Source organism: Platalea leucorodia (genome assembly GCF_965183815.1).
Source record: "Platalea leucorodia genome assembly, chromosome: 9".
NCBI classification, from domain to species: Eukaryota; Metazoa; Chordata; class Aves; order Pelecaniformes; family Threskiornithidae; genus Platalea; species Platalea leucorodia.
The window spans coordinates 39,393,437-39,911,082 of record NC_138831.1 but is presented as its reverse complement, the minus strand read 5'-3'; the positions used below and the strand labels follow the sequence as shown (position 1 = coordinate 39,911,082).

The 517,646-nt window shown below is 40.3% G+C and overlaps 11 protein-coding genes across 19 annotated transcripts in view; 6 read left to right on the top strand and 5 right to left on the bottom strand.

Moving 5' to 3' along the window:
• Window positions 1-32,826, bottom strand: part of GALK2 (galactokinase 2) — a gene marked incomplete at its 5' end in the record, with an annotated part of 67,961 nt that extends 35,135 nt beyond the window's left edge. Inside the window, 5 exons of the mRNA XM_082321362.1 lie at window positions 19,563-19,709; window positions 22,601-22,691; window positions 28,427-28,550; window positions 30,002-30,090; window positions 32,774-32,826. Of these exons, the coding sequence (XP_082177488.1) occupies window positions 19,563-19,709; window positions 22,601-22,691; window positions 28,427-28,550; window positions 30,002-30,090; window positions 32,774-32,826 (504 nt within the window). The remainder of the gene's footprint in view (window positions 1-19,562; window positions 19,710-22,600; window positions 22,692-28,426; window positions 28,551-30,001; window positions 30,091-32,773) is intronic.
• A 1,551-nt stretch (window positions 32,827-34,377) lies between these two features.
• COPS2 (COP9 signalosome subunit 2) lies at window positions 34,378-57,722 on the top strand. Of its 3 annotated transcripts, none has more exons than XM_082321502.1 (13): window positions 34,378-34,633; window positions 44,415-44,528; window positions 45,600-45,677; window positions 46,283-46,408; window positions 47,824-47,913; window positions 48,032-48,109; window positions 48,980-49,154; window positions 50,211-50,389; window positions 50,531-50,583; window positions 52,205-52,302; window positions 54,115-54,197; window positions 55,241-55,299; window positions 56,092-57,722. In XM_082321502.1, exons 1-13 carry the CDS (start codon window positions 34,580-34,582, stop codon window positions 56,234-56,236), a joined length of 1,332 nt encoding a protein of 443 aa, XP_082177628.1. In that variant the 5' UTR covers window positions 34,378-34,579; the 3' UTR covers window positions 56,237-57,722. The 3 variants fall into 3 exon arrangements, with proteins under 3 accessions (XP_082177628.1, XP_082177629.1, XP_082177627.1); XM_082321503.1 differs by having other exon boundaries at window positions 47,803-47,913; window positions 48,980-49,010; XM_082321501.1 differs by having other exon boundaries at window positions 47,803-47,913.
• A 6,227-nt stretch (window positions 57,723-63,949) lies between these two features.
• On the top strand, window positions 63,950-95,581 carry SECISBP2L (SECIS binding protein 2 like). 3 transcript variants are annotated; one of them, XM_082321612.1, is made up of 18 exons: window positions 63,950-64,312; window positions 75,141-75,319; window positions 76,707-77,031; window positions 77,560-77,695; window positions 78,003-78,232; window positions 78,321-78,345; window positions 79,113-79,246; window positions 81,150-81,281; window positions 81,831-81,914; window positions 82,708-82,875; window positions 83,038-83,179; window positions 84,830-84,999; window positions 86,229-86,361; window positions 87,367-87,529; window positions 88,254-88,474; window positions 89,142-89,296; window positions 89,786-90,005; window positions 91,002-95,581. In XM_082321612.1, the coding sequence occupies exons 1-18, from the start codon at window positions 64,295-64,297 to the stop codon at window positions 91,676-91,678; spliced, it is 3,312 nt and encodes a 1,103-aa protein (XP_082177738.1). In that variant the 5' UTR covers window positions 63,950-64,294; the 3' UTR covers window positions 91,679-95,581. The 3 variants fall into 3 exon arrangements, with proteins under 3 accessions (XP_082177738.1, XP_082177736.1, XP_082177737.1); XM_082321610.1 differs by having other exon boundaries at window positions 64,165-64,312; window positions 79,131-79,246; XM_082321611.1 differs by having other exon boundaries at window positions 64,301-64,390.
• Window positions 95,582-104,446: 8,865 nt separating this feature from the next.
• Window positions 104,447-137,100, top strand: SHC4 (SHC adaptor protein 4; the record flags this gene model as incomplete). The annotated part of the gene is made up of 12 exons (XM_082322588.1): window positions 104,447-105,025; window positions 114,793-114,863; window positions 121,904-121,967; window positions 122,869-122,988; window positions 124,495-124,548; window positions 127,825-127,876; window positions 129,231-129,357; window positions 131,279-131,456; window positions 132,861-132,921; window positions 134,309-134,488; window positions 135,949-136,202; window positions 136,945-137,100. 12 exons carry the CDS (start codon window positions 104,447-104,449, stop codon window positions 137,098-137,100), a joined length of 1,896 nt encoding a protein of 631 aa, XP_082178714.1.
• A 4,002-nt stretch (window positions 137,101-141,102) lies between these two features.
• CEP152 (centrosomal protein 152) lies at window positions 141,103-169,571 on the top strand. 2 transcript variants are annotated; one of them, XM_082322567.1, is made up of 27 exons: window positions 141,103-141,181; window positions 142,493-142,615; window positions 145,237-145,337; window positions 145,586-145,652; window positions 145,874-146,218; window positions 146,710-146,878; window positions 147,640-147,780; window positions 148,801-148,940; window positions 149,237-149,437; window positions 150,908-151,055; window positions 152,348-152,439; window positions 153,276-153,439; window positions 154,022-154,229; window positions 155,074-155,187; window positions 155,297-155,427; window positions 155,616-155,744; window positions 155,890-156,025; window positions 156,923-157,102; window positions 157,668-157,940; window positions 158,426-158,557; window positions 158,851-159,501; window positions 161,160-161,334; window positions 166,647-166,728; window positions 166,817-166,923; window positions 167,687-167,843; window positions 168,126-168,229; window positions 168,497-169,571. In XM_082322567.1, exons 2-27 carry the CDS (start codon window positions 142,529-142,531, stop codon window positions 169,507-169,509), a joined length of 5,247 nt encoding a protein of 1,748 aa, XP_082178693.1. In that variant the 5' UTR covers window positions 141,103-141,181; window positions 142,493-142,528; the 3' UTR covers window positions 169,510-169,571. The 2 variants fall into 2 exon arrangements, with proteins under 2 accessions (XP_082178693.1, XP_082178694.1); XM_082322568.1 differs by lacking the exons at window positions 141,103-141,181; window positions 142,493-142,615 and adding an exon at window positions 144,591-144,652.
• An 18,698-nt stretch (window positions 169,572-188,269) lies between these two features.
• Window positions 188,270-346,169, top strand: FBN1 (fibrillin 1; the record flags this gene model as incomplete). 2 transcript variants are annotated; one of them, XM_082322558.1, is made up of 65 exons in its annotated part: window positions 188,270-188,442; window positions 203,124-203,206; window positions 204,130-204,228; window positions 211,028-211,123; window positions 212,727-212,822; window positions 243,927-244,124; window positions 247,430-247,555; window positions 252,075-252,200; window positions 256,187-256,345; window positions 259,737-259,895; window positions 261,215-261,355; window positions 262,172-262,291; window positions 265,776-265,901; window positions 268,280-268,402; window positions 273,319-273,441; window positions 274,739-274,891; window positions 277,123-277,176; window positions 278,259-278,384; window positions 281,560-281,685; window positions 282,349-282,468; window positions 283,158-283,295; window positions 284,293-284,343; window positions 286,971-287,096; window positions 287,920-288,144; window positions 289,418-289,543; window positions 289,693-289,821; window positions 290,328-290,453; window positions 290,590-290,715; window positions 291,624-291,746; window positions 295,450-295,575; window positions 296,325-296,450; window positions 304,795-304,917; window positions 305,475-305,597; window positions 307,414-307,539; window positions 309,097-309,219; window positions 309,818-309,940; window positions 310,817-310,981; window positions 311,375-311,443; window positions 311,556-311,681; window positions 313,035-313,157; window positions 313,814-313,972; window positions 314,879-314,950; window positions 317,541-317,666; window positions 318,761-318,883; window positions 321,521-321,646; window positions 322,416-322,532; window positions 322,935-323,063; window positions 323,339-323,458; window positions 323,915-324,040; window positions 326,054-326,203; window positions 328,589-328,654; window positions 329,391-329,507; window positions 329,873-329,992; window positions 331,635-331,757; window positions 332,182-332,313; window positions 332,932-333,057; window positions 333,611-333,817; window positions 334,408-334,533; window positions 334,755-334,877; window positions 335,798-335,914; window positions 336,710-336,838; window positions 337,653-337,772; window positions 341,138-341,369; window positions 342,404-342,578; window positions 344,898-346,169. In XM_082322558.1, 65 exons carry the CDS (start codon window positions 188,270-188,272, stop codon window positions 345,279-345,281), a joined length of 8,595 nt encoding a protein of 2,864 aa, XP_082178684.1. In that variant the 3' UTR covers window positions 345,282-346,169. The 2 variants fall into 2 exon arrangements, with proteins under 2 accessions (XP_082178684.1, XP_082178683.1); XM_082322557.1 differs by having other exon boundaries at window positions 344,892-346,169.
• Window positions 346,170-371,963: 25,794 nt separating this feature from the next.
• DUT (deoxyuridine triphosphatase) lies at window positions 371,964-383,471 on the bottom strand. 2 transcript variants are annotated; one of them, XM_082322375.1, is made up of 7 exons: window positions 383,388-383,471; window positions 382,657-382,819; window positions 381,002-381,093; window positions 379,815-379,859; window positions 373,851-373,925; window positions 372,706-372,776; window positions 371,964-372,256 (listed from the first exon to the last, which is right to left on the bottom strand). In XM_082322375.1, the coding sequence occupies exons 1-7, from the start codon at window positions 383,392-383,394 to the stop codon at window positions 372,200-372,202; spliced, it is 510 nt and encodes a 169-aa protein (XP_082178501.1). In that variant the 5' UTR covers window positions 383,395-383,471; the 3' UTR covers window positions 371,964-372,199. The 2 variants fall into 2 exon arrangements, with proteins under 2 accessions (XP_082178501.1, XP_082178500.1); XM_082322374.1 differs by lacking the exon at window positions 383,388-383,471 and adding an exon at window positions 383,210-383,256.
• Window positions 383,472-391,196: 7,725 nt separating this feature from the next.
• Window positions 391,197-439,452, bottom strand: SLC12A1 (solute carrier family 12 member 1; the record flags this gene model as incomplete). 2 transcript variants are annotated; one of them, XM_082322022.1, is made up of 26 exons in its annotated part: window positions 391,197-391,332; window positions 393,265-393,332; window positions 395,638-395,773; window positions 398,071-398,157; window positions 400,619-400,730; window positions 400,963-401,094; window positions 403,040-403,183; window positions 405,838-405,920; window positions 406,809-406,915; window positions 408,767-408,907; window positions 411,975-412,086; window positions 412,173-412,272; window positions 413,989-414,144; window positions 416,023-416,124; window positions 417,034-417,157; window positions 417,966-418,073; window positions 419,692-419,843; window positions 421,577-421,661; window positions 424,627-424,754; window positions 425,247-425,358; window positions 426,312-426,422; window positions 426,906-427,045; window positions 428,449-428,544; window positions 433,158-433,233; window positions 433,446-433,580; window positions 439,042-439,452. In XM_082322022.1, the coding sequence occupies 26 exons, from the start codon at window positions 439,450-439,452 to the stop codon at window positions 391,197-391,199; spliced, it is 3,294 nt and encodes a 1,097-aa protein (XP_082178148.1). The 2 variants fall into 2 exon arrangements, with proteins under 2 accessions (XP_082178148.1, XP_082178149.1); XM_082322023.1 differs by lacking the exon at window positions 428,449-428,544 and adding an exon at window positions 427,719-427,814.
• A 6,129-nt stretch (window positions 439,453-445,581) lies between these two features.
• CTXN2 (cortexin 2) lies at window positions 445,582-445,830 on the bottom strand (the record flags this gene model as incomplete). Its single annotated transcript, XM_082321020.1, has 1 exon — window positions 445,582-445,830. The coding sequence occupies one exon, from the start codon at window positions 445,828-445,830 to the stop codon at window positions 445,582-445,584; it is 249 nt and encodes an 82-aa protein (XP_082177146.1).
• Window positions 445,831-459,990: 14,160 nt separating this feature from the next.
• On the top strand, window positions 459,991-478,748 carry MYEF2 (myelin expression factor 2). Its single transcript, XM_082321414.1, has 17 exons — window positions 459,991-460,230; window positions 464,814-465,043; window positions 466,255-466,307; window positions 467,606-467,613; window positions 467,710-467,803; window positions 468,678-468,869; window positions 469,550-469,703; window positions 470,125-470,174; window positions 470,261-470,324; window positions 470,474-470,575; window positions 470,761-470,811; window positions 470,888-470,956; window positions 471,242-471,340; window positions 474,372-474,443; window positions 475,658-475,866; window positions 475,978-476,029; window positions 477,887-478,748. Exons 1-17 carry the CDS (start codon window positions 460,013-460,015, stop codon window positions 478,048-478,050), a joined length of 1,881 nt encoding a protein of 626 aa, XP_082177540.1. The 5' UTR covers window positions 459,991-460,012; the 3' UTR covers window positions 478,051-478,748.
• Window positions 478,749-478,764: 16 nt separating this feature from the next.
• Window positions 478,765-488,014, bottom strand: SLC24A5 (solute carrier family 24 member 5; the record flags this gene model as incomplete). The annotated part of the gene is made up of 7 exons (XM_082322052.1): window positions 478,765-479,090; window positions 479,642-479,743; window positions 482,681-482,887; window positions 483,638-483,921; window positions 484,744-484,844; window positions 485,164-485,526; window positions 487,679-488,014. The coding sequence occupies 7 exons, from the start codon at window positions 488,012-488,014 to the stop codon at window positions 478,768-478,770; spliced, it is 1,716 nt and encodes a 571-aa protein (XP_082178178.1). The 3' UTR covers window positions 478,765-478,767.
• Window positions 488,015-517,646: the final 29,632 nt, after the last annotated feature.

The following is a 517,646-nucleotide window of genomic DNA, read 5'->3' as shown; positions in this document are numbered from 1 at the left end:
CTTCCTGCTCCCCCCCAACAATGCTTTTGCAGGGGCTTTTCCAATTTTGCTTTATTACAGTATATAAAAATTAACTACTTTTGGTGCCATCTAGTGACTTGCTAAGATTTATGTGAGGCTTAGTAGAGCAGAACAAACAAAATCCAATCAAAATCCAAATCATATGACTCTGTCGCCATCTAAAACAGTTTTGTATGTTCAGCAGTAGAGAAAGAAGCAGCACTGTCCAGTGGCTAATGCAAAAATCAGGGTGAGAAAATTTTTTTGTAAAAGACTGGTTAAGGCACTTCTGGCCTGCTTTTCAAAGGCTCCGAGTACTTAGAACTCCACAGCCTTTATGTAATTGTATTTTAGCTTACTTATCAATAAGTTAGAATAACAATTATTAATTCATTTGTTTTACTTAAATAGTCAATATCTCTTATGTTGGTGCATGCTTGTGACATGTTCTTAAATCTGCTTCAAGGTGCTAAATGAATGGAAATTTTTTCCCTCATACTTTAATCCTCATGTTCAGCATCCCCTAGACTTTATTACTAGAAGTTAAACAGAACTAAGAATTTACAAAAAATAATGCTCTATAAGGCCACCAAAATTTTTCTACTTTTCTTTTTAATAAATAATCCCCTGTAGAAATATGTAGTATATTGTCACGTCTTTTCCCATTTCTCTACTTCAAGGGAGATGCTGTATTTTAGATGAGCTAACTATGCTGGGGTTTTACAGGTCAAATATTTCAAATAGAAACTGACCCCGTCAGGCCAGTGGGTAGGGCTTTGCTGGAAAGGTCTATACTGCTTATAGCAAAATTTCAATTCTAACAGCGCTGCAAAAAATGTTATGGGCAAACAGAAATGGTTTTTGAAAATAACCTAGCTGCAGCAGCTCAAATTGTAATGGACACAGAACAGAAATGGGAAAAAATCCCATCTATTAAATGTACAAAAGTAATCCCGATGCTGATCCCACAGTTGGATATTTTCTTGATGATCTCTGACTAGATGGATTAAAGATGTGGACATCATCCAGCTGGCTCTTAACTGCCAGGATATAGCATCTGTAGGCTTTATTGTGCTTTATTGTTCAACACAGGCACACTAAGAACTGCAAGTAACTGAGGAAAACATACTTAGTAAATGATGGGACAAATATAAATAAAATAAAGTCTGATTAAGAGTAAGTATAGGAATACTTAGCCGTTATATAGCAACATCACTTTCTTAGACTTTACATTTCTATAATGTCATCTGAGCATCTTTCCACATTTAACAAACATTAGTTGATTAACTATACGGCATTCCAGTCGCAGACATTCTTGGCACTACTCTATAGCTGACAGTGAAGTGAACCACACATGCTGAAGCAGCAGAGATCACAGCATTCACTAACGCTCATATTCATCCCGCAGCACCTACTGTGCAACTTTTCTGAAGTATAAAGTACAAGTTAATTTCCTTTGTAATTGCAAGTGTTCCGCAGAACACAGGCATCTTTAAACGTACCGTTTAATGGAGTACAGAAAAGCACTCAGAGGCTACAACAAGAATAGAGAAAGAAAAAAAAACATGAGCAAAAGAATGACTGTCCAGAAGGGAAGGGAAAGGAACAGAACCTGAGAAAGTTAATTTTGTGAGGATGACCAAGAGCTCGCTTCCTGTAGGACAGACTGACATCAAAATGTTCTACACTAATGCTAGCAGGGATATGTTGTGTTGGTATCTTTACTTACATGGAGCTTTCTGCAAACAGTATGAAATTCTGGAATGACCTAAAGCAGAAAGGGGGAAAAAAGCCTATCCTAAGGCACTTACCAATGAGAATTTCTTTTAAAGCATTATTGTGAGGCCCAGCATGTTATTTCATAGTTCCATTAGCTTAATGGTGCTTAAAAGAATTCCCTGCTTCCACTTACATACCTGCCCTCCTTCACCCTACTGTGACCTGTTCCTAAAGACAGTCCTTTCCTGGCTCTAACGTATTTTTTATAGTGTGTGCAACCTTCCATCTGGGTAGCATATGTTTAAAAATAGACAGGTGTACGTCGTTAGTCTCCTTAAAATCAAGCATCTGCTAAAGGGACCTTTTTAGAGATTGCATCATGGCTAACAGGAATGTAAAAAAAAAAAAAAATCATCTTTCCTTACCACCTTTTCAATGTACTGCACAGGACCAATAATTTAAAGCAGTTTAGAAAACTGATTCAATTCACAAAATCTGGTATATGGAACAATACTTCAAAAGGTCTTACAACTTAATGCACTCATTGTAGTTTGCCTTTTAGAATAGATTATCTGTGAAGGCTCTGTTTCTTATGCAAAAAAATTTCCAAAAGAAGCTCTTCCTAAAATACATACTTAGTTGATTAGCTATCCTAAATTAGACGCTTATTAGTTATACCAGGACCAACATACAGAGAGATCCTTATCTTGATTTTCTTAACGGCATAAGAATCTTTTTATTAACTTCAGTGACAAGAGCTTTAGGTGTGGTCATTAGTGCTCTTATTTTTACCGTATCTTATATACACCTAAAAGGCAGCTATGTTCTTTACACTTGAGTTTAAAGCCATTTAAAAAGTAATCTGAAGTTTAGCTTCCCTCCTCGAAAAATATCTCAACACAGTATTTTATATTACGTTTTGTCAGTATCTGATCATCTCTTCCAACTTTTTTTTTTTTAATCGTTAACTATGGTAATTTTTCATAGAATTATGATGCCAACACATGCTCAAACTACTTTTGAGTATTGCTCAGATTTTGGCCAAATGTTTTGTGGCAAGGAGTTCCACACTGCAGTTTTTAAAACTTTCATCTAGACTTTGTGGCCCAAATTCTGTTCTTTCACACAGCACACTAGGTTGGGTGTAACTGCAGCGAATCTTTATGCTTACTTCTCACTTAACCTAATCAAAGAAAAATCCACTGTATTCCTATAACAAACTCAAATCAAACCCTACATCGACATATTCCTAAACGTATGGTCTACAAAATCCAGAATTAAAGTGGAACTTAGATTGATTTTTTTTTTTACCCCCCCTCCCCATGTTCAAATGCCATACATTTTAGAGATAATTGCAAGCTGTAATCTGGCAGCACAACCTAAATGTTGGGTTTTGATTCAAGCCTGTTTTTAAACTTCACACTGACATACATGCTGCTATTCAGCATTTCCAATTATTACTTCCAGGCCTCCAACTAGTAGCTTTGATGTCCTCTAAATCCTAGAAAATACACATCTATTGCCATATATACATATAACCATGTGACCACACTGGTTGCTTTCCATTATTTGTCATTATTCAGCTTTAATTAGAAACAGTCTATCTTATTAACTGAGAATATTTTTTGCTGAAAAATAGACTTATATCCTCCATTAAAATATAATACAAAATAAATCTAATAGAACTAGTAATCTTCTATATAAGGGCACAGTCCTTGCACTTCCATTAAACTCGGCAGGAGTTCTGTTTCTGCAGAGATGGAGGTGTCTGGTTCTGGAAAGAAAAATGCTACTTAAAGTAGCACCTAGCCAGGTGTTAAAGACACAATTGGTCAGAAGTGGAAAAAAAGCACATATTTAGATGAAGGTTTCATTAGAGTTTGACATAAGCCATACGTTACCTTTGTAGCCAGACGACACTCCATTACCCTAATATTGTAATGAGAAGTTGCTGCTTTGTTCATTTCAACACAACTGTTAGCAATAACAAACGCTGCTCCACTTGGAAGTCTAACATCAGTTGCCCTCAGAGGACTGAACTCTATCAACTTGGCCTATTGAAAGAAAAATGAATGGTTAGTTTTAATTTACTACTAGCTAACAGTGCACTTAGTTCTATAAATCAAATGCAAATTTGCATGTTTTTTCTCTTGAAAATCCAGGGACAGTTAAGGAAAGAAAACTGACATGAAACAGCGAGAAAAGAGGTTTAACCTCATTGGCCAAGTTACACATACATTTCAAACCTTTCCCTTGTAGCTGGATTTTAAAACGTTTCCATTAAGTCTTTGGGTTTTTTCAGCATTTCACAGAACCCCACCCAACCTATTTTTCTTGCTTGTTTAAGACAACAGTTTTTCTTTGATCTACAGAAGAGTACCAGGCCTGGCCGAAGCTAATGTGCGTGCCACTAGAAACAAGGGGCTTTACACTCCCTTCCCCTTCACCAATGTCCATCTCCCCCTTAGTTTTCTGGTTTTGCACTAAATCAAGATTAGTTCACTAAGGTACAGAATACTACCAAAATCTTAGGACTGACTGGAAACAGTGATCATGTTGCATATGGGCAACCAAACAGAGAAATGAAATAAAACTATATATAAAAACGTGGTTACTGTCTCCTTCCTTCTGACATAAGAGACTGTCTTGCCTCGCAGATGCCTTACACAGGCTGTGTAAGATGTTCCCAACATTTTGTGACCTTTTCACAAAATAAGCTAGGCATCCATTAATTAAATAATTCAGGATGTAATGTAATCAAGAGATTAAATTCACATCTGGTTTTTCATTGGGATAAGTTGTAAATCATGTGCCCTGCTTTGGCTTCTTAGAATAGACTGTAACTCTGCAAGCAGGGACGTCTTACTGGTTTTGGCATTGTTCACCCCCAGAGAGTTCCTTGAGCAGCTAGAGTGCTAAACAAACAATGACAAATCTGCTTGTACATTATGTACAGCATGTGTGTTACTCCCTGCCATTGAGATTCTGGACCACGTCACAAAATTACTATCAAGACAGACAAGCTTGCTTACATTTAATATACCGTTTAAGAACTGCTACATTAGATCAGAATGTACCACTAAGCTGGTCCAGTGTCCTGTTTCTGACAGTAGCCATAAATGGATATTTAGAGGGGATATAAAAATAGGACATATACAAAGAAATCTTTTTTCCGGGTATATTTTTCCAGCTTCCCATAAGCAAAGATTACAGCGTTTATACTTACACTGGAAGACACATCAGAGTATTATGTTTAATAGCTACAACTAGGCTAATACTCTATCAGTGTATCCAACAAGGTCTTTTTTGAACCCTTTTTAAACTTTTGCCTTCCACAATGTACGGCATTTCTCAATTTAACAATGAGTGTTTTGGAAAAAAACCCCAAACTTCCTTGTTTGTTTTTAACAAGCTGCTTGCTAATGTCATTGTGTTTCTATTAGTTCTTTGGTTATGAAAAACACTGAATTCTCAATTTACCTTCTCTTACCCATTCAGGGGTTTTACAGAGCTTCAAAAGATCATCCTCAAAGATACTTGTTTTCCAAGCTGAAGAGTTTTAAATTATTCAGTCAATGCTCATATAAAAAAATAGCTTTGATCAACCTCAGTGTCCTTTACTGTACTTTTCTCATTCTAGGGTTTTTTTCTTTTGAGATGGGAGGCCAGAACTGCATTCAGCTGCAAGTACACTGGAGCAAGGATATTTTCTGGTTTGTTCGCAATTTCTTTTCTAATCTTTTCTAACATTTTCTTCGCCTTTTTGATCATTATCTCTGTATGTCAGAAAAGCTTCCACTTATGATCATCAGTGTGTATGCCAGGAAAATATGCTGCTTCCTTCAGCATTCATGTAGCTGTGTGTTTACTACTAATAGCATAAGTGTGAAAGAAAAGTGTAGAGTAGGTACAGGTGATGTGAAGTTGAAAATACATGTATCTCATGATGGAATTAAATGTTTGGTGTAATTCTAGGAAATAGCTTACCCAAGATATGGCATTAAGGAACAAAAGCTGTAGAGATATAATATCATAATTATAAGCAAAGTAAAGGTTGTCATAAACCGCTACATTAATTTCAACAAAAGTATTCTGACAGGTTTTAGGTTTGAACATTTGCAGTCCTGTGCACCTTCTGGGACAGTAAATGAACTCCACTGTAAATTCCACCGCAAGCACTCCTGCATAACTTGGCAGGTCTTGTATATCATTGCTAGTCCACCTTCTGTCACCACGTTTAAGACAGCTAAATGCCTTCTACATCAGAATCCACCCACAGAATTGTCTGGAATTAGCAAAACTAGGGAAAAGAAGTCTCCATTGTCTTTGTAACTGGACCTGGCAAAACTTCCTAGAACTGTTTGGTTATAAGAAGTTTCAAGAAAGCATTTTTGTAATAATTATCCCATTTGCACTGAATACAAGGCATACCGACCATTCAGATTTCATTATATGGGAAACAGTTCTAAGTTCAGCGATGAATTAGCCAAATAGTGTGGAACCTGGCGCTCTTCTAGAGTACATCTTTCCCCACATCTTTTCTTTCCTTCTTCTCGCCATTTCTCACTTTCATCACCTTATTCCTTCAAACTTGTCATAGTTCATTGTGCACAATTTTATACACATAATTCCTGCTTCGTTTCCATACCAATGGTGTTTATACCGCTTACTAAGGTATTCCAGTTTCTTGTATTTCTGCTAGATACATATAAGATATTTTTTGTTTACATAAATTAATATTACATTGTTAGTTTAGATTACAAAGACCCACATACAGTTCCTTCTTCTGCCAGAAAAGAGATCGACTGGTCCATTCCTCCACCTTCTGTGCCAATATAACGTTCACTCTTTGTGCAAATTTCTGCAAGTTCCACCTGAAAAAAACAATAACATGTTTTCACCTTCAGCCAAGGTTAAAGATGATATTCAGACTAGATATAAGGAAGACATTTTTTACGATGAGGGTGAGGCACTGGAACAGGTTGCCCAGAGAGGCAGTAGATGCCCCATCCCTGGAAACATTCAAGGTCAGGTTGGACGGGGCTCTGAGCAACCTGATCTAGTTGAAGATGTCCCTGCTCATTGCAGGGAGGTTGGACTAGATGACCTTTAAAGGTCCCTTCCAACCCAAACTATTCTATGATTCTATGCTACTTTTGTACTGCTTACATATGAACTAGTGAGAAAACAAAGGAAATAATGATAGAGCTCTGAAACCATTGTCTCTCACACACCAAGTAGCGTAAGCTGGTATTAACCAGGATGCCACATGGCCCCTTTTTCCTTTTGTTCTGAAGCAGAACAGAATCAACTATTCAGCCTCCGCTGGACCCATCATACCCAGATGCTTTTCAGGGTATCCTTGTTTAGACACTTAACTCCTGTAGCTGTCCTCCTCCCACCTTCCTCATACACCTCACACTCCTTCATCCCAGTAGCCAATATTTTGTTGATTTCTTAGTTGAATCCACCTATATACGTATTTTGGTATCTTACAGAAAAATGGCAAGTTGTTACTTTACACTATTGCAATGCACTGACTCCATAATCAGAAATTATGTATTGAACCTAACTCAGAAACCCCTTCTCACTGTAAATACTCTAATCAGTGGTGCTTGCCATTTCTCCTTGAGATACTGTACTCTGTTTACATTGTTTATCTGAACTAATTTGTAACTATATGTGATTTGCATTCTTTTGTGACATTTTAGGCATATCTTTGTGCATTCTGATACCCGCAGGTCAGAGGATACTATGGGAGGGTGGAATATCACTATCGTAACTGTCAAAAATAATAATTTACAGTAAAGCTTTCAGCCATTAGGCCAAGTCAAAACAAAACACAAGAGAAGCCTTGGAGAATGGTCAAAGAACATAGACTAGTCAAAAGGAAGTAGGTCAAAAGGAAAGCATCCGTGTCCCCATACTATGACCCCTACCAGTTTGTTTTTCTAAGCACAAGGTAACCACAGGGAAGATGGGAAAAGAACTTTAGAAAAGCCACAGTCAGTTTTTCAGTCTGGTGGCAAAGTCAGATTCCACACTAAGGATGTAGCATCACAGGAGTGAAACAAGCTCACCAGCAAGGCAGGGACATTAGCCAGCAGACAGCTGTAAAAGGCAGCAGATAGAGGCAGTAAATCACCATCTGAAGAAAGAGGTATGTGCAGGGTGCCTGCCTGCTTGCTCGCTCAATTTCTGTAATGGCACCGCAGACAAAGTTGTAAAATTGGTGCTTAGATCAATGTAATCACACTGAACTGTTTGCAAATGCACTAACAACCAATTTACACAGCTCACAATGCAGTTATGGCCAATAAGCCTGAGGCTGATAAGCAGAAGTTATCAAAAGAACATTAACAAAGTTACTCTAAAACTATGCAGACTGGATCTCTTTGAATCAAACATGGTAAATGTCCGCTCACAAGAAAAAGACCATTAATGAGAGAATACAGAAAGTACAATCAGCAAAAATACTCTCTTCTTCTGCACTGCCTTTCCTTTGTGTATTTTAAAGATGAGCTGAAATAGAGATAATGCTTTGTTTATTTTTGTTGAGAAAGTACAGGAACATCACACATTTTGGTGTTCTTTCTTTTTAATAAAAGCCATCTCCCAGTGCCTGACTTTTGCTGAAGATCAGGTTCATCAAAATTCATTTTTTGCCCTTGTACCATGTCCAGTTTGAACCTTAGACCTCTTCATTCCATCAATGAAAGTTTAACATTTAGTCACCATGCGTCCCTGCATGAAATGCTAATGAATGTAATGATGCTTTGTTTCCATTTAATGCTAAAATACTCAGCAACAGCTTCACAGAAAAGAAAGAACAAACCTCCACACACAGCAGTCTCTTGACGCTCACTCCTTTCCACACGTGAAGGCACGCCTATTTACAAACATCTGTTGCTGGGATGTGGAAATGCTGGCGTGTTTCAGCCAGTTCTGCTGAACCTGCCTTTCGCCCCTCTGAGAACAGAGCAATAGCACATCCCTGTTTTTTGTAGCCATTGGCAGGAGACATCAGACTGGAGTTCATGAATATTACTCACTGGCAGCAACAGAAACTTCTTCACACTGTCTGAAAAGACCATGCCAGCACACTGATCATGCACACTTAAACAGGAGCTGTGGCTGTACAAACCTGGCCTGAAATACAGCTCCTGAGGTACTTGCAATGTATGTTCCCCTCTTGGGCACAGCTGCCTGAGGTACTATTTCATCTGTAATTGCTAGATAAAGCTTTGCAAAGCCTTTCACCCTTCACTTGGTCTGGCTGCATATCATCTCCATATACACATCAGCTACCACTTGATTGCTTAAATCGTTTAGACTTTATGAGTCTGGGCTTATTAAATAAATATCAGGAGAAGTCTTGCAGAGGAGGAATGTTAACAATTAGGACAGTGCCACTCCCCTGTCCCTTTACATGGTCTGGTGAATTGTGCCTGGTTAAGCATTGGGCCTTGCTTCGTCCCAGCTCACCAGCTGTCCAGCTGCGTATGCTGGGCTAACAGCGCTGTTCGAGCTTGAGCAATTTTTGTTTTGAAACTCAGCAAGGATTGGCAGGACCACCAAGTAGTAACTGGCAAGGGTTGAGAAGAACCCTCTCCACAAGACAGCCCAAGGCATCCCTGAAACATTATTTGGTTTCTAATTTAAACGGGCCCTTGCTGACACAGGCTGGCCTTCTAATACTAGGATGAGAAGCATGTGAATGGAGAGGACATCGTCATCTGTATAGAAAGCAGTTTCTACTTACTATTGAGACAAATGGGCAAACGTTTGCCTTTTTGCTAAAATGAGTGAAAGGGCAAAGTTCAGAGGAGCTAAATTGTAGCATTGGAAACTAATGTGAAGACTAAACTGGAGAGCCTTGTGTACATATTTCATACTTGGAAAAGCATGGTCATATGACTGAAACAGTGAACCAAACGTCAGGAGGTCTGGGCTCAATTTCTAGCTCCACATTAAGTTTCTTGTGATTCAGGGAAAGTCCCTTTAATTCATCATGGCTCCATTTCCTCAATAGAATGAGGAGTACCTTCCCCCTCTTTGTAATTAGTAATTGCTACTTGAGATTCTTAGATAGTAATGCTATAAATATGTGTGACTTCGTTATTAGAAACTGAAAAAAACACGTTTTGCTACACAAGTTCTCTGACTTTAGGCTTCCACAGAAAATATCTCTAAGGTAAAAATTTGCTAGAACCATGTAATAAAAGGAAATAACTTTTGCGTATCTCAGAGCAATGCCTTGTTTCCATTCAACTTGCAACACTCAGAAGCTCTTCAGGGCAGGAACTGTTTGAATTATCTGTTATTTAGATCCCTCTGTAGTGTACGTCTCACCTGTAAAAATACACAGCTTCTCAGATCCCAGATGTCACTGCACAATTTGGCAACATCTCAAATGTATGCCTGAACAACACCTAGGCATGCATCACCTTCTTCCTCCTGGCTGCACTGCAGTTCCTGCAGAGAAGTAACTGTGAGAATTCTCACAGCCACATTTAGGGGGACCGCACCCCAGGCAGGTAGGTCAGAGGGGGCCGGCCACTCCTTGGTAGGGCTCCAAATACAACTGTTATGCATATAAAATAAACAATGTTGCCCCTATTGAGTTCTGCATGAGTCCTAGATAGGCGTTCTTTAAGGGCTTGGGTGAAAGCAGACATTTGTTCCTCATGAAGCACCATGAGAAATATGCAGAAAGAATAAACCCCATCTGCACATAGACTACACTTCCATCCCACGTATTCCAATCCATACAAGAGATCACTTTGAGACAACCACAAAACATAACTAGTTCTACACACCCAAGACTCATTAACATGATTTTTCCATCCCTAAAGCAGTATTTCAAAAACACTAATAAATCATCATTTAAGTCTTCATTGAATTTTACATACTTTACTTTAAAAGCATTCCTATAAGGCTGCTGTTATCTTCAATTTAGAGACAGCACAGATATTTATGTGATTTGTTCAAAGTCATGTGAATCGGTCACAAAGCTGAAATGAGAATTCAAACCCCTCCCTATTTCCAGTATTGTGGCTTATTTCTCTAAAGAAAATGGTCTCAGGGAAACCTTTGCAGGGTGGGTTTAAAACCTTTTTAAGGTGATGGTAATGAAAAGTGGAACAAAAGGATACTAAAATCAAAGTAAAAATGGGTCCGAACAGTAGCATTATGACTCTAGAAAAAAAATGACTTAATCAGGTGAATCAAAAATTTCCTAATCCTAACTGTTCTGTGATCCATATATGCTACTGCCCTCTGAATTTCTGGATTACTGTTCCAGGAAGCTGTTCCAACAGGACTGGCTAGGCCAGGTCATTTGTGAATAATACCTAGCATGCGGACAGTAAGTCCTAAGCTGTCATCTACACTATTAAACAAACAAAGTGATATATTTAATGTAGTAATTAAAAAAGTAAAGCTCAAACATCAGGAGATGTTTCCTTTGATCTCACGCTCCCCCCCCCCCCCCCCCCCAAAAAAAAAAAAACCCAAAGCCTAGAAGGGAAATGCATATAATGCCCATGAGTAAGTAAGGAGTTGTCAGCTAGCTAAAATTCATTAAAAGACTTGGGTTGGAATAAAAATATAGAATATATTAACATAAAAGCAGCCTTTGTTGGTCAAAACAATGCTACTTCTAGTTCTGTATCTTGTACCTGAAAGTGGGCTCTTAGTATGGACCAAAGGCCAAGTATAGATGATATTTCCCCAGAACATTATTTTTTGATAAAGAGCTTTCTGAGCTGAATGTGAATTCTCCACGCTTAGTAACCAACAATGTATTTCTTATATATGAACTTGTCCAGACTCCCTTTTAACTCATTCAAAATTTTAATATGTAGAACATCCAGTAACAAGGACTTCTACAACTTGTCAGGTGAGGAACTATCTCCTTTTATTGATTATTACCATGCACCTGACTAGCTTCATTTAATACCTTCTGGCTCTTATAATGTGAGGGGCAATGAACAATTGATTCCTATCCACTCTATCAATTACATTCATCATTTTATGGACTTCTATCACCTTCTCCTTCAAATGCCTTTTTCCAAAGAGTCCTAGCTTACTTTTATGGAGGTCATTCTGCACCTTTGATCATCTGTGTGGCTTTTCCCTGACTCTTTCCCAGTTTAACTATCTTGGTTGGTGAGAAAGGAGAGGGGCAGACTTACAGCTTTTCTTAGACTACCTTAGAGAAAATGTCTCTGTACCTTTTGCTATTTTTATGTGGCAAATGAGCCACATAAAATGTGTGTTAATTAGCGTTGACACAGACATATGGCAATGCAACTTCAACCAGTTTGGCACTACTATTCCACCTCTTCCACTGAGGTTACCATCCTGACACCACAGTCAACGGGACAAATTATGAGACCACATCAGCCACTCCTGTGCAAAGTCCCTTTGTTTATACCTGCTTTGCAGTGGCATGGCTGAAGCAAACTGTTCCCTTTTGCTGACTGTAGTGAGGTCTGTAAAGATGAGTGATAGCAAGCAGGGAAGCTGGGATGGAGACTGAAATATCTGAAGTTAGTCGAGCAATACCCTGAGCTATTTTGTACAATTGGTCTGTTCAGCCTCTGAACACGGGAGAGGGATGAGCATAACATGACAGTAGTAGTAGCTGGTAGGTGAGTTAAACCGTGAAGTCTCTCTGCTGATCTGTCAAGAAACACTAAATATTGCAGTTTTTGAATGCCAGACCCAATATGATACATACAAATGCAAACAGTGCTTTTATATCTGTTGGCAAGCACACACGCTAGGTTTGCTGTGCTTCCATGGGAGATGCTTAGTATCGGTGAGTTACGTGATATATTAACATTTTTGTTGTTTATTCAACAAAAAAAGATACAACATATTAAATGAGAATATCCATAATTGAAATAATACAAAGCAACATCATTAGAAGTAGAATCTCAGTGCATACAACTCACTCACTTGCCTAATAAGCAATTAAGCATTAAGAAACTTATGTGAAGTAATAATCTATTTAAGGAAATTGCTGTCTCTCACGGATTTCAAAACTGAACTCTTAGGTTTTAGACAACTTTAGCTGGAGCACAAAATGTATTTTTTTTCAGGCTATTCCTTTTCAGAAGCTTAATTCTAAAGTCTGCGTGGAAGGTATCCTATTGCAGGAGGAAGTGCTTACCAGTTTGTCTACCAGGCAACTGGCCCCCATGTGCAGACCTAGGCTAGCCTTTGATCTAAGGGCTCTACTAACTACCTCTGCTTTTTGTTTGAAACAATTTAAGGTTCTCCCTGATAAGGAGCAAGTCAATCTTGGGTTACAAAGAAAGAAATTACTACCACTTAAAACTGTTTTATCTTTGAGCCACAAGATTTCCTATCCAGCATGCAGAAAGTCTAATCTGGGAAATCATATTAGTGAAGATATAATTTAGTCTGACAAAGAAGGGTTGTTATTTTTTATTATTGGTTGCCTTATGTGTAGTTACTCTAGATGGAGAGATTTCTTGTAATAAGAACTCATCAATAGGTCTGCATCATGTTACCTTGTTTTGGATTTTTAATGGAAAAAGTGGGTTTTCAGTAAAATGATACCTTTCACTAGTATGTATTTTTCTCTGCTTGTTTATTTTTCAATATGAAACACCTAAAATTCAGGTTTTGATTTTCAACTGAGTATTTTTGGTCTTTCAAAAATGTTGAAGAACTGATAAAAGAATATTTTTCTGTTGCCAGGCACAATCCAACATTGTATTAGATTTGGCCACATATACCCTGATACTTCAGCAGCATGATAAATTATGAATGACCCAAGACAGCTCATTTGATTTTCTGTTGACCCATCATTTCTTTTAGTTTCTCTCAGTGTGATGTTATTGATAATGAACATGAAGGCCTAAACGTACAAAGGTATTTAGGTATCCGAGGAATAATGAAAATGAACAGATGATCACTTACTTATAAAAAATTTCCTAAAAATAGAAACCTAAAGAACTATCTGAGTGAGAACAGATAAGGGAGTTCCACCTTTAATAGTCCCCTTGCTCACAAACAGGCCAAGGGCCAACTGCTGATTTTCACTCATGCAATGAGTCTGGACAGTATGTAAACTGTATCAGAATTTGTCCCTATATAACTGCCACTGTCAATATGTTCCATACCAGTGATCAATCCCTTTCAGTCTCACATAGACCTTTAAAGAAGTAAACTTGTGTAAGATTAAACCCCTTAAAAGAGTAAGACAATTAGTGAGTAGGAGACAGGCAAATATTTGTTAGTAAAACAGAATTAGTGTTGCTTAGTATTTTTTTGGAACAGCTTACCCTACATTACCCAGAAACTTGATATATACAAATCCAGAATGACAGCAGCCAAAATAAAGCAACCTTCTCTATAAAATGATAGTATTAAATTACATCTGCCTCAGTGGCTTTATGTAAGTTCATTTCGGCCAAAGTTAAACATGCTAAATTTTCTACATATAACAACGCAGGAGTAGTGATAGCTCATCTTTAAAATAAGAAAACAATTTTCTGCCTCTTTTAAATTTTATTGTTAGTGAAGGGAAGCTCCATGAAGAAAATACATTCGTTAATATGAGTTACTTTTAGACTGTCATTTTCAGTGCTCCAAAAGTCTCTTCAGCATGCAAATTTATGTAACTGGAGTATTTAAATATTGAGCCAAAAGTCCTGTGCGTACATTTACTCTCTCTACAGCAATACAGTAATGGTTCCCCAATGCACATTCATTAACATTTTGGCCAGTTTAATCTGAAAAGTCAGACTCAGTCAGCTGCTTCCCTTTACAACAACTAATGTTGGTCATTTTATGGCAAATTTAGTGTAGATTTTCTATGAAATTCTACAGGGTTTGGTTCACAGCACACATGACTGAAAATGAAGAAACATTTATAGATAAAGATAAGTATTTTACAGTAAGAAGAAAACATTCTCCATCTCTTAAGGCATATTTAAAGTCTAGTTAGGTGTTGATTTTTTTTTCAATCCGTGCATGTTTTATACATATGTATGTATGTATGAAAATAACTTCTGAAATATAAGGTACTATGTTTCATTCATTAAGGTATAAAATGATGCCCAAATGTTGAGGTTATTTTTACCACCAGGAATGCCTTTATTTTTAATATCTGGTCTTGACTAGGAATAGATTGCTGAAAGTTACCATCTGCTTCCAGTTTGCATACAAAATCCCTATTAGCTGCACTTCATATATGTTTTGCAAGGTAATTATGCTTACTTTTTTCCAAAATGGGGAAATATTTGTCAGATAGTATCTGGATGTCCTCATAAGCACAGCAATCTCAGCTTGACTTTGTCTGCCCTCTAACATGCTCAAATAGAAGGTTATCAATTTGGTTGATGAGAGATTACAGCCTTTGATTACCACTGCTCCAAAGTACTCTGTTTCCCCTTGATTACAAACACACATAGTCAAACTTAACAAGTTAAAGGACCCTGGTTTGTAATTCCACAGGGAGAAAGGAACTTTAACATTTCTCAGTATTAACACTACTTTAAAATACGATATCTATGTACCATTTTTTGTGTAAGCAATTTGAGTTTCTCATATAAATAACCTGAGCATGCATTTATCAACCATTTTTGATGCAGAAATATTATAAAATAATCCTCACCGGTATTATCAGCACATGTTATTAATTTCAAAGTCATACCATCAATATGAATACTCACAGATTTTCTTGCCAGATAGCTAGATATTAAAGCCCTATTGCACATCAGAAAAATTATTAGGAAGTGGTAAAGTATTCAGTTAAAGCCCTTTCCTTATTATATACAGGCTTCAGAAACAACGTAGAAAGGATTCCACTTGGCCTATCCATTCTGCCACTGAAATCAATGACGTTACCAGGTGTTATACCTGTTTAAATACAGGACAACATTGGATGTTTTGAAAACCCCACACTCAAATTCATCTGAGCCATTGTTTGAGAAAACTGAAGCCAATGGACACTGTACCATTACAGATTAGATTTAGGTCCTTTATTTATCATTCGGTCTGACTTAGATTTTTCTCAGTCTAGATAGAGCCAAATATAATTCAACTTCCTATGCTCAACATTTCACATTAAATTAAATAAACCCTATTTGCTTTTGATCTATTTTTCCCAATAAGTATGTGCACAGCTGCCCAGCCTTGAGCAACAGCAAAAATGTTAGGGTGGCTGAACAGAACTTAGTACCACAAGATTTAACGTTTGGACAGCAACACTATCATCACATCTTTCAAGTAAATCTAGTTATTCAAAAGTACTAAGTGATTTTCTGTACTCATTAATTCCTACCATGAAACACAAAGCTGGGACAATTTAGAGCATTATTCTATTTCCTTTACAAAAAATATCTTCTCCTGATGAAAAGTTGTACAAAAGATTGATTTTGTAACAGTAAAATAAAAATCACTTTAAAATCAAAAGCTAATATTCAGCATTGCTGTTCTTTGAGTGATGCCAACACAGTCTTAGACTGGTATCCTGTTTGGAGGAGAAAAATGGATTCTTTTTAAAGATCGCATTCTAAATTTTCCATCTTGTTATTTGAATGCTGTTGCACTGCTGCAACTGGTTAGCACTGCACATCTGGCTGAATTGTCTTGGACTGGTATTTTCCCTAAACTATTGTGTATGTGTGTGATGGGTTTTTAAAAAAAAATATTGTATGCACACTGAAACAATGCCCTATTGCAGACTGCTACACACAATAATTAGTGAGAGCATATTTTTTTTCTGATTTTGTTTTCAACGTCAAAAAAGTGCTATTTTTAAAGTAAGCCACCATGAAATTCTAGCCATGCTTTTACAATATTTTTCACTTTGGTTTTTTTTGGCTCTTAATCTCATAGGCCCAAACTGCACACTGGAAGTGTTATCTCGTAAAAGCTCGAAATTTCAACAACTTTTATTCTACAGCTACTATTTTAAACTTACATTTATCAGGAAAAAGAGCATATAACTCAAATATTCTCATAAAAATAGTTTCACAGAAACAAAACAGATAAATGTTCCATTCAGTAAAAGGTCAATTTTTCATAACTTTGGCTAGAGAAGCCCTACAATTCAGCCAAATCTGATTCCAAAGCCAAAAGTTTCTATGTCCTGCTGGTACAGACCATCGTATTAAGATTTTGCAAAGTCCATCAGACTAATGAGGGGCAAAAAGTCAATCTTTTCTCATAAAATTACCACCATGACCAGATATTATTACTTATAAATACTACCATTTACAACTTTTGCAACTCTTAAGCATTTGAAAAAAAAAGATGGAGGGGAGAGGTAAAGCGATATTTCTTCCTTAAAAATAAACAAACACATAAATATCCAGAGCCCTAAAAATGCAAGGTCCTGGTTTGCTTTCAGTAGAAAGGATCTGGAAAGCCCCTATTTCTGGTCAGCTAAGAATTCCCCTGCCATGGGGGAGCTCCCAGCTGATACACAGCCAGCATTACTGGATCCTGCACAGATACCATTTGACACCAGCACAGGATGCATTAGGAGCTGGAAAGAAGTGGCCAGAGCACGTTTTATACTTCTGAGGGCTCACATGCCTAGATTGCTCTAATTTATATTCAGACTAGCTCTGCCTTATACAAGGCAGTTCTGCGAGGCTAAGCATAAATTCAGTGCAACAGAGAATCTGGATTTAGCTAGATATAAGAGGTCTCTAATGCTAAATCATAAATTAGCCAAGAACGCTGAACTTGTTTTTACTGTCCTGTAAGATCTGGAGAAACTTAGAGCCTGGACAAAAGTAATCAGTCTTCAGAGCTGTCATCCTCTGTCTTAACCACCACAACCAGGTGCCTTGGTCTATGCAAGCACACCAAACCCTGGATATGTTCTTAACTGTACTCCTATGTTGGCTATTGGGAATTTTCATCTGTACATTAATTGCTCATTTTTCATCACAAGTGCGAAATATTTGGCTGCAGACAAAAATGTGCAGTTGTGCCTCTTGTATTTGTCCAACTATATTTGAGACACAAGATTAACTTTCAGCACATTTTCCAACCAGCAAGCAGAAGAGATTTTGGGTTGATTGAACAGGACACATGAGGAGAAGGACATTCAGTGGAGTCTCTGTCTTCCTTCTGTTCCTCCACGAGTTGCTATGAAAATGCCAAAAGGAGTTTTGCACCTTTCTTTAGAACAGGTCTGGCACAATGCCGGCCAGTACTCCCAAGCTATGTGTCAATTCAGCTCAAGCTACATGCTGTATCATTTATTCTCTTAAGAAAGTGGTGCAGTATTTCTTGCAATAATGAAAACCTGGCTTCTGGTTTTCCAGATACAGATTTCTACTACCTAGTAAATTTTGGGCTTTCTGACCTCTTTCAGTTTTATGGATTTTGCAGATACCCAATTTCTGAACACAAGCACTCCTGTGATTTTGATCACTAGTTGCCAAACTTAGCTCATTTAGTTACCACCATCAGAGATGCTGCTGACCTGTGACAGGACCATCTATGCAAAACCAGAAGCTTCTTGCCAGGCCAGGTACACATGTATAAAAAAGCACGTCTGTCACCTCCAACCCTCTTACTGCAGAGTCTCATTCTTCAAAGTGGGATCCTCAATTCCATGTTTTCATCTACCATTGCACTACACGTCTCACCTCACAAACTAGAGCCTCTGTTAAGCGTCCAATCCCTTACTTACCTTTTGACCACACATCGCACCAACACAAAGCAGGGTGACAGTGACTGTAGCCACATCCTCCTACATAAAAAAGCTACCCTGCCTCACCAATCCTGCTTTGTGCTGCCTTAACCCTGCTTGATACCTTCCTGAAGCAAGCACTGTGAGCTGTGCGGTGTGGGACAGAGCACTTACTGCTGAGCGGATTGCTGCAGCTGCAGCTACATAGAGAAGCAAGTCACAACTGATCAGCATAAACCTCCTGTGTGGATCTGTTTACCTCATGGCTCAGATAAGTGCTTGTATACAAGCAGAGTTAACAGCTGCCATCATCATGTACCACTTTATTGGCTTTGTACCACAATTTGGGAATGTCTGCCTTAGACAATAGGCACAAATATGCATAACAGTCCCATTTAGATCTGTTCTTTTCTCTTCCTGACAATGTTCTAATTTAAGATCCTAGTTTCACTTAACCAGACATTTTTACTGGAGAGAACTTTATTCCCATATGGCACCTTCAAGGACCATGACTCCTCCAGAAATTTTTATTACATGAGCCAAATTCTACTAACAGTTGTACTGCTAACAGGTCACATACTTGGGGTTTGCTTTTAGACTAATGTTTGTTTAGAAAAGCGAGGAATACATTTTGGATTGTAAATACGTTCACTCCGAAAAAACTGTGAAGAGAGAATAAGGAGAGTCAGATGGAAGAATTTTACCTCTCCTTTGTGCTGATTATATAATTTATCAAGAAATTGTTCCACAGGCCTCCAACAGATGCTCTGCTGTTAAAGCCATGAAAAGTCATTCAGGGAGAGGGTAAAGGCCTCGGGGGTGTGGTCCACATGCTTCAGCACATATATCCTCAGTCCTGGCCTGCAGATAGCACATCTGGTCCAGGCATGGACCTGATGGTTGGCCAGAATACAGGCTTACAATAACGCTCCTTTTTTCAGCTTTAATGTAAGCTTGTTTTCTTGCCAAATTCAAATCCTGCCAAAATTTGGCCAAAGATGTTTGCTCAATTGTGCAATATCTTAAGTTTATATCCAACAACTCTTTGCAAAAACAATTGTATCGTGTTTTTAATGTTTACAGGCATTAACAATATTTAATTTTAAGTAGAATTTTACTGCTGACACTCTCGTGTTTTACAGTAAATTACCTTAGAGAGGGTTTTTCCATTAGCTCTTAGTGTCACGAGTCCTGCACAGCACACCAAAGCACTGGAGCTAGAGAGACCAGAACTTGGAGGGATGGTTCCATCTAGCAGACAATTCATTCCAGTTGGGTTATTAAGACCAAAATGTTCCTAACAATGAAAAAATAAACAATCTCAGTTTCAAGTACAGACAGGCTCAGGCTTGCAATTATCCGATACTTAGAAAGAGAATCTTTCTGCTGAGTTGTTGGAACCAAGGACCTGCTTCTGGTATCTCCAAAATAAAGCAAAATCTTCATTCTGTTCCTTAAGAGCAAAGCCAATGGCAGGGATTCAGCCAAAGGTATGTCTGCAATTCCTGTACACAAACATATATAGGCTGACAGAACTGTACCCCAAGCAGAATTCAGTATGGGCTAAACGCCCAAGAATTTACCAAGCTTCGTGGGTGGGTTTTGCAGCAACTGGCTCTGCTCTGAGCTGCCGTGGTGACAGTACCAGAGGTTACCAATCATTTTGTAACCTACTTTTGTCCTTTTCTCCACAGCTTAGGGCACCCCAAAGAGCTTAAGGTCCACTTTATGCTTCATTTCTAATGCTGGCATGTGGTATTAGGGAGCCACATCATGCTGATGGGGAACTAGTAGCCATGCAGCTGTATTCAAAGCCAGATACTCCTATCTCCTGAAGCACCCACAGGACTGACACTCAGAAAACCACAATGGTACCTGAAGGACACTATGCTTTAGGAGGCACAAAGACGTACCTACCAGCGGTAATGGTCTCTGTCACGATATTTTTAGAATAAAGTTTAAAGTATTTTTACATACATGATAGATATCACAGATAATACATTTAATCCAGAAGTCATAAGTCCTTGTGTACATAATCTTTTAATTATACTCTTTCGTTGGTTTGTCTTTTTATTTATGATCACTTTAATATAAATTTCTCTCTGTTGTTAGTCTGAAATAAACATGCAGCACTTATTAAAAAATCACTGAATGTATATGGGTATATGAATAGCTACATTCTGATACAGATGTATATGTCAATGAACTATGTTACAATGTCAATAACCACAAAAAATGGCAGTGTTTCCATAAAGAAATGCCCACCTTCAAAAGATTTCTACTACTCTTCCTGAAACAACTTCAACCGTAAATACCAATGGTAGAGATCAGCAAACACAAAGAGCCTCCTTTAATGCCTTCTACCATCACTTCAAATTATTTTAAATTTCCCTTTTATGAATATAAGGGAATTCATACCTGAAATACTATTGCTGCCCATGCCCCTTCATGAAGAACACTAGACAGGCTTGTTCAAAACCAGAAAATGCTTGAGTAACCAGAAACTGATCCACAGTTTCTGGATTGTCTTGAATGTGAATCAGGCTTGCAAACTTATCACGCGATGTTTAAATAGAAAACGTACTTCAGTTTCAAAAATGAAAATGGACTTTGCCAAGTTCTGCAATAGTTCTGTCCCAAAAGGATAGCATGTTCAACTTAATATAAACAGATTATCCCGCTGGACCCTCTGAGTACTTGTATTTCAGTGTTTCTTAAGTCTGTAACATTTATGCTTATTTTCTGCCAGTGCTAGAGTCTGCAAACCTGCTTTGCAAATTAACCTTCAAGTATGAACGCTTGTCCTTAGGAAACAAATCTCAGTAGCAGACTGCAAAATAAATAAAGTCAATTGGTCATGCTAGCTTTAACATAAGAAAGGACATATTGTAAAGAAACCTAATCTATATCGCTACAGTCAATGCAATTTAAATGCCTGTGTTACTGAGCAATGTGAAATTGAAAATACTCATGTCACTGCAAACGCAAGTAATTTATTGGGGTCTAAACATAGAGGCAGGGGTCTGTTTAGGAATAATAAAAAGTGATTTGTGGCACTAATTGTTCCAAATATTGTATTTTGAAGACTCTGGTGGCAGGTCTGAGAAAGGCTTTCTTGGCTGTCTGCAGTCCTTATCTATTGGATCATCCTGTGGGGTGACCTAGATGGCCTATCCTGAGGCAAGCTTCATGTGCGTTAAAAAGCACATCTACTCATAATTTGGGCTGGCTGTGGCGACCTGTTACTGACCTAGCCATCACTGTTTATCCCATCTGCTCTTCCAGAAATACCACTGGATTGACATGCAGCTGAGAAGTCACCGTCTTTTTTCCTCAAAGGGCCATGAATCACCTGCAAACGGCAGGTGAGATTTATAGGAAGCCTCAATTCTGAGTTCAGGCTGCCTCCCAGGACTACACTGACAATCAGCACTTGGTTTCACAAGCAGGTCAGTCTTCAAGTCAGTCTGGAGACAGGCTAGCTCACAAAGGAGAAGATAAAGCTCAAATGAGCAGACAGGAAAATGTCTGTCTGTTCAGTGTTCCTGTCTTTACCGTAAGTGTGCTGTTTCCTGCATAGCTGCACTCTTAACTCAGGAAATTTTGGAAGTCCCATTCAAATTCCACACACTAAAAATCTGGATAAGTTATGGTTCTTACTGGAATATTTCTTCTGTATGCTGTTTACTTACTTTTTACATTTTCTTTTCCCTACTGCATGAGTCAGCTTCACTCAGTTGTTGTGTACAAGTTGTAGATTTCCAACATCAATGGAAATTAATGTTTTTTAAAATGTTCCCATAGGAAGAAAAGGACTAAAATATGATCTTTGTGTCCTGACAGACAAGCCCCCAAACCTTTTGAAAAGCAAGTTTTAATTAGATTATTCCATTGGAAAGCATTCTTTTTAACTTCAAAATACAGAAATGTCATCTTGATAATGAGTTTGATCATGACTTTACTAAATAAGTAATTATTTGCTATTGTAGTTTATGTAATGAAAATACTGCTTTGCAAATATTTTAAAACAAACCCACTCATATCTCCTCTTCAAATTTTAACATAGAAATACTTAACTGTATGTCAAGAAAAGCTACAGAATGCAGGGAAGCATTTTGAGGGTGAATAGATATGCTTGTCATATTTTACTTCTACATTAATTTCATAAGTTAAATGGATTTGGCTTACCTGAATGCCCTTCAGTCCACACAGGAAGTAGTTATGCCATTGAGGTTTGGTTTTGTTAATTTGAATGTTATTAACACTAGTACTGAAATCCCTGCAAAAACAGAAAAACCTTGAGGCTTTAACTTGTTAGTAAATTTAGTTTGAAAAAACATGGCTTATTACTGCCACCTGCTGATGAACAAAAACATTTCGATGTTAATTTTTTTCGGTGCAATGTTTTTCGGGGTTTTTTGTACAGATCTTCTTTACTAATCAGTTCTATAAGGGTATTTTAGATGGAAGCATAAGAATTTTTGCTTAAGTTATAGAATTTATTAAATAAATTCAGAAATTAAACTGCCTTTGGCATCCTTAATTAAGGCAGCATGCCTTCCATCACGTGTGTATGTTCTCTTGATCTCTTAGAGAAGCGAAACTCTAAATAATCGCATCTGTAAAACCTAGAATGGAGATAAATACACTTCAGGCTCTCTTGTAATCCCTGCTCAGGAATTCATCTTCATTACCTTTGCTCTGAATGGCACTTCACTGAAACAGGTCTAATGCTGCAAAATTACATTATGTATGTTACAAGATACAATTAAAATAATTTAGTTAAAAATAGTTTACCTGTTTCCTCCAGGATAATTCTGATAATGGTTTTCCTACTCCATGTTCATTTCCAAATAATAAAAATGGCAAGCCTGGATGTTCCTAAAGAAACTAATGCTACAGATAGGTGCTATCAAAATGGGCATGGACTGATGCGCAGAGGCCTGAGAAGCATACATTAGTCACCAAGAAGTGCAGATTGTTTAGAAGTCTATACTCTTGAACGCCCAGTAACTATATGGACCTGATGTCATTACATCAGATGCCCAACACAGAAAGAGGAAAGGCATTGAGAATGTCAAGAAAAGCTAACAAAAAATATTCAGAAGTTGCAGGCTAAGCTGTGCTTTACAAAGCAAGGTCTGCCAAACAATATGAACAGAGGCAGCTGAATTCCCTGGAAATATTTAGGTTTAATGGGAATAAAAAAACTTTCAAGAAATTATACAGCAGGGGATAGTCTGCAGCTCCTAAGAGGATGGAATTTTTCATTCTTACACTAGTCCCCGTCTGTATCTGTAAACTATGTAGGTTAGCGGTGTGCTGGTTTTATTTTTGTCCAAAATAATATCGCTAGTTAATACCTGTAATGAATACCAGTGTGAAGGTGTTTTTATTGGTAAAGTATTCTGTTACCTATGGAGAAACAGTTATACTAATATAAAGCATCTTTACAATGACAAGTAATTGTCTTCAAATGATGGCTGAAAACTTCACTTTATTCTGGTACAATTAAAGGCTGCAATTTTTGTGTTATGCAATCCCCAAACCCAACAACCAGTGTGAGAACGGACCCACAATCCTGCCTCCTCTTCATATTGTCTAATGCTAGCTACACTGTAGTGAGCTACCCCACTTGCATTACCAGTCTACAAGCCATTCCTAGCTCAATGTTACATGACAGATCTTATCAACTTAGAATTACCATTTCGGCAGTTATACATTCAATTTCAACATTCAATACAGTGCAGAAAATCAGAGATTGGTGTAGTTTAACATAAAAGTTGCTGTCTTTCAATCTGAACTGTTCAAAATAGTGCCACTTACAGGACTTTATCAACAATGCAGCAACAAAGAATTGGACAAAGTTAGTGTCAGAAATTACTGGGGTTTGTAGAGTAACACAAAAGATCTGAAAGGGAGTATTGAGATTACAATACAAGGAAAGTTTGAGAATAGCTGTAAATTCTTCCAGTTTGAGATTCATGTGTATTTAGAACAATGTCCCAGAAAATAAAACAACATAATTTTGCTTATGGCTTTTGAATACAATAAAAAAACCCAGAAGTACTTGTAAAATAGAAAATACTTGTCAAAAGTAATGAAGATTTTAAAAAATCCTGTGTTTGCTTATGCTTATATCCTAAATTATTATTGTAAAAAAGCAAGGTTGATGGAAATCAATGCATAAAAGTAATTAACAGAAAGCAAATTTGAAGTTCTCTTTCATAGAATCATAGAATAGTTTAGGTTGGAAAAGACCTTTAAGATCATCAAGCCCAACCGTTAACCTAGCACTGCCAAGTCCACCACTAAACCATGTCCCTAAGCACCACATTTACTCGTCTTTTAAATACCTCCAAGGATGGGGACTCAGCCACTTCCCTGGGCAGCCTCTTCCAGTGCCTGATTACCCTTTCGGTGAAGAAGTTTTTCCTAACATCCAAGCTAAACCTCCGCTGGCGCAACTTGAGGCCATTTCCTCTCGTCCTATCACTTGTCACTTGGAAGAAGAGACCAACCCCCACCTCTCTACGACCTCCTTTCAGGTAGTTGTAGAGAGCAATAAGGTCTCCCCTCAGCCTCCTCTTCTCCAGGCTAAACAACCCCAGCTCCCTCAGCCGCTCCTCACCAGACTTGTGCTCTAGACCCTTCACCAGCTTCGTTGCCCTCCTCTGGACACGCTCCAGCACCTCCATGTCCTTCTTGGAGTGAGGGGCCCAAAGCTGAACACAGTACTCGAGGTGTGGCCTCACCAATGCCGAGTACAGGGGCACTACCACCTCCCTGGTCCTGCTGGCCACACTATTCCTGATACAAGCCAGGATGCCATTGGCTGCCTTGGCCACCTGAGCACACTGCTGGCTCATGTTCAGGTGGCTGTCAACCACCACCCCCAGGTCCTTTTCTGCCAGGCAGCTCTCCAGCCACTCCTCCCCCAGCCTGTAGCGTTGCATGGGGTTGTTCTGACCCAAGTGCAGGACCCGGCACTGAGCCTTGTTGAACCTCATGCAGCTGGCCCCAGCCCAACGATCCAGCCTGTCCAGGTCCCTCTGTAGGGCCTTCCTACCCTCCAGCAGATCGACACTCCTGGCTGTTTTTCCCTCAAAAAAAGAGTTCTAAAATATTTTATCTTCGTAATTCTTTTTATACAATCAGACAAAGTAAAACTTCAATGAACAAAAAGACATATACTATGATTATATTTGCTGGTTCTCAAGATAAATTAAAATAATGACTTCTTAAAATGTATTTTGCTCATTTCTGCAATCTTCTCACATAGAAAATGAAAGAAAAATTGGCTTTGATTTTGGCAGGTTTCATATGGACATAATTCACACAAACACAGAATGTGGGACTGTCAAGATCCCTAGAATCCTTAAGTCTATTTTTTTGTTATCACATTCGATTTGTTATAAAAACCAATTCCTAAATGCCCAAGCTTTATCTTAAATCAGTAAATCTTCAGTCTTGCCTTCGATCCTCCTACTGGAAAGTAGGCAGTTTGATACAAGAACTTTATAAAAAAATAAAATAAAGAATTGGGAAAAGCATACCCATACAGTAAAAATACTCTGATATTGTCTGTTCCAGCCTTTCTGTTTTAAAGGATTCTTGGGAAAGCTTGCCCCTTCTCCAAGGCTAGATATAAGCATTCCAATTCTTCTGTATAATTAGAAGAGGTCAGTTTTTTGAGTAGTGTGAAAAAACCCATGCGGCTGTGGTGTTTTTCATCACTTGAATAGTAATTAATCCTTATTTCTGTGATACCAATTCGGCTCTTTCTCACAGAACCTCATTGTCTTGTCAATCTGCTAGTTTATCTATTTGAGTCCTCTGGAAAAAAAACAGATTTTTTTTTTTATGATGAAAAACACACAGGTGGTTTTTCTTGCAACCTGTTCTCTGTCCTGTTTTTCCTAAAATTTAACATAAACTATCAGGGTGCAAGAGGGCTACAAAACTGTTGCACGTTTTGCCAGTTCACAAAACAAGAATGAAATAGGAAATAGTGATTCTACAGAGGCTTATGGTTAGTCCTCGTTCGCCAAAGGCCTATATATATGCATTCACCACAGGCATAAATCTGCCAGTGTAACAGGCTGAGAAAAAAAAAGATACACTGTCAACAGTTTTGTTATGTGGTGTAACATTCACAGTGTTGAAAAATATTTCTTTGTTATGAAATTATGGGCATGTTTTAGCTTTGTTTTTAAGCAACAGCATCTCAACAAAACGGAGATGCTTATTGCTGTGTTCTGAGACCCCTTCTTGGTTTATGGTTTAAAACATATGATTTCAAACTGAAACCAGGGCAGATATAAAAATGTAGTGACTGTGTATGCAATTTGAATTCACAGGCTGTAATTCTAGATTTCGTAGGAACTGTATGTATCTTAGGAGAAGGCCACTTCAGTTGTGATGTAATGTGCCAAAGCTTAAAGACAAAGTAAAAATGTTTACCTTTTGGTTACTGCTTTATTTAGTATCCATTATAACAACTTTTCCTAATCATCAAAGCTATTACAATTCTGGAACTATTGCCTCTTACAGAATGGTTTTGCAATACAGCTTAAGCCCTGCTGTAAGTTGCTATTAAAGAAAGGGAAAGGTCCCACTCATGTCTTCCCTTTCCTTTCCCCCTGCTCACCGCTGCATGTTCCCACTGTTTACCCCAAGTCAGCTTTAGTGCTCAGTGCATGGCAGTTCAATTCACTACAAAGACAGAAAATTAACCAGGCAAAAAATGGGTGAATACTGCACTTTACCTTAAGATCAGACAAGCACTACACCTGGTAAAAGGCAGGGGATGGATTGATGTTAGAAGCAGGGACAGGGAGACTAGAGGTAAAAGAAGCAAGCCATCGCTTTTTGGTGGTGGCAAACTCTTAATTCCACCCAGCTATAATGTGAAAACATACTCCACAAAGTGAGTGAAAAATATTTGAGTATTTATACTTACCATGCAAGTAAAAATTCCTTTCAGCTGCCTTAGTCATGGACAGCAGCTCAGAACATGTTTTTATAACAAACTGAGCTTTAAGCAGGAATATGTGCTTAAATAGTTCCCACTTTTGGCAACATGTTCCTGTCCCTGTGCTGCCATACACTGTGCTTCTGGGGAGTAATTCACCATTGCCTTAAACCAATGGCTTAATAAAAATGGCTTAAACTAAGCTTGTGCTGATTCTGATTTTTGCAAAATGCCCACAAAAGGTTATGATGTCGATGAGTGACCTGATCTGAACTGCTGTGCAACCACACAAATATCAGTCTGCTACAAGGAAGGAGGCAGAAAAATGTGGCTGGAGTTGAAAAGAATGGCAGGATTATTTCTCTATGATGTTCAGCACTTGTGAGACCATAGCTGGAATACTGTGTCCAGTCTTGGGGTTTCCCAGGGTAAGAAAGACATTGGCAAACTACGGGGAGTCCACCACAAGGCCATCAAGATCGTTACAAGGGATCTCCAAAGGTCCCTTCCACCTAAATTAGTCTAAGATTCTGTGAACAAGCAGTTGTGGAGGAAGTGGAAGAGAGGGAACACAGATTCTTTGAGCCAGGATTGTTGCTAAAGCCTTTGTGTTGTGAAAATACAGCCCCAGGTTCTCCAGAGCAGGGGAGTGTTAGCTTACATATCCAGTAATTGATTACAAAACATTTCACTCCCTTCTCCAGGAGAAACTGAGCTGCGGCCAATTATGGGGATTACAGCAAGAAAGATGAGCTAAAAGAAGGGAAGACAGGATTGCACTTTTAGAAAGATTGAAAAATCAGAGGCCTCACAAGAGAAACCTGAACAAACAGGTGGGAGACAGACGCAGCAAACCTATTGCTCTAAAGTAATATGCACAGCACAGAGTCAATGGGATTCCATCTGCTTATATAATTCATTTTACACAATTAAACTCTATCTTGCAATGGAAGTTTGTGAGATCTCTGAAAATTTAACCTTTATTACAACTGCATAAAGACATTCATAAAAATTAGTGAAGAAACAAAGTAATTACTTACAAGTACGAAGAATTAGTATTTGCCAGTTGTACAACTTGAGTTTTTACAGGTTCTACTGCAATCAGTATATCTTGTTCTATAGCCATAGGGAGCACAGCATAACCGCAGTAGTCTATGTGTTCTCCTACCAAAGAAACAGACAATTAAAATATTTTGGAGTAATTCTTTCTAAAACAGCAGTAACAGGGCTTCTACAGGGGTTCAGTGTTGTTTACTGTATAAGACAGTTTCTGAGTACAATCTCAACTCTTATTATTTAAAGTTTGGGGTGCATTTCCTCCATTTCATATTACTGCACAAAAACTTTGTTCTTTAGTGATTTTATCTATTGCATCTTTTCATAAATCTTCATGTTTTAACATTGGCTTATAAAAATTAAAAAATACCATGTAAATTATTGTCCAGCAATGAGAACGGCCACATTACTTGTACACTGTTGTGACAGTACAAAAAATTAAGTGAAATCAATCACATTTAACTGGTGACTGGAAGAGACAAAGGCATCACATGACTCCCCATTATGTGACTTCCTCTGCTCATGTGGGTGATTCATTAGCCACTAGATAAGACTTGTGGTGGAAATGTTACTCTTTTTTTTTTTCATAAAATTTCTGGACCTTTTTCCAAGAAGATGATTATATTTAAATAATCATTAACACAGTTATATACAACACAGAAGGTAACATTCAAATAGAAAATGTATAGATGTATTCAAATAGAAAATGTAGTAAAATTTTCAAATAGAAAATGTAGTAAACATCCTCTTCCTTGAGAATAGTTCCCAGTTAGCATATGCTGTCTATTTAATCTATATGATATGTTCACACAACACCGAGATAAAAACTATCATTAACTGCACAATGGACTAATTAATTTTTAAAGCTCTGTTTTGCAGGATCCTTTTATTTACAATGTCTTCAAATGCGTAGAGTTACTTTATGAATATACAAGAAATTGAGCTCTACGGAGAGCACAATCCTAACATGGATAGAGAAATCTCAAAAATAAGGCTACCACAGAAATACAAGTAAGTCCTAAATACAAAATAATTGTGTTTCCAGTCTGCCAGTGAATCACAACCAACTATTCTAAGTTCTGTGGACACATCTCTATGGAAGAGTAAAGAAGAGGAGATGATGGTAGAATAATTTCATGCTTTATCATATGCATTGCTGTGTGGCTGGTTATATTTGGTAAGCTAAATTACAATGGAAGAGAAAAAAATATACTAATTTAATTTGTGGATGCACTGTTCATCAACTACTTTAGATTTTCAAAGCCTTTCAAAAAAATGGTATCCAACTCTAAGCTGGCAAGTTAGTTACTCCAATTTTCAAAACCATCACTATGTCTATAAATGTTTTTTCCAAAACTGATATTTGAGTGTGCAGTTGTTTATAATGAGGTGTAGTAAAAGCTAGTAAAGTATTATATTCTCTTTTCCATTTATTACAAGCAACTTCTCTGAAAAAAATAAAATTAAGACAACATTATTTTGGTTCTATGTTTTAAACTACTAGACTTCCATGATGGCATATAAAATAAAATAACAGAAGATTGATTTTTCTCTTTTACCTATTAAGTTGACTCGCCCTGGTGCACGAACATAAAAGTTGGGAGCCGATCCAAATTTTGATATAAACATCTCTTTCAGCTTCTGCAATCTGAAAGGCAGGTTAGAAACATTTAGAAGGACTATATTTGCATAGAAGGCATGAAGTTTCAATGTTTCTTGAAGTAAATTCGATTCAACTTTTTGAAGTACGTGGAGTTTCCCATTACACAAGAAGTGACGTTAAGCTGCTTATTTTCACTCTTCACATAACATTGTGACAGAGGAGGGAAGACTCTATTTAGAATATTCTAATTAATAAGAAATGGGTATGTTCACTTGAAAAGGATACAAGGGGCCTTATTTTACTTAAGTCCTCTGTCTATGTCGGTTCTAGACAGAAGCAGGGACGGCAGTTGCCTGGGGTAACAAAATACCACGGGCTCCACCTACGACTTCTATGCCACAGCTCTGTAAAACTGTTTGCCATTGAGGAAAAAGCCGGCAATGTAGACCAATGGCTCGTTTGTGGCACTGGGATTTGTCACACACACACACAGAGGCACTCCCTTCGAAGTCACATCTGACTGCACCAGGCCTGAGCAAATTAATTTCCTTCTAAGTTTTGACTTTTATCAATTTCCATATTAGACACTACCCCATTTCTGTACAAATGCGCATACAGAGAACTAAAATTCCAAACCTGAGATTATCCCTGTGAGTTACTTAGACAGTATTTACTCCACAGGTTTACATCAACAGTTCCCAGAAAGTTCTTCAGGTTTTCCATCTGGAGGTGCTAGACGTGCCACTGAAAGTTCCAATGCAAAGAAAAATTTGGCATATTGCTTTCTTTCCTAAGACAGTAAAGGTATCCAGCTTCCATCCTGTGTTTGCAAAGTTGGGATGCTTTAGCATGTCATGCAGGAACAGTGGGTAAACAAAGACTGAGTACAGATAAAGTGAAGCATAAGAAATTTGATGGTGATTCACTTCAAAACTACCATAAAGCAATTTAGGTTGGACACTTACCCATTAACTTTCATTAATGTAAGCAACAGACTAAAATGATGAAAAAGCAGTAAGAATACCAGAAAAATAATCTTTAAAATGGGACTTACAATATTTCACTGGCATACCCTGTTGGCTTTAAAGCATGTAGCCAATAAATTTTGTTTTGTTTTCAGTCTACTAACAAAAATCCAGTAACAGGAACGCTGCTAAGGTTTCTACATTTAGTCTAAAACTAGAACTGGAAGCCTAGTTAATGCAAAGCGTAAGTAAGAAGACAGCAATGAGAAACAGATGTTACAAAATTTCACAGTCAATTATTTAGTTTGTACTTCTTTGTAAAAGCTGTGTTACTGTCCAACTACATATATTCAAATGTTTTGTAATATTTCTTTAGATGGAAAGCTACAAAATATTATTTGTTGTGATTTTTTTAACAGATCTTTCAGTACTTTTCCATCTAGGTGCCCAGTAACAAAGCTGTATTAGGTCCCTCTATAATTTTCCCTTCTTATAATCTCCCCTAGTATTGACTAGTTTATCACTCTTCCAATTAGCAGAAGCAATTTCTGCCACTTCATTGTACAATCCCTTTTCTAGACAACATTAATAATATTATAGTCCATGGGGGAATCTGTTGGCAGAATTCTAGGTGTTAACTTTATTCCTTTTTGTGTCAGTATTTAGAATGCTTCTTTGTTTCACAGATATTTTTATAGTGGTGTTGGTACCAAGAGACTAAGAACAAACAGAGCAGTCATGGGGGCATGTTTATCTAAGTGCTGATTGATCTCTTTTTTTAACGTGGGTTTTACAAGCCTTCCTGATGAAAGGCTATTTACAGGCTTTGGCCTTGATGTTGCAACACGCATGCTGCATTTTAAGCACCTACATCAAAGACGACTGTCAGAAGTGTTAAGCAAAGGCATCCCTCCCAACTTCACACATCCAAGTCTGGAAATGCTGGACTCATCCTTTCCACATGACTTTTACACTGAAACACAGTGCAATCCTAAGTAACGAAAGTTTAAAAAAATGACCCTTCTCCAGTGCTAACACAGGTAATAAGGTTTGTTTGAACTCTTTGTGCATTTTACTTCCACACACCGAGTGCAACTCTGTGGGGAAAGAGCATGCATTGGCATGTGCTGCAGGCATACCAATGCAGAGCCAGGCCTATGCTGTTCCAGGGAATCGCACGGGCATTTCTTTTATAGCCGAAAGGACGAGAGGATAATCAGTATCCCCAAAATTCTGAAAAAAATAAAAAGCGTTAGAAGGAAAGATGAATGAGCTATTCCCCCTCCTGCCAGAGTGGCAGTGTGCGGGAGGCAGCCGGGACGCCTGGGCTGAAGGGAGTGGTGTTTGGCGGAGAAGGGGCAGGAGGGGCCGGTGACCGGGCGGCCCTGCAGCAGCCGTAGCAGCAGCCGCAGCAGCCGCAGCAGCCGCAGCAGCCGGAGGGGCCGCAGGCCCCTCTGCGAGCCCAGGCCCGCTTGCCGGCGAGGAAACCCAAGTACGCCCAGGCCAATGCGGCTGCGGCAACGGTGCTGCCGGGGCCGCACAAAATGCCAGTGTCACGCTATTTGTGTTGAGAAGAATCAAAATACCACAAGTCAAAACCCTCGCACACCTCAGACTGGGGGCACGGAGACAGCCCGTCCCGCCTGGCCTGCCGCCCCCCCTGCAGCCCGCCCAGCCGCTCCGGCATAAGCGGCGGCGGGCGGCCGTGTCCCGCCTGCGGACGTGGCCTCCCGCTGCGGGGCCGAGGGGAGCGACCCACCCACCTGGGCTGCTCCACCAGCTGAACCGGCAGGGTGCCGGGGGCGTCCGCTGCCATGGCGGCTCCCCCCGCCGGCCGCTGGCTGAGGCGGGCAGCGGCGCGGTGCGGCGCGGCGGCTCTGGCGGGACCGCGGTCACGGGACAGGCAGGCACCGTCCTTCCGGGCGGCGGAGCTGGCAGCCCGGCCTCCTCCCCGCCCCGGCCGCGGTGGCAGCGCACCGCTGAGGCGGCGGCGCTCAGCCCCCAGGCCCGCCTCGCAGGCACCCCGCGGTGCTGTGCCCTCAGCCCCTCACCCACCCCAGTCCAGACAGGACAGAAAAGCCGCTGCGACCTGCGAGGGAAATGGTTTTTCCTTCGTTCCTGTCAGAACGTAGCCGGCAGCAGAGGAACTGTAAAAGCTGCGCCCGGTTCGGTGCGCGGGGCCGGGTCGGAGCCCTGGGTCGGAGTCACCCTCGGTGCCCCGCGGTAGGCCGGTGCCCGTGCTCCGGCGAAATGCACGTGTAATGGAAACGCTAAGTAAACTGGCAGTGCTTTCCCCTACAGCATTACTTTTTTCCCTCTTGTTTTTTCTTTCTGGTGCGTGGTGCTGCCAGCGTCCCTCAAACAAGCAGTCTCCCAGCTCCTGTTGACCCCTCAAGATCAACGGCTGCAGTTACTTTGAGGAACCGAGCTTTACAAATGCATTTACAAGCTCACTCCCTCATTGTTATTGTCTATTCTGGTGTATTTCTTAAAGCCCCTAATATTCAACTCATGAAGCTTTTAAGTGCTTGGACTGAGAAAAGCATAGTAACATTGAGATTTCATTGTGGATTTACATGTCTTTCTGAGGTAAAAGTTTTTTCTCCTGCTTAGTATGGTTGACAGAATAGAAATAGGGTTTTAAAAGACTTAGCAGTAGCCATGGGGGGGGGGGGGGGAAGAAAAAAGACTGTCAGAAACTGTAACAACATAAAATGACCAACAGAAAAATCTGGAGACCCAAAAAATACTGCAAATGCATCTAGGAATCTGTGAGAACCACAGGCCTCGTGGAGACTGTGGTGAGGCAAAGCTTGCCTCTCCAGGGTTCTTGCCTCACTCAGTTGAAGGCGGCAGCAGAAATGAGCGTGTAAAAATCTTTAAAAAGCGAGTGCTTTGCGAGGCCCGTGGTTTTTACAGTTTAGGCCTTTCAAAACCGCTGCTACAGTAGTGCTTGCTTATGGTAGACGCAGCACACGTAAACCGCCCAGCGGCGCTGAGCGAGGCGCACAAACTGCGCCGAGGACCAGGCGACGTCGCCAGCATCAGCGAGCGGCCGGGCTTTTTGAATTTCCCATGGAGCGACGCACGGTCACAGGACTGACAGCCCCGCACGGCGGCCGGGCTCGCAGCCCTCACACCCGGATACGCGGCGACCCGCCCCGGCGCCACCGCGGCGCGCTCCGGGCTCCGGCCCGCTCGGGCGGCGGCAGAGCCGTGGCCCGGCGCCCCCGCCGAGGCGCGGCGCCGGCGGGGAGGCCGCTCCGGCCTCCGGGGGCGCGGCGGTGCCGCAGCGCCGCCGCCACAGGCCGCCAGGGCGGGCCCCGCCCGCCGGCTGCAGTTGCTAGGGCCGGTTGCTAGCAGGGAGAGGAAGCCGGCGGTGGTGCAGCGCGGATTGGGCTCCGTGTGCCCCGGGCCGGGGGCGGGAGGGGAGCGGGCGGCAGCGTGTTCCGGGCGGAGCGGAGCCACATTGGGCAGCGCCGCGCGGGGTTGTGGGAGAAGGGGCTGTCCCGGCTGCCTCCTCCCCCCGCCGGCCCCCTTCCCCTCCCCCCGCCCGTCCTCCGGCCAAGATGTCTGACATGGAGGATGATTTCATGTGCGATGATGAAGAGGACTACGACCTGGTAGGGCGCGGGGAGGTGCGGGGGGTCAGCGGCGCCGTGCGGCGAGGGGGCCTCGCCGGGGTGGCGCCGCCTCAGCCGCTGCTGGCGCGGCGCGTCCGCCGCCCGCCGCCGCCGCAGCCCCGCCGGGTGCTGCCCCGTGAGGGAGCGCTGACAGGATGAGTTTCCCTCCCGGGGAGGGGGGGGTGCAGCGGGCAGCGGCTGCGAGGGGCGGGTGCTGCTTTCGGAGCAGGCCCCGCCGGGCGCCCTGCCGCCTCTCCCCGGAAAAACAGGCCAACTTCGGCCCCGGGAAGTTGGCTAGGCCCCGGGCTGGCCCCCCGCGGGCCCAGCGAGCCTGGGCCACCGTGTGCCTTCCGCGGGGGTCGGGGTGAGGGGAGGGCTCCGGCGCGCTGCCTCCCTCCCTCCTCCGGCCTCCGGCCGAAGCGTCGGGCACGAAGTAAAGTCGTAAAGTTGTCTGCCCTCCTCCCCACCCGCGGCTGCGGGAGGTCCTCGGGGGTCGCTGTCACTCGTGGGCTTGCGTGAGCGTCAAACTGAGGAAAAAGTGGGGGGAAGAGAAAGGGGAGTGAGGAGAAATGGCCACACAGCCCGTTACTGATGCAACACGCCAAGGGTGTAGTCTTTTTTAACTTTTTGCCTTTGTAGTCATAGTGAGCTTTTTGCCCCCCTCCCCCCTTTTTTTTTTTAAATTGCAAGGTTTGGGGGGTTTCATGTTATGTCTAGTCACATTTTGACATCAGGTTTTGTTCTAAGCTTTTACAGTTAAAAAAGCGCTTCTTGCAGTTAACAACAGACCAACTTATCAGGGGAAAATTGGTAATATAATGGGATTGTTTTGATGTAACAAATCTCCTTTAAATTATTAAAACCAAATTTTTTACAGTGAGTAAAACCATCTTGGGGGAGGTTAGTAAACTAAATAGGTGTCATATTTGAAACAAAATGTTTTCTGTGTTGTCTGATTAGTTGTAATTCTATTGCCATTGTCTTATATTGGATCTTGAGGTTTGTTCAGTTGGTTTTTTGCTTTTCAGAACTTTGCATAAGTTTATAGAACAGAGACATTTTTTAAAAAAGCTGTGTATGGTTGAGGCTTGAGAGTCTGCATTTCATTCATTTCAGCTAAACCTGTATTTACAGTACTGTAATTTCCCTGGAAAACCCCAGACACTTGTTTCTGGAAGACTTGCTTTCTAACAAATTATTTGATGATCATTGCTACTTACGAATTCACTTAAAAGACTTGTTTGATTTTATTTGAAATAGTTTCTGGGCAGTTTTTGTTATGAGCTGCTCAGAATGGCTGGATGACTTTGGATATAGAATAAAAGCATCTGGCTTTGGTTTTGAGTTTTTTAAATTCACGCAAGAGCGTTTGTTTGACATGTGTTGTCATCTTAGCCTTATGAGCTGCTTGTGTCAGTGTTCCAAGAACTGTTAGTGTTCCTCTTCAGTCCATGAACGAATTCACAAACTTTTAGAAACAAGGTTTCTGAAGGAAATATACCAAGACTATTAAAAATATTTTGTTGGTCCGGTTTGTTCCAAAATCAATTTCCATTCATTTTCATTAAGACTGAAATCTGTGTCCTGATTTAAAATACTATGTTTATTTTTCCATGTGATACAATCAAAGGAATATTAAACACAGCAAAATTCATGTTGAATGCCCATAACATGAGAACTGGACACGTAGACAAGCCATTAGAATTGCATTTTTCAATCTTTAAATGCAGCTGTCTACATGTAAATTTGAGTAAGAGTGCAGCTCTAAGCTCACAATCCATTATGTCAGTTTTCACCAAGAACTAATGGCTGGTCTAACGCTTTTTCCTGTGTTTCTTTTTTCTGAGGTACTTTCTCATTGGAAAAACCTTCCTGAAATTTCTTGCTTGTGGCAGATTTCAGCCCCTGACTGTAGTTACTTTTCCTGGAACATTTTCATCATCATTAATTACCACTAGCCCAGACCTTTCCAATATTTAAAAATACTGCTTGTAATAATTAGGAGCATGTTCATTTTTAATTTTCAGTATGTAACTCATGTCATGTAAAGCATGAAATAATACTTAAGCTGCATCTTTAAATAAAACAGATTTTTAAAATTTGGATTTATAACTGAGGGGAAAAAAAACCCGGCAGAGTTCAAGAATAAAAAATATTCCAGCTAGACTAGTTTCAGCATTCTTGGACTAACAAATCATGATTGGATGTTGTTTTCAAATGTGCTTGAGACTGTAATTGCAGTGTTCTGCAAAATTGTTTTGGAAAATAGTTAAGAGCCCTGAAGACAGGGCCTGATTTCTTCCTTTCATGTTGATATAAATCTAGCTAAATTAAGATAAGACTATAAGGGGATGCATGGTTCTCAAGTTCAGTGTAAAGGCTGCTGCAGAAGAGTTTGAAACAAAAAAATTGGGTACAAGACAAAATACTCAGATAAGTACAGAATTAAAAATAAAAGAGCACATGTGAGCGTTGGTGAATATTTTTTTTTAAGGGATAGGAGGAGAGACAGAAATTAGAGAAACAGTTAATGAAAGAAGAAACAGCTATTTTGCCAAAATACAGTATGATGAAACTAGATTCGGGTCTCCCAGGATAGCTACTAACATAAAAATAGTAGTGAAAAGAAGACACCCCAAGAAGTTTTCATTTTGTCAGCTTTTATTAGATGGTATTACGGCTGTTCCCCTTTAAATGTGCTCTTGACCTGCTGATTATGTAGAACCAGCCAGTTACATTTCCTTAAGTATGCACATTTCACACTTGAACTGAAACATGAACAGATATTCTGAAGGCCCAGCTCTTGCCCAGCTTCATCATGGATTTTTGTATAATTAGAGTAATTACTACACCGTTCAACAACTGAAGACTACTCACTTTACAGATCATAGTTGACTGTTTCTGCTTAGTTTTTCATTGGGTTAAAAGTCAAAGTTTTACATGTAAATGACCTCAGCTGCTCCTATAGAAGTTAACTTTATCTGTTAGAGGTCTTGATATCAGGAAAAAATTTCATTTATACTTGGGGGTGGATGGACCGAGATTCACAATTTGCTAGTAATGTACAGTGACAGCCTTGATTATAGCATGGATTATTCCACTTCATGCTTCAATGACCAGAATAATGTTTACTGGTCATTATGAAAACCACTTAATTTTAATTTCTAGTTTGGTGCTGTTAGGTGCCTTATAAGATTTCAGTCCAAGTTCTTTTTACTAGTGTCAGCTTGAGGATGGATAAGGAGGAAGAGGGAAGGACGGTTGTAAATTCAATTTTTTTCAGTCTCAGACAAAAAGCTATGTTTAGGATTGACTTTGAGACTAAATTCAGCCTTTCTCCAGAAACTGATTATTCCAGGCACAATAACAACACATTGGCAGTTGTTGTAATACATCTACTTGATTTTTTTGTTTTGTTTTGTTCTAAATAAATAAGGAATTTGTCTGCACTCTTCTTAGTGAGGCATCTTATTGTGTTCTGAAATTCAACTTTAAAATTAATCTGGGGGAAGGATAGACAAATCTGTTTGCTGAGCAACCTGTCTTTTTATGTTATGGCACTGGATTCTTTCAGTGACTTCAGTAGAAGAGCTGTATACAGTTCCAATGAACAGCCAGCAGTTTGCAGCCCGGTGAGATGGCTACAGGTTCATGAGGGTTGGCGTGGCTCAAATATGGGGAGCATACCTTCAGATTTCTGAGGGTTTTTCCCTTTTCAGGCTGTGTTGGTATTAGGAAATAGGCAGTGTTTTTATTTCAAGCTATCAGAAAGGCAGCTTAGTAAATGTGAGTTTGCTTGCTCTTTCTTTCCAACAGGAAGAAATATACTCCATTTCAAAAGGAATTTCTATATGTTACCAAACTTGATAAGCAATCTCATCAGTAGACAGGGAAATTTTCCTACCTTATATTGATGCATTTTTAATAGATACAGTTGAAATTTCATGCAGGTATTGTCATCTCTTCCCACCTCTTTATGTTTCAGTATTGCCATCATTTTAAAAAATACATATATATTGCAAACAAGAAAGTGATAATGCTGCAAAACCAAGGATTTAGAACTAGGGAAATACCAAATCAAGCAGATCCACTTTATCGTCTTCTGTTTCTTTGTTATGTTTAATTACATTAGTATGTGATTTTAAAAAAAAAAAAAAAAAACCAAACCACACATCAGTGAGCTTCACAGAGGACACGGGATATACTGTTCTCTGAATTAATTACTGTTTCATATTTTATATGGGTTCAGTGTGTGTCCTGATATTTTATTTTATGCATTCTCTTCAGACTCATCTTTAAACACAGAATTAATATATTTGGGGCTTATTTCTCTCATTACCATAATGTCTCAGAAGGAAGTATTGAGGCAAAATGCATGAGTAATTAGTCAGTAAATTCTTTCTGTCTGAACATTGACAAGTGTCAATAAGTTCTGTTTGGGGTGGGTTTTTGTGGTTTTTTTTGTTTGTTTGGTTGGTTGGTTTGGTTTTTTGGTTTTTGGTTTGTTTGTTGTTGTTTGGTTTTTTTTTTTGAGAGAGAGAGAGTTATTTAGCACTCTGTTCAGAACAGAGCTCCCCAGGATCTGATATGCAGTTGGGTGTTAAACAGAAGTAAACTAGATCTAAGTTATGCTAAAAACTGGACTTTTAGGAAAGGATGCGCATAACTATAGGAGAGCTGTGTGATAGAGGTAGAAAGAAAAGGCACTTCTTTTCCATACTCCTTACATGTCATAATACTAGTTTTTTCTTTCTGCAGTCTCCTGTCTCATTTCTGTGCATCTTCCAACTTCTGCTTAAAATAAAATAAAACAAAGGCAGAGCACTGTCTTTCTGGGTCAGTGGGGTCTTACTGACCCCACTGCAAATCGCTGGCTTCACAGGCTTATTCCTGGTGTCAGCCCCGGTGTGAGCCATCAGGCGCTAGATGACTTGCAGAGTTAGGGAGTAGGAGCTGAAGAGCAGAGACCTGGAATGTGGAAAAGAAAACCAGGACTCCCAATGCATGGTTGAGTGGTTGCAGGCTTCTTACGCAAATCACACTCCTGTTTTTACTCTTCAGGGTTTGTCTCTCTTCTTTCCCCCCTTACTCTTTTGCATTCCAGACTGATTGCTTTCTTTATATTCATGTGCCTGGATACCAGTGGCAAATGCACATAGAAACTGTTACTTGCTTTTTGTCCTGGTGCCTGGGGGCCAGTGGTCCAGGAAGAACAAATGCAAAGAAAGTTGTACTTAGCGTCGGGATGGTGTTCGGTTGGACACTTTTGGGGCCAGTGCATATGAGCTATGTGAAAATGGTGCATGTTCATTGTAGATGAAATGTTCAAGAAATTTAGCTGGCAAGCTAATATATTAATATACTGAGGAGTTATTTTCCTTTTTTTTTTCAGTTGGCCTCCTTTACGCATTTTTGTGTTGTTTTTAAAAAAACAAACAAACAGACAGCACCCCCCCAGAAAAAACCCACATCACTAGTGCTTTTGCAAAATATCAGGTCTTCGCTCCAAATCCTAGAGTTAGCAGACCTCCTAGATGCCATGGTTATGAAACAAAGTTAGCTGAAGTAAAATCAAATTTATACCAGACTTATTCTCAGAAACAATTGCACTTTATAAAAAAGGAATGGTTTGAGTCAGCCCAATGGTTGAAATTTGGTAAAATTACCAGCAATTGAAAATTGACAGTAATAACTATTGTTAACAATGTCCTTGAAGGATAAATTTCTACAGAAATAGAACTCTTTGTATTGTGTCTTTTGTCTGGAAAGTTATCCTCTGTATAGCTACTTTCCATTTTTTTTAAAAAAAAAAAAGATTTGCAAAGTAGGATTTCAGTTCCTATGCAGCTAGTGAATGATACACAGAGAAGCAAAAGTCTAGATTATCGCTCCACTTTCAACGTAGATATTGGGGAAGTGCTTTAGGCGAGAGAGGAGACAAGAAAATTAGTAACTAAACAACGGCAGTTTTCACAAAATACTTGTATCTTTAGTTTTGTACATGTTTAACTGTTCCAGGTTAATGTGCCACTTTAATCGGCTAGAATACCACAAATCTACCATTAAATGTCACTGATACAGTGTTACCGTCTCCAAGTTCATGTACCTTATTCTGTCTGTGAGGAGAGGTGCCATGCTTCCAGAGCTGTGTATAATCTCTCCAGACCACATTGACTAAGGCTCCTGCTACAGTTTCCTGAAACCACAGCTGGTTTTCTCACCCTCCCTGGTCACCTGCTCCTGTGCCATAGCCCACCAGCCTCAGGATTGCATCTGTGTAAGCATCATTGGGCCTGTTCTCGCAGCCCAAGCAGGATGAGACATCATCAAGGATTCATACAGCATAAAATGTTGAGTTGCTGCAGTGAAGCGGGAAGGGGATGCTAGGACCAGAAATGAACAGGGAGGGTCGGGGAGCGCTGGATGCTCTTAACCTGCCTTTGCTGCTGGAGAAACTGCAAAAGGATCCATGCCCTAAAAAGGACGATTAAAGCTGACTGGGGTGAATCGTCTTCTGCATGTGTTCATTTTAGAAGCTGAGGCTTCATGTTTTAAAGCTGTTTGCTAGATGAAATGAATTTTGTGAAAACTTAATACATAATGTAATAAAGACTTGTAAATTGAATTGGTTCCTTGGTACTGATTTAACTTCTGTTAAAATTATTTGAAAGAACTATGTTCCAGGCAGAGAAAGCCACATCAGAGGTTTTATCTCCATTACAGTTGAGCTAGTGTGGTAATTTTTCTTTCCCCAAAAAGTGATGTGATGGGATTGGATTGTTTATAACTGACTACATGTAGAACATGCAGATTTTCAATGGAGCAATGCTTAAATAATGTCTTAACTTTTTTCGAACTACATTTTTTAAAGCTGTATCAGGGCTTTCTAATTTCAGGAATAATAATAATAAAAAACCCCACTTGTTTGTTTTGATTCTCTCAGGCAGGGTTTCAAAGATCAGTTCTGCGTAGTCAGACATCTGTTGTTTTCATCTGTACTGATAGCGTTGATGTCCATTTAAGATCTTAATAATCAAAATTCTTCGGCCTGTTACTTTTTTTACGTCAGCTGGAGCTAAAGTATATAACACAGGTGCTTTGAATTGTTGAAGTTGTAATTAAGAATGTTCTTCACTATGCAGAATATTAGGTCTAGATGGTATAGTAGAGATTTTTAGAGTTATGTAGAAATCCTTTTTGTAAACCTGATATTCTACCTAATTTTTGTGGACTTTTATTTGGGTACTGCATTGTTCGATGCAACAAACCTTCTACCTAAAAGGGCTCCGTTGGGCAAGTTGTTCAGGCAGGAAGCAGGGGTGTTAAAAATGAGGTGAGGAAAGGTTAGGTGTTTGGTATCTGAATTTATGGTTAAAAGAACTTTCCTGTTTTCAGTCCTAGGAAGGAAATGCATCTTTTTTCTTAGTCTGAACTTTGAGGATACAGCTTCACACTCTTCCTTTCCTCCTTCTTTCCTTTTGCTTTTGGCAAAGGCTGAATGTTCTCACATTTGTATCATACTGCACAGCCATTAAGCCTAAATATGTCTTTTAAAGTAAGCACCTTACATTACATTTTCCGGAAGCAGGAAAGCCCTATCTCCCTTAGACCTTTGAGTCCATACCCACATCCTAAATTCGACGTGAGGCAAATAGGCATCAAGTGAAGGAAGAATATAGCTGTGAGGACATAAAACACTACCTTTGATGCATTTCAAAGCGTTTCCATTAGAAAAAAAATGATCTCTAGACGTAACACTCTTTATTAGGTATTAATATTATTATGAAAATAGCTTTATGGGATATTTAAGTAGCATTGAGAAAAATGATCTGAAAAAAGGCTTCCTGCATGAGTCAACATCCAGAATCACTGCCAGAGTTAAGATGAACATTCAGATGTTTCTGGCTTTAGGCTAACAGAGCACATTGCTTCCTAAAAGGAATTAATTTAGTTTGCTTTCTTTTTATCTTTACAAATAGATACTTCTGCCAAAAATATTCCTCATTGTTCAAGTTTAGTATAAACAAGACATCAGCTGATTACACGTATCTTAAATGCTCTGTTGTTTAAGCTTTGGCAGCCTGTATCTTCATAAGGTGCCTGATACGCTTACAGCTGTTGATGTCACGTGCATGTTCTTATAGCTGCTCCGTCAATGTTGGATGGATAGGGTAAAGAATTTACGAAAACAAGCTAACCAAAATGAAAGTCTGCCCAATGAAATAAGATACTTGCTTCCTGTTTTCTTTGCAGTTTTCAGTATTAAGTTTTATAGTTTTCTGGGAATTCAGAAAACAGGTTTGTGGAATTCACTAGGCTTTTAAGTCCATTGATTCTCACTAAATACTAATACTTTGTGTGAGGATAAATAAATACATACGCGAGCAACTTGCCTACATGTAACAAATAGAAACCTTAGCAGGTTGAAGGATAAATATCTCAAGGACCATGTTTAATAAAATCTGGGCCAACTGTGAGCTCCCATAATTAATCTTTCCATTAGAACTTCAGAAAACTTAAACTTTGAAAGATTTGCTTGCACTGTGGGGAAGAGAGAGCTAATTTAAAACTTCTCTTTTGCCTCATCTCTTTTTCATTCCTTCCCATGGTTTTGAAGGAGTCCATTAATATTAGCAATATATGAATGAACGAAAGAAGAAAGGTGACTCATGAAGAAATACAGTAAAAGAAGAAATTCCAACTTAAAGAAGGGCACCTGACTATGCATTGTTTGTATTGTTACAAGGGAAGGTTACTCTGATGACAGTAATTTTGAGATTTAAACAGTTCATCTCCTAATAGCTAAGTGCTCTGTTGAGAGAAGCTGGCTTGAAAATGCAGAGGTGTGAAATATTTTTGACTCGTGTGAACCTCAAATGAAATTATTATTTGAGTTTTGTTAGTGTTTTGTAATTCAGACATGCAACATTGTCCTTCAGCAAAAGAAGATAAAATAATTAGGTTTTTTTTAATCAGAAAAAGCCTCAGAGTACTTTTTTTTTTTTAAATGAAGTAATAATTGGTAGAAGTAAATTCTTCAATTTGTTTGGTGCTAGTGTACATGATTATTTGATTAAATTATTGTGCCTATGCCCCACCCTACCCTCTTTGGCAGTATCTTTAGCATTTTCTCAATCATCTCCTGCTTCTTAGCACAGAAGCAGCTGGTGTGATCATCATTATTCTTTTTTTTAATTTCTTTCGACAAGTATGAATCGTTACGGCATAAAAAGGCAGATTAGAGAGAGATTCATGGAAGCATTTAATATCCCGCATTGCTGAATCATTACTTGTGTGGCAGCTCAACCAGAGTCTTTTCTGTGGATAGCAAAGGTCATGTAATAGAGTGCCTTTTAGAAGACTAGTGGCCAGCATGTTCTCTTCCCCCATACAGAAATGACATATGCTATTAGGCATCTGTCCTTAAACACCAGAATTGGCAGAATTTTAATAATACAGTGTGTACTTGTCATAAAGGCGAAGTTGGTAGAGCTATGAGTTCATTAGTCCAGAAAGAAATCTGTTGACAGGCAAGTGTTGGTGGATGGTGAGGCTGGCCTAGTAATGGGAGAGAGATGAAATCATCGTAAGAGTCCACACCTGTTACGTGCTCTAAAACTGAAGATTTTCTGTTAATATATAAGCATTCCGTGTCAGTTTGAGCAATATGTCTTATTATATTTTTGTCCATTTTCAGCAGAATATTACATGTTCTGAACCTTTCTTTTTTTCTCTCTTTTTTTTTTTTTTTTTTTTTTTCCTTTTCCTCTTTAAAATGTAGGAATATTCTGAAGACAGCAATTCTGAACCAAATGTGGATCTGGAGAATCAATACTACAATTCCAAAGCTTTGAAGGAAGATGATCCCAAAGCGGCATTAAGCAGTTTTCAGAAGGTTTTCTGTCTTTATATTCTCTCTCTTATTTTTATACTAATTCACATTTTAAAATATTTGCTTACCATTTGAGTTATTTTCTGGAATTTTAAAGAGTACTGATTATATTTTAACTTACTAATGTGCTAAGTTTATCATTGGACAACTTAGACTCCTGGCTGACTGCCTTTCAGGATGATTCTTAGGGAGCATAAATAGGATGTGGAATAGTCCTATTTTATCGCAGAACTGAGGTTTTAATCATCAGGATTTACTAATAATTAAAGAGTCCTAAGCGTGTTTTCATGTGTCAACTGTAAAAGCCAGACCCATTCGATTTTTAAAATGAAATGGCATTTTCTCCAGTGTCGTATGTAATGTATTGTATTTGGTTTGCTATCTGATTCCAAAGCTTTAAATGTATAAATACTAAGTGACACAGAGTTTCTTTCCTTCATGTCAGTTTTAAATTTTTAATGTTTGCACACTACTACCAGAAAGCAATATGTTAGATGTAACTTTTTAAAGAAAAAATAGGTTTTTGCGTCTCTTGGCCTATTTACAGTGTATAACAGTATTATATACATGACTTAAAGCTTTCTAAAATTTTTACTTATGAAACATTCCCTTAACTATGTTACATTAAAGCCTTCTAGAAGCCTTTCTGATATGTGAAGAAACTACAGCAATTCAGAAGTGTAAATTTTTGACTAATCTAGTCAAGGGGTGGGTTGAGTCAGTTTCGCAGCGGGTGTTACAACGTTTTTTTGTGTACATGTATTTATGGAGTGGCATTAAAGTTTAGTGTTTGGTGTTAGACAACAACAAAAAAAATCTACAAATAACAATTCACCCTCCCTACATCAGCTAAGTTGTGAAAAATAATAAGATACATACCCCTTGCTAACTTTCTCAATAATACCAGGGAAGAGTAAAATTGAAAAACAGGGCAGAGTGAAACATTACTTTGTAAGGAACAAAGTGGGGGGAAAAGGCGTGTATGGAATACGTACATTTTAAACAAGATGCAAATCAATTTAAGTTTGAACAGAACTTTTGTAAATATTGTTTAAAAAAATTCTTCTATTTCAGGTTTTGGAGCTCGAAGGTGAAAAAGGAGAATGGGGATTCAAAGCTCTGAAACAGATGATTAAAATAAACTTTAAATTGGTAGGAATTACAGCTATCACTTGAGAGTAAATGTCATAAATATGTATTTGATCCAGAGATCTTAAGTTGTTATTCTAATTTATGGCTATGACAACTAAATCTGCCAGAACTTGTCTTTTGCGGTTTTTAATGGCTACTACAGACATGGCAGGGAAATTATGTGGTGGTTGCAAGTCTAAGGCAAAACGGATGCAAAAGAGCTGCTATGGTCAGCTGGTACTCTCTGAAAGTTTGAGGCTCAGTCCTCACTGTCCTGAGGTATCGTACCATTGAATCCGGAAGTGTTGATACATGTGTGTACTTCACCAGAACAAATCAGTGAAAAATGTATATGCTACATATACAACCATTCCAAATTGTTATATAGCCAACTCTGTTTTCTTCGTTAAGATAAATATTTTAAATGTCTATTCCCTGCAGTCTTGCTGAAATTATTCCTGATTCTGCTGCTTATTAATAGAGTGCTGATATAAAAGTTCCTAATAGCAACCACTACTGCATAGTCTTTCTCTTATGCTTTCTTTTCTGTATGTGTATTTGCAAGATATAACTCAGTTTTTCATCATTAAAACAAAAAATATAATGTAATTTTGTTTTTCTTTCAGACTAACTTTCCTGAAATGATGAACAGATATAAACAGCTATTGACCTACATCCGGAGCGCAGTTACAAGGAATTACTCTGAAAAATCCATTAATTCTATTCTTGATTATATCTCTACTTCCAAGCAGGTTAGATCATCAGTTCTTTCATCTTCATAGTTTTCCTTTTTGCATTTTTAACTATGGACTTTTTTGCGTATGGTAGTCTGTTGGTTTTGGGTTTTTTGATCTTAACAGAGAACATTTGCAGTATTAATTTGTTGTCGTATGTTAAAATATATTTCCCACATCTAATGGATTCTATCAACACATGTAACTTTTCATAAATTTGTCTTTTTTTGGCAATATTTACCTGGGATTTCTATGCTAAAAGTAAAGTAAATACTTTTTTTTTTTTTTTAGCATAGTAGCTACACACTGTAAGTGCCTTCTCCACTATAATTTGTAATTAAACAATACTTTTTTTTTTTTTACTTTGTGCGGAGTGGGGAATCTTTGAAAAACTTTGCAGTGAAGTGTTGATGTTACATACTGCCTGTCTTTGAGTGTACTGTGCAAGCTAGGTACGTGTTCATAGATACACAGCCCAGCTCCTTTTCTTTTGTGTCGTTGTGGAAGCTTTACAGAGAGTAGAAAGCTCCCCTGACTGGCTGCCTGGGAGTAGCACCTGCATATGGAGGATCACTGGTCTTTAGTGATGACTCCTCTGTCATTATCACAATCCTTCCTGTCCTGCCACTCATAGGAAATGGAAGTTCAATAGTTGAATGATGATTTACTCTTAAGGTCTAAAGGATTGTCTTAGACTATACCTTGTTGGCAGGGGTCAGTGTGTTTGGTGTAAATGTAGTTGGAGCCAGACCTGAAGGGACAGTCTGGAACTCTTAACTTGATGTATAGCCACAGATAGGTTATCCCCAAAAGAACAATGGCCATAAACAGTACTAATACATTCTTTGTAGAACCTTTGTTAAAGGTCACACTCAGCACTTTTGATTTCCATTTTGGATGTTGTATTTTTGGGTTTTATGCAAAGAAACGGTTAGATGTGCTCAAGAGCTTTCTTTCATGCAGCATTGATAGTATAGAAAGGAGAAAGCATCTTTTCCTTTGACCATTTTGCTCTCTTTGTAAATCATATTTTCTTTTTGATAAGTAAATTATTTTTGTTTTTCTTTGTTTAAGTAGGAGCAATGTTGCCTGTTAGTGTTTGTCTTTTCTTACACAACATAAGAATTTTATTACTTGGTTATGTAAGATGGGCTTGTATAACGTGGCTTTCATTTTTCACTAGCACGATAGATGGTTGTAAATCTTAAAATGTGAATACTTTTTAATTATATCTATTTCATATAAGAAAAGCAAGTGTACTTAGTTTTGTTACTGTAGAAGCTCTTTACAATTTAAAGGCAGACATTCAGTAAGATGCAGATACCTTTCTTATTTTGAAGTTCAAGCATGCACTTTTAGTTTGTTCAGATTGACTTTATTAACAGGTACAAATTTGCTGTTTACAATTATAGAATTCTGATTTTTTATGTCAGATGGATTTGCTTCAGGAATTCTATGAAACAACACTTGAAGCTCTGAAAGATGCTAAGAATGATAGATTGTGGTTTAAGACAAACACAAAGGTAAAATATATAACTTACTGGTTTTTGCTTTTGTTTGTGACACCTTCAGCTAACTCTTATAAACAATAATTGTGAAATCTTAATAGATCTTAGTACTTCAACTTTTTTTTCATTACAGCTTGGCAAATTATATTTAGAACGAGAAGAATATGGAAAGTTACAAAAGATTTTGCGTCAGCTGCACCAGTCATGCCAGGTACCTTCATATTCTAAATCACTGTAGCTTAGTAAACAACATTGATTTTTTGGGGGCTTTGGTGTTTGTTTTTGTTTTACATCTGTTGTTGGCCTTTGAGACATGTTGCTGAGCTTCAGTACAGAGGGAAGAAATACTGTGCCTGCTTTAATTTGTTATCCATTTGATAACGTGAACAAAAAAGGATAAGTGTTTTATTCCTTGCTTAAAGATGATTTTTAAAAAAATTATTCACAACTGACGATTAAGTTTCCTTTTAGTCAGGTGCAAGGATGAGAAGCACATATGAATAATCTGCAATGCATAGACATTTATTTTAAAATATAGTGAAGATTCCCAGTGAGTTGTACTCAAAACTGAAAGTACAGCTGCTACTTTTCCATTTGGAAGGGGAAAAAAAAAAATTAGCCATGCAGCCTGCCGTGCTTGTTTGTGTCCCCTTTTCTTTCTCCAGCATGGAAAATGGGTTACAAATATCTAGGAAATGGTTCTGTTATAGGCAGCAGCAGAGTCGTATGTATTATCTACATATATGTGTATGTTTGTCAGTCATTGCATTTATGTACTGAGAGTGTGGTTTAAGGAAAGTGGAAAAGAATAAAGGGCAAAGTTCTGAAAGTTGTTAAAAGGAAAACAATTAAACAAAAATACTGACTTTTTAAATAAAGGCCTTCAAAACTTGGCCTGTGATAAGTCCTTTTAGTATTATGTTTTGTGTTAACAGTTGTATCAAAATTTTAAAGTTTTAGGAATATCCTTATTTCTGACAGAAAATCACTGAGAGTAGTTGGTCATCAGTTTTTTACTAGTATAAACTGAAATCACTGTTCTCTTAAAATTTCACAGTATTTATTACTTAATCTGTCCTAGACTGATGATGGGGAAGATGATCTAAAAAAAGGTACTCAACTATTGGAAATCTATGCTTTGGAAATTCAAATGTATACAGCACAGAAAAATAACAAAAAACTTAAAGCACTATATGAACAGTCATTGCACATCAAGTCAGCCATTCCTCATCCACTGATCATGGGAGTTATCAGAGGCAAGTTAATCTTGAATTTTTCATTTAACTTCTGATGCAAAGATTAGTTTTATGAAAATCTGATAATTAATGTTTTTTCCAGTTGCAGCCAGAGGATCCTGTAGATTCAGAGGCAGACAAACCATATGTGAATAAAGGACTTCAAATGCAGTGGCTACAGTCTCATCATTTAATGTTTGCCTCCTGTAGGACTTCAGCTCTGCTGTTCTGGTACCTAAGTACCAGATGCACTGGTCAGAAGGGCAGGACAGTTGGCTATATATACTGTAGGAGAGAAGCAATAGAAGAACAAGAGGAAGACTCGATCTGTTTGTCGCCATGGCAGGCAACAAAGGATAAATGCAAAGGCATTTGCAAAGGATAAAAACAAAGGCTTGGCAGGACTGCTAGCGGAAGGGACTGCTATTTCTGCAATCCTTTTCTGTAAATTTGTGCTTGATGTCTCACCTCACTAAAATTCATCAGGAACTGAAGGGCTTTAAGATGTGTTTGAAAATATTATTTATTATCCGTAATGATGAATTATAGTGGAAACACGCCATGTGCCTTGCAAAAAAACTTTCTCCAGAATATTGTTGTGCCTTCCCTCTGGTGTAGGCATTTGCACAGACAATCAGGCAGCAGTGGGTATGTCAGAAATAAAGGGAGAAATAGAGTATTTCTTGATTTTTCTGTGTGGTTTTGCTCAACAGATTGGGAAAATTCCGTAAATATAGGAAGTCCATTGCCTTTGAAATGGAGATAAATTCCATTATAGCTTTTACAGTATTTTAACTTAAGGCTAAATAATTATTGGCTGTGAGGGTTAGTGTTCTTTTAGATTTATGGTGTGGGTTGGGCTTTTTTTTTCTTCTTTGGAATGGGTTTATTCAAATGGCAATGCTGTATGTGAAGGCCCTAATGCTTTTTTTTCCTAGCGATTTCTGAGAATGAAAAGACTCCTGAAAATATTTCAGTCATCTATGTAGAAATAGCATGGAACTTCTGAGTACAATTATTGTAGTCAGCAACAAGCACGCAGTGTTCCTTTTCTCTTCATCTGTGTTTTCTTTTCAGAATGTGGAGGCAAAATGCACTTAAGAGAAGGAGAGTTTGAAAAGGCACATACTGATTTTTTTGAAGCATTCAAGAATTATGATGAATCAGGGAGCCCCAGAAGAACTACTTGCTTAAAATACTTGGTCTTAGCAAACATGCTCATGAAATCTGGAATAAATCCATTTGACTCTCAGGAGGTATTTTCTTTTTTTTCTTTTTTCTTTTTCCTTCCCTCCTCCCCCATTTCTGAATCGATAGGGAAATTACCCAAAAGATGAAAATGGAGAAAAAAATACTTAAAATCTAAACATGCATATTGTGTTTTCTGTTCTGTGTAGGCTAAACCATACAAAAATGATCCAGAGATTCTAGCAATGACAAATTTAGTAAGGTAAGATCTTAATTCTTCTGGAGAAGAGAACAAAAAATAAAAAGATGTCATGTCCAAACCACAAATGGAATATTTTTAGAGGTGGCTTTTCTCTGCACAGCTAACACAGTTATTTCATAAATATTGGGAAAATATTTGTAGACTGTTTGCTTTTCTTAAGAAACTTTTATTTACTATGACATACCAAAGTATTTATATGGTACCACATAGGGGTACAGAAACATGCTGTTGTCTTCTGCTATGGTGAATTTCTTATGCAGTGGCAAAAACCTCATTTCTTCCCTTAAATAAAGTTGTCCCACCTTGTACTGCAACTGGTCTTTAGCGTTTGGCCGATTATATATGAGAAACTGAGATGATTGACATCTCATACCAAAGCCAATAGAATAATTGGATGTATGGCTATGTCATGATTACTAAAGGAGTTTCATAATTTAGGAATATGAAACTGAACTCTCAAGTGATCTCCCCTGTCCTTCAAACATATATGAGAATCAAAAGAATGCTTCATTACCTCTATGATGTGAGAACTTTTAGGGTATTACGATCATCAGGCAAAATAAATTGAACGGAGGCAGTTTTTGTGTACTGTGATGTGAAGCTAACCTGTTCCATCCACTCTATCCTGCCTTTGCTTTATCAAGTAAAAAAATTTTTAACAATGCATAAGAAAACTTTTCCCACTTTTTCATGACATAAGAAGTAATGCCTGCTCACATTTCAAAATACGCAGTTGATCTCATGTTGGCACAAACCTTGCTCTGATACTGCTATGGTGCTGCACCCTTGTATGCATAGAAATTGTTTCTGAAAATTAGGATGTTCATCCATTATTGACATAATGATGAATAAATGATTTGGCAGTTTATTAAGGGACTATTTCCAATAATTCCACTTTAGACATGTCTTTTCTACTTCACTCTCATAGTTTGATGTGAATTTGAGGCAGAAGGAACTCCAGATGGCCTTACCCAATCTGATTTTATTCGTATTCCTAATTTATATCCCTAATTTATATCTTTTATCTTGACATTTGAGTATAACTGCTGCTTTAAAATTAATAATGCAATTAAAGCAGTGTAGATAAGAAATATGCAGAAGATAAAATCAATTCCAAAGATTACAATCATGTGTTTAATTCTTCCTATACTCTACATTGGGAACTTGAATGTTTTACATACAGTAAAAAGAGACTTCTGGAATAAACAGTAAAATATACTTAACGGAAATTCCTTTTAATTATGAAATAAAATGTACTGGTTTCATGTGATATAGTCACATATAAAGTTCAAGTAACCATACTTTTCAAAATAGGCTATTTTTAGGGTCTAGGCTTTTTTAAAGAATAACTTCTTAAAGTACAGAAGTTTTGAAACTAGAGTGCACTTGCGGAATAACTAAATGTTCATACTAAACTTTTGTAAATGCTACTAAAATTGACATAGGAGAAAGGTAATTTCTGTTGCATCTCACCTTGAAACAGTTTTTCCTTATAAAGGTTCTGAACAGAATTATTTGCCACCAACACTTAATACAGTTTTTTTTAGACGATGTAGAACAAAGTCTTATGAGTCTGTTTAACTTTTAAAAATAATAATTCTGTCTCGTGTTTTTTCTGAAGTGCCTATCAGAATAACGACATCACTGAATTTGAGAAAATTCTGAAAACAAATCACAGCAACATCATGGACGATCCCTTCATAAGGGAGCACATTGAAGGTATTTTTGCAGGCTATCTTAATCCATTTTGTTTCACTACTTGGTAAGCTCCTTCTCCCCCTCCCCCCGGTTTATTTTTCTTCTTGGCAGAATGAGAGTTCTTTTGTCATTACTTGTGGACGATTCCCTTACTGTTTCCAAGTTCTTTAGAAGTTGGTCATGGCCAACATGCATCCAGGCTTGTAGAATGACTGCAAAGAATTGCAGGAATGATGAAGAAAGTTCTAGCAAGAGTGGATAGTCTATATCTACAGTGGCGTTAAGCACTGAATATTTTTTCCATTGGAAGGATTAAATGAGGGCAACCCTTCCTTGTAAAGGTTGTTTTTGTCAGTCTCAACAGTTAGATGTTTGCTGAGTTTATAAGGTTAATTTTGTGCTTCAGATTAAAGACAAAATCTGTAGACAATGTAACAAGGGTTGTGTTAATAAATGTGTAGTAGTAAAATATGTAACAAAATACATAATGCTAGTGTATATGTTGAAAACATTTGGATTTATAGTACCTATACTTAATAAAACAGGGGAGCACGCTAACACACGCCCATCCGTTCCATTAACATGACAAAATAAAGTTACCCCCTGCATTTGTCATGTATCTGAGAATTTAAAACTCTCTTCACTTGAATATAGTGTCCAGTTTTTCAGATAAGTACCGTTTTCATCAAGAGTAGGGCTTACTGTGGCATTGCAAGATCATTTAGCTGGATAGTTGCATGAAAGAAAAGAGTTAAATCCAGAGACCTGGTTTTCTTACACTTCTTGTTTGTAAAAGAGAACATGGCAAACAGCAAGGGAAACTAAATATAACCCCTCTACTGCTGTTACATGTCGACTACTGGTAAGCTTCAAAGTCTTGTAGTCTCTAAGATTAGAGAGATGGATGCTTAAGGAAGAAAGTATGACAGAACTGGAAAGCAGGAGAAGGAGGACAGTTGAATCAAAGGATTGAAGAGAATTTGAGTTTCACCCCTTATATGATAAGAGTCTGCTAGTGATATCCAGGGGAAAAGAAGACATTCTCATCTTTTTTCACTCTGTAGTGATACAGAATGTGTGTTTGTCGTTATAATGGTTACATACCTTGCCTCGTTGTTTTAATCTCCTTAGTTTTATTGAGATACATAATCTGGTCTTCAGTATTGTTTTTCATTATATAAACAGTCCTTGTGTAACTAGTTAGGTAAAAATGGATCTAGCTCTTTTTCTGTTAATTTACAATTGTAATTTATGCTTTCATTTTATCCAAATTTTCTGTAGTAATGTAAAAATTTCTAAAACAATGGCTGCACTATCTTATCTAAGAAAAATCAGCCACTTCATGCAGACTTTGTTTTATACTACTTCTTCAGTTCCTCATTGTAATTATACCATTAGGCCCTGAACTTTTAACTTAAAATGTGAGTATTCCCCATGAAGTTAAATGCACGCAGACTTAAGTTTCAGAGCCCTAAGAATACCTCTTTTCACTTTTGTACAAGGCAAGCATTCTAGCCATAAATTAGGGGGGCAGACATACCGTGCAATAATCTGTATGATTTATCCAGTTAGTTTGAATAATTTGATTTTTCACCAGGGAATACGTTGCTCCATGTTTAAGCAGTTTTCAACTCTATCTGTCCATCTTCAGAGTTACATATTGCTTGGGTCCCTGGAAAAAGACAGTCCCTTTATTTTGCTGTGCTTCCTCACCTCGCTGAGCTACTACCTTAAAAGATCATGGAATTTAGGATATCTTCCTATATGAAGCTGTACTGCATCTTTATTTCAGTACAGTTGTTTTTACAGTATTTATTTTTTCTTCTCTTACAGAGCTTTTGCGAAACATCAGAACACAAGTGCTTATAAAATTAATTAAGCCTTACACAAGAATACATATTCCTTTTATTTCTAAGGTATGTGTCAGTGGAGCCTTGCATTTGCTTAAGTAAATGATTAATTGTCAATAAAAGCTCTTAAATAAATACAGTGCTTCCAGAAATAGAACATTTAAAATATAATCTAAACCATAAAGTAGTACTGATGCACTGCTGGCAGCTTTGCAGTGCGAAAATGTAAATTTCAAGTGTCGTCCAAATGCTTTTTATAATATGTACTACGATATACTTCTAAAATATTCAATTGCCATATTCTACATGGTGTAGAAAAGCACTTTTCTGAAGAGAAACAGAAAAAGTGAAATTTGTATAATTCAAAATATAATTATGAATGTAACTCTTACGAACAAAAAAATCCAAATTTTAATTCCTTTTGTTCAAAAGATATCTTCAAATGTCTGTGTTGTAAGAGTTACAGGACTGTGGTAATAGAATGAACCAGCTATAGTACTAGAATCACTGATTTCATTCCCTAATCTGGAAAGAACAAAATCAAAACCCAATGACAGTAGATGACTATTTCCATCTCCTGTGAGTCTGTGATTTTTCTTGCAAAAATTCACAGCATTTCAAAATATGTCATGAAGTATTAGAGATGCCTACTTTTTATGCTTAAATTCTCTTTAGAACTCTGTATGCTTTTTTTTTTTAAGCTAGCCTTAACATTTGTAGAACTTGCTTGAGCAAGATGCAATTAGCCCTCTAAATGGTTTTGAGTACAGACCCACTCTTTTCTGATAATTATTGTCTTATTTTATTTCCTGGGGTTTTCTGTGGCTTGGGATTTTTTTTCCCCAGTAAGTCAAAGTAACTCCTTTCTGGAGCTTCCAAAAATTTTGCTTTAGCCTCTTCAGCCTTTTCTGAGAGGTTACCGATCTCTTGATCATTGGCCATATATACTTTAGGTGGAGTTCTTTTGCGTGATAGGTCATTATTGAATTGATACTTTTTAACTGTAAGAAACATAAATGAAACCAAATTCTGTATATGAAAATAAAGATTGGAAGGATTTAATGTTGCAAAACAGAGTAGCAGCATAATGAGTTTTCTTTTTCTTGTAGGAGTTAAACATAGATGTAGCTGATGTGGAAAGCTTGCTTGTGCAGTGCATATTGGATAAGTATGTACTTTATTCTTTATTATTGATCTTTAATTACTTTAAATGATCAAGGCATACAAGAAGCAACAAAACAATATATTTGCGCATTGTGACAATACCGGTTGATTCTAGAACTGAAAGGTAATGATGTTGACTTTGTTTGGATTCGCTTGGCTTATGAGCAGTAAAGTATATTTGTAAGATGTGAGCCAAGAAAATTATAGAGAGAGATTGAGTGGCATGTTTTTACTTTCATTTTTAATTACGTAATAAATTACTTGAATTATTATGAAATTATGAAAATTATTATTCTTCGTAATTGCTGCTTATACCCATGTATATTTTTGAGTACATTTTCAAGTTGACAAGTTAGTAATCTGCTCTCTTTGACTGGAAAAACTTAACTACAATTTGTAAAATTTTTTTTGGAGGATAACTTGTTATATCTACTAGGAAGATAGAATCCATACATGGATTTATATTTTAATTTCTTTTTACATAAATCTCCATATTTCATGATTCCTTGCCTTTCAAGAACTGTTTACCTCATATTGCTTCAGACTTTATATGTGGGTTATAGCTAGGGAGATAATACATGCATTGCCCAATGAATTAGTTCACTTGATTTCCAGTCGTGGTGACCACTAAATAGGCAGTACTACCCAGGACAATATATTATAAAAGTGCTGAATTCTGAAATGGTCTTGGTGTCTCTCTTGTATAAAACGACCTCTTATTTTTCCTCTGATTTATTGTTAGCTCGTATTTCCATGTGCATTACTGATTTATAGTTATTTATTTATTTACTTCTAGCACTATACATGGCCGAATTGATCAAGTCAACCAGCTCCTAGAACTGGATCATCAGAAGAGAGGTGGTGCACGGTATACTGCATTAGATAAATGGACCAACCAACTAAATTCTCTCAACCAGGCTGTAGTCAGCAAGCTGGCCTAACAGAAAACAAGCTTTTACAAACGTACTTAAGGCAACAGTGCAGTGATGTAAACCTTAAAAGAACTGGGAATGGCAAAACTACTGTCGGTTGGTGTGCCCTGAAATTATTGGAGTTATGGCAGAAGTGCTTTTTTGATCAGCTGGTTTGTGTTTTGCTGCTGCATTTATCCCAAGAAAAAAACAGCTTTAATCTCCAGAAGAAAACCAAAATGCCACGGGATTTATGCTGTATTGACATCTTGCCCTAAACATACAACATCCTAGTAATTTGTCAAAGGGCAATTAATGACCAGAGAGAAGATTTTTGTCGTGATTTTAAATACACTGACACGTTACTGTTGGTTAAATTTAAACATGTTTTACGTGCAGAAATTCTCTCACAAAAATAACCTGCAATAACTTGAAATGCATACCCTTTTGAACACTTCCTTTTCTCATGTATAAATTGAAATGTTTGCTGCATTTTGCAAAATGTCAATTCTCCAAAAATGTGTCCGTATATTTCTGTACCTGCAGTGTAGTAAAGGTTTAGAAGAAACCCCATAATTATAGTGGCATACTGTCACTTAGGTTTCAAGCAGCAAAATAAACAGTGCAGTTCAGAAATTGTACAGTTTGTTTCTTGATGTGCTTTCATTATACTTGATTTTTACTTTTGCTATTTTTAAAAGAAAATAGGTATTACTTCATCCTCACCTCACTTATGAAGGACAATATGGAAATTTTAAGTCTAAACCTTGGTATGTGTGCTGTTGATTTTTCTTCCCCCCCCCAGTTAAACGTAAATACTGAAGAGTTTAACAGCTGATATTTAGCAGTCTTGCTAACTGACTTTTCTCTTGCAAGATACCAAACTGTTATCAGTACAGTCTAGTTGATGTTGGTGGGTATTTGGCATTTCTCAGGAATATGCTCATTTTTTATTTTGGTTCTTCAAGAATACAGGTTTGCCAAGCAGCACCCTGGGAACAGAAATGCAGACCCTGATTGTTATCTCCCTGCCTAATCTGTGGTCTTTTTGACCAAATTCAGTGTATATAAAAAGACACTGTGTGTACAGAGTAGGGACCAAGTACAGTGACCTCAGTAATAATGGAATCTGTTCTGTCCCAAATGTTTGATTGTATTGTAGTCCCTTCAGAGCTTCTATTCAAGTCCTGAAGTCCTACCACATAGTTGGCACATGCTTTTCATGTCTTAAGATTTTGGGATCATCACATCCATTTAAAATATAGAGCTGCAGTGTTGACCAGCAACTTTTCTTCCTGTAGCAGCTTGTCTGGAGCTGACAGAAAAATTCTCTTGCAGGTCTCAGAAATGTAGAAGAAATTTTGTAAGGCCACTTCTTCCATAACTGCAAGTACTCCATTTTAAACCTGAGAGTATGGTGTAATGGTGCACAAAGCAGTGCCGCACACAGTCATTGTTATAGTAGAAGGAAAAATATGTATGTAGAGCAATTAACACCGCCCCAAAAATCATGAAAAAAGCCTAATAAATGACACATGTCCATCACATACATGCAAGACAGCGTGGTAAACTCAATGTTCTAGGACAGGATTTAAATTGGTAACAGTGTATAATTAAGTAGGATAAAACTAACTTTTATCTGAAGGATAGTTATATCCCTTAGAAAATTGTTTTGCTCTGCAGTCGTCAAAGCAAGTGACTTTTTTTCCCTAGTGTTTACAGAGTAAAACAATGTGTTGCGTGAGTAGCATGATGCTGAATCTTGGGTGGGCATTTCTCCTTCACTGATGCAGATTTATACCAATAGGTGTTTCTAATTTATCCACTTACTTAAAATAATAGTAATATATGAATATAAATTGAACTTAGTTTTTAAGCAAAGGTTTTTCCTTCATAAAATCTGTAGATAACATTTACTAACGCACATTGTTCGTATTTTGTTTCCTTACAGTGCTGTGATGTATAACATAGTTACTTTGAAAATTCCAGTAAGATCTGGTGATATGAAACAGAACTTAATAGTACTGCACAGTAATTGGGACCCTCATCTATAGAGGTGCAGAAACTTTAATTTGGATAGCCGGTCTTGCAAGGGTCTTCTTCCCATGGGGACAGGGGACTGTGACAGCTATTTCAGCGTGTTTCCTTTCTCTGCCATTTTCTGCCACCCTTGCTGTGGGAAGGAACAACTACTCTCTTCCAAAGGAGGCAAAAAAGAACTGTGCGTAAACTTAATATCGCTTCAAAAAAAAAAAAAAAAAGTCTTCTTGACTTTGTCTGTTGTAATTGATGTAATCTTTCCCATCCCAACTATGTCTTTTGGCGAGGCATGTTTGGATTTTTCAGGAAGGAAATGGGAATGCTGCAGTAAATCTTGTCCTTTCCAGCTAGTCCCCTAGTTTCATCTTTTTGTTGTGAAGGACTAATTGTAGTAGGACTAGTCCAACTAGTGAAGGACTTAGTTTCAACAGGGAGGGCTAGCAATGTGCTTTTAAGACAGAAAAAGTGTCAGTCTACCTCTAATAAATTGTTGTGTGTTTTGGCATACTTTAGTTCTTACTCATGCATATAGTGCCTTAGCGTCTGTGCTCTAGGCACATAATGAAGATTTATATAATCCCTAAGGGATTCTACCCCTTTTCTGAGTTCTCATAATTCTTAACCTGGAAGATGAGAATTATCTGCAGGGAAATACGGAGGAGCTGTGTTGCCATACAACTGCAGCAGAAATTGCTGATAGTTGCTATAGCCCACTTAGTCCCTGGTAGGTCTGGCTCCGGTGTCATTTCTACCTCGTCAGGAAAAGTGAACAAGCAGTTGAAGGAAGAGGGTGAACAATTTTTTTTTCAAATAACATTGTTGCGCTGCAGGTTGTTCAAGAAGCGCTAAGCAGCTGCGCTGCATTCTCCAGTCTAGGTTCCGATCATTAAATTTCTGCAATTGTCATTAATTGTCAGAACAACGCTTTTCACAACTTTTTGGATGTTTTTATACACCTTTTGTTGCTGTTGGTACAAGACAAATGGGTATCTTAGCTAGTACCTATAACACTGTTTGCAAAAGACTGTTGTAATCTTATGTAAGATTAAAACAGTGGTTAAGCTGGGTCTATATAAACCCTCTTTTAAGTTGCTGGCAGCTTATGCATTAAAAGTGAACATCATGCAAATGAAATCTGGGAGGATGTGGGTGCTACGTCTGCATGCATTTTAGATTTTATTATCAAACATACTTTGGAGGAATGCATTCTTTTCTCATCTCAAAGCCCTTCTCTGATGGATTGGATCTGAAACCATGCTGTAGTGAGGATTTCACTTTCCTTTCATTTTAAATAGGCTTAGAAATACATTGGACAAAAAAAAAGAAAACAGAAAAAAGGCAAGGCAGCTGAAATGCACCTGGAAGAATAATACAACGAAGGTTATTTGAATTGTAGTCTGTAAATAAACACTGTGATTTTTGTAATTACCCAGAAGTTGTCAGCTGTAAAACATTATGTCTGTGTTTGAAGATTGTATTTTCACATTTACTTTCTTTTTGAGAGGTGGTGAATTAATTTACTTGAGCAGGAACTATGTATGTATGGATTAAGAGTAAAATGACATCGCTCTGGACAGTACCCCTTGCTTTCTTGAAAATACAGCAGTTATTTGAACTAAATTTCCATATAGAGATATTAATACTGACTTCAAAAATAAAAGTTTAGCTGTTATTATTTTCAAAGTGCTAAAAATATGTCTGAGAACCAGATTAGAGAACTAGGTAAAACCCTACATTACAGCTGGTCATAGTTGTGTTAATTAAGATATTGACAGAAAGGATTATCGCTGCCTTAAGTGCTTCTAAATCTGTGGAAAGGTAGATTGCAAACTGCATCTGCGTTATAATAACTGCATATTTAGCGCTAAATTTTGGATGTAATAGCTGTAAGCATTACAGCAAGAGTGAATCCCTTCCTGGCCGTATGACAGAGAGTTGCAAGGCAGGATCTGTCCTGCTTGGCTCTGCTGCCTCTTTGCAGCTCCTCTCAGGGGGAGTGCTGGGCTCGCTCTGGCTGCTGCCAGGTAGGAATCGCACGTTGCTATCGGAATCGTGATTCTCAGATTCGTGGACTAGTTCCCAGCTCACCTTCCCACTTTGGCTGCAGTATGTTCCCTGTTGCGTCTGCCCTGAGCTGTCTGTGCAGGATGCTCTATGTCGCATCTGCCCACATCAGATACAAATGTTTAGTTGCCATGATATACTTTGCTTTCTGTGCTTGTCATTCTCTATGACTATGCTAAGATTTTAGTCCCAGTCCAAAACTGTCATTTTGGAGTCAGCTTCCCTCCTGCTGCCTCTTCCACTTGCTCACTGTGGCAGCCTCCAAACCCACGAGTGCTGTCGTGGCCCCCGTTCAGGTGGCGCTGCCATGGAGCTCAGTCTCAGCCTGCTTAGACCTCGGGGGTGGAGCGGGGTGTTACTGAGCAACCCTTATTTCATACTTCCACACCAGTGCAATTCAGCTTATACGTATGTGCATCTTGCGATATAAGAAGCTGCCTTGATTTCAGTGAGACGTGCTTAATCGCATCCTTACATGTTTTGTAGGACTTTTTACCCACTAGGTGTAAATGGAGCCTATGTAAGTAGAGAGTGTGAGTAGCCACATGTATGCTGTTAGATTTGCTTGTAATCCTGTGATTTTAATTCTGAATACAGTCATTACCAAGTGCCTTTCCATACTACTGAGATATTTTGGTTTAGACTCCAGTTTTTATTTTTGTGTCGACCTAGATTTTCTTCTTCATTTGGTCGGTGTCCTCCATTGTATTTGGGCAGGACTATGCAGCAGATGTAGCAATAACCCAAACAACCTATTAGCAAAATTGCAGTCAGCACCCACTAGATTCAAGCATCATTTTTTGCTTCCAAACTATTCACTTATTTACTCCATGTTGCAATAAAAAAGCAGCAATAATTGTTTACAAACTGCCAGATTTGAGAACTGGACCCTTAGGACTGAATATTCAAAGCCAGCTACTGCAATTGCCAGTGTGTTTGAATTGAACAGGGTTTTAATTTTTTTTTTTTTTATGGCTTCCTTAAGGACTGTAACACTGTTGAGTTCTCTTACACAACACTTGATCGAGATGACGACGATGTAACCAGATACCCTGGCATAGTTGTGATAGCTGTGGACAGAGGATCTAACATAACTGGTTCTGAGTGCTTTGGTATGTTTTTGGTGATAATACAGAGTTAAATTCTATGGGAGACTTGAGTTCTTTTCACCCGAGTGGCCGCTCAGGTCACCCAGCATGACTTTCTGTATTATGTATACTGTACAGATTTATGTAGATCTGATGTCTATTTAATCACTGCCCAATTTAGATCTTAGAACTTCTTGTTATTGTTGTTTAAGTATGCATAACAGCCCTTTAAAGTGTGACCTTTCTGTTGGTATGTATCTTGGGAACAAAAGAAGGATTTCATAATGAACAGCCTTGCCATAATGAGTCATTATTTTTTAAAAATACAGCAACTATCTTAAGCAAATGTCATAATATATATTCCGTGGTCAGCACCAATTTGGACAAATTAAGCTGCATTCCACACTAAAATGCTGGTGTGCTAATACAAGACGACAATTGTTCTAGTTGCTTCAGTGGGATTTTTTCACTGTTTTCTGTCCAGTCAGGCAAGTTCTCCCACATTACTTGGGAGTTGAAAAGTGACTAGGTTTTAAATAAGTCAACGTAATTTTGCACAAATAAGCATAACACATTCAACTATGGGGAATAAAATGCATTTCACTCAGTAGAGATTTGTTGTTTGATTTATGGAGATTAAGTTTAGGTTGCTTATGTTTCATGATTATTTATCTGTAGATTTACATCTCATATTTAAGTTCACCAATGACTGATGAAATGCTGTTCCATTGCATCAGCTGAAAGCTCTTGATATAACCAGCTTAATCCCCAGTTTTACTTTTATGACTTCTTGTGTTGAAATAACAAATGTCATTGTGTAAAAGCCCCTGGGAACATAACATCATAACCTCAAATTAATCTGTGTTATTACCTTGAAATGGCTTCCTAGGGTTACGAACGCTTGCGTTAGTTCTGCTGATCATTTAAACTCGCCAAGAAAAGTGCTGGGATACAGAAGTGCATATGAGGTGTACAACTGCTGCAGCTTCTCCAGTTAAGATGAGGTTTCTGTATCAATTAGGGTGCTGCAGCAGCCCTCCTGTTCTCTTCATCTGTAGTAAAACACTGTGTCCGCTGAAGAAATCCTATAGTTAACTTTAATGGGGCTTACAGCTTCACCCTCTCGCTTTCCCATATGATCCACGGGACCTATGATTTTGTTGGCTGCAACGCCGTGAAAACTGAAGTCACAGAACATAAGTAATGTTGCAGACATTTAGGCAAAAGTTGCACACTTACATGGTGACCCTGCTGATGTGGATGGAATAGCACGGAAGGCAGTGACAGTCTGCGCAAGTTCTCTGTTCGTGTCATCTGTTTGCAATGTGAGATCTTGCTGTGCAATGTAATAGCCATCTTCATAATACTGTATGTTACGTATGAAGTTTTAATGGTGAAGAGCAACTCTTAAGAAAATATAGAGGGATTATGTGGATTAATCCAAGGAATAAAATTTTTATAAAGTAGAACAAAGTGTTGCAGAAATGAACAAACAAAGATAAATCTGGAAAGATGAAATAATTATAAAATAAAGGTTACATCTAGGAAGCTCTAGCAAGATAGCTCTGTAGAGACACTTTAGGTAGTCTTCTCTGTCAAATTCAGATATAGGTTCGCTTACTTTTTCCCTTAACTCAGCCATTTATTCCTCACAAGAACCTCTATCAAGCACAAACCTGCTTCTTATATTAATACGTCTTATAAATGTATTTTACCTGGGAGTGCTCAAGAGTCTGCTCCAGAATATCCTTCGCATATTTCTTTTACAAAGGTACTTAGTCTAGTTTTGGTTTGTTTTTTTTCTTCCCTTGACATGATTTAGGAATGTTGATAAAACATTATCAACCAAGTTCTAACTAAATCATGCGTGATTTCCATTAACCCAAGGCAACAGACATATTATCTTAATGAAAGGTAAGAACATTACATATTGAACATGCGTATGGGAGCATACGTTGTTACGCAGCACGGGCTCGTACACTTGTTTCCTATCTTGACAGTCTCAGGGGTGAACACTGTCTTATGGACTCTGCTGGCATCGCTCACGATAATTAAACACAACTTAAAACCAGGGCAGCAAAATAAATAAATGTCACACAAGCTGTGCTGAAACCCAGGTCTTAAAATTTCCCTCCCGTCACGCCAGCGACCCGCTCCCCGCGACACAAGCTGGCGGGTTCAGCCGCCGGGGCTGGGCCGGGCGCACGAAGGGCGGGCGGCAGCGCCAGGCCGCGGTGGGGCCCGGGCCGCCACCCGCCTCAGCCCGGCCCTGCGCTCCAGGCGCCTGCGCGACATTTTTAGATTTCTGCCTCTAAATAAATCACTTTTTTTTTTTTTTGCCTTTGATGTTCCAGATAATTTCAAGGACATCGCCGGCCCGAGCCTCCCCTGACACCGCCTCTGAGGAGACCGGGCCCCGCAATGCACCTGCCGCCCTCGCGCCGCAGGCGGAGGCGCCGCGTACGCGACGGCCTCACACAGAGGGAGTGACGCGGCCCCGCTCCCCGTTTACTTCTGACGATTTCTTTCACGTTGAAGTCACGGCCTGGCTGGCTGCCGGGCGCCCCGAACGCGGCGCGGCCAGCCACCGGGCAGGGGACGCCCGCCACGGCCGCCTCCCGCCGCCGCCTGGGCGAAGGCGTTCCGCGCGGCTTGGGCCCGCCCGGCTTCCGTCCCAGATGATCCCTCCCCGCCGCCCTCGCCCCGCCGCCGCCCCCCTCCCCTCCCCGCCCCCGGCCGTGGCGTAGCCGGGCTCGGTTTCCGTGATAGCTGCGAGCGGGGCCAGCGCCGCTCTGGGTGTGTGCGGGAGCCCGGCGGGGGAAGCGAGCGCCATGGAGGAGGCGGCTCGGACTCTCCGCCGTCCTTATTAGAGCCGCCGCCCAGCCCAGCTGGAGCCATGGACAAAGCCGACAAGGTGCGGGGGGCGGGCTCGGCGCTGAGGAGACCGTAAACAGCTGCGGCGGGAGGGGTGCAGCGACGCCCCGGCGCCGCGGTGAGGGAGAGAGGGGGGCGAGCGGCCGGGCGGGGAGAGGCGGGGAGCGCCGGGGCGGCGGCCCGGCTCTGTCAGACCCGCGCCTGTCAGGCCCGGCCCCGGGCCGCCGAGCGGAGGGGCAGGGCGCGGCCCGCGGCCTGCCGGGGCCGGCGGTGGTGGCTCGGGGGGAGGACGGGGACCGGGGGCGAGGGGTGGGCTGCCGTACCTCCCCGCCGAGGAACGGCCCCCGGGAGGCTTCAGACGGGGCCTTTGCAAGGCTGGAAGTGGGAGCTCGGCGTGCGTTCGCCGGTTGGTAACGCGGCCGCCGTCCCCGCTGCCGGGCAGGGGGCTGGGCGCTGGCCTCCTGCGAGAGGCGTCAGGCCGCGCCCGGCCCCGGCAGAGCCCCGGCTTGGCCTGGCCCCGTGAGCTGGGAGGCCGGGAGCGTCTCCCCTCGGTATTCACACAGGCATGTCAAGCTGCGTTTTGGCTTTCTCCCTCCTGTGCCGTCAGGCTTTGTTTCAAGCTTAAGGAGTAATTGCAGTTAGTGACATTTAATTTAAACCTACCTGGTCACTAGAAGAGGCTTTTACCAGCTTCTTGAGAACTTTGCAATGTGAGAGATGTGTCACTCGTGTTGAAATACTGTAAATATCAGGTTCAGGTTGAAGTTTTCAGTGTTAGGACGTAGTTGATGGTCTCAGCTGGTAGCTGAGGGGGAGAGAGTTGGGTGTAGCTCACAAATTCTACAGGTCACTATTTTTTTTTCTTCAATACTTAGCTTGGCTTTGTCAAGGTAATCAGTTTGCATTATTCTTATGGCCCTTCAAACTGTAGATATGAAAAAGCTTAAGTTGGGACTTGAGAGTTCATGTGATTTGTTACATATATGCAATAAAATGTTTCATCATCAGGAGGTAGTTCTGAAAGATATATCTGAAATGAATGTTACCATCCATAACAACCTGCTCTTAAGCTTCTGTTTCAGTGGAATGTGTTGAAAATTCATGAATTATTGCTTTTTTTTTTTTATATCTAGTTTTCAGCTTTGGCATCTCCAGGGGTTTTAATAGGAGGGTTAATCAATAAAATAACACAAGCTCCTGTAGCAAAGTAGATACCAAATAATAATGTACTCTGTAAAGATACCGCTTTTCATTTTGTACATATGTCTAAGGGAGTTAGTGAACAGTGTCTCTTGTTACAGTATGGCTCCTACTGTGTCTGTCTTACTAGGCTTTCTGGTGTGATAATGATTTTACATTAACTCTTCATGCTTTCTTATTTGCCTTCATGTAGAAAAGCTGATCTCAGTCTGTAAAAATTACATTAGTCTGTTGTACTTTTTGTTTTAAAATCTTGGGTTTTGTTGTGGGTTTTTCCCCCTTTGGTTCATCTGTAATTAGTACTGCAGTACACTTGTGAAATATTTATTCCTTGTTGCTTGAGCTCTTTGCTACCGGAGGTTCACATGCATCCCCCTATCAAACCATTCTGTTCTTATTTGTTGGAAATAGCTTATGAAAGCTGCGAATCATTGTGTTATTCGCAGTGTAAAGTGTTGACTCTTTGTGATTATCTTAACGAAGTGCAGTATTTCAACTTGGAGGTGCAGTTAAGCTCTTTGAAGCAGGAACCATCTTCTTGTTTATTCTGTTTGCAGCATATCTAGTCCTGTTGGTTCCTTGTCCACCAGTAAGGCTTCTAGGCAGACAAATAATTAATACCTGATGAGTTTCTAATATGATTCAACTATCTTGTTGCTTTTGTCTTCTCATTATACAGTAGCATCTTGATTAGGAGCTCCTTAAATGCTTTGGGTTTGAACCTTTTGTGCTGTAAGAATTGAATGTAATCTCCTTTACCAGTGTAAGTGTTTGTTAAGGTTGCATCAGGTTTGGGTGCTGTTCCATCTTTTCTTTGATTTGGGTTCCTTTCTGCAACTGTATTGCATGGTGTCTGATAAATTAATATTGAAGCATGCAGATGTGTGTTAACAGTACTCAACCTCTTCTCCCCTTTCCCCCAGAATACTCCCTTAGCCACAGTATGGTAACTGTATATGCTGGTAGGAATAACTACTGCGGAATTAGAATATGAGGGAGTAGGAATATTGTGCTATGTCTAAAGTATAGTATTTCAAGAGTAAAGGGGGATTGCAGATGCTTTTGATGGGGAATGTATTGGAACAGAGTTTTGCGTGTTGGCTCAGTAAATCAGTATGAGATGTCATGCACCAAGAACGTTTGGACACCTAAATGACAAAAAGATGTCACTTGTAGATTGCCCTTCAGGTTTCTGTTAGTTAAAATCTGGTATGACTTTGCTTGTCATAGTATGCTCAGTGATATTTTGGCAGCTGACATAGAAGAAAACATAACAAAGCTGTTTAATTATTTTATGATAGGACATGTTGTGATTTTTGTAGTGGGTGTGGAAGTTTACTTCTGTCTACACCAGAACTGAAGCTGTTCCCATTAAAAAGTGTTATGGGTTTCAGCAGTTAAGCGTAGGTTGTTTTCCTACAAGAGACAAAACTCAGCACATGACCTCTGGCGCTCTTTCTGTTGAAGCTGATTGTGGTAGAAAACTAAAGAGAAACAACTTCCCCTCTCAAAGGTACTGCTGTGCTTTGATTTTTCTGAGTGTCATACATTTGTCTTGCCCTGTGATTAAGAGATTTGGTTCCATTAGTGCAGTTGAGAAATCAGGTGAAGTTGCAAAATCCGTGATCTGTGTCTTGTATTAGTATTGCTTAAAGACAGCCTGTTCTGCTTGCCTGTAATATTCTTGATCATTCAACAGTTGGCTTGATAATATGCTTGCCATAGAAGTAGATCTAGATCAATGTTTCGTGGTCTTTGTCCTATCCAGTTTCCTTCAGTGTTTCTTACCCATGACAGAATTTTCAGCTGAGGCAAACTGGAAAAGGTCAGTTTCCCTGTGCTATACATTTTGCATGTTGCTTTCTCTTGAACCTTGAAAGTGCAGAAGAATTTGGGTAGAATATGTTCTTCAGTGAATTTAAACATTATTGATATGGTATATGAATATCTTAACTTTTTGATCACAAATTTATTTATCACTGACTTGTTTGTGGAGATGAGGAAGCTGATTTACATGAATGGTTTGTATTAATAATTTTAATACATAGGCTACAAAGCACTCAAATATTAGTACTTCACATTGATAGGGTGAGTTTAGAAGTTTGTATGTACTGTTAAATGCTGTAAGCTAGAAATGCTGTACACTAGATAAGAGGATCCGATTGTTGGTAGCTTTTTTATCTTTGGACAAGCTCTGTAACAGCAAACATTAAATTTTATTTTTCACCATTTTTCTAGAATACTCTGGTTTTGAGTTTAAACATCATAACTTGTCATGTTGTGCCACTTGCTCATTTTCTACATATATGTAAGAATTTTAATGCTTAGCTGTGTTATATTCTGAGCACAGTACTTTCTTCTGTGAAAGGGAGGAGAATTATGCATGGTTCCCTTATTACGAGCTGAGGGAAAAGGGACAGACTAACTTCATAGTGTATTTGCTTTAAGTGTTGCATTGAAATGACTATGTTTAATCTAAATAGGGAGGATTAAATTTTGTGCTTTGTTAAATGGCCTGCTGCTGGTGTTTCCAGTTGGACTGCATATTTACCATTCCTGAAGTATCTGCCACTTAGAAGCAACTAATTATAGAAACAATGACTTCCATATTTGTAAAGTTTCTCTTAAAATAGATGAAATGTGACCTGTCTTACTACTAAAATGTCTTTTATATTATGGAACCCAAAATTCAGAAGCAGGATTGTTTTTTTTTTAAAAACATAGCTCAAAACTTTTTTTTTAATCTTATATTTGTGATGAGACTTCTTGTTTCCAGACTTTGAGACAGTAACCCAGCTGATTTTATTATAGCCCTCTGAAATGCAGCATCTGTGTCTATTTTCTCACCCTGTAAATGGTAAGATTGATATCCAAGTGTTCTCTTCTAAGAGAGCAAGCTGACAGAGATCCTATTTAATGGAAAATGCTGAATGACATGAAGCTACAATGAACAAAAACTTTTCTAAGATTAAACATACAGTGCTTAACTACAGGACAAAGTTTACCAGTCTGTTCCTGCTTGTGTCATCTTCTGTCTTTGCAGCTGTTGATGACTACAGTAGCTTTTATATAGGAAACAAAGGATTGCTTCAGTATATATGCTGTCTTGAAATAGTTGTAATTGTTGGACTGAAATATGTAATGAGCTACTGCAAAACATTTTGTAAATTGAAACTAGGGATATCTACAAAAGCGACTTCTGTACAATCTTGGTTTCTTTTGAAGGGGTGTTCTTCCATTAATAGGCAACTGATTGAAAATCTGATGTTTCAGCATGACTTAAATTTATATTTAGAATCGAGTTTGGTTATCAAAGGTCAATTTCAATAAAGCTTTGTTTAGCTTCGTGATGTGAAAGGTTGAACATGAAAAAGTTGCACTCCAAAATAAAATTAACTTTGTTCTTGCAATGTTTGCCTTTACATTGCCTGATCAAAAACATATATTACTTTATATTAAGTATTTCGGGTCTGACCCTGCATTTACTGATATCAGTGGCAAAGTGCTAATTTTTTAGTGGATGCAGGCCAGAATAAATCTCAATACTGTGAGAGCAATTAGAGCATAAATTAGTATCACAAGTGCTCTGTTGTAAGGATTAGGAAAACTGTAGGAACCTTCCCCCAAATTCTTTAGCATTTGACAAATCTTTCTTGTCTAATTCTTATTGTTTGCTTGTGGTTACAAACCAGCGGCATGATCAGTCCTGTTGGTTCTGTTCATCTGCACTTGTTGCTTTATTTGTACTGTGTGGATGAAGTCTTTGAGGAATTGCGTTCGTACATATTTACGTGCACTTTGATTTATGCACTTAGTATTTGCTTCTGAAACAAAATGCTATCTAAAAAAGGATCTCGCCTCTTATTCTGCAGTTTACTTTGGTTGTCATTGGTTGCATTTTCCACTGATTCTCAAGCATGTCAACATGGTATTTAAAAAAAACCAAAACCAACAACAACAGACTGTTTCATTTGGCATTATTATTTCTGTATCTGGCCAAAGAAGCACAGAGGCAACCTGTTAAAAGAAATAAGTCTCGGTTGGAGATATTTTTTGCTTGTCCGGTGCAATGAGAAATTAGAGGCACCTTTGCTCACTACTAAATTGATTATTCTTTTCTTTTGCTTTTTGTTTCACTTTCTCTTCTTACACTATTAAGAGAATATTATTTCTGTTGTTCTGACAATATATTAGGAGCTAGGAGACCTAAAATGCCATTTATTAAAAAGAGGAGTTATTTTGCTGTCTATCTTCACCAACCCTTCCTCCTAGCTGAGAAAAACATAATCCTAAAAAATCTTGCTTAGATAACTTTGGGCAAGTTACTTAGCATTGCTATTTTGTTTCCATCATGTGTCAAATGAAACCACTAGCCATCTGTGAAGTGTACTGAAATGTCTCAATAATCACATTGGGGAGTTAATTCTGTTTATATTTTGGTTTGGTTAGCCATCTGATCTGACTTGGTACAATTGTTTCCCCTTTTTGCTTTAAGTTTAATAAAGTTTAGTGTCCTTGTCTGAAGACGCATCCTATGTAAAAAGGAACTTCTAAGTATTTTAGAGGGACTGGTAAAATCCTATAAGGAAGCAGTATATTGAAGTTAATTTTGTTTAGTTCGTAATACACTTGAGTTGTCTTTCTGTTTCCTGTGCTGAAGTGGAAATGGGGCCTTATTGTCCAATGAAATACATCAGTTGGGCTGAGGGTTGCTGGTATTATGCTTGCAGAATGATTTTGAAACACCTGTATTAAGGTTTTTGTTTTCAGTTGCTATTCTGGTGAGTTAGTGCATGCATATATATATATATATTTCATATATATATATGAAATGTGTGTATATATATGCTATAGTGCCTACAGAACAAAATGCGAAATTTAGAAACAGAGGTTTACGCTAAATTCTTCTTTTTGCTGAAACAAGTTTATTGGAAGCATTAAAAAAAACAAAAAAAACCAAAAAAACCCCAAAAAACTCCACAAACCAAACAAACTTGTAGGTACAGATTAAATTGCACAAGAAAACAGTGTTTAAGGTATAATGCATGTAAAAGATTTCTGAAATGCAGTTTTGATTCCTTTAAATAACAGACACTATCAAAGTTCTGTATGCAAAAAAAAAAAAAATTAACTTTCAAATATACCCATATGTGTTTATGATTACAGGATATGCTGTATCTTTATTTTACCACTATAGGTAAGCTAAATATGTTATGAGCTGTACAGAAAATAGTAATTAAATATATCAGACAAGTGCTCTGTCATAGCAATAGTTAATTATTACCTGTATAAAGAGACTGGGCCACAGGAAAGGAAACATTAAAGTTGTCTTTCTAATTTGGGCATCTCTGGGTTGTTTGAACCTAGCAAAATCGAGCAGAATAATTCAAATGAAATTTTCCTAAACTTGTCAAATTACATAAGAGTGTTTTGGGGAGTGGGGTTTAATAAATTAAAAAAAAAAAAAAATTCAAATGAAATTTTCCTAAACTTGTCAAATTACATGATAGAGTGTTTTGGGGAGTGGGGTTTAATAAATTTAAAAAAAAAAATATTCAAATGGAATTTTCCTAAACTTGTCAAATTACATGATAGAGTGTTTTGGGGAGTGGGGTTTAATAAATTAAAAAACAAACAAACAAACCAACCTAAAAAAAAACCCCAAAACCCAAAAAAACCACACACACACACAAAAACCCTAAAAGATGTATAATCCTATTTTTACTGGAAAGATTTAAATAAATCAAATCTTATCCAAAATACTTGGATGGAAAAGTAAGGTAGGGATTGTCTTCGTAAATTGACAAGAAATACTTCACTATGGCAGCCTTGCTGATGGGAGTCATTTGGCTCCTGCTTTGATCAGTTGTATCTCCTTTTTTTTTTAAATACTTGATATGAAAGACTGTTCTCTCATAATCCTACTAATGAATGATGATATAATACAATATCACAAAAGTCATTGTAATGAGACCATTCTGCAAGTGACTTGCCATTAAGGAATGCTTTTGTATTTCCACATCAGCCTCCCAAAATAATACAGGGAAATAGCAGACAGCCAGACAGGAAGGACCTTTAAAACAGGGAATCTTGTCCCAACCTGAATCACAAATAAAATGTTTTGACTATTTTCTGAGCTAGTGCTAGAGTGGTTTATAATTAGTATCTTGGCTAAAGTTCACTTGACATGTTGCTGGGAGATAGTGACCAGCAGATTAGGAATGGTTGGTTGAAAGTTTTCAGTGCTTCATTAAGAATACCATATTTGTAAAACATTCATCCTAGTTTTACTGTTGAATTTTCTATGGATGAGACAGGCTTAGTGTGTTCTTTTAATGTTTATGCCATCTGGTTTTGTAGGACAGCCCACAACTGAATCTATTCTTACGCAAATGTTTTTGCCTGGCAATCTTGAAATAGCGTGAAAAAACCCTCTTTAGTTTTCAGGGAGGGGTTCGAGAGTTGGTGTTTCTGACATTTATTACATGATCACTGTACATAATAAGCACATGACAATTTATTTTTTTTTTAATGGAAAGTGTTTATCCCCATGGTGCTGTGTGTGGAGGAGAGTGCCTTGGAGTTCTGCAGAGGGCAGGTGAGCGAGTCGCCCGGCAGCTGAGGGATGTGCCTGCGGACAGAGAGGAAGCTCCGGGTAGAGCAGGGTCTTTGATGTGTGTTGCACGAGTTTGGTGCTGCTGCTGCAACTGCACCACAGCTTTTCCTCTGAACGTAACCTCAGGAATTGAAGAAGAGTTAACGTAGAAGGAAGGAATGTTCACCTACTACCTAATGATCAAGAAATGCATTTAGTTAATATTAAGGTGATTGTTCCGCTGTAACGCAGACCTTCTTACACAGGAGGCAGTGATACTTCTGTATTGGTGGTTATAGTCATAAGCATTTTCAGAACAGTCATTAATAACCACTTTTTTCTTTTGTCAGGCGTAGTGTATCTTGTCACTTGCTAAGATGTACTTTTTTCCCCCGCCACTCTGGTTCCACTTTTATCCTTTTATTTATTTTTTTTAGATGTTTTGCTTTCCCTTTTTTGGTTGCTGTTAAAATGTCAAGTCTCTTATGCTACAATTTTATTTGTAAATGACTGATGTTCTTACTAAATAAGCATATCAAAGCAGAGACTCATTTTGTTGGAAGGGACACTTCTGCTTTCCCAGCGCACTTTGACAAGTCCAAAGACAGAGAAGCTTCTCAAGAATGGTTAAAAATAATCATGGACTCTATACTTAATGATTTTTTTGCTTTTTTTCCCCCATTTTGTATCATTTTTTTGAATTCTCCGTTCAATTATAAACAAGCTTTGGCCTTGGTCACTGTGGTTTGCAGAATGTCCTACCATCAAAGTTAAGGGTGTAACTTTGATCTCAAGTTAATACTTGCAGACATCCTGCAGACAATGGTCTCTTATCCTAAACAATGTTTCACTTAGAAAGCTTCCTCCTGTGTTTATAAAGTTCATTTTTAGTGAGGTGCACAGTATTTGGAAAAAGTGAGTGATGTTTAAATAGAAATTATTTGGTGAACTGATGTTTACAGGAAATGGCTAGTGGTGAAATTTAAGCAAATACTGCAGCTAATACTGCGCAAAATCTCATGAAAGAAGTATGAATTAACAAATTTAATAATGGAAGGATAATAGTAAAAATGGAGGCAGACACTGTGTCTATAATAACACTTTTTGTAGGAAAAGTTTGATTCCACTTGTACAAGTCATCCCAAAAGCTGTTGCAGAATGACTGCCTTTGCAATTACTTAGTTTGGGTGTCATATTTGGAGTTGAAAAGAATGCATTGAGCAAAATTTTTGGATTAGGTTTTTGAAACTGGCTGGGAATTCTTATATTACAATTATAATCAATATTTATTGAAAATACTTCTATATTATAAAAATATATTGCATCAGTCACTGGTAGTTATGATTTAATAGTGAATATAATACATGAAAGTTAGGGAGCTCTTAGTCTTAACTGCTTTTTCTCTCTTCTTTCTAATAGTACATGACAGCATTAAATACCAGTTGGTTTTCAACTTGCTTGGGGAGTTAGTGTGTAACTCATGGTCTGAGTAATTTACTTGATGATGATCTACCTTTTACTCAGTAATTAAACTTACTTGTATGTAAGTGTGTCAGACTAACTAAACAAAGATCCAATACTCTGCATGAGTGGGTCTTGACTTTGCTGTTGCTCAAACCAATGTTTGAGCTAGGAATTTTTCTAGTTCAGTCTGATACATTAAAGCACCTATTCATCAAGTAAAAGCAGTTTTTCTTACTGACTGGGACAACTATATTTTCAGAACATTTTTGGACTTGCCCCTCCCAACTCCTCCACCCCCATGCTGCTAAACAAATACGGGATCTGATCCCATGTTTTATTTAAAAATAAATTTCAAGGGTCTTTTTAATAAGTTTGTGGATTCAGGTATTGGACAGTAAGGCTAGATGGATTGTGGGTTTGACACAGAGCAACGACATGGACTGAGAAGTGTGTGGTAGGCATGGGACTATTTGCCATGATATTTTCAGAGCTCCCATTGTTTAATTTATTCTGCTCATGTGGATGTTGTATGGGTAGCAGCAAGGATAGAAGACTGTCCTCAGCACATCAAACCTTCAGGCTCTCCTTTTTTTGTAAAATAAGAGCATGTACTCGTAAAGGTTATGCGTTGACTCCGGAATTGTTTCTTAAACAAATGGAAGGAAAAGTTCCTGGAGGCCTTGCCTGCTTTAGAGAGAATCTTCTTAGAGACTGGTATTCTATGAGCTACTAGTGTGCGACAAGTATAATTAAGCTGAAATCTTTGTACAAAAAGATGCTTTGCAGCTGAATGTAACTTATAATGGAATACAGAATTTAAGGATACTTTGGATCTGCAGTTGTTTAATTGAATAGAGCATTTTTCATTGTTTAAGTATAACATCCAGCTCATCTATACAAGACCAAAAGTGTGGGTAAAAACACCTTATAAACTGTTGGGGATACCTTCAGGATCAGAGGAGATATTTTTCTTTGAAAGCACAGTTTAAAACTTATTTCTGAGTAGTCTTTAATTCCCGCTTCATGGCAAAATTTAATCGTATTCTTAACGCTTTAAAATATGTTAAAATTGTGCAGATGGAATGTGCGTGTGGGGTTCTTCTGTGATACACCATCTATTTTAGCAGTAAACCATAGGTTTAAAATCTTTTTTATAATTGCCTAGGAACACGGTCAATTTTGTAGAGCAGACCAGGCATTACTACATCTTCCATATGTCGGTTTCACTTATGAAAGCCTACACAACTGTGTTCCACCTACAGTGCTAACTCGATTTCTTTCTGTGCTCAAGCTAGTATATCCTCTGCAAGATCTGAACTTCAGTCCCTTTTAAATTAATTAGTGTTTGTATTGCACTTTGAAAATGTAAAGGTTAATACAAATGCTAAATGTTGGTGATCTGTATTAGAGCCTGTGTTGATTGGAAGGATGTAGCAAGCGCTTGCCAACTGTTTTCCACCTCTTTCAGTTTACTGCAGAAATCCTGTAGGCTTGTCACCCATTCGCCTGCTATTTGTGATAATTGCCGTACAACTTTATGAATCTAAGTGTTCCCAGACAATTTATGACTGTATTTAATGAAGATATTGTTTCTTTTCTCTTTCTTAAGAATGTCAAGCTGTCAGCTGAAGTAGAACCATTTATTCCTCAGAAGAAGGGTCCAGAAACACTAATGATCCCAATGGCACTTCCTAATGACAGCGGAGGAATTAATGGCATGGAACCAACTCCTATCCCTAGCTACCTGATCACTTGCTATCCATTTGTACAGGAAAACCAATCCAATAGGTAATACGTGGTTGTGGTCTTCATGGGAGATGATCTATTATTAAATGAGTTTAAACTTCTGGTACACTTGAGAGGAGTCAGCGACTGTTGGCTGTAAATTCGTTTTGTTCACTGTATTTAATCTTCTGACCCTTCCTGGGTGAGGATGAAGTCTCTCTGTCCCCAGTCTTTTTTTACTTATTTCCTTCCTTCTGCTGTTTTCTATTCATATTCTTTACCACTTTTCTTTCCCTGGCTACAGAGGTCTGGTACAAATCCCTCACAAAGTCACCTGCTGTGCTCTTGCATCTTCCAGGGCAGTCAAGAGGTCTGTGTCTGAATCTCTGATGCTAAAGGAAGGCTCCAGGTGTCCAAATTGGATCTTGCCATGGCAAAACAGTATGCAGCTGACACTTGTATTGAGTGTAGCTGTACCCAGTTTTCTTTGCATAACTAGTTATAATACATTGAGTTTAGGAACTCTTTCTTCTAGCCCAAATGTGTTGTTCACTGAATGCACAACTTCAGTGTTGATTATTTTGTATTGAAGGCATAAATAATTATTGCTGTTTGGTTTTGAAAAATGTACCCAATGTTTGCTTAGGACAGCACTTTAGTGTTGCTGCACTTGAATAGGGAAGAACAAAAATAATCCTTTAGCAACTGCTTGCTGTGGATTTGTAAAATTATCCTGAATCTTTACTTTTTCTATTCTCTTTCTCTAACATTTGGGCATCTGCATTTTCCGTGTAGATGGTCTCTTGCGGGTCTGAAGAGAAAGAATTGGGTTCATAGTTTCCAAGGGGGTCTTTGTGCTGTATCGCAAATAAACACAGGAAGAAGTCTCCACAATTTGTTGCACTAGTAAATTTGTAAATGCTTGATTTCATGTGTGCTTCTTAAGGCCTGTGTTTTCATAGGAATTTTGAACAAGGGTGAGTTGGCAACTTAAGGTACTGAATTACTTGGCCCTGAGTTTGCTAATGAATGTCACTGTTCCATGTGTCTGCTAGCTTACCTTGTGTGGCTTAGGTATCTACTTAGGTTATATGTGTTTTCTGAAAAAATGAAATTGTAATGGGTCCGAAGTACTTGTCAAAGGAAATGCCTACATCTTATTTCTAAGTTAAATATTAGAAATTTAATAGGTTTATACAAATGCCAAGATCAACAAAGATGTTTATTTTGCATTTGAATGTAATTTGAGCTTGTGAATCATTTAATTGTCATCTCTAAGAAGTCGTAGTACATTTAAGTTCAGTTATTGAAAGCTAGGAGCTCATGAAACAAATAAGTTGTGCTTATTTGGTTGTTTTTGTTGGTTTTTTTTAAGGGGGTGGTAGAAGTCTGAAATTCCTTGAGAGGGAAAAACTTTCTGAGCAGTTGTCTTTCCTTTTGATTTTTACAGACAGTTTCCGTTATACAACAATGACATCAGATGGCAGCAACCCAACCCAAATCCTGCAGGACCATACCTTGCTTATCCTATAATATCTGCGCAACCACCTGTTTCTACAGAATATACATATTACCAGTTGATGCCAGCACCATGTGCTCAGGTCATGGGTTTCTATCATCCTTTCCCTACCCCCTATTCTGCACCCTTTCAAACAGCAAATGCTGTAAATACAGTTACTACAGAATGCACTGAGCGTCCCAGCCCCTCGGGCCAGGTCTTTCCATTATCCAGTCAGCGGAGCAGAAGCAGTAACAGGGGACCAGTCATACAAAAAGTAAGTCTGTTTTTTAGTAGGATAAGTAGAACTGTATAAAGAAAATATCTTTGCACAAGAAGCATGCATCTCATTTGAGCAAGAACAGGTATGTCAGTAGTATCAATGGAAGGAAAGGTGGGCAGAAAAGGTGTTAATCAGAGTACCAAAACTCTGCCTACAGAGACATTTTGTGGTAAAATACTTGGTGAGTTTATAAAGCCTGCAAGCATGACATGGGAAACTCCCTTCCACTGCCTCTCTGCTGGTTTGGTCTGAGTGTAGAATTACTTCATTAGAGAACAAAGGAAGTACACCCATATGTTCTTTATCTTCTTTTTGATACTTCCACATCATAACAAACAGTTCATGCAGAAAATACTGCAAAGAGGTTAATAAATAAAATATTTTTATTAATATTTCCCTTATTGTCTTTTCTTTAAACGTGTGGCTTCTGTAGAAAGCATTAGAACTTTTAATTGCTTTGATTACAACTATGAAGTCAAATCATATGGCTTATGTGTATGTGTGGCTAATCTTTTAAAACAGCAACAGCAGTTACAGACGCACATAAAAAATAAACGTCCTCCAGTGAAAAATGTTGCCACTCAAAAGGAGACTAGTTCGTCAGGTCCTGAGAACAGATCAAAGATTGTTTTGTTGGTTGATGCATCACAGCAAACAGGTAATTTCTTTCTTGTGTTCTAGGTGTACGAAATAACTAGAACCACATATCAGTCGCCGTCTTTCCTAAAAGAAGGTAGACTTTGCCACTGTCAAAACTAGACTCTTCTTGAAGGAGCTGATTATTATTAATAGTTGGACCTAGACATAATTTTTTTAAAAATTCAATGCTCTTTTTAACTTTATTAAAAGGAAATTGTTGTCACGTGCAAAGACTTTCGCTTTTTCCATTTAATTTTGTTATGTAGGTTTTTCATGTCTCTTAACAATTCCTGCACAAGTAATTACATTTTTATTGTGTCTTACAGACTTTCCTTCAGATATAGCTAATAAGTCACTCTCTGAGAGCGCCTCTACAATGCTTTGGAAATCAAAAGGCAGGCGCAGAAGAGCTTCTCACCCTGCTGCAGAGTCCTCTAGTGAACAGGGCGCAAGTGAAGCAGACATTGACAGTGACAGTGGCTATTGTAGTCCCAAGCATGGCAATAACCAGGCTGCAGCCGTGACTTCAAGAAATACAGATTCTTGTGCAATGAATGTATGTAAACATGACTGAATAACTTAACTATATTTGTATCCTACAGGCTAATAAAAATTACTAAAAAAATTTGTTTTTTCTTTTTCAGGTTGTAGAACCATCAATAAATACAAGTAAGCATTGTCTTAGCTGGTGAGCTGTTTAAAATTTGGCTGGGTCACTTTTGTATTTTTGCTTTACATTTTGCTAGGAACCATCTCTCGATCTACTTCCAGCATGTTACTCTAACTGATCAGATACTTCTGAAGATATGTCTTTACTGTGATTTCTACCACCTTCACCAAGACCCCTGTTACTTGTTGAATGAACAAGTGTATAAGTAGCTATCGTTAATGACTTATCAACAGCTGCCTTTCTTTAAAAGATTAGAAAGCCAGAGACTCAAATGGAAGCATTCAGACAATGCTGTGCTTCTGTTGTATTTTATCCTCAAGGTTCCTTACTCTGTTGGACTGCAGTTCATACTTGGGTAGTAATAGAGCTAAAGAGTTGTCATTATGTATTTGAGAAGTACTGATACTTTTTTAGGAGCTTTAAACAAGTACTGTGACATGAACAAATATTTTGATTTGTCTAGTAGTAGTGGGTGAGGGAAGTGGCTGTTATTTATGACTGGACCGAAATTGTTATGGATGTGAACCTGAGATTTCCTTTGTCTGACTGCTTCCTGATGATCATTTGTTGGCAATTGGAATGTCTGTCATCTGACTCTTCCATAAACACAATTCTGCTAACTTCTAGAAATAGCTACAGAAGTAAATGTTGTCAGAGGACAATTACACTTTCTCAGAACTTTATTTGTGTCAAAATTGTGTTCCTGCCTCTGGTGGCATGTGTGTCATAATGATGCATTCTGTCATATTAATTCATTTTTTCATAGATGGCACTTCTCTTTCAGCTGGTGTAAGTTGGACTAATGTAAATTCCCAGGCAACTCAAAAAAAACCTTGGATTGAAAAAACTCAGACGTTTTCTAGAGGTGGAAGACAAGCTGAGCAAAGAAATAGTTCACAGGTATGTTGTTAATGGTTCTAAGTTTAAGTATTCTGTTTCTTGTATATGAAAATAAGGAATTTGAAATGGGATATAAAATTAACATACAAAGAATAGTTAATGAAAACAGTGAATGAAAAGTGTAGAAACTCAACCTAGATGTCCAGTTGCACGTTTCTACCTTGTATGTTTCTTGAGCTAGCACTATATCATATTTTTTATATATATATATATATATATATATATAAAAATAAAACTTTGTGTGCTTGGCAATCTTCTGCCTATAGCCTGTTCTTTATATGTATCTACCTAGGAAGAACATTACATATATAAAGTAACTTGTGAAATGAAGACAGTGTGGGTGTAGAAAAGTTAGTTCAGTTTTTGACCCATTCACACTTTAGAAAAAAAAAAAGTCAAACTTCCTAAAGAAAGATTCTGATGTGATGGTGATCTAGAATCCTGTGTTCTTACTCCTGTTGTCTTTGAAACTTTCTGTTTTAAATTTATATTAGCATACCATATTATTTAGAATTTTTATTATTAATAAATGAATTTAAATTGGTTTATGCTAAAACTTGAAGAACATGTTTCTGTGAAACTTCCTTCAAGTGAGACAGGATTTCTGTAATTAGTATGTGAGGAGAAGGTAGCCTTCCTAATTTTGATAGTCTAATTTTATTGGGGGGGGGGCAGGCTGCAGAGGGGGACAGAGAGAAGGCTGAAACATCTGCCTTTGCTTAAATATAGGTTTTGCTTGAATTCGGTTATTGCAGACAAGAATAGCTGAGCTTGAAGTGGGAGCCTTATTGTAGATGCCTGTATGTGCAGATATGTGAGTTAGCTTGCCCTGTTTAGTTTTTTAGATGGAACTGTTAATTTGTCTTGAATCTTCCCATTTGGTCTCCATGGGTTTATTATATAAAGAAGTTCATTGATGCTCCTATCTGGCAGTGTAGCAGTTCTGAATCTTTTTATAACCTATAGTCAAATTGGAGGCTTTTAGAGTCCATTATTTGTGGTTTATGGCATTGGGAGAGTTGGAAGGACCAGATTTCCTTTCATCCAGTCACAGTTTAGACTCTAAATCTAGCAGTTATTTTAGATATTTAAAAACAAAGCTGGCACAAAGGGTTTTAAATGAGGTTTCCTCAGCCAGATTCACTGTACCTTGAGGCAGAATTGTCCTAGAAACTATTTTCCTTTGAAATTAAATTTGTACCAGGTCTGTAGGAAATTTTCTTGAGAAATACATTGGTATGGGAGATCCAGAATTTCAGGTTCAAATCATGCTGTGCTTTCAGCCAACCAGTCTTGCCCATGGGTTTCCATCAACCTTTCATGTAATAAACAGAAGAATGTTTGTACCACTGTACTAGGGTCTCTCGTCCTTAGAGAACTCTATGCCTGTGCATTGTCGTAAAACACATGTTGAAAAGGCAATAATTGCATGCAGAATAGTTATGTAGTGGGAGAAAGTTCTTTTGATTGATCATGGTTACAGACAGTTCCTCAGGATTCATGTCTGAGTCACCAGCAACTCTTGTGGTTTTCTTCATGTTTGGCCCAAAGGACCCTATTTTTTAAAATTAGAAATTTAGAGATGAATGTATAAAGATAGTGTATTTGGCTTGAAGCAGGGGAAATAATCTGATACTATCTGTAGAATATGTTCGTGCAGGTTTAAAAAAAAAAAAAAAAAAAAACAACAAAAAAACCAAAAACCAAAAACACCCAAACCCAACAAAACAAACAAAAAAACCCCCACGAAAATCCCACCCAAAGCACAGCTTATTAAATCTAATTGCGTAAAAACTGTACCTGCTTCATTGCTAATTAGCAGACATGAGAATGCCTTACATGTGTGTACACACATCTTGAAAAATTGAAATTGTAAAATGCCAATCGCGTTCATTATTTTCAGCCTGGTTTCAGATGCAGAGACCACAGCACATCTTCAGAAAGAAGGCAGAATTTGCAGAAACGACATGAAAAACCTCTAGCCACAAGCCAGTCAAGTAGAACAGAGCAGAGTCCTGAACCTCTGTATTTTGAGGTAGTGTTGTATGAAAACTGTTTCTGCATTATAGTGATGCAAGTTGTATGTGGAATAAGTAATGTTGTTATAGGAAGAAGTTGCAAAACATCTGACTCCAAGACGTGTACAATATAGTGCACTCACTATTATATGATGCTTTCATTGTATACATGCAAAGACTTGCATTTGGGTGTTGTGGAAAGTGTATGAAATTTAGGCCTATCTGTGATGGACAAATTAGATAAGCAACTTTCAAGTAACCTTTTCTGTTCACGCGCAAATAAAAATTACTGTGTTCTCTGGTTTATCCCCCTTCCTCCCTAATTCTAACTGGATTTCTTTAGTATAAAACATTAATAAATTTTTCTTTTTTTGAAAAACATTATTTGGATACAGAAAGGCTTTGTTAACTTTTCATCATTTTCTATTTGTGTCACGCTTAAGCCCTTCTAGCTTATGCGGGACTTCAGGATTCAATTCATTCTTCTAGCTTCAGCCATTTCAGTTGATGCTTTTCATGTGACTTTTGGTTCCATTCTCTTCATTCTTAATTTGTGTATTGTTTAGGATGAAGATGAATTTCCAGAGCTAAACAGTGAGAATGGCAGCAGCAAAAGTAGTAACATCCAGCAAAAGATTTCACCCAAAGTGGTAAGTAATTATTTTGTTTTGCAAAGCATTTTTAGGTTAAGTTGTTTTGAGACTACTTAATTTGTGTAATTTTTTATGAATCTCTACTACAATAGTTATAATGCAGTAGTTGTGATGTTCGTAGGGTATTTGTGTTACCAGTTTTGGATCCTAAAGAAATACCAATTAAAATAAGTGGTGTGGGGAACCTGTCTTAAAAAAAGACTGCTGGATTTTTGTCTAGTAATGAGATTTGTTAACAAGTGAAACTGTAAGATACATATGATAGACACTTAGAATCGTAGAATATCCCAAGTTGGAAGGGACGCATAAGGATCATTGAGTCCAACTCCCAACTGAAATGAAAAGAAACTAAACTTTTTCTGCTTTAAGGCTGTAGAAACAGTTGTTGGAAAGATACTCTTTTAGTACCTGATGTACTTAAATATTTTTGTTGCAGAACAGTACATATAGAACAGTACATATAGACTACTTAATCTATATGGCTGCTTTCTAGGAAAGTCCTAAATGAAATTTTGGGGGGGGACGGACACCACTCCCTTATTGAGTAATCAGGCTGGAAAACCTTCTGAAGGCATAATTGGAGATAAATAAATAGTTTTCCCATACAAAAATGAAATATACGTAAGTTTCTAGTTTTATTAACTTACTGTGTCATCTAGCTGTACTTAACCGAGATGTCATACTGCTGACCAAAGCAATGGTTCATTTGGTTTCTGGAGTGCCACATTTCCTATGGTCTTGAGAGAAAGGTCTTTAATTGTGGTTTTCTGCATTTTGTTTAAAATCCTAGTTGGATGACTTACCAGAGAATTCTCCAATCAATATAGTCCAAACTCCAATTCCCATTACAACCTCTGTACCAAAGCGTGCAAAAAGTCAGAAGAAGAAAGCCTTGGCAGCAGCACTTGCAACAGCTCAAGAGTATTCGGAGATAAGCATGGAACAGAAAAAACTTCAAGTGTGTAATGCTGCTGCACCCCCCGCCCCCAGTAGCTGGTAAAGAGGAGTATCAGTTAGCTGTTGCTCCTCTTTATTCTATAATAGCAAGAATCTCTTTGTAAAGAACGTTTTGCAGGCACTATTTCTTTGTATTTATCAGCATGTGATGTTCATGTTATAGGAGGCTTTATCAAAAGCAGCTGGAAAGAAGAGCAAGACCCCTGTTCAGTTAGATTTGGGCGACATGTTAGCAGCTCTTGAAAAGCAGCAGCAAGCAATGAAGGCTCGTCAGATCACCAACACTAGGCCTCTCTCTTACACAGGTATTTCTAATCTGCTTGACTATTGCTAAATATGTCTTGTGACAATATAAATGTGATCAATCTGAGCATCTTAAATATGCTTTTTTTTTCTTGTCAAATTTTGGTTTTAATGTAAACATAATAAAAACCTGGGAAGACTTTCTTAATGCATTTCTCAAAGTTCACCTGTGCTATCTTCCTCTGAGCTGCAGTATGCAGTGGTGAAAGCCCATGTAGAACTGAGGGCAAACTTATCTTAAAAGACGTACTATTCAAAACTCAGGATTCATGTCTTGAGAGTAATTCAGTGCTGAAATGAATATGTGAATAGAATTGTATTAGGTCAAACCAAACATCTACTATAGATATTACAGAATTCTCTTTGAAAGTAGCTTAGAGAGGATACCTGTGAGTATTATACAGAGGGATACCTCTCCAGGATATTCTTCCCGCCTCTACTGATTATAGTTCGGGGTCTCCTGACCCAAGGCTTTCTCAAAACAAATTTGTTTCTTAAACTATCCATCACTTCTATCCCATGCTTTTACTGTCCATAAGGTCCAATGGCAGTGAATTCTAACCTTACTACATGCTGTGTGGAGAAGCTTTTCCTTCTACTGTGTTTTTTTTTTGGGGTGGGGGTCAGGATTTTGTCTTGTGCCCCACTCATAATTTTGTTAGCTTTCATAGCCTTTCTATTGTAAAGACACAGAGGAGAAGAGCAGGGAATGATTGCTCAATGATTCTTAGAGGTCTGTCATCTCTTTTCTAGTCTGAAGAGTCCTAGGCTATTTAGTTATTCCATTGTGGAAGCATGTCTTTTCTGATAATCCATATCACTTTCTCTGTACCTTCTTGTAGTTCTACTGTATCTTTTTGAAAATAAGACCAGACATGCACAGAATATTAAGTTATGGTTACATCATGAATGTATGCAATAGCTTAATTACTCTTCTGTTCTCTATTTCTTTATCAACACTTAACATTAAATTAGCTTTTTTAATGCTTGTTGCTGAACACAGAATTGACATTTCTGTAGTTATCTATTGTAACCCATGAATCTCATTCCTGAGCAGTAGTGTGTAGCCTAGAGACCATCGTTATGCACATAGTTACCATTTTCCTTCTTGTGTGTTGCTTCATTTACCTGCTTTGAGTTTCAGCCATGTTCAAACATTAATTCAAGTTGGCAAGGTTATATCAAACAAAGCTCAGCAAAGAAGAGTTGGTATTTCCATTGGAGACCGCATTTGTCTGTCTTTCTTGCAGAAGATACACTACATACTGCACTCTCTTGTCTGTTTTGTCCTGTCAACTAATCAAGTCTTTGACAACTGAAAATCAATGTTTGGACAAATATTTCCAACTTACCTTACTATTATCATCTTGCTAATAAAGCTATGTGTAGTCATTTGAAAGAGATCCCTTACCAGTATTAAAGTAATTCCTTTCCTGGAATCCATAGCTTCCTAAAACATGAGGCTAAGTTGAAGAAAGCTTAAAACCATCTGGAAGCGACAATATCTGATGACGTAATTTTCCTGTCATTATGAACTGCTTTTTTCCAAGGAAGGAAAATGTACTTTGAGAATTCATCAGTGGAAATTCTGAAAACAGTGTTGAAATAAAGCTGACTTCTTTTGGTGAAACTAATATCTTTCTTGTATTTAGTTGGCAGTGCTGCTCCCTTTCATACCAAAGAATCTGCCAACAGAAAGTCCTTAACAAAGGGACAGCCGTCTACGGGTTGCCTTAATCCTTTGGATTCAACTGCCCCAAAAGTGAAAAGAGGAAAAGAAAGAGAGATTGCAAAACTGAAACGCCCTACAGCGCTTAAAAAGGTAAACATGTCAACCCTGGAGTGTCTTGACTCACACTCGTACTTCAAAAATTAAAGCAGATGTTTTCTTACTTGAGGACTAGTGACCATGACCATAGGATAAGGGAGTCATGAGCTTCTGCCTCTAGTTCCTGTTACACTGATGTCCTGTCCTTTGGATCTAGGCATGTAACATAACTTTTATACCCCCATAATTAGTTGAGGGTGATACAAATCTATCTCAATAAGGATTGCAACGATTTTTTTAACTATAAGTACTAGGACATACGGGAAAACTTGCATAGTTTTTTCATGTTGTTGAATCCTAGTTTGTAGTGCAATGTAGTATGCTAACCTTAAATTTTCTTACTCTTTTTAGAGATGGGTATAGAACTTGAAGTAAAACCACAATTTTTAATTGAGTAAATTTAGAAATAATTGGTTGTATCTATCTATATGCATGCACACATAAAGTAGGTATGTAGACAGAGAATACAGTATGTATGGAAATCAGAAGGTAAAATACAAAAAAAGCTAGCCCTAAAAAAGAAAGTGTGAAAGTCACTTGTACTCATGCACCATGTTTCTTGTCAAGACCACTTTATGATATGGGCAGTTAGAATCTGGTAAAGCTGTGTTTGTACTAAGGTTGGCTTTGGCTAAGTTGCGCGCCCCCCCTGTCTTTTTGTTTTTTTTTTTCCCTGACTTATCCATGGTCTACTTGAGTTAGAGAGATTCACAGCTACCTGTTCAGAGAAGTTTTCTCTAAATGCTGTTGTCAGTGCCTTTATATTGTTATTATTTATCATAGCCATACAAATATATCCATGGCTACTTACCTTTGCACTTTCCTTTCTTTTATAGAAAGGATTCTATCTGTTGTGGTGCTTCACAAAGGTGACTAGTATTCTTGCATAAGGTGTTTTTACACAGATAGGGATGAGGAATTGTTAATGAGCGGGTGCTATGTATCAGAAAGAAGCTGTGAAAGTACTTAAACTGTTGAAAGAGCTATTTATGTAGAAGTATGAGAGTATTGAGTATGCTATCTGTAAAATGCTGGAATGAAATACTGTTTGTGATCAAAGAGGAAACTGAAGTGATTTCAGGATTTTCCATCCTGGCATGAGTAGGAAGGTTCAAAACAACTTGGTTATATTTATTTTGTGTTATGTTCAGTCAAATGGATGTTTTTCTTTACAGGTATATCTATAATTTTCAGATGCTAATAGCTGTTGGTTTTGTTCCTAGATTATTTTGAAAGAGAGAGAAGAGAAGAAAGGCCGTTTATCAGCTGACCATAGCCTTTTGGGATCTGATGAACAGAAAGAGGTTCATATTAACTTGACTGCTGATCAGTCTCAGGAGCTGGCCTCTCAAGAAGGTTGGTCTCTATCTCTATAGTCCCCCTTCCCTCCCACCCCAATTGTACTAATCTGCTTATTTTAATATTTTGTCTTTCTCTTTTTATGCAACACAATTTATTGATGGTATCTTTTAACTTTTTTAACATTATGAAATACTAGAAATTGGAACCCTCTTCTAAAATGTCTTGTCTGTCCCTGAGTTGTGGAAGGCTCAGGCAGTATGGGTTCTAAGTACATAATCTCCATACAGCCTTTTAATTCATTTCCCTTGAATGGATGTTCCCAACACATGTCGAAGTTGATAGCATTTTTGATAAGCGGACAAAATGTGACCTGTTGTTGAGCATGCCATGGTGATTGCAATGCTTTTTAATGGTGAGCATACTGAAAGTTTTCCAGATATAGAAGTTGCAAACTGTAAGTAAGTTTTTTCCGGTTTGTTGAACACTCTTGTCAATCAACTGCAATGTTTGGACTGTCGATTTGCAGCAACAGCTCTGAGCAACTGGGAAACTCCAAAGACTTTTCTATGTCTTTGGTGTGATTGGGGGCAGGGGGTGGGGTGGGTGGAAAGGAGGTGTCTATCAAGATTCCAGATGTACTGCTTCAGAACTTTTCTTCTGAATGACCTGCCTGACTTCACCTGACTGAAGATAAGTGTGAAAATCTTAAATGTTCTAGGAATAAGTTAGTTAAATATGTATATGTATAAATAGTAAAGAATTATTGGAAGAAGTTGTAGCATTTAGGCAGGTTTTCCCTTCTGTTCCATCCCAAACTAAGCTTTGGATATTTTTTTAATGAGTATTCAAATATTGCTTATTTACCCAACCCATGCTGAGTGTTGGGTATGTGCTTGTTTGGTTTTCCCCCCTTCTCAACTATCCCTCCAGGGAAGAATACTGTTTAGTGTTTTCAGAATGTAATTTGGGAAGAGCAAGGGAGCGATGCATAAGTGCGATGGTGTTTCTTTTATGTGTAAATGTCCTTGCATTTTATAATGTTTCAAAATTGTCTTTCAGAAACTGGACTAAGTATGCCTAGTGATACTTCACTTTCACCAGCAAGTCAGAATTCTCCGTACTGCATGACCCCAGTATCACAAGGTTCACCTGCTAGTTCTGGAATAGGCAGTCCAATGGCATCTTCTGCAATAACCAAAATTCACAGCAAGAGATTCAGAGAGTAAGAGTTTTGCATACTTAATATAAATACAAGGCTTGCACTTCAGTCACCCTCGTCTTTTAAGTGTGGACAGGTTTACTAGACTTAGGAGGAGCTTAATGAACATAAGCTACCCTTTCATCAATAGAAGTTTCTGCAAGTATTTTCCTTTTCTTTTTTTGCCATAGATGGATTGCTCTGTGTGTGCGTGTATATACATACACAAATGTGTGCGTGTGTGTGTATATGTACACACACATCCTTTGGACCTTCTTTGGTTGCTGCAACAAATAAGCTAGGTGGAAGTAATCTCTAAATTTTTTTTAAAAGAGGGCTACATACACTTTGGATGGGAAAGGAAGGAATACTTAGGAATGCTGAAAATACTGTAATAGTCACTCTTAATACATTGCTGCTTTTTTATTAATGTATCTTTATAGAGTACCAAATTAAGGAAAAGAATAGTTGCTTGTGTCACCTGTTGGAGTATTTCTTTGTATTTTTTTAATATTCTTTTTGACCGACTATTTGAGGTAAGGGTTGTTACTGCAAATATAAATGTTTTCAGGATGTATTTTTAACTCACAGTATACAGTCTGATTTCTAAATCTTTTTAATAACTTTAGTAACAGTTCAATAACTGTTCTGAGGAAGTAAAATTATTTTTATTTGGTAAAAGAAGAGGCTCAGTGAAATAGCGTAGCACATAATCAATACTAATATTTGATGTTTTTTGAATTGACAGATACTGCAACCAAGTTCTAAGTAAAGAAATAGATGAGTGTGTGACTCTCTTATTGCAAGAGCTTGTTAGCTTCCAGGAACGGATTTATCAAAAGGATCCCATGAGAGCTAAAGCAAGGAGAAGACTTGTTATGGGGTTGCGTGAGGTTACTAAGCATATGAAACTAAACAAGATCAAGTGTGTAATCATATCTCCCAACTGCGAAAAAATCCAGTCAAAAGGTATAAATGATAAAACAAGTGGTGCACTTAACTGTTTACAGTGTTCTTGTGCTGATTAGAAGTGCTGATTAGCAAGGTTAGAAGCGTTTTTTAGTTACTATGCCTGATGTAACACTTCCAGAATCAATTGTGTAATTGCCACTCCACATTAATTCTCTTCTACTCCGTTCTGGAAGGAACTCATTCACGAGGGTTGAATAGCTTGAAGAAAAATAGATATTATAACACATACAATAGACTTCAATTTTATTCCATTCAGGCTTTGATACACCTAGAGTCCTGAGCTCTGGGTGCTCTTAAGGAGCATTCCTTAAGAGGGATGTGAATTGGTTAGTTAGCCAACCAACACATTTTGCCACAACCAGAAATGTAAACAGAGGTTTCCTGAGATACGAGAAGAGCAAAGCTTTGCTCAAGAAAAGAGCTGTGAAAAATTCTGGTTTAGTTTGTGTGCTGGACTAACAGAGAATACAGAATATAGCCTTGATCTATATTCACTCACTATACTTGAAATGTATAGCTTGTTATTCTGTAGGACATAGTAGCTGGTGATTGTGTGTATTGAAGTTTTACTGACTAATTACAGTTAAAATGGGAGAGAGAGTTGCATCATGTCATACTATGACTTTAGCTGACTAGATATCTATTTAAAATTGCTTTCTTAAAGGTGGACTAGATGAGGCTCTATATAACGTAATAGCCATGGCACGGGAACAAGAAATTCCTTTTGTCTTTGCTCTTGGCCGTAAAGCTCTTGGCCGTTGTGTGAACAAGCTGGTTCCTGTCAGCGTAGTGGGTATCTTCAACTACTCGGGTGCTGAGGTGAGTAATTGCATTCATATAAATGGCTGGAGTAAACAATTACGTTTCTTGTAGTTAAGAACTTGTTTGGCGTGGAGAGCACACCTAACTAGTATGTGTTTGATAATGGCCCTGACCTGATCAATATTAGGGTCTGTTTTTCTTTGAAATTCAGTATTTACAGAACTGTGGGACTATGTTGAAACACTCTGGTCGCGACACCTCTGTAGCTTTCAAATAGACTTAAATGCCATCTGAGATTTTCTGGAAGGCTTAAGACTAAGAAAAACTATCTTTAAAGATAAAGTACATCTCCTCAAAGTTGTGTAAACATAGAGTGGTGGTTTTATTTTAATACAGAGAAGAACTAATTTTTAGTTCAACTAAAAATTAATTTGGTGTTAATAAGCTTAAAGCTTGCTATATGGTATACCTTTGACTAAAAGGAGTAATGTAAAGTGAAAATTATTACTAAGAACTACTGATTATAAAAACTGCCTTCATACTTAGGACCTATTTAATAAGCTGGTATCACTGACTGAAGAGGCCAGAAAAGCATACAGAGATATGGTTGCTGCAATGGAACAGGAGCAGGCAGAAGAAGCCTTGAAGAATGTCAAGAAGGCACCCCATCATATGGGTCATTCTCGTAACCCCTCTGCAGCAAGTGCTATCTCTTTCTGTAGTGTTATTTCTGAACCCATATCTGAAGTGAATGAGAAAGAATATGGTAAGTGTGTTTAAAACTTACTTTTGTAACTAGAAGCTGAAATTTTCCAAATGCTGCTTATTGCAAAATGTGGCTAAAAATATAATATTTCTTCGTAACTTACAATATTCTCTAATTTTCGGGGATAAGACAAAATTGATTAGTCTTCAGGTAGTTTTGTAGGTCATTTTTTTCCCTGAACTGTATCGAAAATAATAATTTTAATTTCTAATCTTCAGAAGTGTTACAGTTGCCTAACTCAGTGGAGGTTCCTTCTCAAGTTTTATTGAACTGGTATACAACTGGTACCAAACACAGAATTGATTATATGACTGAGGAAGGACTAATGACAGAGGGTAGAAACTAAATTATTGAGGTCTCTGAAGATAGGACATCTAGCTTAAATTTTCAAACTTGAGATGGCAATGAATGATTCTAGTTTGAGCAAAAGGCAAATTTATTTATCCAGTTGCTTAAGCTCAGATGACAGAGGGGATAAAATGGAGAATGCTTGTTTGAAGTCAAAAGGGTTTTGTTTTTTTTTTTTTTAATTAGTCTTATGGTGAATTAAAAAGAATACTATCTTGTTTTTAGCCAATTATTTTGTGGTGTCTCAAACTTATTTGTTACATGTTTTTTGAAAAATTCTTAAACAGATGACTTAATACTGTGGCACTTTCTGCCTTTAATTTATACTTCAGAGTAACCTCTGACTACACTAACTGTTACTTTTGGTGCTTCCACAGTTTACACAGGAAACTAAGTGCATAAACTTTCAACTTTGTAATGTCTGGTTTAGGATACTGTAAAAACCCAAAGTTATTCACAGCTCTTTCTGTCGTTTCTCCCTTTCCCTTCTTCCCCCTTTTTCTACTTGAAGTTTTTCTAGCAAGCACAGAATAATATTAAAATTATTAGCTCATATTGCTATTTAAACAATTCTAGGATGTTCAGGAGAAATATTTTTATATAGAAAGAATTAATGTTTCGTACTTACACTTCTTTTGAAACTTATAGAAACAAACTGGAGAAATATGGTGGAAACATCTGATGGGTTAGAAACCTCTGAAAATGAGAGAGAATCCTCATGTAAGACTGCGGTACCAGAAAAAGCTGGTAATGGTCAAATTGAAAAAGCCGCTCTTAATAAACAACCACCTCTGGCTACAACTGGCACTACCTCAGCAACAAATCATGGAAAATCCACACCAGGTGACAAAGATGAGGTAAAACCAGATGACAATCTGGAATGGGCCTCACAGCAGAGTACAGAAACAGGATCACTGGATGGCAGCTGCCGAGATCTTTTGAATTCCTCCATGACCAGTACCACCAGTACTCTTGTACCAGGAATGCTAGAGGAGGAGGAGGAGGAGGAAGATGATGATGATGATGAGGATTATGCCCATGAACCAATTTCTGTAGAGGTTCAGCTTAATAGCAGAATTGAATCTTGGGTTTCAGAGACCCAGAGAACTATGGAGACTCTTCAGCTTGGGAAGACCCTTAGTGGTGCTGAAGAAGACAATGCAGAACAAAGTGAAGAGGAAGAACTAGAGACTTCTGAGCAGGCTGATCCAGTCACTGATGGTGAGGAATGGACAAATGATAAGCACGCGAGTAACACTCAACATAAACCCACCATCTGCAGTTCTGTGAATAAAGAACACACAGATTCCATCTATATGCCGTAAAAATAAGCAGGAACTCAGGAACTTTTTAGAAATTATATTAAAACTAACTGTTGTAAAGGTTGCAGCCATTATTTCGTATGCTTCATCTCAACGTTTTGCACTGTTAAACATTTAATATGTGTATTTAATTCACAACAATATTTTTGTAGCTGTCTGTTACTTGTTTGATTTAAAAACTAGCTTAGCTTTTAATCAGTATCTATTTCCCAGAATAGAAACTGTGTGGAAAATTTGTCAGTAAGTATTAGTTTGATCTTTTGTAAAAGGAAACATCTTGTAGCTGACCAGTTCTAAGCAAAATTCTTTTAAGCTGTGACTGTTCAGCTCATTTTCAAACAGATAACTTACGTTAAGACTGATAAATTATCAACACTTTACATTGGTGTTATGCCAGGCACGTCAGTGTATTTGGCTGTGATTTTTCTAGTTCTATCTAGAAATAAAAGTAAAATTTTGGTTCTCTTTAAAGAAAAGCTAGAAAACCCCATTTGCAGTCTTAATGAAAAGTAAATAGTAGAGAAATTTGTGCGTGATTCTTATGCTAAGATAGATGCAGCTTTTTAGTCGGTCTCGGTGAATGCATCGTTAAAAAGCTGCTGATAGTTGAGATGGTTACAATAAGCTATAACAACTTTGATTCCAGAAAAACTTTAAACCAGAGGGATCTAATTAATGTTTTGGGGTTTTTTTACAAGGTGGAAATATTGCATAAAAAAACAGGAAAGAAAACAAAAATTCCCCATGCTCTCCACAGTTGCTGTCTGCCAAACCACACTAAATGAATCATTAACCATAATCCCTACCCAGGGCTTCTAGTAAACTGATGACTTCCTCTTTCTCCTGTCACTTACCTCAGGAATGCTGTTTTGCATATTGTAAACTACGTAACATTGCAAAAAGCAAGAATAATCCTTTAACAGCAAGTGTGAATGATACGGTGGCTCAGTGTACCGACATGTTCCTCTGCATGCTTTGATCCTGGCCACCGTTGTGTTGAGTTCAGGACGTACCTTAACAATTTTTACTCAAAATGTGACCTCTTTTTGTCTGTTCTCACAGTTACAGCAGCTTTAGGAGTTGACCTCTAGAGCAGAAAAGGAAGTAGTTATTCCAGGAATGGAGGAAGTGCTCTGTCGTATGGGGAGGTATTTCAGTGGTTCAGAGGTAAAAGAAACAAAAATATGTCCTCCCTGAAACATGCATGTTGCTAGAGGATTGTTCCATGTTTTGTTCTGAGTATTGGAGCAAAATCCATTAACTGATGATGAATTAATTTCAGATTGGAGATGGAGTATGTGTCTAAACCTTGCATGTACGGAGTCTGTTTTCCACCTTTGTCTTATATTGGCAAGGGATGTACTGAAACTGCCAGCAGTAGGAGCTTCACTACAAGAGTAGCCAAAGAGTAACTCGCGTGAATAACACTTTTATAGCAAACGTATGTTTCTTCTAATCCACTTCATTTTTCTTGATCACTTTTATCAAAATGCATAAAAATCCTCTGCGTAGGCTGAAAAACACAAGAAATGGATAGCTTAGTTAAGTATATAGCCCACACTGATTAATATGGGACCAACACTTACAGTACTAGTGATGCTGGCATTTTAAGTTGCATTGGGACAATAAGACTCCAGGTTTAGAAATCATCTACCCCGAGTTTTTTGGATGCTAATGAGAATAATAGAAACTGTGTGTATTATGTAAATAATGCTTTGATAGCTATAGGCATAGCAAATGCTATGTAGATACGCAGTGTAGAGAGCTGCTAGGACAACTGGCTGTTCTGTCACGTTCGTAGTTCCTTAACGTAATCTTCCTAGATGTTAGAACAGGCATTTTATAGGAAAACAAAGACTAAGGAATGATGCCTCCTGAATGTTAAACCTTTTACTGTATGTATGGCAGATTTCTACTGTCTGTATGTTTTGAACAAGTTTTTGCTTTAGGAAATGACAGGTGTTTGAACTGCTGACAAGCAAAAATTGCCCTTGGATGTGTAAGCACATGTCTCGAACCCAGCTGAGATCAGTGTATACACTGAGGGCAAAACTTCACCAGAACATCAAAAAACAAAGGTGTTTGTAATTTTTCCTTTTGCTTTTTCAGTGCCAGTGATTCAAATAACTTTTGATCTTGAAGTATTAACATCAAAAGTGCATCTTTTTATATGTCTTTTCTGAACTTGGACTGTCATTTTAAAATTTTCTGACATTTATATTAAAGAAGTCTTGTAATATTCAGCCCACTATTTAACTGCAGTTTTGCTACAGGTTTAATAGAGTTCTTGAAGGTGATATAGCACTTCTAATATCTCTCGAATTGCCAGCAAATGAGGAACTAGTCTCTTTCTAAAATGTGGCAGATCACCCTTAGAGGAGCAAACTGAAACTCTGTAAAGGAAACGGGGTTTAGTGCTTCCTTTTTGCTAAGCTGGGAATGAGCAATAACTGTGAGAATGAAATGGCAATTCCTTTGGGAGTGATCCATTTGCATCTAAAACTAGGGAAGTTCCTTGCCACTTGAAGCACTTGAGGAGAGTATCTCACTGTGGTAATTTTGATTCTGTTATCACCAGAATTTAAAAAGAGAGCCTACAAATGTTTTACAATACCATGATTTTTTTAAGAAGTAGTTGAATTTCTATTTCGGTATTAAGAGTATGCAGTTTATTATGCAGGTTGTTACTGTCCCCAAGAAAAGATGTTTCTGTAGTTATAGGTGTATAGATATTTTTGTTGTGAAAATGATTATTTGGAAAACAAATCTACTTTTCTTGAGACATTCTTTATAGAAATGATTTCACCACTCAATTTATCTGGTAAAATCAAAAATAATGTATCTGTGGTAGGGGTAGGGATCTTTAAAACTGGTAGAGGTGGCTATGTATACAACCTATTTATATAAATGCTTTAAGTATCTCTGTCAAAATAATAATAATGAAACATGGATTACAAATACGTAAAAGGGAAAAATTCTGAAGAACTTTTGTCCTTAGTTGGACCAAGTAGCAATGTCTGAGTAAGGTTAAGGACCTGATCCTGCCGACACACGCCTAAGAGCATTAGTTCCACTGGCTTAAGTCGGTGGCCTGTTTATCTGCTTAAGTTGTGTGCAAGTAGTTGTAGGATTGGAGCTAAACAGTGACAGAGGGTATTGAGCTGTGTTTTAAAAATTCATTATAGAAAATGTTCAGTAATGCACTTGTTGGTGTTCTTCTGGTAAAGATAAGAGGTGTCTTTATGCTCATTTGGGTGGGTGGGAGCTTACACAATGTGATACTGTCCAGTTCTTTAACACGAGCTTAAATTTTAATAATGTTACTTTAAATACGTATGTAAAAAAGTATTATTGTTTGAAAAGCTGCTGTTTGCTGAAACTGTCATAAAGTATTTCCTGTGAAGTTGTGCCAACTTATTGAGTTGATTTCAACGTTAGCCATTTAAAAATCAGACATGACGATTTGCTAAGGAAACAAAAACCAGCAGAAGCAAGCCATAGAAACAAGTAATGTGGGTTTTCTACCCGCCCTGCCACACACAAGGAAACGTGAGAATGTCTGACCTGGAACTTCCTCGCCAATGAATGGTAACGCTAAAAGTAGAAACCCGGTTGGCACAGCCCACCTTCTAAATGTTCATAAGTAGTTCCTATGTTTTAAATAGATTCTAATAAGGAAAGCTGTTTAATCTTTAATGTCTTAAAAGTTGTAGTAATATTTAGGTTAAAGCAGTAGAAAAATCATTATGAAATACAATATGAAGGGTTTTGTTCCATTTCTTTTTTGCTGTATGAAGGATAATTGTTCTGTCTACCGTACTTTTTGGAGTAATAACAGCTTTTTTGCACTATGTAAATACTAGTGGGGATTCTTCCATAACTAATAAAAATGATTGTAGAAATTTACGGCTTTATTACCGTGATATGTTTGTTCACAACTACTTTATCCTGAGTTTATGTTTGCAAATGCTGCCCTGGCACTAGGGGAGATGGGCAAGGGCCGTGTTACACTGTTCTTGGCCACAGGGTGGAGAAGCCGTGGGGTGGCTCCTCGCCTCTGGCTGGCGGTAGCCTGGCCCAGCGCGGGGGTCACAGCCAGCGCAGGGAGCTGAGCCCCTCCAGTCGCCGAGGCTGACTGTTGGCTGGCAGAGAGGCCGAACAGAAAACCAGACTTCGCTGAGGATTTTTCACACTATGGAGTCCAGGTCCCTGTTGTCACGCACCGTCTTAATGATGACCAGAAAAATATTATATAGGAAAACCTACCCTTCTTCAGAGACCGTGGGACTGAACTAGGTCCAGAATACTGAGTTGGAAATAACACTTACTTAAGAGCAAATGAGTAAGAATCACCACAGGCACCTCCAAAAACTAGGATTTCTTGTATGCTGCTCGTGTATGAGAATTTAAGTTGACCTGCCTTTATTGTTACACTGGTGCATGAAGTCACCCTTGGAAAATAACGTGAAGTTCTCAGCATGTTGTCCCCTGTTCTCCAGTGACTCACTGGTAACTGCTCACGCTTCCGCGGCTCCGCTAACAGTGTCATTAACTGGTTTTGCAACTCCCACGTGCGAGAATATTTGTAGCAATTCAAAAAGAATACAGCTTCATCCTGTAATTTTGTATTTTCTATTTATGTGCCTGAACATGTTTCAATTCTGCTATTGCAGTTATCTTCTGTTAAAAGTGCTTCTGTTACAAACCTTAATTTGTAGGTGCTATCGCTTGCTGTCAAAATTGCTCCTCGCATTTAGGTTCTGCCTGTATCTTCTCAACCTGATACAAATTTTGGAAAGTACAAAAAAGCAGGTGCACCCTGTGCCTTGTGCTATGGAAGTGACAAGAAAATGAATTACCCCAAAGCCTTACAAACTGAATTTTCCTCTCCGTTCCTTCACTGTTTAAGAGACACTAACCAGTTTGTAGTTCCCCTTGAGGAAGTTCCTTGCCTCCATTGAGAATTTTTTTAAAGAACACCATCGGCAGCACTTGCCATTTTGCATCGCTGCCCACAGAGAAGAACCGCCACAAGAAGATGATTGCTCCTGCCGCTGCTGCGCTGAAGGTCCTGCGAGCAGCCCTGGCCCTGCCCGCGCTCTGAGAGCAGCCTGAGCCCTCGGGCGCCGGCCTGACACCGCCGGGGCCGGGAGTGTGAGACCCTGCGTGTCCCTAACGTGCAGAAAGACCCCAGGCGGTCAAATTGCACTATTTATGCAACAACGATTGCTCTTTGGATTTGCTTTCAGATTTTTAGGATCACTGTGTGTAAAAGTGAGATTTTTTTTTTTTAATAGATTTTTTTTTTTTAATGTTTTGGTTCAATACTGCTTAAAAAAAAAAACAACCCAAAACACCCCCACAACAACCCCCGAAGGAGGTGATGCAGCTGAAGACTGTTTGCCTTTTGGGGTCTCTTATGAGTTAGCATAACAGTACAAAATGCAGGGACACCTGAGCCTTAAGGTACTTTTTGGCAACAGCTACAGGCCCCGGGTACGGCCGTGGCTGTTAAATGACAGTTTTCCACTGACGCTGAGCTCGCTCGCTCTGGCGAGGCGGATGTGTGTGGGCGTCCATCTGGACGCTAGCGAGAACGCCCAGCTATCTCTTACGGTGTTGTTTTCCAAGGACAGTACTTCAATGAGTAGAGAGGAATTTAGTAATCATCTAACAGTGATAACAGACTTGCCCTTATATAAAGGGAAATGGGAGAGGAGGCACGGAGTAAATTGCCTTTCCTACGGTTATCCATGCGGCAGCTCGCTCTGTGCTCCGGTTCCCACGGAGGCTGCGGGAGCTCCGTGCGCAGGCAGCGGTTCGGTCTGTGTTTATGGGCAAAGCTAACGTGTGCCCACACTAAATTTAAAACAACTTTGTGTTTCTACAAGGCTTCGTGCCTATGCAGTAGGCTACTCATTTCTTGTGGAATTATAAAGCAGCAATAAGTATTGTCACTCTAAACTTGTGGGGGTTTTGTACATTTTTAAAAAAAGTTGCAGTAAAAATCCTCCTGTTGGGTAGCATCTTCCAGAAAAAAAAACCCTAAACATAAGTTATTTAGAGCATTGAACTCTCTATAATGCATTTCAAGCAAGGGAAGGGTGCATTTTGAGGTGGAGTCTGCCCCTGAGAGTGTTGTTTCAAACTCTTGGGGATTTTCCAGCTGCAGTTGAGAAGGTAAGTGCCCCTTCTGCCATCGACCGTCTTGAGGAGTAGGTGAGCACTGGAGAGGCGAGGATGTTTGGCAAAAAAAGCTGTGGGTAGCAAGAACTAGAAGAAGCTCTTGCAAGGCCTTCTTTATGGAATAATGTTGATTGTAGAGGAAGAGAGCAAATTAACAAAAATAAAGGAATCGGAAATGCCCCAATGTCATGGTTTCCTTTCTGATTTACTACAGCCAAGTTAACGGCAACCATCTAAGGATGGAGGTGGGAGATGCTGAGGGAGGGTACATCCTCCAGCGTCTCCTTGGATCTCCTCTGCGCAGCTGACCAGCCATTGGGAGAAGCTCAACTGGGTTGCAGGATTTATTCTTTTCAAATATATGCTAGTGGATCGCCCTACAAAAATACAGCTTTAAGCTGAATCGAGGGAAAGGATGTTCCCTGTGTGCTACCGCGTGGGTAGCAAGCCCTGTGATGCCACTAAAGCACGGCTGCTTCCAGCTTCCTTTCGAGCTGACTGTAGTTTTGTGGTGCTGTTGCTGAAACTTGATTCATGTGGTGGGCAGTTCTGCAGAGATGAAGCCTTAGGCTGCTTCAGGCTGAAATTTGTCTTTGCACCCCTCCTGCTGTGGGGCTGCGCTCCAAGCTAGAGCGAGGCACTAGACGCTTAATCTGCTGTTGCTTTCAGCACTTTGTGGGACAACAGCCATCAGACGATGCTGGGTTTTGCTCGTGGCCACTCTGCCTCCTTGTAAGCAGTGCTGAGGCAGGCCAGCAAGTGCTACTGAATGTATCTTCGGGCTCTTAGGATGCAGATCTCCTTTCAGAAAGCAGTAGTTAGGGCAGTATGTTTTCTGATGGCTTGCAGCAGCTCTGACTAGCTCTGGTGTGTTCAGTACGTCCTTGTCGAGCCTGCAGAGGCTGGCATCATCCCCCTCGCAGAAGGGACAGCTGTGGCACAGGTCCCCACGCTGCGCTCTCCTCCGGTGTGCAGCTCTCAGCTCCTCATAAGTGCCGTCGACAGCCTGGGGCATGTGGGGTTTATCTCTGATGGCTGCTTTCACTCGGAGCGACAAGGACTGGCTTTGTGCTGGCTGTTGAGCAACCTTTGGGCTCTGAATTTCGGACCCTTGCACAGGAGCCTCCAGCTCGTTTCTCTGCCCCCGTGCTATGGGGCTGTCCTGGTGGAAAACACAAAGCCCAGCAGTGTTTGAAGGAGGAGGTGGTGGTGTTGCCAGGCTCAGAGGAAGTGAAAAGGAAGGGCAAGAAGCACATCCAGCTAAGCCCTGTCGTAGGCTGTGCTGGGTCCTTCCACTCGCCTGCTCAGCTGCAAGCACGCGCCCTTCGGCCAGGCAGAGCAGCCCTTCTGCTGTCTTATCCCAGTGTGGTTCTGCTGGCTTGTAGCTGCGGCTTTGGACAAAGTAACGTCGCTGTGAATGGTTAAACTGCGCCGAGCAAAACACAGCATGGCGCCTGAGAAGAAAAATTGCAACTTGTCTAGAAGTCACCCTAGGATATCTTTTCTAGGATTAGTGCTGTTGTATCCTTCAGAGCTAGAACAAGAGAAAAGCAGTGATAGTCTCATCTCTGACTTTTGTATCCAGGGATGCGGTAGCAGCCATGCCTCTGTCCTCTTCAAACCCATTAGCTCTCGGCTCTGCATCTTCAGCCCCTGCTAGCCCCCTTTGACTCTCCTGAAAAGCAGGAGGTGGGCTGCAGTTGCCAAATATGCCTCGTTTCAACTCATTCAGAACAAGGAAAATAGCAGATCATAGAATCATAGAATCATTAAGGTTGGAAAAGACCCTTAAGATCATCGAGTCCAACTGTTAACCCATCACTGCCAAGTCCACCACTAAACCATGTCCTCAAGCACCACGTCTGCCCTTCTTTTAAATACCTCCAGGGATGGAGACTCCACCACTTCCCTGGGCAGCCTGTTCCAATGCCTGACTACCCTTTCGGTGAAGAAGTTTTTCCCAATATCCAACCTAAACCTGCCCTGGCGCAGCTTGAGGCTGTTTCCTCTCGTCCTGTCACTTGTTACTAGGGGGAAGAGACCGACCCCCACCTCGCTACAGCCTCCTTTCAGGTAGTTGTAGAGAGCAATAAGGTCTCCCCTCAGCCTCCTCTTCTCCAGGCTAAACAACCCCAACAGATAAAACAGTGAGAGTGATTCAATATGTGGGAAACTAAATCTCTCTCAATTGAAATGAAACAGTGGCTGTGTAGGACTTTCTCTAGTGCAAATAAGCATGCTCCAGGGCTTCCCAAAGGTACCTGCCACCACATTGCTGGTTACGGGGTTTTCCTGCCGTACTGTAACACTGCTGATTTCTGCCAGTGTCAGCCAGGCATGTCAATGAGGAAGGAAGGCAGATCAGCTCAGTGCACCTTAGCGTGAATTAACTCTGCTGTTGCTATTTATACAGGAAAAAAAATTCCCCATTTACTCTGTATTCTAACAGAAACACCGGGCTCTGTTGTGCTGGCTGCAAGAAGCACGTAACAGCTTCCTCCAGGCTCCTGCAAGAGTGCAACTGCGTTTCGGGTGTGCTCTGCGGTCGGCCACAGCTTCGCTCCCCGCGCTGCCCACACACACTCCCGGTGCGAGACTGCTGAGCTGGCTGCTCTGTTCTCAACTGTTCCCCAATTCGCCTTGAGCTCTCCTGTCGCCAGCGAGCACCACGTCCACGTGTCCCGGCATCTGCCTTCCCCGGCCCCACGCTGCCAGGGGAGGGTGGCGCAGCGGCGTTAGCTGCCTGCTAGAGCTGTGATCCCACAGCCCCAAATCTGAAACGGGGTCGCTCCCAAGGGTGCCCGGGGGCTCCTGGGGCTCCGGGCTGGCACTGCTCCTTCCTGCCACAAAGGCTCCCTGCGGCAACGCTGGAGATGTGGCTGCTGCTAGCTCGCCTCCTTCTCTGCAGCTCTTTTAGAGGGGTGTTAGAGGTGGCTGTAGCTGGTTAACTGCTTGCTCCTGCTCCTATGTAATGGTGCTGCCCCGTCAATGTGGTTACACCTGCCAAAGCTCCTGTCCCCTGTGACAATACGTGACGGGGGCTGCTCACATCAGTTTTTCATGCAGCGTATTTGAGGCTGAGAGACTGGTTGGAGCTGTAAACAGGGTGTGATGGGGCTGGTAATGTAGTGACCAAGGGAGGTTTCAGTTCATAACTGTGCACCAGAAGGGCATTCCCCCCGTGAGAACACACGCACGGTGCAGACCTTCGGCAGCATGCACCGTCGCATGTCAGCAGCCACACGAGGGGCAAAATGACCTTTTCCTGTGTCCTCCCTGGGCCGTGGAGGGCAGCGGCGGGTGGGTGGGCAGCCAGCTGGGGCAGCTCCCCGGGCCCTGAGCACCGTGGGCAACTGGGAACTCGAGCCATAATCAAGAAACACAGGCTCCTTTTAGGCTGCCTACAAGGCTGTAGGCTCAGTTTCGCCCGTGCTTAAAGGAGCTTTGTTCTCTGTGCTGGTTAGTGGCTGATTTCCCAGTATCTTAAACAGAAATCTTGTTTTTAGCCTTAAGAAAAAAGCTTTTTAATTTACAAAGGCACGGCATTTTTCTTTTTCCCTCCTCCCCCTCCCTGCAATGGCTACTGTTCCTTGGACAATGCCGCTCTTTGCTGGGTTCTGCTCTTGAGCTTGTATTTCTTGATCGCTGCTGAAAACAGAGCTTGTCACAATTGCATTTTTCTTTGGAACTTGCTGTAAAACGCCAGCTATTCTTCACCTCCCACACCGTAATCGCACTCGCTGGTGCCTGTGAGCCGAGAAGTGCTGGTTAATGTACCAGCCTCCCTCGCCGCTCTGGGGAGGCCCCCCCAAGCCCCCACCCAGCACCTGGGGAGGGTGACAGGTGCTGCTGCCATGCAGGGCTCGAGAAACAGCTCTTGGGTGATTAGTGAAGGACAGGCTATTGCATTATTGTATCTTTTTCTTGAAAATGTTCCCTTTCACCACACGGGTTTAAAGCCAGTCCTTTTACCCCTTTTTACCTCCAGGCTGTTAGCTGCAGCAGGACGCAGTAGGGTTTGCATCTCCTGCAGGACAGCAGGGCCCTTGCCTGCTTCTTTTCTCACTCACACAGGTAAGGGAGGCTCAAATTGCCTCCTAGGGAAATTGGTTTAAAACCTCCTGGAGCAGCTGGTGAGAGGGCTCAGGAGATGAGGACCAGCACGGGCCAGAGGCAGCCCAAGGCCATGAGCTAGTCTCCACCTCAGCCAAGGCGTGGGGGAGTGTCCTGGTCACCAAGCCACCCTTTCCTGGTGCTGTCACCTACAGCGAGGGGCTGCTGTAAGGCAAGAAGACCCTCGCTGTGTGCTCAGAGAAAAGGTGGGAAGGACGGTAAGGCTGATCTCACAGGAGGAAGGAATTTGGTTTGTCTGGTTGCATGTTTTTCATGGCAGTAAGAAGAGAAATCTGGAAGATCCTCCGAGACAGGAGCCGGGGGCATCAGCATCTCCCTGAACACTGGTCCTCTTCATCCCCTCTATGGCAAGCACAGCTCACACCCCCCTCCAGGCCCTCCTCCTTGCCAGCAAGGGCACCATGGCCTGTCCATCCCAGCAGCTTCTTCCAGCCATGCTGATGTCGTGTTCTAGCATGGCATCAAAATGAAAGTTAAGAAAGAAAAATGCTTATGCTAAGAGAGTTTCTGTGCTTTAGGTACAATCAATAGTGCTCCTAATCACTTCTGAACATTTTCTATCCTTCTGTGCTCAAAGCCATCATGAGAAATTAGTCACTCTTCGTAACTTGTGGCTGGCCTAGGTTTTGCCTTTGGGTTTGATTTTGTGAGCAGTCTGAGCCATCCTCCCCAAAAAGGGTTGGTTCAAAAGCAGCCGCTTCCTCTTTGGGCCATGTTTCACTATCAGAGTCTGGACTGGGGGTTTTCCCTACTTTATTGTAGCAACTATATTGCATCTTCTAGGATTAACACCGGCTTTCATACAAGAGAAAACAAATGCAACGGCTGTGTTGAGCTCTGTCTCTCCAGCTCTCTGCCCATGACTTTCTCCTCCTGTCGCAGGCAGGGCAGTGGGCAGCACGGCCTCTCCTCCTCCACCGGCAGCTGATTTACAGCACCAAACGCGGAGAGAACGAGGCCGGTATCACTGTGAGCATGAGGAAGGTGAACTCAGTATTCAAAACCTAGCGAGAGAAAAGACCTCAGCTAACAGAAGGAACCGAGGCCACTGTGCTGGTTTTCCCCTTCTGACCTGACCCCTGCATTTCTCTTCCCGCCGCACTGCCTGAGGCGTCAAAACCCCACACGGCGCCGAGGCAACTCGTGCTGCGGGCCCAGGTATTTTCAGTGAGTAAAATAAATAAACCCAGCTTGCTTCTTTCGCTGCCTGAGGTGCCCGCAATGGGGGAGCCGGGCTTCCCCCACCGGGGCTGGTGGCTGGAGCGGAGCTGCCGGGAGGCCGCTGGGACGGGCCTGCCCTTCCCTCGGTGCCGGGTGGGCAGCCCGGGGGCACCGCAGCCCGGGGGCACCGCAGCCCGGGGGCACCGCAGCCCCGGCTTCGCCCGCGCCCCGGGCGCTGGCTCTGCCTGTGCCGCCGGCGGAGGAGGAAGGGCCGGGCCCTGCCGCAGAAGGGGGCTTCGGAGGGATTTTGGGCACCGTCCGGAGGGGCCCGCCCGCCCCCGCGCCCCTCTGCCGCCCCCACCCCCCCCGCTCCCCGCGCGCTCAGGGCGCGTGAGCCGGCGGCGGGCGGCGATTGGCTGCGAGGCGCACCCCGGGGGCCGCCGGGCCGCGGCCGCCCGCCGAGCGCCATTCACGGCGCTGCCCGCCTGCACGCGCCGAGCCTCATTCACAAAAACTTCATTCATAAAAGCGGCGGCGGCGGCGGCAGCCGGGGCTGCGGCGGGGCCCGGCGCGGCGGGGGCGGCTCGGGCGCTGCGGAGCTGCTGCCCCGCGGCTCTGCGGGAAACAGCGCCGGAGGCGCAGGGATATTCGGTTGTTTCTGGATGATGGTGCTGAAGGACTTTCCAGCAAGAATTAGCGAGACTGACGCCGAGAGCTGCCGGCGCCGTTCAGTATTTTTCTTAAAATACTGGTTTCGTGCCTGACGGCGGGGCAGCAGCGTCGCAGCGCAGGGATGCTCTTCTCCTCTGGGGCAGCCGACGATGGAAATGCAGAGAGCTGGGCACCTTACGGGGTTCAGGCCGGTCTGAAAACGGGTTTGAGCTTGTAGCTCTCTTGCTCCGCTTTGTGTGGAATATGCTTGAGCTTTCGCTGCAGCCAGGACTCCGCGGTTAATGATGCTACAACTGTGAGCCTTAAGAGCTAGGCGGGATTTAGTGCCTGGCTTGAGGCAGGAACGAGGGCAGGTTTGGATAGCGGCTCCTCAGCTTGAGCTGCTGTACCACCGATGTGCTTTCCTGTATGTTGCTTTCATTACTGCTTACAACATACCAGATGTCCATGCAGTTTTAAGCCTCGTCCATTGAGGAAAATAAACCACTCAAGAGGGAGTCACCAAAATTATCCAATAGGTTTCTGTTTTTAAAATTGTTTGACTTGCCTGATTTCCATGTAATTTATCTACAAGAGCCAATTTATGCAAGAGTATCCAGTTACTGAACTGCCAAGGCTATGAGAGAACGCAGCCAGCAGAGCCTCGGTGGACACGTCCTGTATGTAGGGTTATTCAGACATCCAGGAATGCTGCACAGGGCTAAGTACAGCCGATTCAGGAATGATTCGATAACATCCGTAGATGAAGGTACGCAAAATACGTCTTTAAATATCAAAGGTTCTTCCTCCTCTTCCCATTCTTCAACACCTAATTTACTGACGGAAGATGTCTCCTTGGGGCCGCAGGACACCTGCACCACCCTGTGCACGCTGATCCCCCGGATGGCTAACATTAAACTTGCCAACCCCTCCAATCTGCCGGGGCTGAAAAGCTTCTGCCTGGGAACGAAAGAGGTGCCAAGAATTAAGCTCACGGAGTGCGTTACCATCCCAAGCAGCCCAACCTCGCCTGAGATCAGCTGCCTCTCGGCCTCTTATCCGCAGCCCGACCTGGACAAGCTGGCCCTAACGCCAAAGCCGGCGGGTGACTGCACCGTGCAGGGAGCTGAGGAGGCCGCTCTTGCAGGCAGGCAGGACAGGAGCCTCGTGCAGAGCGGTGAAAATGTGGGGGAGCCGGGAACGACTTACGGCGTGCGGGTGAGTACTTCTCACAGGGTTTCCATTCTCTGACAAAGCAAACCATGTAGGTGGCTGCAGGGTGACCTCTGTGTTCCCGCTCCTGGAGCCAGTGCCCCAAACCACTGACTTCTCCTGTATATTTCCTGTCTCCTGATGTGCGCAGGGCTGTGGTGTCGAACTGAGGGAGTTAAAAGGACCACAGCTGGTCCCAGAGGTAACACAACATCCATTTCCAAAAGGCTATCTTTAGACTCTCTGAGGAGTGCAGCTGAGCTGCAATTCAAACGGGGGTTGCTCTGGCCTGAAATGCATGTTGGAGGGAGAAGGAGGCCCATGAAAAGGGCTTCCCGTCCCTCGCAGAGTGGCTCCCAGGCACTAGGTGCACGCTGGCCCACGCTGCTGACATGTTTGTCATGGAGGGCGTGGAGGAGCTGCTGGAACCGCTACTGCTGCCTGGAGCACCCCTCCCCCGTGCCTCCTACCCTGGGAGGTGAGCAGGCAGGACGCAAAAGCCGCCCTCCTCTGATGCTATAGGGCTGTGTCTAATTTTCTTGGTAATAATGGGGCATGGAAAAACCTGCCTATTTCTCCAGAAGACACCCTGAAATAGCCTTTCTGGGTATTTTTCATGTTGTGGACTGGGGTTGATGGGTATCATCATCTTCTGATTAGCAGTCGGTGGCCGAGAGGAGACCATGCCTCCTGGGCTTGGTGCTTTCGCTCCCTCCACCCCTGCCACACCCAGGAGCTTTCTAATTTTCTTTTCCTCTCTGGACCTTATATTTCTGTGGCCAGACCTTGCTGTTTGCTAGCCGTTGCTTCCTCCTCTGTGCTCTGAACCTCTGACCCTGCACATTTTATTACTTATACTTCATCTGTCAGAAGCACTCCCAGGCAAAAACTGCCCACTGCTTGCATGGAGGGAACAAGTGCAGACCATGGGGAAATGGTAGAGAAAGCGGTTTGAACCTGCTTCAGAAATACTCATGTAATGGCTGGGCTGGCCAAGGGCTCCTGTAGCTCTCGCAGCCCTTGTGCCTGTCCCTGACATGCAAGGGGGACCACAGGAGCAAGCTGTACAAGGGGTTATTAACCAGCATCTGTTCTTCCTGGTGGGCTGCAGGCAGGGTGCTGAGAGAGGGAGGGAGGGAGTGTGTGCATGTGTGTGTGTGTGTGTGTAAGCTCTCAGTTTGGTGTACAGGAGGTATCAAAATGTGCCAGGAGTAAAAAAGCCATAAGCCATGCAAAATTTGTGTCTCCCTTGTGATGTTTCGCAAGTAGGAAATTCTAAAGAAAGGTTCAAGGCCCAGAAAAATCAATCAATCCCTTTCCAACTGCAGCAGGAGGGCAGGCAAGTCAGAGGGGAGAGGAGCAGCATAGGGAAACAGCTGTGTTCACCTTTCCCCAAGCAGGAATGAGACGCCTGCCTGGCATCCAGCAGTGGTGGCACAGCTGCTTCGATGGGACGTTGGCTGAAAGGTGACGGTGTCCCAGCACGCACCAGCCGCTGTGAGCGGAGCCACAGGAGGCCCCAGCACATTCGCCCGGGGTGCAGCAGGTGGAGGGAGGGGATGCGCTTTTTCATTGCACTGATACGTGTCCTTCTATGTTTACTTTTCTTTAAATTCTAGTACTAATGTGAGCAGTTGAGGTTTTGACACCAGCAAGCTGCTAAAATAGATGAATGAGCATGTAGGGTGTGACTTACAGTGACAGTGCAAGGGCCACCACAGTTCCAGGTGCTACGGTTTTGGCCAGAAAGGCCTGCACTGACGGATGGTGTCGCGCTTCCTAGCGCCCGCCACGCAGCATCTGCCTTGTGTGCTGTGGTTTGAGCAGCACCCGATGCAGCAGAGCTCGTGATTAAGGCTTTGAGGTACCTGTAGAGATTCAAATACTGAAATGCTAATGCCAGAGGCACACTTAAACAATTCAGTTTCTGGCACAGGGAGGAGAGGATGAAGCACAGGGGGAATTTCCCAGGTTTCTGTTGTGGCCCAGGGCCGAGAGCAGAGGCACCAAAGTGTCACCTGCCAGGGAGCACATGAGCAAGAAAGGCAGAAGAGCAAACAACAGAAAGGACTTGACAGGAAGGTCCTGTGAAGCGGGGAAGGGCTCGTCCCCTCCTGCTGCTCCCCAGGTTGCATTTCCAGTATGGTTTTTTGCTAGTCTTTCTGGAAGTCAGGGCATTTCATGGGGAACCTCTCTAAAAGGAGGTCGCTGGTGGGAGCCTCCCAGCACAGTGGGGAAGTGTTGTTTCCCTGCATCTTTCCTGCATCATCCCACTACTGTTGCTCCCGCAGCTGTGGGCTTGCAGGAGCCAGCCCCAGGAGAGCTGCAAGAGCATTGCTGACGTGCACCAAAACGTGTCCTGGCTGAACTCCTGGTGTTTGTTTTTTTTTTCAACCAACCCCTTTAATAACAAGCAAGTTGGTAAATAAGCAGCCTGCGGGTTTTGGGGCCTCAGCATCAAAGCATGGGCAAGGAGCTCATTTCCCCAGGGACCATGAGGTTTCTCTGGGAGCTGGCGATGAAGCCTCAGATGGGCTGGGAAGCAGCCAGGGGCGCAGGGCTGCAGTGCGGAGGGGCGTGGGATGGTCTTGCCCGGAGGCAAAGCAGGGCCGGGAGGCTGAGGGGCTGGGAAGCTGTGGGAGCTGCTCCCAATCCTTACCCCAATCCTCACCCAATCCTCCCAATCCTTACCCCCTTGCCCTGGCCCTCACCCTCCCTCCTGTGGCATTTGGAGACACTTGCTGTCCTCACACAGCTTCTAGCGCCCTGTTAGGGTGCAGGGTCGCTTGGATCCCCCCAGAGACCATTTGAGGAGGAAAGTCAGGTCTATGTTACAGGGACTGCTGCTGCTGGAGATCTTTGGCCTTAAAAGCTTAATTGGAGTCTGAAGAGGATTTGATACTTATGTGGAGAGGATCTGCAGTTATTTTAGAAAGGCAATAATATGGTGAAGTAATGAAATGCCTTAGGGCAGAAGCTGTCCCCTACCGCCTGGAGTGAGGCAGAAATTGTCTTGCTGGGGTTGGTGTAAGAAGAGGCGATGCCGTGACTCATCATGTCTCCCCGGGAGGCAGCTGCGGCTGTGCGTGGCTGGTGGTGACAGGGCACCTGTGTCGCGGCCATGTGTCACCTGGGCTCCGGCAAGGAAGCTGAGACCCGTAACAGCACCTCTTCCCCCGAAATGCTTGTGTGAATTACAGAACCCAAATATTCATATTTTAATAGGAGCCTGGATGGCTCTGATTCCCACACTGTCATCTTTCAAAACATACTTTGTAAGCAGTTTGCTGCAGGATTTACAAGATGGATATTTACCTTGTCCTTGTTCATGTTCTACCCATTACGTGCCTTCCCACAACGCTGCCCACCTGGAGCTGAGGTTGTCTCTATATGGTGCCCATAGCGGCTGCGGCACTCGTGTCTCCCGCCGGTGTTCATTAAGGCTGTGACGAGCCTGAGGAATATTCCAAGAGGCACTTGCTGTCCTTGCTCTTGCTTGTCGGGGAGTGCCAGGGATGTGGCTGCTCCTGAGCAGGAGGATGAGACCTGGCTCTCAGCACTGTCCTGCACCAGTGGCCCCTCTGAGACCAGTGAGAACCAGCAGGATGGTCTTACTGGACCTAACATGGAGTAAGGCTCTGTGGCTGAGCTTAAATCAATAATGCGTGAGTCTTTGAGAGATGATGTTCAGATTAGTAAATAAATGTGCTTTTTAACTACAATATGGAAGGGAAATGCTATTGCCAAATATTTTAAAGTATAATAGTATTATAGTGGAATAATATGGTTCAGGTTATTTGTAGCATCCTTTGTCATAAAGAATGGATATGTTGGAGTTTTACCAATATATAGGTTGATCTTTTGCTAGCAGTTTGGCATATGTATACATATAAAATCAGTTGCTAGTCTCTAGAGTAAAAGGAGCTTGACTACTGCTAATGCAGGAGTTCAGAACGATGCGAAGTACGTCCTGAAAGAGTGCACGTGGGCACCCGTCCCCAGCACAGTCCTGCTTTTGTCCGTGGAGGGTGCGACAAGTCAGCCTGGGGAACCTGCTCCGTCTCTGTGTGGGACGGGGGGGTTCAGGGCAGCCCTTTGCCGTTCCGTAGAAGCCACCAGCATCTCTCCCACGCTCAGGGCAGGGAAATAATTGAGGTGTTTCAGCTGCAGCCACTTCCCTGGTGCGCAGCACCCCGACACCACACCTGGAGAGCTGCTCTGGCCTCAGCGCCCTGCATCGCCTGTTGTAAACAAATAACTACAGGCATATGTACAGCCAGGGCTCTTGCAGGAAGGAGATGGGCTCTGGTGATTCATGGCTTCAGAGGTGCAGCTGTGACTCGTGACCTGGGGGCTGGGGCTGTAGGGTGCTGGGGTGGCGCTTGCTCCGCCGGGCTGGGGGGGCTGGGGTGTGTGGCAGCCCCGCAGCACCCGCCGGTGCACGCCTCATCCCAGGGGCTGCGCCTCTCCGCAGCCGGCACTGCCTCCGAGGCCCACGCGCTTCTCTGGGCAATTGCTTCTTAACAGAAACCTGCACGTTTTTAGGCCATTTGCTTTGTCCCAGCTGGGAGCATGGGGACAGGGCAGTTTTGAACCAATTCTCTTGGAGCCCTGGTGTCAGTACAGCGCTGCAGAAAGTGTTTTTTCAGCACAAAACTAAAAAGAAAAGGAAAATTTGTGTGTGTGTGTGGCTGTATATCTACAAACTTTTCCCTGGGCTTTTCCCAAAATTTATTTAAAAATTGAAAACGCATGAACGAAAGGGTCAAATTTCCCAAGAAGATTTCCATTTAGCAAAAGCCGTTCTTCATCACAAAAAGCCACAGCTCGCTGCCCCTTAGGGAAGAGGCTGTGCTGTGTCGGCAGGAGGAGCGGGACAGACCAAGGGCCTTTCTGTCTGTCTGCACCACTGCTGCTACTGGGAGGAAGATAAGAGCAGGGCAAGCAAATGAGGTGGGGTTCTCTGGCACTTGCCATCCCCAGAAAATAGCAGTGCAGGGGCTTAGGCTAGCACTGAAAAACCACTAGTGGTTTTTTTTTTTTCTGTGCTTAATGGTCTTTAATGGGCTTTTTTTCTTCCATGAAGGTGTCCAGTCTGTTTTCCAGCCCATTCTGCCAGGGTTTTGTGCTCTCTCGCTGGTGCCCCGGGGGTACCCATGCCTGCGGTGGAGCATGGCTGCTGCCGTGGGCTGCCTTCGCTTCTCCGCTCCCCTCGGGAGAGATGGGAGAGCAGGCTCTGCCAGCTTTGCTTTCGGCTCTGGAAGGGGTTGGTGTTGGCTGGAGGAAGCCGGTGCAGTTCAGGCTGAGGAACAAGCTGGTCGAATCTCCTGCAGGGTGCAAACCCAGGCCAAAGCTCTTCACTAGCAGCCTGCCTGGTGGCTGCTAATGGCGTTACGTAGCACCGACCCCGGCCCAGTAAAATGCTGCTGTGTGTTGCAGCATGAGCAGCTGAGCTGACTGGCTGGTCGGCAGCGCGGTTCAACCTGTGAGCTGTCAGGAGCACAGTGCTGCTGCCTGGGTAGCTGCGGCAGTCTCTGCTTCCCAGTGGACAAGTGGCTTTTCAGCCCCAAAGCCACCACAGGCAGCGTCTAAGGAAGGGCTGAGAAAACTTCCCTGCCAAAACTACCGTAATCTGTGCGTTGCTCCTTCCCCGCGTCCCTGGCTGGCGGCCGGCATTGTCTGTGGAGGGGGGCCAGCGCTTCACCTTCCTGCCAGGGCAAAAGCAGGGGAATCTCAAATCAGGTGTTGCAACACCTGAGAGCATGGCCACGAGCCCGGCAACCAGCCGCAGGGAGGGCAGCACCACAGCTGTTAAAGGCAGAAGTCATTTTTCCTTAGTGTAAAAGGCAGAGGCCTGTCTCCTTATAACTCCAGTGCCATCATCCTGCCACGTGCTGGTGACTGTTGCTCCCTTCTGCCCAGTTTCCCTTCCCGCCAGATCCATCAAAGCTAGAGGTGAGTTATTCAGGCAAATCAAAGCAAAACTCAACTGCTGCTCTGCAGCTGCCTGCCCTGCATGGCAGAGAGCTGTGGCCCCCCGGGGGCAGCCCCCACCCCGGGCAGCCCTTGCCTGCAAGGAAAGAGAGTGGTGGGAAGCTCAGAAATGGTTTTTCCCCCACTTCAAAAGCACCTTGTTAAAGCAGTGCTGGGAAAAGAAATGTGTGCATAGGAGTCAGCTCCCCGCCATGCTCACGTGCACACAGCACTGCTGCTTGTGGTGGGTTTCAGCCCAGGTGGCTGTGTTATGTTTTTAGGGCATTTGAACCTAGTCTCATGTGTGTTTGGACAGAGGCTGTTTAGTGGCAGCATGTTACCTGACTGCCTTTGCGAGCAAATCCTCTCGCCTGGATTCTTTGTTAGTTGGCCACGGGGTCTGTAGGAGCTGCTCTTGGCATTGCGCATGAATTAATGCCTGTTAACTAACAGGTAAAATTGCAAGGCTGCAGCTGTATTGTTTAATTAGGAGCTCTGTGCGCTGCTCCCTGTATCGTTCCTGCGGGTGAATCACTGGCTGTCATTCAAGCTGGAGCTGGAGCCACTAACTGCGTTATGGCAGGGAATGAAATGAGATGTGGGTCTGGATTAGAGGGTGCCTGAAAAGCTTATTCAAACGGGCCCTGCCTGGTGCCCTCACATCTCCTCCCACACAGTCCCTCATCCTGTTTGCAGTCACTCTCCATCATCTCTTGTAAACAGATGTGAAAAGATGTGTGCATCTGCAGTAACTGGCCTTCTCTCCCCGCCACCTCCCGCCATCCCGGTGGCGCGGGGAAACAGCAGCCAGCCCCAGATCACCCTCCGAGTTCAAACACCAAGAGATGAAGCAGCCCCTGGTGCCGATGCTCTCCCTGGCCCTTTGCAGGGAGATGGGGGACAGTTTTGTGCACTAGAGGAGCCCTTCCCTTTCCAGCAGGGGCCAGTGAGTCCTCTCCTCTCCCTCTCCTCTCCCGAGCTGTTGTTCACCCTGGCAAGAGCTCTCCATCCTGCTGCCGACAAATGAGTGGGTTCAGCATCCACTTTCATTGGTGATGTCAAGTCTTTAGGACTCGGCTTGTTTCAGTGTTGGCATTTTGTTTTTCTATAGGTAGCTGAATTCTGCAGTTATATCTGTGCTTGTTGCCCTGGGCTGGTTACAGCACCCTTGTGCCTGTGTCCAGTTTCCCCCAGCTTCCCACAGCAGCTCAGTGAAGCTGAGCCGTACTCCTCTTTGTGGGGCTTTGGAAGATGAACTCCCTTCCGTGGACGCCACCTTTGAACTCTCGATATCGCTATTGCCATGTTGCAGAAACGCCTGGCAGATAGCTTGGGCTGGGGTGAGGGCTGTGCGCGGCTGGGCCTGCCTCTGCCGAGGCGCCGTGGGAGGGCACCCACGGCTGCTGCCCTGCCAAGGCTTTAGCTTAACCCTCCCTGCAGCAGGAAAGCGGGAGCTGGCCTCGACCCTGCAACCCTGGGTGAGCCCACTAGTTTTTTGGGGGAGCTGCTGTTTGGGGTGTACAGGATGGGGAGCAGGGGCACCACCTGAACTGGAGTGCAGGTGCAGGAGAAGTCTCGGAGACAGGCGATGCCCTTGTCTCCTGCCTTCCCCTTTTTCTTGTACACTGGTCATGCTGCTCGTTGGACTCAGCTATGGAGGAGTTAATCTTTTCCTTGTTTATTTGTTAATTATTTTTTCTTCCTCGGAGGGTGTCTTTTGTTTTCTTGAATAGGCTTCTGGTATCCCATTGTCCTTTATGTGCTCCATGGCTTCTCCCCAGCTCTGTGACCCCGACTTCCTCAGCCCCAGTCCTGTGGCGTCCCCCTGCCCAGGGCTCTGCTGGTTCTCTGCACCCTCCTGCTGAGATGTGAAGGTTCAGCCATTACTAACTGTGCTGGTTTAGATAACCAACGGCAGCTAAAATAAATGAGGGATGCAGTGAGGTGCCATGTTAATGCACTTCCCTACTCAGGCTTTTAAAGAAAAAAAAAAAGGTCTTTTGTGAATCATTGATAAGTTCAGCTTCACTCAGGGTCACTTATGCAAAAACCTAATATTGATTTTTCATCTTTGCTTAGAGTAGCTTCCCACGCATCTGTTCAGGATGCAATGGGGACTCACTTATCAGCATATGACTCACCTACTCCTCTAAATCTTTCTTTTTTCAAGGATAGAGGAGCCAACCAGCTCACAGGATGCTTGACCTTATAGTGTAGGATCAGAGGTCTCCGCCATGCTACAAGCTGAGGCTCTAGACATATTTTCCACACTTGCTTTGTTCCCGTTAAGCAGGAATATCTTTAACAAGTAAGATAGCTCTCAGAGTCCTTTACAAAGTCATTAAATGTTCATTAGGGAAGCAGTTCTGCTACCCTTCAGATTCTTATTGATGTCCTTCCAGGGCTCTGACCTAATTCTGGAGTTCTCCCAAGGGTTACATTGCTATCTGGAAAGAAACCAAAATAGGGATAATACAATTGTTGTGGAATCCCTGCTTGACTGCACACATACGTTCTCTTTTTAACACACACATTCATTTCTGAAAGTCTCCAAAGCTGAATCAGATACCTAAATCCACCCCCCTCTGAATGGCCCAGCAGAAGCATTGATTCACAGGCAAAGTGAAGCAGAGGAGGCAAATACAGTACCTTTCTCCGGACAGAGAGCGCTTCCTCCATCCATTCAGAACAAGAGGACAGAGCATGCGTGTCCCTGCCTGGGATTTCCAGGCTGTCTGCTGTATCCCAGAGGCTTCGCCTTTCTGCAGGAGAGGTCTGCGCAGGCAGGCTGTCACTGCAGCCCACGGGCACTGTGTGAGCGCTGCAGGATGCTCTGGAAAGCCCTTTTCCCTCCAGGAGAATTCATTGTGGAACAGGACATGCAAACTGAGAGACTCAGACCTATGCCAGCCTTGTGAAATGGAGATGTTAGAGTACTTCAACAGCAGAGAGATGGATATCAACAGAAATGCTGAAAGAATTAGTAAGATATGTTTTGGGATAGGTAAATTCACTGGATAGACTTAGCCTAGCACACTTCATTGAGATGAAAATGTTCCATAGGTTTGTACATAACATCAAAGGAGTCTATGGGCTGACGCCCCATCCTATTCTTGATGTTTCTGAAAATTAGGCCTAGCAAATCCCAGATGAGTATAGAAAAAGCCCCCAGCTCTGCCCCATCAACAGAAATGTGGGAGTCAGCCTCTAATTTAAAGCAGGTCAGTTTATAGTGCAGGCTTTTAAGGGCTGTTGCTATGAGCTGGAATTGCAACTCTACCTCCTTCATCTTCTGCAGAGGTTATTTGTCATGCAGCAGCATGGAGCCAGTGGTTTTCCTCAGGCCTAGCAATGCCTCCTGCTGCTCTGAAGCTCTTCTGCATGGAGGCTCTGTGTGCATCGGTCCCGTGGGGCTTCCAGAGCCCCTCTGCTCCTGGGGACTTTCCCTCCAAGTTCATGTGTTCCTCCCAGCTCAGTGCCACAGGCTAATCAGTGAGAATAAGCAGAACTGGAAAAAAGGAATGATCGGATTTTGTGTCCCCAGAGTGCTTTACCTTTTTTTTGTACTGTGTTGTTGAAGCCACTGGTATCTTTATTGCTCTTCTCTACATTTTTCAGTAAAACAAGATCTGTTTAGGAAGCAGCTTTAGGATAGCTGATTTGATTTTCCATTTAGACTGTCATTCTGCATATACTTAGTGGACTGAAATCACATTTGCTTCCTTCTTTGATCCTCCTCTTACCTGTGTGCTAGATATTAACAAAGTCCTCCTCTCCCTCTGTCTCTCTGTTTTCCCTAGTACATGGGCTGTATTGAAGTGCTGCAGTCAATGAGGTCCCTGGACTTTGGCACGCGAACGCAAGTCACCAGGTAGGCGGTATCAAACTGACATTCAGCCCAAGAATGAAAAGCCCGAGCGCTAATTTCTGTATAAAGCCAAAGGTGCATGCCAAGCTCTGAGACAATTTTGAATAGGAATTTGCATGTTTTGTTTTGTTTTTCCCAAGCGATGATTTGAATTATTTGGTCATTACAATAGGCTATTTGCATTGGAAAAGGAATTGTTTCAGCCACAGACCTAATTTCTCTCCCAATTCTTGTTCTGGATGCAGAGAGCCTCCCCCTGCAGTCACAGCACGGTACAGACATCCCCAGCCAGCTGGGTACCAGCAGCAGGCAGGCCATGCCCGCGGGCTCAGCCCTGCCTGCACAGCTCACCCAAGACACAGGGTAAATCTGCTGGGGCTGCCGTGGCTGCGGGGGGCCAAGGTGGCGAGCCTGGATGCTCGCAGGCCTCTCTGCCATGCTGCTTCACACCTGATGCAGAAAGTGCCATCAGTCCCGCAGTCTAGCAAGGTCATCTAATGAATTTTTATCAGACGGGTGGCATCACTTGGCCCCATCTGCACCAAGGCCAGGCTCAGCTGGAAGCAGAGTCACAAGGAAAACATGTTGAAATATAGCCATTTCCAACTGTACAGCAGGCCTAAGTTTCCAGGCTGCAAATCAGAAGAAGATGGATATTTCGCTCTCAGATACAACTGAATGTGGTTTAAACGTGAAATATTTTGTGGTCTTTCGAAAAGCTTGCAACTTCTGTTGCAGATTGCTGCCCATCGCTGGGTGTAGATTATTAACATATGCACCTGTGGCCTTGTTGAAATGTCCTGTCAGGAACAGAAAAGCCCAGTTTTATTTTTACCTTTATTCGTGTAAGTCTGTCAGTGCAGGAGTGTCTGAGTTTTCAAAATAAGCCCCCTCTTTCCAGCTCAGAGCACTGCATGCTGCTGGGATGCACTCACGGTCCAGCAGCCAGGGCTAATGCTCTCCCGGGCAACCCCAGCAGCAACCCGGCATCCCGGCACCTCCAAAGGCTTTTTGGAGGGCTGGGTGGGTGCAGAGTATTTTGGCTGGGCCTTATACATGTTTCCTCCTCCCCTCAGCTATTTTTCTGGCATAGTTCATGCTGAGGATGCCAGGAGTGTGGTTGAGGCTTCCTGCGCCTGCCCAACTCTTCCTTTCTGCTGGCGGATGATTTACAGATGCTCTTTTGCTTCCTCAAGTGTTTGTATCAAAGAAATGCTGGAGAAGGAAAAGGAACATGAAGAGATAAGTGTTACATTTCTACCTACTGGCTCCCAGACTTATCAGCTAAAAGGAAGAAACTGGAAAACTTGAGCCCTTAAATGCCTACATACTGCACTCGAAAGCTGCCCGATTTGTTTTATATTCAAAATCAGCAGTTGTTGACATTTGCAATCAACATAAGCATGCATTCACCCAGTTCCCCTCAGCCTAGTCATTTACCGATCAAAAAGAGCCATGTAGTACACTTAGCCCAAACCAATCAGCCCGGCGCATTCAGACCAAGCCACTGTATCCTTCAGCAGCCTCGTCCAAAGAGCGAGGTTATCTCCTGGTTGCAAGACACGGAGAACGTATGCTGCTACACTTATAAAACAGAGCTATGGATGGTTTGTCTGGAAAAGAATGAATATGAATTACTGTGTGACAAGAGCTTGCCAACTTAAATTTGGCCCAGATAGGAAGGTTTTGTTAACCAGAGCTATGTGAAAACTTCACAATGGAAATATTTCCGTCACTTAAAAAAAAAATGCTACTGCTGACCTTAACGGGCTCTTTTGTGCATGAGAAATTCAAAACTTAAACTGTTTGCAAACCGAATGCTGAAGTGCTGAGCTCGTGCATGCAAACTTTAAAGTTCGATCGATTACAAGCTGACTGGAGCGAAGATAACATTGATTATTCCCCTATTGTTCTCCCGGGGGAGTAAGTTTATAGACGGCATGCACAATGCACCAACCAAGGAGTTATTGGAAATGATCCCATTTTAATCATCTCTGTTATTTGTACTGGGGGTAAAAAATATTTTTACTCCGATGGCATTTCACTAAACAAAGGGGCATCTTCTGTTTTAAAGGGATGTAGAAAGGGTCTCTAATTATGTTTGCTCCCTGCTTTGCTTTATATGTATTTGCATTCTTAGTCTCCTGATCTCTAAAATTAAAGATATTATTTACCTACCTCACATGAATGTTGGAAAGATCAACAAACTTGTGTTTGCCAAAGTGCCGTGAGGAGTCAAAAGAGATGAGTGCGGAGGATGTATTTTCTAGTTTCTTGCTGGACTTGCATTTTCAGTCACTTACCTGGCCCAGGGTTGGGGAAGGCAGAAAGTGGCCTGTCCAGCGCTATGAAAGACCGTGGGGTGCAGAGATGCCATACGGCCATCAGGCCGAATGACTGCGGCATAGCAAGGGAAGGGCCAGGCACTGCGGTGCTCTCCATCCTCAGCCCTCGGCGGCTGTGCGGTGAGGAGGCTGGCAGAGGAGATTTCCCTGCAGCAGTTTTCCAGCTCTCTGCCGTTGCCTGCCTGTGACCCAACTCACACGCTTTTAGGACATCCCTCCCATTTTGGAGAAATTTGTGATCCCAAACTCCATGTAGATGACAAAAGCAACACCAAGAAATAACAATAAGGGTAACAGGTTCCTCTGCTTGAGAGGCTTTGTATTTTTTTGAATGGTCACCCATAAACATACTGTGCTTGCTGTTCTCGGTACAAGACATGTTTGGGCTGTCGCCCTTGTGCTGTGGCAGGTCCTGCCTTTGCTGGACCCTGACGTGCACTTCCCTTGTCCAGCCCTTCAGCTCTTTTCTTCTTACATGTCTCCCACTTCTGTTAAATCAAGCTTATTATTAGTCATTATATTTGGGCATTTATGGGAAAAGGGATTCTGTATCTCAGATCAGGGCATTAACTTGCAAACTCAAAAATGGTCAGGCAGCGAAGGGCAAAGGGCGCCTGAAACATGCTGCTGGGGAGGGCTGGTGGAAGAAGGCTGACTTTGTTTTGAAGATTAATTTCAACTTTGTTGAGATGCACAATCCCTTTCTGTTAGATAGCGTAGGCAGAGCCCTAGATGCTTAAAAGCAAATCTTCAACGGCATGCTTACTGGCTTACATCAGCCCATCTCTCGTCTTTTGCTCTCATTTGGGGGAACAATAAACAAAGTGGCTCACTGTTACTGCCAGCACGGCGCTCTCCTGCACGTTTGGGGAAGAGTGTCCACCGCAGGTTTCACTCCAGAGGTGCAGACCCAGAGAAAACCTGTAGACTGTACAGCTGAGCTGATCTAAAGGCTTATGGATGCCGAAAATGGGGCTGTCCTTGTCACTCCCTCCTGCCCCAGAGCTTGCTGAGCCCTCGCCAAGTGGCCACAGCCCGGCTGAGTGGCTGGCTGCTAACCCAGCAGGCAGAAGGAGCAGTGCCCTGCAGGGCTGGGCCAGGCTTTCTGGGGAGCAACAAAAAATTTCCTGTGCTGCCAGCTCCTGCAGCACTCAGCCGCATAGGGGTTGTGCCACTGTCCCAGCTCAGTGCGTCCCAGCCCAGAAAGTGGGGAGCGGCCTGCAGCACTGTGCTCAGGAGCCTCGGTGTCCCATGCGAAGAGGAACGGTCCTGTTTCCCCATCCCACCTCCCAGATCCCACAGAGGTGCCCCCAGGGAACTGTGCCAGCCTTGATCCTCACTGAGCTGGTGCCCAGCAGAATAACCCCTGGGAAACTCCCCCTGCCATGGATGGGCATCTGCTGGGGCCAGGAGTGGGACCTCTGTGGTAGGTTTGCTGCTGGAGACAGCCCAGGGGATCAAAGTGCTTCAGAGTAATGTTTTTCAGGATGGCAAAAAGAGCTGACCCAAATCTCTTCCATTCACTACAGAAAGTGAAAACTGTGTCACTGAAACAATGACGAGTTTATGTAATCCTGTGGGCACTGCAGTACCGACAGACAGTGATTCCACTTCAAATGGCAGAAGATGCCTGAGGAGTCAAGGAGCAAGATTTTCTTTGCCTTAAACTACAAGAATTTAAATTCCTCACAGCTCTCCCGATTTCATTCTGTGGCTCCTAGGGTTGAGAAGAGCTGCTGCAGAGCACGCAAGTGGAGTTATCTCATTCAGGGTGATTTAAAACAAAAACAAAAAAACCCCAGAGTGTTTTGCTTTGGGATGAATGACAAGGAGGAGCGAAAGAAAGAGCAGCAACATGACTGGAATAACAAGGCCACATTTTCTGCTACTGCCTCAGATTTGGAAGATATCAAATGGACAAGCAAATGTCAGAACCCATAAGGTTGCACATTCATCCAGCAACAAGGCGATTAACAGCGCGCCCTACGCACAGGTATATGCCATCCGGCAGATCTAAAAGCAGAGGCTTGCCTGAGCAAGTGATTGAAAACAAATGGCTGTAAGAATGAATTAATAGCAGATTTCCAGGAAGAAAACACAGATATGGTAAACCCTATTTCAGGTTATTGTGGATGTATCCAGAGTTTCTTTTCTTCTTAGTGTACAGTGCAGTTTCTAGTTCAGGTCCACCTGCCCCGTGGAAATGACTGAAGGTTAGAAGTGTTCAGTTGTAGCAGCAAGGTGTTACCAAACTGGTGCTTTTCACATCTTTGAAATAATACTAGAGAAGGTTTGTTAGATCATCTGGAAAACCACCCAGAGATAGGCAACAAGAAATGTCTATGAGAAGATGATTTCCCCTACCAAAAAGAGGTAATAGAAACTATTAAGTAGAAATTATTTGCCTACTTTTTGGTTCCCATTTGCTGAACAAGTGCTTCCGAGTGTGGTGAAGTGGGCAGTGACCACACTGGCTTATACAAGAATGAGGTCCGTTGCTGGCAGTGTTGTCTATGACTCCTTATTCCACATGGGCTGCCTGAAGTGCGCGAGAACTCATTTGTCACCAAAATAGATGACTTCCCTGTTTTTCCAATTTGTTCTGTATCTGGTTTTCTTTCTAGGTAGAGCTAGACTTGAAGGCTCCAGGTAGCCTTAATGTCTTGGCTCTGATTTTGATTTCCTTTAATATTGAATGAGAAGATGAGCTCTCATTTTCCAAGTTGATTATTGGAATCTGCAAGATCATCCTGCAGGATGCCTTTCCCCTTTTTTTTTTAGTTTTGGCCTTTCTACTGGTAACACCTAAATAAAACAGGAGCTAAACAAGAAGGATATCATGAATTCTCTTCAAAAGTGTGTTTTCAGCTGTGCAGGGGGAAGTGCTTTGCTTTAAAAGGCTAAGAAAAAGCAGTGTTTAAAAGGCTGTCTTTCTGACCCATCTTGTGTAGCCCACGATGAGGCTCCTCTTCTTCCCTGCTGTTTTCACTCAGAACATATTAATTACGTTTTTATTATTTTGCCATGCGTGAGGTCTCCATTCCTTTGCCGGTCTCCAGGCTGAATTTCTTAGGATGTTCTCTAACAGGAATGTAGCATCACTGATCTTCAGCGCTTTAAGCACGTAGCCCGTCAGTGTAGCAATGTCCGTGGGGCACTGAGCAGGAGGCAGCAGCAACGCTGTGGTTCACCGGCACTTTGCTGGCTTTATTTGCGGTCTGATCTGCTCCCCGGGCACGACACGGGGTCCTGGGGGAACCACACTCCTCACCAGGTCACCTCTGCTTCCTGGGACATATCTGGCTGGAGCCTCTCGCTGTTGTGTGGTCCCCTGATATTTTTTAGCCTTTCTGAACCAAAACTTTCTCAGGAAATGAAGCCCAGTGGCGTGTTCCTCCCACACACGCACCAGGATCTGAAAACAGACAAACTTTCCTAACTATCTTGTTTCCTAATTAGCTCTTTGGATAATAATCCAATAACATAAACAAATGATTAAACAAACTAATTCCCTTCCCCTTAAGAACAAAACAAAATCCCAACCCTTGAAAGCCCAAGTCTGAATTCAGCCGTGAGAGAAAGGCTGAGGCTACAGCCTCAAAATAAAATCACCGAATATGGGAACCAAAGCCTGAGAGGGTGACCGGGGGACGGCGGCGCAGCTCGCCCCGGCAGCCCCGTGGCAGAGGGCCAGGGCAGCTGGAGGGGTCAGGGGCTGCGGGTCAGACCGGGATGTCCAGGCAAGGTTAAAGAAACTTGGTAAGCACATCCCAGCCCAGTAAGTCACCATTTTTCCACCGACTTCAAAACAGTCAGTATCAGTCAGGGGAAAGCCTACGACTGCCAGCAAGAGGCTTTTTTCCAGCTGCAGTGCTGACCTTGATCAGGGCAGTGAGTGCTCCACCGCATGTCCAAACCAGTCACCTGCTGGAGCATATATCAGAATTTTCTTTGTTCAAGTGTGGAAAATAGGCGCAGTGTGCCACTATGTTATATTAAATGTGTAATTTAGCTGTCTTTGATATAGACCAATAAACACTGTGAGTGCTTTATGCCTTACCCTTCTGCTCCCCGACTGAGAGGCGCCTGTAGAGAATAGTGGGTGGCTGGGAAAGGACATCTAGTTTGGGACATACCTGCCAGAGATGGAAAGATATGGATTGAGACCTCAGATTTGAAAAAGAACTGGAGAAGCTGATTACGCCTCCTTTTTTTTTCCCCATTTTTTTTCCCCCCCCAAAAAAAAGAGAACCCCCAAACACCAGAAGGGCAATCAGGGCACCCAGCTGGGCTTACTCAGCATGCCCCTGCTCCTCTAAATAAGAAGGATTAAGGCAAGAGACCTATCAACCGTACTGAGAAAAAGGATTTGGAGGCATCAGGTTGTTTGAGTTTCTTGTGGTTAGTTGATGGGTTTTTTTTTAAAACAAATTTTCATTAGGTGAAATTGATATGTTTTACGAAGAAAAAGAATCAACCCAAACCAGGCTGCTGAATCATTGTATTTTGTTAAATATATTTTTTTTTTTTTTAGCAGTGGGAGGAAAGAAGAAAGAAAAACAACTGTGAAAGACTTTCCAGAAGATTTAAGTGTTTATAAGGGGGGGTGATAACAATAAATCGCAGGGTTGCCGGCCCTGTTACACATGATGCATGTGAAATGATCCAACAGATTGTGCTGTATTTTTCTATTTGCAGGGAAGCAATAAGCCGACTGTGTGAAGCTGTATCAGGTACAAATGGAGCTATAAAAAAGCGGAAGGTAAATACTGTTTTAGCTGAATGATTTATTTTCTGTAGCTGCTTTTAATAAGCTGGATACATGATTCCCTAACAGGCTTCAGTCCATGCTGGAGTTAGTGCACGTTAATCCATGTGAACTTGGTATAACATGAAAACACTTGTAGCAGGGTGTGTAGCCTGCTCGGTTTGGGGCTGAGGCCATGCCCTACCTTATTTTCTTCAGGATTAATGCTTTGCCCAGATTTCCTGCTCCTACCAGTCTTTGCAGTGCTCAGTGCTTTACAAGTTTTAGGTTCTGGCTATTAAACTGTAGGAGGTCTTTTTGATAGCAAAAGGGAGCTCATTCACTGGAGGATTACCTGGTTGTTATTTACATATAAAAAAATTAAACAAACATGACTAAAATGGCAGTGTTTAATGGGCCCATCATTTATTTAATAACTGGGATGCAGTGAGGGGCAACGTCAGTGATTGCTGTTGGGTTGTCCTCAGTGGAAGTTACTGATTCCCTTCTGTAATGGCGGGGCTTGGGAGGAGCCTGCTCCTTTCAGGAACAGGCTCCTGAAAAATGAATACATGAGAGAATTTCTTGATTACTCAGAAAATGCTTCATCCCTAGGAAACGAAGCAGAGTTCAGCAGGAAAATTACACGTTCTGAATTACTGACACAACTATAACATTTAGCTCACTGGGATTTTGCTTTAAAACTTTTTCCCCCATTACTGACATAAAAACCATGCCTGTAAGTATTGTATTCAAAGTTGATATTTGTTAGAAGATCTATTTGCATTTGATCAAGCCATTATCCTTGCTCCACTGAAATTTTCAATAAGATATCATAAAATTTACTTTACTTTGATATGTTTCTGCCCTGACAGACTCAGCTGACAGCCTCTTTCTGTTGTTTCTTTGTTTAAAGCCTCCAGTGAAGTTTCTGTCTTCTGTACTTGGCAAAAGTAACCTTCAGTTTTCTGGCGTGAATATAAAACTGACCATTTCAACAAGCAGCCTCACTTTGATTAATGTTGACACGCAGCAGGTAGGATACATATAAATCAGTGCCCTTTTCTCCATGCTACTGTGTTCTCCTCCTTTCATGGCTTCTGAAAGAAAGGCTGGGTGCTTTGAAGGGAAAGCAGCAGCCTTTAGTCTTCTTGTGCATGCCTGCTAAAGCTGAATTACATGATGCCTCTGAATTTAAAAATGAGAGCACTTTGGAGGAGTTGGACATGCAGCACATGCCCTTCTTGTTTATGATGGTGTCTTCCATGGGGAGGGATCTTTAAGCACTTGGCAAACTGTTTCTCTGTGTGTGTGTCTGCCTGTGCAGTGCCTGATAAACAAGGCACTAGTCCTGACTGGAGTTTCTGACAAGTCCTAGGGAAAAAAATTATATAAATAATAAGTCAGAGCTTGGCTTTGGTGTCGTTCAAAGCTATTTTACAGCTGGGAAATATATGTGCGTAATCAGTTACACTATGCAGAGTCTCTGGGCTCCATTGAGACGTGTTCCTGAGAGCCTGGATCTGCCCTGGAACTGGGGTGTGCTCCCTTCTTGGCAGATGTGATGAGGAGCTTTGTGCTGCCCACCTAATTCCTCCACCAGCTGTTGGCTTCAGCTCCCAGCACGATCTCATCTGGGGCCAGCAGTGGATTTTGCTCCAAGCTGGAGCAGGGGAACATCAGGGAGGTAGTTTTGGCTCACTGGCTCTGAGGAATCATTGCACTGAGCTGATGCCATGCTGAGTGTCAGGCAGCTCTTGGGGTTTCACCAGAGGACAGAGGTCACCTGTCCCTTGGACCTCTGTGCTAGGAAGGGTCTATGGCACCAGGTTTCCCTTCCTTTCAGGTACAGCAGCAAAGGGCTTCCCTACACCAGGTGAAGCTCTGGGGGTTGGCAGCTAAAGTGTGGCACTTTTAACCTGTTCCTGTTTGTAACAGGATTAAAAGCCAGCCAGCCAGATCTGCTTCCAAAAGCACCGATGTGCCCTGTCACTGCACACAGGAGCATGCAGGGCACTGTCTTGAAATTCCTTCTAGGTCTTTTGTTACTAGACCTTTGCAAACGGAAAATCATATTTATTCTATTCTTGCGCTGCCGCTACGTTTCATTGTGTTCCCACCTGCATAATCTGTTGCACTTGATTTTATAAAAAAGAACAGTTTGTCTCCAGAGATGAGGTAGTGTTTGAAACCATGAAAAGTTGATGCTTGATTTGGCTAGTGAAATCTCTACCAGGTAACAGCTTGGTGCTAATGGTAAGAGAGAATATGATCAGAGTATCAGTGGGACCTGTTCATAAAAATGCTACCATTTTATAACCCTTGAAGGAAGATTAATCAGGGATCTAGACATCACTAAACATGAATGGGTAGTCTCAAAAATACTCCTATTGTTAGCTCCTTCCTTCACAAGTGATACGTGTATGTATTAATGGATTGGGTTGTCATGAACTTAATTGCTTGCTCTATGAAGATATATGCTCTGCTGTTTTCTAAATGTGTGGCACATAAGCATGTTTAACCAGTTTGTCATGCTTTTCAGATTATTGCCAACCATCACATGCAGTCCATCTCATTTGCTTCTGGAGGTGACCCAGTAAGTATTGATTTATAAGATATACTTCCGCAGGTATAATGAAATTATTATGAGACTAAAAGTACCTGCAAATACTTTGCTTCATCCCTTCCTATCCACGAGCACTAAGAGTACACCACAATTCTGGATCATGACCAGTAATACAAGAAAATTGAGGGACTGAGACTGGAAAGGAGACTTGGAATAGGGACTCTGTGGATCTTTGATAGATCTGTATAGTTACCTTTCCCATTCTTCATCAGTGAGCCTCCGTTCACTCAAAAGCCCCCGGACTTGAGCACCTAAAAATAAGAACACACAAACATAGGAATTGGCATCAGTTCCGTGGTCCCTGTAATCCAATACCTGTCACAAAAGCTGTTAGCACCAGCACCTCTAAATTTTCGATGAATTTTGAGTCAAGCAAAGCTCCTATAAGACAGACATGGCATAACCTTCTTTTTCCTGCAGATACGGGTTTTTCTCCTAGTATCGTAGTCATGAACTCACTGATGTTGTCACACAAGAGGTTTTCTATCCTCTTCCAAACTCCTTATTGCAATGATTGTCAGCAGGGAATTTGTCATCGATAAACATGGTACTCCCTATTCCCTCTTTGAATCTAAGCAAGCCCAGCCCTGCCAGTGTTATGAATTTCACACTCCATGTGTTATGAAAACAGTTGTGGGGTGTTTTTTTAATCAGTTTTTAATTTTCTGCCCTTCAGTTTTGTTAAATGTCTTCCTGTTCTTGTGTTATGAAATGGGGAAAACAGAAGGCTCTGGGTCATGCTCTTGATAACACTGGGGTGGAAGCCAGATCCAGCGTTGACTGGAAAATGACAGATCTGCCTCTTTGGATTTAGGAGCAGGCAAGGGGAAATAGCTGGGAACCACCCCTATGTGGCTGACTGATCTTCTCTGGAGGGCCATGTGCGTGATGTAAGGAGCCCAGCTGCTCTGCTCTGCTCAGAGAGATGCTGCCCAAGCTGCCTGAGAACAGGAGCTTTCTGGAGCTGGGCTGGGAAGTGGGGAGGGAGCATGGGTGCAGGCTCTGCGCTGGTGGTCCTGCGCCCAGGAGGGAGGTGCTGCACGGGCCTGGTGCCAAAGTACTACATCCTTAAATATCCCATTTAATGATTAAGGCATTTTCAGATTCTAAGAAGTCCAAATTTCACCTTTAGGTGCCTGTGCTATCCTAATACACCCCGCTGTACAATACAGTCCCTGGGCTTTGCAGACCCTTCCTGATGTGGATTTCCAAGCAGCTCCAAGAGCTGGCATGCTGTTGTGCTGAGCATCACAAAGCTTCATTTCCAAATTCCAGTTTTCTTGATAGTTAAATGATTTAAATATGTCCCCAAGCTGACTTGTTTTTGAAGTATGCTGGCTGTCTAGTTTGTCTTTATGTAACATTTTCAGTTTTGAAAATTCAGGGATGTATTTTCAGATCTCTGCTCAGCAGGTTGGATGGGTAATTCTCCAGAGCTTTTCTACCTTTTTTAGTTTGGGTGGATTGTTTTGGTCTTTTTTTTTTTTTAATGTTATTATATGGCATTGGCCTTGTACAGTGATCCCATCAGATCTCACAGGCGACACAGGGCTGAGTTTGGTCAGGGCTTAACAGCAGGACCACCAGGAGATGTGCTTGCACACAGATGTGCTGCAGGAAATGGGCTTGGTGGTGCAGCTGGTAACACTCTTCTTACTGGAAGAATATGTAAAACAGAGGTCTTGCTCAGCAGTGGTAACTATAAATCTAGTGGTACTTCACATAAGGGGCAATTTTGGTGGCTTGTTCAGCTAATTTTTTCCGAAATTCCCTTTACATTTAAAATGGGAGATAGTTTCCACAGGACGTCTCTCCACCTGCCCTATATTCAGGCTCTAAATGCAGTTCAGTGTTGCCCTGCACTGTTAAGGAGTAGCAATATTCTGCTCGAGAATAAAGCCTATTCTGGCTTTATTTTAAAGCAAAGTCATCCATGCATGTACTTAAACATTACAAAGATATAAAAATAGCAGGTACTGCTCCAGTTACTTTAGTTTCTAGTTGCTCTCTAGATCTAATTTATTTTAAGTGTATCCTAAAATATTTATGAACTTTAAGAAAAACCTGAAAGGAAAAGGAAGGAAATTGAGTTCACTAAATGCATAAGAAATACTTAGCTTGCTTTGTTTTAATGATACTAACTTCGGAGATTTTAAAAAAAATTATCTAGGACAAGTTCTGCTGGCCTCAAGACCTGCCTCTCGTGTCATTCATGGTGAATTATTAAATGATGGTTCTTGTGCATATTGCAAATGGGGGCCTTGTTTCCTGCCAGCTGATTGCATCTTCCCTCAAGAGAGCCATGCCTTTAAGCTGCGAATTGCATTTTCCCCATCCCGCCTTAAAGATCCAAAATAACAAAATGCATCTTTAATAATTAAAAGAATGTTATTCATTACCTCACCATTTTTACTATAACACTGAATTATCAAGCGACTCTTTGCTTTTGCAGTATGACTAGAAATGTTAATTTTTCTATTCCAGTTCCCTTTTCAGTTTCACTAGAAAAAGTGAGGATTATTTCAACATTGGCTGGAAAGAGAATCTGAAACAGACAACTGATTATACTGAGGTTGTCTGATCTTAGCAGCAGCCTTGAGGTCCAGAGTAATTTAACCTGATCATAGCTGGACTAAAATCAGGTGGCAGCAATTGAGATCAGATACCTATTGTATTCTGTGATATTTTAAAGATCAACTTTTCTCTAAGATGCCTTCAAAACTCAATCTTCATCCTACAAACTGGGAATATTCTAACTTGTCCTTTGCAGTATCTTAGCACTATTTTATCTTCCACTGGTATTGATAAGGACCATCCCAGCTAACAGCTGTGACTGGCAGTCACGCAGCTGTAATGCGTTACGCAGGGGAGGCTTCAGGCTCTGTGGGAGCAGCGGAAGGGAGCAGCATTGCCTGCTGATCAGGCACCAGTTGTGTTTCTACTCCTGTTGCATAGTTTGGAATTGAAAACACAGTTTATTGAAGACCCAAAGAATGCCAAATGGTCTAGTGCATTTATTACAAGAAAAAGGTTCCAGCACAGTTACTGTGTCAACAGCCACCAGTGCGTCACTGGTCTTTCCCCTAGCCCACTTTGCACCACTTTAGTACCTCCGGTTGCTTTCCCTGAAAGAAGCATGCTTTTCAAAGCTAAAAATATATCTCTCTCTACTCAGCTGCTTTGTTATGGAAGTAGGGTTGTTCGTAACGATAATTTTAAAGATGTTTGTTGTCTTCTTTCCTATAGGATACAACAGACTACGTTGCATATGTAGCAAAAGATCCTGTTAATCAGAGAGGTATGGAAACAATTTTCAGATTGTTAAGCATGTTTATATGATTGCTTTATCTGTATCAAGTTGTTTGAGTTTTAAAATAAGAAAGCTACTGAACAGCTCAATATTCTGTACAATTTCTGACTTCCCTGGATGGATATGGGTGATGGTATGTAGGCTGTGGCTTTAAATGTCATATTCTTTGTGCAACGAAGTGAGAATCTGCAGGTCAGACTAAAGCTGTACTAGCAGCTGGCAGCATGCAGGGGTAGGAGCCTTCCCCAGCTGGCCTTGCCTGGGGAGGCAGGGCAGAGCCTGGAAAGGAGGGTGGCTGCCCTGCTCTGGGACAGCCTCCAGATGAGGGGAAAGGTAGTGAATGAGCTCCTCATCTAACCCAGAGTCCTGGGTATGTTGCTGGAAGGCAGAGTGGGGTGTATACTCAGGTGTATGACACCTTCCTCCCTCTGGAGGCTGACCCAGGGAATAAAATCCCTTTTGCATCACTCTCGTTATTTGCCTGCAATAGAAGAAAGGCTGGACCTTCACTGCTTTTTTCATGCCAGATGGTTCTCAGAGCATCACTGCCAATGGCGATAAAGTTGGTAGAGTGGCAGCTCACAGGAGAGCTCGCTCTAAGGTGTCATGGATGGCTCAGAAAATTAGGATGAAAATCTGGAGAAGCTGCGCTGCAGCCTTAACAGTCTGGCCTGCCGCCTCTCTGTAGTTCCATCACCTGCACTGCTATTTTGACTAACTTAGGGCACCCTGCAGGTTCAACAGTAAGTCCCACTATTGATGCTGGGATGGGCAGAACTCCTGTACGCTGGCAGCCTGCAGGCAGGGCTGGTGGCTGGCCTAGCACCATCCTTGAGTGCTATCTCATGGTGGCTCTGCAGAGGGGAGAGCCAGTCCTGGGCACATGGCACTTGCCGCTGGAGTGAGTTTCCTGAGGTTGTGCATGAGAACAAGGACTGGTGGCAGGAGCATTGCCCTAGGGGAGCCCTGCCCCAGGCTGCTGGAGCCACCCATGGTTGTGTTTTCATGCTGTTTCATGTGAAAGTTGCACGCTGGCAGGGCTGGTTCTCTCCCCTGCTTCTGCTTACTGCCAGGCAGGGAGAGAAAAGGAGATACAGGAACACTCCATGCAGGAAGCATGAATGGAGAGGTTTTTTTACTGAGGTATAAGTTGATACTATGATTAAAAAATACCTAGAGCAATTTCCTTAACACATCAAAAATCTCAGTCTGTATAATGTTCTAAAGCTAGCTAGATGCATAATTTCATGCCTAGCTTTTCTGCTGTAAGCAATATAGCTTGTGTCTCTATTTTCTAGTATAAAGTGCATTTACTTAATTAAAGTAAGGTCTCTCTTTGCAGCATGCCACATACTGGAATGCCCCAATGGGATGGCGCAGGAGGTGATAAACACCATAGGGCAGGCTTTTGAGCTCCGGTTCAAACAGTACCTGAAGAACCCATGCAGCCTGGTTACGTCTAAGGAAAGGTCAGCACATTCTCAGTCACTTAACTGGCAGTTTTCTTCTCTTTAGTACTTTTCAGGAAAACAATATACTCCAAAGAGCAATCCATAAATAAGATGCTTTGGATATGCTTTCTGGACATCTGCTGATTGTAGTATATGCTGTATGTACCAAGTATAATAGACTAAAATTAGCTTATTCCAGTAAACTCCATTGATTTCAGTGACATTAGTACAGGTGCATAACAGCATAGAATTCAGCCATATTGTTCCTTGACTAAAACAGCCTTATCTTAAATGATGCAAGTAAGTTGAACAAATGTTCAAATTACTCTGCCCAAATAAGTTCTGCTCTATAAATATGGCGCGCACACACACACACACACACTGAGCTCAGCCCTGACCTGTGCCAAGTTTAAGCTTGCTGCAATTGTGGAAAGTGTGTGGTGGGGAAAAAAGCAATTGTAATTCACCTTTCTGCTGTTCTGTTCACATCCTGCACGTTGCTCAAAATATAGGGCCTAGATTAGTTTTTGGACCACAATTCTCCATTTCAGCTACCCTTTTTCCATTGCACTGGGGACACAATTCTTGCTCTAATTTATGACTCTCCTCACAGGCTAGCCATGCCTATTTTTCCTCAGTCTTTTCTTTACCGTAACACCAAATTTGATCACTTGCTACCTCCCACGGGTAGGTAAAGCTGTAACGCTGCTTAACTGCATCCTGAGCACCGGGAGTCGCTGTGCAGGCGGTGTCCGTGGTACAGTGCCTGACGCAATGCAACAGAACTGGTTTTATTACATAACAGCAGCCCCAGCTCCAGTTTATGTTTATTTCATTGTATATAGTGGTTCTTGCCACGCCACTGCTAATACTGGCCTGTTTTCCCTGGGCACAATAACCAGAGGAGGAGCCTTTCCTATGAAACTCTGCTAGGTTATGCCACAAGTAAATCGGAGCAAGGAGAGATGGAAGAGGCTGATTAGATTCCCTCCTTGAGCCTAACCCGCAGCCAGCCTCGGAGAACGGTCCTCGGGCAGAGCAGTCGGATATTGCTGTGTCAATGAGTCACCCACTTCCAAACTACTATGAATCACATAATCAAATACTTGCACTGCATATCGCATAATCAACTACTTGAACTTTTATCTCTTTCCTGCTCGAGGCCTTTTATCCAATTATATTCTTGTTAAACAGAGAAGTAAGATTTGAGATGAGATTTTTATTTCGGGACCGGAGACAGTACAGGAAGCCCTAGCTGTTTTGCAGTGTATCAGCTGTACATTTAAACTATCATCATTCTGGTTTAGTTCAAGAAAAACATCGGGTGCTCTCCTTCATGTCAATCTGTGTTTTCTTCAAGCTGAAACAGAACAGTTATTTTGATTATGGTTATTAAAATCAGGGTACATTCCACTCAGGAAAACGACTTTTTTTTTTTTTTTAGCAATATTTGATTTTCTAAAACAGTTGCAGGCTTGTCTAACTAGATGCCGTGAGGTTTTAATTTTCTCTTGTAAGTTGTGTCCGTCCCCCCCCCCCCAGCAATCCCTAGATTTATACAGATGAGACAAGAAGCCAGAGGAATTAGCTTTATGGTCTACATTTTGGCCACCTTAATGAATGATGCACTGGCACTCTTCTCTTAGAGTTTCAGTAGGTGGCTCTTATATTTTCAAGGCAAAGAAAAAGCATCTGGGCTGCCCGGTGCTAAGAAAATGACTGTACCTCCCTGCACCCCAAACTGTGATGACTCCATTTTTAATTCAGGAAGAAGTAACTGGAAAAATAAACAGCTCTGAAAGTTCAGGCCCAAAGCCCTTTACAGCCTCCATATGGCTAATCTGTGTATTGTGCGATGCGCAAACACTGGGGCCGTTTGCCTACACTAGAAAGCAGTTGATTACATTAGTTGCTTTTTTTTTTTCCCATATTTTGTCAGTGAGGCAGCAAATGCTAATGGATCAGCTGGGAATTCACAGGAGAGGGAGGATCATGAATATTACAACGAAATTCCAGGGAAAGAGCCTCCCACCGGTGGAGTGTTAGACATGCGAATGAAAGTGCAAACAGACCAAAGGGCTAACTGTCTTACACAGTGCAAGAAGCAGTATGGCTTGGTAAGTACATCATCTTCTGGGATAACTATTCGCTGCCTATTATGGGAATGAATAATAAAGTGTTACTGTGGTGTAACGCATAGCATTATCATCAGAACCAGGTCCTGATTATCCTGGGAAAGGGTTTTTTAGGCTAGATTTAATGATGCTTAGTACATAATTGAATCCCAAAGCACTTTCTGAATATTAACTGATTTGTCCTTAGAGTACTTTTAGGAGACCAAGTAATATTCCCTTGTTCACTCGTTAGCTGTGAGAAGAAAATAGATACAGATTTAAATGGCTTGTCTGAGAGAACATCTGCAAAATCTGTGATCTCCTGATTCTGTGATCTGATAAATATTTCATCCTGTCCATTATGCTCTACAACCTATACATACAACATTAACTGGTTGCAATGTATATACAACATTAATTACCCTTGGAGGGTTTCAAGAGGCTCTGTTAAATCAGCCACAGCAGCAAAAGATGCATATATCTGTGGCTCTTGTCTGGGATAGTGGGGAATGAAAACAAATCAGTCAGGGAGTAAAACCAGCTGAGTCCAGACTGGCTGCACAGACTTCAAAGCCTGCTGTGTGAGCTCTTGGAAGCACCGGCATTTCCCCACTTAGGGAAGCAGGCACCGCCGCTTTGCTCAGAGGGAGCGCACTCAGACGTGCCCGCTGGGATCCAGTGGGTGCTAAGAAGTTGCTGCTCCCAAGTGTTATTTGTGTCTGGTGGCAACGGCGCCCCGGTTCCTGTGTGTTCCTGTGCTACTGCTCCATCCATTTTTTTGCTTTGTTAACCTCAACCATACTCCACATCTTGGCTCTGGGCCTGGTGGCCTCTGCCTTCCCAACAGTTCTCTAAAAAGGTGTTTGACTATATCCTAAGTTTGCATTCAAAGCTCGCCAGAGTTGTTGCAAGGAGTTACCCTGCCACATGTAAATGCAATACCTTTCTTCCATGGGGTGTTACTTTTTCATTTTCCTTTCAGTTCCGATGACCTTTTAGTGCTGCTCAGACAACTTTGTGACCATTTCACTTTCAAACCATGATGTCTGTAGTCATTTCTCCTTGTTTTTATTGCAAGGAACATTTATAAGAAAATCTGAACTTTATGACCTAGGAGTTATACTGTATATACTAAAGCTATACTATATCCACTATGCTATATATATATACACTATATACATGACTGGGCAGTTAACCCTCTCTTTGAGGCTGGAGTATGTCCAGACATGGTGCCCTGTAGAAAGAAGAGTATCAGCATGAAATATTATTTGAGGAGATAAGAATTTTTTGGTGAAGAAGATACGTTTAGTTGCCTGTATCCCAATTAACTGGTGCATGGATATTTTAAAGTTACCTGAGATTTCTAAGGGACTACTTTATGTGACTGTTTTTACAATTTTTCTACAGACAGGCAGCCCGACATTCATCAATATATATGAAAATTGCCCGGAAGAAAACAAAACTGTGGGTATGTACTCTGTTTTCCTTCTCATGCATATGCAGAATTACCCAAGGCAGACTGCCTGGAAGAGCTGCCCCTTGGTTTTCGATACAATGGTGAAAAGTGTCCTACTTAGTGGGTCATTTCTAGTTCCCTAGATGAAGGGCAGACAAAAAAGCCTTACAGCTTTTCTAAAGGCCACTAATCTATCTTCATGTCTGCTGGCAGACTTACTCGTTTTACTTGTCATGATACTGTACAGTAGCTCTTTGTTGTTTGATTCTCTTTCATACTCTTTGTCCTTTTATTCCCTTTCATACCCTTCCTTTGAAAAAGGAAGATACTTTGTTGCTTATCAGTCTTTGAAAATACCCTTCCCCCTACAAATGCTCGATGAGACCCAAACTATCAGCATTGGGTGTTGTTCCAATGGAGCCTGTGCCCTTGGTTCCAGCATCACTGGCTTCTCAGTGTGACTGTGCCCTTCCCCGGCCTTGGGTGGCTTTGTGCCCAAGGTGATTTGCCTTTAGGAAAACCTGCTCTCTGGGACCCCAGGAGATCACCAGCCTCCCTCCCTTTCTGGACTTCCCTTGCCACAGCTGATGCCCTGAGCACATTTTCTCAGCTCATCTCTTTCATTGCACAATGAGGTCCTTTTTGAATTCCCACCTGCGCTGCTCTAAAGGGATCCATTACACTGTCTGCAGGGGATCGTTCAGTTTCTTGTGTTATTTCTGATTTAAGGAAAGGAGAATCAAATGGTTTCTACAAAGAGAGAGTGAACAAATAAAAGAATGAATGAATAGATCTATGAATAAAACGTTTGCTAAAGAGCAAAAATATGCATGCTATTTGGCTAGCTGAAGTGCTATTATTTTCATACCCTGCAGGGGATATTCTGTTAGCCTGTTCCTCAGCTTGGATCCTAACCTGACAGATGTGGCTTTGGCTCTCCAGGCAGAGCCACAAAGCACCAACCTCCGCCATCTTCCCTGTTCCACCAGAATAGCAAGAGAGAATTGTTCAGCTTCCCACAAGCTTTTTTTGTGGTGCAGAGGGGAAGGAAAGGGTTTTGCAACAAACAACGTATATGGCTTGTGTCTCTGTAGAGTCATATGTATTAATTTCTTTTCAATCAGTGGGGGGGTTTACTGCTGACATTGATTGAAGCAGAACTGAACCAGTGCAGAACATTTTTGAAACCTTCATTCTAACTCAGTTTGGATAGTGTAGCTTGTGCCGTCTAGCCATAAGGAAAAAGGAGATCATCTGCCAATTTTTCTTTTCCTTCCGAATGACTTTAGTGGGATATATAAGAACAACGATGTTCCTATTGCAGCTTTTACAGTTATTTTAACTTGAGTTTAAAAAAAAAAAAAGAAGGAAATCTGTGCATACTGTATACTAATTGCAGGTAATTGTGGTGAAAGATCACAGAAGACAAAAAAAGAGGCAACATTATTGAAGCCTGCCTACAAAACAGATCTTTTTGATGATCCGTGTTACATCAACACACAGACCCTGCAGTCCGCAGTCTGTACAGCCCACAGTACAGCAACAACACAGATCCATGGAAGCCCACTGCGTCAGGCCAGTAGGTTCCCATTGCAATACTGTTATCTTTCTAAGCTTTGAAAAGAGGGGGTCTTGTCATCTGTGTGCATGGAGAAAGATTTTGGTTTCCCCATAAGAAATAGAGAAAAGATGGGGGGAAGAAATCCTTCCTGGTTGGATTTTTTCCTTGTTAAATTCAAGACAAAGGGTATTAAAGAGTAAAAGTAGTGACAGTAAGTGAACACAGTAACCTTTCATCTTCTATAGTTGATTGATGACAATAAATAGTGTTCCACAGGTAATGATAAGCAAGTCTTTAAGATGCTGTGAAAGCTTGGGACTGCACCATACCTCAAGGAAGAGGGTTCTCCTGGATGCTCAAGACCTTAACCACTCTAAGGTGGAAGTGGCCTCAGATGCCTTTGCTTCACAGGCAGTAGCGTGCAAGGTCACAGTGGGATCGTTATGACCAGCTTTTCTCAATTCTTGAATAAGTGACCATTGAATCTCATGCAATAATTTCTAAATCAAACTGTTTGATCAGTAGTATCTATTAAATGTATGTCAAATTAAGTCTTGATTTACAGACTCAAAGTGGTGGATATCCATTAAATGACTATATAGTTGCTACTGATTGTCCTCATTATTGAAAATACTTTATTTATTAGCTTTGCCTTTTATGGTTTCCCACTGACTGTTTTCTCTGTCAGAGTTGGCTCCACACCAGAAAGTGGGCAAAGGACTGGATAGAACTACAGCAAAGGAAATCTGTGACCTGGGGCTGTTTTATGCTCTAGAAGGAACTGGCTGTATCCTGAGGAGCCTTAGGTTGCACAATTCCATTGAAGAAGTGGTATCCTCTTATTTTCCTTAGAAAAATCCTGCCTGTGAATCATTTGCAGTCTGACTGGCCATATCCCAAACCACCCAGTTTTGTTAGTACATTCAGTAATTGTTCGTTTTTTCACAGCAGATGCATCGTGCTGTAATCCTTCCCTTCTGGCTACGTTGGCCATGTTGTCTTACATTCCTGCACATAGCTGGAGCCACTCAACATGACTCTCCCAAAGATCCATGACAATCTCTTCAGAGCTTGTTAAGGAAGAAGGAAAAACTAGATCTTAAAAAAAAAAAAAAGTGGCTAAAAAGCAACAAAAATCTTGTTTTTACAGGGAAGATTTGACTCTCTAACACAACCAAAGAAATACAAACCCAAAGCAGTAGAGCATCAGAAAAATTCCTGTTTCCAATCCCTGTTGCCTAGCGACCCAAGGCTTTCCCATCTAAGGTATGGGAGGAGATGGTGTGATAATTTTACCTAATGCACTGGAGGGTTGTAAGCATTCATGTGTGCATATTATTACAGTCTGTAAGGTTGGTTTGACTTCAAGACTGAACCATTTGAATTTTTTAAAAGCTATACAAAAATATGGTCTTGCACCCTTTTAGGACGAAGTCCTGGGTGAAGCGTCCAATACATTCCCTTTCATTTCATTTTAGAGTTACCGGAAGCTGTTCAACAGAGTGCCACAAGCAACACAGCTGGTCTCTGTGTTCTGCCACAAATAAAGCAACAGCTCAAGAATGAAGATTGTTACCATGGCAAATTAAACAGGAAAGCAGCAGAGAGCCTGTTAGTCAACGATGGGGATTTTCTGGTTCGAGAGAGCACAACGTCACCCGGTCAGTATGTCCTCAGTGGACTTCAGGGAGGGCAAGCAAAGCATCTGCTCCTGGTGGATCCTGAGGGCAAGGTATGAACACTTCATATGCTGAAGTTTCAGGGCTGCTCAGCTATTTCAGTCAAAATGCATGGGTGCATGCCAGGAAGTGGAACTGATCTGATTCCATCCAGGTTAAATTAAATTTAGTCAGTGACTTCAGTAGGTTTGAAAGTTCAATTCAAGAACTTACAAGCACCGAAGTACCACGGAGATAGACGTGAGGTACTTAAATATTGTTGTTAGTCCAGGTCCTGATAATTAGCGTATACACTTAATACATCCTTTGAGTTGTTATATTGCTAGAAAAATAACCCTAACATTAAATAATGAATTTGATTAGTAACACACTTCTGGATACAGAAAAGGTAGAGCTCGTTTGTTGTCACGTCAATTCTACTTGCTTCTGCTCAGGGCTAGAAGAGCACTCTTAAGTGATGTCTCTCAGAGGAGAGAGTAAATCAGAAAAGTAATCCTCAGTGGGATTTAGGGAAAAATCTCTCTCTTCTGTGGAGAAGAAAAAAAATGGTTATTTCATTCCCCTTAGCAGAATCAGCCCAGCTCTACATGCAGTCTCTTCAACTTGGTCCTCTGCTTTTCATGTCAGCTAGCAGTAGGTCAAAGGATAGGTCTGAATTGCTGTCTACAGCCTAATGATCCTGCTCCAGTGAGTTCGGTGGCTTAAATGCCTTTTGACTGTAATGCACTAGGCTCGTGCCTAACCAGTTATAAGCACAATCTAACCATAAATATGTTCTTTTGCTTCTTTCATTAGGTGAGAACCAAAGACCATATATTTGATAGTGTGGGTCATCTTATTCAGTATCACATGGAAAATAATTTGCCAATCATCTCTTCTGGAAGTGAAGTGAGCTTGAAGCAGCCTGTAAGGAAAGAGAGTAATGTGGGACACATGCAATATCACAAATAATCCCTCAGATCTCACACATCCCAAGACAATTCATTATCTGACAACTGTACCGAGAACTTTCTATTATGAAGACAATTCAAAAAAGTATAGACTGCACTTTCTGCTGCTGTTCCAGAAGATACCCTTTTGTGTGTGTATGTATGAATATATGTATATGTGTATATCTATGTAGATCTATAGAGATCAACAAGCATAGTTATATAGATATATATGATCTTAACAAAATTACACCTTCAGAGTGTGAGATTCATTTGTGAGAAGGTATTTTAGACATGCACAAATGTCACTTTCAAGGTCATACTGAATCAGTAACTATTTAAAAGCACAATTAAACCTCTACATGCAAAAGCTCACTTGAACGAACTGCTGGAACATTAGTATGTGCCTTTTAGCATAGAATTATTGGAAACCAATATTATTTATACTGAATCAGTTTTGGGTGGTTAAACAAACATGTCTAAGCTTTTAACTATTTGCCAAAACAAGTACAATTTGAATACTACTAGAATGTCATCTGCTTTCGATAGACACTAACAATTTCATTTTGCTTGTAACAGCACTTTACTAGCAAGTAACGTTTGAAATGAATAGCATTCACAATACAGAAAGGTTGTCCGGTTTCTTAATCCTTTTTTATCACTGTCTGACTACTCAAAGATTTGAGATTATGCAACATTTACAAAGTTGAAATTAATATATGTAATATAATTTTGGAATAGAACTTGTTAAAGGACAAGCATGCTAGATCCTAATATTTTTGTCTTGCATATGATTTTACTATTACTACCAATTAATACTGGAGACATCTCTTTTTAAAGGTAGGCTAAATATATTTTCATTGATTACATAGTTGTTTACAAACTAGAGAAGCTGAACAAAACTAATGATACATTTGGAGAGGAAACTATTTAAAAGACTCTTTGAACTTTGCATGTGCCCTTACTCAGTGTTCTTTCCAAAACAAGATACGGTTTTCCCTTCCTTCATGTAGAGCCCATTTGTTCCTAAACATGGAAAAAAGTCTTTTAAAGGAAACCTATGAATTGTTTTGCCACAATAAATACTCTAAATATGAACAATCCTATATTCAGAGTGAACAGTGATTTCTTGGGCTTCCTGTTGAAGAAACAGTGATTTAATAAGTCACTGAAGAAGGGTGGGGGGATTTGGGGAATGAGCTGGTAGTCCGGGTGATGGCCTGAGAAAGTTGTCCCTTTAAGATAAGCGATGGCTTCTGGCGTGAGCAGGGACATTCGCTCTGTCTCCCAGCCCACCGGCTCAGTTCCATAAGACAGGCGATTGTTGTGGAGTTCAGCAATTGCTGGAAGACTTGACTATAACAAAAATATATTCTGTTCTTTTGCCTGTGTTCCTGTTAAATGGGACGCTATAGTAAGAGCTCTTTTCTCTAGAAAACAAGAGGGGTCATGTACACATAAAATTATTGAAGACATAAGCTTTCTTGGAGGGGAAAATACGATGTAAAGAGCCACACTTAGAGCTGACTAAAAACCATCTTTATTCTTATCCTCAGCTAATAGGCATAAAATATATTTCATTCCTTCTTGGTAATAACGTGATTAAAATACTCAGTTACATATACTGAAGCAGTGAGAAGCTTTAAAACATGAGTAGCTGATTTCCTTGCTAATAGTCTGGCATTATTGATACCTCAAGCCTTCAGACTAGAAGCTCAAGCTTATGCCTGTTCTATCCTATGCAGGGTTTTCACCTGTGAAGAAGGCCCCCAGCAAGAGTTCACGCTAACCTTTGTGCCACTGCAAGGGTAGTTAGCAAGAAACTGTAACTGGAATATTAAATCCCTGCATTGTATCCTTTCTATTCGGACATCTTGCCAAACTTCATAATGTGCTTGGCATGACTTTATTGAGCAAACAATGAAACAAAAATAGTTACTTCTGTGGCATGTCGAGGGTAGAGAAAGACCTGCATGGGGCAGTTTTGATTTTTGCATCAAAGCTGAGTCTTATGACAGGTCATAGAAGGCAAATGTGCAGAACTCCATCTTTATTTTCAGTACAGATCAAAGTTACTTGGGACTAGAATAATAGTGTTTGCAGTTGTGATAGTATGAGATCAAAGTTGTATGACTTTGCCAGTCAAGATACTGACCTGGGGACTTTTTTCACTTCACCAATTTTCACTTTACCAACGCATAAAAACATCCAGAGTCAGTGTGTGATGTTTGGATCACAGTATGACACAGTCTTAAGTCTCCCTCTTTGAATATTGCTAACTTAAACAGAAGTGAGAGCAAAATCTTTGTTTTGTTGCTCCCGCATCTTTTGTATGTGTCCGAAGCAAAACTGTGAAGGAAAAAGGGAAGAAAAGGGAGATAATTGGGTGCTAGTGCAATAAACAAGTATCTCAAAATCTCTTGATGTGAGAGAAAGCAAAGAATCCAACTAATTACAGATACAATTCAGACACAACACATCCATGCGTTACAGACAACAGACATTTTCCTAGAATAAATTACATCCGTTCCTCTGGAGCAAGAACTAGGAACTCAGTTTTTGGTTTCTAACATTTATGTGCCTTATTAATGCTGCTTTTAGCCTCTGTGGACCAGCCATCTCATGTGAAGTACACTATGATCTCCTGTGTGGAAGTCCTAGAAGAAGCAACTATGCTAAAAAAAAAAAAACCAAAAAAAAGTTATCTGAATTTTTGAAAGTTTTCCAAAATACTGTTCTTGAGAAAGTTAATATGAATTGTCAGGCGCATTTAGGCTTTTTTTTTTTTTTTTTTTTTTTACATCGTGTCATGCCTGTGAAAATGCTGAGGAGAATTGGTTAATCTCTGTTCTAATGATTACTAGAAACCCCCGGGAAAAATAGCTAATTTTGCCTATAATGTCACATTTACAAGGCATAGCAAGTTCGTTCTTTTTCAAAGCTCCTATAAATTTCACTGAAACACATTAACACACATATCTGTTTGCTTCCGTCAAGAAAAATGTTATAACGAATGACCCAAACGCCTCTCTCTTACCACAACTTCCATTTTCTGCTGCTAGGGCAGGCAGGCAGCGTTATTACTGCAGAGGGTAAGTGTCACCAGATGGAGCTATTACCTATCTTCCTCATCTCTGAACATTGTTCGAAAAACCTTTCTGGTTTTTTTGGTTTTTTTTGAATGCTTGCTACAGGCAGTTCTGTAGAAAGTTTGTTTCTCAGAGAAACTTAATTTTTTAAACAGATTAAAGTAAGCCCTCGAGGCAGAGCGGCTCCATGAGCGCCAGGCACCCTGGGGAAGGCCGCCCGTGTGCGGCCTGGCTGCTCCTGTGCCCCCGGGGGGCTTCCCCGGGCAACGGCGGAGTCCCCTGAAGGGCCTCCCCGTCTGGGGCTCAGCGCGGGGCCTCCGCCACCGTGCGCCATCACCACTCGGTCCGCAGGGGCGCAGGGCGAGGGGACCGGCCGCAGGCAGCCCCCTCGGGCGGCTCCTCTGTGAGGAGAGGGGCAGGAACTCGTGACGGCCCCTCCCCGGCCACGCAGCTGCTCTAAAATGAGAGACGCTCGTCCCACCCTGTCAGCTTTCATCATGACGCTGCCGTGAGGACCAGCCCCCGGTCACGTGACGTCATCCCGTCGTGCTGTGACCTCACGAGGGCAGCTCTCCGACAACGCCACCGCGCGTTGCCAAGCAACCGCCACGTCTCGCTGCGAGATGGCGCCGAACGCCTCTCGCCGCCCTGCCCTGCGCGCGCACTCGTGCCATCACGGGCAGACCCCGCCCCTCCGCAAAATCGCCACAGCCATTGGTCGGCCGCTTGGCCAATCAGCTAGCCAGGCACGTTCCCGCCGCCATGCGCGCCTGCTTTCGAACGGCGGGCGGAGGCGGGTTTGCAGCGCAGCCCAGCGCCACGGAGGCGGGACGCGCTTGCCCCGCCCTCCTCCCGTTCTTCTTGCGCAGCGAGGCGATGCCGCGGCCGCCGGTTGGCGCCCGCGGCTGTCAGTCAGGGCGACGGGCGCAGGTTCGGTTGTCATGCGGAAGAGCGGCGGGGCGCGCCTTTGTTGTGCCCGAGGGAGGCGGGCAGCCGCGGCGCCCGGCGGCTCAGGTGAGTCTCGGTGCTCGGACAGCGCTCTGCCGCCTCCTCCTCTTCTTCCTTCTGCCCCGCAGGGGCCGGGGCGAAGCCGGTCAAGGAGGCCCCGGCGGGAGGTGCTTCCCCGGCCGCTCTGTGAATAACGGCAGCGATCGTCCCCGGCCGGTGCCCGCTCCGCGCCGCCGCCCTGAGGGGGCTGAGGCGGCGGCCGGCGAGCTGGCCCCGCGCGCCCTGTGGCGGCGGCGGCGCGCGCTGCTCGGTCTGCCCCCCCCGTCTCTCCGTGACTGATGGCGGCTCTTACGGGCCGTGAGCCGCTGGAACGGCGCTGCGTCCTTTCGTCGGGTCGCCTCAGCTGGCGGGGTTGGGAAGGGCTTTAAGAAAGAGGAGAGGGCGGGTGGTCGTTTGCAGCTGATGCGGGTTTGGGGAGAAGATGGCTGAGCTGCTTCAGCATCGTTCCGCGAAAGGTGTTGCAGGCGGTCACGCTGCGGAATCGTAAGGGTGCGCAGACAGGGACTTGCGTTAGGATTCCTGCTAACTGTTGGAGAGTTTCCTTGAATATCAGTGGGCAAGCAGGTTCTTTAAACATAATGAAGTAAATGACACATTATGTCTTTTAACTTGAGGATAATGCTCTCGTAAAACTTATTTTATACTGAGTGAAGACTTCAGATTGTGCTACACCAGTATGCTCAAGGAATGTGCCGTTCTGTAAAATCTTCATCAGTCGTTTCTAGTTCATCACTGCCGGTCAGGAGTGTCTCTTCATCACTGTGAACTCAGTGCTCAGTGTAGACAAGTCGTTGGGGGTCTGAGTCTCTTCGTTAAGCAGTTAAATCTGGAACCGACACAGTACTTTTCTGTTTCCATGATACTTTTCCTGTTTTCCCTATCAGAGCTATTATCCAAATGCACAAACAGCAGCATACTTCCAGTATTTAGTACAAAATATAGTTGTTCTCTAGAAATAAATGAAGCAAGATTTAAAAGTGGACATAACTATCAACATATATCACAGCTTATGTATAGCATACAGTGTTAGAACTTGAAGAAAATAATGCCTGGTTGTAAGTGAACTTCAATAGTTTCATAATTTCAGCATATGGAAAGCGCAAATAATCTGTTTTAAATGCTATCTGCTTAGAAACAAATAGTACTGGATATACTGAGAAACAAAAGCTCAAGTGAATGATATAGATAATGTGCAATGTTTGTTTCAAAAAATATATTTTTGTGTGTTTGGCTGCTGAATTCAGGAAGCGAGGGTGGTACTTTTTGGTTCCCCCCAACACGTTTAGTCATATGTGATGTTTTCCTGTCTTGCAATAGGTTTCGCTGGATACTCAAAAACATTATTAAAAAACAATGTCCCTTGACTTTGATAGTGGAGCTCTACAAACGCAACATGAAGATGAAGACTATGACCAAGAGGATTATGCAAGAGAACAAGAGGTGAAAAAGAACAAATTATTTAATCTGAAGGCTTGTGTATCTAGGTTCTTCCCATTTTTCTCTTTTAAGTGTTTAAAAAAAAAAAAGTTTTATGCTGTCTTTGGTAAGAGCAAAACAGTGCAGACTGTGCTTTGCAAGAGTGGCATAAAAAGTGACAAGGTAATGAGATGCTGCATCTTACGAGCCTTGCAATGTCATATGTAGTGGTGGAAGGCTGTTACTCCTTGCTTATACAGTAGATCAAATGCAAAAGGCTGGTGTCACTTGAAAATTTGGTTAGCTTAGAAAAGAATGAGGAATAATTATAATCAGCATTTTAAAATTTGATTATGAATTACATAGTTTAATCTATAGAAAAATATACTCAAATGTTTTGGGTTTTTTTTTGTAGTTGAAATACTTTGGTGTTTCTGTTCTTTTTGTTTCATAAAGAGAATTGGCAAAATATGTGTTTAACATGAATGTGCGTAATGGTTTCTTACAGGGTGGTAAATCATGTTCATGTCAGGTAACCTCCCCAATATATACTTCAGGGATCACAGTCTAGAGTGTAGATAGTGTAGACACACATTCTCGCAAAATCGTGTGGTAGAACAATAGCTGTTGAACTTGGAAAGATGCTGTTGCAAACACTGTAGGAAATCTGATGTCTGTTCCAAAACCTTCTACCCAGATAAAGAATGTTGTGCTTGTGCAGGAGAACAAGTAGTAAAATAACTGTAGGGATATTACAGTGAGTGAGCAAGAGAGTGCATAAATAGGATTACAAGTTCAGAGTGTTGAGGGGAACATCTCTATGAGGAGAGGCTGGGAGAGCTGGGACTGTAACCTGGAGAAGAGAAGGCTCAGGGGGAATCTCATAAATGTGTATAAACACGTGAAGGGGGGATGTAAAGACAATGGAGCCAGGCTCTTTTTAGTGGTGCCCAGTGACAGGACAAGAGGCAATGGGCACAAACAAAGCGGCCTCTTGGGAATAAGTTAGCGATAGTCCTTGTAGGTCATGCATGTTTGAACTGGGGCAGGGTGGCGTTCACAAAACTGTACATGTAGATATTTCAGTGAGATGTGACTTTTAGCCTGCTAGGAGGCTAAAACACAGGCTTTGCTGTGTTCCCTGGTCAAGACGTAATCTGAGACTTTCTGCATTAGTTTTTCTGCCACAGAAAACCAGGTGTGTGGTTTTTTTTTTTTTTTTTTTTTTCTTGAAAACGGGGGAGAGTACTTTAACACTAACTTAAGAATTGGGCAACCCTTACCCACATCTGGAGTCCTGTGCTAGCTAACCTGGTAGGCTGAGGTCAGTTTAAATATGAACTCTTACGATGATGTCTTGTGAACTGTGTATGTGCTGCTTTCTCTTGAAGTCAAGTTTTCAAAGCAGTGCAAGGCCCATGAAACCTATGGTGCTTGACTATGTCCTTAGTTGCAAGTAGGGAAAATGAAAGGGGATCTTCAGTGAATGATGCTGCCTTTCCTTTCCTGCTTCCTGGAGCTGAGATATAATAAATCTAGAGAGTGCTCTAATGATAGGGAAACTTCTTCAGGCCACTAGTGAATTTCTAGGAACAAACTTTTGGTGCTCTGTTGTTCTATAGATGCTTAGAAAAGTTGTCCTTAACTTCTCACGTAACCTTTGGTCTTGGACAGCATCTAAAATAGCACCTGAGAAAACATGATATCTTTAAGAGAAACTTTTGGTAGATGATAATTTTTCTTTTTTGTAGTGTTTTTTGTGGTTGGTTTGTTTTTTTTTTTTTTTTGTTAACAAAGAAAAGCTGATAAGGTATTGAGCATGGGGCAGCTAATGTTTCTGCTCTTATTAACGCATGCTTTCAGAGTTTGGAGAAAAACAGGGTTAGGATTTAGAGACTTCATATAATAACTCTGAATATATTGTGTAGTTCTCAAGTCACCTAATAAGAAAAAGAGAGTGCATAGCTCAGATCTACAAGAAGCCCAATACGTGGCCCCATATCAAAGCCTCTCTGAAAATGGGAAGAAGAGGTACATTCTATCTGGGAATCATTACAACAAGTAAGTTCAGGAGTGTTGTGTTTGGTTTTTTGTTTTTGTTTTTTTTTTGTGGCACAACTGTCTATTTCCTGAATTAGGAGTGGTGGTATTTTTCTCTGTTCATGTCCAGTTACTTGGTGACTTGATCTGAACATATGAGCAGACCACTAATCATTGCAGTGATGACTTCTTGCATCTGGTAACGCTGGCTGGAAAGTTCTTATCTGGATTTCAATTCAGACTCCTCAGAGGATGTTTTGAATGTTCAGTACCTCTCTTGCCTGGGGTTTAGGGAGGAGCAACCTTGGCATGATTAGTTTGCAAATGATTCTTCAAAAGTAGTCTGTCCTGGGAGATGTCTGTCTGGTGGCATTCCCCTTACCTCTTTTTGCTGCAACTCTTTTCTTAACAAGAGTTTGCCAGAAAAAAAATTAAACTGGTACTCTAGTTTATTAAGGATTCTGTGAATTCCAGTCTTGTGAACTTTTCAACGGAGGAAGAAAACGAGGATTTTGTACAAGTGGCTTGTTTCGCCTGTCTCTTTGGGCTGAACTTGTATGCATTCTTTTGAAAGCTTATAATGAATGTTGTTTGTTCTGTTTCAGTTGCAACAACTATTGACAGACCTTCCCCATGATATGCTAGAGGACAGTGGAGACCAGCTCTCCAGTTATTCGGACTGTAGCATTCAGGAGACTGAGGAGCAGTAAGGCATTTTTCACCATTTTTTATTATTTATGTTGTACTTTTGAGCATAGAGCAAAATCTCATCTGATGAGGTGTGTAAAAGCAATCCAAGTAAAAGGGGAGCTGTGGTGCAGTTTGCAGTATGGTTTGTGTTCCATGAGAAACAAACTAGATGCCACTTAATTTAACGAAGAGATGGTTTGCTTTGCTTTGTTTTGTTTTTCCTGAAGTTATGAGTACATAGGTAAGCTGCTTGTCTTTCTGTAGATCACATGAACCTGGGAAGCATGATGGAAGGTGGAACGATCATCCATTGATAAGTGATCCTCAAAATGTAAGCTTGTATGAGCAGTGATGTAATTAGTAGGAACTGCTTGTTCATAATAACATGCTAAATATTATTTAAATTTGTTAGAGAAGTACTTTTCATGTAGGTAACATGTTTTGCTATTAATTTGAAATATTTCTAACTTGAGGGCTGGTAACCCCAGAAAAAGGGCAGGGGGGAAATCTGTGTTTTGAGAGAGCAATTCTAAACCTCTTATCCGTTCATAGGGTTATGAACAAGGACAAAATCTGTACCCTGAACAATTCTTGTGTGACCAGCAAAATGATCATGTTGAGAAACATGGAAAGAATTGGAATGGCCTACATAACGATGAAGAGAAGAAACATTTATATGATGTTAAAGAAAATTACTGTGGCCAGAACGGTCAAGAGGATCCTGATGATGTGTATCTTGGTAGAGATGGGTTTAATGCTCCAAGTTGCTACCAACAGAACAATGTGTATCATCTTCCTGAAAACTTCCGGCCATATACAAATGGCCATAAACCAGAATTTAGCAATCAGCAAAGTAAAATAATAAATTTTCCAGATGCTCCAAAAGAACATCTTAAGGTATTTCAGAAGCTGATGCATTTTTCTGTCTCTTTTGGAAAATTTTCATAAGTCTTTAACTATTGGTAGTAATGTTTCTAAATGTTTTCAGTCTGTTATTATTAGTTTAAACAGTGATGGGAGGCTTCTGTAGTCTATTTTGCATGTGAAAACAATGAAGTGTTAAATAATTGGATTTTCATATGTGCATGTTATGATTTTTTTTTTTTTTTTTGCTCTTGTTGGCTATGTAGAATTCCATGAGGTAGAATGAATGTGATTCACTTAAGTGTGTGCTTGCTTTATTGAAGTTGACACTTCACTACTCTCCTAAAGTGGAAGCTTTCATGAAAATTTCTATCACACTTAAATAGTGTGCTGGACTGGAGCCTGAAAATGAAGAGCTACTAGAGTTCTTAATGTCAACCTGTAAAATGAAAAATATTTTCATCAAGCAAGACTACAGTTGTAGTTTTAATTTATTTCCTCTTATGTACATATTGTCACAACAGCAATTTGTTGCATCTGATGTTGTCAGTGGCCAATCGCCAGAATCTTACAAAGTGACTTATAAACCATACCAAAATGGCACTCATCAAAAAATTCCAGTAATCCAAGAAGGAACTAGAAGAAATGATGTGTTTGAAGATTTGCAACATGAATTCTTGGGCAATGGTGAAAGTAAGTGTTTGCTGTTTAGACTTGAAATAAGCTTGTGTGAAAAGTCAGCTGGAAATCAGCAACAGAAAACCTGTTGACTTCAGTAGATTTTTAGTAAGAGGACAACTAAAAGTATGTTGACGTATATGATCTTTTGTGTTGCTCTAAGCTTAGATTGGGATAGCCCTAATTTTGTGTTGGGTTTGGGTTGGGTGGGGTTTTTTCCACTTTATCTATAAATCAGCTTTTTTTGATCAGGGTATTTGAGTTTCAGGCTATTAAAAATGTAGTCTTGACTGGTGAGACTGAACGAAATTGTTTCTGATGGCTTGATCTCACGTCTTGCTGGTGCTTTTTATTGTTTATAATATTGGAAAATAACGACTTGCTGTACCTTAGGAAACATATTTTGCTTGATGCCACATTGAGCTTTTCTGTTAGGTACATTTCAAATGACAGAACTACTTTGCTTGTTAGACATCTTGAAAATTTATAGTTGCCACAAGCCTGCGTGTGAATTTGCAGCATCTAAACCTTTATCTGGGCTTGCTGTTAGGTTTGAATTGCATTGGTAGTTCCTACAATTCTTCAGCCATTGCTACCAGAGCAACTCAGGTGATGTGAATCAAACATAGATTAAAAAATGATGTGATTTTTGTGAACCAACAGTGAATTTGGCACTGTATGAAAGAAGTATTTTGGGGCAGGAATTACTTACGACTGTGACTTTCTTGGTTAGATGACTGTGCTGACCTGTCTGTACGCTATTTGAAATTTGGCAGATTCTTCAGAAAATATGCAGATTCTTCAACTTCAAGTTCTAAATAAAGCAAGAGAAAGACAACTGGAAGAACTGAATGAAAAGCTAGAAAAGAGTGCACAGCAGATTAGGTATTTGAATCATCAGCTTTCAATGATGAAAGGTAAAATGTTTTTTGTATGGATCTCCAATTCTTAGATTTTATTCATATCTAGTAACTTTTTTATTCTGAAACTTTGATTTAGGTAGTGTCTCTGCAGGTATTAATCATATTTTATAAACTTGATTTGGGATTATGTGGACCTACCCCTCTCCTCCCAACATTGTTTTGAAGAAAATTCTCTGGGTTAGTCTCTGACTGCATAACTGTCTTAACTTTTACTGCATTCTTAAGACCACCATTATATTCGAGTCCCCAGGTGCCAGGCATTAAAAATGCACAGAACAGTGAGAAGTTTGCCAAAGTAGTGTGTTAAAAGTGTAAAAAAACCCAACCAACCAACCAACCAAAAAAAACCCCACTCACCCAAACAAAAAAACAACCAACCAAAAAAAACAACAAAAAAACCCCAAGCCCCAAACTCCAATAGGAGAAGTGTACATCTATGAAAAAAAATTTTTTTTTTCTTGTTCTATCTAGTTTAGCAAGCCATTTCCTGGACTGCACATAGAGAGAAGCTCTTCCAAAATTATCAAAGCTGTAGTGGAGACTGGTGGTTGTCTTGGTCTTCCTTTTATAGGAACAGACAAAAAAGAGTTGTGAGCTTAAAGAATTAAGAATATAATTTTTAGAATGCAAAAGGAGCTGGGGAGAGCAAAAACTTCAGCTGTCAACCATTTTGCTCTGTCTTGGCTGTTCCTCCAGGGGAATTATTTTGTTTCTCCGTTAAAGGGTATAAGGGATGATGCTAGTTCCTAGTGCTGACAGAATGGGGCTTGTTTCCACTAGGGTTCTGAAGGTACGATATATCAGAGTGCTTCCAGCTATCAGAGGAAGAAAGTGGTCACTGGATGGAGACTGAATGGTTTTGTTCTGTCTTCTGCTTGTTGCCCAGAGTACGAGACAGAGAGGTTACAGCGACCGGTTCTGTAGAGCAGGAGTACTGAACAGTCAGTCATGTTCCATGAAGTTGTTGAGTGGCTGGCCATGTTTCTCACACAATTATTATGTCTCTTTCTTAAGACGAAAAGGATGGTTTGGCTGTTAGTCTTCGTGAGTCTCAAAAACTCTATCAGAATGGAAAGGAACGGGAAGTGCATCTTGAAGGTCAAATCAAGGCCCTTGAAACTCAAATTCAGACTCTTACTACCAATGAGGAGCAGGTACTATAAATATTCTTAAACTGTTTACTGCGGAAGATCTCTCCAGTTATATCTGTGGTGCATTTGCATTAAACACAAATGCTGGTCTCTTGAAACAGTGTTTGTGATCGTTGCAGAAGCTGAATATATGATGAATGAATAGGATGCATTGGTGGAAAATAGTTTGCATTAAAATCCAGGCATTATCTGAGAACTTTTAGCAATTCTTGCACAAAAAAAATTGAACTGACATACAGAATATTGGAGCAAAAGTAAAATATATGTAACTGAGAGCTACTCTAACACTGTTCGCACAGATACTGAAGCAATCCAAAGTGGCAGAGGTCGCCATGGAAAGCATGCAGAAGCAGCTGCTAGAACTTCAGCGATCAGATGCCCTTCAGCGAGCCAGAGAACAACACGAGGCCATTATTTCAGCACTCAAGCAGAAGTATGAAAAGCAAGTATTATCATTAGAGCAGAAACTTGATACTACAAAATCTGCACTCCGAGAGCAGGTGAGGAATTATTTTCGGACACTGAGTACTGTACTGGAGAGGCTGTAGAACTCCACATGTTTCCTAAACTGCACTTCTTGACCTATAATTCTAATAACTCCTTCTGGAAGCTGCTAAGCAAATGGAAAGGAAATTCTACATAAGTCTCGATATTATGAAGCCTGTGTGGTATGTTTTTATAAACATCTCCAGGCAGTTGTGAGCTCAGATTGTGTGTTTGTACATAGCAGATGCAGAGGAGACAAGAATTCATTGTCTTAATTTCTTTCCTGAGCTTTCATTCTGTGCACAACCTCTTTTTGAAACAGTACCGGCAAATAAATCTGGGAAAGAAAAGAACTAATTAAGAAATTATGTGGTATTTTTGCTGCAAGAAAAACTGTTTATTAAACAGCCTGTTACCAAACTTTAGTCTCAAAATGATCAAGGACTCCTAACCACTAAACAGTCACTTTATTTTAGAAGTACAGATTTAAAAGGAGAGAAGGGGAGAAAAAAGGCTGGCTTTAAGATGGAGTTTGATATGGATTATGTCATATGGTTATAGAGCTTATTAAAATCATTTTACCTGACATGTAGTAAGAGTCCATTACACTATTGGAAGTATTCAAGCAAGGTAGTCTAGGCAGGCCTTAATAAACTGTCCTCTTCTTTCACATAAAGGAAATAGAATAAACATCTTTAATTCTAGGTCTGTAATTCTTGTCTCAACATAAATATGCATAAAAAATAAATGGATTGTATGCTTGAAAAGGTAACTAGCACTTGCTTGTAAACAAGAATGCACTGCTAAATTTCTGTCTATTAGTACCACAACAAAGTTTCCACAGCTTTGTCTCTACTGCAAAAAAAGTTTTTATGGTAGTATGTTTGGGGTATTTAGAGAGAGATCTCCTGGTTTTGAGAGAAAATAGAAAAGTCAAAAGGCATAAAGACGAGGTACTGTGCCTCACAGGTCTGGGTAGGTAACTGTAAGCAATGACATATGAAGGTCTACTTTGTATATCATGTGAAAAAACTACAGTTCCTCTTTTACAGAGCGTTGGAACATGCTAGCTTGGCTTAAGTTCAGTTAAAATAAACTGAGTTAAGCTCAGGCTTAATATAAATAATGCGAAGGCTTGATTTTTATGCAGTAGACTAACTATATGTGATTAATTACAGGGGATAATCTGACATGCTGAAAACTAACTGCTCTAGGAAATACGAAACGGTTCACATCCATGTATGTTTATATATGAGTATACTTACTGTCTCCTAGTGAAAACTTTAACTTTGATTCTGTAAGAGATGACTTGTCAGCCAAGGATAGCATTTGATCTGTGATTGATTTAGCTGGCCTCTGCCCTTTTAGATATCCAATTGATTCCTTTACTTCTGTTTCTTCTATGTATTCACTCTTTCCGTACCCAAAACTGTCCTAGATGGCTAGATGTTTGTAATATGAGTAAAAATAATCTCTCTTCCTAGAAAGAGCTTTGCAAAAATCTAGGAGAGCATGTTAAGCAACTTGAAAAAATGCTGGAAGAAACTAAATGTGAAAAAACTGAAATAATAAATCGACTGACAAGAAGCCTAGAAGAAAGCCAAAAGCAATGTGCAAATTTACTGCAAACAGGTCAGCCTTTTACTCATACCTTACCTTTCCTTGCAGAAATGGCTCCAGTTTTTTGAAGTATGAAATTTCACATCTGTGTTCCCATTGAAATGGAATCAACATCAAGCTAAATGTGTACAAGACCACTTCCTATGCAGTGCATTAGTCAGACTTAAATGAAGCTAAGTCTAGACTGACGTGTAAAAAACAATAAAAATTAAATACCCTCCTGCAAAAAAAACCCACCCAAACCAAATAAAACCACCAAAAACCCAAACAACAGCAATTAAACTATTTTTATATGTATTTTGTACTGCATATGTGTAAACTTAGTTTTGGACTAAATAACAGCCTTTGGGAGCAAGCTACTTATTTTTGTGTTAGGCATCTGACTTGGATTGCCATTCTAAATTCAAATCTCAACAAGAAAATAATTGTTTTTGTGACTGGAGGCTGGTTCTTGGAAACTTCTATCAGTAGCAATAGCATGTGAAATATTCTGCTCTCTGTGTATTTGACTTGTGTCTACCTTTAAACATTGAAGTCTTTTAATAGTAATGTATGTCTTTTCATAGAATCCAAACATCTTAACTTAATGAAATGTCTGTCTTCCTGGATCCTAATTTAAGGGCATGTTCTGTTTAAGAACTGTAGTAGTCTGGAAGAAAAATCTCTCTAGAAGAGCCTAAATGTCAGGATAGAGAAGGAGAAAAACCTTATTGGAGCGGTATCATGTAGTAAATAAGTAATTATAAATGTGATAGGATAGTTAAAGAGTGCAACTACCAGTTGAAGAAATGCCATGATTTTTCTGTGCTATATTCATCAAATGCCTTAAAGCAGTAATAAATTGGCAAAGTGATAAAGCTAAACTTTTCACCTGGGGAGGAGGGGAAGGTGGCCTGTTTTCCAAAGTGGTCCTGTTCCTGCTAAACTTCTGGCACAATTGCACAATGTCATTTTTTTTGCTTCTGGTGAGCTACAAGGAAAGCAAACATTTGGCACATCTTGCTCCTCGTGGCATTTATTTTAAAACTACTATTCAAAATTCTAAAAACCGTCAAGCTACTGTAGTTCCCAAACTTTAAAACAAATGGCAGTTTAAATTGGAGGCCTTCACCTGCTTAATTCAGGCAGAAACATTCTTACCTTTATTATTTGTATTTTCTATTAGTGAGCTCAAGGAAATAGAAACAGAGTAATGCCTATTACCAGAATCAACATTGTTGTTTTTAACAGTGATCTTTTTTCAGATTGCATAGTCTTTCTTGCATATTTATGACTTGCTCTTTCCCTTTTCTTTCCTGCCATAGGCTCAATGCAGGAGACAAATCAGTTACGGTTTCAATTGCAACAAGCTCAGTCGGCGCACATGATAAGCAATAACATGAACAAGGCTTTGCAGGTTAATTAATTTTACTAAATATTTTACTGTTTTGATTTTAGGGGGGGCGGGCATTATGGCTAAGCAGTTGGTAGTTGAAACTCTTTCTGTTGGGGAAACAAGCATGTCTCCTTTCAGTAAAGGACTACCTACGACTTCATCTCCCAGTGTTGCATTTTGGATTTTTTTTTTTTTTTGTAAAAACACAGCTGGGCGTATTTATCGGCACAAATCTGATATCATACATCTATCTAACCTGCTTATGGGAAAAGAAGAATGTAAATTCTATGTGCTGGGAATCTCATAACTTAATTAGGGATAGTTGGAGATAGTATGTTCTGAAATTTACCTTTTGCCAGCAAAAGGGAATGCTAGAGTTCTCTCTAAAATATGAGTGGAAGTCTGTTTTTTCAATTCAGTTCATATATTTGACTTAAATTTATCATCTTGGAAATTGAGTCCTAACAAGTACTAGAGTAATAGCTTGTTTTTCCAGCTATGTATTTTTCTGTTGTCTTTCACTTTACTATACAGGGGCAGCAGGAAAGAAGTAAGAGCAAAAGAAATAATAATTTACTTCATGTATGAACTGTAATAAGAACGATAGAATATACTGAGCAACAGAAAATATTCCCCAACTAATTTGTAGTTTTAACATATGCTTTTCTAGAGGTATCAAAAATGATAGTATAAATAAATCTAATGCTAGATGATTCAAGTAAATACAGCTAAATACAACTATACTTATAAAGAACAGCTCTGTGTACTTGTTTTCTTTGGAAGAGTTATCATGGGCCTGATGTGTTTGCTTGGAGTTTCTCTGCTCAGTGTAATTTTTTTTGGTCTCTTCCTTGAAGGAAGAATTAATGGAACTGAAGGAAGAAATAGCTTTGTATGAATCTGCTGCCAAGCTTGGAGTATTTTTGAATGATGCAGGTGGAGAGCTGCATACGAACCTGGGTGATTCCTATGTAGATTTGGGAATTAAAAAAATCACCGGGAAGAAACCAAGGTTCTGCAGGTATTGAGTGATTATTGTTGAAAGAAAAAAACTAAAATCCTCAAGAAATTATACAAGTGATGTGTAAAAGATGGTCTTATTGGATTTTTTTTTTTTTTTTTGGTACATATTTTAAATACTGCTTGTATTGCCAGGTAATCTGGAAACTGGACTAATACCATAAATTGGATGCCTAATTGGTGCTTAATAAGTCTTCAGATTTTATAGTGACTACGTTGCTGTTCCTTGCATTGTATGGATTACATGCATGGATACCTTTTTGCTCAAAGATTCCACATAGTTACCTAATGCTAAAGTTGTCTTTTGAAACAACCAATTGAGTTGCCTCAAAATACCTCACGTCATGCAACAATGAATCTTTTTTGGGGAAGCAGCTGAATGAACAAGTTTTCTGTATGTTAATTGCAACTTGATGAAAAAGCATATGGCTTTTATATTCCTGTTCTCTCATTCTCTTTACTATTACCTCTTAGACATCTGCATTGCTGGTAGCATTAGTTCCTCTTCTCTTTGCTACCACTACCTTTCAGATAAATGGTTTTTGTCTTTTCAATACTGAACTGATTATGTCTTCCCTAATAGTGCAATACAGAACAGAGACATGGATAAAGAGCTCTCTAAAGATGAAATTATTGTAGAATTAAAAGCTGAGCTGGAACGTTTATTGAGCAGTAATAAAATGAAGAGAAATCAGATTACTCAATTACAAAATGATCTTAAAGATTGCCAGAAGACGTTAGAGGAATACAAGCAGTTGTTGAAAGCAGAGAAAGCATCAAAAGAGTCAGAGGTTTGTTCTTTTACACTTTTTAAAAATGTAAAGATGTACTGGATTTTAGTGAACCAAACCAGTATTTAAACTTCTTACGGAAACTGACCAAAGAATTTACTCACAGCTGAGTATTCATAGCAACTAAGTAAATCTGCCTTTGATCTTAAGGAAAGTATTGTCATTTGGATGATAGCTTGTTTTGTATCTTTGGTGAAAAAGAAACAAACTGAATAGCAGAACTTGGGCAACATATGCTGTATTAGGTGAGTTCTGATACAATGGCTTACTTGCTTGATAGCATTTAATGGCCACTCTGCTTTTTTCAGAACTAAATTTCATTGGAGAAAGTAGGTTTTCTTTAGCCAAAAAGACCTTGTAATTCCTCTGAGAAAGCTGATAGTATCATTAGGTTATACAAATGAAACATTAAACAGATTGCCTTCAGAGGGCCTTCACTATGTAATTTGATCAACAAGGAATCTCGTTGATATTGCATCTCTCTTCACCCCATTATTAAATTCCTTCTATAAATTGATCAGACTTGTAACATCTGCTCATGTAATCTATATATTGTGACCTGGATGTGGGATAGGAATATAATATGCTTGAGAAGTGTTCTCTCTGTTGGATGATAGTAGTCATTCAGCCTGCAAACACAACATCGAGTGTGTGCTTCTTTAAACCTTCATGATGCTGTGAGTTTCAGGAATTCATCTAGAATTGCACTGCAATAATTTCCTTTGTTTTTTTTAATTTTTTCTAAGTAAAATTTTTCTATGACAGCTTTAACTTTTTTTGAAAGCATCAACTTCTAAATCATGTATGTCTTGAAAGATATCATCTTAATTTTGTTTATTTATAGCCTGTCACAAATCTGAATGATACTTTGGTGGCCAGTCCTTTGACTTCTGATAATCTTAAGGAAGAAATTCTGAAACTCAGAAAGGCTAATGAAACTTTGCTGCAAGAAGTGGAGGTGAGACAGAGATGCTGCATATCCCTACAAAAAAAAACCCCTGTGCTAAAACCTGCAATTAGAAAAGGTTCTTTACAACCCACCTATGACTTGACCCTTGTTTGTCCAGAACCATGCTTTGACTATTGAAGAACTGAAGGAAAATGAGGAAAAACTGAAAAGCTTAAATCAAGATCTCTGTTGTCAGATGAGAAAGATGGTTCAGGATTTTGATCAGGATAAACAAGAAGCCATCGACAGGTAAGTCTGTTAACTCCGTTTAGTTCCATTTGTGAACTTTAAGCCTGCATGTATAATCTTGTGCCAGCTATCTGGTACAAGGGGAGGTCAGCATTAGAAGGCTAGTTTCTTACTTAAGGAAAAGTTGAACCCCATTTAAAAGGGGGGAGAAAAACCTAGGTGGTTTTTTTCCTTTCTTGAAATCATAGGTGCGAAAGAACTTATCAGCAACATCATGAGGATACAAAAGCACATTTTGAGAAAGACCTGATGGAGAGGTATGCTGCAGAAAAACAGCAGCTTATTCAAACTTATGAAGAGACGATCTCGCAGTTAAAGTAAGACTTACCATTTTTTCCAGTTTTACTGAAACTGTCACTTTTCCTGTCTGGCCCTCAGTGCTAGTCACACTTTTTTTTAAAACAGACTTGCTGTCCTGTGCGTGTAAAGACTAATTAATAATAAATAATCTGTCATGTGAAGGGCTAACATAGAGGAGCTGAACAGAGAGATGACTGCAGTGAAGGAATGTTACATTGGAGTCTGTGGGGAGAAGGACGCCTTGGAAGCCACTTTAAGGCAGAAATTTGAGCAAGAGCAGCAGCTGAAGGAAGAGAAGGTACTAATAGAAATAACTATAAACCATATCATTTCAGACTGTTTTTAAGATGTAATAAGATGTTTTTAAGATATGCTGAACACACTTAAGACTCAGGTGGACATGGTGCTGGGCCATCTCGTCTAGACTGTGCAAATTCTTGCCTAGAAAGGTTGGACCAGATGATCCTTGAGGTCCCTTCCAACCTGATATTCTATGAGTCTATGATAATAACCGTAAGCGTATTTAACTTTGTAATTGTTTGGGGAAGATACTTGGAAGAGATACAGCTATATCAGAAAATATAATACGTGTGACCTATTGGTTGTTCGATTAACCTGCTGATGTGTCCTGGAGTTTAAAATATTGTAAAACTAACCTTTTCCAATCGCTATTCATTTTCACGTAGTCAACTTTCATAATTTTGACTCTTGGGGACTGTTCAGTCAGTAGTGTGGGGTTTTACATTTGTAAGACATTTTCAAAAAACCTGGCTGACAATACAAGTGGTGTTCTCCCTATATAAAACTGATCTGAAAATACTGTGTTTTTTTAAGTAATAATGAATTCAGACAGCTATATTGATTAAAAACTTTGCTTTTCTGAAGAAATTGGTGTAAAATGACTGAAGTAGGTCAACTGTCTTCCTAAGCAAGTACAGTAAAGAGGTGCAGCTCAAAGTGTGCTGGGACTAAAGGTGCTTGATAAGAAAACTTATTTTAGAGCAATAGCCTATAATAACCTCTGATATCATGCCTTAACACACCTCCTTTTGAGAGCTGAATCTCTTGTCCAGGTGTCATCAGTAAGATCAGTGCACAGGCTCTAGAGAGTTAATCATGTCTCTCATACATTTTCATTACTTTATACCAGAGCAGTTTGCTATGCCTTGGAGAATACTTTATTTTTTTTTCCTAGCTCAAGAAACAGCTACTAAAAGAAAAAGAAGACTCCCTTAACCTTCTGAGGACTGAACTTGAAGAGAAACACAGCAGTTCTATAATAGCAGCAAAGAGGCAGTGGCTGGAAGAAAAAGAACAGCAGGTTGAAGAGGAAGTTGCATTAGCCAAAGTTCACTGGGAGAAGGAAGAAAAAAAGGTTTGGAACTTGGGCCAGGGGGGTTAAATTTTTTTTCTGTTGTTAGTTTGTTTATTTTCAGAAGAAGAACTTGTATGTAGATAGATATTATACACTGTTATTCTGCCATTTGAAGTGGCTTGTAAGGACCTGCCGTTTTATGAGCCTCTGAAGAAGTCAGTAGGTATTACACATGCTTAAGATTTTGGAAAAAAAAAAACAAAACAAACAAAACCAAAACCAAACAACTAGACCTTGTAAAGTAACACACAGAATGTCCTGAATGTCACAGCTGGTAACATGCTGGAGTTTTTCACCCTGATCCCTGGGTGAGTGGTTATGCTTTCTATGGTTTCATTCAGTTATCATATAGAAGTCCTTCATGTATCCTATTCCATAGAAGAAAGCTATGATGAGGAAGAAAAACCAACTCATTTTTTACCAAACTCTGCTCTCTGAGCATGGTTTTGGTCTTCTGTTAAGGAAGATCATTGGTGTAAACACAGTTTTGTTTGTTAAGTACCAGTGAAATTCTAGTTATTTGGACACTGGTGAGATTTTATTAAAAATATTTTTTATTCCTTAGAATAAAGAACAAGTCTTTGCAAAAATAGAAAGAGAATGGCAAAGTAGGCTGGAAGAAATGAGAAGAACTGTAGTTGAATGCAATGACTGCAGCAGCCAAACTGACCAAGTAACAGTTGTGGATGAAGCTTCAACTAAAGAGTTAGAAGGGATTGTTGAAGACCAGAGGCTGCAGATCCAGAAGGCTCTGAAAGAAAATATGGTCTCTGAAGAGGCCTTAAAAGAATTTGAAATAGAACTGGAAAATAAATACCGTAAAAATCTTGCCAGCCAGGTAACAAATAATTGTTCTGTCTGCCTGGAGCCTGTGAAACTGCCATGTGCAACTAAGTCACCTAAAAAAAAAAAAAAAGTGTTCTCATCCGCTGACTTTCTGCTCAGTACTTGATATTTGCTATATTAGAAATATATTTAAAAAAAAAAAAAAGTTCTGAAGAAGCTGTAGCATATAGCTTGTTTTTTTTTCTAGCTGTTAATTTTTAACACAGTTGGACAAGTGTTGCAGGAGTTTTGAACAGAACTGAGCAAAACTGACTTGGGAGTTTATACCATTTTGTTAAGAAAAAGAAATTTAATATTCATCATTTTGGTATCATTTTTGCATCAAGAAATGCATCAGATGCTGCTGGCCTGATTATTTTAATTTCTGTAAACATAGGCCATCCAAACTGAAGTCTGTTCTTTCACTGCTACATGAAAGTAATAATAAAAATGTATTTGGTGGTGGTGACTGAAGTAGGTTTTTTTATCTGCTTATAGGTAGATGCAGCTTTAACCCGAGCTCGTGCCAGGTGGCTGCAAGAATTAACAGACCTCAACGAGTACAAAGTAAATCTAAAGGCAGAACAAGAAAAATGGGAAAAAGAACACAAAGAGACTGCAGCAAAGCAGGTAGCCCAAAATACTTGTATTTGTGTATTGATAAACAGTTACATTGATAAACTGATTAACAGTTATTGATAAACAGTTATAAACTCATATATTACTCAGGAATGAATGCAGACATAGGTGGGGAATCCTTAAGGAAAGATGTTTCTATTGTACTCTAGTTCTGATCCATTTTTTTGCCTATATAGGATTATATTTTTATTAAATAATTTGAAAATAATCTCCAATAGATTGATAATGACCCAGGATTATATTTTATGTATATATTTATAATGACTATGTTATATATTCACCAGTTAGCTCTAGTTCTCTCAGCTGCTGAAGAGAAATGGAAAAAAGAATATGAGAATACAGAGAAATCTGGACCAAGAATGAAAGAACTTGAAGAAAAGGTAATTTCTCTCAAGAAGGAATTGGAGCTAAAGAAAGAAGAAATCCCTGCAGCTATCAAAGCAGAACTAGCAAAAGCTCGTGCTCAGTGGAACAAAGAAAAGCAAGAAGAAATCCTGCAGATACAAGAGCAAAATGAGAGAGACTACCGATCGTTCTTAGATGATCATAGAAACAGAATTAAAGAGGTACTTGCAACAGCAAAGGAGGATCTTGCAAAGCAAAAGAATGATCTCTCCATTCAGAAAGAGGCAGAAATAAAAATGTTACTAGACCAAAAGCAGCGAGAATGGGAGGCTCAGGAAACAAAGAGACTGCAGGATGAAATTAATCGGTATGAGGAGAAGACTCTGGTTGAGCTTGAGTACTTGTTGAGCGAAATCCATGAAGAACTAGTCAAGTGCACACATAGTGAGCATTCTTGGAAGGATAAGTGTTTTGATGCTCATGTTCAATTAAACCATCAATGCAAAGACAAACTGAAGGCTTGCTTACAAAAGGCCTACAGAACCACAGTTTACACAATTCTGGAAAAGAAAGAGCAAGAATGGAAAGAGGTAATATTTCTATAAATTATAACTGCCAAACAGAAAAGGTATTTGAGAAGTCAGACTCATCCCTGTTTTCTCCCAATATAAAATATCCATGTAATCCTGAGAACTGGAGAATCCAACATTTGAGTTCATTGATAAAGACAGTCCTTTAAAACTGTAAAAGAGGGCTAAATCTACCATTAGCAAGTGAAAAGGGAAAGGATGGGTGTAGCTTTGACACCTTCAGTCTTTAAAGAAGAGAAAGCTGGGTTAGGAGTGTCATTCTTTAATGCTAAGATTCATAAATTAAGGAGATGGATACACCATTTTAAGTTTGGAAGCCTGTTGAAGGCTTCTTGTGACCTCTTAGGTGGGTTCTGTCATTTTTCTTAGATTTTTTTGCATAGCTGCTGCTTTTTTTTGAGAAATTCAGCAGTTTGTAATGGCGATTGGATAGTTATTGTGGATCATGTTACTCTTCTCCCTCCCCCCCATACAAATAAAGATGAAAACAGTAAATCCTTTTTGCAAATTGTCTGTAGTAGAACTGAATAACTGACAAACTGATCTATCTCAGGAATAATAGTCTTGCTTAACTTTATTGTGGCTCTAGGAAATCCTTTTCAATGTGCCTGCCCAAATGAGGAAAGACATCCTACCCTCTTCTAGATGAGTTTGGGGCTAAGTAGAATTCTGTCCAAAAGCTGCTGTTTCTGTTGTTTTGGCAGATTCCTCTTTTTTGCAATGCTTATGCTTGTAGTAAGTTTTTGGTTATAGGGAGCATCCCACCGGAAATGCCATTGCCACCCAGCATTTAGCAGTTGGGGAATTATCCAAGAATAGGACAGAGAAAGAAAGTGTCCTGTTTTTCAAGAAAAGGCAGGATGGGGGGAAATGTGTATGAAGGGATTTCTCATGACAATGTTTCCCAGTTTTTTAGTGGTAATATGTTTCTGTTCAGAAAGTGGTCCTGTAAAGTTTTCTTGTCATGAGTTATTTTCGCAATGGTAAAGAGAATTGAAAGTTTTTTTTCCTATGCCTGATGTATCTTCTGTAATAGATATGAATGTCTCTTGGTAAGCTGTTTTTAATATGCCTTTGAATTTCAAAATGTTGGTTGGCTTGAACCACCTTAACTAGTGAAGTCTTTGTAATTTCTTAGTAATGTCTTCTCTTATGCTACCATAATAACAATAAACAAAGGAGTTAGTTACACTTTTCTAGATGATGTTCCTGTCCCTCTACTACTCATATTTGTGCAGAAACTCTAAATGGGTCCAACACCTTTTTCTGCTGGTTATGCCTTCTAAAAAACAAGTTAGCTTCAACTATTCAAAGACACTGAATAGTCCTGCAATGTTAAGGGCTACTGACATTTCGAGAATAAAACTCAAGGCACCCAGGTACTGTTGTTGTAGTGAATTATACTAAGTAAAACTTCTATATGCTAGAATACACATTTTTCCTTCTGACCTGAGCTGCAACCTACAGTTCTATTACAGGTTTAAAGCACCTGTGTTACAATTACTAAACCTACTTGGTGGCCAGGGTTGCTTGTTTTTATGCATAACATACTACTTATCTACTTTAAGATAGTGTGGAACGCTTTTGTGTTTGTTTTTTGTTTTTTTTTTTTTTTTTTTTTATGTGCTGGGTTTTCAGGAAGTGTTTTTCAATTGCAGAAATATGAAGAATTAGTGAGTAATGTAAATAAAGAAGCATACTCTTGCCTGAAATGTGGTGAAGGAGAAACTGGGGATGTGGTAAGACCTCCTGTGTACAATGTTGGACACCAAGCAGAAGCGCAAAGGAGGCTAAGACGACAGCCACCCTTGCAGGAAACTAGAACAGACAAAGGTATTGGGTTTTTTTTTTAATCTGGCAAATTGTGTATCATCAGATTAAGCTTGTTAGTAGCAGTTTTTAATAGTCAGTGTCTTATTGATGACTCTAATATGAAGTTAGTTAATTAGTGAAAATTTGGGTGATAGAGGAAGATGCAGTTCTTCTGCCTGTAAGGTTGTTTTACGTTGCATAAGCTTGTACTACGTTAAAGTCACAAACCGTGCAACAAACAGTACTGATCTCCAGCTTACTGGTTTCATGCTAGGCTCTGAGGTTTAATTTTATTAAATGCTAGTAGCTTTCTGCTTTTTAAAGCCATTCTCCAGGAGTAAAGAAATAGCTGCCGTATCTGCTGCAGGTGTAAATACTCTTCGGGGGGTTGTGGACATGAACACTAATGTCTCTGGTGTATAACAGCTCCATAAGCAAGCCAGCGTTGATCGTGATGAGCAGGGTATGGTCTAAACTATGTCTTGTAAATGGGTAATACTAAATCAGAGCTTTGAAGATCAAATTATACTACTTGCTCTTGACATTAGACAAGACAAGGAATTCTGCATTCATGTAAAAGATATTGTTGTGTCAAGAATTATACCTCACCTGGTATGGTAGTTTTTTCTGATTCTTTTGATCAAGAATGTAGTTGAAAAAATGCTAATCCCTGGGTGATGGTTCTCTCTCTCTTTTTTCCTTTTTTTTTTTTTTTTTTTTTTCCCCCTTCCTTTCCCCCCAACCCCCAGTACATGCTTTAGCATTGTAGCTCTTCCCAGAGCTGTCACATGTACTATGGCAGCGCTAGAGACAGTGTAGCTGGGGAAAAACTTCATGGGAGGCACAGAAATCTCTCTGGGGCTTTCTGTTTGGTTTGAGTTCTTATGCAACTGAAAAAACATAAAGCAAGAAAACCCAAGAGAGTCTTTGGCTTTATGCCTATAATGTGGCTTGAATTCCTTCAACACCAAAATAACAAACCATTTATTAACACAAAACAATACAAGCAGTGCAGCTCTTCTGTCTCTAGAGCTCCCTGTCCTGGCTATAAAGAGCAGCCGTTGCTCTCCTGGAAGTAGCCCAGTCTTTGTGAATTTCTTAACTTAACTAGACTCAGCCGCATGTGAGGCTTCCCAGCTGGGAGAGTCTCCCTCATCTGACTCCAAAAGACCCTGCTTGGCTGTTGTCTTTTTTAAAAAAAAAAAAAAAAAAAAAAAAAAAAAAAAAAATTTCAACCCAGAAATCTCATATCACTGACTGAAGACTCAAATCATCACTGATGGGAGAGTGCATTGAGGCTGTGAGGGCTCAATGGCTTGATAGAAAGAGGAAAAAAAAACCAACCTCTATCCCAGCCAGAACCACGACAATGCTGCTGCACCTTCTATAACAGGGTTCAAGCCTCTTGTGATTGTTTTGATTAGACTGATGTGTTTTGTGCTCTCCTAGCAAGAGAAAGACTAAGCAGAGCACTGGAAATAGTAAGGTTGGGCTTGATTCTTTTTTTTTGGTCCCATGGCTGATGTATAACTTTTAGCAATGTTGCAGGTCAGAAATGTACAAAAAGGAACCTTGGGGTCTCAGGAAGATTTTTGCTGTGAACACTGCTGCCAGGAGCTTGAAAAAAGAGAGAGTGTGTGCCAGGACTTGAAAAGAGAGCTGGAGATAGCCCACAAATATCTTCAGCTTGCTGTGAGGGAACATGAAGCTAAGTCAGAGCAAATCCAAGGTTACGATTGTTAGTCACCTAAAGAAAACCTTGAATGGCTCTGCCTTGCTGGCTGCATGGGCCTTTCATCTGTTGCATCATTTAGTTTTCAGTAGATGGAATGGGGGTGTGTGCATACTTTAAAAAAAAAAAAAAAAAAAAAAGAACAAACCAAAAAAACCAAACAAACAACCCTCCCCCCCCCCCAACAAAAAAAGCCCACAAACCAACCTCCCCCTGCCCCCCCGTGCCAAGAACCCCCCCCACCCTCTTGGCTTTAAATATTACATATCACTTTAGTACTCTTTTGTGTGTATCGGGAAAAGAATAGAGGAAAACTGAACACATGGCAGATGTTCTTTGAATATGTGTACACATGGATCATGTTGCCCATGAGGGTTATGCAGATAATGCATGTGTGTGCACACACGCACATACACTTAGTAAGGTACATGAGCCAGGGAGGTCTTTAGCTGTCTCCTTTGGGGCTGTACTGCTACTGTGCACATACTCATCGCCCCATAGTGGGAGTATGAAGAGCAGAGTGGCCTCAAATGTTACTTGGTTCTTCTTGGCACCAGTAGTTGTAAGCCACTGACCACAGTTTTCTTATACCTTCTTGCAGTTAATAGCTTGAAGCTATAGTTCTGTTTATTTTCTTTCTTTCTTTTGTAAACCTTAAAGTAGGTTTTAAGTAGGGTTTATTTAGTCTCTTTGCCTTTTAAATCAAGATGTTCTTTTTCCTTTGTGTCACTTTGAAATGAGAAATACAGGACAGATGACTGAGAAAAGGTCTCTAGTTCTTAAATCTTTCTTTCCTATGTGAGGACTGTCTCTACCAATGATAGATATGAAATATCCACTCTGGTTTTGGAAAAGTCACTGAAAGGAAGGCTTCTGCCTGTAGTATGGAAATAAGGCTTTTCTGAAGCGATTTCTGATGGAAAAAGATGATGTAAAGTAATGTGCTTAAGATTCCTCCGTTGTAGGAGACTGCTTCTGATTCAGTAGTGGTGTTATCCAGTACTCTTGTTAAATACACACCCCTCTAGCTGTGGGGTGTTGTTGTTGTGATTGCCTTCTCTTTGCTGTCCAACATCTTATTTTTGGCTTTCTCAATATCCATATCACCTTCTGAGGACAGACTGATAGTGCCTGGTGCTAAAACCTCCCTGAGAGCTGGCCATCACTTTAGTCAATTGCAATATTATCTGACTTGATATCGATACCTGCATTTCTTGTGGATGCTGTTGCATCATGTACATCTGTCGTCCTTTCAGAATAATGGACTCCATCCTTTACTACCTTATTTAACTTGGTAGAAGTCTCTGGCTGTAGTAAAATCTGGGCTAATGAGGATGAAAAGTCTTTGGCATATGAAACCCCTTTGCTGTACCTGTAACTACTCCTGTGGTTGGGTCTCCCTCTATGGACCTTGCGTGTAGGCTTTTCACTCAGAGGAAGCCATACTGATTCATCTGTCTCTGATAGCAACAAGAATTCCTTTTGTCTAGATTTATTTCTGAGACGATTTGTAGGAGGAATGCCTGCTCTGCTTTGTTCCTGTGCTTAAGAACTTTTTCTTTCCTACTTGAGCATAATGTACCATATGGAGCACAGTTCCCATTCAGCTGGTATCTGAGGAACTCTATCCCCTTATTCAGCTGTATTGAAGTGAGTAGAGGTCTCTGTTTTAAGGAGCAGAACAAAGAGAATGATGTTTTCTCTGAAAGAAAACATGTTGGTGACTGAATAAGAGGATCATTCTCCCTGCAGTGTTTTAATCAGTTGAAGCTGTGCACGATAGTGTTCAGGGCATTTCTTTTAGGCTCTCCTTAGAGCATGGTAGGAATTGGACTTGCTGAAGGTCCTTGTTCAGGAGAGGTCTCAAACTGCATCATGAGGGTCAGTAACTCTCTAGATTTGTTTGGGCATGCCTCAGTGAAAGCAGGTTTGGCAAATGGTCAGCTTGGAGACAGCAGATGTGAGGTAGTAGGTTGTACCAAGTGACTACTTGCCAAAGGCTGTGACCTCTGTGTGTTGTGTGGGGCAGGCTTCCCCCCCTTCCCCCCCCCCCCCCTTTTTTTTTTTTTTATGAAAAGTCTCAGTTGCCTGCTCTAATAAACTTTGTGCTCAGTGAGGACGAGTAAAATGCTGTATGTTTGTAAGGGAAAGGTTTTTGCCAGCTTGCAGATGTGTGAGCAAGGCCAGGTGGGTAAGTAAGTCGCACAGATTTGCATAATGTTATTTCTGTGCTCTTTTGTTGACAGCCATATAGCCTGTAAACTTCCTTGGGGACTGGAGGACAGATTGAAGGATAATAGGAGGTCTGTTAATGAAAACAGAGGCTACTGTTGTCACCAAGGTCATCACAGATACAGCTCTCAACTGTTCAAAATGAGATTTGGACCACAAATGAGGATCTCTGAAGGCCATGAATTGCTTCTCTCTGTATTCCAGCATGGCTGCTTCCTTTTTTGCTTTTCTGCGCACCATCCTAGAGAAGGAAAAAAGCCAAACTTGCCTGTGTCTTTCCCTGGGCTCAGGTCCTCATATTCTACCCATGAAAGCCTTGATTCTTCCAGAAGGAAGACTTGTCTTTAATAAGACATGCCCTCCATTGTGTGGTGACAGTCTTTGTTTTCCTTAGGCCATGTGAGAACTTCTGTGGCTGAGTGCAGTGGAGGTATCTCCAGCATTGAGTGTAGGTGTTCAATTCATGTTGGTTTTCTTTCCTAAAATAGGAAAGCTAGTAATCAGCTGTTGATTTTTATGGGTCTATCCAAGTTTATCCATCAGTTCTTCAAGTTATGGTAAATACCTGTACCTTCTTTTTAAAATAATCATTTGCTTAGATTAGATTACATAGCTAATAAATAGGTTTTAAGGTTCTTTAACTTTCAGGAGATGACCCACAGGTGGACTGTCTGTATGCCATGATCAACAGTCTTCAGTATCAGCTTGAAGTCCTACGCTTTGGGCTTTTTGAGCTCCACTGTCTTCTCATTCTCTGTTGTGGCTTGTTATAATATTTGTATGCTTCTTAGTAGCGTTGAGTGGAGTTCATCATGGAAGTCCAGCCTTTCTCTGTAATACTGGCTTTTGGTTATTAAAAAAAGGAAAAACAAACAAACAAACAAACAAAAACCCAAACAAACAAACAAACAAAAAAAACCAAAACCAAACCACAACAACTAAGTTTTGTCTTTTATCTTTCCATCCCAAAGAAGGCACAATTGATAACCCACAAATTAATAATTCTTTTCCAGTGTTTGTCAAAACAATCCTCGGGGGTTGTTTTTAGTTCCCCCCCGTCCTTCCTCTACATGTACACCTGGTATCTCTGAAGTTTTGCCTCCAGCATAGTGTTAGTAATGGCATATGAAGGCTTTAAGCTTATTTAATTACTGTATGAGATGACTTTTATATTCAGGCTTCGTTGAAGTGTATTGTGATTGATTCCTATGTTCTTGTTACTGCAACAGCTGTATATTAGCTGACGATGCTTTGTGACATTGAGCTCTTATACCAGACACAGCAGTTTATGTAATAACTCCTATTGAACTCAAATTTAGAGAAATGCAGTGAATTATCGTTCGTTTTGGTTTTTTGTTTTTTTTAATAGAAAATGAGAAGGTTCTAGAAGCTCTAATTGCAGAAAACTCTGAGATGAAGACTAAATTGAAAGACCTGGGAACACCACCAAGGTATTTAAAAAATTTAAACAAGCTGATTGGGTTTTTTTGTAAGAGATAAGCTGCTTTTCTTGTGCAGTGTGACTTATGTGCATTTCAGGTCACTGTCAAAGGGAGGCGTCTCAAAACCTTGTACATCCTGTGACACTGTGAAAGGGCTGGAAGAAATGCGTGCTCAGTACATTAAAGCTGTGAGCAAGATTAAGTGTAAGTACTAAACTCTTAGCTAAAAAGTTAGGAGATCAAAATAATTTACTTTGTCACTTCCTCCTCCTTCAGCCAACTTGCACAGGAATCTGACAGCCAAATCGCATGAGAAGTAAATTTTTCCTTCTTGCTAGAGTGAATGTGAGAAATGGAATTGTCACCATAATCTTAGACAAGATTAATTGCGATGGGTGAAGCCTTGTTACACCATCCTTGCTTTGTTGCACTGTATTATGTCTTTTAAAGTGGTAAAGTGTATTTTGAGAACTGATCTTGCTTCTCCAGCAAACAATCCACCGACCCTGCAAGTTGTCCTGAGGGAGAATCTGCTTTTCTCTTGTGCTGTATCCTGCCTTATGGCTTAATCAGCAACCTTCTGGCTGAGGAGAGAGGGTTAAGTGTAGCGCCAGGTCTTACCTGAGTGCAGCACGTCCCCAGACGCCAGCTGCACTGCCATTGAAGATTTCCTAGACCCACATTTTACCAGCCAAGATTCCTTCCCAGTCCCTGTGCCTAGTGTTTTCTGTTGCTGCTCAAGATGCAGAATTGGACAACTGAATTCCTGTCAGGTACTTCATATCAACCTGCTCTGGTCTTCAGTGGCATTTATCCAGTAGGCAACACTTGGCACAAGGATTTGGGTGGAATGTTGGCAGGTAAATCCAGCCTGACTTGCTCCAGGCCTGCTAGACAATCCCAGCTTGTGGTGTTGGCTTTTCCCCCCCTCTGGGGGAAAACCTGTACTAATGAAGTGTGTTTGTAGGTGATATGCTTTGTTATATCCGTGAAAGTAAGGAGCGAGCCACTGAAATGATTAAAGCGGAGGTTTTAAGAGAGCGCCAAGAAACAGCACGGAAAATGCGCAAATACTATTTGACATGCCTTCAACAACTTCTTACTGATAATGGGAAACATGAAGGGTAAGTTCAAGTATGTTTGGAAATTACTGTTGGTTTTGAAAGAGGTGCGTAGACGATAGTCTGATGTTTGTCCACCTTGGAGCAAACAATGTCTGACCTGAAGTCTTGTCAGTCTGTTCTGAGTGGCATGGGGTCACTGCTGAGCAGTCTGGCATACTGTCTTTTCAGTATTCTTTGACTCTCACTAACGTTACCTTGAATTAAAATGCAGAGTTGAAAAGGAATTACCCTTAAACTTCAATTTTTTTTATTTTTTTTTTCATGTTCTGCAATTCTTGGCAGAGCTGAAAAGAAAATAATGAATGCTGCCAGTAAGCTTGCTACAATGGCTAAAGGACTTGAAACGCCTCTTCGACACATTCCTCAAAGCAAATCTACCCACTCAGGTATGTTGGATTCTATAGTTGTTCTCTTCTTGATCATATTGGTTTAATGCATGTGGTAGTGAAAATGCAGATGGAAAGTGAAGTACTGTTTATTTATAAGCTTGCTAATGGAAAATATAAGCTGCTTGTTTTGACAATGCTTAACAATTCTTTATAAAACAACAACAACAACAAAAAAAAAAACCCAAACCCGACCAAACCAAAGAACGTAGTTTTTCTTCCAGCATTAACATTTTCTTCAATTAATTTCCTTCCCTCCTCTCCTAGCTCTGCTATTAAATTCTGATCTACCACCTGGAGCTGAGTACTCAAAAAGAGATTGCATGCTTCAGACTAGGTCAAACCATATGGAAAGCAAATCATGTGGCGAAAGCATTACCCAAAAAGCCAATGATAAAGTTGTTCAGAAACATGTACCACGTGACTTGAGACATCAGTTTGATGCAATGCAGACTGAAACTCAACATATGCTTCATGAAACAGTGACTTCAAATATTCAGAACAGGAATAATTCTAAAAATGTGGAAGGTGGTTCAAGAGATGCTCTGTCAGAATTTTCTTCAAATGAAGATGGAAGAAGAGAAAAGTATGGCCCCATCGTAAATGCAGACAAAAGACTCTTGTGTGCAGCTAGTAATACAACACATCAGAATGCCCTTCCATCTGCTTTTCAAGTAACATTAGAAGAGACGCATGCACCCAGCTTTACAAATGGCCATAACATCTCTGGGCCAACTCATCATACGCTTAAGAGCAAGAATGAAAGAATGGTCTTGAAAGAGGATAAATGTAGCCAGTCATCTGGAAAATGGAAAACTAAATCTAAAAGAACTCGGGAATTTGATTTCCAAGAAACTCCAGAAAGGGGTGAAGGAAGATGCAGTGAATGGAGTTCTGTGAATGGAAGCCTGCATCTGGATTGTAGTGATATGTCTCTCTTGTACCCTGAACAAAAAGCCACTACTAATGTGCAAGCACAGGCTGCATACTGTGAAGAGTTTGCTCACATCAGGTCATTTTCCCCTGCAGATGAAAATGTTACTTCTTGGAGAGACATTTCTAATGGCAATGGCAAGGTTCTCAGCTCAAAAAGCAGCACTAAAGTTTACAGTCGAGGCCACCTGATAACAAAACCAGAGCATACTTCATTCCTCAACTCTGACAAATCAAATTCTGCTGTCACACAACTCAATGTATCGCCAGATTCAAATGTTGGAAAATGCTGCAAGAAGTGCTTGGAAAAAAATGCTGTGGGATCCCCAGTCTCTTCAGCAAGATAGTGGTTTTGATAGCTCACTTTCGAACTTGAACTGATACCAGTAATTCCTCATGTGAAGGAAAAAAGATAACTTGATATTTAAATAAAAGTGCGAGGATTGGGGAAAACCTGTTCTACTGTGTCCATTTCATGATCAACGTTACACAGTTTGAATGTTACATGAAGAAATTCTGTGAAGTTACTTGAAATATTAATGCAGACTTTTGTTTACCTTTGTAATAACACTTTCATAATTGTTTATAGTGTATTATATACAAATTTATTAAATGGAATCTATTTTTGTATTAAGTTTAGCTTGCAGTGCAGTGTTTATCTAAACCAAAGCTACTGTAACTTGTGATCATCTTCTTTTTAAATGGTTATGAAAATTCCTTCGGAGGTCAATAAGAGATGTTCTAGGATTTGTTTGAAGTAGGTATTTTAATTGACTTTTTCATTTTTAAGGACCCCCTGTAAGCCTCTGTGTGCGTCCCCATAATAAAAGCAAACACACTTGCATTTTTTTCATTAAATTATTATAACAAATTGCATTTCAAGTATTCTTCCCTTTTGTACAGCAAAAAAAATAGCTCGTACTGGGCAGACGAAAGGTATAAATTAGAATAACTACATTTTGCATGTGGTCCTTAATCAGCATAGGTTATCAATGTAAACTGAAGATGTAGTAATGTTCCTCCTGATGCTTAGAAAGCTTCCATTTTAAAGGCCTGCTCATGTTTTGAAGAGAATTACGAAACGTATCTTTTTTCCTAGGCTTTTTGCTTTCCTTGGGATGGCATTTCATTTCTAGTGATACTGTGAGGAGAAGAGGCATTCTGCTGCTGGCTTACACAGGGTGTGATTAAGTCATACTTGTTGCAATTAATAGTATGGTTACGGGCCAGCAATACACATCAACAGCAATATGGAAGATGTAAACAAAAAGGTTTTGCTTGCTATTATTCCGTGACATTAGAAGAAGAAAAAAGATTGAATATTCTCTCAACGGTGATGTATATGCCTTTCATGTGTAACAATTAACTGCTGTAAGGATGCTCATTTGGTCTTTCAGAGTCGAACAGCACAGTCTAGTCAGAATCTTTTCGGTTTTAGGAGGAAAATAGTACCAGATTCAACAGAAATCTTCTGAAGAAAAATGTGTTTAACTTCCTTTACAAAAACGTCCTGCCTGTTTCTATTTCAGGCCAACTGGCAAGGCAGAATGCATTACAGCTCTTGGTACGCAGGACTGGTTTGTGACTTGAGACTCTTGGGCGATCTAATGAGAGACTTCTGAATTTCTTGGTGGCCTTTAATGTTGCTCATAAATCCAACCCCACTTCCTCTTTAGTGAAGGTGGAGTTTGTCATCGTCCGTGGGAGCAAACTGAGGCCACGAGAGACCGCTTGTGCCTAAACAAACATGGGCAGCGGTCAAGTTCAAGGGCCAAATTCCGAGCTCTTAGCTGAGGAAATAGCTGTGGCCTTGTCTGCAGGGAAAGTTTTTACTAATTGTCCTCTAAGCCCTATGCGGAAGTTTTTTCTTCAATGATGAGTGGCTTTTTTTTTTTTTTTTTTGTTAGCTTAAACATTTTCCCCAATTGCACAAGGTAAAGCAGCAGCATATTTATTCCCACATGGGAGGTACTTGTACAAGTGTTTAAACCAATATATCAGATTAACTCATTCTTGGGCTAGTCCAGAAACTTTCCCCAGATGAAGAAAGGCTGCATCTGTGAAAGTAAGCATGCAGCTGTCCTGTAGGACATCCCTGACCCCTCAGACAGAGCAGCTGAGGGCCCATCATCTCACTGGTGTGGACCAAATATACTTTTCCGAGTAATCCTTCATCTGAGGTGGGTTCAAGAGCTTCTCTGTAGTTGCTCCCCAGAACGCCACGCTCGGTGCCAATGTGCAAACTGCTTTTAAAATTCTCCTAAAATGTAACTTTTTACAGTGCATTTTATTTTGTTTCTGTTGCCTTGTTCAATGTTTGTATGCACAACTCTCACTGTCCTTTCTGTGTAGCTTTTAAAAAAGTTCTTGTGTTTGAAAGCTCACTGGTTTCAGTGCAGAATGAAGTACTTAATGATCCTAATCCTGCTAAAGCTTTGAACAGCTGATGATTCTTACGTATTTAATTTAGAAGCTGGGATCCCACATTGATGAGAAGGGACCTTCCGCATTACTGACTGCTCTGGAGAAAGCCGAGGGTGCAGCAGATCCCAGCTCCAGTGAGGAAACCAGGGGAGTTTTCTTCAGCAGGCTCCGTAGCCTGCCCTGAGAAAAGGTTCTCTTATGGAGCAGGAAGATGTTATGCAGATGGGGCAAGAGAGGGAAGGGGGGGAAAAAATCTTTCCAATCCCAGCTAGTAAAAGGGAGAATATTTAAATGTGGACATTAGGTGCCCAACTACATTTGGTTGCTGTTTCAGTCATACGTCACATCACAGTATTGGGCGACTTCAGTGACCAAAATTGCAATGCATGTGAGAACATGGATGTAGGTAGAGATTCAGTTAAATCCTTGCGCATCTGATGTTTATTGTGTCTCTTGTTGCACTGACAACTCCAGAGAGCTCCGGAGCTGCTGAGCGGATTTTCAGTTTTCCTTAATGAGAATCAACTGCAGAGGCCTGGAGGGAAGATCCATACCCAAACAGCAACAATCATTCCCTGGTGAGTAAAGTTTGAGGAACAAGGAGATATTTAGCCTAAGAATCAACAACTCCTAGTCAAAAGCATTCCTCAGCCCTCCTTCCCTCCTTCCAATGTCAGTAGGAAAGAATGAAGCAATAGCAGGCTAGCATAGGGGGTGGCAACGCCTGAAACTGGACAGCTGACACCAGTCGGAAAGGGGGATGTAGTGTTGTAATACATGTGGTTGGACTTGTATAGTTGAGCCAAGATTGTAACAGAGCCACTAAAGGAATCTCTTAAAATAAGTTTGCCATGTATTTTCACCCACTAGGTTATACTGCTGAAAGAACTTACCTGTTTTATTCAAGAATTCATTACCTCCTGTTATGTCTTTTTGGTTCAGGTGATTCCTTGTTTGAATACTGCATTTATGCTATAGGAGCCGGACCTAGTTTTATTCTAGTGATGTTGCAGTTTGGCACTACTTAGCTTAAACTTTTTTTAACCACACCCCAGCCCCAGCCTCAAAGTAGCAGAATGCAGTGGTACTCTTTTCCTTGCTGTATTTGTGTTCTTTATATTTTCTTTAGATGATTTATCTTGCAGGTATAGTATGTCTGTACATTCCTGCTTAGAACAACCTCTTTGTAAAAATGCGTCACTCTATTTTATGGTAAAATATCAATACGATAGAAGCTGTTTTCAAGATGGCTTTTTAATACTATGTTTAAATGGTAATTAAAATTTACATTTTGTGTACATCTTAAACATCTTTTTTATATAGTTAATTGTGCATGAGATGCTTATATGTGATGTACAGAACAGGAATGCACAGGATTTGTCTAACTCATGCATGTTTTGAGTAATTAATACACTAATTATTGGTCTCAGATTCTAGTGTTTTAGCTTGTTTCTTCGGTGGCCTCTTTCAGCTGGAATGAACACCACCTGCAGCTATTAATGAAAAAAATTAAGAATAGGTCTTGCATAAACTAGATTTAAATTCCCACATTCTTTATTTTTGGTAGACATATATGCACATCTGAAACCTTGTCTCCTATCGCAGCAAGGTGCTGTGCACAAGAATAGTCATGTGAGTTACTGAGGCCATGAGAGGTTAGGAAGCTTGTTCAAAAAGTTAGGAAGCTTGAACGGGGAATTAAAACCAGGTCTTGCAAATCCTAGGCTTGTACTTTAACCACTAAATTACGTTTTCTTTCTACTTGACGGCTTTACTGTGCCTTTACACTTCTTTGATTTGTCTTCTTTTCTAGTCTGGTTTATCCCCTTGTACTTTTGTTTTAATTCCTTTTGTCTTTATATTGGTCAGTTTTCTTTTCTCTGGCTTTGCACTTAGCCTCTTCCCCCCCCCAAGTTTTAATCTTGGACTCTCTTTCCCTTTGGCTTTGCATGGACTTTGTTGTTGTTGTTGTTTGAGCTTAATGTTGTTTTAAGAGGTGTGTATGGCTCCCCCCATCCTCTTGTTCAGCCTTTGCTGGTGGTAAATCGATTCATCTTTATGTATTTCTTCTCCAGAGTGAGATATACCATTTTTTCTTGTCTTATCCGATTCGTCATATTACGTGATACTAATGAATTACAATTTACATAATATCACAGGTCTTCTCCTCCTTTACCCTTCTAAAAAGGTCTTGCCGTCCATTTTCCTGCTGCAAGGTACAATCACCTGTGCTGATGTTGGTCCTAGTGGATGTTTGTCTGATGTGTTCTGAAAGATCTCCATTAACAGAGACTTTATAACTGCCCAGACAAATCCTTTCCGGTATTATCCTTACTGCTGGAAGGCTGCCTCCCCATTCCCTTTGTGTTTTACCTGAACTCTTTTGCTGCAGTTTAAGCTCATTACTGCTCCTCCAATGTACCAAGGACGTGGAATAAGTCCACCACTAAACCATGTCCTCAAGCACCACGTCTGCCCTTCTTTTAAATACCTCCAGGGATGGAGACTCAACCACTTCCCTGGGCAGCCTGTGCCAGTGCCTGACCACCCTTTCGGTGAAGAAGTTTTTTCTAATATCCAACCTAAACTTCCCCTGGTGCAGCTTGAGGCCGTTTCCTCTGCTCGCTTGCATTCCCAGGCTTTCCTTAACACCTTTGGAATTTTGTATCTTGTTACCCCCTTACCTCTTATTTTACTTTGTAGTTGGTACTTTCCACTGAAGTTTGGAGATCTGCTTACTACTGTATAGTGTCCCTTTTCCCATAAAATGTCAAGCTGGGTATACTTCCCCAAGGTATTGAGATACACAGTCACATATATATATTTCAGTCATTCATCCTTAAAATTTGCTGTCAAAGCCATTCTTCTGCTGTTGGAACTCTGTTCTCATGTTTCCCTTTGTTCTGTGGGAGTTGCTAAGATTTCCCATTGAAATTTATTTTAAACGTTTGCTCTTTTGTGCAGATTCACTGCACAGTCTTGTCTCCCACAGTGTAGATGGGTTACAATGGAGACGATGGTAACCTGGCAGTGATACAGGAGCACATTACTTGCAGCTGCAGTGAGATTTCACCCAGCATTCTGATGCAGAGTACTTCACACTTCCAAATTAATCATGCTTCTCTCTCTGTTCTTGTTGCTTGGGTAAATATTTCACTGTTGTGTAGACTTGGACTGTGATCTATGTGAGAACCAAGGTTCTGGTTTTCCTGCCTCTTGTACATGCTTACCTACCAAGCAAGCTTTTAAGCCCAGTGCCTTTTTCACACTTGATAAAATGAGTCTGTTTCCATCATGTAGCATTACTTCTTTGTAAATCTGAATACAAGTAAAGAAATTCATGTCTATTGCCAAATGTTCTGGCTGAATGCCATCCCTGGTGTTCTGGCTTCATCCAGATGACGAATGTTCCCTGTCAGCCTGCAGCCTAGTGAGAGGGGACAATGGTACAGAAATACTGTAATTATCTAATCAACTTTGCTTAGAATGTTAAGCAAATGCAATTCTTTAATACTCTGGTTTTACTATAGCTGTTAATTAACATGTGCAAACGCAATTTGTACAGCAAAACCAAGTAGAGGAAACATTCACTTTTAAGTTACTTTACTCCCCTCTAGTGGTCTTATACCATACGTACTTTATATAACACTTTTCATCACAATAGATTTAAGGATGGTGTTAATATTCTGTAAAAACCAAAAGTCTACTGGTAACTTCTCCTTCCTTCTGCTCATCTTCTCTTACTATAGAGAAACCAGTTCAGTGACTGGGATTCTTGCCAATGTAACTCTCTAAACAAAACTGTTCTTTGGATGTTGACTTTAATTAAAGGCCAGACTGCAGCCACAGCTTTAAAATCAGTACATAGAGAAAAATCTTAAAGCTCTATACTAAACATTTATTTTCTGTGCCCTCAAACCTGTTCACAAGGGGTGTTAGTGTCAATGTCACAGTGCCTCAAACTGCAGCCAAGGCTGTAGAAACATCAGCAGAACCCAGTCACATCTGTAGTGCTGCTATATGTTTGTTCTGTGGGACATGCCAGTTTTGGTGCGTGTCTAACGCTGTTTGGGCCTGTGCAACTTGTGGGACATATGGAGACTGTTGAATGACTGGGTTCCTCCTTTAAGCTTGCCAGTTGGCCATTTTGTGTAGGATGTGGCTTCCACTAGCTGGAAAACAGATGAAAACCTACAGGATCAGAATGGAAACTTCTACTTTTCCAGTAATCCCCTGGTTCTTTGCTCAAGTTACTGATGTTGTAATCAACACTATACAGGTGTGCAGCACAGGCTTAATTTAGCAATAGTTAATGGGTAAGTTCTTGGCTAAATTTTTCTTTGCTTCCTGGAGTCTGTATTTTAAAGGTTTTGAAATGACTTGCTAATAACAGTGTCCTTGGAGAACATAGGGTACCTCGTAAGATGCTTGTCTCCTTTTTCTGCTCAGAGAGAGTATATTAAGAAAAATGTAGATAGAGGATTCACATTTCAGAAGCTAGCTGCTCTTTTCAAACTACCCATTTGTAACTTTTCCATTTTCTTCTAGAATGCCTTGGACTAATATTTGGAAGAAAAGAAAGGGGAATAAGAGGGGTATAGAGTCAATAAAGAAAATGTTAACAATTTTCCATTTGAAAATACAGTTCCCTTAAAATACTTCACAAAATTGTGTTTGTCTTCATATTTAGTTATGGAAGAAAAATGGAAATGTTCCAAGAATCAATACATTTTAGCACTATTTGAGTGGAACCTTTTGTTTTAAAATGAGTCTTCGTTTGTAAACTTTTGCAACTCTAAAAAATTGAAATGAAACAGTTTAGAAGATCCAAACCCGGCCCTTTTTCTGCATGATTTTCTTTTGTGGAAAACTTAAGTATCTCAGTTTCCTTCCAAGCTGGAAGAAAACCAAATGTGAAAAGTAAATTCCTTCATAAAACGTAACTCCTGTCTTCCTGCAGTGCTCTTACAAGAGATTATTTGCCTGTGTCAGCGATGCATATTATAATAACCAATAGCTGGGGAAACTATTTCCTACGTTTCTCAAGATTTTTCCCTTTAGGTCATTAGCAGATAGTTCTAATAAACATGAGCTGAGCCAGTAGAGGCTTTGACTCTATTTATCATTGCGGATGTCTGAGCAGTCCCTGTGGGAAGTTGTGACCCATTCATCAGCCAGGGAATTTAACTTGTTCTTAACTCTTCTCTTGAACAGCAGTGTCAACAGTCAAACTAAATCAAAATCATTCACATGTACACGTGTAGGAAGCAGGTAAGAGATGTAATGTTGAAATAAAATTATCTGTACAGCTGTAAAAAGCACACAAGCAGGCAGCTGATGCAGAAGTTTCTTTACTCAAATGAGCGGGCAGGCCCTGCCTTTGGGAGCGCATGGGTAGGGAAGGATCCGCTGCCGCTTGGGGCATCTGGCCTGACACCTGGCAATTCTGCAGGTGGGCCCGTCCCAGCTCTGCCACTCCAGCACTGCAGTGTGGGCACTGGGGCTTGATAGTTGAAACAAGTTTCCCTGCCTCCTTTGGTGGTATTGCTGTTATTCTTCTCTGCAGGTTCAGTTTGTTAGCTCTCTGCATCAAATCTGTATAGTAGTCCCATAACCTTGCTATTTCAGGAATGCATATGCTCCAGTACCTTCCCTCCAAGAAGCAGACGTGGTTATTTAAGAGCTCTGCAGCTTAATACATGAGTCAAAGTAGGACTTCTGGGTTCTTGTCCTTAGGAGAACAGGGCACTTGGCCAGAATGGATCCAGACTCGATGATTCTGTGTCTCAGAAACAGAGAAAATCTATTGAAGCACTGTGTCCCAGTAGAAGTATCAGAGAGGAAGCGACTGAATCTATCCCAATATGAAGCTCATCAGCCCTGTAACCCTACTTGTCAGAGCCCAGAATCACAGAGTGGTTGGGGTTGGCAAGGAGCTCTGGAGGTCATCTGCTCCAACCTCCCCTGCACAAGCAGGGCCACCTAGAGGCAGTTGCCCAGAGTTTTCAATATCTCCAAGGACGGAGACTCCACAACTTCTACGGCACAACCTGTTCCAGTGCTCAGTCACCTTCACAGATCTCTGTAATAGTTCAGTAAGGTTTCATCTGGGCTAAGAACAGACCTGTCAGGTACATGTGAGGCAAGGCTGGTTCCTTTTACTTTGTCGGGCCCACTTAGATGTAGTGAATGAGTTCCTACCAGATTCACAGAATCATGGAATGGCTGAGGCTGGTTGGACCATAAGCCGTTGTCCAGCCCCCGACAGCTTCTGCCTTATTCCTACAGCTTCTGCCTGTTAGGTCAGCATACTTCTTATCCTTGAAGTACGTATTGAGCTGTTCTTAAGTTTAGATGGGGAGAGCAGGGAGGATGGGGAGGAAACACTTGTGAGGAAAAATCTGCTGCCATTACTTCAGCTCACAGTAGCAACAGTGAAAGAGGAGGAAGAAATCTATGATCATGTCAAGCAGTTCCTGTGGATTGCTGTATGTGGCGTGGTATTTTAAAACATTGCTAGATGTCAGGTCTTCATATCTGTTAGGAAACTCACTGTTGTTACTACCAGAAGCAATGATATGACTGATAAGATATATTTGCTAAAATCCCTAATAGTGGGACACCTCTCTCCCCCTTATAATTATTCTCATCCCTTTTTGTAGTTTCAGAAGAATGAGACCATTGACAAGGTCTTAAAAACGACTTTGCAAGTGGTCATATCCAAAAGCTCTAAGATGTAGTTGTGGTAAATGAAGTTCTGAAGTCATCCTAGAGATGGACTACTGTTCAGATGTTTCTCCCTTGCTGTCAGAGTGTCTTTCCGCCACTGCTACAGTTTGCCTAGACCTGGTGTCAAATGGCAACGGCTAGCTGTCTGGAGCTTTCTTTCTGTGCTGTTAGTATAGTGCAATAGGGCCACAATCTCACTTGGGGTTTCTGAGAGCTTCTGGAATACGAACAACATATAAATTAAATCACCACACTGTCTGCTGAATGCTTTCTTGCAGAAGTGCTGGCAACTGTGGAACATATTTTGCTGATCATCTGAAGAACAGCAACTTCTACACCTGGCAGCTGTCAGACAGCGTTTTCTTGAAACAAGGCTGTCTGCTGATAGTTCGGGAGTGGGGCTGAACGGTGCAGACTCAGATAGGTTTATAGCTGGGATTTGCAGATTAACACACTGTTGTACTTCCCAGTGTCTTCCTGGGCTAAATCCCACCTGCGTTCTGCATGAGTGGAAGAAGTTCCTCAGATTTTTTCTACTCTGGTCCTTCAATCACAGTTAACAGAACACAGAATTTAGTTCCAAATGTGTTAGAAGAGTTCTCTTCTCCAGGATGGGACTTGATTAAGCACAGGGCTAACCTTTTCCATATTATGGGGTTTAGTCAGTGGCATAAATGATAACATTTTCTTAAAAATATTTAATTTTCCTTTTTCCTTTTTTTTTTTTTTTCCTTGCAAGTGGTATTATACAGTTTTTGACCATGTGAAGAGGAAGGACAGCATGTGGAAAAAAAAACTGTCAAAGCAGGGTAAGTAGCTACCAGGGTTGCTTAAGTCAACTTACCCTTAAAATGCAGTTTATGATACCACTGGAGGGGGGAGAGAGAGGCAGAAACCAAACAAAAAAAAACCACAAAAAAGGCTAATAAGATTTCAAATGCTGAGATGCCCTAGAAAAAGCAACTTTTTCCAGGATTCCATGGGGAATGACCATTGTCAGCACATGCATATCGGTGATCCACTGAACTGATATAATGGCGCAGTTGTTTTTAGAACGCATTTAGCTCTGAATTTGTCACTGTTGAACATGTGTATTAGAGCATGATACATATGTGAATTCTAAAGACTTATTTTTTACAAGTTGGAGTAAATTCAAAAAGCATTAATTTCTTGTTTTAGACAACACTGCCAAGATTTCTTTTTGTATTTTCACTGTGCGGGACTCTGAATATTTAGTCAGCAAGACTGCACAGACTTGTTGCTGTTTTACTGTTTGTGACAAAAAACTCAGACAGGTAGGTAAAGAGCCTTGTGTATGACCAAAGAATGCAGAGGATTGCATTTTGAAAAGGAGGAAAGACTTTGTAGCCAATTGTATGGAAGGAATTGTTTCCAGTTCTCCATAATGCATCGGAATCCATGTAATACGCTGTTTTCAGAAACTTCACAACTCTAGCTTAGCTTAACTGATGGAATAGCGTTCACCACACTGAAGTCAGGGCATGCTCTGAAGTCCACTGAAATAAGCGGAGGGAAAAGAAATTATCTCGGAGTTTGGACTAGGCTTGTAGTGCCAAAGGAAGTTTCTCCAGCTCATTGCAGTGCAGAGAAACTCTGTTTTCCCAATAGTTTATCATAAAATGTGTCCAGACTGGAGCCTCTGAAAGATTTCCTTATCTTGAAAAGGCAGCATCTCCTTATTTACATCACCCACTGTTTCATCCATAAAATTAGACTTCCTTCCTTTCACTGACCAACAGGAGTGGGAAAAGTCAGCCTTACTATATATCCATATATCTATAGATAGATAGATATAGATGTCCTTTTTCCCAAGCATCTCCTGCCCATGAGTATTTTTCCTTGGCTCTCTCTTATGGGTGTCAGATAACATTTCCTCTGCTGACTGTGTGCCTGTTCGACCTCTGTTCTTATTCGTCTGAAGTTATGTGGTATTTTTTTTTTGGTATTGAAAGGAGTTCACAAAGCTAAAAACAGTTTTCAACATTTTTATTTAAAATTTGTAAAGTGTCAAAACCTATCCCTTTAAAACAGAAATGTAGCAGATCAATCTCTTCTGAACCCCACCCCATTCATCACAGTAATAGCAATTTTGGGTGGATCTGGTGTTGATAATTTGGAAACCATTAGGGATGTTTTAAAGGCAGTATTTTTTTTTTAAAGCTTTAAAGATTTTTTTTTTTTTAATGTTAGAATTGCTTCCCCCATTTAAATTGTAATCTGAATAATTTGTACTAGAAACACTGGTAAAAGTTACTCACATTTCAAGTGTTCTAAGTAATAAATTTTAAGTTATCCCTACATCTTAATTCTCCTTGTAGAGAAGAAAAAAAGGGTTTAAAAAAAACCCCAAAACCAAAACATACAGAGCTTTCTGTATGTATGCTGCAAGTTGAGCCAATACATAAATGAGAAGGGGCTAATAATGAAACAAAATAATCTTAAAGTTAATAGGAAGTTTCCTGTTGACTTCTGTGGGCTGAATATACCCAAGTAATGACACTGGAAGTGCAAGATGCAGTATATTGAAGATGCATACATTATTAAATGGATCATGTTCTATCCAGTGTGGTGTATAAAAGACCTTGCATCTGATGGGCATTTTGTGGCAATAAAGACTGGCTGCTGAAACTTATGAACCTGATAAAACAAGTCCCCAGTGATTCTCAGTAAGTAAATTTTAATACTTTCAACAGACGGCGGGTGTGTGTGTGTGTGTGTGTAATCCCCAAATTATTTTATACCCGCTAAGAAATCACAGACTCTAGATGAGATTGTCTCACTTAATTTACTGGTATCTAGAAAACCTGAGGAAATGAAGTCAGCCTTTGGAAAGTTACTGAATAAAGGAAAGTGCAGATGAGAGCTGTACTGAGCTATTCACTGGCTGGAGACTCATCACTATCAGAGGTGAGTCAGCAGTGCGCCCTTGCAGTGAAGGTGGCCAGCTGCATATGGGGCTGTATTAGCAGGAGCATAACCAGGTGGTGGAGAGAAACCATTCTGCCCCTCCTTTGGTACTTGAGAAACTGCATCTGCAGTACTGTATCCAGCTCTGGGCATCCTGGTACAAAAAAAAACCAACCCGGAAACCAACAACAACAAAAAAACAAAACTAAAAAACCCCCACCCCTAAACCCAAAAAACATTCACAGCTGGAGTGAGCCTGGCAGGATGGTTAGGGGCTAAAGCAACGCTCCCTGAGGAGGGAGTTCATTCAGACTTAAGAAGCAAAGGTTAAGGAGGGTCTTACTGCTGTCTTTGGGGTATAGAGGAGAGAGAGCCTGACTCTTCTGGGTGGTGAGCAGTGGTAGGATGAGAGGCACAGGCACAAATTCTAACAAGGGAAATTACTAGTAAGTGTTAAGAAAGATTAATCACAATGAGGGCTGTAAAACAATGGAGTAGGTTACTCCAGAAAAGTGGAGTGTCCATCCTTGGAGATATTCAGAACTCAGCTGGACAGGGCCTGAGCAGCCTACTCTTAAGTTGGTCCTGCTCTGAGCAGGGGACTGGACTAAATGACCTCCACAAGTCCCTCCCAGTCTAAATTCATGATTGATTCTATGAGAGCCATATGCAATGCTCTCATAGTCTTATTTCTCAAAGGAAGGGCCTTGCAAATGGAATGTGGTGGGTTCAGAGTCTAATCCCTGGTCTCTTATTACCTATTTTATTATTTCAACTGCATCATGGGGCAACTCCCTATCAACCAAGACGTCTCATAGCTAGAGGAACACTGGGATGGAAAACAGAGGCAGAGACACCCAATCCCTTGCTGACACAATGTTTGAAGGAATGTAGGGCCTGATTCAGCTGTCTTTGTTCGAGTCAGTAGGGAGTTCTGCATAAATGAGAGCTACAAGAAGAGGCTCCTAGTTACTGATTTCCACCCACTTGGAATGTATTAATTCTAATAAAAAGCTATATCCGTTTTGCTCAATGTCTTAGCCTGAAAATTCACCCAGCAGTTGGCATTTCATGCTAAGCCACGAAATTTGTTTCACTTTGCTTCTGAGCTTACAGGTGGGATTTAAGGGGTCAGCTGGGACAAATGTAAGATTGAGCAAACTGCTTGCAACTGTTACTCTGGCAGAGTTCCCATTAAATTTGACAGGGTTATAGCTGACAGAAAGTAGCAGTATATATATTTCCTTTTCTTGCACTAAGGCTGGATTAAAATTTTTCTTTTTAAATCAGAGAAACAATTGCTATTGTTCATTTTTAGGTTTTCTAGCTATACACATAGAACTAAACATGTCAATGTATGCATTGTATTAACTAGGATTTAAAAAAAAAAAATACCCATTCCACTGTATTTTAGTTGTATTTCTATTCAACACTAGTCTTAGAAAAATAGGTTGTGCTTCCCCTTCTTGGAGGACAGAAGTCATAGGATTTCTTCTGGTTCAGTTATCTTTTCTTTAGGACCCCCATGAATAACTCTGTTAATGTAATCTCATATGTCTTTAGTAAATGGAGATGCAGTACAACAGTTTCACTCTCACTAGGTAAGGATTGATTTAAAATGAGACCTAGTTTTAGAAAAGAAAATGGCTCTGAATGTGGTACAGAACTTTCCTAAAAATAGTGCTGAGAAGGGGGTGTCTGAATTAGGGCATCTCTTGAGTTTCCTCGTGCTTTCTTTGTCGTTGATACTGAAGAATCCAGATGTTTTAGAGGAATAAGAACATCTGTTTCATTCAGATCTCAGTAAGGACAAACCCAATTATTGTTTGACCCAACAATTTTTGGTGGGGTGATATCAAAATTTGCCTTGTTCTTGTAAATTAAAGGAATTGTTTTGTTTAAAACAACATAAATTCTGTTCCATACAGGCATAAATAGGAGAGACATGTTCTGACTCTGTATAAAATGTAATAGGTTTATGGTCATCTAGGATACAACTGAGATAAAATACTGGAATTTCCCCAGAAGCACATAGGCCCCTTATGTCTGAGCCAAGAGTAGACCTTCTTTTAATTCTTATAATATTACAGAAATATTACCTCAACACTTTGCCCAGTATCACAAATTATGGAATTCTATGCTAATGTACGTTGGATTTCCTCCTCCATCATTTCAAACTCAGCTGACAGATGAAAACTACAAATAAAACCATTTGTAAAAATGAAGTAAAAGTCTTAAGTGAAATTTCTCCCCCAAATGGATTTCATAGCTAGCAATCACAGCTTGTCTGACCAAACAGCATTAAGAAAAATGGGTGATAGTTTGTTTTATTTTGAGTTATCTTTTTTTTTTTTTTTTTTTTTTAAGATTTAAACCAGTTAATTGGTTGTCTGGATGTAATTACTATTTGTGCTTGTAATGTACTTAAAAAAATACACACACCAAAACTTTCCCACACTATTTGTTTTCATTGGCATAATCAATGCTTTCTTAATAAAGAAATATGTAAGATGGACATACTTATTTTTGCTCACTTGGGTTGGAGTAAATTTACAGATCAAAAAATACCATTATTGCAGAAGTTCATATAAATTGAAATAAAAAAACCTAAATGAAATGAAGTCCCAACTCTATCACAGTACTTCCAATGGTAAGATTTTTTTTGTTTGCAACAGTTCAAAACAATTTGTCTAAAATATGAAAATTCTGATAAGCACCCTACAGGAGGAGAGGAAGGAACGTTTGTGTAAGGTGAAGAGGACTGGCTTGGTAAAGGCCAGGAAGGAGGGAGACCAGTACTTCGCATCACTGCTGCTGAACACCAAGGTAGTCAGTGCTGAAAACTTCAGTTCAATGTTTTAATGAAAATCGAATAGCAGGACAAACAGGTATTTCTCTGACAATCAGTGAAATTTTAATAATTTAGCCACTGTATAAAATGATTTATGTATATGATGTTGATAAGCACAGGGAGGTGCACTAAGGCATGCCTAGCTAGGAGCATGTCTTACTAGAGGGACGTACTGGATTTGATTTAAAGCATGTGTGTGTGTGTAGTTATATAAATATTTAGGATCATTGCTTCCAAGCTGATACCTAACTGCAAAAGGTAGTCTGTGTCTTCTCTATCATTCCCTGATATAATCAGTCTACCTATAATTATCCTCCCCTGATTTTGGGCCCTGCCACCACAATCCATGCCATCTATGTCCTCCAAGATACAGCTATAAGATCCTTAAAATCATCTGGAAGAATCAGCATTGTGGAAAAATAGTTGTTTACATGTTATGGCAAATTCCGCTATGCATGTAGCAATGATGTTATATGCCTTGTCCTTGGTGGCTTTTATTTCTGGGTTTGATTCCAGGGTTTGACCAAGGAAGCTAAAATATCACTGAGCTTCTGGACCTCGGTTAATCTAAGAGTTCATCTTTTTTTTTTTTTTTATCATGGGAGACGGTGATCAACTGGATCATTAGAATTGCTTCTTCGTTTTTTTTTTTTCTTGAGTGAAACTTCTGAGTGGATGACAAGTGTTTTGGAGGCCATATGGGAATCTGTTTGTCTAGATGTTCTTCAGAGTCCAAATGTTTGCAAAGGCTCAAGTGGCTGTGGGAGAGTGTGTGGGTGACCCTTATTAGTAGCTCTGTTCAGCAGCAGAGAGCAGAAGTTGGTTTAAGTCTTTTGCTTGTGACGCTGCCTTTTTCTAGTGGTTTGAGAGCCCAGGTGGGCACTATTTCAAAGTTGTCAACAATTTAAGTACTTATAATATATAAGCATATTCTTTAAAATGACACACCAGGAGTTGATGATATGCTACACATTTCACTAGATTAATTAATGGACAGCCCACATATCATGTAACATTACTTCATATAGTGTAATCCACATTTCTGCAACCATGCAAAATACCAAATAATACATCATAAAATGTCCTAGAAGATACAAGAAAATCATCCCATTAACCTGTGACACAGACTAGATATTTTTCTGGTAGCTCATCCAGAAAATTAAAGCTGTTGAAACAGAAAATGTTGAAACTGAAAGAATGTTTGAGTAAATAGTAACCCAGAATTCCTTTCACAACTCTCTTTTGTTTACTGGTAAATTCTATCTTCGCATTATAAACATAATTGGTAAATATCTGACAACATTTTTTTGCAGTGGTTTGGTTTAAACATATTTACCTTCTGTATTCACTAAATAAATGTTTAGATTTTGCTGTACACATAGATGAGAGTGAAGGAAGAGAGTTGTATATCAATGTACTGCATGCCCTGGATTTCTTAATAGCAGGGACAGTTACTACCATCTTTATCCTGGTCTCTTTTTCTTTTTTGAGCAAATTTTAATTTGCCACTGCAAAAGAAATACAAAATCCTTTACACAATACTATATTGTCTCTTCAACAAGCATAGGCATAAAAAAGAAATCTTATCTTTGTCTGCTTCTGTAGCAGACAAACAAGAAAAACTTTGAAAAATCAAATTCCTATTTATCCATCTGGATTGTAGCAGGAAAATGAACATTTAGCATTTATCAAAACCCCTAATTTCTACTTCTACGGTGCAAACTGCAAATCAGTAATACTCTGCATGCAGAATTAAAGTTAATTCCCTTGATTCATTTTGTACAAGTTATAAAATAGTGGTATAAGGTTTGGGTTGCTACTGTCTTGGGCCTTGTTCAGACACACTGAAGAGCCATACTCTGAATCCTATTACTTCTTTCTTGTGCCGATATCTCATCATATTTTGCTGCACATCTACATTTTACCTGTGTATTAAGTGCCTGAAAGTTTTCACGTTAAAATGTTAAACAGTGACATTGGAATGGTCAAAATCAAACGACTGTTTTGTAATTTGCAGAATCCACCACTTTTCTTGATGATAAAAATCAGCCAAAATGATTAGAATGCTGTTATTGTGGTGAGCACACACAAACACAGCATCTCCTGTACTAGTTTAAATACTTCTATGTACATTCAGAAGGATAATGCATATTTATATACCTAATATGAAAACTACTATCAACTGATTCAAACTATATGTTTCAAATAGCATGTATCATATTTTGTGGCACCGTTACATTTCAGCTGTAAACAGAGATTGGTACTAGGAAATCTTGCATGGTATTTCCTTTTTTCTTAATCCTGTATTAACGGTACACGAAACACCCTGCATTTTTCTTCGGGCAGGGTGGTTCGGCAGCTGCTGTGGGTGGGTGGTCAGCTGCTTGCTTATAAAATGGTGCAGCTGAGCTTCTGCAGCATCAGTTCAATCCCACCGAACCATTCACCACCAGTACCTGCCTGAAACTAGCAACAAATGAAAATACCTGCAAATTGGGAAATCCAACATTTCTGCCAAAATATTTATAAGTGAGGAGCAGCAGAATGCATAAATATAATTTACCTTCAGTCTAATAGGTTTGCTTTTTTATTGGTTTTGTATTTTCTGTGGATGTTGAAATGGGATAATCCCAGTACAGAGCTACTTGACTGGAGTATGTAATCTGGGCTTGAACTCTGACTGTTAACTGTCCTTCCCCCACCCCGAAAAACTTTCTGCCTTTCACGGGGCGGGGGTGGTGGTTTGCTCTTCAGGATTTCTAAATCAACCCAAAAGCATAAACAAAAACTGCGGGGCTTTTTTTCCTTTCCTTGATAAGGACGAGGCATGCATTTGTTCTGGAGCTGGCTGTAGAGATTTAGGAGTGGGTAGAGAAGAGCTCGGGGCGCCGGTGTCTGTGCCATGCTAGTTGCTAGAAAGGGCATTTTTCATTCTGCAGCAGCCTCTAAGGTAAAGCCAACATCGTTGCTGTTTGTCCTTATAAGGGAAACAGATACTATTACGGTTTTTCTTAAGCTATTCCACCGATGCAAAATGCTGCACCTCTAGGACTTATGTATGTATTTTTAGACGGAGACATAGGCGTCCACTTTCTCCAGCTCCCCCCCGGTCCTGCGTTACACACTTACTCTGCGGCTCAGCATTAAGACTAGCCCAGACGCTAACGCTTCTGCCTCCCTGCAAGCCGGGACCGGCGGGGTAACCTGAGCAGGCAGCGCTGCCTGGCCGCGGCTTCCCCCGCAGCCGAGGGAGGCGGCAGAGCCCCGTCCTGCCGGGCAGGACCGCAGCCTGCCTGCGGCTCCCGGGGAGCCTCCGGGGCAGAGCATCCCCCAGCCCCGCCGGCCGCTTGCCGCAGGTGACCCGCCGCGGGGCTGGCCAGCGGCCTCCCGCCGCGGTAGCCGCCCGGGCAGCGCCGAGCGCCCCCGGAGCCCCCGGGGTGGCGGTTCGCGGGTGGGGGGACATTTTTATTCACCTCTCTCTCGCGAGAAAGTGTTGCGCGGGCGATACTTGAAGAGGAGGGGGGGGAGAGAGGAGGGGAAAAAGGAGGAGGAGGAGGGAGGGGGCAGCTGGAGCCGCAGCTGGAGCAGCGGTGGGTGCAGCGGCCGCATCTGGAACAGCAGCGGGAACGGCAGCCGGCGGCGGCGGCGGCTCCAGCGGGTGCGCGCCCCTCGCAGCGGGCTTCTCCCGGGGCGGGCGGGCTGGGCGCGGGGCTCCCTGCCCGCGGCGCGCCCCGGCCGGGCACCGCGCTCCAGCCGCCGCGGTGCCCGGCTCCGGGAGCCGGGGAGGGTTCGCGCCCGGGAGACGCTTCCAGCCCCGGCGCGGCTCCGGGAGCGGTGGCGGCGGCCGCGGGCTGCCCGCGGCGGGCGCGGGAGCGGGAGCCCCCGCGGATGCTGTTGGAGGGAAGGTAGAGTCCGGGCAGCCCCTCGCCATCCCCCGCGGCCGCCGCCTCCCGCGGGCGGGCGAGCGCCGGGCTGGCCGGGGGCCGACGGCGGCGGGGGGCGCGGGGCGGCCGCGCCCGCTTTTTCTCGGTCCCTGACCTCCCCCTTCCTCCCTTCTTCTCCCCTCGCAGCTCGCCTTGGAGAGCCTGGTCGGAGACAGGGCGGCGGGGACCGGCGGACTTCGGCGGCGGAGAGGAGGCGGCGGCCGCTCGCAGCCCGGGGGCTCGGGGGACGCGATGTGGCGGGGGCGGCTGCTGGGGATCGCCCTGGGAGTTGCCGTGCTGTGGGCGTCCCAGGCGGGCGCTGCCGCCGCCGCCGGGCACGCCGAGGGGGCGAGCGCCAAGGAGAGCCGGGCCAGCCGGGCCAAGAGGCGAGGGCAGGGCGGCGGCGGGCACGACGCGCTCAAAGGGTAGGTGCGGGGCCGGCCCCTCCCGGGGCGCCGCGGCGCGGTGCGGGCAGCGGGCGCGGATCTGCCCGTACACGCGTGTGAGGGCGCGCGTCCGTATCCGTTGCCGCGCTGCGGTGGGAGCTGGCGGGGGCGGGAGGGCTCCCCGACCCCCCCGGGGTCTGCCCCTGCCGAGGGGCCGCCGGGGCTGGGGGGCGCCGGGGCAGAGGGCGCGGAGCCCCGCCGCCCTGCCGGGACCCCCCCGGCGGCCCGCGGGGCAGGGTGCTGGGGCCCCCGCGGGCTGCAGCCTTGCCTCGCCTCGCCTCTGGGTGGGTGATACTTGGTGAGGACGAGCCGGTGCAGCTCGGAGGTTGCTAATTGAGCGTCTGGGAAGGACAGAGATAAAGGCAGGCTGCGAGCTTCTGCGTTCCTCCCACGTCCCGGACTTCGGCTTGGCATAAAGCAGAATATCGGCGAGGCCCGGAGACCACAGCATGCCCTTTCCGTTAGCTGCCCTCTCTCCTCTCCGCCTTAAGCCTCTTGCGAAGTGCATCTTCTCTTGCACTCAAGTGGACTGTCGGTGCTTATCCGGTGTTCCCTGTGACCTGGGGACGGCCGAGGGGAAGAATAGGGACCATTTTTGGTGTCAGAGCTGTCTGGTACGAGTAAACCCAAGCGCACGTGAGTTTAAAATCATTGTGAAACATTGTGGTACGTGCTTAGCAGGGTGTTTTTCTTAAAGAGTAAATCTGTCAGGCAAACTGTTTTCCAAATTCTAATGGAACACCTTTCCGATGCAAAAATAATTGTCAAGTCAGCTGAAAGGCATTGCGTGTGCGTGCACTTGAAAATTTAGTTCACTGGAAAGCCGAAAAGCTTGCAATATTGGAAGAAAAAGGAGGTTTCCTTTTTCAGGTGCTCCGATGCACCTTTTCAGCCCGTAGCCAGATTTGTCACTCATCAGGCAGAGGGTAAATGTAGCAAAAATTATATGGAGATAGTTATGCTTCGGTAAGGGATGCAAGATATTATCTTTCTTTGCCTGATTTCCTTAAAAAGGAGCTATTACAACTTTATTTTTAGAGGCCTTGATAAATATGCTTTAATTTCTTGCTAACTTCCTCATACTTGTATAGTACTTTTTATTTATATTCACATTTGCAATTTTGGCTTTTTTTTATGCTTGCCTGATGGGAAAAAGTTTATGTTTTTAGGTCCCCATGCTGCAAAAATGGATGCGAGCTATTGGTATTGTTTTTTAAGGATCTGATTTTGTAGGGTCAGACTCTCTTATTTCATTTCCTTGTCCCTTGTCACAAGAGAAATAGTTGGACAAAGTAGATCCTTCCTGTGACGAAAACTACTCTAGGAGGTGAGGAGGACATACAGAAAAGTTTTTAGGACTAATCACAACCAATGAAAGATGCTAAGGAAAAATATTTATCAGAAAGGGCCTTTATTCTTCAGGATGTTTTAATAAACTTTCTCATTATGGAACTCTGAGTTAATATCAAGCTGACAAACACCACTTTCTGAGCAGTGGGACAGAGTATGCCGGCTAGCATACGTGTGCTGACTTGGTGAGAGTTAGCGGCATGTTAGCTGAGGATGAAATTTCTTTGATGAATGTAACTGTTGCTCTAAACTGTGCTGTGTAGACCGTAATAATAGTGCATCAAGAGATGGTATTTCATGTGTTAATTATTTTTGGAATCTAAAATGGCTTAGGGTAAGTATTTAGTCTTATGAGATGATTCTTATGTTTAACTGAAGCCTTCAATTTATTGCGTACTTTGCAATGATTCTTCCTTTTATTGTGTATTACCTATGAGTTACATATCTGCTTAGTAATCTGCAAATCTAGAGATAATGGCAATATCAATTTTGGGTATTTTATGTCTTGCTCAATTATTTGGGATGTTCCAAATCTGAATGAGTGCCCTTGGGAAGCAGGTTCTTAACAAGAATATAATAATTTTCCAGATGACCTGAGATACAGTAAAGACAAAACAAATTATTAGTTTGGGTGCTTGTTAGACCTTTTCCTGTAACTCTCAAGAGGCTGAGTGTAGAGTTCCCAAATTGCTTGGAGGAGATTGTTAACACACAGGCATCTTTATCATTGTTGGGTGAATCCTGCTGGATATTTCCAGTTTAGAAATTGTGAGCGCTTCTTAGGTGTGCTACTGTACTGTACAATATGAATAAAAAGAATTGTCATTTTAACAGACAAGGTTGGAACTAATTCTTTGGAAAGCCAGATGGAAAACATATTTTGAATGTACAGGAACTGTATATACATTAGACAAGGAGAATTCATTGTTATTGAAGGACTAAAACACTAAAAATATGATTTTACAAGAAGACATACTATTTTTTTAACTTGTTCATCAGTACAACTACATTTGGGAATCTGAGAGTTGTAATACAAGTCATAACAGATGCTGGGAAACTTTATTTTCATGTTATTGTAGTAGACTAAGACTTTTTTTCTTGCAATGAACTCTTGCTCTGATTGTAGGAGCATGGGGATACATTTTTAGAGAAAACCCTTTACATTTAGACTTTTTGTGTGTTGGATTATAGTGATTACTGAAAGTCTTTCAGCATTTAAAAGTATTGAGGTTAGCCTCTGTGTGAATACTGGTCTTGTATGTTAAAATGAAGCAGCCTAGGATCTGGTTCAATTCTCGTGATTTTTCCCACTTAACATTTTTTACTGCAAGCTGTTGATTGCAGGAGATGTTTGCTTTTGTCCTTGCGACCTTTGCCTCGTTGTTTATGCCAGTGAGCTATCAGAACATATAACATGATTCTAGAAGTATATTTTAACTTTAATAATTAGAAATTATGTGGAAATGCCTCTTGTGTACTCATTTTAAGACTTCAAGCTTGCTGCTCGTGTAGTTTGAATTGGTCCAGCTATGAAGGCATTAGCAATGAAGTCCTTGTAATGTCATCTGTGTTTGGTCTAATGCAATGTGTGTTTATGTGCTGGTGCCTTTAAGTGATCAGAAAGCAATCAGAATAAAGGCAGTGATTATGTCAAAGTATAACTGTATTCTTCATTCATGGAAATGTTGCTAGAATCCACTGTGATTCAGCAAGTTAAAATACTAAGCTGTTACTGAGACACTTTTATCCTCTGGATCCCCAGAACTTTAACACAAATGTTAATCTATTGAATTATAAGGCATGAAGCCATTATCCCGCTACCCCTTAAACACCTAAGAGTGTAGCGTCAACTCCTGAAGAAGTAAAACCTACAAAACTGGCTATGACGGGGAATTTCTTTCTAAACAATATATACTTGAAGTCAACCATTGATATACGTTTCAATCATTTGAATATAAAGTAGAAAATAATTTACTGGTGATATGATTGGTACTTGACTGAATACAAGAAGTATTGTGCTTAAAGATCTCAAAATTAATTAGGATTTCCCATTTTCTGATGATGCTAGACAAAGACCTCATACTCTGATGAGGATCAGTCAGTTCTTAATAATATTTTAAGCAATGTTTATCAAGTTTATCAGTCTCTTCTCAGTATAATGGCCAAAGAAAGCAATTATTTGCCTAACAAATAGCTCAACAAAAATTTTAAAAGAACTAAAATTTCTTCAAAATAGCTGAATTGTGACATGACTCTAATTAAGACACTAATTTAAATGCATTTGTGGAAGAATGATTTAATTTCTTTATTTTTATTAAGTTAAAATGATAGCAAATATTGCAGAACAGAATAGTTGGCTCCAAAATGATTCATAAAACTCTTGGATTAAAGTTATTCAACAGGGGGTGGAGTTTTTTTGGACCAATTTCTTCTGGTCATCCCAAATGAAGTCCGCAGGTTTACTGATATGCTTACTTGAGTAAACTCAGTTGGATTTGATCCTTTTTATGCATCACTGCTCCCTGAAATAAAATAAGTCTTATAAATCTATAACATAATTCCAGTATTCAACTATATATAATTAAGGCTTCTGGTTTTCATTTTAAACCAATATTTACCACTAAAAGCCCGCTGAAGAAAAGCAGACTTTCCATACCGGTAAATATTGGTTTATACTGAAAAACCTCAAACATTTTTCTTGCCACTTTTGGCCTGCACACCTCTGGCCAGCTGATGGTGCCACACCTTGTCAGCGTCACTCTGTGAGCAGGAGGCAGCCTGAATACTTGGGAATAAAAATCCTGATTAAAAATACATGCAAGTTGCTGTAATACCTGGTGTGCTGGAGCACGCACCTGGCTTCCAGGCGGCACGGCCGACCTCCTCCCAGTCCTCTGTGCCTTACGGGATAAAGCCTATATGGAGGATGAAGAACTTTAATGCCAGTGCATCCTAATGTAAAATCTGAAGTCCTTGGCAACTACACGTAGTGTTAAGATTCTGCACCTCTCTGAATTTATTTGCCAATGGTTGTGATGCTATTTTTTTGTTATTACATCATCCTTGGAAATCTAGTTCTGGAGTGATAGGAGTTCCTAGATCTTGGCACTGTGTCTCATGTACATGTTTCCTTTCTTTCAGTAGGACTGTATGATGCAGTTTGATGTAGGTGTGACTTTCTCTGGGGAGCAGGGTGTATGGATGGGGAGTAGGGAAAGCAGACAGAACCAAGCAAGAAGCCAGCACAGAATCTATTTTGTGGCTGGCAATAGATGTTATTAACTCTTGCTGAAGGGCTAATATTTAAAGAGGGAATAACACCTTATTTTCAGTTCTGATCATATAGGTCTCTTCCCCTGGCTGTCACAATAGGTTTTAATTACATTTTGGAATATACTAGTTTAAATACTATATGGAAATTTTTAAATGCATTTAATGAAAGCTGTCTGACAATAGTCTGCACTGGATTGCTTTATCCAGAGCCAGTAGCAATGGAAAGCTCCCATGCTAGCATTCGTGTTGTTCCATGTTGTTCTTCTTGTTCCATGTTGTTCTTCAGTCTGAAGAAAAACAGTGAAAAGTAAATACTCTTCAGGCCTATGTAGTCCTTGTACTCTCCACTTAGATTTCCAAATCCTGTCATTTGGACACCCATCTCTTTAAAAGGCATGGCCTTAATCCCAATTCTGGTTTATGATTTATGGGGATAGACTTCTGGGCCTGCGTAGTTCGTAGTGCAGAATTAGGACTCAATTCATTTTAGGCATGCCAGTGAAAAACCATCCTGTGGTTAAAAGTCTCAGTGGGTACTACTTTTTGTAGTCTCCCTTTCACTGGTGAGTGTCTTAGGCGCACTTGATTTTGTTACCCGCTGCTTAGCTAGTCTTCCCCTCTGTGGTCGTTTCTCATCTTATATTGTAGCTGGACACAAAGGGTTTTGAAGTGCCATGTGTCTGTTTGATTTGAATTGGACACACCCCCCCACACACCCCCCCCATCCATTAGAGAAATACTTTTTTCCCATTTAATGACAGTAAGTCACAAATAGAGCAAACGGAGGAAAAAGCCTACAGTAAACAGTAGAACAGTATTCTTGACGTACTGTATGAAGCATGACTGTTTCGGAAATACTGTAAAATTGGCTCGGGGGACTCAGACGAAGCAGGTTTTGTGTCACCAAGCAGCACTTTGCCAAGGTGACACATTGAAGATCAGGAGGGCAAGATTGGATGTAAGTCTTTTCCTTTCTTCCCCTCTTATTTATTTATTTAATTCTATTTATTTATTTATTTTGGATTACATAGGTTTTAGCTGTATCAGGCTGGCCTGATATGCTGACCCAGATGCTGCAGGACGGGTCACAGCTGGCCTGTGATGGGTTTGTACTTTGTGTACAGAGGGAGTGGAGAATTTCACACTGAGTTTGCTACTTTGTGTCCCATCATAGGAAGGTATCTTGCTGTCCTCAATCCTGAGAGGTCCTGTGTAAGGCTGATTGTGGCTATGACTTAACTGCTTGGCAGGTTAGAAAGAGATTTATGCTACAGCTCTTACTCAGAAAACAAGAGATGTCAGGGATTGTGCTTTGTTTCTTTCCTTGTCTTCTAGGTAGTAATTTTCTTCTGTGGATATGTGATGGAATTGTCTAATCTTTTGTGCAGTGTTGTCTTTCTGGAGACTTTCTGATCTCAGTTTGTTCGTGTTTACTTGAACTTTTATTGAGGGGGGACAGGTAGCGTTCAGTCTTTAGAAACTGGAGGCATAAAGGGTTGGGGAGAAGAAGAGCACCCGCAAAGAGTGCGTCTGGTTGCAGCAGGGTGCAGTAATTTGCAGGTTGCAGTGCAGGTTTCCAGAGAGAATTGTTTGGAGGAGGCAGAAGCAGCCTCCGGCACGTGGCTGGGATACTAACCACAGCGGCACTCTCCTCAATCAAGAGCCCACTTAAGGTTTATAAAAGTAGACTTCTCCCCTGTTGTTAGCCAGCACAGGATGCATTTTGTGTTCAGCGGTGGTTCCACAAGTTGTTCACCAGATTCAGTCTGATCTGGGTATGTTTGCCTTGTTATCTGGATGAGCTACTCTATGTGCAACTTCACAGTGCTGCGCCAGAACCTTTGGGGCTAAACTGGCCTTGAGGATGCAGACTTGAAGTAAGCATAGGGCTGCTCTCACTTTATTCGGGAGCAATGGGAGGATCACTCGTTAGGGTTTGGCAGGGACAGTCCATCTGTCAGCTTCATTTACAGTGATCCTTATTGAATAAAATTGCAGCTTCTGTTTTCCTGTATGCTTATTTTCCTTTCCTGTGGTGTGTTGTTCAGCAGTGCTGCTCACTTAGGACAGTCTTTTTCATTGTCATTCATCTTCCATCCTGCAAACTTGAATGTTTTATATATGAACTTCCATACAAGTTTTGACAAGGGTCACTTTCAATATGTTCATGGACTCAGCAGCCTGTGATTATTAGAATAGTACTACACAACATGGAAGACCCAGCCTATTTAGCCGCATGGATCACCAGGAAAACTTCCTCTTGATAGACGCATAGTGGACATTGGCTAATAGGAGGCCATCTGTACTTAAACAAGACTTCAGGAGGTAGGGATCTTTGAGTGTGTACATATGGAAATAGTAAGAAATTAATCATTAGCTTTTTCGCTTTGCAGTAAGATCACCTTCCATCTCGTTCCTCTTCTTCATCTCCCTGCTCAACCCTAAAGATGAAGAGGATATAGATGCATGTGTGTCACTTCGGTCTTACTCCCCAGACTCAGTAAATATTTTTGTAGAATGGAACAATTGTGGCCTGGAGTGTTTCTGATTAACCATCGCACTGTGCTGGAAAATGTATTTGTAGCTCTTCGGTCTTGTATTGTGGATGTCTCCTTTCGTTGTTTTCTCATCCATTCTGACTTTCCCACTTAAGTTGTATTTATTTATTACCTTTTTTTTAAGGATTTCAGACCTACTGAACAGCCTCATTTGTGCTAAGGCCGATGTGCAGATAGAGGCATGAGAAGAATCATTTGCTTTTTTTGTCACAGTTCAGTAAAGTTGGGCTCTTCTTTGGAAGGTACACTGGGAGGTAAAATGTAGCCTGTTAAATTAAAACCTGTGCCTTCTGGTTTTGCTTATAGATCTTCAGTGAAGTATGAAGGAGTTCTAGCTTTTATCTGGAAGAATATTTTGAATGTTGACTTGCTGGAGAATCTGTTGTTTTCGTTTCTACTTCTCATTTTATGAAATGATTCATGACCATTAAAGCCTCAGAAATACCAAATGAAAGCCACAGTTCTTTTGTCTACAGTCTTAATCATTTTCATCCTCTTTTTCAAGCTTCCCTCTCTCATGTTTTGCTGGAGGACATCAGACTATCCAGTGATGTTCAGCTGAGGTTTCAAACTAAAATTTCTTTCCTTTCAGGAACATTTTTTTCCTGTCTCTTTTCTCCTTCTTTGTTTTTTCCTCTGATATTTCATCTTTTTCTCTTCCCTGTATACAGAGTAAATTACCAGTGGCTGCTAGGAACAAGGTGAACTAAAACAGTGGGATCCGTATCAAAGGGGTTTTCCGCTTGCCTTATGGCAGACATGCAGTTAACTGGCCTTTGAAAACACAGTGTTGCTATCCCAGCAAGGAAAGAGGCAGAGGGTAGGATACAGTGTGTTGTGAAGGGAGGAGGAGAAACGCTGCTATCTTACCTAAAATAAATCTTCCAGTAGCCTAAGGGAGAGCACTTGACAACACAAGTTAATGGCATTGCTTAACACCTAAGCGGGTTCACCGACAAGTATTGATACAAGCGTGAGGTTTATGAGACTCTCTCCGTAAATGCTTGCATTTGCTCCAAGGTGGGGATGGTGGGTGGCACCAGCTCGTCCCGCAGCCTTTGGGAAAGCCTCAACAAGCGTCTGGCTAGTTGGCTGCCTCACGCCCGTCCTGGCGCTGCTGCTTAGCTCAGTGCATGGCGCGGGCTGGCGGAGGCCCTGAGCTTGCCTGTGTGCGTTATCTTGGGAGACTGTTAGAGGTCTGCCTTCATCGATAGCTGTTAGCAGGTACAGGGTGAGTGTCGGCAGTGGTGCGGGAGGTCTCTCCCTGTTCCCCTGTTGGAAGTGCCATCTGGAGAGCTAAGCATTGCCCTAGCCCACAGTTACATGTTTCCCATGGGATGCTATTTGCTATTTAGTGCTACCAGAGTAGAAAGGCTGTAATTTCTTGTACCCTGAATGCACCTTTTTTTTTTTTTTTTTTTTTTTTTTTTTTTTCTTTTTCCCTAATTTTTAAGAAAGTACTTGCTGGATCCCTCCTGTCTGGCCCAGCAGATGGATTTTTGTGGTGGCATACTCGTACTTTACCTGTCTTCTACAGCCATGTAGATGGGGTGTCAAACTGGACATATGAGTGGAACAATGAGGGAGTATGTGCCAGAAACGCATCTGTCCCTGGCTATGAATGAGAACAATGCCTGGCTGTCAGGTTAGATGAGTCTGTCCCTGCAAAAGACACAGGCAGATTTTCAGAGCAAGTGCGGAAGAATTCACTTTATGTCAAATGCTGTTGTTGGATTGCTGTATTTAGCTGTCACAGTGTGATGGAAGTTAGGGTTAGAAAAGTGTTCAATGTTGCTGCAGGAAACTTGCATGTCATTTTGAACTCTTGACTTGCACATAGGCCAGAGCCAAAGACGCCCGTAGAGCTGCTCAGCATGTTATTTTTTTAGTTGAACTGAGCCAGGATTCTGGGACAGCGGTATCCTTACTGTCAGAGTGAGAAATAGTTATCATATTAGGCTCTCTGCGTGGCACAAACATCCAGGCTCACTTATTGCACGGTAAAAATGAGTACATCAGATACAATCCTTTGTATGTAAAAAAAAATGTTTTGCTTAAGAATGCATGCTTGTCCTTTATAGGATAATAGAAGCTAAGTTTTGTGTTTGCTCTCAGAGTCTAGCACTGTTTCCTAGATTTTCTTTTTATACATTGAAATAAATAGCTTCAAGTGTCCTCTCAATAATATTCACTGAATGATGAAAAAGAGCACAGTGACTAAAACCATCCTGTTTTCTCATATTTAGCTGAACAACAGAGAAGCAATTCCTATTTAAGGTATTTGGAGTACCTGGAAACGAGGCTTATGCATGTTAAATGCAGACCTGTGTCTGTGTTTTTTGCTCTGTCCCGTCCACATAGTTTCTCAGTTTGTGGATGTGCTCACTGGAGGTGGTGAGGTCGAAGGGCAACCAGGCTGCTTGGCTGGGCTCTCCTGTGCAGAGTGGTGTGTGTCAGGGTGGCAGGTGGCTTGGGAAGGCTGCCCATCACGTGCTGTAGCCGTTAGCTGCTGCATCCCGTTGGGAACCGGACCTTCTCTTCCCAGTTCTGCTTTGCTTGCTGCTTCTTGGAGGATGGGGTGGGTGCCAGCGCAGCAAAACGAGGTAGTTTCGGTATCAACCTCTAATTTGTGCACCAAGTACCTGGCTTCTGTCATTTAGGTGGAGAGGGACTTCGGAAGGCCACGTAGGCCAACCCCTGATCAGAGCAGGGTGAACTGAGATGGGGTTGCTCGTGGCTGTGTCCAGTCAGGGTTGGAGTCTCTCTAACAATGGAAATTCTTGATTCAGTGGGAAAGCTGAGTAAAGCTCCAGTGGAGTCAACAGAGCTGGGCCTCTCTGTGCTTTTAGCATTTACTGTGAGATGCTGAGGAGTTTAGGAAGGTATATAAAGCTGTTTTACAGCAAAAGGTATAGATCTGATTATGTGTCTCTGGAAAACGACTAGTAAAAGCTATTCCTCTTCACATTCTGGAGCCTTAGCTACTATTTCTTAGTACATTGGTTATATTCAGACTTAGACAACCATATTTTGAAGACCAGCCTACCATTTTTTCAGGTGCAGTTTGTCGTTCTTTTTAACTCCCAGTGCAAGCATGGAAGCATCACTCCAATTATATGTGGAAATGATTAGCAAATAATTCTGGGTACAGTTCTAGCAGGTACCAGTGTTACCCACGTAAGAATTAAAATAGGCAAAGGCTTCTCTAAAAATAACCGCGGGCTGATGATGTTGCTTTAAATTGTATCTCTTCTGCCAGAAAATTGGGTCCCTACATTATGTTAAACATATGGTAGCTGCTGCAGCCAAATAATTAATACATGTCCTTCATTAAACATTTTCTTGCAAGGAAGAATCCCTGTGTGTTTTCCTAGGGAGAGGAAAAGTGGCCTGAGGGAGCAATTAGAAACCCTCCCCGGTATCCCTGCATCTCAGCTCATCTGTAACTGGTGATCAGCTGGCTCTCTTGTTCTCGCAGCCGCTCCCTGCCCACTCTGTCTGGTCTCTCTGTCTAAATTATTCGAGACCCACGCTTTGGGTTTGATTCAGCCTGGGTTACGCCAGCATTGGCCGGTGCATGGCAGTGCTGCTGACAAAATTTCTGCCTGAAGCCTTGCTCACAGCAATGCCAGAAACTCTTCCTCCCGTGGGAGGTGCAGATGGGCAACGCTTTCTTCGGCAGAGGGCTGTAATTTCCTCGAGGGGTCACAGGCAGGGCAGAGCAGGGATGTACAGAAGTAGCACCCCTCCCGGGCAGGCTGCAGCACGGGGCTCCGGCTGTGTCTCTGCCGGGGCCCTGCAGAGGACAGCCGCGGTGCTGGAGGTGCCCCCACCGTTCCTGGGCTGGGTGGTGTTCACTGCTGCCAGCTTCGCACAGGGCTTTTGAACACCTCCCTCACTTCTCCGGCTGTCACATACCCTCGCTGCCTGGTTATATCTGATAAGAAGGCACTGCCAAGCTTAGCGTGATTTGCTTCCCATCATTTTACCTTGGTGTGCCTGCTCCACAAATCCGCCCCCAGTTGCTGGGTAATGGTGTGCAGTTTGGGAGAGCCAGGCAGCCGTTCGTCATTGCTGGGATGGGGCATTGGGAGGAGGAGTAGCAAAGGAGGGCTGGACCCAGTTGGTCCTTTCCAGGAGATGATGGTCTGTGTTGCCCCGTGGAGAAAGCAGACCATTTATTTGAGAACGCGTGACAGGCAGAGGCTGTGCTGCAGCCACAGCCCGGGGGTAGCACACCCTGACCTGGGGCAGGACTGTGTGCGTCCATCTGAAGGAGCTGATGCTGCGGTCCTGCCCAGGCTCCATCCCTGCGCGGGTGGAAAGGACAGACAAAGCTTGACTTCATAACAAGGGTGGAGGTTCCCCACAGTTGTTCCTGAAGAAAAATATCTTCTAGTTTGGTGCACGCAGATGCTGTCAGCCAGACCTATCACTCTCAAGCATTAGTTATCAGAATTTCCAGATGAACTTTTTTCTCTCTGCTGCTTTAAGACTTTTCTAGTTGATGACTAATGTCTTTTGATAATTATTCAACTCATTTTGCTACTGAATTTATACTTTCATATCATTAAAGACATAATTTCTTGTTTATTTTGGACATCTTTGATAAAACTCTGGGCATCAGTCATATTGTCTCTCAGCACCATTCCATTACAGAAATCCTTTTATACTTTACAGGTTTATAAGTGACTCTAAAATAAAGTGAAAGACCTGTCTTTTTTAAATTATAATGGGAACAGCTTTGTTCCTGAGATGCTCTCTCCCTTCTCTGGGCTTTGGAATGAAAGGAAGGTGCTGTGGGCACCACAGGTGGCTTGGGCTGTATAGATGCATTTTTGCTTATTTTACCATTACAAATCAAGTTTTATAACTGAACTCTGTTTGTAGTACTGTTCAGGAAAACAGTTTTATAAGAATATAAAATGCTTCTTTAGTATTCATAGCCTGTAATATCAGCAGGAAAATATGCTCTATTAAACACAACAGTGGGTAAACTGTTTAAAGTGAGTACCATGATAGAGCCTTTACAATTTGATTGATGGTTTCTGTGTTTTTACATGAGGTAAATTGTTATTCCCTCGAATACTTTATTTATTTATTTATGGAGATTTATTGCTATAGTGTCTGATCACCTCATAAATATCAATTAATTTAACCTTCAAAATTAATTATTTTCAAAGACATTTTACAAATAGGCATGAGTAAAGAATGCTCCTTCCCTCTCAAAGAAGTAGCGTTCAGACTTTAATATAGGTTTCTTTTATAAGCTAGACATCAGCTTTCTGACAAAAAAGTGTTCCACTGGAAAATGCACTTGTCAGGCTCAAACTGTTCCATGGAAGTACAGTTCGATCTTTTTTTTTTTTAAAGCTAGGCATGCTGCATCTGAGTTGGAGCTTCTTGGGTGTACAGCTTAGCCTACCCTGTGGACAGCCTCAAGGCTCCCAGGGTCTCTAACTTCATGGTTGCTGGTGCATATGCGTATTCCAGAGCTCCATTTTGGAAACAGATTTTAAAAACTGGGTTTCCCCATGGCACAGAAATCAGCTCCTGACTCTTAACTTGGACCAGATGGTCCCCAAAGCCGTGTATTTGCTGAGACTGAAATTTGACAGAGTACCTAGACATCACTTTATGGTCAACTGTTTATAGATTCTTACCAACTCAGATCAGAAATGGGTGGTTTATGCCTGTTGGTTCTAACAGGTAGCAACAAACTCATTCTGTCTGTCTTAATAAGTTCCATTATTTCTTCAGACTGGAGAAGGTGAAAAGCAATCTCACTTGTCTGCTTGCCAGTCTTACTTGGCAGATGATCGTGGAGCAACATTTGGCATTGATGAACAGGGAACTCTAGGAAAGTTACATGGTTATAGCCCTGCAGGGGAAAGGAAAGCTGACATTACTAAAACTGAATACATTGGAATTATATGAATAAGACTTTGAGTCTCTAACACCAGTTGCAGGAAGGGAAAAGGGCCCTGCAACAAGTCCAATTGTGTTGCTCACGTTCGCCTCCGTTAGCACTTTGTAATTATCCAAGACCAGTGGAACGTAATGGTAGTGTTTGCTTTGACTTAAGTAGTTTCTGGAGAAGCACTTAATGAAAAGACTAGGTGTCACAGAAGTTGGTGTAATCAGAGTACTTAAAATTGCATTAACAATGCAGATCCCTAAATAAATACAGTATAAAAGTCTTGTTAGTTAGAAAACGTGCATAAATAAATGTTTGCATATATCAAGATTGTTTGTCTTAAGTTGCCTCACCATATGAGGTAACTGTTGTTTACTTAGACATTGCAATACTAGGGATGAAGAACTTTCTGAAAGACCAAGGACAAAATAATAATAGAAAACCCTTCCTAAAACAATAAACACTTTAAATATGTCTCTAATCTGTATACAGTATTTCAGTAAAGCAGTTTCTAGGAAGTACTCGTTTATAGCTACCTTTAGTTGCATTAATCTATTGAGTAATTGCTCACAATATTAATAGAGGTTGTATAATTTTCCTCTGATAAGATTATTAAACATACAACAAAAGGAGGCACATTTTCCCATTTTTGAAGCTATTCTTACTAGCTTTACTTGCATGGAGAGGTGCATTAAATAAATAGGCCAAGTTAGATTAAATAAAAAAAATTTGTTATCAGTGAGGGGCATAGAACCATTCAAATTTTCTATTTTTACCAATAAAATCACGATAGGAATAGTGTCATGTCCTGCAAGCTTTCACTGTAAACTGTAGTGATACAGTTAATTGAAAGGATAAATACGGATGAGAGGAATGGGTTGGAAAGAAAAATTCCGATGGATCCATCATTTAAGAAGTGCAGTAGGCCCTTCATCTTCATTTCACAAAACCCTGTCTCTCTACATGCATCCACATCCTTGATTTTTTTTGATGGTAAGTAATTTTTTGCTAGTGAAGCATTTACATATTTTTGGCTCATTTATTTGGCTAATGTCATGGTTGGCGTGTTTCACTTGTACATACATACATTGTTTTGCTCATGGACAGAACAGGGAACAGTAATAGTGCTTTAGAGTAAAGAAGAGAAAGCAACATGAAGCTTAAAAATTATCATTCAAAGAGCACTAGATTTCCTCTGTGTTCACTACTGGTGATGGGTGTGATCCCTCCTTTTGTATTTAAATGGGAGTTTTGCTCAGAAACCCTGTATGCTACTTTTCCAGATATGGAGTGGTACGAGACAAGTTTTGCCCATTCTATTCCTGTTGTTTAGATGTTACTGGTTTGATTTTGTGTTTTTAATGTGATCTTCAATTTCTAAAAGTGTATGTAACATAAAAAACCCAATAACTGAAGACATACAGTTCCGCTAAAAACATACAACACTTCTAGATTTAATTATTAAAATGTATATTGCAGTGATTTACTTTTTCCGTTTTTATGCCTCTACTTTTAAAACATATTTCTGAGTAAAAATAAGAATTAATCCTTTTTTTTTCCAGACCAAATGTGTGTGGATCACGTTACAATGCTTACTGTTGCCCTGGATGGAAAACTTTACCTGGTGGAAACCAATGCATAGTCCGTAAGTTAATCCAGTTATATGTTATGACTGAGGTTTATCTTTGTCCCTTTATGTCAAGGTATTTTTAATTGTATACCAGAACTGAAATGTGTTTCTCTATGGTTTCAATAGCAGCTGTATATCATTTCTTTACCATTTTAAATATATTAAGCTAATATACAAAGTTTTGTGGGCTACAATACAGTGATGTGATACCAGTATTTAACAAAGGATTAATCTCATCCACATGTTCCCTTTAAGTCTGTGGTAAAGGGATCCAAGGGGTGTGTGGACTCTAAGGAGCGAGTAGCTGTGGAATATGTTAATTGTTTAAGTAAATGGAAGGAGACAACAGCATTGGGCCAGCAAGTACATTTGCTCTGCTTGTTTGGGTCATATCTCTGAAATATATATGTAGGGATATAACTATATGCATACGTACATCATAGTGCTGTATGCATATTCATATGTAATGGTGCAATGTACCAGAAATAACTGTTAAAGGCACTTTGCCTAAGGCTGATAAGACCCTCTCCAGAGATACCGAGGCAACGCGCTGTCAGATGGGAATTATTACGCTTGTGTGTGTCTGGTGCAGAAATAAAGGGAGCATTGTAATACTGCCTCAGTGCCATCCTTCCCCCAGGAGCAGTCTGGTAAAATGGACCACAGTTCCACTTTTCCAAGGAAATCTCCCTGTATCTAGTGTGGCCTGTGGCATGTTCCCGGACCTTTTCATAAGAGATTGTGAAGGTCTAGGTTTTAGCTGTCCCCTATAGAGATGCGAATGAACAGGAGGAACTGTTTTGGAATCTGTTGTATGCAATTTAATGAGTTTGTAGGTATTTTTGTTATGGTGCTGAATGCATATTTTCTATCAGGTGTTTTTTATGTGTTTGGGGTTTTTGAAGCATACTTTAAAGGCATTTATGTTTTCTTTATAGCAATCTGCAGACATTCCTGTGGGGATGGATTTTGCTCTAGACCAAACATGTGCACATGCCCAAATGGTCAGATAGCCCCCTCCTGTGGTTCAAAATCAAGTAAGTATTTCTTCTGTGTCTTTGATATTGCTCTTTTGAGTCTGTGAAGCTACTAAGGTATGTAAGATAGTTCAGTGGCCAGTATTTAAGACAAATAACCTCTGAGTCACCAGACGTACTTTTACCACAGGAAAGAAAGTGTAGCCTCCTATGATGAAACTAAAGAATGACTCAGAGACTAGCTATTGGGGACATTCCTTTTTGCCAAATTAAAACCAAATTAGTTTTATTGGAAGCTATATTCATTTGCCAGTTTGTAACACTAATTCCAATCTTCCTTGCCAGGCTCAGTACATATCTTCTGAATCTAATATTGCTGACCTTATTCAGGTGATATTTCTGTAGGTGCTAGAGGTACAGAACTGGTCAAGGTTTTTAAGTGGAACAGCTTTTCATCAGAAAAAAACCCAGATGCTTTGGAAATGAAACTTTTCAGAGAGATGACTTTTCCTAGAAATGTTTGGATTTCAGGTTTTCAAGGAAGGCTCCTCAGATCCAGAAAAAAATAAGTAAAATTAAATTCATTCAATGAACCAGATAGCTCAATGGCTAATCATAGGTAGAGTATCTGATATGAAGTAGGATTTTGCTTGGGATAGTAATCTCAGTTCATATCTGAGATGCCAGCTGTAATCTCATTTGAGTATGGTGCTTGGCTCTTAGAATATAGATCATCTTGATTTTTATATAAAATGTGAAGTTTCTGGGAAGAATTTTGGGGGAAACTGGTTCCCACAAATGCCCATAACTATCTGAACAGTATACTAACTGAAGTCAGTGGGGGATGCACTCACTGAGGTCTGTAATATTATGCAAAATGGTCATCCTTTTAATTCTGAATATCTTTTCAGACTCAGTGTGTGGTCTGCTTTGCCCCTGTATTTTTTACCTTGCCATTTTTTTTGCAAGTTGATAAGAGTTTTCCCACATAACCGACCACTTCAGCTTGTGGCTTTAGCATCCTTTTCATGCAATAACAGTGGAAAAACAATAACAACTGTGGAATGTAATGGAATGGCATGTACTAAAATGGTAAATATTGTTCTTTGTAGTTCAACCCCTTTCTCAGGCTCCTGTGATGTCTGTTAGGGAGAGGCCCGCGTGAGGAGGGTATGGTGCTATAGAGCTCCCAGAGAATACTGGAAGGAGGAAGGGTGCAAAATGCTGCACAAATGTGTGTGTTGTTGTGTTCTTGCCTCAGTTTGCAGCTACTGTTTTACCAGGTGCATACGCCTTAATCCTGTAAGCCAGTGAAGAAAAGTATGACCTTCTCCCAAGTCCCCTTCAGGGTACAGGTGGAGACATATATCCCTACATCTGTTACATGTTTTGGCACCTTTGTAAAAGGCAGGACCAAGTGGGCCTTAGTATTACCTCATTTTTTTTGTGGGCCACACTGAAGTATTTTATGAGTCAAGGCTTAAAAGAAAAATAGAGTATGAGTAAAGTTACAGTTCTTCTTGTGGTTCTTTTCTGAAGTATTCTACCATTGATCTCCATAGTTTTAGCGTTCATTGGAGTTGCACAGATAAATGGGGGCAGAAAGACTTTACTTCATTTTTTAATCAAGCAGCTTCTAAAGCCTATATGACATAGCTATTTTGGTTGTTGACAGTTACTTCTCCTAGGTATGAATATTCTACTAATCATAAGCTTTAATCAGTGCTGACATTATTTTCCTTACATCGCTACATAGGTTTGCCCACTCTTAAATGTTGCTTTTCTGTATACGATATAAGTATTAACACTTTACAAATAGACTTAGCAGTTGGCTTAAGAAAGATCTTGTTTATTTCTTGTTTAATCAGTGCAATAATTTAAGATACATTTTGTGTGTGTGGTCACATCACCTTCATTTATTAAAGGAAACCAATTCTAAAAGCAAAAGTGTCTTGAGTTGTTGTAGAGAGAAAAGACTGCACTGCCTCTGTGCACTCTTGTGTAATAATGTTTATGACCCAGCACCTCATTAGGACTTACAGAACATACACGTTCTGTAAGTCATTTGCTCTGTTGGCATTTTGTTTGTTTGCGGACAAAATCCATGAATACATATTTACATAATAGACCACAATGACTTAGATCAGCTATTAAGAAACCAAGTAAACATAAACATTAAAAATACTGTTTGACATCAAGGGGTTACTGTCAACTCCCGTTGGTAACAGTTAATATTTTGTCAGAATATGCATTCATGAAACCTTATTTTAATTATACGTTTTAACAAATGAGAAAAAACCTCTTACTAAAATAATAAAAAAATCAAAAGTAGTTGATACAAGTTTGTCACATTCAAAATGCAAATAACAAATATGAGTGAAAATACTGTGATTTCTCAGGTTTAAATGTATGGCTTGTGATATAGGAGATGTGTCTGAGTCATCTTTTGGATAATTTAAGCTACATGTGTCTTTAGTGCTTAAGGAATCAGTAGTGGGCACAGGTTTTATAGCATGTACAACTATAGGCAGAAACCAAATTCACGGTGGCTCTTATAGACGGGTTGTCTGCTGGAATCAAATAATTAATGCAGATTGGAAAGCATGTGGATTGGAAAGCAAAACAAAGCCTTCAAGTCTGATTCTTACGCAGGTCAGTTGTTGGGACTTTTCTGGTTATGAGTCAGCTTTAGGAATCTGATTCGTGGTTGAAAAGGTCAACCGGTGGTTTTCTCAGCAGGGATTTTTGTGACATCAATGAACTTGCTGGCTGAGTAGTGGTTATTTCTGTGTAATTAGTGAATTTTTGGGTATGCTTACAGTAGGCTTGGAGATAAGGTTGCCATGTGTGGAGGCATCTCCCCTGCTGGCTCTGATGTGTGGGTGGCTCTGATGTTGCAGGTGTATGTGTGGGGAGATGTCCTACACCCTGTGCTGTGCCAGCTCTGCGGTGCCTGCTGCACTGCTGCCTCCCAAACCACCTGGGCCATGGCTGCTTTGGCCTTGTCTGGTTGGGCTGCAGCCATGCCCCTGTTTGTGCTGGAGACATGTCCTCCGATCCTGCCATGTTGTTGGAGTTGCTGCTCTGCCCCTGTGGGAGTCGGGAGGAGTGAGTGAGGAGGAGGAGAAGGGTCTCTCCTTCAGCACCAGGCACGCCTCGCAGCCCCCAGGGTTATGGGTCAGGTGCATCTCTAAGCTCAGCCTTTTTTGTTTGCTTCCAGCCTGTTTTAGTCAGAATGGCTCGGGCTGGCCTCAACAGGCAAAGCGTTTGCTGATGGGGCTGTCTCTGAAGGAAGGGAGCCGTGGCAGAGGCAGCGAGGGCTGTGGTGGGTGCTGGGGGTGGCAGCTGGCGGGAGCAACTGTCTGTGCCCCCCCAGCAGGCTGGTTATGCCGCCTGAGTGCAAAATGGGGCCTGCTCCGCTCCCCCTGCTAGCAGCTCCAGAGGCACCAGCCAGGGACCGAGGTCTTCCTCAGAGACCGTGTGCTGCGAGGGGGGAGGCTGGAGCCTGAGCCCTTGGCTTCGTGCCTCGGGATCCCGCTCCTTGGGGTGGTGTGGGAGATGTCCGTCCAACGGCAGTAAAACCTGGAGCTCAGCCCCTTCCCTTATATTCTGCTGCTGTCAGAGGTGGTAAAAGGTCTTGAATTTTAAATGTTTCCAGAGTTCTCAAGGCTGCTGTGGGTTTTCTCAGCACCCCGTGCAGGGCTGCAGGCCCGTGTCCCGTCCCGGCACTAGCTGCCATCTCTCTCCTGAGTCAGTCACTCGACAGAGAAAGCACGCTGAGCATCTGGGATGCGATGAGACCGTCATTCCTTGTTTACAGCTCCTGGCAGGCAAAGCCCTGCGTCATGCACGGCCGGGGTTGGGAGTGTTTCCTCGGCAGTGGCACAGAGAGAGGAGAGGCGGCCTCTCCTCCCGGTGCCCGCCGGCCGGCCCTGCGGAGCGCCCGCGGCCTGAGGTGCTGGGCGAGCGGCTCCGCTGGCTTTCCCACCTGAGGATCGCAGACCCTCACGCCTTATGTTTTTTAGTTTGGGATCGCAGAGTAGATGGCACGTGTGTTACCTTCCGGCTGCTTGGTGAGCTCCCAAACGTTTCGTGAGTCGTTGTGGTGTGATAGTGCTCTTGGTGTGATGAAGTCTTTACTCAGTTTTGCTGAGAATTTATTAAGAAAGTCAGGAACTGTTATGCTTAAGTGTGCAGCTTGTTGTTTCACTTTGATTAGCAACACAAACGTTGCCCACACACAGAGTGTGTGTGGATGTGTTTAGTCTCACTGGCTCTTTTGCAGGTTTGTAGCTATGTTCCTGCAGTTACTCCTGTTTTGACTTCAGAAGTTTCCAGTGTAGACTGTTTACAAATTGGACCCAAAAGAGGACAATAATTGATTAAATGCAATAATTTATTAATGTCGTTAACATTTCCTGTGTATGCCGAGATAAGGCAACACTATATGCATTGATTTACCAGCCTTATGGTAATTCCTGTGCTTTTTCCTTGAGTCTCTGTCAGTGTGATACCTTGGAACAGGCTATTGCATTTACTGGAGTATCTCCTCTGACTTTAATGAAATTGTTGATATAGCTGAGAAAAGAGACCCTGGACCTGCGTTAATATGCTCCTTTTCAAAAATGCAATCTTAAAATCATCATCTGAGCTCCAGACAGCCTTCACATGTGTTTCTATAAACTTTTGGAAGGGTAATATTTCAGAATAGTCTGTATGATTTTGGAAACACTATTTTCAACATTCCCTCAAAAGAGGGCAGAAAATAAATAATTAATTTACTGACTGTATGTCCCTGATTTTCTTGCATGGTAATAAGGAAGAAGGCTCACTGATTTGAATGGCTCATTTTAATAAAGATGACTGGGTGTCCCAGTAGTCTCCCTCCCATAATGATCTTAGTTTAAAAAGGAGGAAGAAATATTTTGCCTTGGAAAAGTTCCTTTAAGAAGCAGTAAGACAAATTATGGAAACTTTGTGTGTGTGTTATGTGTAAAACCACTCCTCATCCCAAAATGGGGAAATATACTTTATTTTTACTTGAACAAATAATATGAAAATCATCATATAAGCTACTGTTAACCTTTTTATCTCAAATGTAGTTCAAACTATTTAAATGGCTTTGGTCTTCATGTGGGAATGGAAATTAGCTCTTGGCATAGCTCGCTCTAATTGAAATCAGTTTGTGGTTTTTAAGTTCCTTCCCTGCTTGACAGATGATATCATTTCCTATGCTTTTTGTAATCCCCTCTGTTTTTCTAAGATTGTATAAAGCTAAGTTGAACTACACATTTTAAAGTAACTATACACCTTTTTCTGACCTACTTAGGACATTGTCCAAAAATCTTCACCAGCTATTCACTCTGTATTTGCAGACAATTTTACGTTTTGTTGAGGAATGTTAGTACATTTTTGTTGCCTGAAGTACTGAAGTACATCCAAAGTAGAACAAAGATGTATCATAACTATTAGACACATAAGAAGTGTAAGATACAGTTTTTACTTTTATAATTGAAGAATTAAGAGTACCAGTGTTTTAAATGCTAGATTGTTTTAAATCCTTTCTCTAACTGCATGTTTAGCTTCTGTTCTGTGGATTCGTATTGCTATAGAAGGCAATACAGTTAAAATTATTATTTCTACTCGAAAATAAAATAAAATTCCATTCACATACTTCTGAACTGTAAAAAGCCAAATGATGCTTAAGGGCTTTGTGCAACAGGAAAAATTCAGTGGTTGGCATGGCACCTGTTAGCAACAGGCTCTGGCGGGACATGCAATTTCTGTTTTTCAGTCTTGAGCATTTCAGGCAGCATGGTGTAGGTATCCAGTGCTCCATCACAATCTGCTGAAATGCTGATCTGACCGTAATCCTACCTGGGGAGGAGCCTTTCATGTGGTTCCTGTTAAGAGAAAAACCATTTCCCGGCTGCTTACTGGAGTGCCTGCCCCGGTTCACAGCTGTGTTGGACAGCTGGACCTGTAAGGAGGACTTGATGTTGTTGGGAGGCCTGCCCTCTTCTCTATGCCTGATGAAGAGCCTGACATACTTTAAGTTGTTCCTAACCTCTAGTTAAAAAATATATTTGTCCTTATTACTAGAAAAATGGAGCACAGACTTTTATGCTTTACTGGCATGGGACTTAAGCTGCATGTTAATCATTATAAATGGTGGGGCTGCGGCGGAGGAGAGCATGTCGCTGCTCTCTTGCCTGTGCTCTTTGCAGGGGAAGGTGGTTGGCTCTGGGGAAATGTTGTCTGTGAGCTCCGCAGCCCCCAAGCACAGCAGTCGGTAGTAGCTTTACCTGGAGGCGGGGTGAGCCGACAGATGGCATCCAGAAAGAAATGGTTCTGTTGCAAGAAGTCCTGCCCGGGCAGATCAGCTTCTGGGATTGCATGTGTTGGCAGATCTGGGCTATCTTCAGGAGCTTCCTTATAGGCTTCCCTTTAATACTTCCCTCCCCCATTGCCCAGATGATAAGACTCCCTTTATTCTTGGTGGAGCCTGCCAGCAGTTTAGTACTTTTCCCTTATTGATGGCCTTTTCTCATCATTGCAAAATAGGAGGCAAATTCTGTGGATTTATGCTCATATGAAATGCGTTTGTCTTCAGTGAATAAGGGTGGTATCTAATTCTTGCACCATGTGCTATATTCCTTAGGAACTGTAAACCAGTATTGTTTTCTGTACTGCCATTTTAAGTATCATCTGTCCTAAAATATGCATCCTTGGTTATCGAATACTGGTTTCTAGTTCATAGAATCAATCCCTGAAAAAAAAAAAAAAAAATCCCATAGCAGACAGTTAAGTGTTTCTGACTGGTTTGATTTAACTGAGGAAAATCTTTTTTTCTTTCAAGTACAACACTGTAACATCCGGTGCATGAATGGAGGTAGCTGCAGTGATGACCATTGCCTCTGTCAGAAGGGATATACAGGAACACACTGTGGACAGCGTAAGTACACTGTTATTAATGTAGATACTGTGTACAGTTAAGTAATTCTGGGATGTGTGGATTGGGCACCCTTTAGCACTAAATTTCAACTGATGTTGAGCTTGTTTTTGATCAGGTACAGTGGAATTTTACAGGAAAACACATGACTTTGTAATGAATGCTGAGTGAATTCTTTCTGATCGGGACTATTAAAATAAACATCATGTGAATTCGTAATAATTGGATATAACTTGATCCTGTAGTTCTCACACTACCATAATTCCCATTGACCTCCAGGGCTTTCCACTCACTAGAGCAATAGTTGGCCATACATTTAGAATTTAAATGGGATTCAGTTTTCATCTTATAGACAAAATCGAGCTTTTTAATACAAAGCCTTGTTTAAATTTCAGGGGTTTGCTTGAGACTTAGCTAGTATGCTTTAGGAATTTTTCTCATTTTGATGTTGTCTTATTAGAGTTGATTGACGTATTTTTGATTTCCTCAATCAATCCTGAGCCAACAGCATTCCTGGATCCACTGCTTGAAATCTCTCCCAAACTGACTCTCGTGGTCTCTTGCTCTTCTTGGCTGGAATGCTGTGAAGAAACTCAAATAAGGATGTAGACACTGCTTTTAACCAAGGCCGACATGTTGCTATCATCTAGTGAACTATTGGTCTGACAGAGAAAATGTGTTTAGCTCATTTAATGAAAACCTTTTGTGCTCTGTCAAAATCAATGGCACACTTTACATGAACTTCAGTGGGACCAGGAATTTACTCTAATAATCTGGAAGAGGATCACATGGTGAAAGGATTAAGAATTGTATTTCTGCCTTCTCTGTGAAATATCAAGTGGATAAAAGAGGATAAATGGAAACCTTCTTTCTACTGAAGTGAATGTGAAACGGAACAAAGAATAACATTACTCAATGAGCATCAAATTGTATTTAAAAGCCCTTTTTTCATGTGAATGTTATATTTTCTGATTTTTTTTGAGAGCAACTGCTTTTGGAGTTTATTATGAGGAAAATTGGGTTTTGAATCTAGTGACAGCATTGTACAGGGGAAGAATATCTTGGATTAACTTAGTCAAGATAGATATTGATTACATTTTGCTATCCTAGTTGATAGCATGAATTACTTAACATCAGCAAGCAGCCTTTTAATACTGGATTGTTTTTCTATTATGGTAGAGGAACAAACACATTTTAAAATTTGCTTCTGAGTAGGGAAAAATTGTGAGGATTTGGAGATGACATTTTCTTCTGCACCTCCTATCTGCAATCTCTACTATTTCAGTGTTTCTTTGTTGAAAGTTTGAAAGAGATGTTATTTTGAAGTTATGGAATTGTCTAGCCATCCCAAAGAGAAAGGCTCAGAGAGGTCAGAGAAGCTGTGATTGTTACTGTGTTTATATTGTGCTCCCTTGAAAAGATGAATTCATGATACTAATGAGGCCAGGAAATAGGAAAAGATCGTAAGTAGATTCTGGAAAATAAAGTATCCTGTCCTGTTATGTTTACCATTTTTACCAATTTACGTGAGCTGGTTAAGTACATACCTTCATGTCTTTCTGGAAATAGCTCAATAAAAATTACTTTTGCCTTCCTTCTGATACAGCTGTCTGTGAAAATGGATGTCTAAATGGAGGGAGATGCGTGGCTCCGAACCGATGTGCTTGCACATATGGCTTTACTGGACCCCAGTGTGAAAGAGGTATGAGCCCTAAAACAGTAGAAAAAAATAGATGTTCCAACTTGCTTAGTAGTAAATTAAAAATGCTTCAATAGTAATAAGAAATAAAATATTTAAATAGTAATATTTTATTTCTGTCTATGAAAAAGGTAAAATAGAATTAATGTTCTCATAGAATGCAACATAAGGAAGCTTTACTGAAAGGAAAACTCCAGTCTAAGAAAATAGTGGAGATGATATTAGTTATGGAATAAGACAAATTAAAATGGTAACAACTTTCATAACTGGCATTTTTAATGAGAAGGAAAACTTTAGCATTGATTTAAAAACAAACATTCAATCTTATCTTCTTTTGTGATTTTTATATATCACAAGCATTGATTGGTATGATGGTAGGTTTACCAAGCGTCATTTTCTTTTCCTGGGGCAAAAATCCCCATTTCTTTACTTTCACAGTAGGGTTGTCGAGCCGTTACCTGTTCTTATCTATAGTTGAATCAATTGGATTTGTTTTTGTTAGTCTCAAGACTGAAAATAAATCTTAAGTAGCATTTTTAGCAATACGTGAGATTGATAACATAGAGGCCTGGAGGAAACACACGTGCAACTGATTAAGGCCTTTCTTTTGTTTACTTTTTTGCTATGAAAACACTCCAATGGAAGAGGTGGCAAATAAAAAATATTGATAAGTGGTTTTACTCAAACTTCAGTTTCGAAGTCATCAGAAAAGCTCTTTGTATCTCTGATACATTTGCTTAGCAATGATAAGCAGCATCTTCCGTCTGTCTTCGGTGTATTTTGTTTCGGCAGAGTTTATTCAATTCTTCTTTCCATTTTGTACAGTTTTATTGTTATCCATTTTAGCTTTTTATTTGCATATCCATAGTGATAATCACAGCTGTTTCCAGGTGAAAAAAACAGCTATACCAACTGTCTTATATGGTAAACAGCTATACCAACTGTCTAATCTGGTATATGGATTTTTTTCAGGGTTATTAAACCAATTTAATGGTTCATTTGAGAGAGATATAGTGAACAATGTTTAGGTATAATCCTTCTGCTGAATTTTGTAATATTAAAAATAAACCATTTTCATTTGTTAGAGCTATCAATTGATCTGTTTAGTTGGAAATTCATACATAATACTCATAAAATAGGTTGTGTTACATATCTATGAACCTGGGACAGAATAGACAGTAATAACCTGAATTCGGGCTTGCATGTAGGGGAATGCTTAGTGAGTGTGTCACATCATCACCGCTGTCGGTGCTGCACCTGGAGTAATGGTTGGCTTTTTTATATGGGCAGCATAGGTGGGTGATGCAGAACAACAAATCTTAGGGAACCAGAGCTTTTCGGTCTGTGCTAGAGCAGATGATAGGATGAAGCAGGTATTTCCTGCACTCCCTACAGCAGATAAAATTGCTGTGTTGGCACTGTGTGAAGTCTTGCCAGTTGTCCACTCAGATGTTGTAAAAGTAGTTCAGACTGATGGCAAGGTATTTTCTGAAGACTGAAAAGTAGCTCTGTTCTGAATCTTGGGATCTCACTGGTGGAGAGGTGTAAGAGGAATGGAAAATCAGGTTAAAAATCCTAAATTTGAAGAGAATAAAGTCTTTATAGGTAAAGAGTATACTGAATATTACTGCAAAGACTTTGAATTTCAAGCAATGACTGCTTGTTCTCCATGGGTGAAGGGTTTGAGCCTTCAGTCCAGTGAGGAGGTGTAAAGCGCAAGTTCAGAAGAGGATTGTTTAATGCTGCTTTTATGTTGCCTGGTCTGGGACCAGTTTGACTCCACCTCATTAGGGCAAGTTTCAAGGCTGAAGCATCCTAGCAGCTTCAGTCCTGTCCCTCAGGGCTCCTGCCTTGTGTCGGGTGGAGTGAGAAACTGGTGACACACAGCCATTTGAGCCAAATCATGCCGTCATGAAATCCCATGCATGTTACTGAGCACAGTTGAGGTGGAAATCTGTAACTTACATGCCTCATCCACAGGCAGTTTTTACTTTGAACATGTGTTTGATTCTATAGTTATCAATAAAAAAGAAAATGGACATTAATGAGCTATAGTGTTTCTGGCTAATGCTCACTGCAGTACTGAGGCCAAATGATAGTCATATCTTCCTAGAAAACCTCTGAAATTTGGCTTCTTTCATAGAGATTTCCTGTTGCCTCTCTACCTAGCTGAGCTAATATGTTCCCCTCCTCTAAAAAGGGTGTGGTGGTTTTTGGTCTCAGAATCACATTATGCCATCAGAAAAACTTTTTCTGAAGATAAGTTTTCAAGTATAAGCTAAAGTTGGTCTTAGAATAACTTGCATTGTTCAGCACATGCACCTGTGTGGTCATTAGGGAGTTGTCTGGCTGCATATGATTTTACACATCTGTCAGCTAAGTAAGAGGTCCGTATTTTGAATCTAGCTTTGGAAAGTTATGTGGATTTGTGACACTCCCCGATGGGCTTCTGTTGTATATGTGGATGGATGTTATCCAGTAAATTGACAAGATTCATGCCTTGTGGAGTAAAACTGTGTCTTTATTAGGGAAAAAAAAAGGGGAGGGGGGGAGAACAAAACAAACCCAAAGCATTTCTATGCGTGGAGAGGGGAAAAAAAAGGAAATTACTCAAGAGAAATAGTCTCTTAAATCATCCCATTTTGGGGGGAATCAGGAGAGGCAGATTGTTTTGAAAACACCATTTCTGGATATAAATGTGATGTGGAGGGATATGGTTCTGTGGCATGCACATTCTCCATCTGTTTGGCTGTGGTTTGACTTCTAGGTTATGCCATGCCACAAGCTAACGGTGATGTAAGTAATTTACTGCTGCGTATCATGCAGCGCTTTTCTCTACAAGCATCAACTAATAGTAACAGTCAGAGAGTGTTTGCGGCACGTATGTCACAGACCAAAGAATATTCCTGCCTTTGCTGCATATGTCGTAGCTTAGAACTGTCTTGAATAAAACAATGTTGAGGCAACCAGATTCATGGGGGTTATTCCAATAATCTGATATGGAAAACAATTAAAATGTTGCAGGTGGTTGTAGCAAAGTTAGAGCCAGTTTCTTGCATCCAGAGGCAAGTTGTGTAGTTCTGTGTCTACTGTTTTAAGTAGTTTTTCCACACATTTGGTCCATATTTGTAATATAAATTAGCCTGATTGGTATTACCTCAGTAAATGCTGACCATATGATTGTTAATGAAGATCTACAAGACTTCTGTGTAGATCAATCGCTTCAAATACACGCACAATGAAAGGGCTTTATCTGGTGAAAGACCTGCTGCTTTCCCTGTGCAGCAAACTCCATCAACTTTGTTGCATGAGTATTTTTATGTATTTATTCAGTCATTCTTTGAGAGGGTAGCAGCTCGCCTTGGACAGTTTTGGCACACAAATTGCTTTTTGTGTGTCTTAGAAGTGTTAATGATAGTATAAAACACTATAAACATGAGCAAAAGGAATTTTTAGATACATTATTATCAGTGGAGTGCCTCTTCATGTTCTGGGAGTGTGTACCATGTCACTGGTGAGATACACTTCGTCAGAGCTGGATTGATAACTGTAGCGTGGTCGAAAGTGGTACACGTGTATCATGAGCTCCTGAGCTGTGGTGTATGGTGTTTGGCACCTTTCCAGAGCGGGGGAAGCCTCCTGGGCGTACTGTCAAGTATATGCAGGTGTATCGTAAGTACAACAGGCCTGGCTTTTCTGTGGGATAATGTTCATCAAAAAGGTGAACTTGACATAAGCTAAACAGTAAAAGTGCAGTGAGGTTGGAAATGCTTCCTACAGCAATTTAAGACACATTTAAAATACATAGTCCAGAAAGGAAAATATTTCATGGATATTGGCTCAGATAAAATTTGAACTTCAAGGGTTCGTTCTGGAAGGTGCTGAGTTCTCTGACTGCAATCCAGTGATGGGCTTTGACATGCATTTAAATTCAAACCTGAGATGTCAATATGCTTAGAATTACACAGGTGCTTAAGGGCCTTGCTGGATTTTGGCCCAAGCTTTCAGAGTCAGTTAAGATCTGAGAGGTGCACTCAGCTTTTAGCATATCATTTGGTCATACCATTAATGAAAAGAAATCACAGGTAACAGAAAATGAAGATGCAAGCAAACCAAAATTTCTTCTACTGGTTAAAAACTGGGTGCCATCTTTATGCCATTCGACTTTTAATGCTGAATAACTTGAGTGAATTACGGATTCTGCAGTTCCTTTTAGAGTTGCTGAAGAGACTGAGAGCAGAGACTTAGCTTATGTTCCCCTTAGGATGACTGAGAACATCAACAGCTCTTTTTATTGTCTGTAAAAGAGCCTAGGGGACTTAGCTGGCTATGTGAGATGCCCATGTTTGGGTCATGTGAAAACATCCCTATGTCATGCACTTTATGAAAGTCCAGAGGAAAAAGTGATGTTAGAAGCTCAGAGAGATGAGACATCCCTATCAGATTTGGTAGAACTGTGTCCTCCAAACTTGTGCATAAAAGCTTTCTTGACTCTTTGAATCTGTTTCTCTTCAGACATTTGGATGATTATAGTTTAAGAGGGTGAATTCTATATAATATAAAATTGTACATTGTTGTTATCCTTGTATTGCAAAAATGCAATGAAACGTGCTTTTCTTTTTCTGTCTGGATCCATTTAGAGGCACACAGTGGAAGCTTAGAATGTGTTACAGCCCTGTTTGTTTATTTGAATGCTTGTGACAACATCAGGGGCTCAATCCTGCTGCATTTTGGAGTTTTGCCACTCGCTTCGCATAGGAGCAGAATTGGGCCTGATGTAGTTCAAAGATTAAAAAAGTACCACGTGTGTTTTGTGTTTTTCTGGACTCAGAATATGAGCAAATGGTTGCTTTTTCTTCAAACAGAGTCGTTTCTGTACTGCTCTCTTCATGGCAGGAATTTTTGCATAATTTTTAATTATATTTGGCCATTATTAAAAGTTCCCAGAATTAATGCCATATGTAAAAATATCTTTCCCAGAGCCTCTCTATGAAAGTGCAGCCGCTGAAAGTGGTTGAGAGTAGTGTAGTGCTGTGTATATTTTTTTTCTTTCTAAATACTACAACGGGTAGAATGTTTTTACAAAGAGGACACTGCACCCCTTAGTGTGCCCCGTCTCTGGTATTTAGTCTAAATGGAAAGTAAATAACAAAGTGTAGATAGCAGTAAAAGTATGTTCCCAAAGCCTTATGTTGCATTTAAAGTAGTATTGCAGCATATGGTAGCTGGCAAACATTTGAATAAACTTGATTTCTGTAGCTGTCTTCCAAGAAACACATCTGTTGACATAGACATGTAGTTTCTGCAGCCCTGTAACATGAATGCATGTACAGTATTATAGCAGCAAACTGAAGGATGGCTAAGCTTGAATGCCTGGAATAAGGATTCTTGCACACCATTTTCCCCCGGAAAAATTATGAAAAATGGCTTCAGGCTGAAGATAAGTATGTTTACTCACAGAGTGATGTTTTACTGTCTTTGAAATAATTTTAATACGTTGCCACCCTTGATGTCTTTCAGTTTCAAAAGAAAAATTCAGTATCAGTGTCTTAGATTGTCTTTTCTATAAAAGAGGTTAGGATAAATGGATGAGGAGTTTTTTAATTTTTAAAATTGAAACTGCAGCTTAATGGTGGAGAAGTCAGCCTCTGCAGAATAACTATGTGTGATTTAAGATAGTTTATAATACTTAGCAATAGATCTCTGGATCAGAACTCAGCACTAAGCTCAGTCTGTTATATAATGCCAAAAAGCATTTTTAGGTTCTTGTGTATGTGAAGGCTTTTATCCATTGCTCTGCTCCTTGTAAATACACCCTATAACCGGTCCTATGTCACTTGCTCTGTGCTTTGTGCATCTCAAAATATCACATAGCAAGTTTTAAAATGTTTCTTCAAATATATGCTTAAAGCTTAATCAAGATCCATAAATGATTCAGTACATATGGGCTTAGGTCTCTTGTGAGATGTGAGGGCTCCAACTTTTGTACATGAAGCTGAACATTTACATTTTGTTCCAAATTGAGTTTTGATTTCGGTCAAACAAATCCAAATCCAAAGTTTTCATTCAACTATTTGGCAGCCATTTCTGCATTTCCATGCCTTCTTGATTGGCTGCTAAGGGCACTGACCTTTAGAAGTGCAGTAAGGTATTATCTGGACTTTGTTTTGATTTGATTTGATTTTAGTTGTAGCAGTGGAGATGCATACAAATTCAATCACAAATTGAGGAGCCCATATTTTGGTATAAATTATAATACAAACATTTGAATGAAATAGCTGCATTGTTCTCATCTGTAAGATTTGATTCTTGCATGTAGGTCATTGAAGGGACTCACATGAGAATCACTGAGATCGTTCTCCTGGTACCACAGACAGCTTTGTTGTGGAACCTGATGCCTACCTCCAGGTGTGCTGGCAGCCTGCGGCACGTGTTTGCTATGCAAGAAATTCAGTTCTGCTTTCATTGCAGACAGGGGCTGAACCTTGCGCTGGCTGTGCTCGTGCATGGTACTTGCGATCTGCCTTGTAGTGTCTTAAGAAATAAAGAGCGGAGGCCTGTGCTTTCATCAAGAGGTTTTGTGGAAGTTATATACACAAAGAGATGTCTATGTTTGTTTGGTTATGGGACGTTACATTAATACAGATATGACTTTCATATACACAGTGCAGGCAGTTGAAAGATATAACTTCCCTGAATGGCCTGCACTGCCAGATATGTGCTCTGTGGAGCTCCAGGGAGAACTGGGAAGAATCTGTCTGATGTGTTGTATTACGAAAGTCAGATTTTTTTTTTTTTTTTTTTTTTCCTGTGTGGAAAGATTGAGTCAGCTTTTATTGATTTTGGTTGTCATTGCAGCATGGTGTTGCATTCGAGGCCTTCAGAATGAGTGTCTTCAAGCCGTTCTTGCTCTTTTAGTACCATTGTAACATGCCCATTTTTCTAATTTCAGCTGTCTCCCAGTTCCTGGGTCACTACAAAACTCGTAGAGCATAAAATAGCTGAGCCCAACTAATTTCTCATGGATCTTTCCATAGAAAAGGTGCTTTCGAAATGGTGACTCCTGGAGTTGAATATGATACAAGGAATGAGTAAATGCAGCTGAGAACTTATCTAATCTAACAGTGCCCACTTAGCCACTTATGGAGAAAAATGTTCCTTCCTCTCTGGGCTGCAATGCATTTTGATATAAGAAAGCACAGCTACCTGAAATCCTTTCATTTGTTACAGTGAAAACAAATGTTTTCCTTGTGAATCACCCTGAAATTTGATATGAATATTTTCCATTCATACCTTTTTTCTTATTGAGCTACTAAGCTGAAAATTTTTTTTATAGTTGCAACAGAAAAAATAAAATATCAGTATGTATGATACCTCAGTCAAGTTTGTGTTACGGACTTTATTTTTCTTTGTGTGTTTGTTTTTTAACGTGATCTAAAGCTTTCATGATGGTCAGTTCTAACAAAGAAAAGAGAACCTCTTTTAAAACATCATCGATCATACATAATACAATGATAAACTGACAAGGGCATTTCCAAGTAAAACAATTCTTTTATATAGGTCAGCTGCAAAGTGCTAATGAAAACGCATCTTAAGCGGAGGTGCTGAAAATGAGCAGTGCAACTGATTTGTCACATGTCAGTCTCCTTGTAACGTATTTGGAACAGAGTTGATGAGATGTCTGTAAAAACCAAAGCTTTTCTAAAGTAAACTGTTACATTTAGAAAGATATCTCATATCCTATCTCAGGATGAAAGTTGCAAAAAGTTCTAGGAAATAACTACCCAAGAGCAGCGGTAAGGACAGTCACATTCACACTTCCAGTTGGCCTTGAGAAGTTCACAAATAATGACTGAGTGGTTTTAATATTTTTTTTTTTCAGTGACAGCTTGTACGGTTTGGCACTCTAGAGAAACGCTGTAGGAAAAGAAAAGAGGCCTAAATAAGGTCTGAAAAGAAAGGAGCCCTAAGAGAAGGATCACTCTCCAAATTCTGCTATGCTGTAAAACAGAGCCTAGGTTTGCACTCCTTATCCAGAAAAAATTCCTTTTGGAAAAATGCAGAATTTACTTATGTACAGAAACCAAGATTCAATATTTCTCTTTGTAGGAAGATGTGTAAAGGCTAGGGATAAGTAATTAAAAAAAAAGCATGAAAGTTACTAAAAGTGCGTATGTGTGTGTACATATGGTTACATACATATGTGCACATACACATGGTTTTATATCTTAAGAACAGAAATACGAAACCTTGTAAGCATCTGATTTTTGATTATGATGTTATACATTTACTGTGTGTCTATTGTGGGTGTTATCCAGGCTAAACTAGCACAGGTAGGTTAACGTAACTGCAGTCTGCTGTTCCATAGCCTTAATTTCTTTTCATGATGGTGTAATTCAGATTACAGATCCCATTCTGAAGGGGTGGCCTCTGCACTGTTTTCCTTGATCCTGAATGTTTAACTTAGCACGTCACTCTGTTTTTAAAAAGTATTTAACGCAAGTAAGCCTGGCTTACCAGATGATCTTGGTCATGTTGTATAATGGCCCCATCCTCATCATTTATGTTTTTTGCAAAGTTTACCCAGTGATCGCCAGGATTTTCAGTATTGTCCCCATTTCCTCCTTACTCCTTGGGATGAATGGTCTCCCGTGACCCTCTAATGCTTCTTCCAACACGGAGGTGCTGACAGTCAATAGGCAAACACGAGCTTAGCAGAATCCTGTATGCTTGCAGTTTTCGCCTCCTTGGCGAAGTGGTGGCTGGTGGCTGATGCTTTCATCCTGCGCCACTACAGACAGCACAGCACAAAGCCCCTGCTCCACTGTGCTAAGGCAGGAGAAGGGTCCTTGCTGGCATTGCAGCAGTGGCAATAAATTCAGTGGTATTTTATTAGACTTACCATTTTCTTTCTTGTTTCTCTGTACACAGCAATCTCTTAGTGTTCTTTGGTCTCAAGATTAAGCCATCAGTTTTTGCCATAAGTCTTTTTACATTGGTCCCGGTGCTTACAATGGCTCCATTGAATTTGTTGATCGATGAGTTTTCAGAAGGCTGGGGAAATAAGTTTATCATCTCCAGCAAAACCAGACAGTGCACTCATATGCACATCTACTATTTAGTGGAGTGACTCCTGCCTCTCAAAGAATTTTTTTTTTTTTTTTTTTTTTTTAAATAGAGTCATAAGAATTACAGGGGAGAGAGGATAATTTCTGGCAGTATTTTAGCTTACAGAATTGCTTAGCATGGAAGAGACGTCTTGAGATCATCTAGTCCAACCCCTTTGCTCAAGCAGGATCAGCTAGAGCAGGTTGCTCAGGACTGTGTTCAGCCACCTTCTGGAAAATGTGTTAAAATATATGTTAGTCTGTGATTTGTAACACCTCCAACTGTATCATTCAGATCTGCTAGCCATTTAAGGAAGATCCAGTGCTAACATTGACAAAGCATTCATAATCCTGGATGTTTTGTGTTTTTTCTTATTTGTGTGTTCTACTATCCAGAGGGTATGTGTCCTGTGGCAGCAATTGATTGAGTGCTGTGATATGAAAGCACATGTTATACTGATAATTTCCAGTGAATTTGCCTAATAAAATTGTAAAAATGGAAGAGGTAGTTTAAAAATATAAAATAAGCTGACAAAATTACAGTGGTTCATGGGGTGTGGGATAGGGAATGGTTTTAACTCCTAGTAACACTAGGAACTACAGACAGGCTGTCAGGGGAATTTTCCTATTTGTACTTGACACTGGCTGTACTTACTTGCTTGTCACTGAAAACAAAAAATGGGGAGACCCATTAGGTACTTGACTGATAATTTCACCTCATTTAGGAAGAAACTGGGTCCCTCAGTGCTGGGAGATTTTAGGATCTCAAAAGCTCCTGTGTCTGCTTAAGCTTCTGAGAAAGAAGCAGTAAACATACAGTGGAAAGAGCATGCTGTGCACTTTCTTCAAAGTGCAATTAAGATGGATCTTAAAGTGAGACACCTTGAACTGCTTCTTCAAGGGCCATTGGACTAGTGTCCATGCTGGAATAATATGTCCAGACCTCTTAGTTCAGTTGAGCAGTACAGTGACAGAATACTGCTTGAGCTTGAAATGTTTATAAGAGGTAATAGTAAAACCAGTGAGCGATGAATTATAATTGTCCTGCTGGGATATGATGAAAGCCTTTATGAGAATCTCCATGTCCCGATGGGACAGTATGGGTGGTAACTTGGAGAGATTCATAAAATGGTAGTATGACAGCTTTACGGTCGGATTAATACAGGCTTCAAAAGAAAGCACAGGGTCAAAAATTACTTCCAGGCTACAGGCTTTAAAGGCAAAAAGATCCACCATTGAAATGGGCAGCTAAAAAAGAGGTAAGTGATACATAGCTGTGAAAGGAGAGTCAGTGTTAGATTGCTTGGGCTCCAGTAACCTTTAAGATAAGATATAATTTACTGATGGAGATACTATGTCTGCAGTTGAATTGCACCACATGGTGTGAATTATTCCAGTTACTTGATTTTTGAGGTGAAGAATAAAGGAGTAATAAGAGGGAAATTTGTGAGCTTTTTGAGGGATTGAAATAAGGAGAGGGTAATGTTTTAATACACTGGAATTGAGTAGACTTATAGGGGCTCATAAAGGAAAAGCAAGAGAAGCAGTTGAGGGAGGAAGATAGGTGAGAAGAAGATAGCAGAGGGGATCTAGCCAGATAGTTTTCACACATCTCAGGAAGAGAGCGTTGAAGGCAGGTTGAGAAGTTTAGACTGCTGCTTGGGCAGGGGAAACCCAGCGGAGATGTGCATTCCATTCATCTGAACGGCTCTTCTAGTAAAAACATTGCTAGACACAAGCACAGTCCAGGAATGGCAAATGATGAATGACTTACCAAGCTATCTTGCTGGGTATTTAATCTGTGTGGTTATCTAAATAATTTGAAATGCTTCTCTTGGCCTGAGCCAGGCTGGGCAAAATGAAGTGCCATGCATTAAACCTTGTGCTATTTCAGCTCTCAGGTCCCAGCAGGAACCCAACAAGATATGGCTCCATGAAAGGTGATACTATATTAAACTAACAGTACAAGCTGTATCAAACTCGGTTCCAAATTCAATACAAAAAGTCATGGTTTTAGAAGGCATTTTAAATCTAGCGCTAGCACTTCAGTCACTTGCTGATGTCAGTACAAAAAAAATGCTTTGTACAGCTGCTGACTGCAAGGAAGATGAGAGGTTAAATTGGGTTAGTGGAAATGAAAGACGTGCAGTGGAAGAAGTATTGGTATCAGAATGTTTATGGAATTTGTCATTAAATAACAGAAGTGTTTAAATTGGAGGGCAAATTTAAAGCATTCCTTTCAATAATTTTTTCCCCGTTTATGTGAAATTGAAATTATTTACAAAGGTGTACAGGGAAACATTAATTTCTTCCCCTCTTAAAAAAAAAGGTAAGGATGATGGCAAATCCATCTTAGTCTCTTACTGTTCAAGCCTTATTGAGCTAGGGCCTGAGCCACCGATGTGTATTAGAATAATTCTGCTATTCTTACTACAGTTGATTACAGTGCTCTGTTATAAAGGGTGGAGGCACTTGGTTGTTCTCCAAAGAAAGTGAGTAATAATTGACCTAATGTACAGAGCACATGAATAACATATTCTTTTGGTAAGAAATTTATGTTTTACAGGGTGTGCTAGAGTTCACATCCCTTTTTCACATCTTCCAAAAGATTTTAAAATACTCAGCTGCTCTATTAAATTTCTAATTCAACAAATACTCAAATACAAAGTATGCATTAGATAAAGCTCTTGAGTTGAATCCAAACATTGAAAAATCTTTTAATCTGCCTTGAAAACAGCTGTTTAGAATTTTGAATAGAAATAACAACTTCCTTCAGCCTATGTTGTTGATGTCTGCTTCAGCCTCAAGCTGGGAGGAATTTCTCTTTGTTGCTCTGATGCAAAGTCTTGCTGCTGTTGCAATGATCCGACTATCCCCAAAACATATCAGGAGTGGTATCCTGGTCCTGTTTGAAATCAATGGTAACACGTCCTTTGAATTCAGTATAATGGAGGAGAGACTTTCTCAGAAGACTTGAGGTCATTTTGACACAGTAATCATAGTTGTCTGGAGTGCAGCTACGGGAGCTCTTAATGACATCTCCCACCACTGAGAGACTGCCACTGTTCTTCACATTTGTCTGCTGAAGGAATTCTTGATATGAGAATTGTGTTTATTAGTGTCTGAAATAATTTAAACTAATTAGATGGGTTTTGTGCATATGCACATGCAGCTTCTATTCCTCGTGCATAAATACTTGGTTAATCTTATAAAATATTATGCAGTGACTCTGCGTTAAATACCACAAATGAAATTTCTAGGCAACTGCCCATTGCATCCAAGCAAATACCAAAAGAGTTCAAGATGGCTAACACTACAGTGAACATCAAAAGCAGCAATGATTTGCCACTTATTGTAAAGTATTGCCAAAACCCTGCAGGGAACAGCTTACATTTATTCTACAACTCTTTGTTTTGCTATATCCAGAGGGTAAATTATACATGCATTTCATGCACATGCGTGTGCGCACATATCGGTTGTATATTCAAACATTTGGGCAGTATTTTAAACTCAGAGTTAGAAGTCTTACATTGTTCAGAGAAGTGAAGCCTGGATGAAACTTCTCAGTAACTATGGAAGTGATCCAAAACCTACTCATGTCAAAGAAAGGGATGCCGAAAGACTTGGGTGGGCTTTGAATTGGGAGTCAGAGTTGACATGATCAGATCCTGTCAGCCAGGTTTCAGGAAGGTGTGCGAGGTTATTGAGAAAGCAGTATTAGCTCTGTGCTGTGTTACCACACAATTAGTCAGTAATTTTGGATAAAAGAAGTGCTCGAAGGCATAAGCCACAAATATGAACATGCTTTAGCAAAGAATACTCTATTGTCTGTGGCTGTAGGGTATAGAAAATACCGTTATATGGAATGGTATTTATTTAACAGCAATTCAGGATGATGAATAAGAAATATTCTAGTAGGGTAAACAGCAAACAAAATACATACAACCTCTTTCAGTTTTATAATGTAGCGTGCTTTTTCTTTTGGGCTTATGTGCTGCATGCACAATCTTTCATGTGATATTCTCATTTCTAAAGTATTTCTTGAATGCAGGCATGTTAATGTATATTGGTTAATACATAGGTAAGTTTGTATATGTGTCCTCCAATAGCCTCTGATGAAGTGTAAGTAGCCCTTTTAAATCCAAAGGCGATCTTTGCATTCATTTTAGTTGGATTTAGGTGGTTGTTTTGGCTTTATTTGGTTTGTGTTTTTTGTTTTTTGTTTTTATTTTAAGTAGTGAGTATTGCGTGTGGTTTGCAGTGGTGTGATATTGATGCAGAGGTGCACATGGAGTACCCAGGATGCCAGTGACTCTCTACACCTCTTTCGAAGCAGAATGAGATTGCAGGCAGGCAGCAGGCTTGCTGCCCTGCAGAGGGGCAGCCTGATGCTCACATGGAAAATAGGCAAAATCACTTTTGTGAACAGGGCTTTTAATTGGCTGTTTAAAAGTTGCTGATCCAATTTCAAGTTCCTAATTAAATGAAATGGGAGAAAGAAAGGGATCAGCATGCTTCCAGGTAAGAGTTCCAATCCAGTGGTTATTTCATTTCAAATGCATGGGCTAAATTACATTATCTTTATAATTTAGGCTCATAGTATATTCACACACTAATTAAAAGTTCATCTGTAAGGGCAGTTTAACCACTGCAAGCTTATTTTATTTTATAAGACTAAACTATTTGATGCTTTAAAAACATTTTTCTAATGTTAATGTTGTTTATCACAAGTGTAGTTGAAACCTGAAGCTTAATTATTAAAGTAGACGTTCCGGCACTTTCCTGACAAGAATGATGTGGATAAAAGACATTATTTCTGGGAGAAATCTTTCTTACCTTTTGGATGTAGTGCAAAATACCTCTGATAATCAGGAAGAAGTTTTCTCTTCAGTGAAATGTCTTAAATTATGAGCTTTCTACTGTTTTATGGGAATTTTTTTTAAGCCACCTAAAAGTTTTCCCACAGTGCTGGTTTACAAGCAGCTGAAACTTTAGACACCCCTCAGAACAGTCTGTTGTTCCATTAACATTGCTGGGAGTGATGCACATGTATATTGGTGACCACCTAGATTCCTAAATGTTCCCATTCTATTAAAAATTAAAAGAAAATATTTCCTATATTTTTAAGTACAAGTTTAAATTGGCACTGTAATTGCTAAACCTTGCAGCTTAGACAGATGCCAGAGCTCCCACAGAGGAACTTTAAACTGTAATATGCTGTACTCGATACGGTTACCCCTCTTAACTCTTTGCTGCTCCCCAGCAGTGGATGGGAGCTCCCTCCTGCTTCCCTTCCTCTCTCTCCTCTTACCAGTTGTGGGAACCCTGAGGTGCTGCCTGTCATGTACCATTCTCTTGCACTCAGTCCCAAGGAGAAGTCGACTTTTAATACCTAAAGTATCCTCTGTCTCAGCTGTGAATCTGCTTTTGGCTTGAGGGAGCTAGGGGAATTGAATTGGATTACTAGCTTCCTAACGGCTTAATACTTCATTCAAAGCCCAGTGAAGTTAAAAGGAAAAAGATACTCAAGGGTTTCAGTGGTGTGGATCAGATCCTATATCCAGAAGGGTAAGGTAAGCATTGAGATAATATGCTCACACATGGATCACCTCACTTCTGTTCTTTCTGTGAGTCCTGATTTCTTAACAGGACCACCTCTTAACCTCAGTACCTGCTTTGTATGATGCTGAGTTGCAGCAGGAAGACTTGTTGGGGAGATAAAAATGAACAGGATCAGCTTAACGGTCTGGTGCCTGTGAAATGGAGCTTGTTCTTCTAAGAAAAAATTTAAATCTATGTCTTTTACTGATCATTTATTTTCTTTTTTTGAAAGGTGAATTTTAATTCTAAATGTGGGAACATAATCAGGCCTTACCATCATTTATTCTGCTCCACTCAACTGTTCAATTGTTCTTTCAGTGTAAAAATATTTCAGAAGACAGTAGAAGTATTTCCTATCTATTAGAAATCCACTGGCTACAGTTTAAATTTTTTCCTTACTCAATACACTTAATTTTATTTCTTTGAAAGGGATAGATAGGAGCTGCCCAATTTAACAGATAAGCAGTGTGTTGTCGGTACTGGATTAGGCCATTCTTCATTTTTTATCTCATATCCTCATTTATCACTGGCCTGGTGTTTGTTTTTCCTGATTTAGAATTAGACATTGAACTATACAAATAATATCGGGGTACATAATTTATACCTTGTCAGCTTGAAAATATCAAAGTAGAAAAAGAATCTGGAAATCAGCTCTACAGATGGGAGGAACACGCCTTTTGGGAAAATGCATACTTAATATCTGCAATTTGTGTAATCATTGTTTATTCATATTTGGTCACCCAGTGCTAGCTAGTGGATAATATTTCGGAGTGCATAGCCAGGTGGGATACTGTGGTCTACTGTGTCAGTCAGATGTTCATCACATTGCTGGGACATTCTCGGGCATCTTTTTGCTTCTGGGAGTATGAAGGTGAGCGCTGCTAATGCCGGTCCCCACCCTGCAAAGCGTGGTGCTTGCTGCAGGTCACCCAGCTCCCGGGTGGAGCTGGGACCGCTCCCACTCTCTCGATACACGGATTCCTCTCCTGGATGGCTTTGCCTGGCTGGCTGCTCTCTACTTGTTGGCTCTCTGGACCTCCTTTTTAACTAGTTAGTTGGCCGGCCTGTCCTGGCAAGCCTCCCTCTCCTGGTTGGCTGGCAAAGCTCTCAGGCTGGCCGGCCTTTTCCTTCCCTTCCCCTTCCTTTTCTCCCCTTCTCACACATGGTGTCTGCTGGCTCCCACTGTTTATCTCTCCATGTCTCTGTGCCTCCCACTCATTTATTAGATTTGCTTTGATCCATCCCATCTTTGCTGCCTTCCTGTTTTTCTTCCCTCTGGTCTTTTGCTGTTTTGCTTCTTTGTATCCTTGTTTCCTTCACACTTGTTCCCTGAAGGCTTTCTGCTCTGGCTTTCCCCTACCTACAGGCAGCATGCATCTTTTCCAGAGCTTGCTGTCTCGCTCTTGTCCATTCATCTGATCTAGTAACCACATTGTTTGAAACAGTTACTAACAGAACACCGATTCGTGCTAGAGGTTGGAGAAAAGGTTATGTTTAGCACTTTTTATTTCCTATAGGCATTTTCATAAGTTCCTTTATAAATATAGTCTGTGCTTATGTAGAAATGCCTGTGATAAAATCCCAACTTCAAGTGCTTTGTTGTGCTTCTGTGTCATATTTCCCATAATTGTGGATTATCAAGTATCTGTGTGTTCTCTATAACTCACTGCCATCTCCCTTAGGACTCTTAGAAATGTCACAACTCACTGTTTTAATCCTGACATCGCAATTATAACTGTAGTCTCACAAACACTTAGTTATGTTAGTGTGGAATAAGTACTTCTGGGTGATCACAATGATGGGAAAGGAAGTGCAGGGAAAATTCATGGCAGTTGAAAATCTGCTGCTGAAGACCCTGTGAGAGAAGGCATAAAATTCTGTGGCCATTCTTCTGGTTGTTTCAATCTTTGTTCCAGAGTCCTTATTCAGACACAGTTCCTGCTGATGCTAATTGAAGTTTTGTCTGAGTTAGGACTAGAGAAACAGATCTCTGTTGTTAGATGCTATAGCGTACCTCATGTCATCTGTGGTTAAAAACCCCATAAATATCTATTCTTTTTGCCCCTGTTTGGATCAAACCTATTTTCTAAGCACTTCTTTTGCTCTTTCTCTCCACATGGCCAATGTTTTCATTCTCCCTAATTGTGGGGTACCTAATATCATAAATCACTCTAAATACTGATTAACAAGTCAGTCCCTAACGGTAACTACACAACCTTGTCAACTGGAAAATACTCTCATCCCTCCCGGTATGTGTTTTCTCCTTTCATGACAGAAATATGAATCCCACGTGAGAGGGCATTGTTCCCATATAGCAGCCCATTCCCTTCAAGTGAATATTATTTCTCCTTCTCCTCTAAGATTTTAAAAGTTTTGGGATTGCTTTTACACATGTGTATCCAGTATAGATATATTTCTGCAAAAAAAAGAGTTCATAGCATCTATTGAGTTGGAAAATTAATTAGACGACCTAATTGATTGTGCATGAGTTCCTCTGTGGAATGCGTTCTGCTGCTGTTGCACTTGCCCAGCACAGAAAATCTCAGGAGCTAATTCCTCTGGTCTTTTACTAGAAACTGACAATTAATTGAACATTAAAAAAACCCAAACAAACAACAAAAAAAAGCAAAACCAAAAACTTGAAGGTTCTTAACACAAAAAAAATTACATGAAAGATCTTTTCTCATTTTATTACAGTAATGTGAAGAGGCCTGAAATCAGTTTGAGAGTCCCTTTATCATTCACAAAACACACAAGTCTGTGTCCCAAAGGCTGTGTAGTCTGAAGAGGAAAAAACCCCAACAGCATCCAGAAGTACTGGCAGCCCCACGTTACATGTGGGGAGCTAATATACAGGGAGATTAAGTCACTTGTGTAAGGACGTTCAGGGAGTCTGTAGCGGAGTCTGAAACTGAACCCAGGTCATCTCAGTCCCAGCCAAGTGTCTCAACCACAAGACTATCCCTCCTCTTCAGTATGTCAGTGTAGAAAGTAGGCCAAAAAGCAGTTTCCATCCTTTTATACACAGCATTTTGTAAGGCTGTGAAGTATTATGTATTAGACAGGCATCTGGATCAACAGCAGTTTCTGCGGATACTTTTATCTGTAAACAGAAGCAAAGCCTGTAAGGGCTTTGTAAATTTTACATAAATTATTATTTCATCTATAAATAGCATAGTTAAATCTATAAATACTATACTTAATTTCAAGGCATTTTAATGATTTTTAAGAATGGAAAATGTATTTAAAGGACTTCTGTGTTCTGTAGCTCTCTAATCTTCATATGTTTTAGGTTCTGGTACTACTCATACATCATGATGCATTAGCAGTGATGCATAGCTATGCCAGGCAGTGTAGTGTGTTACACCATGCGGTGTAAACTGAGAAAGGGAGGCTCAGGTCGCATGACAGGCTAATGCACCCGTGTTACTCAAAGGTTAAGTACTCATGTGCTGGGAGTTAGTGAGGTTTGCAGTTTGCTGACCTAAATCTGAGTGATTCCTATTATGTCGAATATTTACTCGTCTTCCGGAGAATCTCTGTATAACCAGAGTGTAATGAAACTTATGCTTTAATGTTTTGTACCCCCAATGGAAGAGGGACAAAAAAAAAAAAAAGTGCAAGTATGTGCAGATACATATGCATGTAAATCCATCATCCTCCTTCAACTGGGATCTCCCATTTTTGTATAAAATCTGCATTACTGTGTTGAAGTATACAAAGAACAGGCCAGAGCTGTTCATTCCCCTCAGTGCCCTAGTTAGCTATTCACAGACACCTGGCTCATTTGCTGAACCCCTGATTCCTTTCTCCCACATCCCCCAAATAAAAATTACCTGGTTCTCACTGACATACGTTCTGGAACACCACTTTTATGAAGTCCATTAATTGAAACAGTTAATTCCAGATGTTCTGTGCATTTACACAGATAAATTTCAGTGATTGTCATGGCAAAAAATAAAAAAATCAGTTTTGAAGGACCACTGGGATTTATGTGGCATGGAGGTGAGAGAAACCTTGTTTTTCAACCCAGAAACTCTAAAATAAGTAGTGAGAAATCATCCAAAACTATATGGTGATCAGTGTAATGGACCGTTCAGTACAAACTACGGTTTCCAAGATTCTGATGCTGTTCCCCGTGAGCACATAATTAGTAAAATACAATTGGAGTGTGTCACTTTTGGTTGAGCCAGCATGGCCCAGCTTTTGGAAAGGGGCCTCTGAAGCTGGGTGGATCTCTCTCTTCCCCTCACCCCGCAAGGCTGGCTGTCTTCTACGTGTGGTTGTATGCACGCACAGTCACAGACAATGGGATTCCCCCACTGAATTGTCATTCTCTCATCAAAGTCCATGAGCCTAACCCTTTATTTGTAAGTGGGACCTGGGCTTAATGTTGGATGTCCATGTCTGGGCACCTACAAAACCAACAAGTCCTATTTAATAGGGAGGAAACAGAAATCTGTTAGGATTTCAGTCTCGGAGCTTGAATGTTCACGTTGAAGGCACTCAGGCTGGTGATTTTTTCCCAAGTTTTCATTACTTGCCCCCTGTGTGGAGGCAAATGAAATCTTGGGACCTGACATTCCCATCAACAAGTAGAAGAGATGCCAGTTTCCAGTGCTGAGGTAAAAATAGATCTGCAATACCTGTTACACTAAAATAATGTATACACAGCAAGTGTGATAAATAAGAAGAGGCCAAAGGCATCAGCACATATGCTATTAAAAAGCAAAGAAATATTAACAATATGCTAAGAATGTGGAGTTGCTTGCATTTTGAGGAAAAGCACAAAAAGTTTCCCATGTTTGACTACAGTATTAATGGTAATTCGAAGTCTTTTAGAAAGACTTGCAATTGTTCTCAACCAATATCTTAAGTTAAAAAATAAAATAAAGTGTTCTTCAATACAGCCGGCTGAATATGAGCCAGCAGTGTGCCCAGGTGGCCAAGGCGGCCAATAGCATCCTGGCTTGTATCAGAAGCAGTGTGGCCAGCAGGACCAGGGAAGTGATCGTTCCCTTGTACTCAGCACTGGTGAGGCTGCACCTCGAGTACTGTGTTCAGTTTTGGGCCCCTCACTACAAGAAGGATATCGAGGTGCTGGAGCGTGTCCAGAGAAGGGCAACGAAGCTGGGGAAGGGTCTAGAGCACAAGTCTGGTGAGGAGCAGCTGAGGGAGCCGGGGATGTTTAGTCTGGAGAGGAGGAGGCTCAGGGCAGACTTTATCACTCTTTACAATGACATGAAAGGAGGTTGTCGCGAGGTGGGGGTCAGTCTGTTCTCCCAGGTAACCAGTGATAGGACAAGAGAAGATGGCCTCAAGTTGTGCCGGGGAGGTTTAGACTGGGTATTAGGAAAAATCTATTCACCAAAAGGATTGTCAGGCACTGGCACAGGCTGCCCAGGGAAGTGGTTGAGTCCCCATCCCTGGAGGTACTTAAAAGACATTTAGATGTGGTGCTTAGGGACAGGGTTTAGTGGTGGACTTGGCAGTGCTAGGTTAATGGTTGGACTTGATGATCTTAAAGGTCTTTTCCAACCTAAACGATTCTATGATTCTATGATTACATTGCTAACAGGAGAGTCAGTAAAGACCTTTCACTCGTCTTGCCTGCAGCGTACAAGTAAGAAGAGAACTTGACCCCAAGTTTGATAATTGTCTGTGGATTTATATTTTTTTTTTTTTTCTGTTTTAAGATACTTAATTATAATTAGTTCTGTACTCTCTCACTGCTTGGGAAAATCAGGCTTTTGATGTGGTTTTAACAAAGAGTATTTAATTGAAAATTGTCATAAATAGTTTCTGTAATCCTAGGATTAAAGATATGATGGATGCAGAAAGTCCGCAGTCACTTGAGGCCAGTCATTCATTGACTTTGGGGGACATCCACTCATTAGTGCTAAGCAAAGAGAAGACTCCTTAAACCAAGTGGTCAGTGAAGACAGGAGTGACAGTAAACCTTAAAGAAATAATACGAGCTTACTTTTTTAAATTAAATATTAATATATCTGATGTCCATTGTCTCTTTCCAGTTAATATAGAAGTCTAGACGCTCTATGAGTATCTTAGATTTTCTGAAGATCATTCAGAGTTAGCAACAGAGCAATTTAATGCTTTAGTAAATATTACAAGAAAGTGTGAAATAAGAGAAAACCCTAGGCTCGCTGAAAACCTGTAAAATCCAAAGACGACTAGAAGAATACTAACTGAGAGGTAGGGTCCATAGTAATATCTTCAGAATTGTACAAAAAATTAAGAGTAATGAAACACACGAGTGTTAGCATCTCATGTACTTTATATTGGTGGGTATAATATATATATACTTAATAAAATTATACTTGCCTATTTGAAAACATTTGTGAGTCAAGGGTTAGATCATTTGCCTTCTTGGAAGGAGATGCTTCCTACTTCTAGCAATAGGTATTGAATACATGAGATAATTCCAGAATTACGGCATGTATTCTGTAACATTTCAACAGAGATACCATCAGACTTATTCAGAGTTAAGTAGTGCATGTTATTACTATGTTTATTTTTGGACCACAGTCTTAATGCAAATCCCATATATATGGTTATGCAAAATGAGCCAGATTCTGGTCGTGATTACACTGGTGTACACACAGACTGATGCCACAGTTTCATTGAGGAAGGAATCTGATCCTGTAACACAGAGGGTTGCATGGTATTTCAATTAAGTAGTTGATGTGTTTCGCCATGGAGTTGGAGGTGAGATATTAGTGTCTGAAACAATTTTTGTACATTATTGACTTAAATTTGTAACACTTTCTGAGATTTTACAGGGTGTTATTGTGCAGTCATGAAATTAAATAATTATTAAAATATTTCCGTGAAAATCAAAATACTGTATGTTGTCACTGTTTTTCAGATATTTTTTGTGTCTTTTTAGCTGGCTATTTACAACATACATAAAACTCTGTGTTACAACCTTATTCAAAAAGAACAGTATTAGTTATTCCAAATTCAAAAAAATTTCAGTATTTACATCACATCAAATCTGTCATCACTAAAATCGTATCACTAAAAATACATGTATGTGAGAAGTATTGAGAATACAAAAACCCGGGCAAGTGCCTCGCTGAAGAAATTTGGTCAGGGAACTGTCTGCCGTGTGAAGAGTCTTCATGGGAATACAATCTGTGTGCCCCTTGCTTTTGTTCGTAGAAGTTTTCCACCACCATAATTTCTCAGGAGTCCTGGTCCTTTTGGGTTATGGCAAAGAGGGAGCTTGCTTAGGACAAGCCAGATGATTCCTGGCAGCCATTATAAAGGAGTAAGAAGAAATTGTTGATTGCTCTAATTACCTTGTTAAATAGCTGCCAGGACTTTGGAAGTTCGGCATTCTGTTAGGACCTTAGAAGTTATTTGTCCATGTGTCATTATGATAATATATACGTACCAACACCCAAACCATCATTATTACATTTACTGCCTTCCCTTTAAGTGATCCACACTGAAAGCAGTCGACTTCTTGCCATTCCTGCTGTATGTTTACTCGTTGTATCTCACTTAGCTTGAGCAGTGAAACTGGCTCCCTTCCTCCCTCTCACCTCCCCTTTTTATTTATAACCCATTTGCAGTTCTGGACTGAGTTTCATTCCAGTGCTCTGCAGTTGTATTGTGTTTCATGACACTGCAGAGGAACATTTATATTTTAGAAAAAAAGGGTTATTTCTAATGTATTGTGTCACTCCCTCTCCTTTTTAAATGTGAGCACTATCTCTTTAAATCCTGTGTGTTGCATTGTCTGAAAGCATTTTCCTTTTCTTTGGATGTTGGTCTATTTAATATACTGCAAGTTGTTAGGATCTATTTTTCTTACACAGTTTGCACAACTTTTGGATAGTCTCAGTTACTTTATAGTCAGTGTCTTCTGGAGCCAAAGAGAAGAAATATACAGAGCTCGCCTACTAGCTTTGTCTTTACCTTTCTATTTAATAGTTAATACTTTGTGGTATGTTAAGAGAGTTTCTATAACGTGGCACTTCTTAAGAACTCCTTTTAAAAAGTAGTAATAAACTTCAGCCAACTTGTTCTTTTTAAGTGAAACTTCCAGAGTTCTTCAATTGAATCCATTCTCCTTAATAATCATCTGGTCTTGACAATAAATATGTCACCAAAGTTAGCTACTTTTTTGCAAAAAGAGAGATGGAAATCAACTCAGAATTTTATTTCATTGTTGCTAGCCTGTGAAAGAAATTGGAAAAATTAAAATCTGCAAAGAAATGTTCCTTTGTAGCTTATGCAGCAAAGTAGGGTGGGTTAGAGTTTGTCAGGTAACTGATTATTCAGAAATGAGAAGTTATTCTGCATTTAGCTGCATTGCTTACTGTTTTCTTCATCATGGAAAAGAATAAAATGTGGTAACAATTTTCTGTATTTGGACTGCTGCCGCACATAATTTGGAACAACAGAGCTAAAGCCTTGATTTTGGTGAAATGCTTAGTCTGCGTGTTGGATTAAAATGTGTGCAACAAATCACTCCAATTCTATAATAATTTTTTGAACATTATTTTTTTATTTTATTACTGTAATGTTATTACTTTTCAGTTACAGACATGGAGAACTGGGTCAGTTGCAAGAACAAAATTGGCATGAAAATAGTTGTATATTTGTTCTTGAAAATGGATTGCCAAAATACATTTGAAAATGGTCAGCTTGAAAATGAATTGTTCTATACATCAAATGCAACTGATAATGTTAGTCTCACGTGGTTAGTAAGTTGTTATTTAGAAGTCCTGTTCTTTAACCAGTATCCTAGGAAGACTAGATAATATTTGCTAGATAGACATGTTAAACAGATCATCTGTGCAGAAACGGATTTGTGAAGCAGCTTACGGAATGGAAAATAAATTTAGGCTGAAGTGTGCCAGCAAGTCAATATATGAGAACAATTTGCAACAAGCAAAGGTGAGGAAGACATGCAGAAATGGGGTCATCAGAATCATGAATTAGAGGATATTATCCCTGGGGCTGGAATATATGAGGCAGTAACTAACTTTTGTGGCTGGCTAATACTGAATAAAGAGTTATGATACCACTGCAAGTTATTTATTGCAAGTGTTAGATATGCTTCTGTGGATGTTTTCTACTCGTGTTAAAATAACGAGAGGCAACTTGGAGCTGTGATCTGTCCGCAGCACAGCTGTGGTATTTGGAGACATTTCTGCTGCCAGATTTATACCCCTGCCAGAAACGGTGCCTGAATGCTTGCACTCCGAGTCCCCAGTTCCAGTGACATCTTAGCACTAGCCAGTGTTAAATCTCAGCAGTTCGAGCTCGTGCTGCACTGCGCGCTGAAGCAGCTGGGAAGGGGTCTTGTTAATATGTGAAGCCATCTCTGGCACTGGAAGGGAGCAGACAGAAGTGGCATGGTGATAATTTCTTCACATACCACAGCTAAACCTACCAAACCTCAACGGTAAGAAGTGTTAGACGTCGTAGGAAATAAGTAAAAATATTGACAAAGTTTTGTTTTCTTTCCTTCTGAACACCCTCTGATATCTTTGCCATGTACTTTCCAATGATGACACATTGGGATCTGACTGGGGTGAGTAATGGTGTCTGGCTGGGGGAGGAGAGCACAGGGAGTGCTTAACAGTGAGTAATTATTTAAGGAAATGGCCCATGTGGAAAAGAGGGTGTTGTGATTGGATGCATTTATCAGCTGGCATTTCAGTGTCACCTGTGGATGGAGAATTATTGTGTCTGACTTTTTGAATGGTTGGAAGTCAGTGCATTGTGCTAACATGGGAACGTTGTGTTGTGTGTCTTGATTCAGTCTGTGAAGTGAGATGTGCGACATGTCCCCTATTAGGAAAGACGGAGGTAAATAATAATTACCCCATGGGTTCCCGAGCATGGTCATTCACTTTTCTGACGAGAACTTAAAAGCCACGAAGTCTGTATACAGAACATGATTTCATGATAGCCTACAAGCAGTTGAAAGGCACATTTTGCAAGTGGAGTTAGAGTTATGAGCGCATTGCCCTTCCCTATTTCTCTGGTGCAGTGACACACACAGGTTTGCATTAATCTTTTGGGAGGGGTATGTGTGTAAAGCTTCTGTTTGTTCTCTCTGTCCTTATCAGGAGATTTTAGTATGTCTGAAAATACCTAGAATCACTTTGAAGGACATTTGGAAATTGAGCCTGAAATGCTAAACTTCTCTGTTCCGTAACTCTGTGTTATGGTGGTACTTACTGCTACAGCCAGCTTGGTCATGCCGTGCTCTTGGGTCAGTTCTGAGACTCTGTAATTCTTGGAATTTTACTGCAAAAATTCTGATTTCAGACAGAGCAGATCCTGCCTCTTGAAATGAGGCACATGGTGGTTTTTTCCATCATCTTTAAATGTATTGCTACCTTCTCTGAAGAGAGTAGAATGATTGAAGTACAGTGAAACATACAGAGAGAGATGGAAGCTGTGTTTTTCCATTAACAGTGTAGTTTGTATAGTGAGAGGTATCGTCTGGTTTCCAATCCTGTCAAGAAACATGGCTTTTTCAAAGAACTAAAACTTTAAGAGCTGGCATTTCTTATCATATATATGGTGCCATTGTGTCACCATTTATTTCAGATTTTAGATCAGAACATCTGATACAAATTTCTTCCATTCCTGGTTTTTAAAATCAGGAAAAGTGATAAGAGTTTTGTTTGTGCAAGCACACCTGAACCAGCTTAGGTAAATATGATTATATGTGTGTATTTTTAGGATTCATTTAAGATTCTTCACTCATGGCTTGGTGAAAGCTAATTTTTTAAAACACTGTCTTTATCCCTGTTCCAAAAACATAATTTTCTTGATGTCATTCTCTTATCATTCTTATTGGTGACATTTGAATTGATGCATTCAGAGTTCCCTTCTCACCCATTAATTTTTCCGATATATGTGTCCAGCCACTGGACATTTTTGGAAACTCACTTGGAAATCCCTTCAACTGTTTTTCTAATCCTAATCCTACTTTTTCTAATCCAAAAGTTGTGTTTAAGGCAAATTTTCCCCCTCTATAACAGAGATGTGATATCTTTTCTTGTATATAGCATTCTCAGCACCTGCCATTCCAGGCCAGGGAAAGATGGAAGCTCGATTTCTCATACTGTTCCTGCACCTGACTGCAGTGCTGCATTTTAATTACCCAGTATTTTTTTTTCTGCTTGTAACTGCATAGTCACTAGTTCTCTCACCATTTAAAATTCCTATTTGTACTTTAAGGATGCCATTGAAAAACAGAATTGCTATAAAATTCTTTTTTTTTTCCATTAGAAATACACACTTTGGATGCTTGGGGAAAAAATAGTTGAAATTTGCCTAAAGTCCTGTACCACGTTAAAAGGATTTTGCTACTTGAAACTCAGACCGCCAATCTTTTAGGTAGCATTATTCTTTGGCTGTGTGGCATCAGTTTCCAAAAGAGCGTTCTCAGGTACAGCTGGTTGTGGTTCTTTTTTCTGATGGCTGGCCAAGCAGTGGCACGGGCTGTCAAGCGCGGTGGGTCACACGTGAGCAGCGCTGAGTAGGCTTTGCAGAGACGAGACTGTGTTTCTGCCTTGTGCAGTCTCACTTCCAATGTTCCTCTTTTATCCCCAGCTGGTAAAAAAAAACCAACCAACCCACCAAACAGCAGAAACAAAAATGCTGCTAGGCAGAAAGTAAGTTGTAATAAAGATCAGCTTTAAGATACTTCTTTTGCCTTAGAGCCCTTTCTGACCTTTCTTTCATTCTTTGTATGATAATGGAATATTCCTTTCTTTCCCTTTTCCCTCGTACTAAAGAAAGGGAAAGTTGCCAGTTTGCGTTGCTGAGAGTGGTTTCAGTTACAGAGCAGTCTTGGCTGGATTTGGGGGTTCATGCAGAACTTACCCATGTGAAGTGCTAACAGCTAGGAGGAATGCTTCCTCCCTCCAAGCAGCGTTCAGCCGGTGTGCAGCACAAGGTACTGCGGGAGCTGTGCATGCCGTGTGCTGAGAACTGGAAAAGCAGCACTCATTTTATCATTATCCATTCCTTTATGATGGCAAGAGGTGGCATTTTCCTGTTTTTGGTAATGAGATCTTGATCACGGTGAGATAAATGCTGGCTTGCTAGGGTCCCATCCTTTGACCTTTGCACCCATTCGATTTCCATTTATTTTGACAAGGGTGGAGGAGTCTGTCAACTTCCCTAACAGGTGGTTATGAGTTTGCAAAATCAGGATGTTAATTTGAAGCATCAAGAACCTTTATAGGAGATCTATAAGGAATGAATCTTGGAGGAAAGAGCGACCAGAATTTCATCCAGCATCCTTGCACTAGCATAATTGTTTAATCTGGGTTCCATTAGTTCAAAATTTTTTCAACTGTATTTTTACATTAAATTATATTCATAATTATATATTCAAGCATATATTATGCTTGAAAACAAACAGGGGTTAACGTGAATCGAGGGCTTAAGATGTGTATCTGGTGTTGAAAGTCTTGCATTATCCCGGTGCTCGGAGTCTCTTTGGTGCTGTCCAGCATTACTTGGAACAATTATCATTATTTATTGCTGTGCTTGGTTTTGATCAAAGCCTGCCAGTACTACATATTTCAGAAGCCTCTCTGGTGGTTTTAGGAACATAAAGGATCTTTTGAGAAGATAACTAAAATTATTTGATGATTGTGGCTGAAACAGGAACGCGCTCTAGATGAAAATGCAGCTTGATTCTTTCCTGCGGACTTAATAAGCTGGATTCTTGCATGGTGTAAACCAGCCTCATTGTAATGCTCTCTTGCTATTTTTGACGATATATGAACTTAATGTGGTTTTACAGTTTCTGCCATCTTCTCAGTTGTCTGAGACTCCCTGTGGAATTATTCCTTATCGAAATAGCTAAGAAGTGTGTGAAGGAGAAGATAAAGTTGTTAGATAACCGTGACTAATGCCTTACTGAAGGCTGCTTGCACATGCTGAAATTTGCATTAGAAATGACTTAAAACATTTGAATTATCAGTTGCACATCTTTAAAAAATAATTTTACTAAAATAATTTAAAGTCTCAACATTCTTCAGTTAAAATGAAATTACCTCCGGAAAAAATCCCCAAACAAACTGTGTAATAGCTTTTCTGGCTATATTTTTCCCCTTCCTCTCTTGTCAACTCCTGACTGATCATTTGGAACCTTGTGTTTGAGCTTCATTGATTGAAGTAGTTTGAGTAATCACAAGTGACACAAATGTATAAGGAAACTTTGTTGTTACAAAATAAAGATTGGGGGTTTAAGCTCATATCTCAAGTTAGTGTTTTGTAGCATAGACCCTAGGGCTTACTGCATCTTCTGAAATCAGCATAATTCATAAAACCAAACACTTTCAAGGAAAATGGTGTAACTCAAGGAAATCTCTTTACATGTGGTATCATTCTCTTTTCATTTGCCATCGTGTTAGTGGAATCCCATTTCCTTTTCCTTCTCATAGGCCTTCATCTCGTAATGTGTCAAAAATATTAAACTCACTATTAATTATTATTACTTTAATTTTAGAGCTCTTTTTATTAAGCCTCTGTATAAAAAAAATGGACTTGGAAGTGTGTTCTCTGTGGCCATAGGTCAGTGTGTACATCCAAATGATCTTAATGCATTTTCTGACCTTTAGAATTTTCCATTAAGAACGCAAAAGAAAATTTTACTTGTGAAAAGGTGAAAGATTGTATTTGAGAAAATATAAGGAAGGAAAGTTGTACTCAGCAGACAACTGAGAATTAAGAATAAAATTTACAAAGGCAAAGGATTAGGGGAAAATAAAGTCTACAATTCTCCATACTAAAGTGCTATAACTTGGGTAATAACAAATGGGAGCTGGATTTGCTTGGTTTTGAGTGCATATTTGACCTACTTGTTACTGAAACCTTGTGGAAAGATTTGCATGATTATAAAGTTAACTTCATTGAGTTCACCATATTTCTAAGGCATGTTAGCCACTGCTAAGTCATTTATAGCTTGAAAGCAAACAATCGTAAATGCTGATCCATTCATATTCTACCATAAAATACAAGATGGGTTATTCACTACTGTCTGACGTGTGCTTCCCACTGCGGCAGAGAACAAAATGACTCCTTTTTAAACCGTCTATATATAAACGGCATAGGGACAATCTACAATGAGGGATTTCATTCTGAGGAGGTACACTGGAGATTTCCTGTTGCCGACACAAAACTGATGTTTCTAAAGAAATTGTCATCTATTGTTTTAATATTAGGAGTTTTAATATTGGGAGTTTTGCATACAGTAAAGCAGATAGCTCTCTTAGACCTCATTTTGTTCAAGGATGAAGAATCGATCTTGGAACTAAACTTTTTTAATTGATAGGTATAACTGATCATGACTTACTTGTATTCATTTGTGTGCTGAAGGAATAAGATAAAGCTGGTAATATTTGATTTTGTACTATGTGCTTCCAAAGCTGCATTTCTACAATGGGATATGAGAAAGAAGGCAGTGTAAGTTTTGACAAAAGCAAAACAAGCCTGTCTAACTAGGAAAATGAAAGCAGTTACAAAAATGCTTAAAAATGAGAAAAGAACCTGATAGAAGCTGAAGTGTAGAAAATTAATAGGGGAAGTGAAGGGACACAATGAGAAAGAAATACTGAGCCAAAAAAAGTTAAGACGATGAAAAGGAATTAAGTAACCAGAGTAAGAGATGATACCAGAGATTCTGACCCATTTCATGATGATGCTCACAAAACTGCTAGGAAAGAGGAGGGAGATGCGTTCAGTAAATGTAGCTGTACCGTTTGGAGGAAATTTTATAGGACAGAAATTTTATATTTGCAGTCTGATAGCATTTAAGGATGACATTAAATAGCAGTAATTGCATTTACCTATTTTTATACAGCTAGTCTAGCTAACCAGCACCAGGGAGACTGAAAAGAGCTAGCTAAAGGGTTCTCATATCATGCAGGTTAATTCTGCAGAAATCTGGAAATACAGGATAAATTTCCAGTGGCTGGAAGCAAATTATTATTGTTCCAGTATTTTGAAAGGAAAAGAGATGATCTGGGTGATTACAGGTCTGTTAAACAGGCCAAAGATAGAATAACTATTATAGGATGTAATACATAGTTAATGAAGAGCAAATGGTGTTTAGTGTTATTTAGTACAAGTTTATCAGAAATAGGTCTTTCATACTAACTTGTTATCCTTTCTGAGAAGATCATGTTTAATTGATGAAGATAATAGTAACAATATAGCACTAATGTATAGCTTACAGGACTTCTGTAAGCCATTTTATTTATTCTATCAAGGAGTGGCTTGATTAGTCAGCAGAATTATAGCATAGGGACATAGCATCCCTGGACTGGAATGAAGATTAGTTAAATGATAGGTTTCAAGGTGGACCTGGTGTGGGGAGATGGGGCAGATGGGAGAGGCATCCGTTCTTACTTCTGCCCTATTTAACACTATTTATCAATGGTTTAGTGGAAACGTTATTGTTAAGAAAGTTTGGAAGCGTCATGAAATTTGGAGGAATTTATAATGTCATGACTATAAGGCAGTGTGGATTACTTAGTGACCTTGGCTGAGGCACCGGGTAACTATTTCAGTACAGACAAATATCAGGTTCGTAATTTGCTGGCTTTGCTTAGAGGGTGCTGGACTCTGTCCTGGTGCACCATAACAGAAAAACATTTTAGGGTTGCTTGTGAAGAATTAACTGGAGCGCGCACCCCGGATGTACAGGAGACAGCAGGAGTTGGCAGTACCACTGTTTGGTTGTTGCCCTTGGAGAATGGAACAAAATAAAGCCTACTAGTATTTTATTAACATCTTAGTTTAATTCTGTCCGTTGGCTAAGTGGCCTGTCCTACCATAAACAAATCAAAGCAGATGTGTTCCACATGCCCTCCATTCAGCTGTAGGCAAAGCTTACCCACATATCTGGTACAGCATATGCCTGAATAACAGTGAAAACTGTCCTCAGAAAACTTCCTGCAGTCTGTATTCTCTTCCCTTGAGACTCATTTGAGAACACTTGTGGAAATAAACATATCCTAACTTTTATCAGTATTATTTTAATTAATGCACTGAATATTTAAAACAAACTGATGAAAAGACCTCCCAAGGAGTATTACTGGAGATTAAACCAAGCAGCAAAGGGGACCTGCAGAATCGCTGCAAAATTATATAATACTCCTGGTAAAATTGTCACAATGTATTCATAGAGCTGCTTAATTTCAGTGGATTTGAAAGAGAGGAAAACTTGAGAAAAATCCTCTGCAGAACACTGCTAAGTAAAATTGTTGGGCTGGTGGGCAATTTATGTGCAGAAGGCTTGCCTGAATGTGCTGTTGTTTTGCTTTATTATGAGTTTTGTTGTGTATTTTTATTGTGATGCTGATTAGGTTTCCTGTCTTTGGCGCAGATTACAGGACCGGCCCTTGCTTCACTTTGATAACCAACCAGATGTGCCAGGGACAGCTCAGCGGAATAGTCTGCACAAAAACCCTTTGCTGTGCAACAGTTGGGAGAGCATGGGGCCACCCCTGTGAAATGTGTCCTGCCCAGCCGCATCCCTGCCGCCGAGGTTTCATTCCAAACGTTCGAACTGGGGCCTGTCAAGGTATGTTAGCAGCAAAGCTTCCCCAAAAGCTGCTGAAATTGTTACTGGATTAATCTTAATTGAGTTACACTGCTGTGAATAACCTGTCCTAAGCCATTCTCAGCTATATGTGTGAAGAATGGAAAAACATTGTCAGATGCATTACTTCATGATTCAGTGAGTGCCTGATGTTCAAGTGAGTACATTAGTAACTTAGGTCATGTGAGAGCAGCCAGCATCTTAATGAATTTCTCACTGCCAGCAGCCCTTTCCCTTGGTTCTGTAATGGTGTTTTTCTGAGTGTACCACTCGATCATTCTGTGGAGGAATTTATTCTGTTTCAAAAAGCACTCAAAACATGCAAAAATCCATCTGTGGCAGTACTGTTCCATTTATCCAGTGTGGGATTTTTTAGCTAAAATTTGTTCATTTTTGATTCATCTTGGATGTCTTATCTCTTGAGCTACACTGCTTCGACCTGGAGAAAAGTGCATGTCGTGCCATTTGAAATGCCCTATTATATATTTTATACAATTTTGGAAATGCGTTTGCATTTGTTTCAAATCGTAAAATCCACCCAGATGTTGCTTACTTCTTTCTGAGCATGCCTTACCATAGAAAGTCCTTACACTGCTTTTGGCTTTTATTCTAATACTTCCAGCTGTATAAATTCTTTTATTGTCTGGATGTCTGGCAGGAAACAGGAGAAAGTTAACAGGGGCAGCTATGTATTAAACTGATGCGGATTATAAATTCCCAGGACCATATCTTTGGGGCTAGTTTATTTCAATCTGTCTAACATTGTCTAATAAGTTACAATATTTTTGAAAATAGGAGAGATAAAGATTATAAATCTATGAGTAATTTTATTTAATCATGAAATTCCTATGAAGGACTTCAAGGCATTCCATTGCATTAAAAAATGTAGATATCCTCTGTCACAGGCCAAGTCCTGGTTGGTGCCTGCAGACAGGCATGATGAACTTTGAGATGGGCAAGTTTGTGTATGCTGCATAATGTGCACATATTTTAACCTCAGCCACTCTGTTCTCCCTCCTCACTGTAAGGGTCAGAACTGAATTGTGCAGAAATCTGTGAATCGAGGTTCTGGACACTTCTGAAATCTTATGTGCATAAATATGTGGCCCACACCCCTGAACTCATGCCACACCTAGTTATATCCCACTTGTTTGTGTCACGGAAAAGCTGCAGTGACCTCTGCAATGGGTTTGTGCAGTTTGGAATAAGGCTACTTCTGCTTGCTGCACATTTCTTAGCATGCAGCTACATTTATGCTAATCTGTATGCGGTGCCAACACAGTTTTGGCCCTGTAAGTTTGACTTGTACTTTCCAGTTTTCCCTTCTCTTGTAATGTGTTCATAATTTCGACAGACCTGCTATGGAACCACATATTAGCTTTATTTTTCATGCAATTGTACTAAATCCAGTCCTTCTGAAATCAGATAACATCCATTCAGACTGAAGACATTTCAGAGATTTCACATCCATATTCAATCTAAATAAAAGAAAGCAGGTTAAATAAAATCCAGGTTCTCTGAAGAGAAAAAGGAACCGTTATTATTGTGTGGAGAAATCAGAAAAAATAAAATGGAGGGGAGGGCAGGTTTATTTTAAAAAGTAAATAGAATATCGCTGCCCACAGTTTGACTTTGTCTGTCTGGCCGATAGTTAAATTAATATCACAGCTGAGGTTTTTAAAGATACAGAGGAGGAAAATGAAAGCCAAAAGGTGGGATTTTGAAACAAGACATCATGACTCAGGAGCATGGCTTCTATTTTTTTAATTTTTTTTTTTAAGTCAGCACAGTGCCATGAAGTCTGGCTGATTACTGTTATTAAAGCACAGCATATTGCTGTAGCTCGAGTCCCTGCGGCAATGTGGCTGTGTCGAGGGTGCTGAGGCTGTGCTAGTTCCCTGTGCCTCCCAGCACAGCGGTTAGCTCAGGCACAGCACTGCTCTGGCTCCGCTGCTGCACCCCCGGGCCCGCTTCAGTCGGCCCGGGGATCTTTACATAACGCTCTGCGATGTGGTACAGATATGCCCCTTGGCGTTCCTAAAGCTTCCTACTTGTGGCTCCCAGGGAAATTGCCTCTTGGCCTTTTGTACAGACATAATACTTTGCTTTTCAGAGTACAAGACACATTACAGCTGGCTCTCCGGGGTTTATAAAGAGAGATTTGAAGGCATCATCTCCTTCAGCTTGTGTCCCTGCATTGAAACCAATCCTAGTGTGAAGGCCAAGAATTCAGGAAATCGGGTTTTACCAGCAGCAGCTGGCACTCCTTGGGTAGATGGGGGAAGCACAGGCATTTGGGTTGGAGAGTGGCGAGCACTCTGCTTCCGAAGGACAGGGAGCAGCAGACACAGGGCTGCCCCTGGGGACAGTGAGCCAGACCTCTGCTGTCTCCTATTGCAATGCCACTCCTCCTCCTTTAGTCTCTTTTGTCTGTTACTAAGCCGTAGCAACACTTTTGCATCTAAGTGATGACACACATGTTGTTGTGCTAAAATAGCTGTGAGGCCAAAAACTGGGGACTCTTGAAAATGTTTGTCTTGAGCTTCCTACCTAGCCTGTGATACCATGTTTGTTGTTTCATTTTCTTGAGTAAAAAAAATTAAAAGCAAAGGGAGAAAAATAAAGGGGAAAAAACCATCCAAATTTATGAATGTCTAAGCGGGTCATTAATAATTCCTCCTGAGACATTAATTATGGCTATGAAACTTCTTGAGTCAAATCCTAACCACAGCTTAAGGTCATTGATGCCGATCTTACTGGAGTGATGAGTTAATCATTTCCATCAATAATGACTATGCAGTTCCCCGTGCCTCTCCGTGAGGCCCCCTCCATGCACGCTGCACAGCGCTCCTCCACAGCTCCTGCCTCTCTGCGCTGGTGGGCTATGCACTGTATAGAGTCGCCAAGATTTTCAAAGGGGCAAGTGATTTTGTGTACCCAGCTTCAGATACTTTAAAAGAACCTGGGTTTTGGCAGGCCGTATTCTCTGCACACCATTCCCCAGATGTTTTGGAAAAACAAAGCAATAGCAGTTAGATGTTTGATGTCTGTAACAATAATAATGATGTGATTTCTTGCAGAAAATATTCAGAGTACTATACTTAATCATACTTTGCATAGAATAATTACAAAATTAGTGTCTGTCTTTGCAAGCAAGTATCATAATATTATGATGGGTGAAGAATGGATTTAGGCATATTTACTTTAATTTCTCTGTAGACAAATTATTATGGCTGTTCTTGAGAAATGAATTAAAAGTGGGTGTGTTTTCCTTTTTTATATGATAGATGTGGACGAATGCCAAGCCATCCCTGGGATCTGTCAAGGGGGAAATTGCATTAATACTGTTGGATCTTTTGAGTGCAAATGCCCAGCTGGACACAAGTTTAATGAAGTGACACAAAAATGCGACGGTAAGAACTTTTAGAACTTTCTTCTGAAAGTAAAGGCGGGAAAGTCTTCTTTTTGGGGCCAACTTTGTTTAGGAGTTTGTAACAAACTTTCCAGTCTCTTTTTCCTTGCATATGCAAATAGCGTTCTTCACAACAAATACAAATAATGGTTCTTTCTCCTTCTAAACCAGAAAATCTTAAATATCGGCCCTGCAGCTTTTTCCAGCCTTTTATTCACGTAACATTTTACAAACTTAAAGGTACATTTGAAACAAATGAAACATTAAAATTAAAAATACTTTTTAACTGATATGTTGCTTTAGAAATGCTTGAGGCAAATGTCTCTGTGTGGATCTTTTAACCAAAAAGTGTATATGACTGGAAGGTTCAACACATTCCCACCTACTCAGGTAAACCGTATTTAATGTTAATGAGAATTTGACACTGCTGAGTGAAGACTGCAGGACTATGCTCTAAACTCATCCTTACAGTTGCAGATGTTAAAAGAGGACAAACATTTTATCTGTCCTTATTGGTCATCCTGTTTTGGAAGTACAGCAGGTGATAGATTTTAGTGTGGAAATTTGCAGTGTGTGATTATGGAATCTTGCTAATTTTTAACTGTGATTTGATAGTATTTTTTCTCTATATAATAATCAGGCATAGATGTCCCCTCTGCTTTAAGAGAATTTTTGATACATAAGGAACATAGTACTAAAATGTGTCAGTTGCACAGTTTTGATTCCTCTTCTTCACGATGAAGTCCAAATAATGTTTAAACTCTTACAACTGATTCTTCTTTCAGTCATTAGACAAAAATTAGTGTGAGCAGGCAAGTTTCATAAGTGGTTAGTGATTTTGGAGTGCCAACTTTCAATATCATAAAGGTGTGTGTCTGTGAGAGTAAGGTGTACATCCACTACCCTTTCTTGCATCAAGTGCCTTTAAGGAAGCACTCAAGAATTTTTTAGTTGTTTTGGAAAAATTATGACTTACTCTTTCAAAAGAAAGTTCCCTATTTCAAGCAAGACTTTATAATTTAATTGCAGGTTAGGGAAAGCAATTTCAGAAGAGTGTGTACACAGCATGGTTTTCATATTGACTGCCAATGGTTTTGGCAGAAAGTAACCCACCTTTAGGGTAGAACAACATTGCAAGTGTTTCCTTCTGTGGGTGAAGTACCAAGAACATGGTGAATAGGAAAGACTGAACATGTGCCTTGTTAAGTATTAGTACTTGAAAAACTGAGAACTGTAGGCTTGCATAGGCTGCATTTTATAATCATTTCTATGCTATTTTTCAATTGCTGAATCATGTAAAAAACCAAACAAAAAAACCAAACAAAGAACAAAAAAACCAAACAACCACCACCTTCAGAGCCTACACTTGGTAATAGTTGAGGGACTGGACCCAAGAACCTGGGATAGCTTGGTTCGTTCCCAAATCCTGCCACAAATTTCCTGCCCCATCTTGTGAAGTCCCTTTGGAGGGATCACCTGGCTGCAAAGACAGGATGGAGTTTTCTTTCTTTGGTTCCATACCTGTAAATTTTTGAACTTCAGCAGACAGAGACTTACTTTCAGTGCATCGTCATATTGCATGTACCAAGCAATTTTAGTTAAAGCTGTGTAGGTATTAATACAATTCAAAGAATTAGAAGTAACACCCTTATACCAGCGGAATGAAATAGGATAGTGATTCAACAGTTAAGAGCAGAGTCGCCTAACAACAGAATATTCATTCTGCTTTTATAATTATCCCTTTGAGTTTTAAGTTGAAGTCTCTGATATAAGACAAGGTATTTGCCTTATAGTAATTAACTGTAATTAATTCTAATACATAATAATTAACATCTGATCATGTGCTTGGTTTAACTTCCTATCCAGCAAGTAGGACTTCTGGCAGCTGTAATGTGTCCTTGGTCACTGATTTAGTAGAACTGGGAGCTACCTGCTGAATTACCAGTACTGTTTTTTCAGCGGGTTCCCATTAAAGTAAGATCATGATAGAAATCGTCAGCTACAGTGAGACAATGCAACAAGATGGGAAATGAGGTGTGTTGGCCAAAATTGTCTTTATTAGCGTAGCTGGTGGAAAACTGTATTTTAAGTGTTAGCTTATTTCACTGCTTCATATAACCATTTCTCTTCCAGTTGTGTTAATGCTGAGGTAAATACTTTTTGTGGTGATTGGGGGGAGTAATTTTTCCTGGAGTGACATGCATGTCTGCGTGTACATCGAGTATACTTACCTTTATAAAACTTGCATACTTAACAATGGCAATGTTGCTTATATGAATGTCAACACTAATATAAATAGTGAAAAACTGTTTGGGTTAGGCTCAACCCTAAAATGAAGAGTGATGATTTTGCTTTTAAAAAGGTTGGACTCTATGTAAACAGTGGCAACAGTGACTTTAAGATAAACATTGGTGAATTTGAGTCAGAAAATGCTTGAATCTGATCCATTTACGACTGCATTTTTCACTGTTAATTAAGGGCTTTATTCAGACCAAAATTCAATTTCCACATTTTTTGTCACTGAGACTTTTGGGACTCCTGTGGAGTATAATCCTGGAGCAGGAGCCAGAAGTCTCTTAGCAGTGCTCCCAGGGCACTTGGACTTGAGGCTTTGGCAACATCCTCGAAGTAGCAGTGAACAAAAAGTCACACCCCTCTCACACACCCAAGCGAGGAATGCGACCCACATCACGACAGCTAGCAAGATGCTGGGGAGGAATGTGTGCACAGGGGGCCCAAGGCCCCGCACCACTTCGGATGGGTTGGTCTACAAGGTCTGGTTGTCTGTATGCCACCCCAGTCCCTCCACTCCTTTCCTGCAAAGGCAAGGAACCACAAAGGTATTAGGACATCCAATGCTTTACCTAGGGGAAGAGGAATTGATAATTTTTATATTACTGAATTTTTATATTACTGAATTTTTGTATTACCATCCTCACAGGAGAAGTCAAACAGAGATCCTCTCTACTTGGTAAAACGCTCATTAACGGTCCTGTGGGACTTTGGGTGTTCCCCCATCTGTTGGGGCCAAATTCCAATTTAGGCGTTACATTTAAATTCCTCCAATCGTTTTTAATGACTATGATATTATTCACTCCTTGCCTTGGTGTGTTGGGTGGTGTTGCAGTATTTCATCTCAGAAATTTTTGTGGTTGGTGAAATCATTATTACAGCCATGTGTCTATCTGTTTGTAGATCTCTGGAGGAGAGGTTGGATAGAGTCTTGTGATGCCATTATTTCTGGCTGGATTCTCCCTGTCGGGAGAGAAACTGGGTGATTGTAGATGGCTGTGACTGGCAGTTGTCATTGATCACTCTAGAGAATAACCTCTCTTTCTGCTCTGCTTTGCTGATTCTTCTTGTAGGTACTATGGAAAAAAACTAGCTGTTTTTAAGCTCAGCTGGACTCCAGGTTCCTAGAAGATGAGAGCAGTGCTAAGTAGATACAGCTGCATTGTTAAGACAGTCACTGGAAACCAGGGGGAAAGTAACTACACATTACAGGCAGGCTGCTGATGGTAATTAGGGAGCAATTGGGGCTGGCATAGGTTGTTATTCACATGACTGTCGATAACATAAACTCCTAGCTGTGGAAGAAACCCTTCAAATTCCCTCTGTTCATGTATGCAGCTATAAGAAGGTATTTGTTAGGGTTTTTTCTGCAGACTTGGAAAATTATTCTGCGTTGGATCTATGGTGATGATTATTTAGTATATGTATTGAGATTCATTAGTGAAGAATATCACGATACAGACTTTTATTTTAAAATTGCTGACAAAATTTAAGGGAAATTATGGACATTGCCTGACTTCTGCAGTAGGTATTTTGGTTACTGTCTAGAAATCTCTTGAAACTTCAAAACATTCACTTAGTGGAGAAAGCCAGGAAAGGTAATTTTTGTTGCCTGCAGTCATCCTGCTTTGAGCTATAATCCTGTCAGATTGCATTAATTAAACAGTGCCTAGCTGCTCAGTGCTTTTATATGGGGGACTTCTAGAAAAACCCAAGTACAGTAAGAAGGATGGGCAATGCAGTAGGTGCTACGCTTCCCTTTGAGTCAGTATTGAACCATTGCCTCTGTACGGTGCCAGGAGACACTCTGCTGCTGGAGATGCCCTGAGACATAATGGTTAAGCTCCTGATCACTATGGTCATTACAGGTCCCATGACAGTTTTCTTAATTCTAGCGTGCAGAATTCAAACTGGAGGGGTTATGGTTTACTTAGTAAATCCCCTCTGCAGTTTAAGATTTTCATCCATCATTGTTAAGCAGTAAAACAAACTCTATGGCTTTTTGCAATTTACAGATACAATATTTTCTTAAGTTCTGTTTCACTTGTGTTTATAAGATGCCTAACAAAAGATCGTGATTCAAAACTGCTGATTATGCCCCTAGTACATAAGTAAAGAGGGCTCTCAGACCACACTGAACTTGATCATTAATACTAGTTATAAAATACCTATTCTCGTGCCAGAAGTAATTTAGCTAACCTGCCCCTGTTTCTCTTTTTGCGTTGAAGATATTGATGAATGCAGCACCATTCCTGGAATCTGTGATGGAGGAGAGTGTTCAAACACAGTTAGCAGTTACTTCTGCAAGTGTCCTCCAGGGTTTTATACAGCTCCTGATGGTTTAAAGTGCATAGGTGAGTAGAATCCTGTAAATAATAAGACAGTAGATGTCACGAACATTCATGAATACCTAAAATGGGTACCAGAAACATATTTCAACTCGTGATCTTGAAATGCTTCTTTTACATAGAATTACATCATGTGCCTATGTATGTATTCTGAAATGAGTTTTCCATTTGCAGGAATTGTTTCCTCTTTGCCTCTTTGTTGTGACCTTCCCTTTCATTTTTTCTTTCTACAGTTTTTCTGTTCAGCTGTATTTGTTGCCTTAAAATAGGCAGAACTTGTTTAACACATCTCCTTGATATTTTTGTTCTGTTTGTCTTTGATTTAGTCCATGTTATATTCAGCAGTTATTTAGAAAAGCAAATATACTTGAGAAAGAAGGTAATCACCCCAAACAGCTTTTTTCCCCTCATTCCAAGTGTTATGATCTTAATGCAGGTATTTTTCGTTAAAGGAAGTAGTATGATAAGCTGGGTGTGGGACATTTGTATCTGCTTTCATGATGTTGATGATTTGGCAGTGCTGTTCTTTCAGGCTTTCACTGTGGCAGAGCAGAACCTGTCTTCCAAAGGCCAGACCAAGAACCAAAGAACTGTGTGAATTAAATGACTGCCACTGTAGTGCCAAAGCCATGAAAGAGTAGTGTTAGCACTTATTGCTTCTGGGAAGCGTACAGCCTGCTCTGAGGCAGGTCAAGTATTCAATTAATTTTTTTTTTCTCATTTTTATGCAGTAATTGCTTTTTTCACTGCCAGTGCTGAATTTTGAGCAATTATTGTCATTTAAGAATCAAATGAAAGGTTTATTTCCTCAGTTTTGGCTTGTTTATTTAAAGGCCCGTACACAGTGCCAGTACTGGGTTTCAAGAGAGCACCCTGTGTTTAGTACCTTTGGTAGAAAATCATTTGGGAAAAAATTGAAAAAAACCCCCCACCTTCACAGACAAAAGTAACAAATGATATTAACTTACCCAAGAGATCTGGAAGTAATTTGGGTTATGATTCCTTTTGAATGGTGCCATTCTATTTGTGCAGGTTGTGAGAAATGAACTATATTGCTTCCATTATCAAGAACAGCATTTTGGTAGATTGGATCCATATTGTACACTTACAATGCCAGTGGGAGTTGCTTTTATTGCTTCAGATTAATAGCTCCTGAATGACTGTGGATCGTTAAGTCATTGATTGCTGCTTGTACTTAATATTTATGAAGGAGATTCACCTTTCTGTAACAAAAAATTTTTTAGAGATGCACAGCTTCCATTTGCTTTTTACTTTTCATGATCATTGCTCAGTCAGGACTGCCCAAAATTCACACCTATGTTATATTCCTGCAGTTTTCCAGCCTTTTTTTAATCCACTGAATTTGTAGGCTGAAATAGTTCAGCTAAAGAATTGGGTACTCAAATGATGACAGGCTGTGTTAAGTAATATGCCAGACTATGAGCCATCATTAAAATTTTGGCTTTGTGTCCAAGGCAAAACGTGCTAAATGGGACGCACTATTAATTATCTGCAGATATTTTGGATTCATGTCTAATATGCAGACTGCATACTTGCCATATTAACAAGGACAGAGCCCAAATCTGTATTTGAGCTGGGCAAAACATGTAATCTTGATTTAATTACAACATGCCTGTCTTAAGTGAGAAGTGTTAGCTGAACGTGTCTCTTCTGTTAGAGATGAGGAAGTGCTTCTGAGAAATGTATCCCTTATGGGACTCAAACTGAGCAGCACTGGAGCCAAACATCCTAAGGAAGAACGGGAGTTCCATTATTACAAACCTTAAAAATTAGAATAGACAAAGCAAAGATAGTATCTGCTAGAGCTGAAGAGCAGAAACAAGAGCAGGACATCTCAACCCAAGTACATCAAGAGTGCTATGAAGAAAGCTGCTAGCCCATACTTCCAGCTGGCATAAATTTGTTTGGTCAGTGTTACTTTTTGATGTTTTTTTCTTTTTTTTTTCTTTTTTTGTTTCTTTTAAAGAGGCACATTTTTCTTGAGAGCTATTTTGATGGTGATTTTTTGCCCTTTCAAAATACTATATTTTTTTTAGTGAAAAATATTAAAATATTAAAAGCTGAAACAGTAAAAAAGTTGTTTTCTGCTGTTCTTGCCCTTATTTGTGTGTTTTACCATTTGGAACAGAAAATGAAAGGAGAAAAAAAGAATCACGTCTGATTAGGAATATGGAAAGATTTGGCATTTTTCTCACAAACTTACTGTCTTTTTCTGAAAATGATGTGGCTTTTGGATACGCTCTTACACCTATAGGTAGACAAAGGTGTTTGCTGTGTGTTTACCATTTTATGGCACATTGTGTGCTTGCACAGATCCTGTGTAGATCCTTTTTCCATTTCTACCCATTACTGCTTTTAAATGTTTCAAAACTTAGTACTGACCAAAACTGAGAAGGATGAATTAGAGAAAATGGTGATTGGGTCTGTTAGAGGACTTCCTTCCTCACCATCCACCCCACCATCACACCAAGCATCTGAATATCTCTCCACTCCATGTGAAGACCAAAATTATAACAGATGCAGCAGGGAACAGTTTGCATCTGCAATTATATTATATATAAATATTTGCTGTCAAAACGTAGAGGAAAAAGTTGCAGATATTTGATTTTTAAAATAATTGATTTATATTTAAATATTTTAAAATGGTAGATTAAGGAGTGTATGTGTTTGGCAGTTTAGTTGGATACCAGGAGAAAATGGGGGACCAGTAATAGAACTAAGTAGAATTTTTTTTTTTTTTTTTTCCCATTTCAGATTTCCATTATATGATAATACAAGTGAACTAACTAAAATCTGGAAGCAAAGGCCAGCTAACTCTTTCAGTTGTACTGCCAGTAATATCCGTGTTCAAGGTTCCAGCTAATAAAAGGCAGAACCATCACAGAATCTCTCAACACATCACTATATATCAATTTCCGCAAAATAATAAGAAACTTCCTTGCTTTTTTTTTATGTCCACTAGTAATAGCTAGTAAACTCTGGAAAGCACTGTTACTAGACAGATGAATCCGCCATGCCCTGGATAACTGAGATACTGTTTCTTTAGGGAATGGTTTCTGCTGTTGTAAGGTTATATCTGCAACTTTTTCCTCTACGTTTTGACAGCAAATGTTCGTATATTTTAGAAACAAACTTGGTCTGCTTTATCGTGCAGCATCAAATCACACCACAGCTTATACTGAGTTTAACATGATGTGACATATTGTGAAACAATTGCTCAGAGCTTCAGATTGTATCACAAGATTTTGTTTTGTTTTGTTTTGTTTTTTCTTTTTGTTCCCATCCACGTTTTCTCTCCCTTCTCTAAACTGGGGGATCTCTGTGCAATGTTGTTAAAGCTGAGTGTATGAAATATGGGTACAGGACGTTCTTTGTACAGCACGTGCTTACCCTTTTCAGACAGGAAGCCAGCACATCTCCATAAACAAATGTGATGGCACCAGCTAAAGCTGTATTGCTCTTTCTTGCCTGCAAGCCTATATCTTGTCAAATCACTACATACTTCAGCTGGGGAAGCCATGACTAATGAAAAATGCATTAATGCTTTGAGAGCTGCAGTGCTGTGAGTTTATTGCTATACATCAGTGGCTTTCAAATCAAAGCTTAAACAGAATTGATCCGGTACTATATTTAATAGAGATGACACTGCAATTTTTCTTTGGGGGCACAGAAACATATTTTATTATATACTGAGTACACATTTCTATTCTGGTTTTGTCTCCATTAATTCATTCCTGTTCCATATTTCACTTCAGCTTTCTCACAGGAGGTGTTACACCTGAATCCAAAGCAGCCCAAATATTACCTAGATTTTTCTGGTTTTCTGCCTTTTGTTTTCTGATTGTTGTAATGTTGCAAGTGCTATGTCATCGATAATGTAATCATCCAAGAAAAACGGGATCTTTCCCTTTTGTGAAAGTCACATTCCTCATTGGACTGACGATTACATATCCATTTCTTTCTTTCGGTAGATGTGCGTCCTGGATACTGCTTCTCTTCTCTGACCAACGGGCGCTGCGGCAATCAGCTCCCCCAGCCTTTGTCCAAAATGCAGTGTTGCTGTGACAGCGGCCGATGCTGGTCTTCTGGTGCAGCCACTGCTCCTGAAATGTGCCCAATCAGATCCACAGGTATGAATCCACCTGTATTCTTAGGAGTGTGGTTGAACACTGAATTAGGCAGTGATTTTTTTTTATCAGTAATGTTTTCATTAAAGAACTACATAGAATGGTTGAGGCTGGAGGGCACCTTGGGAGATTGTTCAGTCCAACCCCCCTGCTCAAAGCACAGCTTCCTATGGCAGGTTGCTCAGGACCCCCAGGAGGCTAGGGCAAGCAGACATAAACAAAGGATTTTATCTGTTGCTAGTTAATGTTTTGTAGCCTGGTTATTCTGACCTTGCCTGATCCAGATCTTGTTTTTAGCATCCTCTTCAGGCTCAAGTTACTTCCTCCAGAGTCTTCTAATAGATCCCTATTCCCCCTGCAGTTTCATTCTCATTGGAAAACTGGGGTTTCCTTCCTCTTATGTCTAGCTTTCTGAGGTGCCATTTATTTCCTGAAGTTTGACACGGAACATGATTTCTGTCTGCTACCAAAATGTGTTGTACTTTATCGCCTCCCTGTGTATTGAGATCCCCAGATAATGTGAGATTTCAATTTAGGGAAGATGGTGAGCAGATTGTGAAACTAAGTGTGAGGGAGTGGAGGAGAGGTGTTTTTGAGATTGTTTAGGACTGGAGACCTAATGAAATGCTATAGAAAAGAAGAATACAAGAACCTTAAGGATTGATGGGAGGAGCTCAAGAGAGGTGCAGAATTTAGGGAGGAATGGGGGTCATAACATTACAGCAGTGTAACTCTGAAGAAATTGTGAGAGGTCCTGAATGGGAGTGTTTATTATTCTTGTTTTTAATGCTGTGATTGAAACTGCGTGATACTGGAGCAGAGCTCTATGATCAGAACTCCTGGAAGACTCTTCCTGGTTCTGTCACTATCTCATTAATAATATTTAATCATGTTAAATGTCCAAGACTGGCTAGAATAATGCTAGCAAAATACTGTAATCTATTGATGCTTGTCTGAAATAGGAAGACAAGGAGAAAGCTTTCAGTCTTAACACAGTCCCTGTTTCCTTTACATACTTTCTAATTATTCATATCTAACTGATGAATAAACTGGGTGGAAAAGTGAAGTAATTTGGCCAAGGCTGCAGACTGAGACGTGGTGGAGAAGGAGCTAGAACCCAGGGCTTCCTGACTCATAAAACCATGGAAGGTCTACAGATCATGGTTACATGCCACTTTTTTTTTTTCTTTTCCTTTTTTCCTCTGACTTGGGATATAAATTAAGACTATAAATTGCTCTTTTCAAAAGTGCTTTGAAACTGTTTGAAAGGCCTTACATGTATATAAGGTATTGCTGTCATTATTTAATCAAGTTCAGTTTTCCTTAATGTATCCTGAGAAGGCAAGATGAGGAATTTAGAGCTGTCAGTGGCCCAAAGTCTCTCTAACTCTGAAATGGAAATTTACTGCAATATAAAGTGGAGCACTAGATGCATAATGTAACCAAGCGGTTGCCTTTTCAATGTGGGCAGCAGACCCAGATGTTACTATAAAATAGGCTGTTTATTGCTAGAAATTATACATGGAGATTAAAGTTGCAATAAAAAAGGCTTGCATTGCATTTCTTTGCATAACACGGCAATAATTGTTTATGTGGAATGACAGGGTTTACCATTGATGCTATAAATACTTTAAAAGTGGTATCTCGGGCATCCAGCTGTGTGTGTGTTCCATTCTCACCTCAGCAGTGCCTTCATGTGTGCTAATTCCGTTCAACCGATGGGCAGACCCCAGGATGTGACTTCTTTTTGCACAGAAGGCCTAGGCTCCTGGTGGATTGGCTTTGGATAATTGGATATTACCAATCTAGAGTAAAAAAGAAATACAGTCTTGTTTCTTTCACAAAGACTGATCAGGGAGTTGTAGAGAATGTGTTATTAGAGAATTGACTATTAAAACCACCATCATTAGCAAACATTTGCATATTGGAATTTGTGTATATACATACACAGACACTGTTTCTTCTGAATGTCTCTGTTTTATCACAGGTAGACCACTGATTGAGGGTAGGTTCAGTTTACATATGAATAGGCAAAATAGAAAGCTAAGAAAAACCCCAATTGAACAAAATACAATACATAATACAACAAAATCTTCTTGGGAGTGATTTAAAGATTAAAATCACTCTAAGGAACAATAGAGGGAAATGCAGTGACACATGAAACAAACTGATCACCTAAGAGCATTAAAATAAATGCAAAGATCATAATCAGGAAAAGCAGAACTTTAGTCTACCATGTTTATTTAACAAATCCTCAGTGATTTGGGAAGAGCTTCTAATGTGTTTTACAGGCGGAAATAGAAGTGAAATGAAAGTGTTGAAGGCTGAAATATCCAGCTTAGTTCTCCCAACACTGAATTTATTTTTCAGTTCTCATTTTTTATATTGTTTCAGGAATTCATGCATCTCTGTAGCATTTTGTTTTCATTATATAATTCCTCTCCCCTGTTGTGTCATAAACTTTAAAATTTTGAAGTTCAAAGATATTGGCTGCACAAATAGTTATTTGTGTACACACGAATTGTGGACATGAATTAGGTCAGCTGGAAATGTGGTCTTTAATTGTGATACTCTGTGCATTCTTTGGATCGCAAGTTCCAAACCCACATTTCCCAAAGACAAAAGAGTTGGGGGCAGGAGGAAAAGTGGGGCAGTAGGGCAGATGCCACTAATAGAGATAAACAATAGGAGAATGCATAACACTCGGCATAGACTGTGCTTACAGCAAAATAGATCATTTTCCCATCGCCTGGGGAAGGATGAACTCCGTGTGGATCTGACTCAGTTTCTCTTTGTCTACACTCCTTAGACTGCACCTCATTTGGTTTCTGCATTTATTGCCAAACTTCCTTTTCACAGGGAAATAGCGTTAGTGTACTCATTCTCTAATTGGTTTTGCCTCATTGCTTATATTTATATTTCTTTGTTTTAGGAGGTTAACTTTTAAGAAATCCAGTTGAAACTGGGCTTTTTTCCCTGTTCAGTATTTTTCTAACTCTGTGGCAAGCTTTGTATTAAATTAACTTGGGATCAAGTCCAAAAGTCCTTCTTTAGGTAAACTTCCCACTGACTTCATCAAAGATTTTGCCTGCAAGAAGACTAAGTAGATTAAGATCAGGTCCCTGCCTCACTGTTCAATTTCATATCCAGAATGTCAGTTATGTTATCTTTTTACTAGCAGTCTTCTGACAGGTAGCATCGATATCCTCCTATGGATTAATGACTCAATTCACAGAACAAAGCTTGTTACTATGAAGAAAGCATATAGGCTCAGATTTTCCAGGTTATTTAAGGTTTGTTATTGCTAATCTGAAACACTGCAAAAAGGGGGACAGTTGGATTAAATGGAAAGGCTACAAGAGTCTAAAACAGCATTCACGTTTTCATGTTTCAGATGAGTATCGCAAATTATGCACAGTAGCTGCTCTACTGCCAGCAAGACCTGACCTTCCTCCAAGCCGTCCTGACGTCATCCCTCCACCACTCCTTCCTGGTGTTTACCCACCTCAACAACCAGAAATTGTGTATCCATCTCGGGCTCCACCGCCTCATGGTAAGAAAGAAATAATAATCTTTCCCTGCACCATTTGCATTTAGCTTCTTTAAAAACATGCATTTCTCAGGAGCAATGTGCTCCCTTCAGCTGTTGGTATCTTTTGCTTACTTTATGTGGACAATTATAGTTTCTGGATATCCTTCTAATCATAGCCTGGTTACCAACTATCTTACAGCAAGCGTACCGCATTAGTAGTGTTTTCCCTGTTAAGACAGGATTCAAAAACTACATCCTCACTGTCTGTACTGAGGCCCATGTATTGTAGTAGTTACATTACTGTTATTTTAAGGCTATTGTGAGCTTTGCTGCATGTCAACGTTGAGGAAAGTGAATAGCTCTTTGACTAGGTTGTGGTAGTTACTTACGTTAAAGAGCTTGGCTGGGAGGAAGCAGCTTCTTTCAGGTTGTTTTCCTCAGTCTTTCTTGGCCAGATAGGAAATGTAACGATAAAGATACTAATCTGCTGGACACTGAGGCTGACCCAATGTGAAGAAAGAACTTTTTCGGTGATGTGCATGGATAGGTTTCGCTAGAGCAAGGAGGAAGCCAGAGCAGAATACCAATACATTCCTTATTCTGTCCCTTGCTCAGGGAATTTACTACGTGCCCATATAGTCTGAAGTAGGCATGTGCCACCTAAAATCGTTTGGCATAGCCACATACTCTTTTGCAAGTAAACACAAGCTCATTTTGCCGATGCTCTGCACAGATGCAAGCATTCTCTGCTTGCACTGGCACCAGCTGAAACTATTTAGTCTTGGTTCAGCACCAAGCTGAGCTAATAAACCTAAGAGGCAAAAAAACTCAGGCCTGACACTGCACTGACGTAGCTGCACAGCTTCTGGTCAGCTGTGAGCACAGACAGAGCCAGCTCACATCTGCTTGCCAAAGACCATATAGGCATACCTTCCAGGGTTATCCCTGCCCTCCTCTCACTCTGCTGTCTATGAAAACAGAGATAACTGAACCAGTCTCCCTGCTCTTTGCTACTGTAGGCTTTTAGTGGAGTCCCTGCAGTGCCATGTACCCACTTTACCACTAGGTATGAGCAGACTCGGTCCTCTTTTGTCCTGCAGAAGAGGAAAACGGGATCAGACTTGCCACAATGAAAAAATCAGTGGTGGCTACTTGTTTTCAGACAAATCTCTAAGAGTCAAAGTGCCATTTTCTATCTCCCAGTGCTGGTTTTACTACGTAATACACATTGTGATGGAAGGTAAATGTTGACTTTTAATGGAAAATGCTGCACAACTTGCAGATTACCAAAAATGATTATGATGAACTATTAAAATATTTTTCCAACTCTGTTATTTCAGTGATCTTGCCGGTGAACTTCACTGACTATTGCCAACTGTTCCGACATCTCTGCCTTAATGGACGCTGTATTCCCACTCCTGGGAGTTACCGCTGCGAGTGCAACAAAGGATTCCAACTTGATGTTAGAGGGGAATGCATTGGTATGTGGTTTTCTGCTGTAAATCACAGAGGGAAATTTTGTTTTAAAGAAAAAAAATTCTTTTCCACACAATGTAATAACTCTGAGTTTTTAAATAAAACAATCCCCCCTCCAAAAAAAAAAACCCAAAACAACAAACCAGTAAATAGACTTCCAAGAACTAATTGCTTTCAACTGTAAACTTATTTTTACAGCAGTTTTGCCTTCAAGACAGTATTTAACAAATCTTGTAACTTGCCACAAAATTATACAGAAGTAAGGATTTCCTATTTTACTAACCTGTGACTATAATGTGTTTATTAGTGATTGAAAATGACCTCTTTAAAATGCTACCAGCTCTTTGAGTATGCAAATGACCTATTGTTAAAAAAATAAAAACAGCAGTCATGATACCTAGCTTAGTAAGATACACAAGTCCTCTTTCAGCTCATCAGGAGTATCTTGGTGAGCTCTTGAGCCCTTTAATTTTGGAACTCAGCCAGAGCTTGATGATAGCAGCAAGGATTAGCTGTCTCTTACATGCAGGATTTTGCTTCTGTCAACATCTGTGTCTCCCATGGGGCTGGGAATGTGGAGGTGTGGGATTAAGGCCTCTACCTCTCACACAGGCCATACCTTGTCCTGGTGAGTACTCCTTTTTCCCAGCTCCTGCTTAGCTTAGAACATGGGATCCTTTTACTGGGAATTTAGTGGTGTCCCCTTTCCTTTCAGATGGAAGCACACTATTTCTCCAACTACAAAACAATAAAATACCCCTACAGACCTGAATACCTTTCAACCAATGTCTTAATAGAAATATATTGTCTGTCTTTTGCAGATGTTGACGAATGTGAGAAGAATCCGTGCATCAGTGGAGACTGTGTGAACACCCAGGGATCCTACATATGCCAGTGTCGTATGGGATATCAGAGCACGCCAACTAGAACAGAATGCCGAGGTAAATTATGGTTTTACAGCCATATCTGTACTATTGTATACATACCACGAGGGAAAATAGTTTTTAAGCAAAATTTAACAGATGTGTTAAATATGAGGGTTTTTTAAAAAAAATAAATCAGGCAGTAAAAATGATTAACCTGCCTGAGCTGGCTGTTCACAGACTGCTCTATGAAGAAAGATATTTTGTCTTGTGCTGAAAGTATCTTGGCACCATTTGCAGCTTTGAAGTGGAAGAGACAGCTTTTTTTTTTTAAATTAGTGAGACATTTTTTCTTTTGCTTCTTGAGGATCTCAAGGACAATTAAACATCCCTTCCTTGGAGCAACCCTTTACCTATAAAAGACTGTTAAAAGACTAAGAGAGGTGGTGGTGGGGGGGAGATAAGTCTTCCAGTGCACTGTGCCCGTGTGTCGTCCATGCCCACTGTCAGACAAAGAAATCAACATAAATTACAGCAATGAAAACTTAAATAGGGTGTGGAAAAGTAGTGAAGCACTGGGAAAGTCTAGGTGGGGAAGCTGTGGAATCCCCATTACTGGTGTTTTGAAGACGAGGCTCAACAATAGTCCAGATGGTCTTCATCCTGTTTTCCTGCAGGAGTGGGGAATGTGTAACTCCTCAGTGGTCAGCCCTCTTGTCAGTGTTCTGTGGCTCCCAAACTGTCCAGGGGTGGGAATTTGACTGTAAAGGTGGATGCAGTCCTTTATAGTTAAGTCATAATGAGAGACTTCTGGCAGGAGAAGGGATGACTACTTTGATATTCCATAAGAAATGAAGCATCTAAATGAAACAGGATGTTTGAATGCTCAGAGTCCCAGCTTGTCTTCATATTTTGCTGTCTGCACTAAGAGGAGGGTTCCTTGCGCATGCACTCATTCTGAAGCAGAGAGTGTCTAAAAAAACCAGAAGAAAGCTCTCTGTATTAGTGTGTGATTTTTTTTTTTTTTTTCTTCTTCCCTTTGTGAATCAGAAAGGTATTTGTGGTGCAGAAGCTTACTCCAGTCCAGGAGTACATGCAGAGCCAGCACCACTGCTGCATGTTGCTGGGAGTATTTGACCTAATTGCTGCCAAACAGCCATGTTGCGGAAGCATCTTCATAGTTCAGCTGACTAGTGGTGAAGGAGTGCTGAAGTGGAGTCTCAGCGGTGATGAATTTACTCATGAGTCATTTTTGTCACACGCTTTTAATTTGACTGATTCATTACACAAACACATGGTTGTCAGAAGCCCAGTAGCTTAATGGTATTAAAGTGTGGTCACTTAGCAGTTCCTTTGCAGTCTATGGGAACTGTGCTTGCTTGATAGGCAGTTCAGAAAATGCTACGGTGTGCAGAATCTTTGTTTTCTTAAGGAATTTTTAGGACCAGTTTAGGGAAAAGAAAAAGGCTAGTAGGGTGCATTTGGCAAAATATGCATATAGCACTGGTGCCTGCCAAAATCAGCATTTGCTGTAAGATTACCTCGCATGACTACTTTGTACGTTGAGGTTTTATTTTTTGCAAACACGAATGTATCTGTGCTGATACGCTTTTGCAAATGTATTCCTTACGTCCATTCTTGAAAAATGAAGTCTCCATAATGACCAGATGTTTACCTATTCCTTGCTCTGAGGTTCCAGGAGAGGGTATTTTTTATGAGGGATGAGTCTGATGGGTGACTGATTAAACATTGCAGTCTGTATCGCAAGCTACTGATTCAACTGTTACTAGGGTCCCTTATAATTCTAGTAGGAGTTTGACTGAATGAATATGTTAATTGGAGACATAGATGAATAAGGTTGTCATATTATGATTAGTGATCAAAACAAAAAATGCTTTTCAATTCCAGAAGAGGGGATGTAAAATGGACCTCAAAAAAAGTGGAATTTTATGATGGTTAGCTATGAATGTATGGGAGTCGAAGCTTTAACAGCTAAGTGCTTACTACAATCTACCCGACATTTCTGAGAGGAGGAGGTCAGGCCTTACATGGAGATGGCAGCAATTATGGACGTTTCAGTGAGAGGGGAGCTTTGATTTTTGCAAGTTTCTCTGAGGGGGAAAAAAAAAAAATCCACAATGATATTTCATAATTTGAAAATTAGAAATGTAACAGAAACTAGTGGTGGGTCTCCAGTCACCTGTATAGGTGATGGTATATGTAAAGAACAATGAGATTTTGTGTTAATTTTCTGCAGCATGATTTAGATGGCGTCAGATGCATAAAAGTACAAATCCTAATGAACTCTAAAAACTAAAAGGACAGAAAAATCTTGAGATGCTGTAGCATTTCTGCCTGTCCTAAGGAAGAAAGCTGGTGGAGTAGCTGAAGCCAGGCTCAGGTACAACCGAGTGCCACAAAAGTGGGGGGAAAGGGACTGAGCAGAGAGAAAACTCACTTTTATGAATTGCTGATTGATGATGCTTGTTTATCAATTGAGGGGAGGTTTATCAAGCCTGTATGCTTTTGCTGGAAGTCAAGAGGGCTGCAAGGTGTCACTGCAGTGAGCTGTCACTTGAGCAGCTCTTGCCTCTGCTGGCCTGGTTGCTTTCTTGCAAAACAGTTATTTTCAGGGATTTCCTAGCAGCTTCCCAGAACTACCGTGCTGCTAAGGCGGCAAATATAGATTCACAATTTCGAGAGGCATCAGTTCCCCCTCAAACAGGTGTCTAGAGAGCAGGGGCATTTGGGAGGATGCCCTGTGCTTTGCTTCTTCCTCAAGCACAGCAATGCACTTCTGTGGAGGAGGCCGGGGGAAGGGCACCCCCAGGATGTTTGGGAAGACAGTGTGATTGCACGATAGATAGGTCTGCATGGGCTGGTTGAGATCTTTGTGAGCTGAGTCCCCTGTGTGCAGGAATCTCTGGGAGATGGTCCAGGCCTTGATGGAGAACACTGAGCAATCTGAAAAATGTCTAGACAGTCTGTCTCAGCATCTCCTCTCCCCTCGTTTGGAGGAGGGAGAGCTGCCAGCCTCGTGTGATATCACTATTCAGGTCCTCCAAAGCACTTGCCAAGCACCTCCTGCAGAGAGAGGGAAATGAGGAGCTGATGTTTCAAATATAAAATAAGCAGGAGAAATATCTTCTGAGGTGGGAAAGTCTCGAACTTTCTTGTTATCTTACAAAGCAGCAGCAAAAGACAAGCTTCCCCTGTCTTTCCTTCAGTGGAATAGCTCTTGTTAAGTTAAACTTCAGTAAAAATATTTTCATGATGAACAAAAATGCAAAAAAACAATTGAAAGGGTCTGATTCTTGTTTGAGCAAGCTGCAGGGTAATGTTCACTGAAATTCTTTCACAGCAACTTGAAATTTCAAGCTGATTAATATTTTCCACCCCCATAATGTTCGGTTATGGAAATCAAAATAAATCATTTTTCAGGTGAATATAGTTTCCATGTAGGGTTAAAAACTTAGGGGAAGGGGAAATGGGAAAAATTCCTCTTGAGTATAAAAAAAGAAAAAAGCCCCAAATGTTATTTTTCTTTTCGGTTGGCTTTCAGACATTGACGAATGTTTACAGAACGGTCGTATCTGTAATAATGGACGATGCATAAATACAGATGGCAGTTTTCACTGTGTGTGTAATGCTGGCTTTCAAGTGGCAGCTGATGGGAAAAACTGTGAAGGTAAGACTTTTCTGAAGTTACTCCGTATCAGTAATTACAGTTGCAAGAGGTTATTCACATCAATGAAAAAGAAAAGGACCTCTGGTGGGGGGGAAGGGAAGGAGCAAGGAATCAAATTTCTAAATACCTTTTGCTGTATCTGGGAGGGCAAGTAAACTGTCTTTTGCAGCCAGTTCTGGAGCCTTGGCTTGGCAATCCTCAACGGGATGTCTGTCCAGCAGGAGAAATAGTACATACCACTATCGCAAAATGCAGTTTCTTTGATGGGAGTGGTACATTTTAAAACGGAGCACAAGTCACATGCTGCCTGATTTTACTGTGTGTTTAACAGCATGCTTTATGGGATCTTACTGGGTGACTAGCAATGTGTTTTATGTAGATGCAGTCTGGTCTGACCCATAAAAACTGTTTTAAGAAAAATTTGTAAACATAATTGATGTGTTCCTACCTCCCAGACCTTTAGTAAAGGGGGAAAAAAGAAGAATGTTCTTTATCATGCTTCCCAAGGTCCTTGGGAGGGTTCCCAATGATCTATTCATACGTTAAAGGAATTTCAAGCACTGTTCTTAGAAACATTTTTGGCAGAATATTATCTCAGTGATTCAGCTCAAAGTCTTAATGCCAAAATTCCTAGTTGGGATAGATACACGATTTTTTTTTTTTAAATCATAAATTATTTTTGTCTGACTTAGCCTGTAAGTAAAAAAGAAAACACACTATGTCTAGAAGTGTAATTTCTGTCCAAGACAGCTGCGATATTAAGGAAAATAGCACGATTCCGAATATATTGTAATGTCATTATGATCCAGTGATTTTATGTGCTAGTAGTGATTCTGTTAATCCTTGGTAGAGACAGACATTTTAAGACTCTGTTTTTCCTGACTCTTTTTTAGATACAGTTTAGCACTATAAGCTGCTTTTTAAATATCTTATTATGGAACTATATTGACTAAATATATTTGGAAATGAATATATTTTGGAAAAAAAATTGATTCTGATTTCTTCCTTTCCCACCAAATACCATGTGCTAATAGTAATAAGAACCAGGACATCGGCAGTCTGGTAAAACATTTTTAATTCCATTGCATATGTTGCCAGAATGTCTGTTGCATCCACTTATGAAACAGTTTCATCTCTGGCATTGTAATGCATTGAGTTTTGTTCTTAGGAATACATGTGCACACACACTAATCAGTAAAGACCATAGCATTGTGCCATACCTTAATGTAACTGTGTATAGTCCTTTAGATGAAACTGGTCAGTAGTCCTGATTTTTTTTGATGTAACATCCAAAACTGATTTCATTTGTGCCAGGACGAAATAAAGACTAAGGTGATATAAAAGCTTACTCAAGTCAAGCACAGAATTCTCTGTGCTTGCTGCCTTTCCTTTCCCTTTCCTTTCCCTTTCCTTTCCCTTTCCTTTCCCTTTCCCTTTCCTTTCCCTTTCCTTTCCCTTTCCTTTCCCTTTCCTTTCCCTTTCCTTTCCCTTTCCTTTCCCTTTCCTTTCCCTTTCCTTTCCCTTTCCTTTCCCTTTCCTTTCCCTTTCCTTTCCCTTTCCTTTCCCTTTCCTTTCCCTTTCCTTTCCCTTTCCTTTCCCTTTCCTTTTCTTTCCTTTCCTTTTCTTTTCTTTTCTTTTCTTCTTGCTGTGAGTAACTGGGGGGGTTCAGAATAGCAGTGTCTGGAACCTCCACTTTTTCTTATTTGAATCCTTCATGCTATGCCATTAATCAGAGGGTGAATAATGCTAGTATGAAGCTATGATTAGTAAGTACCCTCCCATGTGACTGTCATGCTGAATCCAGGGAAGGGGTAGATTTTATTTTAAATGGAAGTTGATGATAAAAGTGCCCACAGAATGCATGCTTGAGCACAGTGCTGTGAAGTCTCCCACATCATAAATCTTAGACTCATCCAGTGGAGGTTACAAACGTTTTCACTCCAAACACAAATGTCCACTCCCCCTTTCAGGTGTTCTTAGTAACATAAAATTGTGTTTACTATTCCAAATGGGAGGCTGCTTCTAACCTAGCTTCTATTTACATCAAGATTGCAAACCCTCTTCAGTTACATACCTTTCTCAGTTTTTTAGGGTTTTTACCAACAGGCAGTTCTTAAGCTGTCCAATTTCTCATCTGTTTTTCATTCTCTTTGCTCTTTTTGGATGTATACCTCTATGTTAATGATTCATTATGAAAAAACGGAGTCGTTGCTTTGACACATCTTCTAGGACAGTGCAGTATGTCACATTGTATGCTTCTGATTATCATATACCTCTGACAACTAATAAAGAAATTAAGGTTTATCTTTTGGATATAACTAGTAAGAGTTCTTTTACTTAAATATTATGAGCATGATGTCTATTATGTACATTTTCAGATATGGATGAATGCAGCATAAGGAACATGTGCCTCAATGGGATGTGCATCAATGAAGATGGCAGTTTTAAATGTATTTGTAAACCAGGGTTCCAGTTAGCATCTGATGGACGCTATTGCAGAGGTGAGCACAATAAATTACGGGTTCCCAAAGCTTGTGAGTCATATCCCTCTGGTAGCTTCAAGAATTGCCTTCTTTCCTTACAGTGATCCTTGGGGACAAAAAATACTGGGCAGGGTTCTCGTCAGATATGCTTTTTTAATCAGCTAGAATGATTTGTAATTGTGCAAGACAGTACTCGGTCTTCTCCACAGTGTTGAGCAACCGCCCTAACCAGCCAGTGGGAAATATTCTTTGATCAAGGACTGTGTGATCTGACCTAGTTAAACTCCAGGTTTTTTTGTCTATGAGGTCTTCTGCAGTTTGGCTCCAGTATATCTCACTTTTTGTGTTTGGCCTTTTAAAGTTTTCTGCCTTTGGCCACTCAAACATCCTGGCTCATTGCCTTCTTCGGGTTTTTCTCCCATTCCTGCCTGGGTGTTCCTAGTGAATACGGCATCTCTGAGGAGTGCCCAGCAGCCCGTGTGACTGAGATGCAGACCTAAGCACCACAGCAAATTTGTCTTTTCCATTTGCTGCACTAGCTCAGCAGTACCCCCTGTGGGAGACACCGCAGCGTTCTGGCTGCTAGTTATGCCATCAGAGTTTCCATTCAGTCCCGTCAGGAACTGGAAGTTTTGTGTGTATAAATCTTCATGTTTCAACAAGTTTTACAGGCACAAAGCAGAAGTTGAAATAAGGAATAAACAAGTGCTGGGCCAAGTTACTTACCGTTTTGCTTCTGAAAAATTTAAAATCTTTTAGCTCTTGGAATCAAGGCAGAAAAAGTGCTTGCTTACACTTCAGCAAATTGAAAAAAATGTCACACTGGATTACACAGCAGCATCTTGTTGTGGACCAATAACAAAAGTAAATGTTTGCATAAATAATTTGTTTTGAGGGTTATTGCATAAATTATTATTTATTGCATAAATAATAGTTTTGAGAGTTACTGACGTGAAATGTGGATTAATTTGGATCCTGTTGCTTCTTGAACGCTATACCAGTCTTAGATCTGAACTTCGTGTTGTCTAGACTTAGACTTTAGGTCCAAGCCTGGCCAACAAATCCGGTAAAACATCCAGAACTTCTCTTGCATTTGATAACTTTTGCACCAGGTATGCAGGACAGCCTTCAGGTGGGGGAACTATGTGTTTCTAATGAGAGTTGACCCCATTCTAGCTTTGTAATAGGGTTGTTTTGGTTGGGAGAATGAATTGTTCTTTAGTTTCTCAAATGAACCAATGTGCAGATCCATACAAGTGTCTCCTTAGCTTAACAGCTACTTACTGTGTTGGCTGCAGCCTTCACACACTTAGAGCAATCAGCTTTATTTCCGTTCTTACCTATTTTCCAAGTGGTAGGTCTATCTCTGTGCTTTGCCAAAGCTTATTTTCCAGCTGGTCTGTGTGTGGGATGGCAGCGAGATTTGGTCTCAGACTTGGCAGGGAAGAACTCAATGCCCATCAGGCCTTGGCACATCAGCCAGTCGTGTTCCCAAAGGCCACTGGCTGCTCTCTGTGTCGTTAGCAGGGCTGTGACTCACTGATGCAAGCTCAGCCCAAATGCTTGTCTTGATTTTTGCCTTGAGCATCTTTTGGTATTTCTTCTTTTTTCTTTTTTTCTTTTTTTTTTTTTTTTAATCAGTCTGTGCACTGAAATGCCATCCAAGAAGATGGTATGTAAGTTGCCTCAGACTACTTAAAAACCAATGATACTCAACTTCACAGCCTCTGTTACGTGCCTCCTGGCTAAACAGGAGTATGGATACAGCCAAAAAGGGGTTTCTGGCCCTAGAGAAGTGTTACTTCTGTGCATCAAAGGGAGAATGTTTGAAAATTATCCAAAATTGCAGGCAACTCAACTGATTCCTACTAAAAGTTGGAACATACCTTACAGTAAAATGAAGGATTTCTCCCACTGCTTTTCAACACTTACAGTAAGCCTTGTTCTCTATGAATGAGCATGCAAACATTCATTATGTGTTAAAATTGCTGTTGGGTCAAAATCAAACCAGATTTTGAGACCTTGACACCCAAATTACACTTTTTCCCAACTTCATATTTGTCTCCTTTCTTCCACTTGCCCAAAGCATCATGAAATAATTCCCAGGAATGTAGTGGCTAGAGAGAGCACAACTCTCTGCTAAATGTCTCTAGTCACATTAGTAAAAGTTTAAAAGATTGATCTTTAATAGTGTCTTTTCCTGTACATTTTAATGTTTATCCTTATTGAGTCCTTTCTGTACACACCACATGTACAGAGTAAATAACTTCTGTCCTACAGAATAGTTAGCCTTTGAAACACTCATTGTTCACACTGCATATCCTGAATTTGTTGGTGAAGTGAATGCATTGAGATCTTACACAAGCTTAAACTCTAAGCTCATGCTTGCACATGCAGTTAGTGCTCATGCATATTGGGAATGCGTGTAAGCACAAACTGACATTTCTGCAGCAAATTGGCTACCTGCCTGAGCAATTTTGATAGGGAACTGAACATGTGTTTTTACCAAACTCTTCAGGGGATCAGCAAAGGAATATAAGAATTGCAGTGTGCAACACATTGCTCCTATAAACATCTCATTTGGTGCACTCTAAGCTGAATTTTGAACTGTGAAGAAGAATTTTTAACCCGAATTTGGGGATACTGTAAATGACACTTAGTTCCATAAAACTGGAATTTAAGTATAAGTACAGGGCATATGCTTGGCTGTCTGGTAAAAAATTCCACTCAGGCTTTATGAAGTAACATGCCAAAAGAGAATGTTACACCACAGTCTTGTGTATTCCCTGTAATACAAGTCATACTAAACTTATTCACCATTAGCTTCTTTTGCTGATTTGCTGATGATTTTTCAGAAATACTTACATCAGGCAGGCGGGGGTTTAAAGCATGATTTCTGTTACATACGGTTTCATCTTTAGACCAAACAGGAATTCCCCAAATTGAAAGCTATTGCAAGGCAACCGAGAGTGGCAGTTTAGTAGTCTGAGTAAATTTTTCCTGGTTAAAATTAGAGGACTTAGTGTACCCAGCTGGCACTACTGAGCAAGCTAAGCAGAAAAGGCAAAAACTCATTGGACATGGAGAATGAGTCCATTAGGTGGTTTTCCAGAACCAGGTTGAAGTATTCTGGCAAAAGTCAGAAAAACGAGTATTTTTGAAGTTGTCCAAATGACGACTTCTGCCACAGAAGACAGCGGAGCCCTGTCAGGGTTAGAAATTTGGACTTTATGCCTGCATGTGCAGTTGATTTACTGGGTGCAATCTCAGCCCTGGTAAAAGCAGAGGCTTTTTGCCCCATCTTTACTGCAGCCAGGTTTTCAGCTGATCTGTGCAATTCTAAGTGACCCACCTTACCTTTTCATAAAACATCTATAACAGTATTTTCAACACATTTGTAAATCAGCGCAAAAGAAAATGGATTGCACATTTCACCTCTTATTAGCTTACAAAATCTTTTTTAAAAATTAACTACAGGAAAAGGAAAAAAAAAGTAACTTTGCCTTTCTGTTTCTATAAGTAACCTTAAAAAAGGAAAGTTAATTTTTTGTTTTTTTAGGGGAACTTTTATCTGTCGAAGGAGTTCAGTGTTGTCTAACAAAATAACTGTCTACACTGTTAAATAGTATGGGCATATTTTGAAGTTCCAACTCTGTTTTTACTTACACTGAGTAAGGACTAAATTTAAAGTGGGAAAAGCATTTAAGATTTGTCTGAAACAGAACAAAAGATTGCAGGATGAAGAAGAAATGAATTGAGCCCATGTACTTAAATATAACTGCTATTTTAAAATGCAGTTTGAAAAAGGAATCTTGGATCATACAAGCCATGTTTTATGCCAAACAACACAAACTAAGTAAAACACAGAGGTGTTTCACTCTCAATTTGCCCTTTTAAGGTCAGAAAAAAGGAAATTGTCACACACACTGTCTCTTGTATATATTATGGAGGGTTGTTATGAAGTGATTATTTTATAAAGGTTATACGTACTTCCAAACAATATTTTGAACACCCCTTTTCTTAATCACTTATAAAATAATGGCATGCTCTCTGTGTCTAGAGAATGATCCTACTATTAACAGGATACACAGCCTATATAATTTTTTACTAATTTGACATCCCTTTGTGATGGTCTAATATTATAAGGCTTCAGTCTTGTATTTCATCACTAAGGGCCTTATTGTTCAGTGTACTATTGTTGGGCAAAGATGGTAGCTTGTGCTTGGCGGTTGCTCAGGGCTCAAATCATTAACAAATTCCTTTCAAGGCTGGAGTGCAGTCTGTCCATTGAAAGTTTATAAAATGGGCTGTAATGAGCATCTGATAGGAAAACCCGATTGTCATGCAGATCACCAGAGAGACACTATGTGTGGGCAAGGTCTGACTGTGGACATTCAGATGTACTTCCAAAAACTGAACCCGCAGCAGGAGGAAGGGAAATTCTTTAGTGGCCCTTTGAAGACACCTCGTAGCAGGGGTGAAAGATTCAATTTGCGATCTGGACTGATTTCTTACAGCATAAACTAACTGTTAACACAGAAAGGGAATGCCCTGTTACACACTACAGAAGTCCTTTGTCTTAGCAGTCAGAGTTTCCTCTTTCCTCCAATTATGTTTTTGCCTGAATGACCCTTAAATTGGAATATGTACCTCTTGGGAACAAGTTAGGAAAATGTAGTCCCTTTTCACTCTCCAAGGAGAGTGAAATTATTTTGTTCTGTTTATTTCTCTTGAATTTTGCATTTTCTTCTTCCATTTCACAGAACGAATTAATTGTTGTTCTTAATAAAACCTTTACTTGAACTAGTTTCCATTTACACTTGATATTTTTCTATATGATATATTGAAAAGAAGCTGCACAAATGCAACTTTCAGCCAGGCATTGAACACTATGTGATTTAATTTCTAATAAAGCTCATTCTGTTCTCCAACAGACATCGATGAGTGCGAGACAGCTGGAATATGCATGAACGGGCGCTGTGTGAACACTGATGGCTCTTTCAGATGTGAATGCTTCCCTGGCCTTGCAGTAGGACTGGACGGACGCGTGTGTGTTGGTAAGACAAGCTTAATGTGTGGCAAGTCACAATTAACCTATGTTAAGGCATTAATGCTAGACTGATAGATGGATCAAGTTTGAATGTAGAATTTACCATTTTTTCATGGATTGGTGGGTGGTAGTTATAGTGGATACTAACAGCTTGGGGATATTTACTGTAATAGCCCATTTTGCTCTTTTTTTCTTTTCCTTTGTATTTAAAGAGAAAAAATGTGTGGGCCAAATCACAAGGCCAGGTAGACTGTACAGCATAGTGCTGGTGGAGGTGAGTAGTGCTGTGTCAGTTTAGAGTAGGTGAGAATTTGCCCCATTTCTGTCAATGTAAAATTCTTCATTTGTCACTAAGCTTAAAGATTTAATTACTTTTTCACCTCTTTTTAAAGTGGGACATATCAATTTTTCTAGTTCTGCCTGTTTCTCTACAAGTGAAAGATGTTTGAGGTGTTTGATTTTAAAATTCTAATGTGTCTGGGAGCCATTATGGCCCAGTTTTTAAAAAGTGAGAAGTGTTACCCCTGGACCTGAAAAGATAAACATCTTAAATCTTGTCGCTGGAATGTCATTACTGACTTTTTCTTTGTTTTTTACAAGCAAAGAAAGATTTTTTTTTTTTTTTAACGACAACATATTTTGTGATCTTTTCCTGATGAAAGTTTTTCTTTTTCTCTCATTCCGCCTTTTTTCAGGTATAAAATGGAAACAAAAGCTTTAGTGTGGCCTTAGCGGGCTTAATCCAGGGTGTTGCGCCCGTGGTAATTTTAGCCTTGATGAATCAGGGACAGCTAACAAGGTTGGGAGGGGGAGAGAAAATACTTCTTGTTAAAATCAGATCAGTTCTCTAACTCTGAGAATAAAGTAAACAGAACTGAGGTTTTTTGGAAGTTTTGAGATACACTTGGTTCTAGCTCTGAGATCCTGTTGCTGGGCCTGTCAAGTTACAAGTGAGCAATGTCCCTGTCGCATGGCAGAAACTTCATCCCTTTCCCCATGGCTTCTTGCTAGTTCAAGGTTAAGTATTGGTTGTTCCCCTAGTAGTTCACTAATGCATGTTAAGTCATTAAATGTGGTAACAACTAGTTTGTATGTCTGAACTCTTAGGAGCATGAGGAAGAAGAATTTCCTGTCCTGAGTAGAGTGAAGGTATAAGTGGGTGAAAAACATAGGGAAATGGTGAAAGATGTTTTGTTTTGACAGCTATTTTACAGTGTTTATGACACCCGAGCTAGATTTAATACTATGTAATTTATGGCAGTATAGTTGGCTATGGCAGGACTGAGAGAGATTTCTTTCCTCAGATACACATATGCGAAGCACGTGCTATGGTGGCTACAAGAGAGGACAATGTGTGAGACCACTAACCGGTGCAGTTACAAAATCAGAGTGCTGTTGTGCCAGCACTGACTACGCCTTTGGGGAGCCTTGTCAGCCCTGCCCAGCACAAAATTCAGGTATGGTGTATTTACTGGTACATATTGTAATCGACGCTTTATGTTGATAAACTATTTTTAGAAAGGTAAAACACAGTTTTGTATTAACATTGCACTCTAAATCAGGAGGGTTAAATTGTCGTATAACATATTCTATATTTTGAGCAATCTGCTATTTTGCATGTTGGAAAAGTACAGGAGAGAATTTTTTGAGCAACAGTAAATGCCAATATCTGGGTCCAGAGTTGTTACATGCATTAAAACAGATTTTCAAACAACAAACTCTGTTTTGATAGGTATGAATAACAAAAAATATAATTTTGACCTCAAGTTTTTCATGGAAACATCTTGAGTAATTCATATATTCAAATCCTTATGTACACCTGTCAGTCAGATGTTTGCTGCCTGAATTCTATATCCTTCAAGTGATCTGAAATTGTTTATACAGTGAGTAGCCTTTGGATAGTCAATGCAAAAACAAACATCCAGTTAAGTCGGTTAAGAATACTTGAGTCTCTCACCGAAATCCCCACCAAGCGAAGCTGTCTGGAACATAACTTCTCCCTGGCACGAAGGCAATCCTAATCATTCTCATGGGAAGAATCTGCTTTTAGGGAAGCCCTTCTTCCAAGAAGACTGTGCTGACACAGTCCTTGTCATGAAGCCAGTAAATAAAGAGACCCTGGTTTCATGGAGGTGACTGACTGCAGGGAGCAAGTTTGAAGCCCAACTTTGTTGAGTGATTCTTTTCACTCAGCAAATTTGTTGTTGCATATAAACAAAATATGCCATTCAATATGTAGTTCAAAAGCATCTCATACTAACATGTATCTGCTTTGCAGGCAAAAATAATTTTAGATTTATTTTTTAAACCTCAGTTTTAACTGAGAGCGTTATGAAAAGCATTAGGGAGATAAAACGAGTTGGAACAAATTAAGCTGGTTGAGCTGGTGTGAGCTCTTCAGCAGGAACTTGCTGACTACCATTTTATAACATGCTGTGTTGTTTAGAATAGCATAACACCAAATAAATGTTACCGGAATAGGAAGGAGCCTTTCCAGCAGCCTCTGCTGATATCAGTGGGCTCTTCTTATTGTAAAGTAGCATTGAAATCTTGTACATATTGGACTCTGTATCATTGACTTCTGTTTTATATTTGAATTACTTTAGCAGAACATTTACATAGGTGGAAGCGATTTTCCCTGTGTTATTTTGCCCACTCTTCAGTTGTTTAAAAAATGCCATCTTGTGTAGGGTGAAGTGTAGGATTTCTTTGGGCTTTGAGTGGGGAAAGGAAGGAGAAGAATTCTTAGAGAGGAGCACTGTATCAGAGACTGAAAAAAATTCCTGAAAGGAAGACATTTGTCTCTCTGTGCCTCTCAGAAGCTCTTTGCAGAAGTTCCTGCCATTCTAGACTAAAAGTTTTGCTGATGCATGTCCAAAGCAGGTCTGCTTTCACATACAGTGGCAGTGATTATTTGATTCAAGCAGGGTACATATTAATCTGCTGCTTATGGTAATATTGGGAGAGGTGTTGCATATGATTTTCCTGAATGAAAAGACAGCTAATTCCATAAATATTTTTAATATTTATTAATTTTAGCAGTGTAATTAATGGGCTGTTATTAAAGTGCAAATATATTGGAAAAAGCTGACCTGTATGCCAACAATTAATGCTGATCTGGTTGTCAGTGTATTTTGTTAATTGTTCTGAACTCAAAAGAAGAACTTGAACCCAGCAGTAATTGAGATATTTGAGATACTTTGATACATATTTTAATTATTTTTTTTTTAAGGATAAGAGATCTTTGATCTGGTGTGAACTCCTGAAGACACTCCTGCTAAATGAAGTTAAATATGGGCTAGATTTAGACGAAAACTTTTTCTGTTTCCTGGTCACTTTGAATATGCACCTTGAACAAGGGCTTGGACATAGGAGTTCTGGAGAATCTTGCTGTGAATATGTTATGGTTCATTTGTGTAGGAGGGCCAGCAGGAAGTTTATGTCTATTCCTAAATGCCTCAGTTCACCATGTGAAGTTTTCACTTGTCCATCTTCACGAGCAGATGCAGACCCTGAATCTGCTAAAATGTTTCACAGGTTCAGAACACTGTGAGGCTATTAACGTTTTTAGAATGATTGAAATGCATGTTATTTCATTCGAATAATGAATTGGCATATTGTAAATGATGATGCTGAAAGCAATGAGCTAAGAAAGAATATTCCAGTAAGTATTTTAATGTTTTTCCAGCTGAATATCAGGCTCTGTGCAGCAGTGGAACTGGCATGACTGCAGGAGGAAATGGTAAGATCACCTAATGTAATTCAAACTACAGCAGTTCTGGCTAAAAGTGTTACCTTGATATCCTTGATTTGTTAGACATGCTGATGGGGATAATGGCAGGAGAGAATGGGAGGAAGGCTTATTCAAATGGCTGTTTGCAACACCTTAGAATAATTTAGGAGGTAATGAGTGGAGCATGCCTTTTTACCAGTGCACCTTCTCTGGTTTATGCCATGGAATGTATGGGAGTGCTGTTATAAAATAATGGCAAATTTGTGAGAAGTGTTATTACCTATATGACTTAGAAATCATATATGTAAGTCGTGTTTGCACATTTCAACTGAAATCATCCTGAAGAATAAAGCCATGTTGAACGTTGTGCTTCCTCACATGTTTTCATCTGTCAAAAAGGCCAGGCTGACAGAGTTAGGTTAATTACAGAGAAGGAGCAAATGATTACAATAAAAGCTTTGTAGTTGTAGAACTGTGAAACTGCAAACTCTAAGTCAGCCAGTGCTCACTAGTAGATTTGCTGGCGGTAGAGAGGGAAAAACATTCAGAAAGGAGGGATATTCATGCTTTGGAGAGGAATGCCATCGGAAATGGTATGAATCAGGAGATACAGGGGGGTATTAGTACATGTGGAGGTATTTGGAGGTATTAGTACTTCCTGGAGGTATTTAAAAGATGGGTAGACGTGGTGCTTGAGGACATGGTTTAGTGGTGGACTTGGCAGTGATAGGTTAACAGTTGGACTCGATGATCTTGAGGGTCTTTTCCAACCTTAATGATTCTGTGATTCTATGTGCATCTCTAAATGTAAGACCCCAGTTTAATATTCCAGTTCTTATCTACAGTTGCAATCTCTTAAATGTCTGTGGGCTAGAGATGGTCTTAAATCAGTGTGAAAGGGATGCTTTTTTTCTCTTGAGTGTGAATATTTAGGTGTGAATTCCTTAATCAGAACTACATGATTATAAATATGGAGCAGTCAATGTTAGTGATATTGAAAATAGATCTTTTTCTAGATTGGAGAATTAACCCCCACAACCCCTCAACAACTGACTCTGTTTTTTTGGTTTTGCTTTTTTACCTTTATGTAGATATTAATGAGTGCTTACTGGATACTGATCTCTGTCCAAATGGAAGGTGTGAGAATCTGCATGGAACATACAAATGTATTTGTAACCCTGGATATGAAGTGGATTCAACTGGGAAAAACTGCATTGGTATGAAATGTCCCATTTTTCATTTTGAAGTTTGATGTTTGTTTTTGTCCTCCTTCACCTTTTTTCCAGTGTTTCATCAGATCCACTAGCTGCTCTTCTGATATTTCTGGACGTTTCTGCTGAATTCTTGTTTTAATTTCAGTGCTTTGCAATGTTCATAAAATCCTCCACTGTGGGGCTGTAAGGGACCATTGCCATTAGTGACTCAAATCACTGGCAACCAGACAGTAAACATCCAGTTCATTTAAGTAAGTCCACTGAACATGCAATCTGCAGTACCAATGTTTCTCAAAATCAAAAGAAGCCAGGTCCTGCAATTACAATGCACCACAGGAGGGATCTAGGATCACCAGTGTGCTACGTACCTCCAAGAGCAGGGGATTTAAGTAAAACTCCCAACTGATCATAAGAAGATAAGCATCCCATATGCTACAGAAAGCTTACGTGGTTTCTCCCAGCTCTGTGGGGAAAATTCTCTTTCAACTTTCAGACAGGGCTATTGGTTTAACTGTGTTAAGTGTACTGGCCAGACACAGGAAAATTCATTGTCATTGGAAGTACCAGCAGAATCTGATGGCATGGTGTCTCTACCTAGGGCTGATTTACTGTGCTGTACAAGTGAAAAAAATCTAAAGCCAAATTTTTCATCACAGAAAAGGTGAAATAAGTTGTTCTTGCTCCTTAGAGGTAACCAGTGGAAGCACTGTGACATGGGATAAAAAGAATTCAAATAAGTAGCAGTCCAGTCTCTTCTCACACTATCTGGGATGTAAAAAAACCCATCAGATGCCTGCAGACTCCTGTTACAAATCTTAATTCTGGCAATTCTCTTGTTCTATAACATGGTCCCATCGAAAGCCCTTAGCTTAAAACCCTTTAGATTCCTTTCTTCCACTCCTGCATTGGTGCATTGTTCCAGACCTCCTTTGTGTAACTGATTAGAAATTTCTTCTGGTTTCCTGTTAAAATTTATTCGTGACCATTTTATTACCAGTTGATGTTGTACTAATATTATCCTTTGACTTAGCACCATGTCAGCACTTATCCCAATCATCCTATCCTTTCTCAAACTCTGTTGACTAAATGGTCCAAATCCACACTTTCAGTCTTTTCATAAAAGCAGAGGCTGCAGCCTTCTCTTGAACACAACTGATCTGACCAGTATACAGTGTTCTGATGAGGTCTGACCAGTGCCTTGTATAGTGGTGCCAGCAATTCTCCATTGCACCTAGGAATATCCTGCCTAAACTGATTCTAGAGTGCATTAGTCTTTTCTCAAATACCTGTTATACTTTGGGATCAAAGTCAACCTCTAATTGGGGGTTACATCTAGAGTTTTCTCTTCTTGATAGCCTTCAACTGACAAGTTCTGGTTTATAGCATGTTATTATTATTGGTCCCTAATTGCAAGGTTTTGAATGTTGGTGATTATATTTCATCTTATTTCTCTCATTCACATTGTAAAGGTTAATTTAGTCTTGCATGATTCTCTGTATTGGTAATAACTTCCAGCTTAGTGTTGCCCACAGTTTTTGATCCCATTCACTTTTTATTTCTACATTGCAATGAATATTTTATAGGATCAGTCCCAAGACTGATCCTTGAAAGGCATTGCTAATATCCTCTCTCCATCATGATTACTCCCCTTTTTAATATACCCTACTGTAATCTCTCCTTCAGCCAGCTCTGGAACTGCCTTAAAGTTCTTAAATTCCTTCCTGTTATCTCCAGCTTACATAATAATTTTATTTGGGTTCTACTTAAACCTAAATAGCTTAAGTCATCTATGTTATCCCAGTCTAAACTATCCACTGTCTTATTTTTAAAAAAATAAGAGTTGATCTATCTTTGATAGAAGTCATGCTGTAATTCATCCCATTTTCCCACTTGCTGCTTTAGCTTTAATTATCCATGTCCCATTTCAGTGTCTGCCCATAGCTTATGGCATCACTTCTCCCCATCCATCTGTGAGTTTTCCAGCTGCTCCCCAGCCCACCCTGTTGCAGCCCACATCCATGCTCCATCACAGCTGTTTCCTATTCTTCCATAATGTTCCACCTGGCCCTCTCTCAATTTTTCTGAACTCCTGTGAAGCTTCCCACACGGTCTGTTTTATTCTGCAAATCTCCCTGCTTTTCCTAGCACTTTTGCTGTTCCCAGCTGCTGCGCTGACCCTCTGAGTCTTCCCAACTTCTCTCAACACTTTCCGAGGCCTCTCTGACTTAGCCAATTGTTCCTGTCTGCTCTTGGGGTCTCTCCTGGTCTTCACCTGCCATTCATGGCCCATTGCCACCTTTTTGCAACTTCTCTCTAATGACCACAGCTCTTCCAAAGATTTCCTAAGGGCTCTTGAAATGTAGCACTAGCATTTCTATTTAAATTTTTCACCTCTGAAGCAAGTGTAGACTTACATTGGCCTTGTTAACCATAACATCTAAGACAGTTCAGAGCCAGCTTGGAAAAAATGGTGCTTTAAAGGCCAGGATGACCAGGAAACCTTTCCAAACCAATCCTCTCCTCGTTTCTTTCATGACTGTGGGGGCTGCTGTGCAGGGAATCAGAGACTGCATAGACCTATTCCACAATATAGGCAAGATGAAAATGTGATTCCCAGCTTCATTTTGAACTGTGGTATGGCTGTCACACATTATGAATACCTGTAGAAAGGAAGTACGAGCTCTTATAAAAGCAAAAAAGCCTGCTAAAGAATAAAGCTCAGGAAAAAGTCAACAAAAATATACAGAGTAGGGTTTTGGTTTTTTGTTTTTCCCTATTTAAAAAAACAAAATTAAAATGTTTAATTTTTCTCTAGGTAATATTTTTGTAGTTTGAATTCATATAACTATTATTGTTTCCATTATTTTAATGATGGTTTTCATGAAGAAGGAAGGTGCAGTAAGTGGGATCTTTAGTGCTAGTTTATTTGGAATGGTCATTTCCATTTGAAATAATTCCAAGCCTGTTGTCTGCTAAAAGAATCTAGAAATTTTTTTAGTGTCTCTGAAAAACAGCGCAAGTCATGTGTGTGAGTATTCTCTCTCTCTCTCTTGCCTTTGTCTCCTTCTCTCCACATACACAAAATCTGATGAAATGTGGCTGTTGGGAGGGAAATTCTGTCCTGCTTTCTATTCCAGAAATGTTTTCTTTCTTAAAACGTTCTTGATTTTCATTATAGACATCGATGAATGTGCACTGAACATGCTGCTCTGTGACAACGGGCAATGCAGAAATACCCCTGGAAGTTTCACCTGCACCTGTCCAAAAGGATTTGTATACACTCCTGACCTAAAGACATGTGAAGGTAATTGGTAACACTCCATTTCATCCTAGTTTTGTTCCTTTGGATTGTTCTCAAATTGTGCCAGAAGTACTTCGAACCTTGATGAGGATATAATGTGTAGAACTAAAGAAGAACATAAAGAAATTATATGGGGAAGTAGGGGAATGAGGAAAGGCAAGGCCAAAATGAAAGCATTAGATAACCTCGTGGAATAGCCTGTATTAGGTCTGTGCTAGCACTCTCCTTATTGACTACTGCCAGTGGGCCCACACTGTGCCAAGGGTGAGAAAAACTTGAGAAGAACCAAGTTTTACAAATATGTTATCTTGGGTGGAGATCAGAGCCAGACGGCTCCTAGTTTGAACCCTTTTTGAGCCACAGACAGGATGTGTATCAGATAATTTAAACAACACAGTCCATCGCCACAAAGCAGGGCAATAGCTGGATATCACTGAAAAACGAGATGCTGCTTCCAAGTTCAGTGTTTTAATGTTCTAATGTGTTAGTGTGTCTTTAGGACACAGGCGTCATTAGTCTATTGTGAAGAGTTTCATAATAGAAAAACAGAATATCAGGAAAATTGGTTATGAGGAAAGCTGCTTCTATTTTTCCCTAAGCTGAAAAAGGCCATATGTATTTTTGTTAATGCTACTTGGCACTAACGGCAGTGTGTTTCTCTTCTAGATATTGATGAGTGCGAATCTAACCCCTGCGTTAATGGGGTGTGCAAAAACACACCAGGCTCTTTCGCTTGTGAATGTTCTCCTGAAAGTACTTTGGATACAACCAGAACCATCTGCATAGGTATTTATTCTTCTGAAGATTTTATGTTTGCTGCTTAAAAATGTCTGCTGACATACAAGCATTGTACACCAAGTTCAGAAAATATTTTAAAATAACTTGTGTAGTTAAATTTAGTGGAAAAAGCTACAGAAACAACGTTTAGAAAGTGTTTGTTTTCATCATTACTGTGGGTACATAAAGTGTGACTAGCACTTGGGAGCATGGTGTGCTTCCATGTCAAATTTGAAAGAGAGATGAAATTTTCTGGTAACAAATACAGAAATGCTAAGACTACTTCCTCAGGACTATGGTCACCTACTTAATTCCTCCTGCAAGAGGGGTGGACATGTTTTCATTAAGATCTGGTCTCTGGAAAGGCCAGTTTTCTATTTGAGATGGATCATGAGTAAGTTGTGTACAGTCCAGACCAGCTCAAGAGCAGCCATGGACAATACTGTGACTCAGATACTCTGTGGACTCATAATTTCTTCCCTTACCTGTTCTGGAGGGACAGTAATTTGTATCTGTTGCCTAGTCAGTGAGGAAAACTGTGAAACTATAGCTTTTAAAATAAGTTCAGGTCTAATGGGGTAAGTTACAATGAAAGGATGATTCTTTTTCATGATTAAATTCAAGTGTGTTTGTAAATATGTTAATGTATAATGCTAAACAGTCTGCATGACAACACATTGGTTTTTTTTTCCAAACAGAAACTGTTAAGGGTACCTGTTGGCAGAACATAGTGGATGGAAGATGTGAAATAAATATCAACGGAGCAACTCTGAAGTCCCAGTGCTGTTCCTCACTAGGTGCTGCTTGGGGAAGCCCGTGTACACCCTGTGAACGAGGTAATGCTGTTCATTTTCCTCAAGAACCTAGGATTTTTCCTATTTTGAGGTTGGTCCAGATTATTGTCATAGAAGTTTGGGCACAGGCTAGACAAATAACTTTACTTGTTCTATTATCAAGCACTCATTCCTTATTCAGTCTGAAAAAGAGAAGTCTTAATATTTGAGAGGTAGCATGTAGCTATAGAAGGTTCTAACTTTGGATTTTATAGTAAACATTTTACAAGTTTAAATTCTGAAGGGAAGGGACCACACCTACAGTCTGTAACTTGCAGCATTACTTTAGCATGGTTTGTCATAATTAGTGATCTAGAGTTCCTAATGATGTAGCAATAGATGCATGTTCCCCAGAGTTCCCAAGAAAATGTTTGCAACAAATGGATCTTTGGTGTGGTAATGGAGGGAGGAGAGGGAGTAGCCCTTGTTATTATACTCTGTAGATTAACTGATGACCTAGAGAATCATACAGTTGATCAAGAAATGTGTTGAGGTCTCTGCATATTCACTTGATAAATGGACTGAACTGTGGGATGAGCTGGGAACCCAGGGATGAGCTGATGAATGCAGAAATGTGTGTGAGTTGTTATTTCTATATGCTGAAAGCTGCTAGTTTGCTCAAATCTTCAGTTAAATTCATCCTGTATATCTTAGCAGAATTCATCATCATCCATCCATGGTAAATAGGGCTGTAATGTGCTGTGATCAAGTTAAATGAATTAATTGATTTGAATGAAGCAGGAATCATATAACCACTTCTGGATTAGCTAGCTAAGACACATGGGAAGCAAAAGAGGATAATGGCTGACACTCTGTATAGTTTATGTAGTTGCCCTGTCTTATCTCTTTATTATTTCAGAAAATACTGAGATACTAAGCACTCAGACTTCTCATAGCAATAAACTCTAGATAATATTTCACATGATCAGTTTTGCACAATAAGTTAAGGGTGCGTTTTGGACTGTAGCATTCTAAAAGTTCACTTTTGTTTGTTTTACAGACCCAATATGTCAAAAGGGATATTCAAGAATAAGAGGAACATTGTGTGAAGGTATTTATTGTTGCCTTAAAATAAAACAGAGCTTGAATGAAAAAATGCCGGTGTTTTGATTTTGAAGTGGTTAATTTAGCATAGAGGAACACTATGCCAAATTCTTACCTCGTGTAGTTCCATTGACTTCATTAGAGTTATGTCAGGGATGAATTTGGTTTCAGTTTGTTTAACATTCCTGCATACTCACAGTTTATCTCAAAGTAAGCACTTGCAAATATAGTGTCTACCAGTATAAGGAGATGGTTCTCTCTCTTCAAATACTGTTAACTGAGTAACCTATTTGGGCAAAGTATGCATCATAAGATGCATGTTATAAAACGTGGCATTATTGATACAGTGGTATGACAAGCCATTACTATGTTTTAGAAAAAAAATGTTTAAAGACTGTATTTCACATGAACGGTTTTTTTTTGGTTTTTTTTCTTAACCTTGGCTTTCTTCCATGTAACGTTATATGAAATCAGACACGTTACAAAGCATAGTTTGTCTTATTAAAAAAAAAAAAAATGTATCAGGACACAGTTAAACTTTTGTTAAAGAAAAGGTTGAAGATGTTTTAAATGTGTAGCTTTTTGCTTGGTATGAGATGACTCTATACTACTCTGTGAGAATTGACGGTCCCACCCTATTTCATCTTCATTTGAATTGATTTGAACCCCTGGCAAAGTACTGCATATTTCCATAATATGCAGAAGCTCAGAGAGTCTCAAACTGCTGTGGGTCATCCTGACTGACAACATCTGACATGACACTGCAGTTAAAATATTTTTAAAAAATTAATCCCATATGTAGCTTCCATAAAGAAACATTGTTTTTCCCCTTAACAAAAAATAAAATAAAACAACAAAAAAAAACAAACAAGAAAGAGGAACACCCTCACACATATTCTTTGCTTTCCAATGATGACTGAATACCTTGGCACGCCTGTGCTGCAGACCCACTGTACATAACTTATCTGACCTAAGCAACAGTTTCTGCAGTGTGTAAGTGAAAGAAAAGGGGAAAAAAAAAAAAGTGGCCCCACCTATCTCTCTTAACAAGGAAAGTCTTAGAACATTTTCAACACTGCTGGGATGGAAAGTTTATCCTTCCAAGATGTAGACATAACTGTTTTCAGCATTTCCTTTACCAGCACTTTGGATTACATCTATTACATGCTTTAGTCTTTCTCATTTCAATGGGACCTGGAGAGCCCCAGATTTTTCAGAGTAGTTTCCTCTGCTTTTAACATACTGAAGCTGTATTTGGGTTTCAACCAATGTAAGCATTTTTCAAGTCAGGGGAAGATCTCTAGGAAATCTACTGGCAAGTGAGAGACAGGACAAGGGAGTAAGTTCAGTTCCCAAAAGGTGATACTCAGTTCTCCCATACACAGCCCCTGTAAAATGAGTAATGGACCTTGTGCGAGGAAATAAGCAAACTAAATTGGCAATGTTCCTCTAGTTTACGGGTGAGCCCTGGAGTTGTCAGCTGGAATATTGCTCACAGGCCGTGAACTGTATTTCAGTGGTTTCTAATAGTCCACTGGCTTGACTTCCTGCTTTCCAGTCAATATGGGCCTTTTATTTATAATATCTGTTCAAGGGCAGAGGCCACTGATGTCCACCCCACGTATATCCTCCACCCTGCTCGATGTGGTTTGAGATCTCCAGAGCCTGTTCGCACCAGGAGTTTGTCCGGAGGCCTAGCGAGTCCAACCTACCTACTTCTTGAATACTCTATCCATGAGTGTTCAGCTATAGATTATCAGAGTCAATCTTTTCTCATTTCTTGTTCTTATCCCCTCCTGTCTTAAAAATTGTCATGCTTCATCTTGGGCCATATTTAATGCTGGAGGCTTTTTTCCTGAAGGCAGTTGTGAAGCATATGCTTTTCACAAAGGACACTGGTGGGAGGACCCCACACTTAGATTACCAAAGATTACTTAGATTGCATTTATTTATGCTTAGGCTAAACTAACACAGTTAATCAAATTATCCCTACCCAAAAGTGCTAAATTTGCCACTTAAATATGGAAATATAATCTTTAATTAATGAAGTTAAACTCTGTGTGCAGTCATAAGGAGTTTATTTTAATCTGTATAAAGTTACTAATTGCTGACAAGGTCATAGGGCCAGATTTCAAATGGTATTGTAGTTTCCAGACATGCAGAGGTGTGCCTGATAAAACACAAATATTAAAAATACAAGAATTTTAAAAAACATTAAAAAAACCCCATCATACCTTAATCTCATTGGAATAATGCATAATCTCATTACGCACTTACCTTTGTCTTTCTTTGCCCATTTGCTTCAAAAACCTGGCCCACAGTGAGTATGAAAATTGATATAATTTTTAAATGTCCCTCTCTTTTTTGTTACTTTTGAGTTTGATTTCACAATATGTAGGAATGGCAAATAGCAACATACACTATTTCTAATCATCAGCAGTTTTCTGTAATTAATTGGTTCTGGCTGACTTCCGTAGGAAATCCTAAGTATTTGGAATTTTGTCAGGCCATGTAAGCTACTGTCGTTTTGTGTTTTATCCTAAAAAACAAACACTTGAATGTTCATATTTTTTCAGATTTGTTCATGTTTAGCATGGTAGTGATTACTTTTATTCACATTTTGTTTGGAAATAGATGTAAATGAATGTGAGGTATTTCCTGGAGTCTGTACAAATGGGCAGTGTGTCAATACCTTGGGATCGTTTGTTTGCCAGTGCCCCAATGGAATGACTTTAGATGCTTCTGGACGGACATGTCTTGGTAGGTATCAATTCCATTTACAGATTTACTAGGGAAGAGCAAGTCTATGTGGTGAGCAATGTTTGTGCTGCATGTTTTCTTACAAATAAGGAAAATGATTTTTGTCCACATAAGTAATTTTCAAATGGAATCAATCGGGGACATGAACTTAGTTCAACTGGAATATGAACAGATTCCAATAGTAGTAGCTAAAGCCCATCACCATCTGCTAGCTGGTGAATAACATTGATGTAGTTCCAGATTCTTCATCTGACAAATCCCTGCAGATCATCTGTGCTCTTAGCACTCTTCATCCGCAGCCCCACTGAAACCACCAAGGTTGGAAGAGTAGTGAGGGGGACCATTGTGGGCTGGGACTCGGGCGCCTGAGGAGGGATGTGGTGTTCCTAGCCACACTGTACGCCTTAATGGAGGGTGCAACAGAATATCGAAGTTTTGCATGCTGTCCATCCAAAGCACCTTTGTCCCTTTATGACAGTAAATGCCTAGGATTTGTCTCAGAACAAGGCGTAACTTGTAACTAAAAGGCCTTATATAGGTATAGTAAGCTGGAATGCTTAAAATCCTCTTCTGATCCAAAATTTACTTCAAGTGTTGAGCACCATTTTACAGAATGGTGCTTTAAGCTTAACTTCAACTCCTGATTTCTGAGTTTAGTGTTAATATTTTGCTGTTAGAAATTATGCAGTGTGCTTGGTATGCTCCTCTGAGTCCACAAAAACATGGAGCAAACTCTCCTGTGAAGGGATTCTGGAAAAGGATTCCTCTGCAGTGAACTAAATTTTCTCTTTCTCTCTCAACATACTGTTCAATTGCCCAACAGACATTCGCTTGGAGAGTTGCTACCTGCAGCATGAAGATGAGCAGTGCACCTCACAAATACCAGGCCGACACCGAATGGATGCTTGCTGCTGTTCAGTGGGGGCAGCATGGGGCTTTGAGTGTGAGGAGTGTCCTCTGAAGGGATCACCTGAATTTGAAGCTCTTTGTCCAAGAGGATCTGGATTCTCTACAAAGATAGAGATAACTGGGAAACCTTTCTCTAAAGGTATGTGATCCTTTTGTGGTTCATTGCCAGCAAATCCTGCTGGCTTTTCCTTTTACTCTTCTCTTGGACAATTCCTGTGGGTTTGAAGATTTCAGTGATAGTCAGGCACTTCACTCACCTTAGGGCACATTTGAAAATCCAATTAGATTTCATGGAAATTAAGGCCAGAGTAAAACACAAGATAATTTATTCTGTATCACAGACCATTAAATACCATATAATACTGCAGCCTCAAAACACTAAGTTTGTGTCTCTACTAGAGAGGTTAAATTGTGCCTGACTTTGCCTCCTGTGTTGCATCTGATGTCACCTCTGGCTGATGGAATAGCTTTGAAAACCTGCCACCTCATAGTACAAGAACTGGAACAAACGGAGCAGTCTGCTTTGGATGTATTGAAAGAGCAATCTTTCTTAACCTGTGCAGGGTGCAATAACTTCAATTCTACTGTGGAGCAAGCAAAGGAGGATGAATAATTTGGGGAATTTCTTGTGGAACTACTTGGAGAAGTAGAGAAAAATGTTTCCAGGATGATAGCTCACATCAGCAGAATTTAATTCACTGTAAACCAAGTCTTGTTATGACTATTGTTGGTAAACTTCCAGCATTAAATGGGAATCACACAGTGACACCCTAGCATCATGTGCTGAAAGCCGTCTTTCCAGGATTACCAGTGGGGTTAAGCTGGACAATGTCAGAAGTGGACAAATGGATGTTTATAAAGAAAGCCAGTTACCCAAAACCTAAACATTCTGAAGGGAGAGGAAAATACATATGAATGACAATTGCTGTTGTTAGTTTCAGCCTTAGTTTTATAAACAGTTACTAAGCCATTAATTATCCATAAAGAAAAGTGATGTGCTTTTATTTATGCTCGTTATGTTTTCTGTGACTCATGGAAGGCACATTTTTTTTCTCAGAAACCAGAAGACAGGGTGATTCTTTTGGAAGCTCTCTTTGCCCTTCTAGGTTTGATCCTTTGTCCACTGTAATCCTAGTGTTGACTTCAGTGAACTGCAGAGCAGATCCTGCAGGACAAAGGGGAGACTAATACCCTTTTATGGCAGAAAGTGCTCTTGGCAGTTCCAGTACAGAGTGCCCACGATGTTGGTTAGGTGGAAGTCAATATCAGTTTATGTAGTGTGGTCTAAAATTTTCCCCAAAGGAGGGGTCATTATCATGAGAAAGGATGAGCTCTGAAGTCGACGTTGTTCTTTTGTGCACTGTTTTTGTATGAAGTGATAACATTGTATGTCCTTACTGTTTCATTTTTAGATATCAATGAATGTAAAATGGTCCCCAGTCTTTGTACCCATGGAAAATGCAGAAATACCATTGGCAGTTTTAAGTGTAGATGTGACAGTGGATTTGCCCTTGATTCTGAGGAGAGGAATTGTACAGGTAAACTGCACGGATGTATCTTCCATAACTTTGATTTGAAAAGGGAAAACTGAACTCCTTTGAAAATACTGTGAATGTGTTTTGTGTTACAGATATTGATGAAAAACTGAACTCCTTTGAAAATACTGTGAATGTGTTTTGTGTTACAGATATTGATGAATGCCGCATCTCTCCTGATCTTTGTGGCCAAGGCATCTGTGTCAATACTCCTGGAGACTTTGAATGTGAATGTTTTGAAGGCTATGAAAGTGGATTTATGATGATGAAAAACTGCATGGGTATGTTTTTTATAGACCATAGATGGGCAATAGTATGCTATGTGCTAGTATGCTATGCATGGTTTTTTTTTTATTTTTTATTTTTTTGAAGGCTTGATTGCACCTGGGTTTAGGTCCCTCTCATTTTCTGAGTCTTATTAAAACTCACTTTAACTTGATTTACACCCCAAATGTGAATCCTGCTTCTGCAGGATGCCAAAGCATAAATGAGAAAGGGTCAGGATTTTAGGATGTTAAATTTATCTCCACAATCCCCATTTTGCTAAGTGGGACACCATCCTGAACTTTGAAGTTAGAGTAGATTAAAATTCAGAAGCCTTTTTTGAATTTATTTTATTTTATTTTTTTAACTGCACTGTGGCGTAAGAGGTAACTAGCTGTAGGAAAGGCTCCAGAGCCAATCTAGGCAGAGGGTGCTGTGATGGGTAGCAGACTATGGAGAGGGATGGGCTGCCGCTGTGGCAGCGTTGGGCTCTGCAGTGATATGCCTTCCCTTCTCCCCACAGACATCGACGAGTGTCAGCGCAATCCCCTTCTCTGCCGAGGCGGCACCTGCATCAACACAGAGGGAAGTTTTCGGTGCGATTGTCCTCCAGGCCATCAGATATCACCAAATATCTCTGCATGTATAGGTGAGACGTGCAGGCAAAATCAATAACGTGCACAGCTTTTTATACCGCTCTTGTGCTGCATATGCATTTACAATGTTTGCTTTAGTATCATTTTCATTCAGACCTAAAACAGGTTCCTCTTTTTCTTTTGTAACAGACATTAATGAATGTGACCTAAGCACCAGCCTGTGCCGAAATGGACATTGTGTCAACCTGATCGGAAAGTATCAGTGTGCTTGCAACCCTGGATATCAGTCCACACCTGACAAGTTATACTGTGTTGGTAAGGACAAAATCTACATGGGATCTCTAGCGAATAGGGAAGATAAAACACAAATAATTGTTTCTGTTTTAGTAGTTGTGTAAAGACATTTTAAACTGGGATTCAAAAATCTAGTACAATCTGTCAAAATAGTATGCAAAAAACCCAAAATGTGCACATCCATTACTTGCGAGGAATGAATGAAATTATGGCAGCGGTACACTTAGTTAACTGTGTAATAGCTTATTTTCTCTAGTAAATCAATCATGACGCATAAAATAGCATACTATTTTAAATGGCCTAAGACTTCAGACTTTGATTATTAAGAGGGAATACCTTGTTAAATCCTGAGTTCTATATTTTATTAAAAATCAGCATTCCTGACAGATCATGGAGTAGAATCATGTGGTTCAATTGAATTTTCTTAATATGATCTGCAATTGTCTCAAATATAGGGCCTTTCCAGTAACTGTTTCCTTAAAGCCACATTTTGTAAATGACATTTAGCTTAAATCACGTATTGTACACTCTTTTATACGCATACATTTTATTGTGCCACGGAAATACATGAAAAATCCACTGTCTTTAATTCTGCCTAGTAGATAATTTTTTCCCTTGATCTTTACAAAAACTTTATTGCCTTCATGATACTGTGGTAACCCAACGGTGGTATTTTTATATGTAGAAAGAGAACTGCAGAGGTATTTGTATATGCATTCAGACACTATCATCTCTTTGCCTCCCTGGTTTGCCTGACATCCATACCAATGCCTATATTTGCAAACACTTGAATGTTCAAGGAGTGTGCAAATGTCAAGTGTAGATTCTGGATTGACGCTGTTCTGGAAAGCTGACTCAATACGTGTCCTTGAAATGTGCTTTAAAGTAAAAGGTATTGCGGGTTTTAACTGTAATTTTCTCCTTTTCAGATATCGATGAGTGCAGTATAATGAATGGTGGCTGTGAGAACTTCTGTACAAACTCGGAGGGCAGCTATGAATGTAGCTGTAAACAAGGCTTTGCACTCATGCCAGACCACAGGACATGCACTGGTAAGGGAGATTTTTGGGAACTTTCCTGCTGGAAGGGTTTATTTCATAGTTTAAAAATGGACCTTCTTTTTAAGATTAAAGCTATTGTAATAAATATATTGTAAAAAAAAAAAAAAAATGCATGGAAAGTGAAGTTCTTTTTCTAAAGTAAACATCTCCAAAGTATAAGGATTGGACAACTGTAGACTGAATTGCTTTGAAGGGAATTGATTCTTCATAATTTCAGAAAGTGTACAAGTCGATTCTGAGTTTGATAACAACAGGCTGTAATTTTTTCAGTAGGAGATAAATTTTCTCCCTTAAGGTATTATATTAGCTCCAAATCCAAAATGTGTTGAAGTCAATGGAAAGAATCATCATAAACATAAGCCAAAATGCTCTGCATGTGTACTGTGTGGTTATATTGGAGAGACAGGAGACAGAAATGCTAGAAAAGGAGCCGATTGCCCTGTTCTGTGGTTGTGTGGTATCTGCTCTTAAGCAAGCAAGCAAATTCCTATTTTTAATTCTTTGTTTATTCAAAAGCAAGTATGCTGCATTACTTCAAAACTGAATGACTTTCAGACAAACTGAAATCTGAATAGCATGAATCTTTCTTAGGAAACAGCTCTCTTGCACTCTAAACAGGGTTTGTGAGAAAATTTTCAGAGCTCTGTTAATGGCCGGGTGCTCTCCTTCGGGAATCTGGGAGTCATAATCCCAGTAAATGAATTGTACTCGGTGATTTCCACATAGGTTACTGTAAAGATAATTCTACCCTACTGTTCTCTTACTTCTTGCTGCACGACCACTGGCCCGCTGAGGCATGTGAATATTTGCCAGCTGTTTGCCAGTTCCATCCAAGAGCTCCTTGAAGAGCATGAGAAATACAACAAGTTTAATACCTTGGAATAGAATTGCCTTTATAGTTGAACAAATGGAGAGTTTTCTATACTGAATTAATAGAGAGAGGTCACATTTAGAATTTGTGAATATTTATAGACCTCTGATGAGGGTCTCAATTACCCTGAGGCCACTTGCTACCATTCCAAAGGATAAAAGAGCCTTAAAGCATAGTTAAATGTAGTTTGCCCCTGCATTGTAGTTTACGCTGTCAGAAAGATGTAAAGTAGCCGATCTTCAGCAAGCATCGGACCCTTGTTCAAAGAAAGAAATCAACTAGAAAAAGTGCAAATTTGACTGACCCTAAAATGAAGTATTTCAAACCCTGAAATATTTAGATTAGAAATAGTTTGCTTTAGGTCAAATTTCTAGAAAAGGCAAGTCCGTACAAAAACTTGCCCAAACATTGGCGTTTGGGGGACTTTTTCACTTCAAAAATAAAACCAGTTGATCAAAATTGTGCCTCAGCCAAAATCTAAACCCAAGTGACAGGATTAGAGGGACATGAGAGGGAAGGGAGGAGTGGGAGAGCAGGGTTCTCTGAGCCACATTTCTGTTTTCATCTTCTTGGCTTGACTGGGGACCAAATGACCCAAGTGTATACTTGGACAGTCTTGGGGATCTCCAGTCTACTGGCTAGAAACAGTTTTGTGCTTTACTCCTGCCCTTAGCCACCCAAAGACATCTCTAAACCCAAAACCAAAGTGGATCATTTAGAGCACCTTCCTGTGTATTAAACTAAAAACTTTGGAATAGAAAACTACCATCTTTCCCTTTTTAAAGTTAAAAAGGGAGGAAGCAATTGCCTTTGTTGTGGGGAGGAAATGGATTCTCAGTGGTTTTGTCCACACATTAACTTGACCATAAACATGTCCGTAGGAGTTTGTAGTCAGATCTTACCTGGGTGAGGAATAAAAAAAGCATCAGATCTTTGTTGTGAACTTTTGCATATTTATATCCAGCTTTGGCTCTGAAAAAATAGTATTTCATTCATAGGTCAGCCAGTAATAGCTATTAATTTTCCTGCTCTCCTTTAAGAAAGACTTGAATGCAATAGCCAACACATAAAAAGGTTTAAATAGCAGAAACACCAGACACCTTTGGATGTCAAGTCAAACTCTACCTAAGAAAACATCCAGGGATGTGAGGGGTCACCTTCACCGCTGTTTTAGTATCTGAAAATGCTGCCACCTTCTCTTGAAGAGATGTTAATTGCATATGTAAACATCTGGTGAATATTCAAATTCCTCATGCTAAAATTTTGCCTCTGCCCAAACTGAGTGAAAAATAAGAAAAAATTTATTTTGTGACATTTTCTACTCATTGCACTGAATATCTGTTTTTACTGTGTTAGATGTTTGTGCATGGTACAAGATACAGTAGCACTGTGACCAGAGTATGTGCAACACCTATTTTACATTTTCAGTTTGCTCTCTGTGTGAACATGTCTTTTATCTTTAACGTCACACAAAGCTGGAAGCCATTACGGAATATATTTCTTAATAATTGAGCTGGTAAGAATGCTGTTCAGTTCAGTAGTAGGTCAGCTTTGAATTGGTTAGGTTATGCATAAATAATCAGCTCAATTAGGAGAAACAACAGGTTCTTTGTCAGCTGATTTTCCCCCAACTGTGAAATCAGTACAGTGACAGGTTAGTAAATAAAGTTCTTTATTTCTGTCATTATTATCCCCATTTCTAGAGCTTAATTTTGCATGGTAATTCAAATTCCATTCCAAAGTAACATTTGCAGGCTAATGTCCATGCCAACATTATTTGCTTGTTAAGATGAACAGGGACTGGTCAGCCTTCTTCCTTACAGAAGTTGTGTATCCACAGAAGCGTTAGCTGCTAGAAATACAGAAGAATAATGAACATAATATTTTAAGTTAAAGTGAGTTCATTTTCTGCAGCTGCATAATTACTGCAATCCACAATAGACTGGTCTGATAATGAGTTACACCCTTTCTCTTGGAGGGGGTTCCTGAATCTTGTCCTTTTTGTGCTGATTTTTTTCCCATGGTATCACTAGGCAGAGTTTCTGATTTTTGCTCTTGCTGGTCTATGTTGGTGCTGACACAGGGAGATTCTAGGGATTTTTACAAGGAACACTAATATAACCCCAGGGACCCTGAAAGATTCCAGACCTTAGCATGGCTGCATTAATATAATAAAGTGTCTGCTTCTGCAGCTTGGCCCCAATCAGTGATGGCCAGTTTCATGAACTGAGAAAACAACTTATGTGCTAGAGGATGTACCTATATGGCTGGCCTGGCCAGTCAGCTGAAATGCTAAAAAAAACCCCATAAAATCTCTTAGTGAAATAAATGTATGGACTGTAATTATTCCCATCATGAGTTTGACTCTGTGTTTCCAGTTTTTTACCGCCATTGAGACCTGTAGAGGTATTCTGCGTCTACGATGGCTTTTTTTAAGCTCTGTAAAGTCCGATATTTTTGTCACTGAATTTGACTTCAGAGCTTCCATTGACTTCAACAATGATGGATTGTATCCAAGAATCCCCAGTTGTATGTGGCCATGTTGTATGACGAAGGTTCTGTATTTTTTTTATCTGTCAATGACTTTTTTACTTACAAAGTTGGTTCCTGTTCCCGTTGGAGTCAGAGGGGGATGTTAGCCACCGACTTTAGCTGGAGATGAGGAGCTTACTCATCAGGACAATTTTGCAATATACCACTCAGTTATCTGCAAGGATTCAATCTTCATCATGTTTATCAGAGCATTAAAATGTTTGCTTGCTATGATCATGGTTAGTTGCATTGCATAAAGGTAGCATATTTTAATCTGATTTTTCCCTGTAGATATTGATGAGTGTGAAGACAATCCCAACATCTGTGATGGAGGCCAGTGTACAAATATCCCAGGAGAATACAGGTGTCTTTGCTATGATGGATTCATGGCATCTGAAGACATGAAGACTTGCATAGGTAGGTGACAGTACATATTTTCCAATCTGCATTAACTAGGCAGACAATAATATTTAAAGAGTATTGCTCCTTAGGACCAGCCCTATTGCACAAGCTGTGTTTATCAAATGCAGATGTAATCTCTGTATATCCCTGTAGATTAGTATGCAAACATAATGATCTATAGCATCATGTCTTTGGGTCCTCTTGCAGTGAGATTTTTATGCAGCTCACATGAAAGAGTGCTTGCAGAAAGAAAATGCTGGTGGATGACAACGTGGAAAATTTCTAGCAAGTCACCAGTGCTGATTTAAACTTGTCTCTAAGACAAAACTATGTGCAAGTGCTGTACCTTGGTAGAACGAAGTCATGAAACAGTGTATCTCCAAAACCAAATTTTCACATTTAAATTAAATGTTTGTACAAAACTAGATAATGTATGCATGTGTATATAAATGTATATACACACACACATACATATACATAGAAAGCATCAATAAATAGTGATAGTCATTCTTTGGATAATATGCTGAATCTTAGTCTCCATTTTTAAGGAAAGTTGGAATTAAAGGTATGTTAATACAGACATGGTAATATAGCAGTGTTAAATCAGATCTTGAAATGTACGCTAGATAAGGAATAACTAACCTAAGCAGTTTTCTCTTTGCATACATAGACCCATTTTTGTACCAAAAAAATCCTATCTCAAGAGATTTTGCTGGTTACTTTCTAAGAATTTTATTTAATAAATCTTAATTCCTGTTTTTTAGATGTTAATGAGTGTGATCTGCATCCAAACATCTGTCTGAGTGGAACCTGTGAGAATACAAAAGGCTCGTTTATTTGTCATTGTGATATGGGATATTCAGGCAAGAAAGGCACAACTGGTTGCACAGGTATGTTTTAAAGTTTAATTATTAACTTTTAGTTAAACAACTTGTGAGTCTGCATGCCCTTTTCTCTAGTGTTCAAAACCTCCTCTCACTGTGCTTCTTTTCACTTATTTGTGCTAAATATTGTATCTCTTATCCAAATTTGCTGAGCTTGTGTTCTGCTGAACTTCAGTGGCACAGCATTCAGTGGCATATGCTGCTTCTGCTGAAACAAGTGACAAAATGTCCACTGGGAACACAAGTGGGCTGCATTGTTGTTGGTCTAAGAGAACAGAAAATGTCATTGCATATAACTTGGCAGACCCCTGAGGACCTCAGTGCATTTGGATTAGTTAATTGTATACTATGCATGCAAATAACAGGTATCTGTTCCAAGCATTGTTTTGGCAAACGCAGATGGCTTGAAATATGTGCTAAAATATATTTTCAGTTTTTGCAAAGTGGCAACAATACAGCTACTCAACTACATTATATCAGCAAATTCAGAATTTGCATTATTTCATGTACTGCCAGCAAACAGAAATGAGATTCAAATATACAGGCTCCGTGGGCATGATATTAATAATCCTAGTGCTGGTGTCTCAAGCCAAGGTGTTGAGAGTCTTAGGCTTTGCCCAGATATGAATGCAAACATATGTTTAATATAATTTCTAATGTAGACTTAGGGTAAACACATTTCTGGCAATGTCTTTGAGACAAACTTTTATTCTTAGTCTGCCCTTATTGTACAGAGTTAATAATATACTTCTGTAAGTGCCCCAAATATATGAAGCTGGTTTTTTACAGCTCTCATAGAACAATCTGAGAGCTGGAGTTGTACTTTGCATATTGGACCGTGGACGAATAGATGTGCATTAGTAACAGCTGCCTTTGACTTACATATGAACTGATCTAAATCCAAGAAATCCCTAATTGTACCCTGTAGACCAACATTTCAACGTTCTTTGTTTCTGTGCTAAATTATATGAAGATCTTCAGTACTCTAAACCTGAAAACCCTCATGCTGATCAGTAACACATGGAGCAGCTATCACTCCCAGAGTACTGAGTGATGGTCAGGAGCAGTCAGGGAAGATGAAGCAACCAGTAGAAGGCAAGAGACAGAGAAAGGTCACGGAGGCAGGGGAGGAATCTGAGGTATGGCTTCTGGGGAAGTGCCTGGAAATAGCCACCATTTTGGCAGCATGTGACGCAGGGTAGTGGCAAATGTCCCAAGAAATACTTTTTTGTTAATGGAGAGGCAGGGAAATCCCTCCTTCCTGGTCCCAGCCAAGCCCAGCCCTCTGGATGGGAGCTGTTTGCTATGTGGGCTCTTCCCACTGCTTTGCACGTCTTTATCTTTCCCTCAGCCCATCCTCTGCTGCTTTTGACTATATGCCGGTGTCCTAGGGAGGATGGTACTCACCAGGAAAACCACCAGGACACCTTAATGACAACAGATGCTGTTGAGGGGCTCAGTAATTTGAGAGAGGCCAGTGGTCTAAGACAAAAAGGTGACATATCAGTTATGCTGATACAGCTGAGATGGGACCATACTCAAATCACCAAAATCTTTTGGATTTAAATAAGAAAAGGGAAGAAGCAGAGCAAGAACTTTCTAGGTTGGTTTCATGCTGAAGAAACTGTGTGGATACAGGTCCCGTTGTGACTACAGTGTGCAGATTTTCACATCTGTTTTTTTAAAAGTTTGATTTCCTGGTGGACACCTTTGAATTTCCCCACCTCATGTTTGCACAGTACTACAGCAGAGCTGAAAGTCCCAGGCTCAGGTACTGCAGACCATGAGAGCATCCTTCAAGACTTCTTCTGGAGGGACCTTGCCAACAGCACCTTGACCCCAGGATTCAGTTCTTGTCTCACAGAAAGATCAAAAGCATCCACAGTTTTTAGGAACTCCCGTGAAAAAAAAAATTACAAAAATGTGTACAATGCTTTGAATGGGAGGTTCTCTGTTTCATGAGAACAGCTAAATAACGTCCTCTGGGTTCCATTACAGTTTTGTCTAAATATTTTAGCTCCCTTGTCATTACTGATTGTTTCCATTTTAACAAATAAACATGTTTTTTTCCCCAATCATTTAACAGTATTCAGAATCCACCCACTGACTTACATTCCCATCCCACACAGATGTTAGTTCCCCCCCTCCTTGGTTCTCAGTAAGAATGTGGACAGAGTTTAGTAACAAAAATATAATTTAAAAAAAAATTACGCAAAAATATACATTGTAGATGCAGGTTTCCTAGGCAAAGTGCTACAAATGGTTTAATTTCCATTCACAAGGCAAATTGTGGCAAGACTGACTTAGAGCAGTTCATTTTAGATTTTTCTAGGCAGGCAATGGTACATAGCCACTAGAGAGAAGTTTGCAAAGTTTTCCCAGATCCTGGTTCCAGACTGCCCAGCTTTATGACAAATATCTTGTCTCTGCTTTTTCTGTCAATAAAGTATACGTGTACTTGTGCAGAGATGAAATCCTGTATTGGCACTTGCCGTTGTGTTTTGTGATTCATCACCACTCTGGAGTATTGCCTGTAAATTTGCAATATTTCACTGTTGATGTAGAGCCTTAGATTTACTTGCTCTGATATTTTCACAGAGGAACAAATTCTTCTTTGACTCTCTCCCATCCATCCTTGCCAGTTACGGCTGCCTGCGCAGACCTCCTGTTTGCTCCTGGTGGAGCTGTGCTTGCACAGGCTTAGGGCACTCTTCACAAAGTCAGACTGAACGATGTGAACTTGGGGGCAGAAGTTGCCCGAGATGGTCATCAGATCAAAAATAAATGTGCTTTAAAAGTCATCTGGATTTCTCCACGGCAGTCTCAGGGAATTGGAGGGCTGAGACAAGGCTCTGACTCTGCAAGGGCCGTGCTGGTGCCATTTGGAGAAAGACTAGTGGAAGATGTTCAGCTGTAGCCTTAGTGTGGGGTGTGAGGTTAGGGAGTCTGGGCTTAAACATTACTTGCTGTCATCCAGTAATGATGGCGATCGTGGATAAGGAGGAGTGAGTGCGCACTGTATACTTGCACGGCTGACGATAACACAGTTATACGGAGAAGGACACCTGATATAGTGAAAGGGAGAGGTGAGCCCTGTCATTTGCCCTCAGAAATAGGTCCATAATGTTTTGTGACTTGTACAATGTGCTTGCCTTTCACCCCTGCCTTTGGCTTCTGGACATTAATAATACATTATGTTTCAGTCTTGATGGCACAAGAGAGTTCTGGTATCAGTGAAACAAAAACATTTCCCCTTGAGAATCTGGGAGCTGGCTGTGTCAGGCCAAATATCAGAAGATAATAATATTAAGATGCTGCCCGCCAAATGCGGGTATTACAGAAGGAGCGTATTGTGAGTAGGTATCTATCCAGCAATAACATACTGTGCCCCAGGCGGATGACGTAAGGATGAATGGCAGGCAAGAACTGAACTGCCCATGTGAAACTCCAAGAGGTGCTTACGGTGCAGTATGCTGAATAAAATCCAAGAGTGATTCCAAAAGAGAAAACAATTTTACAGGTATAGAGATCAGAATAGGGGAATTTTTCCATCTATTTTTCTACTTGTGTGAGTGCTAAGTTGAAATTCACAGTCTTCTCCCTCTGAACAGCCTTCCCTTTTACCTATGTGATTACATGGGCAGCAACCCAGGAGGAGGAAATGCCTTGTGACTTCCACCAGACGACTGGCCCTATGGGAATCAGGCCCAGGCTTGAAATACCAGTGAAATGTCAGCGTGATAAAACACACAGATATGCAGAGAGCGCCAAAAAAATTTAAAAGTCAGAAAATGCTTAAGAGATTTGCATAATTCCTGACACAGAGTACTGATTTATAGGCGGAGACTGAATTAAATTCACGCTTTGCTAAGAATCCTTCTAGATTATCGAAGCCTCAATGAAACTTAACAGAAAACATAAATGGTACACAGAGTACCTTGAGGATTTCATGCCTTGTGATGAATGTGTGAATTTTCATGGGTTAATGCTCACTCTCATTCTGTTCAAACGCAGAGGAATGACTTAGGTGCTTCCAGAGTATAGGTGTGAATACAGTGACTTATCCCCATGCTCCTCTCTAGCTAGAGTTTAATGACATACTTCCAGACTGCAGAGAGATGTGCTGTGCAGATACTGGCTAGCCATTTTTTTCCTTTGGTTGCCACGTTTGCAAGCACAGTGCCAACATGACAGGTATATATGACATGTATTTTTGCCGCATATCCACAACCCTAAAAATTTGTGCCTCTGTGATTAATGGGAGAGACGCTTTATTAATTGCCAAAGGCTTGAGAGAAAAAATATTTGTCCAGAGAAGAGAGCTGAAGGAGCCAACAAAATAGGGTGACTGACAGGTTTTTTTTTTCCCCAGAGTGCTTGGGATTGTTATGATGTCAGATCTGCATATTATTTATCATGCGTATTCTCATCTGTTGTAGGCAGACAACTCCCTTAGTATTAATGGGAGTTGTGCAATTACAAAGCTGAGAACATGTGTGCAGCAGGACTGGGGCACAAATGGGACCGGCTGAGGATGCAGTGTCAGTCTCAGATTGGAATGTCTTTATTTTCCTTGGCTTGTCACGGCCTCATACTGGAGGCAGGAGGAGAAGGTTGATATAAATCAGTGACTCACTCCTTTACTCTATAGTGAAAATCCCCCTGAAATCAATGGGAATAGGCCATCATTGTGTGAAACCCTGACTTGAGTGGTGTCCTCCTGTGTGCTCTTTGGGTCATGATACCTTTACTCAGACTGAGTAATGCCTTTCTCTTCAAACAATTATACGAAAATAGTTGGGAGTATTTTAAGAGTGTAGTACTGTTTGTACTGCCATGCAGACAGCACAATCTGGACTCTTGCTTTTATTAAAGATATTTATGTTGAGTTAATTTTTCCCCTACAGAGCTCAACTTCTCCTTTTTGTTTCGTTCTGTGAAGCCATAATTCAATACTTACGGCAACATAAATCCATATTAAGCTCCAGTATAAGCAGGCATAAATTCCACTGATTTCACTGCCCCGTTTACACAGGACCGTGTTTGGTCTGAGATTTCTTTTGCCTTGGAAATAATTGCAATGCAATAAATTTAGGCTTATAACTCAGCTGTGCAATGAAAGGAGAGAATAGGGATTATAACAAAACAACATCTGAGTTAAATGCAGATAGCTTGGAAAATAACTAAAATCGGGGATGAAGCCAGTGATGGTATTTTATATGCCTCAATCAGCTTTCATTCAAGTACCTGAAAGCCTTTCCATGCATCAATGAAATAAGCCCTGCAACGTCCCTGTAAAGGTAGATGGTATTAGAAAATGTATTTTGCATTCCGTATTTGATCTTTACCCAGGCAAAAAGCATTGAAATCTATTGATCCCCCCCCCAGAAAAAAGCTGAAAAGGATTTCAGGATTTCGTTCAAAGCATGTGGAATGGTACTTCAGTGGATGATATCTGAGGAAGTTGATACATTATAAAATACCCATGTTTGGATATAGATCTGTGCTTGCAGCTTTCATCCCACATAAGATTCCAAGCTTTTTAGTGTGTGTGTCAAAGAGCTGACAGGGGAACAAGTGTCCAGTGCAAGGGGACCAGTGTCATGATGCTGCTGTTCTACTGAGAGATGTTAATGGGGGCTCTCAGGTGCAAAGTGTTAGCAGATCAGCGTGAGGTGGGATGGGATGGAGTCCACAGTCACTTCATGTAGAGTTGAAAATTTGTTTTAGATTGCCTTAAATTTGGGCCTGAGCATGATTTCATTGCGGTGTAGCTGTTGCATGCAAGTTTCTGTTTGTGTTTGCTGGTGGTTTAAAAAAATTCTTGGCAGAAATCTCTCCACTGATGATGTTTTTTGTGTTGTTTTGTTGCGCTCCACAGGGTATAAGGAAGCATGTGATTGTTTGTATGTTTCAAAGCATCAAATAATCAAATACAGTGCAACCTTAGTGTTAGCAGTGGTTTAACAGTTTGGGTTTTAAAATAATGTAAAGGTTAAAATATAGAGTGTTTGCCTCAGCTTTTTTATGTCAATGTATACTGTAGCTGACCTCTCAAAATTCCTTCTAGTCGTTCCCTTCAGTCCAAGCCAAAATGAGGGTTTTTTTTCTGACCACCCTTAAGATTTTTGACAGACACTAGTTTCCTGTTTAGGGTGATGTTATCTTCATATGAGTTTCTGCACATGCTAAAGACAAATATGCTCTGAGATTATCTGCTTCTGATCCTTTTTTTAAGTTTTAAAAAGCAAGTGTCCATTTGCATGTTTTCAGGCTTGTTGGTGCAGTCAACATTCATTAATAGTAGATTCCAGCTGCCAGATTTAGATCTATATCTAGACTTCAGGATTCAGATTATGGGAATACTCACGTCTGGGGTTTTGATTCAGAGTGATGCCTCATTTAGAAAGAAACGCAGAAAAGTAAGATTGGATGCAATTCCACTATACAGACTTAAAAAGAAAAACAAACACAAAACCAACCAACCAAACAAACCCCAAACCAACAGTGGGTTTGGGTAGTTTCTGGACTTGAGTATTTAATTGTAGCATGACAGAGGTATGTTGTCTGCTTCTCAGAGTCACGAGTAGCCTTTGTGAAAAGACAAAATACATGTACAGGGCATAGAGAAAGGACACAGAGCCTTTTGTCTAAAGAAGGGTGAGCAGAAAAACCTAAGGGTTACGAAGGAAATGGTTAAGATGGTACCTGGACACTTTCCCCAATGGGTCCGCTCTCTTGCCCTCTTTAAAGAGCTAATTGGTTTTAGGTGTAATGGTAGGGAAACTGAAGTCTGTGGGTTTGGGGCTGAGAACCCCAAAGGTTGTTACATGGTTGATGGCTGATGCCTTTTCTTAATCATCTTCTCAAGAGGGGTCTGAGCTGGGTTTTTTTGTGTGGAATCATGCAGAGTTTGTGATCTTTTCCCTTTCCATCAGCTATTGTACAGAATGAGATGATTTAGCTTACTGCAACAGCAAAGGCACCTGGGAAGGCTGAAAAAATTGGTATAAATATTAACTGATTTGATGTGAACTCTAGATAATTTACATCCTGCATGGAAGTAAAGCACAGTTAGAGAGAGCTCGGTTACAGAAAACACTGCAAAAACCATAGCTCAGATGTGTAAAGAAAATTCCTGCCAGTTTTGTTTTAGTTACCAGTAGTAATTTCTGAAAACTTTGCCTCTGAGTTTATACATTCTCCAAGTACTTATATGGGGCATTAGTACTGTTTTGTGACAAGGAAGAATAGAGTTCAGTTTGGTTTTTTCTGTCTATACATTTTGACATTGCCAGAGAATGCCCAAGAATGAAAATAAGGTGAAAATAGCAAGTACTGAAATAGAATGTGCTGGCACGAATACATATGTTGAAGATTGGATGACTTGCTGCCTGGTGTCTCCAAGGATGCTGTCTTTTTTCCACTGTGTTAGGTTTCCTGCATTCTTAATAAACTGCATGCCTGATGAGCTTTGTGTCCATGAGCTGTCACGTTAAATACAGTGATACAGCCGGTCCTCCATCTTCCACACAGTCTCTGGCAAAGCAGAACCTGGCTTCATTAACTGCCTAGGGATAATCCTAGGAGGGGTTTGCAGGTGGTACCCAGCTGGTGTTCATCAGCATCCTTGCAAATACGCTGGGGGCTGTGGGAATGCTGCATTCCAGGAGTCCCTGGGCAGCAGAGTTGCGTCTGAGACCTTTTAGCAAACCACGCAATGTAGAGCCACCCGAGTCCCTCTCTGTGGACTCCAGGATGGGCAGATGGGAAAGCTGTCTTCTTTCTCTGTCATGTTAAGGTATGGTCAAGATGCACTACCATTGTAGTGGTATCTCTCTATAGTCAGGGGAGCACAGGTCTTCACACCAGCTCTTAGTCATCAAATTTGACCCACAACCTGTTGCAAAGCTGCTTGACAAACATACATCCCAGGATGCTGAACACCTGCAGTGGTAATCTACGGATGCTAGTCCTCTTCTTCCCAAAGGCTGTGGCCTCAAATTCTTTCTGAGCGCAACAGAAAAAGAAGGAAAACCTGAGTTGCTGTTTTCCTCCTTGAATATAAAAGTTACCAGACTTTGGAGTGAACTGCAGAAGTACTGCTTTATATGCCTATCAGAAAAATAGATAGTAGGGCAGCACATGTTTGAAATATGCTACATGCAGCTTTGCTTTTCTTTGTTGTGATTTTATTTCTCTTCTGCTTCATTTTCAAACGTCATGTTATACAGAAATGCAGGCTTGCTTTCATGTTCACATTGTCTTTGTTGAGAAATTCCTGTACCAGTTATCTGGATATGAGAAAGTTTGATCCATGAACTCTTCAAACATCTCTGTATTTTTACAGATATCAATGAGTGTGAAATTGGAGCCCATAACTGCGATAGACACGCCATATGTACAAACACAGCAGGAAGTTTCAAATGTAGCTGCAGCCCTGGCTGGATTGGAAATGGTATCAAGTGCACAGGTGAGGGTCATATGCATTTGCATTTATTTGTAAGGTCACACCAAAACTAGGTCCTAGCAATTCTGAAAAAAAACAATACCACACCTGCAAATTGAGAAGACAAATGGTTACCAAGCTTGTTAGGTCGATTTGACATGATCTGTTGGAGGGCAAATTCTCTGCCATGGTAGCTGTGAAATCAGCGTTAACTCGTTTGGCTTGTGAGATGGTGAAAACACACTGGACCATGGAGAGAGATGCTGTGTCCTTGAGGACAGCTGATGGGAGGCAGTGAGAGGTCTCCTGGTGCATTCAGTGAAAACAAGATGCAGGTCTTGGTTTTGAGAGTGCCCTGCAGCTTCCTCATCCACAATTACCTTGTCAGACTTCTTTGTTGGGCTGCAAATAAGCTGTGCCTGCTTTTCCAGTCAGATTACCCCCACGTATGTGTGGGTTTTATTGTGGAAGATTATTTAAAGTAGAGCTTCTGTGTGCCATACGCTATTTAAAGTTTGTATTCATGGTGTGTTTTTTTAACTAATGTTGTTTTTTTTTTTTTTTTTTTTATTATTTTAAAGATCTGGATGAGTGCTCCAATGGAACCCACATGTGCAGCCCACATGCTGACTGCAAGAATACCATGGGCTCTTACCGGTGCCTGTGTAAAGAAGGTTATACTGGGGATGGCTTCACTTGTACAGGTGAGCTTTCTTAGGAGAGCATTGGATGACCTCCAGTGGTACCTTGCAACCTAAGTTAGTCTACGATTCAATGCACAAAAATAGCTTTTAAACATTGGAAATTATTCTCTAATATGCCATCTTCCATTGTCTTCTACTTCACCTAACTTGCCATAACTTGAAAGAAATACTGTGTATTATACCTAGTCTAAAGCAATCACTTTTTTCACTTGATAAAACGCAAGTTTTCATTGAGCCTTTCTTGTTAGTTGGAGTGGGTGGCAAAATTATTAAAACAATGCTTGATCATGTAATTTGGCTAGTTAGTTAGTAAACCAGTCCATTGGCTACCCACCTTAACATTTAAATAATAGGGCACATGCATTAAAATTACTTCATAAAATTGCCTAAAAATGTTTGTTCTTTCCACAAGTGAGTGTGTGTTGTCTGCCCTCTTTACGGCATCATCCTGACAGATGGTGTCAGGACGCAGTGCTGACATGTAGAATGATGGAAGTAGCTGCTTCTGAAACCTTATTTTATAAACTGTAAATGTGATTATAAAACGTTGCTAGAGAGATGTTTCCCACCCACACTTCAGTCTTCTGCTTTGAAGAACAGATTAGCTCATGTAAGCTTAGTCATCAGGAGCCCTGCTATTACACCAAGGATATTAGTGTTGCTGGTGATGCTACATGGAGGGTGACCCTGTTTGGAATAAAGCCATGTGATAGACAGCTGGTGGGCCAGGTTTTCAGCTGGTGCAAATCAGCAGCACTCTATCAACTACAGCAGGTTTTTATGGCATCTGAGAATCTAGCTCAGCAGGTTTACGGCTGAATTTGAATCATTCCAAATTATAAATGGACGCTGGGATTCTGTTTAATTCTCTCCATATAATTTACTCTTGAATCTGATTCAGCTTCCTTAGTGGCCTTCATAACCCAGTACTTTTTGTTAATTTCCCATATGATGATTTCCAGGAGTCTATAAACTGTATCTTTCAAATGGAGTGCTTACAGAGTTTCTGCATTCAGTAGAACTTTTTTTTTTTTTAAATTTGGATACTTTATTGTTCGTGGATTCAAGAGGTGGCTGGGACTCAAACTAGGGCATGCAACTGTTCCGTAAGCCCTCTGCCAAAGCATGCAGCATTCGCCCTGGTGGGTACTACCTTTGATTTGCCAGCCATGGACTTTTACAAGCTCACATGGCCAGCCAGACTCTTATTGCAACAAGTAGGGTGTTTTTGTGATGTATAAAATTTCAGCTAGAGAATAAGGGCCACAATCTATCTGAAGGGCAGCGTAGTCCAGTAGCAAGGCTGTTTTTCTCATCAGCTGTTAACCTGCAGTTTAATTTTGATCAAGTTATTTTCACCTCAGTGCCACTTTTTGTCAGTGTTTTGTATGTTTGGCATGGAGACCGCCTGTTACCATATGTTTGCTCATTGCACAGTAAACGTCTTTTTTCAATTGCTGCCTCTAGGCTTTGCTGTAATAGAAACAATAACTATAATAAAATTCACGTGCTCATTCTGAGTCTAAATTTGACCCTGTGTACTGCCTCCAATTGTTATTAACTGTAGCTACTTTAGGAGTCTGTGCTTCTCTCTGATTTTCCTTTTGATTAGAAGCTGTATTTTCAACATGTCAGAAATACACCAAGCTGTTACATGTAATAGCCTCTGCACATAAGTAGATTGCAATTTCTTCTGCAAGTGTTCAGAGCTAATAGGATAGTTAAAATCCTTGGAACACTGCATGCTTCAGCTGAAACAAATGTTGGTGAGAAAACCATGTTTACTCTAAACCTGCAATTCCTCTTCCTTTTACAGACCTCGATGAATGCTCAGAAAACTTGAATCTCTGTGAAAATGGGCAGTGCCTCAATGCCCCTGGAGGATATCGCTGTGAATGTGATATGGGATTTTTGCCAAGTCCAGATGGGAAAGCATGTGAAGGTAATTCTCTGTAAGCTTTAAACACTCAACAAATTCCGCCTTAATAATATTTAATGTTTGAAAAATTTTACAATTGGTTGCAGTTGTGGTTGTATTGAGAACTGCATGAAAATAGTCAATAGTAGTTGCTTTTTTAAATTTATACATTTATTATGGGCCTCTAGGTGTTCATCTACCTATTGTATATAGAAAGAACAGCTTTTTGGAGCCTATCTTATGACACATTATTTGTGGGTCTGATTGGTGATTCAAATGGTGCTGTCAGCTGCCGTTTCATCTTGACCAGTTGTACCCGCTTCTTCATTTTATTAATAACAATTAAACAGAAAAAGTTGTTACTTCGCCTTGGTGTATATGAGGCTGAAAAACACTGATTTGGTAGCTAATACAGTGAACATGCTTTGAGGGCTTCTGTGAGGTGCAGGATCGGAGTTTGAAGCCTTGCAGAAAGTTTATACAACCACAAAAAAAAAAAAAAAATCCCATGAGTATTCAGTTTTGAAAGTGAGTTGTCAGTTAACTTCTTACAACTCATTCGTAAGAGCTTTGCATATGCAAAGATTCACAAGAATCAAATAATAAACATGTCACCAACATGATTAAGGTCATACATTTGATTGTAACATTTGAAATCCTCAGTTGATGTAACGCTAATCAGTTAAGTCAGTTAAGAAGCAGCCATATCATCTGACATAGTAATAACTCATAGTAACTGGTATTTGATGGAGTTCATAAGTACATCACTATAAATAGGATTTTTTCCCCTGAAAAGTGTTCTGTGTATTGTTTTTAGTAATCTACCAAGAGAAATAATTTATGAGAGTGAATTTTTGTGTAAACTAAAACAATATTAGGTTTCATAATTTTTCATGAAACAATTTACTTCCAAACTTTTTAGCTAACTTTAAATAGCTTATAGAGAGCCTAGCTCCTGTTGCTAAAACAGACTTCCCTTGATGTCTCAGATGTGTACAATAAATGCAGTATTTTAAGGTCATTTGTAAACATACACTTTTTTATTGCATCAAATTGGTTGTTCTTTGTGCAGTGCATACGACATTCAATAAGTACAGAATCAGATGCAGTGCTTTGGACAAAAGGCACAAAAATGAGCTCCACTTGCCAAACTTGAGATCTGTCAAATGCAGAAACCTGAAGATGAGCGTCAAGTTCACCTTTGGGCACAAGCTTTTCCTTTGCTGATGTCCAGCTTTCTGCACATGACTGCTGATTTAGAATAAACTTCATTCTTTAAAGCGTATCTCCTGCCATGTTTAATTTTGCTACTTGTCAGATTAGCCCACTAATAAGCTCAGATTGTTTCTGGCATGGCTTCCAGGGGCACTGGAAAGAGCCTTTTGCCCCCAGAAAAAGGTTATGGATTAGGTTCCTTGGGCACCAAACATAAATCTTGCATGTTATTTTTTCTGGTGTTACATGGTGTGCAGGAGCAGTTGGCTTCCAGATCCATGTTTTCTGAACCTTTTTGCCGTTCTCTGTCTGTGTCTTAAAAAGATAAGGAAACCTCATATTTTTCCCCTTCTGTTCCTCTATCAGATATTGATGAGTGTTCACTTCCTAACATCTGTGTCTATGGTACTTGTCATAACCTCCCTGGACTTTTCCGATGCGAGTGTGAAGTGGGCTACGAGTTGGACAGAAGTGGTGGTAACTGCACAGGTAAAGATACTTTTGAACAACATGCTTTTTAATTTTCTGTTAGTGTTGTGGTCGGCTCCTTAGGAAATTCCTTTAAAAAGCTATACAAATCAGACTGGATATAGGAAAATATAGACTTCCCTACTGTATAACACAGGATTCTCCTTCTCACCTTTTCTACACTCCTGTTTCCCCCTTTTTGTCAACCTCTGATATCCCATTGGCTTAAGAGAAGAAGGGGAAAAAACAGAGCAAACTCCTCTGTCTGTCCACGTCTCCCACGTGGAGATGCGTTGTGCCTTGTAGTTTCCATTCACAGTACTTGATGGTAAGCTATGACCTTGTCATGTATTTTTCCCTTAAGTATTTTTTTAGTACTTCGTGTGAATTTTAGTTCATAGATTAGTAGGAAAAACACTTTTTTTTTTTTCCCCCTATGAAATGATGAATTCATCTCAGACTACTGTTCTTCTAAAATGTGTATGTATTTTCCAGAGCTTTGTGGAGCTCAGTATCTCATAACTAATGGATTTGTGGTGGTCAGCATATGATACTTGATCTATCGATGGTTTGCACTGTCCTGGAGTATTTGTTTACCAAGTGCTGTTTTTTCTTGCAGATGTTAATGAATGTGCAGATCCCACGACCTGCATTAGTGGCACATGTGTCAATACTGCTGGTAGTTACACCTGTGAGTGCCCTCCTGATTTTGAGCTGAATCCCACCCGAGTTGGATGCGTTGGTAAGGGACCACTCCTTATGTTGTTTACAAGTGAAGTTGCACAGATGGGATGCAAGGCTAACTGCTTAGGAATAAAGTCCCAGGTCATGGAAAAGGGCTGGAACAGGCTTTCCAACTCCCACCCCACTGCCCCGGCTTAGAAGTTGTAATACTGCAGCGCGAATATGTCCAGAGTGATGTAGCATGCCAGCAGTGCCCGGCTGCCAGAACCAACCCCTTGGGGCTTGTTACAGCTGTCCACAATTTACAGCAGGCATGAGACAATTTTAAATTTCAACAAGCTTAAACCAACATCCAGCTGGCACCAAGATGGCAGGCAAATGAAGTTGCGGATTAAAGCCACCCATGCTCTTGGAGCATTGAGTGCAGTTTGGCTAGGTGCAGCTTCATGACCGATGGAAATGCTCTTATGTTAGGCTCCAACTGCTTAGTAATCTTCTGATATTTTTTGGCTTTTGTTTGTTTAAGAGGGCATAGGGATGCTTCTCAAATTCAAATGTATTTGAAATTCCTAACATTTAGTAGATGCTTTCATGCTTGTTAACATCAAGGAGAGGAGAAAGCAGTGGGTTTCTGGAACTGGAAGGATGTATAAATATGGGTGAAAATGTGAATCAAAATGAGAAAAGGCCTGGCTGACCTGCCCTTGGTCATGCTGAATATATTCCCTACTTTGTGAGAAGTCCAGCAAAGCCAAGGGATGGGGCACCACTGTCCTAAGTGGGAAAAGCTGGGACTCCCTGGACAAACAGAAGTTACTTTCTTTGGCCATCCTACAAGAAATGAGAGCCATCTTGAAGGTATCATCTCTCATCCTGAGATGATGTGTTTTCCTCTCTCATAAGATGTGTTTGTCATTATGTGCATTCTGCATAGATACACGATCTGGCAACTGTTACCTGGACATTAAAACTCGTGGAGATAACGGTGGCACCTTCTGCAGCAATGAGATCGGAGTTGGTGTTTCCAAGGCCTCCTGTTGCTGCTCCCTGGGCAAAGCTTGGGGAGTTCCCTGTGAACATTGCCCACTTGTGAACACAAGTAAGTCAGCTTTCCTGGGTTAAACACAACGATAAGTGTGTGTTGGACTTTTTTCCTAATTTAGACAAGTAACTCAAATACCAGTGTAATCATTTATTGTCTACATGCAGGGGACAGGTTTCCACCAGTCTTAACCAAAAACTTCACTAGTCTTTCAAAAAGATTATTTAATCAGAATATTATTATCACTTCTAAGCAAGTTTGCTGTTACACAAAAAAATACATTATGAAATGGAATAGCAGTTGATGTTACAGAGTAAAACCTAATGTTTATATATGGTTACTTTGTTACTTTGCATATAAATTAACTGTAATAATCTGATTAATTTTCAAAAATAATTGTGCTGAAAATGCTTCTACTATTTTAAGTTCATAAATCTATTTTGTTTTCAGCTGAATATAAGGTTCTTTGTCCTGGAGGGGAAGGATTCCGACCAAACCCTATTACGGTTATATTAGAGGGTAATGTTTAAATTTTCCTATATTTACACATCTAAAATTATGAAACTCTTCAGTGAGTGTTGTTTTTTAATGGAAAAACATGAATGAAATGTTTGTGGTTTTGTTTGAACAGATATTGATGAATGTCAAGAACTGCCTGGACTTTGCCAAGGAGGAAAATGTATTAATACATTTGGTAGCTTCCAGTGTCAGTGTCCATCAGGGTACTATTTGAATGAAGAGACTCGAGTGTGTGATGGTACGTAGCCTTCACTGAACTAGTCTTCTGCTTTTATTCTTAGAAAATGATGACAGATCAATATGCAGAAGAATTAATCTGTCCTTGAAAAGGAACATAACCAAACCAAGCTTAGGGGTGGGAAAATTGGAACAAGTTGAAGTCTTGCATTGAGAGAGAGAAAATTCCTTCTTAACCATGTTGAACTATATGCAAATTTTTGTTTAAAACGATCCAATTTTCATCAAAACCAGAAAACACAATAATTTTTCTCTAAGTGAGCCATAATTGACTAACCAGCTATAAAAAATAGCTCTTTGGTAATGGATAATGAATAAGCAGTCAGATAAAGAGCGAACTTGCCCCTCAAGTCTGCTGGGATGGTTACAGTGATTCCCTGCCTTTTTTCCACTGCTTATTTTCTCTCCTGCTGATCTCAATGTCCAACTGAAAATATTGGCTGTACTGCAAAACATTTTCCTTCCCCTAGTACAGTCAGTAGTACACGTTCATCACATCACATTACATTAAACTGTCAGGTTGTACTGGATGCAAAACTTTAAGCAACCTATCAAGTCCTTAAATTTCCCATTGCCCAGGCTGTCTTCAGCCTTCCAGACTGTTAATAATGTTAATATAGTGCCTATGATATGCCAAGCACTGCAGAAATACAAAAGATTCAGGTCCTAAATTAAGGCTGAACCAAAGTGCTTCATCCGTATTGTGCTTATGTAGCTCAACAATGTTAAAGAGGAAATCTACCTCTATGTTTGTCCTTGGTGGTGTGTCAAAGATACTTTAAAATGGTAAGGCTAGTGAAATACTTTTGAATTTTTAGGAACAGTGGTGTTTAGGGGGAGGTGTTTTGTTTGGGTTTGGTTGGGGTTTTTTAAACAAAGGTTAAAGTCTCTTGATGAAGTAAACGTGACATCTTGTGCTGGGAAAGTTGCTCACTTTCCCCAGTCAAACAGACCTGAACCATCCAGTCAGTCTGTTTTAGCATCATTACTTATTGAGATGGACACTCCACAGGGAACAGCTTTGGTTCTTGTCCAGATCTGAGAATCCAGAATGGGTGAGATCCTCAAATACTACGTTTGTGCAACAGGTGCAAAAAAACCAAATTGCTGTCTCTGAGCTGCCTAGACATATCAGAGTTCCCATCTTTGCATCACAGCCAGGCTTTCCATGGCCACCTGTGCCACCACTTCCTTCTCTGTGCGGGCTTTACTCTACCATGTCTTCACTCAGAGCCCCTTTAGCTGTCCTCCACTAGTACCTTTGTACCTCAGGCGTTATTGAGATGTTTTCATTCTCAGGATCACAATGAGAAAGCTTCTGTGGCCACTCAACTGCTTTTCTGTTCTCTTGTAGATGTGAATGAGTGTGAAACACCTGGCATTTGTGGACCCGGCACATGTTACAATACGGTTGGGAACTACACCTGCATCTGTCCTCCTGATTACATGCAAGTCAATGGAGGAAACAACTGCATGGGTATGGGTTGTGGGGTTTTTTTGTTTTGTTATAAAAAGCTTTATCTTAGTGCTTTGGGCCAGGGCTTTACCAGGCACAAATCAGAACTATTTCTCTGAATTCAGTTGCACAAGAATTAACTAAATGAAAGACCAAGCTTCTTTCATTAATTTTATTAAATAAAGCAAGTCAGATCACTTTTAATACAGATCTTTCAGTACCTCATCAGAATTTCTCCTTTAATGTGATACTTTCTATGTTCATCCCTTCCAAGTTTCACTTCAGCTTTAAAAGCTTCTACATGTGAAACACTATTAAAATTGCTTAGACTTCATAGAATGAAGTCACAAGCTGTGTACAGTTCTTAGGGGGAACCATAAACAAACTGATGTTGTTTCAGTGTTGGGCAAAAGGCCAATATTAAATCCTTTGATGAATCTGATCAGTGTTACAGCCGTGTCGGTTGCTCTTGACTGTTTGTATTGCGAACACTTTTTCATACTTTTAGAGTAATCTAGGGACAAGCTGTTCTGTAGTACTGTGCAGTGCTGCAGCATCTACTTGACAGGGGTTTAAAAAGTATTCATTTGAAGGAGGGATCTCCTAAACCCTTCAGGTACATCATCTCCCATAAGAGTTGCTAATGCATTGGCCCATGTTTTTCTTCATTTTCACAGATATGAGAAGAAGTCTGTGTTATAGAAATTACTATGCTGACAATCAAACCTGTGATGGTGAGCTGCTCTTTAATATGACCAAGAAAATGTGCTGCTGCTCCTACAACATTGGACGTGCGTGGAATAAGCCTTGTGAACAGTGTCCTATTCCAAGCACTGGTACGTTTTTGCATTGTAAAGCTATTTGAAAGCCTTGGTAACATCATAATTACTATTAGTGGGTGTAACGTTGTAAGAGGTGCTACGTCTTTGTCTCCTCTTCTGTGTCTAAAATGAAGGGATTAATTAATTTTTGGCTTGGAGGTGATCAGCCCCAGTCACAATGAAGGCATATGTGGAGTGGTTTGTGTTCATGCTGCTGGGCCATGCCTCCTTTGTGACAGTTTCCTTGTCTGGGAGGCTTCATGCTCTGTATTGGTTAATCTGTCTCTTTGCGAATGCTTGTTGATCCAGTGTCGAGGCAAGGTTTTACTGGCATTGCTCCAACAAATGTGGTGTCTGCTGTGCTGTGCCTTTGTGGTAGCGTTTGTGGTAGCCATAGGTTTACAGAGGTACCTTGGTCTCCTCTGAGAATGATCTGTGTCAAGCAGCTAAATGTAAGATGTAGGAGTTTCTGCGCTAATTGTATGGGCATACAGGACTCCTCCACACTGGGTAAGACTCTGCAGAGTTGAGCCCAGGACATCCCACTCTGGTTCGAGGTGGTTTGCTTCAAGAACAAACTTCCTAGACACTTATTTAAGTAACTTCCAACTTACAGTTCAGGTTTTTAAAAATCAGATCTGGACTGTAATGCACAGACATAAGCATATGCAAAGAAAAGTCAGCATGTGATCCCAAGCCCTCTACATCTTTTTATTTGCTGATTTCAATGGCCTTTGAATGAGAACCCAAGTGCATACTAAGGGCATCATATGGTGAACGTCGGGGAAGGGTCTGCATACCTCTGTGTTCCCTGCAGGTGCTGAAAGAGTAGAAGAATTTTCTTGGGCAAAGGATGTAATGAATTTTTGAGTGTGGATTAATTCTAAATACTATAATCGCTGCTTTATTTTCCTGTTGCAGATGAATTCTCCACGCTCTGTGGAAGTCAAAGGCCTGGCTTCTTCATTGACATTTATACAGGATTACCAGTTGGTGAGTCGTAATTTCTGTTTTGAACTAAATTCCATGCTACCTCTGCCCAGGGAAGAGGGAAGGTTTGTTTTCCCAATTATTTTTTTCATGGGAGGAATAACGACTAAACAGTGTAATGGAGTTTAGCCCTCCGTTTAAGTCTGAGCCTGCAAACTTTCTGCCCAGCTCCTCCTAGCTGGCCGCAATGATAATTCCTGCTTGTAATCAAGGCAACATAAGCTCCAAAGAAACTGTAATCAGGCCTACATGAACAGGGCACAGATACCGAGAATAAGAGGTCTGGGAGTAAGGCCAACCAGCGTTTGGCCTGAGAGGAATTAGGAGTCTTTCCTTCAGACTAAAGCAGAGATTTAATCTGACATTTCACATCAGTCCCCCTGTGTATTGGTTTGACACAAAAATCCTTTTTTCTGCTCAGCTGGAATATTTCTCACATATGTTATTGTGTATAACATTTGAATCGTGAGTAACAAATTGCAAAACAAAAAGAGGGAGAGAATGAGGAATTCTGAGACAAGGAGTTGAGTAAATCCCTATTGGGACTCCCTTTTGTTTTTATTCACACAAAAATGCAAATAAGAAGCAGATAATGTGCCCTGTAAGAAACAGAGATAGCATATAGGCCGTAGTCAGGTGCTTTAGCATTAAGCTGTTGCTGTGCTGCAGTGTTCAGCTAGTTAGATGGAACTATTTCTAGTAAAGCGGGGAATGTAATTTTTAAAGAAGTTACAGAAATGTACAGTATTTATTATTTACCAGGTCATTTCTTAGAAGCAAAGTTCCTCCTTCTAGCTATTAGCATTAGCCCAATTTGTTGCCCAGTCTACTCAGGCTAATTGGGCCATTCATCACTCTCTACAACTACATGAAAGGAGGTTGTAGCGAGGTGGGGGTCGGTCTTTTCTTCCAGGTAACAAGCGATAGGACAAGAGAAGATGGCCTCAAGTTGCGCCAGGGGAGGTTTAGACTGGATATTAGGAAAAATCTATTCACTGAAAGGGTTGTCAGGCACTGGAACAGGCTGCCCAGGGAAGTGGTTGAGTCCCCATCCCTAGAGGTATTCAAAAGACATTTAGATGTGGTGCTTAGGGACAGGGTTTAGTGGTGGACTTGGCAGTGCTAGGTTAATAGTTGGACTTGATGATCTTAAAGGTCTTTTCCAACCTAAATGATTCTGTGATTCTATGATGAGCATCAGCAGGGAGACCTTGGATCATGCTAACATGCATAGGTAAAAGCTGCATCTGTAGCAGTTCACGTGTGTGCCAGGAGTGTTGCAGTCTGCTCCGTCTGCCTGGCCACATCATAGAGCAATGCACATTCAGGAGCCAACTGAAACAGAAGGGCCATCCCACAGAGACCACCAGTACATCCCAGTGCATGCAGCACTGTGGTGAGACTGATGCACGCACAGCTTTACACTGTGAGAATCACAGGCTCTCCCCGCTGCTTTGTGGTCTTGGCAGGTCTCAACTAGCTTGTAGCACTCAACCTGCTGCTTTTGCATGGCAGCTGCTCATGTCCCTTGCATCTGCAGGCACAAGGCATGGGAACAAGGTGGTGCCCACTCTGCAGGGACAGTGCTCTGTGTACCCTGTAATATTTGGTTACAGTCCTTACATGATGTTACTCTTCTGTTTGCGTTAAAGTTCTGTATATTTACTCCAGGTGGTTGTTTCAGAGGCAGAAGTAGTTCTACTTTTACTCATCCCGTATATAATCAGAAGACTCAAAACTACAGAATCTAATATAGGAAATAGAGTTTGATCCAGCAGCAAAATAAAAAAAAATACATTATCTGTTGGAAACTCAATATTTCAATGATAATTTCCCACCATATTCTTTGTCTCGTGTACATCAGTACATGTGGCAGTTTTTACTAAAGGGGGAGGCTTTGGAGGAATCTCTGAACTCTTTCATGTTGTCAGAATATTAAAGGTGTGTAATTTAAGGACCTAATAGGCAAGACACATATTATTGTAATAGCAGCTGGGTTTTTTTTCTGCCAAAATCAGTTACTTAACCCAGGTGTATACAGAACATTGGCAAACTCTGGCTGCCTGGCTTGATCAATCTAGTTAATAGCATGTTGGCAGCCAGATGTTACTTGGCATTGGCACTTTCAAACAATTACATAAAAACATGAAAGTCTTTTCAGATTAACAAGGGTAAACCAGTGCAAAACTAATTCTGACAAGTGTTTGCCTTCAGTCATGCTCTCCTGTATTAAACCAAAGACAGTTACATTCTCTCTGTTTGGCTCTTCCCAGTAACTCCACTGTAACGCTCAGAGAGATGAGGAGGTTCATCAGGGCTGTGGGTGGGAGACAAGAGGAAGGATGTGTCCTACCCTCTGCATTCCTATGTGGCAGGATATATCTTGGCTTACAGTGAAGAGTCAGAACCTGAGGAAATGGGAAATACCTACATTTCCACAGTTTGGAATGACTCACTGTCTGTTGCCATTGGGAACATTCTGATGCTCACATTATGATAATTCTCTTCAGGATAAATGGCTAAGGACATATTCTGTAGCAGAAGATTTCATGAAGTGCTGTTTACAAGTATTTAAAAAAATTTCTTCGTGCAGATATTGATGAATGCAGAGAGATTCCTGGAGTGTGTGAAAATGGGATCTGTATAAACATGGTTGGCAGCTTCCGATGCGAGTGCCCTGTTGGTTTCTTCTACAACGACAAGCTACTGATCTGTGAAGGTAGAGTGCTGATCTCATTCAGAGAAATGGGATTTCACCAGCTGGCAATTCAGACACTGGCAAATCTGATACACTTGCAAGTCATTGTTAATGAGGGGAAAATACTGGTATCAGTGTAATAGGTCTGTGTTAATTAAGACATTTTGAATTCTTTTGTATAGAAAATACCAGATTTTCCATCAGACATCTAAGGCCTTGAAGGAGCATGAGTCAGCAGTCATGGGAAGAAACATTGTTTTTCACATTTGACAGTAAAGCCAAGAAAAGAATAGTAGTCTTGAGTCAGATCATGAGCACAATTTTTTTTTTAATTCCAAGACATGTTTTTCTAATGGAACAAAGATTTCTGTAAATAATATAACACATGATAATTTTTTTCCAATTTAAACATTTCCTAATGTTGTATTAGTCAGTTTAATGTAGAAACTGAAGACAGCAGTATGAGTTGCTGTCATTCTCTGATGTGGGTTATGACTGCTGACAACATGGGTGCTGCAAGCAAGGCATCGAGAGCTTCAAGTAGAAGCATCTTCTGTATGCTGCTTCTAACTGAAACACAGTTACACTTCTAGGGAAATAAATTTCTCTTTTTGCAGCAGGTTATGTGAGGGAAAATTTGTCAAAATTTTTTGCCTAAAATTTCGTGGTGTTGTTTACATTGAAAGCTACTAATACCCAACAGGGATCTTCATGCTGTGTTATGATCAAGGGAGATCCTCATAGTCTCCAGTGGAGATCTATGCAGACATAGCAGCTTACTTATTCTGATCGCAGTCTTAATACTGAAATCCACCCAAGTGAAGTGTTGCAACAGGCCTTTCATGCGCCCTCCAACACCTTCAGAAAACCATTATATAAATTCTCAAAATAGGAATGAATTTTACAAATGAAGTATGTGAGTTTGAGATCATTTCGGGGAGATACCCAAATGTGACCAAATAATTACTTTCATCAATATATTTATTTTTTCAGAATTAGAAAGAAATTCCTATATTTGGGCAAGGTAATACTCTTTACACTAAAAACAAAGTGGTTTTGATGTCTTTCTAGTGCCAGCTTACCATATCAAATAAATTCCTTTTTTGTATTGACAGATATTGATGAATGCCAAAATGGACCAGTGTGTCAGCAAAATGCAGAATGTGTCAACACAGCTGGTAGCTACCGTTGTGACTGTAAACCTGGCTACAGGTTCACATCAACTGGCCGCTGCACTGGTGAGTACTTCTGGCTTGTTTGTGTCAGGGTCTGCAAAAAGTAGTAGATTTTAAAAGAAGTCTAAAAAAAGCATATCTCCTCTTCAGAAAGATGGTATACGAGGAGATGATCTGGGCTCCAAGAACCCGCTTCTTACAGCCTTTTAGGGTATCACATAAACATTCTGGTAATTCCCAGAAGACTAATGGGCCCATCCCATAGAGGCATAAATGAGAGTTAATCACCTGAGTAGGTGTTTGTCTTCCACTTTATCCCACCAACTGCAAGCATTTTTCTGTAGTCCATGTCGTGTCTAGGGAGGGAAGACCAATTGATACCCTACCTTTTGACTAACTATTTTCTGAGACTAAAAATTCAGTTGTGGTCCTAACGGGGACCTTCCTCTCCATAAATTCTTTGATTTTCATTATAATTTGCTAGATGTGTTCTAGCAATTTATTTGCCACTTGTATTTTTACAAATAAATCACTGCTTGCTGGGGGCTCTGCTGATAGGGTGGACTTATCTGCTAGTCCGTAGGCAATAACTAACTTAAAAAGCTTATTGTTAAACTTCCTAACTTTTCTGTGGATTTAAACGGGCCCCTGAACATTATTTTTAAATGCTTGCTGAGTGGGACTGCAGTTCTCTAATCTATTTGCTCCTTCTTCTAATATTGAAGTCCAGAGAGGCATTCATGTTATCTTGATTACTTCAAGAATTGCAGAGATTTTGAAGACTGCTGTAATCCAAGCAGCTCTAAATATTATATACATTTCTGAATAAAATAATAATTACAGCGGAAACTGGTAACATTTTCCTTGGGTTTTTGCTTCTGAGTGCTTGAGTTTTAGGAAGTGTACTTTTCCCTGCAGTGCAGTTTTTCATTGTTTCATGTGACCCTTAAAGGAAAAGGGTGTAGGGGCAACTAGAACACTACTATGAGAACTAAAACTTTCTTTTGTTAAGCTATACAGCGGTACATGTAAATATTCAATATGTTCCTAATGTAATTGTTGTTGTTATGGGTTCGTTACAGCAGTACAGGAAGAGCCAGGGAAGGTTCTGATATGGGTTACAATGCCCAACATGAATTGGCACAAACAGTAATACTTCCCTGTATTTTCCTCCTATTTTATATTTAGTGAAAATAAAGTTGCACAATTAGAGTCAAAATAAAAGTGGTTGATAAAGTACTTGATCCAGCAAAGGAAGGAAATTCCCAACTGCTCTGCTGAGAGCAAAAAGTGCTAAGCACCTTGCAGTATTGGATCAGCCATGCTACTGCATGGAAACTGTTCACATCCAAGTAGTTTGTATGCTATTGAATCAAAACTGGTGTATCACAGCTACTAATACTATAAGTACTACTTTATCTTACTATCAAAATAGCATTCTTCTGGTGCTGTCTATTGTGGTATAATAAATAATTTTTCATATGAACTCCTTTTTGACACTTAAGACAATTCTGCCTCCCAGTTTTTTAAAAAGTTACAATGTTCTCTGTTTACCCCAAAATAAGTGAGTTTTCCGTGGGACTTTAATTCACTGTATGTTTGCCCAAAGAGCACCAAAGAGAGTCATAGTTCTTTCGTCTCTAGTCTTCTGAGCTGAGAAGATTAGGAGTTCTTAAGGCAGCATGTTATCCAGCATTGGTTTCCTTTCTGCCTCCTTTAGACTCTAATTAGCAGCAGTATCATTAATAACATTGGTCCTCAGTGAGCACCCATCCAAAGTTACTAATGGCCCCAGTCGATGTGCAGTAATCCTGGGAACGGGGGCTATTGGGATTGTCCATGTGCTGAGTGTAGAGAAGAGGCAGTAGAGGCAAGAAAACAAGATTTAGTACATCAAGTTCTTTGCAGTTAGGAACAACTTGACTCTTAGTTTTGCAATGAACTGGGGATGGTTTGGTAAGAAACTGCATCTGCTTTGCTTAGATTGCATGTAAGAGAAAATTACAATCTAATCAATTCTAATACAAGCTTGTGGCAGCACCTCAGTTCTCATATGTTGGAGCCGCAGCAAACAAAATGCCAGGAAGCATATTGAATCAAAAATGAAATGGATGCTACAACACAGATGTATACATGTACCCATTTCATCTCTGCACAATGAGTAGATAAATCATTTTATCTCTCTGTAAGCTTAGTGAGAAAAGTGTGGGATTCATCTCCCTTTCTGTTTTGTATGATTTCTGTGAGTTAATCAAGCAATTTGTGCTATAAGCAAACATAGCTAAAAGCAAGTAGTTGCTTTCATGAGAAGGATACACACTGTGATTTATATGTGGCTTTTGCATCTGCTGCATAGTCAATGTAGAGCACTCAGAAATCTCCCCATACAATTTAATGTCATTAATTCTGCTTTTCAAAGCCATAGTGATATGCTTTCCTTCCAGCAAGAATTTGTGTTTGGTAAATACAATTTTTACGCTAAATTTTTTTCAGCTCCACAAATGTTGGAAAAGGTAATTTACAAGTAGAAAGCCCCTTTTCTGAGATTTAGTTAGTAATGTTTTTGTCATTAATAAATTAAAAATACTATTTTAAAACAGGGCCGTGCACTGGATTCTAACTGTCATGGTTCCAGCTAATGCATCTTTCCAGCCCTGTAGTTTAGAGGCCTTAACTTTCACTGTGCCTCTTTGTTTTCAGATCGGAATGAATGTCAAGAAATTCCCAATATCTGCAGCCACGGGCAGTGTATTGACACTGTTGGAAGTTTCTACTGCATTTGTCACAATGGATTCAAGACCAATGATGACAGAACAATGTGTATAGGCAAGTATATCAAATTAAGCTGTACTTGGGCTTCCATTAAGATAGTTATTAAGTCTATCCTCTCTGTCATAAGGAGTTGCATTACAAGAACTGAGATTGTGAGCCATTTACCACCAGGCAAAGGTGCAAAACCACCATAGCTGGCAATTAGGAAGCTGATAATGAATGAAGAACATCTCATTACAGTAGAGTGAACTTTTAAAAATACATATCCTGTCTAATGAGCTGCTAATGCTTTCATTTTTCAGGAAATTGTTCCATTCTTCTTAGAATTTTCTGAAGCATTTTGTCTCATTTATTCCTTTAGGCAAGAAATTTAATAGCTGAATATTGCAATACAGCAATTGTATACAGCCTACTTGTTAACAGAGTAAGTGAAGGGTAGATTTCTTGCCAGAAAAGTGCCCTTTTCAGAAACAGAGTCATCTTCATAAAGAAGGAAATTCTGTATTTAACCTGTTCACAGCTGTTAGTTTAGTGTCTGTTGTCTGAGCAAGATGAGGAGATTTCAGAACGCTTATGATTAAAGATAGCTTAGAATTCTTTTGGGAAGGGTGAGATGGGAGCCACAGTAAGATACATGATTGTTGGACCTTTGATTATTTTTGTAGATGTTAATATCAAGTGTATAAACCTGTGTAAAATCTTCTTTTTGGGAGATATGACAGTCTTTCCTTTCTAGTCACTCTGTTGCCTGTGGGATAGCTACAGGCTTTCCTTTCCCCATCAGTGAATAAAATTCTTGCTGTTTGTTTTTTCCCCTCTGTAGATATTAATGAGTGTGAGAGAGATGCCTGCGGCAATGGAACCTGCAGAAACACCATTGGCTCTTTCAACTGCCGCTGCAATTTGGGGTTCATCCTCTCACACAACAATGACTGCATAGGTAAGGAGTGCTGAGACCAGTTACATGTTTCTAAGACTTTCTACTTCTAATGAAAGTACCATTAGTACCATCTTCTCTATTGAGTTAGGATTGCACCTCGCGTGGTCTGCGTGATTAAAGGCAAAAACCAATTTTTTCAGTCTGAAAAGGCCTCTTTGATTATGCACTCCTCACTTTTCTATAGCCACTTAAATGTTTTGTGATGTATACCATTCCTTTTTTTGCTCGTGCTTTGACAATTTTACAACATAGACCAATATTGGTATTTTCCCCTCACTTGCTTTTGAAACAGGATTATTTATGTATTATCAGTTACTGTGCCAATACAGTGGAAACAGAAATCTCGCCTATTTCACTTATTCCAGGTGTTTGTTATATATCTTTCAACATTATTTTTTTTAGATGTGGACGAGTGTGCAAGTGGAAATGGAATGCTGTGCAGGAACGGTCAGTGTGTGAACACGATCGGGTCCTTCCAGTGTCTTTGCAATGATGGCTATGAGGTGGCTCTGGATGGAAGGACTTGTGTTGGTGAGTGCTTTCTTTTAGGGTAGGAAAAAAAGTGCAGAAAACCTTGAGGAGATATTCTTAGTAAAACAGTAGAAGAGGTCAGAGAGAACTGTCACGCTATCATCGTTGTACCTAGCAGAAGAAAACAATGACAAGAGGATGAGAAGGGAACTATTATCCTACTCCTGGGAAGTTTCACCATCAGTTTGATGGAATCAAAATTAAAGCAGCCCCAGCCACCAATTTATTGAGATAACAGCAATTATCTCAAATAAATTGTCTTTCTTTTCTTTTAGATGTCAATGAGTGTGCACTGGAGCCTGGAAAATGCTCACCAGGCACATGTCAGAACTTGGATGGGTCGTTCAGATGTATCTGTCCTCCTGGATATGTCCTGCAGAATGACAAATGTGAAGGTGTGTATAGAACAATCCTTCTTCTCTCCCATTTCCTAGCTATTCGCAGTTGTTACCACTTTCTTCCGTGGCTAAACATGAGTAATGTTTAGTCTTTTGTGGCAGTATACAGTTCTGAACTGTAGCCACTAGTAAGTCATTCACTTCCCAGAAAAAGTTTCACCGACTTTTGTTTGAACGAGAACTACCTGATCTGATCCCAAGAAAAATCTAATCCCAGGCTATGTGGTTGATTGGTACGTTGCTGAGGTTTGCCCACTGCATGAGGGTTTGAAAACTAACCCTAGATTTTGCACCTGGATTTCTTGTTCCTCTTTCTGTCTGTTCCTTTTTGTTTGACCTTTTTGTTTTTCAAATCTGTTAGATATCAGTGATGATGTAAGGTTACATTTTAGGTAGTACAGCTGCCAATGTAGACATTTTTATTTCTCATCTCTTTAATTACTTTTCTTACAGACATTGATGAGTGTGTGGAACAACCAGAAATTTGTGCCCTGGGCACATGCAGCAACACTCCAGGCAGTTTCAAATGCCTGTGTCCAGAAGGCTTTGTGTTGTCTTCCACAGGAAGGCGATGCCAAGGTAAGTTCATTCCTATTTTCTGGCATTTCAGAATTTGTTTGATGTTTTATAAAAGCCTTATTAGCTGCCTGTTTCTAATATAATGAGGAGACTCTGGACTCAAACAGTGTTTTTCACAAGGAAAACATGATAATTCTGTAGTTGGGGCCAGATTCTGTCTTGCCCTAACATCTGTTTGTCATTAAAGAGAATATTGCAATAAAAGGGGCGAAGATAATGTTAAATGCACCAGGTTAAGTGAGGAAATTATGTTGCTCTACAGCCCTTTCTTGCACCCCTGGAAGAAACATTGAGGCTACCTGGACTCTGTATAGACTGTGACGTGTCTGACATGGATATGGAGCACAAATACAGGCAGGAAGGAGACTACTGCAATGCACTGCTAAAGGCAGCATTTCCAGGAATAAGGCTGTTCTTAGCACTTATCAAATTCTCCATAGCACTTGTTATATGCTATTCCTCTCCACAGATGTGTGGGTGGAAAAAAGATTGATGGAAGAAATTTGCAAACAGTGTTGTGTGGACAATAAGTAACTATCTGCTTAGAAAAGTCTGAAGCATCTTTTGATTTTTAGATTACCGCATACACTGTTCAGAGCCTAAACATGGGCACTAAGACAGAGATCAGATGCTAAAAGCTGAACATCTAGTAATGAAAAGCCACAGGTTAGTTTATTTTGTGGATAAAGAACAAGCACAGCAAATTAAGGAGTGAGTTATTTTAAAGACTTTGGAAATTATTAAATAGACACATCATTAAATGTCCTATACACAGTGTGCACAGTGGGAACCACTGATGAGTAAGACCTTTATAAGGACCTCTGTAGTTATGCTTGGCACAGAACGGTGATGCTTGTTGACACCATAGTGAGCTCTTCACTTCACAGTGGGCTAAATGAAACTGTGGTTTTTGGTAAAAATTAATCCAACCTGCAGTAAAGGTTCATCCAAGTCTCCAAACCACCATGCAGTTTGGCACAGTTACTTAACTTCAAGAAAGCAGCACGCCTGTTTTAGCTGTGCTTTTGTAGCTTATATAAATGAGGCTTCTTCCATCTGAGGGTATTGTTTTCTTCAGGTAAGGAAAACAAAATCACAAAGAAATCCCAAGAAACAAAATCATAAAAAAACCCACAGCCTATTTTTCTCCTTTATGAAAACAGACCACTGTTTCATACATAATGTCAGAGGAAAATGCACACTTGTCTGTGTGAACTTTAAGTGTGCTTCCCCCCATCCCCTGAAGAAGACTGGGTGTTTTTTTCAAGTATCTCAGGCCAAACAAAGTTTTGTTTAAAACTTCCCATTACCTAGGACTTTTGTAAAATCTGGACATTGCCCAGCATTGATGCTGCAGCCAGAAAACTGGATGAGCAGCTGCTTCCACAACTGCCCTGTTGCTGTCCCCCTGCCAATGCAGGGAGCTGCCAGCTCTCTGCCTGCTGGATGCTTGTGGTCTGTGATCTCAGCTCTGCTCCAGCATCCTGGTTACCCAGCTTAAGGAAGTAAAATGTAGTGCCACTGGGCCAGTTTTCTTTCTTTGTGTGTACCTCAGGGGAGAATGAGGAAGGAAAGCGCTATTGAAAATTGCCTCTCATTTTAACACTACACAGTATTATCATTGCAAGTTGATTAAAATCTCTTGACTCAAGTGATTCTTACTAATAATGGAATATAAACAAATTAAGCCAATATTCAGTTTTTACAAAGAAGAGTGAGCATAAGAGGGGAGTACAGCCCTTCCATCTCTGCTGGACAAAAGAGAAAAACCCCTCCTTTTCCATGACTGAAGTAGGACACTCCATCCCATGGCTTTCCTTTACTGTGGTAGAGAGCTCCCCTCCCTCTTCAGATCTTCCCCAGTCAGAGACAATAATGGTCCTTCTTGACAGACTCAGATGGAAGTTGGGTGTTTTGTCGGGGGGGCCACCTGTAATTTTGCAGTCAACACCTCTAAGTGAAAACTGTGCCAAAGTAACCCTAACTGCTCATAACAAGTTTTTCTCTGTGCAGATCTGAGAGTAAGTTACTGCTTTACCAAATTTGAAGATGGAAAATGTTCTGTGCCGAAGTCCCGAAACCACTCCAAACAAGAGTGTTGCTGTGCCTTGAAGGGACAGGGATGGGGAGATCCCTGTGAACTCTGCCCAGAGGAAGCAGATGGTGCGTATTGACTTGGTTTACCGTACTGTTATGATAGCCTCTCAGAACTGAAAGAAGATTGGGATTCTTCTAAGAAGGAATTAGGAAAAATAATTTTCCAAAGGTGTCTAACAGTTGTCATTGCTCTCTGTAAAGTAGATGCCATTACATTCTCAACAACCATATTCCTTGCATAGTCCCGTCTCAAGCATATTTGTTGTTTGCTTATAGGTTTGTTAGTATGATTAGGTGCTGAGTATTTTGCTCTGGAGGTGTCACAACTGAAAGCGGAAAGTAGTAGGTCGTTGATAGACTCTGAGTGGAAATACCTGCAAGACACAAATGGAATACATCTTATTGTAAACAAGTATAAGAAGGGGCACAACAAACATGAAATCTAATTAAAAAAAAAAAAAAAAGTCAAACTAGATCCACATCTGAATCACCCTGTTACATTTTGTGACTACATTTTGTTATTAAAAAAATATAAATTTGCAATCTTATCAATATGAATGACTTGGAAAAATAGCAAGGAATGACAAAACACAGGCCTTGATGAAGGAAAGCCTCCCTGGACTGTTGCTAAAGAAACACTTACCTTTGTTAGTATCCTTCGTAACTGAGTAACTAGGCATCAAGCAAGTCAACAGGCCTTTGTACCATCATGGTGCAAGTTGCTGAACAGACTTTAATTCTTGCTGACAAATGTGGTTAACAGCATTACTGGTTTCAGCAATACATTAATACAGTTCATTTCATTAATAAGTCCTGTAGATGTTTTGCAGACAGTCCTCACAAAAGCCAAGGAAAGAAAAGAGAATCAGATGTGCTAGTTGTCATATTCCTACTAGGCTTATTGCCTGTGCATGTTTCATTCTGTTGCCCTGGAGCATTTGAACCAAAGTCAGTTCGAAAAGCATGGTATACATCACATCATTTCCTTGAAGTGTCAGTACATATATTTTTCACAGTCCAAACTGTTCTCAAAGGATGATATCAAGGCCATTTTTCTCATCTTTTAAAAAAGAAATAGCTTTAAGATATCTGAGTCTGGGAAATGTATGTCTTGGCATGTCATGGACAGTGGAATTGTTTCTTTGTTTAAAAAAAATACTTTGTTGTCATCTCACACATATTCTCCATCATCTGCTGTCTGAACGCAGGCTGGTAAGCTCAAGGACATGTGCCACCTGAGTCTCCTTCTGAAGGCTTGAGTAACAGGCAGGTTTTGTGCTGCCCAGCTGCACAGGGCTGTTTCCCACTCAGAGCCTAGGCATGTGTGCCAGACCCTTTGTTGCTTTCAGTGCAGGTGTGCATCTACATTTAGTTCTATTTTGTTCAACCTCAGCAAAGATCAGCTAATATATTTCAACTAAAGAAAGTGTAACATTTGTTATGTCTATATTTGTATTGTACTGCTGCACTGTAAACCTCTTTGCAGCCTACTGAATTTGCAAAAGAAAAAGTGAAATCTTGTCAAGGGTTCTGTGATGTTCTGAGCATGGTTAGTAGAGAATATGCTCAGCAGCATCTTGAGATGGTTTGAATTACAGTCCTGTGTCCATCCGTCTGCTCAAGATATGATTTAGAGGGGAGAGGTGGAAGGTTAGTTTCAGTTGCAAGACTTGTATTTTTTGTCTGTGTGTCAGACTCAAAACTAGATGAGTTTCTAAAGCTGAAGGCCCTTTATGATTACATGCATCCTCATTGCATTTTGGTCCACCAGAGTGGAAATTTATGATTTCTTATTTCTTCTAATGCCAAGAATATACCAGGTGATTTGCACAGGTAAGGAAGTACACGCTTTCTGCAACAAAAAAAAGAGTGACTTGTTCTCAAAAGAATTACATCATCTTTAAATCTTCAAAAATCACACAGAAACCTTGTGGATTTGGAAACTGAATGACGACTTCACTCTAAGCTGAACCCAGAAATTTTGCTCTCAGCCTACCTATAAGAAAATTATTACTTATTGTAGAACTAGAGATTGGCATGCTTTAAGGAGCCACTAACTGGTGACTACAGATTAAATTCTGTCTTCTTCAGAAAATGTAGGAAATCTTTCGTTTACAACAGAAAAGAATGCAGTCACTAGTATTGATACTTTTAAAATGGAAATATTACATTAATTTGCTCCTTAAAGGAAGTTAAATAACGCTAATTATTCACAGGATTTTACATATATACATGCAGGAGATCAGATGAAACGTAAACTAAGCATACAGTTTTTACATGAATGTAAGATTCAATTACAAGTTTACACATCTACATACTATATTTCTAGATCTGAGCATAAGGAGGATGAATTGGTGTCAGTGGCTACTTGTGTAGCTCATGGGTAATGCTGATCACCAAGATAGAATTTAACATATGGGGGATTTTTTTGTTTTGTTTTTGTTTTTACAGAGGCATTCAGACAGATTTGTCCGTTTGGAATTGGCATCCTTGTTGGACCTGGTGACGCAAGACTTGGTAAGTGCCTGAACTGTGCAATGCCATTGTTGCATGAGTATGCCATTTTCTACCTATAACCCATACTCCCTTTCAATTGAGAATAACACCTCTGCAACTATTTCCAAAAGCCACTAATTGTGGAAACTTCTATACTTTTTTTTTCAATTATTTATACCAATTTTAAATACAAGCTTGAATATCTTGTATATCAGAAATTAAGCTTCTTTTAGAGTAGCATATTTGGCTTAATTTATGCTGAGCAGACTTGCTAGGAAACTTATGTAGGATCTAGAGAATGGGTCACATAGCATACCTGTCTTTTCTTATACAATACATGTAATCTGTTTACAGTAAATGGTTTTAATCCTCCAGAAGTACAAACCACAGTTTCCCAGATCCCTTCGGTACATTCTGTTCTCTCCCAAGACAAACAGCACTTCAGCCTTATTGGCAAAAGTTTTAATTTAAGGAGCGCTGGATGACTACTGCTTTTCATATCTGCTCCTCTCCCTGTAGCCCCAGTTGGAGAGTTTTTTTTATCTGACATTTAGAATCAGTTTCTTTTCTGCATTCTGAAAGCTGGCCTGCAAGACAAATTCTGTGCCTTTGTCCTAATATATCAAAATTCAAATATTAGTATTTTTTTTGTGATCTCAGGAATATTTCTCACCAGAACAACACTTGTTCTTTGAGAGAAGTCTAAAAGCACATGAAGCCAATTGCACTTACTGTGTTATTTGTATTTCTGGTTAAGATGTGGATGAGTGCCTTGATCCAGATAACTGTAAATTTGGGCAGTGTATCAACACAGATGGATCTTTCCGCTGTGAATGTCCATATGGTTACATCCTACAAGGAGCGCAATGTGTGGGTAAGTGTAGGTGTGTTTCATTATCCATTTTAAAGAATCTTCTGAATTGTTAAGTATGGCATTAAGGAGTAGTGGGGTTACGTTATTCTAATGTTGTGGAGTCCCCATCCCCACTGGTGCTTAAAACCTGTCAGGACAGGGCCTGAGCAATCTGCTCCAAGTTGGTCCTGCTCTGGCTGAGTGTTTGGCCCAGATAACCTCTAGCGATCCCAAATTATGCTAGGACTCTGTGAGTCTAAATCAATAATTTAAGTTCTTGGATTTTGTATTTTTGTATTTTTTTGGTTGTACATCAACAACATAGATTTTATATCTTTTTGGATGAGTATGACTATGTATTCTTGCCTTAATTTAACTGCTTGCAGACACTGATGAATGTGCTGTTGGAAACCCGTGTGGAAATGGAACCTGTAGGAATGTGGTGGGAGGTTTTGAATGCACCTGCGTTGAGGGATTTGAGCCTGGACCGATGATGACCTGTGAAGGTGAGACTCCCATGTGTTAAGGACTGTCATTGTAGTTGTATGCTGAAACAGTTTCCTGGTTTCGGAAACAATTGAGGAGAGTAAAGCAGCTTAAAAAGAAAAATATGGACATTTGGAACAATGCATCTTTACCTGAAACAGAAAGATAAGTTCTTTCTTCCTATATCCACCTTGAACTGTGGTACCTTTTTGTAACTGGAGGTTGGGTGAACAGGCTTTCAGGTAGTATCTGCTAAGGGACTGCCTGGAGAGGAGCATGTTGGGGTACAGTCTCTCCAGGACAGTCCCCAGAAATGCTGCTTATTGTGCATATGGTTTTTGCTTACCTCCTAGATGACCCTTGAGTGAAGAGAGTCACTGTGGATGATGAAAATAGAAAATGGGCTGCTTGGGTTTGTTAAGGAAGAAACAGGGAACAAACCAGAAAATATAAATACAATACTAGACAATTACCATGATACCCCTATGTTGAATATTTTTCATGCTTTGGTGTCTCATTTCAAAAATAAAAATTTGAAAATGCACAAAGAATGGAGGAGTAAGGAAGATGAGAGTTATGGAAGGGACATGCAGAAAATTAATTAGACTAGAATTTTTCAGTGTGGAAAACGTGTTTGAAGAGATACATGATTTAAATTTATAAAGCGGCAAGTGGTAAAGGTACCAAAAACAGAGGGAACATACTAGACAAACAAAAGCAAGCATTTTTATATGCATGATGCTTACTTAAGTTGTGGAACTGTTTGCTGCAGACTATTAGTGAGATTGCAAGTATAAATTGACCCAGAAAGAGATTGTGCAAATTTATGTGGGAATCCATCAGTAGAAATTAAGCTTGATAATTTGGTTGTGGCTTTTGGCTGTGGAAGTCCTTAAATTGAGAGGCTGTATCAGGGGAAAGATCTCTGCATACATGGTATGGTTTTTTTTAATACTCCTGTTACACCCAGAGAGAGGAGAATGTCCTAGGACATTCTGACACACTCTTCTGACCTGACACAGCTGTTCTTAAATTATCCGCCACAATCTATTTGTTTGCAAACCCATACAAAAGAATGCTTCTATTTTTGCGTCAGCTTGCATTAGGTTTATATACAGTTAGAGCTTCATTCACATCCCTGTGGAATTTGGGCGAAAGCTCAAATTGCAGAGGAGGAGTTAGCAGAGTGTATGAACATCATTACATAGCAGTAATTACTAAAGTAGCACAGAGTGTACGTAAATGCGCTTCAAAATCATGTTTCTAGTAAGCATATTGTTTTATGGAATTCAGTGTACAAAGAAGCTGAATTAGTGCATCTAGAATTTAAAAATAACCAGTCATAAAAACTGAGCCTAGATGTGGAATAAGTACAGTTTTAACTCAGTATTTTGGCAGCATAGATCTGGAAATTATTTCCATTGGCTGCTTGCCATTGAAGATATTGAAACTTCAGGTAGCTGTGCAAACATCCTGGCACGCCTGGTGCCTGCTCCTATATCCATAATGAGTAGAACCATGGGTCCCCAACTATTAAAATTTAGCCCTCAGTAAACTGGGATCTGTGGTATTGCCCATACCTAAAACCTGTGCACTCAAGTCTGCCGAGTTTTACAAAAGCATGTTTCACTTCTACCATGGTCTTTGTCGCTCCAAATACAGATGTCAACGAGTGCATTCAGAACCCTCTGCTCTGCGCTTTCCGCTGCGTGAACACTTTTGGATCCTACGAATGCAAGTGCCCCACGGGGTATGTCCTGCGAGAGGACCGGAGAATGTGCAGAGGTAAAGCTCCTACCAGACTCTCGCAGTTATGAGATAATGATTTCAAGTTCCTGCAGGGGTAGGGCTCTGACTCACTGCACTATTGGGCCAGAGTTTTAATCTCAGGAAGTAACTGAGTCAGAAAGAATTTGGAATGAAATTCTATGGTTTGCATTATGCAGTTGATTGTATTAGCCCTGTCCTGCCCATAAACTTATACATCTGCATAAAGTGAGGTCATATCAAATGATATGGTTTTGTCTTGCCCTGAAAATGGGCATTTGGGAGAAATCAATTTGCTCTAGGCTAGTATATCGTATGGTTAGTTTAGCACAATAAAAGTATGTGTAGAGTTTGATTACGATTGAAATTCCAGTCAGAATTTACTGTTGTGAGTTTCCAGAATCGTCTCTCTATATAATGAAGTCTAAACGTTGTGTTTTAGATCAGAATGAGTGTGAAGAAGGAATTCATGACTGTGACTCAAAACAGATGGAGTGCAAAAACTTAATTGGTACCTATATGTGTATCTGTGGACCAGGTTATCAGCGCAGACCAGATGGGGAAGGCTGTATGGGTAAGTAACACCGAAGTGTTGAAGCTCTTGAAACACACAGTTCCTCAGCAGAGCTGAAAATTTTGGATTTAACAAAGTGTTAAGAAACTCAGAGGAAGAATTACACAGCTACCTGTGTAATGGATCTACTGGTGCTATACACACTTTGCTTCACTGTTCAGGTGTGCACACATGTGGGCAACAAGTAGAAAAATCTGGATGTGGCTGTCTTTACAATCAGTTTGTACTGCTGCTGATGAATTGCTCTGAATGAAGAAAGCAGAGAATTGGGCCCATTGCTGTAAGCTTGTTTATCTCTGTTAGCATGAATGAGAGTAGATCTGAATTGTTTTTAGACTTTGGACGGCATTCAGAAGTGCAGCTGTACCTATGAAAAATTTTGAAAACCAGTGAGGAATATATTGCAGAGAAAACATAGTAACAAAATGTACAATATTGTGAGCTAGATGGTCATCTTTCCTCTGAAAATTGAATAAAAGAGTCTTTTTATTAAAAAAAATATATTATGCAAGTTTAAACAGGCAGAATGCACAGCTTAAGAACTCCATACAAACTTTTCTAACCTGCATTAATCCACTTAATGGACTTGATTTTTGTCATATCATTTCAAAAACACAGATGAGAACGAATGTCAGACCAAACCTGGGATCTGCGAGAATGGCCGTTGTGTAAACACAGTCGGAAGTTACAGATGTGAATGCAACGAGGGATTCACTGTCAGTGACACCCAGAATGAATGCCTTGGTAAGTCACACATTAACACCCTAATGAACTATCGCTCTGACAGCAGAAACTGTGGTTGAACTTAAACTTAGAAATGTATAGTGAGTAAACATGCTCTTGAATTCACATGCCTTCGGGAAGGGGCCTTTGTAAGTAGGTGCCCTCCTGCAAGTTTAATCTTCCCATGCTAACCATATGCCTGCGTCAGTCAGTCCAGTTGGGTTGACTCGCTGTGAAAGCTGACTGTTCGGGGGTTTCAGTCAGTCGGGAATTATTCTACCTTTTCTTTGGTCCTCATTTTCAGCCAGTCCTCCTCTGGGTTCAGACAGAAACATATACTTTTATAAGCATAATGTAACTTGTCTTCCACCTTTTGCTGAATTTCCTGTCTTCTTTGTTTCCCTTAGACATCGTGCTCTCTTTCTTACTGCTGGTAGTCTTTCACTCTCAGTTCCACAGTCCCAGGGTGAAGTATGCCCTTTCTTTTATATTTCTGACTAAATTCCTAATATCTCATGACCCTCTGGAGGTCGTCACCATTAGGATTCTCTGTGATGCATAATTTGTCTTCCAGACAACAGGGAGGGCTACTGCTTCACTGAAGTCTTACAAAGTATGTGTCAAATCGGATCAAGCAACAGGAACTCTGTCACCAAGTCTGAATGCTGCTGTGATGGTGGCCGAGGCTGGGGGCAAAACTGCGAGGTCTGCCCCTTCCCAGGCACCGTGGCCTTCAAGAAGCTTTGCCCTCATGGCCGAGGATACATGTCTAATGGAGCAGGTACTGACTTTTCTATTAAAGGCTCTCTTACACAATGTCAAATTCAGTAATAAATTATAAACTCTTTCTTTTTGCATATTTGAACACTGTGAGGTCCTAAATATTTTGGGTATTAGTCAAAATTTTCTGAGAGTTTTCATGTTGAGAGAGTACAGTCCTTTGGGAGGAGGGTGCATAGCCAAAGGTATCCATTCCAACTTGGCAGATAGTTATTTTGCATGCTGTTTGATTGACATGCACTCGAATGGGAATTTGCACTCTCATATTTGAGTGTATTGTAGGGACAGGTTAAGAGCTACTTGTGTACATGAAAGCAAAGTGGTGTTCAATTTATGGAGGCTAATATATGATCAGCTCTGGTTGTTCGCTTCCACTTCAGGCTCGTTCATTACGTTTGAAAGTTAGATTAATGCTCTATTCCATATTTTTTCACTTCATATTTCTTAATCTGTGCAACATTTCATTATTTTATGTAATTTTTTGATTTTATGGAGGGTGTGGGTTTTTTTCATGTCAGGTCACAATAATCTGTTGAAGCTGTATAAAATCCGTTCTTGTTCCATTGTGAACTAACCCTCATTTAATTGCAGATATTGATGAGTGCAAGGTTATTCATGATGTCTGCCGTAATGGGGAATGCATCAATGAGAGGGGATCTTATCGTTGTCATTGCAACCTTGGATATACTACAGATATAACTGGCACTCTTTGCATAGGTAGGTTTTCATTTTGGTGTATGTGTATAAAGTTTATTACTTTACTAAGAGAAGACTTGAAGAAGGAAATACCAAGATTTTGAAAAATGAGAAACGAAAATGTCATTCATTAGAATGCTTTGGGGATTTTGATTTCCTCCTGATATCTCCTGAGCATTTTGAAAAACATTATCACAGATCTTGGTTATCAGCACTAAGGTATCTGGTTTTGCTTCTTCTAGATCTGAATGAATGTAATGAGTCCCCAAAACCTTGCAATTTCATCTGCAAAAACACAGAGGGGAGCTTCCAGTGTTCATGTCCGAAAGGGTACATCCTGCAAGAAGATGGGAGAAGCTGCAAAGGTAAAAATCAAGAAAAGAATTTACTGCAGAAACTCTGTGCTTCACAGGCAAATACCAATCCAAGGACATTTAAATGATGTAAATATGTATCCTTGACTCATGTGAGTATTTCCACGAAAGACAGTGGAAGTGGCCTGCACAGGATGGAGCTGGTGTTTCAGTTCTTTGATAATCTGGATGAACAGTAGATCCACAGGAATTTTTGCAGGCTGATGGCAGCAGATCTTAAAAGACTTCGTAACCAACAGTATATATGATTGGTCTTAGTTTGGTAAGCGTGGTGGTTTAATCCATATTTTTCAGTGATAAATGTATCTTAATGGATGCAAAGATGAGCGTGGTTTGCAGTGCATTGTCCAGCATCAACAGTTTTAACCTACCACCTCTGCGGTATGCTGAATAAGAGATTTTGAAATGCTCGTTATAATTTCATTTATTTATGTATCTTGGTAGCAAAGATCTGACTGAAACCGGACAAGTTAGAGCAGCAATTCTAAACTTAGCATGGGAAATGACAGTGTACTTTGTCATTAGCGTTTAAATATTTCTTTTGGAGTAATAGCATGCTTCAGTGCAATACTGTTTTGCAATCTGCCACTGCTTCTCATGAAGATGGTGACTTCCCATTTATTGACTGCAGTGAGAGCGGGCATTTATTATATAACAGCATCTTTCCGACAGATGAGAGTGGCGTCTGTAATCCAATGTTAGTATGGACACTAGTGCAGCTCCAAAGTCTTATTCATTACATGCGGGGCTTCATGTGAGAGGAACTGGAAACCAGCGTGGAAAGTGAGATGTAGATTCGAAAGACTTTATTTGATATGTTATTTATTTGCCATCACTTCTCTCTAAGTCCATCTGACTGTCAGATCCTCCACAGGGAACGTAAGTGAAAGATGTTTTCTTGGTTTTTTTAGATCTTGATGAATGTGCAACAAAGCAGCACAACTGCCAGTTCCTTTGCGTCAACACTATTGGGGGTTTCACTTGTAAATGTCCTCCTGGATTCACTCAGCATCATACAGCCTGCATTGGTAAGTGATGTGGGAATGTAGACACGGATTTGGGATTTATTACTGACTCTTATTCCAGAAGCAAAGTAGCAAGGAGGTGAAATTGGCTTCCTGAGAAACCAAACGGGGACATAAGCCAGGTCCTGATCCCAGTCCCACCAGAGCAGAAGATGCAAAGAGGCCCTCCCTCCTACCTTCCCTTGTTTTCATAATCTATGTCTTTGAATTTTGCACTTGCAAGAATCAGACAGTAAAAACACCAATTTTTAATTCTTGCCTTACTCTTTCTTACCCGTTGAGCAAAAAAATAGTTATGCTTCTGTTTTTGTAGTTCATTGCAGGACACATATTAGAGATCATGTCAAGGCTTCTTTAAACAGTAAGCATGAAACATGCATTTCTGCAGTTGTCCTTTAAACACGTAGCCATTATGTCTGTGGAAATGTTAAACAAAACTACTTTCTGCAAAACTCTCTCTCTGCTCTGCAAGTTGGATCCTGCTTGTGGCAGTCTGATGATCCTGTGGCATTGATGTGAATTCAGGGGGGTTTGAAGACTAGAACATCAAACTCCATAGTCTTGGTGAAGAAAAGGAGTGTTTCCCTTCCTATAGCTCTTGTTAGTGTTTTCAAATGAAGAAGGTAATGTAAGCTCTCCTTCTGTAGTGCAAAGTAAAAAAAATGGAGAGGGCAGTATGACAGCCATGTTACTGATGTTGCTTTACCTCTTGTCACAAACGTTCGTTGTCAGCATTGCTAAATGATGATGATCACAACAAGGAATAAAAAGTAACGCTCAGGCTTTGGTTTCCTTCAGATAATAATGAGTGTGCTACTGAAATCAATTTATGTGGGGCGAAGGGCATTTGCCAGAATACACCGGGAAGTTTTGTTTGTGAGTGTCAACGCGGCTTCTCACTCGATCAAACTGGGCTTAGCTGTGAAGGTAGGTACAAGACACAGTGCATTTAACTTGGCCTTCTCTTGCTTTTCTTCATCTTCTCTCAGCCCTACTGCCATCCAAGGAGGGACCTATGGAGTAAGCATGTGTAGGTTGAAGGGGGGTGGGGTATGGAAATTTAGCAATAAGGCAGTATTTCTCTCCATGGGCCTGAATAAATAGATGTATTGCAGGACGCTAAAGAGCTGGACAGATATTTTCTGAGAAGACTTCAATTTAGCCTGGAATGTTTTAGTTTAAGCATTGTGAGTTCAGTGAACTTCTGTTGAATCCTGCATGGATTTCTGAGGGACTCACCAAGGACAGGAAGTCTTGCATCTCCAAGGCGACCTGCTAAAGAGAAAGTTCAAGGGCTGCAGACTTTATTCCTCTGGGTCCCTAGAGCTTTATCCTGGGATGGAGTTTGGTTTGCTTTGAAAAGAGATATCCTGGGATTCCTGGGTTGGATGCTTGGGTAAAAGCAAGGGACTATCCGCTGTGGAGCTGAGATCCTTAGGAAAGCCTTGGGAGTCCCATATATAAATGGCTTTCTGCTCCATAGCAGAATGCAAAAACTCTGAAAATTGTGGCTGAATTTGAGCTTTCAGTGGTTTTCAGCCCTACTACTTGCTGTGGAGCCAGAAATCCAAACCTGAAAGGCCTGAAGTGGTCTCCCAGCACTGGTCAGGTTTTTGGAAGATCCTGAAATATACCTCTCCATATGATATATGAATATATATGATTATTTGTAACATACTTTTCAATTATAGCATAATTTGAGCTTTTCTCCCAAAACTCAGTGTGTATCTCACCTTTTTAGATGTTGATGAATGTGATGGAAACCACCGGTGTCAGCATGGCTGCCAAAATATAATTGGAGGGTACAGGTGTAGCTGCCCACAAGGCTATCTCCAGCATTACCAATGGAACCAATGTGTTGGCAAGTCACTTTTTAAAATTCGTACATTAAAATGCATGTTACCTTTGATAGCAGCAAGAAGTGAAGGGCAATGGTGCAGTTTGCTGTATTTTCTTTTTCTGATTATAATTTAGTAAGTTCAGCAGAGTTTCATTACAAACGTGCACTTCTGTGAAAGGCAGAGTTGATAGGAAGCACCCAGTAGCCTATGTCCTGGTTCAACAAGTGTTTAAGCCCTAAATTATCCTTGAGGCTGCTAGAAGTTGTATTGACTGTGAGGGAACTTGTGTTACTCGTGTATTTTGCAATGTGAACAAAGGAAATCTTACTCAGCCATGCAACAGTCTCTGCTCAGACACAAGTCCTGTCTGAGAGCTGATGGTGAGTTGACCCTGGCAGACTCAGAACCACAAGTTTGGGTTATTAAGTTGTAAAATGAAACTTCTGGCCAAAAGCATCTAAAACTCTATTAAAATCCCACTTGATCTGTGCTTTTATCATTCTTACAACACCTACAGGAAGGCTGCTGTGTTTAAGCCTCTTCTCTGTATAGAATTAACCATTTGTCATATTTGAGGAAAGCTGCTGCTGTCTGTCTAAAGATGCTTCCTTGCAACTTTGGGATAGAGTTTATAACAAGTACTTACAGGACAATTCTGGTTACAAATAACAAATGCTAGTGCTCTTTATTTATGTTAAGAAGAAAATACACTGGTGCATTAAAATGCTTATTTCTTCCCTATCTAAACTTCGGTTCTATCCCTGAGCTCTTGTAGATGGGGCTGCATGTGCAGAGCACTGATGCTGGATATGACTTGAGCAGACAGAAGTGGGTCCTCTGCAGAAGTCATGGGAAAAGTCTATGCACGTTTCAGCAGTGTAGCATGTAGCATATTCAAACAAGAGAAACATGGATAATTTTTTTCCTCTAGTGACAGTTATGTGCATTTTTAGTCGCATTTAATGGGCTTTATGCAAGCTAGTCTTGTGTGGATACCTGGAGATGTGTTTGATGACCCCTTTGGGAACAAAGGGCTTCATAACTGTTTGGCTTTCTTTGCTTTCAGAAACATAAAAATGCCTTTGCTTGTTATCACTGTGGTGCTTTAGGGAGGTCTCTGCTTTTAATTATGCTTATTAAACCTCCTGATACTTTATGCAGTCCTTGCTGTGACATTTGCTTGTGCTCCAGTACTCTATGCCTCTAACATACAAGAGAACAAGGAGGGAGCACAAACATATGGTGGTTTTGAATATTAATTAAACTAGTAGAGCTTAGAGCTAAATTAGAATTTAATCTGCAGGAGGGTAAAAAACAAAACAAAAAAAACCAAACCCCAGCCCTGCCACATCTGGCTGTTGGAGGACATTGTGGAATCTGAAAAAGTGCAGCTCTCAGTTTTGCGAAACATCTTGGCTGTTTCCAAGTCTTCCTGGGTGATAGCATTTAACTAAGTATGTTTCCAAACCAGGTGTGCACTGTTATTCCAGCTTTTCAGCCCATTGACTACTGTTTAGATTTGATACAGGTAATATCAGTTTCAAAATGCACAAGTCCTGGTATTTCCCTCACTGAAAGAAAGGCTTCAACCTTGGCACCACAAATACTGATCACCAGGAACTTCACCAGGGAAAATTACACTGAAAGCCACAACTGGGGAAGGACTCAGCTAGCAATTCCATCTTCTTGGACATGGGGCAGTCCAGGCAGAAACCCAAAACTGCAGGGAAGGAGGCTTGGTTTCCTCCGTCCTCATGGTCTCTCTCCTTCCTGCTGAAGCTGAGCACGACAGGTGTGTGTTGCAGAGCACAGAGCGCAGGAGGGCAAGGCTGGTGCCTGACAGCACAGCTCATGCAGAGTCCGAGGCTCCTGTAACTGTTTTTTTCACTTCATATTTTTTCTTCCAACAATCACCCGAAATGTGGAAACTAACCTCACTAGTGTCCACGCTTGCCGCTGTGGAGCGAGGCAAAGTGAGTGTATCTCCTCTTGGTGCAGTAACTTTCTGTGGCCCAGAGGTGCATTTATGATGTTGACATAATTGCTGTGTTAGGTACAACAAATATTGAAACATTGCTCTGAGTTAATGGCAAAACTCCTACAGGCTTTGGTGACACAGAATTCGGCTCCAGGTTTTAATACCTTGTGGTCCCCACATGTTCACATTGTAACGTCTGTAACTGTATATGCTTAAGATACTTATCTAGCTCTCCTGGGCGTACCACAGGGGAAGAATCCATGTAATAGGTTTTTCTGTGACAATTCCTTCATATTCCTTGGCAATCCCAACTCTGCAAACAGATTGTGTCTTTTTTAGCTTATTTAATGAAGTGTTCTGGGACTTTTGATGTTACTGCAACACATACTTAGATAATCACTGAAGAATGCTTTGGTTCCTCCCTTGTCTTATGCTGTGTGTGACTGCATCCCCTGCCCAGGCAATTCTGTAGTGCACCATGCCGTAAATCAGGCTGCAAGAAGCAAAGGCATTGCTTTTAAACAAACAGCCACATTGTTTGGAAAAAGACAATAATGCTCTGAATTAGTACTTATTCTCCTGTAACCTGGATGCTTAGGTCAGAGATGCTGCTCTGCGCTTCAGATTTTATCCATACAGTGTCCAGATGGCATTTCTTATGCATGTGCACACACACGCAATGAGGATGTGCAGTTGCTTTATCACAGAAAACGGGGAACAATAGCATTCAGAATGTTTCAAAGCAATTTTCCACATCAGACAAAAAAAATTGAGACTAACTACATTTAAACAACCAGCCATTTACAGTAAACAAGCCTGAACTGACCTCGAACTCCTACAGTGCCGCACTTTGCAAGTTTGGAAAAGGGCTGGCTCAGAATGTGGCAGTCTTTTGTATCTACAGCTGCTTTTATTTTTACTTTACTACTTGTTCCTGTACCTTACCTGTGCCTCATATTTAAGTGTGAGTGTGTAGGGAGGCATTTTCAGTGCCTGGAAAAGGTGTCAGAGCTTAATTCCTTACTCTTTTTCCTTTAATGTTGAATAGCATTATGAACATGGGATAACTGGACCAGATTGTTGGCTGTACAAAGTTTTATTCTTCTCAGTTGTTTCTGGAACAAAAAAAAAAGTTGCCTGCTCTGCTTCTCTGCTCTCCAGAGCATGAGCTGACGTGGCGTGAAACATCTTCTGTAGAGTAGCCCAAATGTTCCTCTGTTGTATGGTTGTAGTCATCTCCTAGCGACCGCTGCCCTAGCCAAGGGCGAGGCCAAGCCCTGTTCTCCGTTTCTGTCTGTCTGATGTGGCAGCATGTTTAGCAACAGTCAAGCACGACCTTTCTGAAGGGGCAGGGTGGACTAGACCTGAGAGTAAAAGTTAACGTGGTATGTTCTGCTTCTTTTCCAGATGAAAATGAATGTCTCAGTGCACACATTTGTGGAGGAGCATCTTGCCACAATACTTTGGGAAGCTATAAATGTATGTGCCCTACCGGATTTCAGTATGAACAGTTTAGTGGAGGTTGTCAAGATATCAATGAATGCGGTTCTGCACAAGCCCCATGCAGTTATGGTTGTTCAAATACTGAAGGTGGCTATGTCTGTGGATGTCCACCTGGTTACTTCAGAATAGGACAAGGGTAAGGGATTCTCATTTTAAACTAACAGACATAAAGGGGACATAATCCGCTCCCTTCTTTGTAGTGTGGAGCAGCAGAACCAGGGGGATTGTCACCAATGAGAGAGGGATAGGATTGTGGAGGTGCTACAGAGTTGGATGCACCTGCTGATTTGGAGACAAGGGAGGGGAAAGGTAACCAAGGGAAGGGAGCAACATGGGTTCAAAGCTTAATGAAATTCGGTTAGGGCTATCGGGTTCAGTCATCTCTTTTCAGCTGCTGCTTTCACCTCTCTCCTGCACACTCCAGCAGCTAGCCAAGTTCTCTCAGCTTGCCACTTGGGAGCTCCCACCCCTCACTGTGATTTGTGGTGTATCACTTGTCTCCTTTAAAAACCAAATAAATAACAACACCCCCTGCCCGCTCCAAAGACAAATGATATTATACAAGTGGCTTCACCCACTGACTGGAATAACAATTCTGTATGCTCTTATGTTTTTGTATGTTCCATATTCTCCTGTGTTCCAAGTGAATGCTTTTTTGAATAAATGTCTGCTTTATCAAGAAAAACAATTTTCACTTGCCCCAGTGGGAGTGTTAGGGCTGTGCATCATGTAGGACCAAGCAACACAAATGGAAAGCAGAAAGATTGTGGCTTAAATTTTAGAAGTGACTAAAAGCTTTGGGATACATTATGAAAGACCTCACTTTTCAGAGTTTTTCAGCAGTTTCTGAAAATTGGTCCCTTTTAATGTGTTCCAGGTTGGATGACAGAAATGACTAACAACTTCTCAGAGCTTGAGCCTGTGTTTTTAAAACTGTTAAATGTTGGCAGGTCTCTCTTAGGCAAAGCCTTATGGAGCCAGGTTCTTGAAATCAGAGGTAGCTGCATTGTGATTCAGTCAGAATTTTACCTGTTGACTTCAGCAGAAATTTTTCCTAGGAAATGAGTGCAACATAATTGCCTTATTATTTATATTCACAGTCCCCCAAATTCAGCTTTCGATAAGATCTATGTCTCACTGGAATTAATTTTTAATTTCTTCCTTCCTCAGACACTGTGTTTCTGGAGTGGGGCTAGGCAAAGGTCAAGGACAAGAGCTTTCACTCAGTGGAGAAGTAGATGACAACTCCCTCTCTCCAGAAGCTTGTTATGAATGTAAAATCAATGGCTATCCCAAGAGAGGAAGGAAGCGCAGAAGCACTAATGAAACTGCAAATGAAGCAGAGGTAATTGACTCTTTTGGGGGGAAGGGGTTTGCGGTTGTCTTGTGAAAGCCAGTCTCAGAAGGAGGTGTGCCAAGAGACAATCCCACAGGAAAAATGTACACCCTGAACAAAGTAGACCAAAGAGCTGGTTTTGGAAATCAAGCAGTCTGTGGGGGGGCTTTCTGCAGTTGTTCACTGTCGTTAGGCAAAGCCCCTGCAAACCAAATATCTATGTCACATCAAACACTAAAATAAGTGCCCATCCAGCTGTCTAGAGAGCAGTCCACTCACCAGCAAAGCAGGCTCTTGATGTCAGGGGATGGCAGGTGTGTAAAACATATGTGTGACCTTGTGGCCAGGAAGGCAGGACATGTTGGTCGGGGTGGATGTGGACCCTGCCAAGCAGCACTGCGTTGTTGTGTGTCTGGGGCTGGAGCCCTCTCCAAAGCAAACACAGAGCTCTGGACATGAACACCTCACCTGGAGGGAGTCCAGGGCTGCAGCCCTTCCTCGGGCTTGTCCAGACCCTTGCAGTCAGCCACCCAGGTTGCCATCCTGGGGCCAAGGCTGCCAGTGAGGCTGCGCACAGTGCTTACCACTGGCCCAGGCAGCAGAACAGGAGGCAGAGCTTCATTTGTCATTGCTAGGAAGTCGCTGGGGACACGGGCAGGTTTCCATTTGCCTCCGAGTGGGGTAATTGTCAGTGAAATGCTTATCATCTATGGCGATGCTCTCTTCACTCATCCTTGGGGGAGGTATTTTCCTTTAGTTCTTAGCAAACGTTTCTCAAAAAAGCATTGAAGTAAATCCTTCACCAGACTCCCCCTGCTGGGGTTTGTTCTGAATTGACCACGACAGTGAGACACAATGGGATGGAGGTGGTTGTAATTCTGTTTGTTCTTCAGCTGGGCTTCCAGCACCACACCTGCCAGGATGAGTGCAGAAGTCGTGACAGAAGCATGAGCTTGCGATGTGTAATGTTATTGTAGTCTCGTGTGCACAAAATTCAAACTCCTTGCATTACCTGGGGAGTCCCACATTGGCTTATTTCAACTTCTTGTAATATAAAGTCAGACTTGTCCAGTCTGGTCATCCAATCCAATGTCCAGCACCAGTCACAGGATTTAAACCTTACTGTTTGCATTAATTATATGCAGACTTCAGCAAACTGTAAAGAGCTTGTAGAAGTGTCACCAAGTCCACAGTCATTTGACTTCTCACTTCTTCATCCAGTCTAAGATGACAGTGATGTTACAGGTGAAGGGATCTGCCCTGATCTGGCCAGAGAAGCAGCAGGTCGTGGCAGATCTCTAGACTGTGCAGGCATTTGTCATTCAGCTGAAAGTATGTGTCTGGGTGTGCAAATGTGTGTCTTGCATTCTAAATATAAGAAAGAGACACTGAACACTTGTAAATATTGCCACACCATCACTACCCTGAGCGAAATGTCACCCGTACTCTCTGCTCATGTGTACATGCCAAAAAGCTTGCTTTTCCACGCACAAATACAGGGGATTTGGGAGCCTGTTAGCTGTTTCCGTTAGGTGCTCAGTGTGTGGTGCTCTGCTAACACAGGGAGACCGGAGAGTGCTTTTGCCCAGAACAGTGTGGATGGTTGAGTTTGGGCAGAGTGGGGTCGTAAACTGTTTTTTCAGTGTGTTTCAGCACTGTCTGTGATTAGTGCTAGATTTGTCTCGGAGGTGACGTAGAGCTTCCCTTGCTTTCTAAATTAAAATGTTACAGCTGATGTGCTGTCTGAAATGTTATCATTCTGCCATTGCAGCGTGACTCGTGCACAGGGGACTCGGGGAGCCCGGTTAGGACCACTCGGAGGTGAGGGGCAATGCTGCTTTTCCAGCACCCCGCTGTACCTGCAGGCCACCCTGCCTCCAGGCCTAAACAAAGCAAATCTTGCAAAGCAGAAAACTCCCACCTAAATGTCATGCCTCCCCCACAGACCCCGCTCTCTTCTGCACATCGTTGTTCACATTAGCTTGTGGTTCCCCTGATAGAGAGGAGGAGTATGCCTTTGCTCCTCTCTTTGTAGGAGACTGGTTGCGGACTCCAAGCATGGAGAGGCTTTGTTTGTCAGGCAGTGGGACCCACACGCAGAAACTTTCGGTGCCTGTTATGCACGCAGGGACAGTGACAAAGACCGTACTTTATCCTGACAAGTCCTAGGCCCATAGCAGTGGATTTGACAGATGATATTACAGAGCCTCCTTTAAAAATTATTTAATTAATGATGAATGAGTTGGGTAAGAAATACATACACATAGGCGCATGTGAAACCCTCTCTGACAAAGCCAGCTAACGTCGTTTGTTCTTGTGCAGGATCAGCAGGAGCTGGAGCCACCAATCAGTCTCGCCAGCTGGGATGTTGAGAAAGCAGCAGTCTTCTCCATCAACATCTCGGATCTCAGTAACAAAGATCGCATCCTGGAACTGCTTCCTGCCCTCACAACACTGACAAACCATAATCGATATTTAATTGACTCCGGAAATGAAGACGGTTTCTTTAGAATCAATAAGAAGGACGGGATAAGTTACCTTCATTTCACAAAGAAGAAGCCAGTGCCTGGAAACTATTCATTACAAATCAGTAGTATTCCCCTCTATAAAAAGAAGGAACTTAACCAGCTTGAAGAGAAACATGACAAAGACTACCTCAGTGGTGAGCTGGGAGACAACCTGAAAATGAAAATTCAGATATTGCTTCATTAATTCATCAACCAAAGACCAAATAATTAAACCAAAGATAGATAGGTAGGACTGAATATTCCTCCCAATCAGATTCTCCATATCATAGGTACAATCTTACATGAGTACATTTGTATGAACGAGCACTATTATATTATTACATAAACAAGGTACAGGATGAATACCCTAGCTCAAAACAACCACTTTCTCAGGCTTTTAAGTGTAGCTGAGCTACCTTGATATGTTGAATCTTGAAAACTGGGACTTTTATCATTGGAAGTTGGCCACTGATGCTGAGACACGTCATCATTTCAGCAGAGGTACAAGAATGTGCTTTCAACTGATGGACAGCTCTATTTTTGTAATTCTTAAACTTCGCTTCTCCAACTACAACTTACTAGGTCAGCCATTTATGATATCCATTTGGTGCTAGTAAATTTTCAACCTAGATTTATAAATGCACTGTAATATTTACACAACTTAGAAGCCAAAATTGCCATTATTCAGTCTAAATACTTCAATCAACCAAAGTTAGCTCAGTAGTTTATCTCAGTTATGCCTATAATACATTACATGTAAATTAAGTGTGTGTATACTGTAATCATGCTATTTTTATCAATGAAGCATTTGTAAACTAGATTAATAATACCCTTAATGTGAGGGTTTGTAATGGTGCTTATAAGACCAACTACTTGTTAACTGTATACACAAACCTGATGATAAAGTTTCTGTGACTTGCCAAAATGCACTGAGGTCAGTAGGGACCATTAAACATTCTCAAAAGTCAGATGACAATCAGTGCCATCCTACACCATGACATTATGTAACGTGTCAAGAGTACCCATAGTCATTCATATCAACAAGGGTTCAATGTCATAAATGTCACAATAAAACAGTTTTTTTTTTAGTTTATTCTGTGGCCTTGTGTTCTTGCTAAAAGTGTGATAAACTGCATTCTTGTGTTTCAGGCATTGTCGGTAGGGTTGGTTGTGTATCTGTGTGCACAGGTGATTTCTTCTTGCTGGTGTGCTGCTGCCGTTTGTTCATTCTTCGTGCAAAGGAAGAACGGCAGAAATACAGAAACCTTCACAAATCTAAGCGGCAGTGGACCTCTGTCAGATTATCGTGTGGCTCCAGAAAGCAAGTTAGAATATTTCCAATGACTTGACCTGAATAATCCTGTCAATAAGTGACTTTGATAGCCAAAACATGCAGAAGTGGTTGTTAAATCATTATTAAAGTGATTAAAACACATTTAATTAATTTGAAAAGTCTTGTTTGCTAAAACTGCCTTGACTTAAGACATTCCATTCTTTTACCCCCCACTTCAACAGCTATTGTCAAATAATCCAAGACTGATAATAAAGGGATAATCCAATACCAAAAGCCATCACAAATTGTAGCTGCGTTTTAATACCAAATGAATTATTCGATGATGCGGGTGTTCTTGTATACGCAAGTGCTGTGGTGTATCTTTTAGCAGCTGCAGAACATTGTACCGAGGTGTGATGCTACAAAATCTGGAAGAAAAAATGAAGCAAGTGGTGTCGCTGAAACTGCTGATTGGACAGCACTGTCGTTGATGTATGGGAACATATATGGAGGGAACATATATGAAGCTATAATAGCTTTGGAAGGGAAATGTACTGTAATAGTTCACCCCAAATGGTGTTATTTACTGTAATTAGATTTCAGGTCTCTCTGATTTCTTCTGCATAACAAATATAACTATATAAAAAGGAGCTTGTCCACAGGGTTACTTTGATATTTTTAATAGACCATGTCTGGGTTTTATTTATTAGTGTGCCAAAACGTTGAACAGTATTTTTTCCACATGTTGCGTAACTATGGCAAAATATAATCAGGGCTTTACAGTTGTAAATGGCACTCTTATTTCAGCAGGTTGGGAGTGATTTTTAATGCCAGTGGAAGCGTGCAAGATTGTACGGTTTATAGTTAAGTGTACGGTTTGAGTATTTTCTCTTCAGCCCTGAAATACTGAGAGGAACTGAGAAGAAAGATTTCAGAAAGAGCTGTCAGGACTCTGTCCAGTAGAGTTGGTTCTGCATTTAAGCTGCTGTATAACACCTTCTCATGCCAATGGTTCCTTGATTGTTTTCCAGCTGCCCCAGTGTTTCCTGCACAGTTCTGCAAATCACCTTTGTTACGCTGCAGAAACAAGAAATCTTGACAGCATCTCTTTTAGTGATTTTAAAATGGAAAGCCCAGTCTTGCTGTACTGATCTGCACCTAAAAATCCATTTTCTTGTGCAATTATTCATCTGTCTCTTTGCAGCGGTGCCGTTCAACTGGTATGTCATGTCTGCCTGTCAGTTTTAGTTGCTGTATGTGTACAATTATTTACATTAGTTTGAATTTCTGCAGTTTCCTTAGAGTCTGAGTGAAGCACAAAGGTTGCACAATAACATTGCGTGAGACCTGCAGTTAAAAAGTGGTTTGTAACCTACAGTGTGATTTAAAATAATTTCCTGTATTCGATTTGACGGTGGGATCCCAGAATGACTCTAAGCGCTAGACAGACTGAAGTAAAGGTCTTTCTGAATGTGTATCCTTTTGCGATTAAAGGATATTTTTCAAATTCAAGGAAATGGTGAAATCTTTAATTCTTTGAAATAACAGTGTGGCTTCCGTCCATTGCAAATGTGCATGACTCGGCATAGATGCATGCATGGATAATAAATACAGTTTTTGGTTAACAGAATTTAACAAAGATGGCTTGTTACTGTACATATCGAATCATTCTCTTGTTGTGTGTTGTAACAGTATCTTGTAAACTTGACAGCTGACGTGTATTTTGGCAGAACATGACTGTTTCCACAGTCTCCCTTTTAAGCTGACTTTCAAAGGACCCAAAGTGTTTGCTTTCTTACGGCAGGTCCCGAAGGGTCACGCTCAGGTTTTCTCTAAGATAAATATTCTACGCTGTGATTCAAGTTCAGCTTTGTGCTTTGGAAGAGTTAATCTGGTCGAGTCTTCTCAGCACAGACAGGCCCGAGCTGTTTGGAGAGCGAGACGCCATGGCCGTTGCCTAACAGCTGCCTACGCCCTCTGGGACTGAGTTTGGGCACCGCGGGTCTCCGCGGCAGCCCCACGACAGGTGAGTGCGGCGCAAGGCAGCCTGCATCAAACCCGCTGCTCTAGGCCAAGCTGGGGGTGGTGGCGCTGGCCGTGGAAAAGCCGTCTCACTGATAGCTCCTGCCAAAATGAGCAAGGTTAACAGCTTACGTTGCGCTGCAGCGCTGCTACTTTCTGACTAGGCACCAGATGACGAGACAGCTTCTCTCCTTTCGAGTTCACTGCTGTGACAAGAAAATGCTGTGTTTTGAGTTACAGAGGGGAAGCCAGGGTTCGGCAGCTGATGAGGCCAGGGCTGCCTGCGGCGCTGCAGGAGCTGCATACCACTCTCAGTGCCCCCCGGCTGCCCTGCGCCAGGTGGGATGGGAGCTAATGGGACACACCAGCTTCCCAAAGCTGGGACATCTGGGCCCAGGATCCTGCCTACTTCACCTTCTCCCAGGAGCAAGTCTTTAAGCTGTTCTGCTCTGGTTGGCTTCGTGCTTGCAGGAGTGGCCAGCAGCGAAGGCCAAGATATGATGTACAGCAGGTTGATCCAGTAAATCCAGGTTGGCAGCGTCCTACCAGAGTGTTTGCCCAGAGTAAGCCCTCATGTTATCACAGTCTTGGCAGAATAACGCTCGGCTAAAACCCTTGTGTTCAGAAAATCCCAGAGCTTCTAGTGGTTGCCTGTGGCTTGAGTGTGTTGGATGCCTGCAGAGACGGTGCAGCCCCTGTGCGCGCTCCTGCGGTTCCACCTCTGCGCGGCGGGGCTCTGTGTGCAAACTGCGCATTGGCAGCGCGGGTCTGGGGCGGCACATGAACCTGCAGGATCACGCTGGTTCTGGATGCTGCAAAAACTTAAGACGGGGCCAGCAGACAGCTGTACTTTGTGGCAAAATATGCCATCGTTTACACTAATGAAAATGGAAATGATTGCAGAGGTTGCAGTAGTAGCAAAACAGAAGGAAAAGGGGAGGGGGAAGAACGCTGCAGTCGTTCAGTGGCCCAGAATGTCCCAACACACGTGGCTTCTGCTTCACTCGCAGCCACCGCTGCTTTCAGAGCCAGCAGAGGCACCGCTGGTGCCGGGAAGGTGGAGGTGGTCAGCGGCCGGATTCCCCGGTGCTGCCGCATTCAGTGCGCGATTCGCCAAGGTCCTTGGTGCCCCTGGAGAGACTTGGAGGGCAATGCCTGGTCCCTCTGGAGGGGGCTGTGCGCTTTGATTCGCCTGAAGATGGGATCATCTTCCTATGCAGCAGAAACTTTGAAGGTGCTGATGACTTCAGCTCTGACAAATTCCAACAATCTACTTCTGCTGTCCTTAAAACTTGCCAAGTATTTCACACCCTCGTAACAAATGCTTTTGAGGAATATCGCGCCCAAGCCAACTCCTCAGTTACGAGCTTCCCATTGAGTTCAGCAGAGGAACCTTGAGGCCAGGGAGGTCACCAAAGTGTTTGGTTTTGTATTTCAGGCTCTCCTTTCCATTTCCACCACGCCCCTGCGCGGTGCGGCGATGGTGGGAAGCGGTGGTGGAGGCTGGGGCTGCCCGTCCAGCGGGAGCATGCTGGCAAAGCTGGGCTGCAGCCCTGTGTTGGTGCCGGCCGGTCCAGCGTGTGCCGTTGCTGCTTGTTAGCATACGGCTGAGTCCTCAACCTGCTTAGACACACGCTTATATGTGTGTGTAGAAATGTATGTGGTTTTTTTCTGAAGAGTCTAGACAGATAACTACATCTCAGTGCTTCCAGGCTAAAGTCACACTGTGCTAAACCTTTGCTAAGGACCCAGGAAGGGCTTCTCCTCCTTCCCTCTCTCGGGCTGGACCCTTCCCTCGCATGCGGTGGCAGCGCGGGCCAAGCCCTTGCTCTGGCTCAGCTCTCACGTTGTGGGTTTGTTTGTTTATGAGCTTCTCTATGGCTCCCAGGGCTGTAGGACGTGAGCGCCGCGCAGACACGCATGTTGAGCCTCTCTACACCCTTGTGAGGTCAGGATGTGTTTGTCATCCTTGATTTACAGGGCAGGAACCGAGAACCAGATGTTTTGGTTTGGAAGAGCCCATAGGCAAAGGCCGTTCTGCCAGGAGCAGCCCTGAAGTACTGAGGTGTCCCTGGAGAGGAGGACAAGGGGCCACATGGGCTCATCAGCTGTGACAGCCCCGGCAGGCACGAAGGCGTGGGAACTGCCCGTCTGCACTACAACATGCCCCAGGCGGAGCCCCGCTGCTCTCCACACTCCTCAGAAAGCCGGGGGCACGGCCCTGTGCTCCAGCACGCATCTCCTGGGGTGGCCGTCCCCATAGGTACCGCACAGGGTGCTGCCACTGCAGATGCAGCAGCACCAGTTAAAAAAATAAAATAATAGAGCGACAGTGCCTGGTGGTTTTCTGCTGGAAAAAAGACTTTGGGTAAGTATCCAGGTCAGCAGGCTGTGCAGAGATAATCAAAAGTGACACTGCTGGTGAGCAGGACCTGGGCTCTGCCAGCTTCCCCGGCTCGCCGCTGAGGCTGCTGGAGGAACCAGCCAGGAAAACAGGGCTACCGCTTCGTTTTCTTTGGAGGTTGATTCTTTATTCCTATCATTCCTATGTGAGGTGCTTCAGGGTGATTTTTTTTTTTTTTTTTTTTTTTTTTGTCTGTGACAACCCAGGAGAAATTACTTTTTTAAGCAGCCCGTGTGGGACCCAGTTTGACTGTAGCTGTAGTGCAGTACGTTACTGAGCCGGTACACTCGGACAGGTAGGAAAGCTGTCTGGACTTTTTCACTTTGCAATGTTGTGTGTATGCTCGCAGCTCTGGATAAATGTGTTGTTATTGTAATCATAATAAATACTAGAGCCGTGAGAAATGTCTGTAACCAAACCCAAACCAGGTGAAACTCCCCTGGTTTTGGGTTTCATTACAAACTCAAGGCTCAGGCCAGGTTTGTCGAGGTTCATGAACCTCTCTCTGAAGCTGGGCTCAGTTTCAAGCAATCCTGGGCCAAGTTTCAGGCAAATCTGGGCCAAGTTTTGAGTAAATTTGGAACAAATTTTAGGTGAATAAGAGATGATTTATGATTTTAGGTTTAAACCATGCAAACCATGGACTCTTCGCTTGGTTTCAACCTGTAACCAGGAAATCTTGGCACTTTGGCTGAGTTTCACTTTGATTTTGAATTTTGACCGTAAAAACAAAACAGCCAGAGCAGAGGTGGGTCCCAAGAACAAATCAGGCAGAAGCTGGTTCACAGGGTGGGAGCCCAGAGCCCTGCCCTGCCCCGAGCACAGGCCTGCAGGGCTGCGCCGGCAGCGGGGCGCGCTCCCCCGCCGCAGGTGACGCCGTGCACGTCCCGCCAGCAGTCTGACACGGCTTGCGCTGCCCCAGTAAATCCTCCAAAAAACTAAACCTTCCCCAAACTCTTAATTTGAAGTTGCATGTGCAATTTTCAAGCCTGGAGTGCATTGACTTTAGGTTTGGCTTATGCAACAAAGATCCAGTCCATACTGCCTGTTTGCATTTCGAGGGGTAAATTCAGCTAAGGAATCTACACAGGGGAACAAGGCCCATGGTCCTCATCCGCATATTGTATTTAAACATGGCTCACACCCAAGCAGACGGTGGGGAAATGGACTTTCTACCTGAATTGCTGAGATTCAGGGCATTGTGGTGCCGGTTCTCCAGCCCAGAGGTGCTCAACAGGGTCCTGAGTCTCAGCTTGCCAGTGCTGCCAGCTCTGCCACGGCACAGATACCTCAAAGATAGAAAAGAGCTGAAAACACTTCTCATGCAGATTTCTTTAGATTCATTCAGGCACTTTAAAGGGATCTCCAGACATAAACTTGTCTTTTTAAATAAAAAAAAAATATCATCATTAAACCCCTTGATCATGAGATTCTTTTTGCGCCAAACATAAACTGTAGATGGAAAATATTTGAGCAGGAGCTGGCTTCAACCATCAGGCAAAATATGAACAGCTGAACTGGGAACATAAGTGCTGAGTCCAGAGAAGAAGGTGATAGCACAAGTTGCTGCTGCTTTGAGAAACACGTGATAGGAGGGACGGGCAGGAAGAGAGGAGGAAGGTGCCAGCGCAGAGCAGACGAGGAATATGAAGGGAACCGCGCTGTCAGCCTGTATTCACGTCAGCGCAAAGCTGAAACAACAGGAAACTGGGAGAGAGGAGAAGGAATGAGCGACTCGGCAGCGCTGGCTCTGCAGGGCCGCTGCTCAAAAGGCTTTTTGGCGTGAATCAACAGCCATCTGCCCTGGTGGTAGCCAGCTCCACAAGGCTACCAGCCTTAATGCGAAGCCTTCCCCATCAGCTGACGCTCCAGCCGGCGCTTTAACTAGGAGAGTAAAGCTGCCCACGGGACTTTGGCTGGTAAGAAGTTACCAAATGAACCAAACAGGAAAAATCGCAAGGCCTATCAGGACCAGATCATTACGTGACCTTAGCAAGTATTGAGTGTAGATTACTAAGTCCTTAAAGACAATTTCTCATTTACTGAATTCAAAAAAAGGATAACCAAGCAAGAAAGAATTTAACAGGTTTCCCATTCCACGTGTCTAAATTGTACTTGCCAAACGCATAAATCCCCTTCACTGAAAGCTTTTCACTATCATTTTTTTGCCTCCAGTTTTCAAATCCGCTCCTGTAAAAGATGTCTCAGTACTTTTTCAACATCTCGGTGTCCTTGCAGCGCTGGGGAGAAGTAGCCGCAACAAAGGAGGTAAAGCTCCGAGATCCTCTATCTGTTAGTAGAGCTCTTACATCAAAGCACCACAGAGGCGAGGTGCTGCCGCGTGTTAGACCAGCAACCGTTTCCTCTCTTGGGGTACAAGTGTGGTGTGATACACCCGAGGCCAGAGCCGGAGAAGCCCAAGTGAAGACTCGGGCCATGAGAGCTGCTGTACGGCATGGCAAAGCTTGGGTGAGGGTGGGTGGAGGTCCCGAGGAGACCTGGTTTTATTTTTAAATCGTGTATCATCAAGTCTGCGTTGCATGGATTAAGACTGAAAGCAGCACCCAGCAATGAAAGGAAAGGGAGAAGAAAAGGCTGCAAAATATCCGCTACACGTGTTCTCAGAGCAAAGTCAAGATGCTGTGTACCAGGGAGCAGAACTGTGTTTCGTAAGTTCACTCTCCAACTAAGCCAGCGCTGTGCGAACTTGCCCATTATGCATTTGCCCCGTGATTTGATTACGTCATTTAGGAGACTGAATTTATTAAAGATCATGTTGTCACCCATACATATGCCTACTACGCGCTCCTGTATCCCAAACTATGCTGGGAACAAGAGTGTTTTCTTCTCCACAGTGACAGCACAGATAAAACCATGGGAGGAAATTGTGGGTCCCAGCGTGACCGCCCGGCCCAGGCTGAAGGCCAGCTCTGGCAGGAGCTGCAGAACCCTCCGGTGAAAAAGACCAATTATTTGTGTTGGGCTCGTTTGTGCTAACAAACAGCAAGTCTTGAGCTCCCCACAGACCAGCCTAGAATTCATTTAAAAAATAGAGAATTGGTAAAAGATTTATGCAGCGGGACCTCTCCACCAGCCCCGTAAGCATTAAATACCTCATGTCCTGCATGATGTCTAACCAGGAGCAGTCCTACGAGAGAAGCAGCTGAATATTGTGCTTTGAGCACCAGATGGGAAGGCAGGGCGAAAGAGAAATAAATGCTGGCTTTGAAGTCAGCTGAACCCCCATCCCTGCAAAGTCTGCAAGCAACCAAACTCCATTCCTGCGAGCCTTAGCAGGGCCAATAGCCGCCCCGGCCAGGCGGTAGCACGCTTTTCAAATCTACAACAAAGTCCTGAAATAATAAGTGGTTATTCTGCCATGTCCAAGCTGCTGTGATTTACGCTAAAGCTGCAGCAATCTATGCTAAAGCTGCTGCTCTATAGCACACGCTGGTTCAGCACAGCCGCATCTCGCTGGTACTTGTCTGCTGCTTCTGCAGAAGGAGCAATGCACCACGAGGCTCCAGAGACGGCGCTCACACGCAGAGAGATCAGCTACGGGCCTGCAGCCAGGCACTACGTTAATGCAGAAATGGCATTTTCAAGGCAATGGCAGGGTAAAGGCAAGTGAAGTACCTCCGTTTGCCAGAAAGAAAATGCATATTAATGCACAGAATCATGATCTATGTGGGCGTGGATCCTGATACGAGTTGTTGCCCCTTTTTCTTTCCTTGGAAATGAGAAGAAAAGTGAAAGCCAACAGTTATTTTGTGTCCTACTAGTCTAGCTTTGTCCAGCTCTGCCCTTCTGGGGTAGATACCTTTAGCGGTAAGGAGGTTTGGTGGAGGGTCACTCTGTGTATGCTTGTCTGCTCCAAAAATATGTCAGCAAACTGATCTCTCGTGACCCAGGGTCCTGCTCAGAATAGTCGGATTATATTTATAAAGCGAAATAAGAAAGATGATGGTTGATCAGAGTAATATAAACTATGGCATGGAAAATGAATTTTGAAAGAAATGCACAGATAAATCATTTATCCTCACCAATACCCTCTCTATGTTTCTTATCCCAGTAATTGAGACCATGTGTTGTGCTGCAAACAATAACTATGGGAAATTACTCATGATTCTTCCTTCATAAACTTGGGAAATGAAAGTGATGGGAAGTATGATCATCTTCATTTTTTTTTTTTTATGTTAACAGCTCTAAATTATTAGGGTGGGAAGAAAATGTCAATAGAACATAAAAGTGCTTTGTATAGTGTTCACATTTGCTCATACTTTCAAATCCACTGTGGCTTATTAGTTCATGGGAAAAATGACAAAAAGGAATAAAACCCAGAAAATGAATCCAGTATCAACATCTTGCCTCTATAGTAACTTGTAGAGACATTGTAACTTGTGGGTAAAAAGTGACAATATTAGGAAATGTTTATTGGGCAACTGTGGTGATTAACCCCCTCCTTCCCCCAGTACCTCCAGCTTCCCGTCAGCCTGACACATTCCTACAGATTAAAGAGTGCCCGTTGCTCTGTGCTGCTCCTTCTATTAGAAGCCTGGAGCTAGCGAGGCCCTTAACCTCTGTTTCAAGAGTTTATTGCTCAGCTGTAAAAATTCTCCCAGGGCTGAAACTTGACAGAAAAATGTCTCTGCCTGGGAGGAGTTTCTGTTCGGAGTTTGGTTTGAATTAGTTCAGCCCTTTTCCACTTTCAGTAGGACAATGGAGCAGGATTCCCCCTCTCTCCTTTTTGTCTTTTTAAATAAAGCGAACACCCCGTCAGGGCAGTACCCGTAGCAGGCAACACTCAGACCACAGCCCTCTCTGCAGCTGTAGCACAGGGTCAGTGCTGGCCGCTGCAGCAGTTTCCCTGCCCTGTAACAGGCCAGACTTCATCCCCTTGCTTGCACAGACGCTGGCTCAGACAGCGGTTTGTGCAGAGGCTGCTGAGGGCCGGCTTGGCCATGCTGCAAGCCGGGGAAGTCCGCCCTTGCTGCTGTTGCTCAAGGGACTGGCTCGTTGCACTGCAGAACCACCTGGGCCGCACCTCCATGGGGCTTCTGGCTTTTCCCAGACGTTATGCCAGCACAAGCCTCTCCTCCCATGGTGGAGGCACAAGTCGGCCCCGCTCGGCCCCAGGCCTGCAGTGGAGTACCGGGTGGTAGGTTTCCCGGATAAAGGGCTTGGCCCAGGGAAGCGGCTCTCTGCAGACCTCGGCCTGAGCCAGGGGATTCATTTCTAGAAGCAAGAGTGCTAGATCTATTACACTTCTGCATGGGCTGCCTGCGGGGCTGGTAAATCTATTATAACAGCCAACGCTTTATGAATGAAGTCCGGCCCCACCAAAGTCAACGGCAAATCTCCCATTGATTTCACTGGAACGAGATTTTTACCCCAAATCCTCACAGTGCCCCTGGGATCTCCCCCATGCTCGGCACAGCCATCCACAGCTCCAGCAGGGGAAAGGAAAGCAGAGAGCAGAGAAGGGCCCCGGTGCTCCCTCAGCTGAGCCTGGGCCCTGCTCAGACAGATGTGCTGAGAATACCACTTTGGCAATACCGACAGGCCTGGGTGTGAGATAGGTGTTGTGCAGCTGAAGTGGCTGACGAAGATACTTTGGCACAGAAGCAGAACTTTATAGGCCAGTGGAGTTTTGCCCTGAGCTCTTTGAGGGCCAGAGCATAAGTAACAAACAAATAAAAATTTCTATGGATGAAGAGGTGTCCCACCCATCCAGGAGAACCTTGACCCTGCGCCAGTAACCCAGCCCCCAGTCACTTCTCTGTGTGCATTTAATTGACTGAAGAGCTACTTGATATCATCCAGAACCGCTTATAAAATTAAATGTTATTAAACATAAGGGCAGACTCATAACACTTGCCAACACTTATTTCAATAATGATGCTATGCTTGCCACTCCACAGATCTGACCTGTCACTTGAGAACTCAAATGACCCATAACTTCACGTGTTTTATCCACCTATAAATTCAGGCAGGTTCATTAGCTGGACCTGGCGCGTTATGTCATATTCTGTCCAACTCTTTTACAACCATTTAATTGTTTCCTGCTCTTACACTTTCCCATCACCCCAGCACATATGACGCCTGGTGACAATATTTTCCCATTTACCTGAGTAAACGAACAAGTAAGATCAGCATCTTATTCCAGAAAACAGAGCTAAGGAAGTTAATTGCTGTTACTTAACAGCTATTTCACTGTTTCCTTCTTGGTTTGCCAGCTCTCCCACACGTACCATTTGCTAAGCTGACCAAAAGGTTTTCTCCATTTTTGGATTCAAGCAACTTTTTTCTTTGACAGCTACTTTAGAGTCGCCCTCCCACTGATCACAGGTGAGGTCATCTCTAAACCACGCTGTGGGATTTCTGATGTATAGAGCTCTTTCAACACTGATATCGGGGGTGGGAGTTCAAATCTGAAATAAGAGCAGCCTGGCACCCTAAAGGCATGGTTTGTACATGAATTTTTTTTTGATGTCTAGGAAGAGCCAAGGTTCAGTCAGGTTCAGTCCCCACGCAGCCAGAACATCGGTAGCGGCTCCTTCCCATTTGCTGCAGTCTAATACAGGTGAAGCTCACACTACATCCTTCCATTTGGGTGGCAACTAATCCAACCTCTCCTTCACTGCCTGCTTTCCTGAACGGCATATATGAGCTCAGCAGCTGTTAGACATTTACCACTTGGTTCAGTTTGGCTGAAGCTGACCAGTGGCTTTGCACTTTTACTAGAAGATATTTAGGCACACATACAGGGAAAGCAACTGTGAGTATTAAAGTTAGCTCATGACTTATAGTCACTGTGAAAAAGTTCAGCTGTACTGCACTTGACACAATTTCAGTCAATGGTGTGTACAAGGGGTTCCTTTCTACTCCTCTGTCTCCTTATAGAAACTAATTAGGAAAGTGTTTCTTTCTTACTTTTTTTTTTAAACCTAAAGTGCTGTGAATGTCTCTTTAAAAAGAAAATAAAACGAGTCCTTCAATCACCTTGTGCTGTGATACCACAGAGATTTTTACTTAGAGCCAAACGCATATCAGGTTGGATTCTGAAAATCCATCTGTTATTTTTGTTTCCCCTTTTGCTCCTTTGAATGCACAGAGTTTCTTTCTGCTTTTTACCGTCATTTCACAGATTGCTTCCTGACATTACATGGCATCAGAATTGTTGCTCTAGGGAACAAAATGGTGCCCAAAAATTATGTCACCTAGCCTAGCATGTGAACTCCTTCATCCTTTTCCATAGTACCCAGTCCCTTCAGGTCAGAAGAAGCAGGTGGCATAAAGCCAAATTTCTTTTCAGGAAGGACAGAAATACAAACTAATCTATTAACTCTCAGTACTGCACGGTCCTGTACAAACACCAAAGAGCAGGCACTTGCTGCTTCTCCTTTGCAGAGCTGGCAGGAAGAGACCCTGTGCCTGCAGTCTGCTCTGGCACCTGATTTGACTTTTTAGTCTCACCTGATCTTCAGGATATTAAGACAGAAAACAGTTAACATCTATGGATGTCACGTACATGGGTGGGAAAGGGTGAGCTGTGCTTATGGCACTTGAAGATTGAGGAGCTCAAATAACTAAGGGGTTTATTTTGGGCAGCTGTATGAAATAGACCTTGCTGGTAGCTCTGAAGTCTAGAGGTAATCGCAAAGTGGGAGAGAGTGAGGGGTTAAATAGAAAGAAACATATTCTATGAAGTCCATAGGAAGTACATGCAACCCTTGTGGTCCTATCATCTCTGCCTGATTTGGGAAGCTGAATGTGCTTATTTACTCATCTCAAGCAATAAAATTCCTTTTCTCCCACTGAGTGGAAGCCCAGTGGTGTTAAAAAAGTACTTCTTCCAAAATTAATTCATTTTTTTACAGATGCCAGTAAGACGAGTTGTAGTTGTAAATTGAATAAAGTCATTCTAGCTGGAAGTATGGTAACCATTTTCAGATGAATAAGATAAAAGAACGTAGTGAATACAACAGCTAGCTAGAGATATAACAGTGCTAGAACTCAATTCTTCACTGATTACTATGCAAATCAAATACTAAGAAAGATTGCTGGTATTGCAATATCCAGAGGAGGATGATCTCCTGTAAAATAACTTCCTAGCTTACATTTTATGGTTTAACATTTAGAAACCTCTTTCAGAAAGCCGATTGTTACAGAGAGGATGAGCAGCCCTAGCAGAGGGTGGGCAGACTTTCAGTGACCTCGCCCTGCAAGTTTCCAATCAATGAATTCAGACTGTCTTTTATTTTGCAGTCATTTGTCTGGTATATTCAGCGTGATACCTAAGCATGTTTTATAAAATTTTGTAGTGCAAATCTTTCCTGCTCGGTAGAAAAAAATCTTTATATAACCTTGGCAAATTGCATAGGCAAGAAATGGCTGTTAACAGCTGCAAATGTTTATGTGGCTCTCCTGTGCTGGAGAGGTAGTTAGCAGGAGACTGCCTGGTGTAAACATCTGCAGCCAATAATTACAGCCTGTTCTCATTCCCCTACTTTCTGAGGATTTGTAGTATTGTTGAGCTGGTTGGGTGAAGAGAACAGGATCAGTATGCGCAGGATTTTGAGCTACTGAAGAAGTTGTAAGTAGGTCCTGTTTTCTTCTGGTCTAAGCTGTTGTTACAGATGGAGCAAAGTCTCTCTTTGCAGGTTATGAACCAGTTTGGTTGCTAAAAGACTATGACAAATAAGCAACGAGTGATGTGAAGCCTAAGTTCAAGAGGCAATTCAGAAGACCCTTCTAGCTTAGAAAAAGGCTAATCTGGTTTTCTAAGACTGAAACTATTTCTCAGGTAAAGTTTCATTTTATCAGTGAGGTATGTGGGGGGAAAGGAATTGCTCTGCATCACTGCTGCTGTTTGGTTTATGGGCTGAAAACACCCAGTGAGAGGGAGTGATACCCAACCTGAGAATGATATTCCTCGGTCACCCTGAGGCAAGCAACGCTCTGCAGCGCCGAGTCCCAGCTGCTCTCCTGTCCTTGGCCTGTTCCCCACAGCTAGGGAAGCCCCAGGGGTAGGAACTTCACTGACGGAGTTCAGAGGGCCCTAATGTCTAGGTACATCACTGCAAGCTAAAGGTTGCAGATTCCCTTTTCTTTCTGTACTGCACATGGCTGCCATATGGGGATTTAGTACTTATTTGCGTGTTGATAATTAAAGTATTTGTGATACTAAAGGACAAATCACCCTCCCCTGGAAATTAAACACTCATGCTGCAACCTCCTGATCCTCAGTGAGTATTACATTAGTCAATTTGTGGCTAGCCCAGTAACTCGATAGCAGCAAATTATGTAGTTATGTGGGAAGTCTGGTTTTTGGAACAGGCCGATGTTCCCAAGCTCAGGCCCAGCACTGCTAGGGTGTGTCATCTGTGTGAGGCACTTAGCGGAAAGAAAAAGCTGCAATGCCACAGGCTCTAGTGCTTTCTGGAGGACAAAATATAGCAGCAATATTACATTAAGGTAAGAATGGGAACAGACAGAACTATTTCTCCACCAAGAACTTTTCTCTGTAGCAAGACTGATTGGTTAAACAGGCTTTCAGTTGACGCTATGTTCGATTACCTGTTTTACGAATTACTATTTTAAATTTAGACATGATAAGTCTGAAAGTGGATATGTGCCAACCAAATGTCCTCTCTGTACCTTCAACTCCATGCTTAAAAGTTTTACAGGACTCAGTATAGGTCACTGGAAAAGATCATGTCATTGTTGTGGGATAATGAGCGAAAGAAGCTGATCCTGACTTGAGGCAGAATCAAGTCTTAGGCCTGGTGTCCACTTACACTTGTACTGGATTTAGTCTACCACTGGATTAAGGGTAACTACCAGAATTTTAGCCCAACATCCCCATGTCAGTCCAGACTGAAGGAAGGAGAGGGATGACGTCTGGGGGCCTAAGACTCAAAATATTTCTCTCTATTCGTTCACTCTAAAAATAGTTTTGTTGTTATATTCCAGTGGCATTCATGCCACTGATTTCAGCAGTCAGTCTCCCACTGTATTTTATAAAATCACAACTACCTTCAGTACTTACACAACAGCCTGGTGCTTCTTCATGCTTTCTAATGCATTCCAACTTCAAATTTACTCTGGAAATTAGAGAGAAAACTGGACTGTGATAGAGCCAAGTAATCTGCTGAAGTCATAAGAAACATTCAAAAAGTTACCAACATGGCTTCTAAAAATAGCAACTTGTTGCGAAGTGCCAGATTCTGCTCTGCCTCGCATACCTGTGCAATTTGACTCATTAAGCACCAGGGATGCTGGCCTGTGTGGGCCCCTTACGGTTAGCTTTCAGCTCCACAGAGGGTTTCTCCACAGGGCCGTTCTGCAGCAGACGGAAAGGTCTGGAATCTAAGATAACTTCCTAAGCTACGTGGTGAGGTGCGCTTGTGCGCGTGTGTGGGGTCCCCCTGAATTCCAAGAGATATAATGGTGTTGGGTTTTTTTTTATTTTACACAATAGCAAAAGAGATGGCTTTAATTTTATGCTTATTGATGTAAGTAAACACATACACTTAGTAAGAAGTGTTTGAATTATCGTATGGCTGTGTCCAAGGCTATCATGTCAAACGTGTCTTTCAGAGCCAAGATTCTTGTCCAAGAACCCACCCAAAACTTTACTGTATGAGGTATGAAGCAATAATGGGACCCACTGATTCATCATTTCATGAAACCAGGAGTGCCCAGTATTGCCCAACAGAAGGTTACGTAGGGCCCTAATGAAGTGTTTCTCTTGCATAAAAGGGAACAGATGTAGCCAACCTCATGAGAAACAGAGCTGTGACCTGCTGTGAGTTCCCATCGGGCAAAGTTTCTTTCAGATGTGAGAAGTTGCTCCAGCTGAGTTAGAATATTCCTCTGGTACCACCATGCCTACACAGGCTCAATTTCTAGATTCAGATCTGGGTTGCTGTAGGCTACATTCTACCGTCACAGTGTTGGCAAACTATCCTTAGACTTTGCGAACTGTTGGAAACCTGACTGCTAGCGGAGGAGCTCTGCTCTACAGACCAACAGAAACTATTCACAAACTGGTTCTGCCCTGGAGGCTAGTGGTGTCTCTCACATGGAGAATCAAGCCTTGTCACTTTGCCCAAGTTTTGGATGACAAAGAGATGATTGCGAATCTTCCTGCGGTACTTTGAGGTATAACTGTAATTGTGTTTGCCCCAGAAGTAACTGCAGTGGCAACAGGGTAAAGTAGAAAGTCTGATCTTTCGACTGAAGAATAAATGTGACGAAGTGGCTCTTGTGAGCTTATACCAATCCTAACGTAAGGATGTGCTGTAGCAAAGAGGAAGTAGGCTTCTGATAGTAACAGACTAGGTGAAGAATAGAGAAGAAATACTGATGCATTTGTTGCTGACCGAGGATTTCTAGATGAATTCCTGCATCTCCTAGTGAGCTAAAGTCTTCAGGCCAGACCAGACATGGGGAGCTTATAAATCCAAACAATATCTTGGGTAAACAGTACAATAAGTGGTTATGCACTGTATTTCTTCTGCATTGAAGTAAGCAGCACGCTGACATCCATTGCAGTTACTATATTTTGATGCAAGTGTTTCAGGGAATCCTGGTGTTAAGGGCCGGAATAAACCCAGCTAGCATGATGGGGCATGTTCCCATTGGCATTCTTGTTGCCTGTCACCCCATACTAGAGTTATTTGCTCAGTGGTGTTAGTTATTCCAAGTTCCAAACCAGATCTTTATTAAAGCTTCCAGGAAAGCAACAGTGCTGTGGATGTCAACAGGGCCTTCAGCATCAAAGCCACAGAATAAAATTATAGATGGAAAAGACCTGTTAGGTCATCTACTCAACCCGTCAGCTAATGCAGGATTGTTCTCTGTGGTGTGCTTTTTCCCTTCTTTGTCTGCATCAAGCCAAAGGGGTTTCCACAGCTTCCCTGGGGAGACTATGACATAGCTGACTAGTTGTTGCCCTTAGGAATAACTTTGAATCTGTGAAATAACAGAAGCATTCTAAGTTTCATTTTGATGGAGAAAAGGAATGCTGAGAGAAGGACCCTGAGTCTTATGACTATGCTGTATCTCAGATGTAATTCTATATTAATCACTTCTTGTATACAGATCATCTGAGGCTAACAGTGTCCCACCCCACAGCTGTCTCTTGCAGTAATTACTCCTTAGACAGATTTTGTCATCCTTCAATAGTAAGTGCACAAACCCTGAACAATTGCATTTCACTCTGCGAACGTTCAGAATCTGCCCTAACTAGTGTTTGAAGTGTTCTGTCTGACTCTCACTCCTTTTAATTATGCCAGAGTTCTTTGGCAATTAGTGATGTGATGTCCCAGAAACCCATAAAAATTAACTCCAACATATTTTCTTCAGGTGAATCAAAAACACTCAAGAGATGTTCACTAAAAACAACTGCATTTATAGATAGAGGACTCTTGACAGCTATTGATTTAAGACTTCCAAATGTTTTTGTTCAAATCCCTTGGGCGCCTACTGTTGATCAATCATAACTTTCTGACATCTTGATCTCTTGCAAGGAAATGCTTCTGGCCAAATATGTGAACGTCCTTTTTGACCTCGGGTATTGGGCATTAACAAACATGAATCCAATTATTTTTTTCAGAAGGAATAAAATACTTCCATAGCTATTAAAACATGCAATCCTCTGACTTTTTTTGAACATCTACGTGCATATAAACTGTTGAAGCTGACGATGGAGATAGTTTTAAAGCAATGCCAGTACCCGTAGCATTCTGATGAGGGCTGTATTAGTTTCACAGTTCTCAGCCACTGAAAATTATATTTAGCATGCAGGATAATTTTATAAATATTAGTTGTAGAGCTATGGAAGGCCACAATTAGTACCATTTTGTGATTGTTTGAGTTGTGCTTCACACAATGAGCAAGGATTCAGAAAAAGCCTTTGTCTGGCTGCCACTTTGGCTATGGGGACAGGGGGGAAATCTGAATACCCAACATGGCTTTGTTAGCAGTTGGATGTCATTTTCTTTTGTTTAGCATTTGCACAGTGCTCTCTGTAATGCAGGAATATAATAAAGCTTTGCCAGCAACAGCACCAGACTTTAGGAACATGCACAGGCCAGTGAGACTATGTAATGTACTTTATCATAAGGCAGCAGTAGAAGAGGCAATTTAATAGGCTTATGACGGAGTTGTAACAGAAAGGGTTTTCCCTGGGCTATTGGCATATGCTTTAGAGTACTAAACCAGGAGTTTTGCTCTTAGGTCTAATTTTTATTCTAATGCCTAATTTGTAAGCACTTTTCCTTTGTACCAGTTAAATAGAGCTTAAATTATTTCTCTACTGTTCATTATAGGGGAGCGAATTTCACGTGAATCTTTCAACTATCTATTTAAACACTCCTACCATTGCCTGCTAGCTGATGGCACACCTGGAAAATGAAAGTTTGGCAAACCAGAAGGTAGAGATCAATGAGCATGAGGGGAAAAGGTGCTATCCAAGGAGACCCTAAGGGATCCTAAGATACGAGTTAAGCTTTAGCTTTCTCCACGTCTACTCTATTTGCACAGTCACAGTATTTGTAATAAACTCCAGTATCATTCCTAACCTGGGATAGTAGCAACAAGGTAGAGTCATGATTAACATAGCCAGACAGCCCTGGTTTCAGTGTCGCATTGGTTTTGCTGATCTGTGGCTCTAAAGGCACTCTGTTCTCCAACAGCTCAAATATAATGGAAGCTGGAGGAGTAACCCATTTGCTGGGCAGATGTTGCTAGCATGCTGCTTTATCAGTGCGTGCTGTTGCGCACCAGCCCAACAAAAGTTGACTCTTCCAGACAACCATGGCTGCGGCTTTGCATGAATTTCTTTAGCCTGAGTGCCAGCTTAAACAGACCCTATCCCTCTTCTCATCCAGCTGTTCTATTATTTTGGCAGCTACTCAAAATTTCTTGGAATAATTGCAAATGAGTAATAATATTTCATTCAGCTTGTATGCAATCCTGGCATCAGTGATCATTTGCATGCTTTAATATATACATAGCCATGCCTTCAACACGTTTAAATAGCAAACTTCAGGAGTAGGGGGACAGAGGTGGAGTCCAATTTGTTATTATTGTTATTAATGTAGGTTCTCATAGTCTTGAAATCAACTTTATTAGTGGAAAATAATGATGTAAAAATAAATAGGCAGGTCCTGTTGGCAAGCAGGTGCTCAGGATCAGACAGGACTGAAAAATCCAGAATCCTGTTGTAGGAACGAAACTACTCACTCAGAAGTGCCTGAGCTGTGTTTTTCTGCTCAGTCTAGGCTGTCCCATAAATGCTAAGCATCTCGAAGGTCATCCAAATAAAAAGTAAATGCAAACAGAGGCTACTTCCCCCACACAGCAGACTTCCAGCCTGCTCAAGATACAATGGTGAAAGATTGCCTGTTTTGACTATTAGTCTTACTCAGCTGGCATTTGGGAAAGTTATGAACAGCAGTCTGGAGGCTCTGTGCACGTGACCTGGGATGGGATACAACATATGTCATGCTTCCAGAAATATGAAGCCCTCTTTAAAGCCACTCTTAAAGCCTCTCTTAGCTAGAAACTGATAACAAGATGTACAGTGCTGCAGTTGGGTGAGGAACGATGTTCTGACAAAAATACCAGTGCCTTGCTGCCTCCCTGGAGCAGCAGTTTGGCTTTTCATTTGGTAGCAGTCTTCCAGGCAGTGAGGTTTTCCTGTTCTTTCTGGAGAACTTTTATTAGTTTAATTGATATGATTAATAAAACAAACAAACAAACAAAAACCCAACCAAAAAAACCGACCCCCAAACCAAAAAAAACCTCACCAAGATGATGAAGTGGGAGCTCTCGGTCTCTTCTGACTCAGCTGTCTGCTCCCTTCACATCCAGGGAGGGCAATGAGTTCTCTGTTGCTGCATCCATGATTTCCTGGCATTGCCACAACTCCTTTTTCAGTTTTCTCATATTGCTAATGCCTCAATGCAAGTTGAGAGGAAAGGTAAGAACAGGACTTAAATACCCTACTTTCTCCCTTAACAAAAGACCTCCTCCGTTTCTTTGACTACGGCCAGCCTATGTATTGCTATGATACACTGTCATAGGATAGAGTAGACAAAAAAAATAATTCTTGCAGAATTTAAATGGCTTGAATTACCTGTAATGCTGACAGTTTGGCTCACTGCCAGCAGTAACTTCTACATGGAAGTGTAGGAAAGTGAGACTGGTGTTTTGTGTTTGCTGCTGTGAAAACCTGACAAGTGGGATTCCTTGATGCAGTCCTGCACCCTAAGGAACGGTACCTGCAATTTAGCAGTGACCGGAGTGCAAGCTAGTGCAAGCAGGAAGGTTGCGGTCAGGACTGAGATGTGTTAGCAAGGCAGCACTGCATACTGCACGCTGCTGTGCTTGCGAGACATGGCACAATCAGCTTAGCTGCAAAGGAAAGGGGAGGTTTGCTTCCAACTAGGACACAGTTATTTTGTCTTGGACACTTGGAGACAACCTTTCGGACTAGGAATCCATAAACCACAGAATACTCATGTTAAAAGAATCTGGCCAAAGATACTACATTCATGACTGTTTGTTTTTTCTTTTTCCTTTTACAAAACAAAAACAAATTCCTTTGCTGTAATCAATAGTAGTCAGAAGATAACTTTCTTCAGTTCAAGGATATCAGCCTTAAATGTTAAGGCTACAAGCAATTTCTGTTACCAAATTTACTGTACAAATGTTTCCTAAAAAGCCAATTATTAATATTGTGTTTTTTGTGACATAATGAAGAAACCATCAAAGTCTAAGGGGAAACAAGTAAGTGTGCATATACAGCTCACATATGTTTATTTAAGCATATTTTACATATTAAAATACAGTAGTTGCTTTCTGGATGAGGGCTCTCAAATTATAAAATTAATCTGTCAGGTTTTCAGACTTGGCAGGGGAAAAGGTTTTCTTGCTGTGTTCTAACGGAGTAGGGGAAAAGCCTCACTTCAGTGGTAAAGAGCTAAATGACCACACAGTTAATGGAGGGAAAGTTTAGGCAAGGAATTACGTTAATTCACTTCAGACCTGATCCTGCAACCTTTAACCATGCAATGACATTCTTAGCCCAGCAGCAGACCCAAATTTGCACTCTGCAGAATCACATCCTTACTGCGGCAGAGATTGCCAAATAGCTGTTAGCGAGGGAAGTGCCATGTGTGCCAATTCTAGAAACCAGTAAGGCAGTACAGTCTGCCCTATATTTTCAGACTTCGGGTACCTTACATAACTAGGTGCAAAATACTTATTTTTATTTCTGATTCTTTTCTTTGGAAGTGCAGTCATGTGCAATCAGGTGGAATAAGTGTGCTGATAATTTTCCTTCAGAAATTGTAATGGTTAGCGATGTGGACGCTTTTCTTTTTAGGCAGAAACCGTGAGGCACTGAAGCAAGCATTCACTTTTCTTGCACTTGAGGTCACAAATTTATGCAAGTCAAAAATGTTGGGCCTGCCAAAAACATCATGCTACACTCCACCAAATAAAAGGACACTGTTATTCTTACAAGGAAAGGTTTGACAGGACAGGAAATAGGCAGGGTCAAAGAAGTTTACTTAATACCGAAAGTTATTTAACTATCTTTAAGCCAAAATACAATGATAGTTATTTAAAAAAAAAAAAAAAAATAGGAGGAGGGGGAGGGAGAGAAGACAAATAGAGAGCACTGGACTGCACTATTGCAGGAGCAGCAACCAATGCAGAAACTAAGGAACCTTAATAAAAATTCATAATTCAGGTTATCATATGTCACCTTCCTCTACTGGGTTAACATGCATTAAGTAAATTTTAATTGATGTCCTGAACTTGCAGCAAGAGGCATTTGATTTGAAGAATCCAATGCAGAGTTTACCAAGCTATACACTACTTTCATTACAATGCAATCCTTAAGTAGACTGCATTCCACTTGAAGGAATGGAGGAAGGGGGAGTAAGAGGAGAGTGAATATGAAAGATAGGAAAAATGTTGCTGTTCATTACAATTTTCCATTTTTGTTGAAACACAGCAGGAGAGCAAAGCCACAGGCTTCTCTACTGCTCTTGCATGCCAGGAGGGATTATGCAAACACTGCAACCACCCAAATCTTATTTAAATTATAGTCATTGTTCCCCCTTTAATGGTTATACTTTTGCCTGCTTTCACTCAAATATTGCTGCATCTTGCTTTCCGCCAACATAGTCCCAATGGGAGTCATCAACTCTTAATTATAGATGAACAGATCTTTGAAAAATACCTCTGGAAAAAAAAGTGGAAAAGAAAGCAAACTTTAAGTGCCATCTAGTGGCTGATCTACTAAAAAACGTTAAATAGATTAAAAAAAATTCTTAACATGCCACAGAGTAATAAAACTGTAACTGAACTGAGGAAGCAGTGCTTAAATTCACGACCACTAAAGACCAGGTTAATACTTTGGGGAACCAAGGAAAGGACTAAAGATCAATGGTATCATTACCATAATTTTTCTTTTAAGATTTTTGTCTGTAAGTGGAGAGTTCAAATGGTAGGAACTGTCTAATGATCACCTGTTCCTTCAAGGCCCCCATCAGCTTATGAGCTTCTGCCTTGGTAAGGAAATACAAGTTGTCATATGTATTTCTGTCCAAATTAGAAAATAGAACCCTTTCGGATCTCAAAACAGAACCCAAACCATGGGAGTGAATCTGGAGCCAAGCATCTGAATTCAAAAGTTAGCATTCTCCTCCAAATTCACCTGGGGTTGAAAGCCAGATTTTCTCTATTTGCAACAAAAGTCAAATCTATTTCTACAAGAAAGGAGGCAGATTGTTAGTTAGTAATGTCCTTTTCCTTTCCCTGCAGGAAAAAGCCATTTTCTGCTGTAGATGAGGATTCCCAACAAATTATTTTCCATTATAAAAGCTCCACATTCCGTTTACACAGAGGACGTTCCACAGGATCGTTCCCCAAGCGTTAGGTAACTCCTCTTGGAGGTAACATGTCCCTTCTACAACAGTAGTTGACAATCTCAACTGAAATAGCTTTGTCTGAACCTGTTCGGTGATAATGGAGAGCAACCCAACATAATTTTTATTTAATGTAATTTTCATTTCATGTTTTTGCAAACAGCATTATACTTTGGGCTTACTTTGGAGCTTTACATCTCTGCGTTTTCACACCTATAGTGAGCCCTGCGGATCACACCTCGGCGACAGGTTCTGGAGACATGAATCTGTCTGGATAGAAGTAAGACCTATGCATGCTAGCGTCTAGCTTCTCATGAGGTTACTTGCTCAAGCATGTTGTTCCGTCAATGACACGCTTAGCCACTTTTTCACTGAATTACAAAAATAATTTACAACTAGTTAATTTAGGCAGAAGGATAGATCTCAGACAAAGTAATGAACAAGATCAACGTGTTTCCCAGTCCTCTCTCCTTTTGCTAATATAAAAATTCTTAAACATTCTGATTTTTGTTTAAAACAGGATCAAATGTGCTAATTAAAGCTTAAATGTACCATTATAAAGAGGGAAATTTAAACCTTGCTGAAGAAGTGCTGATCTATCTTCTTCCCCTTGCTTATAGGGAGAGGGTTAGTTGCACAAGTAGGAGCCAGGGGAAGTTAAAAAAACTAGCTTCTGCAACAGATACTGTTCTGTGCCTCCTGTGTATGTTTGCCAGATACCAGGATAAAATACTTTCGTAGCATAGGTAATATTAATGGGAAAAGAGAACATTAATTAGGAGGGTATTGCTTTTCATATTAATGAAATTGTAGGACTTTATTAATAAAAAAAAAAGGAGGGCGGGGGGAGATGTAGGAAGCGTGGTTTGAACCAGAAAGTATCAAATACTGTTGTAAGAATTCTCTGCTCACTACCAACACAAAAAGTTTCTACAGGTTTCAATACAGGCCCTGGTCTGCAGTAGCAAGTATCACCTCAAGAACTTTCAATACATTGGTATGTAACTCTTGTTGCCTGACTAGAAGTATTTGTCTTCTATAGATTTGCCACTCGTATTGAAGCAAAACGCCAACACTATGAAAGGATTATCCGAATTTGTTATCCTAGTGCAATAGTTTGATGCACTGGGAGGAGTTCAGTGCAGAGGTGAGCTCAAAAGCTTGAAAACACTTCTGTTCTTTCAGATAGACAGACTTTTCCAAAGTCCTACTGGGAAGAGCCTTGCAGTAATCTTAAACTCATTACATGCTTCTCTAGATAAGTATTGAGAAATGATGAAAAGGAACTCAACTATACCATTTTTCAAAATAAGTGAGCCTTTTTGGTAATGACACTTAGATGACAGTCTGTATGTGGACAACTTACAGCAGGCATGGATCTGTAAATTTGTGTTTCTTCCTCATGTGTCCGAGATAGCTTCTGAGATAGTGCTTTTTCTAGCAAATACTATTCCTTCTTATCTCAGAATCTGGAGTATTACTTTCAAAAATTGAAATTAGATCAGTTTCCAACAGGTACAACAAAATAGAAGTATCAACAAAACTTACACTTTTTCCTTATAGGTTGCTGTTCCAAGCAAGATCGTCTTGCAGCATCTTTGAAAAAGGACTTGCATCCCTGTATCCCCTCCTAGTTTCTTGCTTTGGGGGGTGGGGAGGGAAGAAAAGAGGAGCAGCAAAAACAGTCCAACAAGAAGAAACAGCTTTACACAAAAGGATCATAGTTATTTTAAGACCTTTAAATAGCCTTTGGTAACTGAAGTTCCTTTTTGGCAGGTTATAGAACGGAAGAAACTTCATGTCAAGATCAGCTTTTCCAATTCACTTACAACTTCATTGGCATGATGTGCTTCTTGCTTAAAATAGGCTTCTGCACGGTGAGCCCGCTTACGAGGGTCTGGGTATACAGATGCACGTACAGCGTTGTGATAAGGGTGTAGGGGGGGAAAAAAGGGACTGATAAGCCTATCATGCACGTGGAGGGAAAGACTTCTACCCTAGTCAAAGATGAATGTACTACTGTTTCAGCACTGCCAACTCAATGTGATGACTATCCCGTGGTTGAAGGAGTGCGAATGCTGTCATATTACACATTATTTTCCAGCTCCTTGGGGAAGGGGAGGGGTAAAATGTATAAAATGTGCAATATTTTGGGCCTACTTCACTGAAAATGGTTAGTCCTAGACAAGGATGTGAAACTAATACCAACAGGGTTATTATGACCTGAGACTACCAAGGAGAAGAATGCTGAGAACATCTTAGTCTACAAAAGGGCCTACCTTTCCACTGCTGAGTCACTACTTAAAGCACAGCATTTCATACCTGTGACCTTTCAGCTAAGAAAATCTAAAAAGAGAATACAGACAGCTGCAGGAAAAAAGAAAAAATTATGTTTGAGAGCCTCAGAGCCTTTTCTAATTCCTTTCTGGAAGGTGGCAAAATACTCAAGATTCTTTCCTTTTTGTCCCTTCTCTTGTGTGCATCTTCTTTCACCTGAAAGCTTTTGAGTCATTTAAGAGATTTCCACACTTAAAGAAACAATCAGGTTCAGGACAGATTCCAAGGGTTCTACGTTAACTGGTCAAAATAGAACTGAAAAAAACAATTCATGCACTTCTTCAATAATTCAGAATCTTTCTTCCGTACAGTAACTTATAAATGAATTTGTCTGCAAATATTTCAATAGCATGTTTTGTAGCATTTATTTACTATATAGAAGTTATTTCCAGATGACTTGTGTTATTTGGCTCAAACATTGTATTGCCTGCTCTGTTAATAGCAAGCTGAAAAATTGGCTGTTTGAGGATCAGCTAAGGATCAAAGACAGAACTTTAGCTTTGAACAGAAACACAACGTTGTAGAAGATGCAATATTAAATATCTTTGCCTTATTCTGATTTAGGGGTCAGAGTGGGAAGTGTATATCGATACCTGTATTATCACTGATTCTGTATGAAACAGGCTCTCGGCATGAAATACTGAGCTACATAAAAGATAGATTTCAGAAGATGAACACAAACTGGCAAGGGAACTGTCCCGGTGTCAGCTGGGATAGACTTAACTTATCTGGGGAGTGAGCGAGTGGCTGTGTGGTGCTTAGTTGCCGGCTGGGGTTAAACCACGACAGGAACAATCAGCCATTTTAGTTTAAGTGAGTAAAATAAAATCAAATCATTAAGTTATTTTTTAATTTATTACAGTATAATTAGCACATAAACAATGAGTTGTTGTTACTGAGCACTGAACATCTAAAAAGAAAAAATAATCCATCAACTAATCAATCAAGTCAGTCATGCACATTTCCCCATAATGCAGATGAATGCACCGCCTATAAAAAGACAGGAGGACAAATATGGAGAATTCTGAATAAAACTTGATTTTTTTTTTATGTACTCAAAATCCCACTTCTAGTTCAAATGAAAATTTAGGAGTAGCGTAACAAAAAAAAATATAGAAAGCATATTTAAATAATTTTCAGTTCTTTCCAGTAGAACCAAAGCCACCTTCGCCACGTTCTGTATCATCTAGAGCCTGAAAGACATCAATTATGATAAGTTGGCTTAGAGTCTTAACTTGCCTTTTGTTTCTATACAACGGATATTGTCTATCATAAAGAAAGGCACATTTACTTGTAACAATAGCTATAACTGAGAAACTAAACCAAAAAATTGAGACATTTTAGAATACCTTTTGTACAAGTTTAAACAAATCCCACATTGTGAGACAACTGTCTCTAGTATACACTGAAGTGTTTCTCAAGTACCTGTTAACTCTGAAAACTACCAAAAAAAAAAAATCCACGTAAATGCATGCAAAGCATCAAGATTTTTATTCAGGTAGCAATGCTACTATGCAGTTTTAACATTGAAAGTAGTTTTAAAGCTAAGTATTTATCTATACCGTAAAATTCAGCTTATAAACAACTATCTCAAACAATTAATTATTGAAAATAGCAGAAATATTTTCTTTTGGCAACTTACTTGAACTTCTTCTAGCTCAGGATAGTAAATGCGCTCACAGATGAGCTGGGCAATTCTATCCCCTTTTTTAACTGCAATGAAGTTAAAATATTATTAGTTCCTTCAAAAAAGGTGAATAATCAATACAAAGTTTAGACAATCCCCTTTCAAGAGTATCAGAATGTACTAAAGTGTAAACACTTATTTGAAACTTAGTTAAGCAGATGTTAATAGTCCCAGAAAAATACAGGCTAAGACAAACTTGTCCTTGGTCCTTTTAAGGTGAAGTTTCAGCAGCAGTACCAGCTCAAAGCATCCCCCTCACGCCTGCTGCCATACTGCGGCATCTTAAGTGTCGTTATACTTAGGGACATGGTTTAGTGGTGGACTTGGCAGCGTTAGGTTTATGGCTGGACTCGATGATCTTAAGGGACTTTTCCAACCTAAATGATTCTATGATTATGCATAAATATCGCAGAGATTCAGAGACAGCCGTATGTATAATGTAGCTCCTTTTGTGAACTAGACCCAGGAACTGATTTCAGAGGGAGGGGGGAGGAACCTAAACTGATAAAAGGAAATAAAAATTTCCGATTAGTACCCATCTGGTTCGCAGAACTTCTGTAAGAAGCTTGTGCTGTGAAGTTGCAGAAAAGGCTGCAAAAACACTGACAACATTGTAACTGGGCCCTGAGGCTTAAAACTGACTGTAACGGAGAGACAGCATGATTAAGGGAAAATCATATCTTTATTACTCATGTTTCCCAGGATCCTGGAGAAGTTTTTATCTCAAATAATGCTCAGCTAAATATTTTTTTCTGCAGAGCAAGACAGAAACTTAATACAAAGTTGTGCTTCAGTACAGCTCATGGATCTAACACTTAGCTAAGCAGGGTTTTTTTGTTTTGGTTTGGTTTTGTGGTGGTGGTGTGGTTTTGTTGTTTTTTGTTTTGTTTTGGATTTTTTTGCATGCTGCCTAATTTGCTAGGAGTGGAATCTTTTCATGTTTCCTTGAGAGGACATTGTTAAGTTTCCATGTTTTTGGTAATTGTAAGAAGAAAAATGTTCTCAGCTAATTCTAGCTCTTCATGGACTTTCAAAGAAAAATTATTTTCTCATTTCTAGTCAGGTGGCTGAAAACAGGCCCTGCCAAGCTTAACACTTACCTTCAAAATTCTCCTTGCCAAAGTTGAAGAGTACCACACCAACATTTCCCCTGTAATCCTCATCAATAACACCAGCTGTCATAAGAAAGAATTAAGAGGGATACCCAGTTAATAAATGTTGTCAGTATATTAGATAAGTAGGTTAGATAAGGTTTAGATTAGTAGATGATTGCAGTATCTTATATTGACATCCTTTATACTACTCATGCACAATTAAACAATATATGAGAATACTGAAATATCTAAAAATGCTAATCAAGCTTGCAAAAAGAACTGAAAAACACCATCACATATCAAGAAGTGTTTTACCACTGTACTACTAATTTTAGTTGTAATACCCCATCTGAAATCAAGACAGCTGTACCAAATACAGGCTCCATTTGTTCTGCTAACTTCACCTCTTTGAGTGTCAAGCAGAAATCTGTTCTTAACTCTTTTTGAGAGCTATGGATTAGCACAGATCCAAATCCCGTATCTCAGGCAGGGTAACAGAACTAAAGCTTTAAGGAACTGATTGTCATTCAGCTACATTCAAGTGTAAATACTGTAAAACAAGCTGGCTGTTATATTTTATATAACCGTATTAACTACATAGTTCAGGAGATTATCTACCAATACACATTAAAATAATCGTATTCTACTTCTTTGGGGTTTTTCTCTTGGATATAGAAGGCATATTTCCAGTAGAAAAACTGGAGTTTGGGCTTCCCTGTGGACCAAAGTATGTATTTTGAAGTCTACTTGCAGAAATAATTAAAATACTAAAATTAGATGTAATTCCAAGACATTCCCAGACTCATACATAAAAAGTACTACCTTTGGAGATTATAAACACCAGAGGTAATCGTAGTATGACTATACCTTGAAGTTTTAATGTTGAACTACAACATACACACTTAAGAATAGAAAACTGAGGGCTTTTTCCTTAGTTTATCCAGCTGTGTGTGAAAATATTGTAGTACATATAGTCCATAGTTACTGTACAATCTCTGCACTAGTTCTAGTGTGAAAAAGGTATTTATACAGCTCTCTTTCCCTTGTAATGTTATGGGTTAAACCAATCACATTTCTGAACAGCTTCTGAACCAGCTGAAGGTGCTAGTAACACTGGAAGTATCCCCCGAGTTCTGAAAACTCAGAAAAACATGCAGTTCTCAAGCTGACTCACTGGTATTTAACTGCATGCAATTGCTTAAAGGGACCCTAATTACAGAGCACGGTCAAAAGTAACAGTGAACAAAACATAGGGGTTGCTGTGCATGAATGTTTTCCAGAATCAAAAAAATTATTTAAAAAATTCTTGAATGTGGCATTCAGTTCAGTCAATTCAGAGAGCTTGATGTACCTAAGCTACGTGCACAGGTCCTGTACTGTTTATTTGGTTTAGGTTAGACCAGCTTTCAGAACATCAACTACGCATCAGTTAAACTGAGAATTCCAGTACACCACTTACATTGGTGATCACAGAGCTTTCTTGCACAATTGCTACCACAGTTCAATGTTGCAATTCAATACTTAAAATATTAAAAATCAAATCCTATACACACATCAAGTGTATAAGCAAAAAAGGCTGAACTAGAACACAATAATATGAAAATTTTGCCTTCTAACTTCTAGCAAAGTACTATTTCTTCCTCCTTTTTAAAACACCCGATAATCTAGAGCCCTGACATAACTGCTAAAGCAGGGGTGACACAAAGCGTTAGCTAAAGAGTGCTATGCAAATACTTTGTTTTATATAATACTGGACACTGAGTCCTTGCTACGTAGATGCATTACAAAGAGACATTCAACAAACTTGTAATGGCAGCACAAATAATTTCAAGCATCACTCAAGTTCTGCAGTCTGTTGCCCATTAATTTGGTGTATTTGTTCACATAAGTCAATCAGTTGCAGAGCTGAAAGCCAGAATTCGTATTTGGCACATAAAATGATGTACATATGCACATAAATGCATATAAAAAGATCATTAGCTCTTCAGATAAATTCTTAATTTGACAAACCATTCTCAAGTGTTTCTGTATAGCTAAGACGACGTTTTTCTAGACCATATGCTGGGATAGATATTGCTATGCATTAGAGATTGATAATGGAATTTGCTTATTTAACATAACGAGGGCTAGTTTTATTTCTGTTATAATACCGCATTCTGCTCTGATATAACACAATACTCAACACTGATTACTACAGATCACTAATTCTATGTAAATGGAGATTATGCTTTTATAAGTACAAAATGTACCAATTAAAATAGTATGGTTAGATTTATACATGCAAGAAACTCTTGCATGTCACATTTTTGCTGGAATTATCTGAAGAAAATTTATAGAACAGAACAACTGGGGCTACTTCAAGTCATTCTAAATTAACTTTTCGGCCTTCGTATCTCTGACAGAAAGCAAGTTTACTTCTACATAATGACAAAAATTTTACTTGATGTATTAGTTAGTGCTTAACTGCTAATGAAGCTTTTTGATCTACCAGATGGTTCTGCTATTTTCTGGGAGAGAAAAAAAAAACACCACAGTATCTAAAACTTAGTTTGTATTGGTGTGACTGGAGCTTAGTGGCACGTTAGTACTTCTACTGTTTTTTAAACCTCAAACCTTCCCCCGCCTGAAAAGGAGTATTATAATGGATCTATACCGACTTACAAGGAATCTAGTCAGATGGCTTCCCTGACGTTTAAACAATGGCATTAGCACAATCTCAGCTTTATGTATAGACACTGAAATTTATTTTACAAGTATTTGTTGAAAAGGCTGTCATCTAAACAGGTACTTCTATGAACAGACACCAAATTCTTTTGACCACCTGTTTGACTACTGCTAGAGACCGGCTTTCTAGGATTTGAAAACTGTCTGACAACTAAAGATGGCAAAGACTGATGAATATTTCTGTAGCTGAACTGAAGTCAGCAACACTGAAAACTTTAATCACTTGTATTATTCACTAGAGGGGAAAAAACCCCCTCTCACTAAAACACTGTAATCTTCTAAGCTGAGCTATAAACACCTTGTAATGGTTCTACAGATTGTATCAGATGTATTTTCTAGCAGGCAAGAATTGTACTTCCTTCACACTTCCAAGGATGAAAGCTTTCCAGAGGATGCAGAGAGGAAGAGCAGGCTTCGTCCTTAAACGCATACCCGATACAAACAGAACTTGCAATTAGAGTTGAAGTTATGTATTAAGAAAATAACATTTAAAAATATGTTTTGTGGCCAGAACAATTAGTCTAATGCTGTGTTGAGTGACTGAAACACTGTCAAAACCAAGGTAATTTCAAATTCCATTAAAGACACAGCAGGGTAAAGATTTTGTGAAATGAATTCCCTACCAATCATTTTCTCTTCAAATGTATTCTACCTCTACTGACATAGTCTTACTGAGTTTAACCGCTGTGTGGATTTTGAGTTCAAACTACACTATTTGTATCAAAGAATATATGATCCTTGGAAGATACAGCAAAATATGATCCAGGAAGACCTGATCAGTTTTCCTTCTGTATGGGGTCACAAACTCATTCTATGTAACTGGGCGTACTGGCAAAACACGTTAACATCCTTGGCATTCTGTTATTCTGGAACAGCAAGTTGCAGTAATTATATACATTGCTGAGCACTAAGGCACTTTTCTAAATTATGTGTATTGGGTGGAAATCATTTAAGTGATTTTTGGAAAAATCATGCATTGGAATTGGCAGTCTGACATTCTGTCTTACTCTGTCAGAAGTTTGGCATGTCACTTGTTGGGAAAGCATCCACACATAGCATATGTGAATTCTGAACATATTCATGCATGATCCCAATTTTTCTCCCTGACCCTTAGGACTTCTGGCAATGTATTTTTACTTAAATGGATAATGCCCTTGTTGTGACAAAAGTACTTCTGCAGGACAAGTTGGTTGGTTGGTTGGGTTTTTTTGTTTGTTTGTTTTTTTCGGTTTTGTTTTGTTTTTTTTTTCTTTTTAATAAGAAGTCCTCTACTGACTGTCAGTAATTGTTTTTACTCATGGTTTGTCAACTGTCAGCTTTTTTAAAATTTGAACATAGGTCATCCTGCTAAGCACTTCTGGTTGCCTTCTGGTATTTCCTAGTTTAACTTTCAGATTGAAAAGACTGTTACTGAGCACATGTATTTTTTCATAAACAAAAAAATTTTTTCAGCAGTGTCGCTTTAAAGAACCACACTATAATAGACCATGTATACTACAGAGAGTCATAGGGGCGTAGAGAATCTTTGATTCCCATCTTAGTGCTCTTTTATGTGTTACCCAGCAACACTTACAAAACCTTAGTGTAACAAGACATGCAAGAATCAATTCTTATTTAAGACAAAGCTGGCACAGATGCTCCCCTTTAACCTCTGATATCAGAACTGTATCACAGGCACAGTCAGACTTTGATATGCCATAAAGCAGAGAGAATAAAGTAGTTCTGCAGCAGCTCTAAATTATACTGGGAATTGCTTTGCTTTTTGGCTGGCTTGGCATCAGAAAGAGACGGATGCCTAGAGTCACCCTTCCTCACGTCTAGAGCCAAGCCTATAAGCAAGTAAAGGCTGAGTACCAGTCTTCTAAGTACTCCCTTTTGTTTAACACTGGGGGGGGCGGAACCAAACAACAAACCAACAAAAAAAAAAAAAAAAACCCTAAAAACCTAGCAAAGAGGAAGAGGCCTCATCTTTTCAGCATGCTTTTCTTGTCAACTTCCATTATGACTCAAATTATCACGTGCTTGCAAAAAACGTGCTCTGCCACTCAGCACTTTTGAAGGTATCCATTAGATGCATCTTCTTTATGTCATTACATCAGAAATGTAGTTTTTGATTCTTTTACTACAATCTGTTGCCAGAAAAACCAATTCCTTAGGGTTTTAGGAGGCAGAAAACATTTTAGTTAACTTAGAACTGTATTCTTGTACAATTAGAACAACGTAATACGCATTTAGTGCTAGTTAAATTGCTGTGGTTACATCTGTGCTCAGAATAACTCCACAGCAATCCTGGTGGTGAGAACTTCTGTGCAATGTAGATGCCATTTTATAATACAACACTTAGAGAATCTGCCTGTGTTCTGATCGGCCCTGCTGCAAAACAGGAATTGAACTTTCAGCATCACTTACTTCATGTTGCAGTTACAGGGATATGGCAAAAGGACAGTGATGCTTTCATGAAGGCTTCTGATTCTAGATATGCCTATAATAATTGTTTTTTAAGAGGTATCTGTGAATTTCTAATCAAGATTAAAGAAAAGCTCAAAATATTTTAAACCACCACCCTGTTGTTCAAAACAAATCTGTTGCTAGTACTGAACGAAAAAAAACCCAAACAGTAGACTTCTAGAAAGTGGGATTTTAGTTTTATTTCTGTTTCAAAAGACTTTCAATTTTTAAGTCAATTAATGTACAAAGTTACGAGTTTAAATTTCATTTGCTTTACATAATTCATTACATTTTGATCAGTAAGAGTAAACTAAAGCTCTTTTCATCCTAATAGTCAATTCTACCCACAGTAATAGTGTATTCCAGTGCTTTCTATCATTCCTTTTGAATACCATTACTATATATTCTCTGTGTAAAAGAATATCTGTATGTTTTTGATTTAATTCATTCACATCTTACACTAGACTGAAAAGAATCACACATAGATGTTTAGTCAAAATGGAGAAAGCGGAATATAAAAAGTCATCTTTAAAGCCTAAACCAAAAAATAACTTCTATGCCAGGCATTGCCTACAAAAGTATGATACGGTTATTATTTCAAAAAATCAGTAATATTTTTATAATTCATCAGGTTTTAAAATAATTATGATGCAGTGGCTCTCTGAGGTATTACCCAGTTATCTCATTTTGCCAGACTACAAGTGAAGCTAGCATTATTTATTTACACATATTAAATGTGAAATTAAGGCACTTCTGCAATCAAGATTTACAAAGTCTTAGTAAAAACAAAAATCTTACCACCAACATCTATGAAGTGCTTTGCAGCTAAACCAGAACGCGGTGCTAGAAAACAAGAATTTTTTTGTAAGTATAATAATTTATTTCTCTTAAAACTCTTACACAATATTTATAGGTTAGACTGCGTTTGCACAGTCGTGGCAGCAAGAACTGTTTCCACAGTCTTTCTAAAATAAACACGATTTTACAGGAACTATTGTAAGTGTTAATGTACATATTAAACAAAATAACAGCTGCTACAGGCTACAATAAAATCACAATCTTTAAGTGATACAAGAATATCTTTGTTTAGTCCACCAATTGCAGAGTAGGTTTCTGCAAGGAGGGCAGCTGGAGCAGACAACTATCTAATCCTGGTTTATTTTTGGTGGCTACCACTGGTTTGGAATAATCTCAAAAGACTATTAGGTCAATCCATTCAAGTTACAATGGAAAACAATATTCGGCAAGCAATTTACTAAGATATATTACACACAGATAAATTAAATGGTGTGCAGGTTTTGTTTGTTTGGTTTTTGTCGGTTTTTTGTTTGTTTGTTTGTTTTTTTACTTACCTTAGCCTACTTTGATGAGGTGCTAAAATGTTACTCTCTTCAAAATTTTCTTTGTCTGGGATAAGAGAAATGCACACGCATTCTCCTTTTAGATGAAAGGACACAGCAAACTCTGATCACACTCTTCCACTGGAGTGGCTACTGCTTTTTTTACTTTAAGAATTTATACATAATTCAGAAAAAGAATGCACAAAATATAACAAAATATCTTGAACAGGTTCTCTTAAGTATTCTGTCACAAAAAATAGTCAAATTCTACTGCACTAGTACTCTTACTGCAGGGTTAACTTCTAAACATCCAGGGGTGTATTTCTGTATGTCCATGACCTATTGGTCTTTGTGACTCAAATTCTGAAACTACAGAGAAATAATGAATTATTACATAGCCTATGAAGTTGTATGTAGATTACGAAAATTTTTGCTAATCATCTTTTTGTCATTTGACATACACCAAACCTCAAATGTATTTGACAAGAAACATCTATTACAAAGGCTTAATAAATCACACAGCCATGTGACACCTCTTTTTTGTGTAGACTAATTCCGAAAGCTTTAGTTAGAATCTAAACGTGAAGATGGTGTCAAACCTGTTCTACAATGACTCCGCAGCCTTTCTATAGCCTGTTTACTTACCTACTCGACCATAGCATCCAGAAGGAAGGGCAATTTGAATGTCTGTTTTCACTACAGCCTTTTCCATGGGTGGTATCACACAGTCATAGGCACTATGTTAAAGAAAGAAACACTAGTTTATATAGAATATTTTGAAAACTTTCTTCTCTGCAACTTAAGGTACAAAATTACCTAGAATTATTCTTGCTGGGAACTTATACCATGGAATTTATACGAGAAATAATTTACAGATTGCAAAATCTGATGCAGATCCTAAAACATAAAATATTCCCATTTTGATGGCGCTAGCTTAAGATTTCAGTAGTGTCATTTGAACAGCATAGTCTTAAGATTGCTAGTTTTAAATGTTTTTTAGCTGGTAAGATAGACAAAAAAAAATCCAAGTTTAACTTTAAGTTAACCATTAGGTGAATGGGGTTGTGCAATTTTTGTGCAAAAGCAGAAACTTTAAGGATAACACAGTCTTCTGATTAAGCTTTCTACAGCAGATGAACTAGTTGTAATCAAAAATAATAATCTATTAAGTTAAATTTTAGGCAATAATTTTTTTTGTTTTTTTGTTTTTTTGTTTTTTCACCTGAGCAGGTCAGAAGTTCACAATTCACATGATTCTGTTGGGAATTGCAGACTAAAGAGATTTTAGGAACTTTCTGAAGCTACCCAACTGGAGGCTTAATGAAAGGCAGCAGTGACAATACCACAGTGGGACTGTTGTACTTTTTTAAGGCAAGCATATCTTGGCCTTAATGAAGAACTGATTTTTAAAGACTGGGAAGCACTGAAAGGTTTTTTATGAAACAGACTTTTTCCAGGTGTACAGTGCAGCACTGGAACAAGAACAAAACCAAACCTGGTAACACAAAAGGAATAAAAAAGAAAAGTGTCATGTGTGGTGAAGCAAAGTTTCAGGAAGGGAGTCAGGTGAAAGAAGAAAAAGACAGGCTGATTATTCTAAGTAATACTAAAAAAGGGAAGCTAGAGGAAGTGGAGTTCAGATATAACTAGTGATTGTATTTGAATCACAGAAGGACTATGCAAACAACCACAAGCCTAGCTGCAGATATTCCTGAACATAGAGAAAACCTTTGAACAATGGTTATTATCAGTTCAGGCAAACCAAAACCTGTCTGTACAGCAACACACATGGTTTCTGGCTAGGAGCATTATCAAACTGCCACAACTTCCTTTAGCGGGCAGCACCCATCAGCCAAGACGAAAGCAGAAAAGCATAAGCACTGGCAGAGAAGGGCCCACATGCACTATCATTTCTTTTTTTGTTTCATGAGGAAGGCACCCAGTCAATGCTGGCACCACCAGCAACTCAGGCTGATGTGTCAAGCCTGACTTTTGGCCAACGGCTGCATTGCTACCTAAAGAAATTGGTGCTAGAGCGTGACTGGACCACAGATCTCTGGAAATGAAGGGAGGGGGATGGAGGAGCAAGGGAGCTAACGAACAGGCCAGCTCTAGCCTCCTCTTCTGCAGGGCCGGCGAGCCTCTCCGGGGGGCTCTGCTCAGCAAGGGGACCTGCCTCATGAGGGCCCTCGCCGCGCCACAGCCCCGAGCTAAGGGGCTCACCGTGCGGGGCGGCGGCGTCTCTCCCGCCCGGGACCGGGCCGTGGCGTGGGCCCCTCCCCGGGGTGGGGTACCCTCACCTGTATAGATCGTAGCCCGCCGCGCGAGGAGAGCCCCTGGAGGGGGCGAAGGCGTTCTCGGAGAGCTTAGTGAAGCGGAGTCGTGCGGTGGGGTCCCCGGGCACCGAGCCCTTCTGCCTCTTGCTGGGGGATGGCTGCAGAACGGTCTCGGAGGAGGGCATCGCTGAGCGGGGACGGGAAGGCGAGAGAGACACGCTGTGAGGGGAGAGGGAAAAGCCCGCGAAAACCGGCCCGGCCCACTGCGGCGGAAACAGAGGGGGAAACCGCTCCCTCCCCAGCCGCTCTCCGCGCGGAGCACCTCGCCACCCCTCCCCGGTGAGAATGGCCTGGCCCGGCTCCTCCTCAGCGCCCGACATCCCGGCCCCTCAGCGAGGGGTCCCTGGCGGTGCTGGTTCCCGCCTCCGGCGGCGGGCGGGACTCGCCGATCGCGGCGCCCCGTGGCCCCTCGTGGTCGCGGCTGGGCGGCCCCCGAGGGATAGGGCCGGCGGCAGAGGCGGGCCGCAGGGCGGCCGGGCGGTGTGTACTCCCTCCGGTCCCCCCGCCGCCCCCTTACTGCGCCCGCGGGGGTGCAGGAGCCGCCTGAGCCACCAGGCCAGCATAACGCCGTCGCCGTGTAGGGAGCGTGCCGCCGGCCCGCCGCCCGGCGCTCCCTCCCGCTCTCCGGCGGGAACAGGCTCGTGGGGCGCAGGCGGGGGGCGGCGGCGCCCCCTTCTCCCCCTGCCCGGCTCTACCTGCCATGCGGCGCGGCGCCGCCCCTCCGCCGGCTGCCCGGCGCCGCGGGCCTCCGCGGGACGCGGCGGTGGCGGTGCCGCCGAGCGGCGGCCGGACCCCGCGGGGTGCGCAGCGTTGCCGGGGGACACGATTGCGGCTGCACGGCCGGCGGCGGGCGGGGCCGGGGCCCACCGTGAGGGGCGCGGGCCCTGTCACCGGGCCGCGCCGGGGAGCTGGGGCAGCGGCGCCGAGGCGCCTGGCAGCGGCGGCCTGGGCTGCTGCAGCTCCCGCGGGGGGGCCGCGGCGCCGCCCCGTGCCCAAGTCGCGCTGGAGGCAACACGCGTGGCGTACCGGCAGTCCCGCCTTGCGTCCTCCTGCAAATAACCTGTGTCCGCCTTCAGAAATTGTCAGGCGATGACAGAAGCTTTTACCTTATGAAAGGAAAACAACTGCTTCCCCTCCTTGTCGAGGCTGTAGATGGGAAGACATATCAATGCTCCACCTCTCTTGTTATCTCTCAGTCAGGGCAGAATACTTACATGATTTCACTATCTTTGATTTTGATATTCACTGGCCTCTTTTGCCAGCCTGTCTATGAAAGACTTCCCTAAATTCCCCCATAGTTACAGAATCACAGAATGGTTGGGGTTGGAAGGGGCTTCTGGAGGTCATCTAGTCCAATCCCCCTGCTAAGGCAGGTTCACCTCAAGCAGGTTGCACAGGATCGTGTCCAGGTGGGTTCTGAATATCTCTGGAGAAGGAGACTCTCGGCCTCTCTGGGCAGCCTGTTCCAGTGCTCTGTCACCCTCAAAGACGTTTTTCCTCATATTCAGATGGAACTTCCTGCGTTTCAGTTTGTGCCCAGTGCCCCTTATGCTGTTGCTGGGCACCACTGAAAGGAGTCTGGGCCCATGCTCGTGACACCCATCCTTAAGATATTTGTAAGCGTCAGTAAGATCCCCTCTCAGTCTCCTCCAGGCTAAACAGACCCAGCTTTCTCAGCCTTTCCTCATAAGAGAGATGCTCCAGTCCCCTAGTCATCTACGTAGCCCCCCTGCACTCTCTCCAGTAGTTCCTTGTCTTTCTTGAACTGGGGAGCCCAGAACTGGACACAGTACTCCAGATGTGGCCTCACCAGGGCAGAGTAGAGGGGGAGGATAACCTCCCTTGACCTGCTGGCCACACTCTTCCTAATGCACCCCAGGATACCGTTGGCCTTCTTGGCTGCAAGGGCACATTGCTGGCTCATGGTTAACTTCTTGTCCACTAGGACTCCCAGGTCCTTCTCCGCAGAGCTGCCTTCCAGCAGGTCAGCCCCTAACCTGTACTGGTGCATGGGGTTATTTCTCACTAGGTGCAGGACCCTGCATTTGCCTTTGTTGAACTTCATTAGGTTCCTCTCCACCCAACTCTCCAGCCTGTCCAGGTCTCGCTGAATGGCAGCACAGCCTTCTGGTGTATCAGGCACTCCTCCCAGTTTTGTATCATCAGCAAACTTGCTGAGTATACTCTGTCCCTTCATCCAGGTCACTGATGAATAAGTTGAACAAGACTGGACCCTGTACTGACTCCTGGGGAACACTGCTAGCTACAGGCCTCCAACTAGACTCTGCACCAGGGATCACAAGCCTCTGAGCTCTGCCATTCAGCCAGTTGCCAATCCATCTCACCGTCCACTCATCTAACCCATGCTTCCTGTGCTTACCTATAGGGATGTTATGGGAGACAGTGTCAAAAGCCTTGCTGAAGTCAAGGTAGGCAACATCCACTGCTCTTCCCTCATCTACCCAGCCAGTCATGCCATCATAGAAGGCTATCAGATTGGTCAAGCATGACTCCACCTTGGTGAATCCATGTTGACTACTTCTGATAACCTTCTTTTCCTCCACATTCTTAGAGATGACATCCAGAATGAGCTGTTCCATCACCTTTCCAGGGATGGAGGTGAGGTTGACTGGCCTGTAGTTTCCTGGGTCCTCCTTCTTTCCCTTCTTGAAGACTGGAGTGACATTGGCTTTCCTCCAATCCTTGGGCATCTCTCCTGTTCTTCATGACCTTTCAAAGATGATGGAGAGTGGCTTAGCAGTAACATCTGCCAGCTCCCTCAGCAATCCTGGATGCATCCCATCGGGGCCTATGGATTTGTGGGTGTCCAGTTTGCCTAAACGATCTCTAACCCGATCCTCCTTGACCAAGGGAAAGTCTTCCTTTCTCCGAATTTTCGCTCCTACCTCCAGGGTCTGGGATTCCTGAGGGCGGGCCTTAGCAGTAAAGACTGAAGCAAAGAAGGCATTCAGTAATTCTGCCTTTTCTGTATCCTCATTCAGCAGTTTTCTGTGTTGTGGGCTGACAAGAGTACCTATTGGATTCATGATTGCAAAACTTGTGCTTGACCACTCTGATGGATGTATTTTGCTCTGTGCAAAATAGCTGCAGACTGTTGGAGTTCTGTTTGCTAGTCTAAATTTTGTCAAACAAGCGTCCTTTGTGACTTTTTTTTAAAGATCAAAGTATGTGATTGTCTCCTTGCTATGTACATTTTTTAAATGCAGCCAGATGGCAGTGAAACCATTGCTACACATTGCAGTCCAATTGTGAAAAATATTTTGAAGAATGTCCCAATTTGGGGTTTCTTTTATTGCTGTTCAGCACTTTCAGTCTTAATAGCATGCACTGTTTGAATGAGAATGTGTATATATCATAGACCTATGTGAAAGAGCTACTTAGCACATTTCATGACTTCTGATATAAGCCATCCACAAATTGAAGTTTATAAGAATTTAAGTTGTGTCAAATGAATATCTAATTATAAATGGTTATTTATGCAAGCAGAACTTTATAGAGGTTACAACTGCATCCTGCATTATAGTGTAGAAAAGTATTAATTGTATGAATGGCCTGGCTTGGTGAGGCAGGCTGCGTTCTACACTACGTCTAAGGTAGCCTCAAAGTCCGTGAACAATAGATAGGAGGACTCGTCCAAATATATTCTTAAGGAGAAAGGTCTCAACCGAGTCACACTTTTTTCCCCAGATCTTTACAAGGAGAAAAACCCAGTGCTTAAAGTCTGGGGAAGTTTGCCTTGGTCCTGGGAATGTGCTGTTTGCTATTTAGATAGTGACTTGGTCAACATTCCTGCATTCTTGATTGCTGATTAGTGCTGCTCTTCATTGAGCATTTCCTCCTAACTTCAAAAAACAATAGCGAGATAAACTGAAATTATCTGCCTTTGACCTAGATTGAGAGTAGGAATGGAGGCTGCTTTGTTGTACACAGAAAGAAACAGAGCTTCTTTCACAGATAATAATCCATAAAATTCTCTCCACTGAAGTTTTGGTGTTAGAATGAGCATTTTTATTAGAAGAAAATTTTGGCTTTAAAAGAGAGATTCCCCAGCCCAGTCTCACTTAGAACAGCTGTCTCTCTCACAGTGATTAAGGTTTGTAATTTAAAAGGCTGCTGTGAGGGTGTTTATTTATAATTAAGCTCTATTTTTGATCCTGTGTTTTGCTGTAGAGTGTGGGGGGCGTGGATTTTTGCCATTGCTTTTTACTCTGTTCCAGAACAACCTTAGTGCTTTATTTTGTTTGAAACTGAATTTCCTCTGATGAAATTCCAGCAATGGCGTGACTGTGGGTTATTGCTCTTGTTATTTGTGGAGAATGTGAGCTGAAATTCGCTATATTTGTTTGTTGTTGCACTGGCACAGCTATGTTTTCCATTTTTCCTAGCAGAGTCAAGGCCAGGGTGAGGTGTTACCTCAGCGGCGCTGGCCACGCAGTCTCGATGGGCTACACACCTGCCAAGGAGCCATGCCAACCAGGTACCAGAATGGATAGATGTTTAAACAGTGGTTTGATGTATGCTGAACCGCACTGTTACAAACCCTTGATTTTCCTCACCTGTAACTTGAGGGCAGAGTCACTTATTTGGCAAACAGCTGCAGCACTTTAAGGGTTTATTGCCCTTTGACAAAAATTACAATAGGGTAGCAGGGGAGAAAGAGCAGGACCTTGGAGTGATCCTCAGTCACTTCGTTGAAGTTCAATGACAGTCAAATGACCTGAAGCAGCATCTTGAGGGAGACCACTGAACTTCAGGTTGAAGAGGCTGAGGGTTACTCAAATCTCGTTCTCCCAGCTTTGCTGATAAGTCAGGGACCTCTGCCAGAGGAGAGGTGACAAACAGGTATGGGGAGTCAAATGAGTGGGTAATAGCTAAAACTCTGTAGCTGTTTGCTCCATATCTACAACTTCAGTGCTAATTCATGTTACCTGTTGTCATGTCTGTTACTTTTAAACTATTAATCAGTTGCTGAATCTGCTTTTGCCTTAAAAAAGATCTTGAAATACCACGTTGAATTGTAGAAAAAGAGGGCAAAGATGAGGAATGTCCAGGTTTTCTTAGAATGAAGGGCAGCCTGTCATATTTTGCCTAGCCAGGAAGGCTTTTGGTAACACTTTTCAAAGATGTAATGAAAATTGCAGAGGTTTAAGACTGGTGAAATGTACTATGCAAGTGGCTGGAGCTTTGTACTTTGTGATTATGATGATTAAGTGGATAACCCCTTTGGGTGTGAAGTATGATAGCGGCATGCTTTTTGCACAATGTGGCTTGAGCAGTTGCAGCTGTTTATCTTCAGAATGTGATGCATTTTCCGGTAGCTTTTCTACTTGCGCTATTTCATTGTTGATTTGAAAAATGAAATTAACAAACAAAACCTCCCAAAACTAATCTCTGTTGGAGACTGAAAAGCATGTTGGAAGAATGCTGTTCTGGAGCGCTAGGTGGGGACACCTACTACTGTCCCTAAGCGCTATGCCCTAGGGGTATGTGATCAAGATCGGCAACTTGCCAGTGGCTGTAAAAAGATTTAAGGAAAATGTATTTTCTGAACTATGATGAAATGCCTTCTGTCATACCTGTTGGAGCTCTGCTAACATTAGGAGGGAAAGGTAAGATTCACTGATGAGAGGAGCGGTAGTGGATCATTTTAACAGGCCCTTAGGCACAAGCTTAGCTGTGCAGGATGCCTGGACTTTTGAAGAAGAGTCAAAATATACTTTGTTCTTGCTTCTTAACAATGGTATTTTCACATTTTAATGTCCCTGGTCACCTTATCTTTGCTTGCTTTTGTCGTGGCTGATCAAATCAACCCTAGATTATATAAACCTGCAGAATTGGTATTGTGATATAAGCTCAAAATGTGCCAGACAGCTTTAGAGCCATGTTTTTTTCTAGAGATGTCAAACTTGTAATTAGAATTCAGTTACTAACATGGTGATTAAAATTCTGCAGTTGTTTTATGCATAATGTATGTAAAAGAGGAAGTGTCTGTTACAAAGTGGGAAAAGAGGTAGGTGGACTAACAAAATTCTGCAATTGAAGTTGCAGTGTAAGAGTGTCCATAATTAGTATGCTCTCCAAACTGGTCATACACACACTTCAGAAATCATGGCGAGGAACAAGTAATAGAAGCTCCTAGGAAACTACTGTGTTAAAATTACCTGTGAGTTTGTGGAATTGACACTTTCAGGTAGTTAAACACAGTTGCATACAGAATTTGCGCTGCTTATCATAAATCCCATAACACTGTTGTGTGGATACCTCTTCTAATTAATCACTGTAGTCTAAGAGTTTTACAGCGATGTGTATGTTAGTACTTAGTTTTTGATGGCTGTTCATTTAGAAATGTACCTCTTGGGATTTATTGTTGCAATGCCCACAGGGGTGTGTTTGTGAGAGAGAAGTGCGAACAGTATTGAAAGTGCCATTGCTGGTTCGCATTGTGCTCCTTGTGTTTTTGGATCTGCTTAGGTCCCCCAAATCAGTTTGTGTTGATGTTCCCTGTAGACTGAGAATTACAGTACTTGGGAATATTCAGGAAATAATCCCCACTTATGTACATAATTGAAGGTCTTAATGAAGGTGTGTAATTCGCCCAGGTCCTTCTATAGATTGTGATAAGAAACATGCTTATAGAAGGCCTAAGTGGAGCCTCTCTAAAAGCTCATTTTCTTCCCATTGACTGTCTGGGTACCATATGCAGATTATACCTGTTCGGCATCTGAAGTGAGGTGGAAAGGGTCGTGGCCGTTGCAATTCTACAAAGGTGGAAGGACCTGACAGCATGTAACAAGCTACTGTATCACTGCTAACATCACTGTGAAGGATGAGAATAATATCTCTGTTTTGCAGGTAAAGAATGTGAGGTTTGGTTTGCTTAGAGGTGTGCAGGAAGCCTGGTATATCTAGGAAACTCGTATATCTGTGTCGTGCAGTTAAACTGCAAAATGATCCTTCAACCCGGTTGTAAACGTGTAAGAAGGAGCGAAGGAAGAACATTATGAGAAAATATCAGTATCTCATATCCTGCCTTTAATAGATGGAGAAAATAAAACATGGATTATTGGGCTACATTACCATGTTCTGCTGAATTGCTACTGTTGAACTTGGAAAAATATGAATATCAAATATTCATAATTTTTGGAGATGGAGTGCTAGATCCTCTGCCAGTTAGATTCTAATAATTCAACCAAAGATGGGATCTGAGGCCTGCTTTAAAATAAACACTTAGTGAAATTCAGGGTCCCCTGGCTTTCCTGGGCCTTAGATTTCAGTTGATCTCTGTAAAGGAGTTGTGGAACTAGAGTAATTAAATTAGCTGCGCTACTTAATGGTCTTTAAATAATGCTTACACACAGGGTATAGTTTTCCCCATTGAAAAGAGAAGCTGCGTTTATTGACAGCTGAAATGATAAAGTACTATAATAATGTTGCAGAATAGAAAATAGCAAAATTACACAACTTAATGTATTTCCTTTATTTCAAGTTAGTGTATAATGAATATTATTTAGAAAGTCTAAAAATAAGAGAAATATTTTATAGAAAGAAAAAATAGGGTATTCAACTCAGCTAATGGAGTTTATTTTTTTTCTAATCACATAAATCACTGTACGTATTATCCCAAAGTATAATGTCAGATTGTATTAACCCGTAACATTCATAGCAAAAATTGTCAGACTATTTAGTATTTCACTAATTTCTTTGTGAAATTTACTTACCACATTTAATTATTGCAATCGTACATTTCATTCCATGTCAGAGCTTGAAAATTCATTATCAAGTCTTGTCATATAGAGTTCATAATTTTATATGTGTAACTTTTTTGTTTGTCAGTTAATTAGAAGCATTTGAATTAATATAAATTAGCAGCACAATTTAGGTAAAAGCATCTGCTGTAGGCATAGGTCTTAATTTGGCAATGTTATAATTAAACAGCATCACAGGTATTCTACTTGCAATATATCAGTTTATGACTTTGACCTGATGGATACCATACAGGTTTTTTTTTCTCTCTCCCAAGTTGGTGCATTTGATTTGTAATCCTTCTGTGTGTCTATTAGCAACTATGCCAGTGCAATTTGAAAGCAGTATTTATTTATAGATTAATGCGTTTTGTATTGTAGCAGTTAATTTTGGCTTTCTAGGATAAATATTAAAAGCATTTTCGATGCCTTATAAAATTAGTGGAATTTCTTCTTTATCTGTTTGAAATATTTGCTGTCTCATGTGGGATAGATATATATACATATATCTCTCTAGGTAGATTTTTCCTTCTTTTGCTGTACTGGAGTGTAACACAGCAGGGATCATTTACGTGTTTTTGTCTAATTCTTCACTGTGTTGCTTTTGGATTTTTGAAAAATTTTCTGTCAATTAGTTAAATTTTAGATCTGTATTAGATAAGTGTGTCTTTAATAAATCACTGCCGTTAAAAATGTAGGTGTTGAAATCAAGCAAGGGATATTCTAGGCACTGATGTTTTTCTACGAATAGAAAGTCAGTACGTTTTTGTGGTTGCCCCTGACCATCAGGATTGGAGGAAGGTTCTTGGAGAGAATTTCTAGCCAAGCCATATACAGGTAATCGGACACTACTCCTTTTCTTGCCACTGGGAGGCTCCTGTTTAGACAGAGAGAAAAATAAAATTAACATTATGAAGACAGGGGTAGCCCTGATAACATGCATCTCACTAAATATTAAGTAGAAAACATCAACTGTTCATATATCAACATATACAACTCTGAATGTTCATAACTAGACTGCGTGATTGTTTTGTTGCACCCTCAGTAAGTTTGCAGATGACACCAAGCTGGGTGGAAGTGTCGATCTGCTGGAGGGTAGGAAGGCCCTACAGAGGGACCTGGACAGGCTGGATCATTGAGCCGGGGCCAACTGTATGAGGTTCAACAAGGCTCAGTGCCGGGTCCTGCACTTGGGTCACAACAACCCCATGCAACGCTACAGGCTGGGGGAGGAGTGGCTGGAGAGCTGCCCCGCAGAAAAGGACCTGGGGGTGGTGGTTGACAGCCACCTGACCATGAGCCAGCAGTGTGCTCAGGTGGCCAAGAGGGCCAATGGCATCCTGGCTTGTATCAGGAATAGTGTGGCCAGCAGGACCAGGGAGGTGACAGTGCCCCTGTACTTGGCACTGGTGAGGCTGCACCTCGAGTACTGTGTTCAGTTTTGGGCCCCTCACTCCAAGAAGGACATGGAGGTGCTGGAGCGTGTCCAGAGGAGGGCAATGAAGCTGGTGAAGGGTCTAGAGCACAAGTCTGGTGAGGAACGGCTGAGGGAGCTGGGGTTGTTTAGCCTGGAGAAGAGGAGGCTGAGGGGAGACCTTATTGCTCTCTACAACTACCTGAAAGGAGGTCGTAGCGAGGTGGGGGTTGGTCTCTTCTCCCTAGTAACAAGTGATAGGACAAGAGGAAACGGCCTCAAGCTGCGCCAGGGGAGGTTTAGGTTGGATATTAGGAAAAAGTTCTTCACCGAGAGGGTGGTCAGGCACTGGAACAGGCTGCCCAGGGAAGTGGTTGAGTCTCCATCCCTGGAGGTATTTAAAGAATGGATGGATGTGGTGCTCGAGGACATGGTATAGATGGACTTGGCAGTGATTGATAGGTTAATGGTTGGACTTGATGATCTTAAGGGTCTTTTCCAACCTTGATGATTCTATGATTCTATGATAATCTTACAAAGCACAAAGCTACCGTTCGTTAGGCCCTAATTTTGCAAACTCTTGCTCACCTGGTTAGTGCCATTAACATGGCTAGTTGTACTGGACATGGACTGCTGGTGATTGTAACCTTAAACTGGTAAAGAAGCATTTTTGGGGTCATAAAACCCACACATAATACAGTTTTAAAAAAAAGATAAAAATATAGTACATGCACAGTTTTGCAGTCCATCAGCTTATTTTCTGACCTGTAATTACTGTGAGATGGGAGTTTTAAAGTATGGGTCAATTTACGGTAAACTTTACCTGATCATCCCTTTTTTGGAGACTGAATTAATAGAGCTAAAGAGGTTTATCTACTCTAACTAAAAATTGATTCTGAAAATGGCTTTTGTTTTTTATTTTTGTAATTTTATTGGTGGCCTATTTTTCTTCATGCAATTGCATCATCCTTATTCAGTTTCACATAGTTCCAAGTAAATCTTGGCTAACGACTCCATTTATTGTGTGCAAATGAAAATAATCCTTTCTCTAACTTTGAATTGTTAATAGTTGGGGGAAAAGAAAGGAAAATGTGTATTTTCCGCAGGTGAGTAAGCAGGTGTAACACTCAACATGTAGATTTGGATGTGAAGATTACGTTTTTGACACATTTTCATGAGTAGAGCTTTGTTTTAAGCTATGAAGAACTACTAGGAAAGATTCATATTCAGTGTAGTCCCAGAGAACCATCAGTCCAGATGTAAGTCCTTCAGGAGGTACTTAAAAGATTATTTTTGCCCTCAATGAATTAACGCAAGTGTTTCTGTTGCTCTAGTCCAGAATCCCTTTACACATTAGATTATTCTCTAAGTTAGAACCAAAATCTTGCAACTCACAGGACAATGAGGTTAGCTGCCCTCGAATGCTCTTGTAAGAGTTCGTTCAGACGGACTTGGCGGTAACTCTGATTAAAACAAAACAGGGGGAAAAGACAAAAAAAATCAGTTAGGTCAGTGATCCTCAGTTCTGGTGCCTTATGGACTTCTACACTACCCATTGCCCACAAGATTTTCTGCTGTTGCTTTGGCAGCATTGAAAGCCAGGTCTGCTCTGTGGTCCAGAGTGATAGAGATGGCAAAATACGAGGCTAAGCCATACTTCTTGATTAGTATAGCTACCTGGGGGCCAGAGTTGTTCACTGTGTAAGATCTCCTGGGGATGGGGATTATTTTTGTACTGACACAGTACCAGAGTTGGCTCAGACATGGTTTTTAAGTATTTCTTTGGCTATGGAGTATAGCTATCTGGGAACTGTGCAGAGACTCTTTTGTGCTATTGTTTGATGGCAGTTAATATATTAATTCATCTATTTTGTAAGTGTTCAGCTGCCATGCCGGTAGGGCTGAATGTCAGTGTGTAAATGAGCACCTTGCTAGAAATTCACCTTTTAAACAAAAGACAGGGAATCTGGAGGAAGACTTAGCTGCTTTATGTATTGTGCATTTGTATGGACTTTTACAAATTGCATAAATGGCTGTTACTTTGAGATTCAGCCAAGATTACTTTCTGGTCAGGCTGAGGCCCTCAAAGTTTTTGTAACTTAACACAAGTCATAGGGAACAAGAGATCAGGGCAGGTTTGTGTACAGGGAGATTGCAGCATGGGAGATACATCCATCTTAACTGGTCTTAAATTATTCTTTCTTTCCCCAGAGAAGATAAAAAGCTGCTTTTTCTCTATTCAAACCTTAAATTTTCCTTCTCTACAAAACATTTGCAGTTCTTACACCTGTTATATAAGTAAGTATCCTTATAATTTAGCCAGATATCTCATGAGAATCATCCTATAACATCACTCTTTGTCTGTGCTGCCAGGTTTTTCTCTCTTGAATTTTAAATGTGTTCTAACGTCCTCCATAAAATTCATAGAACTGCCTTACTTCTGAAGATATGGGGCATGTCTTTCCAGGTGTGTGAGCTAAAATTTTGTTCCTGTTCTTATTTTATAGAGAGATTTGGCATTTTCATATTGCTGACTGCTTTCAACCTATGGGTTTTTTTCCTGGTTCTTTAGTTAGTGACCTAGACGAGACCAAGCTTAATCATGTATTTTTTTCTTTCCTTTTATATCCTCACTGGTTCTAGACACAAGCGTGTATATCTGGGATTATATTCCTGTTGTTGTTTTTATACTGAGATGTTCTAAGGGTTCTGACTCCCAAGTTCTGATGATTTATGCTGAGAGCACTTCAAAAGTTTTCTGCCCACAGCTGACTACCATAACTTTATGCTGGTTATCAACTCCATGAAAAGGGTAATACAAGGAGCAGTCAGTCTGCTTCCCAGCTGCTGCAGTTAGTAGTATAGTGTGTTATCTTAAATCACCATTGATTTCAGCTTATGTTAATATGTCAGGCTGTGACCTCTAGCGGCTCTGAGCTCAGACTCTCAATCCTTGCTCCGCTGAGGAAGTTACCAGCACCATAAAGTGGAGATAACTAAACTCTCAGTGCCCTCAGGTTAATCCAACAGGAATCATAAATAAAACTGCTAGATTAATTCTCTTTGGGTTACAGGAGAACTTGTCTCTTAAGGGTGGAAGAGTTTGCAGTATCCTTTTGGCACTGGCCTGATGAAGCCTGGTGGTTGGTTGCTAAGAAGTTATGTTCCAACAAAATTAAAGAGCAGCCCAGGTTCCATTTCACCCCGTGCATCAGCCAACATCAGCCTTAGAGTGCCTCTGAACTGTGGGAGAGCTCCTGCATTGTAGGCAGGCTTAGTCTTCAATCTACCATTGAGGTAAGAATCTGTGTTAAATCTTGCCTTTGGAAGAATTCCTAGAGCCAGTTGTGGGGTCTAGATTCGGTTCTAAATTTCCCAAAGTGGTGAATGTTTGGAACTGCACTCTTTAAGACGTTCAGGCTCTAAAACAATGGAGCCATTTAATAAACCTCTCAGCAGATCTTATTAGCTCAGGCTCAGTGCAATACTGTGTGGCTTCTGGTTCAGAGGTGGTTTTCATCAGGCTGGCTCTGATGTGGACAGAGCTCCTCAGCTTGGAAAATACTGTGTAAACATGACCGAGTGCTGAATAATGCGCTCATAACACACCTCTGCAGTGTTTACAATATAAATCCAATTTGTAAATATCAAATACAGATTTGTACATGTCATGTTTCTAATTCCATATCTGGTGTTTCACATTTTCTCGCTTCAGACATCTGGAGTGTAAGAAAACGTTCAGATGTAAAAAGGTAGGCAAGGCTTTACCTTCTCCTTGAATGCTTCCAGCTCTGCATCTGTAATTTTCCATGGAGTCTCTCGCTTTAATTTCTCAGCAGTTGTTATATCTTTGCAGCTTTCATGGAGGCGATATGGCTCAATCATCTCTTCAAAGAATTTCCAGCTGAAACAGGAATTACAAAGGAGGTCTTGCTGCAGGCTATGAACTCACTAACTTACTTCACAGACACTGTGTATGGCAGGCCCCACTACCTATCATTGTAGCTGAAAAAATAAAAAATCTTTAACTATTCTTTGCTACATTGTGCCCCAAGTTGTATCTGTGCTGCTTCAATATTTTGGGGTTATCTGAGGATAATTAGAAGATTATTTGAGGATAATTAAACACTGCATTTGGCCTATTATAGTTGCAGAGGATTTTCTGCATTTTCCTGGTTGTAGCAAAAATACTGAAATGGGTTCTACAGCAACTTCAAGCTGCAGTATATTGGTTACTAATGTTAACAATGAATATGGATCTCCTCATAAGTACTAAGCTTTTATTATTGTTTTAGCATTAACTGGAGCAATCACCTGACTGATACAGTTTTACTGTCACGGTTTTAATGAAATGGAGAAACAGGTGATATAAATCTCCTGTAGCAAGGGGCTGAAGGAAATGCTGTAGGTTTTTTGCTATATGGGGGCTCAGATTTGTGTTAATTTCCCCACTTTTCCACAGACTTTTCTCTCTAAATTTCAAATTGTTTCTTGAAGCTTTTGAGTGTCATCATCTGGAGAAGCTTATCATCCTTCTGTACTTCCCTGCTTGCCCCTTTGTTGAAAGTTTCTGTCATCGCACACAGACCTCGGGGAGTTTCTTTTGTATTAATGTAAGTGTGTTTCTATGAGCCCTTTATGCTGACCGGCCTCACTGTGAAGTGAAATGGGAGGCTGGGCATGGGTTGGACTTTGCTATATGGCCAGGAAGTCAAGAGATGGGCTAAAGGCTGTGACATGCAGCATTTAACGTTGCTGTTGCTAAGTCGCCAGAGAGTTTGTCAACATCCTTAGTGTCTGTTTCAGTATGTAAAATAGTGATAATCCTCTTATTATTAGTGAAATAAATGGGATGCCAGCTGGGAGAGAGATACAGTGGTCTAGCAAGTGTCTGGCACAACATTCACTTGTTCTGTTCAGATAGTGCTGATGTAACAAATGTGTTTGATTTTTATGTTAACGCCAGATACGAATTCTTTTTGATAGCTTTTATTTATGCAAAATCACTGCATAGTACTGGAAAAAAGAGAAGTATTCTGCACCGTTCTTTATATAATTAAAAAATATTAACTGAGAGATCAAGAGGGCACTAATAAGTGACTTTAGGTATCTAGTAATAAAATCTTTATATTCTTTAATTGCATTTCCTAAGTCAAAATCTCCAATGCACTGTAGAAACACTGGTGAATCTAATATTGTTTTTGCAAGGGTGTGTGTGTGTGTGTAGAAATGGGACACAGAAGGATTAAGAGAGTAACCTGAGATTGCACTTGAACTCAGAGGAGAGGCTTTGGGTGGAGAAGAGGAGCCCTTTGCCTATGAAATAGCTATGGACCTATCAAGAGAGGAGTAAAGGATGGAATGGAAGAGAGCATAGCAAGATGAGAACATTTTCAGATAGTCTTTAAGACCAAGAGCAATATTGTGAATTGAGTTAGGATTCAGTTATTCCCTGAGCAACCTGCTATATACTATTGTCTACATAAAGCAGAAGAAATAGGTGGTTTCTATGGAGATATGTTTTAGAAAGCAAGAACTTGAAGAATTTTTTTTTTTTTTAGGTAATACAGTTGGAGGTGGAGCTTCCTAAGCACTGTTTACCAACTTCCTAACCTCTGCTTAAGAACATTAATTCTGTAGATAAGTTAATTTTTAAAAACATTGAACCTTCATTATATTTGAGTGATAGAGGAGTATTATAATATTGTCCTCATGGGAAAGGAGAAGTATGCTTATGTTTGGCCAGAAAAGTGTTAAGTTTATGAATTCATGGTAAAACCCAGAAGGCCGAGTTGGCAGAGGATGGTGAGTTTACAAGAAAACTGTGACTGACTGAGTAATATGATGAAGTGAAGTCTATTGCAACATAAATAGATATGAAAAGCAATCATAAAATGCATGTTAAATTTAGTGGCTCATAAGTATGGTGTCTAATTAGTCTTTATTAAAATTAAGCCTTATAATTACAACGTAAAGAAAAAGGCTGCCTATAGTTTTGACCCTTTGAGTTGTGATTGTTAAAAGGTTCTTTTCTTTTTCCTGCTCTAGGTACTTGGAAAATGATTGCAATAAAGTGACAGTGTTATTCTTTGTGGTGTGTTTTGGTTTTGTTTGTTTTTTTTTTTTAATGCTCAACATAAAAGAAACAAGCTCCTGATAAAGGCCTGCTGCTAAATAATGGATTCTGATAATGTTTCTTACCTCTCTTTGTGGGGCTTTATATTGATATCACAAATGATATTAATATCAGCGAATTTTATTCTGAATTTGCTTAGAAGTGAAGCCATCCTGAAAACAAAAGAGAGAACATTTTATCACTATATTTCTGAGTGCCTTGCATCAAAGAGCACTCATAAATGAGTTAAGATATCAAACGCAGTTGTCTCATTATCTTTAACTATATGACAAATTACTTTAAATGCTTTAGTGTTTCAGTTTCCAATTACAGAACTGGATTGATGTGATTGCTGTAGTATAATTCATTTAACTGATGATCGATGAAAATCACAAAAAATGGAAATGAATAGCAGACAGAGGGAAGGGTGTTTACATTTTGGGGAAAAAAATGGTACTTTAAGTATTTGCAAAGGCTTGAATTATAAAGGAAAAATATTCAAAATACAGTAAGACAGAATTCTCCAATAATTAAAGAAGGCTTCTGTTATTCTATTATTATCAGAATTCTATGCATGGAGTATGTACAACACTGGTAGGGTATGTGTTGGTGAAAATTTGGTCCGGGAGGTTGATGTGCAATACTTAAAGAATCTTTCTCATTTGTGAATTTATATTGATCTACTCACATGTTGTCTTTACATATTTTCATAAAAGAAAATACTTTGCTTTTCTGCCCCAATTGGCAGGAGGAATAGTTTATAGCTTTGTGTGCGGTTGTGCTGAGGTTAAGAGAGTGTTAGTTAGGTCAGTTTTGCCTTTGGTTGAAGCATGGTTGGGAACTTCTATCTTTTTTTTTTTTTTTTCCCTTTTTTCACCCCTCTTTTTTTTTTTTTTTTTTTTTTTGTTTGGTATGTAAGCTTTGGAATTTGAAAAGGTCAGAAAGTTCCTAGGAGTAAACCATGATAGAAATACATATTTGCTTATGACCTGAGAATTTACTTTTCTTTTTTATATAATAAGAACATACTGCTTGTATAAATCTTGATGTTCCTTCGGGCAATCCTTGTTTTGAACACTAAAAAAAGCAAAGTTTCAACTACTATGGAAAGGTTTTAATATTTGGGGAATTACAGGTTAGCAAAAGTCCAGATAAATTTTTAATTTCTGGATTGGAAATACAATGGATGAAATTGTAATTGGATGTTGTATTAGATCTACCTAGGGAATGGAATAGCCACCTGGCCTCCAGATTTGTCTCTTTGAAGGCTTCTGTGTATGGTGGGTAGAATATGCTCTTGAGGAAAGCTAGTGTTTAGGTAGAAATACATACACGTATTCTTTTCTTGGAGACAAACTAGGTCATTGTCAACTGTACTGACCATGCTCTTCACTCTGGCTTTTGTAGGACAAGCAGTGTATATAGGTGCCAGAACTGCCTCTGTGAAGATCTGTCATGTTTTGACAAATCCCGTTTGATGTCAAACCTCCTGCTCCCTCTCAATGAAAGTTGGTGACTTGAGTGCCTAGATCCAGGAGCTGGTTGCAGTTCTGAACAGCTAAGCTTGGGCAGACTCTGGACACAAAGCAGCAAACATGTCCCTGTAGATCCTTGAGCAGCTGTAAGGCTTTTTTTTTTTTCCTTTTTTTTTTTTTTTTCTCCAATGATAAGAATGGTTTGTACAAATGCTTGTGAATCTCTTCTACACAATGATGTTAACTTTAGGGTAATCCTTACAACTGACAGAACCCCAGTGGAGTAAAGTTTGCTTTATGCGAAAGCAAAAGCTTAAGGGAGCATCCCTGTGGCAGCTGTCTTTTGGAGGCACTGTGTCGTAATCCTAGTGATGCTGGCTAAATTCTAACTCCTCTCCTTGCATCCATCTCGCTTGTTTTCCACTGGAGTTTTGGTTGGATATGTTGTTTTTAACGCGCTACATGGTGCTGCCGCTCTTTGTTAAGCAGTTACTGACTTCCATCCCAAATTGGCCTGCTTCCACCAGTGGTGAAATGGCTGTGCCTCTAGTGTGTAAAGTGCTTTGGAGGGAAAGGTCCTATATACAGTGACAATGAAAATAAGTTTATATTAGTACCTTTTATTTGCTTGAAGGCGAATGATGATTATGAAATCTAGACTTTTTTTAAAAGCTAGGTCAAATCAACTTGATCTTAAAGTTGAGTAACTTACTCTTTAACTTTTTTACATTTTACCATTTTACAGTTAATCACATTTATGTGAGCTATCTGGCTATAGTATTTGCATATGAGAAGCTTCATGTGCAGTTTTACTTACTGTTAACTGGACAATCTCATGTAAATCCCATAAAACTTATTATATTCTCATTACAAAGTGCAGACTGCTCTTCTTAGAGAAGGGAATATGAGCTATTAATGGGAAAAAATGCTGGATGTGAGTTTCCTTTGGTAATCACCGTTTACACTGAGCCTTGAGGGCTATGCCATAAGCTCGACACCTTTCTATCAAGTACATCCTTTTTTTTTTTTTTTTTTTTATGCTGCCTACAGTCCAACAAACCAGTTATACTGAGAAATTCCCAGCTTCCTGCTGTATATGCATTGTATTCAGCATCAATTCAAACACTTTAAACAGTGAGACAAAGATAGTTATATTTACACTAGTTTTTCTTCTTCAATCCTATTGACTTTTCCTCCAGTGAAGATCCTTAATTTGCAATTTTTCCACTTCTTCCTGATAGTTAGAATGTAAGGAATTAGGATTGTTAGACCTGGAAGAACATACAAAATTGCAGGAAGATCAAATTAGTGCATTGTATGGTAAAAATTCCATCCTTCACTTCGGCAGTGTTGGATGTAAGTTAATCTTAAAACATTTAAGCCAGACAGAAAATTGACTGTGTAATCTTAAAAGAAAACAGTTTTGTGCAAGTTCTTAAGTCTGTTTTTATATTTGGTAACACAGAAATCTCTCTCCCTGTGGTTCTTACTCAAATTCCTTACCTCCATCATCGAACAGCCACCAAATGTCAATTGTACCTTTTCCTTGCTTTTTCTTAAATTGAGTGCTGGCTTCTAGCAGCTTCTGATTGAATTCACCCACATGCATTGACTGTATTGTGTTAATGGTGCTCTCTGTAATGAGAAAGAAAAAATGTGGAAGGATTTCTGACAAGTAAGGCAACGAGTAGATTTAGGGAGCCAAGTGGAGAGAAAGCTTCAGCAAAATGAACTGTTTCTGACATAATTTCTATACTTTAAATCTGAAAAAATTTACAGCACAGATGCTATGGATTTTTAATATACCAATACGTGCAGGAACCAAAGCTTGTGTAATACTTTGTCGCTAGATTATAACATCTTGAAAAGGGTTATCCGATTATTTGTTCTCTGGATCTTTTTAATTAACCTAAAATTCACTGGGGCCTTAAAAAGCAATTGTGAAATATCTGACAGATTTTAGAAATAAATGGCATCATTTACAAGCTCAGCCGTCTGTTGTAAAATACAGAGCCCCCTGAAATGCACAGTAATGGTGGACAAAGACAGCTAACAGGGTACAGTGAGAGCACAGGTAAAGCTAAAACTGGAAGGCAGAAAACATAGGCATATATGGCAACTTCCCTATGCTTGAGAGGGTTGTCAATTGAAAATAAACATCGATTCTTGCTGTTTGCTTGGCTGGCTTTAAAAGGTACAGTCTTGCCTATGTACTAACAATATCTTCCCTCATTCCATCTTTTGAAGCCTGTGGCTTTATTACTGCTTGTCTTTCAATGATTTCAAAGAGACTGTGTCAGAGCAGTATTTTAAATGGAGCAGACAGGCTTCTTTAGAGGTTTTTACTCTGATCTGCTACATTCTGAAAATGCTTTGTTTAGTTTTCCTGTATTTCTAGAGTGTGAACAGGATAGTTCTAAAGCAGTTATTAGCTTTCGTCTGCAGTTCTAGCATCTATGCTGGAAGATGCAACAACTCTGGGGAGGATGAATGTATAACGAAAACAGAAAGGCAGGGATATTTATTAACATCATCTATCTCATATATAGAGCCAAAGTGTGTAATATGTATTTCTTTTATGCCTTTCCGAACTAAATCGAAAAGGGTGGTTGAAACAGGTGCACATTCTTGTGGTATTTTTTATAAAAATATATTCTACTGAAGCCTGCAAAATGAACTGAAGTCTGCCAAGTAAAGAGTAATGACATTTTATGTTTTCAGTCTGTAGATCTTCTTGGTACCTGTGGGAGTTGCATGCACAGCCAGATGTAATAGTCTCTGCAGGTGAAAATTCTGAAAATACTTGTCTGTGTACAAGTATGGCTTCAGGTGGGTTATTATCATTACAGCCCAGCAATTGTGAATGAGACCTTTAATTCTGTTTGTATTTCTGTACCCTTGTAATATATCTGCAATGTAATTTTGATTTCATCACCTATACATTTAAGTTATGTGTTAATGAGTTATTTGACAGCATGCTCTATATGTATTTTCAGTACTTTTACCACCTTCATTTGTGCATTTTTTTAATGAAATTATGCTTAGAATATACAGCAGTAGTGCTATTTCTACCCATTTTTCAGCTGGGTGTTGGGTTTCTTTGTGTGTGTGTGTATATGTTGAGTAAAGTGAGATTGCTTGTTCCCTGAATATTGTGCATATGTTCCTGTTTTCTTTAAAGAGGAGAAGAAAAGGCCCCTGTTTAAAAACTGAAAACACCCTATTAAAACCAACAAAACAAAACCCAGCTTCTTCTATGTTCCTCAAACTTTAATAACCATGTGCTATTTTTGACAAATAGAATTCAACATAAGCTGAGCTGAGAAGCTCATCTAGCAAATGGCGGGGGCAGGAAATAGTTGTATTGTACAAGGTAGCATGTCCTAGCAGCAGAGGATGCGCACTGTATTCTGCATAACAAGGTTGTGGCCACCAAGGCAGGTTTGCACAGGGTAGGTCCTGTTCCAGGGGCTTCTGTGTGGCTCAGGAGTTTTGGCCTTGGAGTCAAAGTCCAATTTGCATGTTGGTGAAAAAGTGATGCGTTGAAGGGTCAGGGAGAAGCTTTCATTTTGGAACTTACCCTTTTTTGTTTCATGTTTTGAGATGTTGAGCGTGCTGGCTTTTCTGAAGAATCCACAGATGCCACTTTTTCCTTCTTCAAAATCATTTTCTTTAATGGTAGCTTCCAGTGCCAATCTCTCCTGTTCCAGCTTCTCTAATTCTTCTGTATATTGGGAAAAGTAAGGGAACAGGTAATGCATCACTTTCTATTTTAAATTAAATCAGTCACTGAAATAATGGCGGTGATGCAATTGCTGTTGTGGTACTTTATACACAGTGTAAAGCTGCTGGGAGGAAAAACTTTTTAGATGCTTTTTCCTTGCAAACCCACAGGGAGGAGGAAGCTGAATTCATCTCTGGAAGCCCTCACTTAGGGTGCCCACACCTACAGCAGTGGTGTATACTAAAGTGCTACTCAGCTGCTCTCAGATTTCCTCCTCCAGATCAAATTAGTATTACTATATTTTATAGTTACATGAGATACTATCTATGAGTGATGGCTTGTGGATTTGTTTGGTTGGTTTCTTTCTGCAAGAATTCAAAAACACATTAGGCAAGCTGTTTTCCTAAAGTGAGAAAGCTCATGTATTGAGTTCTAGCCCTTGGATCCCTGTCTTAAGACCCAGGTTACATGGCTTTGGACTTTGAGATTCTCAGAAATATGTAAAGATCCTGAATATGCGATCAGTTTCTATGCGGAAATATTTTTAATGCTTTATTTTTATTCATCATTTGCTGCAAAGATGTAAGATTTAGCTAACCAATTCTGTAAATTCAGTAATAGAAAGGAACAATTTCATCTTAGCAATATTAGACTTCTTCTGAGAAAAAGGTATAACGTGTTATTGTGGAATATATTATGGTGAGGCACTAATTAATATGGTACAAGCATTTGCCTGCAGAAAGCTTTTTTCATAAGGAAAACTTCTGTTTGAGTAATACATGGACTAAGAGTGAGGTAAATTCATTTAAGACACTGTGTTTAAAAAAAAAAAAAAAGAAACAAACAAAAAACCAAAACAACAAACCCTCACTAGCTGGACATAATTAGCTCTGTTGGCACTCTCAGTTGCTAACAGAAAATAATATAATTTCTTTTACTTTAGAATCCATGACAGCTGTGTGCTTCTGATTCTTAGACACTATGATAGTCACTAACTTAATGGTTACTCAAAACCAAAATTTCAGTTTCTCTATTAAACAGAATGCTGTAGGAAGTATAATAGAATACAATGATCTCTTGCCCACCCACCCTCCCTACAGAGACTCTCTATCTGCTTCAAAACATTTCTGCATATTTGAGCATTTTCATTTTTTTTCCCCCCATCTTCCTAATTCTTTCTGATTCCTTGTGTCTTAACACTTGGAGAACATTTGCTAGTTTGTAAGAATGCAAGGTTGGTATTTGCTGTAATTTCACCGGTGTTCTAAAGACTGGATCTTCCAAGAAGTCAGTCTCTGACTGACTGAGGTGTCAACAAGGGGCAGAAAAAAAAGCATGATTAGTTCAGAATTTTTTGTTAAGTCCCGGTAGCTTTGCCCTGTAGCTCGCCATGCACATCAAGCTGCCGGAGTCTGCTGGGTGAATATTCGTCTACCCTTGTTTCTTAAAGGAGTCTCTGGCGCCTTTTAATTCTGGGAGGCGATTTGCTTTTGAGGGTTGCCTCATCCTAGAATCCGTCCTCTTTAGTGGGGAGTTAATTTTGGTTTTAATTAGGTAAGGTACTTGGGTCCTTTCTGGGTGTTCTCCCCAGCAGTCCTGAGTGCGGTCTGTCTGTCTGTGGGAACCTGGGGAGAAGCTGGGGGCAGATTTACAGCAGGCGGCAGCAAAGAGTCGCTGTTCTTTTTATGCCTGCCTGTGTTCCTTGTTACAGCTTTTTATTTGATTCATTTACAACACAAAAGATTTCTCTGGCGAGGAAGACAGGGGATGCTAGGAGTAATGTCCAGGTTTGGATCGGCTGTATCTGTCTGCTCGAGTGGACTAACTTAGGAGAAGTGGGAAAATTATCCTACTGAAAACCTAGAGAATTGTTCTGATGGGGGTTTTATATGGAGTCATTCCCTCCCCAGAGTACCTGAGGAACCAGTAAGATCTCTGTGCCCTAAAGATGAAAAGGAAAAACAAAGGCCACCATCGTATGTGGCTCTTGGAAGCCCTTCATTTCAGTGGAGTTGCCTGTATGGTCTGTCTTCCTCTACCTTTTCCACCCAGATGGCATGTCTCCCTGAATGGTTGTGGTATGGTGGAAGGTTTTTCCCTTTCCCCCTGAGATATGCACTACCAGATATGCACCAGCCTAAGGAAGAATGAACAAGAAAGGTGAAAGAGACAACTGATGTTTCCTGTGGGTTCCAGATTTTTGCATGGGTGGGAACTTTCTGGGTCCCGGCGCTCCATAGAGGTGGTAGCAGAAGTGCAGCTTCCTGATTCCCACCAGTCCCAGAGATCTCAAGTAGGCAGAGGGAGGAAGATGTGCCAAGAGCAGGAAGGAAACATGCCACAGAGTGACTGGTTGCTGTAGCACAGCATGATTTTACTGCTTTAGTCTGTGCCTGTCCTGGAAGTGCTTTGTTGAGTTCTCCAGTGTGCAGAGCCCCTTAATGTGTGAGGCTTGGCCTCCTTCTGTCACTGCCAGTGCTTCAGCAAAGATTTTGGGCAGGGTTGAAACTGCAGAAGCAAGGAGGAACTGTGGAAGTTACAGGTGTAGGAACTATTCTGGAAACCAGATGTTGACTCCAAGACTATCAGTCAGATTCCTTCTCATGCTGAGCATGTAACCAGCATAGATATTCAGCTATTGAGTCACCACATACCTTGAACCTGGAGGACCTGAGATATATCAAATCCTTGGCTAATTCTGACGATAATCATGCCCAGCTCAAAATCAAAGGCATCACTGAAAAGAAAGAAAAAGAAGAATAAATATCCTTTCACATCATGTAGTTCAATGAGGAAAGCCACTTTGAGCAGATGAGTAAAAGCGTTAGTACTCACAGGAAGGTGTTACTGCCATGTACTAGGCTGCTCTAGGTAAAATTGCAGAAGGAATTGCCCAAGATCAAGTAAAGTACAATCAAATTTCTTCCCTCGTTTAATAAAAGGTATAATTGGGCATGGGAACAGATAGGCTATTCCTGAAATGGGTCTTTCTGACAACACTTTTTAGGAATTAGGTTGCCATTGGGTAATTTTATTTTTTTTTTCCCTCTCTGAGGAAATAACAAAGCTGGGGTGGGTTTTCTTGTTCTTTAACTTGCTTCAGCTTTGCAAGTGAATTTTGAGCAAGAATCTGAGAAGCCTGTTTCTAAATGACTGTTTCCTGGCTAAATCCCAACCCACAGAGCTGCTGAGCCTTAGGCACACGTGAGATTTGAAGCAAGGCTCTTCTTCTGTCTCCTAGGCTTAAAAGAAGAATTCCATGATGTTCTCTTATTCCCTAAGTATGTACATTAGGGTTGTTTTTCTCTGAGCTCCTGCCCACTAAAAATGGGAAAATACATTTCTGCAAAAGCACTGCTGACAGCAGTGCAGCTTCTTTATGTAGCATTGTCAAGCCACATCAGCTCTGACAGTGCCAGATGTTTGCTAAGCAGATCTTGCTAGGTGTGTGAAGCCAAGGAGCCTTTTTTTAACAGGCAGAAGCTTCTGTTACAGAGCTAGCATGTGTGAACCTAGATTTGTAGGTTTTTTCTTACGTTGTTTCTACACATCAAATTCTGTATGGAAATGCTATATTAATCCAGTTTAAGAGGAGCAAAAAAGGAGATGCTGAACCGTGACTTACTGTATAACGCCCACATAGTTTTCAACTTGCGTGGCAGTGGCATTTCTCCAGTCCTTCTTAAATCCAATCACCAAGGTATTTGGTTTCATTCTACCCAAGCCTGAGGCCTAACAATATTAAAACACTGCTCAAGAAGGTACACACACATGCTTTTACTGTAAATGAAAAGTAATGGCAAAAGATAACTGAAGTAATGTTCTGGAGACACTTACAACTAGATTGCATTTCATAAATGTCCTTCATGCTCATACCCATGCAGAAAGCAGAAAGATTAGCTCTAAATCATTCCAACTATAACTGATTTTAGATGACAGAAATGTAGTTTTGCTAAATTAGCATTCATTTGCATTTCTTCTGACATGCTCTCATTAAAATGGTTCAATAACTTGGAATCAAGAGAGAGTTCAAGCACTGTTTGTATGCTCATTCTAACATAATAGCATAAAGCTTTTATCAGATTTGGAATACTCAATAGATGAACTGGGTCTGAAGTCTCTTACAACACCTCAGATATGCAGAGAAGGCATATCCTCTTAAGAATAATTTTTTTGCTGTGAACTTAGAAACTGTTGCTGTTCTGTTTGCTGTGTTCTTTCCAAAAGATCATCCAAAATTAGCTGAGCATGCTTTATAGATAAAACTAGAGTTTATAAACAGGAAGAACAAATGGTTTGTCAAGATTATTAGATTGTCTGCAAAACTAAGCCTGGATGCTAAAACCTGAACAAGTAAGGCTTGTCAGATCTACATTCAGCTAACCTAATTTTTATAGAAATCTAAATACTCAGTGTCTTGGGAACCTTCAGGAGGAGACCCACAAATACACCAGCTTGTCAAGCTGTTACATTTGCCGATTTTTACTACTGGCAACAAGAAAATAGATAAAAACTGTTGGAACCGTGGCGGGTTTTTTTGAGTAGCACTGATACATCTGCACTATTTACACTGAAATGAATAATTGGTTGGCAAAGCAATGCAGATGTCCTTAGGTTACAATAATGATGACATGGTTATCCTTCTGATTGCTGGAAGGGAATTATTTGTGGTCCAGTAGTTGACTTTGGCAATAGTGTTTAAGTAGTAACGGAAAGGAGGAGATCATCAGACTGTAACAGTTCTCAAAAACATCAGAAGGATCTCCTACTGAGACAATGTATAAACCCAAGATGAAGTGTCCTTGTGAGGCTTTGATAGAACAAAGGGATCTTTATTAATAATATTTCATCTTGCTCCATTGTACTGTCCATTCAGCAAGTGTACAAAGAGCCCTGGTAGGCTACCCGTGGGTGACTGTTACCCAGAGTATTTTAGTCAATTCCTTCCTGTTTCAGTTTGCAGTGTATTTTATGCAAAGGATGGGAATTTTCTCTACATTTTGCCTTGGTACCTGTATGCTTAAATATTCATATGTGTGAGAGAGGGAGGGAGATGGGAAATATGAAAACAGTGCCTTCATTAAGGCCATTTTAAATGGATCTTTGGAAATGATCTGCTGTATTCTTAGATTAATATGAAAATATTGCAGACTCTTATTTAGATGGCTTTCTCTCTGTTTGCAGAAAACGTATATTACACATTGTCAGTTTTCAATGAATGCAAAAATATTCTCAGATATTTAATATGCTGTGTAATACCAAACAATAGAATTGAAGCGTATCAAGTGTTGGCTGCATAGACATTCATATGCTGCCCTGTGATGCCTCTTTTTTTTTTTTTTTTATGATAGTGTCTTGTTCATTTATGAGAGAATCGGTCTGCCTTGTCTCATAATTCCATAGCCCAGAACTAGATCTCTTTATGAAATAACCTGTAATATAAATACATGTACCTCCAGAATGCCCTTTCTGTTTATAACATTATCCATATACACATAGGACTTCTTAACAAGTAAACAGTAATGCTTTACATAAAGGGATGCTTTGATGTAACACTCTGTGTTCTGTAAACAAAAAGCTTACTTGAAGTAGACTTTTGACTCCATCTCTAAAGCTTTCAGCTGCCACTGCTGCATAAAAGGCTTTTCTTTTGTTCTTTGTGAGCCAGTCCTGCTTTTTTGCCATGCCACTGTTCATCTCCTTAACACACAGTTTGCGTGGTCCCTGCATGATACAATAAAATATTATTAAGAAGGCTTTGTATTATACATCACACTGATTTTGAAGGAGTTTCCTAGTCTGCTGTGGGAGCGAATGGAGAGAGTCAGAAAAATACATTTCCAAAAAGGGTCCACAGAGATTCATCCTTTTGAAAAGAACTGTGCTGCTAACATAATTCACATTCTGTTCGAGAGGGCTGAGGCTGTTAATGCTACTTAAATATAGTGATTCTGACAGAAAGAAGGACTACCATGGATTGTAACATCTTAGAAACATATCTAAGGTGTGATGAAGCATCTCAGAGTGAATAAAGTCCCTCCCTGACTTGACTACGTAAACAAGTCTCAGCAGATCTAAATATACATGGTTAAGCTCCTATCTACTAATAGTAAGAGAAAAGGGTTGTTTCCATACAATTAAAGATGTGAATGCTTTTGTCACCAGGTTCTTCCAGTGGTCATCTGGTAATTTAATGAGACAAAATCCATATGCATATCCAAGTCACAGGACATGATACACTGACTTGGCAGCAGAGAATGGGCTGGCAGTGGGTCTCCAAAAGATTAGGCCCAGGGAAGACATCAGGTCTGCAAGCATGGCCTTTATAAAGATTGAGATAAGTTTGGGAAGCATGTATCTGGAATTTAATTGATTTTAAAAAACTCTGTGCTCTTAAGTTTGAGTTTAAGGTTTGCTAGGCTTTGTTTATTCCCTTTCATGTTGTCTTTAGGAAGCTGAATCAGTAGTCCAGATCTTCTGCAGTGAAGATGAAACTCTGAGAGGGACACTCAAGAGTCTAAGATACTGGTTTTAGTGTTATTAGGCTGGACAGGTAGTCTTCACTTTCCAAGGCAGAAGAGCAGAATTGTAAACTGCGGGAGTGTGTCCAGCAACATCAGAGATAGAAGCAGTAATTAGATGCACTGGAAGGATGGAGCTGGCTTGGAAGCCCTTGGAATCCAGTGAGTATTTCTGTGTGCCTAACTTGGGAAGTGGTACCAGTTTGGTTTGTTATAAACAGATAGTTGTCAACTTTAGTTTGCTGCAGAGTTTCATTTTGTGCAGAACTCATTCCTTTGCGCTTTTTAAGATTTCTAATGTTTTTGAGGATGCTAGCAAGTTGCAATTTTGGTTCCAATGGAACAGATAATTAGAGAAATCAGCAGAAGTTTCCTGTAATATAAAACTAGGAAGGCTTGGTAAGCTCATGCTCAGGAGATTGTATTTCAAAATTCATATTTAAATCTTTTGCATTTAAGGTAAGTCAGTATATGGTAGCTGCTTCTGCTGAGCTGGGAAACTGGTTAAAATAGAGCTGAGGGAGGTTTAGATTTTTTTTTTCTCCATAGCAAATACTGTAGGCTCAAAACTTATTTCCCATTCAAGAATAGTGTAAACCCAAACTGAAAGAAATTCTCTCCAAAATGAAATGTATGGGAAGGATCACTTAATTCAAAATGAATTTCTAAAAGGTGATTTTTTGAATGTAAACCCAAAGCATCCTTCTTTCAAACCTTGTCAGCCTTACTGACATGCAGCCACAACCTCAGAGACAAATAACTTTTAAATTATCTTTATGCTCATATTTATTTTACCTATCTCTGAACTAACTGGGGCTCCTGGAAAGGTTCTCGCTGCCCTTTGGGAAAAAGGAGTGGAAGATGTTCTGTCTAGCATGGTGTCTCAAAACTTTATGCATAGCTAGCAGCACGTCAGCTTTTGAGGCAAAATATGCTGGGTGTTACATTTACAGCTAAATGTTTTTTCTGTATTTGTTATGGTATATATTGTAGGCTGCTCTTCAACACGGTCCCTAGGAATTTTATCATCCTCTTTTTACCACAATTTTGCAAATCACAAAGGTTCATTGTGTCACACTTTTATTACCAACCAAATTAAATTTAGCTTAAGTTAATGAAGAAGTAATAATTTTAGAAAACAGTGAAGATCCTTATACTAGCAAAATAGACTTAGCTTTTTGTATAGACAGGAATGAAATCTCAGTTCTCCATAGAAAGTACTAATATTAGAGAAACATGCCTAAGAATTCAGAAAACTTGCTGAAACTCAATTTAAGGAAGCTGCATAGTCTCAGGATCTTGTTGGGGTTGATTCTACACTTACTGAATGCAGTGGGAAAGCTAACAATAATTACAGTAGAGAAGAATTAGGACCATTTGCTCTTTAGAGATTCATTTGATTTGGGAAGAATCACATGTAGATGTTCTGTACTCCTTTTCTGCAATGTGGCAGCATCAAATGAATTACTCCTACACTCCTGTAGAGGAATACATTATCTTGCCTGGACTGACTCTACTAGGTAGATTCTGCAGCCCCATTTGGTGCCATGAGCTGCTGTTGGTTTTTTTCTTTCCCTCTCAAAATTAAAAGGTTGTTGTAATATTTAAAATACGTTTTCTCCTCTACACTACAAACCCATCTATTTTTGTTCCATCCTAATGAGAGACTAGATCTTCATCCTTTAAGATGCATCACTTCCTATGTATTTATAACTAGAAATATACTTTGCTCCTCTCTTTAGATCTCAGAAGAGCATGTTTATCCTCAAAATTAGCATTGTTACAGTTTTGGAGAAACCACTGCAAAGAGAGCTGAATTACTTGCCAAACCCCAACACTGCAGATCAGTGACAAAGCTGAAAGTAGAGCCTAGGTAATTTGATTCTTGCACTATAATCCTTCAAGTTGGGTTTTGGTTTTTGGTTTGGTTTTTGTTTTTTTTTTTTTAGCCTTGCCATGTCTGTTTAAAAAAAAAAAAAAAATCTTTCCTTGTAATGCTTTATTTTTTCAAACCATTTTTTGGTCCGTCTACTATGAACTCTGAAATGCATCTCAATAAGGCATTTACCAGCAGGCTTTGTATCAGCCGATAGCTTTCTTGTGAAGACTTATAACAAAATTCATTCTCAGTGCAAATCTCTTTCATGGTCTGCACAGACGCCTGTCAGCACCAATGGGAACATTGTGTGCCAAGTGAGTGTGGAATGTGTAATGGAGATCTGCAGCACTCACTGCTGCTGAATTTTCAGATGTATGTGACTTGACCTTACCGTGTACACTTCACAACAGATGCACAGCCCGTTGTTCTTTGTGAAAGTATGTGTGATGTCTAGCAGAGCAGGCCTGATCATAGGAGCTCCTGTTAATGCTATGCACTGGGGTCTGTTAGGAGGGAAAAAGAGGTTGTATTTAATTGGGTGATGTACTTATTCAGAATAAGCCATTCTACTGTTCACTGGAAATCTTACCTGAAGTTTTTCACATGGTCTTCCACTGTAGTTAATGCCAGAGCACTGTCTAAGGCATTAATATAGTAGAGAGCCTGTGTAGAAGAGCCCCAATTTACTTCTGCATGTAATAAAGATAAATAATGCATATTAAACCATGGACTTTTCCCTGTGTTCTATTGCAAAGGTCAGCAAACATGTTGTCTATGAGCCAAAGCAGGGTATATTCTCTCATGCTTCATAGATACAGAGCTATCGTTCTTTGTGCTTCATAATAGAACAGGTTTTGCTTGTGTGATGCAAAAACAAACGTGCAAATAAATCGTCTTGTTCTTTTATATAAAAATTGTAGGGAATGTTCTTCCTCTGCTTAAAAACTGTTTTCTTCTCTGTGCCGTTAACTTCGTATCTTTCTCCCATGTATAAAATGGACAGCCCCGAGTCATGCATTTGGTGTAGAATTTCAGGAAGTTAAAATTAAGCCGCTAGGAAGGAACATTGCTAGCTCCAATTAGCTTTGTTCTACTATATAGCTCAAAAATTGTTCTCCAAAACCAATTTTGGCATATACATCTTTTCTCGTTATTGTGCAGCTGTTTGGTGGATGGAGACCGATAAGAAACAGCTTTCCACACTTTGAGATCTACATGAATGCAGATCAAGTCAAGATGCAAAGATAGAAGGATAATATTTAGTGCAACTAAGTGGAGATTTCTATAGAAGTCATCTTTTCTAAGGAATGTTAGTCTTTTCTGAACCTTTCAGTTGCTGGTAAATAAGTGCTGAACAAAACTCACGCTCTTAGAGACTGAGATAGATAGCTTTTGTACAGCATCTTCGGTGAATTTAACCAAGCTTTAAGCTGCTACTTCGCAGCAAGGACACTGTCAATATACTAGGAAAGGGAAGAAATCCTCAAATGCTTTTGACAACTGTCTTGTGACAGGTACGTTCTCCTACACCTGGTAATCTTTACAGGAAGAGAACCACAGACTATCCCAGTGGTATGAGAGGGAGGACACAACAGTGCAGCAATGTACACAGAAAAGAATAACACAGGCTCAGACCAGGTGTTGCTATCCCAAGCTAGCTGCAATGAAAGCATATCTTCTGCTGGGAAACTTGCCTCTCTTATTTGTTTTTATTATTTTTTTTTTTCTACTGCAGAAGTAATTCAGATGGTTAGCAATGAGATCTGGACCTGGGTTAGTTTTGTCCTGGATATGAATAACCATACTGTGCAGTCTCATACTGGTGCTGTATTGTATTAGTGCACAGATTTCTGAGGACAACTCCTGTGATTTGCTGAGCTACTAAGCAGTTTTTTCCAGCAGTAAAGTGTGCCCATCTTTCTTGGTTTACTGAGGAATTGCAGGGAGGTGCTGAAGGATGATCAGTTCATGAGTAATTGAGCTTGCATTTTTGTTCTATAATGGGCAACAGGTTTACATTTTGAGTGAGGACCCCAGATGAGTCAACTAAGAGCACAGCAAAATTCAGGTAAGGTTTTGTTTGTGGATGGAGAAAAATTATGAGTGATACTCAAGTAAAAGCCCGAATGTTGTAAAGGCATGGTGGGAATAAACTGGTGTGCTGGAATGTTTACACAAAGCCCTGAACCATACTTGAAGTGCTTGTTAAACAGGCAAAAATTTATCAGATTATCATCTTAATGTATATTATATAAAGTGGGATTTAATGGGATGCTCCAGACTTCCCTCTAAAGAAAGGTATTGGAGAAAAAATAATCTCTGATTCTGTAAGCAGAATTAATTCCTGTAAAATCCAATCTGGCTGCATAGCATATACACAAAATAATAGTGTTTTGTGGCCTTACCTGGTTTCTTATATGTTACATAAATATATAGAAAGAGCTCAATGGCATAAGTGATGAGAGCTGCCCACCAGTTGATGACAAACATGACACCACAGCACAACAGGGCTCCAAAAAGTGACACCCACATGTTATAATATCTGAATGCAGGTCTCCAACCTGTTTGAAGAGAATTGAGGAAATTGGAAGAGCATAAAATGTATTGATCAAATGGTTTGTATGTGCAAAATAAGTGGATCACCCATGTGCATGTGCAATTTGTTTCAGGCTCTGTTAGAAGGGGTGGGAGTGATATGTGCAAATTCTTAAGCATCATGAGTATCAACAGATACTTTCAGGTGTTGGCTGATGTAGATTTCTATATGGATAGAGTAGTGGGTCTTACAAGCCTTTTACTACAAACCCTTTCCTACTGCTTTGTCCAGCCTGGCTTTGAGTAGCCATTCTGTTTATATTATTTTTTGCCAAATTAAAACTCACTGGTTCAGAACTGAAAATAGGTTTTCTTGTAACTCCAGGTAATTGGCTACTGTGTCCTTTTGATGCGTATACAGAGAACTTATTAATGGGGGCTAAACACTTGCTGAGAGGAGAGTTTATCCCAATACTGTAAGTGCACCTGTCTTAAACTTGGAAATTGCCTGGCCTCACTGCAGAAAAATAAAATAATTTGTAATTGACTTTAAAAAGGTATTATTCCTGCTGCTCTTCAGCTGCAGTACTGAATCCATCCCCTGCTAGCAATTAAAATGATGAGACAAGCAGTGAGCCTCCATGGTTTGCAGGTCTCTGCCAGGTGTTCTACAGAGCAGACTTTTTGGAAAGGGGGAAAAAACACAGAAGATAAAAGGAGAGGCTGAACAACCCTGTCTTGGATCATCTTTGTAATGAGGGAATGGGAAGGTCCTGCTGTGAAGAAATTTGCTGTCCTGCAGCCTTGCAATTATTATAGTCTATCACTGTGAATTGGCAGAAATTAACTGGAGGAAATGAGAAAAGAAAAATGGCTGCAGTTTTGTCTGAAATGTTAAGTAGTGGCAGAGTAGAGTCAGATGCACACACGTGAAGTCTGTAGGGGTAATTTTTACTCGGCTCCAAGGCTGCGTAGAGCAGATCTGCATTTGTTCAGCTGTGCAGGTAATTAGCAGAAGTGTTCATCTTTTCTGCCCTCTGAACAAATGGCACCATGCAGATCTATAGGAAGGAAGTTGATGTAGGCATTTATGTCACTACTGCAGTTTCTTCACACTGGAAATCAAAAATGTATTCCTTGCTCCTTGAATTGAATAATTGATTCACAGCAGCAGGAAATTGTCTTTCCCGTGTGCCAAAAACAGTATTGCTCAGCTGATTGACTTCAGTCCTTAAGGTGTTGCCCCTTCATTCATGAAGATGATTAGAATTATTCTGCTGTGGCAGTGCACAAGGCTCAAAGTCCATGTGTTCCTTTGCTGCACAAATGTAGAGAGGGCCCCTCAAGTTACCCTTGAACAGGACCTCATTGCGCTTCACCCTACAATTCTGCTACTAGCCACCGCAGAGCTGTGCTGCTGTTCGGTGGACCTGTTCTTGTTCTACATGTTCTCTTCCAGACACTATCACTTCTAGTGCAATTACTGTTCTTATGAACTTTCCTGTAAATGTCACTGTAGATGTGGAGGAGAAGGCTATAATGGCTCCCCACTATACATTGCTTACTTTATGTGGCTGGAGTTGGCATAGGTTTTTATTCACCCACGTTGTGTGATAGTGAAGGGAAAAAAACCACCCTGAGTAGGAGCTTTTCTGCTCCAGTGGGATCCACCAAAGTCTTTTTCATCCTGTACAACTGTAGGGAATGTAAGGACTAGAGCCACTCTTTTTTTTATTTTTTGGAGATAAATAAAATCTCATCATATTCAATGAGAGCAGGAAAACCTCAGATCACATGGCTTAGATATTTTACAGGTACTGCAGCTTTCTCTGACATGCAGTCAAAAACTTGCAGAGATCAGGCTGTGAAGCCCACATTTAAATCACTGGTGAATGCAGACTCACCTGGAGATTTTGCATATGAGGCATGAAAGCAGGAGAAATTAATCAAAGCGTATGAAGCCAGGAAGAAATTGGAGATGATGGGAGCAATGGTATTCAGTTCAGCTGCAAGACACACACACAAGCATGACATAGGCAACACTTTCCTAGATTGTTGGATAGCTTTCTCCTGACGATGCATTAAATCTGGACACTGTCTGAATTTGTCATTCAGGGAGAGCCTGGGTATTTTCCTGTGGCACTGATTTAAGGCCACCTTGATATACCTTCATTCGTATTAAGTAGTGTCTGCTGATGCTGATTTTAATAATATTATGTGCTATGCACGGTTGTTCTGATTCTACAGACTGGCTCTTAATGTTGTAGATCTGGTGTAAATTTCAGAATTTTAAATACATGATTGAGAGGACAGATGTGTTTCACAAAAGACTTATTAAAACTTATTGGTTTTCTTTTTAAATGGCAATCTGAAGCCTTTCTACTAAACTTCCCATTTACTTAGTGTCACACAGTTTCAAATCTTGGAAAAACTAATTTAAAAATCCCCACACCCCTAAACATGGTAGCTGGGATTTTCTACCACCAGTGCTGGCATACTGGGATCTGCTTTGGAGCTGACTGTGGGGAAGGCTTGGCAGAGTAGGCTTCCTAATTATCTCAGAATTACCTCAGGGCTATGTGCAATATAAACTGGAAAACCATATTCAAAGTTGGTGACTTTGCATTATTTGATATAGTTTTAAGCGCTGCCCTCTTCCAGCAGAGTGAACACGAATCGCACCTACTCAGCATCTTTGAAAATGAGGTTATGGTAGCTCTGAGATGTTACTAGAGTCCCTGTTTGCCTTCTTTAAGACTAATGGAATTGCTGCCAGGGCTTTGAGTGTGCTTGGGCTTATGTCAGAGCTAACCTGACCGGAAATTTTTCTAACCATAGTTAATCATTGTATTAAAATATTAGTTTATATAATTTCAAAACATGAGATTATAGCAGTTGTGTAATGATATACAAACCAATCAAAATGAATGCCATAGCAATCACGAAAGTGAGAACATATCCCCTGATGGGCTCGTTGTTTTTTCCATATCCTTTGGCAAAGAAGTGGAGCCCTTTGTAGATGTTGTCCTTGCAAAGAGCCTGGTAGACAAATCAGAACTTAATTTTGTTAAGCAGTGCTTTCTTACATCAGAAGTTCACTGTCTGTGAGTGACAGCTTGCTACGCTTTTGCTAAACAAAAATTAAATCTATCTTAGTACTTCAAGTACATCTACTGCTATGGCACATAGAATTCAAATAAGGTGATAAGCCAGTATCCTACTGTATTATATTATGTAGCGGGAAAACAGAATCACAGGCATTTAATACTTATTCAGTGCTTTAAAAAAGATTAACTGAATAGCTAAATAGAGTCTAAATTGGAGGAAGCTGAAGCACAAATCAGTGGCTTGGTGTAAGTTGTACAGGTTATCTTTCTGTCCCATGCCCTCTGTTCCCATCCTGCCCACATTGCTGCTGCCCAGGCAGCTTCTGGACAGGCTCTTTGAGCACACCTGCCAGCACCTGAATCTTATGGTTGTGAGGGCTCCTGCGCATATTCCTGGCACTCCTGTGCTTACAGGGTGGCTTTCTGCAAGGAGATAGAAGTGGTCCTGAAAGTAGCCTTGAAGCTATCTATAACAAGCACACAGGTATCCCCCGCTCCTGCAGCAAAGCTGAGCTCTGACCAAAGGAACATGATGATCCTAAATGCTCACCCATGTATAGGGGTGATAAGACCTGCCTATTTCTGTTAAAAAAACATTCTATGTACTGCTTTCCCTGCTACTTCCTCTCACATGTGTCAGTGTTGTTTAAATATATATCACATTTGGCACATGGAGTTCAACTAAATTGTATGTCTTTGAAGTAAAATAGAGTACAAGGAAATGGATAGTTTAATTTTACCTGGAAAACTTTGGGTGCGCTGACAAGAGATGCCAGAGCTGATGACAGAGTAGCAGAAAAGATGCCAGCTGTGATGAGAGGACCAAAGCCAGACACCATGCTCATCACCTTTAGGAAAAAAAGAAGGAAAAAATAATAGTCAGGCTTGCATTTGGATACACTTTTTGATCACAGACCCATTTAAGTACTCTGTTTCTATGTGTTTCTGCTTTTCATGGCCCTAAATTCAATATACTACAAATCAACTGTGAAGTAGGGAAATATTATTATTCCTGTTTTAGTAAAAAGCAATGGAGGCATAGCCAATTTTTTATACAAGTATGCAGCTGTCTGCTGAGGCAGATGAGTACTCTGTGAGATCTTCTTACCTCCTTTAGTAAGCGGATGCTATAAGTAACAGCCTCTACTTGGTGGGTAAATAGCCAGCTTGTAGCAAGACGGAAAAATGGAAACAGCAGGAAAAAGCACCAAAGTACAAAATGTGGTTGGAGGCATGTTCTTTGGTTTGGTTTGGATTTTTTTTTTTCTTAATTATTTAATGTGGCTAAAAAAAGAGAGAAGATGCCTGATTGTGCTGGCATACCAGAGTGCTGCGAATAGTAATGATCACCATCAGGCCTCCCTCAGCTCTCCCAGAGGGCTGCACCAGCCTCTCTGACCACCGAAGCAAAAGGGTTGTTGAGAAGCACCAGGCAAGGAAACTAAAAGATGAAGTGGACAGATGTTATGGACAGGTGCTTCTTGGTGTGTAGGAATTACTCCAGGAAAGAAACCAGTTAATCCTGGAGATTTGTCAGATGAAGACATAACTTTTTCTGACTTTAGTCTGGCAAAGATAAAAGCAAGAAGTGAAACTCTGTTTATCGCTGTAAGGAGGTCACTGATTTTAAGGGTTGCCCTGGGTCTGGGCAGCTGAACTGAGGTGGGAGTGAGGATGGCAAATGATCAAGAAAGGAAAAAGTAGCCTGTGACAAGGATAGCATATCCCTTTTAAGGTGGTTACCTAGCCCTGTCATTTAGCAGAACCAGCTGTGAAAAAAGCAAGTGACTTTAAAAGCTACAAATGGCTAGTTGAAAAGCAAGTGCAGTGGGTGGTGGGCTCCTCTCGCGGGCCGTGAAGCGCAGGGGCTGAACAGACATCTGGGAGCCGTGGTTGTCAGGCTGCAGAACTGCTTTACTTTGATGCTTTGCCTAAGCTTTATTTTGAAGAATAAAAATGGCAGACAGTCTCTCTCTGGCCTAGAAGAAAGACCCCATTACTTCTCACTTGATTTTTCACTTGACTATTTTTGGATACTTTTTTTAAGAAGTCAGAACTCCATTTTTGTACTGTGGCACAAACCTTTAACAGTGACCACAGCACCCCTGAGGCAGCATCACATCTGTGTGTAAAGAGCAGTGAGATGAGTTGCTCATCTGACAGGTGTTCCTGAGGTCTCCGTTAAGGCTAGATTTTGAGTTTGAAGATGTTACAGCATATACTGCTGCATGGTACTTGTCGAGAGAGGAGGTAAAGTGTGGAGTGCTGGGAAGGCTAGTGTTGGGCAGTATGAAGGGAATGTGGAATGCAGGGGACTTTTCCCTTTGATTATTCCTATGGGTTTTTACTTCTATAGGTAAAAGTGGATGTCCTGTTGCAGTTAGTTGTCAGCAAATAATGGTTTTGCATGTTTGTACTTATGTATTCATGTATTGCTTGTGATTATATGTATTATCTCATTAAAACCTGAAAATTATTCATCAGCCCATAATCGCATGGCTGACTTGCACATCTGGAAAAATCATAGCCTAGGCTGCAGGCAGATGATCCATTGCAGCTCATTCCAGGTACAACCGTATCATTAATGTTCCCAGTAGCATCTCGTACAACACAGGAGGCTGTGGAAACAATGATATATTATTATTTTCCTTCCTTCTGACATCAGAAGAACATTCTTGCCACACTTTGACTCTTAGTCTGCACACATTTTGTACAACTGCTGCCTTAGTCTCATCCCAAGGAGCAATGTTTTATGTTGGGCAGAGATTACTTCTCTGTATAGTGGCTTAGTTTTTCCTGTTGTCTGTAAGCGAATATTTACTTCTGTTACTTTTAAAATAACCAGCCAGTTGACTAATGAGGACTAGCATATTTCTGAGAGTAGAGAACAAGACAGAGATCAACAATAAATTAACTAACTCAGAAGTATATTGTCTACCTGTGACCACTTTTACAAATACCAGTATTCAAAGGAAACAGGTCAGTGAGGGTCTTAGGTCTCAGCATACACTTTTTTTTTTTTTTGTTTTGTTTTGTTTTGTTTAACAAGGACACACAATTGCTTTAGGGACCCAGATACTCAGCTGTTCAAATTGTCATAGCCCTATTGATACCAATATGGTGAGAAAAACTTTAAACAGGAGAAATTACCTATATTCTTTTTGTTTTTATCAATATTTATGCGGTCTTTTTTTGTTTGCCACCAGAAATGGGAAGAAACATATGGAGTTAACTTCAAGTGCTGATATCAACATCTTTAGCAGCCAAAATGTAAGTTTATATGGTATCTTCAAATATGTCAAAAACATTGTTATTGAGAGTCCCAAAGTAACCATTATCTATTTAGCAAACCAATATGCAAACAGAAAGGAAAAAAAAAAAAGGATTGCACTGAAAAGTAGACAGCTCTGAAGTTGAAACAGAGCTATTGCTTGTAAGAACAGAACAATGCATTAACACAGATTTATAATAGAAAGTGGAGAATGACTATTCCAACTTCAACTGCAGGGAAATTTAGATTCAAATAATGCAATAACCTGAGCTGCAGCTTGACTCGAGTATTGTGCCTTTTGCATAAAGCACAAGGACCACAAAAGTCAAGAAGACTTGAGATTCATCTCCCAAAAAAGGGAATACCCTGCAGGGCTTTCATGCAGTATTGAGGTATTTGCTCATAAGGAAGAGTGTCATTTACAACACTCTTTCTTACAGTACTATTAAAATAGAAAAAGAAAAATCTTTTTCTTGAACAGAGATTTATTGTACCCTTGTAATGAGAATTTAATTGCATATTTCTCCAACACAGTTCATGGCTTCAGTACGGGTCTCCTTTTTACACTTGTGTCCATTTTCTTACCTCAAATTCTGATATTGTAGAGCACCTTGTCACGTAATGCATCTTCTTTAAGACAGGCAATTGATTTCTGTCTTTGGCAGATAACACACAAAATGTGTGTGTTACCCTGTTACTCATGAGTGCTCAGTAAGACTAGTGAGGGCAAGTAGAAGCCATGTGAAACTTCAATGTGAATGAGGAACAAAAGATGAGCAGATTGATCAGAGGTTCCTTTAATCTTTGCTACGCTCATGGGTACTATATACTAGCAGTCTTTGTCACTGAGTCAACTGTACAAGTTATATAAAAATCCAGCTGCCAAATAGGGACTTTTGCTTCTGTTGATTGCTGCTTTTTTCCCCACTGTTTTTACATACAGTAAAATCAAAACAACTATCGCTACCTAATAAATCCGCAGGATGAAAAAGCAGTGAGGTTAATAATTCATTTGCATACCAGGCTTTCAAACTTTTTAACTGTATAAATTAAGACATGAAGCAGAGGTTCCGTACTTACCTGCACATATTGCAACGCCAATGTAAGCAACTGTTGTAATCAGAATGGCCAGCATTGTTCCTTTGGGTATCGCACTTTGTGGATCCTTAAAACAAAGCAGTGACCGAAAAAACACTGTGAGTTTGTGTGCTGCGCTCTGATTGCATTTGCATGCTAGGGAGTCCTGCCACACTGTGACATGAAGATACCTTTAGAGGGTAGATTTTTATCACTTAGACCTGCACCAACATTTCCTGTCTCAGCATGAAGACAGTGAAGCAGTCCTGTGGTGCAGTGCTCCTATCCTGGACGTAGTGAAGGATATTCTGCAGTAGCAGAGGTCACGTTTATGGCAGCAGGAGAGTCCTGAGCTCTGCGTTTCTGGGAGCTCCAAACTCTCTTTACATTGCAATGGGCTTTATTTTAATGTTTAATGATATAATGGGTAGACAGTTACTGAACTAACCATCAGACTCCTGTGGATGACAAGACTGGACCATTTTTGGTTAATTGGTAAGATCGATGCAAATAGTCACCCTGTACAGAATACAGTACTTTTGTGATTAGCAAATATTGTTAGTTGTGTCTTGACAACAAGCTACTTTCTTTCACTGTTTTCACTTTTAATTTAGGTAATTTAATAAGGCTGGGTTATAATGCTCACAGACTGGCTCACAACAATATTGGCTTCGATCATGCAACTGTAAGTAAGAGTCCAAACATCTGCATTATACATTGTAATTTTAAAGGGGATTTTAATACTAGCTAATCTTACAATTTAGTGTGTGTTTGTTTATGCTAGGAAGCACTCTTTATGAATTGCCTTCTTAAGTTGGTTTAGCGAGGTTTTTTTAAGTCAAACATGCATGGAATGCATTTTAAGAAACAGACTTGTACTTTTGCAATTATGCTTGTTTCATGGGGAAAAAACACAAAACACAGATTTGGAGTGTTGTGTGAAACACAGGTGAATGACTTAACTGTGTTAATAATTAATATAATTTTTAAATGAGGTAAGGATTTATTGAGCTGAAAAATAATTGCAAAGTCACTTCAGCTGCATAAGACCTTTTGGCCTCAGATCATGGTAACTTTAATTTATACAGTTCTGATGTGCATGTCTTGGGTCACTGTTTTTGTGGAGTCTCATGCGCCAATCTTAACCCTTGTAATCTTAAATCTTAGGATTAAAGGTTCTTACAGCTTTACAACTTCTAAATTTTATCAATAATTAAACACATATTTAATACGATGTTAGCACTTTAGGGCCTGCTCCAAAACCCACTGAAGTCACTAGGAAGACTAGCTGTTTCTCTAAGTAGGCTTTGGACTAGGCCACTACTTGAGTGTGTAGCAGCTACAGAAGCATGTACGTAGGTGTTTGCAACAAATTCTAAAGAAAATTTGATTGGTCAATTTTACACTTTTTAAATACGACTTAGCTTGTCTTTTAGATTTCTGGAGAGGCTGGTTAATTTAATTAGACCTGTCTAATGCATCTAAACATGCTCAGTGGGGAATCTGCAGCCTGGAGGACTTGGTTATAGAAATCCACTTATTGCCAGACTGAAACCACCCCAGAGAGCCAACAGGAGAACTGCTTCCCTTGGACTCTTTCAAATAGCTTATGAAAGAAGTGCTGCTGCTTTGGGAGCTTGCCATGTATAGAGAGTACCATATATGGCAAAAGACTTATTTTTGTTTGATAAAGGGATGGAGATTGTGTGAGGCTGATTCAGTCTCAGTGGACAGAAGTATAATGATTTTTGTTTTTTTAATTAAAAATGGGATCTCGTAGATGCTATTAGTGGCTCAGTTTCTACATATTTCTCTCTGTGCTTGGCTTCAAAAGCAGTCCTCTGAAAACAAAGGAGATGAGGCATGCAACTCAGTGTGAGGAAGGGAAACAGAACTGGCTGTCAGGGTTAGTCGGATCTGGTGGACTTGCAACTACTGTGCCAACACAGAAACAACAGAACTTTGGTTGAATCCTTAAGGTATACAAGACAATGGGTCTATATGATAAAGCTAAATAACTTCATTTGACATGCTGGGGTTATCAAGGTGTGAGCCACATCTTTTTGGTGACTTTTTTTTCTTTTTTGTTATGGGTTTTTTGTTTGTTTGTTGTTGTTGTGCCTTTTTTTTAGTATTAGATTGCAAGACTTGAGTTTTGTATACTTCTGTTGCATTTCTGAATTTCTTGTAATATTACGAAGTATTGCATTGCTCCACATTTACTAGAGATGTTTTACAAAATTCTTTGCTGAGCTCTGAATTACTTCATCTTTACATTTAGCTTTAAACACTTTTTGCATTAAATACACTGTGCAAAATCATGAAAACTAGAGGGCACTCAAAGTTAAAACTAAATTCCTGTCTCTAATTTACCAGTATGTTTAGATAGTGGAAATATCATCTTGTACAACTGCTATGCTGCAAGAGGAGAGTGGGGACCTGACAGAATGGCCACAGCAAGACAATTGGGCATCCCTGGACCTCCTTTCCCTTCCTCTTTGGACTCCTTTCTTTTGTCACAGCTGCAAACCTGCAGCTTTTCCTTTGAGGAGCAGTAGTGACATGGGATTGGGACATACTTGCTTTTGTTAAATGCTCGGTTTGCTCTGCCCTTGCTATGACCCTGAATAGAAAAAGCTGGTCTCCTGTGATTCTTGTGAGTACAAACACGAGCTTTACAGGTATGCTTTTTGAGATTACGTTTTAGGAGATTTTGCAAAAGAAGAGCGCCAAGAGATACACATGTAATTTCTCTCATGTCATATGCTGCTAATGGACCATTAATGATATATTATTAAAGGTTATTGAAACATGCTTTTAAATGATATAGCAACCCAAATCTGAATGCAGTAATTTGTGTAAATAACCATAATGCATTATGAAAGAAAATGTGAACTGATGTTTTTAAATAATAAAGCAGGTACTTAAAAGTGAGAGTTTTGCTTCCCGAAATAAGACATGATTTAAAACTGAATACAGCGTTCATTCATAATTTGTTTTCTTGTTCTTTTTTCATCCTACAGCTAGTATTATGAAGTTAATGAAATACGTACTTTCAGATCTCCTGAGATATTGGCTCCTGCAAGAATGCCAGTGGCAGCTGGGAAAAAAATGGCAAACACCGAGAAAAATCCTTCTCCGCTTCTGAAATCTGGTCCAAAGTTTTCTGCAAATATTGATGCTGCAAATATAGGTGAAAATGAAACATACCACTAGGATTTGATTCCAAAGTTACTTAATGAAGGAGGTGAATAAGTTAGTCTTTCACGTCTGGACGACTGGGTTTGAATCTGTCTCATATCATAAGCAAAGTGAATTTGATTTCCTTAGTCTGGTCCCCAGTAGGATGTGCTTGTCTGCATCTCAGAGCTACAGACCCATATTGAAGTGACAGGAGTGTCACTACAGCACTTGCACTTAGCTCTGTAAAAGTTTGTCTGTGCTCTGCTGATATATAAATGACTCAAGGTGTAACTAACTGAGCTGTCAGCTTCAGCAGCAGAGAGACAGACTCAAAATTAAAGATGAAATAAATTCCCTTGGTTTGCAAGCTTACTTAAACTTGGGCACAAGATCCTGATCTTGTGACCTTTTTCAGTGGAATCCTTAACTCAGTATGAAGCCAAAAAGAATGCAAACTTATTATTTTATGACAGATAGCAAGGTTACTTGCCTTGGTAATTAAAAAAGCCTCTTGCCTTCTTTTCGTTGTTGGTAGGAATGACTGTCCCAATAAAGAAGTTTGCAATAGCAACAAGGAGAACAATTAGAAGAATAACTTGAGCCTATTAATAGAAACAAAAAGATTTTCCTGGTGATTTTTTTATTTGCATTGACTGTGGAAATGGCTATATAGTAAGTTATCTGTATGTGTTCCCTATGACAGATTACTAATTTCTGTAGTTTTCGAAAATACCAGGAATCAAGATAGCTGAATCAGCTAATGACAACAGCAGATAGTTGTTCACTAAGGGGGTTATGAAATATATAGTTATAATTTAATTTTATGTTAGTTTCTTTACAAGAAAAGGCAAAATGAAACAGCTAATGCACTAATATCAAGTATAAGACATTTTTATATTGTTATAAAATTTGTTTAGTTGCAGTGGGTTGTCACTTCAAGTGTTATAATATCTAACTGTTTTTCTGATCTCTTTTACAAGTAGTTCTAGTCTCCATCACAGCAGAATGTAAAAATAAGGGTGCTATTCTGGACCTGATTTCAATAGCTGTATTCCACCCTCTGAAGTATTTCCATTTGGATTTCTATTTTGAACTTTTTTTTTACAGGTGAAGGAATAGCAGAAATCCTTTAAAGATTAAGGAATGGATAGCAAATAGAGCTCTTCTGCTGACTAGGGCTTGAGAGAGTACAGTGATAAAACCATATATTGTTTTTACTACTGTTTATTCTGTCAAGCTGCATCAAAAATAAGGGCAAACCGGGCACTTACCCAAGGCTCTAAATGATGCCATGAATTATAAAAATCAATATCACCAAGCTGTCTGCAGAACACAAACTTCCTCTTCCCTTTTAAATGTGTGTTTAAGGAGGAGCATGGAGTAATTGTGCTTTCATTGAATGTAATGATTAAATGCTATTGCTTTTAGAAAGATTAAGTGTAAACTGAAACTGAGTGCTTTTGAAAATTCCACCTGTTGCATAGCATTCCTCACACACAAATGCTGTACAGTAGTCTAGTATACTGCTTGCTTTTATGTTCTTTTAAAGGTTTACCTTTGCTTCCCATTCCATGCCAGCAACAGAGATGCCGAGAAGACATACAACAGTTATGGTACCTATTATTCTGATGTCATTGGACTCATCTACCATCAGTGTAGCACTCTCCTGAAAGCAGTAAGAAATGTTATTAAAACCAGTCTTTCTCTGCCCAACTGGTGGGATCAGGTAACAAGGTTAAATGAAACTTTGACAGCTCACTGCTTTCTAGAGATTTGTGAGACCAAGTGTTTGTATTTCATGTTCCAGCTGGCTCTTTGTAGTTGGGGTGATTTGGCTGTCTAATCAGATGTCCGTTCCTTTTCTGATTTTGAGATTCATGTTGAGAAATGTATGAAATATGTTCATAAGGTAGAAATAATGGAGAAGCACTCTATGGCATGTTTAGACAGACCAGCTTCTTCCCTGCTAAAGATGTCCCTTAAGCCTCAGCTAAAAAAGTATCACCACTTAGACAAATATTTTATATAAAACAAAGAAACAAACAAAAAACCCCAAAACAAACCAAAACAAACAAAAAAAAACACACACAAAAAGCCCAAAACCAAAACCAAAACAATTTAATCATACACATGAAACATGTACATTTACCTTAAGAAGTTCCACAACTGTTTCGGCAAATCCAACTACATACATAGCAACTGCCACTGCGTTTGCAAAAGCAAAGATAAGTCCTATAGATCCACCAAACTCCGGGCCTAGGCTTCTTGAGATAAGATAGTATGCTCCACCTGCAGACAGAAATTGTTATTTCAGCACAAGTAAATGCTCAGTTTTTGCTCATTTTTCTCATATAAATAATACTGCAGGAATGTCTGCTTTTAGCCTAACAATCGTAACCACTATTTGCCGTATATTAATAGAGGACACTAGTAAAAAAAGGAATGTGCTTTGTACTGGTTCTGCCTTCAGACTTTTCTGTATGCCTTTCTATTACAGAAATCTTTTTAGTGCATATTAGCATGCGAAACTGGACCTTCAAGTATTTTTTCATGATACATAATATAGTAACACAGAGCAGAGAGAAGCTCACTTCCAGACAGGTTCTAACTTACTTGGATCTGTCCCAATGTTAGCATGAAAGATCATATTATGTGGTATATTGTTAAAGCTCCTGCATAGTGATGCAGTGAATCTTTAATCTTTTTTGCGTATCACCATAAATGGAGCATATTACTTTGTCAGCTAATTATTTCATCTCATCTCACTGGCACTTAATATTTATTGTCAGGAAGTGTTTAAGATTATATACATTTTAATTTACTGTTGATCCATTGAGAGACATCACTCCAAATATATTTATTTATTATTGCTTTGCTTGTAACACAGTTATCTCAATTCCTTTTTTTTTTGTAATCCAAATCTGCAGATTTTTGTATTTTTCATGAGATCATATTCACTTACCTCCTCTTACTACTCCATTAGTGCAAATGGCAGACATGGAGATACCTGTTAGTGTTGTTACTACTACACTCAGACCAATAACTATGATTCCAAGACCTGAAAGATCCGAAAAAGAAATATTCAAGTGTATTCAAATACCTGTTCTGTTTAAATGACGTAGTAAGAACTTGCCATTTTCCACAGAGGTTAGAGCAGACGAGTTTTAACTGTAAGGCTCTGAAATGCACTAAAACTTTGTTTCATAAAATACCTGACATGTACTTTTCCAGCAAAATTATTTACTCATCTTCCAAGGAGTGGCTGAAATGTAAGTTTTATAAAGAAGGTATTAAATTGAAGATATCCACTGATCTGCATCAGTCTTTAAGATGAGAGGAAGAGGTGCCTCATGCTCAGTTTGTCGAAGGATGTCCAACCTGGAATGCTCTGAATAAGAAAGACCTGCTGAAAGGTAACAGAAGAACTCCATGAAAAGCCAGAAGCCATCCCTCACTCAGCGTAAGTCAAGAACATCTGGAACGTACTTCACAGACTGAACTGAAATCTGGGATTTATGAAAAGTGACAATTCAAACATGCCATAAATTGTGATTAGAGGTGGCTAGAATTGTTACCTTCCAGTTCCTGTGGATGTACCATTTGGTTTTTTGTCCCTCTGGTTTGCCTCATAGGAAAATAATACATAAAGACTTTTTTGGGCTTGAAAGCATTAGTAACCCTAAGATTTTTACCTCCACGGACAAACCCATTAGTTGCTATTGCAGAAGTTGACAACCCAGTAATTGAGGTTACCATCGTGGCGAGAAGAATTATGATTACTCCAAGACCTGTCAGTAATAAGAAGATAAAATATTTTACTCATGTTCCATGATTCCTACAAATCTTTCTCTCTTTAAATTGGATTTTCAGGCCAGAATCAGAGCAATAAACTGAAAAGATGGTTTGTTGACCACTTGCAGTTTGCAGAACATTTCGAAGGAGTCCATGTCATGGTAGTAAATTATTCCCATCAGTCTTCAAGCAGTGATTCTTTCTGATAGGAGTACCCTAGCCAGAAATTATCCTGATTTTCAAAGGCTGGAGGAAATGAGCAAACAAGCGTCCCTTGGCATGGATGCTTATATCTGCCTTTAATATACATCCTGGCAGTTTAAGTGAAGAGATCGACATTAACCAGAGCTCTTGTAAGAATGCTGCTGTATTTCATCAGTTAATTAAATATTGAATCAGAGAAAGACTGACTGTATAGTTTCATAGTGCATCAGGACAAAGAGTCTACCAGGTGGAGAGACAAGACCTGAGTGCAAGCCTTCTATATCCTTACTTGCCAAGCTGTCAAGTGCTGCACTTCCCCGCTCTCTCCTCATCTCCCTCTTTCCCTGCAAAAAGTAGTTTTACTCTAACACAAGACAAACATTTGAAAATGGAAATATTGCTTTTTAGATGCCATTTACTTTAACAAGTGACCTGTAATGTGTAATCCTGGAGAACTTGAATATATATATATATATATATATATATATTTTTTTTTTTTTTTTTTTTTTAGCTGGTATCACAAAATTGTATAGTTAAACAGAAATAATCAAACACCTGAAGATCAGTGATCAGTGATAGGTGAACTGGGTTTCAGTTTGAGTAAGACTCTGAAGTCTGAGTATGTTTCCAATCTTTGGCTATCTGGTCAGGTTTCTGTTAACTTTGTGAAACTGTGCTAGAAACTAGAAACTATATGAGTAGGAGGTGCCTGGTATGATTTGGAATCATAGAAACATTGGTTGGAAGTGACTTCTGAAGGTCTGTAGCTCAGCCTCCCAGTCACAGCAGAACTATTGTCAACGTAGAATTAAATCAGTGATGGCTCTGGCTAGCTGGGTCTTAAACTCCATGGACAAAGATCCCACAGCCTCTTTGGATATGTTCCAGGGCTAGACTACCTGCCTAGTGAAAAAGTTTTTCTTTCTGTACAAACTGGACCTCCCAAGCTACAATTGTGGCCATTGCTTCTGTTATATTTTCTGGCACTACCAAGAAGAGTTTGGTTCTGTAGTTTCAGAATACTTTATTGTTTCAAGTCAGGTGAAGAAATAATATGACATTTTTTTCTCAACTTTATTGCTTCTATTCCCATTTGTATCTATGAGAGAAAGGGAAAAAAACTGGGGGGGGGGGGGGGGGGGGGGGAAGAGAAACAATTACAATTGGTGCCAAACACGGAGTCAGTTCTTAGTTTTACCTGAACTTGCTAACGCTTATGCAATAGCTCTCGTTTTCATAAGGTACATAGGTCTTCGGTGTGGAACTGAAATTATACATTGCTTGTAGCAATATTTGTTGACCAGGGCTCATCCAAATTGAAACTTGGATCCTACAACTGACAACCAGCTAGAAGTACTACAAACATATTGATTTATCTGCTGTATTTCTGCCTTCTGGCTTCCAGATCAGATTCCTGACTTCAGTTCATACTGGATGGTTATAGAAATCCAATCCCTGAATGAATGTTCTTTGCTGCTTAAATTATAGCCATGTTATCACAATCCTTTAAGATAGAGCAATGTAATGTGTGAGATATAAATGATATATAACATAGTGTAGGATACTTAAAGTGATTTGAGACTCTAATAAATCATGTTTATCCTATTGATTTCTGAACTCTTACTATAACTAGTCATGCACCTATTTTGTATGCAGGTCTGTATAAAAAAAATCCAAATGGTCATTCCTTTTGGTCAGCTACCATTACCTAGAAGGATATCGTTAAGCAATGCAAATTTTGTGCCCGAGAAGTGACTGGATATGACTTTTAATCAGTTGTTAACTCTTAAATTGAGTAAGTTAGACACAAAGTAGTTTTAAAATTATTTGGTAAGTGCAGATGCAACCTAAGGAGTATTTTTCCAGGATTTTCTATTGCATTTCACAATTCATGTTGTTAACATATATATGATAAGTAGAGTAAGATATTTATTTGATGAGTAATATCTGCTTGGGAAGGCTTTAATGTTAATTTAAAAAAATATTTTAACATTTAAGAAGAAAGGTGAATAAAATAAAGTGACTCGACCAAAACATCATTGTAATATAATGTAATGTAACATAATTGTAATATTCAGGGCCAGATTTTCAGTTACCATAAACTTAGTGTTTTTCCCTGCCTTTGGGTAACCATTCCATGTATAGGTACAAATACAGACTTCAGAGAGTTCCCAGATGTTAGGTGGAAATACCAGACTAGTTTTGGAGCTGGAGCCTTGTCAGGACCATACTGTCCCTTTTCTCCCAGCTGATGATAAACAGAGAACCTTGTTGGAATGTTGTTTTTTTTTTTTTTTCCCTGTAAGAGCTTTTGCCCAAGACAGCCTATCAGGGTATGGAAATAATTGGGGTTTTCTCTCTTTGGCCCTCTAATGATGGGGATATAAATGGTGCCCAGATGGTGGTTTAACTGACTCATTTAATTTCCATGTTAGTAGCAGTATCCAGTGAAATCCCCGAGCCTTGGTGATGATGAGCTTCTATCACTGTTCTCCTTAAGCAGCTTGGCTAGGGACTTAAAGCTCATTGCTTATAAGACATTCAGAAAATGCATTGAGAAATTTATTCAAATGGAATTTGATGTCTCATTTTCAGAAGTAAAACTAACCTCCTTACATAAGGCATGCAATTTTAAAAAGCAACAGCAGAGCAATAAACCATAAGAAAGGAGGGTCTGCTTATCAATGAATTAAAATGGTAAAATTAAATGTGAAGGCAGAAGGGCTGTAACTGATGTTGGTGCAAATTAATGTTAAAATCTGATTAAAGTTTAGATTGAAACCCAGGCATATGGCTGCTAAGTAAGTTGTTCTAAAATGAATTACTCTTGCCTATGGCTATTCTCACACCTCAAAACAAAGTAATACTTCTTGATGATCTCAATAAGTTACTAAACTGCCCTTAAAAACTAATTTTGCATGAAACCCCAGAGCAAAGTCTTGGCAATATTAAGATGCAGAATTTTCATGGCAAGGCATATACTTATGAGTGCCCTGGGCTGTACGCTCTCATTTGGTATGCATCATAAAATCAGCAAGCACCCCTTTGTCAGGCACAGTGCTAGAGCCACGCATGGCGCACTGCAAAAGCAGGTAAAGTTCTTCCGCTTAGTTCTGGAACTTCTATTGTTTGGTTGGTTGGTTTTTTGTTTTTTTTTTTTTTTTTCCCCCTCCCTATTTGTGTCTCTGTAGGTTTGTGGCTGGATTTTTTTCTTAATAAGAATTTAATTTGTTTATCTTTTTTTAAAAGTTCAGTCTTACTCAAGTGAAACTTCTGTGAAGTTACTGTAGTTTGTTGGAAATTAGACTTTAACCATGCAAAATTTTGGAGATGTTTCAATTCAGTGTTTCATTTCACTTCCATTAACAAGGAAGTGAATGATATTTATATTCAATCTGAATTTGAGCACTGAGTTTTATTGAAGACCAGGAGAGCTGATGCCCCGAGGCCAGAGTTTGGACCCCAGCTCCTGTCTACTTCATATTTCCATTCTGTGAGAATCCAGACTGGAATACTTGCCATCCACCCTTTGGATTACTGGTTTTTATGACATCTGGGTGCCAGTCAAAGATTAGGGCCCCATTATGTATGATCATGTAACACAGAGTTGTACCACACAACAACTACTGATACGTTGCACCTTACTGAGCTGCTCTTCTAGTTGCTGGAGATTCTTGCAGTCTTGTGAGCACTTTCCTCTCTCCCTGGTTTCATTGAATGCTCAGCAACATTCTGGATGGAGGCCTTGGGGCCCAGTCTCCCAGGGACTGGGATCTGGGATGTGGGTTAATTAAATTGCACAAAGAAGCAGCAGAGATACAGCACGCAATGAAGTGTACTTAGTTAATTTATATGAAAGCTGGAGCAGAGTTTTTAAAACTTGGAGTTTCATTGTACACTAGTATCTAGTGCTGTGCTATAGTTAAAAATAACAAAATCCTGATGAGCTGAGACCTCCTTCCAGTTCTGTTTTCATCTTTGCAGAGAAGTGTGAAGAAGCGTTGTCTTTAATATGTAGATGACAAGGTTTGGGATTCACAGATAAGCAAAGTGTGAACTCTTAAAGGTTAACTCTGTACGCACATATTAGAAATTGGCCCGAGTCATGAAGTTTACATCTGTTACAGGATCTAAATACAAATTTCACTACAGCTTAGAAATATTCAAATGTGATGATCATATGCATAGTTAACAGATCTATGCCTCTAAGCAGTAATTTGGCTGCAAGTCTGGAAAATTCCAATAGTTTGGAGGATTAACATCTTTTACCCTGGCAAGCATTTGAAAACATTATTTAGTTCAGCATGCAAATGCACATCTCAGATTATATATTAATCATGATCATGTATAGTTTATCCTCTTTATCCCTTTCACTGTTGAAAATTGTATTAAATGAGATACATACCAATTCCTGCTTGACCTACAATCCAGGAAAGTCGAATAAAAAGCATCACACCCCAAATATTAAGCATACATCTTACCTAGGTTTTAAACAAAAAATACTGCATTAGTGCAACGTCCAAAGTACTGTTAACAACCAGAAGGTGATAGTGTGCATTGCAGGCTTCTAAAAAGCACCCCAAACATCCCTCAAGTCCACCTCCCTCTCTTCTTAAAAGACCTTAGCATTGCAGAACTAATCTCAAAGTTTATTTTCTTTTATTTTTTTTAGAAATGCAGATAAGTTTCTCACCAGCACACCCTTCACCCATCCAAACTTGACCAATCCTGTTTTGTTTTCTTCTTCCTTGCTGACTGCTGTCTCATCTCCAGCGGAGCTTTCTCCATTAGCCACTCTCTCAACTGAGCCGGTGCTCACAGCTATGTTCTGAAGGATCACAAAGAAAACAAATACATTTTTGTGCCAAGTAGAGGACACCTGGCTCCATAAGAAAGACATGGAATAAAGGAATTCCAAAGAAGATCAGGTTTTACTGTCTCTGGCGTGCACTATTCTGTTCACACCAGGCATCAGCAGGTGGGCTTGCTAACAGCGAGAAAAGATGAAAGAATCACTTAAGCAGAGTAAATACATTATTATCTGATACTAAATTGTTTTTTATTGTAAACTGTATTTAACATATATGTTGTGTTCATATGTTAGTAGAGCATCAAACATAAGAGGGTCTCGTGGTTGGCCTCTACATGCTGCTGCAACAATTTATGAATAATGCTAAGTGTAGAAACAGGAATAATTGCTCACTAGTGAAAAGAGACCTAGCTGAGCGCTGCATGGCAAAGTTATGTGATGAATTCTGGTGTTTTCTGTTGGATAAAGTACAAACGTAATTGCAGCAGCAAATGGGTAACATTCTTGAAAACAGTCAGAGAAATGTCAGTGAAATGTAGTACATAATGCAGCAAATTAATAATTCTTTTCTGTGGTTTAGCCACTTCTGGTATAACCATAGTAGATAGGATTAGGAATTACCACATTTGTGGTGTAACCAGAATAAATAGCCTAGAATTTAAAATTGTTCACATCCAGTTACAGACAAAAATATGTATTTTATCTCTTCAGCTCTTCTGCCCCAGAAACTTTGAGGCAATTTAGCATCACGATATGTTTCTTGTGGCTTGAATAGGAATTAGTCCCGGTACTGAGGTTTATACTTGTTGTCATTGCTGCTTTGTTTCTTTTAATTGTTTTTATACAAAGTTCTGACTGGTTTTGCAAGGAGTTGGCATTAGGTTAACTATTGCCAGGTATTGTCTGGGCCCTCTGCAAAGACCTTCAGGAAGGACCATGCACCTTGCCATAGTCTGGCAGAGGGTCAGGAGCACGTGTCACTTCTGGAGAGGAATCAAGATGCTTTTAGGTTTGGAGGGGGATGAAGATATTTCCAGATTAACTAAGCAGGTCAAGGAGGGGAAACATCTGTGATTCTGTGAAACATACGAGGTTTTTTCATCTTGCTTAAGCTTCAAGGCTGTTTCTGTATTTTGTTCATGGACTTACTTAAAAAAAAACAACAAACAAAACGGACATAAAGACCAACTGTATATGACACTTATGCTAATATTTGGACTCCCCCCTCATGGATGGGGCCTCTAGCCACTATGATGCAAGGTCATAGAATGCCTTTGACACAGTAAATCCAGGACTGTGCTCACAAATGAGAAATAAGTGACTGGATAATATATTTTGACATGGATTAAACTTGGTGCCTATGGCCCTTTTGGCCCTAAGTGAAATGGGAATACAAGATCTATTGAAAGCCTGTGACTTTGAGCTCCTGAGTTACTTAGATAATTTTGACAATTCTTACCCTAAAATAATAATGGCTGTGTTTGCTCAAAATACAGTAAACGATTAAAGTGAGTTAAGGAAGATTAGCAGAATAATATGAGGGTTTTTTGCTACAGTGGTTAGAATTTCAAAGGCAAAAAAAAAATACAAGGGTTTGGTCTTTGTACTTGAAACAAGTTGTTTCCTATGTACTTTGAATTAATTTGTGCTCTCTATGCCATTATCATAAATTATGGCCTTAAAGCTTCCATAAATGCATTTTAAATTGGTGTGCTTTGTGAATGATTGGTTATTTACAAAGCAGCTGTACCTGTGCTACTCATGCATTAAGGATGTGGAATAAAAGTGACAGAATATTTTGAAAAGCTACCAAAATAAAAAGTTAACTACTTTTAAAAAAAAACCCACATCATTTTCCTTTCCTTGTTTCGGAACAGTTTACTCTTCATCTCTCCTGGGGTTAAAGATGATGAGCTCATCAACTCTCTGTAGCAAGTGTGGAGAATAGCCAAGATGAAGAAAGGTTAGATGATTTCTTATGTAGGGTAAATATTAAGCCCAGGTAATTATCACCAGCCATCAGCTGTGAAATAGCACTTAGACTATTTTTTAGGGATTTAATTGGTGTTTTGTGGCTTAATGTGTGCAAAAACTGACATGTCTTGCTAAAAGATGACACACATTTGACTCCAGCAGTGTGGGAACTAGATATCTGAAGTTCCTTTCAACCTGCCTTACATTCTGACATTTGAAAAATTACATATTAAAGAAATGTATTAAATATTAATGTTTATCTTCTGATGTTAAGCCCAGCATCAAAGCACAATGGGGATGCTTATGTGATGGTTAGAAATCTGAAGTCAAACATATGTCACGTCTTATCAGAATCTGGCAATGGGCTTTGACAGGACAGTTGTCTTCAACAATTTGAGTTTCAAAAAAGCTGGGGGTGAGGCAGGCAGGATTGCCTTGGGGTATGGTGTGGTAAACCTAGATTTTAGTGTTAAATTAAAAAGGAATAAAGCATCTTCTCCAGAACTGCATCTTGGACTATTAGTCTAACCCCCATACACATTCAGTGTGGCATTTCATCCCCTCCTTAGTGGTGGCTAGAGAGCCTGCTGCACGCTGGGGGTGGTGGATAGGCACCCCATCCCGCTGCACAGACTGCTTTTGCCTCCTGATGGAGCTCAGCCTTTTCATACCATCTTAATTCCCTTCCCTACTAATTCCACTTCCCTACTATTCGGTGACCTTGTGTTTGTTTATTCTTCAGAATAAGCTCTGTAGACCAAAGTGATTTGTCCAAGGTCACAAAGTGAGTCCATGGGACAGCCAGGAATAGACTCTAGCCATGCTAATGGTGGGTCGTTTGTTCCAGTGCTGTGGCTAGTGGCTCCCAGGCCAGGGCCACAACTCACATAAGGGCACAGCAGGTTACCAGTGTAACAAAAATCCCATTACCTCTGACATTTACCTTCCTATTTTGAGCGGCATAAGATTATCCTTCTGTAAGCTGGATATTGGAAAACGTCTGGGAGTCACCAAGCTAGATGATGCTCTTTTCTCTTCCCTAACAGACCAACCTGTGAAGCAATTTTCCCTTCATTTTATTCTGGGATAGAATCTGCCTTCTTTTTAATCTTCTCTAAGTGAAAGCCTTAAAAATCCCTAAACAAATTTATCTAATTTTATTTAAAATAAAGAAACCATTGAGAGATGCAACAGCAAAACCCCTGAATTTTCTGGTAATGGTCAAAACTGAAAATCCCTTAATACGCTAATGTTCAGTACATGTTCATTCAGCATTATGTTCAAAGCCAATGCACTATTTTTCTCCTCTCTGGCCACTACCAAAGTAAATTATTTCCATAAGAGGAAGTTTCTTCTGGGTATGGAAATGTGTTAAGTCCCTTGAGTAGCAGCTTACACATCTGCAAATGAGTAGGGATACCAAATTCATATTCTTCCCTTTTCACATCCACTTTCCATTAATTTTTGGAATAAATGATGACCCATGTAACTTGTTTCTCCTTTCTATGTAAGCCATTTTATGCAGGTCTGTGGAGACCCTAACTTAAATAAGTCAGGCCAAAACTAGGAAGCTGTCCTAATAAGATCCTAAAGAATCAGGTCCTAATTTCCTAATGGCTATTTTTTTGCTTGATTTCATTACTTTATTTTAATCCTCCTTAGGACAGGTGCATCTCCAGAGAACTGGAGTTTAAACAAGATCTGGACCAGCATCCAAAAATCAGATGCTTGTCCAAATTATTCAGACCTCAGAACTATGTAAAACTGAGTGGAATGGTGATGAGAGCATGTCTTCTCTGGAGATTTCACATTTCACTATTGCCCAACACAGAAGAAGAATAAGGGTTTTCGCTGCATATAGACACTTTTAGTCTAGGTTTGACTGTAGAGGTGATTTCTCTTTTTCCAGCCATGCTGTAACAAGTGCATAATCAAGAACCTCAAAAAAGGTTTGATTTTAATTCTGTAAGTAAGTGTATCCTGTGTCTCTCCTCTGCTTTTTACAGAGAACTTGGTATTGTGGCTTAAGGGGGAAGAGTCTAATTTTACTGAAGTCAGTAGAGTATCATATTATTCCACTGTTTTGCAGTAGGTTTTTTAACAGTTTAACTGTTTGAAAGTGCTTAACCTGGTTGTTCTTGTCCCCAGAAGTTCTCACTACAGCTCTCCATGCTATTTATTTTGCATGGAGGTGATTCGTCCAGATAGGGAAATCAAGCCTTAAAAGATCTAGATAGGTGAATAGACAGCAAAATTCACTGATCTACCTATCTGAGGCAGTAACACAGAAGTTAGTGAAAATCTGGTATCTGAGACTTAATATTACCAACTTCTCAAATACTTTCTTGTGGAAGTTTTGAATGTGCAAACCCCAAAAGATTACACCTGACCAGTGTATATTCTTCTGGCAAGTAGCCATAGAAGGTGACAAAAGCAGGGATTATCATGATAAAAGGCATGTTTTGGTATTTCATTATTCATTTATTGTAGTGCCTACATGGAAAAAAAAAAAAAATGGAGCAAACAGGAAGAGTCTGCTAAGGGGAAGTTTTTTCCACAAAATCCATTGGTCATATGTATCAATAGTAAACTCCTACATTGTGTTAACCAAAAGTAGGTCCACTCAGGGGAGAGAAGAAACAGCCCTGGAAAACCTTCCAAAGGCAGGTTAGTCAGTTGTATCCTGTTCAGTAGTTCTCTCTGCAAGTATATTTTACGTGGATATAGTCCCATCTGTTGCATGAGCAAAGTCTAAACAGCTCTTTCATGTGATAGATTAGGAGGAATTTAGCCAAATTATTCCTCCATAAATGCTTTCTACATAGTCATTCAAGAGGCTCTTCAGATTCTCTCCAAATTCATTGGTATAATGAGCATGAAGGCCTAAATTCAGTCACTGAATCAGTACCTGAAAACTGTTGTCTGCTCTCCCTCTTCTGAGCAAACACCTTCAGCCTCAGCACCCTTATTCTGGATTCTTTCTTGCTGTTTGAATGGTTTGTTACAGCAATAAACAGGTAGTGCTTTGGATTTCTGATTAGTTGAAATTGCATTTATTGCACATAATGTTTTATATAATACTTATATGTATTAATGAATACAACAGAGCAATCTGTGAAACTTATGCATTGATGTTTAATTCAAGGTTAGAATAAGTGTGAATTGTGTAGCTTGGTTAAATTATGAATTGACATTCATCATCTGCTGTCCTAACTCTTAAGTGAAATGGAAGGGATTCAGTAGTTTTATACTTTTAGACAAGACTAAACTATGTTTTTTCTGCTAATCAAGTACATTACTATCACCTTTTAATAAAAATCTCTGCTTTTAGCAGGGCACAAGGCAGAAAACATACTGCAGCTACCAAAGGAAATATGGTAAGTGATTATTTGTACTTTTTCTCTTGGACAAGGTCCACGAATTTAAGGACTTTCTCATATCAATAAACAGAATTAACAGCCTGGAAATGGAATAGAGAAAATTTGTATCTTTCCTTTCTACTTACCTTTGCCAGTTGTTCATGAATTTCTAATAAGCTTGGTCTGCTGAGCTTATTCCCACTGACGCTGCCAGTGTTTCTGTAATAATCAATTTTGGGAACTGGGTCCACTGTGTTATGGCCGAAAGTTTGTAGATAATACATTTTAGTGTGAGTATCATAGGGATGTAAAGTAGCTTCTGTTTTCTCCCCATTTTGAAGGAAATTGTCATATAATTCTCTTTTTCCTGGTCTGTAACTGATTCTCAGTCTGTTATGTGCTTCATCAGTAAAAGATGTTTCTTCATAATGTGGTGGGTCAGAGCCCACATCCTCTTGGGATGTTTCATTGTTGTCATGGCTTTCATTAATTATGTTAACTTGAAACCGATTTGCATTTGGATCCAAGAATACATTTGGCGAATTATTCATTGACATCTTCAGGGATGCTATAGACTTAGGTCACTGATCTGTTTACTCCTCTGTAGCTGCAGGTAGCTAGTTGCAGCTACAGCAAAGGGTTTAGTGCTGTTGCATATGAAATCTTTGCTCTTAGATTAACGAAGTTCTGAGAAATTTTTCTTGAAATCTCTAAGTAGTTGTTGTCCGCTGTGTTCCTGCCATAAAAAATATAAATAAAATATTTCTATTAACTTGCACAGTTAGATAGATTTTTCACCATGAGCTTTGCCCTGCCTCACCAAATATCCATGAGACTGTCATCCTATGACTTGTTGAGTAAAAGAATAGTTGAGTCAAAGACTGAGTTTGTGGGGATGTTTCCATCTGTGATGGATACACTTAACCCCTTAACCAAACTAGCAGTAGTTTGGTACAGGCTCCAAATGAGGTAAAGGCCTAAGCTGTAAACAGGCCAGGAACTCCTCTAGTTTCAATCTGTTCTCTGAAAACCCACAAAGGAGCAGAGTGACACAGTGAGCATCGATGCATATGAGCTTGGAACACCAATCATGCAATTAACACATGAATAGTGGGGTGGCTTTTCCAAGACTCATTTATCAAGGAACAAAGAAAGTTGTGGGTACAAGGAGTCTCATGCATACCTTTTCCATCGCCTGTAATTTGACTATAAGCCAACCACTTTATTCCATAAATATGACAGCCCAAGTGAGCCTTCTTTGAGCTCTCCCGGCTAAGCAGCCTGGCTGCATGGCAGTGATCTCCCCTTGAGCTGGGACGCTTCTCAAGGTTGCTCCTTGAGGCAGAGAGACCTTTTACCAACAGCAGATCTTTGGTAAGCGACCGATATCACGCATAACCTCGTAGTATGGTAACTTTGATTTGTGCCTTGGTAACTTTGATTTTGTCTTGGTAACTTTGATTTGTGCCTTGGTAGTTTTGAATCATTGTTCAAATGATCATGCCGTACAGTAATAGAGCGAACCTTGCCATCGAACTTTGTTAAGTTGCACTTTTACAACATTATATTAAAACCACTTTTGCTAATACCTTTGACGGTGATTCTTTAAGCAATCTAAATCACCCATTCGCAACAAATTGGCATAGTCAGCAGGATCCTAAATCAAGATTCACGACACCATCTATATAAAATGTGCTTTGGATCAGATTCTAAGTACCTACAATTGATTTTCAAATATAATATTTCTTTTAATTGAAGCCAGTGAAAGTGTAGGCAGTACAAGGGATGTGCTGCATGATTCCGTGAAGTCCATTTACTGTTTATGTTCCACTTAAGTATTACGTTACCATGTATATTTCTCTCATAGTCTAGAATTAAATTTGCATGAAAAGCTTGAATCAAATATATTTTTTTAAATTAACTACAAAAGCTAGGCTTTAAGTTTTCAGTAGTTCCAGGATGGTGACAATTTATGAGCAGGCAATTAAGATATAGCAAATTGTTCATTTTTTATGTAAATAAAATCAATGTAATATGAAGGAATAAATAGACAACTGAAATAGATCCAAAAATAGCATTGGGTTTCCTAAATTATACTGGAGGACATGAATGACTATGGTAAAGTAGTAATTATTGAGAAATATTAACAATAGTCCTAGGCATCGGAAGGTTCATAGAATTTTACACTCAACTTCACATTTGTACATTCAAAACACCCTTTAAGATGATTTGAAAGAAATTCTAGCAAGTCACGGAATCACGCAGGTTGGTAGGGACCTTGGGAGCTTATCTAGTCTAACCTCCCACTCAAAGCAGAGAGAACACTGAATGTAAATCAGGTTACTTAGGGCTTTCACCAGTCAGGTCTTGACATCCTCCAAGGACAGATTGTCATTGCTCCCAGGGCATGGCGCTGACTCCTCTGTAGCCTGCTGCTCACCAGGTCCCTTCCAGGAGCGTTGCCCCCTGCCAGTGAGGCCCCAGCCTGTACGGTGCAGGGGTTTAGTCTGTCCGAGGTGGAGGATTTGCATTTGTCCTTGTTGAATGTCATGAGATGCCTGTTGGCCTGTTCCTCTAGCCTGTCTAGGTCCCTCTGAGTGGCAGCCCATAGAGAGGTGAACATATGATAGCTGTACAATCTGCTTCCCACCTCCACTTTCCCACACAGACCCCCTCAAAAAAACAAGCAAGCAAACAAAAACCCCAAGAGCAAAAGGGGTACTTATATTTAAGGCATTTAGCGGGTTAAGTGCCTTTGCAGCAACTTACAGGATGGCCTAGATAGCCCTGAAATGAGCTATTGAAACAACGGCAATCCATATGTCTTGAAACATACTTTGAAGGAGATAAGGGAGTGTGATTGTACAGACCTGTATAATTCAGTAGGAGTCCAGGTCTGTTCAAACTGACTAAACCAGACCGTGCTTAGACATTGAAACTCTGCAAGCGTATGCAAAGGCAGAAAGTTCTAGAAACAAAATATGTCTATATAAAGGAATATATGAACTGAAAATCTAGGTAAATAAGCCCATTAGATGCATTTTTTAAAGTTTTGTGCTTTCACAAGAGGTTGGACTAGATGACCTCCGCAGATTTTTTCCAATTTAAATTTCTCAATGATTTTGTGAAATGCATTTGGCCCTTTGGCACTGAAAGATAAAATGCCGCATCAATATTTATACCTCGGCAATATAAATTTTCTCTAAAATCACGTATCAAAATTATAATTTGAAGAGCTGATAATCAAATGTCCTCCATCTTCTGTATGAGATATAGCTAAACCATATTTTCTCACTTCTTCCATCAGCTATAGATAATATTCTGCTGTCACCTCTCTGCTATGATACCACTTTATAACTCCCTCATATTTATGTTGGTTTTCCTGCTTAATGTTCTGTAAGCCTCACAGCAACATGTTACATTTATTTAGTTTATTTTACTTCTACTGGGTTTGGATGATCAATATTATTATTATTACTACTACTACACATTTCTAATCATAGATAGTATTCTGCTTCCTTCAGCCTTTTAAAGTCGTAAGGAAGTGTTTCATCTTCATGCATGAAGGAGCAAAAACAAATCTTTTGTCATTAAGGTCAGCGAAACTAGGTTTCCATCTCCATGACTGAATGAAATCCTGATTCTTTGATGACAATGAGACTTGTGCTACCAAGTAAAATGATTCTGTAATTTCACTGGCTTATTTCCATAATATTACTATTTTGCTAGGAAAAGAAAAGTCTCTTACCTTTCTGCTGTTCTTGAAAATAATACTTTGATTTTCACAGTGTATTTCCAGAGGTCTCTCAACTGTTATTTGCCATTAATTTTGTGCTTAGTATTCTAGCATTATGCATTAATAATCAAGTTTACCTTATTCAGGATAATTTAACTTACCATTCAATCCTGTGTTTTTAGGGAAGGCCAATCTGCCTCTTTTATTCATGTATATAGTGCGTCCCTCTCTTTGAGGCATTACAGACTCTGCCTTATTGGCCAGATTTTTCTCCTGCTTAATATACTGAATAGACCATCCAATCCCTCTCTTTCAAAACATTTCTAGATGGTGATTTAGAGAAGCATTTTAGCCTGTTAACTATTAACCAGCAAATGTACCTATCCATTACAATTACTGGGTTTATGGTATTGCAAAATTTCTAAGGGGGCCTGAAAATACTTTTGTTATCTCCATTTCCCTCCCAGCTATGCCTGATTCTGTGCACAGGTCATGATCTCTCTATTTTTCGGTTCTGCATGTATAGTAACGGAGATAATGAGTTCAGGCTTCTGCTTAGTGCATTTTATGCCGAAGAGATTCCAATGAAGTCAACGGCATCAGTCCTTGGTGGGTCCCCTTGTCCTACGTGCATTTTTGAACCATTTGCTCCTAACCCTGTTCAAAGTTTTACTCTGTCTATTTAAGGAAAACCTTTGAAAAATTATGTTCTGGGTATTCTTTCTGGGAAGGCCGACTCCCTTCTCTTTTAGGGGTGCAGAGAAGGGTGGGCAGGTGATGAAGCCTTGTAATCATAAGAAAATTTGATTATTGCTTCCAGCAATAGATTGGGTCAAGAACAAAAGTAGTAAGACAGTATTTGGGTTCTTTGGGTATGTTTGCTGTGTTTGCTCTGTAGTTTACAGATAACTGAACTATATTTAACCCAGATAACAAGTACCTTCAGCACTCTAACCTGACAGCACAGGGCTCAGCTGTGCTGATTTAGGTGTATGTGAAAAGAATGACAGTGTCAGGTCTCTGCAGTGCATGATCCTATCCAGCAATAACAGATCACATGAATCAGTGTATTGATATCTACCTTTGATTTTCTGGTTAAATTAATGAGGATAAATGCAATATACTGAATCTCTGAGGGTCTGGCATTTTTTCTTATGCAGAATCTGAAGCAGTTTAAAAGCTCTTACATTCACAAAATTGTTTACGTTTTATAATTCAAGTGACCAGCGTAGATTAGTGTTGGCTGTTTCACTCTTATATTCTTCAGACAGGAGATTCATGTCCTTCCCTGTACAATCAAGTATTTCATGTTCCAAATGGCACTTGAGGTCTGCTGTTCCACTGGCTGCCTCTGCCTAGTACATAGGGCAAAAGGGACAATATGTATTTTTCAGAATACATGCAAAAGAAACCAACTGCTGTAACTGATCTCCTTGTCTTTGCTCCTTGTTGCAAACAGAGCTGTTTAGCAAAAGTGACAGTGCTTAAAATTCTGATGCCAACCTTCTTAAAAACGGAATTGAATTTCTGTCAAGTACTGTCACACTTGCTAAACAGCTGTGTATATGAGGGTGACCTTGAATACCCAGAATTGAGTCTCTGCTTTCACTGTTAGTTCTTCTGCCTTGATAGAATCTCCTATGACCATTTCTTCAGTTTGACAGTCCAGATCATGCACTGTGCACAATTGTACAAGCACAAACAGAAGAACCAGCTGTGGAGAGGGGATGGAGAGTACAGAGATCTCCATTCAGCTTTGCACCCGTGTCCCTTTCAGGGGCTGGGTACAAATGGTTATGCAGCATGACTGTGTCTGCTTTGGCCTTGCCAAGCTGGTGTAATTACTGCTGGGAGCTGTTAACCAAACGGTTCAAGTTCCAGTTTAAACTGAATCATCTTCTGTAACCAAGTGGAGTAAAAAATTGGCATGCCTTGACCAATTCAGCTAGACTGTAAGACTGGTTACTTAGCATTTACTTTTTCTCTTTCACCTAAAATTTTAACGATATGGGAAACACTGGTGGACTGGGACTGTGGTGGTGTTGGTTCAGCCTGGAGTTCTGAGCAGGTAATATATTTTGTATTACTGAATGTTTGTAGAATAAAAAATGTCCTTAATGATGTTTGTTTCCCTTCCACTAATTCTGTTTGACTTTCTGTTGCTGTAGAGTAGGAGAAGGGAGGCCTATAAAAAAAATACTCTCATATGAGCAGGAAGAAATAGAACTACACACTGTTTGCAGAGGACCACCTAATGTTTCACACAGGAGAAGCAACATACACTTTACTTATAAACACAGTCAGTAGCACTGCACCTGCTCTTCTTGGAAGGTGAGAGGTGAGTTAGCAATTGATGTGACCTTTAGCTTTCCCATTAGTTCCTTATTATTGGTAGTGCGTGGACCAACCCTTGTTACTCTCATCTCAGCAACATGGACATACACCTCCTGCTGGCACCTCCTCTGCACCACAACCATTTGCTGCCCTCCACTTTTTGTATTCTCAGTCTACAAGCACAGTTTCTGAGCTTCAGAAAATTGTGGCAGATGAGGAGGGGAGGGAGTTACCATTTAAGCATTCACCATTCATGAGCCTGTCTTTTGTCCTTCATCTTTCTCTCCAGCCTATCATGAGACACAGTAGAAATGAGATCCTCCTCTGAAGAGGCAGATATCATCTGATTCTTGAAATACTTTTTGGCCATGATAACTTTGTAGTGAATTGTTTGTTGTAGTGTTTCTTTGCTGTTAACTATTTCTTATCTGCCATTCCACTGTTCCTCAAATAAAAGCAACATGAAGTGCCTTTAGAGTTTGCAACGAATATTTATTTAACAAAATGGATGCCACCAACATATCTCCAAAATGCAAGTATGTATAACAAATGTAACAACAGTTGGTTTCCAAAATGAAATCAACATCAAATTTAAGGCAGGATATTCTGTGAGTTTTCATGCAAGAGCATATTCAAATGTTCCTTTATCCAACCCCTCAACTTCATCTTCCCACGTAGAAGAAGGCATACTACTGTAGGGGTCTAGCAAGATTTTGAAGCATCTGATAATTAGAAGTCCCAAGAAAACACACAAAATCCCCACAAAGGCAAAGCCAGTTTTTTGCTCTAAAGTCAGAGGGAAAGCAGACATTTCGTTGACACTCATGCTGGCTGAAGTGTTGCTGCAGTAATTACTGCTCATCATTGGGCATCACATCCTGGTGACTCTGTGGGATTTTCACCTCTGTTGCTTCTTTGCCTGCATAGAGAAGTAGAATCTTGGTTATGTCTAAATGGGGTGTGTATATCTGAGCTGTAGCATATAAACATTCGGAAATGAAAACCAGATAGGATTTTAGTAGTGTCCCATTGTTGTTTCACATTTAAATTAATGTGATAAAATTGCAACTTTTAGCCTCTACACACCATCCGCTTACTCACCTCTGTTATGAGACAGCAAACTCACAATTTTCTGGCGTTCTATCTCCTCAAAACAAAGCAATTTCAGCACATGGCTGCTGCAAACAGTGTTTTGTCAGACTGGGCATGAGCCTACAGATTCTGATTAGGCAATACTCACCAAGGTCTCCACCTGGAGAAACCAGTATGTTTTCTGAAATGGCTTTACACCTCAGTCCTTAAACTAGTTAAACTCGCATTGACCTCAAAGGGAGTTCCAGCCGAATAACATGGATTTTGCTTATGTAATTTAGCTTATAAATCTAAATAAATAAATACATCCAACTTGTAAAATAAAGCATTGTGTGTGCAATTTTAGTGAAGTCTTGGGCTCCATTTTCAGAAAAATGCTGTGTGCATTTTGAGCTTGTAAGAAAGTGAGCATATTGGTAAAATGGCCCCTTTGCCTTCCTCTATACCTGTCCACTCTTATGTATGAGGAAAGATTTGTGGGACAAGAGATAACAGAAGTAAATTCCCTTCCCCTAAATCTTGCTCTAATTTGTTTCTTCTCCTTAGTCTTCCCCATGAAGTACATACATATCCTGCCATTTTTACAGGCATAGTAAACACCAGGTCTGAACGTGCTCCTCATGGAGCTCAGGGGACTGACCCTGATGTGTGTCCTATGGAGGCAGGATGCTCGAGCATCTCCACCTCACCAGTGCCACCAGGAGAGCTCTGTGTGTTTCCAGCCAGGAGAGGTTTTTATTTTTGTCTTTTTAAGGAGATCTTATGTATAGATTTCAGTTGGGGGTGGAAATCGTTTTGCTTTATTTTAGGTTTTCCATCAGATATTGAAATCACATCTTTCTTTCGTCTCTATAGACAGCAGGCGAATTGGAAGGACTGGGACATCAGAAGTGCCAAAGGACAAAAGCACTTTTATTCTAAGGTTGGAGCTTGAGGGTTTTTGGCTCTTGTTAACACCTATTTAACTAACGCACCTCAGGGGAAAACTCTTTTTGTTAACAATTCAACCATCTTTCCCCCCAGGGAATTCCCAATATCCATTTATTTCTTGGCAGAGTAATTAGGCCACTCAGAGCTCTGTGCTGCCATGGCTACACTGCTTCAGGTACCTGTGCTGCTAGCCAGTTTAAAGGGAGCTCCAGTATCTCTGTACTGCAGTCATGGCTGAAACTAGCCATATCCTGAGTCAGCCTACAATTAATAACAACAGAAAAAGTAAAAATGAGATCTGGTATTCCTGAGAAGACAGAAATGCACAGAACTTTTATCTTGTTTGGTGTCTCCTATCTCACATCAAAATTTCTGGGATTTTTTAATATTATACTAAAGAACAAAAGTTTTAAAACAAGGATTAACAGGGCAAGGCACAAGTCTGTCTTTTTGCAACAACCCTCAATATAGTAGGTATTAAATAATATGGTTTCCTATTACAGTCTTTACACATTTGCCAGAGCATAACAACCAACAGTCTGTTTATTCTATAGAGCTGTGTATCAGATCCTTCCTTGTTTTGAATGATATTGTACTCTTTGGGTCATGCTGTTTTAATTCCTGTTAAGCAGGAGAAAAGATCCAGATATAGCCTACAGGAATTAGAAGTAATGTCAACAACAATCAATATTTATTTTCTGAAAATATATCATAGATAAAGCCTACATGCTGTACACATTTTCATTGGGCATACTTCCAATTTTCCTATTAAGTTTGACCTTATGTAGGAAAAAAAAAAAACCACAGAAAGTTCAATAGCACGAATTTGTCACAAATCAGTTGATTTGAACAAGAGCCAGTCAAGGAAAAAAATTACCTTCCAGAAGTCCTAGGACACTGGCTTATAAAAATTAAATTAAAAGCTTATATGGGGAAAATGATATGTAGACACTACCTGGGAAAGCCAGACCCAAAAAACCCGACTGCTATCTTGGAAGACACAGAGAAATCTTAGGGATAGGCTGGCCATGGGGAACCCTGCATTTAAGCGAAGTCCAGAGAAATATGTATGTGTTTGAGGTGACATTTCTTCACTATAGAGAGTCATATTCCAAGAATACGACTTCCAGTCTTACTAATGTTGCAGGTTACACACTGGAATTAGTGGGATTTTTTTGTACATTATGTGCTTGTCAGGAGATGTTATGGGACAGATCTCTGTGCAAAGCTTGACCGATGCTGAAACGTGGAGTGGTAAGAAATGGATATCTTAGTCTTATTCGGCAAGAGTTTGGCTGAAACAGCTGCATGAGAAAACAATGGGCATTTTGCTCGGGGGGGAATTGGTTCTGGGAAACTCTAATATGCAGCTTTGTGTTCTTCTCTTCCTCGTCCTGAATTTCAGAAATTTTAATTGAAGCCTTAAAATTCACAGAACATTTTTTTCCTAATTATGTATCCGCAAAACTGTGGTACCAAGACTGACCTTCAGTACCTCTTTATTATTTTCACATTTTAGTGCTGCGTACAGGTTAGATGTCCTCTCCCAGTAAAGTCACAAATCCTTTCATTTGGTGCAGTGTATGTGTCAAGTCGTGAGTCAGAAGACTGAATACTAACTAACATGGCCTGGATCCAAAACTCCTTGAAGATAACCTTTAGGGCAGTATGATGGGGGCAGGCAGTATATCAGGTAGAATCTGCAGAGTCATTTTGTAGGGGCTGGCCTCAGACTGATCTCTCTTGACTTTTTTTATAGGTCAAGACTCTACTCATCCTTTGATTCATTGCCCGTATAAAAACACTGGCATAAAAAAAGGCTCCTTAACATCCTGCTGTGAAATAGAAGGCCATTGGAGGTCCTTGTGAAGCCAGAAGAAATATCGGAGTCCTACAGAAAATAGGAATGAGGAAAATAGCTCAGCACACAGACCACTGAGGTAAGGAGAACGGAGGTATGAGCTAGGGGTGCTGGCTGCACCTATGGAGGGTGAAAGGGAACACCATGGGCACTAAGAATTGTGAAGCAGCTGGAAGAAAGATGTTGAAATTCTTATTCTAGCAGCATCACCAGCCCAACTCTGCCAGTGTTTGGTGTGGATGGAAGATCCCAGCCCCAGCTCCTTGGTGGTTTGGGGGTCACTTTTTTCAGACCTAGCCTTCACCCTCATGTATTGACTTCCTCAATAATCTTCCTTCTGTTTTGGGTTTCAGTCCTTCCCTCACAGAACCCCGTATAGTTTTGGGGGTTTTTTTTGTAATGGCTCAGTACTGGAAATTGAGTACCTTTAACGTCTGCTCAAGCTGGGAGCCTTTATCCTCTCGGCACGATTAAGCCTCAGGTGCCTGAAAACTCACTTCATAAACGATAGTGTGCAAGAAAGTGGACTAAATCAGTTGCCATCTGTTCTCCCCTTGGATGTCGGCAGCCCAGCTGCTGGGTCATGGATCTGGTCATTCTGAAGGTACTTCAAATAGCTTCAGTCCTGGGCTTGTGTTTGAGTGACAGCAAACCTGACTTGAAAAGGTCTTGGTGTGGTTAGGGACATAAACAGGCATCCTCCAGGAGTTTAGAAGCACCTCATTTGCACTTAAACATCTGGTCAAGGAAATTGAACTGTATTCCAGGAGTGCTACTACAGGAATTGGGCATAGGAGGTGGCAGGGTAAAGGGATTAGCAATGGAGAAGAGCTAACGAAATAGAAATCAGCATGAATTTGGAATTCCCCAAAGGGTCTGAGCTATCTGAGTTAACAACACGTGGCCAGAAATGCTGTGACCATACAGCCAACCTGTCATGCTCATGTGAACATTGCATGCCCGTATTCTCCAAATTGCTGGGGGAAAGACTGTCTCTTCAGGATAAGGTTTCTAAGACAACATACAGGGAGGTGTAAGGTAGGAAGGCCAGGGCATGGATGCCCAGCAAATGAAGGCATGGCTAACTGTTCTGCAAGGACAGCGAAGCCCCACAAAACAGGCAGTGTTTTTGCAGTACGGTATCTCGGGGTGCAGGCAACACTTTTTCACATAAACGGCATTCCCCTGCAAAGAAGCAGCAGCCGGGCAGTGACATTTCCAGCTTTCAGACAAGCAATGAATTGCAGAAATGAGATTTTATCCTTAGTAAATACACGAGCCTGGAGTCTCCGTTGGACAAGAGCCCCTGTGCTGTGAATTCATATATGTGGTCTAGATTTGGATAATACAGAGGCAGGAAAATAAAACGTTCACTAGCATCATCCTTAACTTGTGAACGTAGAAAAGCGTTGCCTGCTTCCCCGGGGATGGGGGCTGCGAGAGACCGAGCACCTGCAAAGCAATTGTTGCTGTAGGATGGCACGCACAGCCTCCCCTTTCACCGGCCCCGCTTCCCTGCGAGGGCAGACTCACGCCTGTCCCTCCCCCGGCCCCTCGGCCCGCCGACCCCCGCCCGGGGGGGCCCTGCCGCCCGCCGGGGGCGCGGGCCGGGCGGTGCCGCAAGGCCAGCGCCCCCCGCCCGCCCCGCCCCGCCCCGGCCCCGCCGCGCCCCCGCGCTACCAACCCTTCTCCTCCGCGCCCGCGCTGCCCATGGCGGCGGAGCGCGGAGCTTTCCGCGGCTCCGCGCCCGGTTCGCCAGCTGCCGACGGCCCAGGCTGCAGCCCCGACGGCTCGCACGGCTCCGGCCCCGGGCGGCGGGGGCGGCTCGCCCGGGCTCCCCGCGCCGCCCGGCGATGCGGCCCCGCCGGGAGATGCTCAAACAGCCCTAATTAAAAAATTAAACACGGCCGCTGCTGCCACCGCCTCCTCCTCCCCGCCCGCCCCCTTCCATCGCTATTCAGCCGCGCTCCTCTCCAACCCCCCTGTGCGCGGATTAAACCGAGGAGCGTGGAAACTTCCTGCAAAACACTACGTGCCGCGCATCGGTAAGGGCCCGGCCCCGGGCCGCCGCGGAGCGGGGCGGGAGCGGCCCTCCTCCTCCTCCTCCTCCTCTCCTCGCCGCTCCCCCGCCGCTCCGGCCGGGTAACGGGGCCGGGAAGGCTGGGTGGTCGCTGCAGTGGTGGAGGACGGGGTCTGCCGGCCTCCCGGAGCTGTGAACCCCGGTACCGCTGCTGGGGAGCGCAGCCCCGCCGCCGGCGCGGAGCGGGACCTGTGGAGCCGCGCTGGGTGCAGCGGGCCGCTCCGCGCCCTGCGGAGCTGCCACCCCGCCACCAGCCGGCAGGGTTTCGCGCACTGAGGCCGAGTTGCTGTGCGTGGTGAGCTAAAAGCCTCTTGGGCTGCACCTGCAGTGTCCTCCCAGTAGCTTTGATAGTCATAGCGATTAAGGCACAGAACATGTGGCGACATATGGCTGGGAGTCACTGTTGGTGCGGAAGCCTAGACCTCGCTTTATATCCTTTCATTAGCTATGTTTAGCTGATGCTGGTTGTATATTAGAGAGGCTTCTATTTGCCACAACAGCAGGTGTTTAAGGTGGATGAGGAAAGAGGATTTCTTTTCCCAAAGCTGGATCTGTATATTGCACTAATAAACAACAAATCTGTTTTAAATGATAGTGATTCCATATTTGTGTGCCACCCTGGTGAATACACCCCTGCAGAGATGCACGTGGGTCAGTGGAACAGGACTGCATCATAGTGCCACGCATCATGAGATTTTTCAAGGCTGTGGTAGAGCTACCAGCAGAATTTGTTCTGTAGAAAATAATTTAAAAACTCCATATGTTTCTTGCTGCATGCAATAATACTAGGATACGTTAAACCTTTTCCTTCCTAATGCGAGCTGGGAAAAGGGTTTGCATTGCCTGCCATTTTAAGGCCTGATTCTTCTGCTGTGTCTACAGTGGGCTTCTAACCACTGGGCAGTCCCCAAAAAATACTTTCTCCTGCTAGTAGAACTAATGGTTAAACTAATGGTTAACTATGAGCTCACTAATGGTTATTAGTTTGATCTTCTAATGTTGTAGTGTCAGTCATGTGCTAAACAATGTCTGTTGCTGAAATTATAAGTCAAGCTAATTTTTGAAGTGCCTCTCATATTTAAAGACCCATGAAGACTTTATAAATAGATCGTTTTAAATAGTATAAGATTATGCTTTCAGAATATGTGTATAAGGAGCCTCTTCTGTTCCTAAGGCGCTCTAGTTTTCTTTTTTAGCCCTGTCCCTGATTTACTTGGGGCCCCATGAAGGTCTCTCGCTAGAGGGAAACAGCCATGGTTTGGGATTTTGGGATTCGCACACTCACAAGGGCTCAGACTTTCATGGTGCCCCCCAACCTAGCACAACTGTTTTGGGAGAGTGACATAAATCCAGGCTTTTCCAATAATTGTTGATCATTGCTATACTTGGAGAATCTTACTGTAAGTAGGTCTGGGGAGTAGCTAGGACCACTATTTCTGCTCTGGCTGGGAATGAGGGGCAATATTGACAGTAGAAATATATAACCTCTGAGTCGGTGCGTCTTTCCTCTTCTGTCAGATTTTGAGCATGGACACTGGGTCATTTACTACCATTTTTCCTGGAAAAGGTTTACTTGTGGGATCTTCCTCCCTATAGATATTATATTATCCTTTCCTCTCGTTATTCTTGTAGGAGTGAATGGTAAGAGATTTTTTTTTTTTTTTTTTTTTAGCCATGAAATAATTGCCCCCTTGTACTATGGCGTGGCAGAGGTTGCTGAAATCATGTGATTATTTCTAGGAATCTGACACTCATGTTCTATTTTAAATACTTTTGTTTTTATGTGTTGGAGTTCTATTTTTCACAGAAATGAAACTGGAAAAGAAACTGGCAGCCAGCAACAGGGAATGAGTCTCCTCCTTCAGCTACCAGTTGTCAGCAGACACATAACACTATGTGTTTCTGTTCAGGATGTTATATTTTAAAATGGAAGAGTAATGGAATGACTTAATCGTTTCCTGTATTTCATCGCTTTTTCACTTGAAAGTCACTAGTTTTGTTCTTGCATATGAACAGTGATTTTTTTGTAAGGCAAATGGGATAGCAGTGTATGCGTGGCTGTTCTGGATACATGGACAAATAGAGCGTTCACTAGTCTTCGCTTTCCATTTCTTTATCAGGCTCCATCTTCTTTGTATTCAACAGAACAATAACTATTACTTCCATCTGACTTCAATCATATTTGCTGTAGATTCAATCCTTATTTTAGGGAGTGCTAAGTGTGTCCTCAAGGGAGAGCCCTTGAACAGAAATAGAGATTTTATAATCATCTAGTAATTTGGTATGTTGACCTTGCAAATTCAACTGGCCTAATTTAAGGTTGGGCAAGACACTTAAAGCCAAGTAGGTGTCAATGAGTGGAAGGCAACGGGAAACTCTCAGAGCTATTAGCTGTTTAATACTTTTTGATGTTTAAAGATCATTTGAGTGGTGTAAGTATCAAGAAAATGTAACTATTTTAAGGGATAACTAACTCCATTGTAACTTGCTTTTCAGTTTAGCTTTAAACAGCTCTTTGAGTGTTCCTTCACAAACAGACAAAGTCTCCCTTCAGTTGCTAGAAATTTTAAATGGGCTGATGAGGGCAGAGTCAGTGAAGAATATTGTGCGCAGAAGAAACAGATCAAGTTGAAACTCCCCTCCCAAGCAAATTTAAGCAAGTCTAAGCAAGTTTATGAAAACATGCATCATCAGAAGGCAATAGTATATTGGGGAGATAAAAGCAGTAAGGAGCAGAGTGAAAGAGGGAAGATTATATATTAATTTATGTATTGATCAGAGTTGCAAGTGGGAATTATTTTATGTCATTTAATTCAGGGTATTTAACATTTTAAAAAGGATAAACACCTCTGTTCTACCATGGTTTTTTCTGTAGTCTTAAAAGATCTGAATCTCTCTTTGTGCAAAGGCCATGCTTTTACGAGGTACTGACTTCACCAGCGGCTTAAATGTGTGGTCTACAGCCCTGGGGTCCACAGGGTACTCCTCTGGTGACTGCCAGGAATGAGGCAGAAAAACAAGTTCTACAAAGCAGTCTCCCCATGTTAAATATCTGAATAGGCCCACGCTTCACATAGAAGTTCAGGGATTCAGAAACTGAAGAAGGTTGAAAATCACGGCTTTTAAGTCCAGCACATGTGAGTGTTCGTGTTGGGCAAGGCGGAATGGTGGAAGCATGCACACTGTGAAAACCAACAGTGCCACCTGGTGTGAGTGGGACGGGAGAGTTGGTCCATGGGGAGGGCAAATGTCCCCAGGTGTGTCCCCAGCTCCTCCACCTTGGGGTTGGGGCAAGCACCAAGAAGGCAAAGGGCTTCTAAGGCCTTAGGCAGTACGAGTTCTCTTTAGACCTGCAGGAGGTGGGTGTTGAGTGCCTCACTGTGAAAAGGGGAGGTGGTGGGTATGGTAGGGGCACTCAGCCTGTCATTAAGGACCACACATGTTGTGGAAGGAAGGACCAAAATGCAAGCAGGTTGCTCAGTTTTCTCCTTTTGTAACTTCAGCAGCTAGAGTAATGATTTGGGGGAAGAGAGGGTAATGTGATTTGTTTCAATACAGGACCAGTAAAAGTGCTACCAAAAGTCTGGTGTTATGCAGCCTTTTAGGGGTAAAAAACACGTGATTAACTTTTTGGCTCTTAAGCTGTGGTCCAGGGTTGTGTAACACTGGGGAAAAAAAAAAAAAAGAAAATATTTTGATGAGAATTAGGGAGATTTAAGCCTTCAGTGGGGGGAAAAAGAGGTTAGATCCCTGCAGACCAAGGAGAGCAGGTCTCCTGTGTGACTGATCCCACATTGTGGGCATAGGATGCCACACAGTTTTTCTGGTTATAAATACACAACATGCAGAACAAAAGCCTCGACACGCAGTTTCATTGCTGTAGCCAGCATCCATACAATCTTTTATCCGGGGGGGGAGAGGAGAGTGTGTGTTTGAACCAGTTAGTGCTGTTGAAGACTTTTTCGGCATGGGGGAAGAAGAGCAAGAAAGACAGAGAAGGCAAACTGGAAAGATGTCAAAGAGACCTGGGAGCGATGGAAGAAGCAACCGGCACCGCAGCTGCAGGTGCGAAGGTCTGTGCACCAGGTGGGCGCTCGTTGCGAAATGGCCGTGCTCTGCTGCAGGGAGTCTGGAAGATGCCTGCCGGCAGACAGGCTGTGCCATTTGATAGTTTGCCCTTTTGAAGTGTAAAATGTTTTGTTTTCCAAAGTTAAAAAAACAACAACACTTTTCTCAGACTGGAAAGATAATATTTAATTGCACAGAGAGCGTTTGGGGAAGATAATATTTGCTTTGCTCTAGGTCCATTATAGCTATGCAAAAGAGGGTGTCAGTTGCAGAGTAGGGTTAATGTTTTTTAGCACAAAGCAAAGCAGTGTGGGTGGGGTGCAGCCTTCAGCAAGGCATACTGGTTTGGAAATACTGGTGGCTGTGCAAAAAGAAATCTTTAAATGAGCTCCAAAAGCCAAATGATTTACAAAGCAAATCTGTTGTTAAAGCAACCCTTCCCCAGCTGTACTCAGGGCTTTCTGGAGAAGGGACAGGGTCTAGAAAATGCCAAGCATGTTTAGGTGCCATAGCAAACAAAACAAGGAAAAATACATGCAACACATTCACCATACAGGCATCATATAGGTGAGAACAACGTCTGACTGAAAACAGTCATTTACAAAAAAAAGTCAACGGATTTAAAATGTATGAGGCTCAGAAGTCCCATTCTCTCCCATCCAAACTGACTTTCAGGAAGATAGAACTTTTTTACAAGTGCCACCTGATGACAGTGTTGATGGGCTGCTTTTCATCATGACTTAACTGGAAACAAAGTTAAAACCAATATTGAGATAAACCAAAGACCAATTAAAATGATCCTTTCTAAAAGGATGGTGATACATATTTGGTCATTAGTAAGTTGAGAGCCAGGGCATGTTTCTCAGTGAGGACTTGAGACTTGAATTTACCAGAGAGTTACTGTATTGAAAAGAATGCTGATACTTAGAACACATATAATTATTTTAACTCCATAACTACAACTTATGCAAGAGACTTCCAAGAGTAGTTCCTTTACAGTTGCTTATATTTACATATATATGCAAGAACACTAGCAATATTCCATTATCCTCAACTCTGTGTAAATTAGTGCTGTCAACTCTCTGCTTGCCAAGAATATACAGCCATAGTGCCATAAACCCTACCCATAATTAAGAAACACTATTCACATTAGGGGACAAAGAGAGGAATTTGTTAGGACAGCAGATCAGAACACTTTTAACAGTTTTGTACTAAATGAGGGATCCCCTTGTAAGAGGAACATTCCTCAGAGACCACATCTGTCTCCTGTAAGGACATAACAGAGGTGGAAGAGATGTTGGAAGCCTGTGTATCAAAAGATGATTTTAAAACATTCTCAAGAGGGGTTAGTAGTGTGTAACAAATGAGACTTTCTCAGCACAAATACAAGCATAGAAAGATACTGTTTTTCCTTTTTTCACTTACTGTGCCAAGTAGATTTTTTAATTTTTATTTCAATTGTTTTATATGCAGAACTATTCCTAGGGAAAAACTTAAACTTTTTTCAACAGTTTTGTAGACCAATGAAATCCCCCTTTTTAATCCCAATTCACCCGTCAGCTCCCTAACAGCTCTTTGTGGCATTGTTCTCCCATTTTTGTTACTGTTCTTTGAAGACAGAAATACTGACTGATTCTGAGTGAGACTTCTAGAAAAGGATGCAAGACTCCCATAAAAATCCTGAAACAGACAACTGAGGTAAACAGAATGCTATAAACAGGAGTTGTGGTGCGAGGGCGACAGGGCAAAGCTAGTAGCACTCCTCCAGGCTTTAAGCTAAGCTATGCCCCTAGGCAACTCTAGTACAAAACACCTCTACGTTTATAGATGCATGTCACTGTAAGGATTGTACAGGTATCGGTATTTATTACAAAACACATCGAGTGCCAACTAATTTTACTGGTACAAAACTATGTGTATGCTGGACCAAAAAGGCATGCGAACTTGAGAAGGTAGCCGTTGAAATAGCCAGTAGATTGTTCGGAACAGGCAAACTGTGTGTAAGAAAGTCAATAATTCTTCCTGTTACTAGCATCCACGGGCACATGGACATAGGAATTCAGTGTCGGCTGCTTGGTGCCATAATACTGGGTTAGGGAGTATAGGATTCCAACACTTGAGATGCTCTGTGCAAAGCATAATCGAACTGCCTTTCATCCTGTAGAAGTGAGAGCTGTAAAATGTAATGACAGCAATTTCAAGTAAACATTAACTATTTCAGTGATGATTATTGTCATAAATACCAAGTTATTTATCTAATTATGGTTAATGTGTGAACAGAATTACACTTCTTATCAGACTTCTAGACATGCCTTTCTACCTTCATCTGGGATGTAGGTTATTAGGGTGTTTCATAGTATCTTTGAGCTTTCTCCAAAATCTCAGGTGTTACCAACACCTGGTGTGACAGTCATGAGGACAGACAGACAAAAGACAGTCCCAGCAGCTCATAAGGAGTTTACTTCCAAACCCCACATTTGTCCAGGGCAGTGATTCTTAACTGTCTCTTGCCAGAAACACACTCCAATAGAGATGTGGAGCCTCTGTACTGCTCAGCTTTTCTTAACCTTCGTTTATGGTTTTCTTAAAAGAAGTGCATGGAGTGGCTGGAGAGCTGCCTGGCGGAAAAGGACCTGGGGGTGTTGGTTGACATCCGGCTGAACATGAGCCAGCAGTGTGCCCAGGTGGCCAAGAGGGCCAATGGCATCCTGGCTTTTATCAGGAATAGTGTGGCCAGCAGGACCAGGGAGGTGATAGTACCCCTGTACTTGGCACTGGTGAGGCCGCACCTCGAGTACTGTGTTCAGTTTTGGGCCCCTCACTCCAAGAAGGACATCGAGGTGCTGGAGCGTGTCCAGAGAAGGGCAACGAAGCTGGTGAAGGGTCTGGAGCACAAGTCTGGTGAGGAGCGGCTGAGGGAGCTGGGGTTGTTTAGCCTGGAGAAGAGGAGGCTGAGGGGAGACCTTATTGCTCTCTACAACTACCTGAAAGGAGGTGGTAGCGAGGTGGGGGTCGGTCTCTTCTCCCTAGTAACAAGTGATAGGATGAGAGGAAACAGCCTCAAGCTGCACCAGGGGAAGTTCAGGTTGGATATTAGGAAAAAGTTCTTCACCGAGAGGGTGGTCAGGCACTGGAACAGGCTGCCCAGGGAAGTGGTTGAGTCTCCATCCCTGGAGGTATTTAAAGAATGGATGAATGTGGTGCTCGAGGACATGGTATAGATGGACTTGGCAGTGCTGGGTTAACGGTTGGACTTGATGATCTTAAGGGTCTTTTCCAACCTTAATGATTCTATGATTCCTGTGGGTCAGCAACTGGAAGCCACTGATCTAAATTCACTGTGGAGGACTGAATGGTTTTCCTTATATAATAGATGTTGATATACCATTTGGTGACCCCTTTAGAAATACTTTGGTACTTGTGGTTAGTGAAAAGGCTAAACTTTGTCCAAATGATAGAAATCCTTTTTTTCTTTTAAAAATATTGCTTAAAACCTATTTCCCCCCCCAAGTGATAGAGAGAAATTGGCATTGAAGAAGCCAAGGGAAGCTGAGAGGAATATGTTGCAGATTCTACCTCATAAGTAACTGAACATCTTCCAGGATGAGTGATAGAGAATGCAAAATGTTTAGTAGTGTGTGTGTGGCATGGATCTATGTAATTTTGAAATTTTACAGCAGAATGACAACTGTTCATATTTAATTGTTATTTATGTTTAAGAATAAAACAAATGTCCATCTAGAAGCTTCCAGTGCTCTAACTATAATTGAACTTGCAGCTTAACCTGCCCAGTAGCTTTGTATGTTTATAAATAATCAGACATCAGCAGTTGGAGGAGCATTTAGATGCAAGCTGATAGCTTTTTAGCCTATACTAGCAGAGTGTCCCAGCACCTCTAAGCAGGCTAGGGATAAGGGTTGTCCCTGTTTTCGGTCTGCGAGCTGTCTCAACACAGGTTAAGGGGTGATCTGGGTCCACAGAATTCAGGAGCCTTCATTTCCTCATGAACGTGGGGATCTTCTTAATGCTGGAGGTACTGAAATGTTTAGAAAAAGACCATACAACATCTTATAGGCAGGAAGAGAACTTTACTTGTGACTACACTGATTTCTGAAGGAACAAGGAGACTATAAGTGCAGGAAAAATGCAAGGCAAATTTTGTTTTAAGAGATCATGACTTCAATTCATTGAGTATTCCTAGCATAAAATTTGAATAATAAGTTATAGTCTATTTTCTGAAGTAGAGAGAAAGCAGTGACCGGGGTGACTTGCTTCGGAGTGCAGATGGTCCCCAAACAACAGGGTCGATGCTCCTCAATTAAATTAAGGGTCAAGCAGCCATTTGCTGGGGTGGATGGTATTATTAGAAACGTAAAGGTGAAGAGCTGAAAATGTGCAATACCTTGTTTATTGTTAGCACCCTACAGCTTTGCAGATGTTCCTAAGCTTATGAAAATGGCGTTAAGCCTTCGGTGCTAGGCCCGCTGGCTTTTGTGAGGTGCCTGCGCTCCCGCCAGCCGCTTGCCGTGGGGCTCGGTTAGCCTGCGGGTGTTCTGGGCGGGGGTCACTGGCCACCGCACGAGGTGGTCGGTTTCAAATTAGGGGCATTTGCACGTGGCGGGAAGCGCCGTGAGGGCGATAGCCTGCCCGGGGCGGGAATTACTGAACGCTCGGGAGCCGGCCCAGGGTTTGGGCAGAGCCGCACGGCGGTGAGAGGTGGGCAGCAGCCCCGGAGGCTCAGTCACCGCTCGGGACGGGGGCTGCCCAGCCGGAGCCGAGCGGCGGATCCCTCGGGACGCTCCTGCCGGCCGCGGCCGTGCGGCGGCCATGGCGAGAGCGGGCCCGGCAGCCCACCGGCGTCGCCATGGCAACCCGCAAAGCCTCCTGGCGCGTCCCCTCCCCCGCGCCGCCGCAAGCCGCGTTCTCGCGAGACTTGGCCGGCCCGGCGCGGCGAGGCCGAGGCGCTCCGGGCCCTTTTCAAACCCAGCGGTAGCGGGGCCGCGGCCCGGCCACGAAATGGCGGAGAACGACAAGCCGGAGGCTGCGGCCGCCGCGCCGCAGCGCGCAGCCGAGGACGCCGCCGCCGGCCAGCCGCCGCCGCCACAGCAGCAGCAGCAGCAGCAGCAACAGCCGCCGCCGCAACAACAGCCGCCGCAGGATGAGGAGGCGGCGGCAGTGACAGCGACAGCGGCAACGACCGAGAGCGGCGGGGGCAGCGCTAATGGCGTCAAAATGTGTGTGCGGGGCTGGGCCGGGGCGGGCGGAGGGGGGCAGCGCGGCCGGGGAAGCGCGGGGGTGCGGCGGGCCCGCCTAGGCCGCGGCGGGGGGAAGGCGGCCGGCCCCCTCCTCCCCCACGCCCCGCCGGGCTCCTCCCCCGCCGGGGGCCGGAGCGGTTCCGGCGCTGCGCGGGCCCGGGCGCGGAGCCGGCGGGGGGCGGCGAGCGGCGGCCGGGGCTGAGGCGGTGGGGCGGCGAGGCGAGGGAGGCTTCTCCCGCCCCGGTAAGCTGCTGCAGGGCGCACGGAGGAGGCCGCGGCCGGGGTGTGGGGGAAGGTGAAGTGGCAGTCGCTGAGGGCCGGGCGGCTGCGCGGGGAGCCGCGGCGGCGGGCTGAGCTCTGGCCGCGTCGCTGGTGTGAGCCTCCGGGCTGCTGTCACGGGCTCTGGTCAGGCCAGTTCTTTCTCACAGGACCCGTTTCTAGAAGTGTTCTGAGTCGTTTCTGGTTTTGTTTACGTTTCCACTTCTTACCGTAGCGATATGTTTTGTAAAGCCTTTGAACTAATCTTTGTTTACGTGAGAATGGTAAGACAGCGCTATAGTGATTTACTTTTTAAAAACACACAAACAAAGAAACAAACCCCCCCCCCACATACACGCACAAACTTTTCTTGTAAATAGTAACATCATATATGGAATATGTAAACTGTGCCTTATATAGCAGGTCTAAAAGGAACATAGCGTAAGGGAGCCAGAAGTACCAGCTCTCTAGAACAATACTGTGAGTAACCTTTTATGGGTTTGGTTGTTCTTGATGTCAGGCTTCGAGGGTCATTGTTCTTTACATGAACTAGATTTTGGCCTCATATTATTGGAATTTCAATATCTATTTCTAATCTCATTCATATCTTGGAGGGTAATACGTTTATAGTAGAACTACTGTTGAAATACATCAAAGGTGTTGAGATCTGTGGAGCTTTGACATGTTCTAAACAGCCCAGGTCTGATACTGTTGTGTTTAAAACATGCACATGGGATCAAGTTCAATGTAAAGCTGGAGGAATAAAGGCATACTTCATGCCTTTACTTGACTCCCTGTGAAATTCAAATAGTTTACAAGTTATAAATTTCACACTACCATAAAACAGCAGTCTTCCCCCCCCGCCCCCCCCCCCGCCCCGAGCCTGGCCCTCAGCTTTCAAACTACACGAAGTATGATTGAATTTTCGCAGGAACTTTGTGACCCTTTTTCATCTTGAGGCTTATAGTATTTTACCACCTTTTGGGGTTGCTACTGTTAAAGTAATGACTTGATTTCTCTGTATCCGTCCTTCTGTCAGCAGTTTTCTTCTTTTCCCTCCAAAACTAATCGCAAGCAAATGAAAAATCCCAGTCATTCCGTGTGGTAGAAATCACAACTTTGAAAATAATGCAAAGTTCTTGGTAATGGAGTTTCAAATCTTATTCTTTTGCATACAGTTTCCAGTCTTCCCCAAAACACGTGTACAAGCGATTAAGCTGTCAGTGTGCAGGTAAAATGTACTACTTAAAAAAAATATTTCAGTAACCAGGTTTGCTTAGCACTCAGATTAAATTGGAGAGGAATCCTGGTCTCAACTTGCACGCTTCCCTAAGTTGATTGTATTGAGCAGTGGAACTGTTCAGTGCAATAAAGCTAAAGTGATCTTTGTGCTTTAGAATCACATGTTGTGGACTTCTTGCATTTCTGTCTCTGCTGATCTTATTATTTGTATGGACACTTGTGAGCAGAGAAGTAGGTTGTTTAAAAAAAATCAGCTTTTAAGGCTTTCATGTTAATTTATCTTGTGCTTATTATTTTTTAGGCTTCTAGTTTTGTATTTATATACGGAAACCTTGTCTTTTGTTTCCAAAACTTTATGGAAGTTCAAAGGCATTATTTTTCAAAAGGTAAAAATTGCTCTTTTTAAAATGAATGAGGATGTGCTTTTTTTTTTTTAACAAACTAATGTAGACACCTGTTTTTCAGCCCTAGAAATCTGCTAGTGATTTCACAGGCGAACATTAATTAAATGTATAAAATTATTAGTTCATACAAAGGTAAAGAGTAGAAATTATTATTGTTTTTCCCCCAAGAAAATGCCAGTTCATAGTTTCTGAGACTGTCTTTTCTGTGGTCTATAGGTGACTAGCATGACATTGCTTTGAATGTATTATTTGATTGAAATTATTTTTAATACTCAAGGAGGAGGGTAAGAGCTACATTCACAGAAGATTCTCTGCCTCCAGTTTGTTCACTGGCTCGTTGGTTTTGGCAGATGAGTATTGCAAGAAGGATTGCTTTTTAATTAATCCTCTATTTTCAGGAGACTGGCTGTGATCTCCAGACTAAGTGAAGTGTCTTCTTGTTTCCCATATTTCAGAGTTTATGCCAGACTCATATCCTCTGTGCTCTCTGCTGGTTTGTACAGCCAGGTTTTGTAGAGCCTGTGGATTCTGTATTTGGAGACCTGGCCCTTCCTGAGCACCCAGGGACTGTTTCATAATCCTTTAAGCAGGAAAGAGCTTAAAAGGCTAAAGAGAATCCATTGCTCTAATCCTAAAACTTAAGGAAGAACTCAGATTTTAGTAGGGGTCTCATTGCGCGGGAGTTTTGCATTTGCAAATGGGACTAAATTGGAACTGAGCTGACTGGAAAACCTGATACTCTCTCTCTCCCCTCTCCCTCTGGCTCCCTCCAGTTCCCTGCATTGTTCCCCCCCATTTCAGTTCATTACACAGCCACACAAGAATTACATTGCCACAACAGACAGGATGGTGTGGAGGAAGGGTGATGCAGAGGGAAGCTGGAGGATGCTTGAACCAGATAACGTGTTGTTGACTTTGAATGTTTTAAATTTTACAAATACTTAGCCCAGAGGAGTGTCCACGCATTTCTCAGTTGCTAATCCTCTTTTAATCCACTTGTAAACACAAGGACTGTGAAGGTCATATCATATGAGTACTTAAAAATTTGGGAAAAAGTAATGGGAGAAATATAGATGTATTTGAATTTATTCCTCCCTGAAAACGCCCAAGCTTAGTAGATAATACATTTAGCTTCATGAAAGGCTACTTGCATGTGCTCTTGAGTGCAAGACTGCCACTTACTCACTGTTTTGTTAATCACTGTGCAGAGAGCTGAAAATACTCATTTCAATTAATCAAAATCGGTGATCTTGCCGTATGTTGTGGTTGTAAAACTGAAATGCCTGTTTTGGCTAATTTTACACCAGAAACCTTACAAAGCGGCAAAATGAGATAAAAACTAAGCCTTCTGAAATGTGGGAAAAATTGTAAAGGTAGTGATGTAGTTTAAGAAGGAGGGTTTCCCAATCACTTTTGACAGTCCTGTAGGACATTTCCTTGTAACTGTTCTAACTCGAGTGGCTAACGCTGGCTTTTTAAAATAAACATTGGTGTAAAAGTACTTTTTAAGTTTCTCATTAACTGCAGTGAGATTTGAGCTAGACATCGCTGTGTGTGTATATATATATATATCTCTAAGTAGCATCTATTTAGTGACTTTATCACTGGATTCTTTCAGTTCAGTGGTTTGCCTTTTTTAAAGTAACAATTCAGGCACCTTGATCCTCTGATAGCATACTACATCACCTTGTGATAGTAACTATCTGGAGTTCTGGATATTTCTTCTAATTCTGTTCAAAGCATATAGTTTTATCAAAGTTGACATTTGGGCCACTTTAAAAGAGAGGAAGCAAATTTTCCTGCATTATCATCTAAAAATAAGAAGATTTTAAAAGGAGAGCAGCTGCTGTTGCTAAATTTTTGAAAGACCGAGGGCCAGAAGTCTATTTTGTTGTCGTTTCTCGTGGATAATACCTGGTGACTTAATTAGTCTTAGATGCAGAGCATGTCTTAATACACCTATTTCCTATGCATTTAGGAAGTTTTCAAATTCTAGTAGTGTTAAGCAATGAAAGTGAAAGAGCATTTGTTGTTCTTAATTGAATTTTAATTTCTGTCTAAAAGCAGTCTGATGCAAATTATAAACAAAAATTATTTATGTGGTAAATAAAATGTAATTTTATTTACAACCTATCAGAGTTGATTTTTATATATTATTATTACATTGAATGAAGTATACCAAGCTGTTCCATAAGTGAGACCATTTCAGCTCTCACTTCTGTGGCGAATATCGTGTAACTTAGCCAAGTCTGATGTGAAAATTATTGAAGCACCAAAGCATGGATGCTGTAGCTTATTTTTCAGCTGAGATGTCGTATTTTGATATTTGTAGTAGTTTAATAGTACCATCTTGCTGAATCTTGACAGACATAATGGAAATGGAATGTAACTGAAGTAGTGAGATGTGCTTTCGTTACTTACAGTAGTGAATAAAACTGTTACAACATGATTTTTTTGTTCTAGATAAAGCAACATATTTTGGAATTAGACTGGTAACATGAATTCACTTTTCCTAATTTGAAAAGCAGCGTTTGACATCCTGGGAGTTCTAATAGCATAGGTGGTATACAACTATATATATATATAGGAGATATAATAGTCTAATGATCCAACACAAGCCTAATATTTTTTTGTTTCGTGTTTTCTTTTTTAATGTAGGGATAATGATGAGACAGTAAAAGAAGAGAAAGCACCTGTGAAAGAGAAGTATGTTGCAAAACCAAAGGCAATCCCTTCTCTTGGAAACAAGAATAGATTCCACCCCTATTCAAAGGACAAGAATGCAGGCACTGCAGAGAAGAAGACTATTAATCGTAACAGAGTTTTTATTAGCAACATCCCGTATGACATGAAATGGCAAGCTATTAAAGATCTTATGAGAGAGAAAGGTAACTTATTCCTTATAATACACTTCGCATAGAAAGGGGTAGAACTTAAATGCAATGTACATGTCCTTTGAGCCACACAAATTTGACAACTTTTTTTTTTTTTTTTTTGGCCTTTACTTGGTACATCTATCTCCCTTCCCCCTCTTTCATCTGAGACAATTGCATTGCAGGGTAGGATGGGTAAATGAAGTGCTTACAATCTTCTGCCATTCTAGTGTGACAGTAGAGAGTATATGCATGACCTCATGACTTTTTAAAGAGATTGTGTTTCGTCTAGTTGTAGTCTTTGTAGTTTTTTTTTTTTTTTAAGGGCTATTGTATTTAAGCAACACATTTAGTGTGTTAACATGAATAATAAAGGACGTCTTTCAAAAGTTGTTTTGTATTTCTTTGGTGGAATCTGGCTGTGGAATAACTTTGTCTGCATTGTCACTACTGCCATGACTGTTTGTCTGGAGATTTGTATTAAAAGCTTGTTACTATTGTTGCAGTTCTGATAGCGTAATCTTACTACCCCAAACATTTTATTTTAAGTTTGGGGTAAAATAATGCTAATATATGAATTCTGTAAAAAGTTAGTTCTGTGCTTTCCTTGAAAAAATTGATTCTTCAAAAGTAATGCAAAGCACACTTGGCTTTTAGGCTGCGAAAAATGCCAAAACCCCCTTCTGTAACTGCTGGTTTATCTGTTGTAAGGTGACGTGACTATTTGATTGGTTTATTTACTGAAACTTCCTACTTTAGAAAGTGAGTGGCTTGCTGTGAAATATTTGATGTGTAAATTTGGTTACTGAAGGCAAACTTATGATTGAAGACATTCAGGTAGAAAGTCACCTTAAAACAGGTGTTGTGAGTAGGACGATAAATATAACACTTTCCAGTGAACGTTGACGTTTCATTTGTTAGGTTAAGGGACTGTGTATATCTGAATTTGTTCACCAACTATATCATACTGGCCAAAATATGATCTGTAGTATGAATTAGGTTAAATATAGTTGTTTGTTTTTAGCTTTTGAGAATGTGGCTGCTGTATATTTCTGAAAATTAGCTAAATTATATAGCCATTGACAGGAGGTACGTTGGTCTGGTTTTGATTGTTGGTGAATAATAGGTGCTTCTCTGTAGAGTTGTGCACAGGGGCACAGTAAAGAAAGATACTGGTGTTTAAATGCATTGTCTCTTGGTATTTTCCCTTTGTATGTCTTATGTAGTTGGTGAGGTTACATACGTGGAGCTGTTTAAGGATGCTGAAGGAAAATCAAGGGTAAGTGCCGTGGGCAATGATCTGCTAGAGGTTTAAAAGTTCCTCAGCAGTTTTATTTTTGTATAATACCTGTACCAGTTATTGGAAAGTAAGTTTCATTTTTACACTGATTTTTCATTAAGATAGCCTTGAGGATTTTGTATTAGAAGTAGTCTGACACTTTCATGCAACTCAAACTAGCTGGCTGTAAAGGACAAAATACTTCTGTAAACGTTAACAAATGGCATTTACTTAATTCTTCTTTTTAGCCAACATCTTTGTTTTGGTACAAATCCGTTTCATACAAAGGACGTTCAATAAACCACTGTTTTTATTTAAATTTTGTTAGCGTAGTATTTTCTTCTTGGGGCCAATGAGCATAAAATGTTAGCTGAGAATATACTGTTTGAAGTGCCTGATTTGACAGCTTTGCAGGGTTGGTACTCTAAACACTGGATTAATGTATTTGCTTTCTTAAAACTAAACGGGTGGAGATGGTTGGTAGCCAACAGAGTGCCAGCAATGAGGCACTAAGAGTGAAGATTGTTAAAGCTCCTTTGTCTTCTTAAAAATAGTCAAAAGTTTGGCCAATAGTAGCTCCGAACCTGCGATGAGAACATGCGAAATGCAGGTTTGAGTCTTAACAGAGGTTGTATCAATTGTTGTAAATGACTTGCTTTAACGCTTGTTAAAACTAAAGCACGCTGTCAGCTTTGCTTTACTTAAAGCAATCCTCAACTCTTTGCTGTATTAGAAGGATTCTGGTGCAGTCAATTAGGTTATTTTCTTACAAAAGTAATCTCAATTATGCTAGTAATACTGAAGAGGTATGCAGACTCCTTGTTCTTCAAACTGGTATACTGGATGTAGGTAGATTTGAATTCTGTAGTCAGTGGGCAGTTTTTAATGACACGATGAGTGTCTTGATTGGTTTTTGGTTATGTTTTTGGGTTTGTTTTTTTTTTTTTCTTTTTTTTTTCTTTTCTTTCCTTCCACCCTTTTCCCCCCACCTCCTCTCCCCAGTTGTCCTTACATGGATCTGTGTGGCATTTTTCCAATTCTGGTTTGGCTCAAAGAAAATAAAAGATAATGTATTCTCTTGCATTTGAAAGGTACGTATGTTGAGAAAGTAGGAGAAATTCAGCTTGGCTACCAGTAAAGAGCATGTATTATGGATTTTGAAGCTGAAAATAACTTGAATAGTCATTTAACAGTGAGCTGGGATCTTTAGCTGGAATCTTAAATGCTCTATCATATGTGCTGACTGACTTTTTTTCTTTTTTCTCTTTACATATGATGACAAATCGTCATGGATGTAGGGTTGTGGGTAAGTTTCTTTTTCTATGTGTGTAGAAACACACTACTATCCAAACATTCTGTTAATTTTAACATTTTAAACTTTATTTGTTTTGTTCCCTCTAAGTGTGGTTGAATTCAAAGATGAAGAATTTGTTAAGAAAGCGTTAGAAACTATGAACAAATATGATCTTAGTGGAAGACCCCTGAATATTAAAGAGGTATGGTTATTGCTGCTGTTTTTAATTTGAAATAGTGAAGATATTATAACTACTGAGATGACAATGCAGTGTTTTGAGCATCTTAGCTGTGTAATTTCCAGTTTAGTTTTTTTATGACATTTTCTTAATGGGCTAAAGTCCCTGTTAGCTTGCAGGTCTTGATACTAGGCCAAGTGAACTGACAAAAAGTGTATCCTAAAGTCAAAAAAATCTAATACTGTTTTTCCTTAAAACGACTTTAACTTCATATTCTTACCTTAGTGTCATCAGGCCTTTTCCAGCCTAAAGGATTCTATGTTTACATTGCTTACCTGCTTCAAAATATGATGCAGAACGAGCTGAATTTCAGACTACTACATATGTGCAAAAATGGAGCTGGAAGTAGAGAACTTGCGCTGACTGGAAAGTGAAATTAATGTCAACATTTCTATTGTAGTGTTGTAGTATATGAGTATATCAGTGTCTGATGCAGTTCTTTTTGTCCTGTTACAACTTTAATAATGGTATTAATAAATAATAAAAAAAACCTAATTAAATTAATTCAGTTCTTGGAAGAAGGTGCTAGACTGACAGTCCTTTAGATTGAAATCTTTTCTACTTGTCCATAGGCTAGGTACAGCATGTGAAGTGGCAGTGCACGCTTCCTCAACAAGTGCTTTGCCAATATGCCTCAACCCTCATCTGAAAGGACCCACCTCTAGAGGTGAGGGAATTAGGTCTCCATGCTAATTCAGTTCTTGATCCCTCTGACATGGACAAGGATATTAGTTGATAATTTTGATGGGTTTATGTAGAATTTCAAATAGTACCTTTTTGTTTGTTGCCAGTCCTCTTGTTGATGATTAAGTTGGCTTTATTTTTGCCCATGTTTCAGGATCCTGAAGGTGAACATGCTCGTAGGGCATTGCAGCGTGTAGGAGGACAGTTTCCAGGAGGACATGGACCTGATGTGGCACCTGGAATAATGAATTTGCCACCTTCTATTCTCAATAATCCAAACATTCCTCCTGAGGTTATCAGTAACTTGCAGGCAGGCAGGCTTGGGTCCACTATTTTTGTTGCTAATGTAAGTTTAAAACTGTATTTCATAACTGTAATATTTGATCTTTGTAAAACAATCTTATATTCCTGCATAATTCAGTTTTAATATAACAAGGAAATTGGAAATGTTAGTTCGCAATTAGTATATTCATCTAAAAATGCTGGATATGTATTCAGATTGTGGACATGAAAGATACGTTAAACTCTTGAGGTTGACATGCACTTTTAGTTATTGCACAGTCATCTGTTGATTCGAAAAAATATTTTATACATCTTTTCACTATGTATTTACAATTTCATTTCTTTTTAATTAAATATACACTTCAGTTTATCTTGCTAGTTACTTTAACTTAAGCTGTTACATTTGTCGGAGGTGCTTACTTCATAAGTTCTTTATTTGCACAAAAAACTGTTAGGTCTGCAAGGGGACTTGTGGGAGTACAGCTGCTCTTGACAAGAACCCATCCATTTCTTAATTTTAGTATGTTAACTAAAGTAAAATACGTATATGTAGTATAAATTGTTGCTTTTAGTTGACATTTTTGGACTTGGCTGCAGTGTGTGCATATTACAAAATCCTGGCTATTTACGTATATCCAGCATTTTGTGAAGCAGAAGAGTTACAACAACGCAGAAAATCTCTTCCAAATTTAATAGCAGAACAGAAATGTGCACTGAAATCACTAATATATTTCTGTGTGTAAGCTTGACTTTAAAGTTGGCTGGAAGAAACTGAAGGAGGTATTCAGCATTGCTGGAACTGTAAAGCGTGCAGATATCAAAGAAGATAAAGATGGCAAGAGTCGAGGAATGGGAACAGTTACCTTTGAACAAGCAATTGAAGCTGTTCAAGCAATATGTATCCTTGGTTTTGAAAAATAATTGATCAAATATGGATTAGTCTTTAATGGCTTCTGATAGTGTAGTTTTACAAATGGTGCTTTTTTGCCTTGTAGCTAGTATATAGGGACTAGAGTGTAATACTGTGCGCATTACATTTTTAGTAGTGACTGAGTTTACTGCTAGAGTCTAAAAAGGTGTTCCTGATAATGCTGAACAAGCTTAAAATATGTGGGAATGTGACATGTGTGAAACTAACTTTTATATACCAAACAGCTTGTATAGTCTCTTCTGGCCTTTGAATTGGCATTCTAAAGATGCGGTAAGGAAAGATAAGACTCCTAAAAATGGTGCAGAAATAAAATAAGTTTTTACAGTGATTTTTCTGAAATAGTTAAATTGTCTTCTGTAGTTAGATTCCTTGACTTGCATTTCTTCAGCTATGTTCAATGGACAATTCCTGTTCGATAGACCCATGCATGTAAAAATGGTAAGCTGCGTACATTTCTTTTTACCTTACATGTCTCTGCCAAAGCACTGAAAGGATCATAGCTTAACATCCTTGTTTTTTATCAGGATGACAAATCAGTTCCTCATGAAGATTTCCGTGTTGCGGACAGCAAAACTTCACAATTACCTCGTGAGTGCATACTCTGTTTTCTACTCCTTGCACTTAATATATGTTGATATAGAGTCTTGGAACAGTTCAGTAGTACTTTTGCTTCCTGTGGTCTCTTTATGATACAGAAGAAAATCTTCCTTCTGGTGATATTTATTTTTGTTTCCAAGGTGGTCTTGGTGGCATTGGTATGGGACTTGGACCAGGTGGACAGCCCATCAGTGCAACACAGTTGAGCATGGGTGGTGGAATGGGGAGCATGGGTCCAGGAGGTAAATCTGTGTTCTTCATTTTTAAGTTTTACAGAGCTTTAAGTTTACAATTGTTATTTCTATGTTTGGAAGAATGACATACTCTTAACAAAGCAAGCCTTTTGAGATGTTAACTGCGTGCATTTTTTTAAATCCATTAGGATGTTACCTGTCTTCTAAATGGCATTTGTCTTTTTGGTTTAAAGGTATGGGAATAGATGGTCCAGGATTTGGCGGAATGAATAGAATGGGAGGCGGTACGTGCAGTGAAGTTTTTTGCATTAAGTATATTTTTTTAATATTGCATAGAAAACACTCTTCCTTATTTTACAGGACTTGCTGGATTTCGTGGAATGGAAGGAATGCCTAATATGGGAGGATTTGGAGTCAACCGAATGGGAGGTAGGTGAACGCTGTTCCTGTGCACTTCTTAGTTTGCTAATATTTATTTATTAAAAGCCCTTCCTTTAGGTATGGGTAATGTAGATGAGTTCAAAGGAAGTACAGTCAGTGGCACGAGTGGAGGAATAGGAACTGGCATGGGAGTTAAATATTTAATAGGTGCCTCTGACTTGTGTGTTAAACCCACTTCTATGTAAATAAGCAGCTGTGAAACAGGTGTTGTATGAACATCAGCTTCGATGTATATAACAGAATATTTCTGGATTTTTGCTTTGTACTCTACAGAAATGTTCCGTGGTGGAATGGGAGGAAACATGGAAAGAGATTTTGGTCGTAGTGACATGGCATTGAACCGTGGTTTTGGAGATTCTTTTGGAAGGATGGGTATGGTAACTGTTAAATTTCCTGTGGCAAATTGCAGTGTAGAATTGGAAGAGTTTTAGAAAAAAAATGAAGAAGAGACCTGGTTTCATTTGGTCATCTTCTGTCCCCTCTGCCTCAGTCATTACTATAGGGATGTAATCTGAGTATTTATTATAGCCATCACTTAGGATGGACGTTAAAGTGTGGGGTTTTTTTTTTTCCATCTGTAAAATATAAACAAAATAGTGATTTGAGGAAAGCATTTAGCTTCATACTGTTAACTTAGTGAGGTATTAAGTCCTTTGGGTATTAAATTATATGCTTCTGGTAATCCTGAACAAGCTGCCCATGTGTACCACCTTTGTAACTTCCAGGAGCCTGCTTTAGCAAATGCATGCTGGAAAATTGTTTTTACTGCAAATCGGGTAGCATTGGATAGGAACGGTGAATTTTGGTGCCCTCTGTTTTCTTCCTGCCTTCTGTGCTCAGCAGCTCAGAATGGGTTTTATTGGCCTCTTCTGTAACTGAACCAGCTTTGTTTTGTTTATAGATGATGTCTTATTGACAGAGTTAATTTTGTTACTTTTAGGTTCCCTCAAATGAGATACTTTTCTATCTTAAGAGGCCTGGAAGTGCTTAACAGTAGAGCCTTCTTGCACTTTGTTACTATCCTGTTACCTGGATGAATGCATTATAGGAGGCAGGTTTTCTTCCCTGTCCTCCCTGTTTTTCTCCCTTTCCCCCTCCCTTAATTCCCCACTGAAAGAGAAGAGCTGCTAAGAGCATAAGCTTCATCCAGTCTAAAAGTTGAATTTTTTTTCTTTGTGTGTGGGTTTTTTTTGTTTGTTTGTTTGTTTTTGGTTTTGGGTTTTTTTTGGTTTTTTTGTTTTTAATGTGGGCAAGTCATAACAAAGGGTAACTTGTGTGCTTCTCTTCGAACACTGGTAATTGTGTAGAAGTGATAAGAATGTAATAAGCTTGTCAGTTGAGTTAGTCTTAATGTCTTGGAATTAATGTCTTGGAAATCAAGTATATGCTTTCACTTTATCTACTTGCAACATAGGATAAACACCTGGTTCCTGAGTGAAAATCCAAAGCCACTTCAGTTATAAGTGTTCATGCAAGCAATAGACTTCTGAGTCTTCTGGTAATGCACGTTGGTTTTGAAATGCATGAACATGGCCGCTGTGAGAAACTGGTGTGGGAGTCAGTCATTCAGTAGATCCAGCAAGCTTCAACTTACAACCTCTCGGCAATCTTACCATTTAAATACTGTTCTGAGAACCTAGATAAGAGTTTCCCAACTTATCCTTAAGTAATGGAAGGAAATTGTAGGGATTTACAAATACAATAGTTAATAGATACCGTGTTTAGTCAGGAAAGGCCCTAGTGTACTCCTGTTACAATATTTAGGTTGATGGTATCTTAAAAGGAAATGCTGTGAGTGCATTTGACTTTAGTACCTTGCCAGTTCCAAGGAGGGCAACTTAAGACAGTCTCTGATTGGGCTATGGCATCAATTAGTGAAAATGAGGATGCCTGATTTGCAGCAGAATCGTTGGAGTTGCCATTTAAATTGCCAAAATTTTGAAGTATCCAAAAAATCAAAGGTTGTGTCATAGAGCATCTCCGAGCATATAATTTTTTGTTGGTGAAAAGCCAGTGGGGGAAAAAGTACAGATAAAGGATGTTTCTAAGGTCAGAAATAACTGAAATCTTGCTTATTAGGATTATTTGAGCTTTCAGGTTGTGAGTTGTTTTGGTTTTGTTTTTTGGGTTTTTTTGTTTTTCTTTTTTAAGTGCATCTTAGACTGTTGGGGAGACTTTTTTTTTCTTTTTAAAAGAGAGTGGGTGTAACTGGGATGTACTCACAAACAACTAAGGTTTTCTAGCTCTGGAAAAGTGGGGATTTTTTTTCTTCACAATTCTTTTTAAGGGCAAAAACCAGTCATGTTGACAGCAATCTCAAAATTTGACTTGGTGTTTCATCGCAAGTCTCTCTCTGGCCTAATACATAAGTATTAAGATCTTTCTCATATGCAAACTGTTGGCTGAAGTACTGGGAGTAATCATGCTGGTGTTGAAAATTGGTAGTTTTTTTAAACAGTCTAGTCCATATTTTTTGAGGTCTTGGTATGGCTATGACAGCATGTTGTCTGAGAGGAGACAAATATTTCCCACAAGAGACTGGCAGGGAACAATTGTTGAACTGTGTGGAGGAAACGAATCTAATGGAAGACTCAGCAGTGATCTTTTCTAGATATTAAAACAATGGTGTCTAGCCTAAAGACGACAGGTATTGATCTATTTTGCCATAAGTAAAAACTGAGCTGTTTCTTTTAGGTATGAAAATCAAGCAAGAAAAATGCAGCTGACAGTTCTACTCTGCTCTGCAGTGACAGGAATGTAGTTCTTTTGAGTTTCTACAATTCTAGAAGCTCCCTTGGGATTACTTTCCTTAATATTAGCACTTCAATGAAAAGAATTATTTTTACCCCACTCTAGAATCAGCCTCTGATACCATTCTGGAGGTTCCATGGTTCTGCCAAATAGCTTTTATTAAGTATCAATTCCCTTTCTTTCTCCCTTTTTCCCATCAAATTCTATCAATTCACTCTTCTTATGCAGTAAAGACAGACATTGGGAGAGCTGCTTCTAGCTTTTGCATAGGTTTCTTGAAAATGGGAGAAACTAGGGCATTTCTGTACTATGAAGTTCAAATAAGATGAACCCTTCAGTTTAGAGGCTGTTCTTCCCAACGTGGGAAATGGCTCATTTAGCTCTAAGATGTTTGTGCTGCTGGCAGACTATCAGAGGGGAGAAAAGCTAGAAAGAAATCAAGAGTAGCTTAAATCCCATAATAGAGGAGGAACAACCAATGTTACTAGATGTTTCCTATTTAGTTTGAATAATAAAGGCACAGGTTAAAAGTGTTCTGTAGAAAAGAATTGCCAGGTAACAGAGATCAGTGCCCTTCCTCAGCGTGTGCTTTGTTGTTGTCACTAACTGCTGGTTTCAGTGTATGTCACTTTATTGTTTTTTTTCTGTTTAGGTGGTGCAATGATTGGTGTTTTTGCAGGAGGAATGGGAGCGCCTAGCATGGGCCCAGTAAGATCTGGAATGAGTAGGTTAACTTGTTTCAATAGAATGTAAAAGCATAGGTAATGTAATGATATGGTGCACATGTAATTGTATCAGAGGATTTTGTTGTACTGTAGTGTCTTGCCAGTGTTGGAAGAAGTAGAATTCTCTTGCATGTGACTGCAAGTCTTAATAGTTTTTAAAGCTGTTTTTTTGAGGTAAAAGTTCAGAGGAAAACTTGCTAATACAGTCTTTCCCGTAATCTTAGTTTTGAAATGCTTTTAACTTCTGGTTTGGAGGGAGAAGTGATTCAAGTAAACTTGTGTTCCAGTAAAAAAGACAAATAGATAGAGTTATTTGTGTGAACTTCATGAAGCTGAGCTTCAGTAATCTCTCATCATTGAAATAAAAAATCAGTCTTGAATTCAGATTACCACTCAGTTTAATTTTGTGCAAAGCTCCAATACTGAGTTTGTATTACAGCAAATGTCTGAGTTCCTCAGGCTAGAGCAGATGAGAAACTAAAATCTTGCTAGTGGCAATCTTGAGAGGCATAAGGCTTAAAGAGAAGGTCCCTCATGAATGATCTTGATAGTTTTGCTTTACATTAATTTTTAATTATGAATCCAGAAAGATTATAATAGGATATTTGAATGCCATTGACCTTAGTTCTTTATATAATATACATTAATGTATTTCATTGCATGTATCATAGGAAAGTCCATGCTTTTCACAGTACTTGCGGTAACATCTGTTATCTGCAAAATATGCTTCTCTAGAAGGTTGTGTCAGTAAGTGTGGCTGTATTAAGTAAAGACGAATGTGATTGCAAGAAGCAAAATAAACAATAGTGTATATGGTCAAATTATCTGTATCTTAACATTGTCACAGTTATTTACTTGATCTCTTTGGTACAGGGTATCAAATTTTTATTAATTAAGCTGGACAGCCTTTAAATCTTAATTCTTGTGTTCAACATTTCACTACATTAGATGGTATAATTAATAGCTTGATGCAGTTTGTTTTTTACTTTTATTTTAGAACTGACACTTTGTATCTTCTAATACTTCAACTTAAAATATTAGCCATGCTACTAGATAAATCACTGTGCAAATATGAAGTTAGGTTTTGTATTACAGCAGTTCTATTAAAGTTATTTTTCTCCTGACACAAAAGAACTTTTTTTTTTTTTACAAAATACTTGTGCATTTATTACTAAAAAGAGATTTTTATTTTATCCTTCTTTTCTTTGTGTAGGTGGTGGAATGGGTGGTATGAACAGTATGGCTGGAGGAATGGGAATGGGGATGGATCGGATGAGTTCTGGTTTTGATCGAATGGGACCAGCTATGGGTGGAGGCCTGGACAGGAACATCGATATCGATCGAGGATTTGTGCCTGGCCCAATGGGAAGTGGCATGAGAGAGAGATTAGGCTCTAAAGGCAACCAGATATTTGTGAGAAATGTAAGCATTTGAATACATAGAAACCATGAGGCTATTTTATGTGCATGTTTGATTGCATGCTCTTTTTCTCTTTGCAATATTTTGTTATTAATAATGCTTTCTTTATTCTAGCTTCCTTTTGACTTGACCTGGCAGAAGCTAAAGGAGAAATTCAGTCAGTGTGGTATGTAAATGAATCTTATCCCTGCTCAGCTCCATCGACTTCATGTTTTATATGGTGTTCGTTAGATAAGGACAGGAAGACAAGGTTGTTGCCTTATCCTGAAGAAGAGTCTGGCTAGCCTAATCTTTCTTACTTCCTCCACCTTTCCCGAGTTATATAAATAGTTTTTAGGCATGACGTAACACATAAGACCAAGGTACAGTATGGGCTCTGGGTGCTCATCTGCTATAAACTTTAACCCATTCCATTAATAAAATTACTCTTTGGGCTTTTTCTTTTTTAAAGCAGGTATTATGTATCCTCTGGCCAACACAGAGTATATAATGTAGCATTTATTTTGAGACAAATGCATGCAGCGGCCTGGGCCTGTCCAAGTTATGCATTACTTCCAGAAATGGTGCTGCATCAAATCAGAGGTAGTAATTTTGCCAAAGTGGCAGATTGTTTTTTATGCAAATAGATGATCCTGATTAACATATTTGCAGGCTGTTGTGCTTCCCCTTTTGTTAAGAAATAAAGGCCCTTTTAATGTAAGATAAAGGATTGCTGCAAATATCCAATAATTCTTTTTAGCTAATTCAGAAAAGTTTTCTTTTCACAGAAGTGAATGAAAAATCAAGCCTGGGTGTAGAAATATGTGATTGTTTTGTTTTGAAAATGCACTTTCAGAATGGAAAGCTTTAACTGAATTACAGATGGCTTTTCTTTTTTTGGAGAGACAGAAAAGACAAATAATTTAAAACATACTACTGATACCTAAGACAGTCTTCATCCAGCTATTTGCAGATTTGATATAAATTAGAACTCACAGTTCAACTATGAGAAATTTTCAGATGTTCACATTTTTTTTGTAGCTGGAGGATATAGCGAAACAGATTCTCGCTCTCTTTTTTTTTTTTTTTTTAAAAAAAAAAAAAAAAGTCTTAACTGCCTGGGCAACTTTCAGATAGTTCAGAATTTTTTTTTTTTTCCCATTATCTCCTTGGCAACTAACAGATGTAGTAATTATGTTGAATTGTTTTTAAGAATTATAAGTACAAATATAAGCAACAGTATCGTAAGGTAATATAAAGACCATGTCTCCATATGTTCAATTTCTTTCAGTGAAAGACCAGTCTTCTATTGTATTATATTTTAAAAATAAAAAGCTGTGTATTTTAGGGAAATGTTTCTTGTTCCTAGTGGCATTTGGGGGCTCAGGAGTGGTGTGCTACAACATACCATAAGCAAAAACTCATTAGCTTCAGGCACTGAATGCTCTCTGAGGTACCAAGACATCTGCATAAAAATGCTGCCTCATGAGTTGAGTGTCCCACCTCAAGAAAACACTGCAGGGAACTGAATAGTGCATGCTACTTTTCTACCACTCCTAACCTGGTAACTTTACTGTTTTAAAGGCTCTAAGTTTGCTCTGCAGCTTCTTTGCAAAATTGCTTGATTGTTGTGATTGCTCGATATGTTGCTGTGATGAACATAGTAGACTGGATTGAACTACAATTCAGTTAACACCTGTCAGTAGTCACACTTCTGGCAGCATTGGTAAATGAAACACAAAACTTTCCCTTAGCCTTATAGGGCACTTTGCTTCAAACTTGAGGTCAAATAGAGGCATGCTTCATCTTACGCTAGTGTGAAAGAAAGATTTGAAACAGTGGATCTTAATTTTGATTATTCACTGCTGATTTGACCTGTGTCACCTTCCCTGAATGAGTGAATATACAATCAGTCTGAAAGTGCTAATTTCATATGTCCCCCTACATTATATTTAAAAATGCTTTTTTATAATTTCTGATGAGTTCTTTAAGTTGTTAGTGCACTGAAGACTTGAAATAACTGCTGTTTAACTTATTTATTCAGGTCATGTAATGTTTGCAGAAATAAAAATGGAGAATGGAAAATCAAAGGGCTGTGGAACAGTCAGATTTGACTCACCAGAATCTGCTGAAAAGGCCTGTAGGATAATGAACGGCATAAAAATCAGTGGCAGAGAAATTGATGTACGCTTGGATCGCAATGCATAATTTAAAACTGTGTGTTCAGGAACATTCCTATGTCTGTTTAGCTTCTCTATCCTAGTAAGTCATTTTTAGTAACATTGTATGCTTACAAAAGCTGTAAAAAGGAACTTTTAAATCCCACCAGCCTTTAACAGTATAGTGTTTAATATACTGTGATACTTGTTAACTGAATCTTACTATGTTTGGTTTTTAAAGACAATTTGCCTGATTTTTGTTGTTTTTTTTTAGAGGCACTGAGCACCTGCAGGTCCCTGTAGACCGTGGAAGCTTTGGATGCTCAGCGCCTTTGGAAAATTAGGCCAAGTGTCTCTAGTCATTCAGTTTAAATGAATGGTTATACTGTTTTTAATAAAATAAGCCATTTTCTCTGTTAATCTCAAGATTGCATAGTGGGATTTGTTTAGTGTTTTCTGATTTTTATTTTTCCCCCCCCAGTGTGTATCAACATTGTAATGTAAAAATTAGATGTCTTTTTTTCAGAATTTTCATTTTATGTGTGTTGTAGTCATACTGTAATTCTTGACTCTAAAAGAAAGGGCTCCAATTAGGCTGTGATGTTTTTGTTCTACTTAACATTACTTTAATGACATGACTTAGTTCTGTAAATAAGATTTAGAGCCCAATGGGAGTTTTGAATTTTTTTTTTATTTTGACTAAATGAAGAAACTGATCTTTCTCTCCTGCTTTTATTTTTTTCATCAGTATAATCACTGATTAAAACTAGTTACCACAGACCCTTGTAGGATTGTTCCCTATGATGCCAAGTTCATATAAAATTGATAATATAGTAAATACTAAGTACAGTACAAGACAAATTGCTCCCAATTTTTTATCTATTTTCCAGCCATTCAGGTGAACTGCCAGAAAAATAAAAACAACAGAACAGATAAGAGAAATGGCTGTGTATGTCAAACCACTGCTGTTCACTTCTATGGGTCCTGATGTATTTATGAAGGCAGTTTTTATAAACCAGGGTATTCCCAAACAGAGCATATCAAATACGTTGGATCCTACAATATTAGACATAGCCATATCTCCATTTCCTGTAAAACAAGAAATACACATAAGTCTGCTTAATTGTATTGTATGAAATTGCCAAACTGTTTTGGAGGAACAGACTGTCAGTCCTCAATTTCTCACAGAGCACCCTTTTCAGACTTTTCATTGAAAGAATGATAGTCATGATTCTACAGAACATGGTTTTGGGTACCATAAGCATAAAAAACCCCCTCCCTAAATCACCAGCATCTGCACAGTTGCACTTAAAATAAGCTAGACAGGCTATTATAAAATCCAGTCATGTTTAAAATACCAAGACCTACAGTTGTGTTTTTCAGTAAAACTGTGACACTTGATCAACAACAAATCAATCTAGAATACTTCTCTGAGATACTCTGAGAGGTTTTTAAATGTCTGAGCCACAGATTCTTCAGGTAAGCTATTTATTTATTATTAGTAAACTTAAGCTTTAGAATCTGGAGCAAAAATTTTGAAGTTACTCCTTGAATTTCTGGAAATGTTGACTAGAAATCTTTTTTTCATAGTACCTTTTAAACACATCCATGGGAATGAGCCTGAATACTAAAATCTTTACCTTTTCGAGCCACCAGCACACTTGCAACTGTATCTGGTACACTTGTTCCTGCTGCTAGTAATGTGAGACCCATTACTGACTCTGGAATTCCCAGTGTTTCACCTGCAGTTGATAAATAACGGTAGAAAATGCAAGTATATTTTTAGTTTAAGTTTTATCCAAAGAAATGGCTTTGGACTTTGTTTGCTGGAGAAAGGATTAGTAATCATACAGTAATTTGAAAAGGAATCTGTTAGCTAACGACTAAATATGAAGTGACTGAACCATGAAGTAGTTAAGAACAACAAAGAAATATCATCCTGTCCTTGTTCTTCAATCAAATAAAAAAGGAATTGTAGTACAGTAACCATCTTAACAAGTTTCTCAAAGACCTGAATGGAATGTCTCTAGTGGTCAAGACAATACCAATTATGAATGTTTTCTTTCAGATACAGTAGAAGTTTAAATATCTAACAATTTACTCTTTTTTTTTTTTTTTTTTTTTTTTTTTTTTTTTTTTTTTTCCTCCTTTCCCCCTCCTCAATTTCTGGAAAATATAGTGGTCTTTTATGTTTTTGGGCATCTCATTGGTAGTGCTCAAAAGTCTCGTGAAGCAATAACTCTTATAATCACCCACTCTTTAAAGGGGAAGGGAAAAAGCACATGAATTTTCTTGGGGAGGAGGGTCATTAAGATCATTACTACAATAGTGTCTCAACTACATGGCTTTAACATTTCACTCTCATTAGAAAATTCTTTTGTTGGATTTGGAAGAATCAAAATGCAAAATTTTTATATGACTTGTAAGTGCAACCAATCCTTTAGAAGTCTAAGTTTCTTTAGGTAAATACTGGTTTAAATTAAGAAAAGTTTAAAATTGTTATTAAAACAGCAGCTTATTTTTTCCCCAGTTTTCTTTTAGCCCCACATATCCTGTAAGCATATTAATTTCTTACTTAAAATACAGGGATTCAGATCTTCAGAACTGTTTTAGCAGTTGTATCATTCACAAGCATCAGCATGCTGAAGTATTTGACACCTCTATTCAAACTATTAAGTAATTAGTTTTTCTTAAACTTTTTTTTTCCCTACTAAAAAGTATCTCAATATTTTTTTGTTGAAATCTCAATTCTTACTTGCAATATTTGGACACTAATAACAGTTTTGTTAAAGTAAGAGGCAGTACTCTAAGCTGGGTCAGCAATGGTTGCCTAGAACATACCAGCTTAGTCTAGATCAGCCCAGTAAATCTATGCTTGAAACTACGTGTTAGTTCAGAGGGACTAACATGATCCTGTTGCAGAATTTGTACTGATATTTATTCTTCCATTACTCCTAATGTAAGAGATTTGTAGGATGAGGGACCAACAAGATCAGCTTTTACAAACCACCCAGGCTGGAAAATAATGGTTCATGCCAAGCAAACCAAGGTGAAATATGAATGAACCAGCCTTATGTACCCAACAGTGGTTTCTAGCCCTCTGAAGGTTATAAGATAGAATCTAAACTCAGGTGAATCTAATTTTTCTTTCTATTAGAAAGATTTATCTTCTGTTTAATGTGTAGAGTTTTTTTTTTCTGGCAACTGACCCTAAAGAGAGAATGGTCTTATTTTTGTAGCCTTTAGTTAATTTTGTGTATCAGTAGCAATATCTTGCTATAAGTAGTCAAGTTTTCTTTAGGTTTGTTCTTGACCATCAAAATTTAGCCCCAGCTATGATACCTTTGTGACATCCTGATAGGCTGTTTATGCAACAATAGAATCTTTGAGTCACCCTTCATGAAAGAACCTGGACTTGCATATAAAGTGTGTGTAATTTTTAGCATTTTGACGTGTAAATAGAATATATTTGACCTAGAAGTGGTGGGCCAAAGACCCCAATACTGCTTGTGATGACTCTTCAAAGTGGACGAACACTAATACACTATTTGAATCTCCAGTATACCTGCTTTCGTATGAATTAGTGCTTTGTCTAGTAGAACAGCAATAACTTTCATTTGAATCCTGTTTCAAAGGCTTCTAGCATTCAGACAGTAAACCTTTGCTCTTTAGATACAAGTGGAAAATTATTTGACCAAGGAGTGAACCTGGTGGGTGTTATATCCAGCGATCTACTAGTAATTTCACAAAGGTTTACCAAATGTGTAGGTCTGTTTCTGCACTGAACAAGGAGTTATTCATTGAATTTAAGTTGAAAACAAGTTTAGGATGCTGAACTAGCAGAATACTTGAGTAGGATTAGGGAGCTATAATGTGGAAATGGCAAGCTTTCTAACATTTCTTTCTTGTTTAGAGATTTTTTTTTCTGCTTGTTCTTAAAAACTGAATTTTTCTCAAGCTGACTGGAGAAACAGTGAAATGAGAAGACCTTTAATACCTTAAGATATTTTTAAGAGAATGTTTTTACACACAAGTTCATACCCCTTCTCTCACTTAAATGCGATTCTTTTACTGCTTCACTTTATGATGCAGATTTGTAAGAGGTATACACACACTGAGAATGTTTGATAAACATGATGCTATAGTTGAAATAAAATAGTACAAAAATTTGAGAGGTTTTTTTGGCTGTTAATTTAATGCCAAATCTCTTACTATAGTGTTCAAGAAACACATAGATATAGAAATATTGGATCTTTTACAGAACCCTGAACCTTTAATTCCAGTCTTGGTGGATTCCATGTTTGTCAGACTTCAGCTTGACAAGTTTATTGCTGTGTATCTAATTGTTTCACTTTGTGAAGCAGTTTAATGAAACTCTTTTTAAATATAGGATGTTTTTTGTAGCTATGTAAACAAATTCTCATTCATGTGATGGTAAGCAGTCTGAAGCAGCTAGACTCTGAAGGTTTTCATTAGATGGAAGAAGGTGGCAAACTAAGCAGTCAGACATAAGTTTTTGTTGGTTTTGTTTGTTGTTTGTTACAGCAAAGTATGTGCTGCTAAACTGACTGTTAATTGTGGAAAGGAAAACTCTTCACAGGGAGAAAACTGGTTGGTTTTTTTTTTCAGTGATTCTCGATTGGTTGATTCTGTATAGCAGCAGCACTTCAGGTACCTACCTGCTATTGTTATCATCCATACAAGAACGTAAGTTATTGCAGAAATCCATGCTGCTGAAATTAAAAACGTCAACATGAACCAGTTCCTCCAAAACGGTCTTCTGCAATCCGGTATAGTCAAATAGAGTAGCGTAATAATAGGAAGGGATAACACCCACAAAATTCTCTTCATATCTGCTTCAGGCATGGTGAAGACACTTGGATGATCTGTTGAAGAAAAAGTAACTATTTTAAACTGTAGCATTAAGTTTGAATCCATAGCATACAGTCATATTGATGGCCTCTACTTGTGAGAATACTGAAAAAAGGTAAAAAAGACTTCCTCAAGTTCTAGCAGTAGTCTTACCCAGTACCTACATCACACTGGACAAAGCTCTGAAATCGAATGTCCTTTATTACCATGTTGCTAGGGGGGAACTAAGGTGGATGAAAAACGAACTTTTCTATAAAGGCTTACACAAAACATTTACCAAGAGTAAGTACCAACTGCTGGTTTTTGCTTAAGTGAAGAGGAAACTGATGATCTGTGGCCACATCGTAGCTCTTCCTTTACTTCTGATCTAATGCATATTTTGGGCTATGAACCTGCCATTTTCATAAGAAAACAGTACATATTAGTCCAGTACCAGTGTGTCTTTCAGCTGATACTGCATTTTACAAGCAGTGTTGCTGGGAAGTTTCAAAGGTGCACAGCAAAGACTGATGGAAGTCTGCTGTTCTAATATGACACAAATGAGCAACTATCCTAGCATTCCTCTAGCAACTAACTTCATATAAATACCACCACTCTGATTTTGCTTAATGCTATATTCCAGGGAAGAATAATGATTTACTTAAATACTATGCTGGAGTTCTTTTGTGAACAAAATCTAAAGAATATCTCAGAATCTACTCTTTATTAGAACTGATGCAGACAAGCAGGCAGAGTGCTAGAGACAACTGTAATAGTACTTATACCTTCAGAGATTTCATCGAGCCCGTGCAAGCTTGTTGAAAGTTGAGAGTAGTCCAGCTCGTCTTGAAAAATTCCGCTATCTGTTCTTGACTGTTGACGAATTAGAGGTCCACTCTCTTCCCTCCATCCAACCAGTGGCTGCTGCTCAGCATTCGCTTCCATAGCTTTTGTAAAACATGTACAGCAGGGACTGAACTTTTTCATGAGGTATTGGTTGATTTTAATGTCAAAACATAATACCAGAATATAACACCCATATATCAATAATAAGGATGCACTTTCATACCTAGAATGAAAAACAGATTTTACATAACATGTAATCTAAAAAAAACCAACTCTTTAACTTGTTAAAATGGCTGGTGTAAGGGCGGGGGGAGAGAGAGAGAATTTGCGTGAGTAGCAAAAGGAAAACACACAAAAGCATCTATTTGGAGTTGTATGGCTGGCGTCATGGAAGTTCACGAGTGTCTCCATGTCTTTCAGAAGTTTCATTAATTCACCTCCCTGCAGAATCCCGTTTACTGTATTGTATAGCTGCATGCTTTCCAGGGGATCTTACTGATTGAGCATCTTACTGATGTTTGCGAAATTGAGTCTTCATGTGATGGTTAAAGAGAGGGATAGTATGTGGTATTTTGAGCTAGAAGCTTCAGAGACTTGGTGCCGGACCTGACTGACTTGTTGAGGCAACAGGAGTTTCAGTGTTGATGGAAGAGAGTTAAAACATCAGAAGCTCATGATCTGCTTCTGGCAGACAAATGTTTTTCTTAACAGTGATGCTATCAAAGGAAAGGCTTAAAAGGAGTAAACTACGAAGACTTAACTGCTATGCCAAAACAGTTATGATAGAAATTGTGAAGTCTGTACAGACAAACCTATGCAGATCAAACTTTATAAATATGCAGGGTTTGAATGTTTAGGTAATAATCTTTACAAGCATTGTGACTTTCTACTTTTTTTTTTTTTTTTAAGCCAACAGGATGTTTATTTCCGTTAGTGAGTGGCAGTTCAGGCTACTTGAAGTTCGCGGTTTGGGTTGGTTTGTTTGTCAAAACACTGTCTCATTAATCTCCAGTCAACATGAATTCAACACTACTTGTGCTCTTACCAGTAAACTCTGTTGTCAGATATCATCGCAAGGACCGCCGCTACACTAATTGTATATGCCAGACAGTCTCTAAACAGCGGCCAACAGGATAGCCTCGAAACCTGCAGATCACAGATTCATTTACTTTTCTTAAACTTGCTGTAATACTTTCACTAAGTGCTGTAAATGCTGCATCAATATGTTGTTTCTATATTATGTAAAAATTTAAGATTCTTAGGAATGACTTAAGTATGATATTTAACAAGTTAGTGTTTTTAAAACTTTCATAGCAAGCTATCTTAAAACTGATTACATGCTGGTTTTGCTACTAAATAATAAACTTGACAGTTGTCATAGTAAGTCTCTCTTGGCTTTTGTTGGCAAATCAGAAAGGATAACCATTTGGCTCTTAGGAGCAGAACTATCAAAGTTGATACATACCACGCTGGAAAACAGCCCACAAGCTGCAGAAATACCAAGAAGATTATAAATTGCTGATCCAAGGATGGTGCTGACGCCGATATCTCCCTTTGTCACGAAGACTCCTATAAGGAAAATGACTCTGGTACGTTTCAGTTTGGCATGCAAGGAAAAGAATTCTAGGTTCTGAGGAGTCAAAACATGTCTCTTACCTAGAAAAGCAGTGACAAGCTCTGGAGCAGAGCTTCCAGCAGCCATAAAAGTTGCTCCAGCAACATCCTGAGAGAGGCCAAGGCCTGAGGATAGAGCAAAAGAATCACTTAAAAAAAATAAATACTTCAGTAGTCTGTACCCATTACTTGCATTAGCATATAATGTTAGAAGCTACTACAGTTTAATAGAATGAACTTCACTTACTCGCATCCAGTTAATGCATTTATTTGAAATTGATAAAGTAATACTTGAAAACATAGCCTTATTTATTGGGCTAATTTATTTCTAACTTTATTACAGAAATTAGTTTAAATACCATAAAGTACTGATAATACAAGAGATTTGAGCATGATCTTAAAATGTAAAATAGGCATACGTATGTGGGCTTTAACTCTGTTTCATATGGGTAATAATTGTGGGGAAATTCCTTGGGCTCTCGTGTGGTATTGCTACATGATCCATGTCAAGTCTGTCTATCTTCCAGGGAAATCCATGCTACTGTGTCTTCACATACCAGAAATACTAGTTAAATTCAAACCAGTGCTGCGATCTTAAAATCAAATTTTCACTTCGTATGGACAGTGTAAGAGCCTGTGTCTTGCTTGAGTGAAATGAGATTTTTGTTCTGGTAAGTTGGCTGTTTCTGAAATGTAACTCACTCTGTGGACCAAGTTCTGCACACTAAGAACAGGGACGTATGGCTAACTATGGAAAAAGTCTGACAAATGCTTATTTATCATCAATAAAAAAATACCAGCTCTACAGCAATGTTTGAACTTATATTTTCTGTAAGTGTTCTGGTCTGGAGAATGTTTTCCAGTGTTCAGGGATGAGTTTCCCTAGGGAATCTTTTTAATTCCTGGCAATGAAAAGCTGAACTCTCAGCCAAGACCATCTCTTTAATTCAGTGGTCTGCTGAAGCCAGGGGAATTATTACAGGTTAATTAGATTTCACAGAACGGTTGTAACTGTGGTATTCCTTTCCCTCCTGTGTCACACCTTCCGTATGTAAACAGTAGCTCATCCTGATAACTTGTTTACTACTTTGAGAGAAATGCAGAAACCTGAGCAAGGTACTTAATTGCCATGTTTTAATACAGGGAGAGTTTTGGTTTCTTGGTTTGGTACATCCCTTGTCGCCCCTCCCCCCCTTATTTTTTTATTTTACTAATAACCTGGACATATTACTGCTCACCCCACAGTTATATCGTCAGTTTAGTTAACACTGAGGAAGTTTTAAGATTTTCCTCCAGGCACAAGGAAAGCAAATTTTAAATTAATGCCTGCGCAGAGTGTAATCAGAGTATTTTTTTCAATATAATATTGATACATTGTATCAAATGAAATATTGTATTGGTAAGTCTAACTATGCACGGAGACTGAACTTTCTTTAGTTTTGTCTCCAGAGCACTCTTAACTTTGAAGCGTTTTTAAAGAGCATGCTCTACACCAAGCTGCTTAGTTTTACAGGAGAAAGATCAGGATGTTCACTTACATTCACTGATGATCTCTAGAGAAGGTAGGAAGTAATCATCGCACACAATGGACACGGCCAAAAACATGTAAAGTATAATTATGAAATAGATAACGATTCCTCCATCCTTTCTCTCCTGTGGCGTAAAAAATCCTTCAGGAAACTCCGATGAAGAAGAACGGATGCAGCCCGTCCCGTTTGCTGAAAATCGAGTACAAAGGGGTTACGCATCCTAATACCTTTCCATTTCTCAGGCTGTAGCAGTTCTGTGGATTAGAACTGTAAACGGAGGGCGGCTTCAGTGGATTTCTGTCTTCCAAACGGGTCCCTTTCTCATGTAGGGCCAAGGACAGCTGCGGCCACGCCGATAAAGCTGCAGCAATGTCACCGAAACGCTGCACGGCTGGGGAGGGGGTGAGAGCCGCCGGAGGAGCTGACCGCCGGCCGGCCGGGCGCTACAGCGCGGCCGCCCGCCCCCCGGCTCCCTACCTGCGTCTGCGGCGAGGCGCTGGGCCCGCGGCGGCGGCCGCCAGGCCGGCAGCCACAGCAGCAGCAGCAGCGGCAGCGGCAGCGCCGCCCGCCGCCGCGCGCCCGCCCGCATCTCGGCGGCCCCGGCGCGGCTCTGCGCGCGGGCAGGCGGCGGCGGCCCTAGGGCCGGGGGTCACGTGGGGGCGGCGCTCCCCCCCCCCCCCCCCGCCCCCGCCCGCCTCCTGGGCAGCGGCCGCCCTCGGCGGCGGGCCCGGCTGCTCCCCTCAGGGCGCCGCGGGGGTCCCGCCGCGCTCGGCGGGCGGCGTCAGGGGCCTGGGAGGGGAGCTGTCACCTGGGGCCCCGCACCGCCCCTCCCCGCACCCGGGAGGTCCTGCGGACGCGACCTCCCGCGGCTGGACCGCGCCCGGGGAGCCGGGCAGGGGGCCGCTCTCCGGCTGCGGCTGTCGCCATCGCCCGCTTTGCGTTTGCGGGGCGAACGCGGGGTGTTGGCCGCCCCGAGCGCGCTCGCTTGCGGTGCAGGAGGCTGCCCGCGCCACCCAGACGTGCTGTGCGGAGGTAGAAGCTGAGCTGGAGCTTACTGCCCTGTATTGCGTTCTGCTGCGACAATTTCTGTTTGTTCGCACTGATCTGCCGAAATTCCCGTGCTGGGCTGCGCGAGCACCGGGCTCGTCCTTCGCCAGGGCAGGAGATGTTCATGCTATTTAGGTGAACGATTCAGAGAGAGCAAGGCTGAGATCTACCACACAATCCCTCCCGTCAGACCCAGTTCACTGAACTTCTTTGTCTGGTGACCTTTCCACAATGAAGTCATGTGTATAATTGAGGATTAAATAGTAAAATACAGTCTTTTACCAAGATGGCTTTGTAAAGTCGTTCCCCCCGCCCCTCCCCAGTCACAGGTTTCTCGGAGAGAGTTGTATTTCCATCAAATCACATATAGACATGTCTCCATAAACATTTTAAACCCCATTATGCAAAATGACATTTTTAAGGTGCCCGTGTTATTACTAATTGTTTCTTACGTGCAGGGCTGATGCTTAAATTTGTGAGATAGAAGTGCAAACTGGAAGGTATTGTTTTGCTTTGTTGCATCTAATCCCTCTAAACTCTTCTCGTTCCCTGCGTCCGTGGTGTTTGGCTAATACGTGATCAGCCTCTCTCTAGGATACAGGAGATGAGATAGGATGAAAAAGTGGATATTCTTCTTCTGGATTGAATCAAACAGAATCGTACAGCCACCATTAGAATATGAACACTGGCTCTCAGAGAAAAATTTTCTGGAACAACAAATTCTGCAGCAATTGCTGCTGCCTATTTCTGACCCCTCTGTGGCTCAGAATGCTTTTTACCAGAGCAAGAATGATTTTAATGGTCAAGATTTTTAAGGATGACCACTAACTTTCAGAAATGAGTTCTCCATGCTCTCTGAAAAGCAGACTGCAGCAGAGTTGTGGCAGCTGCTGCTTCTCCTGTTTTACGGGAGAAAATTAATCATTCTGGTCTTAAAAGATTTAAGGATTTTCTTCTGAATCCCCTTTTCCACCAGAGTAAAACAGTATGAATTTCCCTGTCTAGATTACTGGTGGCTCTTTCCTTACGTAGGTCAACAGAAAGGGTTTCGTAATCAAGGTAAGCGGCTTCCTTGCCACTGCCTCTCTTCCTTCCAGTTTATCATTTGCCTACTCTTAAAACCTCAGCACAGTTTTCTAATATCAGCTGCTTCATTTAAATTTAGATATTTTTTGATGGCGTGCTCTTTTTTCATTGCTTTAAATTACTTACAAGCCTGCTGTTCTGATGGGAATGAGTTTTCTGGTACAGCAACGTGCTTGCTGTGTAGTTAGGAAAGCTCAATCATGTGATTTCAGGATTTGGAGGTTTCGCCATGCTCTGGTTTTGCTCTGTGTTCAAGCTCTAATTCCTTTCCACAGGCACCCCCTCCCCATGCATAGCTGAAGCAAAGCCAGAGCTTTGATTTTACTGAAGGCTGAAACCCGCTTGGTTTGCTGAGAAGTTGCGAGTGAGGTTGCTGCGCTCACACCCTCCTTGCCAAGCACACCCCTGGAGAGACCAACAAACAGAAAAAAAACTCATAGTCTCCCAGCATGAGGAACCACGCGCTACATATCTGCATGCTTGACCCAGTGCAAGAATACTGACAGCCGGAGTGTGTTTTGGCCTTAGCACGGCTGGCTGCCTGTTCTGGGCTATTTCAGTCTAAGAGAACATTCTGCAAAGCTGAGGTGGGTCAACTAATAGTGCAGATTCAATGCGTGCTACTGCATTTTTTGGCTGCTGTTAAGATAAAGCCCTACTCTCCTTAGTAGTAAAAATAATAGATAAATAAATTTTTCAGAGCTTCTGAAGGAGAGAGAAGGGCGGCTGTTTGCTAACACTGGTGCTCTGCCACCCCCGGGGATGTGCTGGAGGGCTCCTATGGCTGCCCAAGCACGAAACTCTTCAAGGGTGAGGTAGCATCAAACTACAGCAGCTGTAGCTCCTTTCCCAGTGACCATATTCTGGTGTGAACTGGCTGCTATACATGTGAATGCACCATTCAATTGAGGACAGGGAGTTGTTTTGCTGCCCCTTAATGCAAAAGGAGGTTGGGCTGTATAGCGGTCTGACTCCAGCTGTGTGCTATTTAGGGGGCAGGTGGGAGAAACCATCCGTTAGGACCAGCTGTTGTGTCTCCACACTGCAGGTACTCATTTTCTTGTGAGTGGGGTAAGACTTCAGTACTTCTGTACAAGTCTAAGAAGGAGTTTTCCTATAAGCAGTGAATTTGCTTAGTATTGTTTGAGGTTTTTCTCTCGCACTTTCTTCATAATGTCAGCAGACAGGACACAGATAGTGAGGAAAAAAGCAGGTGAGTTCATCAGAACTTAAGGGGAGTGTGAGTCCTTGTTGGTAGGATCCAGTTTTCAGATAGAAAAGATGTGGGGATGACATGATGAATCCATGACTAACTTAAAACAACCAAAAAAAAAAAAATTATGTCGGCTGGGTTCCAGTCTTGCTGCAGGAAGAAAAAGGAGGTATAGATCCTAGCAAGCGATCTGTAGCTAGCTTAGGTAGAGGTGATTGTATGTACCTGTATAGGAATGCTGAATTTCTCTGGCTTCCTTAATTATAAATGCACTTGCAATTTTTCTTCTAACTCAAGCTGCGACCTACTGTTTCAATCACAGTTCAGTGTGTGTGCCATCCTTTCCTTGTGGTTTTGGGTTTTTTTGTTTGTTTGTTTGCTTGTTTGGGTTTTTTTTTGGTAGTGGTCTGTAGAAAATTGGCCCCATCTGGGTTTGGATGAGTGTGCTTGGAGAGCCCCAGGGCTGATAGGAGTGCAGCTTGGTGTTAGCTGTACCCTCGTGTTATGGCTCCTGTCCCAGTATGTGACCCTGTGCATAGCCGTGCTTTTCTTGTGTGGTGGTCTGTCATGTATATGCCATTTATGCTCTCAGTCACAAGGCCTAATGTGCTGGGAAACAAAATAAGTGAAGATGTTTTCATCCTCAAAAAAAACCCCCAAACAAACCCAACCCCCAACATTCTTGTGATAATCTGGTGTTATCCCTATTTGGCAGAAAAGAAGCTAAGGAAGAAAAGGGAACTGACTACCCAGCCTACTGCTGCGACGGGAGGCTGTGCTGGCACTGTTCGTAAGGTTGGTTTCCGTACTCTCTCTCTTCTGTTCGTGCTGCTCCTGTGGCTTCTTTGGAGGCTAGAGTAACTATCTGTGTAAAATGGTGGTCTCTAAAAGAGCTGGTAGAATAAATTCTCTTACCCTGAGGTGCTCAGATATCACCCTAAGGTGATGAGAGAGATACTTTATTGTTGCAAAGTTAAAATGAGTCTCTTCAGTGTAACTCCATTATTCTTCATTTAAAAGATAAATATACCGTCATTGTCAGACCAGATATTCCCCTTTGTCAGCATTTCGTGGCTCACTTCCTGGATCTAGATAGATTGATGATAGCTGTTTAATATTCTTTCCTCCATAACCAGCGATTTGAGAGTTGCCAACTCTCATGATGGCTGCTGTTTTTCTTAAAGTATCAGCGTGATGTACATTAGACACACAAGAACCCTAGCTTGCTTTCTCTTTCTTTCAAATAAATAGTTATGGAGAAAGCTTGAAAATGGAAACCTGAACATCTAATGCTGGAGGCAAATAAATACATGACAATATTATTTTCAAGTTAATCTCATGACTTGAGGAAGGGGTGATAGGTTAATTCATGGCTTTAGAACAATGTCAAAAGGAAGGATTTGATTTCTGACCCTTAGCTCCCTGAAGTACACAAAGCCAAATGCTCTTGCTGTGAATACCTCTGAAGATCACTGGAAGATACAACTCAACTGCAGTCCCTGGTGACAACCAGAAAAACTGCTGAGCTGTGAAGAAATGGCATGTGGTAGCCAGCACAAGCCTCTGTGAGTCAAATTTATTCTAGGACTCTTGGCCTTCGTGTTCTGACCTTACACGTGTGGTGAATGGTTGTTATTGACTCTAAGCTGTGAAGTTGTGAACAATGTATGTTTTTAGGTTGTCCGTAATTAGACTTCAGTGTTAATGCATCTGTGAGCTAAATGCAGGAAGCTTCGAGCTTTTCAGTTGTGCCGTCTGGCTGCCTCCAGTCGTATTTCAGTCACTAAGAGCGAGTGACGAGGTTATTTTTGGCAGGCAGATCATGGAAGCATCCAGGTTATGTAGTCAAGGGGAGGCAGGTGAGGGTGGGGAGTTGTTTGAGGCTGCTGTCTTCTGTGGGGATTGCAGGTGTGGAATATTTTTCGTGTAAGCTGTGGAGTAAAGTCACTCCCTGTGATAGCATGGATCGTAGCCTGACAAAGTCATAGCTTCATTTAGGGTTACCCACAATGTCAAAAAAGCTAGAAACTCCTTGGCAGGATTTTTTTGCTTGCTTGTTCTCAAGTGAATGCCTGCTGAAAGGAGAGTGTATTATTGTTAGCTGGAGAAGATTGAATCTGTTCATTTTGATGCCTGGGGATTTCTATTTTCCCGGTAATTCAAGCGTACAAAATTGTGCCTCCAACTTCGGGCCCGAAGACCTCTCTCACTTCATCTGCTGTCTCTTTGGTGAAGGTCTACAGTAGTTCTCATGGTCTTAGCTTGCTCACTGGGTAGTTTGATCATCTGTTCGGGACATCGAAGGAATCTCTCAAACTGAAAATGAAATGTCCCAGATTAAATGTTTTTAAGATGTAAGTCAGTAAGAACTTCTCCAGTAGTTTTTGAATGCTCCTCCATGTTAACTGCTTTCCTTTGGTTAAAAGTCCTCATTAAGACAATTGGAATGTATTGTAAATGTCAGTGCTTGTGGCATCATGGAACTGAATGTCTGATGGTGGTTAACTACCTAGACCGATTGCATCAGAAAATCTTGCCGCAAAGGCTAGGTACACCTATGCTACCTATATATAAATACACCTATATATACCAGGAGAGCAGGGCTGTTGCTAGCCAGTAATAATGCTGTAGAGAAGCTTCTTCGTAAAGTTCTTGTTTGATATCTCGATGTACTCAGTGCCTTTAGAACATCTTAGAGGCTGTGAAACTCAGAAGGCTGCACATAGTCTAAAAAGGACAGAAAATTGTGGATGCTCTGCAAATACAGCCAACATGCTTCAAGCATGTAATTCAGGTGTTTGCATGCAGGATGGCCAAAGAATGGAGCAAAATGTTGTGGTTTGGGACGGGAGTCCTATGGATAATAGTAACATTTTACCATGATCACCTGAGGTTGCTCTGTTCCATCCCTCTAGCAGTTTGTGTATAGACCAAGTATGCATCCACCTCTTCTATTTCTAATGCACTGTTATGTCAGTGGGGCAGGTAAATACACCACAAAACATATGGGAGAGTAGATGCTGGCAATGAGTGAGTCACATATTTCTTTGACAAAACTTGGGTTTTTCTTTTGTTTTGGTTTGTTTGTTTTTTTGTTTGGTTGGTTGATTCACCCCCCCCCCCCCCCCCCCCTCAACTATGCAAAGTCTTGTTTCTGTGGACAAAGGAGAACCAAAGAGCAGAAAACTGCTTCCTTGCCTGCAATTTCTAAGCTTGTCTTTTCCTGCTACTTCTGTGCACCAAGGAGTTCTGGTCCCTCTCAGTGACTTTTGCTTCCACTTGTTTTCTTTTCTCTTCCTGTTGACACAGGCACTTCAACAAACACTTGTGCTTGTACTTATACTGGAGTATAGGCTTGTTTTTTCAAGTCTGTGTTTTCTGTGACTTTTTTACTTTTGCTCTCACTCTGGCTGTCTTGAGGCTTGGCTTCATCCGCTGCCTGCCATCCTTTTGGTGTACTTCTCTTGAACCATTTTGGAGATCAAGATGTGTGTTGAAGGCTGTGTGTCACAGCCTCTGCGATTCCAGTGAGTCTGCTGGGTTTATTAAAGTTTTGCTGTTGTTTTTCATTGTGTTGCTAATGAAACAGTCTAGCTGCTCTGGCAACTTTCTGCTGACCTTGAGTTTGCAAGTACTTAGAATTTACATTCTACATAAATAAAATGGAAATTATGATTATAATATTATTCTTACCGTTATTGCCTGCAAGTTCTGTAACCTCAGTGATATCTCAGGAGATAAAACAAATTCTCAGTACATAAGTGTCTGTATATAAGCAACATCAAATCATGTTTTCTCCAATGCGATTGCTTCTTTTCATGTATTCCTGTAACTGAACAAGCATTAGAAAAATAATTATTATTGACATACTAGAGAAGAGACACATTTAATTCTATCTTATAGGCTACCAAGTTGTTTCACTAGATAACATCAGCATGTACTAACGTTATTTACAATGTAATAGGTGTTGTTAATTTGAGGATGTTTCGCTGTTTCAGAAACTGATTGCTAAAAGACAGTGTGTTGCAAAATGCTACTTGTGTACGCTGGGTTATGTTACTGTGCATCAGTCTAGAGGAGACTCCTTGCATTTTAAAGTACCTTCAGGTTTTGGTGCAGTATCTGTGATGTTAACCTTTTGTTATTTTATGCATGTTGTGATATGCTCCTGGAAATTCTCTCTTCCTCCCCTCACCCCCGTGCAGCCTTAAGGGTGAGGCCAGCAGGGAAAAAAACAGCTTGATTGCCTTTTGGCTGTGTTTTGTTGAGGAAGGGAAAAGGGGGGAGTGGAGAACAGTTTTCTCAGGAGCTGGAGCAGGGGCCTTTGTGGCAGCCTGGCTAGACAGTGAAGCACAAGCCTGTCGTGTCTTCTGCAATGAAGAGCAGGGGCAGCAAATTGAAGAGCAGAAACTTCTGGTAAAACATAGCTGAGCGACTGCATGCCAAAAAGATGGTCTAGATAGATAGCTCTGTGAACCTGAAGTTTATGAAAACTGGCTGAAATTCAGCTGGAACTTCTTGACAAATTGGTTCTTCCAGTTTATACTTTGGGTATAGTTCATGTAAATTATATCCAGACTAAAATGCAAGTTATACATGTGTGCAGATGTCTGCCTTTCCTCTGGAAACACTGTAAGCTTCACATGAGGATGAAGGAACAAAATCAATTCTGCGCTTCTGTTGAGGAGATGACAGAACTATTACTGCTCAGACTGAGCAGCGCAGGCAACTGAAGCATAACATTCCTGCAAACTCTGAGAATGTGTCTCTTTAGAGAGCTTTGGTGCCATCCCCCACTGCTTCCTCATGAGATATCTCATCACCAGAAATCCAGTTTGTGTATTGTCAGAGGACTTAGCTTCTCCCAAGCTCGCATAAACTGCTGCTGAGTTACTACTGATTATTCCTTCACAATGCTAACTTTAAAAAGCTCCACTGTGAAACGGAGAATATTTAAAACCTCACACATTTAACAGTAATTCTGTCATTGCTGTATATGCTAGAACATAATGTTTTTAATATTCTAAGGCAACTTTTAAGTTTTTATCAGGCCTTAAAAAATGAACATATTGGTGTCTTAATTGCTAGCACAGAATATATAGATAATACTGTATCTTTCACAAGAAGCATGTTGTGCTGACAGAGGAACTGATGTGATAGAGCTGAAACTTTTTCCCCTTAGGATAGAATAATTATTATATCCTTATGTCACAAAACCTGGTTTCTCATATTGTCATATATCATAAACTCTTCATGATTTAGGGTTTTCTCATCCATTTTAAAAGCTTGTAGCTTATGCATCTGCTCCCTGGCCACTAGAAGCATAATTTCGTTGTGGTCAGTTGTCACTAATAAACATAATCAGCAACCATAGAGACGATATGCATAGTATATGCAAGTTTACACGACTTCTTCCATGGACCATTTTCCTTGTAAGCAGGGGATGGAAATGGCAGCCAAAGTCTCCAGCTGCTGTCCTGTTCCTGCTTTCCAAGAAAGCTGTTTCAATACTGACTGGTTTACTGATGAACATTTTTTTACAAACAATTCTCGGCTTGCTTACCTTTTCCTGGATCATTTTTAGATGTTCCTATGTATTGCCAAAGATTTCTCAGCTAGAGCTTGACTGAATGAATAGCTGATTCAGCATAACAGGCTGGAAGCCACCAGCAGGAATTAAAAAATGGTGAGGAAATAAGGAAGCAGGTCAGCTAGAATAGGAATAGAATAGTTGATGACAACTGGTGAATCCAGTGGATCTGCTTTCATATGCTTTGGCACTAATGTGTTATGTCCACCCCTGACCCTCTGCACTCTCAACTTGAATAAGAATAGCTGGTTCAGCGGTCATTATAAATGTAAAGCTAGTATTTTCCTTTCTCAAGTCTATTGCTGCTGAATTTCATCTGCCACACTGAGAAATTTGTAGTCAAATGGACAGGTTTTTTTCACCATATTTTCCCATCTGTTTGAGGAGAAATAGTGGTGACAGCTTCAGCTTTGTGAGCTATCTCCACACTTTCCCCAACTACATAATTTCCATTAGCTGGAAATACATTTTTATTTGTTAGTGTTTGAAGAGCTTGGGCTGGGCTGGGCTAAGACTGTGTGGAGCCTCTCATTGTGTTTTTCTGGTGTTTACACCCACTGAAGCCAAGGCAAAATCACTTGGAATCAAGGAGTGGCTTTAGGTGGGTTCTTGTGTTTTCCTGTGAAAACAGAGAGAAATCAAATACAATCCTCTGGTCAACATGAAGGAGGAAGCAGTGTCTCCTAAAAAAGAGTTGAATGTGTACATCTGTGCTCCCTTGGAATTTAGGGGCACTGACCTGAATTCTGCAAATGAATGAAGTGTTGAAGAGTATTTGGCAATATGCAGCTGTCCCAGAACTGGTCATTTTCTCGGTAGTGGAAACTGCTACTTTTTTCTTTTTTTTTTTTTTTTTTTTTTTTTAATTCCCTGCTATGCTTATTTTGATTATGTAGGGGAGTGGTGTATTTATGTATGTTTTATGTAAATAGAGTGTCTGTTTTCTTTTTTTTTTTTTTTCTTTTTTTTTTCTTTTCTCTTGAAGTGACCATTGAGTGTGCCCATTCTGGTTCTTCTACTCAGCTTAGCAGTTCCTAGTTTTGAAGACCCCTCTAAATCAAGGTGAGAGACACTGTCCTTACAGCAGGAACTTCTGTTCCTTTCTGGGATCTGTTTAAAGCTATCTCCTCCTGAAGGACTTCCTTGAACATTTTTTTTAATTTAATCTCCTGCCTGTCTAATGAGTTGATGCTCTTGGTAAGATACCTTGCACAATCTCTAACCTTCAAGACAGGACAAACAATTGGCAATATAAGACTCAAGGCTTTTAAAAGCCCTGCTTAGAAATGTTTTTTTCACATGCTTTCTGATTTAAATATTTCATTCAATTTTACAGAAGCAATAAAGAAAATTATGCAAATTTAAACAGGCTTTTAAAATGTTCAATTTAATTGTCCTTGAGATATTGAATACTGGATCTGCTTAATGGGATACCTGCTGTCCAAGAATTTGAACGTGTTATAGACTCCAGTCCAGTTCCGTAACTGTGGGTGTTTGACCTTTGGATACTGGAGGGTATCCTACCTGCTTTCCATCTGCTGCCCTGAAATAGGTCCTGCTATGTCTGCTAGCCTCATGTGAATGTCTTGGGTACTCTAGGGATCCACTGCTGATCAGGATAACTAATGTTTAGGCATCTAAGCTGAGCGCTTAAGTTATTGTCATTATTTGAGGTGGGTTTTGTTGTTGTTTTTTAAAGAAAATCTGTTTTTACTCTCCTTCCTGTTCTGATGAGCAAAACAGCACTACAGATAGGACCTTGTTTGCAGCAAAAAATTGGTCTTGTGAAATGCTGTCATCTGTCAGAGCCATGAGCCCATTTCTGTGCGAATCAGCTTATTGCTGTGAAGTTGTGCCAGCTCTGACCAAACCACAAAGGGATTATTGAATATTAGAAGTTTCGGTGAATTTCTGCATCCCTCTTTACCATGCTCCCAGCTTCCCAGGTTCTAAATGTTAAAAGCCAGCCACAGGTCGAGCCCAGTAGCTCTAAACTACTTTGGCAGTTCTCTTGGAGCAGATGCGGAGCAGTGGGGCTTGGGGAAGAGAGAGAGTACTGTTGCAAACTTGCACAAACAAAAACGTTCTTGCTTTTGACTTCCAGCACAGTTTAGAACACTTTTTTCCCCTTCCCTTTGTTAAAGGTCTGCTTTTGGCAATGTTACATATTTTTCTGACTGAACTAGAAAATAGAAATATGCTTGTGCCTGCACCCAAATCTGGGGCCAAGCAGACTGTGACTCTTGGCTGATTGAAATATAAATCCCTGTGTCTGGAAAATCCAGATCTAAATACAGCCCTAAAGACCTATCAGTGCAGGATTCATAGCACCAGAGTGCTGTGGGGGGAGGGAGAAAAAAATACCGTTGTTTCCATAGTTGCTAAAAACTAATGGAAAATGCTGTAGAAAGAATTTAAAAAAAAACTCAGACAATGCTTTTACTAAGGTATTTCCTGAATCTATAGTGAAACAAAATAGTTTAAAGCTTAGGCTGTCAGCCTTCTTGTGCTGGCAGGACAGTGAAGACAGCAAAGTAAATCCATATGCTTAGTATTTGTAATGAACAAGCACGGATACAAAAAAAAGATGTGGTGACCACTCACTGGCTTGCTATCTTGCATGCATTTGACTTTGATTTTAATAAGAGCATGGTTGCCTCTTGCTGTCTTTGTTACATATCAAGAGGATACATTAATGTGTTTCTATTTGCATAACCTATTGCTGGCAAGACAGCACCCTCTGTTCGCATGCTTACCTCTTGTTAGTGCTAGCATTATATACTATAAAAGCATCTCATGCATTTCAGTTATGTGGTTATGTAGTGCTTTACTTGGGCAGTATATTTAGCAAATTGCGTAGTCAAATGATTATGTTAGACTGAATGGTTGACGTCTAGTACACAAATAATTATGACACTAAACTTACTATGTAGGAGCTGGAGCCATAGCTGATTTCAGTGACAGATGGAAAACTCCACTGAACCTTTTATTGGCCATATGCCATTTCTGAGTGTTGGCCAACAACAAGATTTGTTGCTAATATATAATGATTTAAACAGTAAAAAGAGCAGCTGCACTTTGATTTTCGGTGCCTTTACTACAGGTTTTCCTGGAGCTTTTGAATATCTACAGCCTCTTTCTAATGCAAAGCTGTCACTTCTGGTCTGTGAGAAGAGACTTTATCTTCCCAGCACTATCTGTGGTAGAATTTTGTATTTTGATGCTTATAACTAAAGCTCTCCTCTGCATTTTATTGCATTATTAAGTTGACAGCATAAAAATCTCCCTGCAACCTGGGGCTGGCAATGGCTTGTAAGAAGCTGGCTCTGTTGTGTAGTACCTCAACAGAGCTTTTTTTAGGCTGTCAGTAGAGTCTTATGATTTATGGCCTGCCTGAAGACTGGGAGACCAGCATTCCTCCAGCTGTTCAGAGAAGACAACTTTCAAAGCGTAGTTCCTTGAGAGGAACTGCATGTGTTGTTCACCATATTACTAGGAGAGTGTTTGCAAATGTGTGTGAATATAAACTGTAATCATTATCTATGCAGAACATGTTGTAGTGTTTCTACTACTGCTGGCGGAGCAGAAAACTTGCTGCCATGCAACGCTTTGACCTTCGCTCCTCCTAAACAGGGTTTCACTGCGTTGTCCTTTGTCAATCTGCTCACTCTGATATTCATCCAGAGAGAAACAAGATTGGAGTCTGGAAAGCAGAACCATTCTGGCCCTGGGCCCAGCAGCAAAGAGCATGGTAAGGGAGGTACATAACAAGGAAGCACATTCCAATAGAACTTCGTATATATGTTTTTTGGGAAAAAGAACACTTTGTTTTATAAAATTTGTATTATGCAAGCTTGCATACAAACAAAACTGGCTAAACATTTGAATGTCCTGGGCAGCATCAATCTGCTGCACTGCATTGAGAAGTACTCTAGAGGTTTCTAGGATGTGTTTGACTGATCCTGTTGATCAGGTAACAGTCATAATGTTGCTTCTGTGCCAAGGGAGGCATGAAGTGGTCATTGCATGAAGTATTTTTCATTGCGGAAGACAGGCAGGTAGGGAAGAGAGCACTTAATACCTGTGTGCTTCTTGCACCTCCTTGGAAATAGGTAAGAAATGAGATTAATGTTGCTCTCCCCTTTCCGTGACAGCTTGTATGGAGAGAGTTACAAGGACTCAACTCTGTGCCTACAACCATGGTTTTGTACCTGACCGGCTCATGGCACGTACTGTGGGTTGGACTGGCTTGCACAGTCTACCCTTGGTGTGCATGAGGGCAGTATTTCACATTAGCTGACTGTGGCTGAGCTTTGCTCTGTGTGGCTGGACTGCCTCTGGGTCTCGAGCCTGGCTGCTGTTATGATGCTGTCTGTAGTGCTAATATGCTCTTGCATTGTATCAAAGACTACCTTTCTCATCTGCCTAGGTGCGTTGCCATCTGTTGCTAGAGCAGTTGTTCCCAGTAGGGTAAGCAAAGTGATTTATCCATGCAAAGTCTAAAACATTAATTTATTTCTTCACTCAGTAGTAAAAAGTAACCAAAGGAGGGGCCTCTCTGCATTTACTGCATCTTTGACCTTTCTTTGTAGTGTTTGCGTGCTAGCTGACTCCAGGCCTTGCAGGTTGGATTAGTTGCTGACCGCTGCACGCTCTGAAAGTGTCAGTGTGTTGTTCTTGATCATCCCTTCCTTTAACAGGCCAATGTTTTGTTATGTTTTTTTGTTTATTTATCTTGTATCTCTTTCTTTAGCTTTGGAAAAGCAGCCGTGTAACTGCTGGCTGCAGGCAGGTTGTTTCTTCACAGCTAATAGCCTGTCTGTTGTAGTCTGAATGTTTGTTGGGATGCTCCTTATCTAGGTCATAGTTTTTCTTTCCTGTCAGCTTCCTCCTACACCCCTCTTTGATCTTACCTACAGCAAGCTATCTGTCTCAAACAGTCAGGCAGAACTATGCAAAATATTCATAAAGTGATACAGATTTTTCCCACTTTGTCAGGTCTTGCAGAGCATTGGACCCATGTGAAATGCACATCAGCCATAGAGATAGAAAACAGTGTAATTTTTATTTGTATTCGAATTGAGAAGTAAAAGGTAGATCTAATTCTGAGAGAGGTTTATAGTTGGCTGTGTTATCAATCTGAAATGGTACTTATTGGGGAATAATTTTCCCAGTCATCTGGATGCCCTTAGCATATCATCTGTGAGCTGCATGCTCTGAGTGTCCTGTGCAAGTTTTTATCTTGCAAAACTAGTGCATGACACCTTGTGCATCTGTGCAACACAGGCCAACTATCCTCTTCCATTTCTGACTATGTTTTTACACATTTTTGATGCTACTTTCCTCTGGTGTCTCGTGATAAATCAAGCTGAGTCTAGTACATATGTAGAACAGCTGCCCTGTTCTTTGCTGGTGTGTTTTTTTTTTTTAAATTTTTTTTTGTGATCTTTTTTTCCCAGGGTTGAGAGACTCTCTTATCCAGGTGTTTGTGGTTAGGTGCAAACTGTTGATCATAGAGCACTTGTGCTTTCCTTATGTTGTACAATTCCCTAATGCCCATTAATGTCACTGACTGCATCATCTGCCCTCTTTGTAATATTTGTTGGCATCAATGCATGTTGGTCTAAAAACTAGTTAAATGAGGTATATCCTTTGCTAGAAGGAAATACATACCAGCTTATATTTTGGGAGTTTAAAGGCTACAGCTATTTTCAGATAACTTATGTCCACATAGATTATCCAAAACTAAGGGGAAAAAAAGGATATATTAAAAGCTGCTGGGAATATTAGTGAAGGTTGTTTCCCCCTTTCCCCAAGTTGTTGTCATGTACTTCCCATTGATGTTTATGGGCAGTTGTGTGTGCAGTCAAACACGAAAGAATCAGATAGATAATGGAAAATGATTATGGAAGCAATAAAGTTCTACAGTGTCCTTTTTTCTCAATAAATTTGTTCTTGCTTCATATAAAAAATTGAAATCATTTTTCTGTTTGACAGGTGCACTGTGGGTAGTGTTTAGCCATGGTTAGCAATGTCTCCTCATGATGTTATGGGATAGCAAGACCAGTGACTTACAAGTTCAAGATAAGGGTCCTGGGCACCATCATTGCAATGTATGAAGCAATTAAAAATGTCACAATTCTTGAGATGACATGTACAAAAAATGAAAGCACTTTGCTAGAAAGCAGGACTTGCTGGTGCCAGCTTGTGATTAGTATTTGTTTTCTTAAAGGCCCAAGGTTATTGCAGTCTTGTCTTTTTCAACACAGCAAGCTCTCAGTGTGATGGGCACAACTCATGCTTGGCTGAGTGCTGTGGCTGCAATTTCTGTTCAGGTGGTACTCATGCAGAATGAGTGTGTTAAGATCTTCAGCCAGACCTTGTTGAGCAGTCATGCCAAGCATGTCTTTAAAATCTGGTGGAGGGAGTAGAAACTTATGACAGGTAAAGCAACGGTGTATGGTGAATGTTTCTGTAACTGTAATTAGTGTACTTTGACTTTCATAAGGTGAGGAGAGTTTTCTGTATTGGAGATTTGTGATGACTTGGAGAGGGGTGAAAAGTAATTCATACTATTCTTTGTGACTCTACATCCACTGTGATTTCTAGGGTTTGTGCTATTAGCAGCCTTCACTTGGCAGATGAATGGTGGGAAGTGGGTCTCTGAAGTGGCGCTGTGTAGCAGCTGTTTCATAGAATCATAGAATCGTTAAGGTTGGAAAAGATTCTTAAGATCATCGAGTCCAACCATCGCTGCCAAGTCCACCGCTAAACCATGTCCTCAAGCACCACGTCTACCCATCTTTTAAATACCTCCAGGGATGGAGACTCAACCGCTTCCCTGGGCAGCCTGTGCCAGTGCCTGAAAATGGGTGTTTGCTCCAGGGACGTGTATTATCTTGTTTATTCCTGAGCAGATCTGTTTTCTCCTTGCCTTTCAGCAGCTCACCCCACTGTTTCCTTGTGTGTTTTGTTATACAGCTGCGACACAGATATGTGCTGTGTGAGCCTGTACGTGTGTGCAGGTGAATACTTCACAGCTACCTGGAGACAGCAACCACGCAAAGCACAGATAGCAATGTGATAAACAAATGTACTATTGCTAGATGGAACCCAGGAGCATAGTTAGTTGGCTCTGCTAATGCCCAGCTGGATGTGTTTAGCAATTCCCTCCATATCTGTGGCCTTTAAAATGAGGACGGTGTCAATGTTCTGTGTAGGGGTAAAAAAATTGTGACGTCTAAAGATAAGTGTTACTTGAGAAGTCATTTTCTTGATTATGCTGTACATGGCAAACAAAACAGAGGCAAATGATCAAAGTGTTTTCTAATAGCTTTGACAGGAGATGGCATCTGTTGAAGTCCAGGTGGATTTATTAGTGGAGTAACCCTGACTCCCTAGAGCTTGCTGCTGTCACACGCTGCCTCATTCTGCATTCCCTACCGGAGTGCATACAAGTGCAATGTGCAAATGATATTTAATTATTGCTAACAGTTTTAAGGAAAAAATTAAATTCTCAGTTCCATACCAGTGTTCATGATAGATACACCTATATAGAAACACACACTTATACATGTAATATTTTATAGAGATAAAATGTACCTAGGGAATAAAAAAGATGATCAGACTCATGCATTCAAGTACCTTACTTTGGTTTTCTTCTCCTGCACTGAATTTGATATGCTATATAATTAAAATATTTCATGAGAGAAAATTTTACAAACCAAATCCTGGTGACCTTTAGTTCCTAATCTCAAAGCTGCCAATAGAGATCCAGATGCTTGGGAGCCATATCCAACTGCAGACAAATCTCAGGTGCAAGCAGAGTGGTTATTAATCAGCAGCTGTGCTTATGAACATTTGTAGTTATTCCATTTTTTTTGCCTAAGTAGTAAAAAAAATCAGACTTTTTAACCAGTTGGATTAATAGAGATAGCAAAGCTTTTTTTTTTTTTTTTTTTTTTTTTTTTAGTTTGGACAATAATATGATTTATAAGCTGACCAGTGTGGGAATACTGCTATCCTCCGTTGTGTGGAATCTTGTACTACATGCGTATACCAGACTGACATTACAAGAACATCCACCTTTAGCTGAAGTGATAGGTCCTGTGCGTTTGCAGCAGAAAGAACCATGGTCTGATATTGTATCAAGTTCTGAAGGGACATCATCTTCTCTGTTAATAAAATACTGAAGTTTCTAGGTCATTGTGGATCTAGCAATTTATCCATGTGTGTAAATGATACTTACTACCATAATACCCTGTTTGAAAGTGAAACAATCACAGCCAGATACTCTTAAATGTTTTGTTCTCAGGTAACTAGCTTGTTTGAATAGACAGCAAGGTTGTGCATGTAAAACAGATGATGTTTTTCTGAGGTTTCTGTTTGCTCCAGGTATATCTCTGCCATTGCATACCCAAATATGCAGTGAGGATGTTCGGGGAATTTAAGAGCTCTCAGAAAGCAAATGTTCCATCACAACTAATGTTCTCCTGCTGGTAACAATACCTCAGGATATCAAAATGAATGGCAGAAATGAAAGCAAAACAGCATTTATTTGACCAACAGTGTTGAGCATCAATGTGAAATAAATCAGAACTTGCATCTGCTTAAGACTTTTCTTTATACTTTTGATTTGTACAGTTTTTTGATCCTTTTCCTCTGTTGACCTTGAAACCACTGGTTATTTATTAGCACAATATGATTACATACCTATCTGCAGGGCTTAAGATGAAAATTGAAACCTTGCAATAATTTGGCTAAAAACTACTAGAGCATTCAGTCAGCTGTCAGAATTTTAAGAGAAACCATATTAAGCAAAAACAAGCTGTAGCTGTTTAACCGATATCTAAACACAGTCAGCATAGCTACCTGGGTAGATAGTACTTTGGCTGGCTTAATTTGGTGGCTACAGATATGAATTATTAGCAAAATACAATTTGGTGACAGCTTACACACTGTGGGCCATGGACTCTTCTCAGTCCACATGTGCAGCTTGTATTATAGCCAAATTAGATGCATTTATAATTCATTCTCTCCCTCCCTCCCTCTCTCTCACACACTCTCACTCTCTATTCTGTACAATCTGTTTTTGTAACTTAGATGGACCAGGGCTTTTTTAATTACATGTCCAGGAGAGCATCGCTTGCTGTCACCTTATGGATTCTTTATAGATGTAAGTGGCTAAGAACTGATTAAAAATCATGGCAGAAATAGCAGCGGCAGTACTGTTACCTAAAATGTGACTGTAGTTTGTTTAAATGCTGGGATTTACCTTTGGAAAAAAAAAACGTTGTGCTTGTGATGTGGATGACTGTGTCGCTAATTCCTAGTTGGCCAGTGCAGTGGATACGTGCCAGAACTTGCCTAATACCCTTTCTGGGTCCGAAAGGTAATTCATTTTTAAGGCAGAAGCAGTCAGTAGTATTGGTAAGTAATTCTTTTCCTTTATTTGCATTTCTTTTCCCTTGTAATATAAATTGTAATAGTTGAATGGCTGTTGATATCTTTATCAAAAACGTTGTATTCTCAGAATCTTGCTTTGACAGTGTGTGCAGCCTTGGTGAGCTGCATGTTACAAAATTATCTTGTTTGGTGTCTGTTGCCTGCAGAATGTGCATCTTATATTTACAGTAGATATATGGACAAGTTTTCTTCTTTTGTAAAGTTGAACAAAAGGCCAAAGTGGTACCAGTGCACTTAGTTACCTACACAGTAGTTGTGTATGTTTGAGGAAACGGTCTCACCTGAGTTTGAAAAACCCTGAACTGCACTATGGTCAGGGAGACCTGAGTATCCAAGCAGGGGAAAGCAGGGAATGCTTGGTATTGAGCTTAGTAACTAGCAATGTAAATGCTGGTCTGTTTTCTCTTGCATGTTTCAAATTGTCCCTCTGAAATTCTACATACCGAGTGCTATAAACACATGGTAATTTACTTAGAAGCACTTACTGTATTTTGTTTCAAAACACTAGCTGAATCTGCAACATTTCATAAACATCCTTGTCTTTTTCTCAAATAATCTGTAATGCTGTATCAAATATTTTAATATTTGGAAATTAATTCTGAACTGGACAGAAAGTCTTGTAGCAATAGCACATAAACATCCTTTTTCTGTTGCACAGCATTTCTTTTTAAGTTCTTGACATGCCACTATTTTAACGTGATGTAGAGCAAACAACACTGAAGCTGTTAAATGATTCATTTGCATCCTCTGAAGCCCAGATTTGAGAGGAAGAGGGGGGAAAAAGGCAGGAAACAAGATATTAGCTATCAGTGGCTAAGCAGTCTAGCGAACTAGTTGTTCTCACTGCTAGTGTCCATTTCTGAAACCAGCTCAGATGGCTTTAACCCTTCCAGACAGTGTGGAATTAGGGGTGGTTTCAAACAACAAAAGGGGATTCAGGTGTTAACTGTGAGATTACAATCCTGGAGCTCAGGGGTGATATATATCATGTTTTCACTTCGTTCCACCATTAATGTGTAGTGATATTTCTCATGTCTGAGTGAGTAACTGAGCCTTGCCTTTTTTTCTGCCTAAAAAAGCACTTGTACTATTCAGACCTAAATTTGGTTTTATCTTGGTTCTGGTTGAGATTATACTACAGGCTGTTTTGTTTAGAGATTTTTAAAATAGGCCTTAATCCTGCTACGTGATGCAGAGGAGTTGGTGGTTGAGCTCTTCACAGCTTTGCGAGGAACTCCGAAGCTGTATGCTGCACAGCCAGGTCTGTATTTTGTGTATTTCTTAGTCATGTTAAGGTGCATTTTCTATTAGAATTTCTTGCGTATGTGTCTGCCTTTCTTATTTCTAAATTATCCCACATCAGAGAGAGATTTGCCTATATATACATATATTTTTATATATATATATTTAAAGAAAATGGCGTTTGTTTGATGGTAACTTCTGAATATTAAGATTTATTACGTTCTTAAAAGGAGGTTTAATAACAACAAATCATGTAATCCCATATCTTTAGCTTATTTTAGAACTGTTGTACTCAGTTGTGCTTTTACTGGGGTTGGAAGTTCAAGAATCTCATATTTTCATTGCTTCTGGATCTTCCACTCAAGATCAGTGAAAGTGGGCTCCTTGAGTGGGGGGTTGATGCCAAATGCTGCAGTTATTGTTCAAGGTATGTAGTGTTGCTAGTGGTCACGCCTGACTGTTGTCAGGGTTGAAGTTGAACTTCATCTTGCTTAGCTTGGTCTGTCTACTGTGGTTTTGGTTTGGTGATATTTGGCTTGATTTGTCTTGTTTTGTTCCCCTTATTCCAGAGAGGATCTGTATTTGTTGAGCCTTTTGCTCAGCTTTTGTCAACTTTGACTCAGGTTTTGAAGTGGGAGGGGGCTGTTTTAACTCAAGTCCTGACAGCTGAGAGTCACGGCAGTGACTGTTTTCTGGTGACTCTCCTTGATGACTTAAGACTTTTATTGCCCTGTCAGGAAGACAGTAGGGGCTTTCACTGCATTTGTAGTTTTATTAAGCAAGACTTTCTTGGAGGATGTTTCTGGCATGGGAAAAATTTTTTGTCTTTAGAAAACAAAACTTCCTTTTCCTAGGAAGTTTGTATTTGTTTCACTGAACCACCAGCTACCCTCTCATTCATGGTAGGTAGCCAAAAGACCAGTGCTGCCTTTCTTGTATATCATGTCCTTTCTTTCACTCACCTTCAAGCCTCCTTTCTGGCAGAAGATTTTGCTCAGCTTTTGACAAGATTATCTTAATTAAGTTGCCTGCAATTTCACCAGCAGTCAGAAAAGTATTACAAACATTGATTTAAAGTTTTACTTATTGGTTTGCTGCAAACAATTTCTTACTGAGATAACTTCTTTCTGGATTTATTTGACTAGTGTACAATCAATTGTGGAGGTGCTATGTAATTAGCAAGAACTAAACTAAGTATATCAAGCTTATGCTAGACTGTCAAGTACTTTGTGAAAATGAATTCGGATAGACAAGGGGAAAATATTCCTGGAAGGTGTGGAAAATAAAGATGGGAAGTGGTCCATATGTCCCCAGCAGCAATCCTCTTCCATGTCTAAGAAGGCAACCTTGGAAGATGTTTAAGTCCTTTTACTAATGGCAGACTTGCAGGTTACTGCCTTGGACTAAATCTCCCCTTCTCATCCAAGCTGCTTCTTGGACCTTGAATTTCCCTGATTTTTTTTTTTTTTTTTTTTTTTTTTTTTTTAATACTTCTCTTTCTCGGGGGTGGCTGGATTCGGTCTCCCTCTGTGCCCTGAAATGCCCACTACTGAGTCACCAAACCTGCTGCTGTTGGCTAACACAAGGCTGACTGCTGTGGCTTCTGTGTGCCTGAAAAAAGAGCTGCAGCAATTTAGATGTTGTTGCCCTGCAGTGATTTGCTACTGTCCCTCTGCTAGAGGTTGCCTTCCTGCAGCAGAGCTGGTATAAGGGAATGCAGCCACTCTGTTTCACAGTCCAGCACCTTAGAACAATTCACTTTCAGATCAAACTAATCCATGTCCATGTGTTTCATGTGGGGGTGTATGTGGTGTTCTGTGAACTACAGTGTAAGGACAAAGAGTTGGAACTGCGAGGTCCATCTTAAAGCAGCTCCAACCCATACCAAATCAGATGGTGCCCATAGGCTGTGTGGTTGTAAAGAAACAGGATCACTACCATAGTAAGGCACTCAGGAGGCACTGGTAGTACAGCTGTGCTGCTTTGGATACTTGCAAAGTCATTTAGCACTTTGGATACCTAAAGAAAGCACAACTTTGCATTGCAGTCAAATTGTAGTCCTTTCTGCATCACATTCAAAGGGTGCTTCCAGAAACGAACACTGAAGTGTGTGGCTGACAAAATCCTGCCTCCCCAGGAGCTTGTTAACAGTAATCTCAGCCCCCATCCAGTGTGCATTGTGTGGTCGCTTGGCTTCTCTTACCTGGCAGGATTTGAGATTCACAAGAATTCCCCTATTTCTGGACCTTGTGAAAGCAGGATTCCTGCCGGTTTAAATACCTTACTCGTTCATTAAAAAGTGAACCTGGCAAGGAGATTCAAAATATGGTGGAAATACATGTGTCTGTGATTAAAACAGACTCTGTATTCTGGAAGTCATCCAGCCAGCAGGCTAGGATCTGGTGAGTTTTGTAATTCCCCTCCTATGGCTCTGCACTCCCCCTCCAACAGCAGTCTGCTAACGTGGTGCAATAGGCTGCATCCTAAACTTGTACAACTCAAAAACATAGCAGCTGTATGAAGGTAGGGTTGTGCAGCATTATTTTTCAAGCCTGGCACCTTTGACAATGCTTTCAAGAGAGAGAGTTTCATAATTCAAGTCAGTTTTTCAAGGCAAAGGCTGTTTACCCATGGGCTGTGTGTGGTCTACCAGGGTAATTAATCTGGCCAGCTTCCCAGGATAATTTGGAAGAGGTCTGTAAGCAAAAGAAGTGGTTCTTTAGCTGGGGTAGCCTGCTCCTAGCTATCTCCTTTCTGCTGTCCTTCCCCATTATCATGTTATTTTGTGCGAGCAGTGTATTTGTTTGTGATGGGGAAGGGAAGGCTGAAGCCTGTGGCCCTGCATTTAATTAGTGTCATGTAATGGCTGGGCAAAACTGGGCTTGGTTAGTCAGGAGACTTCTGATGTTCTTCTGACCTCTTGCAAGCAATGGGGCTTAAACAGGATGTGCACCAAATCTTTACTGCTCTTCCAAAATTGCAGGAAAACAGTGAAAATATAACTGAGGTAAATGCATTTTGTCTGCCAATAAGGAGCAGGAAATATATTCAGATGAGCGCTATTTACCTGCAGAGGACGTGTGTTTCCTCTTACAGTAACACATCTGCTCCTCAGACATGCAGAAACACCTTCCATGTGTGGGCAGAATCTAAGCCTGACCCAGCGGTGTCTTCCCATGGTACCCCTGCTGGTATTTCCCTAGGTGTGGCAGTTTTCAAACCAAAGAATAGTTTTAGTTTATCCTCTTAATTTTCTAGACTCTCTAGACAGCAAAGACTGTTACCTTCCTGCTTGGGAAAGGTGTTAAGCTACCTAGCTCTCAGGAGCCAGAAGGGTGAGCTGGAGTAGAAGCAGTATAGATGATGTATTCCTGTTGCAGTAGTGGGACTCCAAGGAAAGTCTCTTTCCTCTTCTTCTCTCCAGTTCTTGATATCGTCAAGTATCCAGTGCAGTTTCTTCCTGTGTGCACATGAGAGTGCAGGTTCTTTGATACTGCTGAGACTTCATGCTTCCCCACATATGGGTGTTCTGTCTTCTGCAAATTCTGGAGAATAATAAACGCCTGAGTTGGACAAAACAAACTCCAGCAAAGGAATTGTGTCTACTGTATCAATAGAGAGGGAACTGTGCAGCTAAGGAAGAGGTCACACTTAATCAGAGATCTGATCTTAAATTACTTGTTCCTAACTGTCATGAAGTTCTGCAAACTCCCTCTCTCTTTCTAAATAGCCTGAAGTAGAAGCTACAGCTACCTTGTGTGCCTTGAAGTTTGGGTCACGAATCTGTAATGTTGGCTGGCTTAACCCATCTGATTTTTTTTTAATTTTTTATGTTTGTTCCCCATACCTGGATGAAATGTTGCCTATTCCTTGTTTCAGCCCAAGCCACTGGCTACCAGAGTCTTAGGGGACAGTTTGCAGGCAGCATCTGCTCTGTTTTCTCTAGAGGCATATGGCTGTGATCCTAAAGCTGCCAGGTTCCTCTGGGCAGGTTCTGAGTGGTGCAGACCCCATGCATGTGGATCCATACCGTGTCCTAAACAAAGTCTCCCTCCCTGTGTGTAGAGAAGCCTCCCGCACTTCCTCTGGATGCCCTCTCACCAGCTTGCCTGCTGCTAGTTACAGGCTGTTCAACTCATGCAAATCTAGTCAATTACTTATTCAGAATTAAAGTGGTTATAATTTGATCAAGTTCGCTTTGCAAGTATGTTAATACTTTACATTTGATTGAGAGTGTTTGCAGAGGGGCTCTGTTTAATGATTCAATTTTGAAAGCTAATTCAGGTTAATATTCTTCAGCACGTGTTGTTCCTTCCTTCCTGTCCTGTATACTTGCTCAGGATTTTAATTCTTGCAATATGGGAAAAACCTGAAATCATGAACCTTAGTCTGGGATAGCAAAACCAAAAAAGGCTTAAGAGAGTAGTGAGAAAATGGTTTTGCTAACCCCATATTCACCTCCTGATATTGGATAAATTGCATGTCTGTGGACCCATCTGGCACTGCAGGGGAGTAATATCCTTTATGACAAAGACATTTTACTTAAGGTTTTCTTCCAGCTCTGGTCCAGAAGGGGGAAATTGATTTAGCCTGTGATGTTAGAAACCAAAATCAAGGAGTGTTGAGACAGAGGGCAAGCTGCACTGTGACACCTTGTGTGCATTCAGACTAGAAACAGGATCCTTTCCCTATTGCAGTGATCTCCTCTTCACATCCGTTGCTCCCTTCTCACACACACACGTGAAGTCACATGTGCTGTGCTGACAGCACTGCAACTGTTCTCCTGGAATCAAACGACTCCTCATATGAGCTCCTCTGCTCTTGCTGTAAATGCCAGCACACAGTGGACAAAGCTCTGGATTTGTTTCATCCTAAGAGGAAGCTTTTAGAAGAAAAAGGTTTTTGCTGGGAGTGTTTGGGAACAGCATCCTAAGGAGAAATATTTTTTTCTTCTGTTGATGCCAATCTGACCTGCTTTTGTAGCTGAGAGCAGTTTCTATAAAGCTGGTATTTCCAAGTGAAAGGGCAAGGACCTTTGTGAAGTTTGTTTTAGATGCTTTGCCCCACGTGGGACACAGTAACTAGATTGTGCCTGTTGTATACCTGATGTGTAAAATGATAACAGCTTGTTCATAAAGTGCCAGAGGCTGTAGTCCATTCTTAAGTAGAAGATTAGGGCTTAAAAATACTAGGTTTTGAGGTTGCACTCAGTGGTTATTCCTTTAAGAGACACAGCATTTGTGAATGCTGCATAGCTCCCTGGTCAACAACTTCTCTTTTCCTCTGATTTGGTAGTTGGAAGCTCCCTGTGGAGCAGGAGGACTGCACAGCCAATGGTCATGTCTGGACTGAACTTCTAGATGAAGGGTCTTGTTTTAATTTCTTTTTGCTCTGTAGCTCACGTGGTTTCTTCTCTCCAGTAACCAACAGCCATAGGGTTCATTACAGTAGTATATCAGTGCTTCTTTCTGGGGAGTAGTAGGCCTGCCAAAGCTAGTCCAAAACTCTGACAGAAGTATGTTTTCCTGGGGTAAGTGCTTCATATGAACCAAAATGTCTTGCCAAATTAGGTTTATTAGGGATGTTGTTTTGGAAGAAAATTAGAAAAAATTCTGGTGATGTCATTCCCATTTCACCTTTTGGGAACTGAAAATTATTTTCTTTGGGTTCCCCCCCCTTCCTAAATTGGAAGCAGCTTTTTGTTTTAAAGCTTTTTTGTGCATGTACAACATATAACTGAAGAGAAAAACAGACATTTAGATTAACTTGTAATAATTTTACGGGAAACTGTTTCATAAATTTCCATTGAGATTTGGCAGAAAGCCAAAGGTTTGAAAGCTCAGAACCTTTCATGGAACCAAACTTCTGTTCTTCACACGGCTTTCTTGCTTGTCCCTGCAGTGGCTTCCACCTAGATGACTGCAGTATACTGCAGTGAGGAATACATGTGCAGATCAGCAAAGGCCTCAGCCTAGTGTGAAGGGTCTGGTCCTCTCCATATGAACACCTGTATTTTCACGTGTGATGCTGAAGTTTGGCAGTGACAATTAGCTGATAATATGATCCTGTTGCTTGCTGATGACTCTGTCAGAATTATTGACTTGCTTGGAGTATGAATGAAGTACTCCAGTGATTATTTTGAGCAATCATATGAAATGAAGTTTGAGAAATCCCTGATCTCTGTCATATAGGCTTATTCAAACAATCTGTCAGTGCAGTGCTACAAACGCACCACAGGAGAACTCATCTAAAAGAGGAACTGAAGTTAACTTTCTGTACTATTACAGTGTGTGAAATTTTATCTCTTGAAGCTTGGACTTACCTTGTGAAAGTTGTTTCACATGGTATGCAAGTGGAACTCATTCCATGACTGTTAAGGCAGCTACATTGATGGGTAACTGTTAATACTCATATTTCTCTCTTTTTATCGGAAGAAGAAATCTCACATTTTTTTCTATATATGTTGTAGCTTCTCGCAAAACTTCGGGTGAACAAAATACACACAAAAGCAGATGTGATTCTTCATGCCTGCTGTCACAAATACTCCCCTGAAAAATCATAACGGGAAGGATGATGAAGATTCATGCATTCATTAGGAGAAGCAGCTTGCTAGCAGCAAAACATGATGTGGAACCTCCTCCTTCCCGAGGCTGATAGTTCACATGCAATTGCACATATATACTCTCTGAGGGATTAAAAAAAGAGACTCTCGAAAGGCCAAGATACCCATTATGAAGCTATCAGGCTGGAAAGCTGCCATTTATTAGATTAATATGAGCCTGGTCAATTTTTCAAAACATACATTATAAAAGGAACAATGCTTAGTGTTTTATGTTTTCAAGGTGCTTTCAGCCATTCATGAAATCATCCTCAGAGATACAAACGATGTGCTTAAGCAGTATTTGGAAAGCATTGAATTCAGGATTTATTTAATCATTGTAGAAACCAGTAAGACTCTGATTCTCAAACATTTTTAACTTTCTTCCTTTCTCCTTGCCCCCATTGTCATCCTTATTTGAGACTTGTAAACACAGTGGGAGGTGCCCAGTTGATCCACTGTTGCAGAGCCACTGGGAGAAAGTAGCAGGGCAGAGGGTGCCGTGGTTGATGGCTGGGAGAGAAGGTGCCTTGCAGAAGAGGGATGTTACATGCTTGTCCCAAGTGTTGCTCCTCAATCAGCCTGGCCTGATTCCACATCTCGGGGCGGGGCGGGGGGGCTGGAGTGGCCTCCCAGGCTTGCCCGAGCCAAAAGTGCTCTGCTGTCACTCTTACTTTAGACTCACTCACTTTCTTAATTTTCCACTTTTTCTTTCACTTAGGACTAAGGAGTAGGGAAAGGTAGCAGGGCAGGCAGCCACTCTGTCATATAAGGTCAGGAGGGACTCAGAGTGCCACCAGGCCAGAAGGTGCATGGGTGGAAAAAGCATTAACAGGGCTTGAGGTGGTGCCTCCCCCTCTAGATGTTCCCTGCACTTCCTGCTGCCCTTCGCCTTCTCGGCCACTTCATCTCCTGGCTTGGCTCTGCTGCCTCCCTCCAGATACAGCCCAGGTCTCCTGCTTCTGTTGTTTCAGCATAATGATTTGTGCTGAGAACAAAAATTGCATGGGAACTGCGCTTTGTCCATCGCTGTGCGACGGCAGGAGTGTCTAGCAGGGAGCAGAGCTGTAGAGATGGGCTGACCTATTGCACTTTCATCGCAGTGCACATGGGAATGAAAAAGAACCAAAATATGTCAAATGACATCTGGTACAAAACACACTTTGCTTTAACAATTGCCCTTATTTTGGCATTAATGGATTAGGGGAAAAACTGTCAGGGTGTTGGAATAGGAAGTTAAAGACCTGAAAAGTGGAAAATGATGCTTCAGGTGACAATGAGAAAGGGCATTCAGAGCCTTAATACAACTTTTAGACTGGTTGATGAGTTGCTTCATTCTTTGTATTCTTTTCAGGTTATAAAATGATACAGAGATTAAAGATTATCACATTCCTTTCTCACAGTTTCAGCCATTTAATATAAACACTTCACAGATGAATCAGGAGTGTTGCTTTGCCTAAGAAAGTTGGCAACATGAGAAGTTTTTATGAAATTTTCCTTACATGTTTAGAATAGCAATAAGCATGCAATATTTCATCCTGTTTTAATGGTCTGGATGTGGCTGCCTGGAAATACAACCCCTGGGAAAATCTCACACTGCTAAATGTGTTTTCATTCTGTATCAGACCCTTCCTCTCTCTGGCCCTGTCCTCCCAGTTCTAAGGTTTTTCATTGAATGGAAAGTAATTTTGGGGACATTCAGTATTTTCATTTTATTAATGTAAAATCATAAATGTAATCTTACAGTTTTGGTATAACTGAAAATCAAATCACTGGAACAAAATAACATAAAAATTTCTTGCTTCAATACTTGTCAAGGGAGTTCAGTCATTGAACTATTCTTGCAAAATGTTTAGACTTTTGATAAAACTACATTTCCCACAGAGAATGTAGTTCTGGCTCACTTTGGCTTTCTAAGACTAGTGCTAGCCAACAGCAATCTTATTGACTTTGCCTAATATCTGGGGTACAGTTTAAACAAAACTTCAGTGTGTTTATGTGTTTATGCATTTCTAAGAGCGATGCTTTATATAACTTCAGGGACCTTATCAGCAAGAAAGGATAGAGAAACTGAAGCAAATTTGTGCTGCTGAGTGGAGTGATATATAGAACAATGACAACAACAAAATTACATATTGATAGCATTCACAAGTGTGAGTTTTTTTTTTAATTTTTTTATCGGATTGTTGTAATAGCCAAAATTCATGCTTTTCTGCATCACGATAGTTGAAAGCAGTTATTAATTTGGCACTCTGAGTGATAAGGAAAAAGCAAATTGATCTGTAATAGCAAAAATGAGCAATCTTGGATCTTACTGATGGTAGTATTTTTTTTTTTTTTTTTTAATCCCTGGTGTAAGTTACAGATTCAGGTCCATTCATTCTTTAAGCTTATTTTTTATTGCTAGCATATCTTTATGCCTTCTTTTTCTTTTAATTTGAAGACTTGGAACAATATTTTTACTGCCTATAAATGAGTGTTTCTTTCAAATATACCCTGATGTAAAATGCTGAGAGGGTTAGCTTTGACTTTTTTCTTTACCTACTGTATACTTTTTCTGACATGTTAGATTAACTTTCAGCCGCAGGCCAATCTGTCAAAGAAACAGGGAATGTCTCCTGCTATGACAGATTTGCCAGAGGCTGAGGTTTGAAACAAGCTGGGTATTGCTTCTTACACAAAAGTAATTTCTCCCTACTGAAGAGAGCTATCACTGAATCAGCTGAACAGAAGCCTCTGACTTGCATTACTAGGTTCTGATCAGAAGATCTGCAACAGGCATTTTTTTTAATAAACTTATATGCCACAAAGGAGCTCTGGCAGTATAACTGTGGGAGAACTTTCAGCAATATAAGGTCAAAATAATTTCCTCAAGGATATCAGGAATCCAATATATATTTAAAAAAACTTTCCCTGGTTGACTTCAGTATTGTTATCATGTCGGATGAATATACTGCTGCAAAGATAGACCCATAGGTCAGACTTTAACATACAGGCAGGACCTGCACTATAATCCTAGCATCTGCTCCAAAAATAACCACCCCACTCCTTAAACCTGACTCAATTTACCGTATGAGCGAATAAAATTGTGCCCTCCACACCCCCAATTGTCCTGCCTTGGCTGTAGTGCTGAGGGGGCTAGGAGATGCTGTGCATCCTGAGCTTCCCTTTGCAGCACAGCTTCTTCCAAAGGGATATCAATATCCAGCTCTCAAAGCAACTCCAGCTGTGTAACAAAGCCTGGGATCTTTGCAGAAATGGCCTAAACAAGAATATCTATTACAGGCGTTCCCTAAGAAGCAATCTCGACAATTGCGCAACAGCTACACTGCTGCTGGGCAGCTTGCGGGGTGAATGAAGTCACAGTTCGTTCAGTCAAGGCTCCTTTTGTGGCAGACCACTGTTTTCTCTCTTCAGGACTGGCTCATAGAAGGTGTGTGAATAGCACAGGGAGTGTTATGAGAGAGAAAGGAGAACGAGGCTGGGAGCCCTTGCTGCCTCTTTTGCCTTCCATGGTATGAGTGTTCGACACTGTGAACAGTGCACTGTATAAATTGGGAAAGTGCATCAGTCCTTTTGTTTTACCAGACTTTAGTATCCCTTACATGCAAGCCAGACTCTAGGATAGTACAAGAAGAACGTTTTATTGGGCCTGATGAAGGAATTAAAAGGTATCCTCCTCAGGCGTATGTCATTAAAAAGAACTGACTTAGACACGCATAATGGACCCCTCTTCTGGCATTGGAATAACTGAAGCTATGCCCGTTTCACAGACTAATTTAAGTCAGTACAGCTGCATTTGGTTTATGCCAGCCAAGGATCTGGCCCAATTAAATTGGAATGACAAACCATGCTAATTTTAAGACTTCCTCCAGAAATGCATGTCTCTGCCATATTACCAACTGATCACAAAGTTCATTAGCTGCTGGTTATAATTTAAATTCCCCCTTTATAAAGTGGAATTCCTATTTGGATTTTACTTAAAATATATATATATATATTTGTAAATGTTTGTGAACAGTAAATAGATGAAGACATTAATTTATATTATCATAGTTCTCAGAAGTTCTGTTTTCCCCTTACAGCTGCACGAAAACACAATGTAGTTCAGGGGGCTGTGGGGAGGTAGGAAGTATAGCTCAATACCATTTCTTTGCTAAAGTCCTTGCTGCCAGGTAGAGTCCCTGGGTGCGTTTTAAGAAGAAAACACTGTTCATCTGTTGACATGTGGTGGGCTTCTGAGGAATAAGAAAGCCTAGAAGCTTGTAGGTTTAAAAGTTCAAGGAACGCCAAAACCAGGTTTTCACATCTGCTTGAAGTTGCAGAGAATGAAGCGTCATGTGGGCTAGGGATCTCCTGCCGGCTCCCCATGTGGGCCCCTGCAGTGTGACTCGACGTCGTAGAAGAGGTGCAGGAAAAGAGGATGTCTCTTGGCTTTTCTTTTTGAGGTGCCCAAAATATGAGCAAGAGAATGTTTTCACCTGAAAGCTGGGTTCAGCTTTGGTACCTTGTGGTATTGCTGGTGATGTAAAAATACAGTGAACTCCAAGACAAAAAAAAAACG

Excerpts from the sequence above, each read along its gene's own strand:
- COPS2 (XM_082321501.1), top strand. The coding sequence starts at position 34,580 with ATGTCTGACATGGAGGATGATTTCATGTGCGATGATGAAGAGGACTAC. Across the intron at positions 50,390-50,530 it reads ATCCATTTGACTCTCAGGAG|GCTAAACCATACAAAAATGA; the intron begins GTATTTTCTTTT and ends TGTTCTGTGTAG. Across the intron at positions 50,584-52,204 it reads GCAATGACAAATTTAGTAAG|TGCCTATCAGAATAACGACA; the intron begins GTAAGATCTTAA and ends TTTTTTCTGAAG.
- SECISBP2L (XM_082321612.1), top strand. Across the intron at positions 77,696-78,002 it reads TGATGCATCACAGCAAACAG|ACTTTCCTTCAGATATAGCT; the intron begins GTAATTTCTTTC and ends TGTGTCTTACAG. Across the intron at positions 82,876-83,037 it reads TGGAACAGAAAAAACTTCAA|GAGGCTTTATCAAAAGCAGC; the intron begins GTGTGTAATGCT and ends TTCATGTTATAG.
- CEP152 (XM_082322567.1), top strand. The coding sequence starts at position 142,529 with ATGTCCCTTGACTTTGATAGTGGAGCTCTACAAACGCAACATGAAGAT. Across the intron at positions 147,781-148,800 it reads TCAGCTTTCAATGATGAAAG|ACGAAAAGGATGGTTTGGCT; the intron begins GTAAAATGTTTT and ends CTCTTTCTTAAG. Across the intron at positions 158,558-158,850 it reads AAGAGACTGCAGCAAAGCAG|TTAGCTCTAGTTCTCTCAGC; the intron begins GTAGCCCAAAAT and ends TATATTCACCAG.
- DUT (XM_082322374.1), bottom strand. The coding sequence starts at position 383,255 with ATGCTGGCCTGGTGGCTCAGGCGGCTCCTGCACCCCCGCGGGCGCA. Across the intron at positions 382,820-383,209 it reads CCTGCACCCCCGCGGGCGCA|CGATGCCCTCCTCCGAGACC; the intron begins GTAAGGGGGCGG and ends GTCCCCGCTCAG. Across the intron at positions 373,926-379,814 it reads GCACTTCATAGATGTTGGTG|CTGGTGTTATTGATGAGGAT; the intron begins GTAAGATTTTTG and ends TTCTTATGACAG.
- MYEF2 (XM_082321414.1), top strand. The coding sequence starts at position 460,013 with ATGGCGGAGAACGACAAGCCGGAGGCTGCGGCCGCCGCGCCGCAGCGC. Across the intron at positions 469,704-470,124 it reads TGAAGCTGTTCAAGCAATAT|CTATGTTCAATGGACAATTC; the intron begins GTATCCTTGGTT and ends GCATTTCTTCAG. Across the intron at positions 471,341-474,371 it reads AGATTCTTTTGGAAGGATGG|GTGGTGCAATGATTGGTGTT; the intron begins GTATGGTAACTG and ends TTTTCTGTTTAG.